We start from the raw sequence: 576,716 nt of genomic DNA, 5'->3' as shown, positions 1-576,716 counted from the left end.
GATTACGTTGCAAAATAGTCCTCAGTTACTTTTCAACATTTTGCATTTCTTGTCTTTTAAAGTAACAAAACAAAGAAGGAAAGAAATTGGAATACAATGGACAGAACTTTGAATTCTTCCTCTGCTACTAACCAAATGTACCCAGTCAAGTCATTTAACCTGCTCCCAGAGCATGATAACACCTCCTTCCCAAGATGCTCTTTTTTTGTTTGTTTGTTTCTGTTTTGGTTTTTTGGGAGAGGGGTAATTTGGTTTCTTTGTATCTTTTTAATTAGTTTTTTATTTGATTTTACTTTTTAGTGGAAGTCCTGGGAATTGAACCCAGGACCCTGTGCATGCTAAGCACACACTCTACCACTGAGCTGTGCCACCCCCAAGGTGCTCTTAATCTAATAAATTATTATTATTAATAATAAAATTGGTGAACATGAATTGAATATTTAATGTATATCAGATACTGGCCCACATACTTCCCATGTATTATTACTTTTTTGTGAGGATTAAATGAAATAATCTTATTAAAATAATTAGCATGCAGCCATAAATAGCATTCTTAAATTATTTTTTGGGCCATAGAGAAACTGTGAATTTTTATATTTTCTATAAGCTTAATAAAGGCATTCCAGTTGCCCCATTCTTTTGCAGACCACTAACTTCTTGGATTTGCAATCCAGTTCTACTTGAGATCATTTTAAACTTAGCAATACAGTTTAATTTATACAAAACTCTTGAGATGACACATCCAGGACTTGGTTTTCTTTGGTGCTTTATGGGGACCAAAAAGATTTGTGATTGTTGTGACTTCATAGGCTTGTCTTTGATGGTATTAAAAACAAAAGGTGAATGCAAGAAGTGTAAATCTGTCATCAAACTCGGTTAAAACCTTGGCAAGAGAAAACTATGAACAAAATAAAGATTGAAAATAAAGGTTTAACAAATATATACCTGACCAATCATTAAGAAAGCAAGAGTGGCAGTAGTAATAGCAAATGCATATTAGATACAGAAGAATTCCCAGGGCCAAAGCAGGAAGAATGAAAATATAAGATGTCTTATGAGAGAAAATGTCTCAAGTAGATACAAAATTTTAAAATGCTTGTGTGCAAAAGCAAATGTAAAGAAAAAGCCCCTAAAAAGGTAAATACAACTTTATAATATGAATTAAATGGAAAGTTTCCATCACACAGCCAACAGAGCATAATCTTTGACTAATATTTTGATGGTATTATTCAATGGATTATATTGATGTCATTATACTTACATGCAAAAAATATACAATTGCATTTCCAGAGACACGTATGAAACTTATTCATGGAAGTGTCCACAAAGAACACCTTCATAAACACACAAAAGGAAAGACGGACAAGATCACAGGTTTTCCTTAATACAATGAAACTAAAATAAAGAGATAAGAGAGTTTATACGTAGAAAATCTGAAGCACTTCCACAAATTAAGCCCTGGTTCAATAACGAAATCAAAACAAATACAAATGATTTAAAGGAACAAATAGAAAAGCACTCCCTAACTCACTACTGAAATGTTTGGGACATAGCTCAAGTGTATGCAGGAAAACAGTCTTAACAATTTTTATTAAAAAATTACTGAAGGCTTCTGACCATCAGAATGGTAGAGTAAGGATCTTAAAAAGTTCACTACTCCAGGAAAAAAAATGAGAATATTGTCCAAAAAACTATCAAAATCACCTTTTCCAGAATTCTGGAAATGAAATAAAGGCTTGTTACCATCTAAACAATAATGATTAGATTTTGGTAAGAACCACAAGTTTTGTGGCACTACAGCTTGACCAAATGCCATCTCTTTCTCCCCAGCCTCAGGAGAGATTTGAAAACCAACACCCTAGAAGCCACTGAAGGGCACTGAATGGGTCTGGAGCTCCCCGGACAAGCCGTACTCAGAGAGTCTGTAATCATCACTGGTTGACCTGTTGGGCAGCTCGTTGAAAAGCTTCATTTTCAGGATTTATCTTTAATTGGCCTGACTCAGCTTCTCTGTCTGAACAGCTCTATTTGTTGTTCCTTTGTTGAAAGAACCAGTGGCAAGTGTCCATTGCAGCTGCCTGAGATAGAATTACCAATTGAAGCTAACAAAGGCTGACCAAAAACTTAAAAGGAAATCACGAGGAAGGAGATGTCCATGGGGGACTTTGAAAAATTCTGATATATTCCTGGAAATTTAGTAGGTGAATGTATTAGTCAGGGTTTTCAGAGAAATAGAATCAATAGGAAACTACATATATATATTTTTATATATAAGAAGAGATTTATTGTAAGGAATTGGCTCGTGTGGTTATAGAAGCTGAGAAGTCCCATGACCTGCTGTCTACAAGCTGGAGACCCAGGAAAGCAGGTGGTGTATTTGGAAGGTCTAAGACCCAGAGAGCAAACAGCGTAGATTTAAGTTCAATTCTGAAGGTCTGGGAAACCAGAATTGCCCAGGGAAGATCAATATTCCAGGAAAGGGAAATTTAAGTCATGTGTATAAATGTCAGGTGAGAAAGATTTTCTTAAGGAAGACAGGAAACCTAGACTCACAAAGGAAGTGATAAATATACTTGATTATATAAACATTAAAACGTACTTAGCAAAATCAGCAGAACATAGATGAGCAAATCAGATGGATCTTCCTGCTTCCATCAGGCAGGCTCTCAGCAGGTGAAGAACAACACTCAAAAATGTTACACTGCAATTTTGGGGGGGGTACTTTTTAGAAATATTACAAATTAATTATATTTATATATGTAACACTGGTTTTTTTCATAGTCTTTTTTTCGATCTTTGCTATTATATACTGTATCTTTTGCCATATATGAATTTTTAATTTGATAGGGATTACTTATCAAAAAAAATGGCAAATTATATTCTTATCAGCAATATGCAAAAGCCTCCAGTGGATCTGTGTTCTCAACAGCATCAGATTCTTGGTTTTTAAGGTCTTGTTAATTTGATCCATAAAAATAATCACCTATCCTGGTTTTGATTAGCATTTCTCCAAATGCGAGCGAAGCACTTTTTCATACCACCTTTGGCTATTTCAAGTTGCATTCATTCATTATTCAGAAATATTTACTGAGCCTATGGTAGTGGATAGAAGCGTCAGCTCAGAGGTCAGAATGCCGCCACTTGGATCCTGTCTCCTCCATGCTGTGTGACTCTGGGCAAGTGACATCAACACTCTGTGCCTGTGCCTAAATGTCCTCACCTGCTAAACGAGGCTAATAAGAGTACCTAGCTTCAAGAACTGTAAGGATTCAATGAGGTAGCAGGCCATGCAGCATCAAACAATACTCTGCCAATAATAGATGAGCAGCTAATGCTGGTTGTTGCCATGTGCCGTGTATGGTGTTTAAGGACAAAAGGGTACACTGGGAGCTGCTAACCACTTCCCCTACCAACTCCCAGGCCCAGGAGCCAGTTCAGCTCCTCAGCAGGTCTTGGGAGAATCATCCTGGCCTTTCGCTGAGGGCGGGTACCCAGCTCTGCTAGAAGCAGCTGCCATCCCGTGGCTCCGCGCTTTCCAAAGCCTGCCCAAGACCTTGGAAGTCCGGGGAATGGAGGTGCTGTTGGCTTAGAAGACAAAGAATAAAGAGAGTGGAGGAGATGATCAATTTATTTTTACGTCTTTGGATTGCCTCACTTACTACAATGCACATGCACTAATTCTTAATCTCAGTGGTATTCTAACACAGAAAACTTTAAAAGAGAAAAATAAAACAATGTAGATACATATTATTAACATGGAACTACGTTTGAGATAACAAAAAGGTGTGTCTATATTTATACATACACACACACACACACACACACATTGTCTTGAATGGGGTATCCCAAATTGTTCACAATTGTCATGCTTGGTGGAGACAGTATTTTTTATTACTTCTTTAGAGTTTTGTATATTTTCAACTTTTCGTGATAAGCCTTTGTGTCTTTCATAATTATAAAAAAATCCCAATGAAGTTATTTTAGGTTTGGAAACAAAAAAGTTTCATTGAGGAAGGATAATGAGGCAGAAGGCCCAGGAGATGTGACTGGATCTCAGGGCAATTTAAAGGATTTGGAATAAAAGTCAATCTTCAGACACCCAGGGGAGGGGCAGTTCAGGGCAAGAGAAGGGCCTCAGTAGTCCTTTCCATTCCACTGGTGCCACAGAACTCTATTGTGTTGTGCCTTAAAAAACTATTGTGGTTAAAATGTCTTCATTCATTTGATTTTTTTTAAAATGATTAAAGATAACAGTGATTTGGCATTTTTCTTCCAAAATGCTGCCACTAATGCTCTGCTGGTTATTCTGTAGAAAACATTTCTCCAGCAGAATTCAGTGGGATGCAGTCTCCTGCAAGTCGCCATCAGAGCAGGCCACCAGTGCCACTTCCCAGGGTACTGCCAGCCTCAGGGAGGCCTGTCAAGGATGCAGGATTTTGGAAGGGGTGAGGCATAATCAGAGTTGTGCTTTGCAGGAGGAAAAGAAGGAGCCAAGGTGGTGATGGTCAGGAGAAGGAGGAGAGAGTGGAAAACTCTGTGTAGGTAAGAAGTTTATATAGTGAGTGTGAGCTATTTTGTTCGTTCACTTGGTTGAATTAAGTCTTGGCTCCGCCTCTTTCTAGCTGTGTGACATTAGCCAAGTCATCTCGCTTCTCTGTGTCTCAGTTTCCCCAAATTCAAATTAATATTTACTGTATTAAATTAGGGCATAACAGAAAGCACTTATTGTGAGCATTCAGCATAAATATTATTAAATTATATGTATTACATTATTCTATTATTACTATTATAAATATTATTATTATTATTGTTATACAGTGAAACAACTTGAGGGGAGATTAAAGAAACCATAACTTTAAATGATAATGTTTATAAATAATTTGAATTAATATAAAGGAGAAAAGTTGTCTAAAAAGATTATATAATATGAGGTCATTCACACATACATGTAGTAGGTAGCAAGACTATGTCTCCTCATCCAGATTAAAGCACATTAATTTTTTTTCAGTCATTATTTCTGGATGGCAAGTCTCTGGATGGCTTTTTCCATTCATACTTTATTGAATTTTCTACTTTTCTGTTATAAATCATGCAGGGCCTTTATAATCAACACAAATATAAGTACTGTAAAACTTGGCTATTTACTAGTTTAAAAAAACACTAAAAGAAATGAAATGCAGTTTAGATTTTACTCTACCCCAACCTGGCTGCTTTGGTGTTGTCATCCAAGTGAACCCCTAGAAGAATTTGCAGAGTCCAGATGTAACCAACGCCTAGCACAGTCCCAGATCTGCCCAGCCAAAGCCAGTGGCCTTGGCCACCGGGGGCTTTGGCATTGGGAACTGACTTGCTGGGTGTATTGTGCAATCATGTTGCTTTTTCTACACAGAAACCTCCATCTTTGTCCAAATTCAACTACTTGATTAACTCGCATTTAAACAGTAGAAGTTTACTTTTGAAAAGTTGGGTTTTCTTCATTTTTTTTTTTCGCAGCTGTCTTGGCAACATCTGATTCCAGGCTGGGCAGGAAGTATCTGAGTCAGAGTTGGGGGTGAAACAGTTTTTCTGGTGCTGCTCCCAGCACTCTGACAAGCACTGTCTCTCCTGGAGCAGTCTGCCTGCTTCAACAAATAGTTTGCCGAGAGTAGGAGGGTGTGTGTAATGGGATTCAACCAAAGTCCTCGAGCCCACTCTTGACCGTATTTGCAAAAATGTTAGTCACTGGCACAGGTCCTGTCCTCTTCAGCATCCTCAATAAATTAGCAATTCTCAGAAAACCACCCCTGTGGGAACTGGGAAGAAATAGAGACTAAGAAGCAGGGAGATTTGGGTTGTGTCAACACCACATAATTCATAAGATACGCCTAAATAGGTCCCGCACATTCCTACCCACCTGCCACCAAAAAATAAAAATTAAAAAAAAAGAAGGAAAGCAAGTACTAGATTCTGAAGGCACATTTTGGCTCACTAATCTAAATAATAACCTTTCTCCTTCTCTTTTTTTTTCTTTACCTTTCCTTTATTGTTGGGTGGTAGCAGTTAGTGGTGTATTTCATCTGAGAGATGGTCACACAATTACCCATCCTGTCTCTCCTCTATAAGGCAAGTGAGAGTTTCTTGTTTCTAAACAAAGAGGAGCTGAATGTGTTTGGTTTAAAGTGGCTGTACCACAAGATGATCCCACTGTTTCTGTCTCCAGAGTCTATCGTTAAGGACTTTCGACTTACTTGTTATTGGTTAGAAGTCACGGAGCAACTCAACAGATCTAAGAACTGTGACTGGGAAAAGGCATGACTTGGTGGAAGCAATACTGGTTGCTCAATTCACTGCACTTTTATCTAAATCGTAGTTTGGGCACTTACGAGCCATATGATATGGGACAATTTTTTAACCTTTCTGAATTCTAATTTCCTAATTTATAGGTGCCACAGGGTTGATGGAAGGGTTAGAGGCAAGGTAAGAAAATGCTTTGCATGTAACCGATGCTATATTATTTATCTATATCATTATGTTAGGTATACATCCCTTACTAATAGACACTAAAGTTGCTGAAAATAAAAACAGTTGTAAACCAAATCTAAACTGTCGTAGAGGTGAGGTAATAATCATGGTTATGTATCTAATGCTTGATTTTATTTTTAATAGGGTGACACTAAGCATTACATTTGAATGACTGTGTATTTCAAATGTTAGACCTTGAAGCTAGATCAGAGTCTAGCTAAGAGCAAAGTTGGTACTGGGATCCATCTGCATAAGAATCACTTGAGAAATCCTGCTAAAAGGCAGATTTCTAGACCCGAGACCTCATTGAGTGGAGGACTCTGGAATTTGCATTTCCACATGATTCCTATGCACCTTAATCATTTAAAAACTACCAATTTGATGATGCAGATTGTAAAAACTGTGTTAAACCAATTAACTAGTGCATTATCTCAAAGATAATCCTCTTTTGTCTAATCAAGTATCATAATGTCCTCTACTGATGCTCTAAAGCTACTGAGGTACAAAACATTATATCATTATGATGATATAATGTAAGTGATAAAAATAACATAATAAATAACTTCATTTCATTTTTAATGTGACTCATTGGAAGGTAAGTCACAGAACAGAGGAAAGTCCTAGTTTCAGCTTGACACAAAACCCAGCTCTGCTGCTCACCAGCAGTGAGATTTGGGGAAAGATACTTAACTTCTTACTAAGTTCTAGTTTTTTTGTTTACGTAATAGTTTCTGCTTTACAGCATTGTTGAAAGGACTGAATGAGCTAACACGTGTATAAGTTTTCTCAGTCTTGGTATTATTATCAGAAGAAGTCTTCATGAAGGTATGGAACTCAAAGGCACTTTGGTGGAGATTTGACATCTTTGATCATTTTTTGATTGGTGAGGAGAAGCAAACTGAGTGGTCTTCATTTCCTCCTCCTTTTTGGAGTGAAGGATCAGTTTATCCAGGTGTTGGGGATGCTGGCAGCAGCATCCATCTCTACAGGGAGTACCTTGATCAAGATGCCTTTGTTTTTCCAGAAAGGCCTTCTCTCAGTGACTGATCCTCTGAGGATACAAAGGTCTGGCCCCCATGAGCAGCCTTGGGACAACTCTAAAGGGTCCTACCATCTCAAGAACTTCCTGCTGGGTCTGAGGGCTCCACTGAGAGAGTCTCACGGCTCCACTTCTCCCTCTCCCAGCCCTGCTGCCTTCATTTCCTCTCCTCAAGAGTGATCTCAGGAATAGTCTGCAATATTCCTTCTGCCTGCTAATCTGCTTATTTCCAGCTCTGCTCCCCAGGAATCCCGGCCTGAGATAGACAGGTTTATAAAAAAAAAAGAACACAGTGGTTCTAAAGTGCTCTCCACATTTAAGGCACCTCATCATTATTACACGTTATTAATAATCAAAGAGTCCTCAGCAAGTACTTACATTGATCACCCAATGTTTTACTTGTGACACTATAGCAAGAAGCAAATAAAAAAGACAACAAAATCCAGCATGATATGGAGTATTGGAGGAACCTGGGCGAGGAATCAAGAATCTTGTGTTTCAAGTTCTTATTCTCCAGCCACAAGTAAAGTGACGTTGATCAGGCCCCACCGTCACTCAGCACCTCACTTATAAAATGAGGGACGTCTACTTCTCAAGTTACTATCAGCTCTAATGTATTGATGAATCTACATGTTACTTTTCTAGCTTTGAAGAAATGAATGTATCTTCAAATGGCACCACTGCTTTGACTGTAAAGTTGTTCCTGTTGAAGATGCCAAATTCAAGGGTGAAAGGGGTTGAGATTCACCTTGAGGACCCTGAAGGGGAAGGGGCTCCTTTTGTAACTAGTCTACCCAATGGAACATCTTTGGCAAGGTACATTTGCATCCATGACCTCAAATTCAGCAGAAAGAGGAGCATCATGAGATGCATTTTTAAATGACGGGGGTATGACCAGATCCATCATGCAGTCACATGCAGTCATCATATACTCTATGGGTTAAGTAGAAATTAAATATTAGTTGATTTTACAGATGAAGATCAAAAAAAAGGCTCATGGATTTGCCCAAATTCTTATAGGTTCTAAGTAGCAGAGATGAGACTAAAACCTGTATTTTCTTGATTTCGGTTACTATATATCAGCCATTGTTTTAAAGTTGCAAAGACTGATACAGATATAGTTATGACTGTACCTATTTCTAAATCTGAGAATATTATATTTCAATATGGAAGATGCACTTATTTAATAAATATTGACAAATTCCTTCTTATGGACAAAGTCCTGGAAGATGCTGAGAACAGAGAAAGAAAATTATACCCCTGGTGTACAGAGACTCCTAGGCTAGTGGAAGAGGGAGATAAGTGACCTACAGTTATAACCTTGTCTGGGAAGAGCTGTTATAAAGCATGTAAAAAACCATCAAAGGTAAAAACTGCCTCTCAGCCTGAGTTTAGCCAGGAAGTGGTTATACTCTTCTGGTTTGAAGAATGAAATAGCATGTGCAAAGACTTGAATTAGCAAAGCTGCAAATAATTTAGTGCAAGTAAAGAATATCACAGACATGATCAAAGTGGCAGGGGGCCAGGCTGGAGATCTGATGGGGTGTTTAAGCTCTAAAGATCATACAGTTCGGTCTTTACCCGGAAGACAGCATATGCCAATGAAGGAATATTAGCAAAATGATACGTGAGTTTTAGACAGAATCACCAAGGACAATGATCTGAAGTGGAGGGAGGCTGAAGGTCAAAAAACCAAGTAAGAAAATGAAACAATAATCCAGGTGACCTGAACTTCAGTCTGTTAATTTACATTCACATGGATTTCTCCCTCCTACTAGGATGAATTCATTTCAGTTTTGAGGCAATGAAGTAAAGGAAAATTACCTTTGGAAAGAAGAAATGACTGTGAAAAATGTTTAGTTTCAATAACCTTCAGACCATAGCCATGGATGACTCCATGGAGCACATGGTCTTAGAGGGGGACATCAAGACAAGTGCATAATTTTATGTCTGAATGTTTCCACATACACACCATGCAATGCCATTTACATGCTTGTGGCATGCGGAATATGGAACCTAGTAAAGATCTGCCCTCTCCCTTTCTGTGCAGCTCTCCATTGACCGTTAGAGGAGCATCCTCTCAGGGTCCACTTTGCATCTCTACGGTATGTTGCTTGAATCTTCATGGTGTGAGCACCCCGATGACCAAGACCACATGGGCAAGGATGCAGTAGCATTTATCAAGCACCTTGAGCTTTCCAGTTCTTGGCAATTTAACGCATCTTACCTTGGTGAATCCTCTCGAAAATGCATACATCATAATAAGGAAATGGGCTCATGCCATTTGCCCAAAATTACAGAGCCAGTCCACACAAACCTTGGGTTCCTCTCATAGACTGAACTGGTTCCAACACACAGCTCCATGCTGATGTCTGAGGGCTCACACCTGAGTTGATATTGTCCCCAGAGTTACATAATTTCCTGTCAAGTGAATGTAGACCATCCAATCAGAAGCTGTAAAATGCCTTAAGATGATCAGCAACAAGCAATTCTCTTCCTAGGTTAGCACAGAGATTTTAAGAGTACAGGATCTGGAGTAAGGCCAAACTGCATTCAAATCTAAGGTTCGAGGCTTGCTACCAAAGTGATCTTAGGCAAATGCTTTAATCTCTTTAAGCCTCGGTTTCCTCCTCTATAAACTGGAACAATCATAGTGAGTGCCTCATATGAATATTTTGAGAAGTTACTGTGTGATGGATCTAAAAATACCAAGTAAATTGTCTGGCACCTGGTAACTACTCCTATATGTGACCTAATACATGTTACCATTTCAGTGACTTTCCATTCTACTGATTCTACTGTAAAAGAATCAGCTCATTTGTGATGTGAACTTACATCAAGAATTAATGGGATTTTCCACAGTGAGCCGAAATTTTTATTTCTGTGAGAAAAGTCCCTTGGAAGGAACAAACTTCTACCTCCAATGTCTTTTCTCTCCTTTCCAATTGCTGCTGTTCCTGTAGTGAGGAACTGATGGGCTTTTTGCTGCTCTGTTTATCTGGACTCCATAATCCTTGTTTATTGCCTTGCTTTGCTCAATAAACCTGAGGGATTTTGTTCATATTTCCACTTCAGGGTGTGTGGTGCTGTGATGACAGAAAATAAGACGTGCGCTACAATGTAATGAGGCCATAACTGTAGAGGCATCCTTTAATCTTCCTGAGCCTCAGTTTCCTCTTCAGTTAAATGAGCTCTATCCTAAATATCTCACCACTATTATGAGGACCAAATGATAAAGTAATAGTAGGGTACATTATAAAGCTTAAAGTTCTGTCAAAATAAAAGCTCTTTTCATTATTTTACTGCTGTTATATGATAAGGAAGAAAATCATGGATAAAAATGTTCACCCGCAAGTCCTAATTGCTGGCGCCTATGGAAGGGAAATACTGAAAGAGCATGTTTAGTCTGACAGTGATATTCCTTTAAAAAGAGCAAGAGAATCGTTTATTTGAAATGTGCGTCTATGTTCGGTTAAACCTCATTAGAAAGGGAAACAAACAGAGAGTTGACAACGATGGGTCTTGGGAACATAAGTTAGGAAAGACCACAACACCTGATCTGGTTAGGTTTGTGCAGATTTAACTGCAGAATTTAAAGAAGGAAGGTCCAGTAATTGAGGTGGGGATGTGTTTTCTGAGACCGACTCTTTTCAATAACTATCAGGAAAACAGAAAAAAAAAAAACCCAGGAGATTGCAGAGAAAATAGAGGTGAGGTCTCAAAAGAAAGGCATTAGAGAGCAAGTGAGAATGGGACCTGGAGACAAAAATATCTCACTTCCTCTACATGGGCCACCTCTTACCCCCACCCTAAGTCCCGTAACACTTGCTAACCACGTCATGCCCTTGGATAAGGTAGCCTCTCTAAGTTTACTTGTGCACTGGTAAAGATTTTTAAAAATGGACATATATTTACATCCATATGTTTATTATAAATTTTACTGATAGATGTAAAGTGTGCATTTTCTAAATAAATTCATCATATAACACTATTATGAATTCCCTAGAGCCAATTGCTTATCACATAATACTTTCATTAATTTTTGCCAAGTTCTTATACCCATAGCCAACCTATGGTTGCACTTGCCTAAGGAGTATAGTTCTGAAAGGAATGTTAGCTGACATTAAATTTACATTTACAAGTCAGACGAAAAATGAAACAACCGAGATGCATGGGAGAACTTCATTTGTCCATCAGTGGCCTAAATGATATTTTTGTAGAAAGAGATAATGATAGTTTTTGAGAACTGAAAGGATAGTTTCATAATTTGTGTGCTGACTGTGAACACAATATTCTTTTCAATTTAATCTGGATCATAAATATTCTCTCCATAAATTTCTTAGGTCTAAACAAGCAACAAAATAATAAGTTATGCTACAGTTTGTAGCATTTGCTGATTTTTGTGGTATAAATACTACCATTGTGGTCTATTTCAGGCCACAAGATGACCTCTCTGAATGTGGAGGTGGAAAGAGATGCATGTTAGAGCACAAACATTAGTCAAATACAGTAAGATAAAAATGGATAAGTTTTGAGGATTGCCTTTTTACTATATTGTGTTTAGTAGTTAGCTTATATTCTTTTTTCTATACTTTTTCGTATTTCATAAAGCAATTATGCTGCATTCAGGAACCCAACTTGCCAAGCCCCCTCGGAAGGCCCCTGCCCTCTCACCCCATTTGAGGGCCCCAGGGTTTAGAGTGAAGGGAGGAGAGGTAACCATCCATCTGGGGACTGACCCCAGGGACTGTCCCTACTCTGCCTCACCTTCCCCAGGGGTTAGGGGGTAACACCTGGGTACAAACCCCCGCGGGCCCCTCTGTCCCTACTTGTGCACAAAAACGGTCCTCGCTGAGTGGGTCAGTTCCTGGTAGGGCCCCCCACCGAATGGCACAGCTTGTATTCTTTAAAAAAAAAAAAAACAGCTGTATCTAACAACCAACTTGACAATTTCCTGAAAATTAAAAATCCACTCTCATGAGCTAGTGAAAGTTCATTCTAACACGTCCCTAGTCCTTAGTAATCTTTTCTGCATAAAGAGGTTGATCATATAAGATTTTGAGAATCCGTGCAAAGCACTGGGTACATCGTGTCTTCGTGTCTAGTTTTTAAATGTCATTTTCCACCCATTAATTTGGGGCTCTCTGCTCTGATCCCTGCTGCATCTAGACCAGGAAGCATCAACAGACCCCTTGTGAACGTCCCTCTGTCTGGTATAACACCTTGCTGCATCCAAACGCCACGTACTTTCCTGGTGTGACGGAATAGGAATCTCAGGTACCACGTTAGAGTTTGATGCTGAGAGAAAATGCTAGATTATTAGACAATTAATAAACCTACTTCTCTTGTCTGTGGAACACACATTTCTTCAGCCCTTAGAAGTCTCTTTCTCTCTAAAGATCAATCTCAAAATCATACTTTTTATCCTCACTTGCCTTGTTTCATTTTTTCCATTAGCAGCAGTTTAAAAATTCTTCTAAACTGCCTCTCTCATTATGCTTTTCTTCTTTTCTACAGACTAGATCTTTGTTCGCCTTACTCTAAAGCTTTACTATTTGAAATTGGTCTCATACATTTAAAAAGGACACCCACGTGGTTGATTATTTTGTGATTCAATCAAATAGGTTTATTTTATTTTTTCACCCTTTCTTGAGGGCAGTGGGGGAGTAATGAGTAAATGTATAATCAACTCACATAAAATGTGACAGGCAGCTATTCTATATTATTGCCTTGTGGGAGTCCAGATAGCAGATGCTCCTTATCATGACAATCCAATCCAATTCCCCGACTGAGGGAGAAGAACACAGCACATTTGAGGACCAGCTGTAGGGGCCTGACTCTGTCTCACTGCCAACAGCAAAGCAGGATTCCAGCCTGAAATAGAGACAAGGGGCTTTGTGAGCTCACAGAAAGAGAGATTTTAATGACAGAGGCTATTAGAATGTCTTCTGTCTGTCTCCCATATGCTCCGTTGAAGAACTAGAGAATAAATATGCATAAATTTGAAGTGCCTAGGGGCTAAATCACCAAGCCACCTGTGTGCTTTGATGGTCACTGCTTTAAGGCAGTTTCTGGCTAAAAGAGTTTGGAAAAGTCAGAGCTCTTCATTGCTTGTATGATAGGACACTTGCCAACAGAGGTCAAAAGATGAAGACAGAGGGAGCTGGTGTGAGATTTAGCACATTACCAAATTGGAATGAACCTGGTTCAGCGCAGCTGAGCCCAACCTCAGGCATTAGAGTCTGATCTCTTATTCACCAGAGTCCACCTGATGCTGGCTTTAACAAGTAGAGGTAAGACCCTGCAGTTCTGTGCAGCAAAAAGCATGGATCTGGAAGCAATGTACTAAATCCATAGGAAGCGTGAGCAGAATCATGATGAGGATGCCACCTGTAGTGTGGGCTGGCGCGAAACCAATGGAGTGAGGAGACAGAGAAGAATGGAGCCCTGTGGATTTCAGTAGAATTTATCCTACTTTAGAATAATGGGAATTTTCCAACTTGAACATTGAACCCTAGAGCCACCCCAGAGAGTAGGGATCAGGAAACAGTAATTAGATACAGTGGGGCATTCCTGTTTCCAAGTCCCAATTATAATATACAGTTTGGAGCTCAGAGTTACTTCAAGTATCCAGCTGGCTCCTTGGACGGGACCACAGCCCTGTGAGGGAGGCAGGGGGGACCCATATCTATTTAGAGGGCAGGCTCAAGGTGCACAATACAGGACAAGCCCACAGCAGCACAGCACATGAGGGTTGCCTGAAAAATTCTTTCCCAGTCTCTGTTCTGTTTCCCAGGAGTTGTGGTGGGGAGGTTGTTCCCCTTTCTCTACCACACCTGTTGCCTCTCACCAGGGACCACACCGCATCTCTGATTCCCCATGCAGGTTCCAGAGCCCCCGTGCACATCTCGCCCTGCTTACTGCACCTTTGCATGGGTGTGGTGAGGCACCCAAGCTCTGAAAGCACCTAAATTCCATGAATATCCCTGCTCAGTCCATCTTGCTTCTATGCCAGCTCTGGCAGGTTGAAAGTGTGTTGCTGCCGTCAACCCTGTTCCCTCGGCTACATGTCTTACGACAATCACTTCCAGATAAGGAAATTGATGCTTGGACAAGTGTTAGCCAGGCTGAGTGGCAGGTCTGGAGTCGCGTGGAAGTGTAACAGGGAAGAGCGAATCTGATTCCATATTGGATCTGTTCCTTTAGCTGCGACCCTGTGCTCTGTCTCCTGGGCATAGTCACGCTGGTTCTGCACCTTTTGTAAAAGATCTTGCCTGAAATAGATGGGAGAGCCCATTCTCAAGCTCTGACTTTCAGGGGTAGAACACTTTTCCATTCACAGGGAGATAAAAAGTTGCAGAACTGAGGATAACATTTGTCGTGTTGGAGGTCTGCAGGAACATCACGACCTGACCCACGGGGACGGCGACAAGAACAAAGGATTCTGACACCAAGAAGTTTGCGACAACCAACCACACCCCCTCCCCTTCTTAATATAAAAGGAGCTTGAATTCTGACTTGGGGAAGATGGTTCTCCAAAACATTAGTCTGCCATCTTCTCGGTCTGCTGGCTTTCTGAATAAGGTCATTATTCCTTGCCCCAATACCTCGTCTCGTGATTTATTGTCCCATTGTGGAGGGAGTAAAGCAAGTTTGAACTCGGCAACAGAAAGAGTATAGGTCAGTTCTTAATCAGCAAATTGTCTAACCTCATGGGGCTTCAGTTTCTTACCCCCAAGAAACTAGGTGTCAATGGTGCAATAGAATTCAATTTTTTTCTCCCTTCAGACACCTTTATTAAACTGGAATATTATCCAGCATTCAAGTCTTTTTTCATAGGCCACATGGAAAATGTTGATTGAAAGCCCTGGCAGCCCACCATGTCCTCCCCACCTGCCTATCCCTCCAAAGTGCCTCTGCAGAGCTCTGGGACTCCTCAGAACACAGTGTGAAAACCACAGAGCTGGACAGTCTGTAAGTTTTCTCACATCGTGAATATCAATGATTTCTTGGAGATTACACCGACAGGAGCTGAGTCTCCAGCTGAGTCTTTGGATGCCCCCGCCACCCTCGCCAGCACCTCTCTCCTTTATTCCAGGCTGCCTCCAGCCCTGTGCCCGCCCTAACCGAGCGTGGAGCAGTAGAGTCAGTCAAGGCCAAGCTTATACTTTCAGAAGACACATGCCAGCCTCATTTGGGTTTGTGAGCAATGATCGTGTTTTGGGTTCCCAGTCTAGATTTAGAAGTGGAAGCTCAGTGTTGGCCTCTGGGAGGCCCCTAACAAAGCCACCCTGGCCTTGCTGCCATTCTACATGCCATCATCTGAAGAGATTAGCCCACCTCTCCATCTTTCACCACAAGCCTTCATGTTCACTCTGTTCCAGCCACCATGGCCTTCCCTCACTTCCTAAAGCTGAAACACCTTTGTATTGCAAGACTGTTGCATATCCCATCCCCTCGGCATGGGAGCACACTTCCTTCAGCTGGCTTTTTGTTGAATTAACTTCTACTCCATCATTCCAGTGTCAGCCCAATGACGCCTCTCCCAGGAAAGACTTCTCTGACCATTCTGTCCACATGGAACCTCTGTCCATGTACACCATCAGACACAGCTCTCATCCATGGCCCTTAGGCAAATGCAGTTTTCCAGCTTACAAGCTTATTTTTGCAAATAATCTGCCTGATGATTTGATAAATATTCAGCTTTCCCTCTGGACCAGGGTTTGGAAAACTACAACTTGAGATCCAGATTCAGACCATTGCCTTTTCTTATAAATAAAGATTTATCAGAATATAGACTTGTTCGTTCTTTTGAATATTGCCCATGGCTGCTTTCACAGAATTAAGTAGTTATGATAGAGACAACATGGCCCCCAAGCTTAAAATACCTGGCCCTTTACAGGAAAAGCTTGCAAAAAAAGTGAGTGTGTCCATTTTATCCTCTTGTAGCTAACACAGTTCCTGGCATACATTTGTGGCTTAAAGCATATATGTTTAATGAATGAATCAATGACGTAATCCACCAACATCATTAGTTAGATATGTATAATGTAGTCAGAATTACACAGTAAAAAATTGTATCAGAGGCATAGGAAACCAAGCCTTGTTTCTGAAAGGCATTTTTATTTGTTAAATTCTTTACCATTATCAAAATAAACAAAAACTGGAAAATATATTAGTGAATGGTTGTGATATTCAGTGACATTAGAGTTGGACTGATCAAAATGAAAAAAGAAAAAAACTAATCTGGTAAAGGTTAAAACATAATATCCTGATTAACCATCCAAAGCAAATGTTTCCACACAGGATATAATGCCCTTCAATTGCCAGCCAAGAATTTAGCCTTTTTAAATGAGGCATGTAACTCACAGACGCTAGCTTTTAATACTATTATGGAGCATGAGTTGTTCCTGGTTGGTTTTAAAATATTTTATTTGTTTGTTACAAATGGATTATATTATGGATAAAACAACCATACTGCCAATGCTGCCTTTCCATAGATAGCCATGAACATGCTTCAGTTTTCCCTCTAAGGACAGATTACTGTATGATTGAAGACACAGACCGAATTTCAAGTACAAATTAATTACTAAACACACAAATATACGCACATATATTTAGTGAGTAGCATTATGCTTCATTTTTTTGAGATACATTTTTTCTTTCATTGATGCATAGTGAGTTTACAATGTTGTGTCAATTTCTGGTGTGCAGTGGAACGTTTCAGTCATACATGTGTGCTCATTTTTAAAAATTTTGTTTAAACTTATTTTGTACTCCTCTTATTAAAAAAAAATCAATGTACAGATGGGGGTTGGGATGGGGTGGCAGCCTTTTGACCACGTTGATAGGTTCTTGCCTGGCGACACCGTCAGCCTTTCACAGCACTCCACAAGTAATTTATGACAGCGATAAAGAGCTGAGTATTTTCCATATTCAAGGTAGCTGCCTGGATCCAGGAGAAACATAGCCCTGTTTTCAAATTTGATCCACGTAATGGATGCAGAAGCCAGCCCTGAGGAAGGGAGGGCGTTAGATCAGGAAGCAGCTGTCTGGCTGTCCCTGTTTCTATTCAGCAGCCGTTCCTGAGACGTGACTGTCACCGCTAAACAATTTCCCAAGACCTCGTTCATTTGGCATCTTAGGAGGAGCCAGTCCCCGCTCGGTATGTCTCAAGAGGCAGGTCTGCACTGTAGTAGGTTAGAGCCCAGTTCATCGTGTTGCAAAACCTGCTATCGTCTCAGAGTAACTGCCTCGGGTAAGTGGTGGAACCGCTCTGTGCCTCAGACTCTTCCTCCGTGAAGGTGGAGGAAGTAATGACACCTGGAAATAAAATGATGAGAACAACAGCGTGTATAAATAGCTCAATAAACGTGAGCTCTCATACAGCTTTGAAACAAAAGTTCTCCTCCCCTATTTAAGAAATCTCTATACCATTCCTCACCCTTCTCTCACCCTCTCAAGTCCATTTACCCCTGCCCCTGGGGAGGATCCTCTTCATAGCAGAAGAAGCCCCCAGGGATGCCTGGAGCACCTACTCCTTCAAACCTTGCGTCCCAAGGAAGCCGGAGGACAGCCCCTTCCGCCGCCCAGGGTCATTCTCAGAAGAGCCTGGCTGAGGGTCAGGATGGCTCCTGTAACGTGTAAGGACCTGAGGGAGGATCTGCAGGGGTCAGAAGCCATGCTTAGAGGCACCCAGATGAAGGAGAGAATGACTAACAATAATTGCTCTCCCTTGGGTTGGTTTGGTCCGGTCCTGGTTCCGGTGTGGCCCCCGAGAGCCCCTACACTGAGACTGGCCAGCCGGGAAGTGAGATCATGATAATTCCGACTTCAACACAGCCCTGAGTCACATCCCACTTTTTCTTCAGGTTTGGTGCTGGTCCTGGTTTGGCTTAAGCCTGTGGGTTGAGTGAATGCTATTAGGAGAAGCTGAACATGCCAGAGGCTGGAATCCAAGGCGGTGGTGGAGGCTGGCACTGCCATCAGATTTGACAAAGACCTTCCTAATGGTTCAGCACTTGAATCATAAGGGCTTCTAACAGGAACGGTCTATTTTTGCTCTAAGGTCGCTTTGAGCTTGCCTAGTTCATGCCTGTATCTGATATATGAGGGAAAAATCTAGAAGAATAAAACAATTCATTCAGCCTAACAGAGAGGGTTAGGGATGGAGCCCTGAGTCCAACACCCCTGGGGTTGCGTAGGGTCCTCCACACCACTCAGATTTGGGGGAGGGTACCCTGTCGGAGGGAAGGCTGGGGTTTCTAAACCGGGCTCTACAAAAAGCGTAGGTTTTCTGAATGAGTTTCTGGCAGTACATTTAAAATAACAAAATAAGAAAGAAAAACACAACCAAAACACTAAGGGTACCCCTTCCAAGCCTCTGGGCCCCAGTGATGAGGCAGTGCTTGAGGTTTTTATGGAAGCAGAGCAAAACAAAAATATTCCATAAGCAGGTCACGCGGCATCTCATCTTCAACGTGTAAACCTGTGGGGCTTTCAATGATTAAACGTGGGCGGATCAGAGCGTTCTCCTTGGCAGAGGATTCCACAGCTTAATACAGGTCGGCTCGAGGGGACACGTCCATGTTTAGCTTACATTTTCCCTTCCCTAATTTGTTTTATTACTCCCAGACTTCATTTCTTGATACCTGATACGTGGTCCACTTAGGCGTTTCCTGTCATTAGCCAGAGCCTCGCGAACTTTCATCACTTTCTCCAGAGCGAGGGGAAGGGGGGTGGTTCACGTCCCTCCTTTCTATTATGGCTGCAGGATGGGGATGTCATCTTTTGCCCTTTCCAGAAGCAGAACACTCCGCAAAGGACGAGTCATTTGTAACGGGATGCCTGGCCCAGAAAAACAGTCTTCAGGGACCATAGCGAAGGGGTGACGGGAGGGTGGGAGGCGGTGAAGATAACCTCGGTGACAGTCCTTTCATTCTGTGCCCTGTCCCGTGATTAATGGGCACACTCGCCCTGGACCAGTGAGATGAGCATTCAATGGCAGCCTGAAGTTATATATTCTTTTGTCTCAGCTTGAAAGTAAATTTTATTTAACAAACAGTCTAAAAATAACCTTTGGCTAATCTTTCATTTCCCTCTGATTAAAACAAGAAGCACCACACTTCACATTTTCTAACGATTTTAAATGGTTTTCTTTTTCCCTCATAACAATAGTCAGAGCTCAGCCTGTCCCTGTCCCTGAAGGGCCCTTAGGGCAACTGGGAAATTGTAATTTAAGAATCATCCAATTCAAACTGCAGTCATTTCACTCGGCTTAAATAAGGATCTTTCCATCATTACATGTTATAATTACGCCACCACATGCTATATAATTCAAATTAGATGGTGATTACATGCCATATATTAACATTAATTGTGTAACTAGACATAACCATATGTTTGTATGTGGATTTAATTACTATGTTTAAAAATCCTACCAAAGAAGAGGTATGTGACAATTTTTTTTAAAAAAAGACAGAAAGCAGCAAGGAAAATCATATTCAAATAAATGTATAAAATTAAGCATAGGGAGGAAATGTAAATAATTATAATAGGCTGTCAGAATTGCATTTGTTTAATTATCCTGATTTCGTGCTTTGGTTTGTAAAAATCACATTATAATATCATGAAGGTTCAAAATAATCAAGTAGGTCAGCCGTGATCGTACCCCTACCTGACTCCTCCCCAGACCCAGCTTATAGTCACATATATATGTGGACATCTGTGGCAGTGACATCTCATACCGTTTTGGTTCTGCATTTTCATTTAACTTGCCATAAGTGACTTTTTCTCATCTTTTGCGTAGTCTGCATCCTACATAGTGTTAACAGCAGTATGATGTATGGGTTAAAAGCATGGACTCTAAGTGGGGTGGGTATAGCTCAAGTGGTAGAGCACATGCTTAGCATGCACGAGATCCTGGGTTCAATTCCCCAGTATTACCATTTTTAAAAAAAGCTAATAATAAATAAATAAATAGACCTAATGACCCCCCCTCCAAAAAAAAAAAAGAGCACTGACTTTAAAATAACACTGCTTGGTTTTGACATGCCAGCTCTGCAACTCACGAGCTCTGTGACCTTGATCAGGTTGCTTGTTTATACCTCAACATCCCCGTGTGACAACTGGCAATGATGAGCATCCACCTCATCCTGTTACTATGAAAACTGAATGAGTTATTATACGCAGAGAGCTTAGGAAAATGGCACCGCCGAGGAGTCCAACAAAGGTGAAGTCGTGTTGTTATTGGTGTTGCTTCTAGCCAGCTGCGAATCGTAATTCACCTGATCCTTTTCCCATGCAGTGGCGATATGCACACCTTCCACTTCTGACATCACGAGCAATGCTTGTGTGAATATCATTAGGCTTGTAGCTTTTTCTTGTCTTTGAATTTTTCAGGGCAAAATGATCAGTTGAACATCTGAAATCCACCCATGGAAAGCTGTTCTTATAACCCCATCTTAGTACAGTGCCAAACTTAAAAAAAAAAAAAGCTCAGCACAGAAAAATAACTGAAAGAGGTATAACTGTTTACTGCATTAAAAAAAATTCCTGATAAGGAGTAAAACTTAATATCCTCTTTTCACAAATCTACGTCTCCCTCCTCATCCACACACACACACACCTATCACCAACTCAGTCTCTCTCCTCCCTACTCCAGTCCTCCTCGCCTTTCCCACCTAATTTCTTCCATAGAAGCTTGTGTTATCCTCTCCTAACTCTCCTGCCAATGACTTTGTAATCTTTCTAAATCCAGCTCTTACCTTGTCTGAATCTATTAAGAGCCCCCAAGCTGCTGCCAAAAGCTCCCTGGAAACAGAGTAAGGAAAGTTGAGTGGGCAAAAGATATTCTTCTTAGTACAGGGAATAGAAGATAGAAACATTCATTACCTATCTATCTGTATTTCTATCTATCTATCTATCTATCTATCTATCTATCTATCTATCTATCTATCCATCTATCTTTCTATCCATCTATCCATCCATCCATCCATCCATCCACACATACATACATATGTAACATACGTTATGTAAGTACATACATACAAATGTGATTGCTGTCATACTGTATTGCTAGTTTTCTGTGTTTCCAAATTGTTTTCTTAACATCTTATGCCAAGTGGCCAAATTACTAAAAATGTAAGTTCGTTGCAACTAAAATCAGCATTATTTTGCAGTCATTAGGCACAAGGGGCTGCTTTTTAGAGGATCTCTGCTCGTTCCCTATTGATTTCAATACTCTGCCTTCTCCTTTGGGCTTTTCAGGGCACAGACATCTCATTTATCCCTGAAAAGAGGAAGAGTTTAGAATGAAAGGTTCAGCTCATGGATTTCCATAAGGAGACGTATCTGAGTTACACCTGTGCATCCTCGTTGTGCTATTGGGGATCACAGAGGTGGACATGCAGGACTTGTTCGTAAGTCAGATAAGCTCAGGGGCAAGGCATAAAGGGACTTCAGCCCAACTGACTGGCAGAGAACAGGAAGGAGAGGGCGTAGTATGAATTGGACACGAGCTAGGGGAAGTACAAACTCCAGGAGATGACTTTTATGGGGTGCTAAACTATCCAAAAGCTTGCTGTGAACTCAACTAGAGTTTGGGCAGTGGTTGGTAATAACAAGAAAGAGGCTCACACTGGTGAAGATGTTGGCAACAAAGGAGTTCTGCTCTGTCAAAGTACACAGAGGACCTGTGGGCAAAGGAAGCATCTGGCAGGGGTGAGATAGGGAATCAGGCTCCGGTCAAGTCAGCCTGGGTGTATGGTAAACTTCTGGCAATGTGAAGAAATTACAGTTCCAGGCATGGAAACTGTATAGTCCTGTTCCATATTGCCCAGACTGGGCCAACAGAGCAGAAATAGAAAAACAGGAAGACCACTTCCCGTAAGACCCTGCATGATCAGGTCTCATCACCTATTTCGCCAGCTCATCGCACTGTATGATTGCCCCCACTGCTCGCTCACTACTAACCTCTAAGGACAGGTAATTATCTCCTTTTCCTCAAGGTCGAAATCAAGCCCTTCACTTAGCCTCTCTAGGATGTTCTTCCTTCCCCAGTTCCTCTCCTAGTTAATTCATAACTGAATTCCTAAAAGCCTTTCCAGATTAGTTAATTACTTCATTAATTCATTTATCCAAAAAATTTGTTGTGTGCCTTCTATGTGCTAAGCACTGAAGGAAAAGTGATAAAGAAAGCAAAGACCTACCCTCACTGGGTTTACATTCCAGTGGGATAGACAGATATGAAATAGATAAATCAATATAAGTAAACTAGAGGGTTATTATATATTTTATGATGAAAGTGCAAGGTAAGGGATTTGCTTGAGCAGTCCAATAGAATCTCCCACCATAATAAGAATGTTCTAGAAAGAGAAAGAAAAATACCATATGAGATCGCTCATATGTGGAATCTAAAAAACAAAAACAAACAAACAAACAAAAACAAAGCATAAATACAGGACAGAAATAGATTCATGGGCAGATAATACAGACTTGTGGTTACCGGGGGGGGGGGCGGGGTAGAGGGTGGGAAGGGATAGACTGGGATTTCAAAATTGTAGAATAGATAAACAAGATTACACTGTATAGCACAGGGAAATATACACAAAATGTTATGATAAATCACAGAGAAAAAAATGTGACAATGAGTGTGTATATGTCCATGAATGACTGAAAAATTGTGCTGAACACTGGAATTTGACACAACACTGTAAAATGATTATGAATCAATAAAAAATGTAAAAAAAAAAAATAAAACAAAAAAAGAATGTTCTATATCTGTGCCTTCCATTATGGTGGCCAATAGCCACAGGGTGTAGCTAGTAAGTACTTTTAAAAATGTGTGACAGAAATATTTTATTTTAGTTCAGTTAATTTAAATTTAAATTACCATAGTTGGCTAGTGACTACTATTTTGGACCATGCTGTTCCATAGCACCATGGATCTCTGTTTTGTAAGACTTAATACTGATTTATAGTTCCATACTTGGCTCTGTGATTCTTTGCTTAAGGCAGGCAGCATTTACATCTTGTCTGTTGTTGATTCTCTGATGTGTAACATTTCACCTTGCACATAATAAGCACTCAGTTAAGATAATTAAGTGAATGATGAAAAGTTAAAACATAGGAAGCACAGGCAATGTGAATGCTGAATTCCCTTTGCTTTAATGAAAACAGAGTAGGACTGGGTCCATAATGGACGGTGTTGGTGACTTTGAAGGGAGCCACAAAGAAGCGAAGACTTGATAGCTGCGGAGATATTTTGACCTAAGCCTAGAGTGTTGATTTGAGACGAGTTCAAGGATCCAGTTTCCTATGCATATCTTAGGAATGTAGGAGTGTCAAGTCCAAGTGGTACTTGCTCTGAACTTCTAGAACTTTCTTGTTCTTGAACCTCTTTTGTTTCTAAAATGCAAAATGTGCCTACCTTATTAGGCTGTTCTAAGAACTGTCAGATACTATTCACTTTGCTTACCATATGCTACAGAGGAGGTGAAAACACTTCATAATTATTAACTCCTGTCAATACATAATGAAAGTTTATCCAAATAAGATAGCCTTTAGCTTCTTCATATTTCTAATCCAGATCAATTCTGAAATTATACTTTCCACTCTGTATAAGTTGATACTCACGGATAGTTCAATGAAGAGGGAGATATGATTCATTACAATGATCCCAACACAATGTTGATTTCATTCTTTTTCAGGAGCTGTTTTGTTATTGTCTTAAGAAAGAAACTCATTGTCCAGATATGACATCTAACACCACATTCCTTTGAATATCTCCCTCTCTTGATTGCCTGGATCCAAGACTGAGGGAAGATAATTGTTCATCTGCTTGTGTAAAGAAGGTAATTGCTTTTGGCACTTCATTTGTCCTGTTGTCAGATCAGATCACGTTACAGCCGTGACTTCCTCTTTGGTTTGTATGTTGGGGAAGTGTGTGGCTGTTCCCAGCTTTACCAGCTCACTGCTTTAAGGTAGATTGTTTCAAAATCCCAACAAACATGTTTGGTGATTCAAACTCTGTCCCCCATTTTACCCAGAACTGCATGTCTGGACCCTATGGCTCCACGACCTCTCCTAATGGAAATGTGTATCAGAAATGGATATTCAGGCTTGATGATGCTCTTTCCACATTCTAAAAACACACCCATAATCCAAAAGTCTTGTGAAAGGAAGTTTCATGGTTTCTTTTGACATGAGACTGCAGGACAGCCTTTGGTGAATGAAAGGTTATTGCTACACATGCCTAATTCCACCTGTAAAAATTCAGAAACCAAAGGGATGCCCAGCAGGCCATGGGGAAATGTGCACAATATGTAGCATCGTGGAAAGATTAAGACATAGACTTTGGAGCAAAAACTACATGGGATTGAATTTTGGCTGTACCACTTAATATATGCAAAAGCATTAGTGAGTTGTTAAGCCCTGTATGACTCAGTTTTCCCATCCATTAAATAGAAGTACAAATAGCACTTAACCCATAGAGTTGTTAAGAGGATCCTTGAGTTATTAAATTATTACAGTGAAAGGGCTTGGACAAGTGCCTGCATGCAGTCAGTGCTCAATAAATATCTCTGTCAGAGACATTCGGTTTCAGTTTTCTACTTCCCCTGCTCTAGCCCTCAAAAACAACTTCTTGCTATTTGAATCTGTTTTCAAGAGTTGTCATTTCTCATGCATTTGTGAGTTGCCCTGGTGGTTCCTCTGCTGGCCCTGCCGCAGCTCATTCATACAACACAGGGCTCAACCCCGGGGGCCCGCAGGACTGGCTGCGACAGCTGGGCATCTCCCCATGTAAGCCTTCCTCCTAGACGCCTTCACAGCACAGCTGTCTCAGATTCCAACAAGTGAGAAAAAAGTGCTTCAATGCCTCTTACTTTACCCACCGTGGATAGGCATGGTGGAGAGCCAATGAATTTGGTTCAACTAAATGAACGCCTAGGTTTTAAAAATCAAGGAGCCACTTGTGCTACCCTGCTTCTAGCGTGTTCCTGCTGTGGTGCCACCATTTAGATTCGTGATGCTTAGACATTAAAGTGGTTGTGAGTCGTATATGGTTTCGTAACGATGTTGTCATTTAACCATCGCCTCAGTTTCAGTCAGGAGCAAGAGAAGCATTTGAGATAATAATATTAGCATACACATAGGACTTTTGATCTTCAGGCCTCCTTAAAGTCATTAGCAAATTAATTTTCCTGGAACTCTTAGGAAGCAAGTAATTATTTTTACGGCTGGAGAGAGTGAATCTGACTGTGTAGTTGACCTACAAATGCTAGCCAATGAAGCAATGCCAGCTAGAGCCAGAGTCCTCCTCCTTGTCACTTCTGGTTCACCAGCACCTCTGTCACACGACTCTCAAGTGTCCCCAGATAATTATGATGAGATTTCATCTCAGTAGCACTTATGGGAAGTATTTATTATAGACTCAGCACTCTCTAGAGTTCTAAATTGGGTGGAGTGGGTAGTCAATAAAGGAGATATGGCTTCTGGGTTTAAACACCAGTAGCCACCAAAAGCAATCAGGTGTACATGGAGAAATGACCGAGTCCAGGACTGGCTCAGGAAAAGTATAGTTTGAGTCTAGGAAATCTTGCTGTGCTGGAAAACAAGGAACTGTTGCAGACATGTACAAAGGAAAAGACACTGACTTAAAGAGATTCTAGCTGGCCAAATTGAAGACAGCATGAGTGTAAGACAAAATCGTGAGAATGGATTATAGCACACTGAATATATATAAATATGTATAAAAGGTGTCCATAGTGATATGCAAAGAAAATGGAGTTGAGAGTGAGCTGTTCTTTATGGAAGGGTGTCAGCAAATAAAGTTGAAGAAAAAAAATTTTTTTAAATTAGACAGCAAGCAGCTGGGAGGGGACAGGGTAGTCCCACAGTATCAAAATATCACCCTATAGATTTCTTGTTAATTATGCAAGAAAAAGATATCTTACAGCGGATAAATCTAGTAGGTACCGCCTGACCTAATGATCAAATAAAATAGCAGGAAAAACTGAAATTGCGTGCCCCTGATTTTGATGGAAAGAAGTCAGGCACAAAAGACCACATATAGTATGTTCTATTCATATAAAATATCCAGAAAATACAAATTTGAGTTTTTTCTCTGAGGGTTGTTGTTCTGTTTTGCAACTTGCATCGAATAAATCTGTAAATTCTTTTTCCCCTATGTTGCATAGCCCTTGATTTCTCTGCCCCATTAACTTTTTAAAATATTTATGTATATGTTTATTTTTGAGCCTGACTTCTTAGCGCTATATTAGTGTTCAGTCAAACGATTAGTCAGAGGTTGTGCTCAAGCCAGTAAGACTCTCAATGTTTGTTGATGGACATCTGTATGAGAGTGTAGATATTGAGAGCAGGATGAAGTTACAGCTGTTCAAGCAGAGATAGAAGATATTAGAAAAGGAAGACTTGATATTTGCTTTGAATGGTGGTAGAATTTGGCTAGGCATGAAAAAGAAGCGCAAAGTGAAATAATGATGAGAAAACGTGTCAAATCAGAAGTAAGTTTGGATGTTTTCAGGATGGGGAGGAGCCCTACATGTCCAGAGTATAGGATAAATGTTGGAAAATGGGTAAGAAACAAAATTTGTGGGGCAGAATAAAGAATTAAGTGAAAGAATTTTATGTGTTTTCAAATGTGGGTGTTGACTCCAGAGTCCTGATGAGAGGGGAGGGGGTAGCACAAGAATTCAATTTATTTTGTGGAAATAGTTGCTGCTAGAAAATGAGATTATCGGTATATCAAAGATGATAGTGCTGGTAAGACTTCAACGCTGACATGGAGAAAGAGCATGAAGTTCCATGGCCTGGAAATGGGACGGCAAAGCGAGGAGAAAGAGTCCATACTCCTCTTTCTCTCTCCTTGCTTCTCACTGGACGAGTAGTGATCCCCTGAGTCCATAAAGATCCCAGGTCCTTCTTAAGAAATAGAGAGAAAAATAATTTTAAGGTAAAAGACTATTCGTATGACAAAGACGAATTCTTAAAATCGCAGTAGAAAGTTAGCAACTGAGTGTCTAGTTTCTTTGCCATTATTAAAATTTGAATGTTTCAAAATAAACTTGGTTCTTACTCTGTCCCACGCGGATATGATCCATGAACTCAGCTTCCTGTATGACTTGTCGCTTCCTCATTATGTCCCTTTCCCATACGTGGGAATCTCACCCAGTCATGGACTCATATTACTGTTGTCATTTTCATGAAAGCTTTCCCACGTCAAGTTAGAGAAACCTTCTCCAGGCCAAGCCAACGGAGACCACAAGAATCTGTGTTCTGCCAGCAGTTATTCTAAGTCCCCACACGTGTGTTTATTAATTGACTATAATGGGGAGCAGAAATACATTAGATAGCTGTAATAGTATTTTCAAGATAGTTCCTAGAATAATTTGACTACCATATATTTTATATATATTGAAGTTTGTATATGCTATGTGCTTCATGCAAATATTCTAGTATATGCCCCCTACCTGCAATAAAAAAAATAATAACTTGCAAATAAAGGTTTGTCCACTGGCAATGATAACTCTTTCCTACCACCTATAAGTTTTCTTCATCCATTTAATAAAAATAATTTAGATACTGTTTACGACTGCGTTGTCTACATAGGCGAATATGTCATAGTCCCTACGTTTGGGAAGCGTGTGAAAAGCAGATTTTCTGAAGTAAAGATGGCAGGAGTGATTATTAACATTATAATTTTATAATTTTCTTTCTTTTTTTGTGTGTGTGCCCATAGCCAAGTCTTAATATTTATAATAGAACTGAAAGTAATTAAGAGATGCGGTTTTAACAGTCCCTAGTTAGAACATGGGCACAGCTCATCCACCATTCGGAGGGTTACATTACGAGCTGATGTCCATTCCATTTCTGGTTCATTAAATGTGTGAAAGTCATGTAAAACACCAGAAGCCAGGCACAGGCCATAGCACATCTCATATTTCATACAGCCCAGCCCTCCTGCCTGACATATTCCTCCTTGCTTCGTCAGCACCCTAAATGCATGACCCCTACCTCTGAATTTAGGTTAAATATTGACACTTTACCTGGTCCATCTGTTTGACTGAGCGATTCATTCAGAACCCCCTTCTGATTTACTGACTTTAGTTTTTTTACTTGACCCTCTACTTTGTAAGGAGTCTTGAAAAATTGCCCATTATTTTAGGTGAAACCTGACCCCAGTCCTGACCTGTGGAGCATCTGACAGACTGACTGTCAGTCAAGGCGGGGGCATTCAAAAAAAGGGTAGAGACTCAAGACCACTAAACTATTGTAGCTTGACTGTGGCAAATGTCTAGAATCAATGTTTAAACAGACCAGTACCCCAGTCTATGGCTCTTTGGATGATGGTCCTTTAAGACTATTTATGTGCTAAATTCCTTTTCATTCATGGTTGATGAAACAACCATCAAACATCATTTATGATTCAAGTTATTAAGGTTTTCCATTATAACTAGCCAGTTTCACTTAGACTTGTAAATTTAATAGAATCCATCTGCCACATCTAGTCAATCCTGCCATATTTGCCTTCCAGGAGAAACAATAACCAATTTGCCTGCTTTAGCAATCAATCTAAAACCAATTTGTCACAGCATCCAAAATTAGTAAGCAATACAAAGCCAGTTAAATTGCAAAGATTAAATACAGTCGATTCTTGGCTTTGAGGCACTCTAAAAGTCTTTCACAAAACACTTTGTTTTTATTTTTTAAAATATAGACATTCTAATAGGGAAGTAGACTGTCTGCCCCTAATAGTACCCCAAATTGTCTTTCCTATTACACTTGGTGACTTGTGTCTTCAAGGCATGAAAATCCAGTTTAACCGCAGTATAACCTGTTTGTCTGAGAGAGGGAGTGCCCCCTGTAAGCATAAGAAGGCGACAGTAGGGGCTGGGCAAGGGGATCATCCTCCCAAATTATGCTCAGATCAACAAGTGTTAATTATTATCATTGGTTGATAACACTTAGGTTTGCCATTCATTGCCTTGGAGAGATCTGAGAAAAGAAACCCGAGTGACCCTTTAATTATGGAAAAAATTTTCCTTCTATAATTGCCTAAGAGAAACAGGGTATGTTAAAAACTAATGAATTAGTCAGTCAAGAACAAGGTCAGGCAGGAGACGAGTAATACCTTGTTCTCACAGGATATACACTATGAGTCAGAAAACGTTTTGGACACTCGTACATGTACATATGCTAATGCAATCACGCAGCCATCTGTGCTGTAAATGTGACGATTATCCCCATTTTACAGCTCTGCAGTGGACTCATGGAAATGTGAAAATAATCATAGTAACATTTATTGAGAATTTAATACCTAGCAGTCACCATGATTCATTGCTGCATATGAATTAACTCTAGGTCTCAGAGGACCCTTATTAGGTAGGTACTCTTCAAGGTCTGTTTTACAGATCAGAAAACCTAGACAGTCTGATGTTAAGTAAACTGTCCAATAATCAGCAGGTAGTAGAGGCTCTGAGCTCTTATAACAGGGTAGATGTCTTACACTGGACCATTTTGCTGTACCGCTGAAAGACAGATAATTGGACTTAATATTTAATGAGAGTCCAAATGTAGGTCAAATTCAGAGGTGAGAAAAATCACCTGTCTATAGTATATGACTTACAGAACACACGCAAAAAAATGTAGTCACTGCTAAAAAATGTGTATTCGTATTTCCTTTCATTTAAATATTTTTTCCTAGTTACCTACTATTAGGAATTTATTTTTATAGAGTCCTGTCCCCTTTTTTACGGAGGACACGCTTATGTTAAACCTTGAGTGGTTAACATTTGGGATAAGATATTCGCCAGCTGAGAATGAGACCCTGGGATAATTAAACAGAGGGCAAGGGGCTCCGAGAAATAAGTGTGACAAGGCCCAGAAAATAAACGCAAGTAGGAAAGAATGGACAATTTCTGGGTCTTCAGTATTCCCAAAAAAAGGAAGAGTTTCTAATATGAAGCACAAGCTTCCTTTCCCATCTGTAGCCTGGCTGCTAAGCAGTTGGGTCCCATCTAATTACTGAGCCTATCTCCTTCTCTCCAGGCCATATGGATTCAATTTCCCTCATATGAGTTTGCTGAGAGCAAAAGCAGAAGTCCCAAAGGACTATTTCTTAAACAAAAGGAGATTTATTACTTTTAACTGAAAGGATATTTGTTATAGTTGGAATTGTGTGTGTGTCAGCTGAAAGGACCACAGTCCTGGCTGTGGACTGGAAGACTACAGAGCAGCTCCAAGCAACTCTTTAACCTCTCACGGTTTTTCAGTTGCCACAGATATAGCATCTGACCTCCAGAGTTTAAGTTGGAAAGGGAAACCAGAGGTCAGGGCTCTGATGGTGCCATAACACACATACCTGTAAGTCCTGACCCTGGCAATTCCAACCAGTTCCTTCAACATCCTACAGCTCTGAAAGGCTAACTCTGTATCCATTGATAAGTTCCAGAATGTGGAATTTTGTTCTTCTAGTCCCTGGGAGAGGAGTAGAGGGTACGGAGGCCAATTTTGGCTGGATTTCAGGTAGCAGAGAAAGTCTGGGGTTAGATGTTCCTGCTATGAACTGAGCTGTGTCCTACCCAAATTCATAAGTTGAATCCCTCACCCTCAATGTGACAGTTGTGGAGATGGGGCTTTTAGGAGGTAAAGTTAAATGAGATCATAAAGATCAGGTGCTAATAATGGTAGATTTGGTGACCTTTTTTGGAGGAGGAGAAAGAGATCTCTTTTCATGCACACCTACCAAGAGAAGGCCGTGTAAAAGCACAGTAGAAAGGTAGCAATCCGCAAGCCAGAAGCAGAAATGAAGCACGCTGGCAACTTGATAAAATTTAAAGTCATGAAATGAATGAGTTCACTCAGGGAATTGTAGACAGAGAAGAGACGAAGCCCAAAGATTGCATTCCCGGATGTTCTACAGATCAAAGGTCAGCAACACAAGCAAAGAAATTAAAAATGACTGAGGGGGAGCAGACAGTGAGATGGAAGGAAAAGCAGTAGAGAGTGGTAGATGGAAGAAGGAGCTTCAAGAAGCAGAGGATGGTGGACTCTGGCAAACGTGCTGATGGGCCAGGTAGGATAAGGACTAGGAACTGACCAACGTGTGCAATTAACAAGAGCATTTTCAGTGGAGATTAGGGAACCAAACACCTGATTGGAGAGGGTTTAAGAGATAATGGGAAGATGAAATTAGAAATAGCAAGTAAAAACTCATTTTTAAGTGTTATTATATAGGGAAACAGAGGAATATCGCAGTCACTGAAGGGAGAAATGCGGTCAAGAGTTTTTTGTTTTGATTTTTTTTGAAACAGGGGAAGTGAGAGTAAGTTTCTTTGCTAGTGATATAGAAAGAAATGTGAAAGCAATATCCTTATTTCTGTGATAATTTGGCTTTTGTTAGGAGCACAGAAATTTCAACCCATGGTAACTGGAAGGCGGGCTGAGTCTGAGGACTGAGGACACAGATGGGTAGCTGTGGTGGAGACTCATGCACAGAGGTTCTCCTTTTATTGTATTTTTTTCTTCAGAGAAATAGGAATCAAAGTCATTAGTTGAGAATAAGAGTGGGCAGAGATGTTTTGGTTTGAGGAGACAGGATAAAGTCTGATATATTTGGGAGAGTAGACAGGTAAGGGAATGAATGAGTTTCACGCACCATTAATTGTTCCACTTAAGGATGACGGTCAAGAACTTTAAATGTCACCAGTAAAGCACTTTTTATTAGCATTTGTATTTAGCCAGTTTTACCTGCAGCATGATAGCAATATAAAAGTCTTCAATAGTTACACATCTTTTACAAATGATAGCACACCATGCACAAGAGAGTATAATGACATTCTTGATAATATAATGTAGCACATTTATATTTGTTGCCACTTGGGAACTGTATACTCCAGGAGTGTTGAAGATTGCATCAGGCTTCCAGATAAAGTATTGAATTTCTAAATATTTTCATTTTACCCAATCCTTTAAACATTTCTATTATATATATTTTATAACATCCATACTATACTAGTACAATCACACATGCTTATGATTCTTAAATAGGGAAACAGCAGACTGGAACAACACAATTCACCAAATAAACCTAACAGATATACACAGAACATTTTATCCAAAAGCATGGGATACACAGTCTTCTCAAGTGCACAAAGAACATTCTCCAGGATAGATCACATGCTAGGTCACAAAATAAGTCTTACAAAATTAAGAAGATTGAAATCATCCCAAGCGTATTTTCCAACCAGAGTGGAATGAAGCTATCCAAAAGGGAAATCATGAAAACAATATCATTCTCATCAGCACAAAGAGAATAAAACACCTAGGAATATATTTAACAAAGGAGATGAATGACTTGTACATTGAAAACTACGAAACATAGATAAAAGAAAATGTAAAAAGTACAAGTAAATAGAAAGATATCCCACGTTCATGGATTGGAAGAATTAATAAATGTCCATATTACCCAATGCAATCTCCAGATTCAATGCAATCCCAATCAGAATCCCAAAAGCAACTTTTGCAGAAATGGGAAAAAGTATCCTAAAATTCATATGGAACAAAAAAAGACTCAAGTAGCCAAAGCAATTTTGATGAAGATCAATCCTGGAGGCATTGTATTTCCAAAATAAATTGCAAAGCTAGTTATCAAAACAGTATGGTACTGGCATAAAAAGAGACATAAAGACAAATGGAATGGAATAGAGAACCCAGAAATAAACCCATATATTTAGGGTCAACCAATCTCCATCAAGGATAAACAAATACTCCAATTAAAAATGGGCTAAGGACTTGAATAGACATTTCTCCAAAGAAAGAATGCAAATGGTCAACATGTACATGAAAAAATCCTCAGCATCACTAGTTATCAGGGAAATGAACGTCAAAGCTACAATGAGATATCACCTCATACCTGCTAGAATGGCTATTGTCAAAAAAAAAGTGTTGGTGAGAATGTGGAGAAAAGGGAAACTTGTACACTGTTGGTGGAATGTAAATTGATGCAGCCACTATGGAAAACAATATGGAATTTCCTCAAACAAATTAAAAATAGAACTACCATATGATCCAGCAATCCCACTTTGGAGTATATGTTCAAAAGAACTGCAACCAGGATATCAAAGAGATATCAGTACTCCTATATTTATTGCAGCATTATTCACAATAGGCAAGACATGGAAGGACAAATGAGTAAACAAAATATGGTGTACACCTACAATGGAATATTAGTCAGCCTGAAAAAAGGAAAGAAAATCCTTGTAATTTGTAACAACATGGGGGGATGAACCTAGGGGAGATTTTGCTAAGTGGAACAAATCAAATGCCAAACGGCAGATACTATATGGTATCACTTACATGAGTAATCTGAAATAGTGAAACTCGTAGAAGCGGACGTTTGTCAGAGGCTGATGGGAGGAGGAAATAGGAGGTAGTCTGATCCAAAGGTACAAAATTTAATTTTTACAAAATGAATATATCTTGAAGATCTGCTGTATAGAAACAGTGTCTATAGTAAATAATATTGTATTATATATTTGAAAAGTTGCTAAAATATTAGATCATATGTTGTGTTCTTATCACACACATAAAATTAATAATAATAATAATAATTAAAGAGGTTGGGAAAAAATCTCTGGAGGGGATGGATAAATTTACAGCATAGATTGTGGTGATAATTTCACAGGTATAGACTAACCTCCAAACTCAATAAGTTGTAGATATTAAATATGTCACTAGGAATACAGCATGTGTTTTCACTTGCCATTAGTGATCAATTATTTTAAAGATAGCTTCACATCCTGGATTTAACAGAGGAAATACAAATTAAAAAGACAATGAAATATAGGATTCCTATTATTAATATCAAATCTTAGAATACAGCTGTCATTTCTCTGGTCTAACATAAAAATTTAAAATGTAATGAAATTCTTTTTTCTTTGCTTACAATTTCTTCCTCTAAAAGAGTTTTACCCCACTTGGTTTTTCCATTCCCATATATCCTTTTAATAATCCATTTACAAGTACATGTTTGATTTTAAATGCCCAGCTCCTTTAAGATTGAAGAAATACACTTAATTCTATGAAGTTTTATATTACTATGTCAGTTACTATATTGGAGAATTAGCTCATCTATCAATCTTTTGGAAGAAAACATTTCTGGGAATATACTGGATTTTTCCAGCAGATTTTTGTATTCTTATCATGACCCTGTTTATCTTACTCTCTTTGGTTTAAAAGACCGTGACTGTCTCTTAATTTACAATGCTGAATTTCCTTTTGCTTTCCCCAGGGTCTCCTTGCTCCCAAACAATTCCTTCAGCTGCACATCATTGAGCAAGAGAGACATTATGGATAATGGAAAGATCCACAGCAAGGCTGGCTGCCTGCCTCGTTTGAGGAAATCATATTGGACCATCCTGCTCTGCTAAGCCAGATGTCCTCCACTAATCCACTTATAAAACTATGGTCCAGTGAGCCCCTATTCAAAAATGATGCAGAGCCTGGACCCAAAGTAGGAACAAATACTTGACTTACAAAGTAAATCCTCTAGACTCAGGATTTTAAGATACACAAAACTAAAACATTTATAAAGTCATGATTTTTCCCAGAGAATTTAACTGTATAATCTCTTTCTTTTCTTGATCCCAGCCATCTTCATTACAAACCAAAAGATCCAATTTGAGATTTTCCTCGAGGTTTGTATTTTCTATGCTTATTAGAAATGGAGAAATAAAAATAGCAACCTGTGGTGTCTCTTTAAATGCTAGAGTCTTACTTTTTTTTAATGTGATTTGTATTCTTTTTCCACTTTTTCTCAATCAAAGCCAAAAGAGCAATCTTTAAAACTATTAAAGGATAATTTTTAAGAGATGATATAATCATGCCTCTTGTACAGATATAAATAAAACAAATGCATGTCAAAGGTAATATGGCATCACTTGTTTAAAGGAGATTTTAAGGAGCAGAGACATATATAAGACATTGAGAATTCTTTTTTTTTCACTTTACTCATTTTTTTTGATGGAGGTACTGGAGATTGAACCCAGGTCCTCATGCATGCTAAGCATGTGCTTTAACCCTGCCCCCAAGAAATTGGGAATTCTGAAATGGATTTATGAATTGATGCAAAATTGGGTATCAACAGGGCAACAATCAGTTGCATTCCGTTAGACATGGTTGATTTTTGAGAATTATTTGCAATAGCATCAGTTTTCTAAAACTTACAGAATTGTTAAATAGTTCAAAGACAATGGAAAGGCTGAGATAACTTGGATGCATGAGCTAGACAGGACTCATCTTCTGTTTGTTTGTTTTGGCTAATTTCGAAGTCTTATAATCTCTTCCTTACTAAACCAACCAACCCTAATGTCTTAGGAAATAAATACATATAAAAGATTCCTATGGAAATTCCTTCTGAAAAGTTTTCTACAACGATATTACTCTTTCATAAAAAGATAATAAATATTATTGCAGAGTTTTTGTGACGAGGTGATGAGATTTGCTGGCACGTGAGATTTGGGGAGTATATACACTCATCCTAATTCTTATGCAAAAGAGTGAAAAGTTCCTAAGTAGTGCAAGATCCTTCTGTTGAAAAAATGTACATTTGCCATCATTTCAGTTATGAAAAATCACTCATTTAGGTTGTGCTTATTTGGAACAGGGGAATGCTGGCCTGAGACCCCCTTAACCCAGTCATCCTGGAAAAAGATTGGGTTAAGAGAAAAGACACACCAGTAAAGTAATATTTACTGAGCCCCAATCTTCAGCTAAATGCTTCACACATCACACACATTTAAATCTTAAAAAAAGTTATAAAGAAAATACTATTTTCTTCATTTCATAGACTGAGAAACATTAAGTAATTTAACCAAAGGAAAATTGGGATTCAAATCCATTAATTCTGATTCCAAAGACCCATGTTTCTGTCTGTTCCCAAAGAAAGGGTAGAAAGATACGGTGACTCGGGATCGATAATCTAATTAAATCATAAACAATAATTAAGTCATTAAAAAAATTAGAGCAAAATAAACTCCTCTTAATGGCCATCTTCCTGAGCATAATAGCTAAAGACAATAAAGGCAGAGGGGCTCTGGGGAAGTGGAGATGAGACCAGCACTCCATCTGTTCCAGTCCCCCTCTTTCTCTCTCAACTAATTCCTAGGAGCCTCTAATGATCCTCAGAAAACAGTTTCAATACCTGAGCTCATCCAGTCTTGTCAAAAACATCTCCACATTAAAACCATAATTTCCAATTCCAAAGCCAATGCTCTTCCAATTAATTCATGTTCTCTTTACTGAAAATGGCTGTGCTTGAACCAGTTTTCAATTTCAAGTCCAATGCTGTAACCAGACAGCCATCAGATCTGATTTAGAGAAGACCAGCTCTCTTGAGGTTCTCTGAGCCCATCCATATGGAGTAAAAAAGCATCTCCCAGCTTCTTTGGTCGAGAATCTCCATGACAGAGAGCATATTGAGAGAGCTCTATGGGATGCACAAAGGAAGAAAGCTACAGTTCAATTTGACATGGGACTAAAATAAGAAGCAGAGATTAGGGTGAGTGAAGAGGGAGCTTAATCCAGGAATACAGATGTGATTGACAAGGTAGAACATCTCCCTCTGTCTCCTATGTCAAATCTACTGAGGCCATGGAGTTTGCAGCTAATCATGTAGTACTGCAGGAATCTGAAAGAACCTTCCAAATACCTCCAGGCATATTAGCAGTTGCAAGAACATCAGTCAGGCTAGGCAAGGGTGTGCTTCAGAAACATATAGTTCCCAAGACCAGTGGATCATACAACAAAATTAAATTCGGAATTATGCTAAATCTCCAATGCAGATCATGAAGGGGGTCTCTGCTCATCATGGTCTCTCAGGGACCCAAGCTGATGCGCTCAACATCACAACATGTACTTCTACCATCTCAACCGCAATGGGAGGGGAACGTGGCTCTTGAGGGTTTATTCCTATGTGATGCACATCACTTTAGTTCTTTCATTAGCCATGAAATCCTGCAGCTCTATCTAAGCTTCGACAGGGACAGAGAAGTGTTATCCTTCCATGTACCCAGAAGAAAAACCAGAACATCCCAGTGATCACCACACCAAGCACAGTAGAACTTTGAATTTGCATGGCATACACATGCATACTTTTCTCAGTGTATTAGAAGTGCTTTGTATCTCCATAATTCTCTTTTGTGTGTATACTATCTTTAGACTCTAATGTTCCTGTTTTTCTCGGGATCTCTCATTTACAAAGACTTCTTTAGCTATGGCCCCAGTCGCATCTAATTCATCATCTCCTGAAGAAGACACTGGGGCACATCACTGGGATTACTCTGCAGACACTGCCTGACTGAAGGACAGTGCCTAGGCTGGAAGCTTCCTACTGCTCTGTCCCACCCACAAATTTGGACTCATTTGACTCTTGTCACAGAATACATCCACCTTGACTTTGCACAACCCTTGGTACACTAACATTTGGATTCTTCCTTCCATTCTAAAGGGAGGTCACCTCAGATCCTCTAATGCCCTAACTTCCTCCATTTCACCATTGGTCTAGTGTTGAGGACTCTAAATGACTCATAGCCACGTGTCTAGTTATGATACCTCACATCTTTCTCCTTCTAATTCTCAGGCCTGGTAAATTATGACATAGATTTTTGCATAAAGAGCAACTACAGTTTAATTTCCCATTGGGTTGGTGCTAAACTGTCAGTGTGGGCCAAGTGTCTACCTGACAGACAACTTCAGCATCTTCCCCTTTCTTCCTTGCAGCCCGTATTTCATCCTGCTCTCCTCCACAGCATGGTGGGGAGACACAGTGAATGCATGGACGAGCCATGAAGACGAGACAAGTATGTGCTCCCTCTCCATCCCCATGCAGGATGACTCCATTTAAATTATTTGACTGTTTCCTTTAAAGTTCTCAAAACCCCTTGGAAGAATGATTGAGGAGTTTAAAATCCTCATCCTCTCATTGCCCTAAGTTTGCTCAATGATATTGAGCTCACTCATCAGTGTTCATTTAGAACTTCATTTGAAATAGATGAAATACAAGAATTGATTGACTTCTCCATGAAAAATGTGTTCTTTGTAATTCTTTCAATTTTTCCCTTTAGAGCAGAGACTTTTGTTCCAATATCCTAGAGCCCATATGGACGCCCAAAACGGAAGGGAGCAGAGGAGGAGACATCTGAAAGTCTTCACCTCTGAGAGAATTCTGGACAGTGTGAGTCTGGGAGTTTGCAGGAGATCCTCTCCATCTTACCTCCAGCCCCCACTCACCATTTGCTTCTATCTCTAGAGGGGTGATTTCTGTCTGCTAGTTTCTTACATGAAAAAGTATGGTATATGGGAAGCACTCTGGGATCTAGTCTTAGGTCAATGGTTTAAATTTAATGCAAAAAAATTGGGCAATCTTTGAAACTCCCTGAACCTCAGTTTCTGCCTATGTCAAATGGGGATAATGTCCCTTGCTTTGTTTGCCTTAGCAAAGAGTTTATTCTGCTAATACTTAAGATACTCATAGCCAGGACTTGGTGAGCATTGTTACACTGTTAGATTTCATTGAATTTTCACAAGACTATGAAGTAATGATGATGGTCTCCCTTTTAAGAGGGGGAAGTTGAGAGTTGAGTAATTTGTACAGTAAAAGACTTGGTAAGCGTACATTATATTCAGTCCAACTCTAAGTCCCAAACTCTTAATTATTAGGAAATTCCACTCAAATGAGCCAATGGACTAGTTCAAAATCACAGGAAAGATTCCACAAGTGTGAGAATTGCTGTTCTCTGTAGTGTACTCCCACGTCAGAAAGGACCTTGGCCACCAAGTGGTGGGCCCAGGGGTTGGATGAAATTGGGAAAAAGTAGCAAGGTGTCATAGACGCGTAACCCAAATTAGTTCATCAAACTCTCTTTGAGGAGATTCTGATTGCTAAGCTATTATTTTTGTCATTCTGGACTGGTTGTTTAACCTGAGAAGGAGTATGCTGTGGAGTTGTCGGGCAGCCCTCTGAGGGGAAGCTGATCTGAAAAGGGAATGGGAAAGGGGCAGATCTACAGAAGGAGGTAGAGATGAAATCAAGTGACAAAGGAAAGAAAGGATGAAGAGATGTGCTAAAGTCCTTCTAAATCCAAGTGCAACCCCTTTTGAAGTTTGGAATCACTCCTTTTCTTTTTCAGGACTGTATCTCAGACATTATCCTGGTCTTTCAAGACCATAAACTAGTCCCATATCCTCCCCATTTCTTGTTTGAGCTCTCTTGAGTAGTCTTTGTGTTACTTTATCCAAAATTCAACAGCATCCTCTCAAAGCAACCTCATTTTCATCCCCAAACTCATATTCTTAGCTTCTGTTACCCAGGTGTTTTCTTTGGGTAGTCATTGGTCATTTTGGTTGATTATTGGAACAAGTAAATTGTCTTAATTTTTTTGCAAAATTAAATTGCTTAAGGTTACTAGCTTTGAATTCAGACAGACTTGATTATGAACACTGAATCCATTTCTGATTAGCTGCGTAACCTTGAAAAAATTGTCTGTTAGAGCCTCCATTCCCTAACCTGTTAAAGAAAAGCAATGGTAAGTGTTTTGCAGGGAAGTCACAAAGATTGAAAGGGAAAATGCATAGCATGGATGGTAGACATAGCATGTCTTCAACAGCTAGTAGCCATTAATACAACAGCACAATTTTTAGTTTCAGATGATCTTTCTAGATTTGGGTTCTGAAAAAGTCATTCCCTGTGCCCATTCATAAGCAATAGATAGATGGAAACCAATGAAATTATATTTCTTGGCCAATTTCCTGTATTCAAAAACATTGATCAGAATTCAGTCATTTTAGGATAAAAATCCCTGATTTGCCCTTGAAAGCACTAGCATCCTTGTTGGCTTAACACCAACCTGATTTCTGCACGGGAAAGGCTGCGTTTTGCTTGTGAAAGGAAACGACTGCTGGGAACTCCTCAGATGCCGTCCTCACTGCACATAGCATTAAACATCTGCGGGGAATGTGTTAATTGGTCTTGATCCTAGTCATTTTCTGCCTCATTACTGAGCCAATGCCAGGTAGACAATGTCAACAGACAACAGTGAGCGCTGTCCTGATAGAGGATAATAAAGAGCTTTTGGCCTTGGCTTGCTGCATTCCCACTCAATCTCATTGACAGATTAAAGATCCTGCACACACGTTTCAACCGCTGGGTTAATGTATGTATGAGCATTACTTCACTGACCTTGTTTATCACCCATCTGCTTAAGAGATGGAAGATGATTTACTGCTTTGAAGAGGTTTATTTAAAAACCACTTCCCGGAGCCAGGGAGAGTTGCAATACCCCAGCTAGATCTCTAAATACAAGCTTGTATGCTTTGTCCTCCTATTTTAAAGATTTCCTCCATCCCTTGCTGGGCCCGAATGCTTTAAATGTGGCCCATGAATTTATGCATGGGCAGATTATCAACTGCTGTGGGCCCGCGGCACCTTTCCTAGCACTTACTGGATGTGTGATCTGGAATCGCTTACCTAACCTTTCTGAGCTTCAATGTCTCATCCCTAAAATATGGGATTTGCTCCGGTGAGAATAGCTGGGGACTGAAGATTGTGCGTAGCTATAGCTAATGGATAGTGCGTGGTGAGTGCTGATAAAACAAGGCTGTTGCCATGATGATGAAATGGCGGTCACGCTGGCCGTGTCAAGGGGCTCAAAGTTCTCTTAGGCGGGGGTTTGAGGAGACATTTAGAAGCCACCTGCCCACTTTAGCCCATAAGTAGCAGTGTAACAGTCTTTCAGCTCCTTCCCTCTTCTTGCCCATGGCTGCCCCATATACTATGTGATTGCATCTTTGTTAATTCTCCCAAAAGGAGTCCTTCCAGCTGGAGTTGCACCCATGCCTTGAGTCCTATGAACAGATTTGACATTTGAATCAAAGGCTTATTTTGGTCTTAATTTTTAAACACAGTTGGTCCTTAGACCCTGAGTTACATAAAGGACCCTGCATGAACCATGATCTTCCAAAGCCGCTCATACGGGCCTCTGCCAGAGCTGGTGAGGGAGAAATTGGCTTGGAAAAGCCCACAGAGAATTCTTGGTGGCTCTCCAGGGAACAGTGCAATCTGTGTTTGCTCAGCCTTCCAGTTAACTCAGAGAGACACAACAATTACTCCCTTCTTCAGAAATCTGTCCCTGGATGTGTCTTCTTCACCTGTCTGTGAGCTGGTCTAGGTGGAGGACTACAGGGAATGCTCCTCAGAGGGCAATTCAAGCTGAAGTAGGGGGAGGAGCATTGCCCTTTCTGGAAGCATCTGAATGACTCCTGCAAGGTAATAGTCTCTGTTTGAAAATTTCAAGTCTCAAGCTATCAATATACTATTTTTAATCCTGTTGGGAATCCAGCCAAAACAATATTTACCAAGTCATTTCCAGAAGGTCAGCGAGGAAGTTTAAATGACACGATTTTGATTTTTCCAAGTTGAAAACTGTGATCTTCCCTATTTGATTTCAGATAATTAGGAATAATTTTGTATATCCAGTAACAGACTGCCAACCTCAGCCTTTCTTGCATAAGCTCATTATTGGCTAATGATGTTCTTGGCCGCGAAACTCAAAAAATTCCCCTGAGTTACTTTTTTTAAATAATAATAATAAGCTAAAAAACAAAAAAGTCTCAGGACATTTGTTGCATTTGTTCATCATCTGTGCCGGGCCACATCTGGAGCTGGAGGAAATTCCACGGCTCGGGGTATGACGCGGAAATGAAATTACTTTTTCATACACTTCAGAAGAGATTCAAGAGCATCTTTCTGACCAAACAAGCCCTTTTGTTCTCTTCCAGCAAGTGTTTCTCATTACAAATGTCACATCCCTAATAAATGGCCCCGCTGCCCCTGCAGCTGGGCCCATTGCTTTCACGGTTTTGTGCGTGCTCTGATTCTCACGGGGAACAGAGAGCAGGAGAAAAATGGGGCTTTCCCCCCATTCTGTCTGCATGAAATGCTTTTCATTCGCCCTTTGTATTTGAGTGAGAATTCGTCTTTTAGAGGAGCGCTCTATGCTCTCAGTATTCCTGGTTTTTGGCAAATTGTCCTCAGGCATTTCCTGTCAGATTGACTTTCCCTGTCTAGATACTGGATGGTGGCAGCTTGTGTCTGGTGATTGCAGCTCAGACTGAAACGTGGCATTTTGGGGACTATTTCCTAGTGATTTGTTCTTCACAAGAAAATGACCATAACGGCCAGTCTTCAGTCTCTGCTGTCATAACCCATACACCAATGTTAGGAAAGGCAAGGATCAAAGAAATTAACTGAGGACAAAGATAGCGGATGGGAGATGATTGTGTGTGTGTGTGTGTGTGTGTGTGTGTGTTTCATCATGGGTTCCTCAAGAAGCCACACAAAAGTGTTAAAACAATCTTAGAAAGAGTAATCCAAACTGTCCCAAAAGTTGAGGTGTGAAAAAATATCTGTTCTTCATAGCTTTGGTCAGAACCAACCTTCAGTGTTCAGGGTTCGGCTTTTCTCAATTTCTTTTTCTCACATCCCTAACTTCCCTCCTCTTTACTCAACTTCACAACTGATACTTCTCCACTAGGTCAGCTGGCACTTTATACACCCAAACTCATCTTCCCCAATTACTTAATCCACTTTCTACATATAACTTTAAATAAAAAAGAACGGCCTCCCTTGAAGAGAGAAAATATGTTTCTGGCACACAATTTCCTTTGCACTGGAAATTCTTTTAGACTCTAGACTTCCTCTGATTTTTTCAAAACCTATGAGGGCTGGATATGGGAGGCAATGGGCAGATTCTGTCGATTGGTTGTCATGAGCTGGGTACCTGGTGATTCGGCATTCAAGTTCCCAGAATTTTCTTTACCAAACAAACACAGACATCGTTAGCATCTGCCTTCTGTGATCCTTTTGCTACTGAGCTGCAGATCCCTGAGGCCAAGGTCCATGAGCAACACGGACAATGCTTCTGCCTTGTAGCCTGGAGGCTCTGAACTTCTAACTGAAGAGTGTCTAGACTGGCAAACCCCCCAACCACGTCAATCATCAACAAGCCATTGAAAGGGCCCTGGGGGCGCAAAGTTCAACCCAACAACCATCTACCAAGGGTCTTACAAATGCCTATGAAAACTTACACTGGCCTCCTCAAAGTCCCACCTCTGTCCCAGGGGTCTTAGTGTCTACACCTGGGACAGCTTTTTAAAGTATTTGCACATGTTATGACGATTGTAAGTCCAAGTCACAAAGACAGCAGAAACAAGGAGTTTCATCTTAACTTGAAAATAAAGGGAGGCATTACAGTGGAGTTAGTGATTGAGATAGATTTTGATGCACAAATGAGAGTTCCCAACGAAGGCAAGGTGTGGGAAAGGTTTTTGTGTCAGAGAGAATAGACTATGAAAGCACAGAGGTATGAGACATCCCTTTATTTGTTCCTTCACTTACTCTTCATTCTTTTCTTCAACAAATCCTTTGTTAGCGTGTGCTGTTGGGCAGGTACCACTCTAGATGCTAGTAGTACCATGATGCGTATGACAAATAGCCCGATGTTCTTTCTTGTAGGGTGTGCCCATTAGTAATGAACACGCAAGTGAATATTTAACATACAAGTGCTGTGGAGAAAATCAGCATAAGGGGGATGAGAATAATGGTTAGGAAAAGAAGAACTGACTATGGTGGTCGAGAATGATCTCTCCAAAGAAGAGACATCTCTCATGAGACATGAATTGGAACAGACACAGCATGATGTGTTCCCGGCAGTCGGGTGGGTTCAGAGCCAGTGCTCTAACCATTTAGCTGCATGTACTACTAGACACAGTGAGAGACCATGAGCGCTGGAAAGGGAGGTATTTTCAAGGGGGCTGGAGAGGAGGAGAAAGCTTTAAGGTACAATAGTTGGCAGGGCTTACTTAATTGATGGGGATGTGGTGGTGATGGAGAAGAAAGAGTGGAAAATGCTTCTGGGAGGTTTAGATTGGTGATCCTTGTGGAACAGGATGCCACCAACAGAGACGTGCACTGGTTAGCCAAGTTCCAGTCAGACTGCCCTGTAGGTTCTGCAGGAAACAGCTGGAACTTTCTCACAAATGGGTTATTTGATAGTCATTCAACATGACCAACTTTTACCTGATTAGAGAGCAGATTCCTACAGGGTATGGCAGAACAAACCATGTCTCTGCACTGCTCAGAATTTTTTATAACTCCACAGTCCTTTCCAAGTAGAGTGTACACTTCTCTTCCTGGAATTAAAGAAAAAAACACCCCTATATTATAGTTCGAATAACCTTTTCATCCCATTTCCTTCTGTTTCCATACTAAAAACCCAAGGTCCAATCAACCAGGTCCGGCATAGTGCCTGGTCCCTGGTGGGTGCCCAGTTGGAAACGGCATGTGCTGTGATGTGGAAAAGACTGGGCTACAGTACCCAGTAAACTTTGATGAGTCACTTGATTTCCTTTTCAATTTCCTGGCCCGTCCTGGGACGAGTTCTGACCCAATGTCTTATGGAGATGACCGAGTAATCATCATAATCATAACATTTATTGTGCACTTTCCAGTGCCTTCGATTCTTCTAAGGTTTCTGAATGAAGTTTCTTGTCTGGATTTCCAGAGAGCCTCTCTACAAGTTACCAGTGGAGAAAACTGAGACACAGTTAAGTAACTTGCCCAAGGTCACATTTGACAAGTTAGCACCAAACATAAATTAAACCCCAGGTGGTCTGACACCATTCTCTTAACACAACATTAGGCTGACGAAGTGAGAATGCATATCATATATAAAGCATCTGGCACATAGCAGACCCTCCACAGATCCCTTCCTCTCTGCTCTCTTCTGCTGCTGTCTGCAGCTCCCAATTTGCTCTCTAGTCTTACGCTGCTTTTTATCACCAGATATGCTGGGTATACTGGACTTGGGCCACTGTACAACTTGCCATATTGATCACACTATGCAAAGTCAAGTCTGTCACTTGGTAAAATATCACTCCCATAACTGGAGAAACCCACCTGCACCGGAATTATTGCAGCACAACGTCATCATTGTTGGAAAACCACGTGGATTGCTGAAGTGTTTGGGGAAAGTAAATCTTGACCAGGTGCACTGGCTGTACATTTTTGGATTCTTCTCACATCTTGTGTGTGTCATCACAAGGTCGTCAGTTCTCACCAACACCAGTAATTGAGTGCACTGGTAGGAAAGAATTTGTATGCTGAATTTGGTGAGGGGCTCTAGGATCCGCAGGATGTAATTCTTGGCTAACTTTTTCAGCGGAATAGCAAATAAAACATATTGTAAATGATCAGCTGGCTGCTTATAAAGCTGATAATTTCTATTGGTAAAAAAAAAAAATGCAAAGTGTATGTTTCCCATTTGACATTGATTTAAACTTGGACAATTTTTTAAAACTTCCAAAGCAAATAAATATTATTGAATGGGTTATCCTTTACATGAATATAGATCAGTATGAGGGGCAATATTCACTCAGCTCCAACCTCAAAGCATAGCCCATGAAGGACTTTCCCTCTTTCTCTAAACTGTCACTGAGTTAAATACTTTCAAAGAAATATGCTGGAAAGTTGTGGTGGCTTTGACCCATGTCAACTTGACTAGGTTTCTCTTTTCAAGAATTTTATTTTCTGTATATTTCTCTTTTTTTATTGAGTTATAGTAAGTTTACAATGTTGTGTCAGTTTCTGGTGTACAGCACAATCTTCAGTCTCTATATTTCTTATTAGAGCAGGTCACTAGAGAAATTACTGGGCAAGATTTGGAAGGAGGAAGCGAAGCAGCTGCCATTTTTTAACTTATGTCTGATCAGTAACAACATCTCTCAATGGCATAAGACATTTGTTTGCTGGACCTGCAGCTACCCCACCTTCCACTGACTCCTCCTTCAGCTTCTCTGATCCCTGAGCCAGGTTTGTGTGCTCAGTTCCATGAAGAAGGACCCGGTTTCTGAAGGACACTCTCACCAAGGTCAGAGGCAACAAGATCTGACACAGGGTTCTGTCCATCCTCAACTTGTGCCTGTGGGTTCCAATTTACCCTTGGTCTCTCCAACTTTATGTCCATCTTCCCTTCCTAACTGCCCGTCCTGTGAATTTGAAGTTCCGGCATTAAACACAAAGTCAACCATCTTACAAAGAGTGTTTTACACCATTTAAAAATATTTACTTGCTCAGTTTGGAAGGTTTTTCCAATGTACAAATGTAAATCAATGTCCAATAGTAAACATTTGTACAACAGTCTTGTAAAGATCACTCTGTCTTTCATGATTCTTCTTCCCTCATTGCACCCTGACCACACTGAGGAATACAGGAGCAAGAGGTCTGGCTTCAGTGATGCACTGGTAACTCTTCAACAACTGGCTCTCCAAAGACAAGCAACAAGCAAGAAGAAATTCTAATTTGTGATATTTGTCAATGATGTAAATACCCACATCATGGCCACTTTTAAGCTGCAGATGTGACGCCACTGAATGAAGAATTGGGAAGTGATATGTAGGAGCACATGACACCATATTTCCAGTCTACAGATACAGCCTGCTGATTCAGATATATATATATAAAATTCTTTTTCATATTCTTTTTCATTATGGGTTATTATAAGATATTGAATATAGTTCCCTGTGCTAGACTGTAGGACTTTATTTTTTATCTATTTTATATATAGTAGTGTGTTTTCCAGATCCCTAACTCCTCATTTATCCCTGCCTCCCCTTCCTTCTTTGGTAACCATATTTTTTTTCTATGACATAATTGGTTCATCCATTGCTTGTGAAAACAGCGCAACAGGAGAAAGATTAGGAGTTTACTACAGATCTTTGCAATAGCATTTTTAAAAAACAATATTGGGTAGAGCATGATCTCATCAGAGATTTACTCTGACATCAAAAGAAAATTTTGAAGCCCAGTTAAACGGAGTTAAACAGTTTTATTTCTAAACTAAGCTAACTGAGGTTTTGGAATTGTCAGAGATTTAAGCAAGCGAGTGTGCATTTGCATCTCTGAGAAGGCATCATAGGATATGGAAATTTGCACATTTACTTAACAAGAGCCACCAACAAATTACTTTTTAGGGAAATAAATCCTAAAACTAGTGTTCCGTAGAGAACGTTTTGGAAACACTGGATTAGAAAAGTCATCTCTGAATCCAGATTAATGAGGTCTTTCTCTCCTTCATGGCACAGTTTACTAATGGGGGGAAGTGAGCATGACTCTTGGCCAGATTTGGTTAAAATCTCACCTCCGTTACTCACTAACCGTGTACATTTGGGCGCCAAGTCTCAGCTGCTTCATCTACAAAAAGACAGTAACAACTTCAAAAGCATCGGATGGTTCTTGAGGACGGAACAAAATGGAAAAGGCTGAGGACTGTTTAGCATAGTGCTTGGCAGTTTTCAGCATTCAGACAAAGATAATTCCTTTTCTTCATCCTACAACAACTCCATTTGAGTCTTTGCTCCCATCCTTGGATTCCTGAGGGCAAGCAATGTCTCAAGATGACACTTGTCAATGGCCCTCATTCAAGGGAACATCTCTCAGTCGGGATCTGCCAAGCACAGGATGTGAAACTTCCTGTAGAATGTGGAAAAGTCAAGATTTATTCTGCCCGTGTTCTGCAATGCCGTGGCATAACTTTTGCTTCTATTTGTTTGTAGGGGAACTTTCTCACTCTGCAACATCTGACCTCTTCTGGATGCCTCTCTTAGTCTTTCAACTGCTTTCCCAGCCCATGTGGCCATGTGTTATGACCCTTCACTCCCAAGCCCGAAACTGAATGAAGCAAGAGTGTAAAATAAGGCCGATTTCATCACTCTGCGTTTTGCGAGCACTGGTTTCAACAGCATGTAGTTATGCACCCATAAGAGTACTTCTCCTGCGGGAATAGCGAATGGGCTTTCTCCTCCTCTCAACCTCTACCTTCGTGTCATCAGTCAAAGGACATTCAGTGCTTCGTTTCAAACTTTAGCCATGACGGACTCCGTCAAGACTTCAACTTCCTCAGCAAGGTTGAGAGACCCATTTTCTCAAAAAGCTTTTTCCCCAGTTGGTTTATGTGCTTATTTTACTAAAATATGAAACTCAGTGGACATTTCCTATGATCAAAATTTATTTATTTTTCTTTTTTTGTAGGAGAAGGGGTGGAGAGGTAGGAAAGGAAGGGGGGAGAGGAAAGCATCTGAAAACCTGCGTGCGTGCACACACAAACACACACACACACAAACACACACACAAACACAGAAACACAAACACAAACACACACACAAACACAGAAACACAAACACACACACAAACACAAACACACACACAAACACACACACAAACACAGAAACACAAACACACACACAAACACACACACACAAACACACAAACACACACACACACAAACACAAACACACACACACAAACACAAACACACACACAAACACAGAAACACAAACACACACACAGACACACAAACACACACACAAACACACACACACACACACGGACACACACACACACAAACACACACACACAAACACAAACATAAACACACACACACAAACACACACACAAACACACAAACACAAACACAGAAACACATACAAACACATACATACAAAAATACCTTCTAATTCTGGCCGGAATAAGAACTATCACCCAACCTTGATCTTCCTTCTTTAGCAACACACAAAAGGGGCTGAGTATCTTCTTAAGGAAAGTCAAGGTCGATGTATTTGACACCTGTCTGGTTCAGGGGCCACATGAGAGGTGAACCGGCCATTATTTTATTAGTCCAGGCAAAACTGAAGCTTCTGATCTGTTTCTCTGATGTCATCTAAGGTAGTAAGCTCTGCTGCTAGGTGAGAATAACACGATTCTGTGCAGACATTTTAAAGCAGGCGACGGCCGAGGGGGGAGGTTTCCCAAGGGAATCCAAAAAGAAACCCCAAAATGAAGCAAACAGGTACCAAAAGCATACAACCCCACCATGGGGCTGGGCACTCTTGGCATTTCAAAGAGAAGGTTTGATTTTCTTTAATCCTGATCTCAGCCCTGTGAAATAAATATCATTAATTTCCAGGTGAGGGAGAGGAGGCTCAGCAAGGCTATGAAATTTTTCCAGGGTCACACAGCACGTGACTGGCAGAGAGAGCCTGCAATCCTCGTTCTGTCTGTTAAGGTTTCAGGGCGCTGGGCCCTGCACAGCTCTGCTTTCTCTCGCTTTCTATCTTTTGGTTCTTACAAGCCATTTTCCCCCTGGACACTTCTCACCCATCACTTCAAATTGCACTTTCTTTTTTTTTTTTTAATGAGAAAACACATTTTTTTTTTTACTGCATTTCCAAGCACCTGGGTAATCCCTAAAGGTCATTTTGACAAGACTGTGGAGAAGCTTTAAGACTTGATCTCCTTGTAGTGGATGGAATGCCTGTGATGAAGGGCGGTGGGTGGCTGATTTCCAAGGGCTGTCTCTCCCTCTCTCTGTCTCTCTATCTCCGTCTCTTTCTATCACACACACACATGCACACTCATACTCTGAAGCTCAAATGCACATATGACTTACCTGCCATACAGATCAGTGACTTTCGCATTATTTAATTCATTTCGCAAAAGAAAACAAGACTGAGAGTCAGAGAGAGAGAGAGTGAGGTAGACAGAGCACACGCTCTGTTCCCTGCTAGTGTCAGCATGGCTACAAATGCACGTGAGGCAGAGGGATGGCTGATTCTCCTGGCCTACAGTTCAACTTCATTCACAAGTCCTAAGATAGAGCTGGTCCTTTAATGTTAATGGGAACCAGATGCCTCTTGTTAATAGTAATCTATCCTCGGGAGGGATTAAAAAAACAAAGGGCAAAAGGGAGACTTACATTTTATTTTTCCAAAAATACTGGTGCTGTCTAGCTAGAGGCAATGTGCAATTCCAAAATGTATTTATATTAAAAGTCTATTCATAAAAGGCCACCTGCATCACACACTTTCCTGCAAGAAGGCAGCGTGGAGGATGAAAGCTATTTGTATTTTTATGTATTTTATTCATTGGTTATTGCTTTGATTTCCTCTGTCTAGGATATGAGACCCACACTGATATTAGCATTATATCCCCCTTTCCCAATTTAAATGATACTGTTTCAATCTTAATTCAATTCAAGTGGTGAGGCTAATAGCTGAGAAACTAAGGAGGCTGTTACTATGAAATCATTTAATTGATAATAAAAACCATGCATTTCACTCTTGTTATTTCTGTATCAAAACATTATCCATTATAACCAAATTCATGTAATGAATAGGTCGTTCATTTGAAGATTGTATATTTAAAAGGAGACTATTTTTAAATGCCAATAAACAATGGGTTTTTAATTAAGCCTCTTTAAGGCAAAGCGATACCAAATAAGGCCTATTCTAAACCAGTTATCTCTTGAAAATTTGAGAATACTTTGGCCATTTGAACAGTGCTTTTTCTGGCCTTGTTTCCATTGCCATATGCAGTTGTTCGCTTGTTTTCAAACTAAACTAAGCACTGCCTGCTACGTGCATGTATTTGTCAGAATTATACATTCTTGACTAAGACGTATAAGATTTAGGATAAAAGCACACCAGCCAAATAGCCCAATTATTCAAAAGTCCCAATACTCCAAACCACTTCAACTAAAGTGAGGGTGCCAAGGCCAAGAAACTGCCTAAATGTCTATCAACAAACAAATATATCAAGAAAATGTGGTGCATATAGACAATGGGATATTACTCAACTTTAAAAGAGAAGGAAATCCTGCCATTCGCAACAAATGAATGAAATTTGACAGCACGATGCTGAAAGCCAGACAAAGACAAATAGTATATGATATCATTTATATGTGGAAACTTAAAAAAAAATCAGACACATAGGAATAGAGAGTAGATTGGTGGTTGTTAGGGTCATGGGTGTGGGGTAGGAAATGGGTGAAGGTGCTCAAAAGGTACAAATTTCCAGTTGTAAGATGAATAAATTCTAGGGGTCTAAAGTACAGCATGATGACTACAGTTAACAATACTGTGTTGTGTATTTGAAAGTTGCCAAGAGAATTAAAAGTTCTCAGCATGTACACACATTCTAACTATGTGAGGTTATAGATGTATTAACGTTATTTAACCATAATCATTTAAGCACATATACATATATCAAATCATCACACTGTATACCTTAAACTTGTGCAATGTTATTTGTTGATTACATTTCAGTAGAGCTAGAAAAAAATAAAATAAAGGAAAAATCCCACTGTGTGACCTTAGGCAAGTCACTTGACACCTCTGTGCCTCAGTCTCCTCATCTGTAAACTAAAGACCATTAGTAACTATCTCACAGTTTGTGTGCACGTTAGATAAGATAATTTGTATAATGTCTTTTACAGCTCTTGATACTCAATAAGAGGCTGACACACTTTGGTTATAGTAATTATGATTATTATTTCTTGCTGGTAGCTGTGTTTGTTCTCTAAGTCACATCTGATGGCTATGTCATGACAACAGGTGGGGTGAAAAAAGAACATGCAGTTAGTTTTTGGATATCACTAGAGGGAGCCAGAGGCAACTCAGCAAACATCGTTCCCAAACTTAACTTCATACACATGATCAATATTTGCCAAATACTGATAACGTATCTAGAGTAAATATGTTGTTATATAAAGTTGTTAGTTGGCTCCAGTGATGTGTACGGTATAATTTCATGTCTCAAGAAACGTGTACCCTCACTGAAGAAACAAATAACATGCATTGAAAACCCACTAAATAATTACGCATGAAAATGACATATAGCAAAGCAATAGCAAGCTGGATGCTTCATGGGTAGCTCAGATAATTTGTGCTAAAGAGTGTCTGAAAAGGGAATCATGTGTCCTGGAAGTGGTTCATGCACTTAATATAGGACCTTGAAAGATTAATCCAAGACTGAGGATTCTTACTCAAGGTACTACCCTTAAAAAAAATAGATCAATCTGATCTATCTTCATTGATTGGCAGAAATTGAAATTACGAGTAAAAACTAATTTTTAAACTTCTTTAAACGTAGCGTAAAAATGTGGAAACTAAGAAAAACATATAGTCAGTGCGGGTGTTAGCTGTTTTATCGCCCTTTTCCTCCTGTGGCTGGGAGCTCAGGGAGAAGTTTGATCAGAAAGGAAAGTTACTTTTCCTCCTAGACCTATCCATTTTGGAGCATGCCAGTTATAAAAGGCAAGGTGTTGTTTTCAAAAAGTAAGACCTGGAGGGAAAAAAATAAATGAAATCTAAGAGGAAGTTATTCTCTCTCTTTTGGAAAAATCAAAGCTCAGCTAAAGTGAGTCATTCTAGCTACTTGGAGGGGAGGGTAACTTTTGAACAGCTTTGTCAATCAATGTAGAGGATAATGGAATAAAGCCTTATTATGATATTAGCCATTGAAAAATAGCCACTTGGGAATAAAAAGTAGAGTATGTGATGTAACTTGGAGTATCTAATGTGACTTTAGCTTCATAAACTGTGAAGGAACATCATTTTTACATCTTTTTGTAATATCAAAGCATGTTTTAATACATATTAGTCAACTGAATTCTCCATCCAGCCCTGCCTGTCTTCGTGGAACCAAACAGTTCTTTTAGAGCAAAAGCTCCATTTGAGTCATTGGGTAACCACAGGAGATTTGAGAAGAGTTTATGACCATCCTTGCTCACAAACAGCTAAACAGACTAACCACAGGGATAAGATAAGAAAACAAATAACTAATAATGCCCAGAGCACTAAACAAAAGTGGAGCGGAAATTCACCAGCAGAAGGCACCTTGTCTCTTTTGAGCTAAACACTAAAGACATATTAAAGTTATTTAGTATAGTGAAGACTTGGGACTAGGAGATGGGAAGGGGGAGTATCCAGGACAATAAGGAATAAGATGAGCAAGTCTTTAGAACAGAAAAAAAAATCCAGACCACATTTAGAGCAATATCATACAGTAATAATCCAATTTAGCTAGATTGGAGAATGAAGAGAAGAGGTGGGAGAAAATATGGGAACATCAATGCACGGCTGAATTGGGTATTCATTCCAGGCAGGCATGCAATGCCAGAGTTATGATATTTGGGGTTAATCTAGTAAGCAGCCCAGAGTCATTCACAGCATCTGATATGGGGAGTAGCTGAGTCAGAGTCACAACTTAGGAAAATTACTTAAGTTATAGAATGAGAAGTGAATGAGAAATGGGACAAACACAAGTAACCAGGAGACAGCAATTTTCTATTCTTCAGAAAAGTACATTTCATTTTGTGTAATAAAAAAGCAGGGGTGTAAAGCAGACTTCACAATGATTTTGATGTGCTAAGTGCAGCTCAGATGTGTCGATCTTGGAAAACAGGCGATTTGATGGTGCTCATGGCAGAACTAGTAAAGTTGGGAAGTAAATGTGTTGAAAATAAATGCTGTATCTCTGATATAAAATTATATGAAATAAGTATTATTTTCTATTTGGGCTAGCATGGGTTTTTTTTTGTTGTTGTTTTTGCTGTACAAGCATATTATGAATCCTCTGTTTGATTTATTTTAATTCCATGTTCATTTGGTCCTAATTTATTTAATTTCATTAAGGATTTCAGGTCCTTGACAAGGTCAACAATTCTATTTTCTGTCCAAGGCAATGGTCAGAATAATGACAATAATGAAACAAAACACTATTAATCAGGTTGAATAGTAATTACATATCACATTGGAATATATGTCCATTCTAGAGTGTTTTAGAACTTATCTATCCATATATTCATTTATATCTGTATCTATATATCTATACACATGATAGAGAAATATTCGAAAGATCTGGAAATACGTATATCAAATAAAAGATGCTGTTATCTTTGGAATGTGGGGTTTGAGCTATGATTTTCCCTGATTGACATTTTCTACAGTGATCATCCTTGTGTATTTTTAAAAACCCACAGTTTTTAAATATTTAAGTTGCTCTAATTTTCTGTCATAAAAGCTTGGTCTATGAAGAATACAGATGAGAGATACTGGCCAGGTTGTGAACAGAAGGGTGACTTCCAGTGAGGGCCCGGCTGGCCCCCAGGGCTGGTGGATTATAAAGAGGGCAGGCCAAGGCACACACACCTGGGCTGAGGGAGTAGGTCAGAACAGAGGGATGGGTTCCAATGGAACTCTGGGGTCGGGCCCAGAAGTAGAGAGATACAGTAGAAGGAGTGTGACAGCAGAAACTAACACAACATTGTAAACATCGTGTGAAGTAGAGAAAGCCTCTACTTCAATTTAAAAAAAAGTTTAGTTCATACTGCATAGTGCAGGGAACTATGTTCAATATCTTGTAGTAACTTATGGTGGAAAAGAATATGAAAACGACTCTATGTATGTTCATGTATGACTGAAGCCTTGTGCTGTACACCAGCAATTGACACAACATTATAAACTGACTATACTGCAATAAAAATATTTTTAGTTTTTTTAAATAGAAGAAAGAGTGTGGAGAAAAGATGTTGAAGATCAACTCTTCTAATACAATGTCAAGAAATAAAAGCTTTGTGGTACTCTGCTCTTTTGAAAGTCCTCAACTTCAGCCTCCTTAGTAGTCAAACCATCTCTCTCCAGATGGCCACGTTTTCAAGCTATTCCGATCGCTAACAAAACGCTTCATCTTTGAAAAGAATAATAAAATATGGAAGTGGATTCTGAACAATTTAATAAGATACTTCAGCAAATAGTAGTGAAAAAATGTCCCAAATAAAATCAAGAACATTTCTACACTAATGTGGCTACATTTCAGAATAAAGGCTTAGAGGCTTTCTTTTTGTTTAAGTGAATAATTCTCTGTTCACTAAAGGAAATGTCCTCAGAAAAGAAGTGCTCAGAACAGCAAGATTTTGATGATGGGGGTTGACCCAAGGTCGTCCCAAGAATGCTCTCTCTGGCTTTAGGGGGAAAAAAATTCCTGGTCAGTATGAGCATTTTTCTGTTTGCTATCAACTTTGGGGGGGCTTTCATATCACCATTATAATTATTAAAAACACATGTCAGAAAAATAAAACTCATGTACATCATCAGCCAGGGTTCTTGAACAGGAAAGGGCTGGATTTGAATTGCTCAGATGTTTCTGTTAATTGTCAAAAAAATATATCTGGCTAACCTGTCTCACCTACTGCCTCCTACGTTTCCCTCCTACTCCAGAGGGAAATCGAGTGATTATTTGGACAATACGTACAGGGGCTGTGCAGTGTCCAGGCAAGAAATAACAACAGGAGAGGCATTTCGGAAGTAGGGAACATTGCTCACGTCTCCTCCAGTGATGTGATTGAGAGATGGCTAGAAACCAGCATGGTCCTGGGGAGAGGAAGATTCACCGAAGATGAAGCCAGGCAAATGTTGCTCTTCCTTACAGAGCTGGGTTACTGGTGTGCTTCCCAACCCAAAAGTCCAATCCTGCTGAGGACCAGTTAAGATGTTTCAGGTTGTAAGAGGAAAAAATAATTAGTTTAAATTAGCTCAAATATTGCAAAGAATTTATTAGCTTAAGCAACTAAAAAGTCTGGAGAATAGGTAAGCGTCAGGCACATTTCTATCAAGTTTCTAGCTCCCTTTCTCTGTGTGTCTCTCAACTCTCCCCACCTCGAATTTCCTGCTTCATACATGCATCCCACCATCCATGAAAGAGGAGAGACCACAGGCGTCCCACAATTCCTGGCAATGTTCCTGAATATTTAATGGACGGAACCACCTTGTAACTAGTCAAATATTGCTGTAGGCTTTATTTCCTGAACCGGCTACTTGGTTAGGGAAGATGGCATTACCTTGACTGGTTTAGACAATTTATGAAGTCTACTCAGCCCACCCAGACCATCTGTCTGCTACGCAAGGAGGAACGGAAGAACGGAAGTTGGGGAGCCAACTGATGTCCAAGCCAGTGAACCAATAGACTCACCTTTCCCTAGCGAGTGACATGTCTAAGTGGCTTAAAACAGCAAAATACATGCTGAGGAATTCCTTAGGTTTCTCTCCCCCAAGTCCACACCCATTCCTTTAAAGATGCATTTGACTATACCCTTGGTAGGTTAATGGTCTTATAGACCAGCTACCTGAGTGCAAGGAAATTCATACGTCAAGACAAAACAGATCAGAGCTAATGTAGACTTTTCAGTGCGGATAAACACCCAAGCTTCAAGTGAGATACCCCAAGGTCTAGTTTAGAGTAGCCTCAGAGAAGGAGGAAAGAGATAGAATGCCAAAGAATTTGAACCCGAGGTGGACCAATTAATGTCCTGGCCACTGACCATCCATTTCAGTCCTTTTTCTCTGAAGAAGTGGGATGGGAGAGGGGGAAGAGAAGCCTGAATCCTCCATTAAAATGCCACAGAAATATAGGCCACCATTTAAAAAATCAATAATTAGATTAAAATTCCAAAAACGAGAGGAGATACAGATTTCTGTGGAAACTCTTACTTTCCTAACTATAATGTAGGTCCTCTGCCCCTGCTGCCATCTTCCTCCTCCGATATACATCAATGTCACATCACTAAAGTGTAAGCTCCTGCAGAGCGGTTCTTGGGTATCTCCAAAGTGCCTAGAATGGTGCCTGGCATATAGTACACACTCAATAAATATTTATTGTTGAATGATGGATGCACGGCCCAGGCACTGCATATTCCAACAAAAGGAATCATGAAAACATAAACATGTCATACCATTGTTTTCCCTCTGCTCCTTCCTATACCCTTTGCTCCATTCTGGATGCAGCCCCAGCTGTCCATGTGCAATCTTCTTGTGGATATAGTTAATGCCCAGGCAAATCAACTCATGCAAACACATGCCCGCTTGATCCTCTAATGTGTGTGATTTAGTCGCTTTAGCTCTGTGGACAAAACCATAGGTAGGTAGATACAGAGATATATGGATAGATAGATACATAGAAGGATGGATGGGTAGATAGACAGATAGACAGGCAGATAGATATGGATAGATAAGTACATACATGGAGGAATGGATGGATGGATGGATGGATGAACAGATGGATAGCTAACTAGATAGATAGATAGATAGATAGATAGATAGATAGATAGATAGATAGATAGATAGTTAGATAGGACTTTTATTCAAAAGCTGTTCCTGAATAGTCTTCTGTTTGCCTTTGTGTGTTTTCCTTCAAACCCCTTCAAACTTTGTTGTAGATACTTACCAAGAACAAGGGTCTAGAATGGACACATGTGGTTCAGAATGCCGTCATAGACCAGGAATCCAACAGCACTCATTCCTGTCTGGATATGCTGCGTATGATACCTGTACCATGGACTATGGCACTGGATCTGAGTCGCCTCACTTAGAGTTAGTTTGAACAAGAAGATCTTGCATCACTGTTTCTGTAGACTAACATGTATGTGTGAGTCTAACTATGGATACCATTTGACCCATATCTTTGACTGAATCAGTGTCTTAAAGAAAGATAAGAATTTCCTCATCTTTAACTCCTCCCAAACTTCCTTTGTTCACTATGAAACACAGGTTGTTGAGAGTGGATGGCTGGGCTGCCCGCTCCTCCTGAGCTCAAAATAAGACAGAGTTTGGCATGAGGGTGGGGTTGAAGCTCTGGGTGAATGACAGCCCTGAGAAAGGGAGGTCCTGTGTGCTAGAGCCTGGGGTTTCTGGAGTGTGGGATCATCTTGGAGAGGCTATCTAGACTGATGGCAGTTAAGCCCCCAGTAAGACTTGCCAGGACCAACCTGGGACATAACGCCTTCATCTTCAGAATCTGGACTCTAGTCCTGATGAGTATGTGCTGGTCAGGACCTCAGAGATACTCCCTGCATCACCGACATACAAGCAGCAGTACTTTGTGTGTTCAATTCATTCCCGAAAGGGAGTGTGAGTGAACACCTAGGGTACAGAGAGACATCCCTTTTTGTTACAGCTATCACATACAACGTTTACAAGTTTATAAGCCACAAATACAGCGTGTATGTTCTTATTAGTCTGTCAGTCAAGTCACAGTTCAGATCTCGCATAAAGATACACTGAGAAAAAAATAAATGAATAAAATGAAAACAGGCATTTCCTCTAACTTCTCACTGGCTGAAGCATCCACCGGTTTTTAATACTTTATTGCCATCATGTGTGTAGAGGGTCCATCTGACTTATTAAGGAGGCTACCTGCTGCCTAGTTTGGAAGCAAAGCTAATTATGGCTTTAGGTTCTATTCCTAAAGTCTTACCACTAAGTTCTTACCACTTACCAACTGCACCCTACTTGTTAGATTTCCAATGATGTGCTGGTAATTGTTTAATAACCATCTCTCTAAAAATCACAGACATGAACAAAATATAGACATGTACATATGTACGTAAGTTTATTGTGAATTTTACCTATACAAATGATATATATAGCAAACAACTTGTTTATAATAGCTAAAATATAAAATATATCTTTGTTGTAAATTTCATATTGCCAATGGATTCTCACAGAATACTTTTGTTTATTTTTTTTCTGGACCTTTGTATCCAGCACCAACCTATAACTACAATAAGGATGATTGAACGTAGTCACAACATGAATGTGGGTAGATGTTTTCTTTTACTTTAGTAAGAACGTGAAATAACCAAGGTGAACGCTGAAATTCCACTTATTCATTCTTTTCCTGAATCAGATAATAATCTTCAAATGCTGGAAAAAAAATATTTCTTTAATTGTTTGTGCAATTCACAAGGTAACAGATAAAGGAAGACTTAATAGATTTTAAGTTTAATCTGCATTATGAATATTTTGCCCACAATCATTTTCTTAAGTGTAGAAAACAACAAAATTATAAGTCAAGCTCGAGCAAAGACGTGACTGCCAGGCCCCCCAGTATATATACTTCTATGTACATCATGTTTTTTTGCTCTCGTTGATTTCCATGGTGTAAGTACTCCCACCGAAGGTGATTTTAAACTACAGATTTGATGTCTTCAACAGTAGAATTGGGAGGAGAAGCGAAGAAGTTCACCATTACATAGTATTTCCTTCAAACAGAAAAGACAGACACAAATAACCTCAAGAGCATAGATATAATAAATGCAGCAAAATAATTAGGAAATGATGAGTTTTAAATATTGATTACCCTTTTTTTAAAATGTATTTGATGGTAAGTTTATATATTTCCTTGTTTCATAATGGCTGTGTTTAACAATCAGCTCACAAGATTCCTTAAAATTCAGCCCTTGGCTCTTCTATCTTCTCCTCATCACTGAAGTCTACCTCCCCATCTCTACCATATTCCTCAGAAATGTTAGCTTTTTTTTTTCTAGCTTTTTTTTTTTAATTGAAATATAGTCAGTTTACAATGTTTTGTCAGTTTCTGGTGTACAGCATAATAAAACATTAGTCTTCTGATGACAGAGAGTTTCTCTGTCTCTTTTCTCCTCATCGAAGGTCATTTCAGTTCATTGTTTTTGTTATTATTGTTGTCCTGGGGTTTATTTCTTAATTCTTTCCTCCTTTCATTGAAACAGTTTGGATTTTAACCATCTTTTCTCTTGTCCTTTCAATACTGAGCATTCCCTTTGCTCCCTCCAGCAATTATTAAACATGATAAGGGCCTAGAGTTTGGAAATTATCATTGGATGTGGTTTGACTGAAAATTAAACTTATAAAGCTCATGATATTGATGAGGAAATAGTGCCAGCAGGATCAGAGTCACAGAGAAGTCTCAGGCGACGTGTGTGGTCCTGCGCGTCCCCACATCCCGCAAACCAGTTAGATCCACACTTTCTAAAGGCTCGGAGACTCATATCCACCTCTCCCTTCCTGCACACTACTTGGCACGGAGCTTGGCCCACCTTAGACTTTTAACACGTGTGGCTGGTTAACTTCAGCGCCAAGAGGGCAATTTTCGGCCTTTCCTATCTAACGCCCCTTGCTGATTTTGACTGGCTCTGCTAAGTCCTTCCTCACTTCCACAGATGTGTTTTGGGACCTATTTGAATCACTTGTCAGACTCTTCCTGCCAGATTCCAGTTGCCTAAGCTGGAGGGGACTGTGCCAGGCCGCCTGTTTATGATTCCCAACGCTGCTGACTTTGGCCCGTGAGAATGGAATCTGCCATCCGCTGGCAAGTCGATTGGACGGAGCCCGCCTCTCCGGTCCTGACAACTTTGACCTCGAAGAGTCTGTCCTGGCATCACAAATTAAGTTCCATTTTAAAACTCAAATTCAAGACACACTGCAGTTTCTGCTGGAGAACTTAGGGAGTTTCTATGCTAAGATCAGGTGTCCCAGTACCGCACTTTATACATTCAGGAAATACAAAGTCACCCAGGGCACAACCTGCTTAACTGCAGGAAAGGCTGACGCAGCTCCCCCTGATCCAGGGTGAGGAGCAGTCAGCCCCGCAGAGCTGCCGGTGACGTGCCCCTGACAGGCTTCGCTAGCACATCCTGTCCCCTTCACTGGTAACACCAGGACACCGTTCACAGACTCGAAGATATTTAGTGTTGCTGTTTAAATGCCACTAGGGTACCCTGAGATGCATTCAAACTGTGATGCTACAGAATAATGTTGTTGTACACCCTGGGTTCCCAGTCCAGTGACTAGTCTTTTGCAAGACATCGAAGAAGATAAAGGAGTACCAGTGACCAGGGTCGTGTGGCATGAGTGGTCCTTTATAAAGGGTCTAGTTTAGTCATCATGTCAGATATCAAATGTAAGTCCTGCTTGAGGAAAGAAAACACTATATGATATATATGTAATATACCATACAATGTAATGTAATGTAACATATGCACACAGACACACAACACAGTCATAGATCACATACATACATGCAGGTGCGCACAGATAAAATTATTTAGTATTTCCACCCAAATGGTAGAACCTAGCACTCATTAAAATTTACATAACACCCATCGAATAGAAAGACAGTTTGTTTCGCTAGCAAACTTGGCAATAATTATTTTGTAAATTTTAAAGTACAAATTCTACTAGATATGACACATACATATTTTAACCAGGCTCTGGATATTATCATGCACAGATGTTATAAATGTTAGGCAGCAACCTATACAAAATTCAGGACTTCATTGTTAAAGACATTAGTTGGAATACAAAGTTCTTAAGACGAGGGTTACTGTAACTGATTTATAAAAATGTATTGCCTTCTTTTTCTAATGTGGAGGGGATTAGCCCATATAGAAAGATGGAAATTAATGATAAAACACCATCCCTGTGCCTCTGAAGTCTCAGAATTTCACAGGTGTTTTTCCAGAGGCCCAATTCCCCTCTGGCAACTTAAAACCAAGTGCCTGAACAGCAGAATTCTGAGAATCTCTCTGGGCACTTTGTGCAGTGCCAGGGACCATGGAGCGTTCTTCCTTCTGCCATGGGGAGAATGGAGGCCCAGCTGTTCCTGAGAATGGGAACTAGTGCAGATAACCAAAGGGTCACCAGCTTCCTGAGCCATGGGATTTGGCAATGTTCTAAGCTTTGATTTGTTGGAGATGAAATATTTCCTATTTTCTATGAGCAAAGAGACAGAGGTCTTTGCGCTTCAGCACAGATGTCTGCCCCGCGGTATCTCTGCCTCTCTGGCAGCTCTACTAACAAACCTGACATGGTGAGGCAAGCTGACCTACAACGTGCAATTCAGACAGTCTTCAAGATGTCGACGTTTCTTTTGTAGCATCATCCTTTTTTTTTTTTTTGTCTTGTAAATCACCCAAAACTCTTCCTGGAAGCAGTCTTATATGCTATATGAAAACATGGAGAAAATAAGATGATCGTTTTTCAAATCTAAAAAAAAAAAAAAAAAGAAATTGAGACATTCGGATTAGGATCGCCATAAAGAGAAAAATATCAGCATTACACAGAAATAAACCAGAAAGGAGAGCCTGGTCTGCAGTTTATTCAGATGGAGCTTCTCCTAGAAAAATAGATTTGGAGATGAGCTGGATGGAAAGAAGGAGGGAAGTTCAGCCCAAAAGAACACGTCAATGATCTAACAGAATTAGATATCTTCTACACTGTGATTACTGTAAAAGAGCCAAAGTTGGGGTCATTGGATAAATTGAAAATACCTGTCTTTCCAAGGAAAGTTCTGAATCTCAACTCTTTTTTCCCAGTTAATGTGGCTAATCGTCCCCAAGTTTGTGGCTAAAATTGTATTTTATGTGAGGAAAAGGATGGCTCCAACATCATCACCATTGTTTAGTTATCCTCCAAACTTCATCATTTTATAAGGGATAATAATACCCATTCTGTTTGATATCAGTGCCAAATAATATGTTTAAGGAATAAACCAAATCACCACCAACAGTCACTAAATTATTGAACTATGGAAGAAAAGTAAGAGAATTATGTAACAAGCAATGAAAGCTGTGTTTTTTGTTTTGTTTTGTTTTGTTTCCCTGTCTTTGCTTTTACTCATTTTTAAAATTTTTTTATTGAAATATAGTCAGTTTATAATGTTGTATCAATTTCTAGTGTACAGCATAATGTTTTAGTCATACAAATACTTACATATATTCCTTTTCATATTCTTTTTCATTATAGGCTATTACAAAGTATTGAATATAGTTCCCTGTGCTGTACAGTAGGACCTTATTTTTTATCTATCTATAGTAGTTAGTGTCTGCAAATCTAAAACTCCCAATTTATCCCTTCCCATCCCCTTTCCCCAATGGTAACCATAAGTTTGCTTTCTGTCTGTGAATCTGTTTCTGTTTTGTAAATACGTTCATTTGGCTTCTATTTTTTTTTTTAAATTCCACCTATAAGTGATATCATATGGTATTTTTCTTTCTCTTCCTGGCTTCCTTCACTTAGAATGATAATCTCCGGTTCCATCCATTTTGCTGCAAATGGCATTACTTTATTCTTTCAAAAAATTTTGTAATAGACTTTATTCTTTTAGAGTAGTTTCAGGTTCATTTTGTTTGTACCCTTCCTTGGGGTTATGTTTAGAATGACTCTTTCTCTCCAAAGTCGACTACATTTCGCTTATATTTTCTTTCACTTCTTGTATGGTTTCACTTTTTTACATGTAACTATTCAGTCTATCAGATGCATATTTCAGTTTGAGCTGTGAGGAAGGACCATCTCTTTTTCAAGAAGAATGAATCAGTTGCCCCAACAGAGTTGATAAAATAATCTTTCCTTTTTTCTCAATTATCTGTGATAGCAGGTTTTATCATGTATTTTAGCACTATCTACACATGTCTGCATTGAAAGAGACTGTCTGTATACTATAAATTCAATTTCATTTTCATTTTTCTGCCTACTTGTCCCTGTATTAGTACCTCTTATTTAACTAGAGCAGCTTTGCAAGATATTTTTATATCTTATATGAAGGCAAAAAAACCCAAATTTATTCTTTTTGCCCTTTTAAGAATTTGGGGGGGCAAGTCTCTAGTATTTATTCTTCCAGATGTACTTTAAAGACACATTCCCAAACCTTTTCCCTTTCACCTTCACTCTTACATAAAAATAACATTATAATTTTTTATAATATTATACTTAAAATTAATTTTGGAACACAAACATCTGTGTACCACTCCTATCCAGTAATAGCTACTTTATTTCTCCAGGTCTCTTGGTTAAGTTATATTGTGTCTTTATTGTTGCACCTAATTTTTGCTGAAGTTGTGCCAAAGTAACATTTTGTTATTTTTGCTGTTCGGAACAAGATTATTTTTCCAGTATGCATAATTTTTGGATGGCCTCTTAGTTTTACCAAGAGGACTAGTAAGTCATTTGTAACAATTGATAAATTATTATCACGCTTTCCAATATTCATAACCTCATATCTGCTCATGGAATGTCGCCTTGGCTGGATCTTCCAGAATGAAGTTAATTCATTGTTTAGTGTTGAGAATGGACATCCTTGCCATGAAAGAAATGAGTCACAAAGCTTGTGAATGGGGACAGGAAGAAGAAGATTAATTGTTAAACTGTACATTAAATAGCTTCTTGGAAATTCACACACATATTAGCATATAAAAGATTCTAAGAAGATCTGCAAATAAATCTAGTTGTTGTTACTGTTTCTGACCTGTTATTTAACACGTTTTAAAAAGTATTCCCAAACATCATTTTTCATAGAACCCTTCCTTTTTTGATGTTTATTAACATCACAAATCCTGTGTGTCTTATCATGTTAAATTACTCCTCTATTTCTATTCTTAAAATATGCTTTTTTAAAAAACAGGAATTGGTATGAATTTGTTCAAATGTCTATTCTCACTTGACATATTAGTTTAGGATATTATTAGTGATGGATGTCTTTAAAAAATATGAATTCATGGAATAAATCACAAACACCCCTAAGTTATTCTTAAATATTTTACTAAATTGGTATACTGGACTTTTTGTTTGATATCTTTGCATTTATATGCACAAGTAAATGTAGTCTTTACATTTAATTCCCAAGACTTTGTTAGGTGTTGGTAGCAGAATTTTTACAACATTTATAAATGAACTGTGAAACCTTCTGTCTCTTTTATACAATGGAATGGATTATATGCGTCAGAATGAACATGTGTATGAATCCATGCGGGGCAGACACAGGGAATAACCATCTGGATGTGAATCTTCACATAGTTCATCCACTTAATGGGTTCGTAATGTTTTCCCTGGTCTAGGGAGGCACTCCCTGCTTAAGCTGGAAGGCGTGCGGAGAGACATTCTCTTCTAAATTCCAACTGATTAGCAGATATTTATCTGTTTGCCTTTTTAAATGATCTACAAAACAGGAATCACCAAATACTGCTGTTTAGCTCTCTTACTATAACAAGGACATTTATTTCTGAATACACTTTTTAAATGTCATCTCATGTTATTTTTCCAGGAAAGAAATGTTTTAGAAAATGGCAACACCTAAAGGCGATTTTACAAGACCTGTTCTGCCAGCCCCACTTTTTTATTATTATTATTATTATTATTATTATTATTATTATTATTATTATTATTATTACTTTACATCCAAGGATTGTCGTTTCTAACTGCTTCCTGCTCAAATGCTTTAACATTTACAAAACGGGCCTCATAGATTACCTGGTGTGTCGGACTTCCTGGGGATGTGTTTTATGTATTTGTCGGTGTTCGGAAGAAGAATCGCTAATAGGAACGTAGTAAACTAAGTTGGCAAAAAAATAAATACTCCAGGAAAGCCAAAATTGTGTACAAGAAAGGAGACATAATCTAGCACGCGACGGGATTTTGTTTGTGCATGTTAGCTAATATGTGTAATTATAATAATATAAACACAAAATTCATATTAGGAGGATATGATGGAGGAGGGGAAGAAAATGCATCTGTGGGGATGGGGGCCTGAAGAATGCTGAAATAGTCATCTTCTTTAGTGGAAGACAATAGACGGTCTCTAAAAATGAAAATACCAAACGTGTTGGTTGTACATCAGTGGTAAAAGCTATAGAGCTGCATTTGGTTTCTCCAAGGAAATGAATTTGGTATCTAGATGGAATTTAGACCTCATTTTTTTTTCACATGGTATTATTTGACTTTTTAAAAGATGAATGTGTAGCTTTAAATATTATTTTTTAAAAAATTTCAAATGAATCAAGGCAATTTCTTGTTGTGGGAGGCTAAATAATGGCCTCCCTGGTTAGACCACCCTGTCACATCGACTTGGCAGGTTTTAGAGAAAATCTTTCTATAGAAGGAGAAACTTAGTATTCTCAGCTTCAGTTGCCATTTCTGCACCTCCGCAGATGCAAGCCTGCAAGTTTTAATAGGGTAATAAGAGAGGGCAAGTCCAAGGCCATTAGCTGCTAATCATCACCACCCAGAACTGCAAACTTTTCCTTTCATACAAACCCCTCTGACCCACATCCCCTACAGAAATCACACATGGAATTAGGCTGTCCTGACTTACATAATTCCAACAAGTTCTGCCAGGACCTCGTGTCATGAGCCCCTTGGAAAGAGTTGAAACAGAGACTAGTTAAAGCAGGGCATGAGCTCTGAGGGATTGCCCGGCAGATCCAAAGGATAATTTCCAGGGGCAGGATTACCTCGATATTTACCAAAGGGCACTAATCCGGGGGATCCAGAGAGATCATGGGGGAGTGGGGGTTAGAGAACTGGGAGAGACTCCTCCAGGCCATTTTAGTTTAAACAGGAGCCCATGCCACTGTAGCACCAGGAATTCTTTGGAGCAGAATTGCAAACAGAGGCTGATAATTCAGGGCATGGGCACAGTCACAGACGGGGAAAAGGAAGCCAGCATCCTTTGTGAGAGAGCCATGACTGAAGCTGGGCTACCTAATGCCTCATTGAGAAATCTTCAGTTCAGGACTGTTCACTAGTCTAAGCAAGAAAACAAAAATTCTGATCTACAGTTGAAGAGGCATCCAACTGTAATAAATTCATGTCCCAAAGTGAAGACAAGGATGGAAGGACCAAGGAAAGACCCACTGGGCCATGTTTCAAAGAAGTAATGGAGGGAAACAATGCTCATTGGGGACTGGAAATCAAAATGGACTAGGGTGGTGGGCTTGTGGACTATGACCATGCTGTCTTCCTCACTGTTTCTCAAACGCATCAGTGCGTGCCATTCTCAAGGCCTTTCTCCTGAAACCTGCAAGGCTGGTTGGCTCTCCCCTCCTCCAGGTCTCAGTTCACCTGTCTTTTTCCTCAACAGGATCTCCAGGATTTCACTTTCCGGATGCTATTTCCTATGCATTGAAGACTTTTCTTCCCTTCCCTTTCACTGAATTGGCTCCCATAGTCCTCCAGTTCCTTCCAGAAACTCTTTTGATTTCTTTGACTCCCCTCAAAGATTAAGATGCCCCTTCTGTCCACCCCAGCTGGACTCATGCTTGTCCCTCTGATAGCATTTACTCTGTCTGCCCTCACTGCCTGCTCGCTTGTCTAAATTGCCCATGAAATTGTAAGTGCTTGGGGAGAACAGTTCATTGTTTCATTCTCAGCACTCAGCACGCAGAAATCTCTCAACAATATTTGCTAAACAAAGGCAGTAAACTATGAACGTGTGTTTATTCTTAGACGACGTATGCCTTTTATTTACGGATCCCCGCATTCCCAAGTCATTGGGTCTGTCCATGTGGTTCCCAAATGTCACCGTGCCATTCTTAACTTGGGATGCAAATGCCACAAATCTGATGCCCTGTGAGATATTCTTAGATTGCATTTAATTTTAAAATAGACAATAATACAAAACAGCAGTCCTCGTTCCCTTAAGCTCCACTTTCTTACAACCCTAGACTTTGCCCTTCCTCATAACCTCAAATATTTCAAAGGAGGTCCCACACACACTCCCTGCATACGCCCATAATCCTTCTCTGCTGGATCTCCCCAACTGGTTCCAGTTTCTTTGGAAACTTCCCATCTTGAAGCTATACAGTGGGCATATTACCAGATTAAATGGTCCTTTTTTAATTAGTCCTTCCCCCATACTCAGCTCTGGGTATTTCATAGGCGGTGAAGAGAAAAAACCCAAGACCCTTACCCAAATCAGGGCGTCGGTGGCTCTAGGTGTTGTCCCCCTTCCTGCAGACTGCGCCTCCAGTACTTCTGCAAAATCACACCCACAACGTGCTGTGGGGTGTGCAGTTGGCATAGATGTTTTGAAACTAGGCAGACCTTTTTACAGTGTTTAGTTTTTGGCAGAATTTATGTTTTTGGCTGGCCGCCACTGTGAAATGTGTTTAGTTTTAACTGACAGGTTTGGTCAACACCACAGGTCATAGGTAGACCTGTAATCCAGACGAGGGGAAGCCAAATCAAAAGGTAAGCTCCCTCCCGTTCCCGATTTCCTTCTGCTCTTCTCACTGCTCCGGGACGGGTTCACACTGGCCAGGACTTCCAGCCCTCCTACCTGATCCTCCACCATAAACACTTCCTGCTTCGTGATGACATCTTTCTTTAGAAACCAGATATCCGGGATTGGGAGACGTGATTCAGGGAGTAGTAAATGGAAGGATTAGGTTGAACACTGGGAAGTAAGACTTCATGGCGGAGTGTGGAGAAATCCCCATAAGAAATCCTGAGAGATGTAATATGGCATTTTCCCCCTTAAACCTAGACCTGGGCAGCATCCAGGAGCAATTCACTGGATGCTCCAGAGCCAGTGACAGGAGAGCTGCCAACGAGGAGTGAGACTTTGATGTTCACACACCAGTGTCACCAGGACACAGAGAGTTTTTGTTTTACTTTTCCCCTAAGAAGGATTTGCAGTGATCCATCTTGTGACTGCCTGTTTTATTCAGCTCAGTGAAAATGACTGTGCTTTTTCCGACTATCTCAACCAAAATCGGTATGTATGCCAGGTTGAGAAAGCGTATACTCCCAGCATGAAAAGTGTGATCCAACCATTATGAGCCCCAAAGAGGCTTTGTGGGTCGTGAGATGGGTCACTGTACCATAGGATGGCACAGGGAGAGGCGTCAATACTGGTCGCCAGGTGATAGGAGAATGACACGGAGGAGATTGTCAGGGTCCACGGTAACCCACAGAGTTTATACCTTTGTGATCTTAAAGCTGAGAGAAGCCATGATGAGATGATATGACCATCAGCTAGCAGTAATCATTTCAGAATCATTTCAGTATCCAAGATGCCTTCATTTTCATTATTTTGAAAGAAAATAAGTAGAAAGTAAATAATATTATGAAAATGTAAGTTCCACAAAGTAGGGAGTTTTGTCTATGTATTTTTTATTGTTCACTGCTAAATAGTAGGTTTAGCCTGATGCATAGTAGGCACACAATAAATACACATCAAACAAGTGAATAAACATATTAATCAAAAGCATGTTTTTAGAGGGCACTTGAAATGGGAAAAGTTAGCATCCATCACCTGTCTAATAAAATCTGAATTGAACTCTACCAAACATAATCCCTGCTGATATGAGAAATTTTACATCACTGATACCATTCTGCTTCTGGGAGTATAATTTAAACAGTTGTTTACTTTAAAACAAAGTGCAATATGAAAGAAAAGATCAAATTTTGAAAAAAGAAATTCTCACATGTTGAGGTAGGGGGAAGTCATTCTGGCTTATACGTGAGTTAACCTGAATTTTATGCTAATAAAACAGCCTGTTTGTGGCCAACCAAACATACATTGTACACTTCCCTTAATTATTAAAAAGAAGCACATTGACCAGAAGTAAAGAATGTCCATGTTAAAAGTAAACATTAAATGCCTCTCTTCCTGGGACGCCAATACTGGTGCTCCTTTGACGGTAAGACTCCCTTCCCAGGTGCCAAGGTCATACTGACTTGCTGTCTACGTGCTGATCTGTTGTTGGTTTTTTTTGGAACCTTGAAGAAATGTATCCGTGACTTGCTTAATGTTCTTTGTTCCGACAGGATATAAAACTGTGCTGGAAACCCTGCATCTCCAGAGCAGTTTCTCAGAGTCCCAGCTATAGTCCTCAGTTTGACCCAAATAAAATTATTTTCTTTTCTTATTATTGATTATTTATTGACTATTTTTGTTGACAATTTAAATGCATTAATTCAAACTCAAATTTTATATGTAAGTATTTATATACTTATATAACACCTATATGTTCTACATTTATTTTTTCTTTCTATATTAAGGAGTGGAAAGAAATACCATCAAAGGACAATATTTGACACAAAAATCCCTAACGCTATCAAACACAGAAGAGCAAGGTGAATATGAGCCTTGGATGCGATGCAAAAGTCTTGGCTCTGGATTTCAGGGGCAAATGAGGCTGCATCATGAAAAGAAACTGTACCTGCATTAATTTTATTTTATTTTTTTCTCTCCTTTCTGCTGGTCCTTGATGGATTTTGGCCATGACTTCTGGTAACGAACATGTGCTCGGCCAAGGAAGTCATTGATCATGAGCTACATCCCCCAGGTTACGGGGAGTTTGCATCCCAGGCTTTAATCACCCTTTGGTTTCAGGAGAGGCAGGGGCAGAGTGTGGAATTCAGCGGTCCTTTCATAACAGGCCTGTGGCTCAGCCTGGCTTGGAAGGGGCCTGGCCCTGGCAGGCCCTCCAGGTGAATTTGCCAGCAGCAGTGCGGCTGCATTCGCCTCCTTCAACAGGTCTTCAGTTGGTTCTATTAGTCCGTCGGCTTCAGACTTTGAATTGGCACATGTGCATTGTACAGATGGGGCAGTCACATCGCCTGGCCTGGAACTAATTAAAAAACTGGAATATTTGAGATCAGGGGGAGGAAACGTGGCCAGCTTCGCAGGAGTAGTACAAGTGAGCCGAAAGAGCGAGTTGACCCAGCCCTTTGAGAAAAATTACTGTTGCCCGACCTCAGGAGGCCTCAGCTGGGCTTGGGCACGTCCTGGTGGGAGGCAGCCCCACTCACCCGACAGGTACTGAACCATTTCAGTGGCTTAGAAAACATTCTTATTAAAAAAAAATATTCTTCCTAGTGGCACATTGTTCTGTGAGGAAGAACAAGTTTGCCAAGCGTGTTAGCTTCAGGGAAAAGACACATCCAAGTAAGCGAAGGCCTGTGAAAAGCATTTGCAATGCGGGGAAATGACTGCTTAGTTGAGCGCTGGGGGCTGTGTTCAGAGGACAGGAGGCTGGGGGCACACCCAGCGACCTCGTGCCACAGTGGGACGCCATCCACGAGACTTCCCTCCAGCCTTCCTTCCCGGGAACGTCTGGACTCACTGTGCCCCCCCCCCCCCCCGTCCCCTCCTTGTCGCCTCCTGCTGAGTCGACCACGATTCAGTGCCGGGACCTAAGAGGGCAGCCCTCGCCTTTGCTTCAGCTGAGTGTCTCGCCTTGCTGGGGACCTCGCTGGCCTCGAACTGCTATTTCACTCCAGGTTTAGGGGAGCGCCTGAGGCCTGTTTGCAGCCTTAACAACCTTAGCTCAGAGCCAACTGTTGTGAATTCAAACAAATTCCACTGCTGGTTCTTGTTGGTGTTTTGTTTTTGTAAAAAAAAAAAAAATTTTTTAAACAGCTACAATATATTTGACTTGTCCTTAGGTGCTCAGCACTGGAATAGATCATGAAAGACGTGGGGAGGGAAATAGCCCAGTGGTAGAGCACATGCTTAGCATGCGCGAGGTCCTGGGTTCAATCCCCAGTACCTTCATTAAAAAGAAAAAAAAAAATTAAAATTAAAAAAAAAGAGAGAGAGACATTGTTCCATTAAATCCACTCAACCAAAAAAAAAAAAGTAAAGAAATCACTATTGTTATTCTGTTTTTTTTAATTTTTTTTAATTGTGGCAAAATACACATAACAAAATTTACCATCTTAACCATTGTTAAGCCTAATCTTTCAGCGGTAGTAAATTAATTCACATCGTTAAGCAACTGTTAACAGCATCCATCTCTAAACCTCTTTTCATCTTGCAAAACTGAAACTCTGTACCCAGTAAACAACTTTCCTTTTTCCCTTCCCCCCCCAGCCCCTGTCAACCACCATCCTACTTTCTGTCTCTATGAATCTGATTACTCATGGTAGGTACGTCATGTAACTAAAATCATACAGTATCTGTCTTTTGGTGACTGACTTATTTTACTTTGCCTAGCATCTTCAAGGTTCGTCGTGTTATAACATGTGGCAGGATTTCCTTCTTTTAAGGCTGGCTCGCCCTCCACTGCATAGTTGGACCCCATTTTGTTTATTCATTCACCTTTTGGTAGACAGCTGAGTTGTTTGTACCTTTTAGCTACTGTGAATAATGCTGCTGTGAACAGGGGGATACAAATACCTGTTTGAGACTGTTACTCTGTTTCGTAGGTGAGGAAGCCATGCCTCCCCACGGAGAGGCTGAATGACTTACCTCAGGTCACAGGATGGTTAAGTTGTGAAACTCAGATTTAGACACAAGTGTTCTCGCTCCGGAACATGTCCTTTCCATCTCTGTCCTCTCCAGCCTGTCCAAGTCCAAGGGCAGATGTCTGTCCCACAGTAATGGGTTGCATATCGTGGAGCTGAAGCAGGATCCGAGACAGCAGCAAGAAGTTTTGTATTAATTAAGTTTTCACCATCCTAATAATGAATTTTCCAAACTGTATCTTTGACGATAAATTATACTACATCATTCCAAAACCGTCAGGATTGGATAAGAACAATAATAATGGTAGTAATAAAAGGAACCAGTTATTTGAGGCTTCTTGTGTGTAATTCACTGTACTGGCCTCTCAAATATACTGATTCTGATCAAAAGTAATAAAAAAAATTTCAGCCATGTCAATCCAGTGTGGACTAACCCCAGCTACTATGATGATGTCCACAAGGCACTAACACCTTTAAAAGGTCCTTTATATATTTTATCCCACAAAAAAATATATTAATGCCCAGCACACAAAATAAAATATTAGAATTTAATCTGCCACGTGTCAGGCCTCAATGCTCAAGTTCTTACAGTTTCCTCTTGTGTCCTAGGTGCTGCTTGCAGTGAGTCATGCGTTGAACTGCAGTGAATCAGATGCAAACAAAATATTTATACCTAAGCTGCTGTGAATTTTAGATAAATGGCTTTTGGGAAGATTTGGAACCCCTCGTGTGAACATTTGTGAACGTCTTTGAAAGACAAAGACTTACGTAAAGTCGTTAATGAGTGACCTGTCGAAAAGGACAATGCATATTTAATGTCCAGTAATATTCCATAAGTGCCACCACATCCTGCCTCGAGCAACTCCACTTTCATAGAAGGATCTGGTCTGGGGAGCTTGTTCAGCAATCCCCTGCTCAGGCCACCTGGCTCCTTTTCAAGATGTTTCCAATGTTTCAGCCTCCAACTCAACTCTTCATCCTGGAAAAGTCTATGTCTCATTCCAGCTCAGTGCTGTGATTTATTTTTGGTGGGTAAAGGGAAGAATTAGTCATACCTGCTCTTCTGTTTGAGTTTAATGGGAGCATTGTGGCTGGCGGTAAAGATGGTAGTTTATCAGCCTGGTGACTTGTAGAGTTTACAGGCTGGGCCTCCTTGCTTCTCTGAATTTCTTTTCCCTTGTGAGTCACTTTACGATAATAACGAAGAGGTGAGGTCCAAATGTCTGACAGTGGATCTCCTTGTCCTGGGCTCTCAATACTGCAATAATGTCCATATTGTGAAAGGAAAGTTGATGTCACTCCCTTGGCACTTGAAAACAAAGAGGTGCAAGTCAAAATGACCAGGGCCACCCAAAGAACTGCCAATCAATACTTCTGATGATGAAGAGGAAAGCATTCTTTCTCTCAATCATAAAGTATGACTGAGCTAAGCAGTATTGACCTTGGGGTAAAGCATTTCCTAGCACTTAATGAATGGCCAGAAAGCTGATGGACTTTTAGTCAAACTGGCTATTAACTGCCTGAAAGTGCCTGACCCTGGAAGTCATAATTGCTGCTGCAAATACAGAGCGCATAAAAAAGCCCAAGTCTGGTTTAGACAATGTGCCGTTGTAAGCACGGCTCACTGCCGGCCCATCAGACCGACCTTGCAGAGCAGCTGGACTGCTCTCTGCCACAGAGCTATTCGTAGTGGACATTAGTCCATAAAGACCCACTGCTAGGTATACGTTCAAAAATAAAAATGGATGGCATTTGCCGGTTGTGCAAAACAGAATATTATACAATGTATTTCAAAGCTGATAGGTTGAACTGATATCCCTATGATGACTAAGGCCAGCTCTGTCCATCAGAAATTTCATGATGAGCCATGTATGTGGTTTATGATTTCCATTAGCCACATTGAAAAAAATAGGTGAAATGAATTTTAACAGTATATTTTTAACCCATTTATATCCAAAATATTAACATTCCTACATATACCCAAAAAATTATTAATGAGATCGTTTATGTTCGTTTTGTATACAGAGTTTCCACAATCCAGTGTGATGCATTTAGACTCGGTCTCAGTTTGGACCAGCCACATTTCGCGTTTGAGAGCACCATGTAGCTCGTGGATATCATTTGGTTGGTGTAGGCTAAGGAAACCGGTTTGTTTTAAGGAATGTATCCAAATGTTTAAATGGGGAAATGGCCAAAGTAACGGGGTGCCTTTTCCCATGATGATCAGAAAAGAGCTAACTTAGGGAGAGGTGCTAAGTAAGTTTGATTATATGTTCAAGAAGACAGAGAGAAGTTTGTTAATGGTATTTATGTTTGAAAAGAGTTTTCACAGAGAGTGACTCACTTTGCCATGTTCTCAGGCACTGTGCTGGTTTAGCTTTGCTTACAGGAATGTTTCCAGGTCTTAAGGGCAAGAAGATTCTGGAGCTGAGTTGCAAGGGAAGCAATATAGCAAGTGAAGATACTCTTTGGAACTATCCCAGACGGACCCACTCCTGCCCCTTTCCCACTTGGTGATGTAGGGGAGACTATTTTACTTTTGAGGAGTTGAGTCTTCCAACCTCTGATGTGTGGATGATAGCACTCACCTCTGTTTTGTTGTTATGCGAATTGGATGAAATGATGGGTGACAAGCCTGGATGTCGGTGTCACTGTCACCATGTGCAGCAGCAGCAGCAAGCGGTAGAAAAGTCAGCCACGAACGTGGCTCCCCGGCGAGGTTCAGGGAACACTGGGCTTGCCCAGGCATATTTGAGGGATAAACTGAGAAGATTGTTTTAAGTGGTATAATGATGGAGTCAGATTAAGTCACCGGCATCGGAGCTTCTGGAGGAAAATGGCTGCAGACTGAGAAACGAATGGAAGAAAAAGGAAGCCTGGTGGAGTAGTGATGGGTACAGGATCAAGTAGATCCCGCATCAGGTATAAGCTGCTTCTCGGCAAAGGGAGGGACAGAACTTGAAGATCAGAATCACGGAGAAAAAGGGAGTCCCTTGAGCAGCAAGTCGTAAAGGAAAACCAGGGTATCGAGAGTCCCTAAAATGAAGGGATATTCCATGGTCAGAGATGAAAACTCTAAAAGATAAACTGCATATTCCTGAGAGGAAGATGGAGCTTTATTCCATTTCTTTTCTTTAGCAGTACCTGGTACACTCCAAATATTTCACAAATATTTTCTGAATGAATGTCTGGCTGGCTGCTTCACAGATGGAAGAATTTTGTTTAGACCCTGAGCATCTCCAAGCTTCAAATGGTCCAGGTTAGTATCGATGGAGCAACGGACCTCCACCCTCAGCCCCCCAAGTCCCCTAGCACTTCCTCAGTTCTGAAATTTTATCAAATTCATTCATTCGTTTACCCAGAGTCCTTGGTCTTACATTGTAGCTTTCTGGAATGCATGTAGTAAGTAAAATAACTTTTTTGTCTAAGTGTACATAAGCTTGAATAATGTGCAAACACACTTTAAAAGAAAGAAAAGCATCAAGATGTATTCTCAGGACTGATATAAATTATTTTTAGGATAATATATCATGATAAGTAGAAAAACTAAACTATAAAAACTGGCTAGATTTATAATTAATACACAAAATATTTTGGGAATGAACAATAATAATTGAATATTAAAGAGGATGATTTGCTAAAGCTAATTTGTTGGCATCAAGTTAACAGTGGAAAAATGCAACCACAAATCTAGTTCAATATTTTACTTTTTCATTCACTGATTCATTGATTCAATACAGATTTTCGATTGGTCATCTACTATGCATCAATCACTCTTCTGACTACTGGGGACATAGCTTTTAACAAGATAAACAGAGCCTTCACTTTCATAGACTTTACAGTATTGTGCACAGACATACAATACACAAGCAAAAATAAATAAACTAGAAGGTCACATCACATAGCGAAATTGCTCCAAAGAAATTCACATTGGGCAATGAAAGAGCTCAGGTCATGGGGTGGGAGCGTGGCTGGCTACGTCAAGGAGGTGACATGACTTTAAGGGGCTGGCTTGGAAATGCTTCCTGTGTTGATGAGAAAGAGAAGATGGGTCCACCTTGAGCAGATCTGGAGATGTGCATTCCAAGCAGATGGAACAGCACATGTGCCAGTACTTTGATTTTAGTAATGCCGAGTGTTCGTGCTCTGATAAGATTGCTGTACAAAATATGAATAACGTCAAGACTTCATTTCTTATTTTAGAAGGATCAGATATCAAACCTAGCTGTAACCCTGCCAGCAAGTAATTCTTAAGTGCCATTTCAAAAAAGTGTGCTGAGATTTCTGTGATGTTGTCATGTACCCATGAAATCAGGTTAGCATTGCTCCTCAGAAGAAAACATCTTTATGGTAGTGGAACTCTTGCTAATCACGCCCAGTGGCTTTCTCTCCTGGGCAGTCTCTAGATAAACCCTGTGAAATTCTGGCTCCCTAACTTCCCTTTCCCATGTTTCAAGCTGACCATCCTTTGTTAATCTCCATAGTCTCTCCAAAGAGAATCAAAAACGTTCCATTCATTAAGCTTCTAATCACCCCATTCCAAACATAGTCTAGTCCTGTCTCCCTGACATCACAGCTAAGATACATCAATAAGGATCTGAGAAGTTCCCAAGCTCTTCCTTCCCACTTTTGTATAAAAGTTTCTGATTTACTCACATGATGGCTCATACACGCACTCCAGGGTGGTTCAGAGTTTAGATCTCAGAACACAACTTCATTTTCTTACTGTTTTCACCTTCCCAATGCCCATATGAACCGCCAGCTTGAGGGCAATGTTGTTGTACTGTATGGCATTGACTGAACTTTGGGTGGGACTGAAGAACACAAAATAGGACCAATAACCATCTCCTCATTGTGCGCCTAGGAAGCTTGCATTCTTTTCACATTTTTGCAGATAAAGCAACAAAATCTATTGCTATTTTTGACTTTGAGAGGTTCAATAAAATGCTATTCACATTTGAAATTCTCATCCAAGGCAGGTCAGCTCTCCATGACCTTTTCCAAACTGGATCAGAAATCCAGGGGTTTTGCTTCAAGGCTTCTAAGAACTGTCTCTGCTGGCCAGATTTTGTTGTTAAACAAGACTTGTTCAGTCTTGTTTCTATTTGCATTTCTCCACTCATTTAGTTTATTAACGCTCTGGGCAAAGAGCATCAGTTTAAAACTGGCAGACAGGATTGACTTCAAGTTCTTGTTACCAGGAGATCCTGTCCATGCACTTACGTTAAATTCAGAGATAACATCTAAGGATGTAGATGAAAAATGCAAATTATAGATAGCACTAAATAATGAAGATGTTTACCTACCATGTATCAAATGTTTATTATGTGCCAGACCCTATGTTAAACCCTTTCCATCTATTACCTGATGTTGGTCTCACAATAATTTTATAAAAGAGAGAATATTAGTCCCATTTCACAGAAGGGGACATAAGATTCATATAAGTTAAGGGACATTTCAAATTTATTTGGTTTATAAATGGTAGAGTCAGGATTTAAACCCAGGATTGACAAACTCTGGGGTCTACCTTCCTACCAAGACCCAGACTCTAAACCAGCGTTGACAGCCTAAATAGTTTCTGGAAGAATACGGTGTTAGATCCAGGTAAGTAAAAATGGATCTACGCCAGCAGAAATAAGAGGAAAGATAGAGGACATTCTTTCCTTCTTTTCCTGTTAAACAAAAAAATACGGAAAACAGGGAGGGAGAATGGTGAGGAGCAGCGAGGAACACAGAGAGCGAGTTAGGGTAGACAGCAGTTTGGGGGACTTTGAGACCAGCCAGAGAAGAAAAAAATGACTCATTGTGCTTACTCGAAGTAAGCATGAGGGGACACGTTGCACTTTTTCAAATGGTTCCAGCAAGCCACGGCTTACGTTCTTATCAACATGATTTAAAAGCAACCTTTCCTTAGAAGTCCTTTTGGTGGCAAATTCATAATCTGCTCAGTGTCCAACAAGACTCTCTCCAGTGTCCAAATAAACAATTTCAAGGCATGGCTCATAGGGAATTTATTTTAACCTGCTTTTATTTCATGGGTGCTTTCCAAGTTTTGCATGTTAACTACAAAGGGACAAATGTTTCCCATCAGGCCAGGAGGAGAAGAGATGGGGTATAAACATAATCCAGACTAAAAATACAAAAACCATCTCTAGAGATAAAATATATGTAATTCATGCATTTGGGAAAAAAAACACACTCTGTTGCCTGGGGAGTCATTTCTGATTATTCAGTATCTGAAGAACAAGGAGTCCCTCTTGGGTCATATGTCATAGTTTGCCCACCTTTTTACAGAAGCCATCAACATCACAGCAGCTCTGGGCAGGTGCAGACTCTCAGCAGGTTGCCCCAGGGTTAACTGGCCACCACCACATGGATGGGTGCAGAGACCCATCCAGCCATTCTGACCCTGCACGTGCCTGGAAGTGTGAGGAGTGCACAGACCATTAAGGAACCCTTGACCAAGGAAGGACAAGACTGGTGGATAAACGCTCCCCTCTTCTGTCCAATTTTTGGAGAGCGATTTTGAAACACATTAATTCTGTTTGTCTCATCTAAGTGTCCCTGCTGGGACCCCACCCCTACTATCCTTAGTCACAATCAGCCTCTTGGGTTGGCTTTTTTCTTCCCAGTTCCCTCCTCCTCCTCTTTGAGTTCACATCCCCAGATTAAACAAACTGCAGCAAAGCGCTTGCCTCAGGTCTTGCTTTTTAGGAGAACCTAAGCTAAGAACGGGCTGTTACCACATTTTATAATGGAAGCAAACTGTCTGTTTAGTTTCTCTTGAAATTGTTGGACAGTGCATATTTTAAGGAATATCTAAAAACTTTTTTCTACTGGAAATCTAGTCAAAATGCTTGATACCCCTTGCATAAGTTAATTTTCCTTGGGGTCTGATAAAATTAGATTTGACAATCACGGATCTAGCAAAAAAGACATGAAATTTTATTCTGCACATAGTTTTATATTTCGTATATTCTCATTTTGTAGCTTGTAGGCTTCCTTAAAACTGTGTGAAACATATTCACCCCTGCTTAAGACTTAGTTTACTTCTGAAAGTTACATAGAGTGTGACACCTAAAAAATTAACCAAATTCATCTAAGTTTCCTTATTTGACAGATGGTACCTCTTGAAATAGAATAAATGAAAAGTTTTTAGAATTCCCTGATCCACACATTGTATCCCTTCTCTGCAAAACATTCCCAAGAACATCAAAGATGGTAGACATTGTGACCTCAAGCTTTATTTTGTATTAGAATCTCATAGAGAGTTGGCTGCAAATTTCAGACTCTCCGGCCACATCCCCCAGAGTTAGCAGGTTAAAGATGAGTCCAGCAATATACACCTTTTCAGTCAACTTCTTGGGAAATTCTGACACAGACGATCCCTGTGTTGCTGGCGGTTAGGTTCTTGTCTCCTCACAGAAAGAATTCAGAGATGAGATATGGAGGTCAAGAAAGTAAAGTAGGATTTATTATGTGATAGATGGTGTGCTCTCAAGGCAGAGCGGGCAGACTCAGGTGAGCAGCTGTGCTGAGTTTCTTTGGCAAGTTGGTTACACGGGGTATAAAAACGAATGGGCGAAATATTCATTGGGCAGGTATGGGTTTGGGGTCTTTTTCCCTAGTTTGCATCCCAGCTCTGCCTTCCCAAGGGGAATTACAATACAGGACTTGTGCCCTTACTGGAAATATAATTTACGACACCAGAGGGACAGGAGCCCTTGCAGAGCCTGCAGGATGGGAACAATGACTTGTACTTTTCTGAGCAGTTCTGAGTGTGTTTCCAAAGCTCCAGCTTTAGGGTTTCTTTGCTCTGAACGCTGACTTCACGTCAGAGAGAAATTTCTGTTTTACTAATTTACTAGAGGAACTAGAGAAATGGTAGAGTATTCAGCAGGGGAGAAAAATGGAAATCTGTATAGATAAGCTGGTCTAGACGTTTTCAAAGATGTATTTCAGTCATTAGGAAATTTACTTATTTATGATACAGTTCCTTGACCTTCCCTGCATACATTTCTCCCCCCACTGCCTTCCAACTTAAGAGAATTAGCATATGATTTATTTTCCTTCTTAGAGTTCCTCCCTGGTGAATTGCTGTGATTGGCAGCAGGCTTTGCTCTGAAAACCTGGTAGAAATATTTGAAAAGGCATCAGGGACCGAATCTGCTTTGCACTGTGTGTGCCCCTTCATCCATTTTTACCACACCTTCACTGGATGGGCAAGAAGGAAATTCTGCTAAAGCTGCAACTGTGCAGCTCCTCAAAAAGCGTGCTTCCACTGGCATTTACCTGTTTAATTGTTCCTTCCCTTCGAACTGTAAAACCTACTGGAGACGAGGGAAAGGTTTATGCAATCAAATACAGCCAAGGTGAGAGGCTTTGCAAAGCAGTATTGCTTGTTTAGACCCCAGTGACTTCTCTTCCAAACTGTGGTGCCATTGCTTTGCACATAATCGCCCTTTGCATCATCTCTCCGGGGAGCCTGGCTCTTATCAGGAGAAACAAAGGAGTCATGTCTTTCCATGAAGCCAAATGGAGGCAGGATAAAATCGGAGGCTCCCTGGAGGCCCGGTGGGAAGTTGATGTGAAAACTGTGATCACATTTTCCTCTCCATCATTTTAAAATGGGTTAATAGAAAAAGCCACACGTGGACAGTCCTTGGCTTCTTTTCTTTACTTGAGGCTCAATACCACGCAGGGAAGACCTTCTCACGAGTATTAACATCCGTCATCTCCACTGAATGACGACATTGTCATTGTTTCAGTGACATTGGTGACAATTTTTTCAGGTAGGGATTTTCAAAATCAATTTTCTTTTGTTCTTTGGTTAATTTTTTTCAGCCCAGTACCATAGTGTACAGACAGATAGGTGGATTTATCTCTGGAATCTCAAACACCACGTCTCGTCTCTTGGCCGCTCCCTCCAACATCCCCTTTTGAAGCAGTGTCACTCTTTAGTCCTCTGCCACCTTTCCCGTCATGCATTCATCCAACAAATATCTGTGAGCCTCTCGGAAGGGCCAGGTACTTGGTTAGAATTCGGATACGGAGGTGACAGGTCGTGTTCCTGTCCTTGGGGGACCCGCTGGCTCTCTTAAGGAAAATGTTTGAAAAACCACAGCATACAAATGCTAAATAAGCCTGAGCATGTTTCATCACTGCGATTACCTGTATATTAAGGAAAGATAAACACTATGGATTATTTCACTGGACAAAAAAATCCCACGTCTACACAATCTGGAATGGTGAAAACTCATAACCAAGAAACTAATGTAAGAATTGGTTTATAAAGAATGATAAAAAAGACGCAACCTTGAAAGTAACCCCACCCCATCCTCTGAAGAAACACTCTATTTATGAAAAAGAAAAAAAAAGCAGTACATATATTGGATTAGCTGAGAAGTCAACAGAGGAAGCAGCAAGCAAAACACAGAAGCAAAGCAAGTTGTGCTAGAAAAGTTGACTGGTCCAAATTCAGGGCAGTTCACTTCCTGTGGCAATATGAATGTTACTTAGAAATAAGTATGTTAAAGATGCTCAGAGAGAAAAAAGAAGTCAATAGTATACACCACCCCTGAGAATACATAAAGGAATAGGAGAATAAGATAAATAAAATAAAATGCAGATTTGGAAGTGTATCGTAGGGAACTATAGTCAATATCTTGTAGTAATCTAATGGAAAGAATGTGAAAATGAATATATGTATGTACACGTATGACTGAAACATGATGCTGTGCACCAGACACTGACACATTGTACACTGTCTATATATCAATTTTTTAAGTGTATCAAATAGACTCTTGGTTCAGTATGTTAAATATAGCTAAATCTCTATTCTACCCAGTATGCCAACTAAATTGACTTTTAGAAAATAGATTAACCCTCAAGTAAAAAAAGAACAATGAGAAGATGACTACAAATAAAGACCCTAAGTGCTAAGAACAACCAAACAGAAGAAACAAATTCACGTCCCGGAACGCTGAAAGCTCAGGCATCAGAAACGCTGTGCACCTGTGACAGCAGACGGGGGAAGGGGTCTGAATACAGGGTTGACTGGGCTGCACCAGGAGAGCAGCTAGACCCCAGGCAGGCTGAGAATTCGCATACAATGTATAGGAGCCTGGGAATACTATGAGCTTTGAAATTGCAAACCTGAGGAATGAGTGATCTTCCTTTCTCATGAAATCTGCAGAAAGTCTAACCACCTTTTAGGCAATCAGGGGCAGCACCAGGAGCACCAAGGAGACACCCCTAAGATGCATCTTGCCAGGGCCGCATGGAAACACTAACTCATGGAGGCAAAGAAGGAGGAGAATGGGACCTGAGGAACCTAAGGGTTGTCCTCAGCTCCCGATAACACTGTATTCCTCACACTGCATTGCAGTTACCTTTTTGTCTGTTTTCCCCACGAGACTGTAAGTTCCTGGAGGACAGAGGCCCTAATAAATCTCTGTGCTCTCAGAATCAAGCATTGGTTCCTGGTCCATAATGGGTCTCCAGTACACCCTTTATGAATGACTGAATTAATGAGTTAATCGATTATGAATGACTGAATTAATGAGTTAATCGATGGAAATGTTAACGAAGCACAGGTTAAATAGGAATGAATAAGGGTCACGTAGTACTTATGCCACCTAAGGGTGAAATTCATTACAGAACTCTTTCTTTTGATAACTACTGATACATCACATGCAACAAGACCATCAGTCAAAATAGAAATGGGCCTCCTATAATATTGACAGAATGTAGATCATTTAATTTATTTGGGTCAATACTTTTCTTTCCCTTGTGCTTAAAGATTTTTTTTTAATCTAGTGAACCAAAAATAAGTTTCAATTTCTATTATTTAAATTAACTCTTATACATACTGAAATATTTATGAATGGAATGATAAGTCTTGGATTTATTTCAAAATAATATGTGTGAAAGGGAAAGGGAGCAGAGGGAGAGATGAAGCTAGATTGGTCATAAGTTCATCATTGTTGAGCTGATTGATAATTATATGCAAATTTATTTACTACCTATTTCTTCTCTTGTATATGTTTGAAATATTCCATTTAAATAAAATGCTAAAAATTTAAGCCCTTCTTTACATAGACACAAGAAGTCACTTGTTGCAGAAGGTGAGAATCCATGTATTTGTTTTATGATGAACAAATATCATGATTCATAAGCTCATTAAAGAAATAGCCTCTTGTGGAGAAAAGGGAACCCTCCTTCACTGCTGGTGGGAATGCAGTTTGGCGCAGCCACTGTGGAAAACAGTATGGAGAGTCCTCAAAAGACTAGGAATAGACTTACCATGTGACCCAGGAATCCCACTCCTGGGCATATATCCAGAAGGAAACCTACTTCAGGATGACACCTGCACCCCAATGTTCATAGCAGCACTATTTACAATAGCCAAGACATGGAAACAGCCTAAATGTCCAACAACAGATGACTGGATAAAGAAGATGTGGTATAGTTATACAATGGAATACTACTCAGCCATAAAAACTGACAACATAACACCATTTGCAGCAACATGGATGCTCCTGGAGAATGTCATTCTAAGTGAAGTAAGCCAGAAAGAGAAAGAAAAATACCATATGAGATCGCTCATATGTGGAATCTAAAAACAAACACACAAACAAACAAACAAAGCATAAATACAAAACAGAAATAGACTCACAGACATAGAATATAAACTTGTGGTTGCCAAGAGGGTGGGGGGTGGGAAGAGATAGACTGGGATTTCAAAATTGTAGAATAGATAAACAAAATTATACTGTATAGCACAGGAAAATATATACAAGATCTTATGGTAGCTCACAGAGAAAAAAGGTGACAATGAACATATATATGTTCATGTGTTCATGTATAACTGAAAAATTGTGCTCTACACTGGAAAAAAAAAAGCAGCCTCTTTTCTTCCCTTTAGAAAAAAATTGGCTAAAAAATGAGCATCTGCTTTCCCTTTTTTCCTGTAAAAAAGCACATGATATAAACAGTCCTCTTAAGAACTTGAGCAAGATTGCGTCATCTGCCACTTGCCGAATGTAAATGACCCGATTTAAAGATGGGGGATTGTGAAAAACTATGTGAAAAAGGCACAGCTAAACTTTTGTTTAGGGCTCTGAGTGTCAGGGTGTTGGTGACTTCAAGTCTAGGAATTTGACTTCCCACACCAAGCAGTCCAAAAATAGCACCATCCTTTCTAAACTGTGTCTTGGAGAAGTGAGTCTCCCAAGATCTCAGACCACTGCCATCGGAACAGGAGATTCACAAGAGACATTAGAATCTGCCATTATCATCGATACAACTTTAACAGGACCTTAGTTCCTGCAAAAAATGCTGTTAAAGTTTGGTTATTGGTTTTGCTTTGTTTTGTGCTATTTTGTTTTGACTTATCGTGTTAGTGGTTTGTTTGTTCACTACTTGTGGTCACTTCTCAAGAGACTGCAATGAGTTTTCTTGTGATTATTTCAACATATGTCTGCTTCTACTCTGAGTTTACTTGTATAAAGTGGCTAACAATATTCCAATTTGCTAAGAGGGTTAGCAGAGTCTCCAAGGGGTTTTGAAGAGCACAGGACCCAGACATGCAAATAACTTCAGTCACTTTCGCCTTTGCCTTCCTCGCTGCCCTTAAGGGTCAGATAAAACCCCACATTCTGGACACTGGCTTCTACCTGAGTTGAAATCAACAGTGAAAACATGCATTCCCCATTTACGTCCCTCCATGCAGTTCCTGGAGGAGAGAGGGCCAGTCTCTCTCAGCGGATATCATTGATAATTCTAGAAACGTTTACAGTTATCGTCCCTCTTGATGGAAACATGAACGCCTGTCTTGACTTCCATTCAACAACAATCAGGCTCAAATTCTCACGTCAAATTCTGTGCCAGGCCTAGCGAATAAAACAATAAAACATATTTTGTTTTTGAGGCGCTCAGAATTTAAAGAAGGAGATAGACGAATAGAAACACACTTAGCCTGTAACGGGCTCAGTGATAGTCAAAGGTGTGCACAAGACACCAAGGAAGCCAGGATGATGAAGAGAGTGAGAAGCATTTCTCCCGACTCTTGAATGGTTAAGAAAGTGCTTATCAGGTGGAGAAAGGGGACGAAGACACGTGATCAAGAGCAGCCTAGGCAAATGCTCAGAGGTAAAGCAGTGCATGGCGCACAGTCCACATAGGCTGGATGGAGGGCAGGACGAACATGGACAAGCATCAGAAATGAGGTTAGACAGGTGGGCAGGGTCACAGAGAAGTGCATGTTGGAAAAAGTCCTTCTACACAGGCCCCAAGGTACGCTTTCTTCAAATATCTGTGTATCAGCATCCCTAGATATGTCAAGGCAACTTGCATGTGTCTACGCGTATATGAAAGGCTGGTGGTTGGATCTGCCAGGAACGCATTCATTCAACGACTGGGGTAGAAAAGCATCAAGGGGACCATGTGCGAAGGAATCGGCTCTGGAGCTGAGTCTTTTCCGTTGGAGGGAATCAGTGATTCTGAACATGACATGGTTTCTGATAGTCTGCCATGACTTCACCCTGGCCTCAGGGATCTTTGCTGGGACCTGGAGGGTGAGGCAAAGGTGATAAGGGGATGGGGTAAAACCTGGTAAGGCTCTCCATCAATCCCTTTTAAATACGAGATGTGAACTGTCCTACTTAGAATGCTCTTTAAAAAAGAGAGGCGTTCTCTTGTAGCTCTCCCACTTGGCCACAGAGCACCGGCCACACTGGCATCCTGACGCCTGCAGGGCATTGATGGTGCTGCCCACCGGGACAGCAGTGACTGTGTCAGAAAGGATTCCAGAGTCGACCCGGGGCAGGGGCAGTGTGGCCAGGAGAAAGCCGTGCCCTTCAAGGCTGGCTGTAGATGAGTCCATCAGCCCAGGTGAATCACCTCTGGCGGTAACTGAGCACCCACTCTGTCCCTGGGGTTGCATCACAATCACCATTGTATTCTCTGAGCAGATCCTAGCTCCAGGCACTTGGCAGGCACTCAGTAAGCACTTATTGTATCAAGTTCAATTTCCTTTCAAATCCCCTGCAAAGATACATCAACTATATACAAATCGGCAAAGCCTCTATGTCTACACTTTCGATAAAATAGCAATCTGTCAGCTGTTGCCTTTCCAACACATTGTCACGTAACTTTCCCCTTCAAGGACATTCTCTTAGAAGCTGGACTTATCTTCTTGGAACCTACTTGAATTCAGAACCTAGCAGTATTATTTTAATTTTTTATCCCGGATATGTCCTTGACACTCTGCACTACTCCCCCCCAGAAGCAAAGGGCCCCTCCCAGCCTCTGCAGGAGAACAGTCACCATGCCTCTTTCCTAACCGGGTCTCTGACACACTCTGAATTTCAGCACCGACCTTCCAGTAAGATGTCTAGCACGCTCCAAAACCCAGCGTAGAACAATGAGCACTCTTACAAACAAGACATTCCTGGGTTTGACCTAATGAAGGTAGAGCTCCCGTGATTAAAAACTGTCACAAAATGGTGAGGGAGACAAGACTGAAGCAAGGAGCAGACCAGCCCAGTAATGGTCGTAGAATAAGCTCTCCAGATGTGCTGTATTTTTTTTTCCCACCTCAGGCTGTCTCCAGCGTTTCAACATTTAATGTTTGATTTCCTGTTTTCTTCTTGCCCACCATAGAAGTTGAGCTAAAGTCCTCTCTTTGCAGAAAGTATCATATGCATTTTTTTTTCATCATTCTCTGATCTGTGAGCATCTTAAGTAGGGTTTCTTTTGCAGATTGCATGCTAATGTCACAGAGGGGAACCTGACAAGTGAATGCTGTCACACGTCAATGATTTCCTAGTGTTCCGTGCTGTGAGCTGTGCATTGATTATTCATTGCTGAGTTTCCTTCCTAAACTTCCCTGGTGAGGAGAAAGAGCACTCTCTAAAGAGTTTAAAAAGAGAGGACCACTTTGCAAAGGGTATTAAGAAATCTCACTTCACTATCACCAATGACTTCACGCACCATTCGGAGACACTCGGGTGCCCCTGGCACAAATGCTACACCATTCTCCAAGGATGTCTTTATCCGCTTCATTGATGTCAAACCTCTTTAGGGATTTCCTTCCCAAAGTTTCCATCTATCAGCAGCACTTCAGGGAAAATAATGGGGGAATCATTTGAATATCTTGAGAGCTGAATTATGCCAGAATGGAATTGACAGGGCAGGAGTAATTGAGGAGAAAATGCTTTTTAAGAGAAATCTCCAATTTGCCTTTCATGTTTCTGGGCTCTGAAGTTCCAGGGGTTCATTTCATGGAACAAGGAAGCCAAACAAAGTTTCACTGGTAAGGCTGATTCCTATTCCTTGTTTCCAGAATAACTGCTGCATCTTTTGCCTCTTGTTTTCAGTGGATGGAGATCATGAGCTTTGGTCACAACTTCTAGGGTCACACAGAGCGAGGGCTTTGGACCAATAAACCTGCGCCCCTGGCATAAACTGTAGACCTTAAATAGCTCATCAGTTCTAGGAGAGCAGACTGTGACCTCTATAAGATATGTTATGAGTTATAATAGTAACTATCATGTATTAAGGACCTTCTATGGGACAGATAGGATGCTAGAACTATCCACGCACACTTGTGTTGACCCTTCTACCACCTGAGAGTGACCAAATTTTGCAGTTTAGAAATACAAAAACAGATGATCAGACAGGTTCGGTGACTTGGCCAAAGCCACAGATTTGAGGGAGGATTTAACCTCAGACCCACCTGCCTCCTTCCCACTTTGGAGCCTCTGGTACTTTTTCCTACCATCAGGATGGAGAGAGAGACAGAAACGTGTCTTACTGTGAGTGAGTTACATTATCTTCCCATAAAACAACACATAGGAGACAAGATATTACTAGGTCTTATGCTTTTCTAGATCTATGAAGGGAAGGTGTTGATGGGATCTTGGTGTGGAAAACCTTGGCCATTTTGCTTGTGAGCCAGGGCATTGCAATCTAGCGGCGAGTCATCAGAAATGTTGGTTATCTATTGCTGAAGAACAAATCATTCCAAACTCCAGAGATCTAAACACAGATTTATTTGCTGGCAATTCAGGGATTTGGCTACGGCTTCAGTCTCCACTCCTTACAGCATCAGTTGGGATAGTTTAACTCTGGCCATCAAATCTGCTTTCAAGATGGCTCACTCACATGGCTGGCAAGTTGGTGCTGGCCATCCCCCGGGAGCTCAGCTGGGGCCTGGAAATTTCCTCCATGTGGCCTCTCCACATGGCTAGTTGGACTTCTTTGAGCATGACACCTGGGTTCTGAGAGGGAGTGTCCCACGAGCTAGCAGTCCAAAAGGACAGGATCCACCACACAAACACATACCAAGCCTCAGATTACTTTATGCTGGCATCACACCAGAGCTAGATTCATAGCCAAACGGAGTCCATGTGAGGGGAAACAACACAAGAGAGTACATACCAGAAGGTCTGGTTCATTGGGGACCACCCAAGTAGCACTTCTCCAGCAGAACACTGACTTTGATCCGAATAAGGGCTGTTAGCAGTCCTTCCCTCGTACACTTGAGAAAGCTTTTTTTAGCACTTCTGTTCCTTTCTTTCCCCATCTGTAAGATTAAGTTAGCAAAATTTACGTCACACCTTTGATTAATTACTACAATTTTGGCATTTATCTGGGATTAAAGCATTCATCTCTTTTAGAATCTGGTAATTCTGAATTAATACTAATAAAAAGAGTCAGGATTTAATGACAGAGTAGACTCAGGAGTTGAGTAACGGTGGCCAACTTCTAACAGTTTCTCACCGAACCCTGTTGCATTTTCTTATGGAGAGAAACTAAGGAAGTGATTTCAAAACACTTTACAGGCTGTTGACATGAACGAAGACTGACTATGTGGGGGCAGCACGACTGATTGCAAAGATTACAGCCTTGGGAGCAAACGGAGACTGAAAATAAATCTCACGCTGCTGAGTGAATGTGTCTCCCTGGCAACGCCAATGTTGTTAGCCTCAGTTTCTGTATTTTAAAAGTAAGGTGTGGGAAAAGCTAAATAATAAGAAATTAGCTATAAAGTGTTTCTCATGCAGCCTTACATCACTGTATGTGCTCAATAAATGGTACTGGTCTGGCACTTGTTAATACTATTAAGTGACTAGTGACAAAAAAAGATCAAAGCTCTAAAAGACACCAAATTGCCTGCATCTTTATTTCCTTTGGTCTTTGGGTCAGGATTTCAATACATCAGTTCAAGACCCTGCTTTGGAACCAGTCTCTAGCTCCATTCAGGTTATGCAGTATTCTGAGCACTTCTCTCTTGGAACCTAGTTTTCGCTTATAAAATGTGTAGGAAGATGCTTCAAGGAGATATGGAGTCATTTTACACACTATTTGGTGTTTTATAATTGAATGAGAATTTTTAAGACTGTAATTATTACCCATAATAGTACATAATTCAACTATGGTGTCAACGATTGCAAAATAACAGTTCCCTAAATAATTATTCGTTTTTCTAGTGCCGTACTAGTTTAGGACACACTGGTCAACAGTCCTGGGCCCACAGGATGGATCCACGGTGGTGGTGAGGACCCCACCCTTTCTTTCCTGTTGCTCGGTCTCCCTCAACTTGAAGCTTGCAGCTCGTGGTCTAAGGTGGTGGCTTCAAATTCCATTGTTGTATCTGCATTCCTGTCAGTGGAAAGGCAAGGCAAGATCCAGAGATTGCCCACATCCCCTCTGCACACATATAATTGGCCAGAACATAAGGATACGCCCTTAGTTTCAAAAAAGGCTGGGGAAAAAAAAAAAAAACTGTTTCAGCAGGATGGCAAACTGTCTAGCTAAAATTAAACAGTTCAATTACTAAAGGAAAAAAACAAAATATAAATATTAGAGACAACCCAGAGATAGTTCTTCATGACCTATAATTGAATCTCTAGTTGGCTCAGTGTTATCTTAAAAAAAAATTTTGTGGAACATCTTTATGTGTCAGAATCCTCCTATAAAAGGACAGGTTACATTAGACACGGTGGTTAAAATGGAAGCATAATTCTGCACTTGGATAATAGGTAGCATGTATTTTTAAAACTTCCCAATGAGAAAGTTCCATATTTTAGTAAATTGATATCAATTTGTGGGGTGGGGATAAGGATTGGGGCAGGGAGGTTGCAGGGCAAATAGGTTACTTAACAGGGTTGACAAAAAAATTTTTTTTGAGGGCCAAATACTCAATATTCCAGGTTTTGAGGGACATTCTGTCTCTGAAGCAACCACTCAGCTCTGCCTTTGTAGTGCAAAGCAGCCAGAGACACTACATAAACCAATAGGTGATATTTTCTTCCAATAAAGCTTTATTTACGAAGATGGCTGGTGGGCCACATTTGGCTCCTGGACTACAATGTGCCAACTCCTGACAACTAGCTGCAAAGCTTAATGTTTAACAGGAAAAATGTTTTATCTCACTTTTATTGAAATCCTGAGAGTTACCATGGTAAATTGGGAGTTTGAGATCTACAAATTTTAACTACTATATATAAAAATAGATTTAAAAAACTAATTCTTGTATAGCTCAAGGAACTATATTTAATATCTTGTAGTAATCTTTAATGAAAAAGAATATAAAAATGAATATATGTATGTACATGCATGCCTGAAACATGCTGTACACCAGAAATTGACACATTTGTAACTGACCATACTTCAATTTAAAAAAAAAAGAAATAATATCTTCAAGATGGCAGAATGATAAGATTTGGAACTCAGAACCCTAAAACATGACATGGAAATGGGCTACTGCTGATTAAGAACACCTGTTTTTAACTTTCGCATTAAAAGTTAGTGAGAAAAGTGAGGGAGAAATACACTTCTGTTATATTTGAGTCATCATGAGGTCTTTACAGCATTATCTTAACTAAAATGAGAAGCAGGTTTTGGAACAAAGCAAGCAAAATTGAGAAACACATTTTTGTTTTGCTTTTTGTTTTTTCGTGTTAGGTTCGAGATGCCCATGAGACGAGCACAAAGCCTTGTCAGCACTTGGAATGTGCGAGTCTGGGATTCCAGGGAGAGGTTGCGGTGGGAATTTGGAAGCCGTTGAAGCCTAGATAATATTTACAGCCATGGGGCCCAGTTTATAGTTAAGAGAAAGAAGGCCAAGGCGGATCCAGAAGTCTGCATTCAATAGTCAAAAAGAAAAGAAGGAACCAAAGGGAAGGCCAGGAAGCACCATCCAGGGAGAGAGACGGAAACCCAGGAGAGAGTGACGTCACCCAGGGTGAATCCCGCCTCCACACAAGTTCACGTCTGAGGTTCCTAAAATACACATCACCCCAGGGGTCTCCTTGAGAGGCAAAACTTTGCGACCCTTGGGGTAGAATGTCAAAGTTTATTTCTACAGGAATAAAGTGTAAGGGAAACCACCAGCTCAGTAGACCACACACCTGTGTTTTCTGAAGTCCTTCTCTCAAGGGAAGAGTGAGTCAGAACATTTGAATTTAATGCTCATGTTTCAATCCCCTGAGTACCAATGGGGCTACAAAAACAACCATTTCCTGTAACCTCAGACCATACATCCAGTTCTCACCTCGCTCTTGTCACCCACACACGCTGACACGTTTTCTTCCACTACAAGGTTTGAGATGAGCCATCCAAAAAAAAAAAAAAAAAAAAAAAAAAGCAGGTGAGCAAGAGAAAAGAGCAAAAAAATCCCACCATGAGAATTTCACAGGCCAAGAACTGGCTCACATATGTGCAAAGAGGAGACAACAGGAATGAAATAATCACTCTTTCAGCCTTTTCACACTCAAAAGATGCTGCTGAGAGAAAGGCTATTTCTATAAATAAGGACCCCCTACAACCAGGCCAGAGCATGGAAACAACAGAAGAAATGCGTGGATTATTCTAACCTGGGTTTGGGGTCATTTTCCACTAAGTGTGTGAGCAATGATTTATTCATCGTGGAAGAAAAACATCTTTCCGTGAAGGGCAATGAGTCTTTAACTAGTTATGTTACTATTTGAAGGGCCAATCTAAGAAGCTGGAACAAAGAGACTTCAAATTTCCATGCGTTAAATAAAATAGAAGGTTATTTTTCTCTCTCTCACTTTAACAACAAGGTCCAGTTGTGAATGTTCTAGAGCTGAGGGGATGGCTCATTTACCAACACGTGGCTTCCTCATCAGAATCCAAGATGGCGCTGTCCATTTCTTCCCCAAAGGGAAGGGAGGAAGAAGAAACAGAACCAGCAATCTCCTTCAAGGAAACAACAGCAAATTACACACATCACTTCTGCTCATATTCCATTGGCAAGAGCTCCATCACACACCTACCTGCAAGGAAGCTGCACAATGTGATATCTGTAGCCAGAAAGCCAAGTGCTTTGATAAAAGTTACGTGTAGTTCATGGGGAAAGGCTTCTATTCTAAAAGCAAGGTGAGGAGGATGGATTCTGGAGGGAGTTAGCAGCGTGTGCCCTAACAGTCAAAACAAGATCTGAGGTTCACTGTCACAAGCAGGACCAGAAGATAAGACTGCGCTTTCGACTTCCACTCACCCAACCTCCGGCTCAAGGCCACCATCTTCTGACTTCTTTTCTCCTTTCAAGCTACTCATATATTTTTTAAAAAGTCGACTTCAGTGGTGTAAACAAATTTATGGAGCCCCATTATTAGCATTAACCCTGAACTTCCCTACATCTTAGGCAATGGTAGAAATAAAAATAAAGTTTGCTGTACGTGAGAGACTCTGTTCAAAGGATGAGAATTTTTGCAGGAGTTGATCTGAATAGCAGAACAAAGCCTAATAAGAAACCTTATGCTTCAGTTTCCTCTTAGTCCCCCCATTCTAAGGCTATAGTAGAAACCATAACAATGTGGTCACATGGTCATATGATTGTTTGACTATGTCAACATGAGAAAACTTAATTTTAGCTGTTTACAATTATCATGTTTTTGGTGTTGGCAAGCTTCCAAGGTGGTTCCTAAATGTCTTAGTTGGCTTTGGCTGCTGTAAGAAAAAATTCAGTAGATTAAGTGGGCTTACACAACATTTATTTCTCACAGTTCTGGAGGCCAGAAAGTCCAGGATCAAGGAGCCAGCCAGGTTCAGTTCCTGGGGAGGTCCTGGTTTGCAGGTAGCCACCTTCTCACATAGGGGAGAGACCTCTGTTCTCTCATCCTCTTCTCATAAGGACACTAGTCCCATCATGGGCCCCATACTTATCACTTCATCTAAACCTAATTACCTCCCAAAGGCCCAATCTCCTAATACCATCCCATGGATGTTAAAACCTGAGGGAACACAGTTAGTCCATAATATCAATGATCTTTATCTCTTGGTATTTATTCCCGTGTGTTCTTTTTCATAATGAATAAGAGTCTACCTTTGCAACCCTAAGGGAATGTGGATGACTACGAAGAGCGAGTCCTAACAGACATTTCTGCTTCTATTTTGTACTCTTGGATTGCTCCCTCAGGGAGAAACTAGCCACAATACTATAATGACGCTCAGGCAGCCCTGTTTAGAGATTCCGACATAGAAAAACTAACTGGTCGGCCATTCAATAAATGGTAGATATGTTAACATAACTTAGAAAATAATCATTTTTAGCTATTGAAAGGTTGAATTCAGGAAGACTTTGCTTACACTTGAGTGGGTTCCCTTTGCTCTTTCTTCTATCTCCTCTAAGGATTTTAACAAAATGACAAGGAAATTACCTAATATGGCCTGTATTGAAAGGATATCACTTGGAAATGAAAGGATGTATCAGAAGGGGTAAGACTAAAAGCAAGGATGCAAAAGGCTATTATAAAAACAGCTCCAATGTCTATCAAGATGGGGTACCCATGCACCGGCATACTTTGCTCCCTCGGCGAAAACATATTCCTGGTCACATTGACAGCATGTATCTTGTGGATTTGGTCTTTTATCTTATCAGACTGAAAGCTTTTTAAATATTGTAAGCCACAGTTGCCTCCCCTTCTATCTTATATGCCAAAATCATTGCTAATGTAAGCAATAATAATAATAATAATGATTTTCTTTTAAAACGATTAACGTTTCCAGATTTTTATCAACTGACCTATTTATGCAGATGGCCACTGAAGTGCTCTGATTGCTAATCTGGGTATCCAAATTAAAGTGGCAGTCAGAAAAGGAAAGACCGGGGGGGGGGGCGGAATTAAAAAATATTTTCAAGGTTTTGTTCCATTCCTTAGTCTTCCCAAGCCCTTAGGTTTTCCCACCTCTCATTTGAACAGTTAATAATATTTGACATTTATAGAGCTGCTTTCCAATTAAAGACCCAGAAGGCTTAATGCACCACAGTCAGAGGCAGGAGGTGAAATCAGCTCACACGCCAGGTGCGTGATGCCACCTTTGATGTGGAATGGAACAGCTGGGCCCCAGCTGGGGGGTAATGAGCACCGCCGGACAATGGCCCAGAACAGGAAGTGGAAAGGAATCCTGGGTCTGGTTGGAACTTCAAGGGCAGCAGGAGGCAGCAGCATGAGCTGACATGTGGGAAAGTCGCTGGGATGTTAGTCTTAACATAACTTTCAGACTCCCTCATCCAGGGCAGCGGGAGACATTTTCTGGCTTGGCATAGGCCGTCCTCAATGATCAGGACTCGAGTCCTCTGAATCAGCCCTGACCAGTCAGAAAAATGGCTTGAAGACAGAGCAGCACCAAGCGCAGAGAAGGCACAGGAAGCAGAGATGCCCCTGCCTTGGGGGCTTCTGCTGTAAGGGGTAGAAACAGAAAAGAGAGACTTTCTTCCAACCGTACCTCAGTGGGCAGTTTTGTATCCAAGGATGAGGATGAAAACCATTGCTTTGAGGGTTTAAAACAACGTGGTCAATTTGAAATATTTCAGATATCACTTTCCTGGAGAGCTTGTCTCCTGCTTGGAACACTGAAACACTCATTCCAATCTCCTCATTTTTGACATTTTTAGTGCATTTCCTCAAATTACATGCAGGCAGTGAAATAAATGGAGATGAGAGCTCCAGGGCTTCCTGGGGTTTTGTTTCTGGTTGTTCCTTGTTTTGTTTTGTGTTGTGTTTTTTTTCTGTTGCTGTTCTCAGAATAAAGATTTGAAGAAGATAAAGGGGGAATATATACCTCTGGAACACTTGGACTTCCTGAGTTCTTTTGGCTGATTTGAAGTTTACTGTAGTGTAATAAAATCACTATAGATACGATAAAGATGAAGCCAACAAAAGCCAAGAGTCGGGGCTGAGATGGGAATTTCAGGGCAAGGTGTGTGATTGATCGAAGCCTAAGTTCAACTCAGGGACCTCTTTTTGCAGAAAGAGCAAATGTGTTCCAGCATGCCTGCAAACATGGATTAATCAGTATCATGTCACGAAGTGCCCTGTTAAGAAGGATTCTGCCACCTCAGTCAACAGACTCAGCTAGAAACAATGGCCTGGGGTGGATGTGACACACACACGATGCACCTGCAAACTTGGTAGGGCTTTGAGTGGGAGACACTCACAAGTAAGGATCATTTTCCTAAAAGATGTTATAGGCAGTTTTCTGATTTTAAAAGAAAAGCCTTCTTACAATGTGATTCTAGCCTGGGACCCCCACCTCCACCTTCCTGCAGGTGAAGACTCTGCTGGCCCCCCTTGTGTCCACCTACGCTCTCTGCAGCCGTCAGTCCAGGTACATTGGGCATCTGGGCAGTTATCACCCTTGGGGTTTCTCCACTTTTCCATGCACGTATTCTGTCACCTTTTCTTTTCCAACTGTTGGTGATCTTCCAGATGGAGACCATTGTGTCAGCCTGACCCCAGGAGTGAAAGCAGCATGGACTAATGCTCCAGCTGAGCTGCAATGAGTGAGAAATAGAACTTCAGATAAACTTCAGGGCCATTTGTTATTGAAGCCTAGCCCAGCTTATCCTGCCTAACGTAGTGTGCCCAAGAACAGTGCCTTTCAAGTAGAAGCCGCACACTGACTTGAACAGGAAAGAAAAGTCATTGATGAAAAATGGAGAAGCACCAGAAGTCGATCGCCCAAGGTGCTAATCATGGAACACCCAATGGCCTCAATCTTGGCTATGCCTTAAAATCTCCTGGGGAGCCACTGAAAAAGTTAACAAGGTACATTATATAATACACAAGACAGGCATATTTTTTTGAAATGCCCCAGGTCCTTCTCTGCTGCATCCAAGATTGAGAAGTGCTGGTGTAGTCAAATCCTTTTATATTTATAATGAGGACACACAGTTGCAGGAAGAAGGGACATCAGTGCCTGGCAGTGGCAAGGTCATAGCCCCTGTTCTCTGGGGTCCAAGCTTAATGTTTTTGCCAGAATAAACACTAGTTAGAATTGGAATAATTCTATCTTGGCTTTAGAAAAGTGAACATAACATGAATTCAAATCTGGGCTAGAAATTTAGTGACTGTGTATCTGGCAAATCACTTCACTTTTCTGAGCCTTGTACTTTCTACCCATATAATGGTGGTGCAACTGCCTCACTGTATCACCATGAGTATTTAATGAGAGAATACGGATTTGGAGAGATGGTAGAGCAGAGGGCAGGCATAAGGTTTCTGAAGCCAAGCCACCATGTTTTAATGCCCACACTGAAACTTATTCTGTAATGGACCCATCTTAATAACTCTATGGCTTACTTACTTCAGTTGCAAAATGGCTTAAACATAACCACTTCTCTTATAAGGTTGTTGTGAAGATTATGAGTAGGGCTGACGCACTGAAAAATCCAAAAGTCACCATCTACTGACCCCTATGCACATGCCCCACCTGCCACTGGACATGCAGAAGCCCGTACGTTCATTATCTCATCTAAGGGATTTGAAACTGTATCTGGCACACAGTAGGTGCTTATTAAATATATATTATTATGATGATGTGTAGCATACCACCTGGGACTTGGAAAGAACTCAATATGTATTCGCTGAATGAAAGAGTGAATAAATAGAACACATTGTTAATGCAATTAGCAAACCAGTTTTGGTAAAGGAAAGGTGCCGAGGAAATAGGAAAGGCAGAAATTAGACTGCAGTGGATCTTGGATGCAAATTAAATATCTTGGATTTTATTTTCTAGGTAATAGGGAGTCACTGAGTATTTCTCACCAGGGGAGTAGCATACTCAAGGTAATTTTAAGATTACTGAAGGGACAGTGATTGAAAGAGTGAGAACAGTCATATTACCACATAAATAATCTAGCCATGAGCTAGATGGCACTTGAAGGGATGGCAACAAAGGGGTTAGTATGAAGCCAGGACAAGGCATGAGACAGCAGGCATCTCGGAGGAACCAGGACAAATCACATTCTGCCTGTACACCAAGAACCCCCATCTTGGCCCCAGCTCTGCCCTTGACTCATTCTGTGCCCTCGGAACAGAAGGGGAACAGGAGCCGTCTCACAGACTTCACTCTGTAACAGCTAAGATGATGTCATCGGGCTTGCTGCTCCCTGAAATGATTCCAGCTCCAGAATCCCATTCGAGAAACTCAGAACAAGCCCGGGGGGTCAAGAACTCATTGGGAACCTGGCTATAGGCTAATCCACATGCCTGGTTAGTTTTGGACCCCCCACTGGGACGCTTAATGGCCAGATGACCGCATCACCTTATTTCCTAGGGAACTGTGTCTGTCTGCTTTCCCTTATTTATTTAAGGACAGTTGGATGTGCGAGGGAGATGGGGAGGCATCCTCCTTGAGGTCAACTGTTTTAGCTCCAAGCTCTCTTTTCTGTCAGTTCAGGGCAAGGTCAGGCAATCTGATCATTTTGGTTTCTCTCTCCTGCCCCCGTGCCTCCCGCTAATGCAGCGCGAGACTCCAGCAAACACCCAGGCACTTACACAGGCACTCACATCCACGCTCGCTCCAAAGCTCACCCGAACGCACACTCACTCGTACATATTCACACTCGTGCAATTCACGCTTTCACACACACAAGCACACACTCACAAATACACATGTGTTACCAAGCCCAAACTCGTTCTGCTCTCTGCATGACAGGCCAATAAACTGGGAGACGAGGTGTTGGGCAAGGAATAATGACTTTATTTGGAAAGCCAGCAGACCAAGAAGATGGCAGACTAATGTCCTGGAGAACCATCTTCCCCAAGTCAGAATTCAGGCTCCTTTTATACCGAGAAGGGGACGGGGTGTGGTTGGTTGTTGCAAACTTTTTAGTGTCAGAATCCTTTGTTCTTGCAACTGTTCACGTAGGTCAGGTCATGGAGTCCCTGTAAACCTCCAACAAGACAAATGTTATTCTCTGTTCTGCAACTTGTTATCTTTATATGAATGGAAAAGTATTAATATCTTTAAAGATCAGAGACTTGAGAATGGACTCTCCTGTCTATTTCAGGACCTAGGCACCATCCTTTTACAAAAGGTGCAGAACCAGCATGACTAAGCACAGGAAACAGAGCACAGGGTTAGAGCCAAAAGAACAGACGTCATATGGGGTCAGATTTGTTCTTTTCTATTACACGTGGACGTGCAAGCTCACTCTCTCGCAGACACAATCACACGCTCACTTACGCACACACACATTGTCAGACTCCACCACACACTCACACACACACACTTCCTCGCCATGCACACACATATGAACTCACCCACCTGCATGCACTCACCCACACGTGCTCACTCATGCACAGGGGCAAACACACTCTGACATACACGCTCATACACAGGTTTCCTTCCCGGGAAGTGGGTCTAAGGAGTGTGGCATTTTCCAGCAGAAGACAGTTGAGCACGCTTGTTGTGCCGGCCCAGGGCAGCTCCAGACCAAATCCCCAGCTCTACTGAAGCTCCCTGGCTCCGAGAGACTTGAAGCAACATCACATTTCTGGGAGTAAGATTTAGAGATCTGAAAATAGCTACGTAAGCTTTGAATCTGGGATTTAGCACAACAGCCAACACAACTGGGAGGGACACCCAGACCCTAAGCTCCTTTTCTAATTCCCTGTTCCAGTCTTCATCTGCCCAACCCCCCATCGCCCAAGGGAGCATGCTGCCAGGAAGGTGATTAAAGCCAGCTTTTCTCTAATTGAAGAATAACTGCTCTACCTTTCTTCCCAAATCTGTTTGTTAATTTATTGTAATTAAATTTCCTCCCTCCAGGAAAGACCGCTGGGTAGTTCTTGAGAGAGAAAATCAATGGCATGTGGCCAGCAACTGCCAACGCATTCTGCTCTGTTAAGGCTGGAGCTCCCTGCTGTCCAGGCAGGTGAGGATGCAGTGGTGGGGCCACGGCGGCCCAAGTCCTCTGCCACCCCACCCCGCAGGACCCAAAACGTGCCTGGTCCATGGGGCATCCTCTAGCAGAATCACACCAGAACTGCCAGAATGGGCAGCACGGTGATGTGGAAAATGCGCTGCTTTGGAAATCAGGAGGTCTGCCCAGGCCAGGCTCTACCACTTATGTGTTTCTGTTTGTTTTTTATTATAGTCATGTATTTATTTACAGCTGACCCCCAGTTGCCAAAGAATCTGAGGTCTCTCTATATAAACAGGTTACATAGAGAGCAAAAGCACCGAAAAGAAAGGAGAAAGAAACTATGCTCAACATGAGGGCTAATAAAAGTACAATAACCGGCCACAAATTGTTGCTCTGGTCTTCCTGACAGCCTGGGGGAAAAGGGAAACATGATGAACTGTACGACCACTTAATCAGAGACAGGGACTCTGACCTCTAAAGAAGGAAAGACTTTTTTTTTTTTTTTGGTAGGATTTTTCCTGAGCAGAAATTCTTAAAAGATCTGACATGAAATATTTTCTAGGGGATATGGGTAAGCATACTGGACAAAGCCCTCGACATTGATTTTTATGTAATCAATGACTATGCCAGCCCAAAAACTTGGAATTCTTTTTTTTTTTTCTCTTTTGTCAAATGAGACTTAAAAGCACCACACCGAGGCTGACTGTAAATATTAAATGAGACAGTACCCAAGGTAGCATTTTATCTATAGTAAATACACAATTACAAGCATGAAGTGTCGAGACAGGAGGGAAGGGGGCATGGCTCAACCATTAAAAGAATGACACAGCAACCAGCACCAGGACGGTGGAAGATCCAATTTCCAGTAGACCCTGAGCTTCAATACACGCTCACAGTAATACATCAGCATGGGGAATGGCTCATTCACAGGCGCCATGGCAGTTCCGAGGCTGACCACAGAAGGTCAAAAAGTGGGTGGTGCCCAATTCCTGCGAATCCCTGCCCCTCCCCCAAAGTAGTTGGAATAACCCTCCCACTTGTTAACATACGAAATTACTGAGCCCATAAAACTAACAGCCTCGCACCCCGAGGTCGCTCTCTCTTGCCTTCTGAGACAACTCACGCTCCGCCTATGGAGTGTGCCTCTCTCTGAATATCTACTTTTACTCACCTATGGCTTGCTCTTGAATTCTCTCCTGCATGAAGTCAAGGAGCCTCACCTGATGGGGCACGTCCCAGAGACTCACTCTGGACCAGGGACACAGCCATCTTTTGGTGTCCCGTTTTTCCTGTATCAGTGTGAGCATTAATTTTTATTTCAGAAGTGACTTAATGCTGGGGGGGAGGAGCCACAGCTCTATTGAGCCTACAGATTCCATTCCTCCGTCCCTCAGGTAGACCCGGGGGACCCCTCCTATCAGCACATGGCCCCTCTGGGTGACCTGGACAGAGAGAAGCAGGTGCTTCTAAGAGAAAACTGACCCCCTGTGTAAATCTGAGCCATTTGAGATGGGCCTCTACTCTAAACGAGAAGCTATCGGGGTTATTTTGCAAGCCCGCCAGCCTGTGCATCTCAGAATTTTATGGGAATTAGCGATTTGCAGGGGCTGAAAAAAGAGCTAACTGACCCTGAGCACAGTGCCTTGGGTCTGTCCACCTTGCTGGCACAACCTCCAACCCCTTCAGTCCTCACCAGCCTGACCCTGGGCCCGGCAATCCCCTGTAAGACGCTCACCCACAGCACACTGCCGGGCTTCCCCACCACACCCTTCAGGGAGGGCTCCAGCCAGGATCTAAACCAAGTTCAGCTGGTAATTTCACTACTAACTGCTACAAGGGCTGACCCTACAGGGGACTGACTTAATAGCTCCGCCACTCCTGCCCCTCCCTTCGGCTGGTCCGAACCCCTGTGACAGGCAGCTGGAAGGGACGCTGGGAAGGAGCAGGGCTTTGCAGTGAGTGTTAAAAAAAAAAAAAAAAGTTCATGCCTGTTATTTGGAAATCTGTGATTCATGCTCGTAAACGGGGGTGTGTGTGTGTGTGAGGGAGAGATGGAGGCAATGAATGGCTCTGATTTTACTTGCAGGGCTGGAAGAGGATGGCCAGCCCAGCTCCCCACCCCCAAAAGAGGCCCATTTTGGGTGGAGGCCAGTGGCTCGGGGGCCTTTTGGATGACAAAGCCCCTTGCCTAGGCACAGACCAGAGCTTTGCATGAGGAGCAAAACTTAACACTGGAAATTAATCTTGACTTTGAATTTTAAGTAACAAAATAGGGCCACGTAAATGCCAGCTCAGCAAAGCAGCCTTCTGGCTCTGAAACAGCAGGTCTGTGACCCTCACTGGCCAAGACTCCTGTGTGGGGAACCACGTGGATGGATGATCTGCAATCTATAAAGCTCAGGGATTGGACCCCAGAAGGAAATGAGTAATATCCTGGATTTGGGGATTAGTATCTCATTAAAATAGCCCCCATGAAAAAAACAGAGGCAGTAATAGGGAAGAACAAATCTGACTCCTTATCAGATCTGTTCCTTTAGCTGTAACCCTGTGCTCTGTTTCCTGAGCTCTGTCATGCTGGTTCTGCACCTTTTGTAAAAGATCTTGCCTAGAGCCTGAAATAGACGGGAGAGCCCATTGTCAAGCTCTGACCTTCAGGGGTAGATCACTTTTCCATTCATACAGAGATAAACCACTGCAGAACAGGGGATAACATTTGTTTTGCTGGAGGTTTATAGGGACACCATGACCTGACCTCCGTGGACAGGTGAAGAACAAAGGATTCCAACACCAAGAAGTTTGCAATAACCAGTTACATCCTCCTCCCCCTTTTAGTATAAAAGGAGCCTGAATTCTGACTTGGGGAAGATGGTTCTCCAGGACATGAGTCTGCCATCTTCTCGATCTACTGGCTTTCTGAATTAAGTCGTTATTCCTTGCCCCAAAACCTCATCTCCTGATTTACTGGCCTGTCCTGTGGTGAGCAGAACGAGTCTGGATTCAGCAACAAGGCTTCAAGGCAGCTCAGGTGTCAGAGAGCAGTGCCTGGGGGCCCTGACTCTGCTGGGCTCTGCTACTTTGCTGTGTGGCTTTTGGCAACTTGGGTACCCTCCCTGAGCCTTAGTTTTCTTCTCTGTAACAGAGGAATGATAATACTCTCTTCAGAAGGTTATCATGAAAACTTTCTGCCACTTCTTTTTTGTAGCTTAACAGAGAGTCTGGCTCACAGAGGCGCTCGAGAAGTGGGAGCTACTTACTAAGCATCCATGGTGTTTATGTGTTTTCCAAACAGCATCTCAAATACCCTCATTTATTTTTCCCAGCGGTTGCCTTCAACCCTGTTCTCCCACATCCCTCTTTTCGAAGCCACAAAGCCATACGGGTCAGACCCTGGAACTTTCACTTACCTCCGGTTCTTACGACAGTGTCATCACAGCATGTAAAGTTTCATATGGCCCTGTTTGAAGCTGCCGTCTCCCACCTTTTTCGCCTGTCTGCTTTGCCTTTCTCTGTCTCTCTCTTTTTTTTTTTTTTAATAATTTTATTTATTTATTTAAATTTTTTAAAATTAAAAAGAAAAAAATTTTAATGGAAGTACTGGAGATTGAACCCAGGACCTCAGGCATGCTAAGCACATGCTCTACCACTGAACTATTACTCCTCCCACCCCCTGGCTTGCCTCTCCTTTGATGAGGAGATAAGGCCTGTGGTTTCCTTCTGTGTCCCCCATCCCATTCAGGGTCTAGAAGCTCTAGGAGGGCAAAGATGTTTCCCCAAGAACTTCCTTCAACCATGCTGGCATCAGGGTGGGCCTGAACTTTTCTGTGGCTCCACAAGCATGCAGCCAGGGAATACTTAGCTCCCCATTCTTTCAAACATCTCCAATCTTTAACCCTCACTTGACTTGGGGTAGAGAGAACCCACTGCCCCCATGAAAATGCCTTGGATTTCCCAGTACACAAAACCTTTGGACCCCAGAGGTTGCCTGCCCATGGTCTGCGTGTACGGACTTTGTGGGAGAAGGTGGTAGCTGGGGGGTCACAGGCCCAGTGGACCCTCAGCCAGGACGCTGTGGACCACTGTTGAGGGCTCTCAGAGGAGGGTCCCTTCTGAACCCTAGAGCAGAGGCTCTCAAACCACGGCACACGTACTCAGGGAAGGCTTGTTCAAACACAGGTCTCTGAGCCCCACCCCCAGATCTGATGCAGTCAGTCTGGGGTGGGTCCTGAGAATTTGCAATTCTAACAAGTTCTCAAATGAGGCTGGTGCTGAGGGTACCAGGACACATTCTGGGGACAGAAAACATGAGTTTCTTGTTGTGGTAATGAGAAAATTGAATTCTGGAGAGATTAAATTATCTGTCCAAAGTTAAACAACTAATAAAGGGAAAGCGAGATTTGTACCCAGAGTTGCCTAACTCAAAGCCCCTGAGCTTTCTTCTCTAGTGCGCATTTTCATGGATGAAGATGGATTCCAGCAGAAAGCAAGACATAACCCACATTTTTCAGGCTGCAGAGACCTCAGCTGGGTGAATCTGAATCTTTCCCCAGACCCCATGCCCTTACCACAACTGATGGATCAGAGGGCACCTGCCCCACGTTGGAAAATTCTGGTTCCTTCCTTGCAAATTCTGTAGCCTGAGATGGAAAGAGAAATCTCTATTGTGCCCGGGCTGGACCATGGAAAAGTCAGGAACCCTCGGCCACCCTTTTCTGTCCCAGGGCTGTCTGTACACACACAGGCCACATCTGCAGCTGGAGACGCATGGCAGGGTACCGTGGGCACAAGAGTCAGAACAGTGCGGGCATCTCCCAGGCTCGTCCTGGCTCCAGTCCACAGGCCTGCTGGCCTCTCTGCTCTTGGTTTCCTAACAGCATTTCAATAACCTCTTTCCCCCACCGACTGCCCCTTTGCTCTTTCTCTCAGGCCCCCTTGAAGCAGGTCTCACGTTACCTGCAACCAAGGGCTCCTGTATAATATATATTGTGCACGTATCCTACAAACTTTTCTTTAAAGATTGACATCCTCTCTGAAAGATCCCTAATCTCACGGCAACATTACAATGCCCACTTTATTGGGCATTTTTGGCAGGGAAAGTCATGGTAGCCATGACGTGTGCTAACACCTCCATCTTTACTTATTTTTGGCCTCCCGTCCTTGGAAGAAGTGATGAGAGTGTGTAAGTGTGGATGGAGGGGAGGTGGGGAGGACCTGGCCAGTACTGTGCACGCAGACACAGACCATCTTTAGCTCTGTGCCCTCGGCAGAGCCTGGCCCTGCTTCCCGAATCCCGTCGGGCACACGGTGAGTCCCCCAGGGCACCTAGATGGCCGAGCCCGTGATATCCTGCCCTCCGGAACCCTCCCTGGGTCTGCAAACCCGGAGCCCCAGGGGGAGAGTCTGCTTCCCCATACTCCCAACGTGAGTTTCTCCTGCAAGAAAGGCTAAAATAACACCATCCATCAACTGAGCTCCTTCTTCTTTTTTTTCAAAGCTCACACGCACTGAGTGGGGGTCAGCGCTGGGTGACTGCCCCACGCGGAGCCACCCACAGAGTGTTCATTAGGCCCCTGGCTGTTCAGGCAGCCATGACTCAGCTGAGCGGTGAGGTCTTTTAAGGGTAATTGAGCTGCAAGTAGAAGGTTGCTGATTTATTCTTTTTTCTCCCCCAGATAATGGACACTGTGCCTAAGAGCTCCTGGGCCGGCGACAAGGCTGTGGGCACCCTGAGGTTTCTCCACCCTCCCTCCCGGGCTGCGTCCCGGAACACCTTTGCTCATAGCTTCTGGACTCAGCTGTCAGAATGCCCCCATGACCCGCCCCTCGATTCCCCTCCGGTCCTGCTCACACAGCCCACCAGAAGAACCAGGAGTACCAGAGCCCAAACAGAAGCGCCAAGTTTAGATTAGAGGAGGGGAGTGGGCTGGCGGAGCTGTCTGGCCCAGAGCAGCAGATACGATGTGATGCACCATGAGTTGCTGAGTGTGGGGGTTGTGGTGGGGGATGAAGTTAAGCAGACGGAGCTGGAGCAGGGCCACCACGTTGGCTGTGCGGACTCTTTCCTGCACACCTCCAGGGGGCACCCTTCACACGGACTATGGCATGAATGACGTGCCCCAAGTTGTACAACATGCAATTTCTAACTACTTCAACCAAATTTACTCTCTTGTCCCTGTTTAGAAAGAAAATAAAAGCTTTTTTTAAAATGACTGATCATAAGAGTTTCCAGTTGATAAGCCCACAAGGAAGGCATAGATGGGCTAGTATTACTCAGAGTCAATGATGTGACGGAGCCCACTTATAGCAGCTCGCAAGAGTCGACTGTTAGTATCTCTACCCATCTGTGTGTTTAGTGCTTTCACATTAGTAGCTTGAAATCAGCCACATTAGTTACAGAAATTGGCCAACGCTGTAAGTCAGAGCTTCCCCATTCCCCGCTTTGAAAGCCAGTCGTTTAGCGTGTAACAGCCCACCACCAGGCATTAACCACATCCTGCCCTACGTTCTCAATTTCTATCAGGGACTAGGGTAACTTAAAAACGAATTTATTTTTATGTTTGCTCTTCTAAAAGGAATCTTTGCTGAGTTCCCACCGTAAAAGCTACCCTTGTCATACACCAGCCTCACCGGAGACCCAGCCCTGTAGCATCTTTGCTCCTTACTTGATGAGTGGCTCAGTCAGCCACTTACGTTCTGTGTCTACATGAAACACATTATCACCAAGTCACAATGGACAGATAGACTTTATTCTAGAAACGTTTTCAGGAGAGTGCCTATCTCATAACTCTTTAAGCGTTTATAATTGGTTGCAACTTTGTAAACCTGAAAGAGTTTATCCATAAAGATTTCAACTTAGCTTGTCGAAAATTTGCCAGTTCTATAAAGATGAAAGTGTGTCACTTGTGTTTTGGAATAACTGAAGACGCACTGATTCTGGTAATACTTGGTTCACATTAGCTCTAAGACTGTACCTTGATTTTTTTTTTTAATCTTAAACTAAGATTTCTTTCTACTTAATATGTACGATTTCCTCCAGAGGCACCCATAGAAGGAGGCTCCTCTTCCTACCTCTGGATCTAGAAGTTATATTTCAGTTTAGTGTCAACGTGGTAAGCCATAATTACTTTGGTAATAAGCATTTACAAGTAATAATGAGTTAATTTACACTACTTGCCTTTAAGATGCTTTAAAAGAAAAAAAGAAGAAAGTGTTGAAAACGTTTCTTAATATTAAGGACAAGGCGGGTGGGGGAGGCATTTCCAATGACCCATACCAAATTCACTCATCAGTTGGCCATTAATGTGCATAGTTCCCAGAATAAAGTAGGAATTTTCCAGAGTCATATATTTTGTCAAACTTTTCTTTCCCTCTTACCAACATTTTTAAGTTAGATTGTAAAATGTTATTTTAAATGGTTAATATGATTCAGACAATATAGTTAATAGGATGTTTCTCCATGCCAAAATAATCACTTAATTTGTATCTGCTGGGCACTGTTCTGCAAATTCACATACATTCCTTCATTTCATTGCTACAGGAATGTTGGGAGGGCAGCCATGGCCAAGTTCACAGACGTGGGGGCTGAGTCTCAGAGAGGTCAGTTACCACCAAAACGTCCCACAGTTAGTGAGTGGCTGTCTTCGGCACTTGTGCTATTTCCATAATCCATGTTTATGCCATTTACATAAATCATATCTTGACCCCATGCAACTGGAAAATTACACGTGGTACTAGATCAGTATGATCCCTAGGGAGAAGAAAAACAGAAAAATAATCTTGTCGACATCCAAAGCCAAATGAATTTTGGTCTTCAGGGAGTACTGAATATTTCACTTAAGAAACTAAAAAAATCCAGTTCTTTGTTTGTAAACATCTATTGGCTGCCTGTTCTAGCAGTTGTCTTTAAGAACAAGAAAGAAAAAAAAAAGAAGGTAAGCACATAACATTGCTTCAACTCTGTAGGAGCACCCAGGGGAAGAGCATTGTTGGTCTACAAGGTCTTACCGAAGGAAAAAGAAACTCTTTCTTTATGAAACAATCATCGTTGGGGCTCTTAAAGTATCTGGAAATATAACAAACACTTCAATCAATGAAAACGTGTTTGGATTCAACTGTCAAACTTGCTGAAGATGAAAAAAAAATTGTATGTCTTCAGCAGTAACAGTATCTGAATCATACAGCGCACATCTGTCAGACATTCCTTCCCAAATGACCCAGCTAATCCCAGTGCATCTCTGCTTACAAGCGCAAAGCCAAGCCAAGTCAAAAGCCTATTAGGAAAAGAGAATAATTTTGCTGTCAGAAAATTCGTACTGCCGCAGATCTCTTGGAGTCGAGGCACAAAGTAATGAAAATGAGACTTCATTCCTACTTGCCTTTGAAGGGATTATGAAACATGCAGGACCCCTCCGGATTTTCTGCTGTGAAAGTTACTTTCAAAGGTTAGTTGGTGTTAGACCCTCCTAAGGGGTCTCTTTAGGACTAGAGTTGCCCCACGGTGGCAGGGATTTAATATAATAGAGTTTCAGGTTTATCTTCTGGCTTACTTCAGACACCTCTAGCTTCTGTTTCATGTAAAACTTTTCTCTGTGTTTGTAAATGTACAGATTTCAGAAATAACAAGCATGGGGAAGAGCAGAGAATTAGAAAACGTTAGAGCAAGTGAGGCTCTCAGCCAATCCTTCCAAACATAAAAGAGAGGAGAGTACAGGTCAGCGAGGGCCCAGGTCACAGAACTCATCAGTAGTCATAACTAGATTCTAGGGGTACCCATCACAGAAGTCAGCCCCTGAACCTTGCCTCTAACAAATACATTTTTCACACAAATAATAAAATTATGATACAACATTAAAAAAAATAAAATCCTGTAAATCAGAAACTGGCAAAAGTCTAAAGTATGTCAAAAAAATAAACGTTTGATAGTGGTAGCTATAAATCCAGCTGATTAAGCAAAGGTAGCAAAATTGAGATTATTTTTTGTTCTTTTCTTTTTAATTACTGTAGAGTATGTTTTATCCATTAACAGCGAAGAGGAAAAGGTAGAATTCAGGGTAATATACTGATATTTAAGCTGCGACACAATTCAGTTGTGATTCTCAGAATATGACTAAAGGTCCAGTTGTCACAAACATGAAATCTAATGAAAAGTAAATTCAACTGGAAAATCTGTACAATAGTAAACAATATCTTTAAATGTAATTTACTTCTAAATTTCATATACCAAATATGGTAAGTAAAGCAAATTTCACAACTTTTATGTCCTAATTAACGAACTTAACATCTTTGAATATTTTCCATCCTGTTTTTCACACTTCCCAAGACGGAAAATACAGATTTTCTTTGTCCCCGTGACTCGAACATTTCTGTATGTTTCAGATCCTTAGTGGAAAACGTTAAGCCGTTTCTTTATAGTGGAAAACAGAGCAGCATGGATGTGACACATCTTTATAGCAAATTTGTCCTGCTACACATTGAAAGTGAGAGGTTCTATAAAAATCAGTCACGTAAGGGACCCCTGGGTTAAAAAAAATGCAGATATATACCTATATATTCTGTAAGGTTTTACAGAATATAATGAAGCCAAGATAGTTACGTAGCTAAAAAAGCTCCGACTTAAGAGTTCAAAAGCAATGAATATAATAGTGCACTTTCCTCTCCTGCACTTTTTACCAAATGTTCATTGACGTTTAAGTTGAATGACATGGTCATAAATCTATTCTGTTCTTGCTCTACAATTCATCATGCATCTCTTATTTTTCAACAAACTTCTTTATAAAGGACAATACACAGAGATGGCATTATTGAGAGCAAATTCCGGCAATTCGGCAGTCTTATCTTCTGTTGCATAAACACAGGTCCCTGAAACACTTGCAGTGTGTTTTTCCTTAAGGTAAGAATCTAGAGAGCTGGCAACCCAGAGAAAAACCCTGAACTCCACGTGCCTCAAAGACCCTGTGTTCCTTCCATATATTCTGAGGTTTATTGCTGTCGCATTAACTCTTAGGTGTAAAGTTTGTAACGACAGGCTAGGCATGAATCACTCGGCTTATATGGACAAAAGGTCTGTGTCCGCATTAGGGGATAACAGTCAGGTTGTCCCAGTTTTGGCGCGAGATGCCCATTCCAGGGCGGTGAGCCATCTTACCAGATGTTGGAGCGCCCCCTAAAGGCTTGGAGGTTGGAAACAATTTCTACCACAAGATGAGAGGAAGCCCAGAACAAGCACTCCAGGGCGGCTTTTAAAAATTATACCGACTTTGCCAATAGAGGGAAGACTGCAAACAGTGCCCAGTACCCCAAAAACCTTGTAAGAAAGGTGCCCTGATCTCGAGAGTGCAGAACAATGCATTGCCAAATTGCTTACGTCTTGGATGACACTTTGGAGTATGCAGAGCTCTTTAAAATTAGCTGTGTAGTTTGATGTTCCCAGTGGGGGCCCACGGGGAGGGGGGAGAGGCGGGAATCCCTCTGAGGCTCTCCTCCCCCACCCCTTGTACGCAGCCTTAGCTGATCCTCCTTGCTGAGCCACTGTTTCAGTCTAGCTCCCCTCTTTGCTAATCTGATTCTCGGTTTCCACGTCAGCACCCTGCCCCAGCCTGATGGGTGCTTTGGATTCTCATGAGTTTTCACCCTTGGCTTCTGCTTCAAGTGTGGTTCTCCAGGTACAGACACAGGGATGGAGTCAGGTGTGAGAGAGGTTTATTGGGGAGTGAGAGCTGTGAAAGGAGATGAGCAGAAGCAGGATGGGGCAGTGCTTGCTCCCGTGGTATGTCACAGAGCTGCTCCCTCTTCCAGCCCCTTGCGGGCACCTCCAAGCAAAGAATGCCCACTTGAGAGGTCCAAGTGGGGCAGAAGTGGCCATCCCCTTGCATCACAACTTGCTCACTCATTGGCTGAGGATCATCTAGGAAGGATCTGCCATTGGCTACAGCCCTGCCTTGCTCAGTCACTGGCTGCGTCACCGCCCTCGAGAATCGCAAGCTATCGGCTGTCAGATAACCACACTCCTCACAGCTGGACAGCACATCTGCATGGCTGCCTCAGCTCCCCGTCTTTTGATAAGGGCTCCTCTTTCCAGAGTGTCCCTTTTCATCCAGATTTGACAGAACCTTGCAGGTAAGCATGAATACTGAGGCACGCAGGTCAGGTTTAACTCACTGTGTCTTTCCAATCAAAAGTTAAGGATCACTAACGTGAAGTGACATGCCCCAAATTCTGCAACTGATAAGGGACAGAGGCAGGATAAAATAAGACAGAACAGCGGAACAACTGCACACTTTCCTTTAAAAAACATTTGCTGACTTTGATTAAGGCTGTTGACAACGTACCTGGCTCCAGGCTACAAGCATTATATACAGTGTGTCATTCAGTCCTCACAATCACAGCCAGACAATATTGTCTCCTCCGTTTTACTGATGACGTTCTTGAGTCTTAGAGAAGTTAAGGGATCGGTCCCAAAGCACAGAGCCAGTAGTGGCGGAAGTGGGGTTTGAACCCAAGTGTGACTTCAGGTCCTGCACTCTGTACTGTCATGGTGTCCCTCCTCACCATGGCCACTGGAGCACAAAAAGCATGCATTTTAGAAGTAAGCACCCCGTTCCTCGGGTTTTATTTCCAAAGTGTGTTCTTCTGGCTTCTGTCATATGTAATATGCTGAGGGATATCAATTCAGGAAACTGTCTATATGCTATGACCACTAAATGAAAAGAAATGGCCATTTTTCCATGGTAAGAAAAACATCTCAGTTAAATGCACCTCCAGGTTCCTGTGTGGCACACTTTCACATTTTTTACAAAACCAAAGGAAAATGATGAAGATAAGAAAAATGTAAGTTAGAAATTTTAAAGCACAAAACACAGCTGGTCATATGGTTTTGCCAGTTTCTTAAAATATGTTATACCAAAACAATAATAAAATACTGTTAGCTCTAAATAAATTGGATTTTCCTCAGCTTTTGCAACCAAGGTTGACCTCTTCAGCTGAAAGCTTGACATGTCTGAGACCTTAATCAATATGTATCGATTGAACATTAACAATCCCTCAACAGTGTTATTTTTCACAGCAACCAGATGATTCAACCATTGTCAACTTTATTAATATCTTTGAATAATAATCTATATGGGGCATTAAGATGAAATGATTGAATGTAAAAGGTGCTTAGCCCTTATCTCCAAAAACAAACAACAAAAAAGAGCATTTTCCAAGCACTTCTAAGAAATCAATTCAAACTGTAGAAAATAGAGTGGACGTTTCAGGGATTCATTACATTAGCCTGATCAGAAAATTAGACTGGAAAGAAGTTAGCTCTTACAAGGAAATGGAAACTATAGAATTAATGAAAAGGAAATCACTGCATTTTTTAAATTAAGTCTGAAACACAGGCTATATTATCTCTCATCAGATTTTTAAAGAACTAAGGTTGTGTTTTTTGAGTATAAGAAGTAATTCAAGAGAGGAGGGCATAGCTCAGTGGTACAGTGTGTGCTTAGCATGCATGAGTTCCTGGGTTCAATCCCCAGTACCACCACCAAAATTAAATAATAAACCTAATTACCTGCCCCCACCAAAAAAAAAAAAACAATTGAAGAAGTAATTCTGACTGTTTAAAATTAAAATCATTCTCTTTTTAAACTAACTTTATATAATAAAAAGTATTTATTTCTAAATGTAAGAATTCACAAATTCCCTTCAGGGATCATTTTTATCCATATATTTAATTCCCTTTAATTTGGTGGGGCCAGACTGTGATGAAAACATCTCTTCCTCCCAAAAGAAGGCGAAAATCAGCAGGAAGACCAGACAACAAAACTGCAATAGTGTCCAATAATATCAAGATGCCATTTAAGGAAAAAAATGCAACCATGCCAAAGTTACTCAAACATTGTCTTTCAGGTGGATATCTCGATTCCCCATTGTCCCTACCCTGGCCTAGGAGGACCACAGCACGTGTTCCCTATCATTTTAGGCACAATTCTAATAAACAAAGTCATCTGATTTCTACTTCATGACACACCCTCTGCCCCTTCCTCATACCCAAAGTCTTTGGTCCACCCCAGGCACTTGGCCATGTGAGCTGTGTTTAACTCTCAGTTTGTACGTGCAGTGGGTCGTGAGCCCATTGAGGCTTGGGGTTATGTCTAATTTATCTCACATTACGCAGACATAACTCCATCTCTTGCATGTATATATTAGCTAGTGTTCAAAAAGTATTTGCTGAGTGAGTGAGCTGGTGAGAGAATAAACAGGAAGGGAATGCAAAAGACTGAGAGAAGGAGGAGATGATGTCATCAATGTGATGACAAGGGATGACAGAGGAAAGGCACTGAAAACACACGAAGGAACTCCAAAGGGCACACGTGGGAGAGAGCCTGGGTAGGCAGCTCCAGGACTTGTTCACATGTCCTGAAACCGGTCCCAAAGCTCCCCTGGGGCTCTTCTTTTCAACTAAAAAGTTAGGAAAAGAGTATCTACCTTGCTGATAGGGATTAGAAATGCCATGAACAAAACAGCCAGTTTATTTTTCCATGCATACATACACGGCGGGCTCTTTTCTTTTGCAGGGCTGTAGAATACAGATTTTAGAATGTAATAGATTATAGAATGTAATGTTTTTGTTTTCATATTCTTTTTCATTAAAGGTTATTACAAGATATTGAATATAGCTCCCTGTGCTACACAGAAGAAATTGTTTTTTTTATTTATTCTTACATATAGTAGTTAACATTTGCAAATCTCAAACTCTCAAATTTATTCCTTCCCGCCTCTTTTCCCTTGGTAACCATAAAATTGTTTACTGTGTCTGTGAGGCTGTTTCTGTTTTGTAGATGAGTTAATTAGTGTCCTCTTTTTTTCTTTTCTTCCTTTTTTCCTTTCTTTCTTTCTTTCTTCCTTCCTTTCTTTCTTTCTTTCTTTCTTTCTTTCTTTCTTTCCCTTTCTTTCTTTCTTTCTTTCTTTCTTTCTTTCTTTCTTTCTCTTTCTTTCTTTCTTTCTTTCTTTCTTTCTTTCTTTCTTTCTTTCTTTCTTTCTTTCTTTCTTTCTTTCTTTCTTTCCTTCCTTCCTTCCTTTCTTTCTTTCTTTTTTAAGGTTCCACATATGCATGATATCATATGGTATTTCTCTTTCTCTTTCTGGCTTACTTCACTTAGAAAGATGATCTCCAGGTCCATCTATGTTACTGCAAATGGCATTATTGTGTTCTTTTTTATTGCTGAGTAGTATTCCACTGTATAAATATACCACAACTTCTTTATCTAATCATCTGTCAATGGACATTTTACTTCCATGTCTTGGTTATTATATATAGTGCTGTTAGGAACACTGGGGTACATGTATCTTTTCAAATTAGAGTTTCCTCCAGATATATGCCCAGGAGTGGGATTGCTGGATCATACAGTAAGTCTATTTTTTTTAACATAACTCTTTTCTCTTCTTCAAAACAAATGTGACTATTTAGAAATTTATAAAACAGGTATATATAAACCAACAAATACCTCACTTATAATCCAAACACATAGGGGTAATTTAGCATTTTGGTATTTATCCTTCTAGTGTCTTGTTCTGTTATCTTTTTATAGTCACCACAACAGGGATATGACATACCCTAACCCATTTTTACCCAGTAGTATATTTTGTGAACATCTGTTCACATTATTGCATGATCTTCTGCATCACTATTTTTTGAGGATGCATTCCATGACAGTGTTGTGATATAATTTAGCTAAGTAACTTCCTGTTTGGAGAGAATGTTGTAGGTCATTTAAAATGTTCAATTGTTATAAATAAAGCTGAGATAACTACTCTTATAGGCATTGTTGTTATTTTCAATTATCATTGACTGAATCCATTGAGTGGTACAAGGCAGACAGGCCTCTGAACTTAGCCCTGTTTTATAGTTAGTATAAAGATCATGCGCATTAATACAACTTCAAGCAAATAGCAAAACATCATTTTCTTTGTTTTACTCATCATGGTGTCCACGAACATTCAACATGGTAAGAGGTGGTACTGGAGTTAGAAGAATTAGCCATGCCCTAGTGCTATGGAGTGTTAAAACATTAAGTATTCTATCCTGAACAAATTGTATCTCCCACTGAAATTTGGTTTGCACTAGCATTACATCTAGTTAATAGCATTATTCAGCCTTTCTTGCACCCAACATCACACAATAAGATTATTCTAACGCCCCGCACGTTAATACCTGAGTTTTATGCCCCCGCCATGATTAACACTTCATTTCCATCTCTTAGAAATAATTGTAGATATTTATTTGCACATAAATAACCATTGAAAGGAGTCTTTCAGGCACTCTGCATGTTTTCTGCAAAAAAAAAAAAAGACTTCTTAAGGTTCAGCAGAACAAAGAGATAATCTGTGCTCTTCAGACATGCATGTCTTTATTCAGAAATTTGTATATGGCACAGTTTGTCCCTAAATGGAACCAAGATTTACGACCCCTAATGTAGACTGTGAGAGGAAAAACAATGGCGCATGTCACATGACTCAATCACTTTGAAACATCTTTCTCCTTGGCATTAGTGCTGTAAGGAACTAGGACTGGATTCCTTTCCCATCTAACAGTTGTAGGAGAGGTCATGTCCGTGATAGGAGACCATGAGCACAAGCAAATCTGCTTCATGTACATTTCTAGAATATTAACGTTTGATACAAACAATGGATGTTTCCACCAGTTCAAATAAAACGCTATGCAAACAGTGCTTCAATACAAGTCTGAGACTGTTCCCCTACCACAACCTCTGTGTTTAAATTGTTACACTGCAATAGGTCACTGATACACCAAGCTACACACACATCCAACAGCAAAGCCTGGAAGGCCTACCGGCTCCAGGCGTCAGAGCACAGTCCTGTCCAGTCACTGCTGAGCACTAAACTATGCTGATGCAGGGGCATCTCCTAAGAAAGCCAGTCTTGAAAATAAAAACTAGAATAAAAAAATAGTTATCAGAGACAGAGGGGCCATACACTGTGCACAAATAGACTGTACAGAATTAGTTCGAGCAAGTCCTAAAAGAAATAAACAGCAACCATCCCCAGCAAGTTTCAGGGGAGTAGAGGGAGGGAAAGAAATCCGGAGTTGCTACAATTAATTATATAAAATGCCCAGTTTTCAACAACAACAAAAAATTGCAAAGTAAACAAAGAAACAGGGAACAACTGTGACTCATCTGACAGCACACAAATGTTAGATGTGTCAGACAAAGAGCTCAAAGCAGCTGTTATAAATATGTTTAAAGAACTAGAAGGAAATCGTTTTTAAAGAATTAAAGGAAAGTAAGATGACAATGACTCATCAAATAGAGAATATCGATAAAGAGATGAAAATGATTTTTTAAAAAGACAAAACAACCAAATAAAAATTCTGGGGTTGAAAAGTAAAGTAACTGAAACAAAAATTCACTAAAGGGTCTCAGCAGCAGTTTTGAGATGACGGAAGAAATAATCAGCAAGATGGAAGATAGATCAATGGAGATTACCAACCAGGAAAGCAGAAAGTGAAAAGAAGAGGAAGGAAAAAGAATAATTTAATAATCCAGCGTGAGACTCAAAAGTTCTAACAAGCTCCCAGGAGAGGTTGATGCCACTGGCTCATCAGCCACTCCAAGGAGTCAGGCTGTAAATTCAGTGCACTTTTTGACTCTTTTAAAATATATACTTAAGATGTATATCTAAAAGATATCTAAATTCGTAAGGAATCTAAACTATTTGCAGAAATTTTAAGAGCATCTATGTATATTCTAACAATAGTCTTGGCTCTAATTTTTTTAAAAAGGTTTTTAAAAACATATTTAGTGGGAATCTCTTTTTGGTTAAAGGGACAAATAGAGTCCAGTCTTCCATAACAGGAGATTTCTCCTTCAGTTCTTTTACAGTTGACACATTTACTATTTCAGCCTGGCTTGCCCCTCTTAATCTGAACAGCTGATGTCTTATTGTGATTCTAATTTGATTCATCTTAGCTTCTTCCTCTTGTAAGGTGAATTAATCAGTCCCATCAAGATAACAGTGATCAAAACTCAATGACACCAGCAAATGAGCATGCAGCCCCAGCCAGAGGGTGTCATAAATATAATGGATCGTTACCCGTAAACAAGAGCTCATTTAGTCACTTTGACCAACACCACGTGCTGCCTTGGACGTGTCTGACACAGAGAAGCAGAAGGCAAGGATGAGGGAGGTCACCTGCAAAAATTACTGCCAGCAGTTTGCCTGCCAAGAAATAAACTGAGAATTAACAAACTCCCTTTCTTTGAATTATTACCCATTCTTCTACTAATGCACAGCACATTAGCCCCAAGACTCCTGGATCAATAGTTCGTTGTATAGATTATAAAATATTTTGTGTACTCTTTTTCTAGTTGACATTTTATTTCTAAGACTGAAGTTAGAATGACTTCAACTTAGAAGATTCCTTTAAATCAGAAACATTCATCCGAAATGGTTGTGTTCATGATTTGACATATCAAATATCTTTTCAAATGGCTTGCCTTGGGCAGTAGGAGATGGTACGAAATATATTAACATGGTTTTCTACCTACCTTGGAAAGGCTTTGATGAATCTGTGCACAATCAAAGGGCACACTGGCCTTTCCTCCTTTCATAACTCATTATGTTAAAATATTTGCAGCCAATGTTGTGGAGGACCAGAAAGAAAACAGAATAACGTGGAAATAGAGGATGATATCTGCCCCCTTGTCATTAAATCTGGTTGACAGTTGTTGAACAAAACAATTGATACTTCATGTCTGTAACAGGGAAATAAGAAGAAAATTAACATTCCCTAATATTCTAGGTAGGCATTTTAACATGTTTTTTTCTGTATCAACAAGATAATGAACTACCCTGCCCATTTTAGAATTTTATGGAGGTCAAATACAGTAATACATAGAAAGGTGTTTTGTAAATTCTAGCTGTATGCATCAGAAATTATTATTTTTAGAGCATAGTAGAATATAAACAGAAACACAGAGAGAAATTTAAATCATTCTTGATAATCTAAGATTAGTGTATGAAAACCATCTTTAAAAGATGGAAAGAAGATTTCTGCCTTCTTTTCATTTAAAGTTGCTATTTTTCAACATTTTAACTGATTGAATTCAATCAGCTCATCCCTTGAGTGCACTTTCTCTCTCCCCCCACACTCCATGATGGCACGCCCCACTTGCCGTCTCAGGTGTAGAGGGGTACCTGCCCTAGGATGCTGTCCCACCTTCTGATGTTCCCCTACACCTCACCTGTATCTTCACATCTCTTTATTAAGCTTCTGAAAAATCACTCAGCTTGAATGTGCCATCTGTTTTCTGTGGGACCTGACTGAAACTCCAAAAAAGTTCCAGACCCTAACCTTTGCCAGATTAATGATATTTATAGAGTTTAGATATACAAGTCACAAAAGAGTAGGGTGAAAAAAATGGGGATTTTTCTGGCATGCAAAATACAGTCTAACATGGCGTATAAAATATAGTAAAAACGTTATGAGATTTAAAGTATCTGTATATTTCAAATGTTTATTGAACATAAAGTACGTAAGTTAACCAAAGGATGTCTCAAAAACTGTCATCATTGTCATTAATTGATAGTTCTGAAAATTGAGAGACAACATATTGTATAAATCTCAAGTATTTAGCTATATAAACAAATTAATGTAAAACTAGCAATTTTCAGTCAGAGCACCTGAATTTATAAAGTGAATACATTGTCTTAAATGTGACCAATGGATCACTGTGCAATTTAAAAAAAAAACCCTTGTTGATGGGCAACTAATGTGACAGTTTCATCTACAGAAACCAAAGGAGAAAACAATCTCTTCTGAAAAATTTTTCCAACAGTATCTTTTTTTTTTTTTGCTATATCTTTGTTTTGTAACACAAAAATGTATGAAATGTTCACAACATGAAGTAGCCATAAATCCCCAAGTTCATATTATGATTATGGGATTTGGACATCGCAGAGTAGGCTGTTGAATTCCACCACCATCATGCTTCCTCTGTATAAATGGTTCTAGCATTTGGATTCCCAGCTAAGTAATCTTCTGTTACAGCGGAGCTCTCTTGTTGCGAGTTAAATCTGTGTCCTTGAAGAGTCAACTGAGTAATATTTATTTTTCAGCCATTTCTATTAAACATCCAACAAAAACGTTGGCCAGAACAAACTGGAACCATACTAGTACATAGCATCAAATCTCCAATCTATCCATTTCTCTTAAGTGCAACTAAGGTCATTGGGCTGAATCCAGTGAGGACGGCACCTGAAGAAAGACCCTACCCCAGGAATCTGTGGGAGAGATTTTCAACTCAGTTTAATGAGGCTGATTTAGAAGGTCTTAGTCTTGATCACTGGTCTCCTTTCTCACCAGCATCTTGGGGATTGCTTACTTGTGGTACCCTTAAAAGGCAAAAAGAAAGACTGAAAATTTTCATCCCAGTGCTACTTTGTTACCACTGAAGTAATTGGATAAAATTCTTGTTTCTCATTACTCCATCCCCCAGCAACACATCTAGGGCCCTTTTGACTAGCCAGGATTCCTTCCTTGAGTTTGTCGCTGCTGCATCTTTTGAGTTTGTTTCTGCTGAGTCTTCTGGGCTTCATGACAGCATCCCACTGAGTGTGTCCCTATATACAAGGTTTTTATTTCATCTATTCACGTGGAATTTGAGGACTCTCAGCCTGATTGTTGCTACTCGGTGTACAGAGAATACACTCCCCATTTGGTTGGTAGCAGCTGCTGTCATAGAATTAGGAATGGCAGTAAATACTCCATGTAGCCATCTCCACAAAGAAAACAAGATTTTTTTTCAACCACCCATGGCATCTGAAGGAGTCCCTTACCCAGTGTGATAATTAACATAGAGAATCAGGCAATCTTTCATGATGCCCTGATGACAAGAGGCTCCGACCAGAACAGAAAGAGCCATTTATAATTTTTCAGGGATGCACACCTGCACATTGATCACACATATATATATTTCAAATAGGAAAAGTATGTATATATATATATATATATGTATATATATACGTGTATATAATGTATACACATGTATTCAATATTTTTTCTACTTAAAACGTTAACTTGAGAATGTGTAATAAGGTTCTTGGGGGTGATAAGATAAGTCAGTTCAGCTAAGGAGGTTTTGAGGGGAGGGGGCAAATCAAAGGAAGTGGAGGAGATGCAAAATTAGGGAGGAGAGGAAACTCTCAACCTTGGTAAACATGAGGTGTCCCTTTTACACCTCAGGTTAGGCTGTGGAGTTTAACTCTCTAGGAGATATTTCCTCTAAAGATGGAGGGGGAAAAGAGTGTAGAGGTCATAAAGGTATGAGGGATAAAGTGTGGAGGAGGGGGCTCCTCCCAGACACAGCTTCCTCTTGTGGAAGATTCACCTTTCACTGATGAGGAAGTAGAAGCCACGGACATCTGCTACAGACGGAGGCAGCTGCCTCCTAACTTGAACCCAGAGCTCTAATAGGTTCCTCCAGTCTTGCTGTGTTTCCGGAGTCTTGAAGCGGGTGAGACACACTGTTAGGTACAGCGATGGTTAGCCAGGAGGAATCACCATGGCCATGCCGGACCAGGGAAAGACTGTGGTTGGTACTTCAGTTGCGTGTGTGTGTGTGTGTGTGTGTGTGTGTATGAGAGTGCACGTATGTATACACACAACACAGGGTAGGATTGGAAAGGCCTGTCACAGGCTAGCCATTGATATCAGTTTGCCAGCTTGCTGCCTAATGCCGGTAGTCAAGGATAACATTTCCTCCCTTTATTTCGAATTCCTTAGTTTGGGAACTGCTTGAGTACCCAACCAGCTGCAGCAGGAAGAGTGTGGCATGGCTTTATGGGTAAACCCAGAACCCTCGCCCTGGCCAGCCTGCACCACCACCCACAGGACTAGCCTGAGACCAGTGAAGCATCTAGGTGCACAATTTCGGGAGGTGCTCACTCTCGGGTGTGCAAGTGTTGATGGCTTACTTGCCACACCTTAGTTCTGCACTGACTGCTTCTCATCTCCCAGGGGAACAATAACCCTTCAAGGTGCCCCTAGAAAAAAAATGGGTCCTCTCGGCACATAAATGTAAGAAATCTTGCATAATTAATACACTGTGAAGAAACTTACTTGGCAAACGAGCCTATTAAAAACTTTCAGCCTACAAATGAAAGAAATCTGCTTCACTTTGCCTAAGCCAGCATTTTCCAAACTTTTTTGTAGACACTTTATTATTATTATTATTATTATTATTTTTAAGGAATTTGTGTTGACATCCTGTAAACACACTCTGGAAGTGCTGGATTTGGGTTATGTTAATGTGGCTCTGAGAAGCCTCAAGATGAGATGCCTTCGAGGAGTCTAATTGTTGTGCTATTAACCTTGAATAATTTCCCACTTCAACCTCTTGTGAGATAATAGAGAGCCTTTTCCTCCCATAGTCTGAGGTCAGAAGTCCCAACCTCCTATAGACTTCCATACCATCATGATTAGCATATTTCTTTAACTCTCCTTGCAGGCATCTGTATGTAATTAACATTCATTCATTCCCACTGGTCCCCACAATGCTGAGTAATTCCAAATCTACCCTGAACCCATTCTCAGACTTGTTCTGATCAGCATTTTCATCCGCTGCAAAATAAAGAAGTTGACTTCATGTTGAACAAACTTGCAAATGACACGGAGTTGGGAGAAACAGAAAAGAAGATTTATGTGAGAGTGGATTATACTCTTAGTAGACACAAAAATGGCCAGACCTAATGGATGAAATTTAACCATAAGAAACACAGAATTGTGTGATTGGTTCCCAAAATTCCAATAACTTACAAAACAAACAGGACCAGGTTAGAAGCGGTATGTAGAAGATGGAGGGGAAGAGAAGTCATCAATTGTTTTATTTCTAATCAATAATTCATCCCTTTGTTAATTTGCTGGTGTCTCAAAAGATGGCATGGGAACAACCCGTATTTTAATAGAAATTACATGTTGTCTAATTACTACTAAACTCTTTGCAAAATAAATTATTTTAATGGAAAGAATAAAAAATAAACAATAAAAGATCTAGGGAGGCGTCAGTGTGACTCAGCACAAGAGAGCATTTCTAAGATTGTAGAGAGAGGACCCAGTAAGAAGCTTGAGAATCTTCCACACTAGAGACGTTTAAGAAAATATTGGGACCTGGGAGCACGATGCAAGCGGGGATAACTGAGCTAGATCTTAAAGGGTAAACTATAATAAGAGAGGGAATACCATATAGTATATGGCGGGGACCTGCTGGGCAGAAGATCAGCCTTGGTAGAGCCCCTTCATCATCATTATACAGGAACAGAGTTTGAGAAAGGCAGAACCAAGAAGAAAAACCAGCTAATGAAAAATGTGCTGCAGACAGCGGACTAGCGAGGTGCCCATACTCAGCTGAACCGCGTCATTGATTTCAGTCAGCAGGCGTCCATGCAGGAGGGGTGGACACAGAGGGAGAGCGGTTCCCTGGGATGCTTTGTGTGTAGACTGTAGAGGACTACTTGTGTGACTCACCTACCAGAGGATCCTTTTTCTGGAATGGTTCTGCGACTTCTGTTGAAGTTCCATGTCCCTTGACTCTGCATCAAATCCAAAGACCCCAGCAGAGAGCGTTGTTTTGCGGCGAATTCCCCTCCGTGACACCAGAAGTATCGTCAGTCACTAATGCAGGCACCCAGATGCTGAATACCAGATTCGGAGCTCACCCGAGCTGGAACAAAGCTGGAATTGCACAAAGAGAGAGAAGATGTTCCACTTCATGACCCTGATGACTTTGAAGAAGAAAAAACGGGCCAGTTGTTCTTTATTGCTAATGGGTCTAGAACAGGAGAAAACAGCATTAAGGGGCTGCAGAAGAGACTGGATTAAGCTAAAGAAGGACTTCTTCATGACAAAATCTGTTTGATACTGTCCCGGTTTTCTGGGTGCCTTGAGCGTATAAGCATGAGATCTTATGGATGACATGGCAGACTCGACCTTAAGGATTACACTTCTTGGAGATTGCACATTTCCCCCACATTGTTTTTGACATGCAAGCAATCCAGCTGAAGTGTTCTAATAAAGCAGATAACTCTGACATAACCCACTCTCTCCCAAGGGATTTCTGGAGATGACATGGTGTTCCCTTAAATCATAGGAGACATAGCTTAACCTACTCCTCATCTGAAAGGAGAAGAAAAAAACTCAAGCACAGCTATTTATTTTCCTTTCCAGATGATTCTATAATATCATTCACTGGAAGTTTTAAGCAGGAGGTGGGAGGGATAGAAGCCATAAATTACAAGCCCAGTCTACCCACAAGGGTCCTGAATATCCTCTGCTTCATCCTAAGAAATGACTGGAATTCAACAGCCCTGTGTGTATGTGTGTATGTGTGGGGATGAATGGATGGATGGAAAGATAGTGGAGGGGAGGAAGAGAGATACTAAGAACTTTTTACAACCACATCCCTCAAAAGTCTAACCCACCCTCCTTGGAGACTGGCAGGTGTCGGGAAGGAAGGAAAGGGCTGGACCTTCTCGGTGGGCATCGGTGCACATGTTGAGAGATAGGACGATGCCATAGCTGATGTTCTCTTGGAATTCTGGTCCTGTGGGGCATTGTCAGCTACCCAGGAGTTAAGGGCAGCTGAGGCCGTTGAGACCTAGTGAGAATCTCAGAAGATCCAGTTACAGCAGGAGAGTCTGCATTTCCAGGAGACCTGCACGGCTGCTGTGGGCAAACCCTCAAGGGTCACACTGCTCTGCGTTCCTCAGGAACTTCCCATCTATCAGACACAAAAGAAGTGGGGCGCCATTGAGAAGCCAGCAAAATGTCCCTCCATGGAGTTTGTCAGGGTTAGCCTGGGAGACCCTAAAGTGTACCTGTTTTTCAGGCTAACCACATCTAGAGAGCTTCCCTTTTGCAAAAGGAGACAGCGGGGCGAATTTTTACGAAGTATACAACTGTAACATGTTTCTTGCCAAAAATAATGAATAATCCTTTGGGGGAGAAAAATCAGTGTGGGTGGAATAGAATTACTACTATAAATTAAAAAGTAGTTACCTTTTTGTAACCAAGCAGACCCTGTGAGGCCTTCCCAGGACAGACCCCTCCCCCATGTCCTCTGCTGGAGCCCCTCTCTGAAGTACCCAGATAATAGTATCCCATGGATATTTCCTGAGTTTTTCAGATGCTAAAATCCACCACCAAAGGGAAGAAATTAACTACTTGATGATGGAGAGCAAGTAGCGCCCAGACCTTCTAGAGCCTGGGGGTTGATACAGTTGACTGCCCTGGTCCCTCAGTATCAACCAGTGAGAGGATTGTGTACCAGCTGATCATGTACCCTGCGGTCCCCTCCCTTACCTGGCCTCTAAAGATGCTTTGCTGAAAGCCTTCGGGGAGTTTGGGGTTTTCTTGGGCAGGAGCCATCCTGTGCTCCTTGCCTGGCTCTGCAGTAAAGCTTTCTCTGCTCCAGACTCAGACATTTCAGTTTGCTTGGCCTCATGGTGCGTCGGGCACAGGAACTTGGCTTTGGTAACATTTTCTTTCTGTAAAACCTCCTGGCTTATGCAAAAAAGTGTATTTTGAGGCATCGGTGGCCGTGTCCTACCATCATTTGCAATCCTCAACTTTCTTTCTGTTTATTAAACATTCATGACTCCTAAGAGAGCCAGGAGAGACAGAAAAATAAAAGTGTGCTCTTGTTCGAAAATGGATTTGAAAGGTTAGAAGAGATTCCAAAACTAATGAGCATCTGTATGATTCTGCTTTTGGGTTCAAGAGCCTGAATTATTGCCTGTTCTCGAAACTGTGGCTGAAGTGTTTATTAGTCTGGGCTGCGGCGGGTGCCCTGACTAAGACGTCTCTTGAATGCCAAGGAGTGCAGTCGCCTGTGCACAATCCAATCTCCCCTCATTATTCCTAGAAGATCCTTGCAATCACCTCGAGAGCCCTTATTTTTCTCGGCCCACAGCTCTAATTGCCTTGTTCTCTCATGAGTCAGATCTTCTGAGCGAAACCCCTGCCCGTGGATGAAATGAGAAGGTGGGTGCAAACAGTGAGTCTTACTGATAAAGCTGTGCGTCCCCGTTTGAGCACCCGAGACAAAGGCAGTGAGATAGAAAGGCCTCCAGTCTGCTGCTCTGAATGCCAAGCAGCACGTCAGGGAAGATAAAAGGCGAATGAAGTCCACAGGATTTATGGCAGAGATGCTCAGGAGAACAGGACAACAGAGGAGTCTTCCCATTACAAAGCAGTAAATGGTGGTGGCGGTGGCCGTGTGGGGGTCAGCCGTGAAAGGCTGGAAATCCAGAACAAACACTGTCAAGAGGGAAGAACAGGGAAGAGACATGTCCTTGTGAGCAAAAATGACTTTAAAAGAATCAGATATGAAGACACATGGGAATGAGTTCTTGCTGGAGTGATGGGGAAAGGAGAAATAAATTAAAGGCACGCTCCATCGCCATGAATTTAAGGATAGCAGGGCTATGAATACAAACAAAAAGGAAAACAGGCTCCCAGTTGTCGATTCCAAAGAGCAAATGCTCAAAAGATTAACAGGCACTTGGCATGGATCAATTCATAGCTTGGTTCGCAACCCAAGGTATTGTCATTGTAACAGGGAAGAGCGAATCTGACTCCACATTAAATCTGTTCCTTTAGCTCTAACCCAGTGCTCTGTCTCCTGGGCCTAGTCATGCTGGTTCTGCCCCTTTCGTAAAAGATCTTGCCTAGAGCCCGAAATAGACGGGACAGCCTATTCTCAAGCTCTGACCTTTAGGGGTAGAACACTTTTCCATCCATATGGAGATAAAAAGTTGCAGAACTGAGGATAACATTTGTCTTGCTGGAGGTTTGCAGGCACATCATGACCTGACCCACGGGGACGGCGGCAAGAACAAAGGATTCTGACACCAAGAAGTTTGCGACAACCAACCACACCCCCTCCCCTTCTTAATATAAAAGGAGCTTGAATTCTGACTTGGGGAAGATGGTTCTCCAAGACATTAGTCTGCCATCTTCTTGATCTGCCGGCTTTCCAAATAAAGTCATTATTCCTTTTGTCCCAACACCTTGTCTCCCGATTTATTGGCCTGTTGTGCAGTGAGCAGAACGAGTTTGGACTCAGTAACAGAATGAGCTAGACTATGTCCTAATTTCTCCGCAGACTCATGTAACCTGTGCCTTATTTGAGGATAGAGCTTTGCTGCGCGTGTGTGTGTGTGTGTGTGTTTCACTCATTTAGAAAACATTCTTTAGGAAAAGCAGCATTCTGCAAACCACTTAACATATAGCTAACCGCACAGTCCCTGATTCTGGATCCAAATTCCTGCAACAGCCTCTCACTCCCATCAACAGTAATGAAGGGTCTGGGATTTTACCCTCCTTGCAAGAGAGCACGTGAGCCTGCCCGAGCTTGGTGGATGGGGGCAGAAAACACAAAACTCGAGGGTAAGAGACTTGAGACTTGATGCCTCCCCAGCACAGTAGGAAGCCAGAGCATCAGCGTCTTTGTGTGTTTCCCTTCTTCCCCAGGTCCCCCCGAAGGCCCGTGCCCGAAGGCCCCGTGCCCACGCGCTGCACTGTGTTACAAGAGAGGTGCCCTGAAGCTTTTCTAGTGGAGAATAAGGATGTCTTACTTCTTATTCCAGAAGGAGATACTATCTTTTTCTCCCAAGGCCTTTTGCTTAACAAATATCCTTGAAATAGTACAAAAGGAAGACAGCCAACCTGACTTCTCACAAGATGGGCAGAGACGTGGGAGACCCACAGTCGCCTCCCACCAGCTCTAGTCTTCTCCCTTTACAGAAGCCTCTTCCCCTTTCTGGACCTCAGGTTTTCATATTTTTAGATAAATGGGTTAAATTGGATCAAATCTGAGGTCATTTCATGGCAAAGAAATGAAAATCATTTTTGGTTGTTTTTTTTTAAGAACAGTTTTGTCAAGATTCTGTTCTTCAGGGTTTTTTATAATCTCAGAAGGTCACGCTTACATCCAAATGATCACTGCTGACTGGCATTTTACACACACACACACACACACACACACACACACAGTATCTATACCTCAGCGAGAGTGATGATTCATTTCTAACTTTCGTGTGAAAGCCCAGTGGAGTGGAAGTTGATATTAGAATGAAAAACTAGCTGTGATTACAGCATATATCTTATTTCTTTTCCTACCGTCTTGGAATAATTGGTTAAGCACCTTCCTTAACCCAAATATAGGTAAAACTGTCTGTGAGTATTTTGGTTGATTTCCTCACTAAGAAGTGAAAAGATAAAGATCTTTTCTCCTCACCCTCATTGTGAACTTGTTCTGGGAGTGAAATAATTTGTTGAAATAAGAGCTTTGCAGGAGGCACCCTGCTGATCCCTACAGGAGAAGACAGGTCATTAGGCAAAGACCAAATGCATCTGCTGCAAGTCGCCTTGGCAACCTGCCTGCGTCAACCACAGAGTATTCAACACAGTCATTGCTCTCTGATACCTCCAATCTGGGTGGACATTCTAGCCTGCTGACGCTGGGCTCGCAAGGGTCACCTTCTGTGTCTGGATTCCCTCCAAAAGCCAAATGTGCCACCGTCCCAGCTTCCCAATTCCAAAAACTCTTGTCTACTAGGGTTTGAAAGCTCTTCAGGAATCGTCAGTGTCTACCAAACCTCTCCTCAAAGGGCAATTAGCAGAAGGTTCCCTGGAGACAGGCACTGGAGCCTCTCAACAGGTAGGACCAGCAACACAATTCTCTCCTACCCAACTCCTTAGCTGGGTTCAAACGCACCTGCCAGTGAAGCCTGGATTTCAGCACACTGCTCTAGCTTACTATAGGTGTGACTGGGTTGTAGCCTGGACATCTTTTTGCTCCCCAGCCCCCACCTGAAACCACTGCAACCTTTCCTCTTTCCCACTGTGTTTATTCCACCCTTATAGCAAGATTCCTGCCTCCTCTCTATACAATGGTTACCATGATTACCCTCTTACTCTACGTCTGCCAGAGCTGATATGTGGTCGTACAGATTTCGAATTTCCTAACTCAGGAGAGCACCTTCACATAGACCCCTGCCCAGGGTTGTGCACTACCCAATCTACACAGCCACACACTGTGGCCTTGCCGGCCTCGACTAATCGCTTTATGTGCTGTCGCTCACATAATCCTCACAACAGCCGTATAAGGTAGGAGCCATTATCTAAACTTTCACAAGAGAACACCAAGTTGAAAGAGGCTAAATTTCCCAAGGATTCATAGCCACTGGGTGACCAAATTAAGATGCATACCTCAACAATTAGATGTGAGGTTTTCAAAATTTTTTAAGAGCTAAATAAACCTTCATTCAAGGGCAACGTGAGCAGAATGAAGTTGGTCAGCTTCTCCTTGGCCAGTCCCTTTTCTCCCAGCCCCGGTTCCCTAGAGTGATGACACTGTTCTTGGTGGCCGGCTTTATCCTGGGCTAGATGGAGGAATTCACAGGAACCCCGGTGAGGTTTTCTGTTACAGTGGCCATCTGCACTTCTCTCTTTTTTATTTTATTTTATTTTTATCGAAGTGCACTTGATTTACAGTGTTAGTTTCAGGTGTACAGCAAAGTGATTCAGTTATACATAAACATACATATATATTCTTTTCAGATTCTTTTCCATTATATGTTATTATAAGAAATTGAACATAGTTCTCTGTGCTACACAGTAGGTCCTTGTTGTTTACCTATTTATATATAGTAATGTGTATCTGTTAATCCCCAACTCCTAATTTATCCCTTGCCTACACGTTCCCCTTTGGTAAACACAGTTTGTTTTCTATGCCCATGAGTCTGTTTTTGGTTTGTAAATAGAATTTATATCATTTTTTTAGATTCCACATGTAAGCAATATCATGATATTTGTCATTCTCTGTCTGACATTTCATTTAATATGATCATTTCTAGGTCCAACCATGTTGCTGCAAATGGCATTATTTCATTCTTGTTTATAGCTGAGTGGTATTCCATATATATACGTGCACATACACACACACACACACACACATAAAACATCTTCTTTATCCATTCATCTGTCGACATACATTTAGGCTGTTTCCACGTCTTGGCTATTGCAAATAGTGCCCATCTGCATGTCTCTTGATAACCTCCTCTCTATATAGAAATTTCTGCCTCCTCCCTACAGTCCTTCCCATCTGCCCATGGTTGGCTGTACCATGATCGACAGACTCTTATGACACCCTGAGTTTCACTGGAGCCAAGACAAATCCACGTGCCTGTCCCCAGCACTGGATTACCAACAGCCTGCATGAGACTGAATTGCCCTAGCCCCTTGAGACATGGACGCCTGAAATGAGGCTTACTTTCCAGCTCTGGATAGGAGCCTCGGAGGGTACAGGTCCCCCAACTCCAGGCACCTTGCGATCTGCCTTCATCCCTCCTTGCACAATCTCCTCTCTCTGAGGCCCAAACATGCCTGTTGACCTAAAGTAGGGTGACAGTGTATCGGCACCAAGCTCCTCACTAAGAGGCGGCCTCCCCACTAATTCAGAGAACTTAATGGTGAATTGGTGTCAGCCCCTCCAGAGAAGGAGATAAAGCCTGGGGACACTTTCCCCTTCACTTGGCTCCCTCCTGATGACCTCTAGTCTGAATGGCCCACTAGAGCACCACTTCCCTGACTCCCCACAATGGGTTGCGTGCTCCATGGTGGATCTTTCCTGTCTCTTATCACAGCATTTAACTCTGTCTTTTGGTTCTCTGCTTATTTAGACCTCCCAGCTAGACTCCCAGGTCCAGGGAAGAGCAACTTTGTCTGCCACGTCACTGCTCTACCCAAAACCCTTGCACTGAACCTGACGTGTGGTAGGTGCCCATTAAAGTTCTGTTGAATAAATGATCTTTTGTAAATTTTTTATTTATAGCATAATAGTGTATGGCTTCTATCTCTAGGGGCGATAGTCATAACTATGAATTTATGAGGTTTATTTTTAATTTTTCAACTTGTATTGAACCTAGAAAGATCATTTAAGTCATTCAAAATTTGATGTTAATGCAAAGTTTTTGTCACAGTCAACCCAACCCATCAACAATCAACATTTCATTTACTAAAAAAGAAAATCTGAAAGCAAGGATCTGTTTTTATTTATCATCTGAGAGTTTATTTTTACTTAAAAATATTGAGTTTGCAACCCCCCAAATTAAAAATAGCTTTAAATTTGGCCATGTGTGCCCTCGTATTGACGCCACATTTTTATTTACCCCAAATGATTTTTTGAAATTCCCTGAATTAGAACCCTAAGGTGTCGTTCCTCTGAATGTGACTGAAGGGTAGAGTTTGAGTCTCGGATTACAGGCTTTGTTGTTGCAGAATAAGCACAGGTGAGGGAGGTCCCACCTTTGATCTGTCCGAGTCTCAGACACTGAAAGAGAGAAACATTTGAGCATTGGGTCTCGTCCACTTTGACTTCCCCTTGACAAACTCGTTCTCACGTTATTTCCAGAGACAAATATTTTGAAAGCGAGGAACACAAGAGGTTGCTAAATATTAGCATTCAAAGGCTTAGAGTCACATGGTATTTGCTTGGGTTACCTCTTCTTCAAGCCCGTATAAAGAATCGTGTTTACTCTTCAACACTCTTTAGGGCTGAGGCGCTGCTGGGTGAAGAAATATGCAGGAAGGAATGTAAACATGGTTAGGACTTGCTGGGGTCTGTGGATGCAGAAATCTCTGCCTGGTTTAAACAAACCAGAAAAACTGAGAAGGAGAGAATGAGAAACTCATAGTGTTTGAGAGACCAAAATGAAGTCTTATATTTTTAATTCAAAAAAAGTAAGACATAACAAATACCTTCCTTAACCCAGATTTTCTGCAACGTCTGAGCTGACTGCTGACTACGACTTAAGAGCATAATGTTTTCTAATGGTGTGAAATAACTGGGCGTTACCCAGTCTACCTTAGTCCATAGGCATGAAATGACAAGTCTAGCATATCATACTTTTGGTCTCATTTACGTAAACTCAGGTATAATCTGTAAATTGTCAGCATTTTAAATTGACCTTTCAGCCTCTCTCCCTGAAAATGTTACTGGAAAAAGTTAAACTTCCAGAGCTTTCGGTACTTGCATTACCCTGGATTATTTCAATTAACACTACAAGTGTTTAAATACTTAAGAACTTTTACCTAAAATCTTTCTAAAATGGTGTGTGCACTTTGCTCCCTCCCTCACACACAGCGTTTGGAACATACATTTAACTTTTTATGACACTTTAGCCGTAAGTTGGCATTGTTCTAGTGAAGGCAACATGTTGAGATATCGTAACAGAGTCTGCACTCAGAGATTTATCAGCTGTGTGACAGTCGACAATTTATTTAACTTCTCTGATCATCTACTGCCTTCTTAGTAAAATGAGAAATACACATACTTGCCTGGCTCTCTAAATGTTTGTGAGGACAACAAGGTAAGGAATGTGAAAACAATTTACAAACAAGAAAGTTCTGTGGGAATAGGGGTGTTATGGCGAGGAGCTAGCAAGTTGAAAACTTTATTCAACATAAAATGTTCACAAAATTTTCAACTATTTTTCAACTTTTATGGTTCTGTTTAGGTTTTGTTTCCTTAAGAATGTTATGTTAATTTTGTTTTATTTTCAGAAACATGCCTCTAGAATTTTTTGAAAATATTAGAGTTGACCATTATGCTATTTACAGTGTTTAAATTCCTCTATATGACCTCATACTTCTCCTTTGTTAAAAAATGTATTTGAGTTTTCTTGCTTTTATTGGAGTTTTATCTGAAGAACCATTAATCTAACAAGAATAATAATGTATTTAGTCCACAAAGTTTCAATGAGGTAAGAACTATTTTATCCCCATATTGAAGTGCATGAGATAATGACATAACTCATTTAGTTTCGTTCTATCACAATAAAAATGAAAATGGCTAAGAGCAGACTCTCCCTCTTAGTGTATCTGGGTGCTGTTATTTTTCTAAATAACATTGATACAAATTTATTTCAAGTAAAGGTTTTATGGAAGTACAGCATATCAGTAGGGATGTGCAGGAAGTGAACACCTTATTGGTTAGCCTAATACACTATTTCAAACCAGTCATTTTAAAACTTGGTTTTTATCTTAAGCTATTAAAAAATAAGAATATTAAACCTCAAATTCCAAAATATGAAGAAACTTAAAATGACATCACTTGAATATGGCATATGGTACGGAAAACTGTATAGAGAGGCAAACTAAAAATAAACATTTAAATACTAAATAAGAAAGTAAAGAAGTAAATGAATTTAAGAAAGGTAAATATCCAACACAAGAAAAAAGACAAAAATTAACTTAAGGAAAGTACAAAAAAATTTTTAGTATGGATAAAAAGAAATTAATTAATTGTAATTAATTAGAAAAAAATGTTTGAAGAATTAATAAATCACTCCTAGAGCAAGATCAACCACTAACAAATTTAAATAGGAAAAGAATACCTACAGCACAAACAAAATACATCTACATATATTCAGCAGTAGGGAAAAAAGCAACTAAAGTAAACAAATACATATAGACCGAACATACACATAGCAACATAGACATGTATAAATACAGATATACAGTTACTACAGAGATACAAGGTACATTTCTCAATTGTGGCCACATATTAGAATTATGGGAATGGAAGGAGGGTTGGCTTTAAAATAAAACAAAACAATAAGAAGGTTGTCAAAGAGTTTCATCCAAAAAATCATCAGATCCAATGATGTAACTTCCTTTCACGTTATCAAATAAAGGATTGTGTGGAGAATATTTGAAATGTTCCAGAAAAATGAAAAAAAAATCATTTTTATAAGACTGATTATTAAAAAACAACACTTAACTGAGCACATTTGAAGATCTAATTGGCTTTATTAAATGATTCTTGAACCAGACAGCATGTCATCTAACAAACAGAGAGACTCTGAGGGGTCACACAACAGGGGAGGCTTTTATAGTAAGGAGGGCAGGACAGGAAAGGAAGTCATGGACGAAGGGAAAATGAACGTTCGTTGCAGGAAGGTGCAAGCTCAGGGGATGACGACTTCTCATTGGCTGAGCTGCGGCACTTTCCATTGGCTGGGCTCGTTGCTAAGCGAGAAGGACGTCTTCCTTTCTCCTGCTGGGGCAGTGAAGTAGTTGCCCTTGCTGTCTGGAGGTGCAAAGTACTCTTTTCTTGTTGAGGTCAGTAATTGACTTCTTCTCACTGAGGTAATTGGCATCTTCCTGTCTGGCGGTAATTGGCCCTGAGTGGTAGGGTGTGAGAGCTCCCCCTACAGGCCTTCCTGCCTCCAATCTTAGTTGAGGCTTCCTTTCATTAATTTTCACACCAGCGTATCAATGAACGCCAATCCTGAAAACATGAAAACCACAGGCCAATCCCACATCCTACAAAAGATAATTGTGGAGAACATTATGAGAAAAATACGCTCCAGTGCAGTAAAAGTTTGTACCAAGATGCGGGAATAGATGCGTAAAAGGAAATCTATTATAATAATTAACCATATTATAAAGTCAAAAGAATAATTACAAATGTCTCAATAGATGTTAAGAAGACATTTTGTTTGTTTTTGTTTATGAGGTTTTTTTGGGGGGGGCGGTAATTAGGTTTATTTATTTATTTACTTATTTAATAGAAGTACTGGGGATTGAACCCAGGACCTCATGCATACTAAGCACACCCTCTACCCCTGAGCTATACCCTTCCCCAAGATGGCATTTTCCTAAGAGCTGATGTCCATCCATGATTTAAAATAAATCATTTTTAAATAGAAATAAGTGAATACTTCCTCAACATGTTAAAAATATTGCAGACAGTAAACCAAAGTCAGCCTTATGCTCAGTTATGAAAAACCAGAAGTATTTCCATTAAACACAGAAACAAGATCAGGATGTCATCTGCCACTATCAGTAAGTATATGGTGGGGTTATAATCTGAACACTAGTTTCCTCTGTCTATCGCAGACAGTGACCTCCAAAAAGAACCCAATCAACATACCAATTTATGAAATTATATTATTGTATGAAAAAGTGGATTACAAACCAATATTATCCATTTCTGGTAAAACACACTATGAATGCTTAGATTTGCATATTTCTCTCCTATTGATATGTATTGATATGCATAGAAAAAGTCTGTAAAGCATACACCATCCTGACACCATGGCAGGGGAGAGAATAATGAAAGGACACTGATTTGCTACTTTTCATGGCCTATAAAGGGTTTATATAGTGTGTGAGGTTCCCCTACTTCCTCGCCCCAAAGGGCATACATTACTTTCATCATCAGGAAAAATAACAATTAAATTTCCAACATAGACCAAAAAAAAAAAAAAAAACCCTAAATGAGTCACCCAGAAATATTATGGCAATTATTATTTGTGAAAATATTTGTATAGCACAAGTAGAGGCATGATTTCTCTGCCAATGAAGCCAAAGAAAATAGTCTTAGGGAGCAGTTATAGCACTACTTAAAAATAGTGAATACATCTATGGGGACGCTCTTTGAGGAAAATAATTCTTTCATAGACATCTGCGTTCTCTTTTAGTGACAAGTGTCCTGGAGAGTATTTAAACATGCTTTTCGTGGGAGAAAACCCAAAGCGAGATGTTGTGATGGTCCTGCCCCCCCCCATCCCTTTCTGACCCCTTCGGGTCTCACTCCTGCCCTTCCTAACTCTTCCAGGAACACGGGAGCTGCTGGCAGGCAGGCAAAGTTTACACTGGGCTCACAGTTGTGATTCGTTTGTCCTGCTGTAAATTACTTGAGTTAGTTGCCAATACTGGAGCACTGGGAGACTCCACATAAAAATGCCCAAACCATCTTGTAAACCTGGAGGCTCTGGTAAGGCTGCATTCACAGTCCTCGGACTCCAGGGGTCCCTAGTCCCCTGCGTGTGGCATCAGCCTGGGGAATGAATTTTGCCACCCCTGTGCCTTACAAATCCTTCAGAACCTTACAAAACCTTTAAAATCTGCTTCTAGCCTTCACCTTACTAACGACTGGTGAAGCTGTATTGTGCCATCCTCGCCAACGAGATTTTTCATCTTATGAGAAAGCCACGCTGTAAAGTTTCTGCCCACATTCCAGGTGTTATATGTCAAATCTTTTACTTGTTTACCGTTTTACTTGAAACAAGGCAAATAACACAGCGCATGCAGCCTCTTCAATAATCACCTCTAACATCCGGAGAAAGTAACGATTGCTTTTAAGTCAAATAGGAATACCAGGGTTTCAACCGTGAAAACATTCTAAGCACGATTCCCAGCCTTTGGTTAACTCAGAACACTATGCAATGCTGCCACCTTGTGGCTACATACATTAAGTGTCCCAGCATCATTTCGTGAGGTAATGTTGCCCTCTGCTGGGCTATCCCAAAATTTTGTAAGTCTAGACGAGTTCTGAGATCTAATTGTGAATGAAATACCCATCAAATTATGCAGGTGTGACTGCTAACAGTGGCTAATTATCTGTGGATAGTTGCCATATGGCCAGTTCAATGCCTGTAATGTCATGGAATCTTGGTGTTAGAAACAAATGCAGATTTTCACCTGAGGAGGTTGAGAACCAGGTCTCTTTGAGAATAAGAGAAATTCATGCAGCTGAGATGGTTTGGATCAGTGACTCCCAAATGCTTTCTGCTGGATGCATTCAAATCAGCTGGGAAGCGTGCTAGAAATCTGTATCTTGGATTCTAACTCAAAAACACCTGGAATCTGTATGTTCACAAGTTCTCTGGTAACTTGGTGGGCACCCTGATTCATGACGCACTGGGTGACATGCCAGCCAGTGGCCCCAGGTTGCATTCACTCACCTGTTCCAATGTCCTTGAGTGTTTAGGCGCAGTGTGCTGAGTTAGACTTCATATCAAGATAAAGAGCCTCCCCGATTCAGGATGTGCACTGTTAAACAGGGAACTACACACGTATGGTTAAGTAAGACAATTTAGTTCCTGCAAGAATGTACAAAATACAGCAAAAAGGAAAAATAGGGATCCCCGTAAGTTTTCTCCAGTGAGAAAAGAGTGGCTTTCCAGGGAACCGTATAAAGACCCAGGCACTGGCCAAGAGACCTGTGAGAATGGAAGCCAAATACAATTCCAGGTAAGAAAACGACTTCACAGAGGTGCAGAGGCTGATAGGAGAACATTATTGCTGAGAATGTATAAGGACTTAATTATTCCTGAACTGTAATGTTTCCAGTGAGGGAGCAAGAAGGGAGAACTGCCCAAGAAGGCAAGACGCACATCAAAAAGCCTGTAGAGCCTGCAAAGATATAGACATGTCATCATGTAGATGAGATACAGGGATCCACAGGGCATTTGCACAGGAAGGGACAGAATCCAACTCGTGGAAAGAGTTCTTAGGAAGAGGGTGATGATGGATGACACAAGGCGACTGCAGAGGAAAGAGCCCAGGAGAGCTCAGCCTATGGATGAGGGGGATCCAACAGTGATGAAGAATTCCCAAGCTGGACAAGCAGAAGCATGCGCGATTAGATGGGGAAGGTTGGGCAGAAGGCAGAAACCAAGGTAATTCCCAGGGTTATTTCTCCCCACCCGCTAAGCACCTGGGTAAACATAGGTAACACTCCTCCAAAGAAGAAAATAAAGAGGGGTGAGCTGATGCTGAATTCAGATAGAAATTCTGTTTTGAGACGCTCGCGTGGGCCATGTTGGACTCTCTAGTAGCCTGGCATTTGAAGAGAGGGCTCAGCTAGAGATTTGAACACAGAAGTTAACCTGAAGTGGGTGGTAAACCCAGCCACGAGTATTACGTAGACTGAGTGCAAAGAGAAAGGAGACAGGAAGGGCAGAGGGGAGATGGACACTTAAGGAGCCGGACAAAGATGCTGGAGAATGAGGAGCCAGAGAAGCAAGAAGAGAAACAGGAGAGATGGGGAGCAGTGAAAGTCTGAAGGTAGCTACTGAAAGGACCTGAAAAGGGTCATGAGTGTTTAGGGTGTTAATCTGCGCAGAAGTCATTTGCACAGTTGTGCTCAGGAACCCAAGAATTAGAATTTCTAGAAGAGGTGGATTGTCAACACTGTGGGTACTGAACATTGAAAAGATCCCAGCCCAGCACAGTAGTCTTGGTCCTCACCCAGCTACTAAGAATCTCCACGATTCACAAACAGAAAGCAACCTTATGGTTCCCACGGCTGGTAGGGAGGGAGGGATAAACTGGGAGTTTGGGAAAGGGAGACACAAACTACTATGTACAGACTGGATAAAGAACAAGGTCCTACTGTGTAGCACAGGGAACTATATTCAATGGCTTGTAGTAACCTGTAATGAAAAAGAATATGTGTGTGTGTGTATGTGTGTATATATATATATATATATATATATATATATACATACATACATATTCTTTTTCAAAACTTTTTAAATTTAAAAATTTTTATTTTTTCCTGGTGTACAGCATAGTGATTCAGTTTATAAAATAAATTTATAAAATAAAAATTTTTAAATTTAAAAAGTTTTGAAAATTAATCTCCATGACCTTGGTCTTCATTTCATCACCTGCAAAGCGTAGACGTGGAACCAAACGCCTCCCTGGCTCCGGTCCAGCTCCAGAAGCGTCTAGACCTATAACTGCTCAAAGTCTCACGGGCAGTCAGTGCCACTCCTGCTGTCTTTCTTCTCCCTGAGATAACAACAACTCTATGCCAGATCACCCTACTGAAGTCAGCAACTCCTTGAGGTGGATGCTATTATGATCCCATTTGTAGATGAGGAAACCGAGGCTCAGCAAGGTTAAGAAAGTTGCCCAAGTACACACAGCTAAAAAATGGTAAAGCAAGGTTTTGAACCCAGAGAATCTGTGCTCCAACCCTCGGTCGATGCTGTTTCCCACCAAAGATGATGAAAGAAGCCAAAGGAAATGTTCAGAAGACCCTTTAAGCTTCTGAGAGTTTCAGCCAGTTTGAGAGTTGATCTTCCACTAAAACTTACGCCTCACATTTTGGTCTCAAAGCACATCCAAGTTGAGCTTCCCCACATCTCTGAAGAGTTAAGCCAGACAAATTCCATGAATGACTTCATCCTTTCCTCTAATTGACACCAACCTTCTTGGACCTATCATTGTATCTGGAATCCTATCGTCGGAAATAAACCAAGGAATTCACATCTGCCTTTGTCACTAAGTGAAATCTTTCCCATTATATCTCCTTCCTAGATGTGGCTACAATTTCCTTAATGGATCAATTGTTTGGATAATTCTTAGTTTCTTGGTAGATTCTCCTTCTCTACTGCACCCCAAACCACATCGCTCCAAGGAGTGACCGAGGAAAGCCATGAGAACTCAGAAAGACCCCTTGACATCTTGCATGATAAAACCATAGTCCTTAAGCAGAAGGCTTCCCAGCTGCTCCAGAACGCACCATGTCATTGACCAAGTGGCCATGTTACCTGGCTGATACTTCTCTTGCAAAATGGAATTATCAGAGCCTCACTGTCCCTTCTGTGCCTTACCCACTCCATCTTTGCCTGTAGAAAATTGTTGCATCCTTTTAGGTACATCTCAAATGCCAGCTCCTACAATAAGTCTTTAGAGACACTGGGAACCCGTCGAATCCTCTCTGTCGAGCCCCCGTATCACTTACCTGTAAGCATCCATTAGGACACTTATCGCTCTTTGTGTCTGTGTCTTCTTGCTATTTCTGAACAGGGTTTTATTTTCACAGGAGCGTGAGGCAGGGCTGGGACATTATCAGTCTTCCGGCTGATGGCCAAGCTCACCCCACCCCCAACTCCTGCACACTCAGCTAGATCAACACATTCTAGGATCTGGTCCTCAGCCTTACGGGCCTGGGAACTCGATTTTTTAAGTACATACCATACAATCTCAGGGGAGACATTCCCAGACTAACTTCACCAAATTTTTTAAATTGCACAGAATGGCAAGTTATTAATTGACAATAACTGGTACTTGGCATGCTCAGGTATCAGTATAGTGAGGTGTCTACAAGAATTTAGGGGAGGGATGGGATTAGCTACATGAATAAAAATAATTACTGGCACCAGCCTATGCTGCTCCAATTGATCCACCTCCACCATAGAGTTTTATCTGTCAAGCCAGAGAAGACCCTTCTGCGGACGGAGTTAGGGAATCAGGGTCTTTATATTTCTGTGTCTGTGCTGGCCACCTTCCTTCAGGCCAAGCATTCCTTCTCCAGAGGATAACACACTTGATTAGCGCTTCAGTTTCTATATTGTAATATTCCCCACTTTACTACCATATCAATACTGAGACAGTAGCTAACTTTCTCAAACGCTTCAGCTTCATAATTATTAACCATCTCTTGGTTTCCTTCCATAGCTCATGTGAATCCCATCCACTGGGTGAGGATTACACTACTGTAGTCTTAGGAGGAGCTCTTGTAAGTTTCCCTAAGAGCACACAGTGTCTTGCTTCTGTTTGCATTCATACCACCATGCCTGGCTCAGGGTAAGTTCTCAATAAATATTTTAATTTGCTCGAATGTGCCCATTCAGCTATTTACTTCACTCATGAGGTAACCCTGGCAAAATTGCATGCATCTGAGAAACATTTTGCCACTCCTAAATCGGCACTATGCTAACTGGTAAGTTTAATTTGTCATTTACTTTGCTATCTCCAAAAAAAAAAAAAAACTGACAGCTGCTGACATTTTCCAATGAGGAAATCACAGTGAGTGTGCTGGGTAGGCTGCATCATTATTGAATGAGTCATTTTAAGACAGTGCTTCTCAAAGTGTGGTCTCCAGAACAGCACAACAGTGTCACCTGAGAACTTGTAAGAACTATGAGCTCTTAAGCCCGTCCTCAGACCTATTGAGTCAGAAACTCTTGGAGGGCAGGTCTCAGTAATCTGTGTATTAACAAGCCCTCCGGGCGATTCAGATGCACGCTCACCTTGGAGAGCCTGTGCCCTAGTTTGTTCAGGATTTTGCACGTGATTTCAATGGCTCTCACCTGCAGATAAGCAGGCACCTTCAGGCTCACGCACACTGACCCTGATAGCGTATCGGATGGTAAGCAACCTTCAGCAAGACAGTCCCTGTGATATGCCAGTCAGCTGGCATGCAGCCGGTCCCGCACTGTGTGCAAGGGTTACATTAAATTCAGACAACATTTGGTTGATATTGTTAAAAAAGACAGCCCTGACAAGCCACACTGGGAAGTATCTCCAGCCAAAACAGCATTTGAATGATTAAGTCATTAAGAGCAAGGCTGTTTGCCAGTTATAAATCCTAGTCCTTAACACATCAGAAAAGAGGAGAAAAGGCAAAGTATGACCAAAGCTTCATAGTGATGTTCATTATCCTAGGGACGGAAAAGAGAACCCATTTGTAGCTGGCTCTCGGCAGAGCAATTAAGAAATCATACTCTAGGCATCAGACTCTGAGAAGCCTTGCTGGGTGGCAGCTCATCCAAGCAGCAAGGGGAGGGTGGGAATCTACAAGCCGCACCTTCAAGGAATGAGAGCGAATTGCTCTGCCTTAAGTGTGCACTGTGCAGAAAGGGCCGGAGCTGGGCAGCCCGGCCACGTCCGGCAGTGCTGCTCAGATGCCCTCTGCCTCTTTTGTAGCCTTCTGTGGTTAGAAGTAGCAAAAAGAATAATGCCCTGGGTCAAATGCAGCCAAAGGAAATTTGCCCTATTCCTGGGGTGAATGGATAATTACTGTTTGCCAAAAAAAACCTTGTTCTAAATGCGGTCGTTATGCAGTTACGAGAGTGTCCCTTTCCCTTTCAAAAGTATACTAATTTTTAAAAATTTGGGGGGTAATTAGGTCTTATATATGTTTATATATATGTCAGTGTATATAATATATATATATATATATATACACTTTTTTTTTAAAATGGATGTGCTGGAGACTGAACCCAGGACCTCCTGCACACTAAGCATGCGCTCTGCCACTGAACTATACCCTCCCCCGCAAAAGCATCCCAGTTTTCATGATAAAGTACATGGCCACTGCAGCTACTACTCAAGTGTTTCTCCTTCTTCTTCCTCTTCCTTTCTCTCTCTCTTTTCTTTCCTCCCTCTCTAACTCCCAACCTCTCTCTCTCTCTCCATATTTTCTGCCGTCTGTAAAGACATTTAACACCTGTCTTCCCATGCTCCTGAAATCCAGCCACTAAGAAACCCCGGAGTGACCCACGATTGGTCACGGCACTCCAGGGGTGTCGTTCTCGTGAGTGGTGTCATTGGAATTGGGCAGGTCACAATCTAGACAGACAACGCGGTGCCCTGCTAAATGGAGTCCCTGGGCTGAGATCTCAAACGCCAGCCTGTGTCCATCTGTCCAGTCCCTGAATCTCTAAATAACTTGCTTTCCTCAAGCTGATGGAGGCTAGGGCTATGCAAAGACCCAATCTTAGAGCTGGAATTCTATCTGCAAAATTGATCAGGATCATGCCCCATGTCCATTCCCTCACTGCTTCTCACAATTGGCTGGTTTCAGTATTCAACTTAATTGTTTTTTTTTTACTTCTAGCCCTTTGATTGAAGACCTAGTTGACCTTTGACATCTCCATCCTCTGAAAGATACAATCTGATTCTCATCTCCTGGCTCCAGTGTTCCAGTCTGCATGTTATCTGCCCTATGCATGTCCAAGTGGTCTCCTAGAAAAGGAATGGAGGGCAGAACTTGATAAGCCTAGGAAATCAACCCATCCAGAGACCATTCTCTGCCCCCTGGGAGATCAGATATGATCGTATTTCAAGATCCTGAAAAGGTTGACGCAGCTTAATTTCTCTAGTACAACGTATAGCTTAGGATCCTTTAGGAAGTCCCTGGAACAGACATACCGATTGTCAAGATATCAGAACTGAAGTGCTCCCAGGACGATCAGCCTCTGCGACACTTAGAGCACAGGACATCCAAATATCCAACCCTGAAATGGGGTTATGGCATCTGGGGAGACCACTTAAGGATGCATCTCTGAAGAATATGGCTCATTAACACCCCCCAACCCAGCTGCCCCATCTTAGAGTCCCCCAGCAGGTGCACACCTAGGACACACATGGCGCTGTGGACACAGGATGGACTTCCCTAGATACCTTTCCTGTAGGGAATGCCCCCATTGATTTACTCAAACTCCACTACCACTACGTAAAAATACTTCTTCATTTACCTTTGCCTTCCCTCCCCTCAGACACCCCTAAGGCCAGGCACACTCTGATCCACTTCCTGTCACAATGACTTAGTTTGGTCCTTTCTAGAATTTCATGTAAATACACACACTTTTGTGTCTAACTTCTCTGGCTCAGCGAAACGTTTTTAAGGTTCAACTAGTTGTGTGTGTCAGTGCTCTGTGCTATTTTATTGTCAAATCACATGCCTACATATGAATATGTCACAAATTTTAATCTATCCACTTGTTGGACATGGTTGATATTCCAGCGTTGGGTTATTTTGAATAAAGCTGCTATGAAAATTCACATACATGTCTTTATATGGACTTGCAATTTCATTTCCTTGGGCAAATGAAGAGGTACGAGATGGCTGGGTCATATGTTATGTCTATATCTAGCTTTATTGAAAAAAAAAAACTGCCAAAGTGATTTCCAAGTTGGTTGCACCATTTTCCATTCCCAGAAGTATTAAATAAGAGTTCCAGTTGCTTCAACAGCCTCACCAACAACTTGTAGCTAGATTTTGTTCTGTTTTTCGTTTTAGCCGTTCTAGTTGATGCAGACTGGTATCTCTTTGTGGTTTTTGTTTGACGGTTGGGGTGTTCTTTCTATTGGCAAATACTTCTGCATATGTTGAACTATTCAAGTCTTCTTTATCCTCATTCTCGTCTGTCTGCTTTTCTAGCCATCACAGAGAAAGGAGTGTTAAAATCTCCAACTGTAGTTAAAGCATTTCATAACCTTGTGATCACTTTTCAGTCTTTTCATGGATCTGCCTCTCTGGGCTGTGATATTCATGTTTGTTTCTCCAGAGTTCTAGTTTCCTCTTTGCCCTTCCACACACTCTTGGTGAGACAAAAAGGCAAGAAGGAGTTGCAATAGGAGAAATTGTTTTCTCCCTCTGAGATGAGGCAAGATGCTGGTAAAGGTTCTCCCTCCAGGAAGGAGGGCTTGGCTGTTGGCATCTTTCACCATGGTTACTCTTCCCCTCTCCCTGCCAGAGTCACAAAGGGGACTCACGTGACTTTCACTGTGAGGATCTGGTGGGATTCCTGGAGGTAACTCTTAGGATTTCCCCCAAATCTGCAGTCTCTGGGAGTTTTTCCCTCACACTTGTCCACAACTTCTCCATCCAGTCATCTGTCAATAGACACCTGGGTTGCTTCCATGTCTTGGCTATTGTGTATGGTGCTGCTGTGAACATTGGGGTGCAGGTGCCTTTTTGAATTAGAGTCTCCTCTGGTTGGATGCCCGTCTCCTAGTGATTTTTAATGGGTGCCTGACAGTGTAGGTGATGCGGTCCAGTGCGCTCTTCCCCAAACAAGGGTTAGGTTTTCTTCTGGGGAGGCGATCAGGATTGCACATCACTGTAATTTAGTTGCTGTTTGATTTTACTGTTTTGGGGTAGTTACACTATACTTCGTGTTTCTTCCTAAGCCATGGTTCTGTCTTCTAAGGTGTGGTCTTTATTCTGAGTTTGTGGCCTTTATTCCTAGTTTATGGCCCTTTTGGAATCTCAGCTGAAGATCTGGGCTGTAGTCTCAAGTCCTTCCAAATGGCAGGAATTGGACTCCAAACGTAGTCTCCCCAGCAACCTGCGGGGACATCCCTGCTGTTCCGCTTGGCTGCCCAGATGTTCAATCGCCAGGCACACGACTGCTGCGTTGTATTCGGTTTTTTTTTTTTTTTCTTTGTGGATGTGTTACCCAGATGTTTTTCCTTTAAAAGTGAACAATAGCTTCTACATCTTTAACACTTGGAAGCATTGCCACCACCATATATTTAGATAAAGAAAATTTTCTCGGGAAATAAAAATAAATGAAAGCATCGTTTTGTTTACTAATTAAATCCAGGGCATTCAGTATACATTTTTCACCTGTTTCTCTGCAACACCTCAGTTACTAATTCCCTCAGACATTCTCTCCCGGAGCTTTACTCATTTCATCTGTTATAAAATCACTGTTTAAACTCTTCTCAGGTTAATTTGGAAACTTTGAGCCTGATTTTAAAAATGAAAACTTACCTGTTATTCGGTGAGTTCCATCTGTCCTGATGGAACTCCAGTCTGGCTTTATCCTGGAAGCTTTACAAATTTTAAAAATATAAAGGAGATAAGAGATTATTTTCATGTTTCATATTATTGGTCCTTTTCTCTTTACAGCATTTTCTAAGAACTTATTTCAATAATCTATACAGCACTTTGATTTAATATTATAACTTGAAAAATGAATCATATTAATAGAGAATCATATTATTCACTATTTGTAATCCACTTCCTCTATCTCAAGATACATAATATGTACTTTTTTTTTCTTTTCTAGAGTTCAGAAAATAAAGGCTCTGTTTTTGGTCAATGTATTGTCAGTGCCTACTCTTAAGACTACACTCTGCCACATCTAGCTTAGGAATCAGCCAGTGACTTGATAAAAATTAGACATTTGGGGAGTTTCTTTGTATTCCCTCATTCTCCAGGGTTCTGCGCTAGAGACCCCAACTGGTATCTCAGTTTGTCTCTTTACTTTCGTCAGACAACCACTTTCTGCTTGGCCCCTGGTTTCCTCCACAGAAGATTGGAAAATGCCTTCATAGGAAAAGCCAGGCTAAATGTGGTGCCTCCTGTGGGCATTTCCCTTCCTAGAGATCAAAGTCACGCTAATCTCACTTGGGTTTCTCTTCAATGAGTTCCAAGAGTCGCTTCATATGGAGTTGTCAGTGGGAGGTTTAATCCCATTCAGTATCATCCATCTGTCCCAGAACCAGAAATGTGCAATGCTCAGTATGTTTTCTCTGGCAATTTGAAGTATCCTGTGTTGGAAACTGTTTCTTTAAAATACTAGTTTGCTGGAGGCGGGGATATAGCTCAGTGGTAGAGCCGTGCTTGGCATGCACAAGGTCCTGGGTTCATTCCCCAGTGCCTCCGTTAAGGGGGGGAATAATTTCTAGTTTGCCATACTTCCCCCTAGAGACCTAAATTTGTAATAAACAATGGTACTTTGAGATCTGTTTAAAAAATGAATGTAAAATCACCTTTTCTTCTTAAATTTCAAAGTCTTATTTAACCTCTGCCACCAGGTACTTGATCTCTTAAGTGACTTGGAGAAACACATGTGCTCACTAAATAACCTACAATTTTTAAGAAGTCAGAATAAGAACAGAACAGTGTCACGTGGTTTAGTGAAATGTGTGAGATTGGAGTCAAACCAAATTGATGATGTGACCATTTGTACTTTTCTCAGCTTTAGCTTTATCATTTGTAAAATGGGAAAAATAATTACTCTCTGCATTGTTCTTGAGGTCCATGTACGAAGATGTTTATAGTAGCACTGTCTACAGCAGCAAAATTTTTAAAACAGGGTAAATGTCTTTCAGTTAATAAGGCTATGGCTGAATAGATTATGGTATATCCATGTGAAGAACTAGTATGCTACCATTAAAAAGAATACCTATGCACTTGACTTTGAGGGCTTTATTTTGAGGCATTAAATAAGAATACAGACATGTGGATACAATTTTTAAAATATGTAACTGTATGTACCTGTATCTGTATAGTTACACTGAGGAAAGTCATGGAGGGGCATGTGCTGTGTTAACATAAGTTCCCTGGATAAAGAGAGATGGGAAGGGGAGGGGAAGGCAGACTGACATGGGAGAAAGAGAAGAAGGGAGAAGATAAGAAAAAAAGAGGACAAAAAAGATTTACATCAAGAAATGCATTATAGATGATCACTTTTAAACATTTGTATAAAATTTTATGTATAATCGTTTACAGGAATTGAAGTGTTGACTTTTCAATCTTAATATACATTTAGTACAAATGTACATAAGTTCTTTATTAAAACACCTGAGTTATGAAAGGCAGTTAGAGATGAACAGAGTAGATCCTAAACTTGAAGACCTATCTCACACTCACATCGCTTACAAAACAAGTCTTGATGTACTGCTAAACCTGGTAGACTTACTGGCCTGACACAATCTGACTTTTAGTTTTAATATTCTTAATATTCATTTTAGTTCTAATGGTCTTTGTATGAATTTTGACAAAGGAAAAGCTAATAATCTAGGCCAGCTATCTCTTTACAATGCATTCCCTCTTTGTAATTTATTCCTTGGTTCCAAATGAATGGCTGGCTAAAGATTTTCAAAGAGTGAGTGCTTAGTATGTAAACAAAAGAATAAATTGAGCTTAACTCCTAAATTGCAATTTTGTGAATTTGTACTAATAAGTGCTTACTTGCTTAAATCTTTCCAGTTCTTCCCTCACCCCTACAGTTTTCTTTTCTTTTTTTTTTTTAATGTTTTAAATAGATATTTGGGTAAATCATAGTCAACAAAAAAAATAGCTGCCATTGAAATGCTGGAATTTCTAGATTGCTGTTAGGCAGTCAGCAGTTTTATATAAAAGGCCAGCTATGACTAGGGAGTGATGCCAGTAGCGCTGAACTGTCCGTCTTGCTTGAAGATACCACTTGCCTTACACGCCTAATCTGTACAACATGTATTTGCACTCCTTACAAATGTTGGTGGGAACCAAAAGTGCACGCTGAGATTGGCATTTGGCCTTTCCAGAGCCCTTGAGAACTTAGACATGTTGACAGTGAGATGGACTCACTGTGTCCAGACAAAGTATGAGAGCAGAAGCCTCTGAGACACTAACAGTACCCTTGGGAATGTGGGGAACAATTGAGTGGCAGGTGGGGCATGGACCCTAGAATGCTCTGCCCCCCCCCCCAGCCCCCCATAGACCTTGTTTAGATCTCTTGGCTCAGAATGCGTTCCAAGAATCTCTTTCTCTGGATCGTAAAGGAGGCAAGGCGCTAGCCTGCTTGTGACAGATGCCACTGATAAGAACAAAAGGATTCTCTTGCTCCTGCCCTGAAGGTTAGGAGTGAGAAGGAAGAAAAGAGAAGAAAAGCCTGAGATGGAATTTTGAGCCCGATTGTGATGTATTTAATAATCCTGAATTATCCCCAAATCATTACCGGGAATAGAGAAAATTTGGGCTGTAACAAAGGAAGAGACCCACACCACCACAGAAACCCTAAGTGGACAATTTTGCTCTTCTAGTATTAATGTCTCTTATTTTCCCCCATCTTTTCTATTATAAGGCTCCATAAGGACAGCTCTACCTTCTTCCAACTCTTTAAAACCAACTGCTGAAGTCAGATAATTTCTGCTATGTTTGCTACCGATTAGGAAAGAATTCAGTAAGATCCCTTTCTGGCACTACATTTTTGGAGTCGGGGAGACTTTAAAAAAAAAGTGCATGTGTGTTTGTGTTTGTATGCATGTCGGGGTGGGAGAAGGGTCATCTAATTGATTGCTTCTAGAAATTTCCTGTGATTATATATGAACTATATGAACTGCTTTACAACTCAGAGCTAGGAAAAACATATTATCTTGGAAACTGATAAACTTCTTAATGGGCAGTAGCTTAAATCATGTGAAATATTAAATGTTAAAAAGGGGACCTCAATCAAGAAAGATTGGGGTGGGGGCCTCGTCTGAGACACTCAGGATACTAACTCTCTTGGGGGATGTCTATGCTGAGAGTGTTTTGATTTGAATAGTTGAGCGCTTCGGAAGGAGTTGGCCAAACAACACCACAGGCTGTAAACCATAGTTCTTCGAGTCTCTAAGGACATTTAATGAGCTACTCTGCTCAGTGATCCAGACAATTTCATGACGACTCATTGATCTTTGTGACCACACACCCTTCAGGTTAGTCTGATCTAGGCTGGAAGTTTAGGAACAAATAAATAAACAAATAAAACAAATGAGTCCTTAACAGTAGTGGATTTATTTAGTACAGCCCTCAGAAAACACCTATTTTCTGCAGGCTCTTCCAACTTCCAAAGAACTTGATTCGGAAAAGTGATGACGAAATATACAGTATCTTCCCCCAAAGAGGGGTGTTCCAGCAAATCTGAAAATGACATTGAGAACTAAATGGAAAGGACTAGAGAGAAAACCAATGGGACTTTGTGGGATAAATAGACAGCCACCGTCAATTTAAAGGCTGGATGCTTAAAGGAGTCAAAGGATTCTGTTACAGATACTGTACAGGGCTGGTTTAAGAAAATAAAGAGTAGATCAGACACGCTTATGCAGATTAAAAACACTAGTATGTAGGAAGCTGTAGTGGAAATAAAATGTCTTTATGGCTCAAGAAAGTCAAGCAAATAATAGTTTTTGTTCTATTTCATTTTATACCAGAGTAAAGTCTTTTTCTATTTCTCCTGGTGGAGAAGAAGAAGGTGGTCAAGCGGGCTCTCACATCATCTATAATGTCAGGTATCTGGCCTATTAGTGCCACTGGGGCAACCCCAACTGGAAGGATTCAGGTGGATGGGAAATATTACCAACAATATATTTATAACGCCCAGAACCAAGCAAGACCGATCATGTTTCCCACTGTACTGCGTTCCTCTTGTAACTTGCTTGTTAGAAGTTCACCAAGACTGAATGCACGGTTTTGCCTGAGGCAGGCAGCTTTCAAATGTGTAAAATGAAGAGATAAGCACTTAACACTCCAACTAACAAGAGGAGGCGCATCCTGGGGACAATTAGAAATGAGCTGGAAAGATGAATATCACCCTGGCTACCATCTTGTCTCAAAGGACATACCTTTTTTTTTTTTAAACACCTTTATTGTGGTAAAATTCCTGTACAGTAAACTACACATACTTCAGACGTAAAATCTGATGGATTTTGATAGATGTAAACACCTATGAAACCCCCACCACAATCAAGATGGGTAACATTTCCATCACTCCCCAAGAGGTGCAAATTTTGAACTCCCAATTTATCCCTTCCCACCCTCTTTACTCCCTGGTAACCATAAGTTTGTTCTCTATGTCTGTGAGTCTGTTTCTGTTTTGTAGACAAGTTCATTTGTGTCCTTGAAAGACACCGCTTGATCCAACACAGGGCTTGCTAGAACAGTGGACAATTTTTGAAGCCTCTGTTTGTTTGTTTTTTTTAAAAAGTGTGCAATGTAACTATCTTTCTTTAACTAACGTGAGAACAGGGAGGAACAGCCTTCTAATCTAATTACACAACTGCAGTTTAGTACAAGCCCCCAAATTTGACAAAGATCAATGTTTTTCAGTATCAGAGGTTTTGTTAACAGATGAGAAAAAATGCCTTTATCTGTAAATCTTAGGCAGGAAGGAATGATAAATTCTCCTTTTGTAACATTTATTTCCTCCCAGAATTGGTTAGGGACTGTGCTCAGCTTGTGTGTCCAATTCAGTAAGTCAAAATTCATTGATAGTCCATTACTGTTAGACAAACTCTAGTGTAAGGACTGGCGCTAAATCCTCAGACCTTTTCCCTGCTTGATACTTTTTTCCTCTCCATCTTCTCAACTTCATCATTGACGTGATGCATTATAAACAGACATATTTATCTTCCAGCTAATCTCAAATGGATGGAATAAAGAGCTTGACACCAATTTGAAGCTTTTCTCCGCCTCCCCCCCATCATTTATTGTAGAAGAAAAATAGTGCTACAAAAATGGATTTTTTACAGCTGGCTCAATAAATCTAGGTGCCTTTCTCCTATTCTCTGTCCCTCTGCAAACATGCCTCTATCAAGATTAATATTAAATTCAGCCCAAGGCTGAGGAGCAGATTGGAGCAATGACAAATTCCTCACCATTTCCCCACAGATCTTTTACTTTTTCTGCTACGTTGAGAATTTCAAGCTTGCCCTCAAACTAGACACAGTGCAAAAGCACTCCTGTCACTGGATCGAAGTCAACTTTTTAAAACTCTGACACACGGATACAACTGGACTTCTTGATGTGTTGTTTGATCTTTCAGTCTACTGCTTTTTTTTTTTGGACTTTCTGCAAAATTTAGATCATTCATAGCTGAAGTCTAGTCAAGAGTTTTGAAAGGAGAACAAAGAATGAGTTAAATATTTTTAGGTCAATTGTCCCTATCTTTTGGGTTTTATCAGTAAAAAGTATTTTAAAAAATGAGAGGATGAAAATAAGATGCAGATTCGAATTGTTTCAAGTACAGACACACATTCACATAAACATCCTCTTACTCATAGACATAGAATACAAACTTGTGGTTGCCAAGGGGGCAGGGGGTGGGAAGGGATAGACTGGGATTTCAAAATTGTAGAATAGATAAACAAGATTACACTGTATAGCCCAGGGAAATGTATACAAGATCTTATGGTAGCTCACAGAGAAAAAAATTGTGACAATGAATATATATATGTTCACGTATAATTGAAAAATTGTGCTCTGCACTGGAATTTGACACAACATTGTAAAATGATTATAAATCAATAGAAATGTTTTAAAAAATCCTCTTACTCTCCACTATTTCTTTGATTTCATGATAAAAACCTCAGAATAAAAGATCGTTAAAAATGAAGTTACCGTGTGCATAACTGAATCAATAAATGTCATGATGCTGACCGTAGAATTCATTACTTAAATATATTTATTTACATATAATCACACTACCTTCTTCCGCAAAGGATTTACATAATTTGCCTTAATATTAACTCATGTTTAAGAATATTTATCTAATCTAATGCAAACCAAAGATGAGTACTTCTCACACCAAAAGGAACAGCCATCCCCTGCCACTGTCTCTAACACACATCCCTGCTTGTCAAATGCCAGTGGATTGACTGTGGATGCTGGAAGAGCCAGCATCAGTTTTTTGTCATTGGAAACATACAGGGGCGAGCTCAGTGTAGGTCCCCTCGGACTCGCCTTGACTTTTTGGTTCAGCCACGAGATATTATAATCTTGGCCAGCGTTGTTGAGCCTGGGACTGTCATTTGCCACTCACTGTACCCAGCAGGGGCTGAAACATGAACTCCAATGCCAATGCACTCATTTGCAGTTGGCACTGCACTGGACAGTGAAACCAGCATTGATCACCCACCGCGTCTTGATAGACTGTCTGCTCAGAAAACCTCATTAAGAATCAGAATGTTCCAGGGGAGCAAAGAACATAGAATGATGGATGGGGCATTTCAAACAAGCATGGAGCAGGAAAATGTCATGGGCGTTGAGCCTCCCATGTCCAGGTTCTCATTTCGGCTCCAGTACGTACAAGGTGTGTTGTCTTTTGCAAGGACCTCATTCTCTCTGAGCCTCTAAATCCTCTTCTGTAGAGCAGGGGTGATAAGTGGGGTTGTTTTGAATAATAAGTACTCTAGCTTGTTCCACGTATTATCTCATTTCACCTTCACAACCGTCTGACAAGGCTGAGACCAATTGGCTTGGTTTTACCAATGAGAGGAGACAGTGCCGGACATTACGATCCTAATGAGATGATGCACTCAAATCCAGCGCCAGGTCTCTGACTGCCCACCCTCCTTCCAGCTCTTCCCACAGTGCTCTGGGCCTCTCCATGAAGAACATGGTAGTAGAAGGCCATATAGGTCATTTCATTTTTACTGCCCACATTTGCATTTTAGACGCCGTAAGAACAGAATGATTCGGCACTGTCGTGAGCATCTACAGAAAAAGTGCTGTGACACCACATTCCCCCCCACCCCCGGTGCCCTAGCAGCCTTGGTCAGGGCAGGATATTAAATGCATTTCCTGCCGTTTCTATGATTTTGTTATCATAGTGGGTGGGGTTGGGGACAACAGAGCCACTCAGAGACCTGTTAGATGCCCCCTCAAAAGTTCATGTTTAATTAAATTTTTAACAATTTTTATGTAGGTGAAGAAAACATTCAGACAGATGTAAATAATTGCCTAAATCTGAACTCAAATTGGGTGAAAAGGAGTTTCAGAGTTTATTAAATAATTATCACCGTCTCTCCCCACTCACCAACCCATCCTTGTTTATGATAAACCCTTAAAAAAAAAAACCTTAAAACATTAGCCATTTTTGGCCACCAAAATCTGATAGTCCTAGAAATTATATGTTTCTGTGTTCTTTTTAAGCATGAAAATTAGGAATTTTGTGCCTTATTGGTAACACGTGGGACTTATTGTAAAATCTCAGCTGGGATATGAGGGCCGTCTAAACTTGGACTAATTTCTTGACTTCCTCAGGGTCTAGTTTCTCATTTATACATGGCCCAATGGTTTTATCTCATCAGAATGTTATGGAGCATAAATAAATTAGCAGATATTAACATACTTAATTTAAAAGTAGTATAAACATTCTGTCTGCAAAAAAATGCCTGTAGGAGAGGGTAGATAGAAAGGCAGGTGTGGTGCCTGCTTCAGGTGGGAAAAGTGAGGAGACAGGACTGTTCAGTTTAAAAAAAAAACAAAACCCACAGGTTTTGATGTCACATTGACCTGGATTCAAACCATGATTTTATCACAAACTGGCAAGATTCTTAATCTATCTGGGACACCAATGTATAATATGAGCTTAATATCTATGAAAGAGAGACATGGATATAAAACTGAATGATGGCCGGGAACAGAGGCAGATGAACATAGGCAGGGGCTGAGCAGGGAGAGCACGTGATGATCTCTGACCTCCGTCTTTCTGCCTTCAGCGCCTCGTCCCAACACAAGCCCCAGGACAGCAGTGATGTCCCAGGAAGAGAAAGCGCAGGGCAGCCACCAAGAGAAGCTTTGATCTGCTCCCCTTCCTATTGCTGCCTCTCTCTCCTTGGGACTTGTGCTGAGAACTTGAACTGTACACTTTCATATCGTTTAAGAAAGAAGAGATATTAGGCAGTTCAAGGGGCAGCCACTTGGCAAACATGAAAGCCTGTTCTAAGACGTCTTTATAAGCTCCATCCCCATTGGGCTGCTCCGCAGAGCTGCCCCCCTGCAGAGCTAACGGAGGCTTCAAGACTAGGCTGCTTATGGCCCGTGGCAGCAATTAGAGAAGCCGCCCTTCAGCGCAGGGCTTTATTTTATCCCGTGATTGCTGGGGAGAGCTACAAACAGCATCCAGCAGGCAGCGACAGCGTTACCTGCTATCATGGTCAATTTCGATTTCCTTTCTGTCCGGCCGCCTTAAACACTGGAAAAGCAGTTTTACTTAAAAGGCTGGGCTCTGCACCTCCAGGTTTATCAGAATAAAGCAGAAATCAGGCAGAGTAGTTTTCAGGGGACAGGGGGTAAAAAAAAATACAGTGTGGAGGCAGGAGGTTTTGAATTACAGTGGGCAAAGACAGCCGAGTTCAGCTTAAGACTTTAGACATCCAGATAGGTGCATTTAAAATAAATGCCCCTGTAAAGGCCATCTGAACTCTCCTGCCTTTTGTTATCAACATAAAGCAAGCCATTCAGCGGTGATTCTCATAAATTCCAGGGATTAAGCCGCACAGATTGCATTTGAGATTCAATAGCACGTTCTGAGGATGAGCAGGATTTTTTCTGGCATACTTTTCACTCAGGCAGTGGCAGGAGCACCTACCCGTTTTTGAGATCTTAATTTGAAAATGATAATAGTTGCTTATTGAGTACTTTAAGGTACTAGGTAGGAATCGTTCAAGGACCATACATACTATTTCATTTACCTCTCGCAAAGATACGTACCCTACAGGAGACGTAGTTTAAGGATGAAGATATCAACGGTCAGAGAGATTATTACCTTTCCTAAAATCAAATACTTAGTAAATAATGGAGATCCAGGGTTTAAGAAAGGAAATTAGAGAGTCAAGGTGACAGCTGATCTTTCACACTCAAAAAAAAAAAAAGTTTTTTCCATCAGGCCACACCTCTGATATATTCAAAATAAAATGGCCATATTTATTTGGCCAAGTATAAAATGACATAAATTTGAAGATGTATCACGAAGAAAAAGAAGTCTGCCAATTAAACTGACAATCGATTTCAAGACACACTCTGATTTTAGAGAGTGATGAAATGTAAGTGGAAATGTACCTTTTAAGATTCATGAAAAATATCCATTTAAAAGCTAGCCTGAAAAGTAAAAAAACAAAAGAAAGAAAGAATATGATGACACAGTTAGAGGGCAAACTGATGGTATTCAAGGCATATGCTGTTTTTTCCAAAGCCGAGGATAAGACTGCCTGGGATTCCACTGTCACTGTTTCAGGACTCCTGCCTGCAGGTGGCAGTGCAGGCCACTGGATATGGCCTTTGGCCTTCTTGGAAACAGTTTTCAGAGGAGGACCAGAAGCAGACAGGAAACCTGCTTTCGCAGCTTTAATTATTAGCTTCTGTGCTGGTTCAAGCCTCAGTGTCATTTCTGTCCCATTTTCCTCTACTCATCTCCTTTTTGGTGTCTTCTTTCTCCCCCTTAACTCTTTTTTCTACCCACAATTTCAAAGTCCAAAACAGGTAGACTTGGAGTGGATATAAATACATCCTTTTTCCTTGAAAGTCAAATCAGAAGTGTGGGAATTACCTAAAGAGAAAGAAGCTGGTGCCTTGGTTAGTCTATGATTCTAGGATGTTCTGGGGTCTTGATTGTGTTTATCTGGAGAATATTCTAGGTATACTCTCAAAACAGAGATTACTTTATAAAAAGAATATTTCTCAGGTAGATCCTCCAACCTCCTGGTGTAGCTGGCGATCAAATCTCTTTGTATCAAAACTCTTTGTATCACTTTGCAGCCCTATTCACAATAGCCAGAAGGAGGAAGCAACCTGAATGTCTCCTGACAGATAAGTGGATAAAGAAATATGGTATATACATATAGTGTAATATTATTCAGTTTTTTTTTAAAAAAGAAGAAAATCCTGTCCCATGCTACACTATGGATAAAACTTTAGGACATTATGCTAAGTGAAATAAGGCTGTCACAAAAAGACAACTACTGTTGTGATTCCATTCATATGGGATATCGAAAGTAGTCAAACTCATAGAAACAAAAAGTAGAATTGTGGTTGCCAGGGGCTGAGAGGAGAGGGAAATGGGGAGTTACTCAATGGGTGCAACATTCAGATTGGCAAGATTAAAACGTCCAGGATCTGTTGCACGACTATGTGAACAGAGTTAACGCTGCTGAACTGGGAACTTTAAAATAGTTAAGATGGTTCATTTTATGTTACATGTGTTTTTTTTTTAACCACAATTTAAAAAATAAAAATAGATGAAGGAATATGAGGTTTGGGAGATGAGTGGTGGGGAGTTAAATCTTAGCTCTACTTCTGACACATGACCATCTTTTTATGTTTTAATTTTCTTACTTATTGAGAGAACTGATCTAAATAATCTTCAAGATTCTTCGAGCTTTAAAATCCGATTACCTTGCAGTTATGAAAAGAATATCCAGCCACTGACTCTGAATGAGGCAAAGTCCTCTATAGGACAAAATTCTGACCTCCTTGTTTTCCAAAAAATCCCTTTACTACGCTCAGTCAACAGTAGCAGAGAGAATCAGTTCACACCTGATGCTTAGTGATCTGCATTTCACTAAGTAATTCATGCCGGAATACATGATGATAATTTGAAAAAGGCTAATGTTTATCTTAAGATAAATGTGTTCCTTATTATTAAATATTCATATTGTGTTTGTTAAATTTTTTAATGTTAATCTTTTTTGTCTTTGTGCAAGAAAAATAAAAACAAAGATCATTAGAAGAAAGAGATCACTATTTTGGAAATTATCCTAATGTCAATTGAAGATGGTCTGAATGAAGGAAGTGACAGAGGGTTGAAAAGAAAGGGACAGAGATGAAAAATGTAGACGCTGAAACTTGGTGAGCGTTAGAAATGTACCACAGGTGATTCTGAGATTTCAGTACAAATGGATCGGGGTGATAAAGATACAATCAATATTTGTAGAAAGGATGGCACCGATGTTGAAATAACACAGGAGAGAGATTGGGTCCAGAGATAAAGAGGCATTTTGACAAGAAAGGATGGGTTCTTTGAGATGAAGTTTTAAGAGAAGGAGGAACAGCCAGTCTTGGGCTGAGCCTTGGAGCATGGCTCCAATCAGCCGAAGTCATTGCAGTTGCAACAGGTGCCTGAGATGATGTACAGTTTAATAAGTAAGGAAGTTATGAATAAGGAAGAGGCCCAGAGACGGGTGTAAACAGGAAGGATGAGGAAGTGGTGAAGGCAGAGGAGTGAGGACGAAAGACGGCCCTGTGCCAGGAGGCAGAGGAACGTGCCGGCAGGGAGGTGTCGGCGAGCAGTGTCCTTGCTCAGACATGTATGGGAAGGAGGCCACCCAAAGGGAGAAAATTCCAGAGAAGTACGAAAAGAAACATTTCCAAGCCTGGATGGGAGAACTAGCCTTGGAACAGCAAGAGGGCAAGATGAGACAATGTGTGTTAAAAGTCTGCCTATTAGTCAAAATGTACTGCCTCAAGCCACAGCAGAATTTGGCTAAATCGTGCAAACAGCAATGCATTTGGAAGGCTTTGCGGCATCCATCAAACTTCACAGGGAGACTAGAGAAAAGGGCTGAACCAAAGTAGACAAGGTTTTAACAAGACGTGGACCACTGCTGCCACCGACACTGAAACTGAGAGCACGGGTCTCATCCTGTGTACTGTCAGCTCAAACCCGTGAAACCTCCCGCTGTCCTCCGAAGATTCAAGAGCCTGGCGCCGTGTGCCCTATCGGCTCATCCTTCATCACCTGCCCACCCTCGCACTGCCAGGCTTCCAAGCCTAGGCATAGCTGATGTCCTGCCAGGACACCCAGCGCAGAAATTCCCCCCAAAAGTGAGGCTCTTTCAATCAGGAGTAGCCAAAACAAGAGACACATTTCCACCACATCCCACCTTACCATTTCCCAGAACGGCACTTCAAAAACAAAAGCAAAACAAAACATACGCTGTAAAAGTCTTCTACCTAACTTGGAAACAATTCACCCTTGAACAGCTGAACGTATTCTGCTCCCCAAACCAAGCCAATAAAATCTCTCCCCTTCGTTCAAGCTTCAGTCCCAAGGCCCCTGACTGACATCTCTTCCCTTTTTTTAGTGTTATAGCAATTTTATCCTGATATATTGCAAACCACAAAATAATTACAGAGTCAGACATCACCAGTGTATGTGAGATCTTGGTGGAAAGAGACAAAAAAAAAAAAAAAATAAGGAAGTTAGTTAAAATACTTACATGACCGAATGAGGAAGGAAATTCTGGGTAACGGTTCTAGTCATTTTCTCTGCAGCAGGTCTGGACAGCAGGGCACACTGATGGTAGTACCTGCACCACAGCCCACTCCATGTCTACCTTGTCTTCTGCTGCACTTAAGTAGTTCGGGGGGTGCTTAATCATTGGGGTGACCCCAAATGTCACACGAGAGTATTTTGGCTCCTGGTGCTCCTAAGTGTATGGGGTAAAACAGCAGTCCTTCAACACTCTCTCAGTAACTTTCTTTTAAAAAAAAAAATACTTGTTATATTTTGGATAAGAACAGAGACTACATGATAGTAAATCAACCCTACTGTGTAATTATAAAACAATGCCTTTCACCGCATTGTAAGATTTTAATTATCAGCCAGCCTGTTCCTGATTTACTCATGGCGGCTTCTGTAATACAAAATAATGAGAGAGACGGATGTGTCCCCACCAGGTAATTTAAATCTCCACTCAAATTCTACACAAGTGGCCCTAATGGTTTTGTTATCAGCATCAATATTTTTTAACAAAAGAAGGCTTAAGCACAAATCAAAATAACTCCATAGTCTTAAACCAAACTCCAGCTTTACCTGTGTAAATAATGAATAATATTTGCCTCTCTGTGATTCAACCATTTTCTATTCAGTGTAGAACAAGAAATATTTCACACTTGAAATTCTTATGCCATGTGCAATGGTTATGGACTAAATCGTGCCTCTCCATTCAGATGTGAATGTATTTGGAGATAGGGCCTTTTAAAGACTGATTAATCAAAAATAGGGCAATTATCTGACTGATGTCCTTATAAGAAGAGGAAATTTAAACACCAAAAGAGACGCCAGGGATTCGCCAACACAGTGAGTAGGCGCCTAGCCATCTATGAACCAGGGAGAGAAGCCTTGGAAAATATCAAACCTGTTGATACCTTGGTCTTAGATTTCTAGCATCCAGAAATATGAGAAAATAAATTTCATTTGTTTAAGCCACCCCATCTATGGTATTTTGCTATGGCCACCCTTAGCAAGCGCATAGAGAAACCAATTCAAAGAAACTAACAAAATCACTAGTAAAGAAAAAAAATCTGTGAATTACCATCTACATTCATTGATGTTTTAAATATTTTTCACATATCACCAGTGTATGCATTTTATAATTCCTAGTAAAGAAAGCGTACTTGGAAAGTCCAAAGGCAAATCAATTTTAAAATGTTTCCGGGGCACTGGGGCAGGCGGTTAGGATCATCATCTTCAAAGTCCCCCAACTTGCTTGATTAGAAAGCCAGATGCCTGCTGGTTGTATTATTGTGAACTTAATTTAAGTGATCTGGGTTGTTTTTCTTTCAGCAAAAGCTTTATTTGTTTAAAGGCGTTAGATTTGACTTCCACATTTAACTGACCATTTACTGAACACATGCATTAAGTGTTTTAGGTCAACTGCCCCCAAAGAAGACTCCAAGTCAGGGAGCATTGAACAGGAGATTTATGAATGAAGCTATCCCAAGGGAAAACTTGTGAGAAAGTGATGGAAACAGGAAAAGGAAGAGAGGGGAACCAAAGAAGAGCATGGCATAAGGGTTTCTGGTAAAGGTTTACGGAGAAATGGCTCAGTTTATCCCAAGGGAGATGTCCGGGTTGTTATTTGCCACTCAGCACTGGCATAGAGCTTTTAAAATCCCAAATCCATTGGTCATTGGCTTAGAGACAATGAAATTCCCAGAGGCTGCCAAGAATGGTCCATTTGAAACAGAGTTACAGAAAAGAAAAGGGAAAAAAAAAACAGAGCTACAAGTGCTGACTATTGGGAGCAAAAGTTCCTTAAAGTCCTGGGGCCCGAAAAGAAAATTAAAGGGACCAAGGAGACCTGGTGGGAGTACCAGTATTACACACTATGGTAACTCACTTTATTATTCTGTTATTTCAGCTTATCTGAGGTCTGGGCCGTATCCTGGAAGGCCTCCATAACTTCTGGAGCTGGCATAGCTCTAAGACCCTCTGCATCAGTAAGATTTTGATTAAGCCTAGACACTCCTGGCATTGCTACCATGCCCCCTTCTATTCCGGGAATCCCTTCAGAAAAAAATCACCAGGCATTCCCCCAAGAAAGCCACCTGGAGTGAGCTAACTGGGCTGCAATTATAAATGGGATTGTTTTCTTAATTTCTCTTTCTGAGAGTGTATTGCTAGTATACAGAAATACAAGATTTTTGCATATTGATTTTGTATCCTCCAAATTTACTCAATTCATTTACTAGTCCTAAGAGTTTTTTGGCAGAGTCTTTAGGGTTTTCTATATATGATAGCATGCCGTCTGCAAATAGTTACAGTTTCACTTCTCCCTTTCTGATTTGGATGTCTTTTATTTGGTTTTCTTGCCTAATTGCTCTGGCTAAGGCTTCCAGTACTATGTTTAAAGCTATGTCGAATAAACGCAGTGAAAGGGGGCGTCCTCCTCTATTCCTGATCTTAGAGGAAAAGCTTTCAGCTTTTCATCTCTGAGTGTGGTGTTAGCTGTGGGCTTGTCATATGTGGCCTTTATTATGCTGAGATACAAAAAATGTCATTTTTTTTTCTCCCAGTGGGCCCTCTCAGATTCTTCTCAAACCTCCTTAACCCTTTCCATCCTCCCTCTGAGCTCATTCTCTCATGACATTCTTCCTGCCTTTTCTCTGATGTTTTACATTTTTCTGGGCTCTGGGTTGAATTTTTTTCAGCATTGTGCTAGCACCCTTCATGTAATCCAGTTTACAAGCAGGAACAAAATCATGGGGCTGCCTTTTCTGTGTCTCAGGAGAATGTGTGCTTTCTCCTGTCACTTTAGGCTAAGCTGAATTAAGATATGTTTTGATCTCTCTTTCACACCCTTGGATGGGAGCATTCAGCCTTTGCAGACTGAAGAAGCCACTCACTCTCTTGGCCTAAACATTGACTGTTTGAAGTCTGGCTTAGTACTGGATGGCAGAAGTCGTTACATGAGAAATGTGAATCATGTGCTGATATAACTTATCTGTGCCTTCAGGGCCTGCTGGGGCCTCACCTTTGTGTACTTCCTTCCACAGGGTGATGTTTCCTTAGTGAAACAGATACACAGATCATAATAAGTAACTCAGGGCCTATGAGCACCTGGATTTACACAACCAGGAGTTCAAATTTTATCAAGGCCCAGTAGTAAACCGAAAGCTCTTTCTATAAAGGAGCATAACTTCTTGCTGAAGAACAGCTCTACTAAAACCCCAGTGGTCGGAGAGATTCTCCTATTGGGGTTATCACAGTCTCATACCATGCCTTGATCTACCTCCAGAATTTTAAGTACTGTCCCCTGGTTCTACTTAAACTGCCACGTGAACTGTCTGGGGAAGCTTCCTTTGTTCTGGGCCCCATTCGGACTGGGACGCTTCACTAGTTTCCTACAGCTCTGGTGACAAGTTACTGCAAAGTTGGTGGTTTAAAACAACAGGAATTTACTCTCTCACAGTTCCGGAGACTAGAGTCAAACATCGAAGTGTCAGCAGGGTTGGTTTCAGCTGGAGGCTCTGAGGCAGAATCCACGCCACGCCTCTCTCCTCGCTTCTGGTGGTCACAGCAACCCTTGGCATTCCTTGCTTGACGGACATAACCACCGCAGTGTCTGCCTCTGCCTTCACACTGCCTTCCCCTCTGTGTCTGCTTATGTCTCCCGCTTTTCTTATAAGGACACTGTCTTTGGATTTAGGGCATGCCCTAAATCCAGGATGATCTCATCTCAAGATCCTTGACTTAATTACCTCTGCAAAGACCTTTCTTCAAATAAGGTCACATTCACAGGTCCAGGGTTTAGCACATGGTTATGTATTTCAACCCACTACAGAAATCTTTATGATTAGTCAGTAATCAGCTTTAAATATCCATCCAAATATAGTATATATTCTTAATAATACAGAGTGCAGGGTAGAATCACTCGTCCTTTACTTTGGAAAAAAATATTCCAGTATATCTCTGACCATGAAGTGGGGGCCTATTATATTTTCGCAGGGTTGATCGCCCACTCCATGGCACACATGAATTTTATTAAGCCAGAGAACTTCCTTCCCTTAAGATTCTAGGAGGTCATGTCACCAATATGTGTGATATGTATAATTTCTTATGGGTAGGTAAGATGGTCTTGTCTCTGTCTATTTAAACTGTGTCAAGGGCCAAACAGCCGAAAGCATCCTGACATAAGATGGCGATGACACACTGCTGGGTATCTGGCTAGGTAAAACACACTGCTTTCCAGTGGATCAACTGGAGGACTTTCATTGATAGGACCCTTGAAAAAGATCACAACCACATAGTATCCTGTCATCTGCTGATGGGCATTTAGTTGCTTCCACGTCCTGGCTGTTGTCAGTAGTGCTGCTATGAACATTGGGGAGCACGTGTCTTTTCGAATGAAGAGGTTTCTCCAGATATATGCCCAGGGGCGGGATCGCTGGGTCATATGGTAAGTCTATTTTTAGTTTCTTCAGGTATCTCCGTATTGTAAATGTTTCTCCACCTTCTTCATTTGTCTGCTCTGGTGGTTCCAGGCTCTGACCTGGGCAGGGATTCCCTTTGGTTTTCCCAAGGAACACGCCACCAGTCCCACCCCACCGCCTCTCACCCTGACATTTATAATAGCTTCCTTGGGGATTTAGTTCCAGTTTTGTCTGAATCCAGTTTTGTCTCCCCACTCCTGTACCCTCCACCCTACCCCGCCCCCAATCCTACGGCCATTCTGTAGCGAGATGTGTCCCATTCTGTAGTCAGTGCAATGATTTTTTTAAAATAATTTCTAAAAACTTTAAAATTCAAATGGTGCACCTGACACTCACACAGCCCCAGGAAAACATTGCCCTCCATGTATTTTACAGAGCCTGTGTGATCAGGGCCAGGCCAGTCTCTTCTCATGTACCCCCTCCACTCCACCCCATGCTCTCTTCCTCTCCAATTGCCCCGGGATTTCTTTTAGTTCTTTGAACTTTCTCTCTCTCGTCTCTCCCCACCATGTCTCTCCCTCTTTCTTTCATTTTCTCTCAATTTCTCTCTCTCTTCTTTTCTTGTCTCTATCCTCTCTCGGTTCCCTATTTTCACAAAATGTTTCCCTTTTCCCAGCCTACTTTCCTCCCTCTTTCCTCTCCCTTTACTTATATAAATATTAACCATCTTTCAGTTTTGAACATAAATGCAGTGATCTCTGGGATGCTTCCTGGATTCACCAAGACGGGGTTAGTTTCCCCGGTTGTTGAGTCCCGTAAAAGGAGGCAGCCTCATTGCCAGTCAAATCATTTATACAATGACATAGTCTCTAAATCAGGCAGATTCCCAAAGAGTGCCACCTTTGATTTCCACTACAGCTCTATGAAGTGCTTGGTTTTATTATCATCTGGAAGATGAGGACACTCAGGTCTAAGAACTTAGCCACTGGTCCAAGGTCACATGGGTTGCACCAGGAGGTGCCGGTTTTCTCCCTCTAAGTACAATGAACATCTGCCTAGTATTTGCAGCCCCGGTATTTTGAGACCTTCCTGACAGTAGGAAAATCACAGTGCTGTTAGTTTTGGTAATTCCTCATGTATTATCCGAAAAGCCCAGCCTGGAGCTGACGGAAGCTACTAAGAAAAGAGTCCATTAGTGGTCTGTTTGGGATTGTTTTTCCTCTGGCTCACCTCAGTCCCTGAAAATGCTCTCTTATTTATCCATCATTGTTCTCTGGGATTTGCTCTAACATGGGACAATAATAATTAGTTCAACAATGACAATTCTTATACTTCACTTTTATCTCCTGAGATGTCCAGGCACCTTGTCAACACTCAACGTGTAGCTTTGTCTGAAGATGGGGCCAACTTTGGGAGGAAGAGGAGAATCCTTGTATGGGAGCAGATGTAGGCAAGGAAAATTGTGATGTGGTTCCTGTCCTTGTATGTACATAATATGTGGGTTAACAGAATGTACTTGTCATTTATAACTTTATGCTGACAAATATAAGCTTAGCCAGATAATTTTTAAGGGAAAGGGGATGATTCTTACCACATTTGGTGCATTCTACGTCTCTGAACTTGATTGCAAATTAAAAATAGAACCTACCTAATAGTCCACGCTAACCAACCTTCCTGATTCCTCTTGGAATGAGGGGTTTCATGGGAGGCAGAAATTTCAGTGCTAAACCTGGGCCAGTCCTGAGCAAAACAGGATGAGCTGGTCACCCTACCTAATATAAACACTCATCATGCCCCAAGGCTTGGCAAACTACCTGCTGCCTATTTTTATAAATAAAGTTTTATTGGAACACAGTCATGCCCACAGTCATTCATTCACACATTGTCTGTGGTTGATTTCACACTGTGCCAGAAGACTGGAGTGGTTGTGAGAGACACCGGATAGCTTGGAAAGCTGAACAAATTTACAGAAACAATTTGCCAATCCCTGCTCTACATTACCACCTGGAGGAGATCTTGAAAAGGAACTGTGCAAAGATGGCTAAAGGATTCATCAGGATGACCACACCCACATTCTGAACCAAGAACCATACATACTTCACTATATGACTGACTACCATCACGTGGCTTTGCAGGCACACCTCAGAGATGCTGTGAGTTCTGCTCCAAACCACAGCAATAAAGCAAATATCCCAATAAAGTGAGTCACACACATTTTTTGGTTTCCCAGGGCATATAAAAGTTATGTTTACCCTGTAGTCTATTAAACGTGCAGTAGCATTATGCCTCTGAAACAACATATATGCCTTAATTAAAAGTATTTTATGGCTAAAAATGCTAACCGCCACGTGAGCCTTCAGCTAGCTATAATCTTTTTGTAACAGTAACATCAAAGATCGCTGATCACAGATCATCAGAACAAATATAAAAATAATGTACATGTTTGAAATATTATGAGTTACCAAATGTGATACAGGGACATGAAATGAGCAAAAGCTGTTGGAAAAATGGCACCAATAGACTTGTTTGACCCAGGTGGCCACAAACCTTTAATTTGAAAAAAAAATGCAATATCTGTTAAGCACAATAAAACAAGGTGTGCCTGCCCATGATGAAGGTCTGACACAGGTATTCAGTGACTCCTTAATAGGAAGGTAATAACTCTTAACCAGAAAGACCAAGAGAAGAGTTGCTATCTTATTCTGTCTAAAATTCTCTCTTTTGTCTAAGCTCTCTTTGCCCTGGGATTCAGCTCCCTCAAACCAGGATAGTTTGTAGAACAGCAGACTCTCTCAATTTTCAAAGTTTTAAGTCTCAAGCTCTTAACCAACATATTTCTGAGGATGGCTGCTTCTCCCCACAGCTGTTCTTGCTCTGAGACCAGCCACCTGCTTTGTATGTCACAATGGACTCGAGAATCAGAAAATCCTCAGTTAGAAATGTAGCTTTGCTGCAGCCCACAGTGGGTTCGACCCCTTTGGATTCAATTTTCTCCTCTGTTCAATGCAGACACTAGCAGAGGTGATAACCTACCTCGTACGTTACTATGATGAGCTAAAGAAATCAGTGTATCCAAAGTACTAAGCATCAGGATGCACTTTGATTCAATACACTTAACCTGCTGTTATTAACAGCATTGTTAATAACTCTTTGACTCGTTACTTGGCCGATTGTCCTAGACTTTCACTGCTGGGTGTCTGTATTTGCCAGGGTTTTCCAGAGAAAGAGACTCCACAGGAGATATATATATAGATATGTGTGTGTGCATATAACTTTATGTACATATACAATTTTATGTGTATATATTTAATGTATATAAAATATATATCATTTTATATATATATAATATGATTTATTAGAAGGAATTTGCCCACATGCTTATGAAGACTGAGAAGTCCCATGATCTGTCATCTACAAGCTGAAGACCCAGGAAAGCAGCGGTGTAGTTCAAGGGCCTGAGAGCTGACGGTGCAGATTGCAGTTAGGGTTTGAAGACCCTGAGAAGCAGGAGTTCAGAGGGCAGGAGAAGACCGACAGCCCGGCTCAGCAGTCGGGCAGTGAACGAGTTCAAACTTCCTCTGTCTTCAGGTTCCACTCAGGACCTCGTCGCGTTGAATGACACTCTCCCACGCTGGGGAAGGCAGTCTGCTTTTCTCAGGTCACCAAAGCAAGTGCTAATCTCTTCTGGAAACACACTTACAGACACAGCCATGTCAGGAGATACCTGGGCATCCCCTGACTGATTAAGCTGACATATAAAATTAGCCATCACAGTGTCTGCACTGAAACAGGTGACCGACTAGGCAGAAAAATGAACATAGTGACAATCCCTGCCCTCAAGGTCTTTCCAAGTAGCAGTTGCTCAGAGATGGTTGAACTTAACATCTCAGGCCCCGCTCCGTGGGCTGTATTCATACACGGTCCTGTGAGTCCCCCCACTTCATCTGTCTCAACTACTCGGCAAGAAAGGCAGAACTGGCCACTTTACTGTGACTTCACCTGAGCACTCGGGGTGGTAAGTCACCACCTCACATCCCATGGTCCGTTAAAGCATCCAAACAGTCTCATTTTCTCCAAGTCCAGTGCTTTCTGAGCTGTAATTTACTGCCTCCTGTGTCTTTTGTGATACTCTCTAGTGCAGCCATTAAACAAAAAGCATTGTGCGGTTTTAAATACTGAGATGTTTCAACAAATGTCCTCCTTACTAAGGACAAAATGATGTATTCCCAAAAGGAGAACGATGAAATCAGATTTTTTTCCCCCTCTCTATGCTTTTATAGGTGATGCAATCAAGACCAAACTTGCTGTCTGCTAGATCATTAAGACTCTGGCGTTGTTCTCTCGGACCCTCTGAAACCTCATAAAGATTAGAGGACATTTGAAGAGAAGCCCAAATCTCAGAGCACGGGGATGGGGAGGCCCTTAGGAACTCTGCCCCAGATATGGACTTTATTAATAGAACGTTAAGAAGAATATGTCACTGACAAAGTAGCTTTTCTTTCTTCAGATGCCTCTTGTGAAACCTATTTTGACCCAGAAAGTTTATTTTGGGTGATCAGAGAATTCTGGAATTGAAGGGGACTTCAGAGGTAAAGGGGAACAACCCTCACTTTGTTGTCGGTGGTACCCGAGGCTCAGGGTGCTACGTGACATGCCCAACATCACAGCACAAGGAAATAGTTCATTGATGGGACTTAGATCTCTTCCTAGTGCAGCGCCCCCTCCTCTGTGAGCCTTTCCCCATATGTGCCTTGTTATATTTTCATACTAGCTACAAATGACTTTCCAAGTGAGAGAAAGCTATTCCTCATAGAGCTATGAGGCTGGGGCATTAAGTACATGTCAAACACGCCGTGCAGAAGGCAGCTCAGCCTTAAGCCCATCTCCCTGTCCTGCCAAGTCCTGGCCCTGTTAAAGACCTGCGTTCCAGCTTCCATTCTGGCCCTCTTATTTTTCTCCTCGGCTCTTTGACTTGGTTTCTTTCACTGTTAAATGGGCTTGATGAGGTTTGCCTTTATCTGCACTCAGGAAATTATTTACTACAATACAGGGGCACTTGTGGGAAAGGGTCTGTGGCATATTGTCGTGATTACCTGGTGAAGGAACCAAGGCCAGCAAGGGAACGCAAAAGCACATTCTCTGCTGCCAACAAGCAGCGCTAAGAGAAGCAAATGGCCTGCGGTGCAATTCTGTCAATAAGCCGGAGGCACACAGACCAGCGGGAATCCCAGAAGTGAGTCTGTGAGCACTGGAGACAGAGCTAAGGAAAGGAAAGAGAGAAATGAGCTCTGTATAGAGCTGAGCTGCTCCCTGTGCGTTGTGATCAGGGCGCAGACCTCCAGCCAGATGAACCTGGGTTGAAATCCAGACCCCAGTCCTTGTGAATTTCTGATGTTGGTCACATCCCATAACCTCTTCGAGCCTTAGTTTATGTTCAGCGAAAAGAGAAATCATAATGATGCGTAGTTTGCTGAGTTATGGTGGAGGTTGTAAACAGTGTCTGGCATCGGGTGTGAAAATTTCAGATGTATTAGCTGTTGTTGTGGTTACTATTATTATCATCATCATCATCATCATCATCATCATCATCATCATCATCATCATCATCATCATCATCATCACCACTAACACTTTCATCATCATCATCTTGGCTTAAGGTATCCTGGTTTATCCCACCTGGAAAGGATCAACTAGATGAACAAGTTGAGTTCATCTCAACTAGTTATATAAGCAAACTACTTATATTTTACTGTATGTGTGTTTGTGGACATAGTTACACAATCTTTTATCCGAAATCACAGGTCATGTAGGCTTTGGAATGCAGAATTCGGAATTTGGGGGTTTTAGGTAAGTTACACGGTGCACACAGCAAATGCTACGTAACAGTCCCAGCAAGTTCCAGAGGAGCACCTCGTAATCACTCATTTTCTCGTCGGGGGTTCCCAGGACCACTTCCAGGACTGGCGCTGGACGAGCAAGCCTCGCAAGGCCCAGCGCGGGGTCGTGTTCACGGCTATGATCTATCACCACGCAAGGGCGCAAAGCAAAGTCAGCGAAGAGAAAGGGCTCGAGAGGCGAAGTCCCGAGGAAACCGGCGCAAGCCCCCAGGAGCCTTCTCCCCAGGGGGTCGCGGGGATGCGCTTCCCTCCTCCAGCTGCAAACCGGGACGCACACGTGAAGCGCTGCCCGCCCGGCGCAGGAGCTCAGTGGAGACTCAGTGCCCAGGGTGTTTACTGGGGACTCGACACGTAAACACGCTCTGCCTAGCACAGACCGACATTCAAGGCTCCCAGAAGGAAAAAAAAAGAAGATGAAGACAGGTTTTCGGCATCAACGATGTGGTTTCTGTCAACCGCTGAGCACAGGGGAGCCCCTCGTACGTTGCGGAACGAGGCAAACCTCCTGAATCCTCGTTCCCGGCGGCCGGTCAGGGGCCGACCTTGCAGTCAGGCCTTTCTCAGGATAGCGGTCTCCGGCCCGATGTGTTCATTCTCTGCACACAATTTTCCGTGGGAAAGTGTATAAATAATTACAATAACAGTAATAAAGGTGATGACTGACGGCATGTCATTTCCGGTCAGGCTTTGCCACCAAATCAACTCAGATTAGGTCAGATGTTGCTGTAAAATTTATCGTGAAAATCTGATTTTTGGAGCTTCTTGGATTTTGTTATTGTAGGTAAGGGATTACTGTTCTATTTTTTCTTTCTTTCTTTCTTTCTTTCTTCCTTTCTTTCTTTCTTTCTTTCTTTCTTTCTTTCTTTCTTTCTTTCTTTCTTTCTTTCTTTCTTTCTTTCTTTCTTTCTTTCTTTCTTTCTTTCTTCCTCCCTCCCTCCCTCCCTTCCTTCCTTCCTTCCTTCCTTCCTTCCTTCCTTCCTTCCTTCCTTCCTTTTATTCTCTCTTTCCCTTTCTTTCCTTTTTCTTATGCGGGGAGGTAATTAGGTTTATTTATTTATTTATGTTAATAGAGGTACTGGGGATTGAACCCAGGATATCTTTCATGCTAAACACACACTGAGCTATACCTTCCCTCCCTTCCTTCCTTTCTTTCTCTTTTTCTTTCTTTCTTTCTCTCTTTCTTTCTTTCTACCTTTACCTTTGCTCAGTTTGATTACTAAGGAAACATATATAACGAAAGCACAAAAGGCAGGAGATGGGAAATGGGAGTGTGCTAGTGTAGACTTCACCGCGTACAGAGTGCTGCGACATCACTTGCAGGTAGACAGTGATGAGTTCAAGACAAACCCTAAAGCAATGACTGAAATAACAAAACAAATAGTACAGCTAATGAGCCAAAAGGAGACAAAATTGAATCACAAAAATATATTCAATTAATCCTGGAGAAGATAGAAAGAGAGAGAAAGGAAACAGCAAACAGATGGGACAAATAGAAAACAAATAACAAGATAATAGATTTAAGTTTAATCATATCAATAACCACAGTAAATGTAAGCAGCTCAAATATGCCAATTAAAAAGCAAAATTTTGGGGGTGGATAGCTCAGTGGCAGAGTACCTGCCTAGTGTGCACAAGGTCCTGGGTTCAATCCCCAGCATCTCCTCTAAAAATAAATAAACAAACCTAATTACCTCCCCAGCAAAAAAAAATATTATCAAAAAACAAAATGTTGGATTGGATAACAAAACAAGATCCAGCTATACGCTGCTTAGGGAGAAATGAACTTTATAAAGGATGTAAATATATTAAAAAAATAAAGTAGTGGAAAAGATAAACTACTCATGTACTTTAAAAAATGGGTATATTAATTTCCCACAAAGTAAATTTGAAAGAATATTAGTAACAGTAAATGATGATAAAAATGTCAATCAAGAGGACAACATGATACAAAATGTTTATGTATCTAAGCTTTAGAATTCACCAGGTAAAGTCTACTGAAATTGCAGAAGAAAGAGACAAATTAAAAACAACATAGTCAGAGATTTCTATACCCCTCCCTCAACAATTGATAGAATAAGCAGACGCAAAATCAACAAGGATGTAGGAAAGTTGAACACAATTATCCACAAACCTGACTTATTTTACACGTGGAGAACAATCCGCTTCAAAACATTAGAACACACACTCTGTTCAACAATGCACAGAACATTTATAAAAAATATAATTGGGGCCAGAAAACAAGTCTCAATAAATTAAAAAGGATTCAAATCATGTGAAGTAGGTTTTATTATAAATTTAAATCTAAATTAGAATTCAAACAGAAGGGTCTCTTGAACACACCTAAAATATGGAAACTAAATATCACACATCTAAGTAATCCGTGTGTCAAAGAAGCAATCAAAAAGAGAATTAGGAAACATATTAAATGGAAAAAGAAAATGAAAACACAGCATAGTAGAATTTGTTGAATGTCATGAAATACATTAGGGTGATATTTATGGTACTAAATGGTTCTATTAAATAGAAAAATTTCTCAAGTCAAAGACTTAATGTTTCTTCCTTAAGAATCTGGAAAAAAGGAGGAGGGCAAAACCCAAAGTAAATAAAATAAAAAACAAATTATAAAGATCAAAATAGAATTCAATGAAATAGAAAAGAGAAAAATAATAAGAGAAAATAAACAAAACTAAAATTATTTGAGAAGATCAATAATACGTAACATTGACAAGCCAGTCAGATCTGACATGAACAAAAAGTCAAATTACTAGTGGGTCAGATTTTATCACAACTGATTCTACAGATATTTGTGCATATCAAGGAAATTTTATAAATAGCTCTATGCCAATCAATTCAACAATATGAATTAATTAGAAAAATTTCTTGAAAGTCACAAACTAGTAAACCTCATGCAAGAAGAAATAGATCATCTGGTTCTATTAAAAAATTGAGTTTTTAGTTATAAGCTTTCCTTCAAAGGAAACGCGAAGCCCAGATGGCATCACTGGGGAATTCTAGCAAATGTTTAAGGAGGAAACAACACACAAATGTATACAAACTGTCTGTAGGAGGCAGAATTTCAAGGCGGCCTCACAAATTCCCAGCCCCTAGTGTACATACACCTGCTCCCAGTTATTCAATCAAACAATAATCCAGGCGTTACTGGGAAGGAGTATAATTAAGGTCCCAAATCAGTTGACTTTAAGGTGGGGAGATTATCTGGGTAGGACTTCAGGAGTAGAGTGTTTTCTCTGGCAGGTCACAGAGGAAGAAATCAGGGACTTGAAACACAAACTGGATCTGATGCTCTGTTGCTGGCTTGAAGGTAGAGGGGGCGCATCTGGCAAGGAGTATGGGGATACCAGGAGATGAGAGTGGCCCATTTTACGGCTAGTGAAGAAAGAGAGACATCAGTGCTACGAGTGCAAGGAACTGAGTCCTATTAACAAGAAAAAGCACAGAAGTGGAGTTTTTCCCCAAGGGTCCCGCGAGATTCCAATCCAGCCAGTATCTTGCTTTCAGCCTCCCGATATGCTGAACAGAGTATCCTGCCAGGCCATGATGGAATGCTGAGCTAATAAACTGGGTTGTTTTAAGCCACTAAGCATGCAGTTATTTTTTATGCAGCAATAGAAAACTAATAGTTCCCAACTCATTCTATGAGACCAGCATCACACTGACAGTAAAACCAAAAAAAAAAAGCATTACAAGAAAAGAAGGTAATTGATTAATATCCTTCATGCTCAGTGATGCAAAAATTCTAAATAGAAGGTAGCAAATTGAATCTAACAATACACAAAAAGAATAATCTACCATGACCAAGAGGGTTTATCCAGGTATGCACGATTGATCTAACATACAAACACCAGTGAACATAGATATAGCCATGCTAACCAATTAAAGCAGTAAAAACAAAATAATCTCAATAGATGCAGAAAAAGCACTTGGAAAAATTCAAAATCCATTCTTGGCTTAAGAAACCTTCAGCAAACAAGGAACAGAAGGGAGATTCTTCGCCCTGATACCCCATAGCTAACCACACACTTCATGGTGAAACACTGAAGGCTGGTTCCTGGGAAAAGGCAAAGTTGTCTGATCTGACAGTTTATCTTCAGCAAGGAACAGGTGGCTCTTTCCAGGGCAATCAGACCAGAAGAGAAATAAAATCTACCCGATTTGAAAAGAAAAAAAAAAATCCAAATGTTTTTAATTCCCGGGTGACATGATCATTTATGTGGAAAATTTAATTGACTGTATATATACATGCCAGCAACAAACGATCAGAAATTAAAATTAAAAAAAAACAATAGCAGCTACAGTTATTTTTAAATGAAATATTTAGGGCTAAGTCTAACCAAAGATGTATGAGATCTGAATTGTAAAAGCCAAAAAACATTGCTGAGAGAAATCAAAGGAGAAATTTTAAAAAATGGGGGTATATTTCTTCTTGATGTGTTGGAAGACTCAATACTTTTAAGCTGTTGCTCTCCCCAAATTGGTCTACAGATTTAACACAATTCCAATCAAAATCTCAGCAGACTTTTTTACGAATATGGACATGCTGATTCTAAAGCTTACATGCAAATGCAAAGAATCTAGGCACCTATAACAGCTTTGGAAAAGAAAAACAAATTTAGAGCACTATTACCACCTGATTTTAAAACTCATTATAAGCTCCAGGAATCAAGACTGTGGTATTAGTGTCAAGACAAATAAATAAATCAATGGAGCAGAACAGAGTCCAGAAATAGATACAAGGACACATATATGCACCATTGATTTTTGACAAAGCTGTAAAAGCAATGAAGTGGAGAAAGGAAAATCTGAAAAAACTGGATATACATATGCAAAACAAAAGCAAAAAAGAACTTTGATCCTTAACACATACTAAACAAGACAAAACTGATCAGGGATCTCAATGTAAAACCTAAAACTATGAAATCATAAGAAGAAAACATAGGAGAAAGTCTTTGCGACCTAGGATTGGGCAAATAGGTCTATATTTTGGAGACAACATCAAAGCATGATTAAGAGCAAATGATTTTTTTACATAGACTTCATCAAAATTTTTAAATGTCTGCTCTTCAAGTAACACTGGGTGAATAACATAAGAACAAAATTTGGGTAAATACAAATACAAGCCACAGACTGGGAGAATATTTGTAAAGCTTAGATCTGATAAAAGAACTGGATCCAGAATACATAAAGAATTCTCAAAACTCAACAATAGGAAACAACACAATTTTTTAAATGGGCAAAAACTTCTCACTTTTTCATAGTAGATATATGAATGGCCAATTAGTATATGCAAACGTGCTCAACATCAGAAGTCATTAGGACTCTGCAAATTAAAACCACTGCATACCTATTAGAATGGCTAAAATTTAAAACCGTACCTATTGCTGGCAAGTAGGAGGAGAAAGTGGAACTTCATATATGGTCATTGGGGATGTAAAATGGTACATCCGCTTTGAAAAATGGTTGGCAATTTCTTTAAAAATTAAGCATATATGTATCATATGATCCATTCATTCTATTCCTATATATTTGCTCCAGAGGGAAGAAAGCGTATGTTCTTTCAAACACTTACACACAAATGTTCAAGCAGCTTTATTTGTAACTGCTGTAAATTGGAAGGAACTCAAATGTCCACCACCAGGTGGATGGACAAAGAAATTACAGTATATCCATAACCATGGAAACAACTCAGCAATAATAAGTTAGCTATTGGGTTACACTTCAACTGGATGAAACTTGAAGTAATTATCTTGAGTGAAAGAAGCCAGATAAAAATTCTGTATGACTCCATTTACCTAAACTCTACGGAATGTAAATTAATCTATAGTTATAGAGAGCAAGGAAGAGTTTGCCAAGGGCACATGGAAACTTGTGGGTGATGGATATGTTCACTGTCTTGATGGCAGTGATGGTTTATGGATGTGTAAACAAGTCAAAACGTATTAAATTGTGCACCTTAATATGTATGCTTTATTATAGGTCAACTGTACCTCAATTTTTAAAGAGTTACAACAAATACTAGTGTAGGATGCATGTCTAATAATGAGATATTTAATACCCTTGAACTCAATGAAATTGATTTTAAAGTTTACAACGTCCTGTGAAACAGTGCTTTGACAGTGCCTTCTAAATCAGGCTCTCTAACTGAGATGGAGTTTAACCAGTGAGTAGGTTCACAAAACACTTTTTATTTTTAAGATTTAGTTAAATAGTTCCAGCTGTACACGTCCTTCTACTTTCCAATTAACAGAGCAAACACAACAAAAGCCCATCTGTAGATACCCCTGGGATTAATGTCCCTTAGTGAAGTTGTAATCCCGTCAGCAAATCCTTGTCATTTGCAAATCCTTGGCCCCCTCCCTCCCCTGAGCTTCAGCCTGTGAGAAGCTGGAGTAGGAGACAAGAGTCTCATGCCAAAGTTTATTTATTCAAGTCTATTCCTTTATCATGAGGCATTCAGTCTCCTTTAGTATTTCCCCTAGGAGGAAGTAGGCATAGCCTATTTTAAACCACCCATCAAATAAGCAAATAAAAATATATTTTCACTTTCCTTTGTTCCTTATCCCCTCTCAAACTCACCTAAAAATAAAAGAGCTCTGTTTTATATGAAAAGATCCATGAAAGCAGATTTACTTCCTTAAAATCTGGCCTCTTGATAAAGAAAAGCCACGTATGTGCAGGCTGTACAAGTGAAGGAGAGAAATAAGCCCTAAAAAGAAAGAGATTATTTTTGGTCCATTGTGCAAGTATTTAAGAAAACCCCTTTGCCACATGAACTCATGGAGAAGGGTCTCATGAAAGGAGGGCAACAGAAACTTCTACAAAACCTATCAATGCCCACAGGATAAATCCAAAAGGGCTGGAAGAGGGTACCTCAGACACAACTCCTGGGTCTCCTGAATCTTGCAACTTACCCAGGCCTCTTATGCCATTGCCGTGGGGCGGTACCTTTGCCAGGAAGTGCTTTCACACTTTACAGGGCTCGCTGTAGGAGGGGTGAGGTATGACTTAGCAGAGCTGCTCTGCAGATTACTGGAAGCCGGAGTGCTCCTCCTGCTCTGGCTTGTGCAGGGATAAACCACGCGCCACTTCATAGGGCTGGTGATTTTTCTCGTCCTTTCCTGTTTGGAGAAGGATTTAACAGTCAAACATGTCAGGTTACTGACTCACAGACAATGCAAACTATCAGAGTGCGGAGCGGAGAACCCCACCCACTTCCTAAACTTTATGCTCTCCATGCTAGTGATGAAATACCCAAACAAGATCCAAGTGTATTCTTTAAAATTCTGAGAAATGATGGTAGGATAAAAATAAACACCACCAGCGACATGGTGTGGATAGCACACACCTTGGCTTGTACACCTCCCAATAAGATGTGGCAGCAAAGGCACTTCACCTAGATGGTACTTTTACAAAACAAAAAACGAAAAACTAGACCTCAGTCTAATCAAAAGAAAATCGACAGACCAACCCAGATTGGAGGATTCAGAGAAAAAGATGTATTTCCCCGGAAAACTACGCACTGTCTATAGCAAATCCTTCCGGATTATCTGATTCCAGCCTCTCATGGCCTTTGAAATTTTTTTTATAACTTGATAATCTTTAGATAACTAACAGCAATGCAAAATAATCCTTGTGTAGAGTTACGCAAATTAATTCTGCCCAGTGGACGGACACCTCTCCCCTCCACCTTTGGAAGAGGTGGTTTGGCATCCATCTGCAAATTCATTTCAACACTGCTTTACTCCATTGTTGGAGGAGGTCATTGAGAGGATGTGACCACCACTTGACCCTCTAGCTGGACCTGGGCAATAGGTAGCTCCCACCCCTCCCCTGTTTCTGGAATGTGTGCTCTGCCCACAGTTCCCACTGCAGGAACCACTTTCAAGACGTATCCTTGAGAGAGTAAGGTGCTGTAATAGGGAAATCTAACTCCATATTGGCTCTGTTTCTTTTACTTTAACCTTTGTATTCTGTTGCTTTTGCTACAAGTTAATCACTAAGAGGAATGTTGCCTATAAGCTTAAACTATGCATAATGATCTCACCTCCCGGGTAATAAGCATTAAGTAAAAATACCTTTGTTTAGCTCACAGGGTACATCCTGACCAGACATACCTGTGAATGACTTCAGGAAGGAAGAAAGGAAAAAATGAACACATCTCCCTGAAGGGGCTGATTGGAATCAGGAAATGTTTGAGTTTACTCCCTCCCCTTTTAGTATAAAAGAAGTCTGGATTCTAACTCAGGCAAGATGGTTCTTTGAGACAAGACGGTTCTTTAGTCCACCATCTTCTCAGCCTACTGGCTTTCAGAGTAAAGTCGCTATTGTTGTGCGGCGAGCAGTAGGAGCTTGGGCTGGGTGACACTGCTGAGACCATCTGGATGGTATGCATGGCTGAACCCCAATAAGGCCCCTATATAAACGGTCAAGATTCTGGCAGGCAGGTAAGAAGACAGTATATTGGTTAACAAGCCTCCTTGCTTATTAAACCATCTACCTACCCATCTGGAGTGGTCTGCCTCATTCTTCAGTCTCTCCTTGCCCCCTGTGTACAGGGTCCAGCTTGCAACATCCATACACACTTGTGTTTGTTCAGTTTTCCTCTCCAAACTGGTTGTGACATTTTAGTAGGTCCCCCTCATTAATAAGGGGTTAAATAAAATCTCTGACACATGTTTCATTTTACATCTGTATAATAATCACAGTTTTACCATTTTGGGGGGGAAATTATCCTTTAACAAGGAAGTGCATATTGTTTTTACTCATCTTTGCGTTCCCTCTGCCCATTCTGATTTAAGATGTTTACTAAGTGCTCACCAAATAGAACGGACACCGGATTTTAAAAAGGCAAGGAGGAAATCTTGTGATCTGAGATGAAATTCAACAAACACATGGGGCTGCCTGTTGAAGATCTTAGTAGAGCTGTAAAGAAAGAGGAAAATTCCAGTGTTGAGTCAGCTGTATTATCCTGTGGGAGGGAGCTAGGGCTTTATCCATTAAGACCCAGAACTTAGCCAGTCTTGCTTAGGAGGAAATGTGGCTACTTCGTGGCTAAACAGCCAGAAGCAATCATTGCCATTTAAAGGATGCCAAGACGGCTATAGGCAGGTGGTTTACTATCAGCAACAGTAATCCTTAATGCATAGGATTAGCCAGGAGTCAGAAAGCTTATGCTATCCCCAAAGGTCTATTTGAAATATTATCTAAAGGTAATGTTTAAGACCACAGATTTTTAAAATTTAATTTTTTTTACTTTTATTTTTTATTGAAGTGTAATTGATTTATGATGTTACTTTCAGGTTTATAGCAAAGCAATTCAGTTATATGTGTATAACTGCATTATATGTAGAATATATATAACAGATTATGTTATATATATAAAATTATACATAATATACATATAAAGTTTCTGTATGTACCAGAATCTTTTCCATTATAGCTTATTACAAGAAATTGAATTACCAAAAAAAGAAGAAAAAAGAAATTGAATATAGTTCCATGTGCTATACAGTAGGTCCTTGTTGTTTACCTATCTTATATATAGTAATGTGTATCTGTTAATCCCAAACTCATAATTTATCCCTCCATAACTTTCCCCTTTGGTAACCAGTTTGTTTTCTATGTCTGTGAATCTGTTTCTGGTTTGTAAATCAAATTTGTATTTTTTTTTTAAGATTCCACATATAAGTGATATCATATGATATTTGTCTTTCTCTGCCTGACTTACTTCACTTAGTATGATAATCTCTAGGTCCATCCATGTTGCTGCAAATGGCATTATTCCATTCATTTTTATGGCTGAGTAGTATTTTGTTATATATATGTACCACATCTTCTTTATCCATTCATCTGTTGATAGATATTTAAACTGTTTCCATATCTTGCCTATTGAAAATAGTGCTGCTATGAAATTTGGGGTGCATGTGGAAAGACCACAGATTTTAGATTCAGATCAAACTAGGTTCAAACTCCTGCATGTATTGGCTACATGATCACAGCTGGGAGGGTGACATGTATGGAAATCTGGGTCTAGCACACAGTGTCACTCATTAAAACTAACTCTTATAATAACTGGAGGACTGAGGCAAAGTTGTAATAGATCAAAAATCACAAGGAAATTCGAAAGAGAAGACAAGATGGAGTGTACTTACTTCATTTAACTGAATCTGCTAAAATTGCCTTTGTTAACCACCACTGTAATTTAACAATCCTTCAGCCCCTTGCCCTCATTTACTACTGGGAAGCTGAAGCCATTGGGAGTTGCTGAGGGGCCTTCCCAAAGTGGCGTGGTGAGTGCACGCCAGACTCAGTTTCCGAACTTAGTCTCCCAACCTCCAGACTTAGGACTCTTTTTGAAATACTGTACCAGCTCCCTGTCCCAGTTGGATGACCATTGTATAACAGGAGCCACTCGATCTGGGAAGGACAGGAACACGGTCAAAGACAGCTTGGATGTACGGGAGTTACTCATCTGAGTATGGCAACAGAGAGTCTGCCACTTTTACAGAAACCTTTGATGATATATTTGCACCTTTATTCAGCTTACCAAAGAAAGATGCATAAGGGTGCTTTGGTTCATGAGTCATATCTTTGATTATTTGACAGGTACCTTGGAAGGCACAGTTGCTCAGTGATTCATGCTTGGTGGCTTCATTTTCAAATTACTTTAGGTTATATCAATCTAGAATGAAAGGAGATCACGTTCAAGTGTCTCGAGGAAAAATCAGCACATTCTTGGTATAGCTCAAAGAGAATGAGAAGTAGTGTCCTGACCTAGAAATTTTGCTGGGTGTCATTGGGCCTGGAAATGTGCCCAGCTGATGTTAAAATGACTGGCCAATATTCAGAGTGGCTGTATATGTGAGACAGAGTCAAAATATCTATAGAATCGATTCAGCTTCTGGCCAGGACAGAATAGAAGAAACTAGATTTGCTCTCCGACCAACTGGAAAAAAAAAGAAAAAAACCAAAATATATGAAGCAAGGTTTTTGAGACATTCGACATTAAGTAGTGAAGTACTTGATCAAGTTCCCCACAGACAGTAAGGAAATATGTCCTACCACATGGGGCAGAATCCTCAGAGAGTGTAACTAACTCTAGACTACACACTGTTTTAGACCCATCCTACAAAGCTTTTTTAAAAATCCTCAAGAGAATAAAATTATTTCCAAGCCACTCGTTTGCATTTCAGACAAAAAGCCCCCAGATATTTAAAGGAATAATATTTAAAAGATTCAGCCCCCAACAATGTAAAATTTACATTTCATGACATTGAATCAAGATTTACTAGGCGTGCAGAGAAAGTGGGAAAAAAAACCCAAAACAAATAGAAAAGGTAATCAAAAGGAAAAAAAAAAACCCAGAAATGAAACAGATGAGAATTAGCAGATAAGCGGGATAAAACAGAATTATTAATACATTCTACATTCAACAAAGTAGCAGAAAACTTGGGAATAAGATGAAAACATAAAAGACATATAAAAGACAAATTCTCAAAATGAAAAGTAAAATGTCTCTGGTGAAAAATACATTGGACAGGATTAATAGCAGTTAAGACACTACAGGAAAAAAAATGAATTAACTTGATCATATAGAAATAGAAACTATCCAACATGAAACACACAGAGAATAGAAACTTAAAGAAGAAGAGAAGAAAAAAATGAGCAGAGCATTTGTGAGCTGTGGGACAACATCTGGTGGCCTCACATAGATGGAACTGGTGTCCCAAAAAAGAAAAAACAAGTCGTAAAAATATTTTAAGAAATGATGATTGAAAATGTTTCTGTTGTATCTAAATTGGATGAAAACTATAAACTTTCAAATTGAAGAATCTCAGTACACCCTTGACAGATTATTGATCAGACATTTAGGTGCTCATGAGTTGTGACAAGTGGCCTCTGCATTTATAATCCTGGCCTCCCGGTATTTGTGCCCTGTGGAATCCCCCCCACCTGCATATGTGATGAACTTACTGATTTGTGTCTAATTCACAGAGTGTAGCAGAAGATGAGATGTCATTTCCAAGATTAGGTTATAAAAAGATGACGGCTGCCATCTTGGTCTCTTTCTTTCTCTCCTTGGTTACCAGTTGCTATGACATGACGACACACAGGTCACCAGGGCTCAGTCTGCATGGTGAGGAATTATAGTCTGGCAGCAACCACATGAGTGAGCTCTGAAGCAGATTCTTCAGCCCCGACTAGAACTTCAGACAGACAGACAGCCTGACTGCAGCCTCATGAGAAATCCTGAACTAGAAACAGCCATCTAAGGCCAGTCAGGATTCCTGTCCTATAGAAACTCTGAGCTAAAACGTTTTTTGCTTTTTTCAGCCACTGAGTTTTGGGGTAATTTGTTGCACATCAATAGATAATGAATACATTGGGTATATAAATGAATTGGTAATCAAAAATTTGTATTCTATAGATTGTCCTCGCCCACAGTAGTTATTCCAGAAATATCTGTGAATGTTTGAAAGATAATACAAGTCTCCCAAATAACTATTTTTAAAAGATACAAGCAGTTGTTCTTAATAGAAGCTTTATAAGATTGGTAAGGATATTGCTATGAGAGTTCTTGGGAGAAAAGGATTGCTTTGGGTTGAGAAATGAGGGGCTTCTTTGCAGAGGAGACAGTATCTTATGTGCATTTTTGAGGGGGCTAGAATTTGGCGACATCTTGCTGACAACAAGTCTAGGCACTCAGAGTGAAAGGATCAGTCAGGTGGTAGGAGAGATGCGAAATCAGGGGGTCTGAACGTAGTGTGAAAAAGCAAGACAAAAGACATCAAAGGTATAAAAGATGCTCTTCTGCACACAGATCACTGTAACTTCTGTCTTGGGCACACGTGATGAAGATACTGTATATGAACACAAAACATTCATTCTTGCAAATAACTCTTTCATCATTACAGTCTTTTCAGTAACGCTGAGCGTGCGCACCTACCTAAGTCGAATGTACAGGGATGAGCTGATGAGTTTTCTTGTTCTCTGAGAATAATAGTCAGGCACATTGGTAGCCTACTAATCTCTTCATTAAGCAGAATATTGCCATATTTCAAAAAAGCTGCAGCAAAAGAGAGAGGTGTGATCACAAAGAAGAAAAATCTATTTTCTCGTCTGACGTCCGTTACAGCTACGTGTAAGATGAACTTTGATTATACTGGGCCCTTGGGACTCATTGTCTATCTTATTTATCTCCACATTTTCTGATTTTCTTGTCCTGATGGTTTATAATAGTTTTTCCTGGCCAATGTAAATTCCAGCTGGCTTCCCCAACACTGTTCATTGACCACTTGCTTTTTCATTTTTAATTTCCACCCTTTGGACGTCCATTCACACTTTTTAACGTGCTGCTAATTTCTGTCCTTTTTTTCTCCTGCCACGTTTCATCATGAAGTGAGCATGGAAGTTTCCAGCTTACTGGGGACACAAGCCTTCCCCAGAACACCTTGCTAAAGTGTGTACTTCAGAGTTACACAAAAACGAGCAGACAGCAGGACAACGTCTCCACGACATTAGTACTCAGCCTACTCCTTCTGATTCTACATTTCCAGCTCTGAGAGAAATAGCCTTTAATTCAACAAAACTAAAATTCATGTAATATACTAAAATACCGCTTGTTCACTAAAATCATGTGATGTTGAAATTTGCTTGGTTTTCAAGAGAAGTGATTAGTTTTCATTTCTGTGGAAGAAAGATTGTCAGAAACCAGTCACTACGGACACAACGTTGAACACAAGCACAGAATGTTTTAACCTCCCGTATGAGCACGTATCTTGGATACCCGTCTTAGTTTTATGGAATTCCTAAGTGTAATTTACTAATGGATGTATATGGTGAAGCATTTTCCGTTTGAAATACAAGGTTGGATTTTTCAAGTGAGTGGTTCTGAAGTAGAAGCACATTTTGCAAATTCATCAGTTAGGGCCTCGTTTCACCAAAAGCCATCAGGAGTGAGGAGACAGGCCACAATCTATTCTGAGGGTGTGTGCAAAGATGATTCTGAGAAGTTCAAAGCTACAACTAAATGCGTCTGACATTGAGAGACTGGGTGGAGAAACTCTCTTCCTTTTATTTTTTTTAAACTTTTTTTTATTGAGTTATAGTCATTGTACAATATTGTGTCAAATTCCAGTGTAGAGCACAATTTTTCAGTTATACATGAACATACATCTATATTCATTGTCACATTTTTTTCACTGTTATCTTTTCCTTTTAAATGATCTAAAACATACTTTGTGTTTAACTAAATAGTTTTATCCTTCCCATTCCTCATTTTAAAATCAGCCTACTAGTAAGTTCAAACTAAGCACAGTTATTTTTCAAAAGAATAAGCCCTTTCTAAAATATATAATTTTTCAATATAATTAGGTATTTCCCAATAAGCCACAAAGAAAAGATTTAACAGCTGTAGACTGGAAATTAAGAAATTAATTTAGTTTTGAGATCAATTTTTTGAATATTCTATTTTCTATTTCGGTCCCAGATTTTTTTTCAGGAAGTGGCAACAAGTCATTCTAAAGATACAACTCAAAAATCAGTAAATCAGGTAACTCCATACCAAGCCAGCTTGAAAATATTGTTATTATGCACCTAATAAAGCCCCATGTGTTTCCTGATGACTCTCTCATCCATTCATTAGTGATTCTGTATTTTCTTCGTAGGCCATCATTAAGGCCACTAATTGGAGGCTGAATGAATTAAAACTTCATTCAAATTACATGTCCCAGGAGGTCACAGAGACAGACTGGAGACTTCAAGTCCAGAATTAGTCAATGTCCTCAAGCAATAGTGTTGTCATTATTTCCCAATATGTATCTATATTTAAATTTTCTGATTACTTGAGTCAGAGCTGTGTAAATATTGCTAAACTGGTCTGGTTTCATTCCCCGGACTGACCCTCTCCTGCCAGCTGAGTGTGGGCTCATCCCAGGGGCGGATCTCCCTTCTCAGCACTTGGGGCTAATTCTCTTGGACATTTTCTGCCTGGTCCCCTGCATCTGATGCTGCACTTTACTTGTGGGGCCCTGCGGGTGCTGCTGTCAGAGCCTCTTCCCTCGGAAACTCTGCTGTGTGTATTTGTTTATGTATCTTTTCCCTCAGCAAACTGTGACTCCCCGGAGGGCAGAAGCTACCACACCTTATTTAATATCTTATATCCATAGTGTTTATCTTAGAGCTTGGACACATTGTTGATCATGAGACACAAATGGGTACCTGGCAACTGACCACCTGCATGCTTTGGCCAGCCCAGAAACTAACAAGAAGAGAATTTGAATGCCTTTAGGTGGGCATGCGCTCTGCAGTTTTCCAGTCTCTCTTTTCTTGTATGTGGCCACAGTCACACATTCGTCTCACCAGCCTGGCCGCTGCAGGCATCCTAGTGTGTGGCGCTGATTGTAGCTGCTCTGTGGATATTAGTTGTGTGGATGAATGTGTCGATGAATGGACCTCTTATTGCACGGAAAGTTGATAATGATCTTCATATTCTGGCCTTGAAAATTCCTTTGGTTTCACCTCAGACTTAGGGCAATAAGTTAGAAAAATTTAACTCCATTAGACAATGTATAAAAAAGCAGATCTGAGTATTTGACAGCGGTTGGTCACTCTGAGCATTTTTATAGTCAAATCAGAGAGGAAAACAAGTTCAGTTATGTGTGGAACCCAGAGGATGCAAACAAACCAATGCCTGGGAGAAAGCCTAGATTTGCATTCCTGAGATGATGGACAACTTCTACCTTGGATAACTGGAATTTTGAAGAACAATGACCCTGGCCAATATTCCAAGTGCAAATTCAACAACGGACTTCTCAGAGTTGGTCCTACAATGCTCCTCACTATGGCCGATGGCAACACAGGGGAGCACATTCTAGAAGAGGGATTCTGCGTGGGGCCACAGCAATGCTGAAATGCTCTCCTGCTCTGGTTTCATCTGGGAGAAGGTCTAAGCACTTGGCTAAATGGATGGAATTCACATCACCAGACCTAAGTGTTGTCAGTGAAGAGGGAGCAGCCTTGAGCAAGGCTAAGCTTCAAGTGAAAGCAGACAGCCTGGGTCTGCTGTACCCAATCGATGAAGGGGGCATTAAGGCTCTTAAAATTCACTTTCCACATCTCTCATAATTTTAACTTTGGAAAAGCAACTTTTAGCAGATGTTCATCGTGGCCATAGAAATTCTCACCTATTATAAGCATAATATCCATAAACATGTAACCTTGAGCAACTGAGTACCTGTGAGCACTGTCAGCTAATGAGCTTGTGTTAAATCTGTGGCTAGATTTTGAAACAGTTTGCTGTGTAGGATTTTTCTTAATAAGACAATTAAATGCTGTTCTTGGTTTCCAAAGAAAGCTCTTACAATAAGTCTTCTTTTCTGAGTAATTAGAAAGTAACACTCCTTTTCTGTTGGGGCCACTCCTTTGTTTAAGAAACTGAAACCCTACCAGCCACCTGCAGGAAAACACACAGCTAGTTAAGTGGTGGAGCTCGGTCTGGAGCGAGTCACTAAATGTTGTCTCTCCACAATTGCCACTATAAAAAGGGAATATGCTTTCTAGAATCTGCCATGACAATTATAAGATGGAAAAAAAAAACAAACCCTACCTGAGTAAATATAATGGCAAAGTCTATTTGCATTAACAAAACAAAATAAAACGCCACTTTCTCAACGCCACGTAACAAAATACATGTGTATTCCTCATACATACCCTAAACATTTGCCGCTTGGAGAATGAACTAAATTTTGCCTAACCATGGCATAGGTTTTACTTCCTGATGGGTCTAGATTTATATGTTTATGTCTCGATTGATTTTCTACTTTAGCTTTTATTGGCCCAGCAATGACAAGAAGCACCAATGAAGATGAGAGAGGCTAGGTGCCAAGCCCTTAATATCACTGTCAGCAGAACTCAGAAACTTTTGTCTTGGGCATTCATGGAAGTGGTACTCCTGAGATTAGCCTTAAGTCTTGCGACTCGAGCTGACTGCATGGCCAGCTCTGGCAGGATGACACAAGGAGCGTGTCATGATTTTCTGGGAGCCAGGAAGAGTTGGAGAGACCTCGCTGCCCTAATTTACAGACACACGGCTTTCTCACTTCTAGAGAAGACGCCTCTAACCTCATGGGCAGAGACTCTAGGTGGCTACAGCCATTGTAACTTGTCCCGTTTAAAGCTCTCTGGCTCATTGAAACAGGCACAACGACCTTGCTAACATACCTTCCCCGCAGTGTTTCTGAACGCACAGTATGTACCATAAGCTGTGACAGCAAAGGAGAGCATGGGACCTGTGGAAGACGCATCCGCCACTTCAAATTTTTAAAAAGTGAAATTATTAGATTGCCATGCAGCCAAGAACATGCTGTCTAGCATGTAAAAGCAATTGTGTCTGGTAGGACTGTAAGTGTGGAAAGTGACACCAGCACCTCATTGATCATATCAGCAATAGAGTTGGTTCTTCAGAGACTGAATATTTAATTGCTTCTGTGAATTAAGAAGGCAAGACAGAGAAGACCGCCTATGATACATGCAGGCAGTTTTATTTTTAAAAAAGGAACAATTATGACATCACTGACAGTGCCTGTAAGACTGGTCACAATCTTTTAAAATCAAGAACGTCAAAGTCACAAACATGCATTGAAAATTTATCAGCCACATATATCAATCCGACTGCTGTTCTAAGTGCTGCTTGTGGTTATGCAGTGAAGTTAAATGGGTTAAAGCAACATATAACTCCTCGGGTGGAACGTGTTAGAAAGAGGCAGGTAACGTGTTTGGGCAATTAAAAAACAACAACTTAAGGAAGATGGACGGCAGAGGGTATTGTGGTGAGAGGGGCAAGAGGAGGTATGACCTTAGATTGCTGTGATCTTTTGCCGTTTCACTTTCTGTAGCATTTAATGATTGAAAAATGCTGTTAGTCATTTTCAGCTTGCGGTGGGGCTTCAGGAACCGCAGAACAGGAACTCCACTGCGGCAGGAGTTAGAAGTAAAAAGCTTTCTGTGTGGGCACATTTACTATTTTAATTCTGTTCTATTCCTAGTCAGCTTTAAAGGTGTGGTTGCTATTTCTCCTACCGAAGGCTCCTCCTCTTCTTTTTCTACTTTATTTCCCCCTTCCCTCTGCGCTCTCAGGTAGGGAACGGAGTTGCAGGAGGGCGAGTACAGTGGAAAGAGCACAGATTTGCCATCCAGCTCGGGTTTCTCTGACTCTCTTTCCAACTTGAATTATCCCTTAGGGCTGGTTATTTCATGGCTCTGAGGCTAATTTTCCTCTTTTTAAATGAGGGATATTATGAGCTGTCGCCCAGGTTTATGGAAATTAAATATGATCATCGTTACATGCTAAGCACAGACGCTGGTGGCTGGTCTTGTCCATCACTGGTAGCCCTTCTCATCAGTATGCTTCTCATGATGGTGGAAGCACTGATTTCTAACATTTCCTCCAAGTTCTCACATTTTCTGAATTTTTATCTCCCCAGCCTACTATTGTTATCATTACCCAGCCTTTATTAAGTGCTTACCCTAGGCCAGGACACAGTCCCTTTATTAAATGCTTACCCTAGGCCAGGACACAGTCATAAGTACTTAATGTAGATTAATGCATCAGAATCTATGCAATAGCTTTTATTTTAATCCCAGGTGGGTTTTTGTTTGTTTGTTTGTTTGTTTTTTTTTTTTTTTCTCTTTTAAGGGGAAGTTGAAATTCAGAGACACTAAGAGAAGTCGCTGGTTTACACACTTGGTTGCCCAGCTAGGATCTGATCCAAGGTTGTTCTAACTCCAGAGCTGATGCTCTTAACCACCAATTACATCAATGAAACGCCTCACCAGCTAGCAGACCGCCCGCTCCCATAACAACCTATAGAAGGCCGGGTTGGTCCAACACCCAGTTTGTCATGTTTCTCTAACTCTCATCTCTAATTTCAAAACTACTCTTTCGTGTGGGGCGGTGGGAGGCGGTGGGGGTGTGTCGTGAGTTCCTGACCTCCCACAAGGCACGGATCTTGTTCCAAATATCTCCTTTTAAGCCACCTGATGCCTTACACGGCCCAGTAGACGCAGGATCATTAATAGATGGGCAAAGAAAGTGATCAGGCAGAGAGAAAGCATAAATAAAATGCAAGAAGATCATAACAGGAGGAGAAGAAAAAGGAGGAAGAAAAAAAGAATGCAAGGGTAGAGAACAAAAGCAAATGTTTACTGAACGCGTTAGTGCCAGCCACCGCACTTAGAGATCTTTAAGGGTCGCTTTGGGTGCTCGGGCAGCTGGCTGGGCTCGCAGGTCAGCCTAATCTTTAGAGATGAACCAAGGCTCAGAAACCGAGCTCGGTACACCTGGGTGGCCAACTTCCACCCACAGCCGCGCGCACGTGGCACGGGTTTAATGGGTTGCCTGGCTCTGGTGCCTCTAGCCAGGGTCAGGGTGGTAAAAACCGAGGCTGTTCCCTTTCCGCTGATCCTTTAAGGAGCGACCTGAGTAAGGTGCTCGCGTCGGTGAAGACACATTATTAATTAAGCAATTGCCAGCCACACTTGTCCTCTTTCCTGACTTTGAACTGAAACGCGAGGAAACTCAATTTCTTTAATCGCTGCCAGACTTTTTGGACACATCTTCCTTTTCCTATGAGCCAACCCAGATGAAGGAGTTACGGGTAACCCCTTCTTCTTGGCCCAACCGGTGCCCAGAACCCAGAGGCGGCGCCTTCCCGCAGCAGCTGGCCGCGCTCCAAGCTGCCGCGCCCGGGCGGGATCAGGTCGGGGGGCCGCTCAAAGGAGACGCGCGGCCGGCTCCTCCCCCTGGAGGCGGGGCCAGCGGGGCGGGGGCGGAGGAAGTGGGCCGGCCCCTGGGCTGTGTCCCCGCCTCCGCCGCGTCCCGGCGGCTCCCTGGGCGTGCGAGCGGCGGCGGCGGCGGCGGCGGTGGCGGGGCCCGCGCAGGTGAGGGGCGCGCGGCGGCCCCTCGGCAGCCCCCGAACAGGTGAGGGCGATGCGGGGCCCACCTGGCTGCGCGCGCGGGCGGGGGACCGGGTCGCTGCTGGCTCTCTCTTGCCCGGGATGGGGAAGGGAGGGTGGGGTGTCCCCTCCCAACACAACCCGGGAGTTGGGGAACCTGAGCGCCCGGAGCGAGTATTCAGTGGAGCTGCTACCCCTGAGCTACGGGTTCAGGAGTCAGAAAGGGGTGCCGAGGAGCGGAGCGCTGGAGGGCGCACCGCGGGAGGGCAGCCTGCCCCGGGATTTCTTTGCATTTTAAGGGACACACGTTCGGTCTCCGTGGGGCGCAGCGGAGTTAGTCACCGTCACCGCCACCTCCGGGACCCTTGCAGAGGTCAGTCCCTCCTTTGGGTGGGATTGGATGCGCTCCCTCCTTGGAGACGCGGAGAGGCCACTTTGGTTCGTTGCGCAGACATTCGCTCAGCCCCCGAGAGCAGAAAGCCTTGTGATAACTGTGTGGTTGGACTGTCTCGTCGCATTAAAAACAAAAAAGACAGTGATGGTGGTGGTGAATTCGAGAGGCAATTGCTTCCGCAATTAGTTCCTCGGCGCATCGTCCATTTGTTAAACAAATGGTGAGGTGATGGCTTTTAAAAACGGTCAGGTTTCCAGGCCGTGGATTAGAACGTCTGGGCGAATTTCTGCGCGGTGTGTGAGGCTTTCGCCCACGTCCAGGTGCTTACCCGAGTCTGCCCTAGACGTTGTCAGCAGCGGGCACTTCGAGTTACGAAACCGCCGCTCGGAGGACGTGGGAACTTCAGAAAACCTGCTTCACCGACACACCGAATCGCAAACGGGTCTATGGATCGTAACTTATACTAGCATTCACATTTTGCTTGGGTCAGCAGCACTTCAATGTAACCAATACTTGTACGTCTGTTAACGCAGGGGACCTTTAGGAGAGAAAGGCTGGCGTGCGGTTTGGAAGCACAGGTGTGGACACAAAGGGGAATTTGGGGGCACTCGTTTAGAAAGAGAGCGGTGACCCATTGTCTTTGCGGCATCTCTTTAATCTCTGCTGATGAGCATTTCAAATGCAGGGCAAATGAAATTCTTTGGAGTATGTTTGTCATCAGTCTGGTCTCTCACCCAAAGTGGCAGGGAGTTCCCAAACCATCCTGAAATAAGGTTATTAAGAATCAGCTCTGTGCCAGGCAGCATGCTAGTCACTCTATCTTGTTGCATAAAATATGCTAAGTAGATACTACTCCCTCTGTACAGATGACAAACCGAGGCAGGGAGGAATCCAGGAATTCGTTCCGGTGAACCTGGGAACTGAGTGGATATTTCTGAGTGTGGAATCTTTGCTTTTTCACTATTCCGTGCTACTGTGAGACAGAAGGAAATTTGGCAGTTTTAATGGAAATAAGAATTCAAGTTTACATTCATGAAACAGTCCGTGTCCTAAGAGTTAAAATGACCATCGTGATTAAAACAAGTATTGTTTTCATTCTCCTTTTGTGGTTAAACTGGGACAAGAAGATGAAAAGCTCTTTTAATAATAGAAAACTTATTATGTGTCTTCTTTAACATGTTTTGAAGGACTGAATATATCAGAGTTGGGCAAATTAGCAAAACTTTATAGGTATTCCTTGCAAATCACACATTGAAGTAACAGCTAATTTTCATATTATTCATATGCTTTAATATATTTCAGCTTGATTTCTTTCTGTAGCTTCCAGGTAGATAGAGGCCATTGCCGTCACCAGGAAAGGACTTTGTGTGCATAAATCTATAATCATGCGTGGATATATCTAATATTTATTTTAAAAGATATATCTGTTTTTCCTTAAATCTGTCTGTAGAAGTGTAGAGGACTTACTGCAGTGTGCTTATTTAGGAAGGAATCCTAAAATTCCAGTTTAGCCTTTTGAGTAAATGATCAGTAACAACTCACCTGTGGTTTCTTTAAGTGCCTGTAAACCACACAAATGATTTTCAAATTAAAATTAGTATATTCTATAGCATGGGAATGAAAATAGTACTTAGAATTTTAAATAATATTTCCTGACAGAGAGAACACTGGCTTTCTTAAAACCTTCCTTATAATTGTTGGTAATTACACACAGAAATTGAGGGGTTTCATACTGAAATTATCTTCAGGTGTTGAGGGGAGTGTTTTTGTTTGTTTGTTTATTTGTTTGTTTGTTTTTCTGGGTTTTCTTGGGACAAAAAGCTTTTTGCCTGAGTTGGGAGGATCAGGTAGGACATTCTGCCTGGATGGAGCTTCACACATTTTTTTTCCTTCTATCCTCATTTGACAGAGAAATAGGTGAGACACAAACTTCTGCCTAAAAAGCATTTGAAATCCTGCCTAGCAGGTGTTTATGAAAGTGTGCTTGGCTTGGTTCAGATGCTGTAATGAAGGGGCAGGGTGGGTGAAGATTTAGAGAAATTCACAGAAAAGCCAAAGAGCCATGGAGCAGTGTATGCACGAGGTGTGAAACGGGCAGATTTTATGAGACCTGAAAGGTAAACTGTATGGGAATCCTCATTAAGAAAAAAACAATACAAAATTAGTATGGATGTGAGTGCTTGTTTAGAATGGAAAACGAAATTACACCCATTAGCTAGAAGTTGCTGTCTCCTTCTGCTGAAATCTTTTTTGGGCAGTTTACCAGAAATGCTTACATAAAAATGCTTCCTGCTTGCAAACCTCTCCCTGAGAAGACTCAGCGTCTCCCAGCAGCCTGCAGCTCTCTCAGGGGTCTATGCCAGGGGGAGGCCAGAAGCTGACACGCCACTACCTGCAAAGAGTGAGAGGGACAGTTATGGATGGAGGCAAAGGACCGATGGTCCACTGAGCAGAGAAGCTGCTGGCTGGGGTGGGAGAGGCCCTGGGCTCCCAGAGTCTCAGGGCACTTCCTGTCCAGCCAGCAGTTCTGAGAGGAAGGCCCCTGAGCTGGTTCCTTAAGACTTTCCAGTTTAGTTTGGTTGGTTCTCCAGGGATGCCTTTGGCCACTGGCTCTCACAGCTTTCATCCTGTGCCACCTGCGCTGAGTAAGGCCAGGTTTTGATGGCCAGGGAGCTCCCAGTCTCTAGGAGCTGATTTCACTGAGGACGGTACAGTGTTGTTGGTGTCAGCACAGAGGTCCGGAGGGCTCCTGATGCTCGAGCTGAGTTTGGAATGGTTGGTGGAGTTACTGAGGTGGAGGAGTCCAGGAAGGGCCTTCCTGGTCTATGGAGGGCCATAGAAAACCCTGGGGGTTTGGACCCACACCTTGGCCTCCACCCGATGCAGGGAGGCCCCTTAGCATGTCTCCACATGTCCTTCCAGGCCAGCAGCACCCACACACCTGAAATTCACTTGCTGCCAATGTTTGTTCTCAGGCCCCATCCCGGGTCCCCTGAATCGAAGTTCTGTGTCTGTAGCCCAGCAATCTGTGTTTTCAGAAGCCTTTCAGATGATTCCGGTGCCTGCTAAAGTCTGAGAACCATTGCTTTTAGTGTTTAAGAGAACTGCTAGGGCCTAGAATCCCCTGGAAGATGAATGGCATGGGGTGGTTACTAACACTAAGATAGCATTATTGTGATAGAATTTATGCTACTATCAGTGGCATTTGTAGAGCACACAGATTGTGCCAGGCATTGTGCTAAGAAGTATGAATTCTTTTCATCACCAAGTTGTCGCTGAAATAAAATGCACAATCTAAAAGTTTAGAGCTCTGTTTCATTTGGAGGACTTTCTGAGGACTTGAGGTCTGGAGGCAGCCTCTCAGATCTAAGAGACTGTTCCACCCAGGCAAGGGAGAAGCCAGGATGTATATATAGGAGTGTTTTCAACATAGACCAAGTAATCGGAACATCAAACGATTACCTTTAATTAAATAAAACCAGATCTCTCAAGTTAAGGAATTTAGTGCTTTTCTATGTATGGAAAGGTGCAAAAGTCTGGGCTCATTGAAATCATTCCTTTGATATGCACCTGGCTACCTAGGGCCAGTGTCCTTTTCTTTCCCATCCTGGTACCCTTTGGGTGCACCTCTGGGGCTGCCTGGTTGTCTGCATCCTGACCTGAGAGCATCCTGAGATCCCTCCCATCACTGTAGGGGGTGGTGGCAGCTGCTGATGACTTGATGGCCACAGCATCCTTTGTTTACTGATACGGCTGGCAACATTTTTTCATTCACAAAATCAACCCTCAGAGAGAGAGAGAGCGCTATTATCACTCTACTTAAGAGCAGGAAAAGTAAGGTGCAGAGAGACAAGGGTATTGCCCCAAGTCACGCAGTTGGAAAGCAGGTCGAGGTGCCATCCCCTGCCTTCCTTCTCATCTGGTCTGGAGGAGTTTTTGTGTTGGCTTCAGGGGAGAGGTCTGGAAGGCAGGCCTGGGACTGCTTGGAATCGCCCTATTTGCTGATCACTTGATGGGTCACAAGTTTTTCTTTAGGGACAGAATGCCAGATAAGAGAAAGAATGTTATTGTCATTCACTCCTCATGCAAATTGGGAAGGTTTCATAAGCAAATGGATATGATGGTGTGTATATGATTAGGTAACGTGGGGCGTGGCTCTCCAGGGCAGGGTACTGGGCTCTGATGGATTTCCCTGTAGGTGATGGTGGAAGGTGGCCTTGTTTGGGAATGCTGGGATTTTACCTCTCCTAAAGGCCAGCCCCACCCCCGCCCAGGCCACAGAGGACTTGACAGTGACGGTGTGTTTGTACATGATGTCCCAGAAGGTATCTGCAAGAGCTGAGCTTTGCACTTTCACAGTTTTTTTTTCTTTCTGAAAAAAAATTGTTCTCCACGATTGTATACGCTTTATCAGGAAATACTTCCATCGTGTCAGGCAGCCTGAAAAGAATACGTAGCTATAGATACGAGTACTGGTCTGAGTGTGTTTCGTGATGGTTTGCCTTTGGGTGTGAGCCTCAGGTTACTAAGCCTTTACTTCTCCGCCAGAGACAAATGTTTAGACAAACATCCATTTGAGTTTATGGCAGGCCATAGAATGTAATTCTCAGAGCACTGGCTGTCTCACTCATGCCTTCATTCATTCATATGGTCGCTTTTTGCCTGCCTAGTTGGCTAAGCCTTAACATTAGGCACTGGAAGGAAATTCAGTGGTGACCAGCCAGATGTGATCTCTACAGACCAGTAGGGAAAAACTTGCTCTGCGATGTTATGGGTGAACAGATTTAGATGCCCTGATACCCTGCAGTGAGTTGGCGAGAGAGGAGTTAAGTGACCCTCGTTCAGGAGTGAGGTTGTGTAGGGCTTGGTTTAAGGCCGTATAGGGAAGCAGAGGTGTGGAAGGATTTGCGAGATCTCTGGGAGACGGCAGAGGTGAGCAGGTGGACGTGGGTGGTGGGGAGACAGACAGCTCGGGCTGACATTTGTGCCCTGGGCCCCTAGCTTGTCGCCAGGGACACAAGTCAGGACTAGAGCAGACTTTTCTAGAGAATAATCGTGAGTTTCGTGGATGGCTGTGAGTTTAAAATGTGTGGATGACTTCAGGGTAGAGAGTTGGGTAGACTGATGGAATCCTCTAGCAGATACAACAGCTGAATCATTCAGCAGACAGAGTAATATTGGGAATTGAATAATGCTGGTTTCCAGGGATAATGGTGAGTGAGAAGCGGGTCACGGAGGAAATGTGGACGTGTCTCCTGGCTGTTAGGCAGGGGAGCAGCGCACTCCGGTCCCCTTAATGTGTGCGATGAAAAAGGTTGGCTTCCATGCATTCTTTAGAGGGTGGAGATGAATCTTCCACTCCCTTCTGGCCTTCAGCCTGTGTGATAACCTGAGCTCTGGCTGGTGGGAGGAGGCCTTCGGTGTGGAAGAACCGGCCTGGCGGGAGAGAGCCAGGGGGCTTGTTGAAAGCTGCTTTTCAGAATCTGAGCCCATCTAATTGTCACAAGGTAAAAGGCTTACCATCTTTCCTCTTAGTTTGTTATTAAAAACACTTGTTTATCATTTACACGTATCATGTGTGTCGTAAATGAATCATATCCTGTGTAGATTGGCATATACGTACACATGTATGCATAGACGTATACATATTCATACATATATGTAGATCACGTAGCTTGGCCAAGGCTGTTTTGTAGCTGCTCCTGATAATAGATGTTACAAAATTCATTTTTGTGTAGAAGATGGAGGTTTTCTTAAGTGCTCAGAGTTAAGCTGAAGGCTTGTTTAGAACATCTGTTAAGAGTGTAGCTGAAATAAATATTTGTTCTTTTAGCTAGACGCTATTAATTGAGCATGTGTTATGCATGCATGCTGCGTGCTCGAGTTTTCCTTGTGAATAAAGCACAGAGCTCCCTGCCCTCTTAGAGCTTTAGCTTAAAAGTCAGGTCAGACAGCTTAGCAAGTGAGTACAATGGGGTATGCTGTTAGTTAAGGATGAGGCACAGCGGCCCGTGGGAGCCAAGCAGTGAAGGGACGGCCTCCTGAGGCCGGGCTGCCAAAGCTTAGCAGTCAGGATGGGCCTGAGTTAGCCACCACCTCTGGGCAGGCACATCGGCCTGGAGGAAGATTTGGAGAGAACAGAGAGGTTGTTTTGAGAAATTGATGGATGGATGCTTTTGAAGAACTGAAAGTTTAGGATAGCCTGCTTTGTTCATTAACTGTCAGCTGATAAAAGAGAATATTCATGGGAGATCTGCGAATTGCTCAGAAGAATCCAAAAGAAAGTACCAAACATATCTGTGTGACGGTGGCCATGGTTAGATCCAAGATGTAACTGAGGTGACAACGCAAAAAAATTCAAAAACCCAACACAGCCAAAACCCCCCAAGCCCCCCAAACCCAAACCAAACCAGAAACAAATAAAAGTAATGATTGTGTGATGCTTTTATTTTTGGGGGTGTGGGGGAGGACTGTTTTCAGCTTTGTGAATGTTGAGGTTTAGTCTGAGAACTTAGGTAGTATATCAGAAAAGGACGTTCTGTTACCTGAGCAATCATCAACATTATTGCTATGAGTCTTGCCTATTGTGAAATATTCCATATAAAGCTATAAAGTGAGCTTAGCTTTCTGGGTCTGTGGTCTGGATGTGCCCTCTGGGGTCAGCTCTTCTACCTCCCGATGTCCTTTCACGGGCGAGCTGGGGCCCAGAGATGCTGCAGCCGCTGACGGTCACATGTTGGTAATAACATCCCACCGGTGAAATGTATCTGTTGCTCTTTGTCCTATAGTTTCTCGTCTGTTGTGCCACCAGGCCCTGTAATTAACTCTCCATCCTCCCTGATTCTTTACCTTCACGGGGCCCCTTCCCTTTTCCCCGTATCTCCTCTTTGGTATGTTTGTCTTGCACTTTCTTCCTACGTGGTTGAGTGTTTTGCATCTTGTAGGAATCCTTGGCCGAAGTTGCCTCCTGCATTTCAGGCCTGTCCAAACAGGTAGAAGTTCTCTGACATTTCTGTCACTCTCTTTAATCTCATGTGAGGTGGCACGGAGACACTTTGCTCTAGCCAGGCATGAGAAAGAAGGTTCTCAGGAAGTTTCCCGTGTTAGTACGTGAACCAGACGACCCAGCAGCACCAGAAGGGGGCGCGATGAATGGTTTTTAAATGTCATGAGCGATTTGTGTGACACACATACAAAGGTTTGCGCACACAGGTGTGGCCGTGGTCATTAACAACAGATTCATACTCGGTTGCTTTATTAACCACTTCCTTTCCAGCTTCCATCCTTGTGCATTTTCTAGCTTTATCATCAGGAGCTCAAAATCTTGAATCACTAATTCTGATTGCTTCTTTTTGGGGTTCAATTGCCAATATGTGCCTTTTCAGTAATAGTGGTTTTTTTTTTTTCCTTAGTGGAGGGAGTTTTTGGCTTTTCCTAGTTTCCAGGACACACAAATTCAGCTGTAATATATTTTGCTCGGTGTGTCAGCTCCCTGCTCCTGCTCCCCAGCTTCTGCCAGGCGTTACCTTAATTACTTGAGTCCCATTGGGGACCCTCCTAGGTAGGGGTTATGCCCCTTTTACAGAGGAAATCACTGAGACTCAGAGCAGTACAGGGTCCCCCAGTGGGACGGAGTTTTACTTCTTTTCCCTGCTGTTCCACTCCCAATCAGTGCTGCTTCAAGCACTCTGCTCTGCCTTGTTTCCCGGTGAAGTTGTTTAACCATGAGACTAGAGAATCTTCAAGACCTGCCCCAAGTAAGATGCTGGGATGTCTCTGTATCCTACGATTGGAAGCAGTGACTCTGTGCATTCCCAGGGTGAAGGCAGAGTTGAGGCCTTTCACCGCAGAAGTGGCTTTAATGGGAGTTCGAGATTTGTAGCTACTGACAGGTATATAGAGAATAGATAAACAAGTTTATACTGAATAGCACAGGGAAACATATACAAGATCTTGTAGTAGCTCATGGTAAAAAAGAACAGGAAAATGGATATATGCATATTCATGTGTGACTGAAAAATTGGGCTGGACACCAGAAATTGACACAACATTGTAAACTGACTATAATGCAATGAAATTTTAAAAAAGAAAAAAAGCTATGTCAGGGAAGTTCTGGAGTCCTGCTAAACCATCTCATAGGGATGGACCTGGCATGGTCTTGATAAATAATCACCTGAGAGCAGTTTCCTGCCCAACAATTGTGCATACGTGAAGCTGGGCATTCTGTAAAGATCTCTCTCCTTCATCTGACCTAAGTGATGCATAAAACATGTAATTGTTGTGATAGATTTGTGGAGCAAAGCAAGCAGTCACTTCCATCTAAACACCACGTGTGGTTCGTGAATGTTCACATGAGAACTCCCTCACAGTGTTTTTATGTTTTAAAATTGATGTGAGCTTTTAAATGCATACAGATGTTGACATTTCAAAACCCAGATAAAATCCCTGTGGTGCTGTTGATCGAATCTAGGTGCTTTTTTTTTTTTTTGTCATTCATTCATTTCTAAGCGTTGGGACCATTTATCCAATGGGATCTTTTCCAGTGAGCCTGATACTCTGTTTGACGTGGAGAAGCTGGAGTTACTTCTGCTGGCCATTGTACTTATCCCCATGGAGGCTTCTGACATGCCTCCTTAGAGCCCTCCTTCAGTCCAGACCTAGAGGCTGTGGCCTCGTAGGACGTGACAGCAGGTGGTGAAGCTGATGTGGCGGAGGTGGGGAGCAGGAGGATGTCAGGAAAGCTCCCGAGCACCCTGTCTGCTGATGTCCTACGCACAGCCTCCTGTGCTTCTGCCTTCATCCCAGCAAGAAGCCATGCATACACAGAGTGACAAGCTGATGTTTTCCTTAAACTGCTTCTTTCATGTAAATTGCACTGACCAGTTCTGGATGTCTTGTCATTGTGATTTTGGTGGCTTTTCTGGTTTGCAGTAACATCCTGAATCTCCCCAGTTCAAAAACCAGCCCCTGCCTTGAAATGTCTTTTTGCTAGTGGCTGTGAGTCAGAGCCAACCGACTTAGTACTTGTAAAGTGTTAGTTTTATTGTTGCTTTTAACGTTGTGTGATACAGTGTGGTGTGAAATGGTGCAGAGCAAACCCCTTTGACATACCCACATGTATTTATACTATGTTGCTATGTGCTGGCATGTGAATGTGTGAATGTGTGTATTTTTTTTTCTGGAAGTGAGCACTAGAAACTTACTAGTGGTTTCTTTACGGAGAGGGTCTAGTCTGGGCTGAGTCACTTTTCATTGCGTGTCTCTCTACACAATTACAATTTCCTCAAGGCTTATCTTGAAAAAATACTGCCAGGGTTGATTGGATGGTAAGATAACAGGCCTTTTTTTTTGTTGTTATTGCCTTTAAAATGTCATTTCCAAAAAGTCATCCTTGAACATGAGACTATTAAAAAAAATACTTTGAATTTGTTTAACATCTTAAAGCTTTTAAAAAAGTCTTTGGTATTTATTATCAGATTTTACCAGCCAAACATCTGCTCTGTTTGAGATCTGGAAACACTACACTTAGTGCTACAGAGCATGGCAGTGGAAATGATTAAGGAGAGAAAAGTTTCCAAGGTTCTGTCCACTCCATGAGCCTTGCTGGAGGCCACCTCGGATGAAGTAGATGTGGGCTGGGACCACTTAAGAAACTCCACTCCAGGGGGCTGGCTGTGGAGACTTGCCCTACGGCCCCCTTAACTCACCGTTATCCAGTTACTGGGAAGAGCCAGGGTTTGGGATTCAGCCAAACGTGGGCTCACACATCAGTTCTGCCATTTTGTGCGACCTCATTGTCTCCAAAGCTTGGGTTCATTATTTATGAAGTGGAGATGAAAATACTTACCTTGGGGTACAGTGAATGTAGTAATGACCCCTGCAGAGTGCCTTGTGCAGATGAAGTCCTTCATAGACTCCTGTTACTCAAGGGAAAGAGGGAGTCTGGCTACGTGGTAATAAGGAAGCCTACTGGGGTTTGGGTAAGTGAGTGCCCACAGCGTCCTGGAAGCTTCCCCCCGGGGACCACACACCTCTGCACTGATGTTTTTGTCCAACCTTGTCTTCCAACCAGAATAAGACTTAAGACGGGGTAGGACAGGAGGCCTGATTAGGAGCTGGTATTAATTTACAATATTTCAAAAAGGAACTGGAGACACATTTTAGGGAGCAGTACAACTGATCAAATTCTGTTCTTTTACCCAACTTGAGGCCATTCTTTTTATTTTTAAAAATTTTCTCAATTTTTCCCCCCTTAACAGCATCACTGGGGATTGAACCCAGGACTTTGTTCACGCTGAGCACGCACTCCAACACTGAGCTAGAGCCCCCACTCACAAAGCCATTCTTTTTAGAGATGAGACACCACGCCTTCTTAAAAAAAAAAAAAAACTAGATTTTTGCTTTCACTTTTAAGGTGTTTTTCCCTTTTGCATTTTTAAGTGAGTCCTGAGGTCAGACTGGATATTGGATGTGCACGCATCCTATTGATCGTGCTGGATTTAGCATTTTCTTGGTGATTACAGTATAATTTGCTGAAAGCCTGGCCACTCCTAGGGGAAACCTGACAATGTGCCCTAAATATATGTGGATGAAAGAGAACCTTGGAAGGCTGTCTTTGGAAGGTGACAGCTAATCAATGGCTTTATTGGGTTCATAGGCCTAGATTTCTGATTGCCCCCCCCCCCAAAAAAAAACAAAGAAGACAAGAAGGAAAAAAGGATCGATTCGCTATGATTTCCTGTTTATATGAGGCAATAGAGAAAAGAGAAGTTTCAAAAAACTTATCTCCCTGGACAGCCAAGCTCCATCTTTGTGAGAAGATTATCAGTGATACCCTCTTGGGAGCAGAGAGGCTTTTCTAGGTAGGTGAGTTCTGCTTAGGCTGAGAGGGGAGGGAAAATGTGATGGGAGTCTGGAAGGATGGCCAGAAGGTGCCCCTCAAAGGCCTGCGGGGGTCACCAGGAGAGACCTGCACTGTTTATCTCTGTTCCTTTCGCAGTGTGTGGCCTCCTGGAACTTGGCTGAAGGACACTTTGCCGTGCTGCATGTTTTAGGACTGGATACTGTGAAGCAGATTAAGTGACAGAGACTGAGGGGCCAAGTGGCATAAAGATCAGGAACATGGAGTTAGGCTGCTGGATCTGAATCTTGGTTCTGCTACATGGTAACTGTGTGACCCTGAGCAAGTTACTTAAGCTTTCTGTGCCTCAGTTTACCCATCAGTGCAGGGGGCTTCTAATAGTAACTACCTTATAGGGTTATAAGGACTAAATGACTGTATACTTAAAGCAGTTGGTACGTGACGTCTGACGCACCTAATGCCTTTTGTAAGGAGTTGCTGCTGTTGGTGTTTTTGTAACATTGATGGCGGGGAGGCTTCTTTGAGCTTTGATGAACTCCAAGGTGTCCTGTTTGCCCATCTTAATAGAACCTCATGATGGCTTCATACTTAAAAGTCATTTGCGGTGTTTTAGCTCCGTGGGAAGATTTGCTTTGGAATATTCTGATCACCCCAAGCCTTTTCCTAGCTGATGTTCTGGTAAAAGAGTTGCAAAGTGCATGAGTTGAGAGACTATAGAAAATTGGGGGGCGGTGGGTAGAGCTCAGTGGTAGAGCGCATGCTTAGCGTGCATGAGGTTCAGTACCTCCATTAATAAAAAGAAAATTGGGAGAGTTCATTTGGGAATGATCAGTTTAAGCTGCTCGAGGTTAGTGCCCACTTCACGGAGCTGACACTGGCACTGATGGAATCAGAGTGGTGGGGAGAAAAAAATCGATGTAACCTTTTAAAAAGATGATGGTTTTAATATCGATAATAGTGTTCTTTACCTTTTCATTTGAGAGCTGCTGCTATAATGGAATGCTTTATAAATACTAATGTGTGCTGACTACATTCTGATAGTGAGTAATCCCTTTGGGTATTTTGAGACAAAAAGTTCTGTGATCCGGGCAAATGGCAGTCTGATGTACAACAGAGAGGTTTAGAAAGACATCCTTCAAATAAAGCATATTTCACATGCGTGTAGGAAATATCCACTCATCTGCATTTTATAAACCTTAACTCACAGGCAAGGAAATGCTTGGTGTATGTGTGTATGTGTATATGTAAGTGATTAATTTTAATTCATTTACAGTGTTTTCCTTATTTGATTCAGACATTTGGATCAGATCAAATCAGAACATTTGATTCAGACATTCGGAGGTGATCAAGTGCACATAAATCCGTTCACCATGAATACATCTCGGAGGCCTCACCCATTGTCTGCACTCGGTCCTGATGCGCTCCGGGATCCCAGAAGCATCTGAGATGACTGAGATCCGAATGTTGATGGGAAGAGAGAAAGGGGCCTGGGGTTGTGGGTTTTTGCAGTCACTCCCAGTTCTAGGATCTTCTACTTCCTGGTTGAGACTTTCAGGGATGAGCTATGTGGGCTTCATCCTGGAGTTCAAGGCCTTCTTTGTCAACTTATTGACTGTGGTTTTGTAAAGCTGATAAAAGGAGTGGATCATTCCATTATGAAATGAAGGGAGAAGCCAGAAGGGAGGTGCAGGTGGATAAAACACGCTCCATCCTCTGCACGGTGGCCCCCTGTGTTAGGATGAGTGATTTTTACTGATTTAATGCTCTGGATACGATGTGTAAAACTGCTCACACACCTTAGCACAGAGCAACAAATACATTGCCCAACATAATTCGATTAATAATTAAGCATTTATTGAAGACCTTACTAATTGTGAGACTTTTCAGGTGGATGGAGTCTACTGGTCTCCAAGCAGCCTTGGAGTTCTGGAACATATCCTGTTCCAGAAGGACTTGCCCCCTGAGTTCATTCCTCCCTTCATTCATTCCATCACAACTGAACTGCCACATGCCAAGTATATATTGTTCTAAGTGCTGAAGATGCAGGTGTGGACTAGGCAGATACGTGACAAAAAAAAAATAAGGACTTAATTATTGTGGGGGGTGGGGGCTGGATTGGGGAGACCAAGTAAACAAACCAGTGAGCTCATTTTGATCATCAAGGCCATGGTGAATGTCAGCGATGACAAGAGCTTATGGTGCAGAAGTGCACCTTCATACCAGAGGGAGAGGGTCGGGGTTAGGGTTAGGGTCAGCCTTGCTAAGGAAACGATGCTTGATCTGGGACCTGAAAGAGCCAGGTGTTTGATCTGTGGGGAAAACAGGTTATATGACAACCCTGAACCGAAAGAACAGACTCTCTGGACTTTCAACCCTAAACGTTTGCCACACCCATTTTCTCCTTGCTCTGGGGCTGCAGCATTCTCCTTCATTGAGGCATCGCTGTCAGACGTGGTAAAACTGAGCACTCTGGAAATGTTGGTGTCTCCCAGGCCAGATCTCTACTGTGGGTTGGAGAGCCTTCCTCTCTGCACACAACCCAAATCGATCGACCTTTGCACCTAACCAGACTCTTCTGTGTTTGTTTTCTGATTACCTTGGCTGGTTAAGTGAGAGCCCAGAGCTTGCTCTAAGTTTTCCCTTCGTGCCTAATACACACGTGATTTCACCTGATGCTTTTAGCTTTCTTTAAATGACATACCAGCCCGTCATTCTCCCACTTGAGGTCAAGATTCTGCCCCTTGGTGTTAAGACACCTGCTGAAAGTTTGAACTTCCTCTTTTTTTTTTCAGTCTGACTCTTTTCAACTATGGATTATTTTCAGCCGTTTTCTGAAGTTTGAATTGTTTTGTGTATTTGTGGAACACAAATGAAAGTAGCCAATGAGGCTTTGCGAAGTTTCAAGTGTCCGGATCAAGAACCGTTTCCCGTCAGGGAACTTGCTCAGTGGTATAAATCCTGCCACCGTGGCTTGAGCGGGTTCTCTGTATTTCTTGTTGATTAACTCTAAGTACAGAACAGTACCATCTGGCCTCTTCACAACAGGAGGGGATGGTTATACAGAATTACAACCTTATAGGAGAGCAGACATTTACTAAATAAAATATTAACCCCAAACTTAGATGCTAATCAAGCCTTGTGCTGTGTAGATCGATGCTCATTCAGGCTCTTCTGTCTCTGGAAGCTTCTGTTCAGCGCAGAGAATATAAAGATGAAAACACTTTATTGCAAATCAGTAGGAATTACAGCAACCTAATAATAAGACAGAATAAGTAGATATCTGTCCTGAGTCCCCGGTGCTTCTGTAACCGTGTCAGTGAGGTGACGGCCTTCATTCTTAAGGGTTTATTTTTTAAAATAGTAAATTCTGAAACTGTATACGTGGACTTTTCCATATTGGCTGCTAGACCAGAGCTGATTAGCCGTGGGACGTTTTGAGTTGCCAAGCCCTCCTGAGTGGCTTGCTCTGAGGAAAGCCGTAGGGTACCTGTGGTCCTTCCACAGGACCCGCGTTTCTGATACTAGTCCGAGACAGTGATGGCCCACAGCAGGCGCAAAGCCACAGCTCCTCCTCCGAAGCCCACGGCAGGTATGCATGCTGATGACGTCTCGTTGCCGACCGAGCCACAGCGTCCTTTGCAATAACAGCTCTTCCGGGAGCTGCCATCAGTTGACCTGAGCTGGCCGTCAGGGACCTAGTGGTTAGCCAAGGGAATCTTGGATTGAACTTGTCTTTCCGTTTGGGGGAAAGCATGTGCATGCACGCGCGCGCGCGCACACACACACAATCACCGCACACGTTGATTATTTTTTACTTCATTTTATTTTTTTAAAGATTTTTTACAATTTATTTATTTATTTATTTTTGAGGGCTGGGGGGAGGTCACTAGGTCTGTTTATTTACTTTTAAATGGAGGCACTGGGGATTGAACCCGGGACCTCGTGCATGCTAAGCATGTGCTCTGCCACTTGAGCTATACCCTCCCCCCTGCTTTTATTTTTTAATGTGTATTTATTACACAGACAGCATTATGTCCATTCTAAAGAGAATACGAATTAAAAATTTAGAAAAAAGGAAATATTCTCTGCTTGAAAAACTAGCCATTGACAGTCTTTCTGTATTTCTTTCTGGTCTGGTCCATATTTATCCATTAGTTTATAGAGCTGTAAACGCAGGCTAGGTACAATTTCATAGTTTGTGTGTTTTTCCATTTAAAATGATGTCATAAATCACTTTCCAGGTGGCTACATAGCATCAGAGAATTAATGGCATTAATGAGGATGAGCAGCTCATATTTCTGTTCATGATGTGTATCTCTACACGCACATCACTAAAATAATGTATGTTCGATGCTAAATTTCCTAGGCTTATGGTATATTTATAATTTACATTAACCTGCCTGTCACCTTGTGCAGACTGTGTGAGATATTCTGTTCTTCACCTTTGATCAGGGGGGTCATTTAAAATTCATGTGGTGAACTTGTACAGGGAGTTAGCAGGGAAGGCTATGAACCATGTGTTTGTGTATAGATTGTCTTTAATATACTCTTAAAAACACATTAAGGCAAATTACTGGGCTCTCTAAAGAGCTAACACTGTGGAATAACCTTGAAAAACAAATTTATCTGTGTGAATGTATACCCCTCTGTGGGGACTGAAAGTCTGTGTATTTTTCCTCTTTGTAGCTCAGGGAGGGTCTTTGCATCTCAGTTGTATCAAATGCTGTGAGCTCCGCAAGGTGAGACCACTCAGAGAACAATCATAAAATTAAGAGAGAAGGGGCCTGAAGCAATACATTTGATTTTTATGCTTATTTATAGAACCCGGCATGAAGAGAGCAAAATTGACAGCATAGCCCAACAATTTTAGTACAAAAATGATCTTTTCTGGGGGAAAAAAAAAATTAGCTATCTTCATTGTCTTATTAAATGTGAATTGGTGTTGAGTATTTATAGTGAGAAGCAGTAGAAAATGTCCTGACAGTCAAGTTTCAACAAGTATCTTATCCAGATAAGAAGCAATGCATTGATATTTATACGCTGACATAAGAAACATGACTATGGAAATTGATTTGAAAATAGTGGCCCTTAGCAGAGAAGGGTAATAATAGCTCAGTCGTAGCATGTGTGCTTAGCGTGCACCAGGTCCTGGGTTCAATCCCCAGTACCTCCATTAAAAGAAATAAATGAAAATATTCCTAATTACTCTCCTTGCACCACCCCTCAAAATAAAAGGAAGATAGTGGCTCTTGGATGACTTTTGGTTGAGTGACAGCGTATAAAATATTTCACATTAATATTTGGGCCAGGAGCATCCCTTGAAACATCAAGAGTGTCAGAATAGCCTTTAGGCACCGTGAGGAGGACCTTTGCTCCGGGGAGCCCTGTGTGCTCTCCGGCTTCCCTCATCCTCCACCACGACTGTTCTTCCTTCTGCCTGCCTGTGCCTCTCTTGTTTTTTTCTGTGACACCCATGATCACCTGAGGTTTTGACCCTGCTGTAGAAACACTTCTCTTACTGTTTGACCTAGTACAGTCTCTGAAAAGATAATCACTTCATAGATCCATAGATTCACTCCAACGGGGCTTAAAAATCCATTTTATAACTTATTAAAATTTTTTTTAATTGTCAGAAAAGACACCTAATGTAACATTTACCATTGTACCCATTTCTGAGTGTACAGTTTGGTGCCATTAAGTGCACTCGCCTTGTTGTGCAGCCATCCCCCGCATCCATCTCCAGAACTCTTTTCACCTTGTAAAACTGAAACTCTGTACCCATTCAGCAACTGCTGCCCATCTTTTCCTCTTCGCAGGTGGTGGAAACCATCATTCTGCTGTCTGGCTCTACGAATTTGACTACTCTGGGTGCCTCATGTTAAGTGGAATCATGCAGAGTCTGTCCTTTTGTGAGAGGCTTATTTCACTTAGCATCATGCCCTCCAGGTTCATCCCATGTTGTAGCATCTGTCAGAATTCCCTTCCTTTTTAAGGCTGAATAATATCCCACACTTTGCTTTTCCATCCATCAGTTGATGGACACTTGGGTTGCTTCCATCTTTTGGCTGTTGTGAATGATGCAGCTATGAACATGGGTGTACACTTACCTCTTCAAGTACCTGCTTTCACGTCTTTTGAGTATATATTCAAAAGTGGACTTGCTGAAACAGATGGTAATTCTATATTTAAATTTTTTGGGAACCATTATACAGTGTTCTGTAGTGGCTGCACCATTTTACATTCCTACCAGCGGTGCCCAAGGATTCCAGTTTCTCTAGATTCTCACCAACTCTTATTATTTTCTGTTTTTTTTTTTTTAATAGTCGTCATCCTGATGGGTGTGAGTTGGTATTTCCCTGTAATTTTGATTTGCATTTCCCTAATGATTAATGACATTGCATATTCCTTTTCAAAGGATTATTGTAGGTGCAAGACACACCCTTTGAATGGTCATTAAAAGAAAATTAGCCGGAGAGTAAAAAGTTGTAGACTTTAGCCAAGTCTCTATCCTAATTAGTCATCTGACCTTCAGCTCCATTTAACAACTGTTAATTAAGCCTCTGCCATGTGCTGATCGTGCCACAGGGAGGAGAAAATAAACCACAATTTTCCCACTCATGCCTCTAGTTTATAGTTTTGTCTCTCAAAGTACAACAGCTGAAGTCTCTTCTAATTCTAAAAATTTTAATCTGGGATCTAAGGTTGTAAGTGTAATCTGCAGTCTCTTCACACTAGGCAGGATTGCCTGCCATGAAAATAAGACAGGACAGCTGAAATGTAGAGGGGAAAAGGCCACTGGGAGGATATTTTTTGAGGGGGGGTCTACGATTAAAATCTGAAACTTACATATTTACCATTTCCATGTAGTCTTAATTCATGAGTTTGATTTTGAAACTTTAACCTATTTTAATCCAATGGTACTATTTATTACGTTTTCCCAGACATACGATTCCAGAGTATTTCTCTCCTCTTCACAGCAAAGCTTCTTGAGGGGGTGTCTCTTGCCATATCTTGCTTTCCTGCCTGCCCAGCTCCGTGCATTCTGGCTTCTGTGTCTCTCCCAGTCTCTGAAAACAATGGACGACGGTACCTCGGCTTTGCTCAGCTGACTTCTCTGAAATATTTGAAGTGGTCCCTCACTCCCTCTTTGACACTTTTTCCTCTTTCAGCTTCCTTGATCCTGCTTCCTCTGCCTGCCTGGCTCTCCTTTGCCTCTCTGGACAGTGTTCAGTTGTTATTTTGAGCTCTCTTTCCTCTGTGCTGCTGCTGAAAACTCTGTGACCCCTATAGTTCTGTTCCTAATCCTGTTTTCCTTTTACTGTATGCGCTTTCTTGGGAAGAAGAGAGGGTGCCTAGCCGCCTCATTTCTCTCCCAAACTTAGTCCCTGAACTCTAAACATCCAGCTGGGCTCTCTAGTCTGTCTCAAGTTTGATAACTCATCATTGCTTCTGGTGAGCACGTTCAGTGTGGAATTCACCTGGCCTTCCGTAAGTGGCTCTTGCTCTTATTCCCCTGTGCTCATTGATAGTTTCCACTGGATTCCCAGCTGCCCGTCAAGAAACCTTTGACATCTGCCTTTGCCTCACCTGTGTCCTCCTAATACATAAGTAAAAGGTGACATAATTCACCTTCTTGACCAGTCCTGTCATCTCCATTCTAATTACCATTTCCTTGGTCTAGGCTCTTACCATGATGGATTGATCCATCTCCAAGTGCTCCGTTAGCATCTTATTCTTAACACCTCTTAGATCACACTGAGCTGTGTTGCAATTGTTCTGCTATCTGTCCCTCTCCTGCTGAACTCTGAGTGCCTCAGGACAACAAGTAGTGTGTATCTTATTCCTTGAGCTAATACCTAGGGAAAAAGAATCATACCCTTATTATCATGGCACTCCATTTTTTTTAAAACTCATAAGAAACATGAGCAGTATGATAGTTTCCTGTCTTTTCATGTCACAGATATCATTCAGTTGCAATCTTCGTATAATTGTAACCATTAAAATCCAAAGATGGAAAAAGAAAGTTTTCTCCTTAGCTTAAAAAAAAAAAATCTGGTGTTGTTATAGCTCATGGGTGGGTTGAGAACAGCATCTGCTTTTAAAGTGACTTTTTATGCTCAGCAGCACACTGTTTACTTTCACCTTCAGTGAGTCCAGTTTCAAACTGTATAAATCGAGGTTGCACGTGCATGCACTGAGGGACGGGGGAGCGGTGGGTGACAGGACAGAAAGCGTTAAACACCTTGATGGTGGATTGGGGACAGCAGGTGCTTTCTTCATAGCATTTGAATGTTGTCATAGTTACTTTCTAATTGCTTATTTTATCATTGTTGCTTATTTCATTCAGAATTTTTATTTTTGTCTGAAAGGAAATCCTATCACATTTGAATTAGTCTTTGTAATTTTCTGTACTCTTTCTCACTCTAATGTATCAATAATTATAATGTCATCCACCATGTCTCTTTGGGTTTTTTAATCCTTATTTTAGAAACTTGACTGATTTACAGATTTTGTGGTTAGAGAGATGCCGGTTCAAATCCTGGTACTGCCATTTACTAGCTGACAAGTTGCTTAGTATTTCTCATCCTAATTTCTTCTCATTTTTAATTGGTGTAATTTTACCCACCTCTTTTGGGTTTGTGAGGATGGAGAAAACTCTCAGACAAAAAGTGTTCAGTACAGTATTTGCTAATAGTCACCAAAAAATAAAAGGTCACTATTTATCATCCTTAAGTTAGTTACCCACTTGATTTGGAAATTTGACAAATATGTCCAGTGTGTGTGTGTGTTTTTAAGTAATTATATGTGGATGAAATTGAGATCAATAAAACTTAGCTATACAAATTTTAAAACACAGATTTTTATATTCTGATAAATACTTAGTTGTAGATATAGTTGTTGGATGAATGAGTGAATTTCAACTGTCATTCTTGTCTGTATGAGAGTAAACATTAATTTATCACTGAGCACAACCTTAGATGATTGATGACTCTTCATTTAGAAACTAACGACTTTACTGGAGAGAATTTTCAAATTCTGTTGTGTTGCTTGTAATTTCAATAATGTCACTGTATTATTTCTCTAAAGCTTGAAGCTTTCAGATACGTTTAATCTGGCAAAAAGATGGATTACGCTTGGGGAAGGGTCAATGAATGGCATGTCAGGCTTGGCAAAGAGCTGGGAACTGATGCGAACACAACTTTTCTGAAGTTGCCCACGGGGAGAACAGACGTGTTCTTCCTCCTTTTTCTAAAGACAACTTTCAGTAGACAGCACTGATTAATTCTTAAAAAAAAAAATAGTCTCTCAACATTTTTGTTCTTAGCTATGCATGAAATTTCCTGGTGGGATGATCAGTCTTGTCAGGGCTGTTGACTGAAATAATTTGTTAGCATATCTTTATGGAAGACTCCCAAGTCTTCAGGTTTGGTCGGCCAGGTACTTTGGAGACGCTAAGAGAGAAACAGGATTAGAACTCTTTAGATTCGTCACTGTTTCAAGTAGAGAGGTTTTCTCCTATGCGACTGAGATCTTTGATGTTAGCAACCATTGAGATATGCGTGGCTGGAGAGTTAACTGTTAAATTATTTTTTTAAGCATTTTTTTTGTTGTTATTGCAGTTATCACTATCTGACATATTTTAATAGTTATTTATTTTATTTGTACCTGTTTTCCCTGAACAGTGATAAATCCCACGTAGTTAAAGACCCCTAAGCAGGGAGCGTGCACCCTGCCAGGAATCCTGGGTGTTTTGGTTGGAAGGAGTGGAGGCCGTCTCTGGGCTTACGCTGCATGGTTTTAAGGGAGAACCAGGGCTCCTTTCAGACAAAAATGAAAATCCCACTAAATATTTGCAAAAATTTGCATGGCACTGTTTATACGGACGGGCTATTATAATATCACTAGTGAACATCAGGAAGGCAGCCCTCGCAGGCACTGGTGTCTTTTCTGATGAGTGATTCTCGATGCCGTAAGGACCTTTGGGAGAGGAAGTGCAACTTTCTCGTGCTCTTATTTCCCTGCGTGGACCATTTTGGAAGGAAGTGTAACTTTCTCACGTTCTCTTTTTCTTCCTGGCTGGACTAGGGATCACGTAAGATGTGGTAGAAGGTTTGGCATTTCCAGCAGCGCTAATAGATCCACGTTATGGAAATCTGAATAAGCAGAAAGCTACAAATGAAAAAGTGAATGGTAAACCAAAGAGTTGCTGATCCTTTAAGCAAGTCTCGCTCCTCTGACACTTGTGTGAGACAGATCCTCCACAGTCCTGAGTGTGGTCCTTCAAATATGAATAAGATCCCTTCTCTGACCGATCTTCACCTCCTCCTCCCCCGACCACTGCACTGACTGCCCAGCTCACTTAAAATAAAGTCTGAAGTCTTTGTCAGTCCCAGTCCCTTCTCTGATGTCATCTCTTCCTACTGCCTGCTGGGTCCTGCAGATCTGGCAGTACTGACCTCTGCTCTTCCTAGGATACAGGAAGTGTGCCTCTGCAATTGGGCTCTGCATGGACTCTCCCCTCCTGCAATCCTCTTCCCCAAATAGCCGTGTTTTCCTTCTTGTCACCTAGGTGTCCAGCTCACATGTTACCTTGTCCTCTGGGAAATGGCTCCCTCTCCTCCTCCCTGCATAGGTATCCCCACTTCGAGAGAGCAGATCCCTGTCCGATTTGGCCACGAAATTGATGAATATATAAGAGGTCAAGTCAGGCTCGGAAAGCTGTTCCTGGGAGTCCATTGAAAAGAGAAACTTTCAGAGTATATGATAGATCTGACCGAATTCAGCCGTATCTCCTCTACGTTTTGCATCTGCAACAGCGGTGCGTGTTCACGACAACCACCTGGAAGCATTAACAGAAAACCTGTCTTGTTTTGGAAACACCACCATTTAAAGACCATTTACGGCCATTTCTGCTTATTGACCTTTCATTGTGCTTCAGTCTCACGAGGGCTTCTAATCCCTGTGCGCTATTCGTGCGGCCACAGCTAAGTCAAGGCTTCCGTGAACCAGATTTCTCTAACCCCGCATTATAGTAAATGGATTTATTCTAATGTGGTGAGTTTGAATTTCTGCTCTAATTATGAACGACTCCTCTCTCAAAGGAGATGCAAATCTTTTCCTGCCTCTGCCTGATCACCTGGGTCCAGAGAAAGGCATCTGTGTCTGCTTTTGAAAATGCAAATGATGTGAATGGGCCGGAGGATGCAGACGGAAGCAGCGTATATAATGTAGTTTGTAAATGTCAGAGTGAACTTGAGACACATGAGGTCGTTTGTTGAAATGAAAGCTTAATGAAGTCCCCAGGAGAAACATCCTTTAGCGGAGGTGGCGGGAGTGTTTCCCGAAAATCCTGTTTAAACTACACTTGGATTTTTAAAAAAATAAACAAGCATGTTGCCTATTTAAGCTTGTCTGGCTTGTATTAAGTCGTTATCTGAAACTTCTTTCTGAAGGAAGAGACAGTTCCAAAAATAGTCATTGCCTAAAGGGGAAGAACAAATTCTTTTATTTGTGTTGCAGGGTTTGTTTTTTTTTTTTTGGTTTTTGTTTTTTTAAGCAGATTAAAGTATTTAATTGTTCAGGTGCTCTAGAAATGTTCTCTCCCTGCATCCTATTAGCAGGTGCTTTTTGAGCAGCCACACCCAGTATTTACTTATGAATTATGTACATGCGCTGTGGCACGGGTAATACATAGATTATTAAACAGTCACAAAAATAGAAGTAAAAAAAAAACAACACATTAGATCAGTCTGACTGGAAGTTCCAGCGGTTTCTGTGCAAGTCCCAGGGCTCACCTGGACCCTCCGTGGGGCATGCTCTGTCCACTCTGGGGACTCCCTCCCCGGCCGAGAGCACCTTGTGGGTTTGCAGGATCTCAATAAAAACGCACCATGCCAAAGGTGCCCGGACTCTGCACAGGGAGGCTTGGAAGGAAAGGAATCTAGGACAGGTCCTGAAAGACACGCACTGGACTCTTCATTCTTCATGACCTTGTAGTGTGGAAGGTGCCGGGTGTGGCGCGGGGCCAGAAAGCGGAAGTTCACGGTCCACCTCTGTTTCTCGTGCTGTTCTGTTCTTGCAGCTGCTACTGCTGCTTCGTAAATCTCTTCTCTGAAATTTCAGATTTCAAAAACTTCTGCCAATGGAAATTTTCTTTTTTTTTTTTTTAATCTTATTTGGTAGCAAATTCTGACCTGAACTCTTTGGAAGCTATTTGGTCTCTTTATCTCATTTAGTGTGAATCTTGGTGTGCTTGGTGACGATGCTGGCTCCAGTACCGTCCAGGCTGTGGTTTAATATACAGCACTTTCTAAAATGTTAAATGCCGTATTCTGAGTCAGACCTGGCCCAAGACTTTCATAGAAGGGCATGTGGAACTGTGCTGCCATTGCTCCTTTGAAGTCTAAATCGCCTTGTTCAGTTTTCTACTGCAAGACCGTGTTGTAAAGGATACTGGCTTTTAGGGGGTCATGATGACTTGTCAAGGCTTACTCCAATCTCTGCCACGGAAAAGAGCTTACCTGCCCTGATCTGGCCACTTGAGCCAGGATTGTCATTTCTACCTCACTGTGATCGGTGGGAACAGTAGATGATTCTGGTCTAACTCTTATGCTCTGTAATGCCCTCCTCACTGCCGACAATTGTCCTTTCCAGATTCCATACATTTGGTGAAGAGCCCCTGACCTCACTGTTCCTCATCTTTCTCAACCTCTCCATCCCCCCTTTGGCTAGTTACCAGGTAAGTCATTTGCTTTATCTCAGGAACATATGAAAAGACTCTGCCCCTGTTCACCTTCCGTCCGTCCAGCTTCTACCCTCCTCATCTGTGTTTTCTCTACACATAGGACCTCAGTCATCCCTTCCTAGGGATTCTGGTCACTGAGCATCTCAGTGGAGATAATAAGTCTATTCAAAATTCCTCTCCATCTCAGAATCCCCCAGGGCTCCCTCCAGTGTGGTGTCTTCTGTTCGAGAATGCTCTACCATCCCCCTGCCATTCCTTCCTGGGGCTGTGTCTGCCCCCTGAGAAAAGACCCGCTCAGCTTTCCTGCTGTCAGCTGTGGGCATCACCTCATCATCTCTTGATTATAGCGGGTTGCCCTCGTTGACTGGCCGGACTGTCCCAGGCCTCCTCTGTTTGCTGGCCTCAGCTTCTCTCACCTCTCACCGCAGGGGGACTGGCCGGGCATACAGGTTGTAGCCTGATAGTCAGTGAGGTTACAAATGCCACGTTAAAGACTCTGAACTTCTTCCTACAAGCAGGGCAGGAACCATGACAAGGGATTCCGTCTCTCTTTTGGTAAGACCGTGGCTCTGGTGGTGTAGAAGAGAGATTACAGAGGAGAGAGGCTTGGGAAAAAGAGTCAGAGGCTCAGAGAAGACCCTTTATTTCATTCCAATTTCAAAAAGGTAATTTAGTTGACTTCTTTATTACCTGATGAGTAAAACAGCCTGGCAGAGTAGAAAGCACATGAGCCCTGAGCTAGGCAGCTGCCGGTTTTAGTGACAGCCGCCACCAAAAGCCAACTGTTGACTCAGGGCACGTTAATCTATAAAGGAGAGATTTTAATGATTACTCACAATCCCTGCAGGACTTTTCTGAGTATTATATTAATTACGTTTGTGACCTGTAACTGAGTTCCAGGAACACAGTACAAGCTCAGTAACTGTTGTTGTTTGGTTCCCCAACCCCACCCCCTGCCCCATGAGATACTTGCACTGAGGTCTGGGCTTGTGAAATCCAGGCATCTGAAGTTGATTCTTTTGATATTCCAAATAGTGTGTCTATTAATGGACATAGATAATATTAGTTAGATCATGCTAATAAAAGAAACAGTTTTTCTAACCATATAATAGGCTATTAAATAAAATCCCTGCTTGACTGGTACTTATGTCCTTTTGGAATGAATTCATGCCATAGCTAAAAACTAGTGATAAATATGTTTCCCATTAGGCATAACATTTTTTTTTAATTGATGTATAGTTGGCTTACAATGTTATGTTAATTTCTAGTGTACAGCATAGTGATTCAGTTATACATATATATATTCCTTTTCACAATCTTTCTCATTATAGACTATTACAAGATACTGAACATAGTTCCCTGTGCTATATACAGTAGGACCTTGTTGTTTATTTTTTATATAATAGTTAGTATCTGCAAATCCTGGATTTCCAGTTTATCCCTCCCCATTCTTTTTCCCCTTGGTAACCGTAAGTTTGTTTTCTATGTCTGTGAGTCTGTTTCTGTTTTGTAAGTAAGTTCATTTGTATCAGTTTTTTCAAGATTCCACATATAAGTGATGTCATATGGTATTTGTCTCTTTCTGACTTACTTCACTTAGTATGACCATCTCCAGGTCCATCCATGTTGCTGCAAATGGCATTTTCCTTCTTTTTTATGGCTGAATAGTATTCCATTGTGTGTGTGTGTGTGTGTGTGTGTGTGTGTGTGTGTGTGTGTGTATACACACACACACACACCATAACTTCTTTATCCAGCCATCTGTTGATGGACATTTAGGTTGCTTCCATGTCTTAGCTATTGTAAACAGTGCTTATGCATAACTTTGGAGGGAACATCCCATTTAAGACTGTGATCCGTGTGAGGTTATATAACTTTGTCAATTAGGAAAAGATACTTTTTTCAGGGCTTTTGAAAAACATAATTTCTTGTATATGTCAATCAATCTAACTAGACAAATAATTACTTCTGGGAAATCAATAAGTTAATGATTGATTTCCTTCCCCTCTAATTATTGTCATACATCTCATTTGAGCAGTATAATCTACTATATTCTTTTATTCAGAATAATTTAGTTTATTTTAAAAGATAAAAAAGTAAATTATACTTAGAGAACTTTAGTTGAAGTCACATAAAATATTTTAGTGTTACTAAGTACCAACAAGTGAAACTTTGTAATAGTCTTGTTATGTAATTATCAAGACATGATTACTTGGTACCCTTTAATATATGTAGTATTTGCTAGGTGAGCCTCCTTTGCTAAGAATTGTTTATTAAAGAGTGCAGTTTTAATTTGTGCAGTGTGAATGTGTGTGTGTGTTCTATAATCTTTCTTATAGCAACTTATAATATGAACTGTTTCTTTGGGTGGATGACTGGGATTGGCCTAGTATCATTTATCATGATCAGAGGTCTATAAACTCACTGTTAATTTTAACTTTAATTGTGAAAGCAAATTCAGCAATGACTGCAAGATTTATGAAAGTCATAGCTGCAGTGTTTATGTGTTCCATTTAGTATGCATTTAAAATATTTACTGCTTCTCAAATTGTATTTTAAAAGGTTTGTTGTTATATTATTTTAGCTGCAAAATAAATCGGGCATATAACTCCTCTGTGGAAAAAAAAACCGGATTCTTATTTCTTCTTTATAGTATAATAGACTCTTGAGTTCAATCTTTGTGGCCATAACTCTGTTTATTAAGTGGGGCAGGACGCGTGATGCGCTTGGGTGTTTGGCCGAATACAGACTGGACGAAATGGCTGTCAAAAGAGACACAGAGTTGCTTCTCATTATTCACTGTTGTTACGGTTTAGAATGCCATCGTGGTCACTGGATTAGTGAATAATGAGCCATTGCTCGTAAGGGAAATACAGGGGTAGGTTCCTGCCAGCCTCTGGTCCCATTTCATCACCCTGTTGATATACAACCTTGTTTTATGTGTGTTTCTGTTTAAAGATGCCTTATTTAGTAGATATTATTGACTCATTGACACTGAACTCACAACCAGCAGCCCTGTAACTCATGCCTGAACAAACCTTATCTACCACAGGTATTTTCTCCGCAAGGCACAACACAGCCTTCCTGGACTGAGGGATGCTAGGCGTCACTGCAGCCCTGTGCCTGGGGGCCGTTATAAACAGCACGGTTACCAACAAAAAGCAAAAAATGGGAAAAAGTGGCACTCAGTAGTCCTCCAAAAGGTTACTTGTTTGTGCTAAGAGATCTGAGACCAGAAGGAAGAATGTTGCCTCGTTTGACCTCAACTGGGAACACGTGCGTTGGGCATCTCAGATTTTTTTGCCAGCCTGTATGTGTCCATGAATGACCTGGAAAGTCCTGCTGGGACTACAGATACATTTTAGTAGGTGAATTCACAACTACAGAATTCCTGAATGCAGGGGATCAGCTTAGTTAGAATGAAGTAATGTTGAGGCCATGTGTATGCCTTGCATCACCAGTTGAGCAGTTAAACGGTTCCTTCCTGAGATCTGGACCTGGTAGATGTGAGTAGATCCCAGCTCTTTTACCTGGAAGGACTGGATTCTCGAGCTGGGGCTAACACCTGAGACCTCTTAGATGTTTCTCGCTTCTTCTCGGTCATGGTCCCTGCTTCCGCTTGCACCAGTGAATTCTCTTTGATCCTCTGCAGTTAGTTTATCTATCCTGTCCTGTTCTCTGAGCTGGGAGACATTAGAGTGTGGTGATTAAGAAAGTAGACTCTGTCCAGTGGAATACTGGAATACTCAGCCATTAAAAGTAATAAAGTAATTAAATTTGCAGCAACATGGACCTGGAGAATGTCATTCTAAGTGAAGTAAGCCAGAAAGAGAAAGAAAAATGCCATATGATACTACTTATATGTGGAATCTTAAAAAAAAAAAGACAAACTTATTTACAAAACAGAAACAGACTCAGAGACATAGAAAACAAACTTATGGTTAGTGAGGGGAAGGGGTGGGAAGGAATAAATTTGGAGTTTGAGATTTGCAGATACTAGCTACTATATATAAAATAGATAAACAAGTTTATACTGTACAGCACAGGGAACTATATTCAATATCTTGTGGTAATTTATGGTTAAAAAATATGAAAGTGAATAATATGTATGTTCCTATATGACTGAAGTATTGTGCTGTACACCAGAAATTGACACATTATAAACTGAGTATACTTCAATAAAAAATACTAAAAATGAAAAGAGTTTAAAATAAATTGTATCACATTCATCAAAAAAAAAAAAGTAGGCTGCAGATCCAAACTATATACAAAATAGATAAACAAGGTCCTAGTGTTTAGCACAAGGAATTGTATTTAATAGCTTGTAATAACTTATTATGAAAAAAATATATATATATGTATAACTGAATCACAGTGCTGTACATCAGAAACTAACGTAACATTGTAAATCAACTATACTTCAATTAAAACAGAAAGTCAGCTGTGAGTTCCAGTGTCCTGGGTTCAAATTCTGGCTCTTATCATCGACTGTCTGCCTGCCGTCCGGCAGACTGCTCCACATCTTTGCACATTCTTTTCTTCTGTAGAAGATGTATGCGGTAACATTGCCTACCTCATTGTGTAAGTAATTGTTGAAAGAATGTGTATGTGTTTTTAAAAATTTTTTGATAAGGGGAGGTAATTAGGTTTGCTTATGTATTCTTAGAGAAAGTACTGGGGATTGAACCCAGGACCTCATGCATGCTAAGCATGCACTCTACCACTCAAGCTATATCCTCCGCTGAAAGAATGTATATTTAAGGTATGTCAAATATTTAAGACAGGAGTTGACACCTAAGCCGCCCTAGGAAAGCTATTAATCCACTCAGTTATCCATACCCAACTTCCTTTTAATTCTTCTTAAGGGTTTGATTATGTACCACCAACAAAAACAAATAATTTAAGGAGAGGAATTAATGTGAAATGTACTGAAGTGTGGAAAGGTGATGCTCAGGGGATGTTAGGGCAAACTATTAGGTTGGGGAGAGGGAAATTCAATTTGGCCCTGAGTTCTGCCCACTTCTAAAAAAGAAATTCTTGATTCTCATAATCTTTCACATAAAAGTAATTATTTAGGAAGCACACAATTATTTCTGGAACAGAGTAATTTATTTCTTGGTTCATCATAAGACACCTTGATATTTCAGAGGCCGGTTACACTGACTTGTAATATGTGTATGCATGTGAGTCTCTCCTGCATCTTGGAATCTTGGAGGCGGGGTATCATCTTATCTCATTGATTTTAAGATCTCCGGGTCTAGCCTTGAGACAGGAGCTGTGCTGAGGAATCCCTGCTTCTGATGATGTGGTTGCCAAAACACTTGTCTCTACAAGAGCCCTGTGTCTGCTCTTCCCCTGATGTTATCATGGATCACAGACATGCAGCTCTAGCGCTGAAAAAGGCATTGGGTGTTCTGTAAAGATAGTGAAGGCGTAGGAGGCAGATTAAGGAACTGAGTCCAGTGCGGCTTGTGTAAGGGGTCATGTGGACTTGGGGGACACTGTCGCTGGGGCCCTAAAGCCATAGTCGCCATGCTTCTGGCTGATGCCCCTTGATTAGTAAATATTTTAAAACACAGATCCCTGTGTATGCATTTGTTTACCTGCAGATAGCATATACAGAGTTCAATACTAATATATATATATTATAATTATAATTTGCATTAAAAAGATGTTGAAAGGGAAGGATGACTATTCAAAAAGTAGATTGTAGAGATGGTTGCGTAACTTGGAAAATTCAGTAAATATTAGTATTCAGTCATGCACTTTAAATAGGTAAACTTTCTGTTATGTAAATTTTGCTTTCATAAAGAATTTTAAAAGAGAAAGGATGAGATGGAGATGGAATTAGCAGTATACAAACATTTTAAAACCTATTGTAAATATAAAACACTTCACTCTCACCCAATGTTTTGAGAACTAAATACTCATTGTTACTAGGAGCAATGTGATTAAACATGGTATCCTTAGTGTGTTTTATCACTTGTTTGGTTAAAAAGAAACTCATTTTAGGAGTTATAATTACCATTCTTTAATACTTCTGCCTGTGTTTTGTTATCAGCATTCTCCTAAGTCCATGGTTTCTTTGTAAGGATTTTTTTGTAAAACTTGATTAACATCTTTAAATCTCTTTAGCAGGCGTGTGGGTACACACACCCGCACCCCCCCCCCCAGCCTCTAAATATGCAGCACACAGATCTGAGAATGGTCTCTGTGGTGTGAAATTTCCAGTTTTCCCTCAGAGCAGCTCAGAATGGCTTGTGATTGGCTGATCCGTGGCTTAGTCATGGGGACCACATTGTCTTCCCTTTCCTGGCTTTATTAGCGCCTTTCCCTAGGGAAGTCGCGTGTGTATCCTTTTCGGTTTATTATTGTAATTTCTTATCTGTCTCCTCCTTCAGGCCGCATGTTCTCTGAGTTCAGGGACTCAGTTTGGTTCATTGTGGCACTGGCCGCCCTCTGGCCGATTCTTGGCACAAGTTCTTGGCTCAATAAGTATTGTCAAATGAGTGAACCAATCTGTGTGTTAACTTTTAGCAATGGTTAATTCTTCTCAATTTTACAATAAAGATACCTATACATAGAAGTTCTGTGATTTAATCCCTGCCCACACAAAGGACCTCACACTTGACTTTGGAGACCAAGTGTGGGGAGCAGAGGAGGAGGGGGAAGGCATGGGGTCAGGCAGTCCTGGCACAGGGCCAATAAAAATGATGTTTCGTTGAGAGGTAAGACTCTCTCTTCTGGCATCTGGCATTTGGGTCAGACCCACCTATCTTACCAGTATTAACTTATCAAAGGGAAGGAATGAAAGGGCTAAACTAGAAAATGAAATAGGCAAATGTGTTACTTTGTTCAGAACAACGGGGGGCATTTTTGAAATACAGTGCTGGAGAGGCTGCTGGTGGTGCTAAGGGATTTGTAAGATTGGAAGAGTGGCCTTGTGACATCTGACTCTTTGCAGCAGCAGGACTGGCGGGGACCAGGAAGGACTCAGGTGAATTACATCATTTCTGTTTGTTTTGAAGAACTGCTTTGTAGCTTGTTTAAAATCCAGTTGGTTCAGTTTTTTTTTTTTTTTTTATGATCAGTTCTATTGAGGTATGATTTACATAGACCAAAGTTTACCCTTTTTAGGTAAATAATGGTCTGAGTCTGAGAGAGATAGACAGCCATGTAACTACCACCACAATCATGATATAGACTGTTTCTCATCACCTCCTAAAGTTCCCTTGTCCCCTTTTGTAGTTAATTTCCCCCCCATTTCCCCAGCAACCACTGATCTTATTTCTGTTCATATAGTTTCCCCTTTTTAAGAGTGTCATAAGGGATGGTATCACACAGTGTAAATAAAGCCTTTTGTGTTTGGCTTCTTTCACTTAATACATACTTTTATGTCAGTAGCCATAAAAAAGTTCGTTCCTTTTTACTGCTGAGTGGCATTCAGTTGCATGGATGTACCATATCTTTAAAGTCCATTCACTAGTTCATGAAGAGTGGGCTTGTTTTAGGGTTTTGATGACTTGGAGTAAAATTTCCATAAATGCATGTACCGGTCATTGTATGGATATCTGTTTCAGTTTCTCTTGAGTAAATACTTGTAAAGGGGATTGTTGAGCCATGTGGGAAGTGTATGTTTACTTGCATGGGAAACTAGCAAACCACCCCGAGTTGGTGGCAGTGAGCGCTTCTGTTGAGACCTCTCGTGTTGACGTGAATGCGTCCATCCTATAGAAACTATTAGTGTTACCGCTGTTAATGAAATAAATGAGCCCGTGGATGAAACAGTATTTCACGTTGTGTACGTGTCAGGGGAGTTGGAATATCGGCACAGTGCTCCAGAAAGGCCACAGAAGTGCTGTGAAAAGCAGGTTATATTTACACCCACAAATATGATTACAAAATGAGTTTTTTGCTCATGTTAGTGTGTAACCAGAGAATAGTGAGAATCGATGCACAAAGCCTCCTCTAATGGCAAACACTGGTGGAGGTGCTCTGCTACAGGATAGGTGTCGTCAGGGACAACACCCGGGGATGAGCGGGCTAATACAATTCCCGCTGGACCTCCTGTAAAAAGGAAAATAAAGCCCACGGCCCGCAGCATGAGGTGTGATCGTTTGATGTTGCCTCCGAAGTGTTTGATTACCAATTTGCCTTCCTGCCAGCGGCATGCCAGCGCTCCAGCTACACAGCATCCTCACCAGCACTTTGTGTTGTCATTTTTTTTTTTTTTTGCATTTGCTTACTTGTTTGTTTTGGTCATTCTAGAAGATGGTTGGTTTAGTTTTGAGTATAATGGTATGGACATAGTCCTATGTTCATTTTTCTCTCTTTAATTCTTTAATATGCTGTCATCACTTCTCTTTTTCTTGAGGAAGTTTCCCACATTACCTTTTCCCTTCACTGGTTCCCTTTGTATAGACTGTAGGATCAGCCCTTCGTGAATTACTGTCCCCGGTTCTATTTCTGCAGATTCGTGGTATGTATTCCACCCGACTTTGCTCCCTGCTGAACTCTTAACTGTTAGATCTCATTGCGCTTGCGGGCAGGTTTTGTGGCATTCTGATGAGGACCAACCAGTAGGCACTCAGGTAGCGTTCTATAAGGATTGACTGGTAGGAGATAAGAGAGTATAATCTGTCTTGAAATAATTATTACTATTCTTAAAAGACTCTAATTTTTAATATTTTTGTCTGTAAGATGTTACTGGTATTCTTTTAGGACTTAAGAGAAGCATGCTTGCCAGATTTTCAGTTCTGGGTTGGGGATCAGTTGACAGAAGCCTGTGATTGAAATTATTGTTTAAGCTATCAGGACTTTTTTTAAATTTTTAATTTAATTTTAAAATTATTTATTTATTTTGTATGGGGGAAGGTAATTAGGTTTTTATTTATTTATCTTTAATGGAGGCTCTGGGGATTGAACCCAGGACCTTGCTCATGCTAGACACACACTCTGCCACTGAGCTGTAATACCCTCCATCCTCCTGCCCTAGTATCGGGACCTTTGAATTGCTCCAGCTTCACTACAACGTCTTCTTCGTGTAGGATCAAGTGCAACTTTGGAAGTCCCCATTGAAATATCTCCTCTTGAAGCAGTTAGGCCTGGTTGGGCTTGGTTTCAAGTTCTGCCAGTTTCAAGCACTGACAAATTCAGTTAGAAGCGTAATTAATATCTTAGGTAATAATACAGATTTATCCCCACCGCTCTGAGTGTCTTGGGTCAAATCTTTTCAGTGACTGCCTTAGAAGGATTTAATGAAAACTGATGTCTCAGTAGTAACTTTGGGTGCTGTAAGAGAAAAGCGACACCTTACCTGTAGGAGAACAGTGATTCAGATAACTGAGATTTCTCATCGCAAATGATGCAGGGCGGAAAGAAATGTCACATTGTTTTTAAAGTACTGGGCTAAAAGTGCAGAACCCAGTATCCAGTGGAAACATCCTTAAAAATGAAATGAAGATATTCTCAGATGAGGGAAAACCAAGAGAATTTGGAGTCAGCAGACATGCTGTAATATAACCAGTAAAGGGAAAGTTAGGATTGGCTGGTAATGTTCAGTAGTGTGCATATGCTGTGTGTGTATAATAAAGTTATGCTTTCTACCAGTTAAATAGTTCCTAACTCAGATGATGGAATCAGCCATGTATGGGAATCTCCCCATCGAAATGGTTTTGAGAAACATTGTAAGAGAGAGCAGACACCAGGTTGTGTAGGAGTTGGATTTCTCTACTCTCCACTTGCCCCACTCTGTGATTCTTCTTTTTCTAATTGAGAAAAGCATGGTACTTTCATTTTTGTCAGAGACTCCTCTAAGGGCAGAACGATGTGATCACCTTTGAGTACGTGTTTTGAAATTGGTTGCGCATCTCTAGACATCACCAACAGCGTTGTCTATAGCACGTTAGAATTACTGAGTTTCCTTGTCTGCTTGGTGGACATGTAGTTGTCCCTTGGCTAGACAGTAGGTATTTGTTGCTTCTGTTGATATTGGTGTGGACTAAGGAAATGCTTTGAAAGGTAATTTTATAAGAGAAAATGCTGGCTTGATGTTCTGCGATTAGGGGAATGATGATAAACTCTGTGAGATCCTTATTTACAAGATAGACATTTGCAGGTAAAATTTCCTTCTTGGTTTTGACAGTTCCAACTGCATCTCTGAAAGGTTTTGTTCTTTATTCTGGAAAATTTGTATTGATTTGGTGGCTTACAGATACACACAAGTTGTTAAACCGGCTCTGTTTCTTGCCAGAAATGGCGTAAGAAGATATATAAAAGGTGTCCTTCGTTCTAAATTGTTGTTTGTCTTTAGGCTAAGCCTTCAGACATATTTGATATCCTAAAATAGCTTCTGCAATGCGCAGTTTACCCAGGCGGGGTATGATTTTTACTGGAAATTGATATCTCCCCCCATACCATCCCTCTGTCAGGGTATTCTGTTTCTGCAGATAATTCCTAGACGAGGAAACTTGTGAATGTGATAATAATGTCAGACAGGACATTAGAAGTTTGTCAGTTGTTTTCAAACATAGTTACTGGATAAGAGATCCCTGTGTGTGGTTTAAGGGGGCCATTAAATTCAATTATGTGAAAAAGCAGATTACTTTCTCTTATACTGAGTGAGTGTTGTTTTAATGAAGTTATTCGTTGTACGGTGCTTGATTTTCAAAACTGGAGTCTATAGCTGGGTGGCAAATAAGAAATATTCCAATAAGGGAATCAGTGTGTGTCTGTGTGTGTGTGCGCGCGTGCACGCGCATGCGTGCGTTTCTGTGATGGGAAGCAATTCCGTCACCAAGTAGACATTTACTGAGCACCGTAGCCAGGGAAACCTGTGCCTTCAGCGTGGGCATAACATTTATTTACCTCTAACTATGATCATGTCTCCTCACCATGACTTACACTTCTCTACTTCAGCCCAGTTTTGTGAAAGTCAGTTAACCTGCTGCCTCCATCTCTTCCTCTCTTACCCTCTTGGGAGCCCTCCCCCTCATGCCACCAGCACAGCTCATACCAAGACTACCAGTTATCTCCACGGCACCACGCGGACGCTTTCAGGACTGATGTAAACTAGCCTGCGGGCAGCGGTGATGCTCTCGACCACTTCCTCTGTGAAACACCCTTCCTTAGTTTTAGGTTCTGTTTGCCTTAAGGTGACAGGACACTATTTGTTCCCTTCTCTGGCTATATCTTTATAGTCTCCTCTGCAAGTTCATCCTGCTCTAATAGACTGTTAAGTGCAGAGGTTCCTTAAGGCTCATCCCATTTTTTTCCATTTGGTACTCTTCTTGGAAATCGCCTTCATCCCCCACACTCCCATTTACCGCCTGAATGCCAGTCTCTCCAAAGTCTATTTCTAGACCTGAGCTTTCTCTCAGCTCCACAGTCATGTGCCCAGATGCCACCTTGGCTTCTTCAGCCAAACTGCTCAAACCCAAAGAAGCCAAGACTGAGCTCAGGGTATCCCTTCAAAATCTGGACTTTGGAGTGAATGGCCCTAATACCCTTTAATTGGACTGAACTGAATCCTAAAGTCTTCTCTCTCTCATCCCCTTTATTATGTCCTGTCAACTCAACGTCATTGCTGTTTCTCAGTCTTAGTATGGAGGTGGACTTGTAAGTCACTGGGAGTTAAGGTAGGTCTTATCAGTAAAAGATGCTTTGAAGTTTGATTATCCATATGGTTAGAATATAAAATGTCATCCTCACCTCAGACCATACGCAAACAATGCAGGATAGAGTAAGATTGTAAAAAGCAAAACTTTAGAGCTTTTCCAAGAAAATATATGCAAATGTATCTGTGACCTTGAGAGTTTTAAACTGTACCCACCAGATGTGTGCCGCACACAAAAACACAACATGTGAGAAATGTTTATAAATTCAGGTCACCAAAAGTTTTTATACATGTGAATCTTGGCACCTTAATATAAAATTAAAAAAAAAATAAACTAGATATTGGGTGAAAAGATTTACAACAAAACACACTAAGAAAGAATCTTAATTAGCATGTTTAAAGTACTGTTTCAGATAAGTAAGAAAACACTCCAAAACTGTTCATCCCGCCAAAAATAATGGATCCTCTTTCACAGGTTCAGATTGGCAAATATCAAAAAAATCATGCAATACTAGGTACTTGCAAATATGTTGCACAAGAACGTGTTGGCTGATGTTGGGTGTATTAACAATACCTTCTTTGAAGAACGATTTGGCTATACCTCATTGGACACATATAACCCACAGCCTACAAACCAACAACTCAACTCTGAGATACGGTGTTTCTCAATGGGACCTTACTGGTAATTGGGGCGGGGTAGGTCTTTCTTCTGGGGCATCATTCATGTCTCTGATTCACGCCCTCTGTGTGTGAGTTACGCCCCCTACCATAGTCATTCAGACAGCCAAACATTCCTCAGACACTTCGAATCACTTCTAATGGGGCAGTCCCTGGCTGATTGAAAAACTCGGGGAGGAACTGCCATAGGCATCAGAAGACACATCTAAGAGCCTTCTTTAAAGCTCTGTTTAATTCTGTTTGTCGTAGTAAAATGTAGTAAGCATCTTAAGTATCTGTCTGCAGGAAAAGTAATAAATCATAGTATCTTCTGACAATGGAATATTATACAAATGTGAGAATGACTAATGAAGGACACTCTCCTTTAGATAAGGTGGGGGGGGGGGCGAATATTTCTGCTACAAGCACAATTAAATATACCCAGGTGTACAGATTAAGCCCGTCCTGTCAGAATACCTGAACTTCATTTACATTTATCTTTCCCCACAAGGTAAATGTATGCCCTCAGATTTTTACTTTTATTGAAGTTAGTTTAGATTTTTCTTTTTTTCTCCCCCTGTTTTAACAGAATGTGATAGGAAATTTCCTTTTTATCTTGATGGTTAACCGAGAAGATACCTCAGTAATGACGCATTCTGACTCATAATAACTACTTGCTGCTCTGTCCTTTGAACTGATACTCAGATTGTGAAAAGAAGCCCCGTTCAGCCCATTTACAGTAAAGGAGAACTTTGAGAAGCACAATTGGAGTCGGTGCTATTGAGTAACTCTAATGCACGCAATGATAATGCATGCCGTTGTCATTCTCAGAGCCTCTTTCCTTCCTTGTGTTTCTCATTTAGATAGTGGTTGTGGTCCAGGTTCCATCAGGAACTTTTGAGCTGACGTTTAAAAGGTTTGGTTCTTTTTTTCCATTTGGCCAGTTGCTAGCAGCCAGCTGGGGAGGATGTCTGGGTTAAAACCATAATAATTGCAACTTCCATTAGGCTCTTGGGCTTGGGGTTGTTTCCTGTAAATACCTTGTCCTGCCTTCAGTGGTTTGAAAAAGCAGACTGCTTATTTTTGTTCAATAAATGAAAACTGAAGTTTAGCAGGTAGGGTAGCATAGGCATCTTGTTTTGCAAATAGATTCTGCTTCTAGTGCTGAAGGTTTGCAGAGTGTGGATTGTATTTTAACTTGTAGCCCCTTTGGGTGTTGATGACAATAACCTATGAACTTATGTCATCGTAGGAAATGGAACAAGTATGTTTAAGTTTGTTTTTACATATCCTTTGAGATGAAGAAAACTCGATATAGTTGGATTTATCTCACCAGTCTTTTCTTCAAACCTTAGATTTATTCTTTCTTCAAGTTGCCATTATTCTGAAGAATGCATTGCTGATTGGAGGGATGACATTTCCAAGCATCAAAGAGACCAACAGTCCAACAGTGTATTGGCTTTATGTACAGCCTTGAGAGCTATGATTTTTTTCTTTCCTAGACACATATCTTTTATGTTTATATATTTGCAGTACTGTTCACTTCATACTATACTTGTACGCTTGGGGAAATTGGTCACCATGCTTTTGCAAAACTTATTGAAAGAGTTCTGATTCCAGGTAAAATTTAATAAAACCACTCCAACCTTTTATTTTCCCTATGAATAGTGAAGTGAAACCTGCATAAAATGCCTGGTGAAGCTAATTGAGGTCTCTGAAAAGTAAATATCAGCATGTGGATCAGGGGAGAATACTAGACCGAAATACCACTGAAGTAGAGATGTGCTTACAGTTTTTTTCTTTGCTAATCCCCCAGCTTGAATTCAGTGCAGGCCAAAATCAAGAAGTCAGTATTGGGACACAGAGATTCAAGAGACATTTCTAGTTCTGGCTCAAGGAGCAGAAACGGGAAGCCCTAAAGCTCAGAGAGAAGGGAGAAAATCTCCCATCTTTTTCATCTCCTTTTTCTTGGTTTTGTCATGCCCCACTTCCCAGCAATCTTGTGGCAGGCAGTAGCAAAAACAGCTGGCAATGGGAAACTGCAGTAGCCAAAACAATGAGTTAGGGGTACATCCTTTCTATTTGGCAAAGCTGTAGTTCTGAGAGGCAGGGCTAAACCATTGCTTGCTAGCTTTTTTTTTTCTTTTAATTTCTCTTGATCCTCCCACTACTCTGGTGCCATCATAGAAGTGGATTGTTGCTGATTGGAGGAGTGAAAAGGAGAGTTTCAGGATACCTAGCAAGTGTCAGAGGACACAGCTGAGAAGGAGGGGGTCGGGAAATTATCCCGTGAAGCTGTTTGTGAACTCCTGGATTGACCAGTATCTGCACGTGCTTGGATCTGATACTTGGTTAGCATACCAAGGGCTTTGAGGATGGAATTAGTAAATAGAATTTCACCCGAATCCCAGACTGATCTCCAAGTGGTGCACACCCAGTGCAGATCTGAATGGCTCTGCATAGCTTTTGAAAATGGAACTGAAGTTGGAACCACAGTCCACAGAAGATGGGTTGGAATTAATGACCAGAAGCTAACCAAATCAACTGCATGATAAAACAGTAATATCAACATTTACCGTAGATTTAAATAAGGCACAGGATTTTTTAATAAAACATTGAAGATGTTCAGGATACAGTCCATATTGACATATGAAGAACTACAAACATCTCAAATCATAGGAAAAGACAATTAACAGATGACAATGAAAAGATGAGTTTAAAACAACTATTATGAAAATACTCAAATGAATCATCTTGAATCCTGAAATAAAATTTAGAATAGGAACTATTAGTAAAGAAATAGGAAATATGAAGCAGAACTAAGTGGAAATTTTAGAATTAAAAAAATACAGTAGCCTCTCTTTCTTGTCCATTCCCCCTACCAGAAAAAAACAGAAACACACAAAAAAACCCAAAACAACCCAAACACACCTCACTATGTGGATTCCATAACAGAATGGAGATGACAGAAGAAAGATTAAGCAGACTTGAAAAATAAATCAATATAAATTATCCAGAAAGGAAAAAGATTGAAAAATATTGAAGAGACCCTAGAACTATTGGAATATAACAAAAGAGGCATAATGTCTGCATGCTTGGAGGCCCAGAAGGAAAGAAGAAAGATTGTGGCTGAAAAATATTCCAAGAAATAATAGCTGAAAACTTTCCAAGTTTGGCAAAAGAAATAAAGCTGTAAATTCCAGAAACTAAGCTAATTCCAAACAAGATAAATCCAAAGAAATATACACTCAGCAATATCAAAACTGCTGAAAACTAAAGACAAAGACAAAAATCTTGAAAACAGTAAGAGAGAAGTGATACCTTACCTATAAGAGAACAGTGATTCAAATGATTAAGATTTCTCATCAAATCATGGAGGGCAGAAAGAAATATCACATTGTTTTTAAAGTGCTGGAATAAAAGTGCAAAACCTAATATCCAGTGGAAACGTCCTTAAAAGTGAAATGAAGATATGCTCAGATGAGGGAAAACCAAGAGAATTTGGAGTCAGCAGACATGCTATAATATTACTAGCAAAGGAAATTCCTTAGACGAATGGCAAACAATACCAGAATGAAATTTGGAATATTAAGAATGGAGGAAATGATAAATATAACAGACTTTTCTCTTCTTGAATTATAAAAAAAAATGGTTTATCACTGAAATCAAAGTAAAACATTGTCTGATGGGAATTTTCAGTGTGTTTAGATGTAATATATAAGACAGCTTATAAGGGGGGAGGATGAGGAAACCTGTATGGTGGTATGGAAGGCAAAATGATCTCCCTGCCCCCCACAAATATCCATATTCGAATCCCCAAGGCCTGTGAATATGTTACAATAAATTGCAAAAAAGACCCTTGTAGATGTGACTTTGACTATAAACCTTGAGATGGAAAGAGTATCCTTTATCGTCCTGGTAGACCCAATCGTATCACGTGAGTCCTTGAAAGTGGAAGAGGAAAGTGGAGGAGGGGATCAGAGATGCAGTGTTGAGAAGGACTTTTCTGACTATCTCTAGCTTTAAAGCTGGAGAAGAGGGCCAAGGCGTGTGGGCAGCCTCTAGAAATTGCAAAAGGCCCTCAGCTGACAGCCAGCAAGAAAATGGGAGCTTTTGGGTCTGGACTGACCAAGAGACAGACTTTCCAGCTTCCAGGACATTATGCAGCCTCATGGATACCTTGATTTTAGCCTCCTGAGATGTGTATTGGACTCCTGACCTCCAGAATTGAAAAATAACGAATTTATTAAGGCACTAAGATTGTGGTTTTTTATGAGAGCAGCAATAGAAAACAAATGCATGTGGTTTGGTTTCTCTTTTACAATTGGAGTGCTGGATTATTGATTCTAAGTGGAGGGTAAAAGATTAACTGCATGCTGTAACCCCTAGGTCAACCACTAAAAGTATACAGAAAGAGATATAGTCAAAAATCACAATTAATATATTAAGATGGAATACTAAATGTTTAAATAACCCTAAACAATGTACGACAGGGGAAACAGAAGAACAAATAGCAGAGGAAACAAATAGGAAACAGTAAAATGCTAGACCCAAATACAAACGTATCCATTATTACTTTAAGTGTAAATGGTCTAAACAAACCAACTAAAAGATGGAGATTGTCAGATTGTATTTAAATATCAAGAAGACAAAATGGTTGTAAACGTGTACAAATAGCAAGAGCCCTTCAAAACACAGAAGCAAAAGCTGACGTAACTAAAAGGAGAAATAGATTAATTCATACTTACAGTTGAAAAAAACCCAACACTCCTCTCTAAGTAACACAAGTAGTAGACAGAAAATCAGCAAGAATGTAAAAGAACTAACCTGTCAACTAACTAGATCTAATAGACATTTATATAACAATCCATTAAATGCACCTTGACTAAAATATTTCTAAATGAATTTAGAAATAATCCCTTTGAGCATACTTACAAGTTATAATTGAATAATGTATTTGCGTCCTGCTAATATGAAATACAAGTTTATGTTTAGAATTACATTTTTTAAAGCAACAAAGAATTGTAAAATATTTTATATTTTTAAAGCCAGAATGACCCAATATGAAATATATGAATTAATAATAATTTTAAAACCAGCTAATATTGTATTAAACATTTATTCTGTGTGAATAAGCACCTATTCTGTTCTAAGCACCTATTAATGGACAAATTCATTCAATGTTCACAAGACCCCTATGAGGTAGTTACGGTTAAACTTACGTGTGAAATAGAAATAATAAGGAGACACAGGGCTGTTAGGTAACCTGAGTAAGATAGCAGAATTTGGGATTATGATAGCATTATCAATAATTACAAAAAATAGCTTTTCTTGACCACTTTCTCTGCATCAGACATTCAGACACTTTAACTTAACGCTGTATCTCATTTTGTCGGTAAACTAGGTAATATCAACCCCATCGGACAGGTGAGGAAATCGAGGCTTAACGTGAGAGTACATCTAAGTAGAATGTAACGAAGCAGAATTCCAGCCTGTGGGGATCTGTCTCTAGAACCCAAGGTCTTCATCTCTGCTTTGCCTATGGAAGATCCCAGGTCCATCCTGGGATGCTGGTGGTCACCAGGCATGGACTGTGAAGTCACAGAGTCCTGACCTTCAAGAGGCAGTGACTTCCCATTGACTGAATATCCTGGGCTGCGTACAAGTGCATGGAGCCTCTGATTTTAGAAAATGGTTTTCTTGTTGTGCTGTTGGCCTTTTTTGCCCTCAATTACTTGCGGCAATGTAAGGACAAGGCCGGCTTAGAGTGACTGGACCACCCTGTGCTTTTCCATAGTGGGAAGATTTACTGTGAGGCACTCGACACATAGAGTAAGAGCGGTTCTTCAACTTTGATTGCAATCTGATTCCTAATGGTCTACCCTGTTACGTCTTAAATTACCCCCTTTCCTGCATAGCATTTACCGTAATGATTCTTATTTATTTGTGAAACATTCCTATGTCTCTCACAGCCAGCTCTTTGTGGGAAAGATTTTCTCTCAGTCTTTTATTCTCAAGCTGAAACTCTGAAGGTTGCTTTCCTTAAGATTCCCACGGTACACCTTTTGCCAATTCTTCTGATCTGGTGTATTGGAATAAGGACAGATCTCTCCCTTTGATAAATGCTTTTCTCTCTAGTCACTTTTATTTTGATGTGAATTTTAAAGATAGTGGATGGGATCCTGGCTGATACGAACATGTATTTGTCCTTCAAAATGCACATTTCACTCTGGAAAGGAAGGTTACGTTTCAAGCAGGATTGGCAAACTACAATCTGCTGCTCATTTTTGTATATAAAGTTTTTTGTTTGGAACACAGTCACACTCTTTCATTTAGGTCTTGTCTATGTTCCTTGCTGTCACAACAACAAAGCTGAGTAGTTTAAACCACCACCTGGCTCTCGAAGTCTACAATATTTACTGACTGGCTTCGTGCAGAAACTGTTTGCCGACTCTGGGTTTAGAGGCAGAGAAAGGCACTCCCTTAAACATCTTGCTTAAAAAATGCGATTGCTTTTCTAATAAGTGTCTTTTGCTCTGCTTTTTCTGGAGAGGAAATAAGAAAAAAGTCTTCCTTTTTTCTCTTTACTTTTTATGATTCTCCCAAAGTTTATGCTAACTGACAAATGTTGGATATATTTAAGATATGTAATGTGGTCAGTTTAATATGCATATATGCTATGAAAGGAGTACCATAATCGAGTTACTTAATATCTCCATCACCTCATATAGTTATATGCCCTTTTTATTTGTATATGTGGTGAGAACACCTGAGATCTACTCTCTTAGCAAAGTTCAAGTATACATGGTGACTATAAAAATAAAAAAGACAAAGAGACTCGTGTCGGCAAGGGTGTGGAGAATAGGGAAGTCTCACACTTTGTTGGTGGTATAGCTGTTACGGAAATTGGTATAGTTATTATGGAAAACAGAATGGAGGTTCCTTAAAAAATTAAAAACTAGAACTAAGCTGGCAATCCTGTTTCTGGGGTATGTATCCAAAGGAAATGAGATCAGTATCTGCAAGAGATACCTGCCTTCCTTGTTCCCGGCAGCATTGTTCACAGTAGACAAAATAGGAAAAAACCCTCAGTGTCCACTGAGGGATGAATGGCTGAAGGAAATCTAGTATTTGTGCTTGAACAGTGGGATATTATTTAGCCATGAAAAGAGGGAAATCCTGCCATTTGCAGCAACATGGATGAACCTAGAGGGATGTTAACGCTAAATGAAATAAGCCAGACACAAAAAGCACTCTTCTTATGAAGCATTTTGTGTGTGTGTGTGTATGTGTGTGTGTGTGTGTGTGTGTGAAACTCATAGTTTTGTTCATTGCTTTAGCTTTTCTGTAACTATTCTGGTTAAAACAAAAAACAAAAACTTGCAATTCATTTCCTTAATAATACTTTTCCTGATGTTTGTAGACTCTCCCAAACAAATGCTTCAATCTTGATCCCTTAGTGGGACATGTAAGACTTGTGAGTCCTTTTCCCCACTTTGCTGTGCCCTGACCTGACTCCACTGAGAAGTTTCATGTTCTTTCTCCTTGTCCTCTGTTTCCTAGGGATCACTGAAGTCTCCCGTGAAGACGCGCCCTTTCCCAGAGTGACTTCTTTGCTCTCCAGGCAGCCATGGATCTGGATAAACCATCTGTCTGGGGCTCATTGAAGCAGCGGACCAAGCCTCTGTTTATCAACCTGAGCAAGAGGAAGGTGAAAAAGAACTCAAACAAACCACTGGACTTAAGGGCCAGGCATCACCTGGACCGCCGTGTCAGCCTGTCTGTCCCCGACCTCCTGGAGGCCGAGGCCTTGGCCCCCGAGGGGCTGCCTTACTCCGGGCCCCAGTCATCCTACACCTCGGTGCCCAGCAGCCTGTCCACTGCAGGGATCCTGCCCAAAAGCAGCAGTAGCTCCTTGAAACAGTCTGAGGATGAGTTGGATTGGGGCCAGGAAGAAGCCGGCCACCTCCACATGGTGGAGATGGACTCAGAGGAGACCTACGCCTCTGTCACTGAGGACAGGAGGGCCTCCAGCAACGGCATCTTTGATCTGCTCCAGAAAACTCCCCTGGGAGAGAACACACAGGGAGAGCCGGAGGTGAGACCAGGGCTGAGCTCTTTCCTGTTTCTTTTTTTTTTTTTTTTTTCAGCTGCTGCTTTTTAGATGCATTCAGTACCCTTGGAATATTTGGTCAGAATTCACTTTTGTGGTTAGCTTGGATGGAGACAATGTCATTTAGAAGAATTTAAATTAAGGTCATATTGATTGCACACAGTGTTTCCATTAGTTTGGGGTTGACCTCTATGTATTTTAAAAGTATTACAAATAACCTTCCTAGAACACTTTAAGACATTAAAAGCCCTATTGGATGAGGTTTTTTTTTCCCATCTCCTGGCAGAGAAATTAAGAGCATAACTTTTCCTCTAACTTTTTGCTGAAGTGTTTGTCTGTTTCTGTCTCTCTCTCTGTCATCGCCTGATCCTTCTCACAGACAGAAGTGCATATTCCTAAGGCATGTGTGCATGTGTGTCTTCCTTTGGCTGCCAGAGAGTTGGAACTTCCTCCTGCTTCACAAGTGTGTGCCTGCAGGAGTGACTGCTGCGTGCCACTGACCTGCAGGCAGCTTCACGTGCGTTCTCGGAAAATTAAAAAAAAAAAAAAGCCAAACGCTAAAGGAAACAAATTCTTAACGATTCAGGGATTTTGCAAAGCTTCAGTATTTGAGTAAAATAAAACAACCAAATATAAAAAAAAGAATTCTTATATTTCTAGCGTGAATTTAATTTAAATTCAGTCACCAGGTTACCAAACTGATTTGGATGATCAGTCATTTTAAAAAAAAATTCTTCCATTAATGATACTGAAGTAGATTTCAGTGTTGAGGTCATGGCTTAATTTTTCTGTATTCTGGGTTAGTGTTAGAATTGCCTAGAAAACTGGTTATTCAACTAGGATTTTTGGCTTTACTTTTAGAACCAAAGCTATTAATTATGCAGTGTATCTGGATTTCACTCGGGAATGGAATCTTGGATATTTGAAGGCCAAATTCTTTTGGAAGCATTACTGTGTTAAGATACCATTAACCATTAAATGACTTAACTGTTTCATAACCATTAACATTTATGAAATCCTTTTTGTAACAGTTTTATGATTTTTACAGTTATTTGTAAATTCGAAAAATGCATTTCCACTAATCAAAATATAAATTAAGTGAATTATTAAGCGCAGTTCCTAATTTATAGTTCTGTATGAAGGAGATAACACGTTAAATTATAGGCTAACATTAATCTTTATCTTTTTGTGACTTATTAACTGACCAGAAAAAATGGAGTGAGCTTCTTGGCTTTGGTTGGCTAATAAACTGAAATTAGAATAAGTTTTTTTTTTTAAGTTAGTGCTGCTAAACTGTTTCACTGACTATAAGCATTTCATGCCTGCTCTAACTCAGGCACCATAAAGGTTCTGATTGGAAATAAGAGATGGATAAGAATGTAACCCTGCCATCAAGTTACAGTCTGTTGAGACACAGCTTTGCCCAGCATCAAGTGTAGTGTAAGAGGCAAACAGACATCCGGGCTGTCTGTGCAGAACATCCAAGCCTTTTCTCCTGGCAACTTAGTGGGTGGGGAAGATCATACTTGGGGACCAAGGGGCGTGTCATGTGTGAGGCAGTGTTGAAGCTGGCACAGAGGATAAGGAGGAATTGACAGGTGAGGAAATATGACAAACACAGGCCTGAAGCGTGGATGGGGCCAGCCAGGGGTGGCGAGCATTGTGTTCTATCTGGAACGGAGGCTTGCGGAGTTTCCTGACGCGATGTATGTCTGTGGCGGGTGGGCGGAGGTGGGCTGTGCTGAGCGCTGGTCGATGATGACGGATGAATGGTTTACAGATGGACAGGGGATAGTGGTTACCTTCTCTTTTCCAGTTTAAATGCATGAAAGCCTGGAATACACAGTCCTTTAAGAATAGCGAAGAGAAGCAAATGATTATGTTCTTTTCCTGCCCTTAAAATAGCTGACTGAGACTGAGATGGACTCTTCCTTCCATGGCCACTTAAGTGACATCTGTCTGCTTGGTGACCTGTTTGCAGAGGGTGGAGAGACCAGGCTGTACTCCTCAGAGCACAAAGATCACTTGTGGTCAAGTACACTGTTCCACCCCCACACCCCTCCCCCTCCCCCACCCCCTGTGTTGGGTGGGCTGCTCCCACTGACCAAGGATCTAGTTTGACACTCGGTACAGAGGTTAGCCCCTCCCTTGCTTAACTTTTCCACCAGGCGGTATTAATTTGGGGATGGATGTGACTGGGGGAGTCTCGTTGCCTTTCCGCAGATCTTGCCCGTGTGAAGGGTATTGATGCATGTTGTGTCTGAAGTTGACCTTCAAGCCATGGGCCACTGCTCAGTGCAGTGGGGCCATGAGAAATTCAATTTGGTTGGAGAAGGTGGTGGTACGGGGGCCCTGCGTGGTCCGTGAGTTCTGAAGGAGTTCACAAATGTCAGATCAAATAGGAAGCAGCTGAAGTTAAGGAGACACAGAGGGAGAGCAGCTAATTTTTTCTTCTTTTCTTCTCGCCTGGCTGTCTTTTCTTACTTCCTTCTCCTGCTACCATTCCCCGTAGTAGTTATATTACAAAGTAATGTCTCCTGCCTTAGAGAATCAGTTAAGTATTTAGAAAATACAGAGAGTCACCCTAGAGTTGATGATGGAATAGAGATTAGACCCAGCACTGGAAAAAATGACGAACTCTACGGGGCAGTCTGTGGTCGGTGCTGGAGAACCAGAAGATGCGGAGAGCGGTCCCTCCGCGTGTGTGGTCGGAAAGGCTTGAAGAGGATGCGTTGTGAGGTTAAGCCTCCGATAGGTGGAGGGTAGATCGCAGTGGCTTAAGTTCCTGTCCCCGAGGCTAGAAAAATAAAACGTTCTTCGTTCACAAGTGCCCAGCAAAGATGCACTGCTCTGAGTATGGTTGTGTTTACCGATGTTACTAATTTTGTCGTTACCTTTTCAGCATGAAATCGAGGCCGAGGAAGTTTAATGACTTGCCTGATGTAATCCAGCTAGCAAGTGCTGGAGCCAGGATCTAAATGCAGGACTGTTTGAATCCAAAGTCTGTGCACAAAACTCTGGGTACAACAGGGGTTTAGAAACGCATATCTACAATTTGAGAGAACTCAAGAGCAGGTGATCTAGAGAAAAGTTAATCATCAGAGAAAGACATCTATTTTTCGTGTCCACTGTGCCCTTCTAAATGCAGGGATAGTTATAGTGGCTTTAATGGGCTTATCATCATGGTTTACAGCTAAGAATCCCGAGTGGAAGGACTGCCACCCTCCCCGCCCCCAGCCATGTAACCCCACAGTGGGGAGCATCCTTCCCTAACGTCTTATCCAGCAGCTGGAGTTTTGAACAGCTGGCTTGGGTGCAAGCTGATGTGGATGAGGAGAGTGGTTTAGAGAAGTACCCTCTGGGGCATTTCCAGGAACTCTAGTGACCACAGAAAAACAAAATGACAAACCACAGAGGAGAGGAAACAAGCTACAACTTGCAGATGAAACAAGTACACCACTTTCTCTACACTTAAATTACCTGGTCTTCACTATTTTTGTCTTACCTGAAAAATCATTACTCAACATAAATCGTGTCAGCAAGACGGGCCTGTAAGCCGTGTCCTGGGGCCCTTCGTGGGAATTGACCCCTTTCTCCTTTTTTCCTCCCTCCTTCCCCATCCGTTGAGTACCTACCATGTGCTGATCTGCTCTAAGGCACTAGGAACACAGCAGTCAACAGAACAAACAAAAATCTGTTTCCTTAAGAGATTCTATTCTAAATGGTGGGAGGCCCCAGGGAGATTCAGAAAGCGATAGATTTAATGGAGCAAAATAAAGCAGAGAAGGCACGGGGGAGCGCCGTGGCGCAGGTGTTGCCGTTGTGAAGCCAGCGATCAGGAACTGTCCCTTCTGAGATGATAACATTTACATAAAGGCCTAATGGGGGCGAGGCAGCAGGTTGTGTGTGTGTCTGTAGGAACGGCATCTCTGGAGGAGAGGGCAGCCAGGATGCAGGTTCCCGGGGGGGCGGGAGTGTGCCTGGTGTGTTTCAGGAAGAGTGAGAAAGCGGCGTGACTAGTGAGGGTGCAGGAGGTGTCGTAGTCACTTCTGAGGCCGTACCCCGCAGGCGTTCCCATCCTGCTGGGAACTCTGCTGCCGGAACGACCACCCCGGGCCCTGGATGAGCAGATGCAAAGGAGCCCTGCGGGCTCGGGGCCGGGTTGCTCACAGCCAGGGCAGGATAGATGGATTCATAGCATGTGCGTGGTGCTTGCTCAGCCTGCTGTGGACACTGGGAATAGCCGTCAGCAGGTTCGCCTCGGATGGGAAGCTTGCAGGGAGTGGCACTGGTTGATAAACTGTGTGGAGAGGGGCGGATGGCAGTGTCCCGAGAGGTACCTTGATTGTGTATCTGTCATGGGAACGTGTCTGAGGGGAAAGGATGGTCAGGACCAAGGAAGGGACTTGAGTTGCTGACCATTTTCTTTGAGTTGTTTTTTCCAGTCTTCCCAAGCGCATCTCCTGTTCTCATAGTGATGAAAATAATAGAATAGCAACCCCGATCTACTGATTGGTAAGAACTCTGCTTAGTGCGATACAAATAAACATTATCTTGTTGGACCACATCTGTTGGGCTCCCTCCTTACACAAAGAATCTCGTACAGTGTCTGGCCCAGAGAAGCTACTCAGTAGTTATCTGTAAATGAATGATTTTTTTTCTTTCCTCTACCAACCTAAAAGGGAAATATCTTTTTGCCCCTGTTAGAGATGTTTGCAGGTTATGGACTTTTAAGTAAATTTTTCAAGGACACAGAGCTAGGAAGTAGCAGAAGTGGGATTCAGGTCCAGGATTTTGTGCCTCCAGAGTGTTGTCTCCCACCGTGCAGAGCTGCCTCTCGGTGTGAGGCGAGGTGTCCTGGGTTCGGGTTCTCCTGGTTCTGGGCACAGTTGTGGCGCAGTCAAGAGTGGACGCCCGCGGTGCCGGGGGAAGCGCTTCTCTTTGACAGCTGTTCAGTCTTTTACGCTCTAGCTCTCTATCTGTAAACGTGTAAATTGTAAATTACGAATGACGGCCCATGGACTTATAAGAAGTTAATAAGAGTGCATATTTGTGAATTATAAAGTGCCAAGCTGAGCAAAGCGAAAGAGGGCACCATGATTCTTTTAAACTATCTCCTGCTAACAGTCATGAAAAGAAATTATGGAAGGTCAGTGGGCATATCTTACTGAGTATGGTAAGAAAAGTTTATCACGCCAGGGTTGGCACACGTTTTCTGTAACAGGCCAGGTAATCGATAGGTCCAGCTATTTGAGCCACAAGATGCTCTCTGTTGCAACTATTCAGCCCTGGTGGTGTAGCATGAAATTAGCCTTCGAAAATATATAAATACAGACATAGGCAATATAGAAATGAATCGGCGGGGCTGTGTTTCAAAGTTTAAAACTTTCTCTGTAAAAATAAGTGGTAGGGTTTAGTCTGCTGGTCTGTTATAGTGAATGTGTTGCACACACACACACACACACACACACACACACATACATGCGCACACACACCTGACTTAGTATTTTGTGCATCAGGTGGTATTCTAGAGTAGTCGCTGTAAGAGAACGATCTTGGGGGTGGAGGAAAAATAAACGTGTATGTACCTTGCTCAGTAACCTAAAAAATTGTGTAAGAGTTGCACATGAGCAGGCTCAGCCGTTTGGTAGACCCAGTTGTTCTGAACTGGCGTTCTGATTTTGACCGCTCATTGCCTCGCGGGTTGTTTTGGTTTTGTCGCTGCATCCAGGCATTGCTTCACAGTCTGTCTCGCCGTCTGATCCCCTTGGCTCCTTCTGCTGCTTTCTTTGCCCCGTCGGTATCTGTGTCCATGGCTGCTCCCGTCCTGAGTGTTTGTATGCTTAATAGCAGATGTGGGTTAAGTAATTAAGTAAAGATGCATTGTGTGTATCATTTGGTAAACTTAGAACACTTGAATATTTTCTGAAGACCATCTAAATGATCTTCTCAGCCAGCTTTGTACTCAGCTTCCCTGGATGTGGGTTTATGACTTCTTCCACTAAAAGTTTAAATAGCCAGTGATTGTTTACATCATTTATTATTTGACTTCCTGTGTGTTCTTCATGGTAAGATCCTTCAGACAGCCACGTGGGAGGTGTTATTTGTACAAGGTCACATTTAGTGTACACGAAAGAAAATGTTGTTTTTTCATATCAGTGTCCTGCTCTTAAGACCCTTGGTGGTGAGAAGAGGAGATTTTCCTTTTTGAAAAGTAATCGACCCATCCATTCAGAATAATCTCCCCATTTTACTAAGTTTGTAACCTTGCAGATTGGGGAGCCTCATCTAAAGAGAATTCAAAGTATGTATTACCTTTCTATAAATTTCACCTTAGCAAGATACAATGGAAATATCAATGCAAATTTGCTCTCATTAAAAAAAAAACTCACCACTTTTGTGTGCGTGCACATGCACACACACACGCATGCACGCATGCGCACACACACACAAACCCGAGTTATCTGAAAGATAACAGTGAGAGTTGTGTGAGAGAAGACAGCCTCATGCCAAGATGTTAACGCTGAGTTTCTGAATGTTTGTACATGACTAGAGAGTTATGTCATGTTAAGACTTTGATTTTGCAGCATTGATGATATTCAAAGTTATTTATCTTTTCGTGAGTGCGTCCTTGGAAACATTTGTTTAAAATGCTTAAGACCAGTGCTTAATGGATAAACACACAATGTTGCACTCAATGGTGCAATACTATTCAGCAATTAAGAAAAGAACTATTTATCCAGATGTTAACCTGAATGGATTTCAGAGGCATTGTGCTGAGTGAATGATGTCAGACAGTGTCAGAAGTCTGTATGCTGTCTAATTCCATTTATACGATATTCTGGGGTGAAAATGAAACTGTAGGAGGGGAACAGATCAGTGGCAGCCCTGGATTAGGGATGGGGGACCCGTTTGACCACAGTGGGATGACACACAGGGCCTTTTAGGGGTTGATAGCAGAGTTCTGTGTCCTGATGGTGGCGAGGGTTACTCAAATATCTGCAGAGGTTAAAACGTCAAAGTATTTTGTGCACGTGTGAAAAAGCCAGTTTTACTGTGTGTTAACTTTTGAACAATAAAATTGAGAAAGGACAATGAGAGTGCTGGATTCTACTTGTCGAGAACAACTACAAAATACTCTAATGATAACGGATACCAGGGCTCCCCGGTGAGAAGAATATTAATTGTGCATTTTAAAATGAAAACCTCTTTGCTGTGGTTTGCTTGGTTTACAAAGAAGGTGTAAATGGTGCAGCTGGCCCTCGGTGAACCACCCTGTGGGCCCGGTGCAGAGTGTAGGGGAAGACTCCAAGCGATGCGCCCCCCGTGGCTGGAACCCTGTCCTCCTGTGCTTCCATTGCCTTTCTGCTCTTTACGGAGATCGCTTCCCTTCCTTCGTGTGCACATACAGTGTGTGACAGTTACGGTGGCTGTGGGAGCCATTACTTTAAGTTCTGTGACTTTTCTGTGAGTAAAACCAGCCATAATGTTGAATTAATGTCATTCTTCACATTTAGTTTCCACGTCGCGGTAGGTGGAAGACTTAACCGCGTATTTGAATAAAAGCCCCGTGTCCGTTTCTGACAGCGTGTAAATGATGGTGGTGGTGTGGCGTCATCTTGTCACTTGATCAGCGTTCTCACTGAAAGCAGGGAGGCTAATTTCGGAGAGTGTATATGGTCTGCTGGTCTGAGGGGTGTGGCTCGGTAAGCACGTTCGCTCTTGTGTTTGACAGTAGAGGATACTGGACCATTATGTTCCTCAGCTGATAACCAAGCACGTCGGAAATTCTGATCCTGGCACTGATAGTTCTGTGCAGTTGGTTCCGTGAAGCGCTGATTCATTTAATAAAACTGGAGACACTAAGTGGGGTGTTCAGGTTATAGAAGATCAGACAGCAGATGTTACTCGTTGGTTCTGCACCTGAGAGCCTGGTGGGGCTGTTCTTGGTTTTATAAATCAAGCAGAAGAAGAATTGCTAAGCTTCCAGGAGATAGTCGTGTGGCTTGTAATAGTGTAAAAGGCATTGGGAGGAAATTGCGAGAGCTGCATAAGGTTTGAGCGTTGGCGTAATGTGGACTTCAGGGGGTCCTGTCCACTCTCCTGGGTGTCTTTTTACACATAACAAAGTTAGGAGGTACCAACCAGGAACCAGACAGGGAGGGGACCAGCAGAGTCCCGGCTGCCTCCTTCCTTGTTGGCTTATCAGGTAGAGCCCATGTTGAGAGTTGAGGGCTCTTTGCCCAGCTGAGCAGTGATGGTTCTTCCAGAGCCAGGGGGCTCCGGTGACTGAAGTGCTGGGGTCCTTAGACAAAGGACCCTTGGTCCTGCGTGAATGAACCTGAATTGAATGGAATATATTCACAATCCAGAGACATTGGACCTGGGACTGGGAGAAAGAGGCAGATGTGATGGGAGATGTATGGATGCAAAGAACTATATTCAGGGTTTCTGTTCTCCCTGGTGGGGGCGTGCAGGTCCCCACGCTGACTTGTGATCAGGGCTCATTGCCTCTGAGTAGCAGCGTTTCTTGATGTCGCTGTGGGCAGAAGGGGTGGACCTGAGAGCTCCTGCTTGTCCGGAGCCCTTCCTCAGCCCTCTTGGGGCCTGAAGAAATGTTCTCCGTCTCTGGAGACCCAGGTTCTCTTGCTGCCTGAGCTCCACTTGAGAAAGAGAGAGAGTCAGTGTCTTGGAAGACAACGTGCCTTCCATCCAGGCGGGGTCTCTCAGTTTGCCACGACCTCCCTGATTGTTGCTGTGGGTGGGAGGGACCAATGGCTACAGTGCCTCTCGTCCCCACCTTCGCCTCCCTCCCCCACAACTTCAGGGTCATTTAAACAGCCTCTGCAGGCCTGCCACCTGTGTCTGCATTTACCCATAGCTTCAGAGTTACTCAGCCTTGTTTGGAGGAAGAAATCTCATGTTTTCCCACAGGAAATCAGCCCCGGCTAATGTGTCCAACAAACAGAAACACACCCCAGATGCTGGGAGACCATTTGCTGGTTTCCCGTCCTCCGTGCCCTTCCATGCTGGCAGCCATCCTCACCACGGAACCTTCAGAAAATCCCAGAGCTCCTCTGGACCTCGCATTCGTGCATATAAAATCTGATACGATGCAGATGTCTGTGTCCCAAACCCTGCCCCCTTCATTGCCCCATGGACTCATTTCCTGGGTGCCCGAGGCATGTTTAAAGTAGGAGCTGTAGACACCGCCCATCTGAGATCATTTGCTGAACGTTTGCATGTCTCCTTTTTGGTTAGTTCTTGTACAGTTGCTGGACTCATGAGGTTGTGGTTGGAGGAAGGTCTTTCTTATCACATTTGAAACGTTTCCTACTTGACTGATAAGCTCAGGTCTCTGATACCTGATCTGCCCTCTTCTATCTGATGGCTGGGGTCCAGGCAGGCCCCCGATGGAGGGACCTGGCAGGATGGCCCTGCTACTCCCATGTCCTCTGCTGGGACAAAGCTGCTGGCATGCTAATAACTTGGATGAACTAGAGATGCCTCAGTGGCCCAGCAGGATCAGGCCCGCCTTATCCACACTCTGATCTGTGACTAAGATGGTAGAGGCTGCAGCCAAATGGACTCCGGTGAGTCAACCTTCTGCCAAGACTTGCCACACACACCGGAAGGCAACCCGCTTGTGTGAATCAAGCATGCAAACGGCAGATTCAAAGGGGGAGGAGACCCGATAAGGGCTATCTTTGCAGGTCGATAGTCTTTTGCTTTCCTTACAGCAATTATTATTATTATTTTATTATTATTTTTTTCTTATTTACAGATGCTCTGTGGAAGTGGTGATCTGAATGCTTCTCTGACATCCCAACATTTTGAAGAGCAATCTGTGAGTGACATTCCTGAAAAACAAACACTAAACTGTAAATATTTCTTAGCAAATGTTTGAATCTGTGTCTCTTTGCCTGCTTTCTTTCTAAAGGGTGCCGAATTGTATCCACCTGCAAAGACAGACTTTGCAAATTGTAGCTGGAAAAGATTAATTCAGTGTCCATTGATTAGTCAGAGTGGAATAGATTCTTCTAAAAATACAGAGCAGCCATGAAGTTGAGTGAGCGTGCAGGAGACAAAGCCATTTGGAAGTGCTTTGAAACAGGGGCTGAGAAACTTTGACAAGAAGGCCGTCCAGAATGACTCAGCCTCAAGATCGATTAATTGAATGTCAAATAAAGGGACAATAAAATCATTTCACCTGTACTTTGTCTTTCAAGAGACGAAATTTTGCACTCTTCAAAATGTTCGTTGGATTCGTATAATAAATATTTGAAAATAGGCTTGAATTTGGTATCATGGCCTGTGGGAGTTGATGTTTTCCTGGAAAGGGAAGTGAACTTGGGGGAAGGTGAGACTGTGGGAGTGACGTGTAGGAGATGCCTCCGTGGGGCACAGGGAATGAAAGAAAAACATGCAACAGGCAGGGGAGCACTAAACAGAGAGGAAGTGTGTCCCGCGTGGACACAGGGCAGGCTCCCTGTCCGATGGACGTGGTTCCGTAGGCAGTGGGCTGAGTCAGTCATGAACTCCAGCGTTGCTATGACACGTGGGGGGGAGGGCGGTGCACCAGAATTGATGGAGGTGGGCGGGGCTCTGGGGGAAGAAGTGGGAGTCCTCATCCATACGAGCTCAGAGGTGTGGACACCTGTTCACGGGAGCTTGAACACAGCCGTCCTTCCGCGTGCCCCGCCGGAAGTTATGACATAAAGGGTCCTGCGGGACGTGGGCTTTAAGGGGATTTCAGGTGTTGGCGTGCACCTTATCTGACTCTTCTTGGAAAGTTAATACTGCAAAGATATTATCATGAATTCTGATAGACTCCTGCTGGGAGAAAGATAAGGACGTGTTAACAGAACAGTGTGACCACGTCCTCCACGTGGGTGGGAGTGGGGATGGCCCCTTAAGATGTGCCATGGCAGGGGTCGCCCTTTTCCTTCCGACGTTCTGTTTCTTGGGCCCCAGACAACTGACCTGAACTGACCTCTCCATCTGTGCAGACTCTCAGGGAAGCCGGCGATGGCTTGAGCAGCCTGCCCAGCACCTTCGCCTACCTCCTCACCATCCACCTGAAGGAGGGCCGGAACCTGGTGATCCGGGATCGCTGCGGTAAGGCCGGGCTCCGCTGTGCTGGGGGTGGCCTGCACGCCTCCTCCTCTCAGCCCTCGTCTCCAACTTGTTAGTCAGCCTTTTCCACCTCAGCCTGGGTGGCGAGAGACTGGAACGTGAATCTAAGCTTCCCAGGTAGCAAGGTGAATGATGTAAACACATGGCATCTTACTGTTCTCGTCTCCTGTTACATTGGCCGTAATGATCAAAATATGACTAATCAGAGTTGTGCTAGAATGAGATAAGATCGCCGTAAAGTACTTGATGGCTGGCATGTAACAGCTGCTAAAGAAAACACTTCCTTGATCCTGGTTTAATTATCCATGAGAAATCTGTGAATACATCCTTATTCTGAGTTATCAGACATACACATGGATGGAGGTGCCCTTTGAACCGCCCTCCTTCCTGCCCTGAAATCCCACTGGGCTGCTCCCCTCCCTCAGGGTAACATCTGTTATCTGCATGTAATGGATCTGTTCACCTTGGCTACCTGTTTCTGTGCGTTTATACCTACACACAGTTCTTAATTAAAATGATATTTTAATACCGTATTCTGCAATATTAACTGAATGTTCCATATTATTCTGTAATAAGTTTTTTTTTTAACTTCACCACATGAATGAAAGATTTTCCTTGCGTTTCCATGTTACTATAGCTCCTTTCTTTTAAATACTACGTGATATCCCATAGTACGATGTATTATGTATCTGCTTCTCTGCTGGTGGTAGCGGGTTTTTCTTACTTTCTCAGCTGTATAAATGATGCTGTAATGAACATCCTGTGTGGTTCTGTGCACAGATAAGGACATACCTTAGATAAAAATAGCCTGTGTGTAAGAGGAGACAGTGAAGCGAGACCGCCTGGGCTCAAATCTCCTTTTCTCTGTGTATCGCTACTTGATTTAAGAAATACTCCTTGGGCTCTGTGACTTAGGTTTCTCATCTGTAAAGCAAGGACCATCATATTAACCTACCTTACAGGCTCCCAGGAGGATTGACCGTAGTGCCTTATATAAAGAGCTTGGAAACTGAGTTGGGTTTCTAGCACTTAATAATACTTCAGTTTAAAAAACAAAAGTGTTCAAAAGGTTTGTGATTGTAGGGTTTGTGATTGAGGATCGGAAACTTTGTCACTTGGCCTATCCAGAAATAAGGGGGCAACCTTTCCGAAACAGAGCTCCCCACCCTGGGTGGTGATGCTGTCAGCCGGCTGCTGGACGGCGGCCTTCCCTGGGTAAAGAGTACTGTGAACATTTTATCAAAATCTCTCGCTTCTCTGGCTCAGATACAGGGCTGGTTTGTGAAGTAGACTGTCGAGGTGGGATCTGGAGATTTTCTGGGGCTTTTGATGAAGTCTTTTACACTAGAAAGCTGCCAATTGCTCTGTGGAGAATCGGGCAGGACCCACGGCTTCTGAACAAGGCACAGGTTTAAAGCCGGTGTCAGGAATGTAGTGTTAGGTAGTCGTGACCCAGAGCATCCTAGCATTCTTAGCTGTCAACATTTCTATCCGTTGTACAGAGTATGTAGATGGGGGTGTGTGTGTGTGTATGTGTACGTACACTGAGTAAACCCAGCAAAACCCGCAGGTCAATGAAAAGAGCCGGAGTCCCTGAGTGACTAAGCAGTAGGTTAGTTCGCCATCAGGACATGCCCCTGTGTCCGTGAGTCAATATGGATATAAGAGCAGCATCACGGGCACAGGGGCGGGGTCATGGGCACAGGGGCGGGGTCACGGGTGTAGGAGCAGTGTCACGGATATAGCGGTGGCGTCATGGGAGGCTGAGGGCTTTGATGAGGTCGCTCTGGAAGTGTGGCCACATGGGGCAGATTGCCCCTTATCAGTAGGTCATCTTCCCGTTCTTCCAGGATGTCTCTTCGACTCTGCCGTATGTGGCCCTTCCGCTTTGACTCAGTGCAGGCCTGGCGAGCCCCCTGCTAATTAAGCAGCCTCGTTCAGGGGGCAGGGGGAGGCGGCAGGACAATTTGGGTTGCTGCGATGCTCTTACTAGGACTGAGCCTTACCCAAATGCTGTAAAATGCCCGGGCATGGCCTTCCGCTCACCTTCCTGAGCCACCTCGGGCAGATAGACCGCAGACCTCCCTCCTGTCCCTGCTGTGTCCCGGGCACCGGCCTATCGCCTGCCTGCCGGTCCCCTCTCCCCTCCGCCTCGTCATCTCATTTTCCTTTGCTCTTTCTGCTCCTCTCCCTCATCCTAACTTCTTCCTTTTACTCCTTTATATTCTCCATTTCCTCCCCGCTCTTTTCTCTGGGAGTCTCTACAGGCTGTATTTTTTTTTTTTTAAAAAAAGTTTATTTATTATTGTATCGTTTCTTTTATTTTTGCAGTGGGAGGGGGGAGGTAATTAGGCTTATTTATTTTTATAGGAAGTACTGGGGATTGAACCAGGACCTCATGCATGCTAAGCATGTGCTCTACCACTTGAGCTATACCCTCCCTCCTCGCTGTATCGTTTTTGGCCAAATTAGACACATGGCTGTTTTATGTTCTCCGTCCAAGCCGTTGTCCGGTAGCTCGTGGGGGTCTGTAATTTTGAGATGGGTGAAGCAGAAGGAATGTGATACTGACCCATTCATTTTAAGTCCAACTGCTTCACAGTTTGGTTGGTGCGTGGAGGGAGTTGCACGCTGTCTCAGTTTCCCAGGGAAAGGAACGCGGCTAAGAACATGACTTTGGTGTCCTGGGACTGGAGGTGCTAATACCAGCAGCCCTGCTTTCTAGGCCTGGCATGAGCACCATTTGACATGGGCAGGCCTCTTGTCCTGGGAAAAATGCCCCACTCCAAGCAGAGCATTGGATGAAATCCTGGAGCATTAATTCCTGGAGAACAACAGCTCTTGCATTAAACCCTGTGTTTTTCCTCCACGTGAAGGCAGTTACAGTGTCCTGCTGTGAGATAGAGTACTAGGCTGCCGATGCCCTCTGGTGGCCACATGGCAGTATTGCAAAAGGGAAAGAAAATTCACTGCGGGAGTTCGCTGTGACAGCAGCGGTGCGGACAAGTCACTTGAGCCGTGGGCCTGAGGGTGGAGAGTTCATGGTCCTCCTCTTGGTGTGAGTATTAGACGATGAAAATTCACGACCCATTCATCCAGCAAACTGGATTGTCTAATCCCAGCCCCGGTAGACGGCTGTCCTGTGCTTTTCGAGCAGGGACAGCTTCATTTTCAGATTACAAGAAGAATGCATTGAAACAGTCATTTTCCTGTATGAAAGGAATAGTTTAGACAAAAATTGTAAAGACCTCCTACTAATGTGAAAAGTGGGCCAGGCTATTGCGATAGAGGTTTAATAAACCGCTAACCAGCTACCGAAATGTTCCAATGTCCAGCACCTCTGATTGTGGTCTTGTTTGCCTCCTACGGTTTAGCAGGCTACTTTTGTAGATGGTACCATTTCGATACATTTCTTCTTTAACAGGGAAATGGTACTCTTGTGTTAGACCTGGAGAGACACATCCCCCTCGTTGTAGCTGTGACTGGGGGACAAGTAGGGTGTTTCTGGCACTCCATGTGAGGTCCTGAGGAATAGCTGTGTGGTTTCCCAGCAGGGGTGTTATGCGTGGGGTGCAGCGTTGGGGCGGGGTTCATCCCTCTGCCTCTGGGCAGCTCTGGGGGCCTGGGCCAGCCCCGTCTCTTCTGTTTACCTGCTGTGCCCAGTAAAAATGACTTATGTGTGTGTGCCGGGAGTTGCAGTGTTGAGGGGCACTGCGTGAAGATATCCAGTCCAGTACTCAGCACCCTAGGCTCTTGGCCAGCTGGACTCCAGCTTTTTTTTCTTTTTTTTTTTTGAGAAAATTGTTTTAAGTAACCATTGTTAACTCAGCAGCCATTTTCAAAAGAAAAGAACAAACATGCCCAAAACGGGGATTCCTATCAACCTTAGTAAGAACATCAAAATACTGAGGCAGGATGGTGTATATAGTGGGACAGCTATTTAAGGCACGCATGAGGCCTCACCAGTGATGTGATAAAAAGGAATCATCTTGTCATAAAGAAATTCCATCATCAAAAAAAAAAATTAAATGAAAGAGTCCTGGGCTCTGGGCACAGGCAATCTGAGCTTGAGTGGCAGCTCAGACACGGCGTAGCGTGACTGGGGATTCACCTGGTGTGTGTGTGCTGGAGGGGACGTGTGTGTGGTCGGGGCCACGGAGCGACAGACACCCGGCATCAGCTGTGGCGGTTACTGCGTCTGCTCCCAGTTATTCTCATGTGGGTTTTATTTCTGTTGTTCCCTCTGGAAAGGGGAACGGCTCACGGCGTTTCCGCCAGTTTTATCATGGCCCTGCTTCGCAGTCTCCTGGTAATTCGTTCCACCTTTTGCGTCTCTTTTGCTTTTCTCTTCTTGAGATGGATTTTGTTACCCACCCTGCTCCCCCGCAACTGCCCCCTCCCAATGGGGCAAAAGGAACAGTTCAGGTTGTTTTCTGGGACCAGTTTCTTCTTTCTTATCAGTGTGACAGCAGAAAGGAGAGACTCGTTGTTAAAGGTGCATTATTTAAAGAACTCCATTGTGGATTGATGGTTTTGTTTTTCTCATCTTAAATTTGACTCAAAAAAACGCCCCGGCAAATTTCATAGCGACCAGCCTGGGAAAACTTGGTGTGGATCAAGTTGTCCCAGTAGGTCATTGCTCACTGGGATTTTTTACTAAACCTACTGCACTGAGCTGATTTTTTAAAGATACTATGTTCTAAAGTGAAATAGGATCTGACTTCAGATTACTTGATTATTTGTTATTTTCCCCTCACAGATATCTTCCTGTGTTATAAAAGTTTTATTTTGAGAAGGAATTAAAAACTTCAGGGAACATCATTCTTCGCTTAATCAATGTTCCAAGATAGGTTATTAGCCCAGATTTTTATCAGTAGTAATAATGCTACAATAAACATTCTTGTGCCTACATCTGTGTCTCAGGCTTGATTTCTTTGCAGGTCATTTATTGCAGTGGTTTGGATGTTCCCTGTCACATGATCTGAGCATCTCAAGAATCTCCGTACAGAACTGCCAGCTCCCCCTGGAGAAAAACCTCTTTATTTTGCTCACCCTAGTGTGTGGTCTGCTGTTTCTCACCTGCACTGTGTATCGGTTTTCTTTGTTAATTTTGATAGAGAAGAAGTATCATCTTGTTTTTGTTTTAATGTTTGCTCACGACTTTGGACCCTGAGACGTGCTTGTTTGGTTAGAAGATCTTTTCTTCTCTTTTAAGCACATCCATCGCTGTTGCTCATGGTTCTGGTTCCTGGCTGTGTTCACGTGGACTTTGCTACTTGGTCATTTGCGTTTAAATTTTGTTCATAGAGTTCTCGTTGTAAAGATCTTTTCAGGTCCTACAGTTTTATCCTGGAGAGTTTCCCCTTTTGTTTTTGTACCTCGAAAGGTCTTTTCTCTCTTGAGTGAAATACATATTAGCCTATATTTATCCTCTTTTCTGTCTGGTTTTACTTTTTTTCACTTATCTCTTTGATCAGTCTCAAGTTTATTTTGATTTCTGGCCCCAAGGAGGCACTTAGTTTTACTTATTTAATTAAACCAGGACTAACTTTTCCTTTCCCTAATGATTTGACGTCCACTTTTTAATTGCGTTTTAAAAATGCAGTATCTACTAGGGTCTGTTTCTTGGATTTCTCTTTGATTCTTATGGATGTGTTGTTTTGTTGTGGTGCCAGCACCATGTCACTTTCACTGTACCCAGAAGTCACTGTCAGTACTTTTTATTTTGCAAAAACTGGGGCTTTGCTTCGCATCAGAGTACCTTCTCTGAACACCAGATGGCGCGAGATCACTGGTGTGCTTGTGTGGGAGCAACAAAAACACATCGGGTCAGCGTGTTCAGAAAGATGCTCGCTCTAAGCACAAACGTACAACTTTAAAGATGCAGGAGGGGAGGGGATAGCTCAAGCGGCAGAGTGCATGCTTAGCATGCACAAGGTCCTGGGTTCAATCCCCAGTACCTCCTCTAAAAATAAAAAGGTAAAATACGTAAATAAAAACTTTAAAGATTCGAGCACCCACCCTGACACTCAGATGGCAGTTGTTTTTCCTCCGCTCGGTGGGTTTATGTGACCTGATGAGGTCCCACAGCGGGGATGGGGTGCTGAGTTTGGAAACTTGTTGGCTAGCCATCTTTCCCTCTGGAAATCCCTGGGCTGGGTTTTGTTTTGAGACTCTGCATCCTCGTAGGTTGATTATAAGGTCTTGATGCTCGCCTGCTCTGGAGAGCGGGTTACTTTTTCTTTTCAGTGGAATCTGTGAAGTGTTCTGGAGCAAAACTGGCCTGCAGCCTGTGTCCGCCGCCTGGAGCCAATCTCCTCCCACCCACCTGAAGATCCCTGACTTGGACTTAGCTCGCCTTCCGTGTGGTTGGATGGGGTTTCTCTCTCAAGATGGTTTGTTCCATCAGTTCATTTACATATTTATCTAATACGTGTATCGCAGCAGGCTGTGTTTCGAGTTGTTTTCTTTCTTAAAATTTTTTTTATTGAAGTGTAGTTGATTTACAATGTTAGTTCCAGGTGTACAGCAAAGGGATTCAGTTATACACATACATACATATATTTTTTTCTTTTCAGATTCTTTCCCATTATATGTATTGCAAGAAATCGAATATAGTTCCTTGTGCCCTACAGCAGGTCCTTGTTGTGTATGTATTTTGTATATAGTAATGTGTGCCTGTTCACCCCCAACCCCTGGTTTATCCCTTGAGTAGCTGTTTTTGCTTCCGTGTTTGTTTGAGATGCTGAGAGGGTGTGTTCTGCTGGAGGGTGCGTGCACGGTTTACACTGAGGATGTGGCACGCGGAGGGTGCATCTGTGTGTTTCCACGTGTCCATGACTTGACTTGTGGCTTAATTTGGATGAGAGCCACAGCAGTGGGCAGCCAGTTCTGTCATGCCATTGTGCCTCGGAGCTTGTCCAGGCCGGATTTGAGGTGGGCAGCCTGGCACATGGTGCCGAGGGCTGTCATTCCAGGGACCATCAGATGTACCAGATCCCCTCCAGTCCCAGCAACCCGGAAGCACTGCAGGTTGCTGAATTCTGGAGTGTGGATTTGAACATCCCCGTGGGGATGGCTTGTCTCTGCCTCACACAGTCTGGGGCCTCAGCTGGGAGGACTTGAGACTTGAGGAGGGGACTTGATCATCTGAAGACTTAGAGGCGCGTTCGGGCCCGGGTCAGGTCCCTGGGGTGGGATGGCTGGAAGAGGAGGACTGTTCCGCGGGAGGCCTCGCCACGCAGCCCGGCTTCCTTGGAGCCTGGGAGTTGTCACACTTCTCCTGTCTCAGCGCAGGGCCCCAGACAGAAAGGCCCAGCGCCCCGGGCAGGAGTTGCAACATCCCTTACGGTGCAGCCTTGGAAGGACCATGGTGGCATTTTCACCACACTGCGTTGGTTAAAGCAGCCGCCCAGATTCTGGGGGATGGGACAGACACCCCACTTTTTTTTTTTTTGATGAGGGGAGATAATTAGGTTTATTTATTTATTTATTCTTAGAGGAGCTACTGGGGATTGAACCCAAGACCTCATGCATGCTAACCATTCATTCTGCCACTTGAGCTGTACCCTGCCCCCTCCCTGTATTGTTTTTGACCAAACGTCTCCTCTTTTCTGTGTGGTCATGCCTGCCTCTTTTAGCTGGGTTCCTCCTTTTTTGGTATTCCAGGCAGCCTCTAAGCAGAAGGTTAGACCCCTATGTGCCTCCAACCCCCAGATCAAGAATAGGGGTGCAGATGTCTCTTCTTAGTGACCACTCACCAGAAGCCAGTTTGTTCAATAATCTGTTCACCAGGGGGCCCATTTACTGAACTTACCGAGCCCATCCGTATCTTGACAGTGTTTCCCATTCATCTCTTTATAAAATTGCATATGGAGTTGTTGGGTGAGGACTTTTAAAAAACAGCTTTTGAAGGTCTCTGGGTCATCTTGGTTAACCGGTTATGAAGACAAAGCAAAAACAGCATCTTAAATAATATTTGATTTAATCTCAGGCCAAAAAAAAAAAAAGGTAGCAGAGGATGGATGTGGCGTGGCCTAAGCTGTGGAGCCCAGGAGAGGGATGTCTAAGGACAGAAAAAGAGAGGATGTTAGGGGCACAGATGTGGGGAGGGGCAGAGAGTAGGGAAGATGGGGAAAACTTGGGGTGGGGTGGGTGGGGCTGAGGGAGGGGTAGGAGGGCTGGGGTAGAATCTGAAGGTCCCAGGAGGACCTCACTGCCCACCGCTCTCTGAATTCCCATTATTTCTTCCATACAAACTATAAATAGTCAAAATAAACAGTTTTGCTTAAACTTCATACATAGTTAAAATAAGCAAGTTTTGGTAAAATTGGTCATTTCAGATCCTTGATCTCACTGTGAATTGGCCATTGGAAGTTCTTTCAGAAAATGGATTTCCCTAAGTTTGGTAAATTACATTACAGAGGCCCCACGATGGTCAGGCCCTGTCCAAGGTGCCCTTGGGGCTTCCATGCGGTGGGCTCCCCCAGAGGAGGGAAGTCAATGGCATGGGGAGGAAAGTTCAGGAAGGGTTCAGCCCGGAGGTGCTAAGTGGCAAAACGTGGATAGCGAGGCCCTTAGGTGGTCCGGGAGGAAACTACTCTTCTGAGGTTGGTAGCAAAAAAAACAGCTTCTAGAAGCTTGCAGCCACCATCTGCAGAGGGAGGGGAATGTGGGTGGTCCCTGCATCTGATTTTAGTGGAGGAAGCCTGGCTTGGAATTCTGCTAGACTGGAGTCTACTGCTCCCAGTAAGGTAGGCTTTGCTCTCCAAGGGAAATCTGTTTCCTCTGTCCCATCTGATGCCCTCTGAAATTCTCCAGGCCTGTTACGGGTCGGCTAAGAGAGCTGCACTTGGCCGGGACTTGATCTGGAGCTTTTCTTCTGGAAATCAGGCCTGGCCCCTTACTTAAGCCAGCCTCGGAGAGAGTCCTAACTGATGGGGGCTCCTGTGAAAACAACTCAGGTTTCGCTCTTTTTCTGGCAAGAAGAAAAATTCTGCATTGAAAAGCGTCTAGATGTATGTGTATAATTAGAATGAATAGCCACTTGTTACTCTAAAGCCAGAGGGTAGGAAAAAAGTTAAATTTATACTTTCCCTATGTTTCCAGATACTGTTTATGCAGGATAAATTCGTCTACATGTGTCTCAGCATCCCTGTAAGACTTGGTAAATAACTGACTTGAAACTGGACTTGTAAACAGATCTCCTGACAAAAATGATGAGAGATTACAGAATGTGGACTTGGTTGTAAAAATGTGGAGATCATTTCCTTTCATGAACAAACAACAGCTCTGAGAAATGTATTTAATTAGGAGCCTTTTCTAGCTTAAGACAACCTTTCTTTTGGAGACCGTAGGGCTAAAGTTTTTGACCGGGTGATTGAGCTTGACTGATGGCAAGTAAGTAGGTTTTGTCTGCAAATACAGCTTTTGCATTCAATGCAGTGGGTTTTTAGTTCAAATTAGGAAGGCTAGTAAGTTTTCATGTATATGACACATGAACACAAAAATGCGTACTTTCCATAATTAAGGGCCCATTCACATCCATAAGCAAAAGACAGACCGTGAGCCCATAGAAAAAGACAGACAGATGTAGGTCACTAAAATATGACGATCCTAAGCTTTACTCAACGTGTTAATGATAGAGAAAAACAGATAACATTTTTCACCTGCCATTCATTTCAAATAAAAGTTGAGAACATCAAATGTTGGTGAGCACGTAAAGAAAAAGAAATGCAAACATGTATTTGTGGTGGAAGTGTAATTTTGACAGACTTAGGAAGAACAATTTGACAGTGGTGTTAGAACCAGACAAGACAAATACTCATTTGCCCTGTGGTTCTTTTTGAATATAATCGTGTATGAGCTCCAAGATAGTCAGACAAGGATGCTTGTTGTAGTATTGTTTACGCTAGTAAAAAAAAAAAAAATCGGAGGTGATGTCAATGTTCGTTATTTGTTAACGTAAGTTAAGGTACAACAATACGTTGAAAATATATGCAGTTGATAAAGAAAATGGTGAATCTGTATTGCTGATATGAACAGAGATTCATAATACTTTCACTGTGAATGCAATGAGTCCAGTGCATTTTAATATAATTACAACTGGGTTTTTTTTTGTTTGTTTTGTTTTGTTTTTCTTTTTTTTGATAAAACCCTCAAACACTTAGTGCATTAGAGGAATGGGAATGAGGAAAGGTTATGGCAAGTTTTCTTTTTATACCTTTCAGAGTCATGTGCATGTACCACACTTGTGAAAACATTAAAACAAAAGACAATAGGAAAATAAAACCACTCTATATTTCTTAAAGAACAAAAACTAAGCTCCTGATTTTTCTATTTTAGGCTACTTTAGTCTCTGACTCAAAATTGGTTTTTTAAAACTTTCTCATTATATACATATTTTCCCCTTTATTTCTGGATAAATTGAAATGCTTGCTTAGTACCACACACATCTAGCCGTCTTGTCTTCTTTCCCCTTTCAGTTCCAATTCCTCCAGCTGAAATGGCCTCAGTCCTCCTCTGTGTGGTCAGACCCGTCCGTGTTTCAATCCCCATCTCCCGTATTTCAGCCTCCACTGATACCCCAGCTAGAGCTCATCTCTCCCCCCTGTGAACTAACATAACCCCTGACTTCTAGTCTATGCGGACACTTACCTCTTGGGCCTTGTGTTACATGTATGGTCTGCCCGCTGCCCGCCAGGTGCAGAAGGAAAGGATGTGGGATCCATCTTCCTCTGTCATCGCCCAGATCCCCTAGCCCGGAGCCACGCTCTGAAGCAACCCGTGTTTGTGGCACGTGAGCGACATTGGCAGGCCTGACAGTTACAGGGTCAGGGGAGCTGTGACGGTCCCAGGTGTCATCGAGCGTGAGCAGAAATAAGGACCGTCACACCCTGTTGTCGGGGGAAATTGGTCCAGCTTTGTCGGAGGACCGGTGACTGGTGGTAATCTCTCGGCATGCAGAGAACCATAGTGCATTTTGAACGGAGCAGGAAACGCTGGCCATTGATGCTTAAGAAGCCTGGATATTCTAAATTTGAAGCTGTGTGACTCCGCTGAGTCCACGTGGCAGAGCTGGTGGCCGCCCCAGGACGGAGGCACAGCCTCTGGCCTCCTAGCTTCCCTCTCCCCAAGTACCACACTACCTGTCGCTTCCACAGAGCCTCGTTGTTCACGAAGCGCCCAGTGAAAAAGGTCAGAGTCCACCCATTCAGGTGTCATCTCGTCATCTGGGCCATCTGGGAGCTGCATTCCCGAGCAGCGACCCCTTTTCAGAACCTGCCTAGTTGAGATGTCACTTCCCTGACAGTGAGGCACTTAGGCTCAGAGAGAAAAAAAAAAAATCACCATGTGCCCCCTCCCCCCCTTCTCAAATTTTCCCCAACAATTAACGCCGCACTAACTTGACACCCTCTTTGCTTGTTTGGCTTGGTAAACCCTGGTCCCTTTTTCTGTGAATTCTAGACATTAATATTTTCTTTCACGCAACAGCGGCCATTCACCCGTGAAACAGCTTGAACATTATGTAGCTGTCAAGATGCCTGGGGATTACCCAGTGTGCTTTGCCTGTGAGAAAGTGACACCACCGAGGCCTAGTTTTGAGATGTTTATTTTGAGAGCGTGCTGACAGGCATGAAGGCCTGATCCCAGAGTGGCAATTTCATCTAATTAAAGGCCTCTTTTTATTATGGTTTTTCCCTCACTTTTTTTTTATATATCTATATCAAAACGATTGTTAAAATCTGACTTGCCAGAGATGTTCTCTTGGACTATAAAAGCTGGGGGGAGGGGAACGGGGCTGGGTGGGCAGTGGACTCACTCACTTGTGGCTGTTGCACTGAACGGCTGTGAATGCCTTCATTTTTACTGTCCTGCTCAGAACTGCTGCTTAACGTGGCACAGGTGCGCCTGCGTGTGTCCAGGTTTAAGATAAAAGATGACTGGGTTTCTGCCCCTTTGTCGCCAAACTGATTTATCTACTTTTGTTACAGAAGTATAGTCAGTTACAGTGTGTCAATTTCTGGTGTTCAGCACGATGTCCCGGTCATATACATACATAGATTCACTTTCATATTCTTTTTCATTAAAGGTTATTATTACAAGATATGGAATATAGTTCCCTGTGCGATACGGAAGAAATTTGGGTTTTTTATAAATCTATTTTTATGTTTCGTGGCTAACATTTGTGAATCTCAAACTCCCAAATTTATCCCTTCCCACCTGCTTCCCCGGGTAACCATATGATTGTTTACTATGTCTTACCTCCACACTTAAAACGTGAGAGTTGGAGAAGTATGTGTGTATATTTGTAGTTTAATTTCTTGGTTTTTAAAGTTAGTGGCCTTGCAGTACTGGAATGGCTGAGTGATCAAAATGATACCTGGGTTAATCCATGAAGACCTCTAAACAATGTGTGTTACTTGCTCCAGTGCTGTTACATACACTTAAAAGAGTTGGGATGTGTACTGTGTTCATTTTCAGTCATTTCATTCCTGCCGCTAAATAAAAACCGAAGAAAGAGCTGAAAAAGATGATTGAGATAATTAATGGTGGGTGGTAACGAGTTGGCCATGTTTGTGGCAGAGTAGCCTGCTTACTGTAATAATTGATGTAATATTTTTAGACTGTATGAGCTTGACTTTAATATCAAGAACTCATGTCGGTAAATCGGTGGAGGTCTGTATTGGGCCCTGGCCAAGGCACCTGGAATTTGTCAGCGAACTAAACAGACTGTTAGCCTTTGAGCGCTTGTCCACAGTCAGTTTCACAATGAATTATACTAGCACACCTCCCCAAATTGGATTTTTTTCTTCTGTCCTAGCATTATCGGCCGGCCTTCATTGATGCCCTCAGGGATTATCATTCATTTGTGTCTTCTTTACTCATCATTCACGAGGGATTAATGGAAAGCGTGTCTCTGGCAGGGTTGTGTGTCCCTGGCATGAAGGCATGCTTGCATGCGTGTAACACACATGCACAACACATCATCCTCGCACTGTGTTTGTGGGCAAATTTTTTTTTTCCTCAGTTGATCTGAAAAGTGTGGAGAAGGGCGCGTCATCGGCCCTTCTTTCTGCTTTGGACAGAGTGGCTAGTGGGACATTATTCATTCCCTTTGGCATCTGTTTCAAAGCTCCCCGGGAGGAGCCGGTGGGTCAGGGATGTCGGGCCTGGTGTCGGCTCATGGGGGCTTCAGCTGGCCAGGGGTGGGGAGGAGTGTTCTCAGCTTCCCTGCAGGTGCAGGAGGCGAGGAAGAATGGGCAGCCCTGTCAGGTTAATCTCTACGCCCCGGTTCCCGTCCAAGTTCTGTCGCCCCATCTTTTAAACCAGCGGTTCCAGAGACGGATGGATGGATTATGATTATAAAGTACCGGGTTCTGTCAAGTCAGCCATCTGGCCACATGTCTGCAATGGTTTCTTTCCATTTTCATCGACTGACTCACTGCCATTCTTAGGAAGGGCTGGGCTTCCCCCCAGGACTCCTGACACTGTTGGCTGGAGCTGGTGGATTTGATTTCTTGAATTTTTGTGGGTCGGGCAGTGATGACATCCCCACAATGAAACAAAACAGAAAAAGCTCCAGGAGCCGGTTTATATGCCGGCACTGAAGGCAGAGACGAACCAGTCATTTACCCCAGGTGGTTTCGTTGCTCTCTCCTCTCCACCTCTGGGGCCCTCAGTCTCCGCACAGGGAGACATTTGTTCTGGGCGTGTGCAGCAAAGTGCTCTTGAGCCTGGAGAGTGTGGAGAGAAAGCTTTACTTAACGGAGATCCGAGGCTTTTACGTACATTTTTAAAACCTGTCTTGCTCTCTTTTTCTTTTAAAGGCACGAGTGATCCCTATGTGAAATTTAAGCTGAATGGGAAGACTCTGTACAAAAGTAAAGTCATATATAAGAACTTGAACCCCGTTTGGGATGAGATAGTTGTATTGCCAATACAAAGCCTTGATCAAAAGCTCCGTGTGAAGGTAATCACAGATGACTTTCAAATCTGCTTTTGTGTTAAAAAAAAAACATTTTTTTTCTCAGCGATATTGGCCCTCTGAAAAGTCAACTTCCCCAAAGGAATTCTTTTATCATTCCCAGCACTGGGTTAAAAAACTAAGTATGGAAGGGGGTTCTTTATACCCTTTGTCAAAACTGTATGTTTCTCTCAATCAGAGTGAAAATAATCTCTCCATTGATTGCTTTTAAACTTACTGAATGTGGAAGAATTATTACTGCCAGTGCAGTGGTGACAAGTACTGAAGCCTTTCTCATTAGCAATAACTTTATACTTAATAGAGCTTTAAGCTACCGGTTGTAAGCTTCAACTACTCTAACATCTGGGTTAAAACTGCATGAGTTGAGTGCAGAATGGGATTGCTGTAGAATATTTAGCAAATTTCTATTTAATTGGCGGATTTGCTCACTGTGGAAAATTCTCAATTTTAATGAAAGACCATTGAAACTACAGCGAGTGGTCCATTGTGCATAACATTTTAATGCATATGAATACCTCCTTAAACGTATTTTCTGCTGTTATTTTGGCCTTGGTAAGGAAAAACGCACAGGTTTGAATAATTTTGTTCACTCCATCGTCTCGGCTAAATTTCTCTTTAACCGTACGAGTTATTTTTAGATCTAGAAGACTGAATTCAAAATTCCCAGCCCATTGCATTTATTAATAACTTGATAAACCCAGTTGGTTTACCTGATTAATGTGTTTGTTACTGGCCTCCCCCTCATTGTAGGTATATGATCGGGATTTAACGTCGTCTGATTTCATGGGCTCTTCCTTTGTCCTGCTCAGTGACCTTGAGCTTAACAGGTATTGTAATTTTAGCTTCTACTTGTTATTAGTGAATTTTAGAGGGAACGCAAGATAAGCAAATGACAAGATAGAATCTGAATAAATGAAAGAGTGCTTTAAAAGGTAAGTTTTTCAAAAACAGTGTAAGTTTTTCTTTGATTTTTGCTTTTTTAGCTCCCAGTTATATACTGGTCGGATATTAAATCTTCCGTAATGTGTTCTAAAATATGTATTGGATTTTGTACTTTCATCTGTTGATATTCAGGCTCATTAATCTACTTAAAATTAAAACCAATATTTACATTTTATTTGGGTACAAGCGGGAAAGAATTCAGCTGAAGAACTGTTGAATTAGGCCATGCCAAACAGTTTCTCTGCCCTGAAGATGATTTATTTTCACTGAATTTGGTGCTTTTGTAACTTGAGGCTCACCCTCATTTGGAAGTAGGAGACGTTTACCGTAAGCTCCTGATGTATCACAAGGCTGTAAAGTGCGACCGACCAAGGCTAACATCATTTGTTCCTTTTTGCTTGTAGAACGACTGAGCATATTTTAAAACTGGAGGATCCAAACAGTTTAGAAGATGACATGGGAGTCATTGTGTTAAATCTGAACCTAGTAGTAAAACAGGGTGATTTCAAGAGACACGTGAGTGTTGCCTTCTGTTTTTTAAAAAATCCTTCACTGCAGTTTGTCTTTGATGAATGGCTTGCCATGTGACTGACCCTTGCATAGTTACTTGGGTAGGCAGAATGATTGTACGGAGACTTAAGGTACCTGCGTGGGATAATATACATCCTTTCTTTTAGAAATCTGGGAAGAAAATTCATTCAGAAATGATGTCTATTTTTGGCTAGGGGGTGTGAAGAATATAGCTATTATTAAATGTATATGCTTCTTATGGTTTGCTTGTGACAAGTCATCCTGTAAAAATAGACTTTGACTAAGTTTTAAGGTTTCCATTTACTATTTTCTTAGGTACTGGATGACTTAGGTACTATTCAGTTATGAAAACCCATTCCTAGGATTTAATATTGTGTTGTATTAAGTCTATGTTTGCAGCATTTCCTTTTTTTTTTTTTTTGTCTTCTTCCTTTTTCTTTTAGCTACCAACTTTTCTACTGAGGGTACTTCAGGGAAACTACACATTTTAACATCCTCTGGTCTGTTGCATGGAAATCTCTAGTGAATGCACTACCTATTGACATCAAAAAAGCATTGAATTTTGTGACAGTATGATCGAGGCTCTGTTTTTAGGAGCAAATATGTGACTACAAACCATAATCTTACGTTATATGCTGGGATTGTAATTTACAGTTCCAAGAATTAAAATGGAAACGAAAGCATCTTTGACTGTAACTTATTTGAAAGGTGCTTTAAAAGCCAACTAAAAGCAGCCAGCTGAAAAAGGACTAAGATGTGTTAAAATTTAAGCATGTTTAGAATCTGGTATAAAAACCTGAAGCCTGTTTATAAATTAGGCTCCAACAGTACCTCCTGAATTGAGTCAGTGGGGTCAGTGTGGAGAATATTCTTCATTTTGACATCACCTTTGCTGTTAGTTGTAATTTATTTTCATGATGAAAATCATGGCTGATTTACTAGTGAAAACACTGAAGACAGCTTAAAGGAGCACAAAGGAGCTGCACAGTGACTTTTCAGTTGCTAGAGGGTCAACTAAACAGTTGGTATTTGTAATTTGAATTCTTTACTCATGAGTATTTACTTGCTGATAACTGGTAGGGGGTGAGGAAGACCTCCATTTAGTAATTGTTTAAGAAGTAGCGCTGTTCAAACTTGATATTTTGATGTTAAAATGTCTTCTGTTGATGTTGTTTTTTTTGTAATTTTAAAAATTTTATTTAAGAAAAATTTTTTATGAAGTATGATCGGTTTACACTTTTGTGTCAATTTCCAGTGTACAGAACAATGATTCAGTTATATACATATGTATGTATATATTCCATTTCATATTCTTTTTCATTATTGGCTATTACAAGGCATCAAATATAGTTCCCTGTGCTACAGAATAGGACCCTGTTGTTTATCCATTTTATATAGAGTAATATTTTATATCTAGTATTTTATAGATGGCAAATCCCACCCTCCAACATAATGAAGGAGGGATTTCCCTTAACTTCTCTTAGTCTTGAAGGTATTGCCATCAGATTCAGTGCCAGTGCATCCAGCAGGTGACCGGTCCCTTGATCTGGATGCCAGGTTCAAAATAACATGCAATGTAAATAAGAATTCTTTGCCACATGGTCGAGCAATTGCCGGCTGATTTAAGTTCTGAAATTTATTACACATATAAGTGGGGTTTGTCAAGTTAGATGATGACCTCATGAAGATAGCTGCATATTTATTCCGCTTGGGAATTTTTCTGTAGTGTAGTGGATCATGTTGAGCAGTAATACTGGCACTTAACATATATTTAAATATTGCCAAAATTTGGAGTTTTTAAGCAGTGCCATTTCTATTAAAATGTATTTCAAATTGCAGAGCAGTTAATACCCGATGCGGCTTCAATTTGTTTTTGGAAAACATTTCAGAGAACACCTTTTTCAGAGCCCTAAAAGGAGCCACATTTGTCATCTTAGTTTTTTTTTTAACTCTTGTTTTTTTAAAAAAAAATGTATTTATTTATTACTATATTATTTATTTTATTTTGGCATTGAGGGGGAAGGTAATTAGGTTTGTTTATTTTTAGAGGATGTACTGGGGATCGAACCCAGGAGCTCATGCGTGCTAAGCATGCGCTCTGCCACTTGAGCTACACCCTTCCCCCTGTCATCTTAGTTTGGCCCTTTATTTCCTTGGACTCCCTCCCCTCCTGTTTTTGGAACTTTTTCGACTGTGCGTGAGATCTGTGTGTTCACACAGTTTCTCATTTTCTTTGTTTTTTGCCTGCCCAGCAGTGGCCTTCTGTACGTTGTATTTATTATCTGTATATTTTTTGGGGTATTGTAGAAAACCCTGCCTGCCCTCATTTGTACTGATTGGTAGTATTATTCTGCTATTTGTATAGTTGATTAAAGTGTACCTGAGCAAGGAATGCTTCCTCCTGGGCCACGTGTGGTTATTCAACACACAGTGCATCGCGGGGGCCCTTTGGATAGAGTGAATATCAGAAAATTCTTGCTCTTTTCATTGAGTTGAAGTTAATATTTAAAGATACCCTTTTTTAAAAAATTTCTTATTTTGATTTTTTTTTATTGGAGGTACTGGGGATTGAACCCTGGACCTCACACACACTAAGCACACACTTTACCACTGTGCTATATCCTCCCACTCCCCAAGGATAGTCTTATATTGGGATTTTAAACGGGGATACCTAACACAGGAAACTTGAGGTTATTTACGGATAATTTGTTTGTAAGTTTCCGTGTTAATTTAAACCCTGGTGGAGAGATTTCGATTTGCAGTCTGGGTTTTGTACCCAACTTTCTTCCTGTCATCAGTGAGGCAGTCTTTGTTGCTTTAGAGCCAAGCTGATAAAAATTGTAACATCTGCATTAAGCCCGTGAATGCACCCTCATGTCCAGGGATTTCAGTGCACACGGGCGTGTTTGTAGTTCGAAGGTAAGGTGCTGCCTGGAAGACCGACAGACCTGCTTTCTGTCTCTTTTTTCTTGGCAAAAATGGAATTGTAGTTAGAACTATGGCCTCTGTCATCAGACAACCTGGGTTTGAATCCCGACTCTGCTGCTTTTCAGTTTTGAGAGGTGAAGTGATCCGGTTAGATTCACAGAACTCCTCGACGTCTCTCAGCCACAATGTCCTCAGGTGTGAAATGGGGATTTTAAACAAAGATCATCTGCTGTATAGGTTTGTGAGGATCAAGATTATCAAATGTAGTGCTGAGCATCTGGTAGATAAAGTTGTTTAGGAATAGCCACGTGTATGCCTATAAGATGGTAATGAATTTTAGTGGTGGTTTTGGGTGGAAATATTTGTCAATTTTGTTGTTGGGAAAATACAGAAAGAACTGATTGTCGCACCCAGAATGTAGTACCCCTACCTCTGTGTCGTGTGCTGGGTGGCAAACTTTCAGTTTCACCGGGGGGAGTGTTTTTAACGAATATTTTTAAAGTCATTTCTGTACTAGCATTTCTAGTTGCTGATCACTGGAATATAAGTGGATTTCCCCCAAAGACTGTTTATTTTCTGGTTTCTAATTTATCGGGGAGACGTGTTGGCAAAGTGGATAGGTCATCTGCCTAAAGGTACTTTTTCCTTAAGCATAGCAGTTCACGTGGTCTGCTCGATGAGACTCATAATTGAGTTGTAATCTCCCGAATTTATCCAACTTTTAACATCCAGTTAGCTGGTTAACCAGCCAGAGTAGAGCTTCACAGTGCTGGACGGTGACAGGAGTAATGAGAGGATTTTGTTAGGAGAGAATTTTAATTGTAGCCGAAATTCCAACGCCTTAGCATGACAAATGAGAGATCAAAGACACGGTGGTGGAGTTCCTTGCTGTTCAGAACCTTTTTCCTTCCCTCCCTCAGTGCTGCATGAGCCTGTTTTTCTTAACCGTGCAGGAATGACCCAGATTGCTTTTCCCTATTATTTTGAATGTTGAGATTTAATCAGCAGAGGAAAATGGAGTCACTTTTTTTCCCCTAGTATCGACAACTATGGAAACCTGAACATAAACTAACTTTGGCCATGATTTTCTTAAACATTTTCATCAGCCTATCGGAATATTTTAGGAAGGAGAAATCTGCCTTTCCAGTTTGCTTTTAGCAGTAAAATTATAGTGTTTTCAGGCAAATAAAAACATGAATATACTTGTAAGGACTGAGCAGTATTTGTATGTCTTTGTCTGTTCCTTATTGGATATTGGGAGATGTGGGAACACACCACAGAAATGTGATTTTTTTCCTGTTTCTAATTACTTTCTTGCTCAAATGTATTTTCTCTGTAGCCTCAGAACTTGAGTGTCCATTGTCTGTAATGCATTCTGCACCATCTAACATGATAATACAATCCCGTTGTTAACGGCCCTGTTTCTCTCTTTTATTTTGCTCTTTTCCATCGTTCAACGGACATAATCCTTAGCGTTGGTCCAATCGGAAGCGGTTAAGTGCCAGCAAGGTAAATACAGCTGTTTTTCTCTTGACATCATTTGGTTAAAAAGTTTTATCTTTGTAGCAAACACAATGTATGCATGGCTGATAGCAGCCAACCTTTATGTGTACCAGCTTTCTTTGCCTCTTGCTGCTGTTAAGAATAAACATGAAGCAATCTCTCCTTTAAAATTTCATTTAATAAGGGCATAGCCAGATGTTTGAACTGACACTTGTTTTAGAGGTGACATTTTATATGTACCGGCCATGTTAGAATGTTACACTTCATTAAGCTTGAATTATTTGGAGTGGAGTGTGGTTAGATTTAGTCCTTTAGGAAGTTATTTACCATTAGGTGGAAACCAGCTTTGGTGTTATAGGGGTGATGAAAAGATGAATGGAGGGGAATGAGTGGGATATTTTATAAATCTTTTTTTAACATTACTTTTATTTTTTACCTTTTTTTTTTTTTTGGGTGAAAGTTTCTTTAAAGATTCCTTCCTGAAATACTGGTGATTTTTCACACTGTTATTATCTTTGAAGCAATTATACACTTCGGTTCAACTTATAAAAAGTCTAAGTGTAGCAAGGTAGGAGTGCATTATTAAAATATCAGGTTATAAAGTTGGCACATTGTGACTGGAGTGACTGAATGTCAAAATTAGTATAGAGGTAAAAAAATGAAACCCCCCAAAATGATTTATGACTTAATTCAGCAGCTCTGTTACTTTTAAAAAAGGGGTAAGCCACGTGGAGGTGGCTGGGATGTGTCTGTGTCTGAGGAGGGGCGTGTTGGCGGTCCCTGTATGTGCATTTATTTACAAACACACACAGGCACCCAGACGTATGACGGCTCTGTTCTCCAACCTCGCTGCACTTTGGTTATTTACTTCTCTGTAAAATAAAGAGATTGAAACAAAGATTTCGTGAGTTTGTAAGAGTGTGTGTATGTGAAAGAAGAGAAAGGGAGAGAAAATGAGATTTGGAACCTGACTAGAACTAGTCATTTAAGAAGAAAGGCAAACTTTCCAAACCTCGCTTTTTAAAATCCAAAGGACTCAAAAGTTCTGACTCTTCCTAAAGTGCATATCCTTTGTGTTTGGAGTACTTTAAAAATAACTAGGCTGAGATACTTTATTACCCCACCAGTTCACAGGGTTTCCAAGCCTCTGGTTCGTTTTAGAAATAAAATTAAGAGCCAATAAGTCATCATTGTGATGCAGTCTCAAAAATGCCTCCAACTTTTGTCTTATTCCTTTGTAGTCACTAGAGGGTAGGAGAGCATCACGTCTGTCCGCGGAGGGGAGCCCGGCTCTCCCTCTCCCGTGCTCGGAGTTTCTGTAACCATCCGAAGCAGTAAAGCTCCCCAGCACACTCTGGCCAAGCCTGACAAAGCAGTATTTTCTGGTTTATTGATTCTGCTGCTGCACTAAAACACTGGTAGGGTACATCAATAACCATCTTTAGTTAGGGAGCTCCGGCCTGTGGAAGAGCCCTGGCAGTTTGTGGAAGAACATAAAGGCTGGGAAGAAAAATTGTGAGCTTGGGGAATATTGGAGTCTAGGGAGGGCGGGAGAGGTTATGGAAGAAGGGCCAAAGGCATGAGGAGGGAGAGAAAAAATGTTGACGGCCGGGATGAAGATATCAAAAATATGAAGGGAACAGAGGGTCCTGGAGAGCAGTATTTATATCTGGACGGCGGAGTTGTGTCTTTTCCACCGAGCTGCCATCTGCTTTTTTTTCCCTCTCACTGTAGCTTCTAGAATTTTGACTTCAGTGCGCTGGGCTCAGAGACTTAATAAATGCCCAAACCTAGTATGTATGTTTAATGAAGCCAGACATGAATAGAGCTCCTTGAAAGCTACTCATGGTTGAACAGGAGAGATGCAATTTGTGCATTGGTGAAGAATTTCAAACGTTACCCTGACTTTTTGCTCCTTAGAGTTGGCAGTTTTGGAGAGGAAAGAGAGATTGCTTCTAATTTGGCTTATGAAAATGAAGTCACGTGGACGTTCTGTAGACGCAGCGATGAACCCTCTGTGAAAGTAGTTAAAATACCCTGATCAACCTATCTCGGTATTTTTAAACTCTAAGCTTCTTTTTTTTTTTTTAGGATTTCCATATTATATTTAAAAATGAGGTAACAGAAGTTTGACATAAAGAAGATTACTTAGCTATGAGGATCTAAACATTTTACTAGTCCTCAGTGATGGATTACCTAGGAAAGGTCCTTGCCCCTTTCACCTCAATCTTATTCTTGTAATAACTTAACTTTATTTAAATAATTGCTTCTTAAACCCATAAGTTTATAATTCTGCATCCTCCAAAGGGACTTAGAATGGCAGGGTCTTTGTGCACTGTCTTCTAAAGTGTCCCCTTGATTTTAATACTGACTTTGATTTTAAAATAGTAAATACGTAGAGGTTGCCCTTAAAAAATAGATTTAGGTTTCATCCAGAAGCCTCTGTTTCCTTTCTGATGAGCCTTTTGAAGAGAGAACTGAAAATTTGATTGAAAAGGGCCTGAATTCTGATAACTGATTCTTCTTGAGAAATTTACAATGCATCATCTCTTCTGTGAATAGATCTGTTTCCAAACCTCACTTCTCTCTTTCTAATGTGTGTAACAGTTACAGGAATAGAAAAACAAAAACAGTTACTTGTCTTACATCAAATTGGAGACTGGGATGAAAGCACGGTGATAAGAAATGGAATGGACAGATCGCTCTTGGTGTTCAGAAATCGGCACACACATACGCACACCCCCTCTGCACTTCCGTTTGGGCTGGGTTCTGACTGACCAGAGTGCCCTTTGAGTTACGGATTTTATTTATTTTAGATGAATTTGCACTGAGATGCAGAATCTGTTCTAACCCATTGTTGACCCACTGTTTCATGGCGTCATGTTTCCTCCAGGTAAGGTAGAAGACATCCCTGTACTGGTGCAGTATTTTTTTCTGTATGAAACTGGTTGACTGGTGATGCCCATTTGGCTTCATATTCATCTGTCTCTCTTCCTCCCTGTTCTTGAGGAGGCCGATCACTGCAGGGTACATCTTCTCCGTCCCCCGTCAGGTGGCCTCCAGCTGGCTGTGTCCAGTGAGAGGGACTGGTAGGGTACCATAGAGCAGGAAAAGGAGGAAGCTGAGGAATTCTCCCCTTTCCCTGTTTCCCATGGTGTCTCAGACGTCTGGGACCCTTTGCATCTTCCATTAGCCTGGCCTCCTGTGATCTCAGCTTCTACCAGCTTCTACCACCTGGCATTGGCTCTTTTTGTTGTCTCTCTAGCCCCAGGGTGGTTGAACTTGAGCCTGAGTGCAAGATCCAGCCCCGCGTCTGCTTTTGCAAGTAAAGGTTTATTGGAATGCATCACCTCTGGCTAACATGGCAGAGTGGAGTATTTGGGACAGAGACCTGAATTCTTACCATCTGGACCTTTACAGAAAAAGTTTGCTCTCCGCTGCGTCAGCCCAGGAGTGCTGGCCGCTGTCCACAGTCACTTACTTTCGTGATCTCTGTCTTCTCTGTCTGGAGTCTCAGCATGTCCATCCCTGTGAGACCAGTTCTCTGTTCTCAATACCTGGAAAGGCTCTCTTTTCCTGTTGGATGCCCCTACAAAATATAGGGCCTCCGCTCTTGCTTTAGGCTTTTCTGGTACTTCTTTTAGTGTCATGACTTTGTAAGAGTCATGAATTACATGGGAGGGTTCTACACGAATTGAGGTTTAGCCCTCCCTGTCTTCTTTCCCCTTTCCCACTTTCTCTTTTTGCCTTTGGCTCTGCCGGCCCCGTCTGTTTGCAGCTCTTAGTCATGCTCAGGTAGGACCATGAATCTATTAGAAATGTCAAACCTTGTGTGTGCTCCAGCCCAGAAGAACAGAGCCACTGCTTTCCAAAACCGTTCCTCAAATCTCTCTCTTCTCAATGACATTAGAATCAGTTTTGGCCAAACATCTCTCACTGAACACACTGGTATTGGCAGGAATACTGTCCTGGGAATTCGGAGATGAATAAGGCTTGGCCGTCCTAACTGATGGGTTCTTAGGAGAGATGAGTGTAGAGAGATGAGGGTATTCAGAGATTAGACCCTTATCTTGGCTTTGCAGGTAGGTGGGCAGGTTGAAGGCTGGGGGCAGAGAAAGCTTTCAGAGAAGGCTGACTGCAGTGAGTCTCACCAGATCGGAGGAGGCAGTGGACTGAGACCTGACATCTATAAAATAACACGGTGTATGGCAAGGGCACCAAACTGTTACCAGCTCCAAACGATTGGCTTTTCTAAGCAGACTGCTTGGCCCGGCAGCATCAGCATCACCTGGAAATTGTTGGAAATGCAAATGTGTGCCCCCTCTTGAATTGGAAACCCTGGAGTGGGGCCCGGCAGTCTTTTAGCCAGCCCTCCAGGTGACTCCAAAGCCCATGCATGTTTGGGAACCACTGGTGTGGACTGGGGTCTGATGTGGGATGCTGGGAACTGTAGGACACCAAGCCCGAGATGCCATGAGGGGCAGGTCTCGTAGGGCAGTTTGGCTGGGATTAAGGTGAGCAATGTGAGCAGGCACTCAGGCTTGGGGGCCAGCCCTGCCCTCACAGAAGCCCGAGAGTGAGCACCTCCTTAGATTCTTCACCCCGACTGCTTCCCTGAACTCACTCTAGTCCCAGTCCTGGATGGGGGTGCCCCTGACCTATTTTAAGTGAATGGGAGACATAGAAACATGGAACAGAGACGTGAAAGCCAGCAGGATGACACACGTCAATCAAGAACTAACCAGAGGATGAATATGATTGCATATAAGCCCAACATTTAATCTTGAGCTTCCTGGAAGTCAGGGCAAAAAGGAAAATCTTCTCAAATCATATGGCCTTCATGTTTTTCCTCCTGGATCTTAAACTCTGAGAGTCATTGAGACTTTATAGACTTTATCTATTTTTTTTTCATCTGATTTTTATTTTCAAGTGCAAGAAATTGAGCAGGGATATCCCCTCATCGTTAAAAAGTAATATAATTTTTTTATAGCTCATGTGTTTGTACATCCTCGGGTCTGTGGTAGAGTTTTCACCTACAAATATAAATCTCATCTTCCATGTCCATGCTCCTGTGGGAAGTTTAGAAGGCTTTCTTTGTGTCCTATGCAAAGATTTTTGTGTATTTCCAGGAGAATTTATGCCTGCAGGGTTCTCTTCAGATGATATAGGGAGCTGCCGGGTAGGAACTTTCTGGAAGCCTGTTGCATGAATGTGCGGACCTTCTCATGTCATGCTGTAAAAGCTGTTGACAATGAGCAGTAGCTTTACATGCTGCAAAAGCCTGAAAGGGCTGTTTCGGGGAAACCTTTTATAGACTAAATGTTCTCCCTTCGTTTTCCCAAGCATTGCCAACGTGACTGGGATCTTGTTTACTATCCATTTTGCTTATAAAGAGAGCTCTTTTCTTTTTTTGCACCCCATGCATTTGTCTCCACTGACTACCTACTTTTTCACAGCGACTCAGGAAAAATAATTGGAGTCAAAATAAGTTGCATTGGCAGCGTTGGAACACATATTTTTTTCAACTTCCATCACTGAGATGACCTAAAAAGTATCCGTACCACGTTTGGCACCAGTCGGTAGGCCTATTTATTAGAAAAATCTTGTGGAAGCCTTTTCTCAATGCCTTTCTTTTGAATTTAAAAATTTTTTGTACTGTTTCGTGTTTTGTTTACCCATGGGAGTGCTTTGAATCATTAGCCCATGGTATTTGTCAGTATAGTTGCTTCTGGACCGTGGCATCGCTGAATGTCATGTTGCTTTTGGTGACACAGGCTGTGGCCCCAGCTCCTGGACTCCGTGTCCTTCTTGCAGGATCTTTCTTTACTCCTGACCTGTCTGCCCCTCTTTCTGGCCCAGGACAGACAAGAGGCACTGGACTGACATGTCCATCATCCTGAGGTTTCCACCAAGAAATCAGGGTCCTGGAGTCCACATCACCAACCAGCACAGCATGTCACTTGGCCCAAATCCTCCAATAATGTATGTCGCCAAGCTGCAATCCGTTTTATAGGTCCCTGGATGGACAATCTGTTCACTGCTTTGAGAGCTTATTCCCAGATGAAACCCCCCCAAGATTTCTCCACCTGTTGGAAGGGAGCAGAAGTGTCTGTACTTCCCGTCTCTCTCCCTTTCTTTCCGGTGAAATTTTCATAACCCAGAAGTAACTTAATGTTTTGGAATCTGTTGCATGTTTTACAAAAGCCAGCATATTTCTAAGTGAAGAACCCCACCTTATCTTCACTGGTCGTAACTGACTTGTGTGTTTCAGAGGAAAGTCACCCTTTCTGTTTAGACGAATGGGTGTGGGTTTGGCAGGGTAAGGGCTGAGGAGAGAGCCTATGAATGAACCTTCATAGAAATAGTAAAAGGTTCTGATCCCCTGGGAGAAGGGAGAGAAATAACCAAACCCTGATGTACTGTATTTTATCCGTTATGTCTGCTGAGAAATGAGGGTCAGGACCCAGAAGCTTTGCTCTGTCTCCCAGTGTTTGTTGCAGTTCAGGGGGATGGGCTCCTCCTCTGATGGGTCATTTCCTTCTCTCCTTTCACATTCCAAGCTGCATTAAGATGACAAATTTCACTTATAGTCTCGGGCACAGACGCGAAAACCCAAGCTATTGAGCTAACAGAGTGAGTGCAGAGGAGTTGATTTATGGCCGGGAAAAAGGGAGTGTTCGAAGAGCACCAAAGATTTTGAGAGCCCGGCTCTGAGTCCCAGCTCACACAGGATGGTCCAGACGCCGCCCCCAACCACAGACAGAGCTCTAAAGCCTCATCCCGGGTCTCAAGGGTGGAAGAGAAATGTGCAAGTAATTAAGAACGTCTTTAAAGCTCATACAGGCATCGTAGACTACATCGCTTGCAGATGAAACTTTACTGGGACATAACCTAACGGTGGGCTTTGCAGAGATAATTTAAGGTGAAATAAGTGGAATAAAGGTCTTGTGTTCTTTTCTATCTGTGTGCTGTGCAATAAATACTTCTCTTTTCCTACCCTGCCTTTAGTAAGGAGGAAAAAAAAAAAACTTGGACAGCAAAGAGCAAGTCCGTCACATCAAACATGACTGCGTTAAATACTGAAATGTTCAAAGTCCGACTGAGATAGATAAAGGCTTTGATGGAAAGTGGATATTTCCCAGGGACATTACAAGCAATAATCCAGATGTTACAGCCTAATGCAACGAGTGTCCGTGGATAGATCAGGAGCTCCAGCCAAGCCGGGCCTGATGGAGGCCCTAGCCATGCTCTCCCATGCTGTTCCGCCATATGGAACCTATCTCTGGGCCCCCTTAATAACCAGCTTCGGATTCCATTTTCACAGAGCTCATAGAGCTAAGTGGGGCTGTTTTATGGACAAGTTAGATAGAAGCCTTTCCAAGATAAACATCCAATTTGAAATTAGGACATACCAAGCCACAAAATTATTTTAGAGCATATTTCATGGAAAGCACTGCCATTTTTCTCAGGCAATTGCCAGACTGTAGGATGCCCTTTGATCCTGGGTGGACTTGACTCCCTTCTTTAGAAAAAGGATTTTGAAAGAGTTGCAGTGTTTGGGGAGGAATATATCTGTCGGAACTTTGAAGCATGGCCATGGGACAGGTCATGCTTTAGCTTGTTGGTTGGCAAGTCAAACTTGAAGAAGAAAAAATAAAAAAGGAAATTGCAACAGGACCTATGAATCAAAATCTCATTTTCTTTTTGAAGATAGACGTTTTCAGCCCGTGTACTTAATAAGCTATAGAATGCGTTACATGTATCTGCATTTATGTGCACACATACAGATTGTAAACACATCTATGTATCTGTTTACATACTGTGATGGTGTGTGTTGTTTTTAGCAGATATAAAATTAGTTAACTTTATTTCATAAACCTTCATTATGGAATATGTTCTATCTACAACCCAACTGCAAGAAGTTAGAGAAAGAATTGTGCGTGTTCTCCAGAAGAGAGGGTTTTTCTTTTTCTTCCTTTTAAATTAATTCCTTTCCCATCTCCTATCCTTGCCCTGTCTCAGTGCCTCCAAACCCCTTTGTATGTGTGTGTGCATGTGCATGTATGTGCGGATTTCAATTTCAAGTGAAAAGTTAACACGGATATGAAATCGGGAGTATGGATTTCCTTAAATGGACTTCACTTAAGGGAGTCATAAAAGGATCAACGAAATGCTTGGCACCGTTAGTAAGAGTGATGGGGCATCGTGTGTTGGATGAGGTCAGCGGGCGTATAATTAATATGGCACTGACGTACCGTTTGTTGTGATAAATTGTGACTAACGGGTATCCCAGCACAAGGATGCCTCAGTGACCTCGAAGATGTACTGAGCAGGTGATAGGAATGAATATGCAGTGTTAGAACCTCATTGTTTTCCTGCAATGCTTGACATCTCCCGCGTGTCTTCCCTCAAATGAAGTTGTCCGTGTTCGGGCCATGTCACTTATCAAACGGAGACCATGAATGAACTCCACCAACTGGACGCAGCCTGTGGATCATGTTAGGATCCTCACTCCAACAAACTAACCATTAAAAGACACCAGTGGGACCTTCAGGGAAATGTGAATGCGTCCTGGGTGTTTGACAACCCTAAGATAATTGAGGTGACTTGTGTGGAGTTGTGGTCCTGGCATCTGGCATGCTGCTTATGTAAGAACAAAAAGGGATTTTGCTTTCAAAATTTCAACCAGGAGGAAAAAACATAGTGAAGGGATAGATGAAATAAGATTTGCCAAATGTCAAATCTGGTGAATAAGTGCGTGGAGGTTGAGTATATACTATTCTCTCTACCTCTGTGTATGTTTGAAAATTTCCATAATGAAAACTAAAAATAAATAAAGTCTGCTTGTCCTCTTTATAATTTAATAATAGGGGATATTTGCCCTTTCTCTGCATTCTGTTTAAGGTGTGTGTGAGTGAGTAATGTAACGTAGAAAAGGAAAAAAAAAATAAGGTAACAATGACTGGGTCCCAGGCACTGGGCCGTGGTCTTTATCCATCCTTCCCTTCTCCCCAGGTCTGCTAAGCTCATCTGGCTGGCTGGCCGATTACAGGCTCCCTCTGGAGCTGTGAATCTCACAGTGGTGTTAGGCTTTTTAGCTGTAGCCCAAGGAATAAAGGGAAGTGGAGACAGGCTCAAGTGTGAAGGATGAATTCAAAGCCATTATTTCTAAATGCCCAGAGGGGTTCTGTTTCCCTGCAGGGCTCTGCCGTGTTCTTATACCTCCGCCTCCCAGAATGCCCTTCTTCCCTTCCTACCATTAAAACAGCCGAAGGCCCAGCTGAAGGATTCCTACCAGAGAGCACATCTGGGTGGGAGGACAGCAGGCCGGCACCAAACCCGAGTTTCATTCGAATTCGTCCTTCGCGGTCCATTTCAAGCCCGGGGCTTGAGAAGGAAACCACAGAGCTGTGATTGCAGAACCAGCGAGGGCTAAGGACGCTTTCAGCAGGCAGGGAGTGTTACTTATAATCGCGTATTGAAAGCTGGAATTCCTCTGATCGCCAAAGTCGCACTCAAGAATTATCAGCAAGTTGACGTGTCCTCTTTGTGTTTCGCTTTAGTCCTCTCTGATACGCAACCTGCGGCTCTCAGAGACCTTGAGAAAGAACCAACTCTGGAACGGGATTATAAGTATAACTCTGTTGGAAGGGAGGAATGTTTCAGGAGGAAGTATGACAGAGATGTTTGTCCAGTTAAAACTGGGAGACCAGAGGTATAAAAGTAAGGTAAGTTCCATCAACCCTTTAAGGATAACAGTATCTGTAAGATTTTTAAAAAATGGAAAAAGAAAAGTTTTCCCACTCCAAATTTCGCCAGAACAGAATTTATTTTTAACCCTCCCAAAGGTATTAGAAGCATCTCAGAAAACAAAATAATTGTATAGATGCAGCCTACTGATAAGGGTATTTGATTGCTTAGTGTAATTTATTTTAATATAGTAACTAGAGCTACAGAAAACTCATCAAATAATAGACTCGAATGCGTGATTTATTTCCACGTTGGAAATAAGCAAGCTGTGTTTCATAGAATGCGGGAAAAGATTCCTGAATGTTTTCAGAATCCTCCAAAAATAAAATAGCATAATATGTTGTGTTTGGGTTAAAATATTGGAGATAACTAAAAATATTCTCAAAATTATATGCTCTTTGCTTTCTCTGACTTGTTAGTACTAACACCAAAAATAGTCACCTATTGCTGCTTTTTTAAATTTTTGCTGTGATTTTAAAAAAAGCTAAAGTATTAAAAGTGATTTGTTTACAAAAGTAATGGCATTTTTAGCTGTCTTTAAAAATCGGTCGTCTTATTCTGCTGATCCAAATTCCATTTAATTTTTAATCTTAGTAATTTGGTGTGTTTTTTATTTCAAAAACTGTAGTCTCCACACCATGGTAATTAATTAGCTTTACATAACTGTCAGACAGGAATATTTCTTATGTTTTATGGATCGAGGGAACTAGGGTACTTGGAAGTTAAGTCACTTGCCAAAAGCCACATAGAAAACAAAAAAAAAAAAACCAGAAACAAAAAAACAACAGTGGGAGATTTTGAAAAGAAGCCTGAGGTTATCTACAGTTTGGGCTTTTCCAGTATAGAGGCCATAGCTGATGCAGACGAGTTGGAAAATGAATTGGGGCAAAAGGGTGTCTCTGCCACACAGGTTTCGCTGCAAAATCAAATGTTAAATGTCATTTACTCCAGCACAAGGAGTAGAGAATTGAAGCTCAGGTTGAAGAATCGTTTATTGTTAGAAATGTGAAAAATGGAAGGCTAGTTAAGGCAGAAATAAATAGATAGTTATGTTAACCAGGTAGTTCCAGACCATATCTCACAGGAGTGTATCCAGGATAACCACTGCTCTCCACTAAGATTCCGTTTGCCAGCCAGGGTCGGGCTAAGGACTAACGGGGAAATTTTCCATTACTGAGCACACTTAGCCCTTTAGACCAAGGAGAAGCATAGAATTAGTCCCATATCAGTTCTATTCCCCCTTGGGGAATGTGGTACTTAATTTGTGGTCTAATAGGATTTTTTTTTTGCCTAAATTCTGGATTCTGATATATTTAAGCCCAATGACGATGAAAAACAGTGTCAGTGATGTTGGGTGATGTTGGCTGCAGCTGAGGTGTGAGCTGCCCCTGTTTCCCACTCGGGGATGCTTGGCACCGGGATTTCCTAGCTGGCGCTGTGTGCTGAGAGCCTCATACCTAGTGGCCCGCAGTTTTGCTCATTTTTTAATTCAAAAGTTGAATCTCTATGTAAATGAAACGAAAATCAAAGTCCTGCCAACGCATTGAACACATACGCAGTTTGCAGTCCCTCTTGGAGGAGCACAGACACACGTGTGGCGTTTTCAAACCATGCTTGTTCATTTTGAGCTTTGGCTGCAGTGGACTTTCCTAGTCTTCCTCTCACTCTAGTGACTGGAGTCAGTAAACTCGGATTTAAAACTAGGCAGCAACGTTCAAGTTACGGATTTCTTGTGCAGTGCATTTAACAGATGTTAATGAAGACCCCAAACTTAATATGTATCGTTCTTAAGCCAGCACTGGACGGGTGTGCCAATAAAAATGTCACTTGCGTTTGATTAGCCAGTTATAGTATCTTCTATAAGAGAGGACAACTGCCAGGTGTCTCTTGTGGTACATTGTGTATCTATCTATCTATCTATCTAGCTATATATATACACACACACACACACAGTTTATATATAAGAAAACATGTCAATAATCATTATTATAAAGGTGTTATATTTTATATGTATAAGAAACCATATGGGGTAACTGTTTTCTCTAATGTGGTGGATAAATGGGTGAATCTGGGGGTCAGCTTAAAGAGTATGATGTTTTACCAATTCCTGTAACCTCGACGTCCCTGTCGTTCCAAAAAGAAAACTTGAACTTGGTAAGAGAGAGGCCTGCCGTTATGGTCTCCTGCGGTTTAGAAATGAAATGAATGTGTAGCTGCTGTAGCCGTGAATGCCATTTTAAGACAATAAATATTATAACTGCATGTTTTCTAGACACTGTGTAAGAGTGCAAATCCGCAGTGGCGGGAACAGTTTGACTTTCACTACTTCTCTGACAGGATGGGCATTTTGGACATTGAAGTGTGGGGAAAGGACAGCAAAAAACACGAGGAGCGTCTGGGCACGTGAGTCGGCTCTGCTTTCTACCCGGGGGGAGACGCGTGTGGCGCTGACGTCCACATGGGGCTGGGCTCGGGGACTCTGTCTGTCTGTCTGGGCTCCCGAGGAGCCAGAACTTAGCTGGACCCTAACTTGGTGGGGGGAGTGGGGGGAGTGGATGCTTCTTTTATTTAATTGGCAAATGTGTTTTAGTGTTGATTAAAACGGAGGCAGAGTTGTATGTGTCAGGAATTCTCTAAAGCAAGATAAGGTGCCATCTCAGACTCTCTGGGAAATGTTTGTGTAATTCCCAGTGTTCCCTGTAATTTCGGTTTTGCTACTTAGTGAAATACCATGTCATTTAGTAACTTTGCGAAGCTAGGTGTCCCACATTGGAGGGAGACTTTTCAGTGTCCTTTGGTGAACTTTGTGGCAAACCATAATGAAATCATTTGAGGCCAGATCTGTTTCTTTTATTTCTTCACTCTGGCCCCTCCCAGCTTAACTGAGGGGCTCACCCATATGTAACAAAAGATACAGTAAGTACTACAGCTTCCTTCTAGAACTGTAGTAAGAATGTAGTCAAATAATCGTGCCTGAACCGTGGCCAGCCCCAGTGAGCACGAGGAGATGCTGGTGGAAGCGCACTTCACCTCTGATCTTACTAACACCCCTGTGAGTTGGTGGAATTACTCTCATTTTGTAGATGAAGTGGAATGCAAGAGGTTTACAAACACCTTGGCTGTAGACTCCAGAGCAGCGGGTGCAAGGGTTGGGATTCTGTGTTTTCAAATTCTTTCCACCAAACCACTGCCATTTATTCATCCCACATACACACCTCTTGTCCACCAATCTTCAACTTAGAACATAGTGTCTAAAGGGCTCTCAACAGCTGTGTGTGGTCCTTCCCAAACCAAGTTCTCTGGAACCCGGGTTCAGGGAGATGCCTGGGGGTCACCCCTTAGAGAAGGGGGGCTTCTCCGAAAACCAAAGCATCTCCCCTCTTACCTGTGCTCTAAGTTGCCGCTCCACTTGAGGGGAGAGTTTTATTGCTGAAAATGAAAGATTGAGAACCACTCATCCAGTATAATGCCTTCATTTTATAGAGGAGAAAGTACAGAGGCCCAAAGAAGGGAAATGTTTTTCCATCAGCAAGGAATTTAGAGATAGCCCTCGGGATGAGACCCAGCTCAGCCCATACCCCTTGCAGGGCTTCTTCTGTGTAAAAATACTTAGCAGGGGCTGGTCCACAGCACATCAGCTCTTCTGATGCCGTCACCCCGTCCCACCCCAGTAACTTGTCCGGAGGTGGGCGGGTGGGAGTCGGCAACCTTGGACCATTCCTCCAGTGCTGCTCAGCAGGGGTGCCACGTCCCATGGGACTGCCTGGCATGTACCAGGGGATTTAGGAAGCCTGGCTCTCACCCACCTGGTGGCAGTGACGTTCCCCAGTTCTCACGTGGAAGACACACCTGCACATACACACACAGCTCATCTGCATGTGCCCAGACACTCCCAGGAGAGCAGCACTGCCCGGGGCCGAGGCCTGGGCGCTTCCACCTCCCCATGTTGTAGCCCTGGCTGCATTCTCTGCACAGCCCTTTGTCCCCCATGTCTGGGCTGCAGGTAGCAGCCATCACTTCCTTGTACATCTCCTGGGCCAGGTTTGTGCTTTTGAATAGCGAACTCAGCCATGTCACTCTCCCCAGGCCACGAGGGAGGTCTTCCTGGGGTCAAGCATTTCACAGGTTTTGCCTGTCAAATCACTCACTAGTCTCTCCCTTCTCTACCCACGCGGGGTAACAGACATGTCAGACTTTTCTCAGCGTCTCCCACACTTGTCACACCTGCTGTAGAAGAATCCGAAAGTCTGTGCTAGCCTGTGGAGTGAGGATAAGTTATGTAAAAGCACAGCCGCAGGGAACTCCGTGTCCCCAGGCGTTATCTGAACGGTGGGAATCAGGGCCTCCTGTGACGAATGGTGTTATTCTCGTGGGTGCAAAGAAGAATGGCCTTTCATTTCGCCTGTCATTGTGCTGTCATGTTTCTTTCACATAATAGGAAATGCTTTTCCAAATGAGTGTTAACGTTTCTTTACAGACACAGAAGATAATTTAAGTGTCCCTTTATGCCATGTTTTGTCATTTGGGTCCTCATTTATTATTTTAGCTCTTTCCTGTTTGTAACTTAGACATATCCCTGCCCCAGTGGCCATTCTGTCCTTCCTCTTTATGGATTTTAAAGACTTTTTTTTTTTTTTTGGTATCCTTTTCCTTTTTCCTCTCCTGAGGTACAAAAGATAAGAAAGGTATCTCTTGGGAGCCGGCTACCCAGTGTTACCCTGAGCGAACTTCCAGGTGGGGTGAGACCTACCCTGCATTACATACTGCTTGTCAGAGCTGAAGGGGAGATTGTGCTGGACCATGCCCGTCACCGACCTGTTACTGGCTAGGTGATGGTTCAGATGTGGCCCCCAGCCTGGCGTCCAGCATCCTCCTCGCTCTCCTGACTCAAGGGGAGCTTTCCAAAATCCCTTGTGTCATGGTGCACCTGCAGGCTTCCACTGAGCCACAGGTCACTCCTGAGGAGGTCGGGGCTGGTGAGAATCAAGTGCTGGGGCAGATCCAGCCCCCCCGAAACCATGGTGCCTGCTAACTCTAGTGGCTATTCACGGGCCAAAAAAACCCAGACAGTCTCTGATCCTGGAGTCCATCAATGGTCCAGAGACAGTGAAGTTTTAGGAAGAGTAAGGAATCAAGCTACATAGACCCTTGCCCAGCTTGAACAAAATGGCAAGAGTGGAGCTCCAGATCCATCCCCTTGTCAACCCATGCCCTTTCGAAATAATCGTCTCATTTTCTTAAAGTGTATTTTACGTGCCACAGTGATGCTGGAGACTAATTCATTATAGAAAATCCGAAGGCTTAATTTAGTTTGGAAAAGTTCAGAGTGAGAGTGCACAAGCTCGTTTTTAACTGGGTTGCCTGAGAGCGAGTCCTTGGGCCCACGTGGTGCCTTAGAAAGTGGCTGTGACACGCGGCCAGTTTATGAGTGGCTCTGCGGCGGGGGAGAATCAGGGCAGAAGTATTTCCTCGGACAGACTGCACCCCGTGCCGTGGATCTGCTTTTACAGCCAGGCTTGACACACTCCCCACTTTCTTTCCGCCCACCTCCTTCCTTAGCCTCTGAGATTTACAGCTTTTTAAAACTATGGCACTCTTTTCTGCCCCTTGCATTTAAGTTAAAAGCTGACCAGTCTGTAATATAAAACATGGAATTATGGTAATGAATAAGAGGTTAAAAGCTATCGTGGCAAGTAAAACTTGAGCAGGTTTGGCTGACTGATACGGTAAAATTATGTGTCGAATTAAAACATGAAAATGCGGTGGGATTAATGGAGAAAGACAAGAACAGGAGGTCAGAAGCAACGCTAAATCAGCACATTAACTGCCTGGTGGCCAGAAGGGATGGCTTAAATGTATGCAGAGAAAAAAATAAAACACTTGCAGGAAAAAAAAAATAATTTAGTTCTTGTTTTCTCCAGATGAATAGAATCACAGACTTTTATCTGGGAGGCACGTAGCAAATATATGTATTTCCCTTTCTTGTTTTATATCGGGGATTAAATAGAGACGACAGAATATTTAGTTGGTTAACAAAAAACACTGATTTATCATTTGGATCTTTTTGACCTTGAGTTTTATTTTGCCACTGAGATTCATTTGTTTGTTCGTTCATTTTATTCAACAAATATTGAGCATGTCATGTATCAGGCAGCCTGCAAAGCACTGAGGGTTCAGTGGAAAATGATAACAGATGTGGGTCCTGTCCTCAGGCACTGGCAGCTTTTCAGCTCCTACGAGGAAGCAGGCGGCATCTTGGGAGCCGAAGGGGCGGCTTCCTGGGAGAACAGGGTCTAAGCGGAGACCTGTAGCGTGGGTGGTAGTGAGCCTGACAAGGGGATTGAAGGGAGGACTTCCCAGGAGGATGGGACCACGTGGGCAAAGGCCTGGAGAGGAGGGCGAATGCATTCTGAGAAACTTGGAAGGTCTGAGAAGGGTGGATGATGTCACTTGATGGGACCAGAGAGGAAAGCAAGAGTGAGGTCACAAAGCCGTTAGAGTCCACCTCCTGCAGATGGACAGCAGTGGCTCCTGTCTAGACACACACACATCCGTGCCCTGCTGTTCTATTTTCATAATGTGAAGCTTGTGATTATAGTGGACTGAACAGTCTAAGATCTGACTTCGGAGTGAGAATTTCCTGGTCGCCCTAGGACCAGCGTGTAGCACCTTCTGAATGATGGTCCAAACGCGGTCACTCCCCTTGTGGATGAAGTCACACACGATGCCGTGGGGACAGACCTAACTTACTCATGCTCATTAATCACATTTTTTATGTAGAGGCTCTGAGCATCTGTTTTCCACATTGTTTCCCTCAAATAGAATAGTTTTCTAAGTTTTGTCAGTTTACCAGTTTTTGTTAACAAACACATCTTCTTGATTATGCTGGCCCGAGTTTCCTGGGCTATGGTGAGTTAAAAGTTACTTTTTAAAAATTATTCTTAGGTCATTATCTCTGATACCTTTATTACCGTGACAGTACAACTGTCAGCCACCAACCTTGTAACATTTTAAACTTCTTCCATTGTTGTAATTCACCACAGCTGAACTATGGGTATTTCTCTAGGTCAGGGGTGAGCAAAACTAGGGCCTATGGGCCAAATCCAGATGGCTGCTTGTTTTTGAATAAAGTTTTATTGGAAGACAGCCGTGTTCGTGTACATTGTCTGTTACGCCTTTCATGCTACAGGGGAGGCTTGAGTAGTTGCAACAGAGACCATATGGTCTGGTCCCCAAAGTAAACATATTTCCTCTCTAGCCTTTCATAGAAAAAAAAGCATCTAAGTGCCTATCATCTATTAATGTTGGTGTGAATTTTTTTTTTAACGTTGGTGTGATTTTTAACGATAATTGATGAATTCCTTATGAAAGCCTTTTAAGCCACATATCCAAAAAGTGAGTTTTATTTCTCAAAGAACATTTGCATCCACTGCAGTGAGCTGAGTTTTCGTAAGCACTCATAACCGGGTTACTGTTTGAATAAAGTTTGGGAAGCACTTTAGGGGACACAAAATGAAAGAGGAAAAGAGTATGTAACAACACTTGTAAAATTCTGGAATTGAAGAGGGAGCAAGGAGTGTTTCTAGGAATGAGAAAGAAGGGAGGAGGAGGTGGTGTTTTGATTTGCCCGGGAAGCGGGGCTGGATCTGGTCTCCTAGGTCTTCTCAGGGGCCGATCTTGCTCTGCACCCGTGGTGGGTAGCTGAGCAGACACCAGAAAGCCTTGGGAAAGGACACCAGATTCAGTAGCGGCCAGAAAGAATTAAGAGACAAATTATTTGTTATTTTCTCAGGGTAGAATCTGGTGCATTGCAGAAAATGGAAAAAGCAGCCCAGATTCTCCTTTCAGGATTTTTATATTAAACGTGTCTTTGGTGAATGTGTTTCAGAATGTTTACATCTTAAAGATTTTAGGTTTTAGAATATTAATCTTTCCTTGAGCCTGAAGAAAGCCATTTTGTTTACATACTTCAGAAGGTTCAGTGAGTTTTGTGGTAAAAGGATCTGAAATTCAGGAAGAAAAGTCCTTTAATTTTTTTTTTTCCTTCTACTGCGTTTGCTGATCAGACAGTAAGGAGTTCCTGGCCGAGGGTTAATATACATGGTGCTTCAGCCTCTGGCTCATCTCCAGAACCTCCTGCTTGTCCTTCGGATGGGAGGACAGGCAGAAGCAATGTGGACTGAGGTTGAAACAGAATAAAATGGGAGGCCTGGAGGAAAGGGTTTTGTATGAAATTCATTCCTTCTTTCCTCCTTCCTTCCAGAATGTGAAAATAAATGGGGAAGCCAGGTGGAAAGAAGAGATGGAGAGAGCAGTTCAGTTATAGAATGTTTATGGAAAATCGTCTTTTGGGGGGAGCTGGTGTGAACTGTAGGGAGAGGGTAGCTTTAAATTTATTCTGAAGACTAAAGACATCAACTTCTTAAGAGTCAATTAATTCCTTGGATGGGTCAGGAACCCTAAGAGACTGGGTTGTAACCCATGGGCGGAAGGATCTTGGCTGAATTTTGATTGACCTGGTGCTAATGTATTGATTTGATTTGCTCTTTCAAGTCACTAAGGAAAGTAAAAGTAAGTCTTTGGCTGAATTCATTCATTAACTGAGAATGTAGAAGCCATTATGTTTGTCCTGAAATCTGGTATTTATGGGGCTCTTTTATCTAAAATTGGCAAGGCGGTTTTTCATGCAGGTGTTCTGTCTTCATTATCGAAATAATCTTTTAAAAATGAGATGGGTACGTGAGTTTCACAGTAGACAGAAATGCCTTCAGAAGTGCTGAAAATGTGCAAATTTCTGAGAAGAAACCCACTATTTACTTTGCATTTCATGCGGTGCGTGATTCACCTTTGGTTTAAAATCATAAACAGCCCTATCCAAGTACACTGTGCCTTTGAACAGTCACTAGGAGAGTCTGCAGAGTTAGTGCAAATATGCTAAATATTGTTCACAGTCTTTTTCGATGACTTTTTGGAATTAATGTCAGGTCCGTTATGAATTATCCAAGAAAAAAATTTTGATTGCCTAATTATATATCGTTTTTGACTCCCGAACATAATTTGCTCTCAGAGATCCTGTCTCTAAATGACTTTTCCTCATTCACAAAACAAAACCACCACCGCCACAAAAAGGGTAAACTTCAAAGGACCAGAAAGACATTGTTAACGATATTAAAGTGAATGTGCCACACATAGGCCATTGCTACTTTGGACTAATGAATGTGACCACCAGAGAAAAGTCTTACAAATTTGGATCATTCATCTTCCCATAAGAAAGAGCTTTATTAGATAAATGAGACTGAATATAACAGTGTGAAATAATGCTTAGCAAAATATTCCTAACCATATATACAGTTGTTATACCTGTTCAGAATTTGCAGGTACTTAGTTTTGTAGAAATGGCGTAGTTAAAGAACTTGACGTCTCTTTCTTTCCAGGGAAAGTTAATTCCCCACTTACATATTTGCCTTTGAAATAAAAATATTTCCCAAGTTATTTTTTTCACAGTGGTAAACTTTAACTTTGAAATATCCCTTATTGCTACAGAAAAAGATTATTTTGATTCAAGTCAAAGAGGGTTATTTAAAATATATATATTTATTATATATATTTAATGTGTCTCCAGCAGAAATACTTGGTGAATTTATTACAAGCCAAAGCTCTACCCACTCTTCTCATAACTGAAATCACTTTTGATAATTAGGAAATAAATACCCACCTATATTTAATTTTATAGGTACAGATCACCATTAAGATATTTATTCTGTAGTAAAAACTTGTATAGACTTTTAATATTATTGATATTTTCCTCTTTAATTGGGAAGGGATTGCCAGCTTTCTTTCAGATTTATTAGACTAGAACTTACTGGTATCCATGTGACTCATTGCTTTATATATTAGACAAGTTTGCGTGTTTCTTATTATCTGCAAAGTTAGAGTCTGTGGATGGTTAAAGTTAAGAATCCATCCTTGTTGCACACGAGAGGCAGTGCTTCCATTTTCTGGTGAAGTCTTGACTATTCCTCGTGCTCAATAATTATAGACGGTTAATGAGAATTAACAGCACACCCATGGCATCTAGGAACCCCCACTGCCCACCCCACCTCCCTCCACTCAGCCCTGTCTGCTTCACCCACCTGCACATAAACAAACCAAGTGTGGTCCAGACAAGCCCAGAGGTTTCCGTGTTGAAGCCAATAAATGGCCTAGCACCTCAGCCCCCTCTTTTTGCTCTTTGCTTCTGTACTTAAACATGTTGGAGGTTTTCAGTATCGCCAGAACGTTGACTGTTAAGAGGCGGAAAACACGCAATTCGTAGCAGATGGGTACGGCCTTTTCTGGCAGTGCCGCCGAAATGGGATCCATCAGCGGCACTGCATGCTCCATTTGTCCAGCAGAAATCCACCTGGGGAAGCCCTGTGGCACTGTGCCTGTTAGGAAAACACCTAAACACGTTTCTTTAAATAAAAACTCGCCATTGCCGTTAATCTAGAAGAGAACGGCTTCTCCATTAACCCTCTCCCGCTTCCGTTCCTCCTGTCTTTTCTGCTTTTTTTTTGAGCCAGTGTCTCTTATTCTCTTTGCTGGTAAAAGATGCAGCACAGAGAAGCCGTCTAGAGCCCTGGTCCGTAATGTTGAAACTCTGAAACTTTTCTTCCTGCTTCTTGATCTGTTTGTCTTTCTGCCGACCTGATTTGGCAATGATCTGATTCTTCGCTGTTCATTCACCGTTTTCTCCAGGCTGCCTTGTCTTTGAATTTCTTGACCTCTTCCTCCTCCTTAACTGTCGAGTGTCTTAGCCTGGGAGTGGGTGTTACCAGCCCGGGGCACCTGCTCAACCAGCCTGTGCCCAGACAGAGGGAGGTGTCGGGGAGGGTGATGTGGAAATCCGGGAGGTCCCGTGGCAGCCACCGGTTAATCAGTTTCTTTCTCTGATTCCTGCAACTTTTTCCAGGTGTAAAGTGGATATGGCAGCACTCCCACTCAAGCAAGCCAACTGCTTGGAGCTGCCGCTGGAGAGCTGCCCGGGGACTCTCCTGATGTTGATCACCCTTACGCCCTGTTCGGGGGTCTCGGTCTCAGACCTGTGTGTGTGCCCCTTGGCAGACCCCAGCGAGAGGAAGCAGATTGCCCAGCGATTTGTGAGTGCTTCACCTTTCTCTGCCCCCCTTGCCACCCCCACTCCGACCCCCACTTTTCAGATGAAGCAAAGTCTATGCATTGAAAAACTGCGGAAAAAAAAAAGATCTTTGTCCAAAGTTTAATAGTATGTCTCATAAAACAAGACATCAGACCTAGAGGTTAATGCATTAGCGAGAAGGTGAAAACGGATTCGAGTTGGCCTCCCCATTTTAACAGCCAAAAAAGTGATGTTTTTATTTTTATTTACCTTTTCCTTTTTTTGAGCGTTCAGGATCTCTTTGGAGAAAATTAAAATCCTTAAGGGGGCAGACAGTCGTGTAGCACATCTGCATATGTAAATTGGAAATTTACCAGAATTTCACAAAAGTCACTTTCTTTTCAAACCAAGTATGACTATTTGCAGTGTTGTAGATACTTTTGCTAGAATCTGTTAAAATCAAGTGAGAAGGCGGAGGCAAAGCCAAGTCAAGACAGGCATGAAAGACCTGTTCTGTGCTACCCTGGAGAAAAGCAGTTTGTGATTTTTGCCTAAGTAGCTGCAATGTGCTTAAAAGTCCACTCAGCATTTTTAAGTCAAACGGCTTTGTCCTCGTCATTGTTTTTTGTACTCTGGCTTTCTAGGTGTCTTTATTTGCATTCTGCTTTTATTCCGTCTTCTTTGTAAATCAATACGTTTATTTTATTGCCACACACAGGAAAGGCATGTTTTAGGACAGTGGCATGAAAATGAAGCAAAGATGAATCTCTATTTAATGGGAATATTATTCTCAGCATAAACTTTAATGCCTCCAGAATCCTCCACTGATGCAGGTGTATTGATTAATTGAATAATCCTTTATCTTCCAGAGTACAAAGCTTAGCCACGCATCTTATTGTCAACACAGATTCCGCATGCAAGGTTGACGTACTTTAAAGAAGTTTTGACAAAATCCTTTATCTTTTTTTAACTTAAAAAAATGTTTTATGAAGTGTAATCTGTTTATCATGTGTTAATTTCTGGTGTACAGCACTGTAATTCAGTTTTATATATGTATATATTTTTCATTATAGGCCATTATAAGGTATTGAATATAGTTCACTGTGCTATACAGTAGGACCTGGCTGTTTATCTATTTTGTATATAGTAGTTAGTATCTGCAGATTCCAAACTCCCAGTTTATCCCTCAGATCCACTTCTAAAATTCTCTTTGATGATTTTATTTAAGCAAATGAAAATAAAACGCTCCCCCAAACTTTCCCATGGATAAATTGCAGAATCTGCCAAATTCATGAGGAGGGTCGTGTATTTATAAGGTGACGTTAGGTAAGATCATGATGACAGCTTTGAATGATGCCTCAGGATCGGAGGAGTACAAATTGAAACGAGGTTTGAAAAGGCTATAATCAAAATAGAACTATCAAGTGTTTTATTTTTATTTTTTTCCGGCTAGCTAGCTGGCTGGCATGTCAGAGGGAAAGACTGCCTTACAAGGCACAAGTTCTAGACCCTGGATTTGTTTTTTAGGTTGTAGGAACAGAGAATCTTCAAAGGCATTTCACCTCTAAATTAGGAAAGTATTTTATTTCAGATGTTTTCACCTTAGCTTAAACACTAGGTTTTTTTTTTTTGTTTTGTTTTAGATTGAAAATACTATTTGAAGAAAGAGCTTTCCGAAGTTCTTAGGAGTGGTGCATATTACATTAGGAAAGCCTTAACGATTCGTAAGCTTTTGTTATTCCGTCCTGAAGTGCCTAAGTAGCAGGAATTTCACTATCCTTCCGTAAATCCCCGGGATCTGCTTATCACAGGTTCTTAGTTATCTAAGAATGACGGAAATGCTATATCCAGACATTTGAAAGCAGAGTCTTTCTTAGCAGATGTGTTTTGGAGGCCTGCGAACAGCATTTGTCTGCTCATCTCTTTCATGCACGATTGCTAAACGATGCCATGTACACAGAATAGTGCTATACGTGCTTAAGAATTATCAGTAGATATATTAAAGCTTTGGCTCATACAAACCAAAAATGAAAGTACATGTGATGACAGAGTGATGCTCGATGCTCAATCTCTTAATTTAATGAGCTGGCTAAAACGTGGACTGGAAAATTCGTTCTTTATCCATCCCTCCTCTCTTTCCAGCGGTAGTAAGTGTCTACAAAGGGTCCAAGTGTAGTCCTCTGGTATCCATAGAGTTTGCTTTAACTAGGTTAGAATAATGTTGCCTTTTCGGGTGATTTAATACGTTTCATTAAGAGAAAGAAGTGGTGGAAAAGAGACTGAGCGAGCTCTACACCCATTTTCCCGGTAGGATGTCTGTGCTATCACCAGGGGGCGATGTTAAAAGTCGATTGCCTTTGCTTTGTAATTCGTTTATTTTGAAACTGTAATTAATTCTCAGTCACTTTGAATCTGTTTGCTGCAAGTGCTTAAGTTTCCTGTTAACTTTGACAGTTCTCTTAGCATTGCATGGGAAAGGTGACATTAAATCTAGAATGTACTTCCTGTAGGACTTTGTGGCATTAAACAGTGTATCAGAAAGCTGGGTTCATTCATGATCTATCTGCTTTTCTCCCCTGCAGTGCTTACAGAACTCCCTCAAAGATCTGAGAGACGTCGGCATTTTACAAGTGAAGGTTTTAAAGGCGGTAGATCTCTTGGCAGCAGATTTCTCAGGTATAAATCATTTTCTGTTTTTATTCTTTTTTTTTTAACTTTTCTTTACTTCCTGGTTTGAAATGATCTTAGGGCAAAGCAGAATGTTTTACTAAGTAGAAGCATGTCTCCAGCATTCATAGTCTTTCAGACAGAGGAATAGAAGGAAAGACGGTGCAGACAGTAAGTTCTTCATATTTTTCACAAAAATTTTTTTTCCAAATAATTTTGCTATGATTAGATGATGTGCTAATCCATTTGGCTTCCAAAGAAATTTGTGGATTATTTGTGTCATTTCTTCTTTATCTGTTAAATCAGCTGTCTGAAGCAGCTTTTCTATAGAACCTCAAAAGATGGATTTGATGCCTCGCCTTCCCTCCCCTGCCGTGCTGTGTGCAGGCAGAGTTTCCTCCTTCCCCATGTCCCGTGCAGGGGTCCCAGATCTGTCTGCCACGTCTCTGTAGCATTAACCAAAGTCTTGGGCGTGGAACCACTTTGCAGGTGACCTTGCCTCATGCAGAATTTCTCTTGGTGCTTCACTACCTTGAATTTAGAGGCAGAGGCTAGAGCAGGTACGCGCTGGGCTGAATTATGCTCGACTGTGAGGACAGTAATCCAGACATTTCAGGGTCTGGTCAGAGGGCGACGTGCCACCCACGCTCTCATCGCCACCTTGCACCCTCGGGCGGACAATTTCAACACTTGTATGACAGGTGCGATTTACCAGCTGAAGAATATAAGGAAGACTCCGCAACACGGATTTGTCCATCTGCTGATGTGGAAGTGCATCTTTGTTGGTGCCGCCATCCCGTAATTTTCCAGTGTGGTCTGCTCCCTCCCTTCCTTGCACACAGATACAGTCACTGTATTTGTGTAACCTCTGAACTTCTGAGACTGAGTTTGAGGAAACTCAGACTCTGGAACAGAGAGTTTTAATTAGAAGCACTTTATATTACAAAAATGATGGGAAATATAAGCATAGTTTTAACAAAAAGGAGTTCTCACCCTCCCTCAAAAAATGGACCAGTAGAAATCATTACTCTTATTATGAAGCCCCCCCAGATAAGGTGATCTCATTTTTAAGGAAATGCCCAGTGTGAATATCCAAAATATGAGCTTTTTTGCCAATATGAATATATAAATTCTCAAGGATGTAGATGAAATACTTCAGTGATGACTTCTAATATTGTAGAATTTACTTGCATGTTTATAAAGTCTTTTACTGATTTAGTGATTTTCCTTTCTTTGAAAACTTAGTTTCCGAAAACATTTTTAATTCAGATGTTTCGCACATGCCTTTGATGTTAGTAATTTTGTCATCAATAAAGCACATTTCGTGCTATCTACCAGTTCTCCAGAGCAGATTATGTCTTACTTCCAGCTCAGTGTTATAGACACAGCACTTTTTGAATCCAGGATTGTCGATGTCTCAGCAAGTGCCATCTCAAGCCCCAAGAACTCATTTGTACCTTCAAGCAGTATTATCAAAAATTCTTTTTGTAGCTGTATCTTTTGTGATCACCAGGAACTAATTACAGTGCATTAAAAGTTTTTTTAAGGCACGTGTACAGCTATATCCATATGTGGAAATACTTTTTTTTAAACCCTTTTTTTTTTAACCCATCCTATCAGGTGACTTCCATGAAGCACCTCCAAAACCAGTCTTTATAGGGGTGGTTTGAAGCCAATCTGTTTTCTCCAAAGAGTGCTCTGGCTATTAAAATAAAATGAATAGGAGAGGAACCTAAAAAACGGGAGTCTTTTGTAAAGACCAGGCAAAACCTTCTCTCCTAATTTTGACCAATTAGATTAATTTGGCGGGAAAATGTCATTTTTTTCCATTTTCCTTCTATTGAAGATATTTCATAGATAGTTTTAGAGTGGATAATGGTGAGTACCAAAGGATTCCAGGAACAAAAAGCAGCGGTTAGAAATCAAATAATGCTGTGCGATTTGGCTAAATGCCCTGATGTTTTTCTGTCGCTGTCTTATTTGTGAGAAAATTATCACTGTTCTGAATTGAAGCAAAGATCCTTGTCATTAGCTCCACATGTCTTTAGACCACACTGATCTTTATTTTTAGAATCAAATTTCACAGTCTGTGTTCTTTATAGGTTGTCAGGTTCCTACAGTCTATTCCAAACCAAGGTACAGCTTTAGGGCAACAAAGTGGCCCTAATCCAGGGAGTTGTAAAGTAACTTCTCTATGTGAAAAAAGAAATGGATGCCGGTTGCCATGAAGTAGCAATCGAAATGTAATTAATACCTGCCAGATGTTGGCGATCATATCAGGTAGTGGCAACTCACATATTATTGCCTTATTGTTACCAATTCACTTGATACAGAGTGAAAAAAATGCCAGCTTCCCTGGCTCATGGATCAGAAGAGGTGCCCATCATTACCAGTGCTAGGAGTATAAGGAATTACATGCCTTTTCCAGTCAGCCTGACTTTATAAATGAGTGTTTCATTGCAGTTGCTCAGGGAGCAGAGTTATTCACCCCTGAAAATAAAAAAAAGAAATGCATTTACCCTGCATAACCAGGGGTGATCAACGATGGTCGTTGTAGACAGAGTGCAAAAGGGAACTTTCCAACCTTCTTACTTTTTTTTTTTCATTAGTGTTATGTTGTTGTTGATGTTTCAATTGTTTCTTAAAAACAATATCAAACAACCGTAGTAGCTGATGCTTCGAGTTTGTCTCTCCTGAGATTCAGGGACTCTGATCAGGCAGAAGTCCATGGGGGCCGGTCTTGGCCGTGGTCCGTATAGAGGTGGAGGTTGCAGTTCGCAGAGTTCAGGAACCTCTTGTCCTAGAGGAGGAATGAATGCTCACGGTGGCCCTGCTGTCAGTTGTTTGCCGATTTTGAAGTTATTTGTGTCTTTACAAGTAACAATTAGAAAACGAAAATTCCAGTCATCGTGCCCCTCTGATCAAAGTAGGAGGATGTTCCTCATAATTGGTTGTTGATATTATGATTATATGGTCATAAAAATAAGCTTTGGAGAAATTGAATCCTCATTGCTTTGCTAGTATTTTAGAACATTGGAGTGACATATATATGATATATAACAATATATATACACTAAGGTGAATTCCTTTTCTATTAAAATTTAAAAATTTTTTCTATTAAAAAATCAGTGTAGCTTCTCAAATGTATTATATTAATGACCTAAATCTACTACCAATATTAAGATATTTATAGAAGATAAGGGTTTCAGTGTTCTAATGTGTAAAAAAGATATTTATTGTTTTCCAGATGGATTCATTCTTTCATAAATATGCTATTTTATTATGTGATTGGACCTATTCAGTATTAATAGGTTTAAATTTATATACAGCTTAGCAGTTTTTGTGTGTTTGACACTTGTTTGTGTGTAAGTGAGAAGATGGTTTATTTTAAAGAATCAGAGGTAATGTAACTTCTCTTGCAGCCCACCCCCTCTGAAATTGGTGAAGGATATTTTAACATTCTCTACAACCGAGATGAGATGCGGAGAACCACACAGTTATTCTAATAGAAGAGCCTGTCAGATAGCTTTTATTAAAGCGTTTGTCTCACAAGCACCTTGTGCCCAACGTAACCTAAAATTTTTAAGTAATAGGTTACCCAGTCTGATGGCATTACTTCTGGAGTAAACGGGGCCATAGCCTTGACTCACAGCCCAGATGATAAATTATACTTTGAGGCTCAAGGTGAGCACAGATGTTTCTAATGTTTAATGAGACCAACATACTTCACTGAGCTCCCGCTCACAGTTTGAAGTTCTGTGTTCTCCGGGGGTGCTTTTTTTGTTTTGTTTTTAATATTGTGACTTTGGGGCACTTTTTGCCATGCAAAACCCACCCATAAAACACCACAATTTTCCAAATACACATGGGTTTTCTTGACTTCTTGGCAGTAAGGTTGTCACTTGGACCCTTTCTCTGTTTCCAATGTTCATAAGACAACTGTCAAATTAACAGAATCTCAGAATCAGAGCATCTTTATCAGAAGAATGGAAAAGACAATATGTTTTTAAACAAAATACATGGGTTATACTGAAGGAGTCTTATAAGTTAGCATGTGAGGGGCCGTAACAGTGCCTGATTCAGGAGAGCAAACATAACAATGACTTCAAGAGCCCCATGCTTCTTTTCAGGGAGCCCAGGATGGCTTCCTAACTGCTTTTTAAGTTTGTCTCAACTTAAGAAAAGTCAGCTTGGTCAACTTGTGGTCAGTCTAGTGATCCTCAAGAAATTCATTGAGCATCTACTGTGGATCAGGAAAGCCGTCCTGTAGGGAACGTAGGAACACTTGGTCCTTCGTCTACGGCAGCGGCCACTAGGGGGCAGTGTGTTTCATTGATGTGAGTGCGGACCTTGCTCAAAATCCGGTGGCATTTCCAGTTTAGCGGTTCCTTCTCAGTGCCATTAGGAGGAGCTCTTCGTCTGTTGCACACACAGGGTTGATCTCCCATGACTGTGGTCAAGTTCTCCACTCATTCATTAAATACATGATCCCTTTCCAAGAGACTGCAGCTCATCCCTTGGATAAATCAACGTTCAGTTCAATAATTTATTCATTGAAGATGAAAATTAGCCTCCAGTTTTTGCCCTTTGTTTTATGGTAGCTGCCTTTCATTTTAATTCCTACATATTATGACATAGAGGATGTATAGAAACAGAGACCCACGTAAATCATGATTCTTTCGCATACAGGCCTTGGGTCCACTTAAGCCTCCAGTCCCTCAGGGGTGTTTTGAGAGTTAAAACCTAAACGAACAGACCTGACACACAGTACATGCTCAATAAATGCTATTCCCATTCTTCATTAAATTCCTTTTTCTAAAGTACAGTTGGCGTGGGGACCTTCACAGGTTTTGTTTTCTTGACATTTGGTTCATAATTTCTCTAATTTTAAGTGATGTTGGAAATAACAGCATTGCTCATCACTTTTAGCTTTTCGGCCGCTATTAGAACTCTACAGTTACCACCCTATGGTGTTTTTTTCTTTTTGTTTCTGTTTCTACTGCCTGATAAAAATGAAGAAAAAATATGCTTCATGGTAGAAAAATTCTCATACTTAAACCAATTTAGTCCTGGCTTTCACATTTTGATAATGTGGATAATAGTTTTATCGATATGAAATACTTTTGTGGGCTCATTAATTTTTTGTTATATGTGAAAATACAGTTCTGTGAAGCTGTTGACCAAAATACTGCATTTAGATCCCATACTATAGAGTAGAAATATTCCAGGAATATGCTATAGTACTGACTTTTGAGTAGTTTCTGTAAATATAACACTGGCTATAAGTTTTTTGTTATAAACTATAACACTGGCTATAAATTTTTTTTAACACATAAGACTGCTTGTATCAGAAGAGGAGCAATTTTATAGTTACTGTTCCCTGGGAATTTAAAATCACGTGTCCATTTTCTAGTTTGTTTTCATTGTCTGCTTTTTGCAGTTGTATCCATGGCAATACCTCCCCTCTTGCAGATACCCTATATTCAGAGGGATGGCTGTAATTGCAGTTTCTAGAAAGCTCAGTGGTAGAGGTTTAATGCTTTTAATTTTTATGAGAACCTCATGGACAGTTGAGCCCAAATCAGGAGCAACTTTTTAAAAACACGTCAAAAACTATCTAAATCTGCCTTTGGCAGGCCATCTGCTTTAGCAGTCTGCCAAAGAACGTGGAGTCTATTTGATGTAAAGTTTGGAAGTCTGTAGAAGATTTAGCCATTTGTAACTTACCACCACCTTGAGAATGAGTATCAGTTCACTTGTGTTGTCCTCTGAATTAACAACCGATCTTAGTGGTTGGGTTCTTAGTAAGACCTTGATTTACTCAGCACATGCACCTTCTCTGTGTGTGAGTCTGTGGTTGGTCCTGGTGATGTGCTGGAGAAGAGGAGTTGGTCCCTGCCTTCACATGGAGTGTCTGACTAATCCAGGAGCATGTAATGCCAGTGATGCTGTTAAGGTCAGGAACAGGGAGCCACGGTTCAGTAAAGGGACATCTGACTGGAGTTCCTGCAGGAAGTGGTGTTTTAGCTGAGATGTTGGGGGGGTGGGGCTAGCATAGTAGAGGTGAAGGAAAAGCATTTTACAGTGAGGGAACAGCATGTTCCAAAGCCTGCAGGGCTGTTCCAAGACACCAAGAAAGCAAGTGAGCCTGGAGAATGGAGCAAGGGGCCCTCAGGGGCAAGGAGGCTACAGTCTTCAGTGGAATCAGGTTATATAGGAACATGGGGTCCCAGGGAAGAAATTAGGAAGCTGTTTAAGTAAGGGAGTGATATTCCATATGAACTTAAATACACATTTATTCTGGAGACTGTAAAGAGCAAGGATTTTGAGGACATAAGAGAAAGAAAAGGGGGAGATGTTGGGCAAATTCAGTGAATGATGGTGTTTTATGAAACTGGAGTTGTGACAGGGGAGTGGAGTTAGAAGAAGGAAAAATTCGTATGTCGCCAGTCCTTGTTTGTTCTGTGTTTGTGTTGGAATATCCAAACATCAGACATTCGGTTAAACAGCATGTCAGTAAAATTAAGTCCTCTTCCTCTGCTGACTTCTCTGTCCCAAGAGAGGACCGGTGTGTCCCCTGCTCTGGACGAAGGAATCAAGTCCTCCTCTGCAGGATGCCACAGGGGCCGTTCTTCGGGTTAGAGACTTTGAATCCCACTTGGGCAGGCAGGAGATGCTTGAAGGTTGAGTCCAGAATGAGTAGAGATCAGTGTTTCCTCTTCCTTTAAAATCCCTCGGCTCCTAGCAGGGCGCTTCCCACATTTTAGGGAGCCCTAGAGTGTTTGTTAACGAAGGAACAGGCACATCGTCAGATCCAGACTAATGGTCGTAGGAAGTTGAAGGGGAGCTCTCTGGAGTTGAAGGTTACAAAGGAAGTTCCCTGGAGATGATGCATCTAGGGGCTGGCTGGGCTTTGGTTTTTTGGAGACGAGTGGGAGTTGAGAGAGCACTGCAGGGAGGAGCCCGTCCAGGTGCAGAGTGGGAGGCATGGCCCAGCTCCCTGCCTCTGTTCTCTGGTCGGGGGGTGGGAGGGGCTCGGGCACACCAACCTTGATAAAGAGTTTGGGACCAGGGGACAGATCAGGATGGATGGTGTGGGATAAACTGTTGGAGGATGTGGATTTTCAGGATGAGCGTTAGAATTTGCTCCAATATGTGATAGTGAGGTTTATAAACAAATGACTGGAGGTAAGAATTGAAGGGGGAGTTTTTGGAAGTGAAGTCTGGCGTGGCTCTGTTCCCTCCCGGCGCCCTGCATCCCCCTCCCCAACCCCGACCAAACCGATCCACAGCCTGTCTGAACTACGATGCTCCACGGTCAGCTTCAGAAATTATCTTCCTCTAGAAATTCTTTCTTCTAATCCTGCCCCTTGTGTGGACACTTTGGTGGCTCCTGGCTGCTGGATGAGTAAAAAGAAAGGAAATCAAATAAAAAGTACTGGTCATGGCCTTCAAGGCTTTCAGGCTGTCTCTTCCTTTATCCACCTGTGTCTTGTATTTCCTGACCACTGCTAGTTAGCTGTGTGTGTGTGTGTGTGTCTGCCTGTTTTTCTACCTATCCGTCTGACTGCCTGTCTGTCTGTCTGTCTAGTTAGTAAATGAAAGGCTCTCATCTGTCCCTGTCTCCTCGGGAAGCAGCTCCCCGTTTCTCCTGGCCAAACCAGCCCCCCCCCCAAACCTTGCTAAGGATTTGCCTCCACTCTGAAATCTTTCTGGACTTTAACCAACCAGATTGAAGTCTCTCTGAGGTTTAGTTTCCTCACCTGTTAAAAAAAAAAAAAAAAAGGGACAGACGTTCCTTACCTCAAAGAACGGACTTGAGGATTCCAAGGGAACCTGCGTAGAGCATGGTGTCTTGTACAGAATTAGAGGAGCCTTTGCTCGCGCCAGCCAGCACCCATCCCCGGAGCCGGAAGCTCCCTGCTGCCGCTCTCTGTGGGCCAGGGCACCCTTCACTGGGGATGGGAGGGGCACACGTACCCTGGGTGTGCCTACATTGGGCCCTTTAAATGAAATACGGGGCTAAATGTGGAACGGAAATGTGCAGATGTGCATTAGAAGTGGGGTAAGGAAAACAGACAGCCAGACGTCAGAGAGGGGAGTGGCAGTCCACTGGCGGGGCCTCCGAGGGAAGCGTTCACTGAAAGGGGAACATCAGCTGGAAAGCAGAGATTATTATGAGAGTTTCTCGGAGGTAATGACATGGTCTGTGAACCTCGAGGCCTGGTTCACCAGTGGCAGGGGCAGAGAGAGTACTTAATAAATATTGGTCAGATGAGTGTTTTGACCTCGAAAATACTTTTATTACTTGTCATTCAACTTCTGTAGCTGATGTAAAGGCAAAATTATTTAAACAAGAAACCTCTACTTGCCGTTGGAGGAATACAAATGAATTTTAACGTGGTGTTCAAAACCAGCCAAGGCTATTGAGGGCAAGGCGCTGAAACAGCGCCCTGAATCTGAATCACCGGTGGTGTAACCGTGTCAGGGTGGCAGGGCGTCTGGAGGTGGAAGAAGTCGTCTCGATGTTTTACCTGCACAAACAGGTGGAAGAAAGAGCAAACGCACAGACCCAAGTGTGTATATGTCATTTTGGTGCCGTTTGCTTGGTACTCTTGGGAAACATTTGGACATTTCATTCCTTATAGAAGATCATATTTTTTATTGTGATCAGATAAAAATAGTCATTATTTAAATTTTATTGGAAGTCCCCAGTCTGTCTGGAAGCTTTTAAGGGCAAGAAATCAATCCTAAAGTGTATAGAAATGACTCCATAAATGTTCTAGTGTCTTCATTTCTTCTTCCTCCTCTCTGCCTGTTTATACTGTAAGATTAATAAAATGCAGCATTTTAATGAGCTTTGACAGAATTATCTTCCAAGAGTCTAGGCTGTATGTTCCTTGGAGACATGTCAGTGAAGTTCCCAGTTTCTGGAAGGAAGTCTGTTCCTTATTAGCTGGGACAGCGAAGAGTGTGCCTGAGACGGGGAGGGGGGCGCACAGCTCAGCCCACCTGTGCCGGCTCGGCCCGGCCCCCCCTCCACCTTGCCACGGGGTAACCCCGGGACTTTTCATTATGAGTGTCAGGCCGGTTCTCCCCAGCGAGTCCCGATGGGCTGCTGTGTTGGTGTCCCTGGACGAGCAGCCCTGACACCTTCTAACCATCTGACAGTTAAGTAGCTGTTTCAGCTTGGATTGAGGAGTGGAGCTCCCTCTACCTGAGCGTGAAGCCAAGAGCACGTGTCTTCTTTCATGTTCATAGTTTTAAAAATTTTTTGATTGAAGTAAGGTCGATTTGCCATGCAGTTAATTTCTGTACAGCTGAGTGATTCCGTTGTACATATATTTATATTTCTTCTCATATTCTTTTTCATCCTAGGCTATTATCAGGTATTGAACGTAGTTCTCTGTGCTATGGGGTAGGACCTTGTTGTTTATCTGTTTTATACATAGTAGAATCTGCAAATCCCGAACTGACCTAAACAAACATTTCTCCGGTGAAGCAGTGTTCATAGTTCTTGAATAGAGTTATGACCTTCTATGGCCAGATTCCTCCCTAGCAGATCCCAGCCCTGTGCCCTGTGAAACATGTTCCCAGAGCAAAACTGTCTTGAAAGAGGCCAGACTTCTTAGAGATGCAGGTGGACTTTTGTGTGTGTTTGATTTGGGCTGCCCAACATCTGAAACCCCTTCTAGGCCTAGGGCATTTCTCACTGTATGTTTTGGAGAAGGGCTCAGGACACACCTTCATTCTGAGATGGTGGAGAGTCTGTACGTGCCCTTTTCTGAGCCCTGGCAGTCAGGCCATGGAGACTTGCCAGGCAGGGGCAATTGCTTTGCATCTATACCAAACAAGGCAAAGAAGCAGGAGTGGAGAAATCATATTAGAAGCAGCTACCCTCAGGATCCCGGGACAGGAGTGCCTGTGGGGCCAGTGCTCCTGGGAAGCAGAGGCCACACCAGACGTTTCCTGGGGTGTGATACTGCCTGAGGTCCTGTGTCTGAGCATCCCTGAGCATTCTTTGGTTTCTAGTGAAAATTGTCAAGCCTGGTTGTCCAATCTGTGCTACGATCTGAGAGCTGTTGGCTATCATTTTAATAAATTCCTTTTCTGCTGAATTTAGATGGGGATCATTTCTGTGGTTTGTAATTGACGGCCCCGAGGCATTCATCTCTGTCTGCTGCTGGATCGCTGTGTGCTGGCCACTGATATAACAGCGTTGCCTTAAAAGCGTCGGCCAGGCGTCTCAGTGTCCAGGCCGCTGGTCACTGGCGTGGGGTCTCCTGTCTAATGCTGACCCATGGCCATGCATCTGTCCTTCTGCTCTTCCTTTTCTGAAATATCGTCTTCAGGCCGGCCCCTGCATGGGCCAGCCTCTCCATTCACATGCAGTGCCTCAGAGCTCCTGGTTATTAAGTGAATTGGATGTAGGTTCAGTGACCTGAGCCCTCTCTGTGCTGGGCTCTGACCTGGGGTCCCTTGGCCATTTGTCAGAGGCACATCTGTCCTCATGCCCCCAATTAACTCAGTACATGTGTCTTTGTAAAGTGCCGGTGTGCGCAGAGGCAGGCAGTGTGTCCAAGTCCCACGGACATTCGAGAACCATTCATTCTGCCCCTGACAGTTCCAATTCTAGGTCCTGCCGCCAAGTCCAGCAAAACGGGGAGACTTTCTGGGTAGTAACTTTCTGGGTCCAGCTTTGGCTTTTGGATTTTCTGATCTTTTTTTATGCTTCTTTTGGAGGCTATATATGTGAGGTGGGGTGGAAAGAGAAGAGGTGGGATGGGAGGAGTAAAGGTTAATTATTTTTTAAGGTAAAAACTTTGAACTTTGTGAAGTTATCCTTCTACATGTTTCTGAGCACCAAGAATGTCACATGTGCAAAAGACTAGGAATAGACTTACCATATGACCCAGGAATCCCACTCCTGGGCTTGTACCCAGAAGGAAATCTACTTCAGGATGACACCTGCACCCCAATGTTCATAGCAGCACTATTTACAATAGCCAAAACATGGAAACAGCCTAAATGTCCATCAACAGGTGACTGGATAAAGAAGATGTGGTATATTTATACAATGGAATACTACTCAGCCATAAAAACCGACAACATAATGCCATTTGCAGCAACATGGATGATCCTAGAGAAGGTCATTCTAAGTGAAGTAAGCCAGAAAGAGAAAGAAAAATACCATATGAGATCGCTCATATGTGGAATCTAAAAAACAAAAACAAACAAAAACAAAGCATAAATACAGGACAGAAATAGACTCATGGACAGAGAATACAGACTTGTGGTTACTGGGGGGGGGGGCGGGGTAGAGGGTGGGAAGGGATAGACTGGGATTTCAAAATTGTAGAATAAATAAACAAGATTACACTGTATAGCACAGGGAAATATACACAAAATGTTATGATAAATCACAGAGAAAAAAATGTGACAATGAGTGTGTATATGTCCATGAAAGACTGAAAAATTGTGCTGAACACTGGAATTTGACACAACACTGTAAAATGATTATGAATCAATAAAAAATGTAAAAAAAAAAAGAGAATGTCACATGTGTATTCTCGGAATATTCTAAGTATGTAAGATCATATGCGTGTGTGGCTGCTGACTCCAGGGCAGAGCTTTAACTCCTAATTAGCCGTGGTTACACTTTTGGCTCACTCCTCTCTTAACCATGCTGAAGTCTGTAAGTTGTAAGCTTCAAGTTGTAGAAAAGTAATTATCTGCATCGACTCAAGAAGAACTTAGGAAGGAAACAGAGATGAGCTTCTGTTTTAAAACAAAACACAAACGTGGACCTTCTCATGTGCTGGATTGACACCTGCTCCGGTGAAACAGTGGTGTGGCTGCATCTGGGTTGACTGTCAGTCCCAGTCCATTAAGTGTGCTGACACCTGAGGGCTCTGTCCAGCTCCTGAATTCTTCCCCTGCTCCCCCAGGGCTAGCTTAAAGGGGAGGCTCACCTTCGCTCTCTCAGCAAGCACAATTTTATGGTTGCATAAGTGCATGACTTCTGTTTCACTTTGCCTCCGTCACTTTTGAGATTCATTTATTTGTCTCTGACCCACGTCTGTGTTCTCTTTCCAGGGAAGAGTGATCCCTTTTGCTTGTTGGAGTTAGGGAACGACCGACTTCAGACACATACCATTTACAAAAACCTCAACCCTGAGTGGAACAAAGTTTTTACATTGTAAGTGTCTCTGCCTCTGGAATATCAAAGAGCGGCTTTAACTTCAGAGACCAACCCTCCCTGATGTGCTGGGGGCAGTCTGGGGTTCTTGAGTGGAACTTTCTGTCCATTTTTATGTGCAAAGAATGAATTTTATTGTTTTTTTTTTTCCTTCTGAAAACCTTTTATGCTTTCATTTTGTAGAGTGTAGTGTGAATAATAGAGGAGACCATTTGAAACTGCACGGGAGTATTACAGGAGGCATGTGTAAAGTAGGTCTTTTAGTGACTAAATTAATGTGTGTGTAGAAGGAAGCTGCCATATATCCAGACTAATTCATTCCAGGATTGAAGGAAATTACAAGTGTAGACCTGCCTTAAATTCAAGGAGCTTGTATGTTGCAACATTATTTAATGTCTGAGGGCTTGCATTCTGCCAGAGCCTTTTGGAACATACAGGTTACCTCCGATGCCGCCGAGGCTCTCAGAGGCTCCCTGTATCCCAGCTCATCTGAATGACCTGCTGCAGAGTGAAGCCCACTTAGGAAGCTGGATGTATTTCCTAGTTTGCTTTAGATTCCAAGGTCCTGCCCATCGAAGGGAGGCCCCTGTTGAACTTGGGGGAAATGGTGGTACACTGCCCTCCCAACACTGAAGAAATGCTCTGCCTGTACTTCTAACTGAAAGGGTAAAGGTTTGTTTCAAAAGGAGGTGATGGTTTCCTAAGCAGAAAGTTCCCAAAGATCTATGTGAGGAGGCTGAACTGTGCTAAGTAAGCAGGTGTGCAGACTGCAATCTGCAAGAATCTCTTATTTGTTCAACTCATCACCAAAGACCATGGCTCCATGCTTCATTGGAGCTAATGTCTGGCTTCTGGTCAATGTAAAAAAATGTTTATAAATAGGTAAACATGCATGGGACTTTCAATATTTTGTTTTTCAACAATAGGATGCTTTCTGTGGATCTCAGCAAATAGTGATTTTGACCACCTTTTTTTTTTAAAGGGAATCTTTCACTAGTTTAATGTAAAGAAAATTTTATTTTTGCTCTTCTCACTTGGAAACTACTTGGAAATCACTGTCATTCTGTCTCCCACCCCTTTTCTTTATCCTGTTTCTTTAACCATCCCACCCTTGAGTACACAGATAATGTGGAAAATGGCATAGTAAAAAAAAGTTGACTTTTTTTTTTCCATATGGACGTCTGAATCTTCTATGACGGAAGGCTTGGGAATACAGTCAGTTTGATTTAATTTTTGGAATTTAATTAAATGGTAGTTTTATACTCTGAGGACATACAGACTTAATTAGTGAAACGGTGTTTTCAGATCTGCATGGAACAGACTTCACTTGTGTGTTTTTGTCTCTAATACATGGTGTGTTTTCTGGTTTCAGTCCCATTAAAGATATCCATGATGTTTTGGAAGTGACAGTGTTTGATGAAGATGGAGATAAACCCCCTGATTTTCTTGGAAAAGTTGCCATTCCCTTGCTGTCCGTAAGTTGCCTTTGTGAATATGCAACGTGTGAGTCATTTTACAGTTGACAAGTTCCTATGGTCTGGAGTTGCTTTGTTTTTGGGGAAAATAATCTTCCGGCTATGGCAGGAAAGGACTGTTTTATTCCTTATCCTGATCCAATAACTTTCAGTAGTTTCAGATAGGAAGTCACATAATTTTCTCTGTATATAGTTGCATATTGATTTAACCAGCAAAAACCAATCTTTCAATCCACATTCAATCTTTCCATCTTAAGAGTTCCTCATTGGTTTCAAGGTATACATATCTTTGACTGATTTTCCATTGGTTAATGGAAAACATCCATGTGTTTCTTTATTACCTCCTACCTGCCCAATTCGTCAAAGATTACTTGCTGGTAGCTGCACAGTTGCCCTCAATTCTGCTAAAAGCCATTTTCTCAAAAGTTCTGTTTGTCTTTTTAGTGGTCATGTTTGTTTTCAGGCTCAAAAAATGCTTTGTGGAAGAAAGCAGAGAGCCTCTGTTGGAAAAAAAGAGGATGTTTTGGCGGTCCCATGAAAAAATAATGTGTCAGAGTGAGCTAACTGCTGAATGAAAAAAAGTACCCTGTAAAATTCAGACAAGAAAGCACCAAAGAATGTCTGTACATGAGCAAAGGTGGGAAGCTGGGGTCTGGATTCACCTACTCATTGGGCATTCATGTTTATACCAACTCTACTCTTCTAGAGGAGAGAATTTCAGTTTTTCATCCAACCATCCGTTCATACAGTGTGTGGTAGAGTTGCTATGGCCCTGCCAGTCAAGATGGCTTTATTCATTTCTTCCCAAAGACTTATTTTTCCAGAGCTCTTAGTGCATTTCCGTGGCAGGAGCAATCTGTAATTTATCCGTGAGATTAGACTCGTTCACATGATGTTTGCAAAGCGAGAGACGCTGCACCTCTCAGTATCTCTTCTGGTTTTGATTGCCTGGTTAATTTCTCCCTGAGTTCCCATATCCCTGGTGTGACTTGAAGAGCGTGGTGGGGCAGCTGCTCCCTCGCAGAGCCGGCTGCTGCCAAACATTCTGAGCCATCAGCAGCAGACCATACCGGTTCTCCGAGAGGAGATGGGGATCTGGGATTTCCCTCCTTTTAAAAAAATTAAAAAAAAATTTTTATTACCACTTTGTCAGTTACTCCTGAAAGAATACATGGAACAGAACATGGGACACATTTTTAAAAAGGTCTGAAGGGGCAAGAAGGAAAGACTCTGCTTTATAATTTAGGATCTTTTTTCTCTTAACAACTTTTTGGACCATTTTTTTTCTCTTGTTTTTATAGATAAATCCTTAGTAGCATACTTGATTCTTTGATCTGTGAACATGACTTCACGTCTTCAGTAACCTCCCTCTGTTTTGCACATAAATGTTTTGGTTATTTCGTCTTTCCGGCCATACCAACAAGTTGGCCAACTTTCTTTCTTCCTTCTCTTCCTCCCTCCCTTGTAACATACAATCACTGCACGCTGTGGAGTGAGATCTGAGAAATAACCTCTGGCTTAATCAGCCATAGGGTTTCTCAAGCTTAGCCTTCTGACGTTGGTGGATGGATCATTCTTTGTGGTGGGGGGGCTGTCCTGTGCACTGCAGGAATTTAAGCAGCACCCTTGACCTCTACCCACTAGATGCCAGCAGCACCCGTCCACCCATCACTATTGTGGTAACCAAAGGTGTCTGCAGACTGCCAAATGGTCTGAAGAGGGGGCACAGTCACTCCCAGTGGAGTGGAGAACCACCAGCCTAAATTAATACAGTTTTCAAACTGTATCCTTCAAAATACAAGGTAGAGTGATTTTTGAAAGACTTTGTTTAAATGCAGGCAAGTCCCCTAACCCTTTTCACTTTGTCCAGCTGGCTGACAAGTTGCCCCCCCCCGATCTATGGATTCGTTTGATGAATATTTATCAAACGTTCAGTGTGTGCCTGGAAACTGTTTTAGGTGGTACTGTTTTAATGATGACTCCAGCGAAGCCATCTCCTCTCTTGGAACTTACATTTTGGTCGCAGGAGGCAATATACAAACCAGAAAAATAAAAGCACTGGACAGTGTGTTTGATGGTAAAAGGTGCTGTGTACAAGATAAAGCGTGGAGGGGAGGATGTGTGTGGGGAAGGGATGCAGTTTTCCAGGCCCAGGGCAAGGAGGGCCTCGCTGGAAAGGGAGGCATTTGAGTGAGAGCTTAAGGAGGTGAGGGAGGGGAGAAAGCCGAGGGAGTGTATCCAGGCAGGAAATAGTCAAGTTCAAAGGCTCTGAGCCCGAGCCTTGACTGTCAGATTCCAAAAATAAGAGCGGACTGTGTGGATGGAGTGGAGTGAGCCCAGTGGAGAACAGCAGGTGTGGGGTCAGAGTGGATGGGAGGGGTGGCCTGGGAGAGGACCGTGGACGACCCTGAGAGCCTGCATGTTTGATGGACTTCGGCTCTTCCTTCATGGTGATGGGAAACCACAGGGAGATTTCGAGCCTGGGTGGGGCGCGGGGTATGGTTTGGTTTACGCTGTTTCCAATATGAAAGGTGCACAGAGGGAAAAGCTCAGACCTGCAAGTTCTCCGCTGTGTAAAGGCAGGATAGCCTCAGCCCCGTATCCCCTTGGGGACTTTGGGGACCCAGGAATGTTGACCTGAAGAAGACATTTCAGCAGCTGTGGTCCAGGGTGGCTGTTTCAGTTCAGATTTATTTCTGAGTCTCTGACCAATAAATTGGGAAAGTGGTCAGATCTTCCAGAGACTCTCTGTGGGCGCTTCCTGGTACACCTGCAAGCTGCCTTCTCCAAAAGCACCGATTCCCTACCTAACGTGTAGATATAAGTGTGATAGAAGAAGAAATGCCATGACCCTCCGTATCTCTAACAGGCACTTTTTAATTTGCTTGTTATTTCATTGACCATTTGATTTTCAGAGAATTCAAACTTGTGATTTAGAGGGCATGTTTTAAAATTTATTTATTTAGATCCAGGGTTTTTTTTTCCTTTATTTAATGTCTATTGAGCAGTGCTTACCTAGCAAGCGCTGTGCTGTGCACGTATGATATGTGACATCATTAATTCTCTGACAACTCAGTGAGGCATGCATTCATATTATTATGGCCTTTTACAAATGAGGAAACTGAGGCACATAGAGGATCCTGCAGCTGGTAAGGCGTGGCGGCTGGTTTTGAATTAGGTGGTCTCACATCAGTGCCTGAGCTCCTGAGAGGATGCTCTTCTGTCATCGCGAGTGGCTGTTAAGTAAATACTGTGCCCAAAGCAATAGCCAAGATCTGTTTTGTGCAACCACCGGGCCCAGTGCGATACAAGGGAGCAGTTGGGACATAGAGTTGAAGACTTACATGTTGCGGGAGATGCGTGTGAAATGAACACACAAGACCTGAAATATTAGGTGCCGTATAAAAGGAACATGAAAATGGAGAGGGCTGAATTTACATTTGGGAAGACTTTAGGAGCTGGCCAGGGAGAAGGCCATTCTGAGCAGAGGAGGAAGTGTGAGCAGAGAAACAGAGGGAGAAGGGAAAGGCCACGTTCTGGAAGCAAGGAGGCACCTTGGTGCCCAGTGCTCGGGGTGAGCGGGGAGGCTGGAAGGTGCAGCTCATGCAGGGTGCAGGGAGGCTGGCTGGGGTTTATTCTCTGAATGGGGAGCATGTGAAGGCTTTTGGCCTGGGGATGACAGATAGATCAGAGCAGGTGACTAGGAAGAAAGTTTCGGCTCCAGTGTGAAGCTTATTGTAGTGGAAAAAGGCTCTTCCTGGTGGAATTGGTTGAAGCTCCAGAAATAAGCATCAAAAAGAAAAACCCTTCGATTCTGTGTTCTGTGCCTCTAAGGAGAAGGATTTATTTCCCTGCTTTTTTAATATCGAGAATCATAAAAATTGATCTGTTGATGTTTCCCTGTTATCTCTAGGATATGGAGCAGTATCTGATAATACCTTATTTCATATTTAAAAACAAAAAAGATACTTATTAGAGCGAATAACATTTGTGAGAATACATTCTTTAAAAAAATCAAGTCATAAACTAAAACTTGATTTGCACTTTCAAGGAAAATGCAAACTACATTTTAAAACATCTAAGTATAAAATATTGCATATACTTCAGCTTTTAATCTCTCTCAAAACAGTAATGTGCTTCGTGCATTTCAGCCTGTGAAATAGAGAGCCTGTTCTGAATTCACTGTATCTTTGAATCAGGGTGAATGTGCATACTGACTGTTGGCTCACTTAAAATCCATGTTCTAAAATCACTGTATTTATTAATGGCGGTGAATTGTTCAAAGCATCTTCATGTGCTCAGATACACATCAGAATCGAAAGAATCCAGGACAATGGGCCATCCTTCCAAATGTTTTATTTCTGTTCAACTTAAAAAAAATAGTTTTCTTAATGATTATAGAGATAGGCAAAACTTTTTACTCATGAGTAAAAAGCAGTAGAAAATTGTGATTGGAAAGAATTACAATCTGAAGACTTTCCACATTACTCCAAAAAATCTTCTAATCAATAATAGTAAATACACGCTGGAAAACAATAAAGACATGTTAGAATTTTAAACTATTTCCGTCATAGATGTTGTCTCCTAATAATTATCCAATTTTCAATAGATTTATTTTCCATTTCGATTCTCAATTAAGTGATCTTGATTTTCTCTTGAAAAAATCAGACTGGCTTCTTCGCATTTGGGTATTCCTTCTTTAAGGATACATTTACCATCCTCAAGTTATCTAATGGGTCAATTTTGAAAGACCTTGAAAATCAGCTTTCTATAAAATAGGAAAATTATCTATTTGCTGTTACTTCCTACTACCTAGGGAGAAATCACCTCAGTTTGGCGCGATCCTACATTTTGAAACGAATTTGAGTCAAAGCATGTAAACCACGCCAACACATGCAAGAGAATCTGTAACCCGAAGCACGAGCCTTGCTGCAGCCCTTAGCATCCTCTGTGAATCCAGGGCACAATAACAGCGTCACTTAATTAGTTTTATGGGACAAATTTTGTACAATTGCTTGCACCAAATAAATGCCCATGCAGATCTGCATTTGCATTTCCAATTAAATATTTGCCCAACTTGCACCTGTGATGGGTTTTGCCCATTGTACTAGGCCCTCTTATGCCATCATATTTGTTAAGTTCATACTGATATTTGGCCATTAAAATACATAGTATTTATAGTTTACATGAATGTTTATGGAGGTATAACGAAATAAAGATTTTTTTACAGGGCAAAAAGGGTGATTTTTGAGTACAAACATTGTAGTCTCCTTCCCGTCTCATCCTGGTCCAACATGAAATAAAGGCAGAAAAGGCACATTTTTCTACTAGCCCTGGAAACTAGGAAAGGCTACCTTAAATATGCAGGAATTATCATGAGCCTTATGTGGTATAGAAGGTGGACGTTTGGTTACGACGGAGCAAGGGGAAGGGCTGTGGAACTCCTCTACTGTCTGGTAACAGGAAGATGGCAAGTATTTCTCTTCTGGGTACCTGTTTTAGAGAGGCACCCGGGGCTTGGAGAGATGCAGTCATTATCCCTGGTCTCACAGATGCTCTGTGCCAGGAACGGGAATTGGATTGAAGTCTGCCCGGTTTCACGGTCCTACCATGGCCACTGTTCATAAACGTACGAAAGAAAATGTTCAGTTTCATTAGTTATGAAAAAGCACATGTGACAACAACCTGAGGCCATTTTATTCCTGTGAAATTGCCGTCTATTAAATAAAAATGCCTACGGTTGACAAAGTCGCAAGGAAATGGACAGGCTCTTGCACTGAGGCTGGAAGTGTAATTTAATAGAGCATCTTAGGAGGGCAAATTGGCAGTACTTGCCGAAACCATAAAAATAGGCATGCCCCATGACTCAGTCACTCCACCTCTAGGAATGTATTTTTGGGAATGCATCATAGATGCTCAAAGACATCTATGTCTAAAACCATCACAGTGTTTACAGTTGTTACACATTGGGAACAATCTTAGTGAGTTAGAATGGAGGATTGTTGAAGTAATTATAGGATAGCCATATGATGAACCATTCTAAATTATGTAAAAGGATCAACTTTTTGGGGAATATTTCCCATACTTGTTTTATTTTTTAAGTTTAAAAGACAAGTGGTTAAAAAGTATATAAATTAAAAGTCAGACTTTAAAATTAGATATATTTTTTATTGAAGTGTAGTCAGTTTACACAGTTGTGTCAATTCTGGTGTACAGCATCATGTTTCAGTCATCCATGTACATACATAGATTCCTTTTCATACTCTTTTTCATTATAGGTTACTACAAGGTATTGAATATAGTTCCCTGTGCTGTACAGAAGAAACTTGTTGTTTATGTAATTTATATGTAGTCAATGTCATTTAATAAGGAATTTCTATGTACTTGTCACTGTTACTGCTTTTTGCTGATTATTTCGTGATGACCGCTGAGATATGTATTCTTTTTACTTAGAGATCTCCTTTTGTCATAAATTACAAACTGTATCATTACTTTTTGCCTTGGGTGATACAGATCTCAGAATTAAACTCTGGTCTTAATTGAAGTTACTGTCTCATACCTAAAGACAGAAGTATATATAGATTCTCTGCTCTAAGTTTTCCTTTGGCAGTGCCTTAATTGCCCTATTTAATAGAGGTTTTAAAATTATAGACTGTTAGAAAAAATTTTCTGAGTTTTAAGTACAAATGATAAATACAGTTCTTGACAGGAAAAATATATGTTTAGCTTTCATTTCCTATTATATAAATGCTGTCATGTAGGAGTTTGGCAAGTTGGGGTGTTAACAGAGCTTTTTATCATATATTCTTGTGCTGGAAGTTCCGTTCTATGAAGACCATGGAAAATGAGACTATTTTAAAAATAGTTTCTTTGGTTACTCTTTCAGTATTTAATTATAACACTAAATATTCAAATGAGTTGATCTGTTCCTAACCCAAGTATATCCCAAATACAAGGTAGTGTATTTTCTTTATGTGTCACTGTTAATCTTTTTCCAAAAGATACTTCCTTGTAGCAGACAGATGGAAAAAGTGGAATCAACCAAATGTTCATACATAGGAGGGTTAATAAGTTGTGGTTTATTCATATTTTAAACGTTACCTAGCAGTTTAAAGAAATGAGCCTCATTTCTTTTAGTGTCTTAATATAATGTTATTTTAAAATATATACATCGTAAGTTTAAAAACTTGTCAAAAGATTGAGAAATTACAGTGTCAAACTGTATGTGTTTTGCAACTTCATTCTGTATCCATCAATATGATTTGATAAAGAAGTTGCAAAATACATAGTCTGACGCACAAAAAACTGAAAATACTTTTTTCAAGAACAAATTTATGAATAAAAATTCTCAATAAAAATTTTGAAAGGATACATGCCAAATTTCCTCTCGAATTTCCTTCCAGAGGAAGTGGTGATATTAATGGATGTTCAAAGGGATTCTTTTTTTTTTCCTGGAATTTCTCAGTCTTTTTACAAGTTTTTAAACTTGTGATTTATATATTTTAAAATAATATACATATATAAAAATCCAGACATGAATATCCTCAGTCATTTCTCTAGCTTTAATACCTGCTTTAATGTCCTAGGTGGATTCAGTGTTTTGCTGACACAATTCTAGGACATTGAGAAAGAGGAAATGATCGTTTACCCAAAAAAAGCCCAACTTCTTTTACTATAAAATATTTCTTTGTGTCCTGATACCTCTTGTTCTTCTGTTGACCTTCCCTCACCCTTAAGAAATCATGGAAATTTTAAGATAACAGTACAATGACCGTGGGTTGAGACAGAGCTCAATTGGACCAAAGTCAGCTTGGCAAATTGTCATAATGCTGTTTTTGTATTTATTTCTTTCAACTTTAACACCCGCAATTTATTAAGTGAGACAGTGGACAAAAGAGGAAGCTCAGAATCCTGTTTGGACACCGTTTAGGAAGGAAGCCGGGTCTTTATGGGGCACCCCTTCCTCTTAGCCACCGGCCAGGAAACCCATCTTTCTGTTGAAAACCTATTCAATCTGAGAGGTGGGGTGACTTCGGGAAGGAAGGTGACCTCTCCCTTGTAAAGTGGAACGGCTCTGTTTCCCCCCGTGACTTACTCAGCTCATTTCCAGCACTGTTTAGAAGAACACTTGTGCTGAGTGCTTGTTAGTGACAGCAGCAGTCGTTTAAAAGATGGCTCAAATTTCCCCTGCTGTTTCAAACCCCTGATCGTTACAAACCCAAACAGAGATTTTGGTCAGCTCACGTTTTGCTGTGCCCTTTTGGAGTTAACAGACAGGCTTCTGACAAGCCAGAGGTTTCAAAACACACATATATCTACTACTGTGTGTGAGATAAACATGGCTGCTGACAAATCTAGAAAGAAAATGCCTTCATGAGTGCCAGGTCATTTTCGAAATGATACAGGGGAAGTTTCTCTTCAGTGCCTTGCATGCTGGGGTCCACAGCTAGATTGGGATACAGAACTGATGTGGTGTGCTGGCTGAGAGAGGCTATCAGAGAAACTTGTTCGTTATGAATGTTTTTGGATTTTGACCTCAACTTTAGTTGTGCTAATGTATTTACTTTGCACTGCTCCATGGCTGTGAAATACTGGTCATTTTTTTTAAACTGGTGCCTTTCTTTCTTTCTTTTTTAAAAAAAATTTTTTAAATTTTCTTTTGAGGTGGGTAGAGCTGATTAGGGTTACTTATTTATTTTTGAAGGAGGTACTGGGGATTGAACCCAGGACCTTGTGTATGCTAAGCATGTGCTCCACCAGTTGAGCTATACCCTCCCCGCCCCATTTCTTAAAAATATTTCAGTAATCTTTGCATTTTGAAATAATTCTTGATTGACAGAAAAGTTACAAAGATGATACTGAATTCCCATATGCCCTCACCTAATTTCCCCTAATATTAAGCATCTTACATTTCCGTGGCACATTTGTTGAAACTAAACAAACTGGCATTGTACATTCCTAGTACCTAAACTAAGGTCTTTATTTGAATTTCATCGTTTTTCCACTAATGCTGTTTCTGTTCCAGGATCCAACCCAAGGTAACACAGTGCATTTAGTCCTCTTATCTCCCTAGTCTTCTGGCTTGTGATAGTTTCCAAGTTTTTCCTTTTTCCCATGACCGTGGCCATCTTGAGTGGTACTAGCCAAAAATTTTGTAGATCGTTCATCTTTTTTTTTAATAAATAAAGATGCATAACCTCTGGGATTTTTGAAAGAAAGCCCATGCAGTCTTGGTAATCATTTGCCCCACTGATTTTTCCATCCACATACCAGTTTCAGCCTGGTAATTATTGCTTTATCTTCTTATCAGTTATACCAGCAGTCTAGCCTTAAAAGTTGATTTATGATTTAATATATATATAGTTTAATATTTGCTTGATAGTGGCTTCATCTGTGTGTGGATTCTGCATTCTCAGCTTTGTCCGTTCGTTCAGTTTTAACCCCATGGAAAGTTTCTATTTTACCTCTTGTCTGTGGCAGATTCGAGATGGCCAAACAAACTGTTACGTATTGAAGAATAAAGATTTAGAACAAGCTTTTAAAGGAGTTATTTACCTGGAAATGGACGTCATATATAATCCGGTAAGTCGAACTGAAGGTACCTCCCAGTTTCTCTGTATGTAAAGTAAAAGGTGACCAGCCTGGAGAGACTCAAGTCAGTGCAAAATGCTTCAGGATTTTTGCAGCTAGAGAGAAAACAGTTTTAACACCTCACCAAAGACCAGACTGGACAGTCTGTATTAATCCTGTTGAACCAGTAGAATGGATGGTGTGTAATTCTCAATAAAATGTTAAGGGAAAACAACAACAACAACAAAAAGTAAGGGGGGACGTTTTTTCAGCTTTATTACCTTTAATCTTTTTCCAAGGCAACCATTGGCTGTTGGACAGAAATATTTTCCAGCCTCTGACATGTTATTTAATTATTATAGTAGGTGTCCTGCTATCCAGCATTGTCCAGACAAGTAGCTTTTCAATTAAAAACTACAATTAAAGGAGGAGTTTTTAAATATATGTTTACTTGCCAACTTTAAGAACACAGAACAATCCGAGTGTGGAATTCCTCCACATTTATTTTTCCATAAAATCACTTTGTGAACAGCGGTATCTTTTTAGTGACTGACCTTCATCCAGGCTTTCCAGAGCAACATCCATTTCAGGTCTTTTGATCTACGCTTGTATTTCAGTGATTTCTAGAATAATTAATTAAAATGTAGGATTACGACAAGGGGAATGAACAGATTTGGGACACCTGTGCTCACCAGAATAAAACAGGTGATGAAGGGTGAACACTTGTATGTGCGGTATACACACCGCTGCAAACTGGAGTTTTAGGGAGGAAAGCCTTAAATTAAAATGTTAGTTAACTAATGTTCTCTTTGTCCATCTGACGTAGAGAAGGACTTGAAATTCACTTTTTGAGGTTTCCTCAGTATAATGATTTAGACCAACTAGCAAATCTCTCTCACCCTCAGTTTATTCCCTATTAGCGGGCTAACATCAGGCCAAAAGGACACATTTACTTATTTTTCTGGATCATTGATAGGAAATGGGATTCTCAGTGGGAATGAGGTTTTTATAGCCAGAATTTCACATGCAGGGTGTTACTGGCGAAAGCGTAGTTTCAAGACCTTGGTGGGAATGAAGGGAATTTAGAGGCTCTGGTTTGAGAACTTCAGGAGCCCAATCTCTGCAGTGGTTTAGAATCCATCTGTTGATCTGCAAAGTGGAAACGACCCTCTGGAGTCTCCTGCATTCCTTCTGACCCCTTGGAGAGATGCCCATGAAATGAGCCCCTGGGAACCCCATGTAGAGCCCCGGGGATCCCCCTCGTCCCTGCTCCCCGCCGGAGCCCTTGCTGGTCAGGAGCTCTTGGTTTCCAGGCCTTCTTGGTCATTAGAAAAAGAGGAGGATGAAGTCCATTGCAATGCCGCCCTTTATAACACTAATGTCTTTCTAGGTCAAAGCGAGCCTTAGGACCTTTACTCCCAGAGAAAAGCGCTTGGTTGAAGACAGCCGAAAGCTGTCCAAAAAGGTGGGTGGGTGCAGAAAACGGCCTTGTTGGTTCCCTCAGCATCCAGCACCCGAGTCACTTGTCCTGCCTTCTTTGTGTCTCTCCCTCCTTCTCCATCTCCCTCCCTCCCTTGTCCCCTCCTTTCTCTCCCTTTCTCTCCCCACCCATCCCTGAACAAGGACTCCCATAGGCTCAGGAAGAAGGGAAAGACTTAAATCTGTGGGGTGAAGCAGAAGGTGTCAGCCCTCCGTTCATACCCTAACCATTCTGGAAACAGAAATGCCTGGCTTCAAGCCTCTCTAAATGTCTCCCGAATGCTCTTGCGCCTCCTCCCGTCCTTCAGTCATGGGTATTTCAGTCTCCGGTCATGGAAGCTGCAGGGAGGTATCCTGCCCATGCGCTCCATGCAATCAGCCCAGTGGCTCTTTAGAGACTTCCCGCCTCGGCCGCACCCACGGCCGTTCCCACCTCTTCCGTGTTGCCTGCATCTGGATTATGCCGGCCGTTTACGTCCCGATGCATGAACTCTCACTGCCTCTGCCTGTGGCCCTCCGTTCCTCCCTCAGCAGTTCAACTGCAAGTAAAGACCGGGGTGACCCACCCCGCGAGAGGAAATTTTACAGTTTTTTTTTTAACTCCGACCTTTGCAGTTCTTTTCAGGGCCCCTCCCTGTCCTCGTCAGACACGGTTCAGGATTTCACTCTGGACAGTTGGTCCCTCCCTGGCTGTGTCACAGAGAACAAAGTGTCCCCTGCTAAAAGTGTTTATTGCTTCCCCTACTTCCTGTGGGGCGAGCAGCTGTGGGTTACAGAAAGCAAGTCAAATAGAAGGGCATCTTACCATCCTTTTGTGTCCCATGAGCTTCTGGACACACTTGGGAAAGGCCTTCAACACCGCCCAAGTGTTTGGCTTTGGTCTGCCCTGACACTGAGTGCATTGTTTATTTTGTGGAATCTGAGCACACGTCCTTCTTATAATTATTATCATTATTGCCCTTGGCCCTGTTGGTTTGAAAGTTAAAACCTGAGTTGAGGTAGGTGGAGGAACCGCTTTGCAAACAAACTGAAACGGATCTACCTCCAGCTGGCAGAAAAGGCATTTCCTTTGCCAAACAGGACCTCCCTCTGTGTGTGTGTGTGTGTGTGTGTGTGTGTGTGTGTGTGTGTGTGTTAGGCTGGAGGGGTGGGGTTTGGGCTCTGATCACACCAGGGGATTTGGGACCGAGGCCCTGGGATATGTTAGGATTCTCCCCAAATGTCTCTTACCACTGAGTGTCCCCCAATTATCATAAAGTTGAAAACCTTTGCTTAATATGCAAATACTTAAAAAGTCACTTAGCACATGGCAGGCACTGTTCTGAGCCCTTTGATTCTCTCCACAGTCTACAAGGTGCATAGCTACGTCCACCCCATAGCATAAGAGAGAGTAAGAAACCGGCCCAAGGTCACAGTGAGGAGGTGGGGGGACTGGATTCCTTCCCAGAGCTGTACTTTCCTATAGAAACGTATATGATCATATTGTAAAAAGAACTTTGAAAAAGTATTAGGGCTGTTCCTTTCCATTATTTTTTTAATTAGCAGCTATATATGTATATATACATATAATGTAATTCAGATGACCGCGCTGCCTGATCTACAGAGAATATTCGGAGTACTTAAACCTAGTTCCCTGTTTTTCACCTTTTTTCATCAGATCTTATCAAGGGATGTAGACCGGGTGAAAAGGATCACCATGGCGATTTGGAACACGGTCCAGTTCCTTAAAAGCTGCTTCCAGTGGGAGTCCACGTTGAGAAGTGCAGTAGCATTCGTGGTGAGCTTCATTTTTATGTTCAGATCATTGACTCTGAGTCCCAGATCCAAATGCAGTTGAGATGGGTTTTATTTTACTTCCATGAAGTAGAAAGATGTGCACTCAATGTAGCTGAAGTTTACACCTGTAAGGAAACTTAAAAAAAAAAAAAGGTATCCATTCATCTTTCTAAAATGTATGACAGTGTAGGTGGTTAGAGGATGCCTCAGCAGGTGTCTTTCTAAAACCATGTTTGTCAGATTTACCCTTGGAAATTCCTTAAATTACCTGAGTCTTACTCATACATTATCTACTAGGGGGTTTAAGGGAGCCCCTGTCCCATGTGTTTTTAAATGTTTCTGTGCTGGTTATTATAACCATTTGTAGAGTCCCCACAATGTGTTTGTCTTTTCCTGTGCCCATGAATGCTAGTGTTTTTTTTTTTTTTGAAAAATGACAGTTGAAAAGTCACATGACTAAATTAAGACTAAAATGCTCTATGTTTTAAATAAATCAGTGACAAACTTGGATATTGAAAAAAAAACATGTATTCATGTCAAGCCTCTGGAGTGCACATTGCAAGTGACTTAGCACCACGAGGGAGACCTCTGATGTCTGTGAAGTGCACTCTCAAGTCTCTCTGATGACACTGGTCCTTGCTGATGTGCAGAATAACATCGCGGAAGCTCAGAGCTGCAGGAGACTTGAAAACTGCCTCAGTCAGCCACTGAGTGTCCAGGAATCTTCTGAGGACCTGGAAGCGCAGTGTCCTCACTTTGCATCCCCGGGCCTTCTCCCTCATCCGTTCTGTAAAGGGACTTGTCACGGATCAGATTGGTAGTGTCAGACGTGCGGGGAGACACCAAGTCGCTCCACTGCTAATCTGGTGCGTTTGGTATCACGCCATTCCTTTCTGTCCCGCGCAGAGATCGCAGTCGGATCCGTGTGTGAGTGGTCCAGTTGTGGTCACAGTTCTTCTGCCCACGAAGCTTATCCTCATCAAAAAAAAATCAGCCCGGATATCGGTGGGTTCTGGGTCACTCCCACCCTAACTAGGCATACCAGTTCCCTAAGAGGTTTTCTCTTTGCCGTTGGACAACATTCTGTTTGGGCCCCTCAGTGTTCATTTTTCACGGCTTCAGGAGGCGAAGTCCTATGGTGGCTGCAGCCGTGGCCTTTCATAGACCTTTTCTTTGGTTTGAAGTTGCTGAAACAATCAGCCTTGATCACAACATTCATTAGGATTTTATTAAATCTGGGTCTGTCTTGGACTTGGCGTTTATTCCTCTGCTTCCCTTCCTTACATTTCTCCTCGGTGGGGGGCTGCGTGGGTCGGGTTCCTCTTCAGCCTCCCTGCCTCCGTTTCCCAGTGTAATTCTCTTTAGAAGCTTGCCAGGGAACGTTCTGTGTGATTCTGGGCAAAAGAGGCAGGTCAGCGGGAGTGGTGGTTTCTTGTAGTCGGCACCCCGGGCCAGCCCTTTCCAGGAGCGAAGGTTTTCCTCTTTCTTGAGCTTCGTGTCTGGCACCGTGATTTTTAGAAAAACAAGAGCTCTGTTGCCCTGGACTGTGTAAGGGACTGACAGAAATGATTAATGGGCCGCCGGCCTGATCTGAAGAAAGATTAGAACAAATGGATAGAAATAGGTCGCTTTATGGGGGGTACTTCTCAGTGGGGAGGGAGCCTTGGCGGTGGGACCCCTTCTGCCTGGTACCCTGAGTGTCCTCTCCTTGCCGAGCCCTCTGCCAGGCTGGCTGCCAGATGCAGCGGATCCTTTCACGTCTCTGAGGTGCTCAGAACGAAAGACAAAGAGGGGGCTTTCCCGGCTGGTTTGCCGAAATATAATTTTGCAAGGATTCATGGGAGGCCCCTCTGTCTCAGTGGATGGGGGACATTTTCCATTGGATGTCCCTGAAAAAATGCAAAGTCAGTGATTGAGAAGTGGTCCACGCCCCAGCTCTGTCTCTGGGTTGTCCTGAAGGTCCTGAAATAGTCAGCTTCCCTCAAAACAGTTAGTTTTCCGTTCTCACTTGAATCTCTTCTGCTGAATGATTATCTCATGGTGACTTCGACCAGCCATGGTGGGGCTTAGCGATACCGCAGATGCAGAAAGGCAGACATCTCCCCTCCCTAAGCTGGTGACGTGTCATTCTGTTAGAGAGTGTTTTTGTTGCTACTATCATGATGGTCATTGCGTAACTGTCTCTGCTCTTAATGTGGGAACATATGAAAAAAGTGCATTATTAGGATAAAATTAAAAAAAATTTATTTCAGTCTCCCTATGTCTTTAAAGAAGATCATGGGTAAGCAAACCTTCCTGTTTTTTTGGAAAACATTTCGCTGTCATGGATTTTGCTTATAGACTCAGGCTCGCTGCTTGTGGAGCACCGATGGGTGATTCCACGCTGGGGGCTGCCACTCGCGGTGTCCCCAACTCCGTAGGACTCCTTTACGGGTTGTCTTTCTGCAAACTGTTGGATCCTTGGGTGACTGGGGCCAGAGAGGGAGGACAGGAGGCTGTGGTGCTGAGACCCAGCTCCTCTCCCTTACTCACTCTTGAGAACACCACATTTGTCCTTTGTGACACTGCCGTTGTCCTGCGATCTGCTGCGGGCAGAGTTCTGCTCCTGGTCTTCATCCATCTACGTGGCACTTTGCTCTTACTTCACCTCCCTGTCTTGGCATCACAGGGATGGACCAATTCTGTGCTGATCTGAAAGCAAGGTCTTAAGCCAAGGGTTTATTAAACAGTGGGACTGCATTTGAAGACCTTTCCGTAGCAGAAGTCAGGTTAAGTGCTCTTTGAGGGTTCGCCGCACAGGGGTGGGAAGAACCATTTCGGCTGAACCAGCCTCCGTCGGGGCTTCCCCTCCCCCTCGAGGTACAGCACCACGAGCCAAGGGCAGAGCTCGAGGGCTTTGTTTTCGCTTCTGTTTTGTCAGGTAGCAGAAGGTTGCCGATTAACATCTTGTCAGTGTCTCTCTTTTCAGATGATACAGAGCATGACTGTTACGGAATTGTGTTTAGATTCTGGCTGTTAATTTTAAGACTTGATGAAAGCACACCATACACTTTCTAAGGATGACTCCGGATGTGTGTGTGTGACCGTGTCCTATCTTGCTGAAAGCAGGAGTTAAAGCAGAGCACCCTGTTAAGACCCAGGTCCATGCAGTGTCCAGTCCAAGCGGATGGACAGACAGGAGAACTTGTGTCTTGTTAGACTGTCTGAGCAGCAGCCTCCCTTGCCAGGGGACTCACCCTCTCTCCACTTACTTGGGTGGTTGTGTTCCCAACAACTAAGAGAAGAAAGTCGTCTTTAATTCACTAACTCCTGCTGTGTGAATGTTACTGTGTACTGTTTAATTCATTGTTATAGTAAGAGATTAAATGTGGGCTTTTTTCAGAGTGGGCAAACCATTCCAAATCATGCTTGTCCGGGCTCAGTTTTTTTGTTAGGATGATGGTAGAGAACCTTGCTCACTGCTTCTTTTGAGTTTTTCTCTTTCCTCTAAGTTTTCTTGATATTTTTTTCTGCCATTGTGTTTTCTGAGCTTTACTTGTTTGAAGTTAACGAGAATTGTGCTTTTTTTCACTCAAAAATGCGCATTCTCGGTTTTCCGATTGAAAGACGATTAATATGAGATGTCAGTCTATTGACAGAGGTCAGGTGTAGCTCAAATATGCCAAGAAGCAGTTTATCTGGATATTTCCCTATGATAAGATTTGTGAATATACAGGGCACGTTATATACATGCCCGTGGTCAGTCCCAGTCACAAGCTTTGAACTCTAGAGATAACAGCTCGTGTTGTTCCAGTGCGTACTGTGTGTCAGGTTCTGCTCTAAGCATGCTATAAATGTTGATTCATTTAGTTCTCACAACAACCTGCTGATGCGGGTGACAATTTCAGTTTCGCCTTCTCGTTACAGATGAGAAAAATGGCCCTATAGGGGTTAAATAAACTGTCAGAGATCATATGCTTTTAAGAGGCAAAGCTGAGACCTAAACCCAGACCATCAGGATTTAGAGCCGGTGCATTTAACCACTGGGCTACACTGCCTCTCGCTGAGGCCCGGGATGCAGTGACTGTGGTCCTTGTATTTAGATAGGTGGTAACAACTCTGGGGACAACCTAGGAGTCGTTTCAGGTGTGTATTTAGATGTTATGAATGAGAGTTGAGTGTATTCCAAGATGCTTTGGGAGAAAGCAACTCTCATCACGTGGGTGGGAATAATTCTCAGACATAGTCATTATAGTCAGAAGAGTTGGAGCTGAAATTAAAGAAATGGATGAAAGGTGGAAATGTCTGTAGCATCTTTGGGGAACAGCCCAAACCGTGGGAATCACAGGCGTATGACAGCCTTGGAATTTAGCTTGATGGTCTGGAAAACCTCAGTGCTTGCTGGTTCTAGGCTGAGCCCCAAGTTGAAGTCTGAGTTATCTTTTCCTACTTTGGGGGGTGGGGAGCTCTTAGATGATGTCAAAGGGCTTCCAAGGAGAGAGTGAGGAGGGGAAGCAGCTGAATGGAAGGGGCCATGGAAGGGGCCATGGAAGGCCCCTTTTCAGATTTTCTTCAAGAATTCCAGTTCGTTCAAAATAAGGGCTAGTGGTAGAAAAGAATAGCTGTCTACATGAATGCACTGCTACAAAATGTTTTAAAACAGTATCTTCCAGAAAGATAGGCCCATATTTCTAGTGTGGGAAGGGGTGCCATATTGTGTATTCCCGTGTCTCAGTGTAAATACGTTATTTGATAATAGTTAAGATGAAATGGTTTTCCAAGGGTGATTTTTGCATTGTGAAGTTTGTATTGTAGAACCAATCATCTGTTTAAGGTTTTCTGGGTTTTTTTTTCTTGAGTATTTGTATTTTACAAACCCCAATGTCGTCTGTAGAAAGACTTAAAGCTATATTATGGTATAGTGCATTAATTGTTTCACATGGCAAAAAACATTTGCTTGACAGATGGCGTCATCAGAAGATTATTTTCAATAGCAAAGGTCTCCCAATGCCCTGAAAAAAAAAAAAGGATTGCATTTATGTAGTTTTGTTTTTCCACCAGTCTTTCAGGCACTCACCTATTGCATCAAAGGAGGAGAGTTGGTGGGGCACTGATGGATTCCTTACTTATTAAATTTTTACTTGGATCTTTGATGTTAAAAAGCAATCTCAGTCTACCATATGTCAATGGGTATCTTCATAAACTATGCTTTTAGCATCTGTGCCCTTTATTTCCTGATATTTTTGTTTGTAAGAAAATGAAGAATTTATTCTTCATCATGGACAGGACCTGAATTTGGATACATAATTTAAAGCATCCATCAACCTTCCCCCTCCCTAATAAGATCAAAAGACAGTTCTCCACTTTTCTTAGTGATACCTCATATTTAATATATACAGAATGCTTTGCTTTTAGAAAGCCTGTAATTTTGAGGAATGTGAAATGATTTCACATCAGACTTAAAAACAACAATAACAAAATGTTGGCCACTGCATATAAAAATAGATTTAAATAAAGTTTCTGCTGTATAGCACAGGGAACTATATTCAATATCTTGTAATATCCTTTAATGAAAAAGAATATGAAAACGAGTATGTGTGGATATGCATGACTGGAACATTGTGCGGTACGCCAGAAACTGACACGTTGTAACTGACGGTACTTCTGTTAAAACAACAACAGTCACAACACAGACCCTTCCATCACACATGCGTGTGTGTATCCATACACACACACAAACACACACACACATGCGCGCGCGTGCGCAAGACACAAAGGAAATTAGGAAAGCAAAAAGCTTGTCTCTTGAACATTTGGTGAGAACAGTTCAGTGAAAATTTCCTATGGGACCTTGCAGAGTGCCTCTGTTCCTGGTCCCTTCTGTAGCCCACAGGACACATATTGAACTTTGGTACAGATGAAAACTACAGTGGACATTCTGTTTTCTGATCCGGCTATTAAAATAGTGCTGGTCAGTTGTGTTCTTGATGCTTTAGATGTTTATGTGTTAACTGTGTTTAGGAGATTTTTCTTAAGTTCCAGCTCCGATGTATTCACAACTAAATGCACTGCGTTTGATTAAACTTTCGGTGGCTGTTTCCACATCCACCAGAAGTCACAATCGAATGTACAAAGCACCCACTGGTTTGGTGAGTGTTCATGCAGTTGCGGCTCAGAGATTAAATATATTCCCTTAAAGCTGAAAAAAAATCCACAGTTCCAATTACCATTTTGTCTGAAGGAGAAAGTTTTTTAATACATCTTAAATGCATAAATGTATATACTTCTATATAAAGATGTATAAATATATTATATAAAATGCTTAAAATATTTGCCAGTTTATTGTTTGTTTTATTTATCATTTATCTGATGATTTCCCAAATCTTCCTTTTCACAGAAGACTACCTACTATACTTTCAAAAATACTTTAAGGTTCTTTTCCAGCATTTTTTTTTCATAAGAACAATCCATTATTGCACATTGTGATTATAATTTTTTACAACATAATTGCACCTTCTATTGACAGCTTCTCAGGCATTAACTAATTATACCATTTAATAAAATTATGGTAATTGCATTAAAAGATTATCTGTTGAAAATTTAAAAGGACACTCTTAGCTCTTTTAGCATATTTTCATGTTTATATTTTCAACTTTATAATTGAATTGCACTTCCAGACAGAGTCATAGCTACGCTGAATGAAAACAGGTGGTATTTTGGAGCGTCCCAATTTTGACGAGTAAGCATTAGATCTTCTTCTTCTTTTTTTTTTTTTCTTTTTTTAAAAATCCTAGAACAGCATACATTGCGAAGCCTCACCTGGCCCTGTGTGATAAGAAGAGAATACTTCTGCTGGGTCCAGGCCCGGGATGGGGACTGTCTGTCACCACCCACCACCTTGCCTGAGCTTCTGTCGGGATGCACTTACAAGCATGTGTTTTTCTGCCTTCTGTGGATGTTCTGGTTAAGAGCCATTGTCTTTTACAGACTGCAGAGAACCCAGTCTAGTTTGCTCTGCTGCCCACAGGTATCCTGCTGTGAATTTGAACTTCATCTCAACTTTAGGACCTTAAGTCTCAGAGAAAGGAAAGACTTCAGAGATCATGTCACTCCTTGACCCCTCTGAGCTCCACCACCTCCTTCAGGCTTGCCCCTCTCCCCTCCCTCCCTCCCACCCTGTCCACAACCACTGTTTGGCCAGTGTCCCGAACACTGTTAGATACTGAGATGCAAAGGTGACATTTCCGCCTCTCCTCCTGTCCTCTTTTCTTCTCTCTCTTCCTTCATCCCCCTTCCTTCCCTCTTTCCCTCCTCCTCACCCCATCTCCCAGCCTCGCCCCAGCACCCTCTCTACCTCCTTTGCTGCCCCCCTCATCTTCTCCCCAAGCTTCCCTCCCCCAGCCTCCTTTTACATTTAAAATAAAAAATAACCTTTTAATTATTAAAGCACCCCGTAAGAAAAAAATGAATTTGCCCTTTGGAGATCTAAGCGTGGAAATACTTTAAACCTGTGAAATGAGCTACACCTGTGGGTGGGAGTTATTCTCTGATGTAACCGTTGGGAGGTGATGATGTTGCTCTTCTAACTCAGAGAGGGGCCTCACTGAAGTGGGTGTTTGTGCACGCGCACACACATGGTTGTTGGTTCATTTCACAGGGTGTGTTATGTGAGGACTTGTGGAGGACCTGCTGGAGGACAGGGTAGAAACACACGCTGCTGTATTCTGTGCCGTGTGATGAGTGTCCAAGAGTCAACTGTTTCTAGGGCAGATGGATGTGCTTGGAACCAACGAATGCCAAAGCACATGGTTCTATGTTGAATGCTGTGATAGTGCTTTTCATATTTGACCTAATAAATTTAGTTCTTTATGTCAAAAAATAGGAGGGATTTGATTTCAGTGATCTAATAAGTCAGGTGCATGTCCTATGCTAAAACACCATTCAGTGGAACGTCACTGTAAGACTGAAGCATCCTTTTAGGACATGGTGAGCTGCAGAATGAATGGAATGACAAAGTCCTGGTCTTGATCTGTATGTCCTTACTGCTTACAATGGGGCTGAATACACTGCAGACCACCTGTTACCAGACACTGCTTCTGTGTTATCACGACTACTTCTCGACCACGGCAGCCTGTGGCCCCACCAGAGGGTACGGTTCAGAGATGACCGAACAGCTCCATCGTCATCTTTGCCGATGTGTGTTTTCCCAGCTTTCTCTGGACCCTGCCCACCCGGAGGGCGGTGCCAAATGCCCAAGACGGTCAGCAGCAGGAGAACTAGGGGAGGAGGATGGGAGATGGCGAATCTAACCCCGATCAACTGCCCTTGGATCTGGAGGGATTTTATTTTTGATTCTTAACGGAGCTGGGGACTTCCCCATCCCTCCAATCTGTGTCTGTATATGACACCTGGATGTGTAAACATTTTGTATGATGCCAAAATGGAAAGGAGTATTTAGAAATAAAAGAGGTCAGGGGAGGGAGGGAGAACCAGAGAGCTGGTGTGTGTGGGAACAGGTACAACCTGCTTCCCGCTTTGGTTTTGACCTGTTGGAGCACCGTGCTCAGCCCTGATACGTCTGGCTAATTTGAGGGTGCCGTGTTTTGCGGTCCGAGCTTCATCGTTTGTTTGGAAGCTGTCATTTTTATTAGTCTCTCTGGCCGATCCCTGGGGCTCCCCATCAGGGGGTGCGTGCTCTCTGTTGTCTGGCTGGGCTTGGCAAGCCGCGGGCCCTCTGATTGCTGTGCGACGCGGGCGTGCTGGCTGGGCAGCCTATAATTAGACCCACCACAGGTGACAGTTACAAGAGAGCCTGGTAGTCATTCTAGCTGCCCGATCTGATGTTTACGGAGAGAGACCGTCTTTGTGGTCTGGTTAGGGTTTACCACGCCGTGCTGTACTTTTGCCATTTGATGGATGATTTACGAAGGTGTGTTTTGCTGCCTCTCCTCTTAGCTTGGGCTTGTGTCATGGGCTTTTTTTTTTTTTTTAAACTGAAGTACAGTCACTTACAGTGTGTCAGTTTCTGGTATACAGCAAGCACGATGTCTCAGTCAGTGTCACAGGCTTTTTAAATAACAGCTAATTTGTGGGTGAGAGGGTTATTTTCATTGGACTGATATTCTAACTCCCACTTTTATCAAAAAAAAAATAGGAAGACAGATCAAAAAGCCAATTCGTTATGTCATCGTCTAAACCATGTCCTTGTACAACGTTTACTGACTGTTCTCATCTCTCCAGGATTTTCTTACAACCCAGATCCATATTTTTTTGGCCCTTTCAAATGACTTCTCCATTTCTGGCCAAGCTTTCTGAAATTTTTTTGGTTCAGCTCATTGCCAGGGACGCTTCATTCTGTCAAGGAAAAAAAAAGACACTTCTTAGCTCAACTGGTGTTAAGATGAGACCCCCCATGGCCACAGCTTTAAGTCTGGAAAAGCATGGAACTATAGATTGTTAAATCAGGGCGTCTTCCATGTTTATTCATAGGGGAAGGAACTGAAGGCTTCAGTAAAGTGATTTTCCTTGTGGCCTGTTAGAACAGAGAATTCTCAGCTCTTAGACCATTTTTTATGGCATGTGGCTTTTGTGATCAATTGCAATTATAGTTTTAGTTTGCAAATATGAACTGCATCTACACAGTGTCCATGGATTATGGTTATTAAAATTTTTTAAAGCATACTTTTCTGCAAGTCTTATGTCTGGAGAGTTGCTACTCAGAGGGGTCAGATGCCCCAGAATAATCTTCCTTTTCTGTGAGTCCGTCTGACCTTTTTCTTATGGGGATGAATCTTCCTTATCGAGATGTCCTGGAGTCAGTGATGAAGATGATGGTCTGAGAATGCTGATGGTAATCTGCGCTTGTGTGTTCTGGTTTCAGTTTTGACTCCTGCCATTAAACTTGTTCTTACTTTCTTGGGCTACAATAACATGTTGAGTGAAATATTGTCTTACATTTGTCTTTTGTTTAAAGAGCCACAGAATACTAAGTATGAATTTGCTGGTTGCAACATTTCATCCGCTCTGGTATAAGCCGGGGACAGGCGGTTATAAACTTTACTGTCAACTATTCCATAGCAAAAGCAGCTTTCCTTGGAAACCACTCTAGGCCTCAGATTTTTAGTAAGGAAATTTCTGTAGACTCATTTCTCCTCCGAACTCTGCTCTGCAGAATAAGGAAAATGTGATGTTGTGTTTGGCAGTTAAAAAATTAGCTGCCTGTGGCCTCATTCGCCTGCACCTCTTTCAGTAAATTTTAGTTTGTACTTCATTGGTGATTTTTTAAACTTTTATTAATGTACATATTTCACAAGAAAAAGAATTCATTTCCTGGGAACTTAGTACATGCGGTTACACATGTGCAGGGACACACACATTGGGGGCGGGGTGTGATGGGAAGAGAAGGAGGAAGAGGAGTAAAAGAAAGAATAGCAAACAGCCTGACCATTGTTGGTTTCCTTAAACACCATCCTGCAGGTGGCGATAGAAACTCATAAATGATAAAAATCCCAAGATAAATTTCTGTGCACTGTTTCTTGGGTATTTCAATTTCAGTAATTTATTTTTAATTTGATACAATCGTCTACAAGCAGAAATCATTATATTAGGGAAAAAATCACATTTTCATGTTGCATAATTTCCTCTGTTTTTTAATAATGATGTTCTCAGATACTCTATAGAGTGTTCATCTTTATGCACAAGTGATAAGATCTAGATTTTGGCTGAGTCGGTACAGATTTCGTATGGCAGATAACCATTTTAAGCCTGCTTTTACAAAAATTTTACTTTTCTTAACCCATAGCTAAAATTGGATGCCTGTGCATCAGAGGTTTATAAAGTCCTTTGCTATCGAATATTAAGTTGCTCAGGTAGAGAGCTGTGTGTGCAGGCCTGTGTGTCAGTATCAAATCAGCTGCTTTCATTTCCTTCCCTAGCTAATTGTTGCAGGTTAGTTTTAATCTGGGTGGAATCGCAAATTCTTTGAATGCTGTTTCACCTAGCAGTAAAAACACAACATAAACCATTTCTTTTGAAAAGCATTAGAAATTGCATAGTGGATATGGTGACATTTTTCCGCTTATTTTTGTGACTTCATTTTGGACACTAGGCAGGGCTCGAGCAAAGTTAAAGCATTCCGTAGCCCCTTCCTGCCTGCTGGTTAAGCTTCAAAAGTTCTTAAATTGCTTTTTGTGAATATATATTTTCATTTACCATTTTTCTTACGTTTGGGTTTGAAAATGCAAATTCTAAAGTGATTAGCTTAAATATAAAGCTAATTTTCAGCTTTTTTTTTTTTTTTTTGCTTGTCTCATTTAAAAAAACCTTTGCAGTGCACATTTTCAAGGGGAGCTGCCTGGATTCTAAGCAAATGTAATTATTTTGGTTTAAATGCTTTCAGCTTTAGATGTGGAGTGTCCTCGGCAGACAACTGTGATGTTCTTGAGCAAATTATGTGAAATTGAATCTTTGTCTCTCTTCTGAACGTTTCGCTAAGTCTCGTGGTGAAGTTCAAACCTATGAGGTCTTGTGTACCGTACCCTCAGATAGAGAATTTCTTACAATAGAAGAGGGGGAGGAAGAGAAGAGAAAAGAAACCGTCTAGCCTTCTTATTTTCTGTTTCAATTGCGATTCCAACTACTCATGAGAGGGGAGAGTGGAAAACACGTCAGACCCTCGGAAGACCTCTATGGCTGCCTTCATATAAAGAATTTTCAGTTCTCTGCTGTTCACAGCGGACCAAAATCTAATCCATTAAAAAAAAAATACATGGTAGTAAGCACTTCTTGAAAATGTTTATAATAAATGGTAAAAGCCAGCTTCCACTGTAAGATTAGCAGTTGGAACAGGATGTGTTCATCAGGAAATAGGTGATTGCTGGACCAGTGTCCCACTGCGTGACCCGCAGGACAGATGAAGATTTAAAAGCTCGAGGTGCAAGGAGTTGATTTGATTCCCCCGCTTTGCTTTCTTTTGCATATTGCAGTGTTGTTTCTCGCTCGCGGTGCTTTTCTCAGTGGATCTATTATGAAGTTCATTTTATAGACAAAAAGCAGGCGTTGCTTTGGAGGGTGACCCCCCATACACACACACACCTCATGCTCATCGATGACCTATTCGCATTAATGGAACCAATTCACTTTTATAGAACGGACTCTGTAGCTTTAAAAAATAATAAGAGAATTGTGAAAGACGATTTTCCAGGAGTCTGGGCTCCCCCTCCGCCTGCCCCCATCTTAAAGATACAGGAAGCACTGCTGTGGATTCTGGTGATTTTCCTGCTTTTGGCTTGCTTGCAGTCCAGTGTCAGAACTAGTGGACAGGAGAGCTCATGAATAATGCCTTCTAGGTGGACGATACCTATGGTAACACAGGCACGGTGACTAAGAGATCAAATACACTGGCTAAAAAGCCTTAGGGAAGCATTATGTGTCTGAGGTCTGATCTATTGTCTGGGAGGTCGGAGAGTGTTAATGCACTCAGCAAAGATTACACTCCCCTCTAATTGCTCCAACACTTCCTTAAAGGATTTAAACAGTCAGGAAAGGTGATGCTCCTTGTCAGTTTTTGTCTTCTGCCTGCAGTGGAAGTTTATCTGTCTTTCCGCGGAGACCACTAGATCAAGTCGCCCCGCCAGTGTCAAAGGCATAAACTCTGAATTAAGAGGGAAAGCAATGAGAGGCGTTATTTACGGCTCCATTATTACTTGCTCTTTAAATGCTTTGCATTCCATTTCTGGTGTTTACATTGTGAAAACGACCGCATAGCCGTGCTCGCAAAGTGGGGCAAGGATGAAAGAAGTCCAGAGCTTCTCTCTGACTTTTGTTCAGATTTGTTTTCGTAATCTTGTCTCAGTGCCATAAGGGCCAGTGTGGCATTTTGCTTTTAGGTTATTTTGGTTAAAGGCATAGAAAAGAGTGAACTTTAGCATTTCCTCTGTGCTGTTTCCCCCAACACACACACACACACACCCTGTTCTGAAATGTTTATCCTAAATTAGGCACGTCCAAGACTGACTCACACATAGGACCTGATAACTTTGTCCAGACCATCCTTGTAAATTTCAAATGTTGTGCAAACAACATGTTTAAAAATCTCTCCTGTCTGCATTAGAGAATGCTTACTCATTCCTGTGTGTCCGGAAGCTGAGATAATAGTTTTGTCAGACTCTGTACCTCTTATGTTGTTTTGATTATAACTCAGTATTTCCTAGATGTCACTGAAAAGCTTAAAAGAAGCTTTTAGGTTGTTTAGAAAATACAGGGGATTTGTATGTTGGCGATACCGTGTTGCACTCTGTAAATTCAGTGTCTGCATTGCCATTGGAGTGGGGAGGGCCCGCCTGCGTTTCACCCTGAGTGTCTTCTACCCCCTGTGCACAGTTACATCTCTGAGAGGTAAGGACCCCTCCTAGATCAGTTCAAATTGCTAATATATGTGGCCTGGAGCCTGCAACGTAATATTTATGTTGCCTCCAAAGGGAGCTTGAGAGGATTCCCTGTAATTCAAGATGGTAGTCTGAATGATGGGTGTAGATGGAATTTTTTTTCTTTTTAAGAAATCCTTGTTTGTCCCGTGGGATTTTCACGCCTTTTGGCTGACGGCACTGTATTTTACTCATGCTGTATAAAGCTGTCAGTGCACGCGTCATGTGTGTGTCCTGAAGACCGAGCAGATGACGAGAAGGATTGCTAGAGGGGGAAAACCACATTTGAATCAACATCTTCAGAGGAGAATCTCGCTGGTGTCTCCCATTCCTGCTCCTGTGTGGACCGTCCCTCACACTTCTTCCTCTTGTATGTTCCCTCGCACTGTTGGTAGATTACACTGAATGTTTCATCTGTATATAAAAATTAAAAATTCAAACAAAAATCTGGCCCACATGAAGAACAGGCCCTTTGGGCATATGGTTCATTATGCATATTCGTTTAATTACTAAAACACTTGGGACGGCTTTCCTGCCCTAGCTTTCAACTTGCAAAGTTGGATCTCTCCTATTGCACGGAAAATGTAGCACAGAATTCTGTTCTGGAGGAGGGGGGAAGAAAGGAAAAGTGGGGAATAAAAAGAGTCTTGGAAGAAATTGTCGGAATTCACCAAAAGGAGGTACAATTCTCAGTATGAAACCAATCGCCGTTGGAACCTCTCTCCTCTTTTTCTCTCTCTTTTGGTCTCTTTCTCCCTCAGATTTCTGCCACTGCCCCCGAAGGCTGGCTTTACTGTGGTTAGTTTATACGAACAGAAACAGGACAGGAATGTGAGACTGAGGCTTTGGGTTTCCAGCACGTTCTCTCTGAGCAACTCAGGTCTCACGATGAAGCTGTCTAAGTTTTATTGGTTAGAAAGGCAGGGCTATGAAAGTGTGGCTTTAATTGATCTTTCAGGGCAAACAGGTGGTGATGGTTTAGACCTGCCCTAGCCTCCGTGCCACTCCTAATTTGGAGCTGCATGTATAATAGCTTTATTAAAATAAACAACCTCCTGGCTTTGCTTTTACCTGCACATCTGCCTCTTGGATGTTAAAGGGCCTTTTAAAATATTTTCATTCAGTGCTCAAGTGGATCTGATCCTTAAAAAAAAACCTGAGGAATATTTTATTTTCTGTGTCATCAAACTTACTATTTCTGTGCTTGAAATGAGAGACATTAAAATTCAAACAGCATCTTTAAATAGAATCATTGTTTCAGGCGTTTTTGTTTTTGCTGATGTTTGGGGCACATTTATTTACATGATGCAACAGATTTTAAACCTTACAGGCCAAAAATTGAATTTGTACTTGCTGGGTTTTGATTTTTAACTGTTATTTGGGTGAGCAAATGATTGCTTCAGTGTGAGTGTGTAACTCTATGCGCGCGCGTGTGTGTGCGCGTGCACGTGCACATGCATGTGCAAAGACCATATTTTGGGTTTCTTCCCAGTTTATAGTGATGTCTCAGGATTGTCAGAAAACTGCTTGGATTCCTCCTGATCCAAATAAATTCAGGGCTCCTAAAAGCATTTTTAAGGGAAAGGAAGATCCAAACCTTGGCATCGTTTTTGGTTTTAATGACAAGTATGCGTGGCTCTGATACAAGCACAATTTTCTTTTCGATTAAGTCAATAGGTAGTCTCTCCGAGTAATGGGAGACCGTCCAAGACATCCTAGATATGGTTCTCCAAGGAATTGTTCTTTGCTGTATATAAATAGCATTGCTCCCTAATTGCTCTTGGAGGGTTCCCGAATTAAGACACCTTAGTCTGTTTTAAGCACATTGAGCATGTACAGAGCTATTGCAGGCTTAATGTGAACGTACTGCAACGTTACCTCTTTTAGTGCCTGGAAGCAGGCTGCAAGTGGAGTGACTTAACACAGTGAGCTGCTTTATTTGATCACTGCGCTAGTGCTAATTAGATACACTTGCTTTATTACCCAGAGCGTTTCTTCCTGTATTCATTCTAATCCAATCTTTCCATGAACATGAAGGAGTAAGTCTTAAGTGTTAAGTTTAAGTTTTCAGTCAGCACTGCAGCCTGATTTCACGTGACCAAAGTCAGAGAACACGTTTAGAGGATGCTTTGTCCTCGTAGAGTTCAGTTAGGGCCCTGTCGGATTTCTGGCACGGAGGGTGCCTGCGGTGCCAACAATTATGCTTCCGAAATGAGTGAGACGCTTATGGGTACCTTTAATGGAATTTTTTTCTTGACCTCCTTGAGACGCCCAGCTTTATGGGGATACATAAATGTGTGAGGGTTCCCCCCCTTCCTTTAATCGGAGCAGATAATTTGCTGATGGCTTTGAAAGATGTATTTACCAAAATCAGACTTTCAACTGCTCGATTACCGCTTCCGCAGAAATGCATAATGAGAAATTTATTGTCTGGTTCTAGACCTGAAATTATGATCATTGTTGGGGAAAAAGCCAGTGGTTGCAGCGCATTACAGGCTTGCTGTCTTTCATTTAGTTCAGTGCTTTTCTGCTTTTTTAAACTAGCTGTGTGCCTTTCTGAGTGTTGCAGGGATCTTTATGGGGCCAGAGGTGATGGGTTGACTTGTTTCCATTTATACAGAATTATCAAGAAATATAAATGCTGGTCGCATAATCCAAACTTTAATGTGATAGGATTTTAATAAATGATTTGTAGCTAAAAGAGGGGAAAATGGTGTATTTTGTAAGAAATGTTTGCATAAGCACAGGTTAGAAGCATTCTTTTTGCTTTTAAAAAATCCCGTTATACAGTCAACAGGGCAAATAAGTATCAGCAAAAACTCCCTGTCTCAAAAAATACAGTCTAAAACTCTTCAATTTATATTTAATATTAGTGTTACATGGACTCTTTATGTAGAGACTGCCTCTGAAATCGGAATGGAGTAAGCTACATTCTTGGTGGAAACGTTCAGTGTAGTGTTATCGTGACATTGGTGGTTTGAAAATGACTCACATTGTTTATTCAAACAGTTACAGAGGCTAATAAAAGCAAGGAATACATAATCCAGGTATCTTTCTGCAGAAGTATCGTAATAAACTGCCCGTTGTGATCATTCTCACCCAAAACTAGAACTAGTTGATGGAGTTTTATCTCTAAGAGAAAAGGCAAGACACCCAGTTTGATTTTTCTCCCAGAGAACTGACCAGATCATTCCATGTCTTATAGAAATCGTCAAAGTCAGTGCCGATAAGCCCCAGAAATGGTCTATTTCAACGCCTAAGAAAATAGATAGTTAATGAATGTTTTGGTCAACCCTCTGTATACCGCAGCAACCAGAGCATGAAGCACAAGTGGAAATGCAAAGGTTTTATTCGAGGACAGGGGAGAAAGGTGAGGTCTGAGCAGGAAAGGACATTTCAGTTCTGAGCCCACTCCAGGCTGAAATTCACCAAAGCCACTCTTCCATGATCGGTGCTCTTTCTCCCTTACCTCCTTCCTGGAGGAGACTGAGGTGGGAAGAACAGATCTTTTCCTAGACCCACGGGTGCCTCCCAAAGGTGCAGCACTGGTTGGCTGGTCCGTCCAGATAGTCTTTCACAAGTTCCCGAGGTATGTTTACCTCTTTTACGTTACACTACTTCATTGATTTTCTGTTGCTCTTGTAGCAAGCTACCGCACATGTAAGGGGCATAAGACGTATTGTCTTGGGGTTCTGGAGGCCGGGAGTCTACCACAGGTCTCACTGGGCTAAAATCAAGGTGTTGGAAAGGCTGTGTCCCATTCCAGGGAGAATATGTTTCCTTCCCTTTTCCAGCTTCTAGGGGTTGCCCACGTGCCTTGGCTCCTGGCCCCTCCTCTGTCTTCAGAGCCAGCAAGGACACATGTTGAGTCCTCACGTGGCAGCACTCTGACCTTGCTTCTGCCCTCACGTGTTTTCCTGAATTTCTTTTTCTGCCTCCATCTTCTGCTTTCAAAGACCCTCAATTATGACATTAGACTCAACCAAATAATCCATGATGATCTCCCTGTGTTGTTGTTTTTTTATTAAAGAGTAGTCAGTTTACAATGTTGTGTTAATTTCTGGCATATAGCATAGAGATACCACACACACACACGTGTGCGCGCGCACATACACACACACACATATATATTCTTTTTCATTCTAGGCTATTACAAGGTATTGAGTATAGTTCCCTGTGCTGTACAGTAGGACCCTGTCGTTTATTTGATGTAGAGAACTTAGTATCCGCAAATACTGTCTCTATGTAAAGTCCGGTGATTAGCAACCTTAACTCCATCTGTAGCCTTAATTCCCCTTTGCAATGTGACATGTTCGCAGGTTCTGGGAACAGGACGTGGACCTCTTTGGGGTACCATCATTCTGCCTGCCACGGCCAGGCTTGCTATTCCTGTCTTCCATTCACGTTGCTTTCTGGTGGTTGAGAATTTCTGAAGCAAGTGCAAGATCCTTGCATAGAAATTAATTTAGTGAGAAGCATCCGTTTGGGAGGAGTGGGGAAGAGGTTATAGACTGCGGACATTGTAACCTGAGAATGGCTGGGGAGGGGGACTGCAGTTACAAATAGAGCGAAGTCACGTGTTACTGGTAACTTGAAAGATTGTTGGTATCTGGGTTGCTCCAACTGCTTCCGCTGTGGCTGCTGGTGTGTGGATGGAGGGTTGGATGTCTGGGAGGAAGCCGTGTCCCCGTCCACACAGCAGATCTTGCATGTCAGAACCCCTGTGGGGAGAGGAAGGGACAGGCTAGTTCTAGAGGGCAACCAAAACGGGTAAAGGGACAAGGAGTCACTTGAAGTTTTGTCCAGGGCTCGGGAGTAATTCCTGGTAAGTGGCTGAGTATGACCGGACATAAGATCACAGTGTTTCCCCAATTGGTTCCCCACAGTTAATCAAAATCCAGGCCATGTTTAGAGAGTCAACAAGCCTATCTTCTCTCTAAATCATCCCCCAGCATCCCAGAGAAAAGTGATCTTGCCCTTGTGCGTGGGTTACTGCTGCTTCCTGCTAAAATTGTTCTCACTTTCTCATTTCCTTAATCTGTTCCCATAACTGAGAGTTCTTTGCTACTGAAATTCTCGATCTAGTTAAATATCTGATCCTATGATTATTATTCTCTTAAAAAAATCCATAAATATCTTCTCATTTCATTTACGATCACATCTTCAGCGTACTACCGTGGCATACAGGTCTTTCCACTAACTGGCCTCCGTCTCCCACCCCCGCCCCATCGGTCTGTGATCCCGCGCCATTTGAATGCTTTACCATCTCCAGGCGTTAAAAAAAAAATCACTGTCATCTTCTTCGTCTTGTACTTCCTTTCTCCTTCTAAACTGAGTCTAATCTAAGCATCAAGCCAGAATCAAAGTCATAACTGAGTAAATGTCTTCTCTTGAATCAATGGATGGCCTGAGTGCTTTCCTACAGAAAAAAAATTGGCAAAGGAGAGCCCAGCACACCTTATCTTCCCCGTGGTTCTCTTCTGTGTACATCACCGTCCTTTGACTTGGACACACAGCTGTGCATCCACTTTGAGAAGAAGCAGGGTGGTGACGATGACTCTTCACTTTCATCATTGCATTTAGTCCTCTCCATGGTCCTTGAGGCCGAAATTACCATTCTCGTTTTAAAGATGAAAAATGTTAGGTCATGTGTCCAAGGGCACACAGCTAGTGGAGGGAGAGCCATGACTTAAATCCAGTCAAGATGCATATGCCCTAAGCACTGTTCAGCAAATGCTTGCTAGAAAGTGTACTTCCCTCAGAACTGTTGGAAGTAGCACAACAGGAAAAAGGACAATGTAACAGTTAAGAACACTAGCTCCGTATTCGAACTCACTCAAAATTAAATTAGTAACAATTTTATTTTCTCATTTACAAAAATTTTTTTTTGGTTACAGCGGGATCGCGTATAATACTTTACTCTGATTTTTTTACTTATAACTGTTTTTAAATAAGGCATTATGGGGAACTCCAGTTTAGGTAATGTGTGTGTGTGTGTGTGTGTGTGTGTGTGTGTGTGTGTGTATGAGAATTTGAGACAGTTTATACCAGTAGCTGCTGGATGATAGAAAGTGTCTCATTCTTTTTTTTTTTTTCTTTCCAATAACAGCATCACAGCACCCCATAGTTGTAAACACTCCATGAATGTTGGCTGAATGGTTGTGTTTGATTCATCCATTCAGCAGTCTTAGTTGATTCAGAACCTGGGATGTATTTGACCACTTTGGCTTTCTGGGCATGGATGTAGAATATAGAACGGAAATAAAGCATTAACTAGAACTTTCCCCTGATCACCCCTTCCAAGCCACACACAAATATCCACCCCAGGGATGCTGCGCTGGGGGGATATTTGTAACTCGTGCACCTGGAGTATCTCCAGCTCTGTCCTCTCGTATTTGTAGGATCCAAAGCCATGGTTTGAATTCTGATTCGGTCTGCCCTCCAGACCACTCCGAGCTCCCTTGTGTTGTGACATGACCCAACTGCAGGGTTGGGAAACAGTTTGCTAAAATGCCTAGGATGCAGTAAGGCCCTTATTTAAACGCTCATTTTGACTCCTGTTTCAATCAACAAATATTTCCATTTCTTTTATATTCAAGCCATCATCCTATGTTTTATAAGAAATACAGAGATACATTGTATATGCTTCAGGATTTCAAAGAGCAAAACAATTATTGGTGAGAGAAATGAACTTGAACAAAATGGCCGGGATGCCAGGCAAAATACATGTGCCTTCTGTTCTGTGATGTCAGTTACAAGGCGTCATGAAGCACCAGGAAAAATAATGGCTTGTTCCAACCAGAAGAACCAGTGAAGAAGAAAGAACTTTCCCAGGAACTGAGAAGGAAGACATAGGTGGTTCTTAAGAATGGCAAACTTGTGTGCCCTGGAATTTCAGAAATACGGTTGGAGACAGAGTTGTAAGTGTAAATTCAGACCATATTTTGATCTGATGGGCGTTGAATAGCAAACTAAGAGTTTTAGACTCTGTGTCTAGGGAGTTGCCATGAAAAAAAAAAGGCTGTAAGCAGGAGAGCACCATGATGAGAACTAAGGTTTGGGTGATTACTTTGACCTTGATGTGGATAGACAGGACGTATAGAAGAGTATTTTGAGCAGAATGCAAATTAGAAGCATATTAGAGCAATCGGGGCCAGAGGATGTAACCTGGCCAACAATGGGGGTTGCATCTGGTTCACTCTCCTTGCACACGTGTGCATGTGTGTGCATATGCATAAGTGTGTATTTGCAAGGGGAAGAGGCAAGTAAACTATTAAAAATGATTCACTTATTCCCATATTTTAAAAAGTCTTTCATTTTTATTTATTTTTGGGGGGAGTGTAGTTAAGTTTATTTATTTATTTAAATGGAAGTACTGGAGATTGAACCCAGGATCTCATGCATGCTAAGTGTGCACTATACCTCTGAGCTAGACCCTACCCCCTATTTATTTATTTTTAAATTTTTTTATTAAAATGTAGTTGATTTACAATGTTAGTTTCAGGTGTACACCAAAGTGATTCAGTTATACATATACATACATCTATATACTTTCTTTTCAGATTCTTTTCCATTATATGTTATAAGAAATTGAATATAGTTTCCGGTGCTATATAGAAGGTCCTTGTGATTTATCTACTTTATATATAGTAATGTGTTTTAAATAGGTTAAGACTCACATGAAGTTAAAAAAAAAATAGTGCAAAGATTTCCCATGTGCCTGGCCGCCAGCTTCCCCCAGCATAACAACAGTATGTTGTCAAAACCCAGAAACTAACACTGATACAATTCTGCCAACTCAGGTGCAGACCCGATTCGAATTTTCACCAGGTCTTACGTGTACTCTTTGTTATCTGGGTCATTGTTGTTGTGTAGTTCACATATCGGGTAACTGTCACCACAGTCAAGATGTAGAACCATTCGATCATCACAGAGAAGCGCATTCGTATCACCCCTTAATGTTTACGCACCCGCAGCTCTAACCCTAGCAATCACCTGTCTGTCTTCATCACTGTAATTTTGTCAATTCATGAATGTCATATAAAAAGAATCATATATTACGTAACCCTTTGAGATACACTTTTTCATTCAGCATAATGGCTTTCAGATCCACCTGAGTTGCATACATCAGAAGCTCCCTCCTATAATGAACTTTTGAAAAACTTGAATTCTGGGTAATGTCAGACCTAATTTCACATGATAACAGTTCGCTAAGGTGGAGTCGGGAGTGGACCCCTTGGAGAAGGGTTGCAGTCTGAGCTCACCCTGGTCCCCACCCCTCCCTATGGTCTTACACCTGGGCTTCCTGTACTGTGTATTCTATTCTGACCCCTATGGGCATCTCAGTTTGTAACCCTTGACAGTGGCTAACGTTACTGAAACCTATGTAAAGTGAGCAGCGTTTCACAAGTCAATATATGTGATATGGGCAAAGAAATTGTATCTCCCTTCTCAGATAAGTTGGAGAAACAAAGTGTCAAGTAGTAGGTTTTTGCAGAGTCAAGAAAAAAAAATTCTGCATGCCCCATTATGTTTATGCAGTGTCTACAAACACATTAGACCACAGATTTTTTTTTAAACACTTTTGACTACAAAGAAATTTGTACTGGTGTAGGGGAGAGGTCTCGGAGGTCCAAGGGGACGGGGCGGGACTGTTAGCACCGGAAGCGGGGGGACCACGGTGACAACTGCTGCGCAGGACCACAGCATCACCCCATTGCTTTGTACCCATCTGGTTTTGGTGGATGTGTGTGTTGTTGGGTTTGTGTCTTTCCTCTTCTTCTTTATTCCACATCGTGGCCCCCTTCACTTTCAAAATCAGGTGTTTGTCCCGCATTGCAGTTGTAAACCAATCGAAGTGGCTACTTGGGAGCCTTCAATTTCATGGCTTTTGAAAGCATTCCTAGGGCAGTGCAAAATCATATCCATGTTGCTTGTGGTGCGTTACCTGCTGTAAAAATTTTTATTATAAAATATGTCATATATACAAGGGGATTTGCAAAACTCTGCGCACGTGTGCACATTTTAAAGAAAGATAACAAACAACTATTTGCCTTCCACCCAGCTTAAAAAATGAAAATTCCCATTTATTTTAGAAGTCCCTTCTCTGCCTCTTTACTGCTGAATCCTTCTTCCCTCATCCCCAGAAGTCACGGTGACACTGATGGTTGTCATTCACTCACTGCTCATCGTGGTTTTACCACCTTTGTACCTGCCTTTGAACAATGTAATTCAATTTTGACTGATTTTTAAAAAAAATTCTGTCAAGGAATCATGTAGTAGTTTCAGATCTTCTGTGACATGCAGGTTAATTCACTCAAAATTGTTTTTGACCTTCATCCGTGTGGTCAAAATGTGACCTTTGGTCATCTTCATTCTGTATAATCTTTAACTTCACACATTCTTTATTTATCCATTCTACTCTAGTTAGACATTTGAATTGATTCCAGGTTTGGTTTTTGTTTGTTTGTTTTTATGACTATTATGAAAAGTGCTCTTGTAAACATTGTCACACGTTTCCGCAGACATGCGCAAGAGTTTAGAGCGATGACTTCCAAAATGTGGTGCCTGGAGAGCAGCATAAACATCACCTCGGAACTTGGCAGAAATGTGATTCCTTATGCCCTACCTCAAATCTGCTGAGCCGGAAGGCTGGGGGTAGTGCCCGGCGATCTTGTCTACATGTGTCCTCTGGTGTTTCTAACGCAGGACTAACGTTTGAGACCCACTGCTCCCAGGTTTATACCTAGGAGTGGAATTCCTAGGGTATCTGATATACTCATTCTACTTATTTAGTTAATGCCAACCGTTTCCCAAGTTAATGAACCATCAGCATCATATAAAGGTTATCGTCCTGGATCTTAGAAAACTCTTGAGCATTATGACTTCTAAATTTTGTCAGCCTGATGCGTTAAGTCCTACTTTGGTGTGGTTTTAATTTGCATTTTCCTCATTACTAGGAATATTTATAGGTGTGGGACCTTTCCACTCTGTTTTTCTCCTTTTGCCTAATTCTCACCACCCCCACCTTTTTATGGATTTGTAGAAGAGTTTTATGTAATCTCAGTAGAAATTCTTTGTCGTAGAAATATCTTCTCCAAGTTTGTGGCTCATTTTTTTCCACTGTATATTTTGATGAACAAAATTCTTATATTTAATGTCAAATGTATTCATTATTTTTGGTATTTTGGTTTGTGCATTTTGTGTCATTATTGAGGAATTTCATTCTCTATCCAAAAGTCATAAAGATGCTCTTTTAAATGTTTTATGGTTTTGCTTTTTATATTAAACATTTAAACCTGTGATTTGATTTCATTTTTGTGTGCTGGGTACCAGCTGATCCAGTACCATTTCTTGAATATTCTACTTTTCCCCAGTTACCTGCAATTTCCAGCAGGTCGTAAATCAGGTTTCCTCATATAGTCAGGCTTGTTCATTCATTGGTCTCTTGTCTGTATCTGTACCGAAATTACATAAACATCATTTGAATTTAGCATTGTTTTTTCCTATTTGCTTTTCCTCTTCAAGAACGCCTAGGCAAATCTTGGCTTTTTGCTCTTCCACGTATAAGTTAGAATTGACGAGCTGTGTTTCACGAGAATGGAACAAGACAAAACCAATATGGAAAAGAAGTCTGACTCAGAATTATTGAGTTAACTGTCAAAATCAAAACATTGAAAAAGAACAGCAGAATGAAGCCAAATTAACTAGAAGTACCAGTAAGAGAAAAATCCATGAAGTAGAATATATGTATAAACTAAAAAGGAATAACAATTAAGAGCTGTCTCTGAGAAGTCAACAAAAGCAATTATTCTTTCCTGAGAGTTTTCCATGTGCAAAGAGTAAAGACACAAATTAAGGGCACAGATTTGAAGAGAGGGAGGAATTCAGATGAGGCAGAGATTAAACGTAAGGGGATATTATGAAATCTTATGCTTAAAATGTTGAAACATATATGAAATAGGTCAAGTTTGTAGGACAGTGGGACAAATGACTGGAAAAGAATGAGAACTGGACTGGCCCTTCATCCACTAAATAATTGTATCAGTAGCTGAATATCTTCCAGAAAACAAAACGTAGGCCCAGGCAACTGTAGAAACAAGGTTTTACCAAACATTCAAGGAGCAGAAAAATCCTATATTATATGAAGTCTTTCTAACTGTCTTCTGGCTGTTATTTTTTTCTGTTGAAAAGTCAGTTGTCATTTGGGTGGTTGTTCCCTGGGGGTGCATGTGATTTTTTTTTTTTTTTAAACCTCACTGTCTGCCTTTCATACTTTCTTTTGGTCATCAGTTATATGCGGGTGTACTATGAGGTGTCTGAATGTGGTTTTTTTTTGTTTTGTTTTTAATCCAATTTGAGGTTCTTTAAATCTGTAACTTCACAGCTTTTACATTAGATTTTTAGAGACTGTCATCAATATCATTTACAACTTTTCCCCATTTCTCTCTTCTCTCTCTTTTCTGGACTCCAAATTTTTACATATGAATTAAATCTTTTTAAATGTGCCGTGTATCTTTTTTTATTTTTTTGCTGTATTTCCTTATCATATTTATATCTGCTTGAAGTAGAGATACTTTCTATTAATATTCCACAGATCTCTTTTCTGTTCTGCTATTAAATTCATTTAGTGAGGTCTTCATTTCACTTATCTTTTAAAAAAAATTGTTTTAGTCTTCTGTTGGATTCTCTTTTGTAGATCCCAGTTCTCTGCTGATGTTCTCTATTTTGAAATCCATTTTTATGTATGTATTAATCATAGCTATTTTAAAATTTATATCTGGTGACTAACATCTAAATCAGCTTTTTGTTCTCATTGTTTTTCTCTTGACTTTTGATCATTTTTTTTAAATCCTGGCCATACCTGGTTATTTTAAACTAAATACTAGATAAGATTTATTAAAACATTTTAAAGGATATGGAATATGTAATTTTCTACCAAAGAGGGTATAGAGGAGGCAGATAGGGTCTAGCCAGTCAGAATGATCCAATCAGGGGTTGAAATGATCCAGAGTAGAATTTCAGGCATTTTGGGACTGGTCTATTTCTGGTTTGCTCCTATGCTTGACCCCTAGTACTCAGGAGTCTTTATAAAATCATGTAGTGTTTACTAGAGCCCTCCTTTTTTTTTTTTTAAATAGTCTTTAACCTCCAGATTTTATTTCCCAACTCAGTGAGATGGCCAAAAGCTTTTAAGTTTCCCACGTTTTGCTCGGCCTCAACTTTTCATCCTCAGCACGCGTGCTTCAGGAAGCAGTAAATTCCTCAAGGAGAAATGCACGCAGAGTGCTCCTGCTTTCGTCCCTCACATCCGGGCTGCCATAGTTCCCCTGCACTCCAGTTCTTAGCCCCCTGGATTGTTAAGATCGAGGCAAGCTCTGAACGGCTGCTGTGTGCTCAGCCACTATGCAGGGAATTGGCAAAAAGGAAAAGAAAACGTAACAGAAACTCTTGAAGGAGGTGAAGCAGTAGCAGATTGATGTTTATCCCCATTGCATTTGTCTTTAATTCTTGAACCTGTTCCCTCGGATCCTGGGTGCCTTGATTCCCCTCACATGTCTTCAAGCAGAGTTTGTGTAGAGTATTCAGTTTTCACAGTTATTTTGAGGGGGGTGGTGTTTGTTTGTTGTGAGTTATTTTATGCAGAATGGTTGCGATAAAAGCTTCAGCTTTATACTGAAAAGCTGAAGTTTATGGATCTACTTAACACACAGGCTCAACAAGGGTGTCTTAGAAGTCTTTATATCAACTCATACCTCTCCCAATGGACGGGCTTTGCTGTCCCCTGTCTTATTTCTAGATTGGCTCATTACGTACAAATTAGACCTTTTTTCCCCATAAGTCTGTGTTTATTTAGATCCGCATACACATTAACCATTGCTTTTGAGCATACATTCTTATACTCAGGCTTTATATGAGGGACAACTTTCCTTCTCTTTGAACTAAATCTATTATATATACTTTCACACGGGTCTTTGGGTGATAAGTGCTACCGGCTCATGCTTTTCGGGAAAAGTCTCTGGCTTTACGCTTTTTTAAAGACAATTTGTTGGATGCACGTTCCTAAATTCAAAGACTGAAAGCGTGTGTGTGTGAAGTTATTCTGCTCCCTTTTTGCTTCTCTTGGTGCACTGAGATGTAGACTCACTCAAATTGCTTTTCCCTTCGAGTTGGACTATCTTTTCTCTCCAGCTGCTTGTGAACATTTCTGGGTTTTTTTTTTCTCCCTTCAGGTATTCTTCATTCCTACCATGACATTTGTAGACCTAAATTCCTTATTTATCTTCATAAAGTTTTTTTGGATCTTCCTATATGAGTATCTTTCAACAATTCTGAAAAATCCTCAAGCATTTATCTTCATATATTGCTTCTTCCCCCTTCTCTCATTAACCCTTTGCCCCCACCCTCCACACCTATCAGACATATGTTAGACCTTCTTGTTTATCTCTTCTATGTCTCTTAATCTCTCTTAGGGATCTGTATCTTGGTCTCACTCATCTACATTCTGAATAATTTCTTTGGAATTATTTCTCAGTTCACGGATTTTCTCTTCAGCTGATTTTAACCTGTTAACTAACACATCCATTGTGTTTCAGTTTTATCCTCTCTACTTTGTGTTGTTTCTCACCAATAATGCAGCTCAGATTCCATGGTATGTTTTTTATATAATTTCCTTGCCTTCTCTACCTTCATTGTACTTCATTATCAAAAACCTCAAGTAAGCACGGCTAGAGAAAAACACACTTAGTGCCTCCTGAGAGTTATATATTGCATTTCTATAAGGCATTTTCCTTTTGTCTGTTTTAGATTATTTTATAACTTCTCTTCTGTCCTCAAACTCTAATACCTTCTCCTTATCCTTACTCAGATAAAGACCATGATTGACACAGGAGCCCATCTCCTGCTATCTTGCCCCCACCATCCCTACCTGCCCCCCTCCACCATCAATTCCTGTATCCTCTGCTTTCCCTCCTATACTATGAATCCCTGAGTTGTTGCTTCCTCAAGCCAACCTTCCATATTTGCATTGTATCCCACCCCTATTCACTGATTCAAGAATATTGCTCCAACTTTTCTTTCTTCTGTCTCCTACATCGTCATTTTTTTCTCCCTCCGTTTCCTGGATCATTGCTACATCCCCTTCCAGCTCCTGCCCTGTTTCTCTGCTCTTCTTTCTAACAAGTTGTTTCATAGGGTTATCTCTACTCACTGTCTACAGTTTTCCTTGTTTCCTCTTAAACTCACTCTTACCTGAGTTTTGTCTTATCACTCTACGGAACGGCTCATTTCAAGTCACCATTGACGATTCTCAGTGACCATCTTATTTAGAAATATGGTGTTACCCTCCTCTGTAAAAATCTTTGTTTATCTTGTTTCGAGGACACCATAGTCTCCTCGTTTATCCCTTTTGCTCTGGCTTCTCCTCAGTCTCCTTTTCTGACTCTTAATCTCCTCCAGCCCCTAAATTTATGCTTTTCTAGGGATTACTTCTAGGCCATTTCTCTCTACAGTTACTTCCTTGCTAAGATGATCCAGTCTGATACCTTTCAATACTGTCTGGATGCTGATGGTATGCAAATTTGTATCTCTAGCCCTAGCGTCTTTGCTGAATTCTAAACCTCTTAACCAGTGCCTACCATTTGTCTCCACCAGAAAATCTAATAGGTGTCTCAGACTCCCCTTCTCCAAGCCTGCTCTTCCTCCAGCCTTTTAATCTCCATTAGTAAACCAATCCAGTCTTCCAGTATGTCGAGCCCCACACCTTGGTGTCTTCCTCGATGATTCCAGTTTTATCTTCTCATTCAAACTGTCTGCGAATCCTCTTGGTCTCCTTTGCAAATAGATTTACATGACCACTTTTTATGAATTGCAATGCCATCCCCATAGTTCTCGCTCTAACTTGGATCATCGCAATAGCTTCCTAAATGAAACCTGTGCTTCCGCCCTGTCTCTTTGGGGTATGTTCTCATACCCATAAGGGAGCTCAACAGCTCCCTTAGAACAAATGCCAGAGACCTTACAGCCGTGGTCCAGGACCCTTAGGACTGACTCCTCTTCCTTTCTCACTTCTTCCCTTTCTAATCTCTTGCTCACCCTGCATCAGCCATAGGGGTCCTTGCTATTCTTTGAATACACCAGGAGCTTTCCCACTTCTGGACCCCCTTCTGACCAGAAACACTATGCGCTAGATCTCCACACTTCCTCCAAGGACTTGGCCCGCATGTTGCCCTCTCTGCAAGACTTTCTCCAACCACCCTGCTTACAATTGCAACCCCAGCACTGGTTGCCTGATATTCCCTTCCTTTCATCCCTGATTTATTTTGATCCACCCTCCCCATGGCTGTTCTTGTGATCTGATGATATATAATGTATAATTTATTTATTTACCCTTTTCATCCCTAACCCCTCAACACAATGTAAAGCTCCATGAAGGTTGTTTTGGTTGGTTGATTGATTCATTTTGTTCACTCTTGTGTCTAAATAAATATGGTTCATAGTAGGTGTTTAATAAGTAAGTGCTGGGCAGTAAGTTTATGCATGAAGTAAAGCAGTGACAGAAAGATGGGGTTCCTGCATAGTTGTAGAAGTTGGGGTGAGGAGGTCACACTTCAGAGGTGAGGAAAATCCAAGCCATAGTTTTCCAGTTGAGAGAGGGTGTGTTCCACCATTTCACGCCTTGGGGTCTGCAAAGAGTGCAGCGTGATTCGGAGTCTAGGGTATGTGGTTGGTGTTGGCTTAGATAAGTTCCTCATTTTGTATCCCTACCAGGGATGTAGGAGGAACCCAGTTGTTTCACATTCTGTCAACACTTTATCTTGTCGGTTTTTTTTTTTAATTTTGGCTTTTCTAATATGTGTGTTTCATACGGATTTTCATTTGCATTTTCCTGGTGGATCATCATGTCAGATATCTTTCCATGAGCTTTTTGGTATTTGTATTCATTTGTGTGTGTGTGAAGGATTTGATCAAATATTTTGCCAATTTTTATTGAGTTTCCTTCTTACTAAGTTGTAAAGGATCCTTTATGTATTCCAGATACATGTTCTCTTTCAATACATGTGTGGAAAATATTTTCTCTCATTTTGTGACTTGCTTTCTTTATTCTTAACAGTGTCTTCCAAAGAGCAAAAGAAGAATTTTAATTAAGTTTATTTTTAATTTTATTTACATTATTTTGTTGTGCTTTTTGTGTCCTAAGAAATCTTTGACCTACCCTTCCCTATGTGAAAGATTTTTCCTCATGTTTAATCCAGATGTTTTAAAGTTGTAGAATTTACATTTAGGTACTATGATTCATTTATAGTCATTGTTTATGTATGGTGAATGGTAAGGGTTAGTGATTTTTTTTTTCCATACATATATTCAGTTGCTCCAGGGCCATTTGTTGAAAAGACTCTCATTTCTCCCATTTGAGTTACCTTGGCAATATTCTTAAAAATCAATTAATTGCATATATGTGGATTCTACCTTCTGTTCTATAACTATATCTTTATGATAAATTGTATTAAATAGTATAAGCCTTATTTGTTAAAATTGCTTTGACTATTCTGTCATTTACATTTCCATATAATATTTAGAATGAATTTGTCAATTTCTGCAAAATTAGGATTGCTTGTGTCTATAGATGGATTTATGGAGAACTGCCATCTTAACAATATTGAGTCTTCCGATCTGTGAACTAGTGGCGTCTCTGTCCACTTCCTTAGATATTCTGTCATCTTCCTCAGTGATGGTTTACAATTTCCACTGAAGAGATCTTGCTCAACATTTTATGAATTTTATTCCCATGTATTTTATAGGTTTTGGTTCTGCTCTAAATGGAAAATTTTAAATTTTATTTTCCATATTTTTTGCTGCTGGTATATAAAAATGGAATTGATTTTTTAAAAAAAAATTACTTTGTACCCTGTGACTGCTGAATTTAATTCTTATTTCTAGGATTTGCTTTGTAGATTCATTGTAAAAAATAAAAATCAGGTCATCTATAATAAGAGACAATTTTACTTTTCTCCCTTCTAATACTTACGTGTTTTATTTCATTTCTTTTGCTTTACTGCAATGGCTGGAATATTCAGTCAAATACTGAATAGGAGTAGTGAGGGCAGACATCCTTTCTGTGTCCCTAATTTTAGAAGAAATCATGCAGTTTTTCCCTATCATAGAATTATTCTGTGTTCTTCACACAGATTCATCTAAATGAAATCATATAGTATGTGCTCTTTTTTGTATAAGGCTTCTTTCACTCAGTGTGTTTTTGAGATTTATTCATGTGATTGCATGTCTCAGCAGTTTCCTTCTTAGCATGTGCTCATTTTTTTAAAATCAACTTCTCCAAGCATAATCTACATATAGCAAACTGTTGCCAAATGATCAAATATGATAAATATAGGATTTTTGTAGGTATCGCTTACCAGATTGAGGAAATTCCTTCTATTCATTGTTTGTTAATACTGTTGCATTTTTTGTCAATGTCTTTTTCCACATCTATTGAAATAATTCAATGTTTTTTCTCCTTTATTCTGTCAATATGGTGAATTACACTGATTGTTTTTTTGTTTGTTTAATATGAAACCAGTCTTGCATTCTTGGGACATATTCTACTTGGTCACACTATGGTATATATTTTTCATATATTTCATGATTTGATTTGCTATTATTTTTCTTAAGGATGTTTGCATCTTTGTTCCTGTTGCATATTTGCAAATCAAAACCACAGTGAGGTATCACCTCACACCGGTTAGAGTGGCCGTTGTTAAAAAGTCTACAAAGAATAATGTTGGAGAGGGTGTGGAAAAAGGGAACCCTCCTTCACTGTTAGTGGGAATATAAATTGATGCAGCCTGTGTGGAGGTTCCTTAAAAGACTAAACATAGACTTACCATATGATCCAGCAATCCCTCTCCTGGGCATATATTTGGGAAAAAAACTATAATTCGAAAAGAGCCATATTGGTTGTTTTTTTTTTTTTTCAAACAGTCACATGGTTTTCTTTGCCTTCCAATCAGGTGTTTTTAGTCACCGTCTGGAACTTTGAACTGTACATGATCCCGCTGGCTTTACTGCTGCTCTTTGTCTACAATTTCATCAATCCCACGAAAGGGAAGGTTGGCAGCATCCAGGACAGCCAGGTGAGCAAAGATTCCAAGGATTCTAAGATTTGAGTAGTGAAAAAGGTGTGTTAACAAGAAACCACCACCACCAAATCGTAGCCCAGGGCCACTGCATTTGAGATGTGAGGAGCAACACTGCACAGGTATATCCATGTTACAGGGAAGCTCTCTCATCTTGTGTAATCTGGAATCTTCCTTCTAGGGCATCTTACGTTCCTGAGGCTTGGCCTGCATTCAAAGCAGGAGGTGAGCCATCTGGTTCTTGGTCAGCATTTCCATGCCGGCAGCACACGTCTGTGCGCCCATCTGGTTCTCCGTAAGGTTCCTGGGAATAACATTCTCAACCACGAGAGAAAAGCCATGGGTGCCTCTCTTTGCCCTGTCAGGACACACACAGCATCTGGGAGGCTGCCTCAGGCCTCTGCATATGGTTGCCCTGTCCAGTGTTCTTTCCAACTTTTTAGTCTCAGGATTCTCAAAGGCTTCCCAACTCCCAGGGAAATCTGAGAGTGGGTGGGCATGGGCCCCTCTGCTCTTGAGTGCCCAAATATTTCTTGTCCTTCTCCAACTCCCCATGGTGTTAAAGGAGGAACAAGCAAGGCCCCTTCTCAAAGGCATCCTCCACCATTTCCTCTTCTTACTTTTCCTCCGACTCTCCTTCCCCCATCCCTCTTATCCCAGCCTGTAGAGTCTTTCTGTTTTGTTTTGGGTTAGAAGGAACTTATATTTATTGACTTGCTTTATGGTATAATCTTGGCCGTCCAGATTCAAGAATCAAGTTTTTCAAACAAAAATCAAATGTCTTGAGACTTGATAACATCCTTTCTAGAAAGGTCATCTCCGTATTGGGTTTTCCAAGACTCACAAGCTGACCAACTTCACCTGTTTTTCCATATAACAGTTTCATTATTTGTATAAAAAATCATCTCTGAAATAATGGATATTTAAAGAAGGATTCTGGTTTCATTTGGGATGGGAAGATGTCGGGGTGGGGGCGGGAATGAGTGTTGTGGCAGGAAGTAAAACCTCAGAGAAATTCAGTATATATTCTGTTTGAGGGAGGGTATATCTCAAGCAGTAGAGCACATGCTTAGCATGCATGAGGTCCTGGGTTCAATCCCCAGTACCTCCTCTAAAATAAACAAATAAACCTAATCCCCCCCAATAAAAACAGTTAAAAAAATAAAAAAAAAAGCTTTATAAAAACAAAGCAAATATATGTATTATTCGGTTTGATTTTTGATTGTGTGGTACAGTAGACATGGGTGTTTATCAATAATGTTGAATCTGAAGATGCTGGAGCCAAGTAACAAATGAATAGCTTTAAAGGACTAACTTTCACAGAGGTACAGATGAGGGAAATTTTTACAGAGAAACATCTGTTATAAAAGTGTTGTCAACTAACAGTTTTACAATTTTAATCAGACTTTATCTTTCCAACTGTATATATGATGTGTATGTTTATAGTGTGTGTATATTGCACATATGTGTATATATAAAGATATATGTGTGCATATATGTATATATGTATGTATTTGTAAGCAGGTGGTTATATATGTATAGATGATACATAAGTGTACTCATGTGTCTATGAAACCTTTTTATAATTTACTGAACATTTTCCAAATCATTTCCTAATTTAATCTTGATAACATAACCACGAAGGAGTCAAGAACTATTATTTTCAGTTCATGCTTGATGAAACTAAGGTTCAGAGTGGCAAAGTGATTTGCCCCAAGTCACATAGCAAAACAGCGGTAGAATAGTGTCTCAAGCTGAAGGCTTTGTCTCAAGATGAAGACTTCTAATTATAGCGTTTTTCCTCCTGAAACGTGTTTCCATCACATTTATTTTTATCCATTTGCTTTCATGAAACATGCTTGCTGCCAACGTTGACTAGCTTAGTTCTCCAGCATCAGTAAGTGTCCCCCAAACAGCTAGTTGTAGCTCCTGGGAATCCTGGGAGTTAATGCAGTACCAGCCCTGGGAGAAATTGCTCAGTGGATTATGGAGTGTGGACACTAGAGAGTTACTCCCTTACAGAAGCATGATATTAACTATTATTTTTTTCTTTTGCATCAATGACGTCTAATTCGCTTGCGTGACTTTGCAAGGTTAAGCAGGAACTGAAAACAGACCCAGGTTTTCGGATACCCAGCATTCTTTCGGAGCTGCCAGATCATTTGATCATGAACCAACATGTGTTATCTTTTAAGTGTAGCTGTGATATGATTAAAACGTACCTATTAAATAGCCAAGATTTCTAAATTAATCTGCACAAGCCCGTCTGCAGCACGGCTGGCGTTGTGGCCCCTGAAGTAAAGCTAGGCATCCTTCAGTCCAGATCAGAGCCTCGAGTTTCTTTCCCTCGCCTGCCCCGCACCCCCCAGCCAATCCCGAAGCCCGAGGAAAGCAATAATATCGTATAGAAACCTGTAACTTAGTCTTGAGATTGATTATATTCAGACTAATGCATTTTCTACTGTCTAATGTTTTCGGTAATGGCCCCAAAGGAAAAGCGCTGTCATTATAACCATGAGCGCAGCACAAACGGAGGATGGTGTTCTCAGCCTTAACGTCACAGCTGGTTCATTTGTCAGAAGAAGAACAAAACTGTTTATAGAAAGTACAACTCCGCAGTGCGTTCTCAAGCTGGATGCCTTCAAAGAGCACTCACCTAATAGCTTTATTTATAGTGAACAGTTTTATGTAGATTCTGCCTGTTGTTTGTAGTCTGGCCGCAGCATCCCTTGAGCCTTCACAGTGTCCTTTTTTTTTAAGAGGTTATAATGTATTTAAACAATACTAGTGTTTCCACTGTGGAGGAAAACTTTAAGCCTGGGTATGCATTTCGTTTGTGTTTGGCGATTCCGGTCAATGTCTTATTCACAGATTGTTGTGCGTTTTCCTTTCAGGAGAGCACGGACGTGGACGAGGAGGAAGAGGAGGATGACAAGGTGGGTGAGCTCAAGGAGAGACACGAAAGGGAGCGTGAATGTTTTCAGCATCCTTCTGGGTTGAGTCAAACTCTTTATTTTTTTTTTTTTTACCTACTACGGAGTGCCCAGTATAGTAACATTCTTGTGACTTATAAAGACTATCCCTTTTTAAGATTTTTTTTTTTAAATGAGGATGAAAAGGAGTGACCTGTAAGGAGTAACTGAAATGTAATAAAAGCGAACCTCTCGGAGGCCTGTCATTTGAGGCAAAGACTAGCCTTCTCCGTGGTGGATGAAAGGGAGATGAAAGGTAGCCCAGGAAGTCAAGAGTAAATCAAGCAGGATTGCTGCTCCTTTAGACTCGTGTCTGCTCTCTGCGGGGTGGTCACCCGCTTCAGAACCTGTCACTTTCCCAGCTGTTGCTGGCAACGTTTTCAACTCTCTGTCTGTGTACATCTGTCCTCCTTCTCCCCCTGGGAGAATCTCTCAAATCTGCTGCTTTTGTTGTCATTACGCTTTTCAGACAAACCTTCTGGAATAAAACGAAAAAAAGAAAAAAAAATGAATATGAAAATGCCAAGTAAGATGCTACCAGCTTCATGGCTTTCCCGTCCCTTAGGACCTGTGGGGCAGGGTGCTAGTGTGGCGGAGGCTGGCGAGAGAGGAAAAGGGCAAAAGGGGGAAACTTAAGAGTTAAATATCCGAAAAATAATATCAATAAAAGACTTACATATCTAATATAAAATGCCCAGGAAACAGAAATGAATTCAAAGACATTAACTCCATGAGACAGACAGCTTTAAGATTAATTGAGCGAGCCAGATGATTTTGCCCATTTGAAGTAAGTTGGGCAGATTACAAATTAAGTCTAATTTGTTGTGCTGAAATGATCATTAATAGCAACATTAGAAAATAAAGTATAGTATTTTTTTTAAAAAGAGGATCGACCCTTGTTTTAGAATAAAGGTCACACAATGTAGCTTTGTTCTTGCTGGATGGATGTGAGGGGCTTCTGAGTGACAGAACTCCTTGAACATTCAAAATCATCACAGCTAAGCTCACGTGCACCATGGGATGTTTTATCAAAGGCAACACAAATATTAATGAAATGATTTTAAACCTACGCTAGGCGTAATTGTCACTTTTATTAACCAACGTTTGAAAGTGAGGAAGATTGCTTTCTGTTTGGCCAAGTCTGTGTGAATGAATCACCCGTGGAAGAGACCTCTTCTGCCCTTTAGAGATAATTGTGACCATGGGGTTTTGTCCCATCTGATAAAGGAGAAATCCAACAGGAAGACAATGAATGAAAAAATGGTGTTCAGTCAAGTGGGAGGCAGCAAATCCAGGCCATGTAAGTTTGGATCACTGGTTTTCAGGATCTTGCCATCCTCAACGGCTGCCTGGGGACCTGGGAGCGTGGCGGTAGCTTTGCATCGAGTCTCTCTGGGTGAGGATAACTGAGTGGGAACCACAACATCCACGTGAATGAGCCTGGGAGCTGCTGCCTTCATCCAGACACAGCCCTGTACACAGCAGTTGTGTCAGCCCGTCCCGCACGGAGGGTGCTAACTCCGGAGCTCGCCGTGTTTCCTCTGGGGCAGGTCCATTCTTGAGATCCTTTGATTTTAGTGTTTGTAGCACCTTAATCACCACAGCATGGCCATGTTGGTTTTGCTCCCTCAGTTTGATACTTCTACGAAACCTTCTAGAGGACCAAGTCTGAAACGAAATGTTGACTTCTACTTATGCCACTTCTGCTGAACCCAGTCCTTCTACTGCTATGGGAGACTGGCAGACTTTGTCCCTGCCCACATCTCTTCCCTCTCACCTCTCTTAAGAGATCTGTAAAGTAGAGGGATTTTCAACTTTGCAACTCCTGGAGCTCACGCACATCCACATCTGTATTACGCTTCATCATTTCCCATCCGCCCATGGCAGCCTCCACGACCCGACACAGGCACCCGGCCACTCCCCTCCACGGTGTGCCGAATCAAAGGGCTTCCCCACAGCACCCTTCCGGCTTCTGTAGTGTGTTAGACATGACAGACCATGCTTCTGGGATCTGTAACGCACCCAGGGAGAGATGAACTGTTTACAGATGATAAACACACAGCCGCTTCCTTCCAAACCAGAGGAGGAGAGGGACTCCTTCCTACCCAAACTATCCATCTTGAAAGTGACACTCCTTAATTGCCAGCACCCCTTCCCACCAAATAGCATCACGGACAACTGGCAGATGAAAGCGTGCCGGGGGCCCCTTGGCACAGCTCCCTGGGGAGATGGACGCGCTCCCACATTCTGCCTGTCTGCGAGGCACAGACCAGGACACCGTCTGGGCTCTGTCATACTTTTATTGTCAGGAACAGGGATTGTTGCAAAATGACATCACTGGAGCCTCTTGCTTCTTCTCATTGTTAAAAGTCCATGGTAAATGACCTGTATTTTTATTTTTTTAAACTTTTAAAAAAATTTTGTTTTATTTTTTTTAGAGACCAAATGAGATGCCACAATTTTGCCTTCCTTTTTTTTTGTGGACTTTGTTATAATGTAGAACCTTCCAGGAAACTGGTGTTTTGGCTTTTAGGAAACTAAACGAACAAACTGAACTTTGAAGAGAGGAATTCTTTCTTATACCTGATGGTCCACGCATGAAATGGCTTGTTACGGTTATAATTTGCTGGGGACCCCAGAACAAATAGATAATGGTGAAGTTCAGCCAACAGCAATCAGCTGACATTTCCTATTTGTATTAGATTTCCATACGTGGAATTCTTCTATGTGGACCTTATTTGTACGGATGGATTGCAGTGAAAATTGCATTAATTTTCTACACAGTAAAGGTCAGTAATTGAAGCATGAACCAAGAAGCTATTGTGTAAAATGTTGTATCCCATATTTAGGAAAGGTCACATAAAGCAATGATATCTTGTTTTCATTGCAGAAGGTATAAATACTTGCATTAGAGTTTCTTTCTGGTTTCCAGCCCAGCAATCACTTAGATAGAATATTTTGGCATTTACTGTTAACATCAGGAAGAAAGAGTCATAAGGGCATGTAATCCAAGAAAAACAAAACAAAACAAAAAACACCTGTCTACTGCTGTCATAAAGCAAGTGCACTGTGATGCCTGCGCTGTGGGTTGGTTGGTTTTAACTCAGCTGTCAGAAATAGGACCTGCGTGATCTCTTCTTTCAAGATTATCAATAAGTTCACAATTGCCTGACACTGTTTGGGGGTGGAAATCATCCTTTCATGTCAATTATGGGGGAAAAACAGGTATGGATTTTTCCTTTAAGAAAATAGGAAACATGTACTGCATTTTTGTTGATCGATTGTGGAGCATTTTATAGTGAAAAGATGCAGATGACTATTACATCTATATTTTCTTTTCACAAATTAGGATGTTATCATTCAAATTTAAGTCTTTTTTTTTTTTGAAGTACAGTCAGTTACGATGTGTCTATCTCTGGTGTACAGCACAATGTCCCCATCATGCACATACATACATATATTCGTTTTAATTTTTTTTCCATTACAGGTTATTACAAGCTATTGAGCATAGTTCCCTGTGCTATACCAAAGAAACTTTTTTTTAAATCTATTTTTATATATAGTGGCGAACATTTGTAAATCTCAAAGTCCCAGATTTACCCCCTCCCACCTAAGTCTGTTTTAAGCCATCAAATCTTTTAAAAATGATTTTCATCATGCAGATTGATTAAGCCACTCCTCACTAACCAAGCTGATTCTTCTTAGAGCGAGAAGGACGTGGCAGATGTGTGTAGGGATTCTTGTTGTAAAGTAACCTGCGAAGTCCTTTGGATGAGTTGTTTAGGGCCGTCTTGCCTCGTCCCCTGTGTTTCCTTTTTCTAGAAAGAGAAGAAGATCTGTAGCATCTCATCCAGAGAACACTGTCATTCTTGGAGGAGACTCCTTAACAATTTAATAATGAGAGTAGTTTTGCCTGTGATTCTTTCGTGCCTTAAGAGTGTTGAAAACACAGCTAATTAGTTTGGTCAGTGATTTTTTTTTTTTTTTGGTTGGTTGGTTTTAAATTTAACTAAGCTATGGTCCTTTAAGATGATAAAGTATGGTTATTTTTAAGAAAATGAAAAATCAGATAATATCTTTGAAGGGTTAACAGTAGTTGAACACGCACACACGCACACATATTTTAAATGCATGTACAGTCTACACACAGGGCATATTTTAGAGGATCTGCTCATGGATAATTTTCAGGAGAATAAAGTAAATGGTCGTTCTGCCTTAACTCCTTTTAATTTGAATTAATATTACTGTTAGTGATGAAGCGATGTAATTGTTAACATTTTGACTCTACCATCTTAACTTCCAAGATTTTAATATTAAAATGGAGCCCAGCCAATTCTTAATTTTCAGTTTATACATGTTTTGAATGAAAAAGGATTGGGGTCCCCATTTCCTGCAGTCTTTTCTCTGACACATCGTCTTGCTCAGATTTTCCTTTCAGAAAATCTAACTTCCATTCTTAAAAAATGCTTGGCTCCATTACCTTCGGAAGTAACCCAGAAATGTTATTAATCCGACATTTTGAAGCATTATTCATCCTGCTGCTAGCAAGCTCACTAATATATCCCTAGTACTCATGAATTTTCTTTGTAATTTCTACTGTAAAGATCATACTTGGTATGTTACCCACCAATATTGTGAAATATGATATACCAGCCTATAAGTCAGATGAATTATCTGTCCTTTTATTAGCTAATGTGTATTGTCTGAGGCTCTGATTTTATAGAGTATTCTATACCTGGATATATATCTTGCCATTGCCTAAATTTTTTACATTCTACTAATATCAAATGCATTGGACGTGGTATCTCAGTCATCCACAAGTCATTATTTTTCTGAGGATAGTGGCTGTTGTGTCTTTCCTACTAAAATCCTCTCTGTTTCAGCGCGGTTTGTCCTAGACCCCAAATATTCAATGAGTTTGCAAGGCAATTGATAGATAATTTACAAAATAATTGACAAAAAGGTGGGGACACCACTTTTTCCTCAAGGGGAAAATAGTAATTTAAAGTAGGTAATAAATGGCACGAAAGTTATGTTTAAAATGAGACCATTTTGAGTAAGTTATTTAAACGATTAGATTTATGAAGTTACTCGCATTTGTAGAGGGTTTACAGTTTGCAGGCTGTTTTATATGCTTTAGCTCATTCACTACTTAAAATAAACCATTAAACTTGATATTATTTTCCCCATCTGCAAATGAATAAACTCAGGTTAAGCGAGATCTAATCACATACCTGGAATTTCCCAAGTAGGATAGTAGCAAGACTCAAATCCAGCTCCTCTGATTGAAATCCTGTTTATTTTGGACCATGTTACATTGTTATGGAGAAAACATATTAATTTATTGGTCTGTTTTTCCACATTATTGTTGACAGTGTTTATGGAGCATTTTCTCTGTATCAGAGCCCCTGTGGGTACAAAGATGACAACTGTAAACATGACGCTCAAAGCACACAATCAGAGCCCAGTGGGATTGCTACTTCCATCAAAGTTTGTACACTGTGTTGGGCATTAGAGGTGCAGAGCCTGGCTAGTCAGGTGATAAATCACCAAAGGTGATGTTTGAGCTGAGTCTTAGGTGATAAATATTTTATCTTCCACCCTCCTTACTCCCCCACCTCAAAGAAAGCTAAAGGACACGCATGGCTAAATCGGCAACTGCAACATTGTGTGTTTACCTACAGTGGTTACAGTCGCAGAAAACCACTAGCCCGTTTGCCTTGTGGTGACGTGGCATCTGCCATTTGGCTCAAAGAAACTTTTAAGGAAATCCGTCTTCCCAGGGTCTAAATTCCAAATAATCTTTTTTCCAAACTTCTCCCAATTTTTCATTTGTGTTACATGAACGTCTTCCCCATGATGTTGTGTTCATTCTTTTTACCTTTCCAGATGATTCTTGTTGCAGGTCAAAGGAACATGTTGGTAAATTCCAGTCAGTGTGGAAGGGCTTTATGTAATGAACAGATAGTTAGAGCAGCTTACGGCTACTTAGAAATGATGCTGATTCAAAATCCAGTCTGTTTTATATTCATTTCCTGAAGCAAAAATACTACTTGCAAAGGACGTATTCTCCTGAAAGGGTACTGACTTTTCCCCCCATTTTAATAGCATGCACCATGGAGTGAGTGAGTGTGTGAGTGTGTGTGTGTGTGTGTGTGTGTCTGAATGTCTGTGTGTCCATGCACACAGGGCATATCTCATGGGAAGAAGCCCTAAAGACAGTTCCCAGTGCATTAAGCCAGATTCCCAACGAACAATTTTTAATCTTGTGTATCAGAAATATTACTTCTTGTTCTTTGTTATGACATATGCTGAGAGGTTTTTTTTCCTTCATGCTAAATGCCACTCAGTCTATTTCTGATGTTGATAATTCTTCAAGTTTTCAAACTGCAGGCTTTTAATATTCAATGGGATGAAACAGACCAAACGCATTTCCATTTAAAGTCTAAAGTCTCCTTTGTACGTCTTTGCTCTGGATGTTTGACAGTACTGGGACGATCTGGAGAGAGAACTTTTGCGTAGATTCCTTTTGGGAATCCTGTGCATCCTGTGGCAAATGCGACTCAATTTTTAAGTATGTCAAAAGATGATTTTCTGACGTGGTCAATTTTCAGGACTATCTTGGTTTTGCTTAGGGATGAGATTTTTTTTCCCTAAATCAGAACATGTGGGGAAGATTTAAAGTAACATACTGATTCTGTAACGAGGTCTTAGTTGTAAATTCACCTTGATGGTGTTAATTCTCTCTCAGAGACTCAGAGACAGTTTCTTATACCTACAGAGCTATGCTCTTTGGAGACGAGGGGAAGCCAACAAGGCCTTGAAGAAGGAAAGGGTCACTGCATGATTTATTCTTTCATTTGTTTATTGTTTTTAATTCTTAAAGAAAAACTATATTACAGCACAGGCACATTTTTTATTCTTCATTCAACTGCCTCTAAAATTAGCCAAAAGACTCAGTTTTTTTGGACATTTTATACACAAGTAGACAGTGGAAAAATGGTGATCTTGCCTTCATTGTTTATAATAATATGCATTTTATATAATAATATGCATGCTATTTAATAATATGCATTTTTAGATAATAGCATTAGAGTTTATCTTTATTTTTCTTACAGTTATTATTACAATCACATCATTCTCCTTACACTCATTCTCTGTAGTGTATATAGCAAAACAAAGGAACCTTTTGAAATTTGAATTCTGGATCTGAAAAGTTCCATGCTGTCATCTCTTCTGTTAAATGGTGATGCATGCTTGCTCATAAAGGAAACCCCAAATCATGTGAATTTTACCCAGGCCTCTGTGTTTTTTCAAGTTTGTAATGAGAAGTAAAATCCATTCTTCCTCAAATGTAGGGATCTCAAAATACGTGTTCAGCCGCAGTTTTCTTGTTCACTGGTGTAATCACACCAGTGGCCATCCCTGTTTCCATTACACATTTCCCTCTATATCAATTGGAAGCCTTGCATGTTAAGGAAAAATGTAAGCACAGATGATAACAGTTCGTCTTTCTGAATGAATCGATTGCTCTTCCTGGGCAATTTGGTAGCAGCAGCAGACGTAATGCTGTGTTTGCTAAGCTGTGTTATCACCACATTCCCTGGTTCAATCTGAAACGTGTAAATAAAGCCAGCATGATGCAGAGAGGACTGCCAGCTGATCTTTCGTGCAACACAGGGCAGCATGAGCAGACTTGTCCTGGAAGATCATTGCTTTTGAAACTTGAACGCACCCCAGTGTTTTCTTTAAACTAGACAAGAAGGTTATTCATTTCTTTTATCTCATTGCGTGCCTGAGGGCAAAGGACTTAAATGTTTATGAAGCACCTGGAGTGCACCAAGTGCTTTACATACGACAGAATATTTAATTCTCCGGACACTCCAACCAGGATAGGGACTAGGGACTCCCCTTCCCAGAGAGCAGAACTGTGACTCAGGAACGGTTAGGAACTTGACATGGTAACAGAGCTAGTGGATGACAGGACCAGTGTTAAACTCAGTTCCCTCTGACTCAGTGGCCTGTTATTAATAAAATATGCAGGCCTGCGGAGTTGGCACATCTTAGAGTTTTTTTTTTTTCCTCTAACTTTTCATCTGTTGTTGCAAACCCTGGTGACTCCAGCTCCTACGTAAAATGCATACACTTTCTTATAATGTAAATTACTGTATTATCTTACGTAAATTATCCATAAATAAAGTTTACTAAAATCTTTAGCAAGAAAAGTTAAAAAGTAAATAAGAACGGAAAGAAATAATTTCCCCAAATATTTTGAAAAGGCCTAATTTAACATACATTCTCATGAAAACTGGGCACAATAACACTGGAAAGGAACAGTAGGTAGAAATATGTAACTGAACAAGATGTCTGAAATCGTGTGTTATATAGTAAGTTGAGAGAGAACAGAGACCCACAGACACCAAAGAAGCAAATGACAAAAAGGGCAAGTCTGAGCTGAATGCCTGCCTTGGGGATCGTCCACTAGACACGTAAGGGCTTCCTGCCGTGGAGAGGACACTTGCTCTGGAGTTAACAGTCCTGGGCTGGAACGCTCTGCCCCGTACATGTGAACGTAGTCAAATGTGGACATAGACACATTGCTGAAGCTCACGGGTTTGATCACACCAGTGCCATCACATTTCCCTCTATAAATTAGAAGCCTTGCATGTTAAGGAAATATATAAGCACAGATGATAAACATCCCCCAAAGCTATTGAACTCTTGTGAAAAAAGAAATCTCTCTGGTGTTTGTTGCATTTTGATTGTATCAGTTGGAGATTTTTTTTAATCAAAATCTTTGATGACTGAAAATGCTAAGTAACTGCACCTTTGGAAGATTTTAGTGAATGGAAGTGAATTTAAAAAGGGCTGGCAAAAAAGATCCTGAAAGTTTTTTCTTTACAAAAGCACGGGATGTTCAGCACAAAGCAAGCTAGGAGGACAAATGCTGTGCGTGATTCAGTGTTTAAGTTCTGCAGTTACACTTTGGATTATCTCAACTTGTGGGATTAAAACACTGTTGATTTTGAATAGGATAAATATATATTCTACCCAGGAATGGAAGGAAATTGAGAAGCCATTTATTTTCCAGCATAAATTTTGTAAAACATTCAAAAGAATCATAGACATGACTTATTTGAAGTTTTGTCTTGAAAAGCATGGTTGACAGAGAAATTTCATATGAATGGATACACAATATAGCACCTTTAAAAATATTTGGGCTGAAATATCTACAAATTTTAGTATTTAAAAAATAGAATAGAGAGTGTTCTCCATGGATCACATTTTTGTTGTGTTTTTAAGGCACCTTAGTGCCTAAAGAGAACTTTTGTAATTAAAATTATGATCTACAGTAGAGTCAATTAAAGGTATCAATTTAATGACCATTAAATGCAACTCTGAAGATAATTAAGAACGTTTATGAAATATAAATCAAAAGATGACATTAAAAAGTACATTTTTTTTTTAAAAGTGATCCTGACATGGGACTATTAACAGATATAACTAGGAAACTAAATATATGAAAATGTAGCATGAATAATCATTCTTCATGTATCATTTTAAAAAATTCAGATAATATAAACAAATTGATTTTGTTTCAGTACATCTAAAATGTATTTTTGTTTTGAAACCCATGTTATATGAAAATAAGTAAAAATGAAATAATTATATAGATCCACCAGTATAATAAATCCAAGTTGCTAGTTGATAAATACTTCAAAAATTATATAACTCTGATTATTTTCACTCTGAAAAGTGTAAAGATGTGGTCAATAAATTGTTGTATGTGTTGTCCTAGATACTTTGGAATTCCGTAGCCTAGCCTTAGAATATTGGATGCTCAAACTAAAACATCAAATTCACTAAAAAGTAAAAGAACATTGTGAGAATCATTTATTATTTTGGTATACTAACTCAGGCTCTTCATCACAATCAGAACCTCAGTATTTGGGTGTCTCATAGGCAAAAAAAAAAAAGTAAAAATAAAAATAAAAATTAATCAGTTTATGGGGGAAAAAACTGAAATTGGAGATTTTTATGAAATTGAGCCGCATGGAAATTTGAGTCATTTTCCAAGAAATTGTTTTGACCTAAACTCTATGCTGCTGAAAAGAGGAAGCCACTTGTGCCCTTTGGGTCAAATTCCCTGGTGCTTTCAAATCCTCCTTTATAAACATGAATACTTCTGTGGCAGACAGAGATGGGTTTTCACCATTGTGCCCGTTAATAGATGTTGCTGGATTGCTGAGCATGAATTAAGTCACGCTGCCAGCATATCCAATTTGTAATGCAAACTGCTTGAAGAATTAGAGTGGGTAAGAGAGTAAGAGAAATCAGAAATTTAAAATGAGAGTGAGAAAGTAAAAATGTCTTGCAAGTTTTACTTTGCCAGAGGAAGCATCGAGTGTCACTTCTGCTTCTGGACAGAATGGTTGGTTAGAGTACAGCCCAGAAGATACGAAGGCAGTCAAACCATCCCAGCACCCTTCCTAAAAAGCGAGCAGCAATGGTGCATTCTAAACTCTACCCCTCTCTTTGGTCTATTTCAGCCAAGTAGCTGCACGAACAAGGTTAGATGCAGGGAGGGAAATCTGTGCTTTTACTGGTCACTGCGGTCCCTAGGGGGTGGCCTGTTTTCCTTCACCCATCCATGGTGGAACAGAGAACACAAGATGAGAATGAGGTTTTTTTTTTCCTTTTGCTGCAAAGAAGAAATAGTCTCTTAAATTTAGAAGATTTTGCTCAATAATTTAGTACAATTCTAATCCAACCAAACTTTTAGAAAAAAAAGTTTGATTAGATTTATTGGAAGTTTTAGGTATTATACATTTACTGTAGCAGCTGCAGTGACCCAGCTAGGCATGAGCGGAGAAGACACTAACAAAATCCTGGTTATAAGAGAGTTCATAATGGCGCTCGAATCTGGGTGTCAGAATATAAGAGATTGTGTAAAAATGCTGCTCTATAGGGAATCACCTTTCCTTCACTATTTGAGTAATTTCTAGGTGGTTTTTATAAGCACTAGCTACCTAACGTGGTTAAACCCATTTAAAGTTTTCTATAAGCAAAGTAAGGATACTGTTCTTAGAAAGGTGAAGTCCATTTCATATAAACAATTAAAGATGGAGGAAAAGGGACTTATATTTGCTTACATTTCCACAAAAGAAGAAACAATCAATTGTTGAGCATCCTCCTCGGGGACACCTGGGTAGGATGCCGCCCCCAATAGCGTACTAACTGGGGACTTTGTAGCCTGTCTCCAGCAGTTACTGTATTTCTGAGGGGCTCACCAAAGGATAATTGAAATGTTCATCAGACCTGCAGCGGACTTAATACATGTTTAAAAATGCAGTTGAGTTTGACTAAGAGGTCAAACTATGCAACATACCATTTTGGTGTTATTGTTTACCTGCTGGAATCCTTTCTGAAGGACTCACAGGAGAGGGGAAGTGAGCTAACGTTGTGAAGACAGAGAAGAGACAGGGACAACCAATGGAAGGGATTGCAGCGTCCTCGGGCAGAAGTCGCAGCTCCACAGGGAAAAGAAGTTCTTGCTTGGTTCCCTGGGGCTCCCATTCATCAGCTCATGATAGGAAGGTAGTGACTGATGCTTGCATCCTACAGGTGGTCACATCTGAATGAGTAGGGATTTGGGGAAATCAGTAAAGTATTTTAAGTTGCGAAAAATGTAAGTTTATCTCCTGGAATCATTCTATTGATAATAACCATGTTATTATAACATGGCAGAATAATTTCTATAACAGGACAATAAAAAAATGAAGTAACTAAGTTAAATCTTGCTTTTATGTTTCTTAGGAATCTGAGAAAAAGGGCTTAATTGAAAGAATCTACATGGTACAGGACATTGTTTCAACTGTTCAAAACATCTTGGAGGAAATAGCTTCTTTTGGAGAAAGAATTAAAAAGTAAGTTCTACATCTGTGTTTTGGTGTTTGAAGTGGAGCGGCCATCCACAGGGACAAGCAGGGGTGGGGGGCATGGGGGAGGGTGGGATCAGAAGATGCAAAAGCGAACAAAAACAAAAGCAACAGTTTGGGGCAAATCCTGTTAATCTTGGTTGGTTGGTTCTTGGGCTTGTCAACTTCAGGGTGGGCAGGGACCCAGAACTGGGGTGACCATATAGCCCAATTTACACCAGTTGTCCCAGCATAACTATTAATAGTCCCTCTCTTCATTCTCAAGTGAAAATGATAAAAAGGTTTAAGTGATAAACTATAGATTAAAAAAATAGATTATTCTAAACAGAAAGATGGAAGCAAATATGCTCTTAAGGAACCTTTTTCATCTGAACCACAGGATACAGTAAACACCTTGAGTGAATTTTTCTCTCTATTCTCCAAAGAATGGTACATAACTAGTAGCATCACAGAGGCAAAGACATGAAGTTAATCCATCATGTGCATGGATACCTTGGGATAGGGGTCAACAGACTTTCCCCATAAAGGGCCCAAGAGTAAATGTTTTCAGCTTTGTGGACTATGTGGTTTCTGCCACAACTGCTCAGTTCTCTTGTTTAAGTGTAAAAGCAGTCACAGTTGACCTGGAAATGAATGGATGTGGTATGTGTTCCAATAAAACTTTATTTACAGAAACAAATGGCAGGCTAGATTTGACTCAGATCCATAGCTTACCATCCCCCTTCCTTAGGGCATAATAGAGTCTCAATTGAGCAGAATCTTTCTGTGATTCAAGTCTTTGTTGGTTTGTTATGTCTTACACATTGTGAACTCTGCATTACTTGGTCTTTATTTGATACCAATGAACAGAACAGATTTTTTTTCCCTTTGAATTGTAAACTTATCGTGTTCCCCCTTTAAATCCAGAATTGTCAGCCATGTTGTTCTTTCTGAAGGTTAATTAATTTTTCTTATTTTATTGGCCATTTGCGTTTCTTTGAATAAAGAACATGACATTTAGAAATTACATAGATAAAGAAGAGATTCAAATTAGTGCTAAAAGCCAAGTGAAATTTTGTCTATCAAGATGCAGTGATGATTAAGATAAATCAGTAAGTGATGATGAACATCAGGAAATATAAATAGTTAATATGGAACTTTCTGTGGTTACCAGTCTTCTTTATCAGTCCTTTTATTACATGAAATTGTCCTTGAATGTGTTTATTAATTGGCATAGCAAACAGGCTTTAAAAACAAGTTATAAGACATCTTTTAACAAATTTGGTGAGTGAGTTTTTACTGAATTTACACATCCTTATTCCCATGAACAATGTCTTTTTTTTTTAATTGAAGTATAGTCAATTGCAATGTGTCAGTTTCTGGTGTACAGCGCAATGTCCCAGTCACATACATACATACATGTATTTGTTTTCATATTATTCCCATGAACAGTGTATTAAGTAAAATTAAAGAGCAGTTGGATTTTTCATCCCATGTATCAACGTCTGTCTGCTTTATTTCTCTAGGTGTCGTGTACACTGAAAACAGATTCCTGAGTGTACTCTCAAAATTGTTTAGCAAGAGCATAAGTGACAGTAGGAAACAGTGAAATGATGAGGAGGACATTATAGTCATTCATTCGCTCATTCAGTTCTCAGGGTTGGAGTTTCAGACACTGACTTGGTTTGAGAACGAGAAATGCACCCCCAATAACAATGATAACAGAAACTGTGACTAACGTCTTGTACCAGCCAGACACCGTGCCAAGCCCTTTACACACAGCGACTTCTTTAAGGAGTTCCTTAAAGCAGTCGGACTAAATGACTCCAGCAGCCCTGCAGGGTAAGGATTGTTAGTATCCTCGGTTTACGGATGAGGAACTGAAGCACAGAATGATTAAGTGTGATTAAGCTCAGATCACACAGTGCGTTAAGCCGTGGAGCTTGGGTCTGAAACTACCCTCCTCACTTTGCACTATAATGTCATTACCCTCCAGGGGTCTGTTTTCTTTTTTGTTATTTTTTTAGCTTTATTTTTTTTACTCTTTTTTTTTATTGTAGTGTAGTTGATTTACAATAGTATATTAGTTAGTATATCAGGTGTACAGCATAGTGATTCAAAATTTTTATGGATTATACTCCACTTGAAGTTATCAAATATTGCGTATATTCCCTGTGCTGTATGGTGCATCCTTGTAGTTTATTATATATAGTAGTTTGTACCTCTTAATTCCCTTGTTCCTCCCCCTTCCCTTTTTCTTGGGATCTGTTTTCCAATGAGGGAGAAGAGCACTCCAGGACAATTAGAATAGCATTGATATTAGATAAAGGTTAGACAGGATGCCAGGGAAAGTCTTACATCCCGGGAAGGATGTAAGAGAGACAAAGGGAGGTTCTGAAGAAGCAACTTATCAGCATCTCTGAAAAAGGGAAGAACTATCTAGGCACAGAATCAATGAATGGGGGCTACGGTAGGTGGGAGCCTTTGTGCAAAGGCTCAAAGCTCAAGACTGGACTAGATACAGGGAGATGTAGGGGAGGTGGTATGTCTGTGTCATTGGGGACGGGAGTGGCAGTGCCTGGAGATGAAGCAGGTCATGTGGGGCCTTCAATGGATGGAAAAAGTCAATGGAAAAAAATTGAATGAGGGATGTACAGGCAGCCAAGAAGATAAGAGGATGTGGAGTGGGGGCCAGACTGAGGAAGGAAGGCCACATCCTTTGGTAACACTGTCTCCATGCCTGAACGTCTGTTGTAGACAAATGTGCCTCTTGTGCAGCTGATAATGGGAAAGCAAATGTGTCTGATGAGAAGAGGGCAGAGTGATTCAAATAAACCCTCAACTCTGCAGTGCTTGTGAGGGGCGGCTGCGCCCAGCCCAGCTGTGGTGGCCATGTCTGAGATGTATTTTCAATCATGAACAGGGCACTGTTCTGCCCAGCTGCGGCACAGGAAGACACGTGAGGCTCAACTCCCATTCATTCTCTGGCCGTTCATTAGTACAGTGACCTTAAAGTTCCAGCTGGCCATTCAAGTAAGACGGCATGTGTAAGTCTCTTGGAATTCCATTGTCGTTCAGTGCTTCGGAACCAGGAAAACTTTTACCCAACTTTTGGCGGCTAGCAAATAAATAGGCTTACACAAATCTTCTCAGAGCAAGGCTGCCCTGTTACTGACAGGGAGGACCCTAGTGGTTTTGTATTGGAGTGAATGGTCTTTTCTCTTCTCTACATTGTCTAATTACCTTCTCTAATTGTAGACAAATTTCAGATACATGCATACATCAGGCTAGAACATTTACTTACCATGTGGCATTTATATTATCCCAGGCAGCAGGCAGGATGGGTCAGAAGAGTGATGCATTACATTTCCCGTTGTTACGGAGTGATAGCTCCAATCCATGTCCTTGAGTGGTTAGGAAGATCTCCAGAGAGGAGAAAATCAGACTGAGGCAGATGTAGGACAGGGGACTCATTCCTGCAAATGTTCCAGAATAAGGCTTAGAAGGCACATTCCTGGGAAGAAGAACTTTGACTATGAAGTGATGTTGAGAAATACTAAGCAGTGAAGATGGGAAGGCAGGTTAAGTGCAGTTTGAATGATGGTGAGGACACGAGGAATGAGAGATTGATGGATCATATGTCTAATCTAAGCATGACATGTTGAAAGGGACAGAGAGTGAAAGCAGAACAAGCCAGGTGAGGACGGGAGGTCAGCTGTGAGGAGGGAGTTCACAGACTAGGGTGAAAATCATGCCCCCGTGAAGGAAGGCATCATGGAGGGTACATCACAAAAGAGTCTACAGGATTTTATGAACCTTGTTTCTGTTTCCATGGGGAGAAGAGTCAGAGGACTTCATTTGTGGAAGCCTAGGAAATGAGGAAGCTAACAATTCCATTGACCCAAAGGTCAACTAGTGGGGCGCCCAGTTGAGGGAGAAACTGGCGGATGGGGCTGTACCTACCTCCCTGGATGTGGTCACAGTCATTCCTGGTTTTGTTTTTTTGTTTTGAAATTCTGTAAAAGATATTCTTGGGATGTGTTGGTAAACCTGAAAGCTGAATGAAGGAAGGGGATACCTTGAATTTTTTCATTAGTTGAAAGGTTTGAATCAAGGATTCCCTTCTTAGGATTTAGGGAGCTCCCAAATCAGGAAGCCTGGGGAAGTCTATGAAAATGTCTAGCAAATTGTATGATTTTGAGATGGAAAGCTTTGATTTACCAGGGTTCTTCAACCTTGGGTGTTCTGTGGAAGACCAGCACTACAAGATATTCCAGGGTAAACAGAGTGAGAGTCTAGTGAGTTCTTGAGTGTTAGAGGTATTATGATAGAGTACCTTTGAATGAAGTCCTCAGTCTTCTAAGCAGGAATATTCAATGGATCAAATGTGTTAAGTGTTCCTTCTTACATCTTCTGAAATGTCTATACTGTGCAGGCAGTGAGTGTGGACTCTTGAGCCAACTCTGAACTCAATCCCAGTTCAGACTCTTCTACTAGGAGGAAGTGATTTGGGACTAATTATTTAACTTCCGTGACTCAAGAGTCCTCATCTGTATGGGCATAATAATTCCTACTTCATCGCATTTCTGAAAGAATTAGATAAATTAGTGCATATAAAGAACTTGAACCAGTGGGTGGTGTGTAGTGATCACTTTAAAATATTAACCATTATGAGTATTATTTTTGGTAAATTGCCTTGGCCTTCTTCATCTGTGTCTTAAATTATGTTTTTTTTTAGTTGTGAAACATTTAAACATTTTACCACTAAAATTGTATATTACTCAGAGAAAAATATGTGAGTTAATCAACTCGGCTGTTGGAAGGGCAGATCTGACAGGGTCTATGAGTGTGTCTGGTACGTATCTCCATTTTTAGCATCCAACACACAAATGCACATGTTTCACCACACTTGCACACAAGCAAACAACCTTGGAGATCTTTATAAAGATTGCATTAATTGGGAAAAATTTGACACGTTGACAAAAATTTAAGTTTCCTAATTTCATCCTCTATTTAGATCATCTTTAATTTATCTTGGTATTACTTTAGAGTTTTATGTATAAAGATTTGACACATTCTTGTGAGATAGATTCCTAAGTACTTGGTTTGTTTCATGCTATTTTAAATGATATATTTTTCTCAGAGTTCATTTTTTACTCGTTTGTTACTGGGGTATTGAAGTGAAATTAATTTCCCTATGTTGATTTTGTTAACCTTGGTAAACTTAGTTACCTTAATTTTTATATGAAGATTATTATTCTGAATTTTCTATTACATAAACCTATCATCTAGGAATAATCCTTTCTTCCTTGTTTCCAGCCCTTATACATTTTCCTTTGTTTTCTTGCTTTATTGTGCTGGCTAGTACCTCCAGTGCAGGGTTGAACAGAATTGATGGTGTTGGTGAACATTCTTTTCTCATCCACGACCTCAGGGAGAAAGCTTTTAGCATTTCACTCTGAAGAATGTTGTTTTCTATAGGTTTTGGCAAAGAGACTTTATCAGCTTCAGGAGTTTCCCTTTTATTCCTAGTTTGCGAAGAGTTTTTATGGTGAATGTGACTTGAGTTTTGTCAGACTTTTTTTCTGCGTTCATTGAAATGACCGTATCATTGTTTTTGTTTTCTCCTCAATTTTTGTTCATGTGATCTATTATATGATTGCTTTTCAAATATTAAACCAATCTTTCATTTCTGGGGTAAACCCAGCTTCAGCATGTTATACCATCCCTTTACATATGCCTGGAATTTATTTATTTATTTTTTTTCACTTAGGATTTTTGCAGTTATGATCATCATTGAGATTTGATCTATAGTTTTCTGTTCTTGAAAATTTCTTATGGAGTGAAGGTTATTCTAGACTCATACAATAGATGGGCAGTGCTCTGTCTTCATTATTATCTGGAACAGTTTGTATAAGCCTGGTGTCATCATTTCCTTAAAGATTTCATGGAATTTTCTGGTGAAGCATTTGGGTCTGGAGTTTACTTTTAGGGAACGTTTTAATTAAATATTCAGTTTCTGTAATATGTGTATAGGTGTATTCAGCCATTCTATTTCTTCTCACATCTGTTTCTGTAATTGGCCATTTTCTAGGGGTTTGTCCATTTCATTTAAATTTTCTTCTTGGCATCACGTTGTTTATAAAATCCTCGTCCTGTCTTTGACGTTATTAGGACCTGTAGCATTGTCCACTTTTTTTGTGCTTTAAAATTAATTATGTTTTCCCTTCTTTCTTCTTGACGGGCATTTATCAATTATATTAGTCTTTGGAAAGAACCATCATTTGCCTTTATTAATCTTCACTGTTGCCTGTTTTCTTTCCCATTAATTACTGCTCTTATCTTTATTACTTTCTTCCTTCTACTTTCTTTGAGATTAATTTACCATTCCTTTTCTGACTCTGTAAGATGGATAACTACATCATTTATTTTTAATCTTTCTGTTTTCCTAACATAAGCATGTAGACGCTACAACTTCCTAAATGCTCAACTCCGTGCCAAACATTTTGGCCCTGATATATTCATTGTCATTCTCATTAAGTAAAAACCCTTTTTCTAATTTCGATTTTGATTTCTTCCTTGCCAAGAAGTAGTATATTGCTTAATTTCCAAGTGTATGAAGATTATCCAGTTATCTTTTTGTTCCTGGTTTCTAACGTAATTATTTTATGCTCCCAAAATATTGACCTCACAAATGGTCAGCTTCTATAAATTTTTCATGGAAGCTTGAAAAGAAAGTTATTGAGTGCATTATTTTATATATTTTCATTGATTGAATTTGTTGATTGTAGTCAAATCTTTTATATTCCTACTGATTTTTATTTTTGGTTGTCTTCTTGTATTAGTTACTTAAAGATGTGTGTTAAAATCTTCCACTGTGGTTGTGGACTTGCTGCTTCTCCTTGGAGTTTCAACAGTTTTTACGTTCCAAAGTTAGGTCATGTTGGTATATATTACGTTTGTTACATTTTCTTGGTGAATTGGATCCTTAATCAATAGGAAGAGACCTATTTATCTGTAAATAATTTTTAAAATATCAGCTTTAATGTCTTGCTTAACTAATAATATGTCTATACCACCTTCCTTTTGTTGATTCCTTCACAGTACATCCTTTTCAATTGTTTTCTCTCAACCTATCTGTTTATGTTTTTAGATATCTCTTTGGTTTCCAACAATCACTATCTTTTGTAGCATGTAGTCCATTCAAATTTAATATGGTTAGTAATATACTTAGATTTTTAATCGTCTTTTGCTCTGTTCTTTTTTTCCTTGTTTTATTCTATGCGCAAGCACCTTTTGGCCATTCCATTTAGTTGTTATTCTAGAGTTTACAGCGTGACTCCCCACAGTCTAATACCAGTTGTTACTTCTGTCATCTTTCCAGTCAGTTCAAGAACCCTCTGCATCTATGCTCCATGTCTCTTCTCTTTGGTATCTTTCATCTTTTTACTCTTTGTGATGCCTCCTAAGTACTTTCTTTGGATACTCTTGCAACTTAATTCTTCTACATAAAATCTTGTTTAATCCATGCATGGGGGTTTTAACTTTAATCTAAATTTTTTTTTTTACAGTTCTGCTTGCTTGGTTTTCAGATCTTCTTGGTTATTTTTCATCGTCTCTTCCTTGATCATACTTTTAAGCCTCAACTGTATGCCTGTGAAATTATTAAACATTATTATTTAACATATTGTGTTTACTTTTGGTACTTGAAGTCTTTTGTTTTGGATTTTGTTGTTAATTCTACTGGGCCTCACTCATGACGCTTCTGTGTGTCCTTTTATACTTTGCAGTTTTAACTGTGAACTCATGTGCTTTGGATTTTTGTTTTTTTTCTCTTCATGGAGCATACTCAGATGTCTGGATTGATAATGCATTTCCTTGGAGAGGATTACTGCTCGAGTCACCTTGGGTGACTCAACCTGGGATCTCTTTTCTTTAATTAATTTCTTGCTGAGGCTTTTTAAACTATGCTGGTAGCATAAACTCAGATGATAGATCCCTCTACATGGCACCAGCGTCATGACACACAGAGAGTTCTTCGCATCCACTCATATATGGTGGATTTGTCCTTCCCTCCCGTCCTCCCTTCCTTCCTTCCTTTCTCAGTCTCTTTCTCCCTGTCTATTCTCTTTCTGTCTCTCTCTCAGTTCATCCTTACCTTGAATATGTATGTTCTATGCAGTATTGTCATATTTGAATCTTTCTTCGGGGAGGCGCTACCCTAGGCTTTGTCTTCTGTCCCCCATGCAGATAACAGAAATTCAAAATTTCAACATAAGTAAGTTGTTGTTAGAGTGAAAATTGACGTTGGAGCCTAGTAACCTAGAGAGCCTTTGCAACACATTTTGTTTTACACTCTGATGTTTTCTTATTTTTTTATGTCAGCCGAGTGGTGGCTTTCTCTCACTTTTTAAAAAAGCTTTTAAATATTGTTTATCCATTAGATAGCTTTTATTTTTACTTTTTAACCCTTTATTGTGGTATGGTTCCTGCACAGTAAACTACACGTATTTCAGATGTACATTTTGATGAATTTTGACAGATGTATACATCCATGAAATCACCACCACAGTCAAGATAGCTAACATTTCCGTCACTCCCCAAGAGGTGCAATTTTCAAATTCCCAATTTATCCTTTCCCACCCGCTATATAACTTTTTTTTTAAAGGCAGGTTTGCTGTTTCTTGGAAAGGAATCATAATGTATATTTCTTTGTAAAAAGTAATTCCGTGCATTTTCCATAGCTTTTATTATCTTCAGAATGCTGCCTGATATAATTAGCTTTTTCTCCTATTCATGTCACTTTTATGCAATAACCACAAAAAAATGAGTCTAGTTAACAGTTGAATAATTATTATGTGCCAGTTATTGTTTGTAAAGGGTTTATATTTATTAACTCATTGAATCCCATCAGCATCTCTATAAAATAGATACAGTTCTTATTCTCTCTTTGCAGACGGGAAAGTTAAAGCACAGAGAAGTCGAGTATGTTGCTCAGGGTCACAGAGTGAATGAAAATTAGAACAGAATTATTATTAAATTGTAAGCTACTAGGTTAATAAATAATTATTATTGTGCCATCATGAGGAAAGAAAAAAAAAAAGAGACAGGTTTGTTGCTACCTAGCTGTGAATTTGTATCCAGGATCTGACACTCACTCTCTGCTTTAAAAAGCAACAACAATAAAAATAGGGCACAAAGCTTGATATTTGTTCTTACTTGTTTATTTTAGTTTTAATTTTTTGATTTTACTTATTTTTATTATAATCCATTATAAAATAATCAAACAGAAAGCTCCCCGTTATTCTCTATAGCTCCCTCTTCCCTCTTTGTTTCCCTCTGCCCCCATCATATGAGCTGTCATTAACAGTTTGGAGTATATCCTGCAGAGGTTTTCTCAGTACGTGTGTGTGTGGGTATATTTCTGTAACTCAGGTTTTCACAGGATCTAGCTTTGAGACTCTGGGCTGGGAGCAGAAGGATTTATGTGGCTGTTCTTTTTATATTCTCATTGTCTTTTTAAAGCTGTGTTATATTGCAGTGTGTGAATCTATTTAGATTTTCCCCTTCATTTAGATATTATTAGATATTCATTTTATTTAGCTATTGTCTTATTAACAAGAGGCTGTTTCCTTTTTTAACTACTACAAACCATACTGCATCATTCACGTACCATCCCTCCTTGTGTAAAGATACTTGCGAGTTAAATTTATTGCCGTGGCACAGCTGGGGCAATTGTGGAGTCTGTCACGTTTTCACAAATACTGTGAAGTTGCGCACTAAAAAATTCCACTATATGCCCTACTGTGGAAGGGAGTAGTCATGAGTAGACCTACATATATGTAGGAATTTAGAATAACAGAAAACAGGATGATAAAGGAGTGGAAGAAATACTGATTATTCAAGTTCCTGCTGTCAAGTCACTGGGCTTGGGGGGGGGGCTTGACAAGCAATACCAAATCTAGAAATCAACAAAGAAACAATTGATACATTTGCTCATGTAAAGCATATAATTTTTATCTTTAAAATATTGTCAAGTAGATTTTTTTTAAAAAGACAAGAAAGCAACAAACTGGAAAAATGTGTGTAGCCAATATGACAACAGACTGATTACTTTAGCATCCAAAGACATTTTATTTGAGGAAAAAGTCAAGCAACACAGCTCAAAGGAAAGTAGACAAATAGTAAATTCGTAACTTTTTTTTTTGAGTTTTTACAGTGTGTTAGAAACAGCTATTTTAAATGCAAGTTCCTGTTTAATTCTAGCAAAGCTCTGTGCTACAGGTATTATTATTAACCCTGTTCTGTAGAGAAGGAATTATTGTTCAGATTGATTAAAACCCTTTCCTGTAGTCACTCAGCTTTTGTAGAGATAGGGCCTGAACTCACACACTGGCCAGTTTACCTATAAATCGGTTTTCTTAAGCACCTTCCTAAGTAGTGGCCCCTGGCAAGGAAATAAGCTAGATCTCACTGAGAAACACATTTAAATGACCAACAAGCATCTTAAATTTGTTAAAAGCTGCTTCTTACTCCAAGAAGTGAGAAATTAAATACACACATACGTATATAGTATTGTACCTCTGCGTAGGCAAAGATTAACCATATTAATAACAATCTCTAATAGGAAGGCGAGGGTTCCTCATACTGTTGATGCAGTTGTGATTATTTACACCAACAAGATGCTCTCTCTCAGCCACGATTTGCTCATCTATAAAAGGAAGAATAATTGTGAGCGTTACAATCTAAATATATAAAACAAATGTTAGGGCCACGGCATATACAAGGTGCCCAGTGACTCTTGCAGGCTGCTCTCCCAGAATCCCCCAGCACTGTCCCCGACCCCAGAAAAAGACAACAGAAGTAGATCTTTCACCTCTCTGTATTCCTAGCACAAGGCAAAGAAAGGGTCAGCAGGCAATGGAAGTGCAATGAAGGCCAGGAGGAAGTACTCCAGGCCCTGAGAGCTCTCATTGGGCCATCGTGGGTTTACAGCATCATTTTCTAGGGTTGTGCAAGGATGTCCACGGTACATTGAATTCCACACCCCATGTTCTAGATCTTCATTCCCACTTGGGTCCAAGCAGCCAATAGATAGAACAAAAGAAGCCACGGGTCCCGTGGAAATAATACTCAGCAGTAGTACCTTCATTGTCTGTGCGTTGGGGGTGTCATGGTTTGTAGTCAGATGCTCCCCCATCTACTTCAAAGCATCATTAACCTTCTGGAATAAATGAGTCTGAAAATTCTAAATATAAGATATTAGAAAACCCCCAAAGCACCGAAGCACTGTAATAATATCCTCCCTTGTCTGAATATTTACTGGCAACCGTGTGTTAATTGAGAGGGAAGTACTGACTTTGAAATGACCTAACTGGCCTTTAGTTTTGAAGATCTGTGTGCACGGAGCCATCGTGACAACACTGCCCTTTTAAATCACTTCTGAGCGCCAAAGTCTCCTCCTTGGAACTGTCGGTTCCGGGAAAGCAGAGTCACCAAGATTCTGACGGGTTGGAATGGCAATTGGTCTTGTGATCTTCTCCCCAAGAAGGTTCTTCCAGGGCCCCATCCATTTGGCAGCCTTTTACCTCCAGGTTTTTAGAGAAACTTTTCCAGTAGCCCTTTCTCATTTGTCTAACTAAGAAATAAACATGACAAGATGAATATTCTGCGGTCCTGGAGCGTCAGAGAAAATGACATTTATGTGGTTTGTCCACAGCACATTTAACTGGACGGTCCCATTCCTCTCATTCCTGGCCTGTTTGATACTGGCAGTTGCCACCATCACTTTGTATTTCATTCCGCTCCGGTACATCGTTTTAATCTGGGGTAAGTTTGGCATGGTCCTTTGGCTAGCAATCAATTCCAGGTAAGAACCAATTACTCATTTTTAAAGTGCGGCTATAAACTTTAAATGTGCTCTTGTTGGCAATTAAACATGAGATTAAGGAAAGCATTTGGGGAACAAAAACTTCCAGGACCTCCCTGCAAAGGCCAGTTGCATGAACAATCAGCCTAGATATTTATAGGCCTCTTACATAATTGCAATCAAATAAAAATCTGATTGTTCATGCTGTTCCCCTTTGGGCTTTCGGAGTCATAAATACTCTTGAATAATAAACTGCTGAGGCCCAGTAACTCTGAGGGAGCACTGTTATTCAGACAGTGAGCAAACACCTGCGTCTTGCCCTGTCAGTTACGTAAAAGTAGATCTAGCCACTGCTAGGCTGCCCCTGACACTTCACCTCCCCTGGAAGGAAAAAAACTAACCTCGCTCAATACTGAAATCCAGAAGCCGTGAGGTGTAAGGGAGGGGCATTGCCTAACCAGCGCCTGGAAGGAAAGAAAGCTGTTATTTGCCAGGGGAAGTGGTATGCCCATCTCAAGTTCATTTCAGCCGCTTTAAAAAAGTAGAAACACAAATGGCAAACTGGAAATAAATTCCAGGACTTGATTTACTACTTGCACTAGCGATTGGAAGAATTACCAGCAGCTTTGTGAATATTTGTGTCTGCCGCTGGGTGGGCTCCGGGTTGATACAAGGAGAGTGTGCTGCAGTAAATTAATTGGAGAAGCCGTCAGCCCTTCCCCGTAAGAATCTATTAGTCCTGGTTTTCCGTTGCTTGGCTCCTGCCACTGCTGCCGTGTTCTCAGCGACAGTCACTTCAAGGGATCTTCAGATGTTAAGAGGTTCAGAGAAGCGCCAAAGACACGCGACTGGGTTGAGATGCGCTCATCTTTAAGCAAAAGCTGGGAGCCTGCAGATGTCCAGGGGAAAAAAAATGGTGTAATATTCCTGAAACCATTAAATGTAGACCCTTTTCAGAGAGAACCCACAAGGATAGAATCCTGCTGACAAAGGCCAAACCTAGACATGCAGAAATGGGAAAAGTCATGGGAAAAGTAGAATAACTCATAACCTTTCAGAAGTGGAATGATTTTGAGAGAGCATAATCCATTCATCTTTGATTTTGTCCAGGGGGTGAAAATCCTGTTACATCAAGTCTGTCTCCTTGGTAGTGAGCCCAAGGGAAGGAAAGGAAAAGACATTCTAGCTCACTCTTCAGGGGTTCATTTTAACACTTGATGACTCTCACTGTTGGGGAAAGCCCTCACCTATTGGTGCTTAGTTTTGCCTCTCTGTTGTGTTTTGCAGTTCAGCACATTGGTCCATTTTTGACCCTTAGGAACGAGAACTTGGAGCTTTCCCGGGGCCCATTGATTAAGAAGGAATGCAGATTTTGTAAAAGCCTTTCCCTGAATACGCATACACTGAATGTTATCTGTAGAGCCTGAATAATCTCATTCTTTCTCGTTTTTCATAAAGTTTTAGTTTCTCGGTCCATTTACTGATCACATTTAAAACACAGATCTTAAAACTCTTGTCTCACTCTAACAAGGACATGACTCAGAACTACAATCATTTAGCCAGTGTTTTGTTCCTTTTTAAGTTTGTGTGAACCGATGGCATGTTGCACCCTGTTGCCCATGATTTTGTCATCATTCCAGGACTTACCTTGACTTGCTTTTCTGCGTTTCGTCCTCCACAAAGAAGACTGTACTATGTTTCTTCCTTTGTCGATTTTGGGATTCCAATCCCCCTTCCATCTGAACCCAAGTCCCCTTGACTCCTCGTCTTGGCAGCTTTTCAACACCAACTTTTTGCATCTACCTAGTGAGACTATGTTCTAATTTATTGTTCAGCTTATGCATGAAATTGTTAAATAGCATAATTAATATATTATGCTCTCCTGGGCTGAAAGTAAGCCTTCGAGCTTTATATTCTTCTGGGTCCAGTTCCTCAGTTTTATGTGCTAGACACAGGTTTATAGTTTGTTGATGAGCTTACAATAGATAATGTAGTCAAAAGCCTTGACCATCACATGATCTATTGCCTCATCTCATCATGTAAAACCCGCCATACCATCATGGTACATACTCTGCGATCCTATCAGGACTTACTCTCTTCCAAGACAAGTTAGTTATAAGCGAGCACGGATCCGGGACCTTCCTTTGCACATCTCTTACGTGATTATATTCTTGGCAGAGAATTTATCATTTAGAAGAAGGTAACTTTATACATCTTAAATGTCTAGTGTTCCTTTTAACCTTACTGAGGATCGGAAGACTGTTTCTTATTCTAAGTTACTTAACTCATTTTCACTGCAGCCTAAAAGTGATGGGTAAGATCCTTAAATATTTTGTTCAATGTTTTTAACCCTTTGGAAAAAGTTACTTAACTCGATGTTGTGTATTTCCCTATTCCTGATACCCGAATAGCACTTTTATACTGTTGTTGAATATCACAATTATTTAACATAAACCTGTAAAAACCTAATTTCATCATGGCCATGGGAAATAATCCTTGACTCACCAGCTTCATTGTAAGGTTTTTAGGGTGAGATACTTTCTTTCCTCTAACTATGTAATTCCTAGTACAACTATGTATAGGTAATAGATCTTTGATAGATCTTGGAAATATTTTTTACCTGTGTTCTACATAGATGGCATTTTTTGAGCCCACCACTGCTCTTACTTGGGAGCATAATATTTGATAATTAAGTTAGGGGTGATCTAAGAGGGCTATCTGGAATTTTCTTTAGGAATCTGTATCTGCTGAATTTTGGTCACTTATTTGAGGTGTGTATTTCTAGGAGGCAAGGCACGTTTTAGGATTAGATCCCACTGAGTTTTCTCTGTCCCTTTTGTGAGGTTTCCCACGCTCCCTCCATTCTGTTCATTGTGGCTGCTCTAATTATGGTTTTTCAGTTATGATCTGAGCCTCTTTTGTTTTTCCCAGGTACCTATGAACTCCCCAAACCAGATTTTGAGCCTCTTGAAAAGGAACTATGACTTATTTAATTTTATGTCTTCATTTGATGGCACAATATATCTTACAAGGAAGACGCTCAGTGTTTGAGTGTCTCACCCACCCCACCAATATATTGCAGTCAGGGCTACATGCCAGTCCCTCATAGAAGCACCTGAAAAATAATATTGTAATTCAGTTTCAAGTGATTGTTCCCTAGTGATCATATGTGCAAAGCAGCCATGCGATCTTTCCTCTCCCTTTATCCAGGTGATTTTGTTTTAAACTGGAGGGCTCTTTCCAAGCCACTGATCTATTTGATCTGTGATCATGAAATGATAGTGTCTTTCCCAAATGTTAATCCCGTGGTATTTAAATCCCACTTACTTTTTCCTTCTTTTTTTTTCCACTAAAAAAGATTAAATTCACAACAGATATGCTTTCTGTCTATCTGTATGATTGAGGTTAAAAAAATCTAAAGGTTTGTCTAGCACACTACTGGAGAAAGCCATAACTTGCAGATGTATGATCACATCCCTGATAGTAGAAAGACTTCTCCATCATCGCCTCCATTGTTCCTTGGCTGATCGACATCTGCGGTAATGGTGGTAGCCCCCTTCCCCGTCGGGGAATTTCAGATAATAGAATCCTCTTGCCTGCCTTGTCCAATGGGATTCTCCCATCAACCCAAGGAACCAAATAGGGCATGTTTCATTATTCAGATAGGAATATAAGAAATCTGAGGCACAGGAAGGTTAAGTGATTTGTCTGAAACTACACAGCTCATAATACACGGTGAAGCCAAAACTGGGACCCAGCTACTCTTGTTTCCAAACCCTTGTTCCTTGCCCCGTTGCCCTTAAAGACAGCCAAGGAATCTCTGATTCTCCTGTTAGCTCTCGGACTACACTGTAGATAATTTGGTGGAAGTACCAACATTTGAGCCTGTGACACCTTTAAAAAAATTAAATAAAATGTGCTTTTAAAGCACGCAATCTGAGTTCCTTATTTTCTAGCAAAGATTTTCAAGCACAGAGTGTCGGGGCGCGTACTTCTGCCCTTAGTGGTGCATTTGAGCTATGTGCAGGTTTCTAGTCTTCTCAGTGACTAAGAATGCAGTGTTTTGATCGGCTGTGATATTATCCCTGCCTTGCTGTTCATTGTAAAGGCTCCAGATGCGCACACTGTATATAATTAACAATAGAAGATATATCTTTTCTCAGTGTGGCTTTGTCTCCCACCATCATTTTGCCTTGTCTGTTTCCTTTCGCCAAAAAGCCCATGCTACAATTAAATGTCTTCAGAATAACACAGCGAGAGTATTTGAGTTTAAAGGAACCCTGGGGAAAATTGTAGCTAGAAACACGAAGCAGGCGGTGGAGGGTAAAGGGACAAGGGGTGCAGAGTGGCTTGGACTTGGGAGCAAGGAGATCATGTGCAGGAAGTCTTCCCCAGGCCAGTCGGCCGGCCACCCCTGCCTTCTGAGCATGGCCAGCTCCCATGTGCAAAGCAGATGTAAATGTGACCCTCCCTAAAGAGATGACTGGGGGGTTGGCATCGTGTCAGGTGTAACGGCACGCAGGAAGTCTAGCTCTTAGATTAAAGCAAAATGGCATTTAATGAGAGAAGAAAAACATCCAGCCTTGTGTTTGTCTCGTGGACTGTTGAACAGTTAAGTGTTACCCTGACTTCAGAGTAAGAGCCAGTCAAGGTTACAACCAAGGTGGGCATCCATTTAGCATCATGGGGGTTGACAGGGGCTTCAGATACAGTCCTTGTTAAACAAGCACCCTGTGGCCAGACTTCAGATGGCCACCTCGACTTTCTGCTTCTAAAAATTGACCCAAGAAAGGGTAGACATTTGATTGAAAGACCACAGTTTATGAGCTCTGGATACAGGCACACGCCTCCAAGGAGCTCTGAAGAGCAGAATTGGAGACACAAGCTGGTGCAGAAGCACCTCCCTCTGAGCAGGAAACCATGGGCAGAGCTCGTCTGGACGTGCCCACCCGCCCAAGGTGCAGCTACCAAGGACAACTTGAACATCACAGCCCCTTCTAATGACCATTGTCCTAAATCAGCACAGATGGACTCTGGTTCCCAGCCACACCCACACCCCAGTGCCGCGGTCCATAAATTAAGTTAGCAACCATAGTCAGATAATTTTCCAATAATAACTTTTCACAGTTTTCCTGCAGCATCAAAGTACAATCAACATGTTAAGTTCTGTTCTGCAGCGAGAGAAGAGAAACCTGTGAAAATGAGTTGGAAGGGGGGAGACAGATTTCTGCAGGTTCTTTTTAACAACAAAAAAACAGCTCCCGCCCCCCCGCCTCCCACTGCTCCATTTGGTCCAGCGCTCCCAAGCAGAGACTTGTTTGGGCTAATGAAGGCCTTTTCCCATTTGGGACACTCGTTCTCCTAGCAGAGGAGGCTGTTAATCAGCATGGTCCAAAAAACCAATGAGTGCCACGGTTTTCGTGTGGGTTTCGGCCACCCTGCTGCTGGGACTGTAATGGGATTTTCACAGCTGAAGAAGGCAGAGCCCCTCTCCATCAGTCCCCCCTCTTCCTTCCTCCAAGAAAAAGGCATTTGTGAATGATTCCACATGACAGCGTCATGTGCATGACTTGAGGTCCAGTAATTGTTTTCACACTAATTTGTACTTGCGAAGACATCCCCCCCGCCAGTCAGGTGAGTTTTTAAAGCTAGATAAGATGGATAGATCAACAGACCAACCAACAGACCAACCGACAGACAGACAGACAAAGAGATCACGCGGTATTTCTGTTTTTCAGGCATAAATAAGTTCACGAAGAAGCTTCGAAATCCCTATGCCATTGACAATAACGAGCTACTAGACTTCCTCTCCCGGGTACCGTCTGATGTTCAAAAGGTACGTAATGAGTAATGAACGGTCGCCACCAGGGGGGGGCCTCATCACGGAAGCCTGGCCAGCCCCGGCGCCAGGGCGGTTCTTCTGTGAGTGACTGAGATAACGAATCAGAAAATCCTTACAGAGGCCTGGCTTACAGAGAGGTGGTGTGAAAAAAAAACCTTTGTCGGACGCATGAGATGATGGGGGAAAATTATCCTGAGAAAGAGCTACTTAAGAATGATCTGGAAGTCACACTGCGAGGCTCCGGTGCAGGGATGTTTGTCCCTTTTCGGATTGCTGGCTTCCCTGAAGAGGATGAGATGAGCTCAGGGAGTGGGAGAGCGGAGGCGCGCTGACCTCCTCCTCTTCCGGATGGGGGGCGTTTTGCGGGAAGCTAGGGGGCAAGAGGATTATTCTTTTTATCCTCCTTGGCCCCGATGATCTCCTGAGCCTCCCTCGTATCCTTCCCCTCTGAAGACTAAGAGCTGCTGAGGACACAGCCCCTGCTGGTTCTCACACACATAGAGGCAGAGACGGCATGAAATAATTTGAGATCAATCAGAAGCGTTATTCCCAGGTAATGGTCACTTAGTCCGGCGGGGTCCCATTTCTGTGGATACAGAGAGATTAACCAAGACAACAATATCAGAAAGTCCTTCGAGCAGCCGAGCTCAGGCAGATCCAGAGGAGGGCGGGCGGGCACTGATTTCTCTAGTGGAGGGGAGAGATCATAGAATAGGTAGGTGGGGAGACCGTGACATGAAATAGCATCACGATGATCAAAGACACAATCTTTTATTGTCCGAGAGAATCTCAAATCAAATACCCATTTCACCTTTAGGCCCCTGGACCATAATTCGTTCCCTGGCCGCTCCGGGTGGATTTCAGAGATGTAGGGCTGAAAAGGCTCCAGAGTTTCTTTCCCTGTCATTCCAAGTTCTGGAGATTAAAACTGACACTGTGATGCTTTTTCCCTCTCACCCTCATTTTATGATATCATTATCTATTAAAATGCATTCTGTAGATAGGAATTTACCGGTGAACACTGCGTCGCGCAATTATAAAATAGTAACTTGGCCCCTGTTTGTTTTGCATTGAAGATTGACAGGTATGTCATCCCGGCTCCCCCAGGGGACCTTCACAAAACACACTAAGGAAAGCATGCCTTTTTTTTCATGGATCTGCTTTTGACCAAGTGTAGCTCGATGGGGTAGGATGTCCTCGGGGAGTTTGGCACAAACCCTCAAAATAGTGAGCACATGTGGTCTGTAACCCAATACTTGAAATAAAGCCATTCCACCATCAGCCTATCAAAACCCCCAGGCCAAAGCAATATGATTGCAGCGTACCATCACTTGAGTCCAAGTGTGAGTTTGTGCCCGCATCCCTGAAGAACGGAAATTACCATCAAGCCCCGCCTCCCACCCCCCAAGGATTGTCTGTGCACAGTTCGGGTACCAGCCCTCAGCGAGGTCATCCAGTTGGAGTTGGCATGAATACAGAGCACTACAGCAAAAGAGCGTTCGAGGAAGATACCCAGGAAGCTAGTGAGGTCTTGTGCATATCTCCAAGAGCACTTTCTGATGACACAGTCGACTCCCCATGTGCTCATATTTGTCACAGATGTTTTAGCCATTACATTGTAAATGAAGTTCGGTTTTAAGAGAAATCTATATTCGTCTGGGGCCAGTATCAATTTCAACATGTTTTCCCCCTCTCTGGCAAAATAAATGTATATAATTTGCAGAGATTTTTTTTCCCCGAGATTTTAGATATTTTTAAATGAGTAATTCTTAGTCAGTGGCTGTATCATATACTAAGATAAACATTCCCATGAGGCCGCTCTTAGGCTGATTTCTGGTCGAACACGGGCACACACAAAACTGAAATCATGTAGCAGTGCCCGAGAGCAGGTAGAAACCTATGCATCTCATTAGAAAAATCTGCTTTTAATATTTTGGTTTCAAGAAATGATGCATGACTTCTCAAATCCTTCCTGCAATTAATCCCTCCCTGGTCCTGTGTTTGGAAAATGATTCATTACCTTTGAACCTTCCTTCCTTTGCCTTGGTGTGTCCTAGGGGAGCCATTAACGCACTGCGGCGAGCTCGGGTTACCCAAGCGCCCGCGCCCCGTCTGTGTGTTTTCACAGGTGCAGTACGCGGAGCTGAAGCAGGGCAGCAGCCAGAGCCCCCTTCGGAAGAAGCGCAGCGCTCTCTAGGACACACGGCGCCTTGGGACCCCGGCGCCCGGTTCCACGTTTGGTTGATCAGACCAGTGGCCTCTCGCATCCAGTGGTGTCCGTGGTGTCATTCTGAAATGCCTGCTGTGGGGAACCCTCTCTGTGTCCTCCCCCTGCTTCGTGTGCCCGGATACACTCCCATCTGTGCCCGTCTGTACGTAGGGGTGTCCTGGTTACGTCTTGAGTCGGCCCAGCAGAGGGGAACAATCCAGAGAAAGACTCACATCCCTTCTCAAATAGGAGATAAAGCAAAGCTTCCATGGGTCTGAACACCCTCCTTGGGAACAGCCACGAGGACACTCAGATTTGTGTGCGACTTTGAACTTGTTTTCACACCTCCTACAGATTCTCATTAAGATTCAGTTCTCTCCACTCCCTACCCCAACACTCCTTTCAGATGACTGTTCATGAGTCAATTTTTTTTTCTCTGAGTTAAAAAGTCTTTGATAGCCATGGCATCTACCCAAATAATGTATATTGTGAATTGATTTTTTTTTTTATATCCTGTGCCAGGATTAGCCCCCATCTTTGGGGATCTTCCAGCTGTGATGACTAAAGTCCTGGGTATAAAACTTCAGTGAGCTGCTTGGTGCTGGATGCCAGCCCCAGGAAGGTCCCAAGGGATCATTCATCCAGAACGTGAAGGTTCCATGACGTGTTTGGTTGCCTCAAATCACCATTTCTTCTGACTACCTTTTGCTTGTTCCCAAATAAAATCTCAGTATCATAGCTTGAGAGAGAGAAGGAGGGAGACAGATGAATGAATTCTTCAAGTGTTTAGAAATCAAGGCTGAGGGGCAAGGGACCCTTGTATGTAGCTGCTTCTATGATTGTCATAATCCCTTCGTTTGCCTGCATTTTTAAGAAAGGAAAAACACTGTAGCAGTCCAAAATGATCTTTTATTCCTAAGCAAAATAAGCTATGCATAATACAAATATATCTCAGAACCCCATTCCTGAAAAGTACCACCCCGTACATCTCAAAGTCCCCCTTTGAGTGTATCTGATTCCTGCGGACTCTGCCATTTCAGTGACCAACACTCCCCGCCCCAAGTAAAACTCCCAGTTTGGGGCATATATAAACTATATGCAGATATCTTTCTGTTCTAATAATATTTAAGTTGTAAAGACTGTATTTTGTTGACACATACTTTGTATGTGCAGTTTTATATATATATATATATATATATAAAAATAATATATGTATTGTAAAGAAAAGTTGAGGTAAAAAAATCTGATTTAATAGTGAGTTGCACTATGTTTTTTTCTTTTTCTTCCCCCCCTCTCTCTCTGGGTTGTAATTTAATAATCTTCCAACAAAATGTTTATGAAAAATGCCAAAGATTCTAAACCTTATCATCCTGTGTCTGTTTTTCTTCATTTTCTCTTTTCCCGGGTTGCTTTCTGGCTGAAGCAGATTTCTGCATGATTTGATTTACTTCAAGTTAATGAAGCTGGCTGGAAAAGAACCTTGCAGAAATTATAAAAGCTCCAGTAAATCTCTTAGTTGTCCATACAATAGATACCCAAGAACCTCTTTTGTTAAACCAGTTACTCAATCTTCTGTGTAAACAATGCCTCATTGTCTCACTCCCAACCACCATCTAGTTTATCATAGTCTGTCATTTTGTAACGACCTAAGTCAGACATTTTTAAACAGACACGTGAGATCTGATCAGTCATTTGAATGAAAACCTTCAGCAACAGAATAACCCCTTATTTATAAAGAAGTGGAACCAATACTTTATTTTTGTTCTTTTGCTATAGAATTTCGAAATGAAATAATGTGCCCGGCAAGAAGGCATCATTAGGCTTGTTTCCTCTGTAGCCCGAGTGGGGTTTTCAGCATTAAGTTGAGGACACAGACAGCAGCTGGGATGCAAGCGCAGGACACAATCAACCTTTAATAAACTGTACATGGAAAACAATTGTTAATTGATTAAGGCATCGGGATGTTCAAAATGAGTGTTATCTACAAGTGAAATGTTAAGATTCATACAAGTAATCAGAAACTTGTATGGAAGAGCTAGGGATGCTTTAGACAGAATTTATGGATTATGGTTTCACATTGTGATAGTTGAAGACAATTTAGTAGGGATGTTGAAGTCTGGCCAAGCTCTCCCAGTTCTCTTCTCCAACCTCACACGCCACTCAGCAGGTCAGAAATTCAATGTTCTCTCTCCCTGTGTGTTCAGGACCCCTAACTCTATAGTCTCCTTCTAGCTTCATTATTTCCCTTATTGGCACAGACATCTTACGGGCTGGGAGGCCCTTGGCATTCCTTTGTTCCTCGTAGTTTTTGCCCCATCTCCCAACCCGTAAAATCTGATGGATCCAGTGTTGACACACTACCTTGTTTGTTTATCTTGTCCATTTCTGATCACAGTCACTCAAGCTACCGCCCAAGCTGAGGCCTCTGTAACCTTTCACCAGTCAAGCTAATGGTGCCAACTACATTTTACCATGTCAATCTGATACAGAAAAATGGGGAGTGAGAGGATGGCTGTGTCCCAGGCCTCTGTTGAGGTCCCTGGGATGCACCCCACCAAGTCGGGGTCCTTAGCTTCATGCAGGAAAGAATTCAAGTGCGACCCATAGTTGAGTGAAAGTAGGTACATTTAAAGAGATGTACACCATAGACAGAGTGCAGACTGTCTCAGAAGGCTAGAGAGAGGCCATGAGGTACAGGGTTGAGTGCTTAGTGTAAAGTAAAAGTAGACACATAAACAGAGCGTGGGCCATCTCTGAAGGCAGAGGAGCAAGAGGCCACGAGGTGCAGTGTTGCTGGTTTTTATGAACTCCTAGTTTCATGTGCTAACAAGTGGAAGGATTACACCAACTACTTTGGGGAAGGGGCAGGGATTCCCAGGAACTGGGCCACTGCCCACTTTTTGACCTTTTATGGTCAGCCTGGGAACTGTCATGGCACCTGTGGGAATGCCACTTACCATGCTAATATATTGCAATGAGTGTATAATGAAGCTAAAGGTCTACTGGGAGTCCAATCTCCGGCTGTCCTGGGCCACAAATTTTATTGGAGTTGAAGTTTCTGCCGTCTTGGTGCTAATTGCTGTGTCATTCCTTTAATGGCTGTGCCCTACCCCTTCCCTCCTGTCTCAAATCTTCATCCAGACCACTCTTTTCACTTGAAATATTTCTTCCCAGTTTCTAACCAAATGAATTCTACCCTCCTTCAAAACTTTCCAAAGTCTCCTGCCCACATTGGCTTTCTTAACTCCTTGGCTGGATTGGATCCCACCCTTCTCCTTACACCCCCACCTCTGATACATCTTCTGGCGTCTGCCGTATTCTGCCATAGCTCATAGCTACCAGAGGCCTTGACTCCCTCTTTTTTCCAGTGGATAGAGCCTATCCTATCTGGCACCTAATAGACACTCTGAAAATACGTGATTAACTGACCTGTTCATAGAGAATTTCTTTCCTGCCCTTTCATGTGTGATTCTCAGAACAGAGGGCTGAACATGTCAATCCTAGGAAATAATTTCTGGCATTAAGTGCATAGCTTATATTGTGTGACATTATTTATAAGCTCTGGCCATGTTAATTAGAGACTTTTTAAAATTAAACAATGTTTTATATTTGGAGAAATCCTTACCTACATGTCAAAGGGAAAGATCATATTTATCGGTAGGTGGTAAAATAATTTTTGATTCTTATTCTATCATTTAACCAACATATTGAATGCTGATAATATACCTGAACAAAACATTTCCTTGATAGAGCCAGACATTAGACATATTTTCTAGCAATGGCATGACATTCTCAGTTTCAGCTTTTAAAAAGACCATTCTGGCTGCAGAGGGTAGACCAGCCATTATGAATGTCCAGAGAAGAGCCAATTGTAGGGTCCTGGTAAACGGATGGCAGCCTGGACTTTGAAATTATGGCAGTGGAAAAAGGAAATATATAAGTGAAATTGAGAGGTGGTTGAGAGAGAAAGTGAGCAGGACCTAACAGTTTGCTTGACTGTGGGTGAGGGAGAGAGAAGAGTCAAGGGGGGCTCTCAGTCTTATTGTCTCTGGGTCTAGGACAATGCTAGTTGCCTTTTACAGAGAAAAGGAATCAGAAGAACAGCCATGGGAGGCACTGCATGAGCCCAGTTGTCAATGGTGTTGCATTTGAGATGCTTTAGAGAAGCCTTCAAATGGGGACGTGTAAGAGGTGACTGAATGTATGGAGCTCAAAGAAGAAGATGCAGTAAGGTTGAGAGAGAGAGAGATGTTTAAGGGCGTGGAAGAGCCATGACGCTACACGCTTCAAGAGATTGAACTCAACACTCATGTAAAGATCTGTCAGCTAAGACTGTAAGTAGAAATAGAACTAAATAGAAAAGCAGTAAGCATGTGCTGTTGTGGATTTTAATGACAGATCACGTTTCCAGTAAGCAGGTTGGTGACAGGGCTAAATGCTGCTGTGATCACATGGGTTGAGGACAGAATAATGACCTTCATGACATGGCACTTTGGGGGGACCCTGGCAACAAGTCATTTCAACAGAGTGGCAGGAATAGAAACCAGATTTAGGTTGAGACATGAGCAGATGTATGAACATGGAGACTGAATGGAGGTAAACTTTGAAAAGTTCCACTGGAAGGAGAAGGGAGAGAGAGGGTAGAGACTGGGAATGAAGAAGGTCTAGAGGATGATTTGAGTAAGAAAAAAAAAATAGATGTCTCATGAACTCAGTGTATACTTATCAGCTACAAAAAATTCTTCATGAGTATGAGATGGTGTTAACCATATCGTTACTTAAAACCATGTATGTCAAAGCCCATCTCTCCTTTTTGTAGTATTAATCTAACTTTTATGGTAACAGAATGGTTGAAAGATTGAAATAAAATCGTCTCTGTAAATACTGAGTAGTCAATTGATAATTAAATGAAAGTTGAAGGGTGACTTCTAGAGAATGGCTTAAAGCTTGCTACCTCTTTATATAGGTCTCCTTATATAACGCATGCCGTTCTGTTCTGGCATTTTAATGTAATGATTTACATGGGAAAATGGATAGTCAAGCACATTAAGAATAGTTAACATTTATAGCACTTATCAAATGCCAGGTACTTCCTAAGTCCTTTAGATGTAATAGCCCATTTAATGTATTTTTTTAAAAAGCTGCTATGATATTCCTCTAAATACTTATTTAAAAAAACACCAACCAATCTTATACAAACTCTCCCAGAAAATAACAAAAAAGATTATACTTTTCTATACATTTTATGAGGCCAATCTAATCTTCATCCCAAAACCCAACAAGATGATACAAGAATGGAAAATTGCTTACTAAAATCCCTTATGAATATAGATGTAAAATTATGAAAGATATAAAAACCTCTGGACTGAAAAAATTAATGAGAGGAAGAAAGTAAATAACTGAAGGGATTCATGGATTAGAAGTTCAATATATTAAGATGTCAATAGATTGAATGTAAGGCTGATAAAAATTATGAGTTTTTTTTTTTGCAGAAATGAATCAGTTGACTCTAAAATGTATATGGGAATGCAAGAGTTCAAGAATAATCAAAGCAACCTTGCAGATGATTCATTTAAGCAATTATCCAGATGTATTATAAAACCATTGTAAGAAAATGTGATATTGGCACAAGGGTAGACAGATCAAAGAAAAGAACACAAAAGACCAGAATTAGACCCACAAATATTTGGTAGCCTGTGACCTAATTTATGTCAAAGGTAACATATTTGCAGTGCGTGGGGAAAAGACCTCTTTGGAAAATGATACTGAGTCATTTTGTTATCCATGTGGGTACAATGAATCTTGATCTCTTCCTTATACAATTTACAAAAATTAATTACATATGAATTTGCAGATCCTAAAGTGGAAGGCAAAATAAAGATTTCAGAAAAAGGCACAGGAAAATGTTTTCATATCTATGTGATAAGCAACAATTTCTCAAACTGGAGACAAGATGCTAATCATAAAGGAAAGATATTGTTAAATTATTGATCATTATGATGAATCCTTTCCTTGAAAGGTCTGGTTAAGAGAGTGTGAGGCTAAGCTGCAAAGTGGGAGAAGGTATGCGACCTCTATATGTAATCTCATGAAGAATTCTTACCTAGGATACATAAAGAATTTCTACAATGAAAAGGCAGATAACCAAGTAGGAAAATGGGCAAAAGACTTGAACCGGCACTGTACCAATGAACCCATCCAAATGGTCAGCACGTATAGAACAAGGTGCTCCACCTCATAAGTCATAGGGCAATTGCAAAGTGAAATTACAAAATGATACAACCGCACATAGCCAGAACAACTGAAATGGAAAAGTCAATATTAAGTGTTGTCAAGGATGTTGGGGAAAAAATTGTCATACTTGCAGGTGGGTGGGTATGTAAATTGGTACCACCACTTTGGAAAACTCATTGGCAATATCTATTCAAGCTGACCATATGCATACCCTATGAGCCTTCCCCAGTTTTACTCCTAGGTATATGACCAGTAGGTATGTATGTGCCCAATTAAAGACATACCCAAGAACATTCATAGCAGCTCTGCTTGTACAATTCCGTATACATCTGCATCAACCTCTGAGTTGGTCAGTAAGTTGTAACTCTACAATGGAATACCAAATGAAAAACTAGTGTCCTGTGCAACAACATGGACACATTTCACAAGCAATGTTGAGTAAGAGAAACAAGACGCAAGCACAGATAACTGCAGTGTATGACTTCGTTTATGCAAAGTTCAAAAACAGGCAAAAGATGGTGTTAGAATTCAGGAGGCTGTGGGTGTAGTGACTAAAAGGGTCTATGAGCGGGCTCCTGGGATAATGTTAATGGTCTGTTGTTTCAGTTTGGACTCTTATTGCATGAACTTGTTCACTTTGTGAAACTCCCTGAGCTATAAACGTGTGACATGTAATTGTCTGCATGTTTACTGAAAGGAAAGAAAACAAAAACTATGAAGCATGACAATTTTATCCCTAATTTATCATTAAAGTAACTGAGGCCAATCACTCTTGAGTGTTTTAGATGAGAAAAGAGAGAACCAATTTAAATCAACATTTAAAATTGTGTAAGAGTTGGGAGTCATTTTAAACAATAAACCCAAAGCAGAAAGTTCCTACATAATCTTATTGCATTTGAATACTCAGTTTCATCTGAACACAAATCAATCATCAGTTTAAAGAAATCTTTATTAGCAGGAGTACTAAAAATGACTTCTAACTGATCACGTACTGAAGCATTAAAAAGCTGCTTTGTGTGAGCAAACTGACCCATAAAACCTCAGGATCCAAAGTGATCCAGCAAGTATTAACTCTGTACATTTTATACTTAGGTTCATTGAGCCTGGTATCTTAGGACCACATATCTCACACGAGTTATTCATGTTTTTTTTTCCCTTTTCACATATTAAAGCATATAGAGCAAAAAGTGACAGAACATTTTTGTTTGTTTGTTTTTTGGTTTCTGAGGAGGACTGTGTATCTTCTCTCCCATGGGAAGAAATAATAGATAGATAGATAGATAGATAGATAGATAGATAGATAGATAGATAGATAGATGGATGGATGGATGGATGGATTGGTGGGTGGGTGGGTGGGTGGGTGGATGGATGGATGGGTAGGTAGATGATAGGTGGATAGATAGACAGATAGATAGACAAATATAGATGATAAGTGATACAGATAGATGAGAGATATAGACAAATATAAATGACAGAGCAAGATAAGAGTGTGTGTATATACAATTATATGTGCATATATGTCTATATCATGGAGATGGAAAACTTTACCTTCCTAGGCTCAGTAGTTGGGGGCCCATGAATTAAACCCAACTAACAGATGTACAAGAGAAATAACAGATTTTACTCCTCTATATGCCCAAGGGAGTTCACAAAGAAATGTGACTCAAAGGGAGCAGTTAGAATTGGCGGCTTACACACCATCTTAACAGGTGAAGGGAAGGATTACAAGGGCATGTGAAATGGAAGACCAATGACTTGTTAGGAGGGGGAAAAGGGAGGAATGGCACATGGGAAAACAAATGACTTCTAGGAAAAAGAGACGGGCCCTTAGGAGAACAGATGGATGGGGGATAGGATGCTTTTGCGGTGCTGTCTTTTTAGGTGTGGTGCCGTCTCACTGGCCCTGGTGATGTGTCAACTTTCCCAGGTTGCCCTTGCGGAGGGGATTTAAAACAGCTGAGTTCTTTTGGGAGGCTCTGCTTTTAGTCAGATAAAGGAGTTCAAGGGAAAAAAAAATATTCTTCATCTGTTGATTCTCAAGTGCCTTCAGCTCGAAATAATTTTTATGTCCCAATAGTATATTCTGGACTCCTTCAATATATAGACACATACACACACATATTCATAAGTTTTGTGCAATTTCACATAGCTCCCAAAATTGATCCAGAGACTCCAACCAAGAACCCAAGAACTGTGTTTTCAGGCAAAACATGAGAAGTTTGTCTCTTGCTGCATTTGAAACCTCCGGGTACAGGATGTGTTTTCCTACGAGCCCAGTGTCCGTAGCCTGCTCACACCAGAGTTCGGCTCCTTCACTTCTTATCCAGCTTTCCTCTGGGAAATGTTTTATTAGGCTAGTCTTTAGAGCTGCAAACCCCTAAAATTTCAGTTTGTTTTCCATTCCTTTAATTCATTACCTTAATACATACAAGCTTCTACCCTTCATGTATTTTCATTATTAGATCAAAACAACTGGTTGGAAAAGTGAAAACACATGAAATCATTTGTTTGACTGCATAGTAAGTAGTTGGCATAACTGATTCAGTATGCATCTACCCGATAAATGCTTACCATGAGTTTGTTTTTGTTTCTTTTGCATTTTTACCCTCAAAAGGGCTAGAGAAGTGTTCCGGCAAAGAAAAGTTAACAGGGGTGAGTGGAACATTCTTGGCACAGTTACAGGAGACTGAAGAATTGGTGGTTTTAAGTCGAGGCATGAATCACCTATATGTCCTACGTACCACATGCTGGGCTGAGCCCAGGCAGAAACTGGAGGTTGCTGGAATAGAATCTGGTGTAATAAGTGGGAGGCACCATCTCTGACTTTGAGAACGGGGTCAGACATCAATGGCCAGGGACAGGTTCTCTTGTGGTGTGGAACCTGATTCTGGACAGAGCTGAGCTCACCAGGAGAGAGACACGGGCACCTGTTGTCTCAAACTCTGAAACTCTTGCCCTTGACTATGTTTTCAACACTCTCAGAGGCAGCAACTTCTGCCCTGGGGAATTTAGAAGTACAAGTGGTAACTAGCTATGACTCTGAGTAGAAAAAAGCCCCTATCATACAAGAACAATATTTCTTCTTTTTCATATTACCCCTAATGTGTGTGTATATATATATGCATACACACACACACACATATATATATACTATATATATTTTCCATTTAAAAATTATCTGAAATGTTCATGCTGAATATCTTTTCTTTCCTAAATCATTAATAAAGATGCTAAAATAGGTCAGCATATGACAAAGATCCCCTCAGTCCACTGACCAGAAATTTCTTTTAAACTAGATCTAGGAGCATTTATCATTATCATGGCCTTAAAAAAGTAATTGGTTCGAGATTTGCAGATACTCGCTACTATATATAAAATGAATAAACAACAAGTTTCTACGGTATAGCACAGGGAACTATATTCAATATCTCATAGTAACTTATGGTGAAAAAGAATATGAAAGTGAATATATGTGTGTTCCTATATGACTGAAGCATTGTGCTGTACACCAGAAATTGACACCACATTGTAAATTGACTATACTTCGATTAAAAAGCATGCAAATAAAATTTTTTTAAGTAATTGGTTTCCAACCTATCAGTCTGTATTTTTTTCAGCAAATTAAATTTAAAATTGGAACTTTGTGAAATACTACTGAATCTTCTATATTTAATTAATTTTTTGCTTTTAATTCTTTTTATTGAAGTATAGTCAGTTTACAATGCTGTGTCAATTTCTGGTGTATAGCATAATGTTTCCAGCAATCCCACTCCTGGGCATATATCCAGAGGGAACTCTAATTCAAAAAGATACATGCACCCCGGTGTTCATAGCAGCACTATTTACAATAGCCAAGACATGGAAACAACCTAAATGTCCATCAACAGATGACTGGATAAAGATGGCTGGATACATATATAAAATAGAATACTACTCAGCCATAAAAAAGGATAAAATAATGTCTTTTGCTGCAACGTGGATGGATCTGGAGATCATCATTCTAAGTGAAGTAAGCCAGAAAGAGAATGAAAAATACCATGTGATAGCACTTATATGTGGAATCTAAACAAAAAAAGACACAAATGAACTTACACAACAGAGACAGAATCACAGACATAGAAAAAAAACTTACGGTTAGTGGGGAGAAGGGGAAATGGTGGAGTGATAAACTGGGAGTTCAAGATTTGCAGATACTAACCACTGTATATAAAACACATATATAAAACACACATATAAATTTAAAATTTATTTTAAATAAAAAACAGATCTTAGAATCATTTCCAGAGAACCCTTCTCACTCACTATCCTGAAGTTATAGCTTCATAATTTATTGCAATATATTTACTTATAAGACTCTGGGCCCAATTGCAGTTATCCCAGGAGCTAGCATTTATCGATGGTCATTTATATTCCAGGCACTTTGAGATCATAGTTTTAGTCAATTACAAGGATATTTTGCATAATTAACAGGGTCTGTCTAAGCTTCATGGTTTGATCTATGATCCAATTCTTGATTTTACATGAACAACTTGGAAAGAGTCATGGTAAGGAGATTGGGAGGGTGAATACTCGGAGGTCTGAGCCATTTTAGAACTATTGACTTTTGAATGATAAGATTTCCTGACAGCTCTTTCCCTCATTTTGTGTCAGTGGTTACACGGTCAAGCTGACAATTTCTAACAATTATTCATATTGATTGTTCCTGTGAAAGATTTCCAAAGGAAAAGAGTCTCATTCATTTTAATAATTAATGCCCCCTTTTCTCCTAACCCTGAGTTTTCAGGCCAGATCTCCATCCTTCATAGTCTTGTGGGAGCAAGCATGAATGCAAGACACATGTGATTCTAAAACTTCCCATTAAGTTATTTTTTTTGCAGTGAATGTACTGAGGATTGAGCCCAGGACCTCATGTACTTAGCTAAGCACGCACTCTACCACTTGAGCTATACCTGCCCCTCCGTTAAGTTTTAAACTTCATCATTTTGATACCCTTCCCCTCCGTTAAGTTTAAACTTCATCAGTTTGAACTTCTCTGCCAATGTCCTGATAAGCTATACAAGTAATACCTTATTTAATCTGTTTCACTCTGTCTCTTTTACAGCTATCCGTTCTCTAACTCAGAGGCAGCAAAATTTTACATGTCCTAAAAGAGGCAATTTAAAAGAGGAGAAAACTCAGAGGTCAGGTTGACCCCAGATTTGGACTATATGGAAATGAAAACCTCATCTTCCTCCAACTGCCTTTCATTTACATTTAATTGTCGTTGGCTTGGAGTTGGGTGACCTCAGCGACCGGGAGCTAGAAAGAGAGAGGTTCAAGGCTGAGGTTTGGTTCTCCGGTGGTAATTTACTATTTGTCTCTGGGCAACGCACTTACCTTCCTGGAGCTCCAATTTCTTCCTTTCTAGATTAGAAATAATAGCACCCAAATTACCGGGATCGAATAAAGAATATAAGTTCTCAGCCCAGTGTCAGGCACATACTGTTCGTTTTCATTAAATTGGGATGTATATATGCAGAAAAGTGCATGTATCAAGTGTACAGCTTGATGAATCTTTCCTAACTGAATATCATCATGGAACCAGCACCTAGGGTCAAGAAACTTGACATTACCAGCCTCCCCTGTGCCTTTCCATTTCAACCCCTTCTCATCCAACTCAGGCTGTGTGCCGTCCAGGACCTCTGCGTAATAAAGCTTATTTTTCCAAAGTCCCTGATAATTGTTGCTGAGATGTCTGCATGTGTCTTGCAATCCTAAAAAGAATCACAAGGGCTGGTTCACCCACTGCATTGGAAATGTCTGTGGGAACTCACCGTGGGCCAAGATGAGTGCCCCCAGGCACTCCTAGCTGATAGCATCACTATTGGTAGGCTGAAACAGACATAAAATAAGATTCGATCGTTTGGGGTGCTGTTTCATAGTGCTGGAATCCTCTGCCATCAAGAGGCACGCCGAGTTAGCAGTGAATGGAGTCTGGATCCATTACTTTATGGGGACTGCAATCTAGGAATATTTGGCATCGAGTGTTTCTCCTGTATTCATTAATTTATACTTCAAAAAATAGAATATCACACTCTACTATTTGGTTATCCAATTGTAACATTTTTATAGGAAATTCGAGGTTTTTTCCCTTTATTGACTGGTTTTTAAAATAATGATTTATTCACTAGCATCTGATGTTGATCAGTTAATTTTTTTCTCTCTTTTTGAACAAGTGGATTTAAACATTTTTAAGTGTTTCAAATTATTATGTCATTATTATCCTTATGTACAAAGTGTCCCATATTTTGGTTGTTTGGTTAATGAGGTCCCATCAAATCGGCTTCTGATTCCTTCTGACACGCACGATCTTGGTACTTAGTGACCGTCTCCCTGGTATCCGACATGATGAGTTGTTCCAATTTCATTGTGTTCCTACCTTACTGAGGACCTGGAATCAGTCATTTCTCCCAAAAGTGCTGGTTCCTTTTAGTGGGAAATGGTATTTCAAGACCACAGTCTGAGTGCCTTGGTCAGGACTCTCCAGAGAAAAAGAACCAATAGGATGTATGTGTGTAGGCATGTGTGTGTAAAAAGATACCAAAAGGAATTGGCCCACACAATTATGGAAGCTGGTAAGTCTCAAACCTTCAGGATGAGCCAGTGAGCAAGCTGGTGACCCAGGAGGACCAATATTGCAATTCAAGTTTTTGGTAAAATGGTTACTCTTTTCCAAAGTCAAATCTACAAAGCAAAGTATTAGGACCTTCCCCTCAAAGTAACTTTCAAAGAAAATTCTGTTTTCTCCTTCCATCTTGTTTTTTGTATTAAAAAGTTTTTTAACATAAACACACACAGACATATACATACACATTTCTCCTTTTTCTTCCTAGAGAATTAGTATTCTACTCAAATACTTTTATCCAACTTGCTTCTTGTATTGAACACCATGGTCAGGAGAGGACTCCACAGCAGTGTAGAAAGAGGACCCTCGTTCTGTTTTACACCTGTGGATGTAGCAATTAATAGTTATTTGATTCTTTCCATCTGTTGCTTTTACAAATGACCCTGCAATGAATTGTTCTGCACATCATTTTTATAATTTTACCAATGTTTCCTTCAGATAGATTTCTAGATGTTGGATTGGTCAAAAGGTGAATATATATGTGAGTCTGCTAGCTTTTGCTAAATTCTCTTTTATAGAGCTTTTTCAATTTTACCTTCTCCCCAGTAATATTTGAGAATGCTTGTTTGCCCCAGGCTTGCCAGCCCAGTAGACTGACACACTCTTGAATTTTTCCAATCTGATAAGTGAGAAATGATATTTTAGTGTAGTTTTAATTTGCATTCCTCTTATCTTGAGAAATGCTTTTCATATGTTGAACATCTATTTGCATTTCTTTTTCTGTGAATTGTTTGATCATTTCTCTAGCCCATTTTCATACAGAGATTTTGATTTTTTAAAATATTTTTAGGAACTAATTATATTGAAATATTAACCCTTCATCTGTGATATAAGTTGCAAATATGTTTCCAAGTTTGTCGTTTTTTTAAACTCTAATTATGGTAACTTTTGCAAAAAAAAATAGTTTCAGTGTTTGTATTTTTAGTATAAAATCATTTTATCTATATTTTTCCATATTGCTCCCAGACTTTGAAAGAAGTTTTCCTCATTCACAAGTCATAAGAGAACTCACCCTTGTTTTTTGGTTTGGGGGTTTTGGGGTTTTTTTTTTTGTCTTTTTTTTTTAAAAATATTTTATTGATTTTTACTATTACACTTATATATCTGTTTTCCATTGGCATGGAGGTTGCTGTCAAAAAAAATCTGATGCCAGCCTGATTTTCTGTTGTAAGTGACTTGCTGTTTTCCTTGGAAGGCCAGTAGTTGACTTGAAAAACGTCTATATGTTGATTTTTCTAGGTCAGTTATCCCAAGTATATTTCAAAATGTAATTTCAAATCCATATGTTAAGTTCTGCTGGGTGTAGCCTAGTAAAACTGCTGAGTCATAGGATATGCAAATCAAGTTCTAGAAGGTACATCCAAACAGTGTCCCAAAGTGGCTGTACCCATTTGCATTTCAGGAGATTTCTGGGGGCTCTGCATTTTCTCCAACACTTGGTATCTTCACACATTTCATTTTCATCATTGAATGTGTGTGCCGCAGTGCATTTTCGTGGTTTTAATTTGCATTTCCCTGACAGCTAAAGAAGTTGGGCACATTTTCATGTATTTTCTGGCCATTTAGATATTCTTTTTGGTTCCGTTATCTATTCAACCCTTTTGCCATTTTTTCCCCCAAAATGCATTAACCTGATTCTCTTTGATTGTTCCGTAGAATTTCTTTACATCTAATCTGAGTATGAGTCACTTGTTAGAAATATGTATTGTGAGCATTTTCCCCACCATTTTATGACTTGCCTTTTCAGTGTTTATGACTTGTCAATGGTGTCTTTTAATGAAAAGAAGTTCTAAATTTTAACGTAATATAATTTATTACTGTTTAAATTATCTGTGCTTTTTGAATCTTGCTTAAGAAATTTTTGTCTACTTCAAAGACATGAAGACGTTCTCCTGTGTTTGCCTCTGACAGCTTTATTGAATTACCCTCGCATTTGAGTCTAAAGTCAATCTAGAATTGTTTAACGAACTGGAGGAAATGACGTTCATCTTTCCTGTTTTTGTACAAGTTGATATGGATTAACATCTTACAGTTCATTTTTACTTAGAGTTATTTTCCCTGAAGTTTTAAGTTGGGGGTTGTGGGTCGGGATAGCTTCATAGCTGTTGTCCTTGTAAAGTGATTAAAGCACATGGTTTTGCAATTCGAGTTCCTCCTCTTCTTTCTATCACTGGTATCAAAACTTCTTCTTTTGCCCTGTTGTCCCTGACTCAATTTTGTTTTTTATTCATAGACGTTTTTAACTCACCAGCAGATTTTGTTCTAAGAGGAAGATTTTCTATTGGTTTTGAGGTTTGAGAGTTCATAATATGCATAATACCCCGACAGCTCCAACTCCCTCAGCCCTCATCATGCTCCCACCTAAAAACGGGAGGGTGCAAAATGTCCTTGCTACCTTCAGCTGCTGTCCTCACGTTGCCTGCCCTATGTCTCTGAGTACCTGTTGGAAACTGGGGGTTTGTTTGATGCCAGATCCATGCTTCCTCTGTTGATACATGTAGGTTTTGAAACTATGAGCAGTTTGTACTCACCCATTTATATTTTGGGGTTCATGAGGATGACACGTCATCTAGTTTGGGTGATTTAGGTTTTATATGAGTTTGATTATGTGTTATAGTTTCTCTGCTTGTCTTTATGAAATGATTTGAAAGGATTCCTTATACCTATCTATAGATATAAAAATAATAAATAAAACAAATTTTCCAAATATAGATACACATATCTACATATATATGCATATGTGTGTGTGTGTGTGTATCTATATATCTATATATCTATCTCTGAGGCTCGTCTCAGATAGCTGAGTAAGAGCTAACCTCCTTCATCACACTCCCTGAATTTCTCTCACTATTATTATTTGCATCTTACAGAGAGGGAGCCAAGCCTTTAGAGAATCTTGGTCAAAGCCAGGTAACAGTAGTAAGTGGAACAAGACTTGAGCGTTTATCTACGACGTCCAACAAAGTTAACATTGTTCTACTTCTACTATTCTAGGGTCTATTTATAGTTATTTTTCTCATAAAAAATTCCCCTTCTGGCATGTTTTATAATGTACATAATACCTGAACATCTTACATATGTACATAACTTATAAATAAATTAGATTCCAATTATTGGAGGGTTGTTCCAAATACTTCACTCAGTTTTCATAGTTTTTTAAAAAATCGAAGGAATTTGTAACTTAATCACTGTGCATGAAATTATGTAAAAGCAAGAAGTTTGAGTACTTGTTATAACGAAAGAAAATAAGAATCTTAGAAAACAGAGAATCATTTTCATCATCTTTATAATAGCCAGTTGTTACAATATGAGGAAAGATGATGAAAGTACAGGAGAAATGATAAACAAAGGCTTTCATATTGTGCATTCTAAAGCTGTAGATATTCAAATCTCCTGTGTAACAGAAAACACACATCACTGAAATTTCACATCACATTAGCTGAATTAGAAAAACAACAACTATTTAGAGAGATAAACATTTGATGGAAATTGGCTACTCTCTGCCCACTAGACCATTTTTCTCCCTTCCTTTACCACTGGTTGAAAGTATAATAAAGTACAGTGAGAATGTCTGGAGGTAGAAAGTCTCCTGGAATGACTTAAAAATAAGAAAGTCTGATTGATTAGCAGAAAGAGTCAGTGAGGTTTCATTTTAATGCAGTGTCTCCACTTCAAGTTAAAAAAACAATAAGCTGCTTTAAAGAGAATCCTATTGTATTGGTTTCTATGACCGCTGTAACAAATTACCATAAATTTAGTGGCTTAAAACAATACAAGTTTATTTTACAGGTCTGGAGGTCAGAAGTTTGACATGATCTCCCTTGGGCTGAAATCAAGGGGTCAGCAGGGCTGCGTTCCTTCTGGAGGCTCCAGGGGAAGATTGCTTGCTTGCCTTTCCCAGCTTCTAGGGGACAGACACTCCTGTACCCTGGCTCCTGGCCGCCTTCCTCCATCTTCAAAGCTGGTGAGACCGCGCGGACTTTCTCTCACTCTGCCATCTTTCTTGTTGTCTTTTCCAAGTCTTTCTTCCACTTTGAAGGACTGACTCTTGTGATTGTTTTGGCTCCACCTGGATAATCGAGAACAATCTCCATATTTCAGATCAGTTGATGGGACTTCATGACATCTGCAATCTTACGTCCCCTAACATATTTGCCGGTTCTGGTGATTAGGCTGTGGACATCTATGGTGAACCATTAATCTGCCTATCGCACCCACTGAAGTTTTCTAACCAACCGGTTTGGGCAGAAGTGCATGTGTATCTTTTTTTTTTTTTTTTCTTGGAGATTCTGTCAATCGTATTTATTTTCAAAGCAGAATGTCTTATACTTGTATGGGCTATATCCACACATTTACATGTGCATGCCTACATACACACAAAAACATGTTCCTGACTTATTCAGAGCATCACTGAAAAGCAACAGAATGTGAAAAAATACATCCTATTTGTAATGGGAAATCATACTTAGTAAGGGTTGAAATGCAGCATGAGCTGATGTAAGGAACATCAAAGTAGGAATCAGAAAATCCATGTTCTAGACCTGAGTCTGCCCTTTTATAAAGGTTACCACAAACCATTACTGTTAGTAGTTACTGAGCTGTGTAGAGAGTCATGGGATTTATTTATCTCTATTTATCTCAGAGGTATTTCCCACCATTAAAGCTCCATTAAGGAGCCTCATGACCAACTAATGCTCAGCTCCAGAGGTAAAGGATGGAAGGACCATAAACCTACCCTAAATGTAACAACTTAACAGAGGAGAAAATGCATTTACGCTGTAGAGCCTGGATAGGAGGAGGCTCATCTCAAATAGCTGAGTAAGAGCTGAACTCCAAAACTCTAATTCTTAATGTCATCACTAATACTAACGGTTGAAACATTGAATGCAAGGTGGGAGGGTTTCGCTCAGTGGTAGAGCACATGCTTAGCATGCATGAGGTCCTGGGTTCAATCCCCAGTACCTCCATTAAACAAACAAACAAATAAATAAATGAATGAATGAAAGTCTAATCACTTCCCTCCCAATAAATACATTAAATAAAAAGAGACTGCCATTTTAGAAAGCAAAATGTGATATTGAAAAAAAAACATTGAATGCAAAATTGCAATACACTGTAATTCAGTCTCTTCACTAAAGGAACAAGATGAAATACTTAGGAATAGAACCTTAGACACTGGCACAGCACATAAAATGTTTGCATTATTTTAAGATCTTGGCATGGGAGGAGTCCATTTTGTTCTGTAGCCTTACTGCCGCAATGTTCAGCCGAAGTGGACACCGAAACTGATCATTGGATATGATCTGGGTCCCCAGTTCCCCAGTTCTCAGTGTCTGTTTCCCATCTTACACTGGTCTCCTATCATTTCAGAAAAATCACAAGTTGGCAGTCGTAATTACAGAATTCTTTGGAATCAAGCTGTCAGAAATAGAGGCTTCACCCTAAAATTTCCAAGTCCTTTAAATTGATTGGTTTGGGGGAATTTTTTCTCTGGATTTGGGCCATGATAGAAGTAATTGATCATCTTAATATTATCTTTAAACTTTAATTGTTAAAAGTTGCATTACTTCGAACTCACACTAGGAAAGGATTTGTCAGAGCTGGAAACCATAAAGCTAGAAATTGTATAATAATAGAAATACCAATTAAGCTGTGAGTTGCAGGGGCAGATTTGAATCTTCGCTCAGATCTAAAAACAACAGCAACTCGCAGAATTTCTTTTCTTTCCGAGACTGGTTTCTATTAATATCAACGAGCTGCAGAGAGATCAGTCTGCCGAAGAGATACTAGGGGTGCACATTTGGGAACGCACGTATGCTTTTCAGCAAATAGACAACAGGTCAGGCTGATGAGAAGTGTTCGCCTGAGGAATTCATCACGTGTTAATTGGTTTGTCATGTCGACACCAAGGACTATGTTAGTCATCATCTGCCACAAAGGTGAGTCCCTGCGGTGGATGGCAGTTTTGCATTTCAATATCTGATGAATGAAAGTTCCACTGTTGGCATCTACTCCTGCCACCTATGATCCTTTAGGACATAAATTTAGCCTGGATTGGTTTTGTAAAGTCTTTTTTATTTTTTTAATGCTGGACCAAGAGAAAAGGTAACTTCTTAGCTATGTAAACGGAAGTCACTTAATCTCACTGTGTCTTCATTTTCTGATTTGTCAAAGGGGGATTTTTGTGTGGTAAAATCTAGCAATTTCATGCAGATAAAAAGAAAGGGGAGGAAGGGAGCGATGCCAGATGTTTAAGCAATTTGGAAAAGTGCAAGTATTTTTATCATTATTGAAAATCATACTTTTTTCTTGCCAATTTATCCTAAATCTATGTTTAATATATAGATTTCTACATTGTAAAGTAATTCCAGGCTATATATGAATTTTATTTTTCTTTACACATTGCCTGTGTTTTTTGTTCTGTTAACTTCAGTCAGTGCTTTACCTCCTCAGTATCTGAGGTCAGAACACCACTGTCCCACCCACCCCCATCTGCCTCATCCCCTCCCATCACATCCCCTTTCCTTACTCTCTGGGGTCACGTCTACAGGTTCCTCCTCCTCTTTCTTGATTTTCCCTCTGATTAGGCTGGAGTACCTCCAGAAATGCCTTTCTAAGAAAGAAAATATAGAAAGGAAAGTATTTGAGCCCTTCACTGTCTGCAAATGTATTTATTTTGTGTTCACACTTGTCCATGGTTCAAAGGTTATAGGTCAGTGCTGGTTTCACTATCATTTTCTCTTGGAATTCTGAAGGCATTGAGTCCTGTGGCTGACAAGAGGTTGTCTGCCAATCTAATTCAAGCTTTGGTGGCAACCTTTTTCCCTTTCTCATTAGCTTTTTTTTTTTTTTTTAAGAAATTTTACTTTATCTTTACTTAGAGATGTCACAAGATTTACCTAGATCCATGGCATTTTTCAGTTCATTCCTCTTGGCACTCAAGCTGAAGTGAACCCGTTCAAGCAAAATCTTCTGATCCAGCTCAAGCCTGGGAAATTGTGGCCTCTTACTTATGCTGTAGTTTACCTTTCTTCCATTTTCTTTTCTCTTCTCACTGAGACCACTGGAGGCAGAAGTGTGATGTCTTTGAATAATCTTCTGTCTCTTTTCTCTCATATTTTTCTTTTGCTTTACACTCTAAGAAACTGCTTTGTTTTTTTTCTCTTTCAATCTTTTGATGAATGGTTTAATTTGACCAATCATAATTTTAATTTCTAAGTCGCTTTTTCCCATAGCCATCTGGTTTTTAAATCATCTTGTCAAATCTGAAGGTAATAGAACATTTTCTCCCTTGTTCTTTTTTTTAAATTCAAGCTTTTACCTGTCTTCTTGAATCGTCTGTTTCTTCCATGTCAGTCCCTTTTTCTCATCTCTTTCCTCATAGGTCGATGGCTTCATTGTTGATTCTTCTTATTTTTGGGATGAAGAGTTGGATTGAGTCTTCTGGGCAAGAGCTGCCGGTTCCCTCTGCTAACGTGTGAGTGGTTCCCTTTGCTGACAAGCCTGTCTTTGGAAGGAGAGCTCTGTGAATCTGGGGAGAGTGTGCCGCCGGCCGTGTGCGCTTTAGTTCAAGTAGGCAGAGGATCAGCTCCAAGTTGTGGGTCTCCCCTAAGTCCCCAGATCAGGAAGACTTTGTTCGGGGCTTGCCAACACTGCACAGTAAATGTTAATATCACTGATAGCTACCACTTAACAGGCACTGTTCTAAATATTCAAAATGTAAGAGTTATTTAATCTTCAAAAGAACCAGGGGAGGTAGCACTATTATTAACGTCCATTGTACAGATCTGGAAACCAAGGCTCAGAGGGTCAAGGAAATTGTTCAAGGTCACACAGCTAGTAAGAAACAGCTGAACTTGGTATCCAGCCAGTCTGAGAGCCTGTGCCCTTGAGTGTTACGCATTCTACCTTCACTCTCATTCAGAAAGTTCACATATGCTCCAAAGAGGAGCTCTCCAGTTTTACGCACCGAGATCATGCTGCCGTGTGCCTCTGTGTGGACTGCCTGTGAACCTTCCTCTTCCCACCCATGCCCCTTTAGACCCCGCCAACTCCAAGCTGAGCTGTTTGCAGGCAGCCAAAGACAAAGTAGCTCCCTTCTCCACTCCACTGGTGTCTTCGCCTCCCCCCTGACATCACCGTGTTCCGTTCATCCGCACACGTCTCCGTAGCTCTTGTCTGAGATGACTCTTCTTTCTTACCTCTTGTGGATTTATTCTCATTTGTGCTACGCTCTCATTTTATTAGCCTTTCATGACAGACGAGCCATTCTACCACGTTCAGTAAACGAGATTTTATGAAACCAGATTAAACGCAAGTTTGGGCCTTGATTTTTGTACTTTTCTGCTCAAATGTTTTAAAACAACCTGTGTCAATTAACATTGTGACATAATCTTTCTAAACCACTAATTAGCTTTGATTAGTCCAACTTAGTCTAGTGATGAAAAAGGGAATGTCTGTTTTATTGTTTTCAATATATCGAGACTCAAATACATGCTTTGACAGGAGTAAAGAGCTTGGGTATGGTAACACATCTGAAGACACTTGAAATTTTATTCTGAATGGGTATTTGACTGTGAAAATGTATTCGGTTTCCACTAGTTCCTTCCATAATTTTTGAATACTGACTAGGGACTTAAGTCAGTATTCACTGAGTGAATCTTGAGGATCTAAGACCAGAGAACTTCTCTGCCTTTTAAAGCCTCATAATTTTGTAGAAGAGTTTAATTCTAAGTCTATAACTTGGAATTTAGAAACAGGTTTTACTAACATAATGCAAATTAATAGTTTAAAATTTAAACTTCCTTATTGTTACATAAAAAGGAACCAGTGAAGTCAGTTCTTAGACATTTCAAGTCCCTCTTTCTTTCTTATGTGAGAAAGATCAGTGGAATTTTAGCCAGAAACTTTACTGAGAGTCAATGCCACCTCTTTGCATTTATCACTGCCAGTGTTGCTCTGCATATTTTTTTTCTTTTTGGTATTAGCCATGCATTGTTAACGGTGATTGTCATGTAATTAAATCACTGCTCATCACAACAGCCTGTTTTTATGCTGAGATAAGCATCAGAAGCCTGCTGCAGAACCCTGGATCAATAAAGATGTTCCCAGTAGGATTACAGAGAGGCTGGGGTTGCGCAGGGCACCAGAATTAATTAGGGATGGTTTCTCTTTTTCTTTCTACTTTCAATATATTTTTAATTGTTTTTCCATTTTCAGTGGGCTCTCCCCACCTTCTTTTTCTTTTTTTTTCTCAGTTCTACGCTGATGCTCAGACACTTCTGTCCAGACATCTGTAGAAACTGATAGAAACTGATCTCTTAACCTCTTCCACTTTTTCAGTCATATCCCCCAAACACAACTTAGTTTAGTCCTAGTGATCACAGGGTTGCATCATTTTTAAAGAAACTTTGGAACTAGAGGTGCCCATCCAGTTTCAGAAAGCTGTTGCAACACTCAAACACAAGCTTTGAACTGTGGGTCGACTTCTTGTTTTAGTTGGCATGTTCTTGATAAAATGCAGTATCTTGTTTTTGGGAGTATCAATGTATTCTAAGATAAACAAATCTAAATCAAATGTGAATTTTACAGAAAAAAATTCTTGGTCTTCAGTCAACTGTGTGTGACATCTTCCTGGTAAGTAACGAAAGAACCAAGAACACAAGGGCTCAGTGTGTAGACTGCAAACGTTATATTCAAAGTAAGAGTCGTGTCCCTGAGCAAGTGGGGATGCTGGAAAAAAAAAAAAGAGCTCCTTTAGTCTTTTCTTCAAGGGTTATTAAAATTCCTGGCTTCAGAAATGGACACCAGACACTAGTGAGGTAGCAGCTGTGGGAAGTGGTGTTGGTAGGGAAAGGGAGGCGATGGTATTCAAAGACTAAGAGGTCACGGGAGTATTTCCAGGACTTGAGAAACAGATTTCATATAAAAGGAGAAAAGATGGAAATGAGCAAATATTCCAAAACAAGAAAAAGAAAGTGATCTGTTACTGGTGACCCAAATGACCTCGTGGCAAGATTCCATCATCAGGTGCCCCTCTGGGCCTTGACAGACTAACAGAGCCACAGGGTGGTGACTTTGATGCTTCTTGCATCCACTCATCTTCAGTAACTAAACCACGCGTTCGCTCTTTCAGTCAACACACCCTTAGTGGGGAGCATATAGCTCAATGGTAGAGTGTGTGTTTAGCCGGCAGGAGGTCCTGGGTTCAATCCCCAGTGCCTCCATTAAAAATAAATAAATAAGTAAACAAACCCAATTGCCACCACTCCCCAGGGAGAGGAAAGAAAACAATTACTGAGTGCCAACTCTTACGGTTTGATGGCATTTAAATGGGCTATAACACCTGCTTTTCTACCTGAGTTCAGAAGGCACCAAGAGATAGATACAGGAGTCAAACAGATGGAGCTAAAAATAGATCCTTATTCCTGCTATTGGATGGTGAGGACAAGTGGGCTTCCCAATACTGAAGCCCAGAAGTAGGCTTACCCAGCCAGACACAGAGTGTTGGATTCAGAGGCCTCCGGAACACGGGCAGAGCCTGCTCTCGCGAGACTTGGGGTGGAGAGGATCAAAGCAAAACCCCTCACTGTCTGTGAACAGGGAGATTCCAAAGCAAATGAGAGGGAATGGGTCTTAGTGGGCTGGCCTCCTTCCTGCTGCCTGGGAAGGCGTGTTGATGGAGGCACTGGATGGATGTTAGGATGTTACCGTAGCAAAGCTCTCTGTGTGGACATCTCTTAAGTAGTAGCCTAGGGCAAGAACCCTTCCTATTAGGAGCGACTCAATGGACCTGGAGAGACAGGAACCAGATCTAGTCCATTCTATCAAGGGGCTTACAGTCCAGTGTGGGAAATTGAGCAGCCAACAAGCAATAATTACACGTGGCCAGCTTTCTTTCCCAGGGGCTGAAGCACGCTGGAGCACTTAGGAAGGAGCTGGCCCCACCCCACCTGGCTTTCCAGTCCTCCATATATAACTTTCTCCCAGAAATATGGTTGATTCCACTCAAACCTCACTGCTCTTCAATCCTAAACACATACACCTGCCTTGATCTGGAATAGCCTTTTCTCCTCTCGCTCTCTGTCTCCCAGCAGCAACACGTCATTTTTTAAAAAGTGATTTTCCTGTATCACCCTTCTTTAAGTTTTTTTGGATCCCCACAACCATGCATAACATTTCCAGCATTCAACCTCATGTAACACTCTGTTCCTTTCTGAAGGCAGTTGTGAACCTCCACGTTATCTCATCAGATTGCGTGTGTTCAACTCATCTCTCCTTGAGTTGTGGCATCCTCATCTCCAAATGTCTCTTAACAGCCAACTCAGAGGCTTTGCAGGCGGACATATAGCAGGAGTATTAAGCTAAACAGAAGGAAGATAAATGGAAAGTGGGCGTTGCCTAGATTTATTTCATTCCTTTCCATTCCTTTGTTCCGTGAGTCAGTTAACACGTATGAGAGTCTGCTATGTGCCACGTCTTGTAGCTAGGTGTTATGAAGCCAAAAGTAAGTACGACGTAGTTCTGCCTTTCAAACAGGAAATTTGAAAATGATATTCAGTTTCCACAAACTTACCTGCTGCTGACATTTAATATTAAATTTCTTGGTATTAAGGAAATAGTGATGTGCTCCATGGAACCCCAAATCCAGGGCAAACCAGCAGAGGGAAGATGGTCCCAGGGCTCCTCTCCTTGTAGGACTGAGCAGTTTTACCAGCTCCTCGCCTCCCTCTGTGTGGCCAGGTCTCCCCACTTCCACAGAAGGAGGTACAGGACCATATGGCCAGAGAAGCTTCCTGAATCCTCCTCTCTCCATACAGAGTTGCAGGTGCCACTTACCATTTGAAGGTCTTTAAATCTAGAAGGTGGCAGATCTGTGGTCAAAGAGGATTCACATTTTTCTGGAAAGTTCCAAGGGAGTGCGAAATTTCATGATTTGCTCTCTGCAGTCTTCACCTCACCCCTTGGTCGGCTCAGTTTTCTCTGCATTTTGTGTTTTTCATAAAACAAAACATTTTCCCTTCATAGGAGAGGCTCTGAGTGACCTTCGTGCTGGTTATTGCCTTTCTGGCTGAATTAAACCTCCAAGCTGTGCAATGGGATTTCTAAAGGACACAGGCCTCAAACCTGCCAACCTATCAATTTAGTGGGGAGAAAAAATAAAAGTTAGAGTGCCTCTCACATGCTCAAAATTGTATTCAGTACAGACCACATTGTTCACCATGAGAGACCTATTCTTGCAGAGTTTGGGTCAACGGTCCCTCTCCCCTCCCCATCGTAGAGCTGTCCAATGCTTACCTTTGTCCTGCAAGATGGAATTGCTTCTTCTCTTTCTGCAAGCAATTTTTCTCTCCAAGGATTGTGATATAATGTCTAAAGCAAGCCACTCCAGCCCACAGGTCCCCGGTAGTGGTTTGGGAAGTGACTTTCAGTGTAATGAGGTCTTGCCGGAAGAGGGAGTGTATCCTTGGCAACGTCCCAGCTCCGTATCTGACATTCTCCACAGTCAAGCAGTTTACTGGGTTTTGTTTGTTTGTTTTTAATGATCTGTGGTTTTAAAATTTTGATGACATGAAAATTACCCTCCCAAGTTCTTTCTTTTGTCTGGTGAGTGTTACTCTCTATTCAACACAGACAAAGGAACCAACCGGAACCAGAGTTTTTTCTAAGTTTCAAATAAAAGCATTAAAGAGAGGGGTTAGCTGCTGGTGGCTCCTTCTAACCTAGCAAATTCAGATAAAAATCTAACATCTCTCTCTCTCTCCCACCACATTGTAGGCTCCTTGGAAGCAGGAACCATGTCCATCCTCTCCCTTCGTCTCCCAAGCAAGATGCACACAGTAGGTCCTCATGTATTTACTTAACAAATGACTGACATCATCCCCTCTGACTCTTCATTTTGAAAAGTCCTGGGCTACCTACTCAGCTTATTCTTCTACATAAATTTTTCGGAAGCTATTTTGCCTACTCTGAAATACCCTACTGGAATTTTATTACATTCATAAATTATATGGGGGTGATCTTTATAATATTAATCTCTCAATATGTGAACATGACACAGTAATATTTTATAGTTTTATTCATACAAGTTCCATACATTTCTTATAAGTATTATTCTCACTGTATTTTATATTTATGGTCCCAACTGGGTGCAATCTTTTTGGAGGGGGGGCGCTCTTTTTATTTTTTTATTCTATTTCCAGACGAGGTATATTATAAAACAGGAAATTAGTGATATTTTATATATAGTTTTTGATCAGCAAGTATACTGAAATCAATTATTTGTTTTAATGGCTTCAGTAGGTCATACTGAATTTTCTACTTAGGCAATCATATGATGTACAGACAGCTTTTTCTTTATCCCTTTCGTTATCAATGTTATTATTCCACATTTGGATTTAATTTATCTGTTACTATTTCCACAACAATTCTAAATAACAGTAGTCAACTGGATTTGGTAAATTTTTCATGTTTCTAAACCCAAAGAGAATTTACCTGTTACTACTTTGCCATAGATTGGTTTTTCTGTTAAAAATGGGTTTTTTTAATCCTTTTTTATGAAGAGTTTTTATATAAAAGTGAAGCTCAATTTTATTGTACGTATTTAAGTCCCTAATATGATGAATATTAAGGAATGTAATTGGGGAACCAGTTGTGAGAGTTCAAATTTGAGCACCCTCACCAGGTGGGCAGCTTCGCCACCCTCGATGAGCGATGGTCTGGGAGCGGCACTGAGCAGCGTTTGGTTTTGGCTTCCTTGACGTTCCCCGGCCTCCGGTGCAAGCGTGTTGGGCGCTTTGCCCCAAGCTGGTGCTTTCATGAGCGTTTTGTCCGCTCCTGCTACCATTTAGGAAGGGGTCACTCCTTTTACAGCTAAGATGGTTGAAGAGAGAATAGTGCTCAAAGTCCCACACGGAGAGATACGAGAGTTCATGATGGTTAACTCCGTGATACAAATGTATCTTCCAATTTGCTTAGTCCTCTAAGCCGTCACAAAATTAAATGTGAATGTTTCCTTGACAAGTAAGTGATTTTACTGGCTTTAGGTTACTCTTTGTTCATCTGCTCATGCTTGTCAAAAAACTTCTTTGAGAGACTTACAGCTCCTTGATCATTTTTGTTACAGGGAACTATATCTTTTTTCTCCTTTATTAGGAAAAGAATTCTCTCTCTCTCTCTCTCTCTCTCTCTCTCTCTCTCTCTCTCTCTCTCTGTGTATGTGTGTGTGTGTGTGTATTCTTTGAAGAAAAAAATAAAGCGTAAGAGCCATCCTACAAAGCAGCAACACCCTCTTGCCCTTGGGAGCCTAAATTAAGCCACAGGGGGTGTGGGCACCCAGCTCCTGCCATTATTTCTAATTGCCTAGACCCAACACCCTCTCCTTGCCCCTCCCTGGGAAGCTGGCAAAGTCCTCCCCATCCCTGGGCATCTGTCATCCATCCCGGCGGCCACCACAGAATCCTCCCTCACTTTCACAAAGCTGATTTCTGTGTGTAGAGCAGTTGGCAGGAGCATGCCAAGGCCAGGCGCTCCCTGAGAAGGCAGGCTGCTTCCCTCCGCTGTCAGGAGCTTTTAGAAATAACAGCCTCCTCGGAGGAAGTCAGAATAGCAACAGGAAAATAAGTAAAACCTATTATAAAACAGTTGTCCAAGAACTTGGCCACGGCGCGGGGGAGAGATCGATACGCTGTGAAGGTTAAATCTATTTTCACACTGTGTTCCATTTCACACTTTAATGGTGTTTTAATGTGTCTGTCACTGAGCCCCTTCATGAGAGGCAGGTAGAGCCTTTACAAAGGAGAAGGAACCCAGCTTTTCAAGCTTCACTGTAACATCTTATTTACCTGCCGCGATCTGACACTTTCTTTTCCCTTCCCGAGTGACAGCAGGGCTGGTGCTCCCTCTCAACCCTGCTGGCTTTCCTCTTCCACTCTCTTCCATCCTCCTAATTTTGCAGAAGATAAAGTTGGACCCCTCTGAGTGACTCTGTGATATCTCCCAGCAAAGCTTTCCAGGGTAGATACTTGCAACAAAGAGGAAGATGACTAAGATATGCCTGACCCTTCCATCCCACATCCTCAGTTGGCATCTTTCATTTTGCACATGATCCCCGCTGGTTCTGGTCAATCTCACTGTCCTCCCCTTTCTATCGGGGTTTTTGGTAGAACACCCCAGCCTTGTCTCTCCCTCCAGGCTGCAGGTCACTGAGCACATCTGAGTCAGGGGTTGTGCCCTGGCTTCCCCACCCTCAGGAGAGAAATCCTGATGAATTATTAATTTCTTACTCCCAAAGAGATTTTTGCTTCTACTTTTACACACGTTAAGCCACATGGTAATGTAGCAATTGTAGTTGATTCCCAGGGCTGCCGTAACAAAGTACCACGAGAGAAATTTATTTCCTCCCAGGGACATCTAGGGGTCAAAACTCTGAAGTCAAGGGTTGGCAGGGCCATGCTCCCTATGAAGATTCTCAGGGAGAACCTGTTCCTTGCCCCTCACTGAACTTCTGGTGTTGCCAGAAATCCTTGGTTTTCCTTGGCTTGTAGCCAACTCATTCCAATCTCTCTGCCTTTGTCATCTCATGATGTTCTCCCCCAAAAAATCTGTCTTTTCTCTTCTTGTGAAGACACCAGTCATATAGGATTAAGGGTTCACCCTACTCCACTATGGCCTCATCTTAACTAGTTGTATCCATAATGGTCTTATTTCCAAACTGTGGTCCCCATTCTGAGCTTCTGGGAAAGAAATGGATTTGGGAAACTCTATCTCTCATGGTTAATTTTGCATGTCAACTTGACTGGGCCATAATGTCCAGACATGCGGTCAAGTGTTATTCTGGATGTTTCTGGGAGAGTGTTTTTGGATGAGATTAACATTTACATCAGTAGACTTCCATTAAAGCAGATTGTCATTCATAATAAGAATGGGCCTCATCCAATCAGTTGAAGGCCCAAATAGAACAAAAGACTGATCTCTCCCAAGCAGGAAGGAATTCTGCCAGCTGACTGCCTTCAGACTTAAACTGCAGCATTGAATCATGCCACCAGGATTATCTGTGACATTTAGAAGGGAGATAATCTAGGATAATCTTCCTTACTTCAAGTCAACTGATTACGGACATTAATCACATCTACAAAATACTTTCACAGCATCACAAGACTACTGTATGATTGAGTAATTGAGGGCTGTTGCCTAGTCAAATTGGCACATTGAAAAGACCATCACAGTCCACCCCTTAAATATTGCAATGTAAAAGTGTTGGATAATAAAAGGATCAGAGAGGGGAGAAAACAAACAAACAAAAATAATAAATATGCAAACATAAATGCAAACATATTCATAAAAAGTAAGGAAAAATACTCATAACTATTAAGGTCTTCATGTCTACAACTGGTCACCTGGTCATACTGTATTGATAACTACCATCTTCAACTGCCCATTCTATATTCCCTTTGCTAGCAGCAAGCACTTCAGCTGGTCGCATTTCTTTGCCTGGTGGGCTAACTCAGACATTTATTTCTGAAGGGTTTGGGCTATTAGCAATTCTAGTGATTTGGTTGTTGTAGTTTTCCATGGACTTTAATCATAGAACACGGCAGTACTAAGAGGTAAACTTAAAGGATCTCTCATCTTCCAGGCTTGCCCTGCCTACAACCATCGCATAGTAGCAGCTCAACTTACACTTGTTAATCAGGATCAGTTATTCTAGCTGGTACAGTAACCTCCTAATTTGCCTGTTGATTCAGATGCATGAATTACTCAAAGTGACTGGCTGGCAGGTTGATTGCATCAAACTACTTCCATCAGTGGGTGGGACAGTGCTTTGTTCTTACTGGACATAGATACTTTGAATATGAATTTCCCTTCCCTGCATGCAACACTCCTCCCAAGCTACCGTCTGTGGGCTGGCAGAATACCTGTTGTCATGTTTTTCACTCGGCCATCTTTCTCCTGGGATGAAGTCATGGCAAAGTCTTTGCAGTCAGTTGGATAAATGAGTTGCATACCTCTTGGAGTTGCAAATGAAAATTTGCAAATCATCAATGTGTAGAGGGTGTTAGAACCAAGGATCTGGGCAAAAGAAGAGAAAGAGGAAATGCTAGGGACACTCACACCAGGGGAGGGAGTTACAAAGAGAGGGAAGAACCAGCCAGAGAGAGTAAGCAGGAGAAGTCAGTGATGTGGGAGGATAACAAATGTATGTTTGAAGACCACATGACTTTAAATATTTTGAATTTCATAGTGTTTCACAAAAAGAACCATGCCTTCTGTTTCATGCAGGCAAAGGTGGACATGATGGTGGAAATTTTGTGCTGCAAATCAAATATTTATTGATCTGCTTCAAAGAAAAGAGAGAACAATGAGGGCTTCGGATAACTGCTTCCTCCCTCCCTCCCTCCCTCCCTTCTTTCCTTCTGTTCCTTCAAAGTTTATTCAAAAACCTATGTGACAGTTTAGGCACTGAGAAAATTTAAAATTTAGTAAGATTTGCTTCCTAACTTCAGGTAATTAAGGAAGGTTTGCATAAAAATGTAGGGCTTGAACTCAACATTTGATGTCAATGGGGATACAGGGAAAGTCTGAGAAATGCCTGAGAGTCACAGATTTGGATTTAAACGTCTTATAGCAGGGTTTAACAATGCTCAGTGAATGTGAATTTGAGAATTAAGGAAGAAAAATCACCAGCTCAGTTAACTCCTGAGATATTCTGAAACATGATCATTTCTCCTAGAATGGAGACTTTTTTTTTTTTATCACCATTGTGCACTTTCCCAGTGAGGTTATGAACCAGCTGCCTATTGAGCGAAAATATTACCATCCAATTAATATTTTGGAAGCAATGACAGACTATTCTAACCTCCTGGCTCAACAGTCTGTTCCAAGAGTCTGATCACACAGGAAATGGGATGAACGTGGGGCCAGTCAGTGCGTCAGGTCTGCGCCGCCAAGAGCAGAGGCCACTTGCTGAATTCTGTGCATCACAGAAGGCTACAGCAGGGGATTCTGCATTTGAATTATGAATATTTAAATAGGCTTATTAAAACTGTGTCCACAGAGAGCAAAAATGCATTTGCTTTTAAAACAATTAAAAATATAAGGGGCAGTGTGGAATCGTTACTAAATGCATAAAATTTGGAGTCAGAAGACTCCGAGTGAATACCTTACCAGCCATGTGGCATGGGGAAATAAATTTGACCTAAGTTTTCTCCAAACCCCCACCCCTTCATTTATACTCATTTCTTAAGTCAAGAAGCAGTGCTAAGAGCATGTTCTCTGGAGCCAGACTGTCTACATTTGAATCCTGGCTCTGTCACTCATTAGGTTCTTGTACGTTAACACTTCATCTCTCTGTGCCTCAGTTTACCCTTCCATAAATGGGGATAATACTGGTGACTCAACAAGGGCTGGTTGTGAGATTAAGTGAGTTAATTTATATAATATGTTTAGAAAAGTGTCAGGCCCATAAGTACAAAATAAATGTCAGCTCTGACATGAACTCTCATGGCATCAGTGTATTCTAGACACTGCGCTTAGTGATCAGGTGAAATTGTGAGAAAGATGGACACGGTCTTTGCCCACATGGAGATAATTAAACACACAACAACAGAAGAGGCGTTAGGACACTTTGCTAGGAAAATTGTGATGTTGAAGGCGTCCTTCATCTGCTGCAGAAGCGGATTTCTTGTCAGAGTGGACTCTTTCTGGAATGGAATTCCAAAATAGGTTCATAGTTTAGGCTGGTTTCTGTCTGTAGCCCGCACACACCTTGAGAGTTCTCATCTTCCGCTGCCCATGACAGTCACCTTGTCAATTCCTTGCTCCCTTGAAACTGCAGCCACACATTTATTAGATCTCTTTCTCTCTTTTTTCCCTTAGTCTTTGGATTTTCTTTAAACATTTTTCTTTTTCCTTTGAGGCAGAATATATATTGAGCTTTAAAAAGAGAACATTTCAGTGATAACCCATGTCCTGGCTTCCTGGGATGCTGAGATGCCCCCAGGGCTAGGCGGGATTTGAAATTCGAGTAGTTAGAATGATAAAAATGACTTCTCATTGGTTATGGGAACAAATTCATTTTCTTATGTGGAAAACCTATAACCAAGCTGATTTTAGTATCACCTTTCCCCCCCCTTTTTTTCTGAATTTGATTTTGTCTTACACCCTCTGCCCCATTTCCCTTTCAGGACTGCTGGGGAGAAATGAGCATAGGTAATTGCTGTTCAATAGTAGAGGTTTAAACGGTAAATGGATTCCATGACGTGGTTTCAGGCAGAGAACTGAAATCTCCTTGAGAAATACAATAAGGGCCAAAAATTGAAGACAATCAAAAAATATAATTATGAACGTTATTTTTAAAACTCTGAGACAACTAGATATAATGAGACAGGGATGTTCTTTGGTGTGTTATAAGCCTCAAAACAGTTGCACTGTGTCATTAGCAAAATATTAGCGTAAGCTTTGCAAATGTTTTCTAGAGACAATTATTTTATCCAGAAATACAAACTGCATTGACCAATGATGACTGTCTGAATTCTCTTAGCCCTTCTGCCTGAAGGCAGCAAACGCAGTATGAGGTATAAAAGTTAGATGAGAATTTGAAAAAAAAAACCAAGAATTTGATGTTGACTTTAATTGTGCCCCTTTTGCTAAAAGCTTTTCAAGCCAGTGTTGGTCAAATCAACTGGGCTGGTTTCCAGGGACAGTTCAGTTCAGTTTTTGCGCGTGTCCTCAGTCAGGAGAGGCATGAGAGCCCTGGGGAGGCAGATCCAGTTTGCTTAGTTAAATCACTCTCTTCTTTTGGAAGGAACTGGGAGATCAGTGGTAAGTAAACGTTTGCTCAAATGCTAAACCTTGGCCAAGGAGTCAACAATTGAAAGCTTGAGGCAGGAGGAGCCTCTTCCCACTCATGTTTTGAGAGAAGGTGATCAGTGTTGTACTTCTACAGAGCATTTGCACGATTGCCTGAGTAATCTAACCTGTCTTTTGGGGACTTTTTCACGGAAGGAAGAAGGCCCTGGAAACATGGCTCCTCTCTGTCCCTAAGAAGCAGCCATGCCGTTACGACTAGGGCTAGAGAAAACAAGACATTAGTTATTGTTAATACTTGGTAGGTTTTTACGAAAGTTTATGTATCTGGGGAGTAGCTATTAGTTATGAGATTCTTTGCTTTTAACATAAGATGGGATGAAATTTGTTCCCATAACCAATGAGAAGTCGTTTTTACAATTGTTAACTACACAAATTTCAAATCCCACCTAGTCCTAGAGGAATCTCAGTGGCCTGGTAAGGTTTGTCCCCTGAGATCTAATTTCTCTATAGTAAATTGAGCAGCCACCTTGCTTTCTGTGGGATTCGCCCACCCACCTTGCATTACTGAGTTCTCGTCTACGTCAGGGTCTGATGTAGGTGTTAGAACTACACATAGAACGGCTCCTTCCTCCGTGGACTTCATGTCCAGCTTTACATGGAAACAAGGAAAAATGTAAATGATATGGGCATGATGAGGGAGAGGGGAAAAGAAAAAAGGAGTGGAAGGAAGGAAGGGGAGAGGGAGGGAGGGAAAGAGGATAGTGGAAGGAAGGAAAAATGGAAGGAAAGAAGGGAGGGAGGAAAGAAAGAATAAACAGATCCACAGGCTCAAAGTACTCACCAGTAGTTCTCTAATGAATCCCTTCCTCTTCTATTCAGGGTCACCTACCAGGGGCCAAAGATCAGGAACCTGAATGGCCCTGTGACATGGAGCCAGCAGACCCTCACCCACATCTTAGCTCCTTTTCCCCCCAGTTGACAGGAAATCAGTCTAAGCCCACAACGTTCCCATTTTCACCTTCCTTCTCTTTCCCCGAGTCATCACTACTGCCCTGAACCCGACTCACCTCACTGCTCCCTTTCTACACTCTCTCTCTCAGTAATTCATACCCAGTGCGACGACTGATCCACACATCAAGCCCTTGGATGCTTTTATAGTTCAACGCAAACACAAGACAACCAAAGCACATCGGTACCATGGGAGTGGAACCAAGTGCTTGTTTTCCCAAGATATTTTTAGGAGGAGTCCTACAAGGAGGGGTCAACCACGTATTTTGGTTCATCCAAGAAAGCCCCTCGACCAAACACGCTCAGGCATCGTCCCTCTGAAACACTCCAGCTCATTTAACCACAGGACCAGCGTGTTGCTTGGGAAATGGTAGTGCGTTTCCTTTGACCCCTGTAGTGTGGGTCCCATCCTGTATACATCACTAGTCAAGTCTGGAGTGCCAGCAGGGGGAGGAGAACATCCGTCACTGCAGATGCTGGGGACAGAGTTGAGGATAAGAGAGACCCGGGCCTTCTCTCGTGGAGCCTATGTTTTGATAAGGAAGATAGATGTGGCAGTAAAACTTCATTAATGACCAATTATAGCGCTAATAGGAGAAACACCAAGATTTATAGAAAATTCCAAATGACAATCTGAGATACCAGCAACTTGATATTTTGCATCCAGCTAAATAGTCAGCAGAATATTTCCTTCTATTGCTTTAACTGTCTGCCCCTGGAATGATAGGGTACTTGAGCTGTCTGTCTTCTAAGGGCTTTGAATTTCCTGGGGGGGTTGGAAGTGATTATTCTTTTCCCTTCAGATACGAAAGAAAGGGGAAATTATTAAGAAATTTGGGAAGTAGGAGAAAGACGCAAGAGAAGTTTGTGCTCTTTCAAATTTATTTTCCTAGCAAAGTCCTGAAGTCTGCCCAGTGTTCTGATGGGCCGAGGCTGTGCTTTCTGTCCCCACCCAGAAGCCCACGGCTCAGCGCAGTCCAGCCCAGCATCATCCTCAGGTCTAATTAAAGTGCTTTGCAAGCTCACTTACCTGGCAGGAGCACCCAGCAAACAAGTGAAGAGGCACCAGCACTTGGAAAAGAAACCTTTGTTTTAAAATCCAGTCTTTCACCTCCTCCCCGTTGAAACTCCAATTGCTCAGGGCACAAAAGAAGCCCGACCATCGTGTCCCAGCCTCCAGGAGATGCCGCGGGGACTGTAATTGCTTCCGCTCCTCAGTCTCCTCTGCTGAGCTCAGGAGGAGCTCAAGGAGGAGCTCCTCCTTGAGGGACCCATTCGGTCATTGTCTTGACACTGCCAAATTTGCCCAGATTCATAGCATTTTCATTTTGCTGTCACCCAGCAGTCAATTGACACCTGTTCATTTGACAATAAACAGGCAAACAATCACAGTTTAAACGCTGCAATTTGCAAATATTCTGACGTTACTGAGAGATTTTTTCCCCCCTTGAATCGTCATCTCTTTGAGAAGAGAGGACTGACAGGATATTTATTTGGCTTTCTTTTTAAAGAAAGACACAGAAGTGTGATGACATGGAATTAGTGTGAATGGCTTAACAGCAGAGGGTTTCAGAATAAAAAGGATCTTGGGGATTATATATTTCTGGACCGATTTTTCTGAAGACTCTTAAGGACAGAAGTGGGAAATGACTTACTCAAAGTCATACAGACAATTAAGGGCTTATCTGAGACAAGAACCTCAGACCTTCCATTTTATTCTGACAATGGAACACTCTCTGCCTAACCATTGACTTTAAAAAGCAAAACAAATAAACAAGCAAAAACACAATATTGAACTGTTAAATTACATCGGTCACACATACAGTCATCACACTGTTTTGACAAGCAACAACATGAAATAAACATGAAATGTAAAGATGCTAAAGAGTTTTGAGGGGAAATTAGGAAGTTAGATGAATCTCATAAGTACAGGAATAGCCTGTTACCCACCAGCTGGGTGAAGGAGGTGGCTGGAAGGTGTTAAGTGTGCTGGTTAAGTTCTGTTTCTTGATGTGAGCTCTGGTTACACCTCTGTGCTCACTGTGCTAAAAAGCATCAATGTGTTCTCCTATGATTTGGGCCTTTTCCTGTATCTCAGTTAAAAGTTCACATAAGTATTTTTTCCCCCCTTTAGATCAGTCTTCCCTGAATTTCAAAAGTAACATGGCTGAACTTTAACTTATAATTTTCAAATCTTACTCTAGGGCTGCAGGAAGAAGTAGTTTTGAAAAAAAAAAAGAACCTTGGGAAATCAGATGAATGGCCTGGATTCAGGGGTGTCTCCAGGTCCTATCACACACCACTTACCTCCCTAGATGGTTTTTGTCTATACAAGGAAGATAATAAGACTTGGAACTTCTCAGGATGGTTGTTGAAGCCTCTCCCATTAAAAATGGGTAACATGAACCAGTATGACCAGATTAGAGCAAGCAGAACCCCTCAGTCGTACTCAGCCCCGTTATGTCTAGACGCACGAACTCACCTGCTCTATAATTTCCCCAAAGTTCTCTATACTCCTTCAAAGATCATTCTACTTGGGTCAGAAGCAAATGTAAACATCTTTAACCACCATACAGTCTTTGGTTTTTAATTATTCAAAAGTTAATCATTCATTTGGCTTTCTCTTTAGCATTTTTGTCAAGGCCGTGTATCCAAAGATGCTGCTGCAGATTTTGGGAAGGAGCTGTGATGGCTTCAAAACATGGCCATGGAACTTCTGGACATTTCCTCTTACTGAGAGTTTCTGTCTCCTCCCTTGAATACACCTTAAACCGTAGAATGTCATGTGAGTTCCAAGGCTGGGTCATAAATGGCAAGTCTTTGAGGCATTCTAGTCCAGACACCAGATAGTATAAATGAACGAGCCTTCAGATGATTCCAGCCCGAGCCGTTCAGTCAACCCCTTCTGCCCCAGCCTTCAAGTCATCCCAGCCAAAGCCCCAGACCGTGAGAGACTGGTCATCTCCATGGTGCCCTCACTGGATTCCTGGCCCACGGAACCCCTGAGCATAATCAAATAGCTACTTTAAGCCAGTAAGTTTTGGGGTAGCTGGTCAGATAGCAACGGTGAACAGAACAGGAACCTAAGGAAATCTAAAAGTTGAATTAACTTAAGCCAATGTTATTCTGCTGGAGAGACTGGGCTCTCTTTGTATCTGCAAGGATGAGCCACACTTGAGATGTGGAACGAAGGGGCCTTGTGTCTCTCTGATACTGATATAGGTCCTGATGCCACACAGGGCTGCTGACTCTGAGCTTCAGGTGTGTCATTCCCCAGGAGAGGGATACCAATGTCTTCCCTAAGGAGTCACCCTGATGATGCAAAGGAAAGCATTATCTTTACATTAATCATTACAGAAGCAGTAGCTATTTTTAAGAGTCATATTTTCTCCGTGGCGAAGGTTACTTCGCACTGATCCTGTTGACAACTGCTTGTCTTCTAGCCCAGTTAATATCGTAAGGGACCACAGGCATTGCTAGAGTGACTGGACCATTGAGACGATCCATCATATCCATCTTATTGGCTGCTGAGATCTAAGGCTTTGCTCATGGTGCATTTTGAATTGCTTCTTGGGACCATATCTGAGCTGGGAAGTGAGCACAGGTTCTAGCTAGAGGCTGAGTGTCAGAAGAGCAGAGCGATCTATATTTGTGGCTGAGGGATGTCTCATTTATTTATTTTTTTCACTCTAAGGGGAATGATATTTGAAGAATTGTAACTAGAGGGATGGTTTTGCATAACTGTTAGCTCCTACATCTTTTGTCACTAACGTTTTAAAACCAGGATTCTATTCAAGATGAAAGAGAATTCCCTCCTCACTGGAAACCAAAGGCATCCCTAAACTCTGCTCTTTGCAGAAGACTTCGTTCTCATATCCAGCGCCTAAGGAGGAAGTATAAACAGTCACCTGGGCATCACTGCCTCATTTAGTTCTACTGTAAAATGGGTATAACGTTCCTCTGCAGGAAAACTTTTAATTCATATAAATATTTGGGGCTCCCGGTGCAAGGAAACATTAGGTGATTAATGATGTAAAGGTTTGGCAGGGGTGAGGGGCTTACTTCAATAATGTATAAAAGAACTAATTCTGAATATCAGATTAAATCTGCTCTTTTACAGTCCTGTTTTTTTTTCTCTCCCCTCTCCAAACAGTATTGTGTTTCATACATCGTGTGGAAGTATCCCCCCTATGTAGATGCTGGATTACACCCCCCACCCTGTATCTCTTAACAAGCTCCTTGGTGCAGCTGGAATTAATGCTTCCTGTCGTTTTAAACAATGTGACATTGAAATACAATTTTTTAATGTGCTGGCATTTAACATGCCACAATATTTCAGTTATTTTACATTCATTTGGGTGCTCTAGTGTTATTACAGCTGTTATGAAATTCTGACAAAGAGGTGCATTTCTTTCTTCTGTTCCACCATAATTGCTTTTTGCCGCATCTCTGAACCGTAACCATGGCGATCTGCAACATTCATCAGAGGACCTCTTGTTATTTCCCTCGTGCGAATGAAAAACAAAGTGGTATAAATACTTGAAGTTTTTAAAAAGCAGCTTTTCTTTTCTTTTTTTTCCCCTTCCTTCTTTCTTTCCTTCTTTCTGACCATCCATCCATCCATCCTTCCTTCCTTTCTTTTTCTTTCCTTCTGTCTTCTTTTCATTCTTTTTTCCCCATTTTTCCCCTTTCTTCTTTCTTTTTCTTTTCCAAATGTAGGGGTTCTATTGAGGGGGAATTAAGTGGCATGGCTTGAGATTTTTCATTGATTTCATTTTTTAATGAGAATTCTTTCGTATAAAGAAGGCACAGAAAGAAGATGAGAACTCAAGTCAGTGCCTTCAGGAAGAAGGAACCGCTGTCATCAAGAAGGAAAAAAGGAAATGAAAGGTTTAGTCTTTTCTAAATTTGACTGGTTACAAACAAGTCCTTGTCTGAGCTGCTTAATGCGGAATAGCATTACCATATTGGAGCCATTTTGCCGATGCTTTGACTTGCTCTTCCTTTTTGCGGGGGATGGTTGAAATAAGCACGTCCTGGTTGCAGTTCAGATTGCCATCTTTCTGGCAACTTGGGAGGATGTTGGGAGGGCAACCCTATGTCATTTATCGGTCCTCTTCTCATTTCTTCTTTCTCTCTTCTGTTCAGGTATGACTTGGGGTTTCAGGTCAAGCTGGTACAGATTTCCGTTAGAGATGCTCTGTGAAAAGGCAGTACATGAAACTGGTTGGGCTGTGCTCTATCCGTGTGCCCACACCGGCAATAAACCTGAGAGTCAGCTTCACCTTGAAGCATCAGGCAATTCCCTCCCCAAGGTGCTGCTATTTCAATGACTGGAAGGTTAGGAGATGTGGACCAGTTTTATCGGAATGTTAATCACAGATTCTCCCAGAGCCGACTTCAAAAACTTTACCACACATTTTTTTCCCCATAAATTTCCAACTTTTCCTTTTGGATACCTTAAACTATTAAATATTTGGCATTTTCTATTCCATAGGAGATTTACAAGGAGGAATCTAGCTCTTGGTACTACCTAAAGCCAATGGAATTAGTTCTGCCAAGTATTTTACATTCTACTCTTAAATCATTGTGTCTATTGTGGTCTATTCTTGGGTTCTTGTGGCAAGACAGATCAATGCCAGTAATATATTTTTGTGGCACAATCATTGCAAAAACAAGTGACTATAAATAAGGAGTATGCGTGGAATGGTTTGGATCAAAACTTCAACCTTTGCGAAAGAAAATTATTTTTAAGGAAATTCAGCGTCACTCTGGAATTGCCGGCTAAAAGCATGTTAGGTTTAAACTGTGGTCTCATTATGTTCACCTCTCCCCTGAAACATTCAGCCATCCCAACAAACTAATTCTGTGGGCCCATAGTGATAAGTTAAAAGCAACAGTAGGTACTTGTCATAAATTTGATGGCCGTGAGAATGTGCCTTCTGATTTTCAACTGCATGGAGTTTAATTAGCCAAGAGTCCCAGCTGCTGTTCTGTGTGGTCTGGGCTCTGAAAACCATTGCCCTGCTTGCATCCAGACCACATTTCCCATGAGCTTCCAGCCAATGACTTTCAGCCAATGGTTCAGCATACATAAAGTTAATATTCTACAAACAACTCATCATTATATACCACTAAATAATTTGCAAAGTATCTCCTTTTCTCACCTGAGTATCTCATCTCTTCAACAGTAGCTCAATGATTTGGTAGAAACGTCAGTATTATACTTACTTTGCAGATAAGGACTTTGGGGTGCTGAGGTGACACGACTCAACCCTAGGTATCTTATTCCAAGCCTTCTAGATGCAAATCCTCTTCTGGAGGAGCAAAACTTTATTTATTCATCTATTTATTTATTCAAGAAACATTTGGTGGATATCCACTAGGGCCAGACACTGGGCTAAGTGATGGGAGTACATCACCAATGATCTATGAGCCTAGAAACAGAAGCCCAGATGGTTCACTCAACCCGAGAGGGTTGGGCAGTGGGGTACGTTCAGGGTAGAGAACACAGATGACATGAGACAGTATTTTGAGGTGCCAAACACGATTTGATGGCCCAACCCTACCTCTTGATCCTCTGCATTCTCTTCTTAAGTAGACTTAGATAAGAGTCTCCATTCACAGTTGACTCCAACTTATGGTTGTTAGGAGGGAAAGGGGGGAAGGAATAAGTGGGGAACTTGGGATTTGCAGATATTAATTACTAAATATAAAAGAGATGAACAACAAAGCCATACTGTAGAGCACAGGGAACTATATTCAATATCTTATAATAATCTATATTGAAAAAGAATATGAAAAGGAATGTATGTATGTATATGTGTGACTGAAACATTATGCTGTACACCAGAAAGTGACACAACATTGTGAGCTGACTGTATTTCAATACAATTTTTTTCTTTGTGGTATCGCAGTACAGTTATTGCATTATTGGAATGCTCAAGAACAGAATGATGAAAAGTAAACATTGAAGAGAGCATGAAAGTAAAGAGATATCTGAGCTTGTGATGGGACAGTTTTGAGACACTTTCTTACACAGATTTGCTCTAGAAATAAGACACAATTCTTATTTATGATCATTGAGGAAAAACTCAAATCTCTTTACTACAGGATATGAATCAAAATGAGCTAAAATGCACATGTTAGCTTGATCAGAAAATCAGCAAAGATGAATGAATCTTCTTTTCTTTTGAGGAAGGTTGGCCAGTATCTTTTCAACTATCATCAAAATAGGTATCAGATATGCTGTCTTATTCTGAATTTGTAATGAGTAGCTCAGAATCTGTCAATTTGGTGGCTTTGTGTTCTGCTTATCCAGGTAGAGAGATAGTGAAAACTAAATAATTTATTTTTGTTTTTTGCTATTTTCATGCAGCTAAGTAGTATTTGACACTGTCTTAACTGATTTCTTACTTAAAATTATTTATAGATACATTTTCCACTAAACTTTCATAATGGTCAAATAGAGACCCTGACTACTGCTATTTCATTTTTTTAAATGAAATGAGCGAGTCACATTAAATTTTTTGTGTACTCCATTATTTCTCTCAGGGATGTCTGAGATATGTACTTAGCATTTTCTATTAAGTAGATAATTTATAGGACATGATCTAGTTCTAAAACCAACTGACTTCTTGCTCCCACGTTCTTGACAGCCTACTCTTTGAAAATTGTCATTTGTGATATTTATTAGCTATTTCTTGTATAAATATTCAGCCTTCCATGGGAAACTGTGAGCTCTGTTGCTCAGGAAAGTCTGGCAGACTGGAATCTAACACTGCTCTTCTCCCTTGTGGGGTACAGAAGTCAAGTTTCTGTTTTTCTTCCCAAGTTGACTGAATATTGGAACGTTAGGAAGAAATTGTACTAAAACATTGGTGACCAATTTTTCAAACATAGTTATGTCCAAGGATGATCAGAGACGAAAAAACCTTTAAAACAATTTTCCAAACAAAATCACTGATTTATTAAACACAGCCCTTTGCAGGGAATCTCTAAGAGCAGTGAGTCTGGAGTAGGGAGAATTTTCCCTCTTGTCGAGGTGTTTTGTGGGAAGAGCCCAAACCATTCATGGAGCTGTGGTTGAGTGCCAGAGGTGAGACCATTTTGATCTCCCATCTGCAGAAGATGATGTTTGAACTCAGGAAAAGACAGATGCTTCTGTGCAGCTGTGAAGCCGAGTGTGGAGAGATTCCTGGAGAACCTGCCAAGGAGCCTTGAGAGCTTGAGAACATTATGTGAAGACCAGTCTAGTTTCTGCATTTGCCTAGAGAAATAGGAAACATTTTAATCCCTCAAATGCAATTCTTCTAATACCCAGAAAGGCAGTGGGACAAAGGATTCTCTGCAGTTTGCTTGAAGAAAGTGGTCAGGAAAAATAAATAAAATTGCGTCCTGTTTACACTGCGTTGAATCCAATTCATTTAATAAACCAGTTACCTCTGGTTGCTTGGCTGTCCAGGTGCACTTTGATATCCTCATTTATCATGTATACTTTGCTTTGATTCCATCTCCCCGAGCACCACCCCCAGGGAGGTAGTCACTATCTTTTCAGTGAAGTGCAGCTCATACCTCTCCCTTTGGGAACTAGGCACTGAGGACGCTGGTGACATCTCCACTGGCCACATCACTGCTGCCTTTTTCTTCTGTGTCCCCCAGGTTCACAGGCCCTTCTTGGTGCCCTGGAGCCCCCAGGATGCCAGCTATACTGTTTGTGCAGCACAGCACAGAGGAATGACTCTCAAACAACTCTTTCCACTTTGATTAATAGCTTCACTCCCTCCCCATTTCCTCTTTGCCCTCCTGTCACTTACGGAGTCCAGTGGTGGCTGGGCTGGGCCGGGAGACCAACCTTTGTGACCCATCTTGTGCTGAATTGTGACTCGCCCACTCCTTGGAGGGCCAAGGCTCTGTGGCTTACCTAGCTTAGCTGGGACTTCCGCTCAGAGTCTAATCAAGGTGCCAATTGGATGGTGTCTTCTTGAGGCCAGACCAAAGAGGAATCCAGTCCCAGAGTTACTGATGTTGTGGGCAGAACTCACGTTCCTGTGGCTCTGTAACTGAGAGCCCCATCTTCCATGGCTCCTGCCTGGAGGCTGCCTCAGGTCTTCGAGGTTGCCCATAGTTTCCTGCCACATGGCCCTCACTCTCCATGGGCCTCCCTCTATTCTGATCAAATGAAGTCTCACACAATGTAATGCACTCACGGGCAAGACATTTGTAGCTTTTACCGTGTTCTATTGTTTAGAAGCAAAGCCCATGTCTGCTCACTCCCAGGGGGAGGGGATCAAAGGCGACTCATTTGCGGAGAGGAGGTCATTATAGGGTGTGTCTACCACATCCTAGCATCTTCTCCCACCAGATGACTTCTTCCTGAGACATCCTTGTTCCCTTGTGCTCATAGATTCTTAGAACACCAAGCCTACCAGTTTGTGGAGCATGCCTACATAAGCCTTATTGCCTCATCTCCACATCCAAAGCCATTGGCACGGACCTTGAACTCTGCCTTTAGGATGTATCCCCTTCCTTCCACTTGCCATCACCTCAACCCTGTGTCTTCTGCCCCACTAACTGGTCTCCAGAATTCAACTCTCCAACAGCCTATTTCCATACTGTAAGCAGAGCATCCTTTAAGAAGGCATTACTCAGAGTATATTATTTCCATGTTTTAAACTTTCCAGTGGCTTACCCTACACTGAGAATCCAAATTTCACAGCACCGCATTCAAGCCTCTCCTAACTCAGGCCTCCGCCCTAACTCGGACCTCACTTTCTTCTTCCTGAGAATGTAAGGTCCACAAGGGTTGGGACTTCATTTTATTCCCTGTTGGACCTTTAGTGCCTAGAACAGCACCTAGAGGATTTGAGAAATCCTTCAATCTTGAGGATGCTTCTTAAGCTCAAGTCGAAAATCCATTACATTAAAAAAATGGAGAAACCAAGCTTCTAATATGAAGAACAAAATGACATGGTAACAATTGGCTCTAGGCTCAGTAAGTACTAAGGTGGGTTGAGAGGACCGGCAGACAAAGGACATCACGAGGGCGTGGGTGCCAATGGTTGACATGATGCTCTTACAACGGTCCTCGAATCGAGACATCTATTAACCTTCAGCGCATGACATGATCCAGTGTAGGAACTTGCTTTATCATCCCCAACGCTCAGTCCCTCTGAGTCAAGGATGGGGTGTCAGTGGCTTTAAGGTAGGAACCTAACTGCCTTGGACTCTTCACAAGGATATTCATGGCATTTCTTCAGTGGGGCTCTGACATTAGCCAACAAGCCAGAGTCTAAGGGTTTCTTGTCTTTGACTCCTAGTCTGAGATCCTCAATCTAAAACTGAATTTGGGTTCCTTCCCTTTTTGTGTTGGACCAAATTTAGGAATAACTCCCTCCAGATAGAGACCACTCTCTTCCCCCATGACCATGGGAGGCACGGTTGAAAAAAAATCAACGTAGTTTTTCTTCCAGATAATCTCCAAGGCCACTTCTGAAGTCATTACAAATGTGTCTCTAATATAAATGGATTGTACTCAGGAAAATTTGGCATTCTTACTTTTGGGAACAGGAGATATCACCTCAAAAGTCTTAACCTTCTTTTTTATTTCATATTCCTAAGGAAATATGAAATATTAGATATCTTCCTTAGAATTTTAAAACCTCAGGGTCCCAATTTGGTTCCTCAGTAAAACTAACTGTTTGGGCAAAGGATGAAAAATGCGCTCCATCTAAGTTGCAAATTCTGATTAGCTATTAGTGGTGACTGGAGCATCGTCTCGAGAGTACGAGGGGCATGTCTGGGTTTGGGGGAAAGTGTTTTCTGGTCAAGGATGAAAGATGCTATGGATTTCCCGCCTTTCTTCTTATTCTGTTTCCAAACAGCCTCCTGTTGGATGAGGCTGACAACACCATGCCTGTCCCCTGGGCTCATGGCCCACGGTCTCCCTGAATTGACTGACTCCTTAATCCTTCGGGGCAATAGAGACAGCCTGTGAAATGCCTGCCGTCTTAAAGAACACAATCTCACCAGCCCAGATAACTTTGAAACCCATACAGGATACCTAGAGTTTTATTTTAATTTAATTTCCCCTTCCTTGGTTTCTGGCAGCACAAAGCAGAAGGTCAGGGGCAGGGAGGGAGTGAGGTGTAAGCCATTGCAAGCTGCCCTGGCTTCCCCTTCACAGTACACTGGGAGACGCCATGTGGTGTGAGGCATTCATTTGCTGATACCGAGACTGTAAAATTGTATTCTAAAATTAAAAAAAAATTTAATTAGAAGGTAACATCTGTGAACCTTTTGCAGAAAGCCGCTGTTTTTTTTTTCCCTGATAAATTATCCCAGCTCCGTGGCCCCTTATCCCCCCTCCCACCAGGTCAGGGATGAGCAAGCCAGCCTTTCCTCCCATCGTAATCCTCCCCTAACAGTCAGACGGAGACATCTCTGCTTAATATTTAACAAGCAACCGGTTGATACAGGTTTCAAGACCTTGAAAACTATTTAATTTAGAGCCACTTCTTTGTAGATTCTCTTGGCCCCCCCTGTTTTCCTTTCAATCCCTTATTTCCAGAAACCGTATGAATCAAAGCTGAATATGGGCTTCTGAGGAGCGCGTCATCTTCTTAATCCTTACCTGGGGCCATCCGCTGCTGTTTCAAACGATATAATACACCCAGCAGCCAATCTGGGGAGCCACGGGTGAAGAATGTTTTATTTCAAGTGGGAGTTATTTCATCAGGTGCAAAAGGAAAAAAAAAGAATCCTGCCTAGCAACGACGGTCTTACGTTTTCTTTCCCCGAGTTGAGTCGGGCAGGGGTTGAACAGGGCAAGCTGGGAGGCACGCCACAGCCAGCAGCGGCGGTAAAGCCAGAGGGAGCTGTGGATGCTGAGATTCTGAGCAATGAGGGTTCACAGCCGGGAAGTTAGTTGAAGATGGAGGACGAATAAGGGCAGGTAGGCTGTTAGGGTCGAGGACCCGGTGGTGCGTTGAAGCAGAAAGAAGCAGGTGGGGCACTGCCTAATGAAGATGGTTAAGTCTGAGTCCTTGAAATGAACCCAAAGGAAACAGAAGAGGTGATCAGTCACCGAGCTTCTCATTTTGAGGGCCAGGAACCAAGGATGATAAACCCCCAGAGATGAACATCACAGAACTGGACTAAAAGAAGCCTACAGACCAAAGAGTAGAGAGGATAGAAAGGAGAAGCTGAGCCACAGGTTTTCAGAGGTATTACTAAGTCAACGTTGTGGGTTGAACTGTGTCTCCCCCAAAGATGCTGAAGACCTAACACTCAGTACCTGTGGATAAGACCTTCTTTGAAAATAGAGTCTTTACAGATAGTCAAGTTAAGATGTAGGCAATTAGGGTGGGTTCTAATCCAACACGACTGTGTCCTTATAAAAGGGAAACGTGTGAACACACAGACACAGGGAGAACGCCGTGTGAAGATAAAGGCAGAGACTGGGGTGATGCACATAGGAGCCAAAGTACAACAGAAGTGGCCAGCAAGTGATCAGAAGCCCGGAGCAAATCATAGAATAAATTCTTTTTTTAGACCCATCACAAGGAACCAAGCACACTGACACCTTGATCTTGGACTACCAACCCCAGAACGATGAAACGACAGATTCTTTTGTTGGAACCATCCAGCGTGCGGGACTCTGATAGATCAGCCCTAGCAAACTACAGCAGTGGTGTCGCACCCACGAGGCAGATGTGGCTGGTTTCCCAATGTCCAGTCTCTCTTCCCTATCAGTAAAGGCATCTCCACTTTTAACGAGTTATGTTGCCACCTGGGATAATGCCTGTATTTCCTGACCTTTGTTGCAGTTCGCTGTGCCAATAAAAGGTACTGTGATGAGTTGAGAGGAACTTTGGGTTCAACAAAAGGGAGGAACTGTGAGGGTTTTTGGTTTACCTTTTTTTTTTTTTTAAACTTTCAGCTTCATTGAGGTATAATTGACAATGTCCTTTTTTTTTTATTGTTTTTCGTCTATTCTGCTCGCCAGTTCTTCTGGAACTTGATTCACTTCTGAGGATTGGAGGTCCAGCAGCCCTGGAAGCCAGTGCTAGTGTGGTAGGGCAGAACGGTGGAAGGAGCGGGGATCTCTGCTGCTCTCGGAGTTACCATAGCAACCCTGTACCACCTTCCTCCATCCTTCTCTGGGATGAGAGAAGAACAAAGCTCTAATTTGAGATGGTTGTTTGAAGCATATTATGATAAGACTTGTAACCTATCTCTACCCAACACACAGCAGTTGTGCATCGGTGAAGACCTGGATTCAGGGATGTGCCATGAGTCACCCATGGGGACTATACCACCCTAGTGCTTGTGTTGGAAGGTGGATATTGAACATGATCTTCCAAACTGAGAAGGAACATTGAGACCAAAAAGGAATCAGGCAACTCCAGGAAGTGCTATTATGAAGTTTATTGTGGGTAACAACACACAGGCAGGATCGGGCGGACAATGATCTAGAGGCATTTGCAACTGCACTGCACGGCACTGAAAAGGGTACGGGGGTTTAAAAGGGGCCAAAGCTAAAAATAGACTCTGACTACTAGGAAGAAGCATGTCTGGACCCACGGGAACCGGGGTTTTTTCCTCCCCCTGACCATTAACCTCCTGTATCAGCATAAGGCATTCTTCCAGTTTTCATGTCTGATGAAGGCAAGGGTAGAATTGACAGGGAACCTAGCTGGCTTGGGCGCCTTCCTTGCAAGTAGGCTACAACTCAGTCATGCAGAAAGAAGGGGGTAGGACTGTGGGCCTAAGATGGAGCTGAGAAAATGGAGTCCGTGTGGTTCAGCCACACAGGTTATTTGAGGCTTAGATCAAAATTCAGTTTGTATGTTTCCTTCCAACTTCAGTCTTAATTGGAGTGAGGGCCACGTACCCCTGTTTGGAATTACTGAGAATGCTGGTTAAAGGTACCAGTTCACACGTGTGCTCAGCCCACCTGAATTTCAGGCTCAGGAACTGGACCTCGGCAACCTGTGTTTTAATCAGCAACTACGTTGATGCTTAAGCAGATGAAAGATTGAGAACCTCCTCAAGTCAAGTCACCTCCTACCCAGCCACTGTATCTAGGATGCAGATTCAAGGACCCAGAAACAGGTAACATTATTCCCCAGTCGTGGTCTTAGAGTCCACCAGCGGGAGGATGCTCCTCAAGTGAACTCCTCCGTACTTGGTGAACAAGAAGCAGAGCCATGTGTCACATCTGCCCTCTTAAAGGATGGCGAGTTAGGGGACGCTGGCATTTCTTGGAAAGACAGGATGGATCAGACAAAAATAGTGGTTAAGGCAAAATTCCTGGGCATTCTTCCATGCCCCACAGACATCAGGGTCTGTAGGGGATGGGAGTCACCCTTGCTCCCTATTGCTGCCTTTATATGGTTGTTCTCTTTCCTTTCCCTCCAGACCGCTGATCCTTGGGGGCTCCACCAGCTTGTCCATACATCCCTCTCTCCCTCCTCATGTCAAACATTTACTATCCTCTTTGTCACTCCTCCTTAATCACTGAAAACTCTGGCAGCTGGTCTACCACCTCTCTTTGCATCTCAGCTCCTGCCCATTAACCAACGAACATCCTGACCTCTAGTCTTAACCTTATCTTTTCCAGTGACGTTCTCATCTTCCTACCTCAGCCACGCACTCCCATTCTCGCACCCTGAACCTTATCAGCAGACGCTGAAATCCCCAAAAGAAACAGCTAATTTTCCCCAGGTAACTCTTTAACCTCCGAGTGCCTCTGCTCAAATATTTCGACCACAGTCCTTCATCAGACTTGGAGTTCTGAACTTGACCCCCCCGCTTTCTCTCCATCAGTTAGCCTCTCTTTTATCCCATGTATGCACATCCAGCTTGGAGCACCTCCTTCACTGTGGCAGATGTCCTTTTGCAGTTGTGTGCTTGTCTCCTTTGTTTCTTTGTCCTTTCGGTGGGAGCAAAACCCAACCCAGATGAACCCAATCGCTTGCATTGTCCATCTCACATCCATCCTAAAAATTAAGGCCCACTGGAGGGGAAGAATCACACAATTAGGCAGATTATGATCATTATGAATTCATAATCTTTTAATCACCTGCCTCAGCTGGGCTCTCACTAATGTCTAGCAAACATTCTATGTCTCTCATCAGCTGATCCCTCACTGTCCTACCAAAGGAAGACCCATTTGCCCGGCACCGGCTCCCAGGGATGGCACTACCTTATTATTCTCTTTTTGCCTAATGTGTTAATCATCTTCCCATCATCAGCAGATATGTCAGCTTGATACCGTCTCATCAGTGAAAGCTAGAACGTTTCCTTGAAACTCATGTCACTCCACCTACCACCATTTCACTTCATGCCCCTTCAGGGACACATTTCTCAAGAGTTTTAGAGATGCTACCTCTCCATCAACCATCAACACTTTCCATTTTTTTTTTTTGTCATCTGCTGGGGTCTTCTTCTGCCCCTGCCACTGCTCCAAAACTGCTCTTACTGAAGTCATTGGCACTCTCCCCATTTTTGGATCCAGTCTTAGGAAAACGTAACAGTCCTCATTTTATGTTGGCTGTGGGCCGTTGTGGCTCTGTTTCTTGTCTTCTCCCAGAGTCCAGGCTACTGGCCGCCCCAATCTGGGACATATTACTCTCAAGGGAGAGGGATAAATGCCAGAGACAAGTGAGTAAAGGCTCTCATGTCTTCTATTAGGATATGACCTAGGATGAATTGACACCTCACATTGGCCAGATTAAGTCACGCGCATGGCTAGTCCCAATGTCAATGAAGCAGGACCGCACCTGTCTCAAGGATGGGCGCGGGTAATGCACACAGAGACAACAGCAACAGGCAAGGTTATATAATTGTCTTACAGGGAACGGGTGGGCAAATATGTGGGGACAGGTTTACAGTCGGCTACAGTGATTTGACTCCCTTGATTCCTTCTTGGGCTCTTATTCTACCACACATGTTGCTCTCACTCACCTCTGTATTTTCTTGAACCTCAGGTCAACGCATTTAAGTACCATCATCTGCTAATCCATACCCACTCAACTGCCGGTCATTTCCATCTTGCAGGTTAACCTCCTTTATGCTTTTTTTCCCTAGTTCTTTGTGTGTGTGTGTGTGTGTGTGTGCGTGCACACGTGTGCCCTGATGAGCAAAGGGGAAGAGAAAAACACTGTTGATTGATTCCATCCATGGCTATAACTTTGTGGGGTCCTCACGGCACAGTTTTTCTTCCACGTCCTATTGACTCCATAGTGCACATGTCAGAGTGGCAATTACAACAACGTCCACCCTTCCCTTTCTCTGTGTCTCTCCCATTGTGAATGTCTTCATTTTCATGGATAAACAGGTCTTCGGTGGACGAAGATATTTCAAGCCATGTGATTTGAGCTCCATCAGTTATCTTCCTTGCTATTGCCAAACATTCATTCATACTCCCCCTCTTACTTTTCTTCATCCTTCACAGTGTCTCTCTCCCTGGAAATACCCAATTCTTCTCCCTTTATTCTCTCCGGTGACAATATTATAACCTTATCGTATTCCATTTAATGCTGTTTACTGAGAATGCCTTAATGACTGGTATATGGAAAATACAAATAAATAATATGACTTTATTTTCCCAGAGACAACTGGGGTTCCATATGTGTCAAACAGAACATAATAGATAGGGATTTATTCCTCCATTAGCTTTTTAGTTTTGCTTATCTTTCAGAGTAATTTAAATTGAAATGGAAGACAAATCCTTATTTGACTGTTAGGCAATTCAGCGCTATTTATTTTGTGTAAGTTGGTGTGGGATCTAAGTGCACTGTTGTTAAAAGGCTATTTAATGTCACATAGAGGGCCTATTAATTTTTTCGATAAATTACCAACGTGTCCTGGCAATTGCATACATTTAACAGGGAGAGTCCGTTCTCCCCAAGACTGGCTCTATTCTTTGTGGTAATGGTGTTATAGTTTATGTGCTCTTGGACGTACCAAGGCACTGCCTTTTGTTTCCGAAAGTCGAGAGATAAATCTCAAAGCAAATGTGTCATTCTGTTAGAAGAGGGTCAAGAGAATGGTATGAGTTTTGCAACACAGCTTATAGTCAATAGGCAGAGTATGGTGGGGATTGAAAAAAAGATTTTTTTTCTGGATGATTTGCTTTGGATTGATGATGAAAAGTATGATCATTGACGTTGAATTTTAATGTATTGTCAGTAGGGGAGCATGTTTATTTAGGCTTAAAATAGAACCTTATCTTGAGCATCGTTTTCTTACTCGGTCGGAAAGACTAAAGCTCACAAACTTGTTAACCGTTTTCTTGCCTATGGTCACCATATAATGCTAACTAATTAATGTGTATTCCCAGAATTTATGACCTGCCTGTTGAGAGCAGAGAGACTTGGGAAGGAAGGAACAAGATTACCATACATTTCAAATAAAATCATATATTTACAAGTGCCTCATTTTCTTTTTCATATAAATTGTTGGCAAATGATGTTAAGGTGGAATACAAATCAGGTCCATACAATCAGACGTCTTACAGGTTTTTGGTTTTTTGTTATTTCTGTACCTCGAATCCAATGGTCAGCCTATAATATTGTCAAGAAGTATTCATCAAATGAATAAATGAACGAATGAAAGGATAAAGATATGATAAAGAAATACCAATGGCACTTGTGTTTTTAAAACCATAAAGATGATGTCTTCCCTGTCTGTCTGAATGTCAGCTTAAGAGTGTTGCCATAAAGCAGAGGAACATTTTGAAAAAAAATCTTTTTAGCAACAGTAATAATTAACTTTCATAAAGTTGTGGTCTTTAATTTAAAAAAAAATAGCATAGCAAGAAGGGATACAGGTATTCAGGGAAAACATAGCCGGGCAGTTGGAAGAGGTCAAACACCGAGCTGTGTACACCCTGGGGATGGCGTGAAGAAAAAAAATAATAAATTAGCACAAAACTGAGGCAAAGGTATAATCACCAAGAATATAAAGGAAAAGAGGCCCTGATGAAAACAGAAAAATAAAGTGGGGGCAGATAAAATAAACAGGCTAGAATAAAGAAATATGAACAAAGAGTTAAAAGACCTTGAGAGAAAATAAAAAATAAATGAAAAATAAAAGGAGATCAAGCTGCTGTATTAATGGTACTTCCAGGAAAGAAAGCTGAATTCATGGAACAAATAAACATTGCTTAAAGAAATATTTGTGTAAATTCCGTAAGTAAAATGACACTTGAATCTATAGATTTAAGAAGTACTCAGTGTCTAGGGAAAAAAAAATTAACACTGAATAATACAACAATAAAACAGAGGCTACTAAAATTATTGCATTTCAAGAGTAGAGAAATATCCTTTGGAAATCCAGATTAAAATATATAATCTTTAAAAAGGACAAAACGTCAGACTGGTTCTCCTTCTGTCTCTGTCTCTCTATCCCATCCCTCATAAAATAATAAAAATTTTATATAAGAGATTTTACTATATATATATATATATATATATATATATATATATATATATACACATCTATAAAAATATATATGTAAATAGAATGTCAGAAGAGATTTTATCATGAATAAATAAACAAGTATATACATACATATAGAACAAGAGATTAGGGTAGTGGTTCTCATATCTTCAAGGAAAAAAGAAAAGATGATTCCAGAATTTTATAGCCAGACAAATCCTATTACTGTATAAATGCAACAGATAAACACTTTCAAACATGTAAGAATTCAGGAAATAGAATTACTGTGAGCCTGTCTTACCAAAAAAAAAAATTCTAGAGTTTCACGTAGAAAAGAGAAACACACTTTCCAGGAGAAAGAAAATTAAAATAATGGAAAACTAGCCACACTAGACATCACACTTCTTCTTCTAAAAATCATAATAATTAGGACAGTGTGAAGAGTAGAAAGTTCAACAATGGCTCACATGCATATGGGGATTTTGTGTATAATGAAGCCTGTATTAGTGAGCAAACTGTGAATGACTGAATAGAGTGAACACTCATCTGGATTAAAAGGAAAAAGTTGCATCCATTATCTCACACCTTCTACACAAATAGATTCTAGATTCAGAAGAATTTTAAAGTAAATATTGAAACCATAAAGCACTGTAAAGAGTATGGGAGAATTTATTTTTTATGATACAGGAAAGGTTTTTCTAAGAATGATAAAATCCCAGAATTCTGAAAAGTAGATAATTGCACATAGAAGAAAGTCAAAAACTGCTACATGACAAATAAATAAAATGCCAGCAAGTGAAGATACCAGTAGCAAAATTAGAAAAGAAATGTTTGCAATTCATGCAACAGGCCACAAGCTACTTTCCTTAACTTATGGAATTCTCCTGGTCATCACAATGAAAGACCAAGAACCTAAGGCTGAAAGGGCAAGAATTAGACAACAGAAAATGAAGTCCACACAACTATTAGACTTACGATGAGTGGCTCAAGTGATAACTCTTAACCAAAGAGAAATGCTAAATGAAACTATGGAACAACTTTTATTATGTGCAAGGTTGGCAAAGTTCAAAAATTTACGGTTGAAGATCCAGGAGAATACATGCTTTCCTACTTTGCTAATGGAAATAAAATTGGCAAACTTCTAAGAGGGAAACGGAGCAGAATCTGCTAAATTTTCAACTCGAATATACTCCTAAATCTGTGAATTTTACTTCTAGGAATTTATATTACTGACAAAAACATACAGGAAATGATATCTGTACAAAGATATTTATGAAAGCAATGGTTTAATCGTAGAAGTCTGTAAAAATCCAAGATGTCTATAAACAGAGGTCTATAAATAAATTATGGCATATTCATACAATCACATACTAGGCAAGAAAAAAAAGAAAAAAGCAATTCTGTAGAAAATGATTTGGAAGGAGCTTCAGGAGATATTGTTAAATGAAAAAAAGAGGCATTGGAACATGTGTAAAGTATACTGTCATTTGTTTTTTTGTTTTGTTTTTCTTTTTTTCCTTTTAAGGTCCATCCATAATTGGTTCAGAGATATCTGTAAAGTTTAAACAAGGAACCAGTAACAGCCTCCGGTGAGGAGAGCGAGGAAACCAGGAAAGGATATGAGAACAACTTAGATGCTTTGTAGTTCTAAAAGAATTATTGAAGAGACACATGGAGATGCGTTTAGACTCATTTCTAATTCACCTACAGAGGTTTTGATCATAACTCTTCCTTTTTATTAGTGATTTCAGGTAGAAGCATTTAATTCCTTCTCTGGTGGCAAATCTCACTGGGTTTGTGCACAGCTCTGCAGCCCTTCAACTTAAGGCTCTCGCTGCTCGCCTAGCATTTAAGGATGCTCACTCAGTTGTTGTTTCCTTCCGGCAGGAAAGAACCAACCTTGGTGGTGGGGCACCACGGAGCGGGGTTCAGTGTTCCAATTTTTACCCCTCCCTCGGAGCCTGCTGCTTCCTTGATTCCCCAGATGGGACCACAAACTTTTCCTTGGGTGGCCCCACCCCCACCCTTTCGCATGTCATTCTGGAACCTTCTCAACCTCGAGGTGGAGAATATATGCAGGTAACGTTTGCAGATGTTTGCTCTACACCTGTTAGTGTGGATGCACTGATTATCTTTTCCCTCCTGCAAAGGGCATTTCTTAGTCCCCTGATTCACTTCCACCACCCCCACCCCATCACCTAATCCTTAAAAAATAATTTTGGCTGTGGGACTTGAGCTGTCGTCATTCAGCCCTACAGTAGTAGTGTTGTGTCCTCCCGAGAGTGGAGCGTGATTTCTGGAAGTTGCTGCTGGAATATGTGAAATGAACAGGGAAGTTCCAGAAAGCCTCCAGGAAGCCGTTCCCTGGCCCGCCACAGACACCTCTGCTGCCCTTGCACACCCACGCCCGATGGTTAGCGGGACTTCCTACGAGGAGGAAGCAGAGGGGTAGGGAAACGGATGCCTTGCTTTCTTTTTTTTAATGTGTATTTTTTAACATTTTATTTGGGGGAGTGGCAATTAGATGTTTTTATTTTTATTTATTTTTTAAATGGAGGCACTGGAGACCGATCCTAGGACCTCGTGCATGCTAGGCATGCACTCTGCCTCTGAGCTCTACTCTTCCCGCAAGTGGGTGCCTTTCTACACCTTGAGCCTCCTGTGTGCTGCTGGTCCCTTTGAGCACTTGGCACCCCAGCTGCTACCACCTTCATGGATGTCCATTCTAAACACATTTTCTCAGAAACATTTGAAATAACCCTCCGGAAGGAAGGGATCCCCCGTGGCTGGGAGGAGAGGGGTGGGGAGATTGTGGGTTGGTCTTTGCTTGGGTGTCATCTGGATTTCATCACCTCCCAGCTGAATGATGTTGCATCAACCTCTCTGCCTCAGTTTCCTCACCTGCAGGGGAGCATCCACTTCCTAACGTTGTTATGAAGCTCAAATGAGAGCTCACTTTCAAAGCACTTGGCTTGCTGCCACAGAGCTCACGTGATCACTCAATGTTTCTTACTGTCAACTTCCCTCAGACTTCAGTAGCCATGCTATTTATTATATGCACAGTACTTCAGCTGGCCTTTTTGGACCCAAGAGAAGCCCGTAATTCAAGGGCAATAGGTCCAAACTGTGGTCTGTAAGGATTCAATGAAGTGGCCGGGACCAAAGTGTTTGTGGATCCAGTGTGGGTGATATTTGAGAGAATGTATATGCCTTGGTTTACCCAGGACGGTCCTGGTGTGTCCATGCTGGCTTGGAGTAATTATCAGTAGTTCTTGTTTTCATTCTTAGAGTGTTAGAGGCAGACAGTGTGCCACATAATCACTGCATCCCTGCTGAATGGTAACTATCTAAAGCAGACAGCTTCAGGAAGTGCGTTGTTGCTGGGAACAGAAGTCAGAGATCCACAGAAACGCCATTAAGGAAAGGCTCTTAGATGGTCTAAGAGTCCACGCGTGAGCAGGCACTGTGAAAGGCCATGTGACAGAACAGTGAAGACAGCTGGGAGCAACTGTGCTGAGATACTGCACTCCTGAGACAAGTCTCACTCCTGAGATAAGATTTGTGTTATATGTGTGGGTGGTTTGACACAGAGCCACAGAATGAGGCTTGTCAAATCCAAGTAGAGAGAGAGGGGAATTGTAAGGCTACGGGCTGGGCTGAGGTCAGAGTTTCCTGAACTTAACGAGGACCTGAGAGGACCTAGACCAAGGATGCACTTATCAAAATAACACACGAGGCTAGTGGCTGTTTAGCTCAGGGCTACTGGGACCCGGGGGGTGGGGCTCCCCATTCTGCGTAAACTTCACATCTTTTGCAGAAGCGTCAACTCCTAGACATCTTTGACTATAAATGAACCAATCTGATAATAGATTTTTTTTTTGGTGGGGATGGGGGATGTGAAAAAACAGATGATTAAAAACAAAAGTTAAAAAAAAAAAAGGAGACAAACAAAAACTGCCATGTTATTCCAAGGCATCTCTGGTTCCTGTCTCTGTGCCAGTCTTGAAGGGAAGAGAAATGCCCAGCTGAGTAAGTGCGAGAGCCGGAGGAGATGGACCCCAGCACAGCCGTGCGAGGCGTCCTGGCCAGATGCTCCAGCACCGCTGTGAAGAGCACGTGAACGCCCAGGTCCTCGGGCACAGTTGTGCCGATTCTCCTAGTCATTCGTCCCGAGTCGGGGATCCAGCTCCCCGTGTCCCACGCGGCATGCTGCTGCCCCAGAGCATCAGAACTTCTGCTTGGGCCCCACATCCCAAGGGAAGGGGCAGTGTTAGGGCTCCTGACTGCAGAAGAGGTGCAGCCCCCAAACTCCGGCTGGTTAAGTAGAGAATGAGAGGCAATGGCAGCCTTTATAGAAACTCCTCTTCCAGAGGAGGCGGCGGAGAGTTCAGTCAATCTTACCACAATCTCCTGGCCTGAGCCCAGAAAGTGCCGGGACATCCTCTTGCTGAGCAATCTGTCCCCGCGCTGTAGGCGGGCCCGCCCCAAGCTTCCTCTTTGGGGTTAGGGAGTTACTTATGGTGGGAGGAACAGTGTGTCCTCTCTCCTGCAAGACATCAAGTAGGGCTGAATAGTTTTAATAAGATTAGTCACTCTCTTTGAAATAGCATTACGTAGGATTCAGACTTACGCAATCTCAATTAGAGGTTAATTATTCAAGTGATTCTATGACATGAAATAACAATTTTATTGGATGTCTGAGCACAGAAGGGTCACGAGTGGGGGACAAATCTTTGGCTGTCGCCAAAAAGAGACTATTTCCAACTGATCTGAGGTGGAGACCCACTTAATGAACTCTTCTGCCTGTGGTTATGAGAAATTCCCCCCGGGCAGCATTTCTGACAGATGGAAGCCATCCTCAGAGTAGAAAAAACCTCACAGACAAGGACATACGAACACCTGACAGTTCTGGTTACTGGTCAGCTTTTTTTTTTTTTTTTTTGCAGGAACCCAATGTGACCCGACTAGGACAAGATCAAATTCGTGTTTCTTATCCATTAAGATTACTGTGTGTTTCCAATAAATCATCCCCCAGTGGTAGAAAAATGTGAGTGCTCTAGACACTGAACTCAAAGGTAAGAATCTCCTAGTTGTCTCTTCGTCCCTGGCGAACAGCACAGTAGCTGATTATTTTACTGGGGAGGGCGTTATGAGTAATGGGTAAATGTCACAGTGCAAGAGTTCAGGTCCCAGGCCAGCCACTTCCTAGCTGCACAACTGCCTCTGTATGTCTCAGCTTCTTCATCCGTAAAGAGGGTCTGATAATGGTACTTCCTTTCTGGGATGTTGTGTGGAAGACATGAGTAAGAACTGCCACACTTTATGATTCTAAGATGAACTCAATCTTAATCCAAATGCCCCCATACCTAGATGTGAGATATCTGAATGTATACCAGTTTGTGAGTGTCTCCTTTTTTCTAGGATGACACAAAAAAATGGGAGGGTGGAGGACTGGTTAAGCCATGCCGACTAACAGGGAAAGGACCTCTTGATTTGTAATATTTGATATGATTGCAACCAGTGAGATGCTCTTGGTCCAAGTCCATTTCCAGGTCCGTGGCTCCATCCTCCAGGGCCAGTTTCAGGTATATTCCCCATCCTGTACGTTTCAGGTCCTCTCACCTGAATTCATGGCTCTGGTGCAGGATCCAGAGCTCGATGTGAGCTCTCTCAGAAGACAACAAGGGGAGTATCTGAAGGAAATGTTTTTGATGAAATATTTCAGGAGGTTTCAGACAAGGGTCATGGCCTGATGCCGGTAGGATCGTTCAGAGGAGATTTGCGGGGCAGAAGCCCGGGCTACTCTTGAGACAAAAGAGTTGGTGCTGAGTCAGAGAGCAACTGTTCCCCCATCTCTGCTCAGAACACCGCGATGTTTGGCAGCCAAGAGCTGGCAGCTTTCCGAGCATCTGGCACCCTGTGTCTAGCTCCCACGATGAGCAATAGCAATCAGGCTGAGGTCTCGTGGATGGCAGATGCGGACAGCTGGGAGAGGACCGCAGAGCGGGAGACACTGCAGAGCACAGAGCAGTTCAAGTGGCTCCTAGAAATAACCGGAGGGCACTTGAAGGGGTAATCATTTCTAGCCATCAAGCCTGCAGGGGCTCGAATGCCATAATTAGGTCATTAAAAGTAAATGTGATCGAATTTTATATTGAACCTGATGCTTACTCAGAAGGGGCCATGGAATAAGAATATTTTCAGATATTAAAAATGAAGATATAAAACTCGATCTTTTTGCCCAGACAGATATGGGCTGGGTCATATTTTCACATTTATAAATGAGTCCAGGTTTCATGCTGATAAAATGATCCCATCTCCATACCAGGTGTCTAGATCTCCTGAGACAGATGGCTAAAGGAGGCATTTGGGAACCGTAAGTGTGCACCCACCCTCTGTTTAAGAGGGCCAGACCTAAGAAGCTTGAGACTGGTGAGCATGGTCTGGCTGTCCTGGGAATCGCAAGCACAGTGGAAGCGCAAAGACCTCCTTTAGAATGTGGCACACGTGCCTGGAGACCGTGTTGCCTGATTCAGCTGAAAGAAAAATCTTGAGGGTGAAAGTCTGGCCTTTGCAGCTTGGGCAGCAAAGTGGAGAACGTTGGTACCTGCTCTCAACAGACAGCGGGCGCACAGAGCCAGGAGGAAGCCAGTCAGTGGGGGGGTCGCCTGCGGGGGGACTGGGATGTTATCCCAAGATGGCAGAGGTACAGAGAGAAGAAGCAGATCCCATGTCACCTTCTTGACTTCAAGCTGCAGCCCGATTACAGAGAAGCTGTAGTTTTGATGAAGTTCAAAATACTGATGATTTTATTGGACAGGCCAATTACTAACTGACTGTTTCAGGAGTCATGTGACAGAAGAGGGTGTTTGGGAGTGGCTAGAAAAATCATGAACCCTGCCCTAGATTTCATCTAGGGGCTGGGGGGAGCCCACAGATGGTGCCACAGAGTATTTCCGAAGGGTGGTGGTGGCCAGAAGGGAGTGCGGAAATAACATTCTTTATGACAGCATGCAAGTCCTTAGTGACACCTGGTTAGAGCCACTCACAGGCATATCCTTTATGCTCCTGACTCAGTTTCCTTGTCTCTATCTTGCCTGGTTTCTCAAAACTGCAGTGACACTGTGCCTGGTTACTCTGCCCGACTTTCTCTTCTACACAGACGTGCACTCCCATGGCCCTCCTGGCCTGTGGGCACTACCCTAAACCCAAGCTGACTTAGCTGGGGCCCTGAGATGCCACCTGGAGGTCAGTAGCCCCGTCCCTAGGAAATTAGAGTATGTCCTAACAGAGCCCGGCTCCTGGCTGAGGTCCAACAAAGCTCCCCCCGGCTTCCTCCTCCTCTTTTCCTCTCTCCTCCTCCCTAGCCCTATGTCACCATCAGACTTTCCTTCATCTTGTCTGAGCCTCTCCATCGTGATAGCTGAAGATACAAGTATCTTTTGGTTTTCCTGGCTTGGCAATTTCTTTGAGAGTCCATGGCTATGGAATCATCTTCTTCTTTTTCTTTCTTTTGGAAAAAAAAATCTTGCCCATTATACAGGCAGCCTGTGTTCAGAATACATCACGTAATTCTGGTGACACCACTAATATCTCTTTGCTGGTTCCATCCATTCCCTTCCCTTCCATCCCATTTCAGTTAGTAGGACTAACTTACAGAGAAGCAATAGCTTAGTTGATAAAACATATGCTGAATCGAGTTGGATGTGAGGTTAGGATAGGAGAGAAACAGACAACAAACCTCACACCCTAAATTCAAATTAAAAAATACACTTAAAATAATATAAGGGGGAACTCTAGTTATTGTGAGTTCTGGTTGAGTTGCAGAGGTATGGCTGGTCAGAATCTTTTCATATTCTTGTGTCTTTGGTTCCCCTGACAGCTAAATTATTAGGTCGTATGATGAGAACATGCATTACACTTAAGCAAGTGAATATTTCAAGAAATAGACTAATGTTGAGGTTAAATTAATTTACTGAAAATCTGAAATAAATACTTTCTCAATTTCCTCACAATTAGCCCTGGCCTCTGGGAATAAAAATGATTCTCTGTGTGTGTGTGTGTGTGTGTGTGTGTGTTTATATTGTTATGTGTATCCTCCCTAAATGATCTGTTTGGTAGTTGAAATACTTTTGTTCCTCATGATTATTTTCTTCACTCAAATAAATTTTGAGCTTTTTTGTTTTAGTTGTTTCCTTGTTTTATCTTCTTATAAATATTCAAATTATAGATACTCTGTTAAAGGACTTTCTATTACATTAACAGATACGATTGCCAATATATGATTCTTTAATTACAAAAAAAAGGCAATTTCATGTTAGTCAACTTAATATATGGATCTTGAGGTCAGTTACTGACCAAAAGGTGACATTTAACCATCTCCTTTTGTAGACAACAACCATATACACCTTGATTCCTACAGGGTCCCCCTGTGGCTTGCTGCTTTAATAAAACTGAACTCAATGTCATTAATAAAGTGTAGACACTCCAAGCAGTGACATAATGGGGACTTGAAGACATGACTGGTATGATGGAAAACATAACATTCGAAACAACCATCTGAGCATCTTCTCTTAAGACTGAATTGGGCTGACATTTGCACTGAAACTGTTCAGGGAGAAGATGAAAACACAACTCATTCAAAAGTGGTCTGCTGAGAATTTAACAATAAATCTACTCAGTGTATCTGTGAAATTGGTGAGGATCAGCATCGCATTTCCTAATTGTGGGAACTCTCTCAGTAAAAGGACCAATTTGCTAGGATAGATAGAGTAATGGCTTTCCTTTGATTATCCCCGGGGGTATTTAGAAAAATATTAACTGGGGGCTTCCCGTTATCTTATTTGTTGGATTACTGTAATACAAGTAACTAGACGAACACACAGCCTTATGGCTGGGGATGGTGGAATTCAAAGCAGACAATCTGGAAGGATGCACAACTCTGGCTAACCATGGCCACTTGCTCCAGGTGTGTGGAAGAATCCCATTGGTCAGTGCTCTGGGAGCAGAGGGCACGTAGATCCAGAGTTATCACTGAATCTCAACTGTGTTGTGACTAGCAAACAGGATGAATGGGACTCAGCTCATCAAGCACCTTTGGAATTGTAGAAGCCAACATTTCAACGCAGAGCTAAAGATGATCAAAGACAAGGAATGAGGAAAAAGTTAGGGTGGAGAAGTGAATCCATCAGTGTTCAGAGAAGTAGAACCACTAAGAGCAGTAGATAAGTGGATGTAGGTACATAGCTGTAGATACCATATAGTGATTTGACCATCCGCAACTGTGATCTCTGTAAGGCTGCAGTCTTTGTGTCTACTGCAGAATCTTGACGACCATGGGACAGGGAGGAAGAGAAGATGGATAGGTGGATGCAAGAGGAGGAGAAGCAAAACCAAGCAGGAACCCCTGAGCATGAGCCAGAGCCTGGGAGGATGGGCTGAAACCTGTGTCAGTTCTGGTTGCTTCTGATCTTGTTGTGGGTGTGGATGTGGGTGCCCTGTGGAAGCTGGGTCCTACATCTTGGAGTGTAATATGCACCCAGCCCAGGAGTCAGAGAAGCTCCAGGGGAATCCACGAGGAAGCTGAACTTATTTCAGGACTGGCTACTGCCTCACACCAAATGGGGAGAGTCAACAATTAACAACCACCCTAAAAGGAAACATACAAGTAATGGAATTCTGGGGAACATGGTTCAGCCTAAGCGAGTTGACACACCACACAAAGAATTTGAGGAAGCTTCATCTCCATGCATTTCCCAAAATTTATCTGCTGGTATGCACTCTCTGCCTACAAAGTGCTGGCCACCAGATATAGCCAGGAGGAGGAGAGAGAGTAAAGGATCAGGGGCCAGCTGGCCCTGCCTCATTCCCCTAAACGTGACATTTTACGTTGCCCTGAGACACAAACCAGGAAGGAAGTCAGTGAGCCAAAGGCTTAGAGGACTGGGCAGGGCATCAGATAAGTTGCTAGGAGATACGTGTGCAAAGTTGGGCTTCTTATTCAAGAAACACAGTTCAACAAGGTTTTTGGTGTCACTTATGGAGACTCTAGAAATCAAGCTAAGGTGGTGTGTTTCCAGAAAATGTCCAAGCCCAGCAAACAGGGACCTGTGATGACACCGTTTCTAAAGTCATCTCCCAGCCCTGGTAAATTAACTGAATGAAACTGACTGCTGCTAAAGGGATTCAGCCCCCCAAGCGGACTAACCCCTCTCATCCTTCTCAGGTGTGGTCATAGAGGGAGATGGGTAACTGTGATCCCCCGCCATGATCCGGTTGCCTGACCTCATCCACAGGTTCTGGGAGTTAAGCCTTTGTAAACTCTCTCCAGCGGTAGTGCCCTATGCCCCGATGATTACAGGATGCTGTCTCCTCTTCTCCAAATAGGGATTTTATTTGTACTGTTCCCAGATTATAGACTTGGGGCCTCCACATTCGGAGCTAATTAAGAAGAACGCATATCACCCAGAGAGTCTGGACTGGGAGTAAGATGCAGCATGTGGGTGTGGACTCCTTTTAGAAAGGACATGAATGGGTGGCCATTGTTCATGACAGTCAAGAAAATTATTTTAAATAAATATAAAGTAAAACAATAGGCACGCGGATGCTGAGCTACCACGGGTGAATTGTAGGGGACATGGATTGCTTTTGTTCAGCTTGATATCCCTTCCTCTTGGGGAGAACTGACTCTTCTCTCAATTTGTGTGACTGAATGGCATCTTCAGTCACAACACTCTGCCCACTTCCAGATCAAAGCAATGGGCAGAGGATTCAAGACATTCTTTCTCTCTCGTCCTTTATCTGCCTATCCTAGGCACCCGCTATTTATCTATAGATTGATGACCATAGATGAAAGCGCATGTATGTCTATGTATTTATGCGTGTATGAAAAGCAATGTTCTCTTTCCACTAAGTGGGTTACTAAGGATTGCACGCAGGACGTTTCCCCTTGTAATCTGCCTCTGGCCACAAGGAAGAAACCATCTGTAGTAGGAAAGATGAGACCAAAGCACAATGAAGGTCAAAGCTGAGAGATGATGAAGACCTCATGATATGGCTTGAGAACTGCAGACAGAGCTGAGGCCAAACTTGCACATCAAGTGATCTGAGGCAACCAATTCCCTGCAACCAGCTTGCATTTGGTTTCTTTTTCTTTCTTTCTTCTTTTTTTTTTTAACATTTTAAATTGATTTATAATCATTTTACAATGTTGTATCAAATTCCAGTGTAGAGCACAATTTTTCAGTTATACATGAACATATATATGTTCATTGTCACATTTTTTCTCCATGAGCTACCATAAGATCTTGTATATGTTTCTCTGCGCTATACAGTATAATCTTGTTTGTCTATTTGACAATTTTGAAATCCCAGTCTATCCCTTCCCACCCTCCACCCCCTTGGCAACCACAAGTTTGTATTCTATGTCTATGAGTCTATTTCTGTTTTATATTTATGCTTTGTTTGTGTGTTTTTTTTTTTTTTAGATTCCACATATGAGTGATCTCATGTGGTATTTTTCTTTCTCTTTCTGGCTTACTTCACTTAGAATGACATTCTCCAGGAGCATCCATGTTGCTGCAAATGGTGTTATGTTGTCAGTTTTTATGGCTGAGTAGTATTCCACTGTATAAATATACCACCTCTTCTTTATCCAGTCATCTGCTGATGGACATTTAGGCTGTCTCCATGTCTTGGCTATTGTAAATAGTGCTGCTGTGAACACTGGGGTTCCGGTGTCATCCTGAGCATTTGGTTTCTGATACTTGTATCCAGAAGGCTCTTGACTGATACAAAATGTCTCTATGCCTCAGCTTTCATTGACATCATCTATAATCCTCCCCAACAAGCAGTGTGTTTCTTCCCTTCCTTTCCTGTTGAGATGACAGACCCACTGAGAGTCGAGGTGGAATAAATAGCCAAGGTCACACGGCTTGTCGGTGGCTGGACTGGGATTGGCACTCAGGCCTGCTGCATGACTCTGAAGCATAAGCACGTTCTTTGACGTTAATTTGTTAATTTGTCCCAATTACCTTTTTTGGGGGGTTCCAAGGAATAAGACACTGTGTAAAGTCTCAAGGCAAAACAGCCAGTTACACAAATAAAAAGGACACGTGTGTAGGCGTTATGCAAAAGAGAAGAGCATTTGGACATGCTAGTATATATATTTTTTTGAAATGTAAAAACCAAATCAACTTTTTCAGAATTACATTAATAAACAGCATTATGTATGAATAGCACCTTATATGTATGGCTTTATATTTTGCAGATCACTCACGTAGACACCATCCTTCTCAATACATGATGTAAGTCATTCTCGAGAACTGGCATTATAATTATTCTGATTGCAGAAGCTTTTTGTTGTTGTTGTTTTGTGGGGGGAGGTAATTAGGTTGATTTGTTTATTTTTAATGGAGGGACTGCACGCAGGACCTCCTGCATGCTAAGCTCCACCACTGAGCCATACCCTCCCCTGACAGAGGCCATTTTCAAGGCTCAGAGGCGAGTTTACGGGGCTAACATTTTGCAGCTATAAAACGCTAAAAACAGACTTGACCCCCAATTCGTCTGACTCCAAGCCACAGTTCTCCAGTTAACAGAAATAATGGCATTTCTAAAGCTGTGATCATTTTGACGTTGTTTTTACACGTGGTTTAAAGGCTGCCAGGTAAAAATCTAAATAAAAGTCGTCTTTCTTTCCTTTCCGGTTTCTACCCTCTACCTCCCTTCTGTGAAACCGTTACTTACCCCACATAACCAGTGACCCGAGGGCTAAGGCCAGTCACAGCAAATGGACCAACATGGTGATTTCTCCGTGCCTGACCGAAGTGTACCTTAAATAAAACCGCCACCGTGCCGTTCACCTACTGCGGCTCAAATTCTTATCCCTTCTTTCTATTTTTTTTTTTTAAGAGATGCCTGATGCCTTCTTGATCACGTGAGTCCCTGATTTAAAACTGACTCTTTGCTCTGTGTCATCTCCCGCCCCTCGCTCCGGGCAAAGCTGATGCGCAGCAGGGACGGGGGTTCGGGTCCAGGGAGGGCTCGGGTGACTGACAGGAGTGTTCTGGGCTGTGTGTTTCTGAGCTGCGAGGCGAGGCCAGCTGCAGAGGAAGGGGAGCTGCGCAGGCCCTTGCCAGCGGGCGAAGGACAATGGGCCTAACATGTAAACATTGCTGACAGCAGGGCTGGGAGTGGTGGGCAGATAGAGGAAAAGGAAAGAAAAAACAGCCCAAAGAATGCATGCCGCAAGTTCCTGGACCCGGAGGCTGAGCCTTTCAGTAGCTTCCCAACTTGGTTTCCATCTATCTAACTTGGTTGGTGAGATCAAGGTTAGAAAAACAGAGGGGAAGTGCTCCCACTCTGTTGAATAACACACCGTGAAAGCATGTGATTCTGCTTTAAAAATATCTAAGAGAGAGAAAACACTTAAAAATGTGCTTTTGCAATAACCCCCCAATTAATACTAGAAAAAAAATGGTAATGTGCAAATAGTCTGAATTTTAGCATTAATAAAATTAAATGGGAATTTGATTATGCTGTGTTACAGCCACACATAATGTTCCCAAGCAGAACTTTTGCAAATCTGTTAATTCCACTGGTGATTAGCTATGTGCATTTCAACACATCTTGCTGCCCTTTGAAATCTAGCACAATCAAGATGTTAGACTGTAAGTTATTTTCTGGTTTTTAAGACGCGCTTCATCCTCATCTTTAATCAACTGAAGACTTGCAAGATGGCTTTGATAAGGAAACTGGTGTGTGTGTGTGATGCATACCCCCAAATTGACGAGCTGTCACTCTCATCTTCTGGGTCTCAGGATGTACCCTCCGGTATATGTTATTAATAAGGAATCTGTGTTGAGTTTCATTCATTTAAAAATGGGAGATGGTGGGGGAGGGTGTTGGAATGGCTCTTCGCATCTCTGAATCCTGGCGGGGAGCCCAGAGGCTTGTCCCCTCCTGTCAGAGTCTGTACAGGAAGGCGGAACCCAGCCAGGCGGAGGAAGGCAGCCAGTTGGGAGATAATGCCTGGCTGCCCTCTGACCCTCAGGTTAAACTGCTGTCTGGGCAGCTCAGTCTGGGAAGCCGGGTTCCAGGGCAGGAGAGCTGCCTGCTCTCTGTCAGCGCGCCAAGACGGGGACTGCATCCCAGGGAGGCTCCAAGACGGACTCTTCCATGCTGGCCTTCTCTCCCAGGCCGCCCTCCACTGCAGCGACGAGGCCATCATGGTGGACATAGTTCAGGGAGTTTCCAAATGACCCAGGGAACAATGACTTCTCTGCACATTCCTGGGAGAATCCATGAACACACGTGTTTCCAGAACATTGGATTTCAGGCCTTCACGGAGTTATCTAAGCTGAGAGAGTGGGAGATGCACTTTCTCCCAAAGTGCTGGTGTCGCCACGAAGAGCTCTGCCGTCCTATGATTTAAGGAAGTGGTGCAGAGGGCCTTAACCGGGGATCCTCGTCTGGGATGAGGGGAGGTAAGGGAAGGAAAAGACGCAGTTGTTTTATATGTCAGATGCCATGAGGATGTGCATCAAGAGGAAGCAGTTTGGCGGCGAGCAGCTGGGACAATGAGACAGAGAGAGAGACAAAGAGAGGGACACACGTACACAAAAGAAGGGAGAGACAGAGACAGAGAGAGACAGAGAGAGACAGAGAGAGGTCAGGACAGGGACATACACAGAGCGAGAATTACATACACACAGAGTGACAGAGAGACCGAGACACAGAAAGAAGCAAAGAAAAAGAGACACAGAGAGAGAGGACAGCCGGAAAAGAACAAGAGACAGACAGACAGACTGCCAGACAGACCAAGAGATGCAGAGACACAGATGAGGCTGCAGAATTTATTACAGGAAAGGCGTTTGGGGCGCTGAAGCAGAGGGAGAGCGTGGCTTTCTCCATCGGGCGGTTGGTCTGCGGGGAAGGCAGCAGAGGCCCTGCTGGGCTGGGGCTCCGGTCCCCTGAGGCTGAGACTCAGCACAGGCTTGGGGAAGGAGCCAAGGGGTGGCCCCGGAGGGCAGAGAAACAGAGGCGCTGGAGAGCAGAATTCCTGCTGGTCGAGCTGGAGACACAGATTTTGGCTTTTTCTCTCCCATCAGCCCCTCTTCCCTTCTCCCCCAAGGCCAATCCCTCTCTTTCCTCTCCTTTCCTCCTCGCTCTGTCTGCCTGCTCCTCCCTCTCATCCTTGTCCATCCTCCTGTGAAGGCTATCCTTGCTGGTATTTCCATTCATTCATTCATTCATTCACTCATTCTACAAATATTCATTGAGAACCTACACCATCCTCCACTTTTTCTGCACTGGGAATAACTCAGTGGAAGGAACTAGTTGGAGATCTCAATAACTATGAGCATTACTACCCAGGTCCCCAGGCATCACATGTGATGGCCACCGATCATGACGCATAGACTGTAGGGACAGAAAAGTGGAGCCAGGGACGGAGATACTGAAAAGAGGAGGCCGAGTGTTGTGCCCAGGGGATCTGCCCAGGGGGTGCTTGCAATGTTTGCAGGCCAGGAAGGGATACCTCCCTACTTCCAGGCCAGATGCCTGTTGAGTTTCATTCATCCACACACCGGGCACTTATTAAGCATTTTCTTTATACCAGGACCTGGGTCAGATGCTTCGGGGGAATTGGGGTTAGCAAGTCCAACACAAAGGGATCTTAAAAGCTTGGATTCATCCACTATTCCCCTTAACCAATGATGTGCCGATAAACGGGTGGACGCTGAAGAGGTGAGCAGGTGGCTAAGTCAAATCCAATGTTATTTGCTTGTGATTCACTGAGAAGCCTCATCCAGGCAACGGTGACCTCGTCCTTTTATCCAAGGCCATCATGCTGTTGCATGTCCTGGTTAAACGCCCAGAAAAGACTCAGCGACCTCGGTCAGTGTTTGTAAATGGCAGCAGAATGATGCAGAGGAAGAGCATCGGGAAACTCCAGTGCGGTCCCTCGCTGATGGCTCAGATCACAGCCTCGGGCTGCCTGCCTCTCAGAGGCACTGAAACACTTTGACAACAGCCCATCCGTGCACAGGCGTCAGAGTAAGCAAAATAGCCTACTCTGTTCTCCACCTTTTTCCAAACACAGGGAATAAATCAGGGAAAGGAACCTAGTTGGGGAATCTCTCCCTCTTCCTGAAGATCTTGTCTAGTTCACAATCACGTAGCTTTCACTTAAACTCTGTTTAAACTTGGAGTTAAGTGCGGTGGTGTGGCCTCAACGTAGCTTGCATCCTGGCCTCCCTCTGGCACGTGGAAAAAAAAATCGCAGCTCAGTAGGTGGTGCTGTTTATCTTCGACTCAACCTCAGACCGGACCCTGGCCTTGAACTAGGGCAGCCTCACGGTTGCAGAGATCACTTCTAAATGTCACTGCCACATAAAAGAATGTGTGCTGTTTTGTTGATAAGGTTTTTAAATACAGTTCAGCCAAATTCAGTATTTTCCGTGTTCTTCTAGAGCTATTTACTTAGGTCACACAGGCATTTATTTACATCTTGACTTATTCACTGAGCTGTTCTTCTGTGCAAGGCGATATGTGGGATTCTTTCGGACATTCAATTAAGAGGAACAAAGACAAAAATATAAAATGTGATTTCTGTTACCTTATCTTCAACCATCTTTACAAAATGTATTAGTTGAGTCCCTACCATATGGTGCATACTAAATTCTTGATATATATTATCCCTCACCGTGTAAGAATTGTCCCTTCCCAGATTTGCAAATAAAATTTAAGTTTGAAACAATTTGAAATAGTTAATGACTTGCCCAAGATTGCACAGCTATGAAGTGGCTAAAATGGAGTTTGAGGCCAAGTCTCTGACCTTGAACTCCTTTTTCTTTCCATTTCAGTAAGATGACAGGGCCAGGGCTGGAGTGAGCTGGTGCGCTCACTCTGACCCTGATAAGATGTAATCAGAGATGAAGGAACACATAGCAGTTAAGAGAAGAGCCCCTGGGGCCCGCTTCTGCTAGCTGCACATCCCAGTGACACCTTTAAATAGCTGTGTAACCTTGAGATGAATGACTTGATCTCACTGTAGCTCATCTGTAAAATGGGGCTAATAATAGTACAAAGCTCTCACAGTTATTTCTGGGAGTAGGTGAGAACAAAGTATATAAATTGCTCAAAATAATGGTTAATGTACTTCTGTATACACATGTATCAGCACTGGATATTTTTTTATTATTGTACTGAAGTAATGACATCAAAAAGCTATATTTAAGAAATCCCCTTTAGAGATGCAATGTAAGCCATTTAGGAGTTGAGAGGGGAAAGAAGTTGCTTCCAATAGGCTGCATTTGGGTCTTGACAGGATTGCAGAATTTTGACAACTGCGGGTGATCCCAATTGTGGCAACAACAACTTTGCTCTATCTGATCCTTAGTTTACACCAAATGCTCTGCTAATTTCTTTGTATTTATTTTCTCATTTAATCCTTGCAAGAATTTTACGATGTGGATACTCTTAATATCATTTTGAGTCAGCACTCTCTGCCCAAAATCACCATACTGATAAGCAGCTGGACAGAAACTCAATTCCAGGTCTTCCTGACCCCAAAATTCATACTCTTAACCCCTGGATGGTACAACGGGGTGCAGTGGTACAGACAGGGATGGGATGAAGACAGCTCCACCGTGGGCAGACATGCATGGCCTTTTGGGAGCCCAGTGAGAAATCCACATTAGTTTATGTGATCTGCCTTTGGGAAAAGACTGGAGAGCTAGGAAAAACCAGAACTTGAGCTTGAAGGGTCTTCAGGGACAGGCTGGAAAGTTTGGATGTTACTTGGAACTGAATGGGGAACAATTTGCCACATGCGTGTATATGATCATTAAGAAAGAGCTTGAATGACCTCTAGTTTGGTCTGACATAACATTTTAGAAATGGACAATTTAGGATTCAGTCTTTCTATAACCTTGTCTAGTTGAAATTATAGGGCTATTTGTAACTATCCTGACATTTTTGATGAGTTAAGGAAAAAGGTGCTGGAGCAATAAGGAATTTTAAATTGCCTACTAGTGACACTGAATGACCTGCTTTTAGCAACTCATTCCCACCTCTTTCATTAATTCGAATACATGGACCATCTAGAGAAGCATTTTGAAGGTGCAGACAGGCATTCTTGGGTGGTCGCATGGAACAGAACATTTCTATAGATCCCAAAGAAAGCTGTACTCTGAAAGCGAAATTTAACTCTAAATTGAGACCTCATTATTAGCCAGAAAGATCCAAGTGCAAAGACTTTTCTTGAAAACTTAAAAACCTGTACCTGCCTCTTCACCCTCATCCCATACAATGTAACAGAGTGTAAGGGATTTCTGCTCTTCTTGGCTGTTCTAAATTAATCTTGGGGTATACCGGGACCACTGCTGGTCAACGGCAGGAGGCAGGGACCCAGCCTCCTTGTCTTTCAGCAAACCATGCTGGAAAAGAGAACTCCTCGCTGTAGCGATTGTGGTTGATTTATTGTTTTAATGAGCCTTGGCTGCCTAACCACAACACCATTATGACCGGGCCACGCCGCAAAGGAGAGGAAGTTCCCGTAATCCTCTCTTCACTGGTCTTTTCATGTTGCTGGAAGTCAGCTCCTCTTGGCCGCTTGCTTCGTGGGCTTCCGGAGTTGGCCGAGCCTTTGTTCTTATCAGCGATGCCCTCCTGTCTCCCATCCCTCCCTCTCCCCCTTCCTTCTTCCTCCAGACTGCGAGGCCTCAAGTATCAAGCTGAGAAAGCGAAGGGGAGGAGAATGATTCACGTTTCTCGGACCTGAACCATTGTGTCAAGCAACGCTGGCCAGGAAAAGGCGGCAGGCAAGTGACCTGAATGGCAGAGTCCCCCTTTCTCCTCCTGTCTTTGTCAGTCTTAAATAGAAACGGATACATTTCACATGACGTCCCTGGGAGACCACAGTTATTAAGAAAGTGCCGATGGTATATTGAAGAGGAATAGCACCGAGTAAAGAAATGTGCGAGTGAACTGATATGAAATTGTACAGTCGGATTTCATACACTTGGGGGAAATTTGTTCCACGATTTAGGAGAATAAGGTAAAGCGTCCCCAAATAAAGAACAAGAATTCCAGGGTCCCAGGTTCTCCATCACTTTCGCGACACCACCAGGTGACTTTTGACAACCCCTTCCGTGTTGCCTTCCTCGGGTCCTCCCACGTGAGCACAGTGGTGTAAGTTTAGTTCACCCACTTTGCCTGAGCCGCTTCGTGTAGTGATGACAGACATAAGCTTCAGAGCTGCAGGGACTAGACTTTGAATCCCAGTCTCACCACCATTCCCTAGTGTGTGTTTTGGCTGCAAGGCTCATAACTCCTGAGTGGCAGTCTCCCTAGCGCTGCAAGTGGGAGCATCACACCCATGACATAGACACTCCAAGGTAACTAAGTAAGGCAGCGTGATTACAGACAGTAGGGTCTTAGTTAACAGGAATTTCTCTCCTCTTCCTGCTTCTTCTTCCTCTCCTCCACCTTCCTCTCCTCCACCTTCCTGTCCTCCACCTTCTTCTTCTTCTCCTCCTCCCCCTCCTCCTCCTTCTTCTTAGAAAGTCTTAGTTTGTTTATTTATTTATTATTGAAGTACCATCAGTTACAATGTATCAATCTCTGGTGCACAGCACAATGCTCCAGTCATGCACATACATACATATATTTGTTTGCATATTCTCTTTTTGTTTTTTATTATCATTCATGTTTCTTTGTAATTCTGGGAACTAGGGGAGCACTGGGGTCCGTTCTGAGTCTCCTCGTGAGTGAGCAGGTCTTAGTCAAATGTGAACTTGCTTGACATGGTCCTGTATGCACAGAGAACTGGCTTTCCAATTAGATCTTCCCAAATGGATACAGAGGTTCCTATGTATCACTGATGGGAGGGAAAGCTAGAAATTTGTGCTAGTCTAATTTTTTTTTTGACAGTTTCCCAGTTCCTAGAGAATTGTGCTTGAACAGAGAGCTCAGGTCTGAGTCCCCTGCCATATCTACACCCAGTGGCTGAGGGTTCCGAGGATGGAGGGCCAGACATTTCTTTGAAATACTGTGCTTTGGAATAAAGCGTTGAGGCAACTACCAGGGGCCCCAGTGGCACCACTGTTTACTGACAGCTAGGATTTTTCAGAAAGAAATGGTATGTTATGAAGGGAAGTTGTAAATTAGTTTGAGCCTTAGAAACAAACAAAACTTTTAAACTTTATTCATTTACTTTCTTTCACCACTTATATAGGAAACACTGGAGAAGCAGTGGAAAACAAGACAGCCATGACTTCTACTTCTGTGGTGGCTTCACGATGGCCAAGAATTTTTTTGACCCCGTGATTCTGTAACAGAGAAGAACAGTCTAACCCCACACTAGATCTGTTCCTTTAGCTCTAACTTTAGGCACTGAAGGTGCAGCAGAGAACTGGAACCTATCCATGCGACAAAGGAGGAGACACAATATGCAGATAACAAACAAACGTGTGTGTGTATAATTTTGGATAGTAGTAAAGGGATGAGCTAGAGGATTAAGGTTGCCTGCCAATCCTTTCATTCAAAGACCTCACATTCAAATCCTGACCTTTCTTTATGACACGAAACGTAAAGGCCAGATGACTTCTTGTGGCATTTAAGATCTGCACAATCTAGTTCCTGCTACATTTCCCAAATTATTTTTCTTTCTCCTTCTGCTATTCCCCAGAACACACCTACACGCTTCCCACTTGGGAGGGGGTTCAGGGTACAGTCTCTGGAGTCAGACTGCCTGGGTTCAAGTCCCAGTCCTGGCACTCCCTAGTTGTGTGACCTTAGGCAAGTTACTCAACTTCTCTGAGCCTCAGCCTTGAGTTCCATAAAGTAACGTGAATGTGACTGTTAGCTCCCAGGATGACAGTGAGAGTCAGGTGAGAGCATGGCCTTGGGAGAGCAGTGGCCTTGAGATACGACTTGCTTCCCGCTGTCAATGACTGTATTACAGATGTGTATTTGTGTACACACGTGTGCGCACACTTACAGAATGCAATCGTGATCCGGCTCTGGGTCAGAATACATTCATCTCACTGCCGCCTAGTAAGTCTTGGACTGTGCTCATTCTACTATTCATGCATCATCCGGAGATGCTGAATAAAATATACTCAACTCACTGGTGTGTCTTGCAGTGGCTGGTAGCGATCCTCAGCTCGGAGGAATGCTGTTTCACAGGGCTTGGAATGGGTAATTAGGAGTCTGTCAGTACGAAGCGGTGTGGAAATGCTGTCTTCATCTCTAAGAACTGCCGCTGGGGGCCGATTATGAGATCCACGTGCGCCACTTGGCAGCATTAGAATTCCGAGACAGACCGATCTTCTAAAGATTTCCTCCCCTCGCAGCCGGGTGGCGAGGTGGCCGGGGCTGCTCAGAAGCAGCAGTGAGCCTTTTATCATTTCTATATCATTCCAGCAGGGGCAGGAAAAAAGGGACAAAATACTGAAAGCAAAAGTTAATTAAAAAATAAAATCAAGAGAAATGTCTCTCAGAGGCCACCTCTGTTTCAGACCACCTGTCATTAAGCATTTTCCCGTCTATAAACCCGAGATTGGGAGCCGATGGACGCCTCTGTTGTTTAATGTTTAATGCCTCCTGTCTGGTCTCTGAGGTAGCTGTTACAGTTAGAGGCAGTCGTGCAGATATGTACCTGGCCCGGAGGAAAAGCGAGCGTTCCCACTGCCAGAACGGACAGCCACCCGGGGAGGGGGGACCTGCTGTAGGTTATTCCTCTCCCATCACAAACCCCTCTACCCCCAGGAATTAGCTCTTCCGGTGATGCTGATCTGTCCCCTCATTGTGGGTGAATTAGTGCAATAAGAGAGAAAGGGAATGTCCTTGGGAGGAGGGAAGGAAAGGGTAGCTTTTCAGCAACAGAGCATCTTCTAATTCCATTCTCTCCACCTTTCCTGCTCCCCAGGTCCTTCATGCAATACAAATTTATTGAGCAACTACTGTGTGCCATGCATTGTGTTAGGTACGGAGGTTGATGCAATAAAGACACCTTGTGGGAGAAAAATCTCTATCCTCGTGACCCACACATTCCACTGAGAGAAAGGTGGGAATAAATACTTAAACAAGTGAGGATGCTGGGTCATTTTAGAGGATGCTAGTGCAGGGAAAAGAAAGGCTGGTGATGTGGTGCCGCGGGATAAAGGCTCCCTGTGGAGGTAATGGCCGAGCGTAAGTTGAATGGTGAGAAAGAGCCCGCGATGTCGGAACTACAGGGAGTGGTGTTCCAAGCAGAGGGAAACACCCTGAGTGGGAGAGGAGCTTAGCTTCCTTGAGAAACACGTGGTCAATGTGCTGAGAGAAAGGAAAGCAGGAAATGATGAGAGATCAAATAATTGAAGCAACCTGAGGACTGTTGCTTAGTGATCTGTAAAAAGAGGGAGGATTTGGTCCAAGGATTAGGTTTCAAACCTGGGATCAAAACATCCAGGTACCGTCTCATTCTGGCAAGTGTGAAACCAGTATGAGCAAAGTTGTGGATTCATCTGCCACGAGCGGATCTGTAACAGGAAAGAAAGTATCTGACCCCATATTGAATCTGTTTCTTTTACTTTAACCTTTGTATTCTGTTGCTTTTGCTACAAGTTATTCACTAAAAGCGATGCTGCCTATAAGCTTAAGTTATACATAGTATACATAAATATCTCTGGGAACCCTGCCTCCCAGATAATGAGTGTTAAGCCAAAATACCTTTGTCGAGCTCACAGGAAGCACCCTGACCAGGCCCACCTGTGAAGGACGGGAGGGAGAAAGCAATGAACACCCACCCTCCGGAGGCTGACCAGAACCAGGAAATGTTTGACTTGACCCCCTCCCTTAGTAGAAAGGAAGCCTGAATGCTAACTCAGACAAGATGGATCTTTGGGACATTGGTCTACCATCTTCTCAGTCTGCTGGCTTTCCGAATAAAGATGCTATTTCTCACCCCAATAACTCATCTCTTGATTTATTGGCCTGTTGTATGGTGAGCAGTATGAGCTTGGATTTGGTAATAGATTCACTCAGCTGCGCTTCCTAAAACTGGGAAATGACCACCCTATGGTCCTGCTGCCTGAGTCCCCGCTAAGGCCCTGTCCCCTCCCGCCTGTGCTGTGCAGTGGTGTCCTGGCCAGGAGCCCTTCCTTCACTCTGGGCTCCGACATCCCATTCTTTGACTGATTCATTGTCAGCGTCCTAAAACGCATCCCAGGATGCCTGCCCCCTGCTCAGCAGTGTCCTTCAGATTTCAATAGGCAGTTCCGGCCCCTTAGTTCAGTGCACGGGACATCATGGTCTTTCCCTGCCCATCCTGGAATCCACGCGGTCACGCACCACATCCCCACAAGCATGTGTGCTGGCACGGGACCTAAATGCCTCGTGGGCCTCCAGCGCCTTCGCCTGGACTCTCCTTTCTGCCTGGACCACTCATCCTCCTCTTCAACACCTGAGAGAGATGCTTCCTTACCCTTCACATGTCACTCCAAGCTACCATCAGCTCCTCTTGGGAAACCTTCTCCACCTCCCAGTCTGATATAAAAATCTTTCCTCTTATGGGAGGAAAACCAGGTCGGGTGAGACGCTGGACTGGAGAAAAGGCAGAGGCCAGGTAAACTTCTGACGGGAGCGTATTTCAGCAGAGGAAGTTGCAGTGCAAAGGCCTGATTTGGAAATAAACTTGGTCAGCAGATTTCTGGTTTGCCTTCTGCCTTCTGAGCACTGGGCTCCCAGGGTGGGGTGGGGTCGAGAGGGCAGGGAGGGCCTATAGCTCCCCCAGTCCTTGCCACGCAGGGTAAGTTTTCCCTATTTCTGAGCTAGTAATGTGAAGATCTTTGAAATAATTTATAGGAGGGTAAAAAAGACCTGCAGTACATTTATTAAGTGACAATATTAAAATGAATTCGACTGTAGCTTCTATCATGAGAGACATAAATAGCATTTAATGTTTATAATCTCGTTTTTAGAGGACTTTAATGTTGTTGTTCCAGGAATGTTTATAAAGTGAAAAGGAGCTGCTGGTTGCATCAGTGCGGGGAGCTGTTTCAGTGGGACCCAGAGAGATTTACAGCACTCCCTGTTCCCGCCCTAATTAAGGCATTCGCTACCAAGTTTTAATAGCTCCGAGGTGTCTTGTACTCGAGGTAGCTGGGTTTATAAACCGCTGTTCCTCCAGAGGAGAGAGGAAGCCGTCCTTTGCAAGTTATAAATTGTAACTTCCTGAGGGCAGGATGATGGGATATCTTCCTCATTCACCATCCTTAGAGGCTGAAGCCCCGCCCCAGACCTGCTGAACCCAAGCTTGGCTTGAGGGGACCAGCAAGGTGCGTGGTGACACAGCCCGCAGGTCACTGCGATGCCTGCTCAAGTGTGAGGACCACTGAGAAGGAATTTTCATTGCGTCTCCATTGGCCCTTGCTGGCTCCTTGCTACTCAAAGTGTGGTCCTCGGACTGGAAACATGCGTATCACTGGGGACCTTGTTAAAGGACGCAGCCACTGCTGAGCCCTGCTGACTCAGGGCGTTTCAAATGCATCATCTGCCTGAATCCTCAGAGCTAGCCTTTTCGAGGGGGATGATTATCGCCACAGAAATCTTTGCCGTATTTTTTTCTAAAATCACTCTTTGGCTTTTAATTACATTTTCTCCTTCCTTAGGGCTATTTCCAGTATCTCAGGAGCAATTGTTCACAGTAAAGCTTCACTTTAACCCCATGCCCTACCCCGTGCTGAACAAACATTTATTGACTTGACTTCTCTTTTCTCCCAAGTCTGCTCTGTCACTCTCCCTTCCAGCACCAAAGTGCTGTGCACAAAATCTTCTTGACGGCACCATTTATTAAGTGTCCCAGTCCAATGACTCGATGCCCGTAGGCTGGGCATTTAGAGTTGTCCTTCCCCAGGATCTCCATGGTAGGAGGCTTCAAAAATGGCTCTCAGTGCTCCCCATCTGCTGATTAGATGTCTGTGTGGGAGTCCTCTCCCCTGGTGTTTGCCTGGACCTCCTGCCTGGCTTTCCACGAACAGATTATGACAAATGTGATGGATGTCCTTGTGAGATTAGGTTCCAAATGACTGTGACTTCTGGCTTGGTCACCTTCTGTCTGAGGCTTCTCTTGGATGGCTCATGTGGATGAGCTGAGCTCCGGGTTGTGAGCTGCTCAATGGAGAGGTCTGCTCGTCAAGGGACTGGGGGCAGCCTCCAGCCAACAGCCGGTAAGGAACAGAAACCTGAGTCTAAGAACTCACAGGAACCGAATCCCACCAACAGTCACTGAGTCCGCTTGGAAGCAGATCGACCCCTCTGTTGAGCCCAGAGATTGTTACCAAGTCCAAACTCATTCTGCTCACTGCACAACAGACCAATAAATCAGGAGACACTGTGTTGGAGCAAGGAATAATAACTTTATTCAGAACGCCAGCAGAGCAAGAAGATGGCCGACTAATATTCTGTAGAATTATCTTCCCCAAGTCAGAATTCAGACTCCTTTTATACTAAAAAGGGGAGGCGGTGTGGTTGGTTGTTGCAAACTTCTTGGTGTCAGAATCCTTTGTTCTTGCAGCTGTCCATGTAGGTCAGGTCATAGTGTTCCTGTAAACCTCCAACAAGACCAATGTTATTACCTGTTCTGCAACTTTTTATCTCTGCATGAATGGAAAAATGTTCTACCCTTAGAGGTGAGAGCATCTCCCGTCTATTTCAGGCTAAAGGCAAGATCTTTTACAAAAGGTGCAGAACCGGCATGACTAAGCACAGGAAACAGAGCACAGGAACAAATCAAATGTGGGGTCAGATTTGTTCTTCCCTTCCACAAGGTGACTTCAGCCCTGGCTGACACCTTGACTGCAGTCTGTGAGAGACCCAGAGCCAGAGGACCCCATCAAGTCACTTTTGGCTGCCTGACCCAGAGGCACCATGCAATGATACATGTGGCTGTGTAAAGCTGCTACAGTTTGGGGTGATTTGTTATGCAGTCATTAAACTAATATAATTTCCCTTAGTTGGGGTTGTCTATAGCTTGTAGGGTTGATGGAAGTTGCTTTGAAATCACACAGGAAAATCTAGTGCAGGAGAGACTGTAAATATTCCCCAAATCTGGTTTTCCTTCCCTTCTGTGTGGTTGTAAATGTGTAAACCACATTTCCCAGTTCATTTTTAATCCAGATGGAGGATGAGCCTGGCAAAAAGTGGCAGATGCACCCAGCCTGGTTCCTGAAACACCTCACTTAGGAGAGCCCTTCAGAATTTTATTCTTAGCTTATCAGCTGGTTGGGTTACTGACCAGGGTTCTTGGATCCCTTAGTCAATAGAAATTGATAAGAGACCAGATGAGAAATTTAGGCAAGGCTCTATTGGGACTCATGATGCAGCACAAGGGAGACAGAATAAGTAAGAGGTTCCCTGGCTCACTCCCTGAGCAGGGGCGAGCTGGTCCCTTAAGTGGGGTGAAGGTAGGGGTGGCTCCATGGGTGGGGCCAGAGTGCTCCGCCTACCCTCTTGGTGGTGCTGTGTGCAGGGGTCATGTGCAGTATCCTGGTTTTGCTCTGGACACCTCAGGTATGGCATTTGAGTTTTTGGTCTTTTTATATCTTGCTGTTCATAATTTGCCCCAGCTGTGCATGTGCACAGTCTTTTTTTTTTTTTTTTAAGGCCCTTATAGTTTCTTTGTATTGTGTTGTTCTAGGAGATGTTTGTCCAGGTGCAACCACTGCAGCTCAGGGTCCCAGGTCCCAGGTCCCAGCCTGTCTCAGTTGCATGCAAAGGACCCAGGAGAAGACTTTAAGGAAGGCTTGAAGGATAGTGAGCTGATAAAAGGCATCTGGCCTTAAGTGACCACTTTGAAGAGCATTTCCTAGGAAACTGCCAATCAGGAGCATGCACAGTGGATTTTGTGAGAGCAAGAATCAACTCTCGTTGCATTAAACCCTGGAAATGCTGGGATTTTGTGTTATGCAGCTAACCTAGCTTATCCTGACCAAAACTTACCTATCTTGTATTTTTTGTCTATTTCAATTGCTTTGTACTTCTCATATTTTAATGTCAGTTTATTGTTTTTTCAATCTCAAACAGAATTTATCTCTGTTATACTTTAGGTAACATACATTAATTTGCTTTGCAAATATTTATTTGTTGCCAGGTACTAGGCTTACATTGATAAAAGGGCACCGAGTTTGTCTATAAAAAATTTATAATAAATGAGGAAAACCTACACTAAAAGAGGCAATTGAATTGAAATATAATAAGCATATACTCATGAACATTGTTAAATACCCTTGACATATCAAGCATACCCCCTCACTAATCTTTTAATAGCATGAACACTTAAAACTTTCTTCAACACATTTATTAAATAACTATTGTGTGTAGAGTTAGGAATATGTGGCTGTTTGGGGTCACGAAGAATTTGGATCAAACAGAAGTATTTTGCATGTAGGATACAAGAAATGAAGTCACAGAAGGAAAACATGCCTAGACATTTGACATTTCTTCAGTAGGTGCTAGGGAGCCATTGATGGTTGTGGATGGAAAACAGAGGGTCAACTTTTATCTTAGGAAGATTTATTAGGCAGAGGTACGCATGGTGGCCTAGACGAGGGGAGATAACATGCTTTCAGGAAGGCCAGGCGGGAGGCTCACTGCATATTGGATCAGGCATGAATCAACAGAGTCCTGCCTGAGGGCAGTAGGAGGGGGAATTAATGGAGAGAAGCTAGCTTGGAGAGAAAAACCTATAAATCTGGCTGAGAGCAATTACCCCCACTTGATCTGAGAGCATGGCTTTGTGTTTAACTTATTATTCCTTTCGTTTTTATGTAGGTTTGTGTGTCTGTGTGTCTGTGTGTTATTGTTTTCGCTCTATAAGATCACACTACATCTAGGAAAGGTACTATTTCTAATAATGCTATATAGAATTGTGTTTGTTTTTATTGCACACCTTATGTTGTTTAAAATGAACAGTTCCACCATATATGACTTTTCCTATATTGCTTAGGGAGAATGAAAAACACACCCCTCATATTACTTTTTGGTGTGACATTACAGGAACCACCCTAGACTATGTAAGAGAAAGCTAAGAGTTAGTTGGGAAGCTGAATAATTTCTTTAGCATGAGAGGGGTATTTTCCCTATGATTCCCAGCCTCACTCTTTTCTTGGCCTAATTGGTAAGTACTTTAGGAGAACCACTTGGAAAGTTTGACCCATGCCCACTGAAGAGGGTGTGTGATTGTTGGGTGTGGGGACAGATGTTTGACTCTCAGATGGATGCAAGAGGCAATGCTGCCCTTGGGGAGCATTAGAGCTAAGAGATGGCTGTATTGGGAAGTGCATGTGCTCTGAGGTTGGCTGGGTCCATGAACTTGAAATCCTTAGAATCTGGCAGTGGCCTTTTGTAAGGAAGCAGGATGGAGTCCTATTGAGGGAGATCCAAACAGGAGGAATATGGGAAGGACCTTAGGAGTGGAACCATGGAAACAGGACTGAGGTTGATCTAAATGGTGATCTCAAGGAGGCTTTGTCCATGTCAAGGGAACTGCAGGTAAAGACCATCAACATTAGGAGGTTTCCATGTAACCTACCCCAAGTGGTCCCATGAGAAGATTCAGCATATGGATTTTGCCATACCCAGAAGCCATCAACACTAGCATTCAACAGTCCCCAAGATAGAAGCCTTTTCCTGTGCCTCATCTCTTCTCCCCACCCTGTTCCATTCCTGAGGGTCCTAAGCAAACAAACAAATGAACAAACAAACCAAAAATACCCCCCAAAACCCCAAGTGATAGAGAAAGTGGTCCAAGGAAGAGGAAAATCTGACCCTGCCGTTCTTTCCCATGCAAGTTCTCCTGCTCAGGGATTGAATTCTGAGCCAAAGAGAGGTTTTCAATGGTCTAAGAGCCTGGGGGTTTGATGTGACCCTGGGCTAAGTATTTTATTACTCAAAAGTGACCAGATGATTTTATTCACTGAGGAGTGATGACTAGAAAAGCTTTGGGTCCTGCTCAGGATTACAGGCAGGTAGGAAGTTTTGATGTCCCAGAATGGCTGTGTGACAGCTGTGGAGAGAAAAGATCAGTTGCTCCCTGCTTATAACCACTGAGTCCTCAAAGCAAAACAAAACAAACAACCCCCCCCCAAATCCCCCAAAACAAAAAAACCCTAGATAACTGCATTTTCTGCCTTCTCTGGTTGGGTCTGACGCAGAAAGTGACTACTTAGTAAAAATTTTATGAGTGCCCCAAATTTAAATTTCTCCCCCCAATTCATCACTCCCCCATGCTATGCTGAGCCATTTTGGAGCAAAAATGAAAATTAGTAACACTACCCTGTGTTTAGTTAAAATTTTGATATTTTGTTGGTTATGGATTTTTGCATTAATTTTGACTTTTAAAATATTGCATTAAAATATTACTCATCTTGATTACCTAGTGTTTTGGCATCGCTTGTATTTTATGCCCAAGGCAAGCGCCTCATTTCCCTCACCTTAGTTCCAGCCCTGTCTCCACCCCTATCTTCCCCAATTCAACCCCTTTACGCACACTTCCTTCCTGTAGGGGAGGAGGAAATAGTGAAAACCCTAAAGATGAGGAACAATTTCCTGCAAAAACCTTCTGTCTTGCAGCCAGAGGTCTCACACCCCCAGTAGGCAATTTCTAGACTCCTTGGTGCCCCAGACCAAACTGCTAAGATCTTAAGGTTATGTCTTCGCTAATGAGGAACATATATTGTTCCCTTTTCCTGTCTAGACCACTGTTTACAACGAACTGGAGCTACCCTCAGGGTACCCAGTGTGCTTGCTTAACAGAAGTATTCACAGACAACCAGGATGCACAAACCTAGTCCTTCAAAGTCCTTCTGCCTTGAACATGTCCTTCCCTGGTGTTTTGAAGAGGGAGAAACTGTGAGAGATACTTTTTTTGTCCTCTCCTATTATAATTAAGCAATTAAGGGCATGGGTCTAGTTAGAAGTGAGGCTTTGATCTACAGTTCAGTCACATTTTTATTGTACAATCTTACTTCTCACTCCAAACCTCAGCACACTCATCTGTAAAATGGCACCTCACAGGGCACTTGTACACACGTGAGAGTCAATATAAGTTAGCTGGGACCATCATTGCTATGATCGACCCATCCCTGAACAAAAAGACAAGTATAAAATCAGCTTAAAGACGAAAGGTCGAGATCAAAACAAATGGCTGAGTCAATGAATTTTGGAAAATAAATGTCACAAGTGAAAAGTGAAAGCATATTAGCCAAATGGTGAATTGGTCTCATGGGTGGAAAAAACAAAATTTTATGCATTTTTTCCTAATATCCAGATTTCTTGGGTTTCTCCCAGCTTGAACAAAGCAAACCTTTAGATTTATTCTACACAGGAAAGCATAGACCTAGAAAAGCTTAACAAATTATATTCTCTCTCTCCATCATTTATGTATTTATCCATTTAGTCAATCAATGTTTATTTGGACTCCTTTTTATCAAGGTATAATTTCTATATAGCACTATATTAGTTTCAGGTATTCGACATAATGATTCAATATTTGTATATATTATGAAATGAGCCCAGTAAGTCTAGTTAACATCCATCACCATACATAGTTATAGAAATTTTCTCTTGTGATGAGAGTTTTAATTAAGATCTATTCTTTTAGCATCTTTTAAATATGAGATACAGCATTATTAACCATAGTCACCATGCTGCACATCACATCCCCATGACTTATTTGTTTTAGAACTGGAAGTTTGTACATTTTGACTCTTTTTATCCATTTTACCCCATTCCCCAGCCCATCCCCCTGGCAAGTGCAACCCTATTCTCTGTATCTATAAGCTTGCCCTTACGACTCTCGGGGGCCCCAGGAGTGAGGGAGAAGTGTTCAGGAAGGTCTGCATGGAACATAGCAATGTCCTGAGCGACAGACGGGGGAGGAGGTCAGTCCTGGTGGAGAGATCGATGCAGATGGAGACGTGGAAGCATGCGAGAATCTGGAGTGCTCAGCCAGCCACAGCCTTGCTGCTCAAAGTCTGGTTTGGGACCAACAACACCACTACCACCTGGGAACTTGGTTGGAAGCACAGCATCCCAGCCTCCACTCCCACAGGGTCAGAGGGGCTGCAGAGCTGGGAGCAGGCAGCCCTTGGAGCGGCTTCACCTGCAGCAGTGTTGTTTCGAAATTGCTGCTGTAAGGCCTGCAAAGGCAATGACCCAGCCCACTTCATCTCCGTATCTCCCCGTGGCATATTATACCTGGGTACTCACCTGTTCGCCCAGTGGACGCTGTGCGGAGTGGCAGGAAGACAAGATCTTTGTCAACTGACCAACCTCAGTCCCTTCACCTGGCCTCTCAACCCACTTAGTAAAGGCAGAGTCATATCTTGTCTCTTAGAAAAAAGAGAACTGAGAGGTACTTTGTTATCATTTAAAATAGCTATCCGTTTGTTTTGTAAATAAGTTCATTTGTGTCAATTTTTAGATTCGACATATAAGTGATATCATATGATTTTGCCTTTCTCTGTCTGAGTTACTTAGTATGATCATCTCTAGGTCCATCCGTGTTGCTGCAAATGGCATTATTTCATTCCTTTTTTGGACTAAGTAGTATTCCATTGCATGTATACACCACGTCTCCTTTATCCATTCATCTGTTGACGGGCATTTAGGTTACCTCCATGTCTTGGTTCCTGTAAACAGTGCAGCTATGAACATGGAGGTGCTTGTAATAACCTATAATGAAAACGAATATATCTGTAGAACTGCATCACTATGCTATACATCAGAAACTAACACAATGTGGTTAAAAATCAACTATACTTCAATTAAAATATACAAGTGAAATAAAAACAATACAAAATAAAATAGCTCAGCACTGGGATGGAGGATACAGGGGAAAACAGATCCTCCTCTTCCTCTGTTGTTCCAGACCAGTTGCTGGTGAGTTCTGCCCCTCCTGCCTCCCAGTCTCCCAGACTGAGGACCTACCTACCCTCCTATTTGAATGGCAGGTGGACTGAGCATCAGTTTTGTCAATAATATTTCTCAAGTGCGTGAAGGTCTCTTGAGATTAAAACAGGTGCAGCCTGAACAGAAGGTGGCATGCTGCTATTTTAATGATCAAAGACACGATGAATAAAGAGGAGCCCCTGGATAGAAGAGGAGAAACTTCCAGCCACAGCCCAGTAGGTGAATAGGCTCTCTCCTGAGCCTGGGGTCCAGGCTGCCGGGGGCCAGAGATCAAGAGGAAGCCTGAGCGAGGCAGAAGCTGTGCGGAGCTCATCTCCTTGACAGTGAGATTTTACTAACCCACTTCCACCCGCACGGAGCAGTGGCCACCTTGAAGAGGACAGAGACTGGAGATACCGGCACACATCCATGTATCCCTTTTGCTCTCAGCAAAATGCTCGCGGCTGTGACATGGTACCCAGCTCTCACGGAGAAGGAAGTAATGATTTGCTCCATGGGACACACGTGTTCGTTCTCACCCAGGCTGTTGCAGGCGATCTGTTTTCTTGGTCGCAGGCAGAGCGGGTTTGTGCCCACGAAGTCTCGGCTGCTCCAGAGCTGCATTTCCTCGGGAGGAGACCGTACTGCTCGGCTCTGCAATTTTTTTATTTTGTTGCGCACATGACATCTCGGAAGAGAGACCTGTCTTTTCTAACAACCATCATTTTTATATAAAATGGGAGGTATTCACATTATATCTTCATCTTCTATATCTCAACGAGTTACACTAACAGAACTACTCCCTCCTGACAACTATATTCATTTCTCATTAAAGATATTTCATGTTTTATTCAGGAATTTAAATGAAGCTATCAGAGCCTGGAATGGCATCCGTTTGGTATAATTGTATCTCACTGATGCCAGCCCCAAGAGTTCTAATTAATATATATTTAGTTCCCTGACTGTCTTTAGACCAAACGGCTGAGCGCAGAAGACAGGAAGGAAAAAAAAAACACACATTGAGATTTGAACGGGGAAGCCTTTTTTAAAAGAGAAAAATTTTGGTAATTGTGCATTTCAAGTGCTCTGCTCCCATATCCATGTCAGACATTACTTTCAGGCCACCGAGTGCTTTATGAAAAATGGACTGTGATAATTATTTTTATTGATCACACATTCAAGTTATTAATTTTTTAATCTTCTTCCTTTTCTTCTTCTTCTTCTTCTTTTTTTTTTTTTTTTGGTTGCAAGAATGTTTGTGCCCAGGGAATCAGATGCAGCTAGAATCCTTAGGGTTCCTCTCCCCTTTCCTCCCTCTGCCCTTTTTTCTTCCGACCTCACACTATTAAAAAGAGATATTGTTCCTCTTTGCCAACGTGAAAATGACTGGAGCCATCTTGGGATTACTTGGCCTCCCTAAACCCATCATATGAAAAGAAGCTAATTGGGTACCAACCTCATTCCTTATGGGGTTTGCCATTCCCCCTAATTCCTTCCAACCACATCCCCATTCTCACTTGCAGGAAATGAGTTTAGGGACATTTCTTGTGCTGGTCTAACATTGGAATTCATAGCACTTGTGTTCACTTAGAAGCCTCAATTCACTCCCGGTCCAGGGATGCTCTGGGACTGCGGTTTATAAATCACTCTTGTGGTGCACTGTATGTAGAGATCGAGACCCCTGTGAGCTCCAGTCATATTGAATTGCACCGGACAATGGCATGTCCTTAAGAGCTTACAGTAAGGAAAAACAAGGCCTTATAAATAGAACAATTCAACTGACACTTATAACATTCACAAAACACTGTTGAAAAGAGGATATTATTTTTCTTTGTTCCCAATCTTGGTCCCATTCACTGAGGAGGGTAGCTTAAGAGGATGTAAATTGGGGTTTAGAAATAGCCCATACCCAAACTCGAGCGGTTATTTAAACAGCCCTTAAGGGTCATTCAGTTGCTTGTTAGCCTGCCATGAACGGACCACGAATTTGGTTTACGCTGCAAAGACGTGTGCTCATCCTGGCACCCCCGCAGCAAAGATGTCATTGCCAGTTCCCAGGGATGTGGGCGGGCTTCCTCCTTTCACTGCGTGGGTGATGTGGATGCGACAAGCCACTTGGTCCCCAAGAGCAGGTTTCCTTACCTGTGAACCAAAGATACAAACCTGTTTATTTCACGGGGTGTTATTACACTTCCTATGATCACCACAAAGAGAGCAATTCAGTGTGTTGACTATTTATCATGTCTAAGCGTGGCACTCAGGGCTCAACGTCCATTTTCACACTGGGTCACAAACAGGGAAACATCATACATTGTCCGAAGTTACATTCTGGCACCAACATGAATAATATTTTAATACCTCTGCATTTAACCAGATGAATACTCCCCCCCCCCCTTGTAAATCAGAGTGGACGTTCTATGGGAATAAGCATTTTGAAAAGGTGTCTGTTGGATAGTGGATTCCAGTCTATTTCCCTTGCCATCTAGGTGAACACGAGCCTCCCGCCATGGGGGCTGGGAGGGCAGGAGAGTGCTCAGACACTCATGCTCAGCTGATTTCCAGATACATTAGCACACAGCCTTATTGACCAGCACGTCCATTTGACCGGGCTCGGAGGGGTTTTTATAATCTGAAACGCCTCACTGCGTGGGCACAGTGACAGGTGTGTCGTGAAGAGAACAATAGCCAGAAACAGATGCATGGAAAAGTCACTAATATGTCAGCAAGTACGATGCGTGTCAGCGGTGTGCATCCCCCCACCGGGAACAGCAACAACAAAAAAAGGATCGGAAAAGAAAGAACATTTATTTCCATGAAGCCAATTTCCATGCCAAACTGAGCATCTGTCTGGCTTTTGTGTTTGGGATAAACAGGACTTACACACACTCAGAAATAATGTCAAAAGTTCAAAGGGTGGAGAGTTGAGAATTCTCACGTGGGCCAATAAATGAGGTCTGCCGATTGGCTGGCCTTCACTCGGCTTTGCGCGAAGTGTCTCCTTGGGGCCGGGGTGATGTGTGGCTTTGATTCTCCACCCTTGTCCTTCCATAACCTGGTCTGGAATGTAGCCCAGTCCTAAGAGATTGGGGGTCACTCCGGCTTGATAGGGTAAGGTCAGAAAATGGAATGAAGCTCGGATATCTCAATTGAGATTTGAGTGTATAAAAGTATAAATCAAAAAAGCAAAATCCTTGAAGGGACACCTTGCAGCTGTCGCTACAAATGAAAGGTTTCAAAATAAGTAGATACAAGAATGCGGAGGCTAGCGCAACTAGTAATTCCCCTCTCGTCCTGCGTGAAGAATATAAAAGTGAAACTGAACACTGAAAAGTAAAGAATACACGTTATTCTGGGCAAGAATGCCGCCCTGAGTTCTTTCATAAATTTTGTATCATTTCAGGGACACTATTTACAGTCTTCTGAAAAAAAAAAAAAACCCCTCCTTTGTGGGCTTCTTCTGCAGGAAGCAAATTAGAAAAAGTACCGAGTGACATGGGTCAACATGAGAATTTATGTGATTATTTGCACGTTGTTCTTGGAAAAATCTGGCTAATCTCAAAGTAAAGTCATTCATTCATTCAGGAAAAAAAAAAGTACGTTAAGTAAGTGGATTTTTGTCCGCCTTTACTCCTAAATGCCACTGTCTCATTTGGCTGTAGGATATTCACGGTTTTATGTTTATTTAAACAGACATAGCTCTAGTTTATGGGCATGTTCCAGAATAGAACTGCATATTGCTTGGAGTGCAGTTCTTATGGGCAAACACCTGATCCCCTTTAATAAAAGATAAAAGGGAAACTATCCCCTTGCCATTCAAAGACCTTGCTGCACTTTGCTCATAGAAGATGCAACCTTGTTGCTTGACCTTTCTAACCAGTGCAAGCGTCCCCTGTCCTGGACTCCGGGTTTAGTGATTACGGATGACTCCTCCAGCTGCACTTGAAGTCTACTGTACCGGAACTTGTTTGAATCCAGGAGTCCTCTAAGAAGATGATTACGAAGCAAGACTTAGGAGCTGCAGGGGTGGATGTGAGGGGTGTGGAGAATTGCCGTTGAACTAGGCCAAATTTACTCCTCTCTAAAATATTTTTAAGGCAAACTTTTTTCAGAATCCTCCTTTCAAGCCATGATTTCCCCCCCACAAGATCAAAAACGGTGTTTCAGTTTTCAGAACATTCACCCTTAGTGCATCTGTTTTTCAAATTAGTGTTCTCTTCTTTGGAGGAAGACAGTGGACCAACATTACTCAACTGAATTTGTGTCCAAATCAGCTAAGTCAACATTTTCCAAAGTATCTTCTGGGCAACACAGATCCCCAAAAATGTTAGTAAATTTTAGGAAACCAAAGAGATCCAGGGTCAAAAAAGTTTGAGAAATGCTGAGTTAAATGGTGTCAAAGAGTTTTATTAAATGAAGAACCTCCCAGAACCTTTAATATGCAAAGTAGCATGTGGTTTCTCAGTGAAGGCTGTACGTAAGCTGTTTCTTCATTTTTTTCAACCGCGAATCTCTTTTTCTGAGACCATCTTTGCTGGCGTAATGCTTCAGGGAATTTACTTTGGGAAATGCGTCGCTAGGTGCAATGACACATGTCTTAGGCTACTTGACAAAGAAAAATGCTGCTTTTTAAGATGGTTAATGTCAGGAGCAAGTGACATTGGAGTTTAAATTAGCTCCGCCGGCCTATTATTCTATCCAAACCAAAATGAAAGAGAAGCAAGAATTCCCCCCAAACTGTTAGGCACTTGAAATGGAAAACAGTAAGAAAAAAATGACTTTAGAACATGTTAAGTAACCTCTTCAGCAAACACCCACATATAACTTCGTAAATCATTTAAAATGTTACAAGGAAAAGAAAACCTGATCAAGTGACTGTCCAAATAATTATAGTTTATTCTTCAACTTTTTCTCATTGAAATCACATTGTCACTTGAGTAGTCATCTTGACACAACTAATTATTGCTATCCAAGGAACAGGGGGAAAAAAAAGCCTCAAAGTGTAGTTTAACCACTTCTCGTCATCATGAATAATCCTGGGGAAAAGAGACAGTGCAGGAAGGAAATTTAAATATTTCCCTGTCTAACCTTCCTGCTCCAGCTCCCGACACAGGCTTGCCTGCGCTCCAGTGTCTCTCTCTCCTCTTCCCGCTAAGCTTTCCTGCCCTTTTTCATCTGTCTTCTTGGCCCACAGTTTCAGTCTTCTGTCTCATCAAAGAGAACCTACATGGTTGAAACCTGTTGATGTTTTTTGTTTGTAAGCCCAGTATTTTATCCTTGTTTTCTTTGGAGGAGGGGTAATTAGGTTTATTTATTTACTTATCTTTTATTATTATTATTTTTAATGGAGGTACTGGGGATTGAACCCAAGGAAACCCGTTGAGAAAGGCGTCTTGAACTGGGCAAAGGCTCAGGGGTCATCTGGGTCCTGCCTGGCTCTGCCGTCCAGGGCTGGGATCTTAATCCACACTCCATCCTCCCTGGTTCCATTTCTTCCTCCATGAGATGCCGCTGTTGGACCAGATGGCATCCAGAGTCCCTTAGAGCCCTAGGGCATATGGTTGTCCTTCCCTGCCTTTTTTTTTTCCTTTCCAGCTCCTACAGGAAGCAAAGCAGAGAAATCTACAACCTCAAGGCAACGTCGGAATCACAACAATTGGCCACCTTTGGTTAGCCTTGCCTTTAAGAGAAATGCCACTGAATCAAAGAGGGGAGCTGTCAGATCCACCTGTGAGGACTGAAACGCCTTTCTGAATGTGTGTTCTTGAATTCTGATCATTGCCTCGAAGCCAACGTGAGCTTCTGTTCCGGGGCTGCTTCCTGAACAGCTCCAGCTCAAGCCTCCTGCGTTCATCCTTCTCAAGACTGTCCTGGAGGCATTGGCTTGGCTCTGCCTGGGTTCCTCGGTGGCCAGGAGAGTGAAAGAATTGGCCTTTTCACCATTTTCTTTTGTAGCAAGGGGAGATGGCACACCGTACACGCACACGTCCAGGAACAGGTATTAAGTCGCTCCTGATTGCTGCTTTTCTCCACGGTTATTCCTTAAACATCACCTCTGCTTACACGGAAGCCCAAATCAAGGAAAATAAAAACCTCTCATTGAAAGTCAAATTGCCTGACTATTTCGACCCAAGCGCAATTGGCTTTCACCCGAATTCATAGTTACTTCCCATCCTGGCTGGTTACAAGATTCTTCCAGGGAACGTGTTTCAGGATGAGAATGAGGCCAGTGACTGCTGATGTTAAAAGGACATGGCATCTGCACAAGGCCTGAGAGGGGGGCTGGTTGCACAAATTAAAGTCAAACACATCACCGCTCGATTAGCAGACATGGACTTGAGCGTGCTGTCTAGGAGGGTTTTTTTCCCCCTCCAAGTAACAAGGAGGCAATTAAAAAAAAAAAAAAAAACAAAACTCCATTTGTTTCCTATCGTCATGTCTTCTCACTTTCCTAGTCCTGGTTTCTCTCTCTGTTTATCCGGGAACACAAATTACAGTTGAATCCAAGACAAAAATAAATGCACGTAGCTATTTAATTTCTCCCTAACTTGTTCTGGTCAACAGAAATTTTCCTCCAGATTAGCTTGGATATATAAAGCCATTAAGTTTAAAAAAAAAGTATACATATTGTGCTGGAATAAAATTAGTTTCCTTACTGGCAAAATTCAGAAAAACATGTTAATACATTTTTTCTTTTTAGAAACAATACATTGCTTTAAAAAAAATTTAGAATCTGATGGAGCCACCTTTTCATGTTAGAGGATTCTTCTCAATGGGTGAGTTCACCCATGAAAGGCTTTAATTACTTGATATTTTAAGAGAAGCCTTTATTATATGAAGAAAGGAGGGACGCCGCCATGAAGGAGAGACACTTGTGTGGGAGAAGTCTAACGCTGTATGTGGGAGGCAGAGAGTTTCAAATACTATGTCTTTAGTGAACAAAAATTCCATTCCCACAGTAGGGAGCTGTTTTAAAAATGTTTTCTGATCTGCTATCAGGGCAGGGGGGACGATGTCATGAGGCAGAAGGGCTGTGAGCTGAGCTTGCAAAACCAGTCATTATGAGGTTAAAGGAAGTCAAAGGACAAATCCAATAAAAATGTGTTTGCTGTTGTATTTTTTTCTTCCCCCACATTGATTTGTCTCAGGAACATCCAGCGCAGGGTTCTCAGGCCTGGTAGGAGGAGTAGTTATAACAGATACTCGGAGCAACGGAAGTGGCTTCGTGCTCTCCTACCGGCCCCAAACTTCCTTTGTTCCTCTAATCTCAAGGCAGCTGTTTCCTCTGGATTCACGAACCCCAGCTGGCGGAGTCTCTACCTTCTGGTTCCTGCCGCACATCCCATCTGAATGTTGATATAAAATGTTCTTCTTTGTCCCATTCTCCTCCCCCACCACTCCCACCCCCAGTCCTATATTCACTTTGACCTTCACAGGGAGAGCAGTTAGAAACCAAGTGACGTTTTTTTAAAATCTATTTTATATTTAGTAGTTAATATTTGTGAATCTCGAGCTCACAGTTTATCCCTTCCCACCCCCTTCCCTCCAACTGGTAACTTTTCTGTCTAGCACAGGGAACTATATTCAATACCTTGTAGAAACTATAATGAAAAAGAATATGAAAACAAATCTGTGTATGTACATGTATGACTGGGGCATGATGCTGTACACCAGACATTGACACATTGTAACTGATTATACTTCAATTTAAAAAAAAATGAAGAGAGAACCAGTGACAGAAGAACTTCAGATCCAGACCTTCCAAGGAGCAAAGTAAATCCTTGAAAATACATAGACTGGCAGATATCTAGTTTGGAAACAGGTCCAGAAACCTCCCTTGTGAGACAGAAATTGACGGTTGTCATCCCTCTCTTGGCTTACTTTTGGAAATCAGTTCGTTTGAACAAACACTGGTGTATTAGTTACTCTTCGGCAGATACTGGGATATAATGGGACTCAGTGTAGGAGAACAAATGAACAGTCAGTGGTAGTCCTTCCTTAGGAAATTTACAGTGTTATTGATCCATACCTTCAGTGAGACCTTTGGGGTAAAAAACAAGGAAAAGGCTAGATTCTACTCATTGAAGAATTTACTGATAAGTTTAAAGGAAAAGACATAAAGGTAAAAAGAAGTAGAGAAAAACGCAAAGCCAGATTTGAATCATTGCAAAGTAGTGGAGTGTACATTGTCGTATTATGTGTTGACGGAGCACGGAGCAAGGAATGAGGCAGGGAAAGCCCATGGATGGAGGTATTCTGTGTGAGTGAGCTGGAAAGGAAGTCAAGACAATGCAAGATGGCTTCGATAAAAATCCAGGAGGGGAAACTTAAGCTTTGGATTTGGCATTGGCCTTAGATTTCACAGGGGCTGCTGTCTCGTTAGCCACAGGCAGGCACACTGACTTCCTGAGAAGGATGCGCCTCGCTCCAGGACACAGAGAGCCCAGGAGCAAGCAAGGCTGCAAGCGTGACTGGTACCCTCTCGGTCCTCCACTCTGCCTCTGGCTTTTGCCTCTCTGAAGTCTGTGTGGGTGATTCTCATGTGGAATGATGGGGAGAGGCTCGCACCTCTGAGTCAGAAGACAGGATGGGTTCAGTTCTGGGCTCTGCCACTTATAGTTACATGATCTTATGCAAGTCATTCTAAATGCTAACAGCCTCCGGTGTGCCACTGGTAAACTGGAAATAAATTGCCTCTTACTCCTTGAGCTATGGTGAGGATTAATCAAAGACTTAACCTGATAGTAAACCAATACATGTTTGCATTTATTCTAATAATAAAACAAATTGTTATTATTAAGGAGCAGGGTATGTTTAAGTTGGTAGGAGAATGCCTTAGCCAGAGTGTGCTGAAAAAATGCAAAGCAGTCAATCTGGGAGGATAAAACCATCAAAAAGATATTAAGGAGCAATTGCTAACAGATAATGCTTAATATGGACAAGAGAATCTCCTGTATCTCGTTTTGTTTTATAAAATGCCCTCTCCAAGGGTGAATTCTCTTGTCAATTCTTGCACAAAGAGGAATACCTAGTGAATAATCAATGCTTACATGCATTGACTACAATTTATTAAGTGATCATACAACTGAAGGGTACGGTCATCAAGAGCATGGATGGTTGAGCCAGGCTGCCTGGCATTGGAACCCAGCTCTGCCACTTAGGACCTGTGAGACCTTGAACAAGTCACTTAACCTCTCTCAGCCTCAGTTTCCTAATCTGCAAAATGGAGACGGGTTGTAGAGAGAATTGCGTACTTTAATATATACAGAAGTCTGTGAACAATGCCTGAAACATGGGTGTCAGAGAGTATCATTAATAATAATTCTTTGATTCTATAAATAAGAAAATAATAAATGAATACAAGAATAAACATATGAATAGTAACTAACAATTACTAAAAAACTTTATAGCAAGTAGATGAATACTAAATCAATGATGTAAAGCTTTAGATGACTCTTTTTACTATTTATAAGAGGGAATACTCTAAGTTGTCTGCCAGTGTCTAGATTTTAGTACATACCAGGTGGTGGCAATCATAGTGACAGATCAGTGCTTGGGGGGAAACTGGTCTTCTAGACATGGAAGTTGAAATTCTAAGCCTATAATGACATCCCATTTTATTGGGCCTAACTACTTTTGTGTCTGATTTATGTCAGTTCTCATAATTGAGGTATCCATTGTGGCTACGAATGGAATTTCACTTAAACTCTCTGAAAGCTGAAGGTAGCAGGACTGTTTCTTTGGGCTTTGCCGAAGCATTGGTGCAACATCCATCTAAGCCAGTGGTCCTCAGGGCAGCATCCTGGGACCAGTAGCAGCAAAATCAGCAGGAAGCTTATGAGAGATGCCCAGTTCTTGGGCACCCTGGACCTGCTGTATGGGACACTCTGGGGTGGACCCAGCGATCTGGCCTTTAACAAAATCTTCCAAGGATTCTGAAGCCTGCTCAGTCTGAGGACCACTGCTGTAAATCAATATAAAATCAGAGTTGGCATAAACCAAGCATTAAACGTAGTAATCACAGTTGCTGGTGGACACTGGTGGGGGAGGGGGGAATGTTCACCCTCCCCCCGCCCCACACTCCATTTTCGATTTCTACTTCTCTCTTCCGTTTAGATGTGTTAATATTACTAACCAGGCCACAGTGAAGTGACTTTCCCCTGAGCCTCAAAGTCATTTCTGTCACCTCCTATTATGTATTGATTTAATTAGTTTAACCCTTAGCAAGCAACCTTATTTTCAACTTCTTAAACTGCACCCCCATCTGTGACTTACCCACCAGATGACTGCCAGTGATGAGAGCACTCATTTAAGAAGAGCATACTGTGATGGTGTTTGGCAATGACTGGTTTAGTCCCTGGGGTGGTTTAATAGGAAAGACGTATTTAACTAAAATGCAGGTGCTGTGATCTTGCCGTTTAAGGAGTGTCCACTCCCAGAGAAGCTCTGAGTGTCCCGGAAAAGAGAGTGAACAGGGAACTAGAGGAGTAGGCACAAGACGTAAACCTGGACTGAGGTTTCAAAGTGAGACTGGAATTCTGGAGCAGAAATGGAATTTAAGGGCCAGTGGACATCTGAGACGATGACAGTGACAATCAATTCGGGAAAAATGTTCTGTACTTCTGTTAGGAGTTCACGGACCTGACTCACAGTGAGGCCAAACAATATCGAAATATTGGCGTTTGGAGCAGAGGAAGGTTAATCACAGGGCTGAGCAAGGGGAACAGGTGGCTGATGCCCCCCAAAACCCAAACAAAACCCAAACTCCCCAAAGGGTTTCAGAGCATTTTTAAAGGCCAGCTGAGGGAAGGGCTGCCCAGGGCCTGTGATCAGCTGTGCACAATTTTCTGATTGATTGATGGTGATCAGTCCTTAAGCTCCAGAAAGTCTGGGGGGCTACATGCTCTTGATCATCAGGTGGGTAATTTCTTCCATTTGGTGGTGGATTTTAGCATCTTAAAAATGCAGTAAATTGGCTGAGATACTATTATCTGCGTGCTTCAGAGAAGAGCTACAGTAGAGGGTATGGGGGAGGGGTCTGTCCCAGGAAGACCCCATAGGGTCCTGCTCGGTTTCACTACTTTGGTCCATGTAAGTTAAGGGTAGGTGTAGCCAGATATATCCATCCACTCACTTATCAACACATCCATCCATCCATCCAAGAAACATCTATTGAGCATCCACCATACTCCAGATGTTGGTTTAGTGGTAGACAAAGAAACATACCTGCCTTCAGAAGCTTTGCAGCAGGGGACAGAGAGCTTTAAAAAGCAAAATATGAATTTGAATGGGAAAGATTCTCTACTTCGTGATGAGAAAAATGTACAAAAAGAAGGAACAGGAAATAGTCGGTGGCAAAAAATAAGAAAATAGTGATTCAAAGAGCAAGAAAGTTTGTCCTCTTGCCCTTCTTGTAAGCTCTGAGGGTTGAACCTAGGGTGAAGGGTTCAGAGGGTGCGGCCAGGCTAGCAGTGCCCAGTGACCCTGTCCTCTTCTGTTCAGGGTGGCTCCTTTGGCTAAATCACCTCCTCCCTAATTATTTCCTCTGAAATGATGGGCTACCCCTGCCCCTTCTTCCTTCTCCCTTTGCCAGTACTTCCTCCAAAGTGGAGTGGTGAACCCAGCGCCCTTTATCAGTGGGCAGCGTCAAAGAGCCAACAGTGCGGAGCCCAGCCTGGGAAATCCACGTCAGCTGCACCTCCAGACGTGGAAAAGGAGGATGGCAAGGAGGCGCAGAGGTTTCTGGGTTGCAGGTGCCTTTTAGGCACCTACAGATTCCAGTAGACGCTACTGGGTGGGTTCACAACGATGCTGCTGGTTTGCTGCTCTGAGTTTGCTCTTACAGAGGCATTGTTAAGAAAGGATATTCAGGGAAGAACATAGATTTAGAAATCCTACGGACCTGGTTTGCAACTTCATATATGTCAGCTCTGTTACCTTAGGTAACTTGTTTGGCTTGTGTGAGCTTCGTGTATTGACCACTGGGGATCACAGCCTAATTTGCTTTGTTGCTTTGAGTGTTGGATGTTATGAAAGATAGAAAATTCCCAAGCCAGTGTACTACCCTCATTCTTTTTTCACCTTCCATAGAGAGAGGAGACTCCCTGGCTGGACTCTCCAGCTGGAGGCACCAATGGGTGTTCAGTGGATCCCAATATAACTCGACTTTTTCTTGTTCCCATAGTTGCTTAACTTTTCCACAAGAACGTCCTTCTCTTGGGCTGCCCTCATTATCTCCTGGATAATCCATATTGTCCAAGGAGCATTTCCCGCTCCGGTACCTGAAGTGATCTTATGCCAGACAGACGTGGTCCTCCATCCTTAGAGATGGGACCATGTTCCATCTTGCCTTTTCAAATATTTATTACTGATAAGTTTGCAGGAGAGTAAATGACTTGGGAAGGACTGGAACCCATTGTTCCAAGGCTCCGGCAGAGCTAAGGAAGGAAGAAAGGGAAGGAGTGGCTTTTTAAAAAATAAATTTTACACTTTGACCTTCTCATTAACTTTGTAAGTACAGCCACTAGTAATAGGTGTGACTACATATAGTAGATCCCCTTTCCCCAAATATCAGTGGCTGAAACAGGATAAAAGTTTGTTTCTAACTCATGTGAAAGAATTCAGAGGGGCAGTAAAGATGATGGCTCCATAGGTGTTCTTCTATCTTAATGTTCCCCAATCCTTGGTGTATCTCCCCCTTGGTTCAAGACAGCTGCTTTAACTCTGGCTATCACATGCATACTCTGTGCAGGATGAATGGAGAAGAAATAAGGAACATATCATTCTCTCTTCTAAGCGTATAGCTCGGCAGTGTGATCCCTGGCTTCTTCTTACATCTCTTTTGCCAGAACTTAGTCTCACAGTCTCCTGTAGCTACACGGCAGTCTGAAAAATGTAGTCTTTCAGCTGGACGACCTGTGTTCAGACAGGGAGAAGGACATTATGATAGGCTATAAGTGCCTGCTGCGGTGGGTATCATTGCCCTCCCACGCCCCATCCCTTTTCAGAGGACTGGTGAGTCTAAAAGTGTTCCGGTTGTCTATTGATTATCGATTGCCAAGCGTATTCCAGTCATCTACTACTTAATGACTTAAAACCACCAACATTGTATTATGCTCAAGATTTCATAGTCAGAAGTTTGGGTGGGACTCAACAGCGATGGGTCCTCTCTGCACCACAATGACCATGGCCACACCTGGAGTGGCTGGAAGAGAGAGAACCAACTGGGAACAAACACTGGAGGACCCTCTTCTGGCATTAGTTGGATTCCTCAGTTCTTTTCCATGTTGTATCCTAGATGGATGGCTCGCTCTCATGCCTGGCACCTTGTCTGGGATACTCGGAGAAGCTGGCGCTGGCCTGGCATCCTTCTTTCTCCGTGGAGCTTTCCCACATGGCTCGCTTGGGCTTGCTCACAACATGGCGGTCTTTGGGAGTTGGGTTTCTTCCAATGGTGCCTGGCTTCTTCCCTAAGAGTGTTCTGAGAAACCAAGGCAGAAAGCTCCTCGTAAGTAACCTTGGAAGTCACGCTTCTCCCACGACTCACTAAGGCCAATCCAGATTTAAGGGATGGAGAACTGGACGCCATATTTCATCGGGAGAACTAGCAAAAGGTGTCCAGTCGTCTGTAATGTACCACAAAGTGATTGCTTAAGGAAACACAGAGAGGAAGCCAAGCGGCCAGGCCTGGAACATAGACTTCTCTTTATACTAAGCAACTTCAAGCAGCGGCACCAAATTACTTTTAAAGAGTAAATTAAACAAGATTTTTTTTTAAAGCATATTAGATTGTAGCAGGAGGTAGTAAGAATTTGTGGCAATCTTATCTTCACTGAGCCCATCGACTCCAGCACTCAGTGAAATGTGTCTCAGGGCTTTGTGCTCAGGTCCTCAGGCTGAGTGTTCTACTAAGTGTAGCTGACATTATTTTTTTATCCCTTTCCCCAAGCCCCTCCTCCAGCCCCCCTCCCAGCTCAACAACTGGGCTGCTGCTCCACTGTCTCTCATATTTGTGAATACTCTCTCAGGTCTAGGAAATCAGATTGTCTCATTTAAATTTAATTTGAATTTCTGTTTGAAGAATCAACCTGAGACATCAAAGGGAATCCAAAAAATGCACTACAAAATAAATGATCAAATGACTTCTGAAAACATTGCACTTTTATGGCTGGAAATACTGGATCAAAACTCCAATTTCTTTCATTGTTAAAATTAAAGAGAGACTTAAAAGAGACTGTCATGTAAGTTTGACACCACATTTAACCAACAGACAAATTGTTATAACCTGGTAGGCTTATAACTATCAATACATGCATTCGCTCTCTAATTCATAATGAATCAGATTCTCCTAGTCACTAAGCTCCAAATTGGTTTCCAGTTAGTTTTCAAGTCATAAAAATATTATTTAGAGTACAGGTCACAGATGCCTAATTTACAGTCTGGGAATAATTAAATTGCCAATTTATCTGCACAAAACAGACTGAGTTTTGCGTGGAGATGTGGCCTTTGAGAAACTAACTTTTCAAACTCGAATTTTCCCTTAATTATTTGTGCATTTAATTTTTGAAGAGCTGAAGTCTCTTTCCCTTATTTTAATATATTTAAAAGTAGACACCAGAAGTTTCAGCACCATAGTGAGCTTTTTGAAGAGCTGAAGTCTCTTTCCCTTATTTTAATATATTTAAAAGTAGACACCAGAAGTTTCAGCACATTTTCTCTCAGTCCTGCAGGTGATCAGGAAAGCACAGGAGAGAAAAATGGTGTGCAGTCTGCCCTCAAGGATGCAAACGCACTCTGCCAAGAGTGCGGGAGAAGACCGACCCCCTGGTAAATGAATGAGTGATCAAAGCTTGTCCCATCAAGAATTTGATGGGTAATCCAGAATTTGATTGAGTGATGACTTATCGAAAACTAATAGCCTAAACTAATGGTGGAGACATCAAAAATCCTGGAGGCAAGAAATTTCAGCCGAGGTTCATGGTCCAGAGAGAAGACCATCCTTCCCAGATCGGGTGAGTGGGAATTTTTTTTTGCCTTCTGTTGGCCATGTAGGACTGGGTTGGAAGAATCAATAATGAAGAACTTTTTTTTTTTTAAAGAAGGAAGTGACTGTGGCATTCTAGGGGAGGAGCAGCAACTCCCAGGTTCCTGGGGACTTGGCTCTTTTATGTTTAGGAAAACCAGCAGGTGGCCCTTTTGCCATCTCCTCTAATCCACTCTGCTCTCTCTCCCCTGCTATCAAGTTGACAGGGAAGTTCTTACAAAGACAACTGAATGTGTCTGCTAAATAAAATTATAGCTATGTGAACCCTGTCCCTTGGTAATTTGGCTGGGACATCAGGAGGACTGGAGAGAGACATAGGAGGGGCCAAGGGGAAGAATCCTGGTAGAGAGAGTGTCTCCAACAAAACCACAGGTAACTCTCCACGAGAAAGCGTGGCTAGAAAGCACAGGAGGTTTTGCGAGACCTAGTATTCAAGTTCCCATTCTTTCCTACTGTGCTCTATGCTTATGCACCCCCTGTCTCATGCCCTCACCCTCACCAGGCCACATAGCTAGCCTTGTCATGGTGCTTTTGAAGAAGAGTGGGGAAAAGCAGACTTTTTGTGTCTGGGGGAGATCCCTGAGGATCGCAAGCAAGGTGAGATGCTGGTTATTAACTAGACGACAGCAGCTAAGCACAGTGCAGTGTGGACCATGCAGAAAGATGTAAGCTCAACATCCATTCCGTGCCCTTCCCACCCCTCAGCCTCCAATACCAGAGGAGGTTGATCCCTCAAGTTCGTGGACATGGTATATGCTGGTATATGTGTGTAAAAGAGCATCGGGGAGGGGAGCCAGGCCCTGCATTTGCGTGGATATGAGCTAGTCAGGATTCCAACCCTTAAAACTGCATGTTTATATGTTTTAGAGAAGGCAGCACTGTCCAAGTGGATGCCCGAGTGGTTAATAGCTTTTCCCAGAAAGGAAATTTCTCCATGTTCCTCTCTGGCGGCTCTCATTCTGCATCAGAAAGCCCCTGTGCCCTCTTCCCTCAGTGTGGGCCTGGTCCCCACAGGATCCTGCAAAGGAAACGTCTGGTCCTCTTTTTAATAAGTCCAGTAATAGGAGTTTCTACCATTTCTCTTGGGGTGTTTTTTTTTTTTTCTATTTCTGTGTTATGAACTCGCTGTATGGATTTTAGAAGTTGTTATTTTAATTGAGCAGTCAAGCAGCAGAGAATTGTCTGCCCGCCCAGACTCGGTAGAATCTGAGTTTGTTCCAAAATTAGAAGAATATCCAACTGAAAGAGGGGATGGAGGAAGCGGGGGGGGGGGGAATCACAGATCTCTGCCTGGCCTCCGTCTCATTTATCTCTGACACTTATTCCCACTAGATTTCAAAAATACTGGGTAATCTAAGTATTTTCTTTCTAAAGAACAAGGATAATGGAGTATTTTTCTCACTGAAAGGCAGAATTAAGGTTTTATCACAATATATTGATTTTGATATATTCAGTCAACATGGCTTTCCACTTTGGCCCTGCCTCCACTCCCTCGGCCTCTGCCTCAGATAAAAGTCCTCATCATCCAGCATCTCCAGCTTCCGGCCCTTCACACCAGTGCCAAAGCTAGTATTTCTAAAGCACAGATCATCACTTGATGCCATTTCCTTGCTCAACGTGTGACAATGGCCATCTATTGCCCTCCAGAATCTGCCTGGTCCAGCCCATCACCCCAGTCGCCTTTCCACCATTAAGCAGTTTTTAAGCATGTAGAAACCTTCAACCATGGACTGGTCACCCTTTCCCAACTAACTACGATCTGCTCTTCCATTCCTGAGTCCTTCGCACCCCATCCCCAGCCTTGCCCTGCCCACCATCACTATTTGATCTTCCATTCCCAAACAAACCCCAAATCTGTTCTGTTCTCTTATCAAAACTTTGGCGAAGCAAATTATTACTGAATACTTCCTATGAGCTATATATTGGTTATATTTTTAGATACTATCAGTCACCCTATTTAATGATTACTAAAAGAATATAAAGAGCAGCCAATCTTCAAAGATTTGCACTTAAAAAAAGGGCATATCAAGTATTTATATAGATGTTGCATCGTTCTTACGATGTTCGTTTGATGAAAACAAACAAAACTTAGAGTCCAGCCCTTAGCATGCAAACAATGAAAGATTAATCCAAAAAGGATAAACAGAGCAAAAATAGTTTTCTGAGGTAATAGTATCACAGAATTTTAACAAATTGCATAATTATAAGACAATGAATTCTAATTGTATTATATGATTTGCTCTACATTCTACTATATAATTATTTAAAATTAACTTTAATGCAAAAAATAACTATAGTGGAACCTGGTGATGCATTGAAGTTCTATGGTCTTTCCAGGCCAAATAGCTAGCTAACGTGGAAACATATTACCAAATATTTTGTAAACTATTAGAACATTGAATTTTATAGAAAAAAATACATCCTAAGTCATGGGATATGATTTCAACAAAGAAGTTTGATAATGAAAATTTTGAGCAGCCAAGCATTATAATCATGAGCTAATATCAAGGGTAAGCAAGCTAACTGTGTAGCACATGTAAGCCAAAACAATGTTGGAATGCAGGGGGCACAGAGAGAATACGGGAGGCCAGAGAAAGGGGGACAAGGCAGAGGGAGGCGCGACGAAGACCAAGGTGGAGATGAGCGTGTCTGTGCAGCAGTTACAGACTAGAAAATGGAAGAGGTTGGGAAGCGAGAAGACTGCAAAAACAAGACAGCAAGAGGAGAAAAAGGCAAAGAGAGTTGGTAAGTTTTAACGAGTATAAAGATCAACTCGTTGTTGAGTTTAAGTTGGGTTTTTGTGACTATTTATTCATTCTTTCAGACCTTGCTAACAATATATAGTAACCAGGAAACAATTCCTCTCTAGTCATTTTTATAGGCACAAGTAAAACTATATGCCTGAACAAAAATACAGCAATTCTGCCCACAACTGATGACTGGTGATTTCTAGGTGATTCTAGAAATAATTCAAGGTCATTGAAGTCTAGGTCATTAACAGCATATTTGTTACACCTGGCACAGGTTTAAAATGTTTTAAAAGAATATTAACTCGATCAAACCTGATCAGAACCAATGCAAATGAAAGTAAGAAAAAGTATGACTGTGATTATAGTTAGTAGCAATGACTAAGGAAATTGAAAGTGATAAAAAAAAATGACAAACTCCTGTGCACTTGAGATGAATTACTTTATGGTAAGAATTATTTTTAAGGGCAAAGAACTCATCTTAACACTGTGTAAACATTAGTAACCAACAAGGCAAATGGAAAAGAATTGATTTAATAGATCTTAAACAACAATAACAAAACCACAACTTAATTCGTTTTACTTTTTAGTTAAAAATTATTTTTATTAATTTTTTAAACATCTTTATCGTGGTATGGTTCCTGCACAGTCAACTGCACATATTTCAAATGTACAACGTGATGAATTTTGATAGATGTCTACACCCATGAAACCACTACCATAATCAAGATAGCTAACATTTCCATCGCTCCCCAAGAGGTACAATTTTCAAACTCCCAATTTATCCCTTCCCACCACCTTTACCCCTTGGTAACCATAAGTTTGTTCTCTATATCTGAGAGTCTTTCTGTTTTGTCGATAAGTTCATTTGTGTCCTTTTTTTAAGATTCCACATAGAAGCAATATCATATGGCATTTTTCTTTCTCTTTCTGGCTTACTTCACTTAGAGTGATCATCTCCAGGTCCGTCTATGTTGTTGCAAATGGTGTTATTTTATTCTTTTTTTATGGCTGACTACTATACTGTTGTGTGTGTGTGTGTGTGTGTGTGTGTTTGTACACATCTTCATACATATGCATACCACATCTTCTGTATCCAGTCATCTGTCGATGAGCATTTGGGTTGTTTCCATGTCTTGGCTATTGTAAATAGAGCTGCTGTGCACCCTGGGCAAAACCACAGCTTTCATGTTGCTGTCCATTAGCTTAACACTTACTCAAGTGCAGATTGAGACTTTTTTAAGCCCTCAGTGACTAAGCATGGTAACAATACTGCTGTTAATGCTTGTACACGGAACAAGGACTCAAAACCTTTTTTCGTGGTCTGTGATATCCAGGTAGGTGAGGGTACCCATTCTGAATAAAGCCATCAAAGTCTCTTTCCTCAGGGAAATTTATAGAGAAGGAGAGAAGTAAATATTTAATAAATCCATTAATAAACAAGGAGTTGCAAATTAAGATGTGCTATGAAGGAGACAAAAAGGTTGCTGAGACAAAGCTTGATGAGGGATCTGGTTTGTATTGGAGACTGGAGGGGTGGCTTTGAGAAGACTGACTGATGGATGACAAGGAGTCAGGCATGACCCAGGGGAAGATGGTGCTTTGAAGAAGGAACAGGGTGTTCTGTTTTTCTAAATTGAAAAGCACATTGCTTGAGTAAAGGACTAGAAGGAGGTTCAGCAGAAAGGTATTCAGCACAACAAGAAATATGTGGTCAGAGAGGTGGATGGGGCCAGGTGTCGGTACGGATACCAACACAAGGAGTTTTTTGATTTTGAATGCAGCATGAAGCACAGATTTAATCATGCTGGGACACACTTTAATTTTGTATTTTTAAAAGATCATTCTAGCCGCTTTGCAAGAATACAACAAGGAAACATGAGTAATCAGTTAGGAGGCTATTGCTGGAGTCCTGGTAAGGAAAAATGGGAGCCGGTACTATGGTGGTAAAAGGAGAAATAGCAATGGGTACATTGAAGACACAGCCTGGAGCAGAGCTGATAATATCTGCCAATATGTTAGGTAGCACTGGGGCTGTGTGGGCTACTAAGGAAGCGGGAGTCATCCAGAATGACTGCTAGGTGTTTGCCTTGTTCACCTAAACAGGTGGTAGAAGCAACTGGAATAAGAATGACTTGGGATAGAGAAGAGGACAGGTTTCAGGGGGACACAAGGAATTCATTTGATGCCGTGAGACACCCAAATGCAAAGCTGACTAGGGAACTGAGTGCAGAAGACACAGGCAGCTGACTGGGTGTGGGAACCTCGGAGTTACCAACATGCCTGTGGCACTTGAATCCTCGCAAATGGATGAGGTCATCTAAGAGCAAAGTAAAGAGAAGTCAGTGAAGAGAGTCTGCTCCAAAGGGCTGAGGAACCTCAGTTAGAGATTTAACAGGGGAAGCTCATGTAAGAAACGAAGAAGGAACAATCAGAGGAGCGGGAGAAAAACCAGGATTGTACAGACACAGAAGTCAAAGGAGGACAGCGTTTCAAGAAGGATAGAGCAGTCAATGTTTTAAATATCCCTGAGTTTCAGTGAGAGGAAGACAGAAAAGTGTCCGTTGATTTTTGATAGCCTGGGAATCATGAGTGATGCTAATAAGAGGAAATTCAGTGGATTGATGAGTGGAAGACAGATAGCAATGGAACAAAGCATCAATAAAATGAGAGAAATGGGGGATAGCCTCTGTTGACAACTGCAAAAAGTTTCTTGTGACAGAAATGAGATAGTAGTCAGAGGAGTCCCTGGGGTTCAAGGAGCACTTTTTAAGGAATGAGAGATGCTGGAATATGCTTGTGAGCTAATGAGAAGACTTCACTAAAGAGGGAGGGGTTGGACGTGGGAGAGAAGGACGGCATAGCTGGGGAAGATACGTTCTTGGTGAGACCATGTGATCAAAGAGGGTTTCAGAACTTGGGAGGGAGAAACGGGAGGTGGATGCACCCAAGTGGATTTGTGATGGAGAGATGTGAGAATGTCCATTGACGGCTTTCATTTACACAACGACGTGACGCAAGATCGTCAAGGGGGCTGGGGCGGAAGAGTATTGGGTCTTCCAGTGAGGAAGAGGTGTGATACAATTGTGAGAAGCGGAAAAGTCCACACAGTGGAGAACCATAAAAGAGATTCCCATCAGCCGGTATCTCCACTTTGTAAGGTCAGAGTTCATCAACTTAGAATGACAACTATTAGCCTTTCAGAGTGATTTTCTGCAAACGCACTTAGCTGCAGTGGGGTAGGCACAAGGAAAGTGAATGGATGTGTACACAGATGTTGTGGCTGTTTCTGTGTGAGTGCAGTGGAGGAAGAGAAGAACAAAGGATGTGAGGGTCATTGAAAAGGAGTGATGTAATGAAGAACTGTGGGCTCTCAGCGGGATATGAAGACAAGTGGAAAGTTGGATGGTACTCTACACACTTAGTAGAATGGCTGAACAAGAAGCACAAAATGATCATTCCAAGTCTTGGAGAAGACAGGGAGGCATGGAACTCCTGTACGTTGCTGGTGGGAAAGCAACATGGTACTACATCCTTGGGAAAAATTTTGCCAGTTTCTTAAAAAAGTTAAACGTACCTTTACTGTGTGATCCAGCCTTCCTATACCAGGACTTACACGTGATTGTTCATTACACATTTATTTGGGTTTTTTGGGGATTCTATTTTTCCTTTACTGTATTAGCACTTTAAAAAATTAAAGTATAGTTGATTTACAATGCTGTGTTAGTTTCTGGTGTACAGCAAAGTACATACACATACACACACACACACACACATATATATATATATGTGTGTGTGTGTGTTATACATTTTTTCAGGTTCTTTTCCATTATAGATTATTAAACGATATTGAATATAGTTCCCTGTGCTATACAGTAGGTCCTTGTTGTTTATCTGTTTTATATGTAGTAGTGTGTGTCTGCTAATTACAAACTCCTAATTTATGTCTCCTTCCCCCAACTTTATTTGTAACTTATCAAATTATACACTTCAAATATGTGTGGTTTATCGTATATTGATTATACCTTATTTAAAAGTCCCCATAATAATTTTCTTTAAAAAGTAAAAGAAGAGGGTACTGATATTTAGTGAAGGGGTGATGAGATCAGTGATTTAGACATCTCATTGTGGTTTGAGACTCGATTCGGTGAGAGTGAGCAGACCAACTCAAGGATATGTTTAAAGAATGATGTGTGTACATTTCTTAAATTTCTGAGGTGGGGCCATTTCTGATGGTGACCAAGGATGACAAAGGAATGAAAGATTAAATGGAGTGAGAGGAGACTGTCTTTAGGTGTGAGGACGTCTAAGGACTGGGAGCATTCCAGTTTGGATGACTTACCTTTGTGCACATTAAAGGCATCTGAAATGATAGCAAAGTTGATGCAGAGGAAGTGTGAGCCAGGAGCTGCCGCCTTCAGGGAACTGGGAAGTCACTGGGAGGTTGGTAGGTGGTAGCAAGAAAGAGGATTCAGGGACAAAAAAAGCCAGATGGTGCAGATTTGAGAGTAGGGTAATACAAGTTGGGGTTTGGAAGCATAGTGGTGTGAAGATGGGAGTGGGGTTCAAGAAGGTCAGAGACCTCAGGTCCAGAATTTGAAGAAGATAATGGAGAAGTTGCTGCTTCCAGAGAGCGGTGCTGCAGACGGACCAGAGGGACCAGAGGAGACATTTGGGAAAGTGCAGAAGAAAGCAGGTGGGGCTGATCAAAGGTTTGTGTTCTGGCCATCACTGGTCTAAACAGAGATGCGAAGGGGGCATAATTATTACAGTTTTTTTTTCTGCTTTATTTTAAAGAGTTTAACCATCTGTGCCTACCTCTCTCAACATTCTAACTGTTTGGTTTTGCCAGTTTTAAAATTTTTATGCAAATAGAGTAGTACTATGTGCATTCTATTGTTACTTCTTTATTTCACTCAACTTTATGTTTTGGACACATTCATGCGGATACACAAAACTCAAGTTCATTTACTTTTGCTGCTGTTTAGTTTCTGGTGTATTAACATGCCCTATTGTATTTATCCATTTCTACTGTTGGTGGACATTCGTATTGCTTCCACTCTGGGGCCATGACAAACAATGCTGTTATCAACATTTCTGGTGCATATTTCATAATGCAAACGTGCAAGAATTTTGTCAATAATCTGCCCACTAGCAGAGCTGCCAGATCAGAGTGTATATACGTGTTCAGCTTTTTAATTTGGTGCCCAATTGTTGTTCATTGGTTGGTCCCATTTGCACATATCCTTGCTAACGCTTGGATTGCCTGATTTTTAATTTTGCCGTTTTGGTGGGTGTAGAGCTGTGTCGTGGAATTTTGGGTTTCATTCTCCTGGTTGTTGGCCAGCCGGGTTCTGTATATCTTCTTACTATCTGTGAGCACTAAGGTGAGTTGCTTCACTTCTCTTCTTTTCTTCAACGGGTAAAGGAGGATAACATTATGCATCTCATAAGAAACTGCCCTTCACTGTCAAAATGACATTTACTTACTCTACATTTAGATATCACCTTAACCAGTGTTGCCTTTGGGGCAGGTCACTGGAGGAAAGATAAAAGCTCAGAGAGGCAGCCTGGGAGGAAGAAGAGGGATGTATCAGCTGGCACGATAAAAGCAAATAGAATAGAATAAATAGAATATGAAAAAGAATAGCTGTACGTAGATGTAGGACTGAAACATTACACTGTCCACCAGAAATTGACACAATTGTAAAATGCCTGTATTTCAATAAAAAATTAAAATTAAAATTAAAATTAAAAAAATAGAATAGAGTATCTGACGTCCAGTGTTCTAATTAGAGTAGCTGTTACAGCTTTCAAAAGCAAACCTCAGATTTCAGTGCCTTAACAAAGATAATTTCTTATTCCTGCATTACCAGCAGCTAATTTAGGAAACCAGGCTCCCTCCGTGTGGTCCTCTTATGCCCTCAGGAGTCCCCTGCTTCACAGCTGGTAGCAGAGGAAATAGGTTCTAATACCCACCCACTTCTTAAAATTATATGCCTTACAAGGAAACCTCTTTTCTGATGGATTCCTTCAGCAAGACCTAGTCACATGGCCACTTCTGCACGCAAGGGAACCTCAGAAATGCAGTCTTCTTACTTTGAACAAGTGCCTTTCGATTTTGGTGCTAGACTCCATCCTGGCTTTGAAAGGAGAGCGACAACCCAGTCCTTGATTATTCAACCTGACCATTTCTTGACTTACTGGGGAGTGAGTTATAAACAGAACCTACTACAGGGTAGACTGCAGCCGTGCCGGTTGGGACAAGTTATTGTAAATGGAAAGAGTTAGCAGAAACCTTGATGGCCAGGGACGGTCTCTCTGCATCCAGTGGCGAATGTGCAGGGCGGTGTGCTGGGCGGGGGGCGATCTGCACTCACCAGAGCACTAATATGATGTATTAAATGTCAGACTGGCATCGCTGGGTGTGCGTCTCTCTCCCGCGGAACTGCCTGTTTATGCTTATTCAGCCCTTTGAATAATTTACCACATTTCATCCTCTAAATTACTCTCAGCGATTTGACGGGGCTTTTGGCAGTTTACTTGAAACGCTCAGTGTTAGGTCAATGTAGGGTCCCAGCTTCTGCTAAAGAGAAGGACTCTGCCTACTTGGGAAAACATGAGTTTTCTCCCTGGATCTCCTCCAGGGTGGGGTGGGATGGAAGAGTGGGAGGAAGGGGGAGACAGGAGGTAGACGCTGCCTGTGCTCCTTGCATGGTCGACCCAGAAAGGGTCAGGGATCCGAGGGTTAAACATTTAACGGGACCGGAAGCCGTCCTTCCGGAGAAGGAAAAGTTGAAGGGCATGGAAAACTGTGTGAGTGTGCTGTGCAAATGGGTGTGTATGATAAACGACCCTCATTTAGTCAACACTGACGGCGACTGCTTCCTCCTTTCAATTTAATCCTGACGTCAAACTGGTCCATCCCAGTGAAGACTGACCACAGTGGGTGCGTGGTGGAGGGTGATTTGGGAAAGGGAAAGGGTGAACCCCTGTCCAGTGGGGAGCCTCTTCATTCCTTACGCTGGCCTCAGTTTACCTGTGTGTAAGCTGCCACGATAATGCAAAGAACCGGCAATTCTTGATTTTTTTTTCCATATCTCTCTGAAACCCCAACTTCCATGAATATAAAAAAATGAAACTTGGCTCAGAGCTGGAGGTATACTGCTTCTTTAATGTTCTACGAATGTGGTTTAAAAAGTATCTTTTTCTTCACCCTTTTCTCCCTCTCTCTCCTGCAACATCCAGGATGGAAAGGGCACGGACTTCAGTGAGAGGTGAGCGTTTTCAATTAAGACTTAAAATCTTGCCTTTAATGATACCTCATCTTGAGTGAAATCTCGAGTATTCTAATGGCCCCAGCCCGCCAATGTGGCAGCAAAATGATGATGCAAGAGACCGCGGGCTCAGCTCTTTGTTATGTGACGGCAGGACTCTGATGGACTGAACCCTCTGGGTCTGAGCTCCCCCGCCACGCTCTGGAAGTGCTGAAAAATCTTCTTGGGGATTTGAAGAGTCTTATACATACCGAGACTCCAGAAAGAACTGCCTGCTTATCATCCACTTTTACCCCCTTTGAAATCGCCTGAGCCTGCATTGTAACCTCAGGTCAAAACTATTTGGGGCGGTGGAAACTCGTGATAAACACACGCTTTTGAAGGCTAGAATGCCATCACTTTAAGAACATCAGATTAACCTTTATATTTAAAAATTTTTTTATAACCCACCAAAGTGTTAAGAGGACCCAATATGTGTGTATGTGTGTCTGTATGTGTCTATACATGCGTATATGCAATAATCATGCTCAAATACAAAAATAGAAATGTGTGCACACCAAAGTATATAGATATCTATTGAAACTTTTAAGAAATCAGTGGCATATTGAATAATTAGCAGGCTTAAAAAAACTGCATTTGCCATCATTTACTACATAAGAAAGAAATATTTCATCTTCTATCTGAAAATTTGATTTATTTCTAGCAAGAATGGGAAAATTTATATTTTCTTAGAAATAAAGTCACTGAAGAATATGATTTCCATGGAGTAAAGTTCTTGAATAGCTGTCACTACGTATTTATTTAATTGAATGTTTATTGAATATTGTCAAAATATAAGAACAGTTTCTTTATTGGTATGATTACTTTAAAGCAATTTTATGCCTCTGAAGAATATGTACTTATAATTTCCCCCTTTTTGACCAAAGAGGTACATTGGATGTATAAAATTCATTTATTCCATTATTTTTCTTTAGAATGGCAGCCACAATTTTTCTCAATAAGCACCTCACATTCATTAGAAAAATTATACCTATACTATAATATTAATTTTGAGTGCTTTTCTTCCAGAGTGGAGGTAAACTGCTTTAACAGAGCTACCATCCAAAAGAATAATTTTAAATTCCTCCCTCAAGATTTCCCTAAAACCATTGTTTAGTGGACACACAGTAAGTTCATTTTACCAACTTTCTATGCCTTCAGCCCAGAGCTGGAAAAATTAAGCTGATTTTTTTTCCCCCTTTTTACCAGTAACAGTGGTGGTGTAATCAGCAGAGAATTGACAAGTTTGCATGTGTGTATGATGCACAAAGGGTTCTGGTGTCTCCAGTCTGTGAGAGTGATGGATTTGCAAGATTTATTTTTCAGGGAAATTGAGCATCTGAACCTAGAACGCCCAGAGGGCAGATACATGACGTCCAAAGGTAGTATTTCCCAACACCCATGATCCTACCTGAATGCACACGTACGTTTGGTTTGTAGCATTTGGGTAGTAGAGTCTTTAGCTTTTAGCTCATTCTGTCAAAGATCAGTCTTAATCAAGGGTCAAGGTGATCATTCCTTTGGATGTGCAGTTGTTTTACCTTGGGCCTGTAAACAATAGACTTTCCTCGTGGACAGAAAGGACAAATGTAACTTGCTGTCAATTTGGACTCGGGGGAAAGACGTAGCGCACCATCGCTATTATTTTTCCTGCAGTGTGCTGGTGACTGTTGCTAGGCGATGCCGTTTCCATTAAGCATCGGGGAGCTAATGGGAGGGTTTGGAAGGCTAGGTTTCATTATATAATTAGCCCTTGATGTGTTGCAGAATCTCACGTTATCTGGGTTCAGGTGAGAGAAAAGGGTCTCAGGCTGACCCCCAGGGATAGTTAGAGGAGGGACGTGCAGTGATTATACAAAATTTAAAAAAAGTAGCCCGTTCCTCGCAAGTCAGCTCCAGGTATTGCACTGCTCGTATCAACTCGAGTTATTTCCTCGAGGATTTGCAGCCAGAATAAGGTACAGATGTGTCAGAATGCCCGGAGAAACGGCAACGCTTTTTGGCCCCCTCAGTCAACACGTCATTTTTGGGAAGTGGGGATTTCACAGATGATCAACAGGAAAAAGAAATAAATTAACTCAGTGTATGCAAACACACATGCATATATCCAGAACCAAAAAAAAAAAAAAATAAGTGGTAGAAAGAAGGAAGCAATGGGCAGGGCAACATTACAAGGTGTGTAGTATACAAAAAGGACAAAATACGAGGAATAGTCTTGGGCCTTTTAGTTGGGCAGGTGCAGGATCGGGAAGGAAGGTTGGACATCGCCAGCTCAGTCAACACCAGAGACCCTCCCCGCCTCTGGCTTCAGCTTCCTGGGGGTAGGAGCAGAGGCTCAGTCTCTTTACAGCTTCCTCTTGCTGGGAATTCTGGTGATGCAGGGTTATTTAGGTTTAATTTGTGTTCTCTTTGCCATGTGATTCAAAAACAAGAATTCTGTCCCCTACAAATGACAGATTGACTGAGATTCTTGATCCTCATTCCTGCCTGTCATTAACTGTCATTGTCAGTGAGATACAAAGTTTGTGATGAGGGATGGGGCATGGTGGGGGGAGACGTGCCTTGTGAGTTTTGGTAGGGGGAGAGAAAAAAGAAAAACGGGGTTCTGCAAAAATTGCATTTCCCCTCCAACTTCCCCACGTTCATTTGCCACTGATCCTAGAGACTGTGAGAGAAGGAGATGGTCAACCTCAGGCCACTCAAAAAAAGAAGAATGGTTAGGCTAATGGGTCATAAACAGACAGTGTGGTGGGGCCAGGCATTTATGCCAATGGGTGGAGCTGCTGGGTGAGGCAGCAGACAAAATGGGAGAGTAAAAAGAAGAGAACTCATGACTTGCTAGAAGTTAGAGACCATTGTTCTGGATTTTCACGTGAAATCTCATTTTTAAATGATAGTGACTAATTAAAATATTTTTAAAAAGTACATTGCACAAATAGGTACAGGCCTTGAAAGAGAGTTTCTTTCACATCCTAGCATGTTTTCTTCTTCAGCCATTCCACAAAGCAAATAGTGGTTGAGAGTCTCCAAAAAGACTTCAAGCTTTTTAAAAATTTTTAATTGAAGTCTAGCTGATTTACAATATTGTATTAGCTTCAGGTGTACAGCAAAGTGATTCAGTTATAAATATATATGTCTGCATCTATATTCTTGTTTTGATTCTTTTCCATTCTAGTTATTACAAGATATTGAATATAGTTCCCTGTGCCAGACAGTAGGTCCTTGTTGTTTATCTCCTTTATATACGGTAGTGTGCAGCTGTTAATCCCATACTACGAAACGTGTGCCTCCCCCCTTCCCCTTAGTTTGGTTTCTATGTCTGTGAGTCTGTTTCTGTTTTGTAAATGAGTTCATTTGACTTCAAGTTTATTATATTCTCTCTTTATATTCCATTAGGATGCATGGAAACCCTTATACAAGCCATTTCTGATTTTATATTTTGAAGATGAAATTAATTTTTTCCCTTTAAAATCACTTGCCCTACGGGGGAGAAAAAGTCTTTTTTGTAGGGTGGGAATCTTTACTTTTTTTCCTCCCAAGGCCAAATTTAGAGGAAAATATTAAGTAATTCTTCCAAATCCAACTTAAAAATGTCCTGAAATAAGCCATTCTTATGAGCTGATGGAACCCACCATTTTGAATTATTCCAGAGTTAACAGGACTATTAACAGGAATAGGAACTATACAACTTGAAAGAAAAATAGACAGTTATCTAAAGTATTTCTCTCCCACTGTGGGCAAATCATGTGATTCTTCCTTCTAATAGCTTTCCACAAGCTATGGTGAAACTTCCGGTTACAGCTGGAACTTCCATCTTCACTGACAGCAAATTCTTCCTCTCACAGATTCCTTTAAAAGCATCAAAAGAGTATTTTCTAGGTCCCCTTTCTCACGGAGACTAAAATCTGTTTACTGAGCATTGCATTCAACCTAGGAACCTTCTAGAACCTGACCTTATGCAGCCCTGTGAATTTTAGGGTCAGGATGGAAGTTCTCAGTGCCTTGCAGAGTGTGTAAGGCAGCCAGGGATTCCGCCAACATCCTGCAGGCCTTTGGGCAGGCTGATGATCTGACAGCCCAGGCAAGGGGAGCGCCCCTCTTTGGACTTCTGTGCACCTTGCGTACCCTTCTCCCAGGGCTGGACGGCCACACCACGGCTAATTGTGTGCATTTCAGTCTGATGACTGCCACTGGGCTGATTAAAAGCAACGTAAGCAAGCGACCCTGTTGATTTTCTGTTGAACCTGGAAACCCCTTTTAATCGCCACTGAGCCTGCTGCTCTTCAGATTCTGGGTCTGGTCCTTCCATCTTCTTTGTATTTTACTGATATATAGTCCATTTACAATGTTGTGTCAATTTCTGGGGTACAACATAATGATTCAGTCATACATATACATACATTCATATACATACATATACATATGTACATACATTCCTTTTCATATTCTTTTTCATTATAGGTTACTCTAAGATAGTGGATATGTTCCCTGTGCTATACAGTAGGACCTTGCTGTTTATCTATTTTATATATAGTAGTTAATATCTACAAATCTTGAATTCCCAATTTAACCCTTCCCACCCCTTTCTCCCCTGGTAGACATGTTTGTTTTCCATGCCTGTGAGTCTGTTCCTGTTTTGTAAATTAATTCGTGTCTTTTTTTTTTTTTTTTGGATTCCACATATAAGTGATATTTTATGATATTTTTCTTTCTCTTTCTGGCTTATTTCACTTAGAATGACGATCTCCAGGCCTATCCATGTCACTACAAATGGCATTATTTTATTCTCTTTTATGGCTGAGTAGTATTCCATGACAGATGTGTCTGTTTGATTGTCCTTCCTGTTTTATACACACACACACACGCGCACACACACACACACACACTTTGGTTCCATATTGACCCATAAGCCCCCTTTAACAGCCAGCCTCCTCTTCTGTCTCTCCACACTCCACCCACCCACACATCCTAGGCTCCGCTCACCCCATACTGCTCAGCCCTGGGAGAGCTGCCCATCCATCTCCCGGCTCTGTTCCTACACTCAGTGCCTGGATTACCCTGGTGAATTACTGAATTAAACACGTAGTGCCCCCTAGGGAGTGACTTTGATTCCTTCTCTCCCAGAAGGTCCCCTGCTTCACCTTCCTTTTTCCAGCCCCAGTCACCAGAGCATCGTGTGGTTGCTTTTTGATTCCTACCTATTTCTCTTTATGCTTTTTTGTTGTTGTTCTTTGAGTACAAGGAGTTCTGTTCACAGGCACAAAATGAAGTGCTTTAAGGCTTTTTGGAAAGCACGTGCCCTTGCCTCTGTTCCACGTGTGCTAAATAGGCTGAGCCTGTGGCTGGCTCCATCCCTTCACCTCCTGTCTTGCTTGCTCTTGCCTGTGGTCCCAGGATGACCACGTGACACAGCCATGGCCAATGAGGTGTAGGTGGAAGTCCCAGAGAATGGTGTTAAAGGTGATCTCTTAAGATAAATTAAATCCTTCCAATCTTGCCTTTCTTCCTTCTTCCTTCCTTCGTAATCTGGGGATGCAGTAATCATCTTGCAATCCAGAGTGTCAAGCATGATCACAAAGTATTACCTGCCAAGACAGCAGAACAGAGTGATGGAAAGAATCTCTGAGTCTTAGACAGTGATTGAGTTACAATAGCACGCCTGGACTGCCTATACCTAAACTTCTTGGGAGGGAGATAAATACACCTCTGCATTTTACTTTTCCTCCCATGTTTAGTAATTATTGGTTCTCATTTAATCCAATGGTTTTCAAAGTTCGGCGTGCATCAGAGGGCTTGGAACAAGATAGATCTCAGGGCTCCATGTCCAGAATTTCTGACTCAGTAGGTCTAGGGTGGGGCTGAGAACTTGCACTTTCTAACAAGTTTCCCAGCAATGCTAATGCTGCTGGTCCTGGGGCCAGCCTTTGAGAACTACTGGCTTCAGTCAAATATTCTATTCCTTTCCTGAGCCATGGTAATAGCCTGTGTCAGAATCGTAAGTTGTCAGACACATAAGGGACCTTGTAAAGCCTCCAGTTCAGGGATTCGTGGAATCCTGAGAGGTACCCCGGTTTGAGAGCAGGCAGAAGACCAGGTGGGCAGGGCTTGGCACATCCACCCCCCACTTCAACCAAACACCTTTTAAATTTATTTTATACTCGCTCAGACATTTGAAGGTCATTGATTGAATTCAGCCCTCTCAATTTACAGATATGGAAGAGCTATCACTGAGCCCTTCTCCTTGGACTGCCATCTCTTGATCCCAACTTGAGTTCTTTCTGGTGCACTACACTGATGACACATCGTGGCGGGATTCCCTTCTATCCTCTGCCAGTCTCAGCCGTCATACTTGTATAATAAGGCTTAACAACAATTACAGTGATTTTTGGATTACATAGAAGAATAGATATGGAAAACCTAAATGTTGTAGGTGCCTCAAACTCTACCTCCTATTTGATAGGAAGCTGGGGTTTTAGACAGAAATACATTCATTAAGACTGAGCCTCATTGGCCCATTCACAAGACCAAGTATGGAACTGTTCGGAAAGTGCTAGAAAATGTGACTAGTCACTTTGATTTGGAGAAGTTCACGTGTGGTGTTTAAAAAAATGTGCACGTTCCTGAAATTGTCAAGGGCAATGCTTTGTGAACCTTAAACTACTGGTTGAATGGATTTATTTTTAATTCTAAAGTCACATTAGAATCTTTTCTTTAAGATATGGTGTTGTCATTGTGAAATTCAAAATATTTAACAGTAAGCATGACATGAAAACTCCAATCGTCACAGATGCAGTTCAGCATGACTGTACAGATTGTGTGAGCAGAATGCCAACCCTGGTTATCCTGGTGAGTTAGTGTAATGGGGCAAGGGAACTTAAGTGCCCACTCTAGAGCTGCCACACATTTGCTGTGTGACTTTGGACAAGCCTCTTTCCCTCTCTGGGCTTCAGTGTCTTCATTTGAAGACAAACTAAGCTTTCTCAGCTCTACTGTGTGTAATTGTGTGTTTCCATCTAAAGATAACGGGAACTGAAAGTTGAACTGATTTGTGGGAATGAGACTGGCATTGAAACCAGAAAAGGTACACTTTCCTGGGATGTGGGGAGCTGGTTATGAACTTCTCAGAATTCCTAAATACCCTAAATATGATATCTTTCTGTTTGCACCACAGTGGTTTTGTCTGTGATTCCCCTCCATCCTCTATCCACAGAACTTTCTACATAATCTCATTTTGCCATTGAAAAGATGCTAACAGCAAAAAAGACATCTCATTAGTTAACATTCAAAATCATTCCTCCTGTTAATCAACAAATCTTAATATGGACTGAAAAACAGCATTTCATAAAAATCAAATGTTCTGTTTTCTCTATTCAGCCTGTGTTGGGTGAATAGAGGCATTTAAGTAATCTCTAAAACTGTGCCTGTTTTAAAGCCAGCAACACCGAATTGGAATGCTATTTATTTGATAAAAACCCCAAATAAATTATGTGCCTTTTTTCTTCATTATTCCTCTGCTAAATGTGTCTAGGAACCCACCACTGCCAGAAAGGCTGATGCAGTGTGTGCAAAAGCCTCAAGCAAATATTGACAAATATTTTAAGAATTGAGTATATACAATCCTAGTCACATCATGTATGCTTCATTAATTTAAATCCAAACCATTAGCTCTATTAGATCCCTACTTACAGTGGTAGAGAAATATTACTGCATATAAATGAATATCTTTCATAGCAAGGAAACTTATATTATAGCTATAATTCATTAAACAATTTCCGTATAATCTAATAACATGAACCCTGCTCTCCATCATATATATCCCAACAATCTAACAGCACTTGGCGTTTGTGAAGTTTATCTTGGAGGTTAACCACAAGATGCAAATGCTAAGGAGGTCGAAGAGTCTTTGCAAAGCCCATTACATCTCTTGCAATACCGCATGCGAAGTAGATTTTTCCTTTTTGGCATTCTTCACTTGGAAAATGAAATGTCAACAAAGTATTTGTCACATTCATGAATCATGAAATCAAATAAAGGGGCAGGAATGCTTTATGATTCCATGGGATTTTAATGCATTTTGGTGTTGGAAAAACTCTAAACTAAGCAAGAATGAAGAAGCAGGAGCAACAGTAGGCACTTAGAGATTTAACTGAATTCATAACAGACTACTTAAAATTCTGGGCCCTTGAAGCAGACGATTTGAAATCCAGTTACACTACGTGTTACTTATGCAATTTTGGGCAGGTTAACTCTTTTGAGCCTCAGTTTTCCCGTGTATAAAATGGGAAAAAAAACAGTTCTTACCTAGTGATGACTGTGAGGATGAAACAAGATAATACATACAATGTTTTTATAAAAGTGCCTGGTGGAAAGTGAGTGATAACTGTTGCTGATTATTATATACTCTTTCAGCAAACACTAAAAGCACCACAGTTATTAAATGGATTTTGTGAAATTATTGAAAGTAAAAAAGTCATATCAAAGGACTTGAGGACTAAGCTAAAAGCAGCGATAATTAGAAAAGAAAAAAATGAGAAAAAAAATTGGTAAGTTCCAGAACTGATTGTGGACACACTACTAAGCGGATTCTGGACACATAATAAGTGACACACTTGTGCTGATTTTAACCTAGAATAAAAGCCACAATGCACAATATTAGGATTAAGAAAGAGGGAGCAATTACAACCACCCAGGATGTTAGGAAAATTAAGACTCCTATATACAGTCTCACAAAACAGATGATTATTAGGGAAAGTAAAAATGACCAAAATTGATTCCAGAAAAAAGTGTGCAGACTTGTCCATATAGTATCTATTTATCCCCAGATGATAAGGCACTGAGCCCAGACGGTTTATTAGGTGAGTTCCAGAAAATGTTCAAGGAGCAAAGAATTCTTATTCCATTTGAAATATTTGGATGAAAAGATGGAGGGTATGTCCTCTGATCATTTTATTATATTTGCATAACTTTGCAGCTAAAAAAAAAAGTTGCTTATTTTTCTCATTTACCATCAATATAGTTGCAAATGTTCTAAATTAAATATAAATAAGATTAAGTTGAAATCAAGAATGTTTCAGCATTAAAGAAGCTATTAAAATAATTTCTTATATGAAAAGTTCAAGAGAGGAAAACATGATTATCACAATATATTCAGAAATCCATTTGAAATCCAACATCCATTTCTCATAAAAATTCTCAGATTGATTCTAGAAGAATTCTTTTCTAATATGATAAAAAATATCTGAAATCAATCATGAGTGTTACACTGTTGATGAAAACTTGGTATGTATTCCCATTAAAGTTAGGGGAAATGTTTTATTATTTTGTAATATCTAGAAAAGTCATAAAAAGCAAAAATCATGAAGATAAATATTTTATGCACCAAAAAATAAATACAGCAACAATTGTGTGGTAATTATTTTAGAAGTTACCTTATTAATATATACTAAGTTATTTTGGGAATGACTTCATACTATGTCCCCGAAATAAATTACATATGTATTAAAATTTAAGATTATTAGAAACTAGTCTGGTATTTTCTCGAAAGGTAAACCTAGAATTACCATTTGAAGCAGGCATTCCATTCATCGGTGTGTGAGAAATGAAATGAAAGAGAAATAAAAACATTTTCACATGAAATTCTTGTATTTATAGTATTCTGAATAGCCAAAAGGTGAGAATAACGCAAATGACTATCAAGTAATGAATAAATAAACAAAATTTGGTATAATCATCAATGGCATTTTATTCAACCATAAAAGCAATGCAGTAATGAAATATACCACAAAGCAGATGAGCCTTGAAAATATGCAAAGTGAAAGAAGCCAATCACAGAAGACTGCATATTGTTTTATTTTATTTTCACAAAATGTCTAGAGTAGGTAAATTTATAGAGACAGAAAGAACAGTAATGGTTGCCATATTCTGCAAGGACGAGGTAGGACTGGGGAGTTGGGAGGTCATCGCTAAAGGACGTGAGGCTTCTTTTGGGGGTAATAAAAATGTTGTGAAATTGGTTTTGGCGATGACTGCAAAACTCTGGGAAGACACTAAAAACCATGGAATTCTATATTTTAAATGGGTAAATGATATGGTACGTGAACTATATTTCAATTGATAAAATATAAAAAAATTAAGTTTAAAAAACAAAATAACATCCTTGTGTTAGAGAAGAATCTTCCGAGCATGACTACAAAGCCAAAATCAACAGCTTAAAAATATAGTCATAAATCTGCAGATGCAAAAACTAATGAGGATTATATTGAAAAAAGCAGTGTCCTCAATAAAGAAATTTAAAAGGCCAGCGATAATCTACAGAACTATTTATAATTTATATGAACAACATGAGGTTTCTAGCTTTCCTGTTTATGTGACAAATCAAAAAGTTTCATTCAATATTAGCATATACAATTAAGTATGTCCTTTATTTTACCTTTTCTGGAGGGTCATTTAGTACGGAGACATAGTGTAAGACTAGGAGTCAAGGGTGGGACATGGCGCACATGTGGCTTTGAATCCTAGTTCTGCCATTCATTTGCTAGGTTACGTTGGAAATTTACCTAACCAGTCTAGCCTTCTCTTTTCCCATTAGCAAAATTAGAATAGCCGTTCATGGAATCGTGAGGCTTCAAGTGATGCAAGAAACACATTGCCCAATACACACTAAGAGGTCAACAAAATGGCTGTTGTTACCACGTTATTTTTTAAAATGTCTTTTGACTTGAGAATGTCAATGAGATGCTGAGGAAAAGTAGGAATGTATCCCCATTAAAGTTAGGGGAAAATGAGCTACAAAAGGAAATAAATGCAAAACCTTTGCTAAAATATGTAGCATGTGATAGACCCTAGGTTACTGTTAACTGACCTTTTAATGGTAGTTCTTACCACTTTTATGTCCTTTATGTTATTAATACATGTCTTTGACTGGCCTCTCTCTATTTCCGAGCGTCTACATTCTACACGTATTTCCAGACCCAAGTGCTGTCTCTTCCACAAGTTTCCCATTGCCTGTTGAATTGGAAGGGATTGGAAAGTGATTGCTTCCTCATGTGAAATCCTGAAATCTATGAGATCTTGCCCCCGTCTCTCCATCCACAGAGCACTTTCCAGAGCCTGAAAGGACCATGATGTGTTCTGCTGTGCGTCCTTGCTAGTGTCTAGTGAGGGCCGTCAGGAGAGTCCGTGCTGAACAAGAGACTCTTGAAAATTAATACGATTGGAAAACTAATCATCTCTGGTTCCAATGGATCAAAATAGGCCAGTGTGACTGTTTTGAGCTTGTTTTATGACGCCTTCTTAACTCGAAGTGCACTAACCTTTTAAATTTGGGTCACGCAAGATACTAACTATGAGTAAGTGAGTACAATTCTATTGCTATTATTGGCAAAATCCCTAGACAAATTAGAAAGATTTCTCAAAATATTGCTTGGAAATTCATTCTTCACGTCATAAGCCATGCTAAAAAAAACCCCAAAAAACCAGAAAAAAAGGACGTTACAATAAAATCAGAGATATATACATACATATATATGTGTGTGTATAATTGTATATATAAAATATATATATATAAAATTTAAGTTACTTCTACTATATTTAACGTTATGTTGATCACATATTGAGTACATAATTGAAAGTACTAGTATTTAGATTTCTTATTTGCATAGCCTCTAAAATAATTTGTGAAAAGGATAGGCTTTCTCATTCAGTACAAACATTGACATCTAAAACTTTTTGTCGTAAGTTTAAATAGCTTCAAAGGATAGAATTCTGGCAAATTTTTATAGTTAAAGTTGTTATATCACAATTTTAAATACATCCAACAAAATCAAAACACAGTACTTTGAAATTTATGAACACACTTTGAAAATTCACACACTTAAAAACAATTTCTATGGTTTTATGTCTTTCTTTTTCCTTCTTGAACTCCTATTTTTGTTCTTTCTCCACAGAGTGTAATTTAATGTAATATAATTATATATTTGAAAATCTGTTATTAATCCATCTAGTATGCACATCTACAAGATATATAGATATATATATTATATGGTATGTATGCATATATAAAATATTTTAATATGTTTTGTTTCCTGTGAATGTAACTATTGAAAGCAATTTTTCCAGACTGGGATATCATTACATTATTGTTAGCACTCAGTTGTTCTATAAACGATATAAACAGATCATAAATTCTGACAATTATTAAATATAAATGAAATTTTATTGGAGTTGAGGTTTTTGATGAGTAAAATCATGCTTAGACTTTTTCTGTGTGTCAGTGAAAGAGAAAAGAGATTGATGGCAAGAACTAATCTGCTTGGAAGCCAGCATATTATTTTTTTTAATATGAAGTAGAAATTATTAAACCCTTTATAGGATGATATAAAATGACAATTGACAGTAATTCATATAAATATTTAATGATAATTGTTAAAAATTAGGTGTTAATAACTCCTTGAATAACACAGAGAATATGAAATATACCACATAAAAGTTTTATCTGAGATTTTATCCAGTGTCTATCGAAAAATTTGGCGGTCCCATAAAATACTCCAGTTACAGTCAAAAGCTTCGGTCAGAAACCCACTCTGCTTAGGTTATTTTAAAAGTGATTCGGTTTCCAGCTCTTGTGTGGCCCTACATTATTGAGCATTGTTTACATTTAGACAGGTGAAACATAAAAAGCAACTTTTAGTATTCCATTTTTCCTACTGGTGCTCCCTTTCCTTTGTTTTCTTGGGCTACTTGGACAACTGCCAAAGGACGGAAGGATCCAAATCCTCCAGCAGGTTTATGGGGTTGTGGTGGTGGGATCATGATCATTCGAGGAGGAATCCTTGGGCATGTCACTTCAAAATTTTCATTCCTTGGGACCACGAAGTTTGGGGGTGGTTAAGGTGAATGTCTTTTATTTATTTATTTATTTATTTAAACATTTTTTATTGATTTATAATTTTACAATGTTGTGTCAAGTCATTCATGGACATATACACACTCATTGTCACATTTTTTTCTCTGTGAGTTATTATAACCTTTTGTGTATATTTCCCTGTGCTACACAGTGTAATCTTGTTTATCTATTCTACAATTTTGAAATCCCAGTCTATCCCTTCCCACCCTCTATCCCCCTGGTAACCACAAGTCTGTATTCTCTGTCCATGAGTCTATTTCTGTCCTGTATTTATGCTTTGTTTGTGTTTGTTTTTTTGTTTTTGTTTTTGTTTTTTAGATTCCACATATGAGCGATCTCATATGGTATTTTTCTTTCTCTTGCTGGCTTGCTTCACTTAGAATGACATTCTCCAGGAGCATCCATGTTGCTGCAAATGGCGCTATGTTGTCAGTTTTTATGGCTGAGTAGTATTCCATTGTATAAATATACCACATCTTCTTTATCCAGTCACCTGTTGATGGACATTTAGGCTGTTTCCATGTTTTGGCTATTGTAAATAGTGCTGCTATGAACATTGGGCTGCAGGTGTCATCCTGAAGTAGGGTTCCTTCTGGATACAAGCCCAGGAGTGGGATTCCTGGGTCATATGGTAAGTCTATTCCTAGTCTTTTGAGGAATCTCCACACTGTCTTTCTTTTATAAAGTACAAGAGCTAATGGACATCAAGTGAGCTCTCAGGCAAATTAATTTTCTAAAAGAGACTGCATGGAAGGTGACTATCTGGAAGCTGGTTGCGTTAAATCTACTCATAATCATATATGGGTGGTAAATCCTTTATTTCCCCTATGAGCATCCAGGAAACAGGATTTTAAACCCAACTTCAAAGTAAATCATTCTTCTTGGGGATAAAGAACTGGTTATGAGTAATTCTTACACTACTATTTGAAAAGATGGGGGACATTCTGAAAATTCTTATTTATGCCTAGAGAAATAGTCCTTAACATGCTTTCCTGGAGTTCCAAGAAGATTTATGAGCCCGTCTAATGAGGTTTGTATTGCATATGTCTGCTTTTTTTTTTTTTTTTTGGAAAGGGGAGGGTATTTGATCACATCTTTTGTCAGATTCCAAATTAATGTGTGTCACCCCAGAAGAAATTTAGAGCCATTGCACTGGAGTTTTCTCCTTGATTCCTGTGGAGTCTCTAAAATTACATTCTAGAAAAAAATAAATAAAATCAAAGAGAGCAGTAGATCAGTGTATTAATATTAGAAAGGTACACGTGCGTTGAGTAGAAGCAAAACATCAGTAGAAAAAGTTAGACGTTAACATCTAAATCTGAAAGTCTTTCCTGAAGGAAGAGGATGCTAGGTTTTACATGGGGGATTTCCAGCTTTTTCAAACTGTGTAAGCATCCTTTAAGGCCTTAAGGAATATGCCTTAAAGGATGCTTTAATACCCCTAACATTCAAATACTTTCCTTCAAGGCAATATCATGGATCCTTCCCTGGAAACTCTCCCAACCTTTTGTAGAATAGTTAATAATAATAATGCCAAAAACTATGTTTCGTGATCAACTGCTAAGTTTCAAGAACTTTACATACAAAAACTCCCCTCCCAGATACCTGGTTCTTTTTAAGGAATGGGACGAATATGGTTTAGAGACTTCAAGTAAGTTGCCCCAAGTCATATGGCCAGGAGTGGCTGACCAAAGCTTGGAGCGGATTCTGATTCTCTGCTCCGTCCCACCTTATTTTGGTGCGATGATTGCAGCAGATGGAACAGCTGCCAGTTCCAGAGAGGACAGCCATAAATATTGTTCCAATCTTTCAGATGTCCCTTAAAAATTCTGGAAACCTGGGCTGAAAGGACCAAGAAGTAACAATGAGTGTCTGACATGACTCACCTTGTCTGAGCAGTGTCGGGCTTTCTCTGTGAACTTACCATTAGGTAAGTCTGTCCTTCCATATTTCCTTGGCTTCTGAGGCTTCCTTGCATTGACTCACTTATTTCAACATGACTGCTGAGTCTCTAAAGAAGATATATGGGACACGAATGAGATTTTTCCTCCTCAGGTCTCTATCCCACACTGAGTTATGTCTCACATTCATTCCTCCCTCTGCTGCAGTATATCACATCTCCCCAATCTCTCATTTGCTTTTTAGACATTTCTACCTGAAGTGTCCAGTCTCTTAAGCTTGACATCTTGTTTGTATTCTGCTTGTCTTGGAGCGCTGAGCGGTTTTACGTCTTAAAAACTCAGCCCATTGGCTCATGGGATCCTAACAGCATGGATGATCAAAGCAATTGGCATTCCAATGATGCTAAAAACTTCCTAACCTTTCCTCTTCTGAAGTTAACATAATGAGCGAAAATTAGTTAGAAGCAGATGTTTTATTTGCATTTTCACTTGTAGCAGCTTAAACTCGTTTGTCTAGGTCACCCATTTGAATGGGAATTATTCTCAATGAAAGCAAATTTAGCTTTGATAAGGTAGGCAATACCCAACACAGTATCTGGTGGGTATCCTCTGAGTTCCCAGTCCACGACGGTTTCTGTTTGGAAATCTGACTGCTGAGTAATGGCAAAAATCTGTTTTAAATGGTCCACTTGGGTTTTAGGCATGAAAGCTTCACCTTAGGGATTTTACCTTTTGTTTATTTTTGTGCTGCCGGTCACATACTGGGAGACTTAAAATGTTAATCAAAAGCTTTAGAATTTACGCAGATCAAAAAGTTGCTCGTGGATACAAGTGCTGAAGGTTTCCTGTGAGCTGGGGTACCGCCTACCTAACTAAACGCTCAACTCCTTGGGAAGAGACACCATACCTGATTCACATGCGGTTCCGTTGCACTTAGCCCAGTGCCTGATGTTTGTTGGAGCAGAGATGCTTATGGTCTGAGTGAATGGATGCTCGCTTCCATAATCTGGGGTAATATTCTTGACATACTGTCCACAGGGCATGTAATTGTCCTGCAAACGGAGACTCATGCGTACCTGTCCTCCTCCCCTCTCCGTGGTATTTCATTGGCTGGTCCAGATTCTGGCTCATTCTTGTCACCAGGATACAGACATCGGCTGGCTGAAATGTAAAAGCACTGGAGTTGCAGCTGCCTCTGCTTCTTAACCCCCAGCCTCTTCTCCTGGCTAACCGAACCCTCAGAGCTCTGGTCTGGGCCTGGATCCTTGAAAAGTGGGTTGTCGAGGGCATCTGCAGAGAGCGTAGCTGGCCATCTGCTGAGCAGAGATCAATGGAAGCCGAAGTCTCCGTCCTCAGGAAGGTTGACAGAATAGGCTAAGGTGATCTCTAGCAGCACATCCAGGGGGACCAGAGGGATGACAAAAAAAAAAAAAATTCTCGGTGAATGTTTACATCAGAGGACCAGAAAGGCTGAACAAAGTGCTTTAGAGGCCAAGCTGGAGACGCTCCCAGAAGTGATAAGAGGCAGGAAGGCAGCGGCCTGTGGTACTGGGACCTCTAGGGGAGCCAGCTGGGATGGGGTGGAGCTGGTGAAGTCATTCAGAGGGATGAGAGCTGACGCTGAATCTCATCACTGGTGTTTCAAAGACCTCGTGGGCGAAAGATGAAGAAAACAGCCAGCAGCAACCACCACAACCCACCGCGTGTGCATGCACGTGACGGTTAAAAGCCGTGAGCAGTTTCTGTTTCTTTAGACTTGCAGGCTTGAATTTACCGCCGGGGAGACTTCTTTTCTGTACAAACCACCTAAATGAGCTATTTTGTTATATAAACACAAAGCCAAACTCCTTTCCTGAGATGAAGACATGGCTCGGAGGCTTAAAAAAATAAATAGAGCTTCAAATAGAAAAGAGAAGATTTCTGTGGAAGAGCCAGGGTCAGCCAGAGGCCAAGCAACTGTTTCTGGAGAAGAGCGGGGAGGGGATGCGGGTGGATGCTGTCTTCCATCCTCTCCTCCGCTGTCTTTGGAGCCCTTTGGTTTAGGTGGGGTGAGAAGCTGGCAGCTCTTGGCCTGCATGACATGTTAAGACACTGTGTTCTGGAGGAGCTTCAGGCTCTGGAACAAAATATGGTGCAGGGATGGTGCGAGGGCCAGTGGACCCCAAAGCTGACCTGGATCTGTCAATCAAGAACTATCTCAGCACAAACATTGGGCCTGATTCTCCTGGTGGCAGCATTAGAAGCAGGCAGGATGCTGTTTCACGCAGTAACTTGGGTGATGGACAGTGACGCACAGGTGCCCACGCAGGAGGAAACAGAGCAGAGTGTGGACTTTGTGAATGCAGCTAGTGGGCATGGGTGGGCTCCCAGCCCCTGTGAGAAGGGCTGAATGGAAGGTAATAATAATACGAAACTAACATTAGGATTGAATGGGGTAATGTGTACAAAGAACTTAGCAGCATGCTTAATAAATGTTAGCTCTCATTAATAGACTTGTGCTTCTAAGGAAATTTAAAATGATGTAAACAGAAGTTAGGAATGGCTGAAAAGTTTAAAGCAAAGATGCCACTCAGCAAGTTTGCTAAATAATGTGCTCTTGTCAATACAGCAACTGTCAAAAGTTTGCCTGCATTGGATAAATACTGGGAAACACATTTCGAATTCGCCAGGAAAAATGATACGTAACTATGTGATGTAACATTTGAGATGAAAAGTTCCAATCCTTGGGAATCTATTGTAAGTGACCAAAGCGTCTTCCTGCTCCATGTCTTCCTCTTGCTCTGAACCTAACAAACATTGCTCCCACTCCACCTAAACACTTTTTTCAAAATTGTGTCCCTAAGTCATCCTGCTTCTGACCTGATTTCAAAGTCAAAGAATGTCTCTGATTCCAAATAATGGGTCCTTGGTTCCCAAAATAACCTTTGAAACTCTGTCGCTAATAGGTGATTAATCTTCTTACTTCTAGGTGTTTTTGTTTACATCTTCTTTTCTATGATGCTTATCGTGAGAGGTCACCCATCGGACCTGCATTCTTTTGGATATATTATTGTTTTTACTACGACTACTTCTACTACTATTAGAACATTCTTCTTTAGAAAGCCAACTCCAGGCAAAATAAGACCAAAATGTGCCTTTGCCTGCGTTCCTTTCTGACCTCTTTCAGTCGCGACACCACTTCTGCTGCTAAGACTTTGGACCCACACATGGAGAGAAGCTCACACGTCTGCACAACTGTTGTAAGGATGGTAGGCTGGTGTCCAAAATGAAGGTCATATATATGTACAGTTTTATTCTGGCTTTTTCTCTTAAAAAACTGTGTCATGAAGATTTTCAAATGTGAGTAGATATTCTTGTCACTATCATGGTTTTAATAGTACTCCATTGTGTGGATAGGGCAGATTCTTACATTATTCTTGACTTTGATATTTAATTCATTTGCTATTTAATTCGTTTTTCTGCATTCTGCTTTACTTTTACAAATTGTATGCAAAAATGAAATCATGTATTGAATTAATTGCACAAACGCCACTTTGCCTACACTGATGGCAATATTGCCCGAGATTAAAGAGTTAGTTGGGCAAGTAGAAATGTATGCTTATAAGGGTATATCTGAAAGTCTAAATAGGCATGGCAAATGTGGCTTGGAGTGCCTATGATTTATGCGTGAAAGTATATGTTGTTAGAAAGATGCATGAACAAAATTGGAAGAATGTCAGTCACAACAAATTAGAAAATGGGAAAATATATTAAAAAATCAGACTTCTTTTTCAACCATAAAATAAGTCCCTTGGAATTAAACATATTATTTCAAACAAATGAACAAACATAATTTGGGGTAAAACGTACTTTTGAAGATTAGTTTTTGTAACCTGGATAAATGTCAAACTGTTTTAGAATTTAAATCCCTAATGGGTACATTCTAGAACATTCATGGCTATACATTACTTTATATAATTTAAATCAGCCTAATTTAAATTTATTTTTTTAACATTTTTTATTGATTTATAATCATTTTACAATGTTGTGTCAAATTCCAGTGTTCAGCACAATTTTTCAGTCATTCACGGACATATGCACACTCATTGTCACATTTTTTTCTCTGTGATTTATCATAACATTTTGTGTATATTTCCCTGTGCTATACATTGTAATCTTGTTTATCTATTCTACAATTCTGAAATCCCGGTCTATAACTTCCCACCCTTTAAATTAAAAATTTAAATTAATTTTTAAAAATTGTAAGCTCCCTTGGAATTAACAACCTTTGGAACACGTAAATCTATTGTTTAACATTTTTACAGACATGTTTTTAAGAACCAGCTATAGAAGGAAGTAGGGAGCATATCTTTATGCTTCTTTTGATTTGACCATCATTTCAGCTTTGCAAGTGTACAGTCACATCATTTCAAAATAGCTTAAAATATTTTCTTACAATATTGTTTAATGCTAAGAAGTTAATGCTGAATAATACTGGTGTCAGGAATCCTGTCTGATTCACAGTTTTATGGAAATGTTGGCTCTTGGCTTGAAAAAAAGCTTCATTTTGTCAGAGGACACTTTCTTCTCCGGGAATCTTATTTCTTGGGGTATCTTATTTATCAAGGGAGTTGTGTTTTTTTTTTTTTTTTTCAGATATGTGCTTCCTAGTAGCACGGTTGCACGGCTTTTGCTAAGTGCTGTTTGGAGCTCCCCCAGTTTTTATTTCCAGAATTCTAGCAGAGCTACCAGACAAGCTCAGGTCTGTCGCAAAGCAGTGCCTAGACTCGGTGATAGAAAAACACACTCAAGGTGTGGTTTTGCTCGAGGAGCTTACAGCCTCATGGTACCTCATGGCCCGCCCAGGCCATGCTCCTTGGCAGGACGGGACTCTGGGCATTACTGATTTCCTTTGTTACTTCAGGTCTTGTCCTGAACCCACTGGTTCCCTCATCCAGCAAGAGCATCTTGAGAGAACTGGTGTGTTCTGTGTGTGGAGGAGACACAGGCAGAGTCAGACAACACGGTTGGGAGCAATTTGTGGCAACACTGAAGAGTCACACAGTGTACTCAAGGTAGTGTGATGTTTTTCCTGAAATGTGTGGCAAAAATGATATGGAAAGTAGCTAAGAGGAGTGATGCTGAGGCCACGCAAAGCCAGTTAGGGGAGCCGTTGCCTGGGAGAGAGTTCTGGGGAGTGGACTCTGTGGGGGGACACTGGTAGTTTGGGGGCTCTTTGGCATCCAATCCCTCTTCTTGTTAGTGCCCTGGGATTGCCTTGGTGGGCTTCCTCCTTGAGCATACTCTTCTGTTGGAAAGCTAATTCCAGACACCTCTTCTCATCATGGCTCTCCACTGCTAGAGCTGAGGGCTCTTCTCCCACCTCATCTTGACTGGGTGCAGCCAGGAGGCCAGCCTGTGACTTAAGTCTCACCAAACAGATGCACAATCTGCGGGCTCTGACTGTGGAGTTCCTGCCCAAAGACAGGGGCCCCCTGGAGGTCAGAGAGGTTGCATCTGGAGTGGTGGTGTGCAGACCAGATGGTTCCTGCAGCGTGGTCCTGGGCCCTCTGGAGATCCCTGGGTTCCATCTCACTTTCTGTGACTAGCTTCCTACCCATTATTGGTATGAGAGCCACGGGTAACCGTTCTCTTTTAGCCGGAGGGGCAGAATAGGCTTTTGGCGAAACTTGGCTGACACAAATTGGATTTGGATGAACATAGAGAAGGCAGGGGAACATTTCAGGTGGAGCAAATACCATCAGTGAGGGTTTAGAGACCTCGCTGCATCTACCTGGCTCAGTGAAGACGCAGCAGGGGAAAGGACCTGTCTGTGGAGGGAGCTGAATGCGACAGAAAGGCGGAGGACGTGGAACTCACGTTTATTGATTGACTTGAGTGCTAGTCACACTTCCATAAAATATCTTAGTTAATCTTCATGGCCCTGTGAGGTTCAGAGAGTGAAGAAGGATAAGGAATTTAGAATTTACCTTTAATCCCCAAGAAACATGGTGGGGATTTCAGGGACTATAGTGGGACAGCAGGAGACACATTTTTTGGCCAGAGGGAACCTTTCATTCCTTCCTGTTCCTCAGAGCAACCTATGGAGCTGCCTTCTTGACATGTGTATGTGTTTTACCCACGAAGTGACTGGTGGACAAAACAGTATATGATTTTAACATGCCTGTTTGTATAAACCCAGTCCTTATTTCTTCAGTGGAAGCAGATAGACCGCTTTAAGCACTTTTACCCAGATATTAAGCACATGCATTTGACTGGAGTTTATTTTTACCCCAAGGAGAATAATTTATTATGTCCTGTCTATTGTTTTGAGGTGGGTTACTCAGAAAGAACATTCTGTTCTAAGTCATCTTTTTCGCAGATCATAATAAATGAGGATAGCCCTCTTCTCAGAATAATTTAGGGCAGAACCACCCTTCTTACAACGTGTAGGAAGTCTTGTTCATTCCCTTTATTTGAGAAATGAGGACACAGCCACAGACACGATTTGTTGATAGTAAAGGGATGTTTAGGGACAAAACTGGAAAAGGCAAGTGGAGAATCCAAACTTCTGATCGAATTCTCTCACCACTTGACTGCATGAAGTTCAACATAGATTTTATGATACAGTAAAGTTGTATATCCAGCTGGAGCTCCTAGGGAATCGCCTTCTTAGACAGCCTAAATAATCCAGAACTCTTATGTATCTTCTTCTGAGAGCTTTGTTTATAGTAGTCACAAACATCGGAACATTAATCTTACTTCATTTTACACAGATCAGGTAACATGAGCCTTGTACGTTGTATTATGACCGTGATGAAGTATTACCACGTTGAAAGAATAGAAAATCCATTTCTCAAATAGCTTATGGTTCCTTGGAGGTGCTGGGCCCTTCTGTGATAAGGCCACTGCACCTACAAAGCTCTCTCTCCTGTTGGTTCTTCATCCTTCTGGAAAGTTGCCCCTGAACAAGTGTCTTCCAAGACTCCACAGAGGACTTTCCCACAAACTGTCACTCTAAACTGAGATCACCCATTAGCTTTTTTTTTTTTTAACCTCTTTTTCCAACCTGGAGACTCCATAAGGGCAGAGGATGTGACTTGCTCATCATGGTTGAGAGAGTGTACGGCAGACATTAGGAGTCAATCAACACTTGCTGCTTGGGGAAACTGCCCTTGACCAAAAGCTAGAGAAAACTGAGAACCTATAAGAGCTGACCATTTGCTCAGTAAAAAATGATGGCACGACTGAGGAGATCTTTGAACCTTTAACAGCGAAGGGTATTTGCACCCAGTGTTACTCAAGAGGGAGCCGGGGGCTGAATAGGATTCTGAGTCTTTAAGAAGAGATTTTACTTGGCAAATAGTAAAGGGATTGGAGGTAACTTGTCAGAGCCTGGGGCAAACCCAAGAAGGGCTGAATCTGTCAGATTCCTCCAACTCTGTCCCCACATCTCTGTGACAGGGAAATTGCCACCTTCAAGCCCAGCTTCACCCCAGCTCCAGATGAGACCACGTCCACGGCAGTGAATGATTAAGTGATTGCACGGCCAAGCCCTCGCCATCACTACTACATATACATGCAGACCCACAGCATGGGGTCTGGATGGCTGGACCTCCCTTTCTGGGCTGTTGTTGCCAAATGTGAGTTCGTGTGCCGGACGCACTGTGAGGCTGAACAAACCTCAACGTCAGAGTCTTGGGCAGAGAATGGTCTATTGCAGGGCTGAGCGAAGAGGATGAGTTGGCTGATTCCCAAGAAAACCACGAACTTCCCAAAAGGTTCAGCAAAGCATATTCAAAGTCCAGGTGAGGGGTTGGCAGGGAATCACAGGGTACGTGACCAGCTCGTGCACAATCCTCTGATTGGGTGATGTTGAGGGAACAGGGCGGTCAACACTCTTAGCTCCCAGGTGCCAGAAGGTCTGGGGGCTACTTGCTCTGCATCATCAAGTAGTTAGCTTCTTCCCTTTGGTGGTGGTTTTTATTTTTTTATTTTTATTTATTTTTTTACTTTTTAATTGAAGTACCATCAATTACAATGTGTCAACTTCTGCTGTACAGTCATGCATTTACATATATATATTCGTTTTCATATTCTTTTTCATTAAAGGTTATTACAAGATATTGAACATAGTCCCCTGCACTCTACAGAAGAAACTTTTTGGTGGTGGTTTTCAGCATCTGAAAAACCCAGGAAATATGCATGAGATACTATTATCTGTGCAATTCCGAGGGAAGCTACAGCAGAGGACATAGGGTCGGGGTCTGTCCTGGGAAAGCCCCGCAGGGTCCTGCTCGGTGACACTGTGCCACCATTCTGTCCTCACAGTGCCCTGCTCTGACTGCTGGCTTCCTTTTTTTAATCCCCAAGACTCAACTTTCCTCTCCCAGATCTTTGATGGCCCCTTTGGACAAGGACCATTCTTTTTTGGTGACTAGGTCCACGTGGTCCCCCTCACGTCCTCCAGATTGTGAGTCCTGCATCCTATGATGGAAAAAAGTTGTTTTTTTTTTTCCTTAGGCTGAATTCACTAATATACCTACTTCCAAAAACCCCTGTTAAACTTTTGTCACTATGGTTTTTCTAGTCTTTCAAATTCTAGAACCCAGGTCCTGAACCCAGGCTTCCTGGATGAAGATCTACAGTCCTGCTGACAGACCTGTGGAAGACTGCTTGCTTAGCACTCTGGATTGTCCCCCCCATAGCTCTGCTGGCCTCCATTGCGAGGTGTCACATTTCCAGACCTTTCAGCCCCTACTCTGTGTCCCTGGGTAGGTCTAGTTCTATGCCTGGGTCTTCCCTACATCCACCCACAACTACTGGCCATTCTGCTGTGCTTAACTGAACACCGTCCACTCGACCACGCGCACGATCATCCTGATATGAGTGGAGTGGAATTCAAGAAAAAAGCAGCTACGGGATATGGTAAACCATCTCTAAGATGAGTCCTTAAAGGACCGTATTATAAGAATGTAAATATAATAGAAAGTGACCTGGTTTGTCACGAACTTTCAGTGCTTTCTGGCTGGATCTCCTCATTTGATCTGTCAGGGCATGGTAATGTTAACTTGCATGTAGTACTTCCCCTAAAAGGGGTTAGGAAGCACTGGATTGGAAATGCCTTTTGACCAAATGGGACATGATGTTGATAGGGGTTGTATAACATGTTGTGATGAGCGAGCCCCTAGGAGAACATATGGAAACAAAGAGAAAGTAGCTTGCGGCATTTGTCCTGGGCTTTCTTCCTGGAAACCAAGAGATGCTATGTGGCAGGGTCTAGACCCTGCCTCCATGAGAGGGGCTGTGAAGGACAGATTGGCTTAGCTGACCTTTCATGGATTGTCGGGGAAACACAAGCGGAAGGTTCTACTTAGGCTAACAAATCATGATCATTCTCAAACAATCAGCGCTGTCCCTTAGGAACTGACACATTTCCTTCTGGATCTTCTAGGACAGCAGTGATTATGTGTGGTTGACACTCCGTCCTTTGCTCTAATTATGTGGTTTGGCACAGAATAAGACCCGGATGGCTGTTTGATGAAAGACGAAGGAGCGGATGCTAACATACGCATATTCATGCCCTATCGCTCTCATTGGATTTTTTTGTGAAGTTTTTCATGTGTGGTTTCGAGTTCCTCAGACTTTCACTTAGAAAAATGCTCTGGGTTAGTACAAAGCTCAGTATTGTGCATACACTCTGTTCCTATTCAGCCAACCGGACCATTCTTTTCTGAAATTTCACATTAAATTAACATTATTCAAATGATGTTATAGAGGAATCACGTTAAGGAAGCATAATTTTCCTTCTTATTGAAGTTCCTCTGTCTCCCCTCTTTGTTAATCCCATGAGCCCTTGATAAGTATCATCTCCAAGAGCAAAGATTTCAAAAGTAATTTTGATGATAGCTCATTGTCAGGGCTCATCTTTCCAGATGTACGGCTGGTGTTCTGACCATGTGACCCAACTCCCTTTGCTTTAAAAATCTTGCCTGGTAGGTCAGCCCTTGGTCTCTGGTATTACCAGATCCTTCTCGTTCTTTCCAACACGCTCGTCTTTGTCATCTTCTCTTGTTCTCATTTCTCATTACCTGGCTACCCATCTATCCAGAGTTGGTGTTTTGTCTTCACTTCTCCTGCAATTTTAGTCTAATCCTTGGTACTTACTCCACTTGCCCTTATTTCCATCATCATCATCATCATCATCATCATCATCATCATCATAACAATAACAATAACAATAACAAGAAATAAAATGTATAGACTGACTACCGTATCTCTAATACAGAGCCAAGAATCTCAGTGAAGAGAATACAGAGAGGAAATCAAAAACAGACCAGCAGTGGAATCCCCACCCCACCCTACCCTCCATCCCTTGACCCTCAGCACCGCTGCCTCCTCTCCTCTCTCTCCAGCCCAACCTTCATCCCCAGCTGCCTTTACCGAGGATTCTACTCTCTCGGTTCCTTCCCTCGCTCCTGCAGCTCCCACCAGCTTGTTGATCTCAAGGCTTCAGGGAAATGAAAAGTAGCTTGTCGTCTTGAAAAGGGCTTCCGTCCCTGCTGTGTGGTACAGTTGGACATTGTGCACTTGTTTCCTGCCCCTTATTATCTGGCCCCTCATAGACATCCAAGTCTGCCGTTTTCTCTTCACCTTTGAAAACGCAGCATTCCACAGTTGTGTCTATTGACGCAGATAACAGACGGCTTCCTGGATGCCCTTGAATGCCTTTGTGATAGCTCTTGCCCCTCCAAGGTACCATTTCTTAGTGACTTTTGAGGGCAGAGCCTTCTTTGTATAGCGTTGGGAACTCAGGCCACCAAGGAGTCATCCCTCATATTCCCGGGATCCCTTACCTTCCAAATATGCCTGCAGGGCCATGTACCTAGAAAACATTAAACCGCAAGGATTATCTTCTATGGTTAAACGCCTACTTCCTGCTCATTTCTATGGTCCCTCTGTAGGTGGCACTCAAGAATGCAGCTTTAGGGGTGCATCAGAACCCACCCCCCAAGCCACGATTCTCCCCAAGTGCACAAATCAAATATCTTCTAAACAAGGAGCATCCTGGCTGAGGAAATGAAACTTTGAATAAGCTCCTAGCAGCTCCCAACCCACCTCCACACCCAACCGATACATTGCAGGACCTGACTGCCCTCCCTGACCGACCCTGTGTTGAGGTTCCGAAGTCTCCATCAGTTTCTCTCTGCTCTTAAGTACTGAGCAGATTTATATTTCCTTCTAGGGGACACAGTGGTATCAGAGAGGAAATTTCTCATTCGGTCTCTCAATATTTATTTCTTTTTCTCATCTCTTCCCTTCGTTTCAGATGACGAGCTAGCAGAGGGACAGCCTGCCATCCTGCACGAACTGCTGGATGGAAAAGAAACAGAAGCATCCTCAATGGTGTGGCAGCTCCATGCTGGGCACACATGCCAGCTCTGTTCTCAGATAGAGCAGTCCGTGATTCCACAGCACGAGGTGTGCAGGGGCAGAAGCAGGTCCAGATGCCAAGGGGACCCCAAGGAGGGGCACTCTTGGTGAGGGAAGAAAAGACAGGGTGTCCTGGGGCGAGGAGCCTTCAAAAGGGGTGAGAGGAAAATGAGGGTTCAAAGGATGGAATCTGGAGAATGGGTATGAAGGGGTCTTGCGGGGATTTCAAAGAATGTACAAAGATTTTTCTGGAAGAGGATGGAGTGAGGGCTAGAGAAAAGGGTAGGTGGAAGTGTGGAATGGTGTGATGGATTTTTTATGGAAGTGCATACAGCAGACAGGGTGGGAGAATTAGGCTCTGAAGGGGGATTAAGCCAGAGAAAGGGAGGGGAGAAGGGTGCCTCTGACACAAGGCAGGGTTTTAGGCTGTAGGAAGGACCCGGGGAGCCATTGGGAGGTTTGAAGGAGGGTGCTGAATGGATTAGATTTGTCGGTTGGAATTCTCCAGCAGAGCTGCTGGGGGCTCTGAACCTCGCAGTGAGGCTGCCCCGGGGGTGACCAGCCATCAGTGGTGGCTGAATTCAGGTAGGGCCAGAGCTGGCTGGAAGCTTAGGGAGAGGAGGGCCCGAGGTTTAGGAGGCAGGGAAGCACTTACAGGAATTCAGACTTACAGAAGAATACAAAGGGGATTTGTTGACTCATCATTAAAACCTGAAGAAGTCCTCTATCTGTAGGCTGAGCGGAAACCAGGGACTCCAGCTGCCCCATATGAGGTCTTCCATCACACTCTCTCCGGGTCTCTGCACTTCTTTTTGCCTCTGCTCCCGAGTCAACAAAATCCATCTCAAAAAGTTCTCACAATCCATCCACCACTATACCTCCATACCTCCAATTTCACCCCCTCCACGCCCACCTCCACCCCCTTCACCTCCATCACCATCCAAACCTCCACCACCAACTCTACGTTCACCTCCACCACCTCCACCTCCTCCCCAAGTATGTACTGCTCTCCGACCAGGTGCCAAGCACTGGCCCAGGCGCTGCAGATACAGCCAAGAACAAATCCGACAAAAATATCTGCCTGCACAGAACTTATATTCTAAGAGCATGTTTTGTTGTAATCCCATCAAGGAAGTTACAGAGGTTCAAATGAATGAGGGCAAGTGTTTTAAATGGTGGTAGGTATGCTTCTCTGGAGTCAAGGCAGGCATGACTGACTATTTGGTTTACGTTATCTCTATTGAATTCTCTCTCTGCATCCCCAGCTCTGGCCCCATTTCTCCACAGCTGTCATTGCTCGGGGAGTTTTCATTGGCACTAGACAGTTAACAGCTGAGCCTGCAGCCTCGATTGTCACCATTCTTTGTCCAGCAGAACAGGAGGAAGCTATACCTGACAGGACTCCTTCCAAAGGGGTCAGCATCAATTCCACCCGAGCATCCTCCCCAGACCAGAGGACCGAACATCCCTGCTGCATCATTAACGTTGTATCTAAAGATGCCGTCAGGTCTCTCCATTTCTCCCCTGAAGGCCTGGACCACGATGATTTGACTTTTCTCTTGGTTCTGAACAGAAGAGGATTTCTGGTGGAAGAGAAACCAATGACCTTATTAACTTAAAAAAAAAGAGTCACAGGTCATGCCAGATGTATTACATAAGTGAGCAAACCGTAAACCTAAAGGTTTAGAGATGTTTCGTTTAATCTAGCATCTAAGGAGAATAGTTGATATAAAAATTTTATAACACTTCAGACTTTTTGTCATGCAATTAGCTGGTGTTCTTTACTCATGGAGGTAATTGGGCACCCAATCTAGTGATGCAGTTTAATGAAAATAAGTGACTTGGTAAGAATGTATGGATTACGACTAGAAGGGTGTCTTAGGAAGCATCGGATGCAGGTCACCTTATTTTATGGATGAGTAAACTGAGGAAGAGAGGAGATGGTCCAATGGTGGAGATGGTGATCATAAGATGGCAGAGCTTAGGAAGAAATTGACTCCCAGGCCAGTGTTCTTCCATTAATGCAATCGGATGCTTGAGCAGGCTTGGCTAATCATGACCTTGGGAATCCACTCTGGGTTCCCTGGACAACAAACTGGCTAAAAACAGCAGCTTAGTTCCTTCAAGTCAGACCAGGATTGTGCCCCCAGCAGGGATACTGTGACATCCTCCTGTCCAAGCTTGCTTGTGCACAGCCAGCGTTCCCTGACAGCTGCCAAGTCTAGACATCTTCAAGTCAGACTACCTGGGGATGAACAGCCCACCTCCCCTTCTCCAAGCCCTGACCCTTGTCCCATCAAATGAGATATACAAGAAGGAAGGGTCTCTCCACTCAAAACACAGAGCCCCGCTGCAGACCCGACAGCCTTTCTAGAGGATATTCAGTCAGTGGATTCCACTTTCTTTCCTCCTACTGATCTTGACCTACGTGAGCCTGGCTCAGTTCTGTGTGTTCTTAACCCACTCTGCCTGGTGTTCTGGAATCCGTCCCCAGCTACGGTGCCTGACAGGTAAAGCTCCAGCTGAGACCCTACCTGGGAAGGCACACACACTAACCTCTGACCTTTAATTTTCTAACTGCAGACTCGAATGATATCTGCTCCTAACTACTTAATAGGTCTCAAGAGAAAAATATGGTGAAATCAGCTTGCACTTTACTTAGGAGCGAGGCCCTTGAAATGAAAGCATTTTATAATTTGGAGTGCTCGGGTTCCACTCCTTCATCTGAGAAGCTCTCTTGGTGAAGAAGTATCACCTCATTCTCGCTAATTCTGGGCTTATCGCACATGCAGTGTTCCATAAAGGCTGACTTGAAAGCTTTCATTTAAAACCCAATTCATATGAATTAGTGCACTACTCAAAATGTCAGCCTGCTAGTAGGACATACAGAGCAACTGGAAATTGAAATAAGTACATTTTAATAGAGCTCAGAATTAGGACTTCCTCTATCTGTTTGACGTAGTATCACAATTATAATTGAGGGTAAATTTTTTTTCCTCTTGGCATTTAATGACTCTCTATCCAGCGTTATCAATCATCTTGAATTTGTTATACCATTTTTCAGATGTAAGATGGCAAAAAAGAGAGAAACCCAAAGCTCTTTAATTACGATACTGATATGTAAGATTTCATCACCTAACACAGATAAAGGGGGAAAAAAAAGAATGGATCTAGGATTATTCAATTGATAATCCTTCTACCAAATACCAGGTGAAATCCCATCTAATTATAGCATTGTGTGAGAGTTTTTTTTTTTTAATATTTTTATGTTATTTGAAAAAAGTTTTATTTCACTTTTGTTCCTCTCTAAAATGTGGTCTAGTTAATTATTGACAAGCCACTTTGAGACGTTTCAGTAAGTGTGAGACCCTTCTATACACTGAATGCAAGGTTTATGAAAGCGTGGCTCCCCTGAATATCAGTTTTTCAAAAAGTTGTGGAAGTATCAAAGGAATTTTTGTTCTTCACTTTGGCCTGATTTAAATGCTTGGGTCTCACCTGAGGATCTCAAACACAAAATAAAATAGTCCTCAAGTCAGAAATGCTGTCCAAGAAATGAAGAAGCACCCCATTCGGAGCGCCAGGGACGTCAGATTATTGAGTTTGTAGTTACAGTCATGGTCAACTTCTAATATGCAAGTGGAAATCTCTTTATTGCAGATTTCCCAGCCATAACGTATAATCAGTGAAAGAATAATCAACTTGTCTAGGTCCTCACAGTCTCTGGGGCTGGTATGATTTCTCTTTACATCCAGAAGAGGGCAGTCGGGTTCCATGATTGAGAAATAATCACCATTATCCCCAGAAAGTAAAATTTTTCAATAAATTTCAGTGATTAGAATTAAGTTTTCCTTTAATGGTATTAAAGGGTATTTAGAATTACCTGATGATTTTTCTCCTTTGATGAAAAACCTTACGACCCTTATGAGATGGATACTTCTCAGCAGCGGGAGGAAATGCTGGGACATTTTTATGTGTACATTTCTTTCCTGCGTGCATTTTTCTCTGTTCCTATCGGCCATCTTCAGTGTTTGACTAGCGCATGGGGGAGGGGGCAGATCTTATCCTGGAGATAGTTCTCCTACTTTATAACTTTGTGACATTTTACAGGTAAAAAGAAACACATTGCACAAGGCAGAGAACACCCATCAGCTCTTCAGCCACAAAACAAGAAAACAGAGAGAAATAGAAAACAGAAGATTCACAGCAATTGAACAACAGATACCTGCTAAAGGAAGTTAAAATCCAAAACACTTCTAGCAACATTTACTTGCTTTGAGAAAAAAAAAAAATTACACTTTCAAGCTGGAACTTTGAGTAAAACAATGTTACAAGAATGTGTTACTTTTTTTACCCAGTGAAATATCTTCTATAAGCTTCTAAGTGGGAGTAAGCAAGAGTGGAACACAAAATATCACAAATATTTCTGCCACCTTTTTCTCTTTTTCAGTAGCAATAATGCCAGAGGCTAGGAAACCACTAATTTTACCAAAGATAAAAACTTAGATATATACTTGTGAAGGAAGCTTGAATATATATATATTTTAAAGAATTATCTAAAGAGCCACTCTTAATTTAAACATATAAGAAAGACTTGATTTTAGGGAACTAAGGTCAATAGAAATAAAGCCACAAGAGTTAACTGTAATTCAGAGTATTTATTTTTGTCTGTGTTTTAAACGTACCCTTTGTACTAAGAGTGCTTCTAATGCTATTTTTAAATGATTGTACATGGAACCAATGCTACTACTTGATGCAGAGAATGTATGTGTGCAAATCCATACGTATTTATAATATGCATATATCATGCTGCTCTGTTAGTTTCTATCAGTTACCCGCCTACAAGCTAGCTTTCTCAGGGACTGTGAGATTCACCAGTCCTGCACATGCTCTTCTTGATGCCTGTGGATTAACTGGGAATCCAGGTGATTTTCTACCCAATCCATGATCCATGTCCCCACTCCCTCTGCCTCCACTCCTGGAGATTCTGCCTTTGGAAAGAGCTGTCCTTGAAAGTGACCTTGCTCAGGGAATGCTGATTGGCTTATGTCGAAATGCCTTTCCCAGAAGAGGTGCTGTGCCATGCCAAGTTGTGCTGCTGCGAAGCTGGGCATGCGATCGGGGTGGGAAAGAGGAGAGAGGGGAGGACGCAGCTTGCCAAGTCGCTTGGGCTACTTATAAACAAACTTTGGCGTTGTTTCTCAAGCCCTTTATGGCGGAGGGAGGAGGTTGGATACACACTGTGTCCGGGACTCCATTTATGTTCTGTGTAAACCTTGGGGAGAGCTGCTTTTAAGAGACTGATTTGGTTTAGAAGATGATTTCCATCAGCCACTTTAAAAAGATACGTACTATTTCAGCACAAAGCTGAAGCCCCTTAGAGCTGCACTAGGGATTAAGAAGGCATGTATTTTAATGCCTTATGAATAGGAGTAGCTGATAAAAGAGACTCTTGTTACCCCTGCTACATTTAAATGTGAAAAGCAGCTGATTCTAGTGGGGAGGGGGTGGGGCGAGGAGAAGAGATATATTATTTTCATAGGGACTTAATCTTCAGACTACACTGAAACCATAGAATGCCACTGGCCATTCACTTATCTGCAGCTCTCTAATCGCACAGAGATCTGTAAGATTGAGGAGAGGGGAGAAGGAGAGGGACCAGGAGGCAGAGAAAGGGACTGTGTGTAGCGATGAGGCTGGCCATTTTAATCTGCATCTATGGTTTGAACCTCAGATCAAAACGCAGGCGCAGTAGAGTATTTTCTCTTTCCCTTATAAGCATTAACCCTTTAAACGTTTTAAATGCCAGCTAATTAAAAAGTCTGAGCAACTCAACTGTCTTCAGAGCATGGGCTTAGCCATGACCTCTGAGGTTAAGATGACCACAGCGATCTCAATAGAAATATGGACCGTGTGTGTGTGTGTGTGTGTGTGTGTGTGTGTGTGTGTGTGTAACATGAAAAAGACTTTTTCCAGGTGGAATCCGAGAGATGTCATGAATGTAGCAGAGAAAGGCTCTTTCTCTAAGTTTTATTGCCGCAGAAGATGATGATATAAATGAAGCCTAGGCTTATTAAACTAGCAGGTCTTTGCCAAGTGCTATCAGGGTTGGGAGAAATACGAGCAAAGAATGTTACAACCTTTGAATGAATGAATGAGCAAGCAAATGTGGGCACCATTTTCTTCCTCTCCAGGTTATCATCTATAACTTGGTTTTGTTTATGTTTGGGCTTACTGAAATTGGTCACTAATTGCTTTTTTTCCTGTATGTTTGATCCCTGAAAAAAAAAAACAAAACCCTAAGATTTTGCCCCAGGATATTGTGAATTTTTTTGATAAGAATTTTTTTCTTTTTGATAAGAATTAGTCCCATTCCCTATATCCACTTACTTTTTCCAATTTTTCTCAATATTACCACTCTTGAGAAGTTAAAGGATGAAAAACAAGCCTGGTAGTGATAAATCGCTGGTTTTTGCCTAGCTTATAATTAAGGGTAATTCACATGGAGAGGACGGTTTGACAGCTCGAGCCCACTTGCTTTAGAAACTTACATCAAAATGAAACCAATGAATCACTGGAAGCCAAGAACAGCCCTGCCACCCTTGCATATGCTTTGCAGGTGGACAGACTGCAGTCTGCTCCTCCACCGACCAAGAGTGAGAGGAAAGAGGAGGAAGGGAAAATTTCCAGCTGCCCTGCCTTGCATCAGAAAACCAGAAATGGGCAGCAAGTTGCTTCCGGCTCCCAAGCACCGCCAGGCTTGCTGCCCAGGGACACGCGGCCCACCTCTCCCACTGCCCACCCGGCACTTTTAAGCTAACGGGAGGCATCCCTGGCCTGGGAGGTCCTACTGTCACAGCTCTGAGTGATGGAGCTCCCGGCAGCCTGGCAGAGCAACCTGGCTGGCTGCAGAAAGCCACTTTGGCAAATTCATCACAGCAAATGGAAGCATCCTGCCTGCCGGCCCTGGTACTTGCACCAAGCACGATGCTAATAACGGGCTAGCGCCAGTGCGATGGGGTTCAAGCAATATTTTGATTTCCTGAACCAACTTCCCTCGACATAAAAATAAAAGCCCGCAGACCAGCCACACCAGGTACCACCGCAAAGCCAGCAGATGAGACAGGCAGCGAGAAAGCTGGAGCCAGCATCACGGGGCCAGAACAAGTCAGCGGCCAACTGTGAGCTTGGAGAAAGTTGCTGCTGCCTCCCGCGGGCGGTCGCTGCATCTCTCTGGGCTGTGGTGGCCACCGCTGCAGCGTCAGCCCCGCATCTCTGCGCTGAGACCTCTGGCTGGCTTTCTTCCCTTACCGCAACCCCTCCTTCCCTTTTCTTTTTTCTAAAAAACTTGGCTACGGAACATTAGGTTTGACGAAGGGAAAGCGATTTAACATCTTTTAAACTGAGAGAGGTTGATTTTCATTTGAGACCAAATGGCTCGTTTTTACCTTTTTAGCTCCTGGAAGAGTAAAAAGTGAGAGGTCAGCCTTGCGTCGCCATGGCAACCCACACAGCTCGCGGCCTGGAGCAGATGAAGGCGGGTGATAATCTGCGGGGAAGTTCCTCCCTCTGACTTGGCATTTTCTCCCCATTTCAGGGATGTGCCTGGTTGTATGAAAACAACGGTGTCTCTTTCAAAATAGAAGTTTTAAAATATTTTTGCCACGTTATCTGGCCCAGAGCGCCTCCCTTATGCGGGTCTGTGCTGGGCTTTGTCTGTTTGGGATTGAGACCCTCTTCACTAAGCCTCATATATATCCATAGGGCCTTGAATTACACCCGCAAGATCATGTGGCCCCCACCCGGGGGGAATCGGTCCATTAAGCAAAGAATTCACCCACCGAGTTCCAATAGCCTGAAGCCTTCCTGGAGAGAGAATCTCGCCCTGATGTTGACATCTGGCATAGAGGGCCTCAAACTTCAGGGCCTGACACCTTTTTCGAGCCTGTTTGCAAAGAACTTCATGATCTTATTTCAGTCCAAGGACATTAAAGAGGAAAAGAGAAGAGATATCAAAAAGACAGACGTGCTAGAAAGCCAGATTAAACCCCGCAGGTCTAGCCTAAGTCAGGCCAGGAAGGAATGTCCGTTACCTTGGAGCGCGGGGACTCAAATGTCCGACACGCTTCTCCCGGGGCCCTTTACCCCAGATGCTCATCGTCGGTAAATGCGGCAACAATGAACGTGCCTTGTAGGCACGCGGAGGCCCGGCACTGGGTTAGGTGCTGCATTGTCTTACTATCTCTGACCTCACGGGGGTTTTATGAGGTGGGCAGTTTGAGCTTTGTTATACAGACTGAGGAAACAAAGCTCAGGAAGGCTGAGTGAAGTGCCCAGCTTCACGGCTTCTGACGCCGGCTCCATCCACGTTCCCGGTGGACTTTGTCTCCAGACTTGTTCATATCATCCGGATGCATGAAAAATAGCTTCATGCCTGAGAACAGGAGTTTGTGCTTTGGCTCGGTGCTTACCACTGCCTGCTAAGCTTTTACTGCCATTCTGGATGCTTGAGAAACAGGTAGGGAGAGGCTGTTGGTGCTTTCCTAGAAATCAAGGTGGAAGGGCCTGAATTTAGTGATGTGAACTTCGACAAGACATTCAGCAGGACTGAGCTTCAACTTTCTCTCTGTGAAATGACTTATTAATATTTCAAGGGCTGTAGTGAGCACTCAAAGAGAGGACTTTGTCAGCTGCCGACCAGAGCGCGAGGTTCATGCAAGTAGATGTTCAATAAATATTGACTTTTGGCCTCTGTGCCTTCCCGGTCCTCCACCTCTCAGGTGGGTGCTATGGCATTCTCCTCTGTGCCTGGGGTCAGGCGGGGAGCCCTCCTGCTCTCCGGCCACTGTGCTTCTTTCTAAGCTGCATCTGGCTTCCAGGAAGCCTGGGTGGCCCTGTGAAAGCCCCAGTCCGCTCCGCACAGCTGGGGAAGGAGGGCAGGGCAGCAGGGATGGGAGCAAGAAGAGGAGGACACTTTGCTACTTACAGTCTTAAAGGAAGCTGTCTGAAAGGGGGAGATGGTCTGGCTCCCTTTGCTCTCTCTACCTCCCCTCTCATCAGCCCTCGGCGTCACCTCCAAGTCCAGGGTCGTGCCTCTGCTCACCATCTGCACAGGCTCAGAGGGTCTTGTACAGCTTGGGGCTGGTCCTTGCGCCCCCACATGAGGCAAGGTTCGAAACCAGCTCTGACTTAACTGGGCTTCATATTTCCAAATGCGAGCTGGCCTCGAAGGACTTGAAAAGGTTGCATTGGCCAAAAAAATAAAAAAAAAAAGGAAAAAAAGAAAACATACACAATGGACCACTAGACAATCCTTTCTCTTTAACACAGTGCAGGCAAGTTATGGAAGCAAGAGAGGATGCCAAAAACATGGGGTCGATCCGATTCTCAGGCAGTGCTAAGGGTGATTGACATCAACTCAAAATCCTGTAATAAACCAAAAGATTATGTGTATTTGTGTATAACTGAATCACTTTGCTATACACTGGAAACTAACACAACATTGGAAATCAACTGTACTTCAGTAAAAGAAATAAATACATAAATAGAATGCATTGCACTGGCACTAAAATCCTTGCTGTGTTTCAGAGCACACTGGTTCGCCAAATGCCACCTTCATGTGGAGGGTTTGGAGTCAAGTTCTCGGTCACAAACACCTAACCGGAGAGACTGCCCCCCCCCCCGCCCTCCCCGCTTCCCCCTTGACGCCCCTCCACTCTCCTCCTCCCCTGCCCTCCGTCTGCTCACCCCTGACCCCCACCTCCTTCTCTCTGCCTCCCCTCCCTTATATCTGGAGATGTCTGCAGTGCATAAATACTGGGAACCACACAGGATATCAGTCCTTTGGCAGCTGCAAGACTAAGAGGAAAAGGAAAAGTGGCACCTAAATATGGCAAGAGGATGCTATGACACAGCACAGGGAAAGGAGAAATTAACCACAGTTACGAGGTTTCAGCCTCATCATCCCCTTTTCAAGGACACCTTCTGTGATCTCTCACTACACCGTGGCTTCATAACTCTTTACCCCACTGTGTTGCTGTGATTTTATTCTGATTATTTGTTGACTGTCCATTCCTCTTACTAGGATACAAGTTCCCAGAGGGAGGCATCACCACAAGATTTCCTCAAGAAGAGATGGGAGACTAGGTCTCAGTGCTCTGAGGAAGGGAACAATCAGTGAAAATGCCCTGGCAGGAGAGGTGACAGAAGGGAGACTTCCAGCTGGAGCCAGGGAAGGCACTGTGGACCCAGATCCCGAAATGCCACGCACGGGGGCTGCAGAGACCAGATGGGTGAGAATACGGACAGGCCAGAGGAATCATCAAGCTACAAGATACATCAATGCTTTTGAAGCCGAAGGAATGTGTTGAGCAGATAAATGTTTTAAAACTGAAGGAGAGCTGAAACAATTTGTCATGGAATATTATTCATCCGTTTAACAAATGCTGGTTGAGTGCCAGCCATATGCCAGCCACCACTCAAGGCTGGGGAGATACGGCACAAGCAGACAGGCACAGGCATGAGACCGAGCTTATAATCTGGTGGAGAGAAGCAGGCAGCAAACACACAAACAAGCAAGTGGGCAACAAATCAACAAACAGTATGATCATTTCAGATAACGAATGAGTGAGAGTTCTAGTTAATGAGTGAGAGTTTTAGGAGACAGGCAGCGTGGTCGCCAGGCACAGAGAGAATGACGGGGTTCATCGGGCATGGCGAGGAATGTGGATTTTTTCTGCATCTAAAGGGAAGTGGTTGTGTATGTGTGTATATGCATGTCTGGGGCATTGTGCTGCACACCAGAAATTGACACATTGCAACTGACAGTACTTCAATTAAAAAAAAAAAAGGGAAGTGTTTGGAGGGTGTTCAACAGAGGAGAGATGTGATGAAATTCATCAAGAAGATATTAAGGTTTGCTCTGTGGAGAATGGGTTTTGGAGGGGTCAAGGGGAAAGACAGAGTTGGGAGGCCAGTTGAGGAAAACGATGTGGTCCAGGGCAGAGATGATGGGGCAGGGATGCAGGGAGACGGGTAAAATGCAGGATGCATTCTAGAGCTAGTGATCCCACCACCTGGGATAGAAGGAGACAACAAAGACTCATGGATGATGCCTCAAACTGCGGCAAGCATTAGTGAGCAGATTGTGGTACCAATGTATTAAATTAAGAGGCTTGAGAGAAGTTAACCTTTTTAGTGGGGAGACTCGAGACTCTGTATGAATATGTGAAGTCTGGTATTTAAAAGTATACCTGTAAAGGCTTCAGAATAAAACCCGTGGGAAATATTTTTATTGTGACAGAATGTAAAAGTGTAGAAAACAAAATTACATATAAAGTCTCTCTTTAATAATTTCATATATTAATAGAAAAAATAAAGAAAACATTGTTAGATGATATTACTAACGCTTATTTTTGTAGATGCGGATTGTAGTAAACACTTGCTTCAGTAGACTTTATTTATTTATTTATGTATTTTACTGAAGTGTAGTCAGTTACAATGTGTCAGTTTCTGGTATGCAGCATAATGTCCCAGTCATGCATATATACACATATATTGGTTTTCATACTTTCTATATTCAAATTCTTTACATTAAGCAGTATTAATTGTATGAGCTAAAAAAAAAACCAGTTTCAAGTCATCACAAAAGATAATTTAGCTTCGATATTCTGACTCTTGTTTGGTTTAATTTGGCTTTAGATCCTTTTCTAGGAGATTTATAGAAAAAAAATACCTATAAGGTAAATGAATGGAAAGTAAGCAGTTATATTAAAGTATAGAATGAATGAGCCACATAGGAGAGAAATGCTCTGAAAGGTAAGAGCATAGAGGCCTGAAGTCAGCAGAATGCTCTCGGGGAAAAAAGATCAGAGGCCGGGAGTGGCTGAAGGACTCAGTTTTCATCACCATCTAAAAATGTGCTAGCCAGTAAGGGGGTCTTGAGCGAGACAGAATCAGGATCCCCAGGGGTGGAATCGCAGGACCCCAGCCTACGATAGCTATGATGTACTGATGGTTACAGAGCACTCTTGATGCTGACCTCAGCAGCCTTCCTAACACTGCTCCGGGCAGCTGGTATTAATGGACCCACATGATGGCGCTTATCTGCCTTTACTGAAGTTGGGCAGCCTCTCTCTGTTCTTGTTCAAAACCCTTAGTCTTCTTCTATTTTAGATGACGGAGTCACACTATTTTTTTTTTAACATTTTTTATTGATTTATAATCATTTTACAGTGTTGTATCAAATTCCAATGTAGAGCACATTTTTCAGTTATACATGAACATATATATATATTCATTGTCACATTTTTTTTCTCTGTGGGATACCATAAAATCTTGTACACATTTCCCTGTGCTATACAGTATAATCTTGTTTATCTATTCTACAATTTTGAAATCCCAGTCTATCCCTTCCCACCCTCCACTCCCTTGGCAACCACAAGTTTGTATTCTATGTCTATGAGTCTATTTCTGTTTTGTATTTATGCTTTGTTTGTGTGTGTGTGTGTTTTTTTTTTTTAGATACCACATATGAGTGATCTCACATGGTATTTTTCTTTCTCTTTCTGGCTTACTTCACTTAGAATGACATTCTCCAGGAGCATCCATGTTGCTGCAAATGGCGCTATGTTGTTGGTTTTTATGGCTGAGTAGTATTCCATTGTATAAATATATCACCTCTTTTTTATCCAGTCATCCATTGATGGACATTTAGGCTGTCTCCATGTCTTGGCTATTGTAAATAGTTCTGCTATGAACATTGGGGTGCAGGTGTCATCCTGAAGTAGGATTCCTTTTGGATATAAGACCAGGAGTGGGATTCCTGGGTCATACGGTAAGTCTATTCCTAGTCTTTTGAGGAATCTCCACACTGTTTTCCACAGTGTCTGCACCAAACTGCATTCCCACCAGCAGTGTAGGAGGGTTCCCCTTTCTTCGCAGCCTCTCCAGCATTTGTCTTTTGTGGATTTTTGAATGATGGCCATTCTGACTGGTGTGAGGTAATACCTCATTGTAGTTTTGATTTGCATTTCTGTGATAATTAGTGATAATGAGTATTTTTTCATGTGCATATTGATCATTTGTATTTCTTCCTTGGAGAATTGCTTGTTTAGGTCTTTTGTCCATCTTTGGATTGGGTTGTTTGGTTGCTTCTTACTAAATCATATGAGCTGCTTATATATTCTGGAGATTAAGCCGTTGTCGGTTTAATTTGCAAAAATTTTCTCCCATTCTGTAGGTTGTCTTTTTGTTTTACATATGGTTTCCTTTGCTTTGCAGAAGCTTGTAAGTTTCATTAGGTCCCATTTGTTTATTCTTGCTTTTATTTCTATTGCTTGAGTAGACTGTTGATGGAGTCACACTATTAAAGTGTCTTAGGTTTCCTGTTTCCCTCTGGAGCTATCATATCCTATTCTATCATTCTATGCTCAGGAACTTAATTCCTTAATTCCTTCTAACTCAAAACCCTTGTTTTCCAGATGGAGATGGAAAAACTAAACAGTGCTCTGCAAATGACGTAGTGTGACGGTAGGAGAAAGCCAGGGAGGCCAGTTTTGGCTCACTATAAATAGACATTGATTTCAGGGAAGCTTTTGCAATTATTTTTATTAAAGTAAATCCAGCCAAAGAACTTTCCAAAACTCTCTGGGAAATAGCAGAGTTGAGGGAGCTGGGAAACTGGGGTTGAAACCTGGTTCTATTCTTTGACTCCTTGAAGAAACTTAGAGGATTGAGTTCTGCTGAACTTCAGCACATGTGAAATTAGCTTGGAGCTACCAGATTATCTATTTTATAATGTTACTAGGAGAATCAAATGAAACAGGTTGTAGTAAAGGACTTTGCAAACCCTATTAAATACACAGATAGAAATGTGCCTTACGGTTGGCCCTTTAGACAAGAATGCCTATTACTGGGATTGTCTGTAATGGTGGCAAAGAATGATAGCCTGTCAAGGAATAAACCTACTGATATGTCATTTCTTCTTTCTCCTCCTGTTCCTTCTTCTTTCTTATTTTAACTTCCAATTTAAACTGTGAGGTGATTGTTGTGGGATAGTGCTAATTTTGAAACCTCATTAAAACACATTATAAGCTGATGAATAAGAATGTTTAACCCCAAATCTAGGTCAGGAGAACCAATGATCTTCAAATGCTACCTTCTCCTTTAAGCTCTTCCGAATTGCTCTAAAATAATGTTATTTCTTCCTTTTTTATGAATTTCCATAGCAATTTGTTTAGAGCTATACTTACTATGTTCTTATTTTACCTTCCCTCAAGCTTCCATCCCACTCGAACTTTTGGTTCTTTGAAGAGAGATACCCCATCTACCTCAGAGCATATGCCATGCATACACTAGGTGCTCAGTGCATGTTTGTTGAAGACCTAAATCCTTGCAACCAAAAGTAACCTCTTCTTCTCCCATCTACAGTCATCCTTTGTTTTCATGCCTCCTTCTTAAATTTTAGGCTTTTTAAATGAATATTAGACTTTTGTTTGCCTGATATCAGAGTCCTTTCTTCTACATCCAAATAGAGAGAAGGTTGCCTGGGAATAGATTCCAGGTCTGTTTATTTTTTTTTAGCATTTAAAAAACTTTAATCATCGGGGAGGAGGGTATAACTCAGTGGTGGAGTGAGTGCTCAGCGTGCACAAGGTCTGGGTTCAATTCCTGCCACTAAGAATAATAAATAAATAAATGGAATTACTCTCCCCCACCAAAAGATACATAAATAAATAAAATTTTTAAAAACTTAAAGCTTTTTTTAAACAAATCATTATTAAGCTTTCCCCACACATCCGAAACATATGGAAGCCTAAGACAGTAGAAGATAAGATATATACAGTGTTCCTGCCCACAAAGACTGTAAAATTTGCTGCGAGAGACCGGAGGCTGCAGTGTAAGGTGAAGGTTCTGGGAGTGTGATGCAGTCAGGAATCTATGGGAGCACCGAGTCCTGCACGCATTCATTCAGCATTTCCACGGATCCTACCTTTTGCCGATCATGGTGTCAGATGGGAGCTTTACAAGAAGTTTGGCGTAGTTTCTGCCTTCATGGAGTGTAAAATAGAGCAGATGAGATAGGCAGCTATATTCACATTATTTTATGATATCTAAAGTATTTTAGTACTAGAGACATGCATCCATTGTGATGAAATACCAGTGGGGGGGGGGGAGGAATGAAGAAAGATACTTGAGTTTGATTTTTCAAAGAAACAATGGATTTGCCAAGGAGACCTGATAGGCTAGATCATGAATGCTGATGAGTCTTTCTAAAGGGTTTGAGACATTATCCTTTGCACAAGGGGAAGGCACTGATGGTTTTTAAGAGGGGAAGTGACATGATCGGATTTGTGTTTTAGATAGATGGCTCTGGTAGCAGAGTAAGATGGATGGAGCGAGGGGAGAAAGCGTCACAGCAGTGACAGCAGTTTGAAGGTGGTTCCAACTGTCCAGGCTGCCAATAAATGTTTGTTGTTAAAGAGACAAAGAGCAGAAGACCCTACTGCGCCTTCAGGTCCCCGAGGGAGGAGCCGTGCATGTTGGGGAGCCACGTGCTAGGCAGGAGAGGGTCATCTTTGCCCTGGCTGCCCCTTGGTGCCTGGTGTCCCACCGAGGAACTCCCTGAAGGCTAATGAGCTGCATGCCCAGAGGCACTCTATTAATGGCTCTTCCCAAAGATAAAATGGAGTTCAACATTCCAAGATGATTAGATACACTTGTAAATATAATCAAAACATGTTTTTCTTTGGTTTCCAGGATGGAATCAGAAAAGTAATGCTCAAGGGGGAATAAAAAATAGATGTTCTTTTTTCTGCCTCTTATTTTTTTTTTTTCTGATTCTAGGCCAATGAACTTAGAATCAAAACTCTTAGAGTGAGATTATGCCATGATTTTCACTCCTAGATGCTTTGGGCTGTGGATGCGTCCATCAGACCAGATTGGCCCCGCAGCTTATACCTACGGTGCCTTGGTTGTGAGAAAGAGGGGCAGATTTCTTCCACTCTGAGATCTAGAAAACATCCTGCGGAGACTTGACAGGTCAGATACCTTGAGGGTGGCTTTACTTTTTTCAGAGGTACGCTGCTCGGAGGCTGGGGCTGACGTGTTAGAACCATTCCAGGCTCACCTTCGTGCAGACCAGAGCACTCAGAATGGTAGCATGTGACCCCCTCAGGCGTCTGTAAACCATGATTTCTTGACACCGGAAGTCAAAGAGGCCGTGGGTATGATCTTGACGCTTGGAGGTGGATACATTTATGTTGAAAGACCTAATTCCTCCTGAGAAGCTGGCAAGATGAATTGATGTGAAAAGGGTGAAAGCAAAACCGACAGAAAGCTAATGGTATGTTGCTTCTGACAACAACTCTGCCAAGTGCTTTTCAGGGATAATTGATTTTTCATAACAATCTACAGAGATTTTTGCAGCTGCCATTTCCTTTTGTTTTAAAGAGGAGGAGGCCGAAGATTAGAAAGATACATGGTCTTCCCAAGGTTAACGGGTAGTGTATCGGGTTTAACTGGACGTTTATCAGGATTAGAACCCGGATGATCCGATTCCCCATCAGTTGGGCTCTGAAAGCAGATTACCATCTAACGTACAGGGGACAGTCAGACCACTTGGGCTGTCGTTAGCTGAATTATATCAGGAGACTTTTAGGGGTAAAATAAGGCAAACCATGGATATGACTATGAGAGGAATAGACTCTGATCTTCATTAAGCATAATTTTATTAACAAATGCGTACAAGGCGAAGGGCTGGAATGATCTCAAAGAGCAGTGCTATTACAGCCATGAAACCCAGGACATTTTCGTAAGAGCCATGAAACACTATACTAGTGATCAGAGGTCTTTTCACCATCAGTGAAGTGTCCTTTGGGCAAAACTTTTTTGCAAGTGCTAAAATAAAAATCACTTATCAACTGCAGAGCTCAATGACATTCAGGAAGCAACTTTTGACCTTGAGGGTCCGCGACTTGGGCTGAACACTTTAGATTCCACTCTGAGAAGTTCCCTGGATTGTGTTACAGAAACAATGTACAACATGTAAAATCTCAGCCTTTCTTTTTAGGCGCTGGAACTGGGGTCAGCAGACCTTTTCTGCCAATGGCCAAATAGTGAATATTTTAGGTTTTGCAGGCCACGAGGTTGCCACCACATTCACTCAATTCTGTCTGCTGATGTAGCAGGAAGCAGCCATAGATACTAAATAAAAGCTCAGGCATGGCTCTGTTCCAACGATACTTTGCACAAGCACGGGGTCAGCTGGATTTGGACCGCAGGCGGTCCTTAGCTGTTTGCCAAACTCTGTTCTAGAACCGCATTAAGGTGAGGTCAGAAAAGAACAAGTAGACCATCACTCATTCAACAAACACTTAGTAAGCCCCTGAGTTTAATATATGCCCCTGGGAAGCGGAAGTGCACAGTTAAATGTAAAGAAAAGATACATAATGTACTAAATACAATGACCACACATCCTGTGAATAGAGACATTGAAGATGTTGCAGGGACACAAAGAAGTGAGTTGATCAATCCTTCAGGGGGGAAGTTGGAGAAGGTTTCATGGAAGGAATAACATTTAACTAGACCAACCCTTCTCCTTACTTCACCCCGGGAAGACATTGCTAACCTACTTCTGCTGTATTTTGGCCAATCCCAGACAGAGCCTCACAGCTCCACTGAGCACAGAAGCTCAAAAATCAACACTGCTGAGCAACATTGTATGTACTACGTGAAATGTAACCTATTTCCACTCCTCCCTTAAAGGACTGATAGGAGCTCATCACCAGCCCCCTCACCCCCCACCAAGGAAACAAGACATTAGATATGTCAGGGGGCCTGGGGGGAGGGACAGAAGGCAAGGACAGGCATGATGCTTGCCACAAGAGCACAGTTTCATTGGAAAGGGAGTAAGGAGTTCCGAGCAGAGAAGGGGCTGGAGGTGAAGGTGGACACGGGTCCGTAGTCGTGTCATGAGGAATCTCTAAGTCACATTCAGGCTTCACCAAAATAGTGTTGTGATCCTACTTATGTTTCAGAAAACCCTTTCTAATAGCGATATGGATGCTGGATTAAAAGTAGAAGTTAGGGGAGGGGGCAATGGGGAGCAAGGCGAGACTGTTTAAAGGCTGCTGGAAAAACTCCACGAGAAATAACATCTATCCTAAGACATTGGCGGTAGGGATGGAACAGATGAGGACAAAACAGATTTAATACTCGTTAAAGGTGCAGAATTTGCAGCTCTTGGTTATCAAATTGGATGTGGAATTAAGAGGAAGAGAAGAGACCAGGATACCCTTCCAGCCTGAGATCATGGGTGGCTTCTGTCCTGCAGAGGAAGATGAAACACACAGAAGATAGTGGTGTAATCAAGCCAACATGCCTAATGTCCCTATTTGAATAAAATCTTGAAAATCAATGCAAAGTAGGGAATTTTGGAGCGAGGGGAGCATCAGCCTTGGAGGTTGGGGGGAAACCTCAGCTGATTTTCATGTTTAATTCCCACTGCTTTACACCACAGCCGTAGAATCGAATCCGACATTGCCTGCCGCTCGTTAGCTCATTAGCAGGGAAGGATCTGATCTTTACAAGAAAAATTGGGAGATTTCACCACAGATGGGAGAGCCTTGATTGCCTGGTGGCGCTGTGACTGCACAGTCAGCAACGGGTGCCGCTGCTTTGGGAGAAATCTCTGCTTCAAAAGACAAGCTGCAACCCCGAAGTGGTGGGTGAATAACAATTCACACTGATTGCAAAACCCTGATCTTGTTTTTCGCATACTTCTCTCTTACACGGAGCAAGTGGAGGTACCATTTCTTATTCCACCTGTTTAGAACATGCACTTACGATGTTTTTTCCTCTCCTCTGAAAGTCCTATCTCCCACCATCCCTTTTTGCTCTCTTCCCATCTCACGGGTCTCTGAGAATGTGCAGATCTAACAGCAATTTAGAAAGAATGTTTTCACAGAGAAACACTGGCAATACAGGATGGTTATCTTTAATAATCTGGAAGTGCCTAATCTTCCCCTTTGGGGGGAAAAAAAGCCATTAGAAATCTCCTTTTTTTTGGTTTTGGTTTTGTTTTACTTGTGGGAAATTAATGACAGATTCAGCAAATGGGAAGAGATGGGCTAACAGGTGACGGCCCCCCCTAGTGTATACGAATACACGTGTTGAGGGCATCTCAAGCCTTGAAAACATGGAAAGAGATCAGAGTTACTTGCACCAAGTACAGAATATGCTAGATGGGCTAAAGGGGTATCTCAGGCCTTAGTTATTTATAAAGGCAGCTGCCAAATTGAGTAATACTGTTCTTCTTCCTCGAAGAATAGATGCAAGATACAATAACCCTGGTGAAGGGCCGTCTCTCTTGGATTTGTGGGGAAAGAACTCACTTGTTATGCATCTTTGATCGTCTGTTCAAGATGTGCCTTCTCACATATAAAACTTAGTTCCTATGTTTATTTCTGGCATCCTATCCCTTCAAAGGGCTTGAAGACCATGTTAACTTAAGCTCTGAAAGTCTATATTGTGCATTAAAGCTTGGCCAAAAATATTTTAAGCTATTTTTTTTAATGGAGGTATGCTATTTTACATTTAACCTCCAACTAAAATAATTGACAGGCAGCTCCAAAATATTTTGTGAAATCTTCCAAAAATGTCTTTTCTTTAAACTTTGCTTGAGTACCAGTGAATAGAGTCGTCTTGGAGAATTGACTTAATCTCTCCTTAACTCAATTTCTCACCTAGAGATTGGGATGACCTTCATATCTACCTTGTAAGATTTTCAGAAGCAGAGAAGCATATTTTTTAAATTGGAACATAGTACCTGATAGATAGTAAGCAAGCAATAAATAGTAGCTAGTGTCATGATCATGGTGCTTGTGATTTAAATAGCAATTATGTCAACAGCTTCCACAGACGTCCCCAGGCCTGGTGAGTTTCTTGTAGTTGACTCCTGTCTCGTGGAAGCACGTATGTTTTTGGAGGCTACAGAGCTAAATGGGCAAGGACCACTTTAAATTAAAAAAAAAAAAAAAAAGGAATAACGCTCTTGTTCTTTGCTGCTGACCTTTTTTCCAATGACCTCTTTACCTCCCCATTTCCCACTTAGACCCATTAGCAGGATGTGCTGCAATATGCTGCTTGTCATCTGTTTCAAAGACACAGTGATGGGATACAGGTACACCAGATGGATAAACCTAGTGTGACTAATTATTGTGTATTTGCCTTTAATTATTATCATTTATTACCAGAGGAAAGACAATAGAGGTTCTCTGACTTAGAAGAAACTGTTGGCAGCAGGGAAGTTTTCCTTGTAACTGGGCTCAGGCACAGCTAAAGTTTTAATTGTTGGTGAAAAGAAAAGGATTCACATTCAATAGATGGATAGATTGATCGATACATGAAATTTTGTTTGCTTTGACATTTAATCTAGTTGGCTTAAAAAAAATCTGACTTTAATGTTTAGAGACTATTCCAGAGAATTTTGGATGTTGAACCCCCATTATTTTTTTGAAGTCTTTCACAGAATAGTACTTCAAATAATTAGACCAACAAGTGTGTGATGATGATTGTGATATACAAGAGGAATTTGAACCTAGAAAATCATCTCCAGATTTTTAAAAATAGGTATTTGCATAAGAATCTCTCATGTCTTCTATTTTGATTTTTCTTTCATTATGAACTAGTATTTTTTAAACTTTTATTCTTATTAGAATTCTAACCATGAGAGAGATGATTTTAAAAGCTTGAAAGTTTTTTTTTTCCCCACTAAGTTTAAGAACTTTTTTTCATGAAGTGAGCCACTTTATGGGAAACTTCCAGGGGGAAAGTTTGTACTCTAGAAAATTTATTTTTTAGATAAGAATATGCATTATAAAGGAGCTTAAAGTCAGCATAAGTGGTTTGACATATTGACATGCCCAAAAGTCCAAAACAGCAATGACTCCTCTGCTATGAGATAATGAATTAAAAATAAATCTAAATGAGAAGAAAGTGCTCTGTAATATTATAGAACTTGCATTCTGTGAAGAGATTCTTTTTCTTTTAATTTTATAAAGAGGTCTGTTTTAGAGAAACATCCGTGCGTTGGAGTTTTATTTGGTGGAATGAAAACAAATAAAAACAGTGAAGTCTCCTCTAACAATGAATTAAGTTAAGGTTCATCCTGCAGAAGACCTTTGAGTCTGTATTTCCCCTCTTTTCTAGGTTCTAGGGTCATCTGGCTACAAATATAAAGATGGAGATGTAGAGGTTTGCAATAGGAGAGAGAAGAAAAGTTGATGCTGAAGTTAGAGTAGCTGCTTTTTTTTTTTTAAGGGTAGCTGCTTTTGAAATAAAATGATAAGAGTGGAACCAGAAGCTGAGATGAAGAGCAGAAGAGCCAGGAAATAACCCAGTGCACCTGCTGGGAGCCCGGTTCTAAGGAGGGTGGGGGCGTGCCCCTGGATAACCCTGTACACTTTTCCTTAGATTATGTGTTGAACATTTATTGTGCTGGGGGGCTTCCCAGTATCATTTTCCACCTCGGAAGAACTCTTGTTTCCTCCTCTTCCTCTATGGAAAGAGTCTTTTCTTAGCCAAGGGGCATAATTAGAATAAATGGAAGCTCTTATCCTAGATTGCGAATCTTGACTAGAGGAATGAAGAGACAAAATAGTTGGGTTTCATCGCATCCTGATCACACTGTTTTCAGCTTCAAAACTCTGACTGTGGTTCCTGCTTCCTGGCCTCTGGGACTGCCTTGTGTCACAAAAATGCATACACCTTCTTATAATAGCAGGCACACCTGAGGTCTACTTGCCTCTGAATCCCTGAGAGCCTTGCAGTAAACTCCCTTCCCTTGGATTAGTTAAAATCAGCGTCACTTCCTTGCAAGGAAGCGACCTTACTAATAATACACAATAATGATATTGTGCGTAGATTTTTTAAAAAGTTACCCATTATGTTTTTTCCATCTCAAACACCCAAGTTATATTGTTCCCCTGGGACCTCAACAGGTTAGGGTCAACAGAGACTTACCAGTCGATTTGGACATCAGATGTGGCTACTTTTGTAAAAAGATACTCATACTTGTCATGATGCAACTTTACTTCAAAATTGTTTTAAAAAATATGAACATGAATAAATGTATGTATATGCATGACTGGGACATTGTGCTGTGCACCAGACATTGACACATTGTAATTGACTCTACTTCAATAAAAAAAATTGTTTTATAGTCTAATACTATAACATGAAGCTTTAATATAATGGATTCAAAGCCAATTTTAGAATATAAAATTAAAGGAAAAAGACATAAGGCATCAGGGACTGCGGCAGAATCACCTACCACTCTTTATTCTTCTCTTTTCAAGATTGTACTTCCCCAGGTGCTTGTACTGAGATGTGTCCGTTGACTTACTTTGACCAGTGACGTGGTTGAGGAGAAGAGATAGGTGGTGTGTCTTCTTTGTGTAAAAGCATCTAATTGCTAGTGCTTAACTCTCCGACTCCTTCTTTGGAGGAGCTTCCTGGATGGATGGACAGGCTGAGTGCTGCATGGAAAAACCCAAAGGTTGACTTTCATCATGGAAACTCTCCTTGGTTTGTTTTATACGATGTGAGTTTAAGTACTACAGTTCATCCTTAAATTAAATGTTTTCTTGGTTAAACAAAGGGTTTGAAAGCCCCTGGACTTGATAATCTGTAAATTTCAATCTCCTTCTACTTAATCATTGTTAAAATGATCAGCCATCTCACCCTACTCACCTATCATAATCTTTCAAAAAAATCTTTATCTAAGTGAATACTTTCTTCTAAAGGGAGGAGTGGAAAAGTGAACCTGTGTGAGAGATTCTTGGAGATGATTTCATCCTTGGTCGCTCCACAACCTTACTGAATGGCAATTTACTTTATCTAGTGATGAAGACAGTGAAGCTCAGTGGAGTGAAATTCCTTCCTCTTGGAAGACACAGAACTGGGAATTCAGACCTCCCCTTTATGCCCCCAAGACTACCCTCCTATCCTCCTTGCGTTATACTATATCTTTATACCAAATTTTATGAATCTGATTATTTTTCCAAACAATAGAAAGTTTCTAGAAAATTTAAATAAGCCTTATGTCTGAAGTTAATTTTCCTTTTGTGTAAAAACACAGATGACCCCTGGGACTTTATTTTATACGTAGAGATTTTCCTTTGGACATTGATTCTATGGAATTACATGCTTTTTCTCATTTCCTCTGTGCTATGAGTGAAGGTGTAGAAATCCTAATTCAAGTGTCATTTTGTTTCAAATAGCAGTTGCCCGAGTCTGATACAGAACCGTATCTGAAGGGATTCATTAGCGTACAGACTCATTTGATCGGCTGAGACCACCAACTCAGCTCCTATATTCTGATGCTCCCTTTCCTGTGATTAGATAATTATCTTTCCACCTGGGGAAGGGAGATTTTAAAAATACTTTCTTAACAGTCCTTTCATAACAATCATTAGAGGGCAGCAGGCGAAGGCTTTGTCATTCTTAAATCCACATCTATAGAGGGTGAGATTGAGACGGGTGGAGGGATCCAATGAATAGCAGGGGCATAGCAAAGAGCACCGCAAACAGATGGTGCTGGAGTACAAGAACGTGGCCTTTCAGACTAGACTGGAGAAATGGAAGGCAATATACTACTAAAAACCCAGTACTTCGGCAGCAGTCACTCATTTATGCAGCAGATCCTGACGGAGGACCTGCCATGTACCAGGCACTCTTTCAGACTCTAGACCAAATAGGCTCCTCCTCCTCTGTTTCTATGGAGACTTCAGTAGCTCTAAGACAGAAATGGCTTTGGGTGTTTCTGATGTATCAGTGTAGGTTCACCAGCTGTAACAAATGTACCCCTCTGGTGGGGGCATCGATAACGAGGAGGCGATGCATGTGGAGAGGCGGGGGGTATATGGAAAATCTCTGTACTTTCTTCTCTGTTTCGCTGTGAACATCAAACTTCTCTAAAACATAAAATGTTAATATTAAAAAAAATTGAATAGGGAATCAAAAGCCATCAATGTTTCTGAAAGCTGCTCCCAATAATTTAATACACAGAGCTTTAAACCTTCAGATAGCTGGAAGAAACACCTAGAGATCTCTTACTCCCACAGGTAGCCTTCTGTGAGCTCACTGGCCACTGGGTATCATTAATGATGCTGAAGGTGTTGCCTACTCCGTGGTTTATTTACTTATTCATTCAACAAATATTTATTGAGTAATTGCTGTGTGTTAGCATCTGTTATCCAGAAGTATAATCCCAGCTAGATATAATCTTGCATTCCCTAGGCATATATTTGAGTAGGAGGCTCAATAATAAGTAAAATAAAAAAGTATTTGAAACTTTTGATCAATGTCACGTTGTTATAAATTTCAAAGGTCTAGTACTTGACTTTATATATGGCAGACGTTCAAATGAAGGAATGAGCCTTGGCATAATTAGTCTATTCATATACAAATTGATTAATAAATGCACTCAATTATTCACTAAAGACTTATTGGATTTCTACTATGTGATGAACGCTACGTTAGGAAATTGGATCCACAAGGTTGAATATAGCTCTGCCTGCGTCCATAAAGTCACTCACTAAGGGTAGTAAAGATGGACATACCAAAAATAACCCCAAATTAATATGAGACGTGTTTCAGGAATCCTGGGCACAAAGTGCTTCAGAGGCACAGAGGGAAAGACACTAATTTTTCAGGGGAAGTTAGGAAAGATTCACAAAGGCATTGACTTTGCAGTTGGACTTGATACATATTGAAGCCCAGTTATTCTATTTCTGAGACTGGCAAATGACAAGTAAAGAAGGAAGAAGAAAAATGAAGTAGCTTCTTCTCAGGATTCCCAAGACAGCTAGGCTGGCAGAGCTGGGGGTGGACACCATAGTCCTCCTTCACTTCTCATCAGAGGCTCATTGTTTCTGGTTAAACACATGCAGATCCCTCATGATCTTTGGTAATGATACACAGTCACAGGTACGCTGAGAAAACAATAAAGACAAAAGAATGATCTCAGTTTCAGGTACTTTTTAGTCCTAAAATGCACTATAACTCCCATGAGTTCCTGGAACAGGGAGACCAGAGTGCAATAATACAGAGATCTAACTGACCTACCAACTCCATGCCTGACAAATGGCAGACCAGAAAGATAACGTTAAATGTCCACACTCATCCTGCTCCAGTCATAGTAATGATGTGTAGTTTACCATATCTTCCCTGGTTAAGCATGTCTTTCTTTGATGTTAGGCGTTTGGGTTCTCTATCATTCCAGAAAGAAACTTACACACTGAAAAATTCTTCAAAAAAGAAAATTGTCATAGAGATGCTGCTGTCCTTTGGGCTCAAATATAAGCATGATCCAGTCCATCACACCGAGTCCCTCCCTCCCCTATACATCCCATGAGGCTTCTTTATCTTATACTTACTCCAGAATCATTCTTTATATCTAGAGGAACACACTCCTCAGAGAGAACCACAGAAGTCCTCTGTAAGATGGGAAGATGCTTTATAAGCCTTGACATCGACAAAGCTGTGTCTTCTTTGGGCTGTTAAAGCCGGTGGCTTAGGAGTACAGTATGCAAACAGGTCAAGAAGTCAAATTTCCTTGTAAACTGCACTGAAATCCAGCAGCAGACAGCGATGATTTGTGCCCTTTAAAATTCTTAAAAGACAGCGCTTAATTCCCTCCTCTGTGATTTCTGTCAAAAAGGAAGCCCTTGACTTCAGAATTAAATCCCAGAATCGCAATTTATTTATGAGATACCTAAAATGCATGAAATCAAGGGTATCTCTCATGCAGTCTTCATCAACTTCTATACTTTAGTTGTGCTTTCTATAGCAAGAATAAAATCTCATCCTCAACCTCGAGACATAGATCAGATGATGGGTAATTCCAAGTATGTCTCTATCTAATGGAGAATCCGCTTCCCTGTAAAGAAAAAGTATACATGTGTGCTGTCTTCTGTTGGCATGGCACTGTGGTGGGCACAGGGGTTGCTGCCAACTTACTGTGCACATGGATTAGTCCTTTAATTCTTCGAAATGCTTTTGTGGGTATGTTTTTCTTTGCAAACTAGGCTGAGCTAATGATATGAAGCCCAGGCTCTACGAACAAACAGATCTCATGTCAAAGTTTGTATCTGCTTTTTTTCAAGCTGTGTCACCCGTGGCAAACTACCTCGCTGTCCCTTAAGTTCACCTGGAAAACGCAGATGGTAATAATACCAACGTCTCGGAGGATGGCAAGAGGAAGAGAGAAATTAAACAAAAGCGCACGGCACGGTAAGTGTCCGTAGCTGTTAACTAGTGTTTTGTCTTCACACCACTCAGTGTAGCGGGTAGAGTAGGATCTTCATCTTATGGAAGAGACAATGGAAGTTTGGAGAGACTGAAAGAGTCTCATGATCAGATGGACTGTCAGAGCCAAAGGCAAAAGTAAGATCTGGAGGTCCTGCTTTTAAGCTGGTGCAGCCAAATTTTCTGTAACTGCTATTATTTGTCTTCAAAGAACCCATTTTTAAATACAATCCTATAAGTATATATATATAGGCATATATCTACAATATGTCGGCAATACATACAGATATGTATTTGTATATCTGTATATATCAAATGCATCTGTTTATATTTCTATATATGTCTATATGTATCTGTGTATATATATATTCTATGTGGTAGCTATATATTATATATATCATATATATATAATGGCTGCAAAGTGACTCTTTTAGGGCCTTGTATAAAATTTATCATAGAAAAGCCCATATTATGATAGGGCAGGTAAAATTCCAGTTTTTAAACATACGAATTTAAAGATTAGTCACGGATAATCAGGTCTTATTATAATATGATGACTGAAAATGAGGAACACATTTAGGAGCCTTAGGAAAATGAAGTAAGTTACTTCATGACTTATCGAGAGTTTTCAATTCACTTAAAAATTTTAAAATGCAATCTGACAAAGGCATTCATTTCCTATGTCAGCTTGGAGAGACATGTCCGTTAGTATACATGGACATGTATATATGTGTATATGAATGTGTGTATGTGTGTTTGTATATATGGATACACTATAAACACACACACATACTTTTTCTTCTTTCCTTTTCCTCCATATGGATCCTCACTTGAATTTCCTTTGAATTTTCAATGATGATTATACATTCTAAGTGAAAAAGAATTGCTCAGTTGCTTCTTTAATCAAAATAAGCTTATGCTTCTTTCGTGATTCAATTTAGATGGAATTTCTTTTGTCTAATGGGACTGTCATTTTGCACCATCCTATCCAGACTTTGTAAAATCAGTGTATAGAATCCAACAAATAAACCAACATTAGCTTCATATTTCCAATAAGAAGGAAAAAAAAACCCTACAATTAATTTTTTTTAATACTAAGAGAGAAAGATGTGTATTGTTTGCTTGTTTACTTTTATCAAAGCTTTTCCTTTGAGAGAGGCTGGAGCCTCTCTGAGTATTTTCATCTCAGTGGTAAGTCAGTTTGGAATCTGAATAGAAACTTCCTGAAAATATTGTTTTTGGAAAACTGACACTAATTGAAAGTCAACCCTAATAATGTAAGGCCACCATCAGTGGAACAGAGTGATAGGAGTGAGCAGAGTTTAGAAAGATGACCCAAAGCATCTGGAGCCGTCTCTGGAACTCTCAATCAGAGGCCCAGAAATGGGTCCTGGGAAGAGGATCTCGGATAATCAGTGTTTCAGCCAATTCTTTCAACCTTATGGCCATCCTCTTGCTTGTGAATTACATTCCTTTTTATTAATTCAGGGTAAGGCTTCCTGCTTTATCTTGCCATTATAGATTAAAAATTGATAATAATTCAATAAAACTTGATTAAGTTGTGCCAAGTACAGAAGCTATGGTATTGAATAGAGCAGGATTTGGGCCAGGTAGTGCCCAGTGTGTCCTGTGACTATGAACCTGAGCATAAGTAACTTGAATTTGATGTGGTGTGACCCAAATACAATGGCAGTATGGAAGAAAGAGGGATCTAAAGGTGGTGACAGTTTCCATCTAAATAAGGGTCATGTCTCTCTGCTGACCACTATAGCCAGTGCCCAGTACTGTGCCTGGATTACAGGAGATGCTCAATAAAAAAGGTGGGAGAGAGAGAATGAGGCTGGACGGCAGGCGGTCGTAACTCAGCAAGGTCAGGACACCTTGACGTTTCCTTCTGGATAACTTGGCTTTCTTCTGGAACGTGAGGGTCAGAAGGGAAGGGTCATTCCAGAGAGAACAACTTGTGCTAAGAAGTGGAGACAGTCTGTAATGTAAGAAGTTACGATGACCAGAGGGTGGCGTGTGTAACGAACGCTAGTAGAAAATAAAATTGTAAAAAACTAAAGAATGAAGGTCCTTACGAATAACGCTAAGATTCAGGACATTAACTTATGGGAAATGAGAATAATGATCAAGTGTTAAGCCTGGCACCTGGATACCAGTCAGAAGGCCATTCTGAACACCTTTCTCATCTGCCCGAGAGGATTCTTTTTCTTTCTGGGCTGAGTTTCCACTAAACTAAGAGAGACAAGTTTTCTGGGGCTCAAGATTGAAGTGGGCAAAATTTGGAGGAGATGTGGATTTAGGTTCAATGTTGACAATGCACAGGGTAGGACTGGAGAGAAGAAATAGATTTAAGAAGAGAGAGAAGTAGGAAAAAAAACATGACAAAAATAAAACTTTCTTTTTAATGGACGCGTTTCACTCTGGTGGATGATAATCAAGTCGTGACCATGGAAAAGCTGCTCTTGGTGAAGACCCCTTTCTCGTCTTCTTTCAAATGATGTACACACATGTCAGTAATACCAGGCTTTCTCAATTGTAGTGAGGTAGGGCTGCTTGTTGGGGTAATTTGAAATTGGAGTTTGATTGCAAATATGTAATTTTAAAACACTCTAGTAGCAATTACCCTAGTCATTTATTTTGAAGAAAAGATGCTCTCCTGAGGCATTTGCTTTCCTGAAAGGCTGAATCTGGGGCTCCAGATGCAGGAAGCCGAGGTGGTCCCCGGGAGGGGGTGCGATGCATACGCCATGTGAATAAAAATTGTGACGTGGACTCACTGTTTCTGTATCAACAAGATTTAGGTAGCTTAACCCTAGGATCCTGGAAAAGAAATGACTTGTGTATGAAATAAAATAAAATGACATGATTAGCCTGGTGGAAGAAAGGCTTATTTTCCTCCCTAAAGATGCAAAGGCAACTCTCCAACACTGTTGATTACATCTCCCAGTCTTTCACAGGTAACGTCTGACTTTCCAAGGGAGAGAAAAAGATGCTGTGAGAGTTGCTGTAGACACTTGGTTCCGTTGCTGACTCAGAACGATCACTGCTTTGGAAACAACCCTGATGAACAGGGGAGGGACCTCGTGGTCACGTGCACACCATGTGACCTCTGGCCACAGCTGCAGCATCCAGGGCACGCTCCCCCTAGAGTTTTTCACTTTCCATCTCCAGGAGCTACCAAAGGAAACGTCTGTTTGTTGATTGATTAAAAACTGGCTTTACATACCTTGCAAACTCAATTACGCCCACTTGATGACTTTCACTGAAGATTTATTCACATTGCTGGGGAAAAAAAAAATTCTTCTCTGTGGTTACCTGGCACACATAACTCCAAGAGAGATTTGCTATATCCACGTTTAATAAATCAATAAAGAACTGTCAGTAAGTTTTATATATCCACCAGGTCTAGTACAAGGGAGGCAAGGAGGAACCCACCAATGAAATATGTCTGAGGCATCAGCTAATGTAGCAGCAGGGGAGGCTGCTCCCTGCTTCCCCAAGGACCGCTTACTGGCTGCCTTCTTTATCCTCTTCTGAGCCACAGAGTAGGGACGGAGGAGGTGGTCTGATGAAGGAATTTCCTAACCTTGTGGTGGTGAAAGCATTTTTTTTCCCCTTGGTAATTCGGGGAGTGCAACCTTGTCTCCCAACTCAAAGGATGAGAACCTTTTCCACGCTCATCAGACTTTGAGGCTCCCCTTTGAATCTTTCCAGAGGTATTGATTAAATGCATGATTCAGCTTCCTTTGGCTCTTGGCACTTCCCGTGGTGTTGTTTAGGGCTGGGAGTCAAGGCGTTGCCAAACTGAAGCTCTTTGATGGCTTGATGGCTTGGGCCTGGGTCCAGGGTGAGTCGAGGTCTCTGTTCAGTTGAAGTGCTACACGGAGGGTCACACCACTGCCTGTGCCATGTGGTCAAAAGCGCTGGACGAGGACCCCAGACCACTGGGTTCTAACTGCAGTTTGACACTAACTTGAGGCTGAGACATTTTCACGGGGCTTCATCCCCTGCTGCCCCTTTTGGCCCTGCTGGGCAGCAGCCTGCCCTCAATGGCAGCTCTCAGCTGGGATGCCTTTAGTCCGTGGCCTCAGGCAGCATGCCACTGCACAGAACTCTGGGACGCCTGCCTTGTTTTCAGAGTGTTCCCTCTTTATTTTCCTTTCAATTAGTTTTATGTGTCTATTTATTTTCCTCAACAAGTTCATAATTTCATCTCGTTCTTCTGTTTATATTCCCTCTCTGTTTCCACCCAAACCCCGCCGTGCTCCACACTCTGAAAATCTGCTTGCTTTTTAAATCCATCTGCATTGAATTATTTATAGTTTTGATAAAGTCCTGTTTTGTCTGATGTTTATTTTCTTTCATAACAAGAAACCTGGGTGAACTTTTCCAAACGACCAAAAAAGGAGTCTGGTTTTTTAAGAGGCTAAGCAACCCCTGGCCAAAATGTACAAAACAAGCCTTGGATTCCCTTTCTTTTTGTGATTTGTTTTTTTCCCCCCTCTATTAAACATTCTTTCATCTAAATGTGTTGCAGGGAGGGGAAAAGTAAATAAATCCCTTCAGCATGGACTCGCTCCAGAATAGTCACGCGCATCTCTTCTCCAGCCAATCCCTGTGCGTCAATCACTTCTAGACCAATAATGATGCTTTGAATCCAGGAGGGGAGTTCTGAATTGTGATTGGCGGGTGTGGTCACATGATAAAGATGCTCGGTCAATTAGCTTACATACATATATGTATGTGTGTGTGTGTATATATATATATATATGTATATATATATACATATATATATATATATATTTTTTTTTTTTACTGTAAGTTCTACCTGAAAACAGCTCTTCACATTTTCTGTCCTGATGGTAGTAAACTTCGGTGGCTTTTCCATTGTTATCTCTGTAGCTAATATTTTCATGTCACTCATGTCACTGACTACTTTGAGCCTTGGTAGCTGAGCAGTTTTCAGACTCATGCCCCCACGGCCCCTTCCTCCAGCATCCTTTCCCCTCCTTTGCCTTATCCCACCCCATCTGATATTTCTTGCATTAAATTAATTAGCTCAGGGGCTAGAGGTGTGCCAATAGGTGATGGACAGAGAGAGAGATTTTTAGCCTTTAGCGCCAGATGAAAACACACCACACACATCCACACTCACACACATCACACATGCGTTCACACACAGAATGTGGAAACAAGATGGATAGCAGGTGCCGGCAGGATGACCAAAGATGAGAAAAACGAACAGAGCACATATACAAACCAGAAGGTGTAAGGTAGCCACACCCATAAAAATAATTCGGAATACTGAATAAGGCAAAGACAAACGGAAGCCTCACATGTTGGATAGTTTTCAGGGCATGCTATTTTTATCCTGCTAGGTGAAGAAGAGAAAGTTTTATTTCTCCACCTTCCTATTATTTCTTATTTTATATATATGTGTGTATATATAAGTGTATATATATATATATATATATATATATATATATATATATCGCATCCCACCCCCACCTCTCTTTCCAATCCTTCCTTTAAGGTTTAATTTAACAATAACATTTGCGATCGAGGTCCTGCGCATCTCAAGGGCATTGCGCTTGAAATTGCACACGCTCTGCACCATTTATCATAGGCTGACATGTGTCATGTTCCAGACTGCGGCTCCAAGAGGTTACAGCTCACGACTGCTCCTTTGTTGATCAGCTGCCGAGACAATTGAGGCACCTTTCTTCCCTTCCCCTTTCATTTTTTTTCCCTTCTTCTTATTAAAGCTGCCTCATCCCCTTTTTGAAGGCCTAACACACCCCTCCACAGAAGAAAACACACAAAAGAATGTGCATTGTGTTGGATGCTATGTCCCTCATTTCCTGCGATTTCTGATGGGGGCCACTCAGTGTTTAATAAGATCGGAATGCGCCACTTATAAACTTTAATCTTTGTCAAGAGAGAAACGGAAAAGGCCATTAAAGTCAGCACCAACCTGGCTTTGTTTCCAAGCAGACAGCGTCCTGTGCAGGATGGGAACTTTGGAGTGCTAACTGGACTCCTGCCACGCTGGCCGAAGACATCCCTGCCCTCTTTGCAAATCACGCTCCTTCATAGTGGGGTCCTCATTTCATGCCATCTCCTAAGCCAGCTGAGATTTAAACTTAACCCTGAAAACTCTCTTTTTTTTTTTTTTTTTTTTTTTTTGCAAATGGAAGTATTGCAGTAAAAGATCCGGGACTATCAGTCACCAGCACAAGGCCTCAGTGGGCCTCCCCCATCAGTAACTCAACTTGTCTTCAGCCCGGACAGAAACTTGGGCTGAAGTGCTTATCTGCAAAAGTTTTAAGAACAGGCTAGCTGGGAGAAATATTTACTGGGGGTCTGCCACCTGGCCAGTTTTATCCTAAGGTATTCTAAAGCCAGTAGCCCTAACTGTATTTTCTTCTGCTGAAGAAGAGCTGTAATTCTGGTTTTAAAGGTACAGACATAGAAAATAAACTTATGGCTGCCAAAAGGGGGTAAACAGATAGATTCTGCTATATATAAAATAGGTAAACAAGGACTTGCTGTTTAGCCCAAGGAACTGTATTCAATATCTTGTAATAATCTATAATGGAAAAGAATCTGAAAAAGAATGGATAGATAGATAGATAGATAGGTACATGGATGGATGGATGGATAGATGGGTGGAGGGACAGACAGACAGATATGTGTAACTGAGTCACTTTGCTGTTCACCTGAAGCATTGTAAATCAACTGTATGCCAATTAAAAAATTCTTATTAAAATGAATAAATAATAATAAAATAAATACAAAGAAGTAAATTATTTCACACATTCTCCTCAGTCTCTGTCCTCCTGCCCACAGGTCCACATTTGGCCTCTCCCAGCTTCCCTCCCTCTCTCCCTGTGACAAAACAACCCAGTCACTTTTTTCCCCCTGAACTCCTTCCCGCATGAAGTCCGCCCCTCAGACACCACTACCTCAGGGAGCCCATGCTCCCCCCACCTCTCAGCCTTGCACGGCCACCCTTTCTCTCCAGGGCTGTCCACACTTGTATCACCATATTTATTTTCCTAACTTATTATGTGTTCCCTCCCAAGACTGCCATCTTCTCTCGGTTTTGCTCACCATTGCTGTCTCAGCTCACTGTAGGCCTTCACGTGACTTGTCATGTGCATGAACAAAAGACACTGTTGAAACTCTTCCTTAAGGATTCTGGAGTGGAGCTGCAGGCCTGCAATTCTGTGAGAGCTTTGCTTAACTACGTTCAGCGGCTGTGGACCTGTCTCTCTCTTTTTCCTTCCCACTCATCCAGCCCTTTTAGGTGAGCCCTTACCTGTTCAAGGCAAGGCACTCTTCGTGGAACTCAGGACTGGGCCAGGACAGACAGAGGCATTGCTGGAGGGTGTATGACATACAGAAACACAGACACACGTTGTGGAATTGGCTGCTGAAAGTTACCCGCAAAGGAAGTGTGTCAGCTTGGGGAAAGGGGAGCGTTTGCTTAGGTAGCGCTCACTAAGGTTTATTAGTTGTCAAGCACTGGGCTAATGTTAAGGACTCCAAATATGATAAGAACTACCTTTGACCACAAAGAGCCCACGGTCTGGGAGAGCCAAGAGTGAATCCCAAACAATACAGGTTATGACCAGAGAGTAATGGGAGAATCAGAGGCCACTCATGTGCTGAAACCTTGAGGAAACAGTAAGTCTGAGTGTTTAGGGAGGAAGTGAAGCTCTGGGCAGATGGATAAGGGTAAAAGCTCTTCCTGGAAGAGGGTACTGCCTGGATGAAGGCCAGGGCGGAAGAGGAGTGCAAATCCATCCCTTACTTCCATTGGCATCTCCTGTAAGACTGAAGAATCATTTGGTCAGCTTTGGGCTCCTTCAGGACATAACTGCTAAGTGGCTGGGCTTATCCAGCCCATAATTGCAGATGGTCTCTCCTGGCATCCAGCTCAGAGTTCTCTAAGGGGTCCTCACCACAATGAGGCCCTGAATCCCGAAACCAACTAATAATGACAGCTTCCCTTAAGTAAGGCTTAGGCAGAAAACAGATGATGATGTGTCTGTGTCTGTGTGTACATGTGTGTGTGTGTGTGTGTGTGTGTGTGTGTATGTGTGCCCCAGAGAGAGAAAGGGGTGGAGAGAGAAACAGACACAATAGCTTGTGAGCTTTGCGTTATGTTGGAAACAGGCAAAATCCTTGAGTATGTCCCGGAAAATCTGTGCCGCTCCTTAACTGCTAACGTTTGTCAGTTCCCTCACAGAGAACCCCGGCTTTGCACACTTCCTGAGGTAGAACAGCAACTGACAGCTGGAGTCTCAGCTCAAGGCCCACTAGAGGAAAAGGTGATTTGAGGGGGGTCCTTGTGATACCAAAACATCCCATTGAAAAGTGAGCAGTTTCAATTGTCAACGGGTTGTTTTGTTTCTATGACACCAAACACCAGGGCTGTTCCCAGATATTTCCATGTTTGGCATCACCTAGACAATACATTGAGATGATTCACTTTTCATCCAGATATCTTAACATCTTGAACGTTACATCCTAACGGCCATTTAATTTGAGGTTGATACCTTAGCAGTATAGCAAGAAAGTAGTACATTAGCAACACTTGGGAAAGAGGTGATAGTATGGAATCTGAAACACTAAGTGAATAAGAGGAACTGAATCTCCTTTTTTTTTCCTGCCGTATATTTAGTTCTCTTCATCTCTAGAAAGTATAATTTTTATTCCTAATGTCCTAAACGAGTGTAATGTCACACAATTATGATTTACCTTCTCCAACAATGGGATAATTTTAGAAACTGATAGAAGACTACACAATCATTCAAAGATATCACCGTTATCCAGCAGGTGGGGTTTTTAAATGATTACTGTCTTCTTGATGTTCATTAAAATCTTCAAAAACAACCTTTAAGCAACTCGCATTCTTTGCTTATTAAAGAGGGTCCTTGTTGAGGTATGAATACTTGGTAATAAGAGGGAGGTGACTGAAAGCTAAAAAGGGTTATCTGATTTCTGAAAGGGGAAGGTGCCACCAAACCAAATAAGCAAAAACGAAAAAAATAGATAAGACAGAATAATAAGCTGAAAAGTATTTAAAAGCAATCAAGTGAAGATGTTGAGAATATTATACAAAAGAATGATGATATTTGTACAGTAGGTAAAATATAGATTACGATTTATAACAGGATACAGGAAGGAGACAGGAATTGTTTATAGGACCTTGTGACAGAATTTCAACAAATCTCTTTTAAAAGCTTTCTCTTTGCCTTGGCATCGACTCCTGGGCAACTCTGGCAGCTCCACCAGATGAAACAAAATGCCCAGACTGGCGAGCCTCGCAGGGTCTGAGGAACAGGACTTGCAGTGAATTTCAGACTTGGCTACACTCCTATCTTTCATCCAGCGCATCTACTGTCAGAAGCGTCATTGCCTCCCCATCCAAGGACATTATAGGACAGAGGTTTGCTTGTGGAAAGGTTTCTAATTTTTATTTTTTTTAATATCAAGTGGTTCATGTAAACTTTAAGTTGACCTTTTCGGTCTCCATCCCAATGTGATTATTTTCTTCAAGGTCCTGGTTTAAAGTGCCACGTCTAAATGGAGGTAATAGTTGAAGAATATTCTCCCCAAAGCCTTCCTACTGATCACTGGACTTTAATTGCAGTTTAATGAACGGCAGCCCCGCTATTTCCTGTCTTCTTCGTAAAGCTGTTGTGAGGATGAAATAGAATAATGGGTGTAAAGTGCTGAGAACAATGCTTGGCACATAATGAGGGCTACAAACTGATAACTGCTGTTACTAGTGTTAATATTATCACCATCATCATTATTATTACAACAAGTCAGCTGAATGTCTAAATTAGGCCACTATGTACTTTCCCACCCTATTTGATGCAATGTCTTCAGTTTTCCTGGCTTCATCCTGCTCTTACCCCTAGGCTCTCGGCTCCTTTCTAGGTCAAGTCTAATTTAAATCCTTGACTTCTTGTCTCATGTTATGAACGGTAACCATTAACATTTATCACACACTCACCATGGGCTGGACACTGTACTGAATGTTTTAGATACATCGTCTCATTTATGATGAGAATTTCCCACAAGATTTGTGAGGTAGGTGCCATAACTTTTCTCATTTTACAGATGAGGAAACTGAGCTCTATGAAAATTAAGACAATTGCACAAAGTTGTATTGTGAGGACGAGCTGACCTGGGATTTGGTTCTGGGCAGTCTGATGTGGGTGCTGAAGTTCTCACCCCGGTCTGTCTCGTTCTTATTTCTGTCCCCATGATCACAGCCGGACTTGGTGACTGAACCCTCTGTCTTCCCTATGGACTCAGCTCTTGCTTATTCTTCATTCTCAATATCCTCCAGCTTCTGCTTGGTTTTTGCCCCTTGGACCTGAACTCAGTGCCCCCTGGCCCGGCCAGTATCCCAGTCTGACGGTCCACAACACCCTCATTTTGTATTTCCTCCATGGAATAGCATAGCTCTACAGCGACCAGGAAAACCTTCTATCAAGGTCATCTAGAACAAGAGAGCTTTTCACACTGAGGGAGAAAACAGTTGTAAAATCCATCTCGTAAAATTCACATGTGATTAAGTGGATGGATGTAATTTTACAGCTTCCAGCGTCACCTCACTAGCATTCCTTTTGCACTCAAATAGAGCAGAAAATGTCAATTAACCAGAATGTTTAGGGAACAGGGCTCCCCAGATCAGTTGGGATTTTGTTGTTGTTGTTAATTGATGATCAAGAAAAACTCAAAACTTTTTGTTTCCATTCCTATTATCAATTTTTTTTTTCTTAAATGGACAGATCCACTTCCCTGCCTAGGCAATCATAGTAAGCTGAACTTGCCTAGTTCTTTATTTGATGATTTAGACTCTTAACAGTTCCTCAGGGTCCATGTTCTGAATATGAATTCTTGGTATTTATGACTATAAACATAGACTATGTAGGGGATTAGGAACGAAGACGGAATTTTCTGATTTTTGTTCCTATGTGCAGAAATCTATAGTTTTTTTTTTCCACTGGAGGTGACTTTTTCCCTCTTCTTAAAGTGAGTCAAAGAATGAAAGGAAAATCTCATAGACATTTGTTGGTTATGCTCAGATCAACCATTTCATTATTTTATTTCAACTCACTTTTTCCCTTCTGTTTAGTCACGTGATTCTGCTCGATGATTCTCTTCCCTTTCCAGCTCTTTTGGATTTCCTCTCCCTCACTCCTAGGCAGAATTACTTTTCCTTCTCTGCGTCCTCACACACCGTATGCAGCATTTATAACCTTGTCTCATAATCCTGGCCTACAACCCACTCCTCTCTTCTCTCCCCCCTCTGCTCTGACATCTTTGAATCCTTAAATCCTCAAACATCTTCAGTATCTCTACATGTAGTGCTGATACACCCCACCTTGACATTGACAATACGTTCTGGTGTCGCGGGTGGGGGAATGAGGAGTGAGGACACCAGACTCCTGTGTGGGACTCTGCCGACCCTTGATTGCATGATCTCAAGCAAGAAGGAAATGTTAGAGCCGGATCCAACTTGAGAGAACTTGAATCCCCTTCTTTTATACAGGAAACCATAGCCCTGTTTCTCACCCACTGTGCCAACCTCACGATTTGAACTCAAAACTTCTCGTTTTAGGTCCATCATTTTCTTTAACTCATCCATCACATGAGTCCCTCCTTATTGAGACATATGTTGACTTTGGGCATAAAAACAAGACAGATTATAATTGGGCAGGTGCTTTGGAAAATGTTCAATGGTAAACACATAAGCATTAATACTGTGTATGCAAAAAAGACCGATAGGACCACCCGAAGCTGCTACCCCCGACTCAAACCTGTGCTGAGAACCTCAGCAAAGGATAACTTATTACTAACTTTTTTTTTTTTTGGTGGATTCTGCCAGAATTGTGAATCTTGTCATAGTTCTAAAATACAATTTAGCAAATGTCTTTATTGGCCCTAAGACAGACCAGAAGGGTGGAGCTTGCTGTTACTAACCTAAAGACTGATCACTTTCCTTCCTACTATTATAATATACATGAAAGAAAAAAACAAAAAACAAAGCTGGAGCAGAATAAACATAAAAGCACAGACTGAGGAAGACTCTTTCATATGGTATCTCTTGTTAGTTAATCACTCTAAGGGAAACAGCAGCAATATTTCAAATAAATATGCTAGAACAGACAAAGCAAACAATAAATTAAGGTGGGTCGCCCCTGGCAGAAGGTACTCCAGGGAGAGCTGGGGATATCCCAGCTGCAACAAATGCCAAGATTACAGTATGGAAGCTGGTGCTGCCCTGGGTCATTTAGAAGGCACAGAAGGAGTTAAAATGTGGGTACCAAGCAGTATCTGAAAAGAAGGCTGTGAAGACACACAGCCCTCAACTCTGCCCTCACCTCTAAGGGGTTAGGATGACAGCCCTGGGAACCATGTGGAAAGTGAGAAGTTGGGATGGGAGCAGGGTCATCCCTGCTGGGAGGACTCAGATGTCCACCACTTCTGCCTCTTCCTGGATGCAGAGTGTGTTGCCTCGGGAAAGACGGCTGGATGCAAAATTCTCAAGTGGTGTGCAAATTCTCAATACTTATTTTGCTTAGTTCTTGGAAACTCCTAAGCTTCAAGAGTCTTCCATGACGTCTAAACGAAGTATCTATAGAAACTGAAAATGTTAGTTGTTTCGTAAGCTTGCATCCAATGCTGTTCAGAGGCAAAGGGCAGAAACCTAACCCCTGGAATCTGTAGCAGAAAAATACATGCATTGAACAAAAGAATCTGATGACACTGTTGGACACACACGAAGCTCTTGGTAGAATCTTTTGTCATTAGTGAAAAATCAGTTGCCTATTAATATTGCCACCCTCTTTGAATAAAATCTGCTCAAACAGGCTGTATAGGAAGATATCCTTAATTTGCTTCCTTGGTTGGTGGCCACTTGAAGACAGGAAGTGTCTGGTCTCAGGGAACTGAGAGAGGCAGTGTCAGGGCGCTCAGCAGGAAGCTGATTTGAGACTAGAGTAATTGCCAAGATGATTAATTAAGCCTCTGAGGCTCACACAGCGTTCCTTCCTCTCCTCCTCACCAGCAGGCTGACTTGAGAAGGGGAGCTAGTCCACGCTGGCAGCTCCAGCCGCTCAGTTTCATGGCCCCATTCTTCCCAGCAGAGCAACGGACAGGGGACAAGTTCTCTTTCCTCTTTGGAGAACTGCTCAAGATGTCACCTTGTCACAGTTCACATCCTCTTTCTTCAAGAGAGTACCCTGCAACTGTATGATCTAGGCTCATAAAAAAAGAAAGAAAGAGAAAGAAAGAAAGAAAGAAAGAAAGAAAGAAAGAAAGAAAGAAAGAAAGAAAGAAAGAAAGAAAGAAAGAAAGAAGAAAGAAAGAAAGAAAGAAAGAAAGAGAAAGAAAGAAAGAAAGAAAAAAAAAGAAAAAGAAAAAAAGAAAGAAAGAAAGAAAGAGAGAGAAAGAAAGAAAGAGAAAGAAAGAAAGAAGGAAAGAAAGAAAGAAGGAAAGAAAGAAAGAAGGAAAGAAAGAAAAGAAAAGAGAGAGAGAGAGTACCATGTGTTCCTCCATATTTCTTGGGCCTTTGTGAGAGTATTTTCACGTCTCACCCGGAGTCCCTGCTCTTAGTTCAGGGTATTACTAAGAGTATTGCATATGATCCTCCCAGAAGCCCCATATGATTGATGTAATTGTTTTTCTTCTACAAATAAAAGGGACTGGGTCAGTAAAGTAAGGAGCTGACTTTGCACAGCTGGGACGGAGCCAGACTAGAACCGAGGTGTCCCCAACCTAGAACACATCACCTTTGTACTCTGTGAGATCCCCCTCCCAATCTGAGTGCAAAGTTGGACACAGAAGTGCCTATAATGGAGCCCACATACATGATCCTCCTCTAGAACAGCCAATAGAAAGTGGGCAACATAGATGGACCTCCAAGGTATGTTTGGAAATGTTTGTCAGTTTCTTGACTGACAACTTTTTGTCAAGTTTTGATTCCATAAACTACAAAGTCCTATGTAAGAGAAGAGGTGAATCAAACACGAATCAGAAGATGATCGAGTGTGGTGGCTAAGAGCCTTGTACTTGGCACCATCTTGCCTAGATTGTTTACATCTCACATCTGCCAGTTGCTATATAGATGCCCCTTAGGAATAGACTTAAATACATTTTGCTTCTGTTTTCTCAGCTGAGAAATGGGTATGTGAAATAGTACTTACCTCACAAAATGGTGATAAGGATTAAATGATTCATGGACAATGCTTAGAACTGTTCCTGGTGCATGGTAACCACTCAGCAAATAATCAGTTGTTATGATCATCCTGGCAATGACGGACACTCAAACTAATCAGTCTCAGACGAACTGAAACAAATACAAATTTATGGTTGAAGAATCAACAGCAAAAAAGAAACAGGAAAAGCAAGCAAGAGAAAAAAAATTAAGTAACTGGGCTACAGTTCAGGAAAAGAAGATCTGGACATTTGAGCTGGCCATACCTAACATAGGAGCCAAAAGTCCGATGCAATTATTTTGAAAAGGTAAGTGGATGCAATGAGAAAGCACATGAATATAGTGTCCTGACAGTTCTCTGCTTTCTGCTTTTGTTGGTCAGTTCTGAGCCAAATGGTTTCATTTCTGGGCAAGGTCCTTTAAGGGGAAAATGAATAACCCTAAACTAGAGTGTGTCCTGAGGAGAAAGAACCAGAGGAGGCGGGGGTCTGGCAACCACTTCATGGAAGGAATACTTGATGGAAACAAGGAGGTTGAATTTATAGACATCAAGAAGTGGGAAATCCTGACTAGTCCAGAGAATGTTTTAACTATTCAATTGTCCAGCTATGAAATGAGCTGTTTTGTTAGCTCACGAGCACCCTGTCTCTGAGAGTGTACTTCAAGTAGTTGAGAAAACTTGCCATAGATTTTGCTAAGAAGATAGATTATTGATGGAAATCTGAATTACATAGGCTGTTGAAAGGCTGCCTACCATCTCCGCTATCTCTGATTCTGTGATAGAATGAGGTTAGTCTTTGCACAGCCACTTGCCTCTTGTATCCAGCCTCCAGTTTTAGGACCTACTGTATTAACTGCTGCTCTCCATTTCCTCGGATTTCCACGGTGGATGGAGCTGTCCCCACCAGGGAGTACGCTGCTCACTAAGACACCCACAGACTTCTGCTTCTTTCAATCGAGATGAATGCTTTCCAAAAACCAGGTGTATTTGTCCCCATTTCTATTTAAACCAGTTGCATCTGTTACTGTAATTGCTTAGTTTCATTAAACATTATGTAAACTGGTGAAATATTAGTGTTAGAAGAAAGCAAGATGTTGTGTCTATGAAAACGAAGTTGAATGCTTTGGAAAGATTTGATGAAGGCGATTTGCTAAAAAGTAATTGCTGTTAAATTAGGTGTGAGTTAGACAAATGTATAAGATTGGGAAAGATCATTAAAATTTAGATGGATTCTCTTCTGAGATTGCTCTGCAAGTCTTTAAGTTCTTGCTCCACTTTAGAGAGACTGAAAAATCAGGGATGCTTCTTAATGGGTGTAATTTATGCAAAATGACGGTGCAGAACTCCGATGAGCAGGCCCATATGCAGAGAGAACGCCTTGGCCCTGTATCAAACGGCTGACAAATTAAAGAGACATTTTTACATGTTTTAAGTTAAAAAAGTTTAATATATAGTGTTTCTTTTTGGTGAGTCTCCGCTGACTGGATTTTTTAAAATTCATCACTGATCATCTACCAGCCATAACTGCAAAGATAAAAGAGCTGTTCTTGTTCAGCCAAGTGACAGCCAAGCCACTAAAAAAAGTGGCTCTGTCATTAACTCCTAGAAGGACTGGCACGGTGGAGTGGGCCAAGTGGGCCAAGGCTGCGACAGGCATGTCAGACACAAAGATAGAAAGTGTGGTGGGCATCGCCAAGTAAGAGGAAGGGAGGCAAAGGAGGAAGGCTGGTGGTCCTGGCACAGGGATGTAGGTTGAGGATTCAGTCCATGAGATAATGGGGAGTTGCGTGAAGCAAGTCAATGCCAAATATGGATGTTCTTGTCCCAAGATAAGCAGTGGAGTGTCTGAGATGTAGCCAAGACCCAAACGCCTACAGCCGGGACCTGAAAGAAGAGGGAGAAACAGCTGGAAAGAGGGGTGGGGAGCAGACACTCTGTAGCTCACCTGGACAGGTGGAATCATTTGCTTCATATTGGTCCAAATGGCCTCATGTAAGCATTGCTGTCTCTGAAGTTCCACCAAGCACCCGTCAACAGGACCCGTTCTTTGTTTTGATGTGCAAAGAATATTTGATAAAAGAGTCAACAGAACTAACCTGCAGGGCCCGGCAATGCCAAGATCGTATGCAGGCTGGGCCTCCCTGTTCTCATCTTTCAAGGGTACACCCTCATTTTCCTTCAGGTGAAGTCCTAGGAAATGACAAAATTGTGTCTGCAAAAAAACACTTTGAAAGGAATAAACAAATGGAAGCTTTTACTGTGGTTCGCTAATAATTTGGTGGTGAAACCAACATTTTGCAATTTGCTTCAGATAGAATTGCTTTCCTGATGTGGAAAATGTGAATGAATTCCAAAGAATTTATTTGTTAAATTATTGATATTACCATGAACGCCTCACTGCTTTTAGAACTAGCTAAACACAGACTTAATTCTTCCAAACTACAAGGCTAGGATTTTGAAAATTTTTTCTCGGATGTTCTTTTGCTAGTTCTTTCGGTTTAATGAGGATATCTCTATTTGATCCCGTGGTAAATATAATGAGAGCTATACTGCAAAGTGATGGATGTGTAAGGCAAAGCTGGGGTTACACTCTTAACTTCAACATTACTGGCCATGAGATCTTGAGCAAGCAAATGTCCCACCTATGTGATCCCTGGTTTCTAAAAGAGGCAATGACAAAGTTAATCTCAAAGGGTTTTTAAGGATTGAATAGGTCCCTAATAATGCATGTGATTTACCTACTTTAATACCAGGCAGAAAATAAGTAAGCATTAAAATGAATTTATATCAGTATTATTCAATTTACAAATGAATTTTTTTATCTATTCAGTGCTATAAAGCAGGATTTTCCTTCAGAAGTTCAAGTCTAAGGGAATTTGTCAAATACAAAATGTATTTTTATTTTCTAAAGGGATTCATCATCATTGGTCTCCTTTTAATATAAACTCTTTTCCAGCTCTTCAAATATCATTGGCCATACAATGATCAGAGAAATAGTAATTACGTACAATGATGTAGTGTGACCCTTTGAAAAAGGTAGACATGAAAACCTACAGGATCTGTGTCATTTCAGCCTTCTGCTGGGTCCTGTAGGACTAGAAAACCGTCCGAAGGCAGGCATGGCTACTCAGAAGCTCCCAATCTAGCTGGAGGAAACAGGACGGACATTGAAAAGAAAAAGAGCTCCCACCGCAAGGTAGCCTTGAAGTAATGGTCCAATGGTCCAATGCAGATGCTAAGTGAATCATTCAATCATTCACACGCAGATTTTTAGCACCCACGGTGTGCCAGGCACTGCTCTAGGCACTGGGATTGAGGCAGAGGATGAAGCTATTACAGGATCTGTCCTGAGAGTGTTTCCTTCTATTTGTGGAAAGACATCCGGCAGCATCATCAATGCAGGCATTAGTGTCGACGGTGATGAGTGCTATGAAGAAAATAGCACGGGGCAGTCAGGGAGTGACACGGGGCTTAGCGAGTGGGCGTCAGGGACGGCCCTTCCTAGGAGGTCACATATGAGTTGAATCCGAAAGATGAGAAAGAACCAGCTCTACAAGGATTTGGGGGAAGGGTGTCCCCAGTGGGGGGAAAAGCAGGGACCAAGAGCCCCCCGCAGGACAACGGGAGCTGTGTCCCAGTGACGGACGGACGGCCCGTGAGGCTGGAGTGAGAGAGTTGGCTGGGGTTGAGGCTGGGGAGGTGGGCCGGGCCCGAGTCCGTCTTTACAGGAGTTCTGGCCTTGAGTGCTCCGTGAGACTCGAATGCGAGGGGAGGGGCGGCCTGAGCTGGTTTGGGGAGAGAACAGAGGATAGGGAAGGGTGACACATGCAAAGGCACAGAAATGGGGAGACGGGGGCCACTTCACGGCAAAGTGAGCAGCCTGAAGGGCAGAAAGATGTCAGACAGCAGCGTATTAGAGTAGAAGCAGGGGAGCCCTGAGCTGTCAGCGTTTTGGCCTCCACAAAGCAGGGAATGAGACCAACTGCAGGCTTCTAAACAGAGAGGGGAGTGATGAAATTGGTATTCGTGAAGAAACAGCCTGGCAAGGCTGAGCAAGGTCAGGGAGAGAAAGACGGTGGTCAGGATGGTCCGCTGAGAAGAGCCGAAGTCTCAGACGGGCGTGGGCATCTGGAGACCTCCAGGGCTTATTAAAACTCAGGGTGCTGGGCCCTGGCCCCAGGGCTGCTGGGCCAGTAGATCTGGGGTGGAGCCTGAGATTCTGCATTTGTAACAAGGACCCAGGTGACAGCTGACGCAGCAGGTCAGGGCTCAGACTCTGAGGACCGCTGCCCAAAGCAATCCTGATGGACACAGGATCAAGAGTTAGTGGACCAGTAAACTGACTATAACTTAAAAAAAAAAACAAAAGAGTTAGTGGACTAGATTCAGAGCTGGACATCATGACCAGAGGCTGTGTCAACTTGGGCCAGTCACTTCCCTGCCCCCGGCTTCTGTGTTCTCATGTGCAAATGGAGGCAGCAATAACTGTCACCAAAAACCCCGTGATGTCTCACTGCAATGATGGGTTTAAGACACCTCGCAGTGCGTCTGGCATAGTAAACGCTTTTTGGTTGAGTTGAATCTGACTTGTGGAAGATTTGGACTATTTAACAAACGAGAAAAAGAGAGGAAGGGGTAGATTTAAGAAAAAAGAAAGGCTTTTTATTTATTTTGTTCTGTTTTGTTTGCTTGTTTATTAAAGCAAATGGCCTCATTTAGGGTGGTATACGCCAGCTGGAGTGCATCAGGAGTGTATTTTCAAGTTAACGCTGCATTTAAGACTTATGTGAAAATTAGGTCATGAAAATGGCTATTAATTTCATTCATAATGATAAAATTATTTAATCATCAAGAGTAGTTCTAAAATATTACGAATTGATTGGGAAGATGCTCATGCATTTTGTGTTTCAAAGCATTCTGGGTGTTCTAGATGATGAAATATTTGGGTCGAAGCATATATCTCAGGATTCTGAGGAAGGTTACTTATTCAGTTAATAATTCTACATGAGGAGTTTGGCTTTGTATCTTGTTTCTGTTTCTCTTAGTGTTACCTGGAAAAAGATAGAAAGATTTCAGCATAATTTAAAACCTCTTCATTTAACAAGCATCCTCCACGTGCCAGCCTCTTTTCTAAGCACGTTCAAGCATTAACTCTTTGAATCGTCATGACTTAGGGACCATGAGCATCCCCATGTGACGGATGGGGGAACTGAGGCACAGGCATTGAATGATGTGCCCAAGATACAAAGCATAGAAAAATCAGAGCCAAGGTTTGAGCCTTTGCTGTTCAGCTCTAAATATGTGCCCTCTGTACTATGTTGCCTTCCCTCTACTACTGGGATCTCAGTGCAGAAACTCATATTGCATAGGTCTCTTTAGAGGGGAGTTAAAAAACGCAGAGGCTTGGAGACAGGAGTATAGAAGGGGAACATAAATTAGTGATGGGAACTCCAAGAACACAGGAGGAATAAAGACAATTTTAAAATGAACGAAAACTGTCTCATCTACGTGATAGCGTAGCTAGATGCCCACCAGAACAGAGTTCCATGAGGACAGGGACTTTTTGTTTGCAGCTCTTTCCCCGCTGATTTATGCTGGCACCTAAGTAGAGTATCTGGGAAAGAGCACGCCCTCAAGAAATATTTGTTGAATAAATAAATGCAGAATGCAAGCAAGTTGTCCAAGGATAACTAGGTTCTTCTTTTTTTTTTAAAAGCTAGGTGTCCAAAATTCACATAAAATGTCCTGATGTGTATGTCAGTCCATTAAGAATAAAAAGCTCTGGGGGAAAATCTAATATGTTTGTGGGATGAGTGAAAACAGTGGGGAGGGTTTGGCTCTCGGGTGGCTAATTTGAGACCCTAATCTTGCGGTAAAAAGCCATTAACTATTTGCAAATGGTAGGCACTTAGAATCGTGGTGTATTCATTGAAGCATTATTCTAGAATTCAATTTAACATTGGAGACAAACTCTGGATACAATTTTTAAAAAATCCATACAGAGCACGTAATTGGGTAGAATAGAACATTTAAGTTGTGTAACTGCATATCCAGGTTATAATTCCAGTTATTGTACTGCTCTGCTTAACTTTAATTTGTTTGGCGTAGAAAAATACTTCCCTGCCTTTGATTATATAAAGTAGTTCAGAAGATATATTTAAGAAGTACTAATATCCCTTGAGCTGTATCATCCTCTTTTTAATTTGAAATGCTAGTGGCAAGGGAAAGAAGCCAGTTCCTGCCTGAAACACCGAGTCTTAGAAGCGGAACAAGAATGTTTGGTGCAATTTATCACCCCAATCCAACCAGCAGGAGAGAGCACTGCTTTGATTATTTTTCTAGGTCAAGTGTTTTGATAGTGTCCACAACCTTGAACTCTAGAGTTGCAGAGGAATGAAAGAAAAAAAATTCCCTAGAAGCTGTGGTTTTACTTCATAGAAATATAACGTGAATCGACTAATAAACTAAATTTAGCATGAAGGGAACAAAAGAACACCTGACTTCGGTTGACTGTCTACGAAGGAAGAGATAGAAGGTTTTTCTTGGTTGTATTCATAATTTGAGTTGAAATGTTTGTGAAATGAACAAGAAAGACAGGGCATGGCAAAGACGGGGAGTCCTGTCGAGGAGGCGGCCAGAGAAACTTTTCCAGGGGTCTGGAGGTGAATCGTTTTTAGCTGAGCCAAGTCCTTCTTTGACCTGACGATTTCACATCCTTGCTGAGGCTTTGGTTCATGGATACCAGACTTCCTCTTGGTGCTTTATTGGCTTTGGCTTCTGATGACCCCTTCTAGAAGAACAGACTTTAACATCCTGGAAGCCTCACCGTCATCACTCACTTCGGGATGAATTTTTTTTTCTTTGTTTTTATAGAGTGCAGCGCAAAGAAAGAAGCCTGGTGCCAGCAACTCCTTCAACACAGCCCAAGTGGTTGACTCAAGCAATTCAAGAAAATGCATAAAGACAAATTAATGTCAGGAGCAAGAAGGATTACTCAAAATCAGTATATAGGTCTTGAAGTCCAAATGCTCAGGTTCTACTCCAGGCTTTGATAACTATTCCCCGCTGGTTACTTACGTTCCACGTGTACTGGTTTCCTCAACTCTAGAGTCACGACAATAACTGTATTTACATATAGGGTTGTAAGTATTCAATGAGATAAATGCAAGCAAGTACCTGGCACAGAATGTTCACTCAAGTTTATGTTTCATTGTTACATCATCAGGTGAGGAATTGGAGCAACACGTTGGTGCAGATTTTAAAAGAAAACACCTTCAAGAATTCAAATCTGTTACCAGGGCCACCATGTTGAATAGCACCCGGGCTGAACATTGTCTAACCATCCACATTCATGCTGCACCATCCACACAAATTAGGATTTGAATGGTGCCCCTTGGAATTGTGCAGCATGGCAGGTCACCGTTCACTCAGATTAAGGGCACAGAAAGGGATACTGATGTATTGAACCACCAGACAGCATTGTAGACTCATCATGGCTGTGGTTGTTTTTAAGACTTTTGCAGCGACAAAGACAATATGGATCTTAATACTGTGCTTAGAACTGAAAGTTGCTTTTCCATGTTTAATATGGCCTCTGCCCTGAAGGTAAATTCTTTTGGTTCCATTCATAAGGAGTAACTTCAAGTGCCGTAGGGCTGTTGTGACAACTGGGTCCTGGGTGTGGAGCTGTGCTCATGATAAGGGCCCTTTATATGTAGCTAGCAAACTTCGTATTAACGTGATTTTTCGCCTGTTCCAGAAGATGTTAGACAGAAAAAATTGGATATGATTCTACTATTGAAAGCAAGTAGACCTACAGAATGTCTTTTGAGCTTAAGAAAAGTAAGTTTCTATATTTTCATCTAGATAAATATTGCATCTCCTATGCCTCCTTCTTCTTAGGCCTTCTTTCTTTTTTTAAAATTTTATTTTATTGAGTTATGGTCAGTTTACAATGTTATGTCAGTTTCCAGTGTAGAGCACAATTTTTCAGTTATACGTGAACACGCGTATATTTATTGTTGCATCCTTTTTCACCGTGAGCTACCACAAGATCTTGTATATATTTCCCTGTGCTGTACAGTATAATCTTGTTTATCTATTCTATATATACGTGCCAATATCTACAAATTTCGAACTCTCAGTTCGAAATTCTTCTCCCCCTCCCCCGGCAACCACAAGTTTGTATTCTATGTCTATGAGTCTGTTTCTGTTTTGTATTTATGTTCATTTGTCTTTTCCTTTTCTTTCTTCCTTCCTTCCTTCCTTCCTTCCTTCCTTCCTTCCTTCCTTCCTTCCTTCCTCTTTCTCTCTCTCTTTCTCTCTCTCTTTCTCTCTTTCTCTCTTTCCTTCTTTCTTTTCTTTTCTTTCTTTTTTTAGATTCCACATATGAGCGATCTCATATGATATTTTTCTTTCTCTTTCTGGCTTACTTCACTTAGAATGACATTCTCCAGGAACATCCATGTTGCTGCAAATGGTGTTATGTTGTCATTTTTTATGCTTAGGCCTTCTTTCTAACTGTGTCTGTCCATCTCTAGAATCTCTATCCCATACACACTACCAAGAATTATACATATATACAAATAGACATCAGTATAAAAAAAAGCAGGGAAAGATAAAGCTCATCACATCTCAGTGACCAGGGGTGTGCATACACAGTGCTAGGGTTTCTGTTATGGGTAGATAGAATGGTAGATCCATTCACTCAATTTTTTATGCATTTGCCAAATTTTTTTTAAGTGCCTACTACGTCTCATGCCAGGCTCTGAGGATATGATGACAAAATGAATGCATAAGTCTTTGTCCTTAAGGAATCCTGAGTTGGAAAAAAAACTCCATCCCCTCCTTCGTGTGTTTCTCCTTCATTCTCATGCAACTACCACACTCATACTTCCGACAATTCTGATACCAAATGTGTGGGTTTTTTTCCTCTACACAAAGCAATTCTCCGTGACACCAGTTGGGTGAGCTACAACTTAATTCTGACACTATCTGGAGACAGCATCAGGCCCCCCAGGGTGAGGGCTCAGTCCCATGAGAGTGGCCCCCACTTCAGATGCCGATCACAAGAAATAGGTCCCCAGGTTCCTCAAAACGTCAGCTTGACTTGGCTACAAATTCGAAGTTCCCGTGACCCTCTGCCTCTGGGACTTGGTTGCTTGCTAGAACAACTCACTGAACTCATGGAAAACACTCACTTGTGTTTACCAGTTTATTCAAGGATGTGATAAAGAATACAGATGAACAGCCAGATGGAGAGATACAGAGGGCCGTCCGGCAGCCCACCCAGTGTCATGTAACTACAGCAAAAATGCTCCTGGTGTTCTTATCACCTAGAATTTACAAGGGTGCCAGGAACAGGGGTCAGGGACCAAGATATATTTTCTATTATCTCACCAATATCTATTAAATGAATCAGTTTATATATATAAAAAAACCCTATATTTTCTGAATGAATATACATCAAAACCATTCTAAACAGAAGATGCGGTGTGTCAATTTAGTGGTATCTTCCCCTGTAAAATAAATCCCTTGACACATGTATCAAAGTAAAAATATATTAACTAGTGTTTTAGTTGTTTATTGTATAAACACATGCATTACTTTTCTCTCATATCCTCTGATTAGAATCACAAGGCATAAAGCCCATGGACTCCAGGTGACTTCTTCCCCCAACTTTTACTTTAATCTGATGGTTATTTAGCCAAAAGTCCTGTTTAGAAGAATGTTGAAAAAGAAGGCTGCCATGTTTAGAACTTAAGTGTAGTGATTCTTTAAGAGAGGAAAGTTATATAAGAGTTTCCTTCCCACTTGAAAGAGTAAAGGTTTGGTTTGGGGGAGAAGAGGAGACAGTTGCGGAACACAGATAATTTAATTTAACATGCATGATGACATCCTGTTCTGTGCAAGGTACTGTATTGATGTGTAGATATGAAAAGGTGTCTGAATTACTCACTGCTGAGCGTTCAAAAGCTGGCACACGACCTGGTGCATTGGTGACACTTAATAAATACTTATTCAATATATGAGTAAGTAAGCAAACAAATGATTAGTGAGTCACCTGATGCAAGCTACACTAATGAGAAGGAAGAGAGCTTTAGAAGGAGGAGATGAAGTTGAATAGGCAGTCTGGGACCTGGCTGGGAGGCAGCGAATGCCAGGCACATGGCTTTGGGTTGTTAAGCAAATGAATGGTTCTGCGATGTGGACCGAGAGAGTCCGAGCTGGGCTGTCTGAGCTGCGGTCGTATATCTAATGGATACATCGGAGAAGCTGGGGCCTGACATCTGCTAGCATGTCTTACAGCACTCAGAGGGGGAGGTGACGACGGTCTGATCTAAGGGAATGCAATCATGTGACAAACCACATGAAGGGATTATCTGCAGAATTTTGACACCCCCTGAATTGAGAAGAGACGGGGGAATATCTGAAGCAGAATAAAAGACAGTCTCAAAACTACAGTACACAATAGAAATTTATGCAAGACACTTGCTATGGACCGATGGCACCCCTCTCTCAAATTCATATATGGAAGCCCTCATGTAACTGTATTGGGAGATGGGGCTTATAAGGAGATAATGAAGGTTAAATGGGATTATAAGGGTGGGGACCTGATGCTACAGGGTTCATGTTCTTACAAGAAGAGGAACCAGAGGGATCACTCGCTCTTCATCATGTAAGGACACATGGAGCAAGGCGCCATATGCAAGTCAGGAGCTGAGCTCTCACCAGGAACTAAATCAACCAGTGTCTTGATCTTGGATTTCCCAGACTCTGAAATTAGGAACAAATACACTTCTGTTGTTTAAACTGAAACGAACTAAAACACAACACCAGGAAGAATTGGGGAGTCTGACTGCTACGGGAACCCTTAAGATTCTGGCATAAATTGTGCAGTTCAACTGAAAAAGATCCAGATATGAATTCTGATTCTTCAAATTACAGAGTGCATGAATGTTGGCAAGTTAATTTATCTGAGCCTCAATGCCCTCATTGGCTCGAATGAAAAATTTCTGCTTCTAGTGTTGTTAGAAAGAATTTTTTAAAAGTCGTGTTTAGGACACCCAGTGTAGCACGTGGCATGGGTTGGCATTTGTAGGAAATGCTGGGTCATTTCCTTATCCTAACACAGCAGTGCACCTAAACTAAATTCTGTCTCCCTGCTTCCTGAACGTTCTCGGAATGATTGGGAAGAGAAATGTTGTGGGCGCCTTCGTGTTGGTTTTAGACTATTCCCTGGAGGCAGTGCTGCCTGGGGACAAGTATTGGTTTAAACTTTGGGCCTCTTTCATATTCAACTCCAAATTAAAAAAATGACCGGCTTACTGAATTTTGAACTTGAAACTTGCAGAAGCAGTGATACCCACCTTTACTCTTCCTCCCAGGAGGAAAGTAAAGTAGATTCACTTATTTCATCTTCCAACAGATCTATGAAATAGTTTATATTTCCTCCAGTGAACAACTGGGGAAAAGGAGCTCCCTCATAGGGACTAAAGTCAGAGTCCACTTGGTGGCCAAGCCCTTGCTCCTTCCCCAGTACAATCTACTGGGAAACCTGCAGGCTGCTTTAGGACATAGCCAGGTGAGGAGGGAAATGTTTCCACGAGTCAGACCCACAGTTGTGTCCGGCAGGTTCTCCTAGGTGGATATTCTGCTCGCCCCTGCCTTCCTTCAGCAGGGTGTTGTGAAACAGCTGTAATTTACCCCAGGTGCTCTTGGCTGAGAAGGAGTTCTTAGAAAGCTGGCTTGGACGTTCCCTCTGTGTCCCACACTTACTGCGATTACAAATAAGGGTTGCTTTGTGTGGTTGCTCCTGCCCTATAATTTTGTTTTCGGTTGCCAAGATTAGTAAATTTGAGGTATGATCACTGGGTTGGATTGCAAGCTTGGAGTTTTTTTTTTTTTTTTTTTTTTTTGCTGTAACTTCTCTGAGGTTAAAAGTAAATTTTCAAATACTGATTGCTGCCATAAATCAGTTCAAGAATTTGCTAGCCTAACTTCAACGGTTCCCCTTCCATCTCTTTTAGTGTGCTTTTGGAAGACTTTGTAGTTAAGATCTTTGCATGTCTTCCTTCCTTCTTTCCTTCCTTCCTTCCTTCCTTCCTTCCTTCCTTCCTTCCTTCCTTCCTGTGAAGTCAAGCTGAACTGAATTCTATAAAGTCATAAGAGCTAATGCGTGCAAAAAAACTATAGTAAGATTATCTTTAAAGGAAACAAAAAAATGATGTATACCATGGGTCACCAAAATATACATGCTTAAAGTGGAAAATATTATTATTATGGAGATGTTCCATAAAACTAGACGGGACCTGTAGGTAGCAAAACAGAACTCTGTCAGCCAGATGTGAAAAGAAAACCTTGAAAATGAAGATACATGAATTCACCACAGTAAATAAACTCATAAGGTGAATCCTTGCACCAGCAGGCACTCATCATGCTCTAAGAAACCTACCGTGGAGTTAGCTCTGTGCTACGGGGGGATGGCAGACGAGCAGCCAGGACCTCAAGGCCTATGTGTTTAAGATGGTGACTAGCTTATCTTTGTTTCTCCAAAGGGTCTGGCACAGAAAAGAGGCTTAATGAATGTTTGTTGCATGAAGGCCAACTTGATTGCAAAGATAAAAATTACATACATGGAGCAAACCTTTTGGGACTCGTTTTAGTTAGAAATCTACCGGTTCCCAGCAACAGGAAATCAACAACTTTTTTTTTTTTTTTAAGTAAAGGGAATGCGTTACTTCCCAAAAGGCCCATCTCTGTGGCCCTATAGATAAAACCTGACAATGGGCTTAGCCCTAGTCACTTGCTTCAACTCTCAAGCCAGCTGGTGGCATCAACTCCTCTAGAACCGGAGGGAGAATGCACTCCCACTGGACAAAAAATAAAATAAATATAATAAATGTTGACGTGCGAGCCAGGTGTATGTTGAATGCTGTAAGCCTTCAAAGAGGGGGAGGTCAACTAGGTTGAGTGTGATTAAGACTTTACAGAGAGTTCATATTTGGGAGGTAACTGGAAGGTAAACTGAATTTATGTAATTTACAGTAAAGTAAGATACAAGTTATTTTGTGAGAACTTTAAAAGAAACTTGGAAAATCACAAAAAAAAAGGAAATAAAAAAATTAACTATAACCTAGATGTAACTACTACTATCATTTGGCAAGTATGCTTGTAATTAAAAATGCATGCTTATATACACAAATAAAATAACATATGTCATACATGTCTACATATGTATAAACATATGCTTATATTATATAATTAGGATCATGGCATAATTACATTCATTTATACATATTGCATAATTAGGATCAAGTTTTATATATATATAAATATGTTTTCAGTGCTACTTTTTCACTTAATATCATATCTAGACATTTTCTTGATTCAATGATAATTCTCCTAAAGTCTTTTCTGTTTATTGAATTGCATCATCTACAGAATTTAAGAGAGGAGGGAGATGCAAAGAAAATTTAGGCTATTTTCATGGGATATTACATAGACTTGTGGAAGAAGATATAATCTAGAAAGAATGAAACCTAAAATTATACAGAGCGATAAAGTCACTCTCAAAAATCTAGAGCAGTTTGGATTCGATACTGTAGGAAAAGAAAGTCCTTCAAAGTGTTTTCCTCAGAGGTTATCATGATATGAGTTGATCTAACAGAAGGTTAGTCAGCCAAAATTATTCAAAATAGTTATGAGGAAACATAATAGATTTTTTGAGATTGGGAAAAAAAAGGGAATTAACACACGTTGTTATCACCGTGTGCCAAGTACCATATTTGATGTTTTAGGTAAGAAAAACTAAATGCAAGGTTGGGAAAATTTAGCAATACTGTGTTTTAATCCCATACCTGCTACATCTAGTGGGACCCAGGGCATAGGACTTCTCTGAGCATGAATTTCTTCATTACAGAAGTGTGGTAAATTCTAAATAAGATAACGTACTTCTGGGTACACCCTGCACAAAAATAATGCCTGTTTTTCTTTCCTTTTGCCCCATAAATGATGGTAGAGTAAACTGACTTCACAACGGGATTTCCCTAGGACCTTTAAAACCCACTGATGTCGGGGTCCTACTTCCATCCAGAGATGCGTGGAGACATGGAAGACTTTGAAATCTTCCCATGGGCTTCTAATATGCATCTAGGATTGAGAACCTCTGGCGTAAGCATTTCAAGGGAGAGGAAATCCCACATAATTTATGTGGGGAGGTGGTAAGGTATCAGAGTTTTAAAAATGATCAAATACATTATTACTAGGGAATGGCTCAGAGGCAAAACTGCCCTTGGCTAAGTCTGCCTGTACATCTCTGTAACTTTTCCTAGCAGCGCACCCTGGCCAAGGAGAAAGGTGACAGAAACCAAGTGATGGATGTCTCCCTACCTGGGAATGGCACAGAAGGTCAGAAACTTACCAGTCTCTATCCTGGGGTGTCATCATTTACCTGCCCGTGCAGCAACTCGATGGCAGGCATGTGATCTGGCAGAAGCTACTCAGGAAACAATACCTCATAAATTAACCAAGCACAGAATTACTTTTGACCCAGATGGACAACATCGCCAGCCTGCCCAGTGGAAGTCTTGAACTTTCCGAGGGTCTGCCTCGGGACGTCATCATGCCCCTTGGCTTTGGCTCAGCAATGAGCCTCCCTCTTCAGAGCCAGACCTTCATCAAGGGCCTTGTGTGAGTGGTAAGGTAGTGGAGGGGCCACTCATCCCCCAAGCTTCCAGAAAAATGGTGTCCATCCTGGCAACCAAAGAGGTGGCAGAATCCACTGCTAAAATGCCTCATAGTCCAAAGCAGAGAGGCACCTAGAGGACCCAGGTATTAGTCTCAATTCTTCACTGTCTATACGACCCTGCACATCTCACTTCACTTATTCGGTCCTCGATTTTCTCAACTATAGCACAAAGGGGTGGACTACATAGCCCTGCGAGCTTCCACTGATTTTTAAAAATTAAAAGCCAGTGAATGTAGGCATGCCACCCAAGCATCTTGCAGAGAAGAATCCTTGAACCGCAAATATCCTTACTAAGTCATTGTTCACGGAGGAACGTCAGCGCCTTTATTCTCAGGTCAGACTCCCCGTCTCTCCACTTGCACAGGTGTGTCTGTGAGCCAGCTGTGTACTGTGGTGTGACAGCTTGCGTGGAAATCCTGGTTCTCTCACTGATGAGCTGTGGGGCTTTCAGAAAACTGATTAATGTCTCTGAGCTTCTGTTTCCTCCTCGGTGATACGGGCGTCACAACATCCGCACAGCATCTCAGCGGCACCGCGAGGCTGAGTGGGTCAGGCATGTAGAATGCCTCACCCAGCGACTGGCACAGAAGTCTCAGCCCCTCTGTCACCCTTGTTCTCACAATCAATCTTTTCTGTGTATGGGAGGGGGGGTCAAGATTTCTGCCTGAAGGAGAGCAGAAGTTGTGTGGCAGCTCTGCTCCGGACTGACCGGAAGACTTAGAGGAGCCGTGTAACTGTCTCCACATTCCAGAATATTTATGATAAAATAGGAGTGACAAGAGTCTGGAGGAGTGATGTCAGCGAGCGGTGTTTCTTACGTAGCTACAGACGCAGCAGTCTGCATTATTAATGCGTTTTATAAAGATTTCTTAGAAGATCAAACCCCACGTCTTTTCTTCCCACGAAGTCTTTAAAACCCTTGTCTGCACTCAGGGATTTTCCACTCTCTGCTGGCAAGTCCTCAAGGTGATTGGAGAAAGGCATCTCGCAGACTGGGAGGCGGAGAAGTCTGCCTTGCCCACATCAGCGCCATGAGCTGCGGCTCCACACACACACACACACACACACACACACACACACACACACACACACACACTCCCTCAAGAAAATAAATTACTGAGCATGGAGCTCACATGTGTCTTTGCAGGCGCCACTGGCCACTGTAGTGACCCCCAGACCCTTGGCAAGCCTGAGCCCCGGGCAGAGAGGAGGAGGAGGCGGGGTTGTCCGAGGCTTCCAGATGCGGAGGAGGGTCTCCCACACTGCGCATCCCAAGGCCCCCCGTTTCCCTTCCATTTATTTCCGTGGCACCGACTGTGCGCGCAGCCAGCCATGCGGAAGCAGAGACACCCCAGAGAAAGAGGAAACCCTTTGAGCTATTTTTCACCATTACATACTTCGCTTCCTAATAAATGAGATCCCGCACATGCAAACAGCCGGGCTCGCAGATCATCGTCTTAGGGAAAATCACAGACCTAACGCGGCACAGAGCGAAATAAATAAATAAGTGAACCCGGGGGAGAGTCATTCTGGTGAAATTTTATACCATAACTCTCTTCTTAGAGCATCCAGTCCCTCCCTGGAAGTTTTTGTGCCTCTGAGATGTACCAGGTCTTTAATGGTGATTGAAAAAAAAAAAAAGCAAACAAAAAACCAAGGGGCTAGATCTTTCTCTGTCCTCATGGCTTGCTTGTTTTCACCAGCAGAAAGAGATTTCTTTATGTGTAAGAGTAGGGAAGAACTCAGTTGAGACCAAGTCATATTCCACCTGATTCAATCACTGGTGATCACTGATTGGTAAAGGGCGTGAATTATGAGGGTTTTATCAGCTACCTACACCAAGCAGTGCCTCAGACCTCGTATTTCAGGACAGTAGCAGCACACAGAGCAAGCTGACATGTGCCATACCCATCCCTGCCCTGCAGAGCACAGGGACTCTCCAGTGCCTTGGCTTCTGGTCACCTCTTACAGTCTCTGGGCTTTATCTCGGTCCTTCAGCAGAAAAGCCCCACATTTGGATGCAACTCCGAACGTTGAGGTCACCAGCATGGCTCGCTGTGTCAACTAAGGGAATCACTGGACAGTAATACAATCTCCCCACGTCCACCAGGGAATATAATATTTCACACGGAAAATAACAAAATACTCCCACGGCCCCGGGGCAATATCTTGAAGTTGTTTGAGGTGAAAGAAAATAACTGTCTTTTGGGCAAAAGAATTTAGACTCTTTAGCAGTAAACTTCGCCTGCCTCTCGCCTTACACCATCTGAATATTTACCCGGATCTATTCCAGGTGCGAAGAGGTGACGGCTTTCCTGCACAATCTTGTGATATTTCTTTGCCCACATTTTGATGTCCCTAAAAGCTGTCCAAGATGATAAATGAGGTCTTTCTGGCCAAAGGCTTGCAATTTCCTGGTGCGTTTTAACATGGCACCAGGTGTATCTCTGCACCTCTGGAAAGCCCAGGGTGCTCCGTCCTTCTTATTTGGATAGTTCCGGGAGCAAAAGCAACAGAACAACCTGGGTCTTAATTTCTCTGTATCACTTTGGGGATTCTAACATGCAGGGAAATGGAAAGCAACTCGTCTCCTGGGCAAGGAAACTGGTAAAGGAGGTCCCGCTCCCTGAACTATGGGTGAGCTCGTTCCCAGTTCCCTTCAGTGGAGAAAACACTGTCTCCCTTTTTGTAAAATACAAATGCTGGAGGGAGAGGAAAGACTTTAGGTCCTTCAGCACGTGAAAGGTGCGCCATGTCCTTTTCCTCGCTGGCTGAGCTGACCCAGGCAGCTTGAGGATGAGAGAGAAGAGCGAAAATGAAGCCCGGACTAGAGCACTGGTAACCATCCCTGGGTCTCCCTCTCTCTCTCAGGCCACCCTGATGCTCCCCGTGAAGCCGAGGTGGAGGGATGGAAGCTCACTGAAAGGCGAGTCCAGAGACTGAGTCTGAGTCTTCCAGTTTCACAGAAGCCATATTACTGTTCCCAGATCTACTTCTGTGTAACAAGGGGAAATCCCGTTTATTCTGTGTAGGTTTTGGGCTGGTCAGGAAGGAGATTTGGGCAGAGGTGGTTTTCCGGCTCCTGGGCACAGAGCTTCAAGGCAGTCCCCCAGGCTCCCCTTGGGTTCAGTGGGGCCACGTGACTTCCAGCCAACAGAATGCAAATGGAAGGATGTGGCTGATGAAGCCTCCCCTGAGTGACCCTCTGTGCCGATTTCCCAAATGCCAGCCAAACGCGGAGGTTTCCATGGCCCAGGAGGATGGAGCCCGGAATCCACCTTAGGAATTCGGGTCCCCAAATCATCATGATTAGAAGGCTGTGTCCCACGTCAGGAGCATCTGTGTTGGGCTTCGACAAGAGTAAAAGAAATATAAGACATTTCTGCATGGTCTAGATCTTTGTGTAGCTTATTTGTAAACTATTTGCCCTAAAGTTTTAGAAAACAGTTTCTGAATTTTAAGTTTGCTGGATTCATGCAGCCAGCACTGTAGGTTATCAGAGATCAAAGATTGTAATAATAATACAATTTGTAAATTGTAAGCAAGAAGTTATACTTCTACTATATACTGTCTAGTTGTCCGTCCTAATTGTCCTTGTTCCCATCTAGACATGGAGATTCAGTAAGTACCCTGGCACCACTGAATTCTCTTAGCTCGTGTGTTATTACTTTAATATTGGAATAAAGTTGTTGTCTTTTTTTTTTTCTAATGTGTTAAGTCATCGAAGTTTCAGGGTTTGTTTGTTATAGCAGCTAATATTATCCTAATACAGGAATCAAGTCAGGGGAGAAATGAATGTAAAAGCATCATGCACACTCTAAAACACTGTAGAGATTTTAAGAGTTTGGTTGCAAAAAAGTGTTGGGAGTAACTGCTAATGTTCAAGTGAGACAAAATACTGCTGGCTGATATTTATTCAATGCTGGCTACAGAATGCAAACCTTCTGTAGCATATTTAATTCATTCCTCCCTGTCACCCAAAGCAAAAAAAATTTTTTTTTCTTATTTTTACTTGAAAAAACTGAGCTTTAGATCAAGTCACATTCCTAAAATCACATAACTACCAATGGCTGAAGGCTCTCATTAAAGTTGTATTTGTTTTTTTTTTTTCTAAATCAGCTTTAAACTCTGGTATAGTATTCAAAACGTTTAAACTTCTTTTAGAGGAAAGTCCAGCTGTTCACTTCCCCTGTCTCAGAGGAATAGCAGCAGATAGACGTTCATGTGGAACATTCTGTTCTCTCCAATGGGGCTGAGAAATCCTATGTTGGAAATGACATTCTTTAAATCATTCTCCAAGTGGGGACAACTACTTCGCCCTGAAATGGATGCAGTTCCTTCCAGCAGTTGAGTTTTCTTGGATAAATTTTTTTTTTTTTTGCATTAAAAGTAACCCAGGACAGCCAAGAACCTGGGGAAACGCAGGGTTGTTTTTTTTGCCTCTAATTCTGTTTTCCTCAAGCTTCAAAAAGTACACTTGCCAAAACAGTGTGATTTGAGCTGCTCTTTAAATATTTTTAGCAGGTGAAGAATTGCTGGTACGTTCCATTTTGTCAGTAACGATTTTACATTTGTCGCTCTTAGCTGGACTGTCCATGGACTGTGCACTGTTTTCACATTCATTTTTTGGATACTATTTAGGGCATTATTTTCGTTCAAGGGCAAGCGACGGAACGAAGCAAATTACTTACTTCATACACTTTGAAACTATTTGGGGCTATAATGAATGTTAGCCTTGACCGAAGGCGTTTCAGATGCAAACCCTCTTCTGTCAAAAATCAGCTCATTATATGAGGAAGGAGTAAGAGGACTTGGCCGTTTTTCTCTGGTTCAGAGATCCAGTTCCCATCCCTTTGTCCACAGGTGTTGTAGGTGCTTCCTTCAGACTGGAGAATTCTGGTCTGGTTAAACTTTCTGCTGTTCAGATAAAAAACAGCGGCAATTTTCTGCTTGAATTTCTCTGTGACTAAATCCATTGATCATGCTTTCTCTCTGTGAGTGAGGAGTGTGTTTCCTCCTTAATAACTCCTATCCTTCTCCCTGGATTTTTTCCCCCCTTGGCTTGTTTGTGTTGTGTTGGTCAGTCCTACGCCTTATTCCTCTGAGAGACAGAGGGAGCGCAAAATTGAAGCTATTTTATGCTTGGGCTCCCTCGGTCCCAATTTTCAAATCTTCATGTCAATTTTCACACATCAGTGTCATGTGGTGAATGTTATGGAAATTTCAGTGGGGTCCTTGGGAGGCAATTTATACATGAATCTCTCCCCCTCCCACTATGGTCCTGCTGCAAGTCCTGTCTTTTTGAAGAATAAGTGGGTCTATAATTAATGTGGATTTCAAAATACAACGGCATTCAGAATTCTCATAGCAGGTTTTCGATGCCATGTCTTCTTTGCAGTATAAACACAAAAGCATAAATGCTTGCTAGCGCTCTCTCTTAATAAATGGGCTTGTGTAAAAGGAATAAAAATTACAGTTTGTTGGCGGTAAAGAGCAACTAATTACGCAGGAAGAAGCATGTTTTTATTTTTCAAAACTGCACTGAAAATGGTTTATCATGCAATAAATTTGCTAATCACCAGTTAGGAAACACAGTGCCATCACCACCTACCACAGCGGCTTCCTTTGAAAGTTGGTATGTTACAGTTTGGATAGGAAATTATATCCTTTTGAAAATGAACATGACAGAAAATGTTCATTGAATAGTGTAAAGCTCCTCGGCAGTCAGATTCAAACTGCATAAACAAGAGCGTGGTTAATGATGCCAAAAGACAGCAACCATTGACCTTGGCTTTGCTTGGTGAGCAGATCACCCCTGACCCCTTCTCATGAAGCTAATTATTCATTTCCTTCTGCTCCACCTTTTAACAATGATAGTGGAAGACTTCCAATTGAAGAACACAAGACTGGCCTTAATTTTTTCCAAACTCTGTCTTCCTCAGCCTCTTGCCATTCTATAAATGTTGATTTCTATTAGCTCTGCATTAAGTTTTTCCAGAAGAACCTGGAGAATCACTTTCTGACTCATAATTGTAGTAGTTGAGCCTGGTGAACTTGAACCCTCATGAACTGGTACGTGGTCCATCTTATCCTTGCTACCAGCCCACATTCTTGTTTCCAGGGTATTTGGCAATGTTTTTCCTATGGTTCTGCCCAAAGAAGATGTGCATGACCATCCTTGTTAATGTTGTCTGCTGTCCTCTCCTATCTCCATGTTACTCTCTCTTATTTTCTTCTTGGACTTCTTAACATCAAAGATCATCTCATCTGTCTGTGTGTTTATTAATTTGTTATCTGGTTCCCCACTGGAAGGTAAGTTCTGTGAAGAGAAGAAACCTTCTGTTCTGATCATCTCTGTATCACTAGTTCCTGGAAGAACATCTAGCCGAGAGTAGTTTTCAGTATGTCCGGAAGGAATCAACGAATGAAAACATGAGAATGGACATGTTGATTTTCTATCCTGACTTCCCAGGGCAAAGCATCCACTAACCACGACTTAGCTGACCGCCACCCCTCAAGCAAATGCATATGGGTGTCTAGAGGCAATGCAGCTTTGGATGTAAAAGTCAAGAGGAGGTATTTATTTAAGCTTTCCTTTTGACTAGAAGGAAGCAATGATACATTGCATGTTTCACATTCCTTTGTTTAGAACGAATGCATTTTGCGGGAAGCTTTTAATTGAGTCTGATTTGCAGAAGGTTACCAGGTCACTAGCCCCGGTTTGCAATGGCCTGGTGTCAAAGGAGAAGACGCTCACTGGCTAGGAGACTCCAGTGGCAGCCCTCCACTGCTGGCCCCACACAGTGGGATCTCAGATCCACACCTTTTTTTTTTTTTTTTTAACCAGCTATGAAACTTGGAGCAACTCACTTAATTGTTTGGGTCTCAGTTGTCTCTTCTGAAATCACCATCATACCTACCTCACTTTGAATTATTCAGATTAAATGAAAACTTATGAGTAACACCATTTTGTAAACTATTGACAGCCATACAAATATTTTGACCAACTTGACACAGAAGAAAAGGGTATATATATTAAAAAGAAGATAAAGATGAAAATACTATGCTTTCGTGTATCAATCTGTACCCCTATGTGCTATAAGAAAGTCAACATTTTATAGATCAATAACAGAGGACCAAGGAAGCTGTGTGTGCTTAGCATCAAAAATAATGCTATCTATCTATGCATCTGGAACAAGCCCCAGATCTCTAGGTGATTGATGCAATAATTTGTTTCCAGATGGTACAGTAATTTCTGATTCTTCTTCAAGAGAAGCAGTCATTGAGGGCAC

The 576,716-nt window shown here is 41.6% G+C and overlaps 1 protein-coding gene and 5 long non-coding RNA genes across 17 annotated transcripts; 2 read left to right on the top strand and 4 right to left on the bottom strand.

The window, feature by feature from the left end:
* Window positions 1-132,339: 132,339 nt before the first annotated feature.
* LOC140689828 (uncharacterized) lies at window positions 132,340-179,019 on the bottom strand. Of its 5 annotated transcripts, none has more exons than XR_012064961.1 (6): window positions 178,930-179,017; window positions 177,503-177,637; window positions 175,774-175,878; window positions 173,868-174,074; window positions 156,604-156,813; window positions 132,340-132,867 (listed from the first exon to the last, which is right to left on the bottom strand). It is a non-coding gene; the product is annotated as an uncharacterized lncRNA (long non-coding RNA). The 5 variants fall into 5 exon arrangements; XR_012064960.1 differs by lacking the exon at window positions 132,340-132,867 and adding an exon at window positions 143,625-143,689; XR_012064964.1 differs by lacking the exon at window positions 132,340-132,867 and adding an exon at window positions 143,625-143,689 and having other exon boundaries at window positions 177,566-177,637.
* Window positions 132,588-141,912, top strand: LOC140689829 (uncharacterized). 2 transcript variants are annotated; one of them, XR_012064965.1, is made up of 3 exons: window positions 132,588-132,663; window positions 138,802-138,930; window positions 140,966-141,912. It is a non-coding gene; the product is annotated as an uncharacterized lncRNA (long non-coding RNA). The 2 variants fall into 2 exon arrangements; XR_012064966.1 differs by having other exon boundaries at window positions 132,617-132,690.
* A 7,813-nt stretch (window positions 179,020-186,832) lies between the features above and the next one.
* Window positions 186,833-383,525, top strand: MCTP2 (multiple C2 and transmembrane domain containing 2). 4 transcript variants are annotated; one of them, XM_072950716.1, is made up of 24 exons: window positions 186,834-186,934; window positions 210,819-210,903; window positions 230,744-231,278; window positions 241,078-241,140; window positions 242,303-242,411; window positions 256,259-256,401; window positions 257,167-257,243; window positions 257,763-257,874; window positions 262,291-262,326; window positions 271,884-272,048; window positions 274,343-274,473; window positions 283,022-283,208; window positions 285,769-285,862; window positions 297,950-298,052; window positions 299,425-299,527; window positions 309,008-309,109; window positions 310,488-310,562; window positions 312,234-312,353; window positions 343,761-343,883; window positions 346,781-346,822; window positions 358,676-358,785; window positions 370,496-370,605; window positions 376,384-376,481; window positions 378,616-383,523. In XM_072950716.1, the coding sequence occupies exons 3-24, from the start codon at window positions 230,811-230,813 to the stop codon at window positions 378,682-378,684; spliced, it is 2,640 nt and encodes an 879-aa protein (XP_072806817.1). In that variant the 5' UTR covers window positions 186,834-186,934; window positions 210,819-210,903; window positions 230,744-230,810; the 3' UTR covers window positions 378,685-383,523. The 4 variants fall into 4 exon arrangements, with proteins under 4 accessions (XP_072806816.1, XP_072806817.1, XP_072806818.1 ...); XM_072950715.1 differs by lacking the exon at window positions 210,819-210,903 and having other exon boundaries at window positions 186,833-186,934; XM_072950717.1 differs by lacking the exons at window positions 210,819-210,903; window positions 230,744-231,278 and having other exon boundaries at window positions 186,875-186,934; window positions 378,616-383,524.
* An 8,256-nt stretch (window positions 383,526-391,781) lies between these two features.
* Window positions 391,782-415,344, bottom strand: LOC140689826 (uncharacterized). 4 transcript variants are annotated; one of them, XR_012064955.1, is made up of 6 exons: window positions 414,894-415,344; window positions 413,442-413,767; window positions 408,511-408,664; window positions 406,438-406,538; window positions 403,433-403,728; window positions 391,782-391,916 (listed from the first exon to the last, which is right to left on the bottom strand). It is a non-coding gene; the product is annotated as an uncharacterized lncRNA (long non-coding RNA). The 4 variants fall into 4 exon arrangements; XR_012064957.1 differs by lacking the exon at window positions 391,782-391,916 and adding an exon at window positions 401,246-401,326; XR_012064958.1 differs by lacking the exon at window positions 406,438-406,538 and having other exon boundaries at window positions 414,894-415,342.
* A 5,012-nt stretch (window positions 415,345-420,356) lies between these two features.
* On the bottom strand, window positions 420,357-421,223 carry LOC140689827 (uncharacterized). The gene is made up of 2 exons (XR_012064959.1): window positions 420,986-421,223; window positions 420,357-420,680 (listed from the first exon to the last, which is right to left on the bottom strand). It is a non-coding gene; the product is annotated as an uncharacterized lncRNA (long non-coding RNA).
* Window positions 421,224-538,881: 117,658 nt separating this feature from the next.
* On the bottom strand, window positions 538,882-561,842 carry LOC140689825 (uncharacterized). The gene is made up of 4 exons (XR_012064954.1): window positions 561,753-561,842; window positions 556,772-556,865; window positions 554,664-554,806; window positions 538,882-539,108 (listed from the first exon to the last, which is right to left on the bottom strand). It is a non-coding gene; the product is annotated as an uncharacterized lncRNA (long non-coding RNA).
* Window positions 561,843-576,716: the final 14,874 nt, after the last annotated feature.

The sequence above is a fragment of the Vicugna pacos genome, chromosome 27 (assembly GCF_048564905.1).
Source record: "Vicugna pacos chromosome 27, VicPac4, whole genome shotgun sequence".
NCBI lineage: Eukaryota > Metazoa > Chordata > Mammalia > Artiodactyla > Camelidae > Vicugna > Vicugna pacos.
The sequence above is the reverse complement of the archived record's forward strand: the minus strand, read 5'-3'. Positions and strand labels throughout refer to the sequence as shown.

Coding starts and splice junctions, on each gene's coding strand:
- MCTP2 (XM_072950715.1), top strand. CDS start 230,811: ATGGATCTGGATAAACCATCTGTCTGGGGCTCATTGAAGCAGCGGACC. Junction 231,279..241,077: donor ACACACAGGGAGAGCCGGAG/GTGAGACCAGGG, acceptor TCTTATTTACAG/ATGCTCTGTGGAAGTGGTGA. Junction 309,110..310,487: donor TGGACGTCATATATAATCCG/GTAAGTCGAACT, acceptor ATGTCTTTCTAG/GTCAAAGCGAGCCTTAGGAC.